Raw genomic sequence first — 576,716 nt, forward strand, 5'->3', positions numbered from 1 at the left:
AGAAATTTGGCTTGAAATCCAAATGTCATGATTTAAATATTGAAAAGTAAGTTATGCTGATCTAACTTTTACCACCAAGATTGTGCCTCAGAAACTCAGGCACACACACTGCTCTTAACTTCACAAAGCCTGTCCGCAGCGCCTCAGAGTATACACTCTCATCAGTCTCCGTTCACACTGGCACCTCCAAAACCTGATCATAGCTCATAGGGGATTGTTAACTTGAAATGTTTTTGAGTCACTTTTTTTTATTTTAACGTTATTATTTCTTACTTTTTTCTCCAGCAACTGCGACACATTCCGTACAATCAAAATTTTATTTTCCCTTGACCCTATTAAGTTTATCTTGAGATGTGTGGTGTGGGCTTGAATTAAGCAGTTGTTAAGAATGAAAAATTGGGTGCAGTAATTGATTGTCTTTGCCAGAGATTGCTTACACAAAAATGTCTCCATTAGTGGAAAGCAGGAGCCATTTAACAACACCCCCCTCCATCCACCACCACCACACACAAAGCAGTGAATGTACTTTCTTATCTTGGCATCATGCTTTTGCTCTTTTTATTCTGAAATAGTTCTCTTCCTTCTCAATTTACTCTCCCTTGAGTAGGAGCTCTTTGCTAGTACATGGGATCTAGACACAGTTGCAGCCTTTTTTGCGTAAGCCTTTATTGCTGATAAATATTCAACCATGGGTGGCATCACTGTAAAGCTCGATCCTGATCTCATCTGCTGCATACACACGGGGTGGCACAGTGGCACAGTGGTTACATGACTGCCTCACAGTGCCAGGGACCCCGGGTTCAATTCCCGGCTTGGGTCACTGTCTGTGCGGAGTCTGCACGTTTTCCCCATGTCTGCATGGGTTTCCTCCAGGTGCTCCAGTTTCCTTCCATAGTCTGAAAGATGTGCTGATTAGGTGCATTGGCTGTGCTAAATTCTCCTTCAGTGTACCTGGAGGTACAGGCGCCGGAGTGTGGTGACTAGGGGATTTTCACAGTAACTTCATTGCAATGTTAATGTAAACCTACTAGACACGCTAATAAAGTAAACGTGTATTTTCAAGCAGAAATTAGAAAACAGCATTCAGCAGTGAGAAACCTAACTGATTTTGCCCATCCCTGCTCCCTGTCCCACCTTCCCCAGCCCAAAGACTGGGTGGGGGCTTGGGCTAATCTTACCCGAGGTTGGCTGACTTGAGGCAGTCAAGAATCCAATCAAGCTTTTGCCTCTTGCCAATTTTCTTCCTTCCTCTCTGAAAGGTTTCTGAGCACAGTTAGCTGCATGAACAATTACTTTTTTCCCATGTCCATTATTCATATTTGAGACTGAGGCAAGGGTGGGAATGGACGGTTACATTCAAGACTGGTTCTGGTCTTAGTTGATCTCGCCATGTTCACTTTTTACAGGGGTTGCTGATTAATCATACAATCCCTACAGTGTCGAAGGAGGTCATTTGGTCCATCGAACCTGCACTGACAACAATCCCACCCGTAACCCCGCATATTTACCCCACAAATATCCCCAACACTAAGTGCCAATTTACCATGACCAATCCATCTAACCTACACATCTTTGGACACTAAAGGGCAATTTACCATGGCCAATCCATCTAATCTATACATCTTTGGACACTAAGGGGCGATTTAGCACGGCCAGTTCCCCTAACCTGAATGTTTGGACTGTGGGAAGAAACCTATGCAAACTCGGGCAGAACGTGCAAACTCCACACAGTCAAGGCTGGAATCGAATCCGGGTCCCTGGCGCTGTAAGGCAGCAGTGCTAACCACTAAGCTACCGTGCCGCCTGAATGATTGTGAGCAGTAGCTCAGTTTAGTTTTCTCCTCCTTAACTGGGACGCACGGAGCAGTTGCAGCCCCGACCACTATGCGGGCTGATTGCAGTAAACTGCAGATACCAGGGTTCTTCCTTTCTGCCTGGCGCAGTAACTTACTGGATTCAGGGACCATAACGAGCCGGGTTCTTAACTGTGTTTTGTTACCAGGACAAACCAGGGTTTGTCACATGAGGAGCTGTTGAGGAGTCTGGGTCTGTAATCGATAGAGTTTAGAAGGATGAGGGGGGATCTAATTGAAACTTACAGAACACTGAGAGGTCTAGATAGAATGGATGTCTCCACTAGTGGGAGAGACTAGAACTTGAGGGCACAACCCCAGAGTGAAGGGACGCTCCTTTAGCTGGGATGAGGAGGAAGTTCTTCAGCCAGAGGGTGATGAATTTGTGGAACTTATTGCCACAGAAGGCTGTGGAGGCCAGGTCATTGAGTGCCTTTGAGACAGAGATAGATAGGCAGTTGATCAATAAGGCAATCCAGGGTTACTGGGAGAAGACAGAAGAATGGGATGAGAATCATATCAACCATGATTGAATGGCGGAGCAGACTCGATGGGCTGAATGGCCTAATTCTACTCCTATGTCTTATGGTCTAATGGTCATAGATCTGTATTTCAAGTTAGAAACTGCTCATGTATCTTGTATGAAGAGAATCTGACAAATGATCGGATTCTCAGTAACTGTTTCAGAGAATGGAAATTGAGGCTTATAGCAATGAAGAGTAAGCTTCTTGTCCAAAAATGTGCAGGTTAGGTTGATTGGCCATGCTAAATTGCTCCTTACTGTTAGGGGGAAATGTCAGGGGGATTAGCAGGGTAAATATGCCAGGTTGCGGGGATAGGGCCTGGGTGGGATTGTTGTTGGTGCAGACTCGATGGGCCAAATGGCCTCCTTCTGGACTGTAGGCATTCTATGATTCTTCTATGATTCAAAGAGGTTGCTGAAAGGCTCTCTGCTCGGTTTTAGTGGCACATCTTCTGGGTACATGCTGTAACCCGATCTGTCAAACCTGTAAAGCTATAACCAAATTACCCCCAGTGAAAGCACAGCTGATCCAGTAAAATATCTATATCATGACTTTAGATCAGGCTGACTCACCAATAAAAGGAGTACAGATTAAAAGCCGAGTAGCTTCAGACCCAGAGGAAACCAGGATTTTCGATCCAATTACTTTGAATGGTAAATGTCCTCGTTACTTTAGCTTGTTTGTCTGATTTGCAGACAGATTATCGGGCTGTTTTGTTTTTGAACAATATCAAATTTGTTCTAAAATCCATTAACAAAGAACACATGGTCAGAATTAACCAAACTATATATGGATAGTCTGAGCATTGACATGAGAATGTAAGTCTGTGACTGAACTTTAATTCATTTCCAACCCCCTCGAAAAAATAGGAAATTGATGACTCATATGTGCAAACAACTTAAGTGGGAACTGATGTTGAAATAATAAATATCAGGCTTTGGATGTATCTCCTCAGCTGGGAAAAGAACATTTATCGCTTAGTACTTCTAGTGTTTTGGGGCAATTGACTTTGAAGAGGGACTGTTTTGGTGAGCCAGTTAAACCTACGATTTGACAAATAGTAACTTGATCAGTCCACGCAAAAGTATTCTGTTTGTAAGTGTAGTTAGTAAGGTGAAGAAGGTGTGGCCTCGATAGGTAACTTGGCATAGTTCAGCCAATTGATTCTGATGGAACAAGTACAATAAATCATGGTGTCCCGAGTCAGCCTGGTGTATAAAGCATTTTTCTGGCCCCAAAATTATGTTTATGCATAAACTCGACCACCCCTCTCCCTCCACTTTTCAATCATAACATCTTCATAGAATCATAGAACCCCACTGTGTAGAAGGAGGCCATTCAGCCCTTCGAGTCCGCACTGACCACAGTCCCACCCAGGCCCCATTCCCACAATCCCACACACCTACCCTGCTAATCCGCTGACACTACGGTCAATTTAGCATGGCCAATCAACCTAACCGGCGCATTTTTTGGAGTGTGAGAGAAAACCAGAGCATTCGGAGGAAACCCACACAGACACGGGGAGAATGTGCAAACTCTACACAGAGTGACCCAAGCCGTCACTTAGTTTGAACCCAGGTCCCTGGTGCTGTGAGGCAGCAGTGCCAACCACTCTGCCACCGTGCTGTCCTCACATTTGCAATTGACCTCAATTTTTCACCCTGCAAATGCATGTTTTACTTACCAGTACCTTCTCACTGGGCACAAGGGATTTAAGCAGAGATACGGACTCTGTAAAAAAATGTCTCCATAGTCCCAGATGACCACAAGGCTGAGGGGGAGAGCTGACTGGTGGTGATTTAACCTGAGGATCGCCAGGCGAGGGGCAAGGTTGAGAAGGTGGAGCCTTCATGAATAACCTCAGCCGGTACAGGAATTGAATTCGTGCTGTTGATGTTGCTCTGCATCACATATCAGCTTGTCCAGCCAACTGAGCTAAACTGGCTCTTTACAATTGGACGCTGACAGCCTTTCGAAATGGCGACCATCATGTATACACTGTTCCTGCATACACTGTGCATACAAGTCAATCCATCCACACACACACACACACACACACACACACAATCAATCAGCCATTTTTGGTGGGAGTTTTCAAATGTCAGTTTGTACGCTGACATCTATGGTGTATTATGTTTGTTAATACTGGTACATCTTTCAAATTTATACATTTTATGATCAACTTATGCCTTTACACAGCAAACCACGGACTAGTGATCACACAATTTCTTTCTGACATGCTGCAGCAGATGGCCTGCGCTGTAGCCATGCAATCTAATTCCACGAACTGGCTGGAATGAATGTTATTTGGAACATGTCTGGAAGTGTGATGGAAAGGAAGTTAGCGTGGGTCGGCTTTAATATTTTGCAACATATCATCGGCAGTGCTTTGAATTTGAAAGTATTTATTGTTTGTTGCTTTTGGCTCACGCACAAGACTGCAAACATGATCACAGCCTCACATGCTATGCACTGAGCTCTTCAAGTCCAGTAATGTTCTAGGGAGAATCACAACTTTTCGGAATAATCGGTCAACTAGATTGAGTTTGAGCTGTCTGTGAATGCAAGTTTTGCTGTCTGTAGGGAACTGTTTTCTCATATTCCATGTAACTGGAAGTTGAATCTGTCCCACAAGTTGCAAGAGTGGGGTCACAACACTCTTACATTGAAAGTCAACAAGCCACACTTCCAGCCCTAACAGTCAGGACAGTTAGAAATGGGAGCGACAGAAGTGACCACTACAACAGAGAATTTTTATTCAGAAGATCATGTTCACATCTCAGTGCCACAACTCTTTTTACCCGATTCTGAAACTGTTCAACAAAAATAACCTTGGATTTCCCTCTTCCAACCCTAAATAAATTTGAGAAAACCAGATCATCTCCAGGTCAATGTGTCTGTGTCAAAAGAGCTATCCAATTAATCCCATTCCTTTGTACATTCTCCATAGTCCTGCAATGCTTCCGTTTTCAAATACTGATCTAGTTCTCTTTTGGAAGTCATTATTGAACCTTTTTGCTCCAGAAACTAAAACTACTGGTTGCAGTAAACCATTGCAATGTGATGCACTGCGCTTTAAATCGGTAACTGGTGTGAATGTGTGTGGCAATGTCAGGTCAGCATCAGGCACTGTTTAGCCACAAACCAGATGCCATGGTTAAATTGCCTTCTGACTCTTCCTGTCATGGTTATTAGCTGAATGAATAGTGGAGGGTGTCTAGGGCTGTAGTTTTGTGTTAAAACAATTCCCAATCATAGAAACCCTACAGTTCAGAAGGATGCCATTTGGCTCATTGACTGCCCTGACTCTCTCTGACAGAATACCATACTCAGGCCACCATGGCTGACGCCACCCCCTTCAATCGTAGTAACCCCACACATTTGCCATGGCCAATGCACCTAACCCACACATCTTTGGACACTAAGGGGCAATTAAGCATGGCCAGTCAACCTAACCCGCACATCTTTACTGTGACTGTGGGAGGAAGTCAGAGCATCAGGAGGAAACCCATGCATATACGGGGAAATTCCACATAGACAGTGACCCAAGGCCAGAATTGAACCTGGGTCCCTGGCGCTGTGAGGCAGCAGTGCTAACTACTGTGCCGCCGTGTTACCCGTACATATAGTCAGCTCATTAATTATGCACCTGTGAGGAGCTCGGTGAATCTGGCAGTGGGACAGGGGGCAAACCAGCCAGCCCGTTCCGCCCCCATAGGATCAAAGGTCCTGACATTATATTTAAACACCATCCAGATAGTTGTACACTCATATAAGAACATAAGAACATAAGAAATAGGAGCAAGAGTAGGCCATCTAGCTGCCCCGCCATTCAATAAGATCATGGCTGATCTGTCGTGGCTCAGTTCCACTTTCCCGCCCTCTCCCCATAACCCTTAATCCCCTCGCTTATCAAAAACCCATCAACCCGCGTCTTAAAAATATTTAGCGAGGCAGCCTCCACCACTTCAACGGGCAGAGAATTCCAGAGATTCACCACCCTTTGAATGAAGAAGTTCCTCCTCAACTCCGTTCTAAACCGCCCCCCCTTTATCTTGAGGCTGTGCCCCCTAGTCCTACTGTCCTTTCTGAGCGGGAAGAGTCTCTCCACCTCTATCCTATCCATCCCATTCATCATCTTATATGTCTCAATGAGATCTCCCCTCATTCTTCTAAACTCTAACAAGTACAAGCCTCATTGCAAGCCAGGAGCTCCGTATTAACCTGGAAGACTGCACAGCCACAGCAATGTGGTTGATTCTCAACTATCATGTCTTGGCCAACTTGGGATGGGCAATCAATGTCGGCCAGCCAGCGAGGCCCATGCCCCACACAAATGGATAAGAATAAAAGTAAAGTTTTAGATATATTTAGGTTAACAGTAAAGTTTTAGATATAGATATATAGTTATAGACACAGGCAGCATCTGTGCAGGAAGTAACAGAGTTAATAGCTGGATTTTTGTCTCAAGTTTGGGAAATGTGAGTTGTCACCCTGAAAACAAAGTTTTAAAAACTCAATAGCTGGTTTATATTCTGTATTTAAAATGCAGCCAATCTTGTTGTATGGGTGATTCCGTATTAGGTCATTTTAATTGCTGGGTACTGATTGCAATGGTATCTTCAAGCTTGTAGCTCATCACAGAAGAATTTTGGTTTATTTTAAAACCATGAGTACACTCTTAATTGCTAATTTTAAAATATCACACATTGTTTTAGAACACTGAATTCCCTCAGATAGTTCATAACAGTGAAAACTTAATAAACTTATAAAATTCTAGATGTGGTAGACTGGATGCAGGGTGGATATTCCCAACGTTGGGGGAGTCCAGAAGCAGGGGTGACAGTCTGAGGATTCAGGGTAGACTACTTAGGACAGAGGTGAGGAGACATTTCTTCACCCAGAGAGTGGTGAGCCTGTGGAATTCATTATCACAGGAAGTAGTTGATGCCAAAACATTGAATGTATTCAAGAGGCAGCTGGATATAGCACTTGGGGTGAACGGAATCAAAGGTTATGGGGAAAAAGCAGGATTAGGCTACTGAGTTGGATGATCAGCCATGATCATAATGAATGATGGAACGGGCTTGAAGGGCCAACTGGCCTCCTCCTGCCCCTATTTTCTGTGTTTCTAAACTCTCATATGTTCAGGTTTAATGCTCAGATGTCGGTGAGAATAGGTCAATGAAATTGGATTGAAAATGTTATAGTTTACCTGAAGTACAATGAGGCCAAGTTACTGCCCCTGGAATTGCTGAGAAGATTAACCTGATTTATTTAATTAGGGCAATTTCTATTAATTGCTATTCGAGCATCATGTGCTCTTATTCTAGTTAGGTTAAAGCTGTATTATTATAGCATTTTTAGTGTTGCTCTTTATCAATGGGAATCATGTGGTATTATCAGTCCTTTCTTAAAACCGCAACAATGCAAATGGCTGTGCATGTGCTTCCTTCCTGATTGGCAACCCTACACTCTCAACTCCATTCCAGATCCAGCCTCTCCATTCTCACTCCTGTACCTCGTGTTTGACTCAGCTACAAAGCGGCAATGGGCTGCTCTGTTACATTTTCACAGCTCATCTAAATCTAACTTTTCTCCTTACCCACATGTTTTGCTGAAATTGCTGACCTCCTGCCTTTAGCAACGGCTTTTCATGGATTAAAGATGCCTCTTAAAACTTTCCAAATGCTTTCTACATTTTTAATCTAGATTGCCATATTCACGGTTCATTTATATTTGACTTTTCTCCCATCACTCATGTCACCCCTCTGACCTTCTGAACCAGCACTGGTTGCTGTGAATAATTAAGATTGGACTAGAAAATTATACAGAATTTTTCACTTGATAAGTCAGGATTTACATCAGTTCAAAACTGTTTTGTACGTACTTAAACCTGAAGATGGAAATTGCTGACAAATGGTTTAAAACAAATCAATTGTAGTCAGAATCTTTGACCCAGCCGAACATGCAAGGACAGTTCTACCTTGTTTTCTAACTGATATCGGGAGAAATCAAGCAACGTTTAAATGTACACATGTTGTGTGATTTTCTCGGCCTGGCTGACAATTATTCAAATCTACAAAGGAACAATGTGGGGGAGACAAAGAATGTTGGCGATGCAAAGAGGCAAAAGATATTTGATGTAAAAATAAATAATGTTAAAGCAACAGGTCAGGCAGCATCTGTGCAGGAATTGCTGGATTTTTGTCTCAAGTTTGGGGAATGTGAGTTGTCATCCTGAACCCGTCACCTCTTCTCATACTTGTTATTTGTTTGTCTCTGAGAGGTGAACAGGCAAGGTTCGAGTCTGCTGCCTCCCTCGACAGGCTTAAAGCTGAAACAGCCAAGGCGAATGACTTAGAGGGCCTGCCTCACTCCTCAGGGTATTTGAGCCAGCTAGCTCTTAAAATTGTTCTTCTGCCCCATGCCCCCAACTCTCATCATAGAATCGCTACAGTGAAGAAGGAGGCCATTCGGCCAATCAGATCTGTACCAACTCTCCAAAGGAGCATCTTACCTAGGTACACCTCCCTCTGCCATATCCCCGTAATCCCCATGGCTAATCCATCTAACCTACACATCTTTGGACACTAAGGGCAATTTAGCATGGCCAATCCAGCTAACCTGCACATCTTTAGCCTGTGGGAGGAAACCCACGCAGAGATGGGGAGAACATACGAACTTCACAGAGGCCCTTTATATTTGACTTTTCTCCCATCACTCATGCCACCCCTCTGTCCTTCTGAACCAGCACTGGTTGCTGTGAATAATTAAGATTGGACTAGAAAATTATACAGAATTTTTCACTCTATCAGTCAGGATTTACATCAGTTCAAAACTGTGGAAGGGCTTCTGTGGAGTTTGCATCTTTCATTCAGGCTCATATCCACATTCTCCTCCAACACCCCCCATCCTTCCTCATTCCAGTACCCCCCACCCCCATCTGCTCATCCCCTCCACCCAATTCTCTTTAGCCAGCATCTACTATGGACAGACTTCAGAAGCCATGAAATTGGAGCCTTTGAAATTTATTGAATAAAACTAACAATCAAATAAGTGATTACATTGCACAAACAGATCAAGTCCCACTGTAAACATCTTCAGAAGCCACATCTAACTGTCAATCATCTTCTCAATCCCTGAATAACTATAAACAAACATGGTACTGAGCTAAACGCTTAACAGATTTTGAAATTCAGCCAAGCATTTGTAATGGGCTTAGCTGTCAAAACAAATCACTACAGTTGCAGACAATAGAACCTAGTGAAACTTAAAGATGAGAGTTTATTTCTAGTTCAAGCACGTGTCAAAAGAAGTGCAGCAGGTGACTGTTCTTATCAGCAGCAGGCCAATGTTTCTCCTGGGTAAAGTCCTCTGGAAATTTAAATCATTGTTCAGATTGACAGGGTGGCTTTCAAGTACCGATTTCTTTTCAGTTTTGAATGCATAATAGCACATTTTCCAATAGGAAAAGTATTCTAATTCTTCTCAGTACTTCTTACACAATGCTGGTCAATATCATGGTCAAATTACCTTTGTATATTCATTGGAGTCTTGACTGGCTTCATAATATACCTTAGAGTTTCTGATCTGGTAAATTAACAAGACTAATAATATGATTATTTCAAACCTACAAGAACCAGAAGATAAAACATGGTGGTAGCAGGTGTCTGTATAAGACTGAAATACTTTAAGTTGATTTAATGTTGAGTTAGATTGAGAAATATCAACCTAATTGGTTTTATTATTTAGAAAATGAATAGTTTGAATTAGTGCCGGAGAGAGAAAAAAAACTGAATGAAGTGTGTGAAAATATAATCTGGGGAATGTGCGAACTCTGCCCTCCACCTTCACCTCATTTCCAACACCCCACACCCCCACCAACACCCATTCTCATTTTCCTCAGGTAGTTTGTTAACAATCTGCACCTCTTCCACAATTCACACATTCTGATCACTTAATGAGCACTAAAAGCACCTTTCTCAGCCTTCATCATCCCCATTTATATTCCTTTTGTCCAATTATACCTCCCCCCATCCCTGACCCTCATGGTATAAATTTTGTTTGATTTTCTTTGCTTCCAGTTCTGACGAAGAGTTGCTCAGACTCGAAATGTTAGCTCTATTCACGCTCCACAGATGCTGTGAGCCCTGCTGAGATTTTCCAGCATTTTTCGTTTTTGTTGTGAGAGATTAAGACGTTCTGATTTCACAAATGCTTGTCCAGGTGCAATATGATTGTTATGATACTTCTACTTGCACTTCAGTGAGGTCTATTGTAGTATGTCAGCTATGTAGCCCTGTGCTTGCCACTCCTAGTCTCCGTGTGCCGGTAAGTGCAACATTTACACACCTTGTTCGTCCAGACCTGTCCTGGACCAGCATGAAAACTCACTGGCGGCATGGATGATTGGACTGGGCATGATTCTATTCATATGCATCCCATTAACAGCATTCAAAATGGTTTCACACTGGCGTTTGGTGGGGGTTGGTGACCCCATGGCATGAGCGCATGTTCCAACCGTCATCTTACACCAGCGGGAAACCAACTTTTCAGCTCCTCCTGCATTGTCCCCCACAAACACCACTGAACATGCCGTGGTGGGGACAGGAAAGATTTGCTGATGTTCTCTGAGCAAGTGGTCCAAGGGTAGCCTGAAGGAGAAAACCTCGCCTGCGGCTGGATTCTCTGGTTCTGCAGTGGTAAACGGAGATTTGGTCATTCTCACTGGCAGTGGCGGCATGGTGTGAACGATCTGATGATCTGGCACGACATCCCACTGCTAGTTGATTCCAGAATAATCATAACGAAGACAACCCTGGGAAGGTCATACAGGAATGGAGAAGTATGAACTAGGAGACTGATCTGCTGTGTATTGGATCGCGATCTGCAAAGTCATTGGAAGAACGGTAACTATACAGAAAGTGTGCATGCAGTAGAGTTGCACAGCAGAAAGAGGTGATAACTACTGAAGTTCCACCCAAACTGCGACATTCAGTAGAAAGTGAGTGATTCACACATAATCAAGACTGGTATCACATAATTGAGGTTAGCACTTCTGCTGGATGGCACAGTGCTTAGCACTACTGCCTCCTAGCGCCAGGGACCTGGGTTCGATTCCTGGCACGGGTGACTGTCTGTGTGGAGTCTGCATGTTCATAGAATCATAGAAACCCTACAGTACAGAAAGAGGCCCTTTGGCCCATCAAGTCTGCACCAAACACCAGGCCCTACCCCCATATCTCTACATATTATACCCACTAATCCCTCTAACCTATGCATCCCAGGACACTAAGGGACAATTTCTTAGCATGGCCAATCAACCTAACCCGCACATCTTTGGACTGTGGGAGGAAACCGGAGCACCCGGAGGAAACCCACGCAGACACGAGGAGAACGTGCAAACTCCACACAGACAGTGACCTGAGCTGGGAATTGAACCCAGGACCCTGGAGCTGTGAAGCAGCAGTGCTAACCACTGTGCTACCGTGCCGCCCTGTGTCTGCATGGGTTTCCTCCAGGTGCTTCGGTTTCCTCCCACAGTCTAAAGAAGTGATTGGCCATGCTAAATTGCCCTTAGTGTCAGGGGGATAACAGAGTAAATATGTGGGGATATGGGGATAGGGCCTGGATGGGATTGTGGTCGGTGCAGGCTCAATGGGCCGAATGGCCTCTTTCTGAACTGTACAGCTTCTATGAGTCTGAAAGGTACATTGGCCATGCTAAACTCTCTGTGTACCCGAATAGGAACAGGGTGTACCAACTAGGGGATTTTCACAATAACTTCATTACAGTGTTTATGTAAGCCTACTTACAACACTAATAAATAAACTTAAACTTAAAACCATTACTTACAATTCTGTTTTATCCCAGACTTGAAAAATGTGAGAGCTACACTTCAATAGTAAGTGCTCTGTTTGCTGAGTAAGGAATTCATGAAAGAGTAAATGTGATAATAGAACCCAGTTCATCTCCAGAGCACATAAGGAATTTGATGAACAGTATGGGTTCAACATCTTTGCCCAAAGGGACAGGGGTTTATAGAAAGACATGTCCAGAGGGTCAGAGGAACTCTCAGAGCACATGGAGAGACAAAGGAAGACCCTACCCTTACCTTGTCAGTCCAATCTAAAACTCTTGAGGTTGACGTGATATCACCTGAGGAGCTGTTGAATGGAACAAAGTATGACAACTCTGTCAAGCAAGATACCTCCTCCAAGTGACCAAGGAGGATTAAGACAACAAATTGCAGGAGGAAGGGGGTCAATACTTCAACAAGCATGCCAAATAGTGCCTGAGCTCTTGAATGGACCAACTATACATTTACAGGATCCAATCACAAAAAGATGGAACCCAGCAAAAAGATGCTGGTGAAGCTGAGAATCCAAGGTCTTTGAGACTGAAACTAATTGGCAAATGAAAGAGAACAGTGTTCATATTTGACCTACATCTGGGCTGGAAATGCAGGAAAGATAAACACCAAAACCAGGAGTATCACTAGCCAGAAAGGCACCGTCAACAGCATCACCAGCAAGTGACACAACATCAGCAACATCAAACATGACTCCTACACCAGGAGGAAAATGCACATGGTACCATACCAACTTACTCCTGAGAGCAATTAATGCCAAATCTACAAGACGGACCTTCAACACCCTAAGCATTACCATGAATAATATTTTGAGAAGAGAAAACAAGCTGTAACAAATTCTGAGGGTGTTCATTGTACATGTACAATTATATTGTATAATTGTAATTAATTGTAAAAATTAATTATGAATCTTTTAGTTAGATCTAACAGAAAAAATGTTAAGGGTGGGATTTTCCACCTTCCTGCAGCATTTTGAGGAGATGGCTTGCCATTGGTCAGTAGCGGAATTTCCTGTCCCTGCCGATGTCGATGTGTTTTCCTGTTGTTCGCACAATCTGCCACTGGGGAACCGGTGGCATGAGGAGGAGGGGGCCTAACTGTCAGCGGGACTGGAAGATGCCGCCAGCGGGAACAGCTGGAAAACTTTGGCCAAAGATTGGAACAGATATTGATATGGAAGCATACTCCTCGAAGAAAGTGGGATTATATTGTTTTATTATCCATAAAGAAATAGGAACCAAGCTGAGTGTACACATGGGATGCCACATTTGCTGGTGTACTGTACTGAGGTCCCGAGCAACCAGGTCTGTGCAGATCGTCAGAGACTGGCCCAAGATGTGTGTCGGGATCTTGTGGAAGTCCTGATGCACTGATTTAGTGGGAAGTACCTGGGACGTTTGATCTTCTAATGGGCGATTCCCTACTCCCCGGGACGCATGAGTTAGAGTAAGAGACTTTGGACAGGTCTCTGGTACTTGGAAATGTTAGACAGAAATACTCAAGTCTAATTCTTACATAACTACACAATTGTTCTTTATTCAATGACACTGGCACACTTGAAAGGAAAGATCATTAGCAACACCAGTAATATCACTGTGCCCTCTTCAACCCCTCCAACTCTCCCAGGACTCGACTCAACTATCCCCCTGATCTGAACTGATTATCCCCTACCTCCCTACCTCTTCACCCAACAAATAACTGCCATACCTATCCACCTGTTACCCTACTACCTTGCACACCAACCACCCACTTACCTGCTACCTGACCTACCTGCCACCACCATACCCACTTGACCTCACCCACCTATCCTGTCCAATAACATTCACACTGAAAAAAGGGGGCCTGGCTTCTACACTAATCCTCTTTGCTGCCTTCTGAGCCAGGTTTTTCTGCATCTCGGATTGGAAGTCTGGACTTTGTAAATGTGTCCAGCTAAGTGGGGCAGTTTACAGTCTGGTCAGTCCTGGACACAGTGGTTTCAGTGCTGTTTGGAAGATTTCGGCCGATGTGTGAGTCCACTAACCACATGGAGAACCGTAAGAAATGCACTGGAGGATATTGAGTCTAGAAGTGCGAATATTTTGGATATATGGGATCCAGGAAACATAACAGCATGGTGACACATGTTTAGCACTGCTACCTCACTGCTCCAGGGACACGGGTTTGATTCCTGGCTTGGGTCACTGTCTGTGTGGAGTTTGCACATTTTTCCTGTGTCTACGTGGGCTTCCTCCGGGTGCTCCAGTTTCCTCCCACAGTCCAAAGATGTGCGGGTTAGGTGGATTGGCCATGCTAAATTGCCCCTTAGTGTCAGGGGGATTAACAGTCTAAATATATGGGGATACGGGGATAGGAGCTAGGTGGGATTGTTATTGGTACAGACTCAATGGGTTGAATGGCCTCCTTCTGCACTGTACAGATTCTATGAGTCCGAAAGACATACCGGTTAGGTGCATTGGCCATGCTAAATTCTCCCTTAGTATACCTGGAACAGGCAGCAGAATGCACCAACTAGGGGATTTTCACAGTAACTTCACTTCAGTGTTAATGTAAGCCTACTTGTAACACTAATAAATAAACTTAAACTTAAAACCACTAGTGTGGGGATACGAGAATAGGGCCTGGATGGGATTGTTGTTGGTGTAGACTCGATGGCCTGAATGGCACTGTAGGGATTCTACGATTCTAACAGTTTCTGTGCTGTAACAGTGAACGATTCTGGGTGAAATGGTTGCCGTCAACCTGACTTTCACCAGCAAAATGATAGAGTATTGAAAAGCTGTCTGGGTGTCTCCCTTTAGAATATTATGTCAAATACATTCTCTTTATAAATGCTACAATCAAAGCACTTGGCTGATAATTTTAATCAGGCTCTGGGCCATGTTCCTGTTTGTAAGGAGTTTAATTTCTCTGTCCTCTGAGAATATTGAACAGGGCAGCTGGGATTTGGATTTGGACAGACTGCAAGTTTTTTTCAAAGGTAAGAATTTGATATTTTGTGCCATCCTACAGCCCCCAATGCATACATTCCCCTACAAGGAAAATTCCCTTCTCCAGGATTCTCCTAATTTGGAGTTGGTTATTTTGACAAATAAGTGCCACATTTCTTTCTCCCATTAACCTTTGGAGGCCGTTACCATACACTTACAGTGACTAGAAACATGTGCATTGGCAGTTTTTTCCCCTGCTATAGAAGATGAGAGATCTCAAGGAATGCTAGACAATGTTTAAAAAAAAACTGCAATGATAGTCTTGTAAAACTTCCAAATCTTCAAATCTTTGTAACAAATTTTACAGAGTGTAACAGTAACTGTGAGATTTATTATAAAATGGAGTTTACTGGTTACATCTGGCCAGCCTTTTGCTAACATTGCTCCGTGTTCAAAAATATGGTGATTTATGCAACGTCTTAGCTCCACAGCTGCAACAAGTCTTGTAGATATGGATAAGTCCTTAATCTAATTTTAGACTTTCATCATGATGAGCAGGTAGAGAGTCATCAGAAGCTTCCACCTAGGTTACTCGATGAAGGAATCTGTCTTATTTTTCTTTCTTAATGTTTTAATTTTTCAATTGTTACATTTGTCTCGGCCATTTTCTTGTCAACCCTTTAAGTAAGTAAGGGGACCCTTGAGGTTCCTCCTATGCTCCCTGCCCCCCCACTCCTGAGGGTATTAATTATTGCGGAGGCACTGCTTTGAAGTTCCCAGGAGTATCCTGTAACTCATTCAACTGATCAGGTGTGAGGTCAGAAAGAACAGCTTCAATTTAAACTCCCCGACAGAGGCAAAAAAAACACCAGGCTGTTTGTCATTGTGGTAAAAACCCACTTGGATACTTTTCTCTTTATTCATTATTGAGACATAGGCGTTGCTGGCTGGGCCTGCATTTATTGCCCATCTCTGATTGCCCTTGAACTGAATGGCTTGCCATTCCAGAGGGCAGTTGAGAGTCAACCACATTGCTGTGGTTCTGGAGTCACATGTAGTCCAGCCTGGGTAAGGACGGCAGATTTCCTTCCCTAAAAGGACATTAGTGAATCAGATGGGTTTTTCCGACAATCAGCAATGGTTTCATGGTCATCAATAGATGCTTAATTCCAAATTTTTTTTAAATTGAATTGAATTTAAATTCCACCAACATGGTATTTGAACCCGGGTCCCAGAACATTAGCCGAATTTCTGGATTAATAGTCTAGCGATCGTTTTATAGGCCATCACCTCCCCTACTTAGTCAACATCCATACATTCTCACCAGCAACGGTCACAAGATCATTGGAAAAACTAGCATTGTAGTAGCATCTCGCAAAGTGCTTTACAGCCAGTGAAGTACATTTTGAAGACAGGTCACTGCTGTAATATAGGAAACATAACCAATTTGTGCATAGTGAGATCCCACAAAGAACAGAGTGAGAACAACAAAATAATTTCTCTTTTTAGTCATGTTAGTTGGGAGATGACTATGAACTGGGAGATTTGGGAGCCCTGTCCTGCCCTTCCATATTGCTAGAAGATCTATTACGCCCATCTAAGATGGCAGACTCAGCCTCTTTTGTAGTCTCGTCCAATTAGACAGCATCGCCGACTGGTCAACACTCCCTCAGTGCTCCACTGGAGGGTCAGCCTAGATTTTGTGCTCAAGTCTGTGGAGTGGGACTGAGATTGGTCTGTACTGTGGCCTGGCCAGCACGATCTGGAATTCACTCCTGAAGCTTTTAATTCTTAACTATGGTCTGGTTTCGTGGGATCAGGCTGCCTGGCTCAAGTGACCTATACTCTTAATGGAAGCTTTGCGAACTGGCTATATGATTTCTAAAACTGAACTTGACTAACACACATGTGCATTTCCAGCATGGGCCGCTGGACAGTGGTCAGGGACAGGAATGCGGACTAACCTTTGCCCAAGGCACTGAGTCGAATTCAAGAGCCCCCGTTGTCATCCTGACTAACATCAGCTTATTCAGTTGAGACTGGGGTCAATTCTACAACCTCACACTGCCCCTTCCTGTGTGACTCAGTACCATACAAAGTTACTCAATACTCAATACACAAGGATGGCATGATGGTACAGTGGTTAGCACTGCTGTCTTACAACGTCAGGAACCCGGGTTCGATTCCTGGCTTGAGTCATTATCTGTGTGGAGTTTGCACATTCTCTGTGTGTCTGCGTGGGTTTACCTCCCACAGTCCAAAGATGTGCAGATTAGGTGGATTGGCCATGCTAAATTGCCCCTTAGCGTCAGGGGATTAGCAGAGTAAATGTGTGGGATTTTGGGGAAAGGGCCTGGCTGGGATTGTGGTCGGTGCAGATTTGTGGGCTGAATGGCCTCCTTCTGTACTGTAGGGATTCTGTTCTATGATTCTTTGGTAAAGGGCAACATCAAAGAGAAGTATCTAAGGACTTTGATAAATATAGTTTAATTGGGTGTTTAGTCACTTGAAACTTCTGTTTAACTTTTTGATGGGTCAAAATGACACAAAATAGGCCCTGTTGATCAATAGGGAATGACCTTTCTCCTTCCGAATTCTAGGAGATATAAAGTGAGTAACAACCACAAAGGTAGGGGAGTCTACAACTAGAGGCATAGGTTTAAGGTGAGAGGGGAGAGATACAAAAGTGTCTAGAGAGTCAGTTTTTTCACAGAAGGTGGTGAGTGTCTGGAAGAGCTGCTAGAGGCAGTAGTAGAGGCAGGTACAATTTTATCTTTTAAAAAGCATTTAGACTGTTACATGGGTAAGATGGATATAGAGGGATGTGGGCCAAATGTGGGCAACTGGAACTAGCTTCAGGGTTTAAAATAAAAGGGCAGCATGGACAAGTTGGGCCGAAGGACCTGTTTCAATGCTGTAAACCTCTATGGCTCTATGATCACATCTTTTATTCTTTTTTCCAAGCTTTAAATGTTTTAAACACAAAGGCAAAGTACTGTGGGTGCTGGAGATCTGGAAATGCATTGTGTATGTGAGAGTCAGGATCAGTTTTCATCTGTGCAAGGTGACTAACCATCAAACCAGATCCCAGTGATGACCCAGTGTTTTCAGCAGAGGAAAGATAAAAGGTTATGCTGCCTGACCTGTACTTCCACCATTTTCTGATCTCATCGTGTGCTTTTAATATTGTCCCTTTCTGTCTTTCTTCAGTTTTAATATTCAATGTTACTCGCCTAATATAGCTAATTTTTTTTCACACACAACTACAAGTATAAAGTTTAATTTTTATTTCAGGTGGCATAGTGGTTAGCACTGCAGCATCACAGCGTCAGGGATCCGGGTTCAATTCTGCCTCAGGGCACTGTCTGTTGAAGTCTGCACGTTCTCACCGTGCCTGCGTGGGTTTCCTCCAGGTGCTCCGGTTTCCTTCCATTCTTCAAAGATGTGCGGGTTAGGTTGATTGGCCATAGTAAATTGCCCCTTAGTGTCGGGGGGGGCTAGCTAGAGTAAATACATGGGGTTATGGGGATAGGGCCTGGATGGAATTGTGGTCAGTACAGATTCAATGGGCCTAATGGCCTCCTTCTGTACTGTAGGGATTCTATGATTTTGATAATTTGACAGTTCTAATGTGATAATTCAACATTTCCCTATTTCTCAGATAGACGAACAGTGGATTATCTATTATATATTTAGGGCTGTGATCTATACGGGATTTAGAAATAAGGACCTAGGCTAGAATATGGGGCATTTATTTGTGGGTTAAAATATGTAAACTCCTACATTACAATGCATTTTTCATCCATTGTAAGTTTCTAAAACAGGAGCAGTGCAATGTAGCCATCCAGTTCTTTTGCTTAGCTTCCAGCATGTCTCAGCGGTCCACTAAATCTTTTATCCCAAGCCTTTTGTTGCTTGAGAGCATACGATGGAGACTCAGGGGTCATATATAATATTCAGATCTTTATTCCCATTAATCTGAGCATATGTCAACTAGCTGATACTAACGGACCTTCATATTCAGAATTAGAACTCATTCACCAGCTCTTTCCCGAACTGCAGCCTCATGAAATCCAGTCAGAACAAACAACAGATAAGAGATATAAGCATTTATAGGCCTGAGTCGTCTTGAGATCCATGGTCTGGATTTCCAAAGCCAGGCCCAAGATCCCAGCACTAAAAAGCTTCTGTTTCAAGAGACTGGAGATCTTTTCCTCAAGCTCACTCAGAGAAACAAGTGGAAGATCTGAAGATCAGGAGGCCAGCCACTGAGATAATAGAATCAAATCGGAAATGCATTTTTGGATGAATATTAGAAGGAAAAAAAACAGTGGCTGGGATATTCTGGCCCTACCGGTGGCGGGAATGGGTACTGGTGGGACAGGAAGATCTGGACAGGAGCCAAAACCTTGTTGACTTTGGATGGAAATTCCCGCTGCTGTGTTTTTTTTTAAGAGAAAGTAACTTCCACCGGCAGAGACATTGCATGACGTTATTCACTTTCCTTTTTATTATTTTGAAGGCTTTCCAATTACCCTCCCTCCACTGGTTAAGAGCACAGTGTTCCCATCCGAACCAGATGTTTCTTATTTTCTGAGAAGCCTATTGTAAATGTAGAGATGAGTAAACGATGCCAGAGAAAGCCAAACGTGAAATGCCATCAGAATTTTGCACCATGTAAAGATTTTAAAAATGCATTTAAAAAATGAGGCAGCCATACTGGGGAATATCCAAGCAAAGGCAGAGAAGGAGGAAGTTGGTGCATCTTAATCGCATAACCCTCCCCTGCCACCCCAGGTTGCAGGGATTGGGACAGACTGGAATACCTAGCTTAGAATGTGGCCTCGAGTTGCACACATTTAACTTGCTGCTGAGCAGGAAACAGGAGTTAAAAACCATACGATCACAAGACATAGGAGCAGAATTAGGTCACTTGGCCCATCGAGTCTGCTTCGCCATTCAATCTTGGCTGATATTTTTCTCATCCCCATTCTCCTGCCTTTTCTGTTAATGATAGCCTCCATATCCCCAGATTTCCTGGGTTCTCTGACTGTTTTGGTCTCAGGTGCTCTGTTTTGGGGTCTTTGTGTTTGGAAATATAATTATAAGCTTGTCTGTAGTAATGATAGTTAACAATAGACTTCAGTTTGGAGTATTTCATACTCAGCTTATGTTCAAATATCATAGATTGACATTTCAAACATAGGTCAGATCACAGTTTCCCAAATTGAATTATTGGGCCATAACTTCCAGCTAGTGTTGGAAAGTGTTGGCCCGCTGGAATTACAACTGTTTAAAGCACACTTACAGGCCAGGGATGGGGCTCGATCTGGGTACTTAAAATAGTTTCGCTGAAATTAGAAGTGGTTTTATTTCTCCTAACTTTTTCAGAGAAACCATTAACATTACACTGGCAGAGCTATCTTCAGTTATTGAATTAAACCCCTTTGCCGGTTGGATCCCAGCCCAGCGCAATTGTCTTGGGGGAGTTAGCATTTCTGGACAATTGCCTTGGGAGGCACAGCGGTTAGCCTGGGTAAGATGCTCTTTTGGAGAGTTGGTGCAGTCTTGATGGGCTGAATGGCCTCTTTCTGCACTATAGGGATTCTATGGAAGCCTTTTGCCTGAGAATTTCCAAGAGAGATTCCCCAGCACACCTTTGGGGGACTCCCATATCTGACATCAGGCTGTGACCGAATACCGGTGTTATTCTCTCCAGAAATACAGCCAGGTCTCAGCACAGGCTCTCATTTAGCACACAGAAAATCTGGGCTGTGGTTCATGCCATCACTCTGGCCGTGTAATGGAGGGAGGAGGTGGGAGAGAGGGAGTGCCAACCTGTGCCAGCAGGCAGTCATGATGTGGGTATGCCGGCGTTGGACTGGTGTAAACACAGTAAAAAGTCTGACAACACCAGGTTTTAGTCCAACCTATTTATTTGATAATATACTCACAAGCTTTCGGGGTTAGTCCCTTCGTTAGGTGAATGGAGAGTTCTGGCCTCAGGCAGAGCATATAAAGCACAGACAGTTTAGAGTAATCTCTAAACTGTCTGTGCTTTATATGCTCTGTCTGAGGCCAGAACTCTCCATTCACCTGACGAAGGGACTAACCCCGAAAGCTTGTGAGTATATTATCAAATAAATAGGTTGGACTAAAACCTGGTGTTGTCAGACTTTTTACCAGCAGGCAGTGCCAAGGCATTGCCCAGGCTTGTTCCTCTATCCTCTGGGTGTATTGTCTAGGGGCTGGGAAAATCGGGAAATGAGATCTCACAGGCGGGAATCCTGTTTCCCTGTCTCTTCAGAATTGTGCATCTGCATTGTGGTGAAAGTAGGTGCAATATCCCACATTATTCCCCTCCACTTTTTTTCTGATTAGCCAGTTCGCTATTCACCTTAAAACATTTTACTCTCTGTGATTTAATAAAAGTCTGTCAGAAAGCTATTTGTTAAGTATCTTCAGAAAACCTGAAAACACAATAGCCACAAAATGACCAGCGCTCACCAGACTTGTTACATTCTCAATGTAACCGTCAGACATGACCTGGCTTATGTACAGCCACTTTGTCTTGGAGTTCAGCCTGAGCTCGTTAATAACCCTCTTCAACTGCTTCCTTTATAACAGACTCCAGGATATTTGCTGTTGCTGACCAGCCAATACTATCCAAGATTAAACTACTGACCTTTTTTTTCAAAAATTGGCAAATAAGCCTTTTTGCAATCATCTAGATCGGCCTAATTTTCTAATGGCCTGTCAAGCACTTCAGCTACAACTTGTTACAGTTCTCCCCTTACTTCCTTACGTATTTTGGAAGCATTCCACCTGGTTCTGTTTCCTGACAAATATTTAATTTTTTTAATTGCCAATTCATTGCTAACCACTGCTTTGTCCAGGACATTGTATGTACCTCTCATTCGCCTAACAATCAGATAATTTTAAGCGACAATCTGCAGTCATATTTGTTCCCTGGTTTGTTATTCAGGGGCACCATATTCACAGAAACAGAAATTAGAAGCAGGAACAGACGATTTGGTCCTTCAAGCCTGCTCTACCATTCATTTTGATCATGGCTCATATCGTCGAATTCAATTTCCTGATCCCCCTCCTTCCCCCCATATCCCTTGAACCCTTCAGCCCCAAGAGCTATATCTACTTTCTTTTTGAAATCAGACAACATTTTGGCCTCAGCTACTTTCTGTGGGACTGAATTCCACACATTCACCACCCTCTGGGTGAAGAAATTTCTCCTCATTTCAGTTGTCAAACGTTTACCTCTTATCCTCAAACTATGACTCCTCGTTATGAATTCCCCCACTAGCGAGAACATTCTTTCTAATCTACCCTGTTAGAATATTCTTTCAACACTTTTTCCTGCAGACAAACGGCACTTCTTCCAACCACAACATATTCATAATTATTTATCTGTCTAGTTTTTAATTTTAATCCTGGATGATTTGTTTGAATGGTTTCATTTGAAAACCTTTTTAATTCTCTTTTTGGCCTTGGAGAACTTTGTATTTTTACCTTTGGGTTCTGTTTAACTTCCTAATTTAACATTCTGTTTCTCCATAGTTGTGTCTGCATTTTTTTGCGATAGGTTGTGTGGTGTTTGGAGACATTGCTGAAATATATCACTGTCTCCTGAAGTCAGTGTAAAACATTATAAATTTGTTGATTTATTTCCTGGAAAGTGAAGGTGATTCATTGAGAACAGGAGGAATGGTTCCACGCCTGACTTGCTGTTCATTCTCACCACATGTTCACCCAAGAATGGGTGGATTTTTAGTGAAAATCTGGGCTTATTGTCAACTATTTAATTTTATTAGGAAAATGTAATTGCGGACACCCTTTTAAATGCAACGTTTTTGCAATTAATCCAATCCTGGAGTTAGAATGTCTTCTGCAGACTCCATTAAAGCATGTCAGTAATTTTTCTAGTCTGTTTAAAGTGAAGGAAAATTGTAAGCAGAGCACTAGCAAGTACCAACTGCGCACTGTCAAAGCATGAGGCGCTACAATGGGGGCGTGCATGTTCAAAAAAAAATTGCACCCCAGTCCTGTGGGTAGTTTTAACTTGCAATAGAAATAAAAGATACTCCACGGCATTGCTGACTTCAAATCAGAGCTTGTATTGCTTCCAAAAGAACAGGTGCTAGCAAGGATACATCACGTGGAATATCATACCAAACTGCGGCACGGTGGTTTAACGCTGCTGCCTCACAACACCAGGCACCCAGGTTCGATTCCCGGCTTGAGTCACCGTCAGACAGAGTTTGCATGTTTCTCCCCTATGTCTGTATGGGTTTCCTCTGGGTGCTCCGGTTTTCTCCCACAATCCAAAGACGTGTGGGACGGTGGATTGGCTAAGTTGCCCCTTAGTATTAGGGGCACTAGCTAGGGTAAATGCATGGGGTTGTGGGCATAGGGCCTGGGTGGGATTGTGTCAGTGCAGCTGTGATGGGCCGAATGGCTTCCTTCTACACTCTGAGCTGTGTGGAATTCCTCGAGGGCAAAACCAAATCTAAGGGTGGGACTCTCCAGCTGCTGGGTTCTTCCTGTTGAAGGTGACGCCCTCCTCCCCATGTACACACACACACACGGCACCCTCGAGATTGGTGGGATCAACAGATCACTCTGGCAACCAATGGCGAGCCAGAAACATGGGTGGCGGCGGGGAGTCCTGCCCATATTGAGTCTCTCAATTTCAAATTATTTCCAAATTTGTTTCTCTTTCATATTTTCTCTCTCTGCCTCTGTCTCTCTGTCTATGCATGTCTATATTCATCTCTGCGTCTGTCTTCCTTTTGCACATGCCTCCTTTCTATTTGTTATGGTCAGGGTCAGAAGTGAAAGGAAACTCGTTTCCCCTTTTCCTTAATGTCCATAATCAGCGTGATTTTGGAGAGGAAGATTTATGCCTTTTGCTAAAAAGGAGACATACAATCAAAGCTTTTCACCTTGTACTCACCAAGTCAATTTGCAAGAAGTTACCAACAGTAGAGGGGAACAACAATTTACACTGCATGGGAAGAGAATGCTTTTTGGCAAGTGAACTCTCATTGGTGGAAGCGTTACCAGGGAAAATGCAGCATGGAACAGTTAACAGTTCAGCTTTGTTGAAATTAAAACCAGGCAGGTGAAATATGATTGGTTCATTGCATTGGGAAATGACCTAGAGAATGATTATTGAAAAAGGTGCAAAGTGTGGACCTGATCCTTCTGACAGCAATACTCAAGTTCAGTGCTGCTAAACAACAATGGGTGGAATTCTCCCATTGGGACTAAATCCCGTGACAGGGGTGGAAAAATGGAGTGTTTTCCACTGCAGAGACTGGCGGGAAACTATGTAATATCTTCTGCGTTGACCTCATTAATCACGCAACTAAGTGCCTTGTGCCATTGGTGGAGCTGGCCTGCTGGTGCTATGTCAACTGACTGACTGGTTTCTGTTTCTTGCATTAATAAAGGAATTGCAATAAGAAGCCAGTTTTATCAAGGTCCAGGGTGTTTGACACGCAAGGGGGAATGATTGGTAACCAAACAACTTATCAGTTATGATTTGCTCACTGAAAAATCTTACTTGATGTTCTACCTTCTCGTTTGGCCATCATCATTTGTTAGATCTCTTCCACTGAGCTGGTAGCTGAGAAGCCGATTTGAATTTGAGAACTTTCTGGAGGCATTTTCAGACGTGAGTTAATCTTTTGTCCATGCCAAATTGCAGAAGGACCTTTGACAGCCATCTATACACACTGGTTCATGCAGCTCCAAAAGACAGCTCCAGAAGTTTATACAGCATGAGGTCTACATTAAGATATGCCTTGATGTGGAGATGCTGGCATTGAATTGGGGTAAACACAGAAAGAAGTCTCACAACATCAGGTTAAAGCCCAACAGGCTTATTTGTAGCCGAAGGGCCTGTTTGTGCTGTAGTTTTTCTATGTTCTATATTCTATCTAGAGCTAGATTCAGGATACAAACTTCTGACGAAGGTTTCTCTCAATCTCTGACATTTGGTCTGGGGCTTAGATGTTTAAAGTTTATTTATTAATATCACAAGTAGGCTTATATTAACATTGCAATGAAGTTACTGTGAAAATCCCCTAATCACTACAATCCGGCATCTGTTTGGGTACACTGAGGGAGAATTTAGCACAGCCAAAGCACGTAACCAGCACGCCTTTCAGACTGTGGGAGGAAACTGGAGCACCCGGAGGAAACCCACGCGGATACGGGGAGAATACGCAGACTCTGCACAGACAGTGACCCAAGCCGGGAATTGAACCTGGGTCCCTGGCGCCATGAGGCAGCAGTGCTAACCACTGTGCCTTGTTGAACTTGATGGGGGAAAGAGTGGGAAATACAAGTCTGAGGTTGGGCTAGACACATTGTGTGGGATTTTCTGCACATCCCACCATGTGTTTCACAGCTGCCTTTGGCTGGCAGCAGGAACTTCTGGTCCCACCATTATCAATGGGGTTTTCTATTGAATACACCCTGACCAGGGGGGTTGGGGGGGGGGGGGGGGGGGGGGGGACACCTTTGGTGGAACCAGAACATCCTGCCGGCAGGAACTGCAGGCAAATTGTTGCTTATGCTTTCTCATGTTTATTATTAATGCAGTTATCATGTGTAACCTTGATGTTTTATATAGTGGGCCTGAATTCACTTAAAATATAATGGCATATTAATGATATGTGCCATTGTTAATGTGCCAATTGGCCAGCTACTTCTGGCAAGAAAGAGATACCCTGAAAACCGCAAATCCCTGTAAGCTGCTAGACATTTTGCACCACTCTGCCCTTAGCTTTGTGAAATTGGCATCTTGCACCTTGCCTTCCCATGAGTTTCATTAAGCTGCTGCTGTATTTTTACACCGATTGCCCATTAATCTTCCCTCAAAAAGTTTCACTCTAGTAGTTAATAGTGTAATATCCTTTTCATGATGCGATAATGGTTAATGACTACCTATCAGTCACTGGCCAGAAAAGTGATCAACTAGAAGCATCATTATTATTATCATATCGTTATTTCAGGTATTGAGCTGTTATTGGAAATTTAAATTTTTTTTCTAACTTTACCTTGGTTTAATGTTTTTTCCTCCAACTATTTCCCTTTTTTGTACCTCATTTGACATTGAATTCACTCACTGCAATTCACCCTCGTCTCTTTATTTCTTAATCTTTAAATATAATTGGTTAAGGAGGTACATTTTTGGTCCGATTGCTCACCAAAGTTCTGGAAGTCTTGGCGGGTTCACTACATTATTTTCAGCTCACGTTTCCAAGGAAGAACATTTTAAGCTGAAAGTTGTTACATCCACCGCTGCCCCCCCCACCTCCCCAATTTTGTTGTTCCAGTGAGACATGTGGTGGCAAGGCAGCACAGTGATTAGCACTGCTGCCTCCTATACCGCCAGGACCAGGGTTCGATTCCCAGCTTGGGCCATTGTCTATGCACGTTCTCCCCATGTCTGCATGGGTTCCCTTCAGGTGCTCCAGCTTCCTCCTGCAGTCCAAAAAGTGTGCTAGTTAAGTGCATTGGCTGTGCTAAATTCTCCCTCAGTGTACCCAAACAGACGCTGGAGTGTGGCAACTAGGGGATTTTCACAGTAACTTCATTGCAATGTTAATATAAGCCTACTTGTGTCACTAATAAATAAACTTTAAACTTCTCGATTTGTCACACTTCAATTGGGATACCACCAAATTATTACAAACCTGGATGAAGAGGGGTGACTGGCTCTCTCCCTGACTTTATTCAACCCCCTTTGCTGGTAACAACATGATTTAATAGGGAAACTTCTGAGTTCCCTCTTCAACTGTGATCATTTTGCTGGTTGGGATGGACTTCCACAGTCAGAGAGAGAGAGATTTGAGGTATAGCTGCAAAAATGGCTATTGTTCAGGGGTACTGCTGGCTGCTTCTGTCATTGTGTCACTCACCTTCAGTGTGTCAATCTTCCAGCTGCTTATTCTCACAGAGTACACACAGACAAACACTGGGGCAGCTCTTTCAGCTGGCTTTTAACCCCTTGTTTGTATATTCCAAGTAGATGGCAATTCCATAATTTTGTCCAGGCATTATACACAGGATCTCCAGAGATATGATGACTATTTTGTCCCTTTGTCTTTACTGGAGGTGGTAGTCAGTTTCTTTTAACGAATCCTTGCTACCATCTGAGCCCAGTCTAGCCCTGGCCCAATGCTTAGAACTCTCCCAATCAGAGATCAGGAGTACAGGCTTTTAGAAGTACCTTGTCTGGAAACAGCGAGGAGTTCCATTGTTCTTAGTGAGACACCCTAGAGCAAATCTTGTCAATGTCGACTTCCATTCCCAGCCATCTTTTAAATCTTAATAAATAAAACTCAGGTCTTATTTAAAGTCCAAGATTTCTGTGCATTGGTCATGCTCACCAAGATTCTGGAAGCCTTGGTGCCTTCAATACATTATTTTCAGCTCGCATTTCCAAGGAAGAACATTTTAAGTTAAAAGGTGTTACCATCCACATCCCCCCCTTCCCCGTCAGGTAAGGTTCCCCAATTTTGTTGTTCCAGTGAGACCTGGGGTGGCATGGCGGCACAGTGGTTAGCACTGCTGCCTCATACCACCAGGTACCGGGGTTCGATTCCCAGCTTTGGTCACTGTGCGGAGTCTGCATGTTCTCCTTCTGTCTGCGTAGGTATTTTTTTTCTCCATCATCACGATGGAGTGCAAGGAAAGGTCAAACAGAATTGCTGTGGGCTGCTCTACTGCGGCAAATCCCTAAGTATCTTTTACAGTTACTGTACATTGATTTTTTAAAATCAGTATAATTTCACTTATATTTATTGTACAAGATGCTAATTAGACCTCAGCTGGAATATTGTGCACACTTACGGATGCCACACTGTAGCAAGGATATATACACATTGGAGAGAGTGCAGAAGAGGTTTACAAGAATGCTTCCAGGGATGAGAAACTTCAGTTATGAAGATAGATTGGAGAGTTTGGGACTGTTCCCCTTGGAGAGAAGAAAGCTGAGAGGAGATTTGATAGAAATGTTTAAAATTATGAGGGGGCTGGACAGAGTAGACAGGGGCAAACTGTTCCCGCTCATAAAAGGGTCAAGAAGGAGAGGGACACAGATTTCAAGTGATTTGCAAAAGAAGCAAATTTGCAAATCACTTTAAATTTGTGACCCCTCATTTTTAATCCTTTTACAAGCGGGTTTGGAAATCACTGCCTGGAAACGTGATGGAGACAGGTTCAGTCGAGGCTATTGAGAGGGAATTCGATGATTATTTGAATGGAAGCAATACACAGGAGTATAGGGAAAAGGCGGAAGAATAGCGCTAAGTCACAATGCTCATTTAGAGTCAGTGCAGGCACAATGGGTTGAATGGCCTCGTCCTGCGCTGTAACAATTCTGTGATAGCTGTGAATATTTTGCATTATTATTCAGCATCTTGGATGGGTCAGCTTGGGTCCAGTGATTGGGCAGCCATTGGAGCAAGAGGGTTGGAAACCAGGAGGCAACAGGCTTGTTAAATTCAAAACAGCCAAGTGATCATAGGAATAAAGGCACAGGAGAGGGATCACTTAGTCTCTCAAGCTGGTTCAACCATACACTGAGTTCACAATTGACCTGTGACCTAATTCCAGATGCACCTTAATGCCCTCAATGCTTTTGCTTAACAGAAATCTAAGATTCTAAATGAATAATTAACTCAGCATCGAAAAGAGTTCCAAACTTCTCCTGTTCCTTGCATGTAGAAATATTTCCTAATTTGAACACCAAAAGGGGCTGGCTCTATTTTTTAGGCTATGTCTCCATGTCCTTGATTTCCCAACAGGTGAAAATAGTCTTTATCTACCATATCAGTCCATCTTAAAATCTTGAAAACTTTAATTGAAACCATCCTTAATCATCTAAACTCCGCAAAATACAATCTCACTTTATCTAATCTCTCCTTACTATTTAACATTTGGAATCCAGGTACGCTGCAACACTTCAAAGTCTTTCCTTGAACTAAACACTGTAGTCCAGATGTGGTCTAGTCTTACTGGGATGCCTGCATGCTGTAGCTTGCTTTTTAGTGATTGTTTAAAAACCTGGTTTAGTTAGAATTTCCATTACAATCAGTAAGTAAGCCCCAAGAATCTCATCAAGTCGCTTCCATGTTAGTGGACTGAATATCACACTACTCCATTTTTACCATGGAAATTTGAAAAATAAAGCTAATTTAGTTGAACACCTGATTTTATTTATCATCTATTGCAGTAATAGGGAGTGAGATTTCACCAGGTAGAAGAATGCTAGTCTCCTAATTAGCGGAGGACCAAGACTGCAAGAAACTACAAATGATTGTGATCGTAGCCCAGTCCATCATGCAATCTGGCCTCCCATCCACTTACTCTGTCTACACTTCCTGCTGCATTGGAAAAGCAGTCAGCATAATCAAGGACCCCACGCACGCAGACATTCTCTCTTCCACCTTCTTCCATTGGGAAAAAGAATCAATAGTCTGAGATTACATATCAACTGACTGAAGAGCAGCTTCTCTGCTGCCATCAGACTTTTGAATGGACCTACCTTAAATTAAGCTGGTCTTTCTTTATACCCTATCTGTAGCTGCAACACTGAATTCTGCACCCTCTCCTTTCCTTCTTCCCTATGTACTCTATGAATGGTATGCTTTGTCTGTATAGCAAGCAAGAAACAATACTTTTTATTGTATCCTAATTTACGTGACAATAATAAATCAAATCAAATTGTATACAGTCCATACTCAAGCACCCAAAATACTTTCCTATAGAAATGCGTATTGCAAGTACAGAGCCTTGTGTCTCCTCCAATTCCAAGACACAGAGATGGAGTCAGATATGAAGTATAAGCAGAATATCTATATTCAGAGGGATTTATAGGCATATCTCAGATAAAACTTCCAATTTCTTTCAGCATTATTTGTGGTATAAATTTAAACTTTTGAAATATGCAATGGATATGGTGAAAGCTAGGTGGCACTGTTGAATTATTTTATAATTTGGGGTAGGGTGGGGTGGTAATGAGGGTAGGGAATGTGTTTAAACTTATCCCTGTTCACCTTTAGTGTTAAATAATGCAAAGCTACATTTGTTTCTTTATCAATAAAGAATTCAACCAGATGCGGTCCAGCTCTTTTACATTGCCGGGAACTGTTAAATGAAAAAGCAGCTTAACTTGGGGGCTGATACAGGAGGATCCAAGCACAAAAGTAACAAGTCCCAAGTGAGGTTAGAATTTAGAATATCTTCTTCCTCGAATCACAGTAAATAGTTGGAAGAGTCTCTCAGCAGAGGCAAATTTGTACCTTTAAAAAGAACCAGATAAAAATTAGATTGAGTATGAGAGTTGGCATGTGGATTGTGCAACACGATGAATTTGGAACGATTTTGGTCAGCGGATGTTTTGTACCAAGGGAAACACCCAGTCAACATAGAACGATGATGTAGCTTTTTTGTGGTTGGGTCGCTATTCTGGAGATAGCCTTTGGGGACAGGGAGGTATTTTACACAGCTGTTCCTCAGAAGATTGTATAAGTTGAGTGGAATTTACAGTAAGTTATTTGGAATTAATGTCTACTCTTAACACCTGAATTTTCAGTTCAATGGACCAACTGGTTTTTGCTTGTGCCACATGGTATGACACCAGATATTAATTACTTCAGTGCCCTTCTTCCCGTTACTCTTCATTGGTTGTCATCACCCTGTTGACACTGGATTCATTCATAGGTTCATAAAATCACTAGAGTGCAGAAGGAGGCCATTCAGCTCATCGTGTCTGCACTGACCACAATCTCACCCAGCCCCCATCCCCATAATCCGACATATTTACCCTGCCAATCTTCCTGACACTAAGTGGCAATTCAGCATGGCCAAACCACCTAACCTGCACATCTTTGGACTGTGGGAGGAAACTGGAGCACCCAGAGGAAACCCACGCAGACACGGGGAGAACATGCAGACTCCACACAGACAGTGAATGGAGGCCAGAATTGAACCCAAGTCCCTGGCGCTGGGAGGCAGCCATGCTAACGACTGTGCCACCCAACTGATGAAAGGTCATCCACCTGTTTTTTCCCTCCACAGACTCTGTGTATTTCCAGCACTTTGTCTTTTTTTTTACAGATTTCCAGCATCTATATACTTTGATCTTTTCTTATTTATGCAGCCGTAGCCAGAGAACCATCCGCAAAATTTTGCTTTAACCACTCCTGCCGTTGTTACCTTTGGAGTCCCTCACGGATCTTTGGCCAACTCCTTCATGGTATGCCAGAAAATGTTCTTCAAATAGCTTAGCACAGTCACAGTACCCAAAAGCCACAGCGTCTGCTTTCTCTGTACAATATTTATTGTACAACTTCTGGCAAGAAATGGTCATGAGTCAAAGATAAAAGTGAGGATGAGGCAGGTAGTCTTGTTAGTGACTACACAAAATAGGATAGTGTGGATATTACACATACAGGCAGACTAGAAAAACCTATTGGAATAAACAGTTGGAATTTGCTCCAATATCAAGTCAAGGATAATAACCAGTGGGTCCTCCAATGCCACCAGGAACAAGTGACATATTTGGAAAGACTACACGTTTCCTGATTAAGGATCACAATCAGTGATGGGAGCTATCAAATGACGCATACACAGCAATAACAGGCTCACTCATGCTTGGTTTGGATTCTGCCAGAGCCACTTGGCTCCTGATCTTGTTACTGTCTTGGTCAAACGTGCACAAACAAGCTGAACTTAAGTGGTGAGTCGAGAGTGACTGCTCTTAACATCAAGGCATCAATGTGGCACCAAGAAGCCTGAAGAAAAGAATCTGAGTCATTGGGAATCTGGGAAGTCTCTCCACTGGTTGGAGTCAGACCTAGTACAAAGAAAATGGTTGTAATTGTTGGAGGCCGATGATTTCACCTTGATATTAATGCAGAAGCTCCTTAGGTTTGTGACCTAGGCCCAGGCATCTTCACCTGCTTCATAATGACCTTCCCTCCATTGTGAGGTCAGAAGTGAGGATATTCGCTGATGATTGCGCAATGTTCAACACCATTAGCAACTCCTCAGATACAATCCATGTCCATGTGCAGCAAGACCTAGATAATATTTAGGCTTGGGCTGATTAATGACAAGTAACATGGCAGCACAGCGGTTAGCACTACTGTCTTACAGCACCGGGGACCTGGGTCAATTCCCAACATGGGTCATTGTCTGTGTAGAGTTTGCACATTCTCCCCATGTCTGTGTGGGTTTCCTCCAGGTTCACTGGTTTCCTCCCACACCCCAAAAATGTGCGGATTAGGTGGATTGGCAATGCTAAATTGACCCTTAGTGGCAGGGGGACTAGCTCGGGTAAATGCATGGAGTTATGGGGATAGGATCTGGGTGGGATTGTGGTGCAGACTCAATGGGCTAAATGATCTCCTTCTGCACAATAGGATTCTATGAACATTCATGCCACACGATTACCAGGCAATGACTGACCCAACAAGGTAGAATCTAACTACGTATCCCTAACATTCAACAACATTACCGTCACTGAATCCCCCACCATCACTATCTTGGGATTACCATCGACTAGAAACTGAACTGGACCGGTCAGGCGACAAGAGCAAGAAAGAGCCTGAGTATTCTGTGGCGAGTAGGTCACCTCCTGATTCCCCAAAGCTTGTCCACCATCTACATGCCACAATGGGATGTGTGATGGAACACTCTCCACTTGCCTGGATGAGTGCAACTCCAGCAAAACTTGACCCCATCCAGATCTAAGCAGCTCACTTCATTGGCCGCTTGACCCTGACTCAGGACTAGAAGGCAGAGAGAAGTTGTTGTTCAAGCTGAAGGAAATTTTGTATGTTGTTGCCTCTCGGGTTAGTATTAGATCCACTGCTGTTTTTGATATACACTGATGACATTGACTTGTACATGAAAAGGGCATAAGTTCAACATGTGCAGATGAAATTAAACTCAGCAATGTAGTAATCAGTGTAAGGATTGTGGTAGGCTTCAGGAAAACATGTTTTTAATCCTATTAACAAACTGAGTATTTCCAGCTTTTTTTTTTATTTTGATTTAATTCCTATTTTATTTAGTGACTGTTTATTTCAGGATATGGGTGGTGCAGGCGAGGCTGGCATTACTTGTCCATCCCTGGGCACATGTGGGAAAATGATAACCTTGAACTGCTGCAGTTCATGTGGTGAAGGTGCTCTCACAATACTCTTACAGGAAGCATTCCAGGCTTTTGATCCAGTGTAATATTTATCCAGATCAGGATGGTATTTGGCTTGGAGGAGGGGAACTTGGAATTGATGTTTCTTTCCGCTGAACTCGATAGAGGATTCTGACCTTCCTCCCTTATGTTTCCTCTTGGCTAGATACATGTTATAGGAATCTAAATGCCACCCTGAGAGTGCGAAGTACTCACAGCAAAATATTAAACACCAACAACCATTTGGAATTCTGAGGGTGAACTTCCTTGTAAAGGGCATTTTTTTAATGAGTTGAACTCAAATTTGAGAATTTTAAGATCAAAAGTGTTACCTGATTGGGAGTCAGTGTAGGCAGCACGTGCGGTGGGGAGGGGGGGCAGTGATGGTGGTGGACAAGACTTGGTGCAAGTTAGAAAACAGGCAGTAGTGTGTGGATGAGCTGAGATTTGTGGACGGTGCTAGGTGGGAGACAAGCAAGAAGAGTGCTGGAATAGTCAAGTCCAGAGCTAGCAAAGGAATGGATGAATGGTTCAGCAGCACAGAGCTGAGACAGGGATAGAGATAAGAAGTATACAGGAAGTGGAAGTAGGTGGTCTTAATGTTGGGGAGGATATGGCGGTCAGTCTCTGGGTCAAATCAGATGCTGAAGAAGTGAATGGTTCAGCTTCATACACTGGTTGGGAAGGGTTTGGAGTCATTGGATAGGGGAGAACAAGTGGGTACTAGCTGTGACATCTCCTATGGTTCAATAGCAGCACTGAACATTGACTCATGAATGAGCTGCCATGGGGGTCAGAACCCAGATAGAAGCAGGAGCAGAAACATTTTTAACACAACTGACCAATATAAACAATGTCTCTGAATTTAATGGCAGGAATATAATATGGATTCAGCAATTATCTGAGTTTACATAAGAACATAAGAACATAAGAAATAGGAGCAGGAGTAGGCCATCTAGCCCTTCGAGCCTGCCCCGCCATTCAATAAGATCATGGCTGATCTGTCGTGGCTCAGTTCCACTTTCCCGCCCTCTCCCCATAACCCTTAATCCCCTCTCTTATCAAGAACCCATCAACCCGCTTCTTAAAAATATTTAGCGAGGCAGCCTCCACCACTTCAACGGGCAGAGAATTCCAGAGATTCACCACCCTTTGAGTGAAGAAGTTCCTCCTCAACTCCGTTCTAAACCGCCTCCCCTTTATCTTGAGGCTGTGCCCCCTAGTCCTACTGTCTTTTTTGAGCGGGAAGAGTCTCTCCACCTCTATCCTATCCATCCCATTCATCATCTTATACGTCTCAATGAGATCTCCCCTCATTCTTCTAAACTCTAATGAGTACAAGCCTAGTTTATAGAACATAGAACATAGAACATAGAACACTACAGCACAAACAGGCCCTTCGGCCCACAAGTTGCGCCGACCACATCACCTACCAACCTACAGACCTATCTATAACCCTCAATCTCATTAAACCCCATATACTCATCCAGAAGTCTTTTAAAAGACCCCAGCGAGTTCGCCTCCACCACCACTGACGGCAGCCGATTCCATTCACTCACCACCCTCTGAGTGAAAAACTTACCCCTAACATCACTTCTGAACCTCCCTCCCCGCACCTTAAATCTGTGTCCTCTCGTAGCGACCATTTCAAACCGGGGAAATAGCCTCTGAGAGTCCACCCTATCTATTCCTCTCAACATTTTGTAAACTTCTATCAGGTCGCCTCTCAACCTTCGTCTCTCCAGGGAAAAGAGTCCCAGCTCCCTCAACCTAACTTCATAAGGCATGCCTCCCAGTCCAGGCAACATCCTTGTAAATCTCCTCTGCACCCTTTCAATAGCTTCTACATCTTTCCTATAGTGAGGCGACCAGAACTGCGCACAATACTCCAAATGAGGCCTGACAAGGGTCTTATAAAGTTCCAGCATTACCTCCCGACTCCTAAACTCAATCCCTCGATTAATGAAGGCCAGTACACCATACGCCTTCTTGACCACCTCCTCCACCTGCGAGGCCGATTTAAGAGTCCTGTGGACCCGGACCCCAAGATCCTTCTGATCCTTAACACTACTCAGACTTCTGCCCTTAATAGTGTACTCGTTCATCCCGTTGGTTCTGCCAAAATGGACGACAACACATTTATCCGCGTTGAAGTCCATCTGCCACTTCTCCGCCCAGTCCTGCATCCTATCTATGTCCTGCTGCAACTTTTGCCATCCTTCCAGATCATCCACAACACCACCGACCTTCGTGTCATCAGCGAACTTACTTACCCATCCCTCCACTTCCTCATCCAGGTCATTTATGAAAATGACAAACAACAAGGGTCCCAGAACAGATCCTTGAGGCACTCCGCTGGTGACTGACCTCCATTCAGAAAAAGCCCCATCCACAACCACTCTCTGCCTTCTGCAGGCAAGCCAGTTCTGGATCCACAAGGCCAAAGGCCCTTGGATCCCATGCCCTCTCACCTTCTCAAGAAGTCTTGCATGGGGGACCTTATCAAACGCCTTGCTGAAGTCCATGTACACTACGTCCACGGCACTTCCTTCGTCAATGTGTTCAGTCACATTATCGAAGAACTCAACTAGGCTTGTAAGGCACGACCTGCCCTTGACAAATCCATGCTGACTATTCCTGATCATGTCAAACCTCTCCAAATGTTCGTAAATCTTGTCCCTCAGAAGCCTCTCCATCAGCTTACCAACCACTGAGGTCAGACTCACCGGTCGGTAATTTCCCGGGCTATCTCTGTTCCCTTTCTTAAAAATAGGAACTACATCCGCAATCCTCCAATCCTCTGGAACCTCTCCCGTCTCCATTGACGACGCAAAGATCATCGCCAGGGGTTCTGCAATCTCTTCCCTCGCCTCCCACAGTATCCTGGGGTACATCCCATCTGGTCCCGGCGACTTATCTACCTTGATAGAATTCAAAAGTTCCAACACATCCTCCTCCTTAATATTCACGTACTCAATCCTTTCCATCTGCTGCAAATCCATAACAAAATCTCCCAGATCGGCTTCCACCGTGAATACTGAGGCGAAGTACTCGTTAAGCACCTCCGCCATTTCTTCTGGTTCCACACAAACCTTTCCCCCCTCACCTTTTATCGGTCCTATCCCTTCTCTTCTTATCCTTTTACCTTTCACATATTTATAGAAGGCCTTGGGATTCTCCTTAATCTTACTCGCCAAGGTCTTCTCATGACCCCTTCTGGCTCTCCTAATTTCCCTTTTAAGTTCCCTCCTACAGTCCTTATACTCCTCAAGATCTTTAACATCTCCTAATTCCCTGAACCTCTTGTACACCTTCCTTTTCTTCCTGACTAGGTTCAACACATCCTTTGTGCACCACGGTTCCCTCGACCCACCAAAACCCCCTCGTCTCATCGGAACGTTGTCATTCAGAGCTCCAGACACACATTCCTTGAATATCTGCCACCTTCCTTCGGTACTTTTCCCTAAGAACGCCTCCTTCCAGTTTATTTGTCCAAGTAACTTCCTGACTTCTTCGTATCTCCCCTTACCCCAGACAAACACCTTCCTAGCCTGCCTGATCCTATCTCGTTCCAACGCAATTGTGAAGGAGATAGAATTATGGTCACCATATCCAAGATGCTCTCCTACCGAAAGATCTGTCACCTGCCCTGGTTCATTCGCCAGTACCAGGTCAAGTACAGCCTCTCCCCTCGTAGGCTTGTCCACATACTGCGTCAGGAAACCCTCCTGAACACACCTAACAAACTCCTCCCCATCTATACCCCTTACCCTAGGGATATTCCAGTCGATGTTTGGGAAATTGAAGTCTCCCATCACGACAACTCTGTTATTAAAACATCTCTCCAGAATCTGTTTCCCTATTTGCACTTCAACTTCCCTGTCACTATTCAGCCTCTCCTCATAGCTCAATCCCCTCAACTCCGGTATCAGCCTAGTAAACCTCCTCTGCACTCCCTCCAGGGCCAAAATATCCTTGCGCAGGTGCGGCGCCCAAAACTGCACACAGTACTCCAGCTGCGGCCTCACCAATGCCCTATACAGCTGCAGCAAGACCTCCCTACTTTTATATTCAATCCCCCTCGCTATGAAGGCCAGCATCCCATTCGCCTTCCTGACCACCTGCTGCACCTGCAAGCTGGGTTTTTGCGACTCATGCACAAGGACCCCGAGGTCCCTCTGCACCGTCGCCTGCTGCAGTTTTTCGCCACGTAAGTAATAGTCCTTCCTACCATTCTTCGTACCAAAGTGGACCACCTCACACTTGCCAACATTAAATTCCATTTGCCATTTCCTGGCCCATTCACCCAGCCTATCTAGATCCTTCTGCAGACTCTCCACACCCTCCGCACAATTTGCCTTTCCCCCAATCTTGGTGTCATCAGCAAATTTCGACACCCTGCACTCGGTTCCCTCCTCCAGATCATCTATATAAATGGTAAACAGCTGAGGCCCCAGCACCGACCCCTGGGGCACCCCACTAGTCACCATCCGCCAATCCGAATAGCACCCATTGACCCCCACTCTCTGCCTCCTATTTGACAAGTTTAGTCTTATCCAAAGCAGGACAGCACGACAGAGGAAGTTTGTTTCCTCTAACTGGGGAAACTAGAACACGAGAGCACAGTTTCAAGATAAGGAGTTGATAGGAGTGAGATCATTCATAGAATTCCTACAATGCAGGAAGAGGCCATTCAGCCCATCAAACCTGTACCAGAAACAATCCCACCCAGGCCCTATCGCCATAACCCCACATATTTACCTGACTAATCCCCCTGACACTAAGGGGCAATTTAGCATGGCCAATCAACCTAACCAGCACATCTTTGGAGTGTAGGAGGAAACCCACGCATACACGAGATGAGGAGACATTTCATCCTTCACGGTGTTTGGAATGCTGTACTCCAGTGGGTTATGGATAATCAAGCCTGACTTTGATAAATTTTTAATCTTTCAGGGAATCCAGGAATAGGGGAGATGGACTGGAAAATGCTGATAGTCAGCATGATCCTGTTGAACAGTGAAATCAACCTGATGGGGCACATGGTCTACTTCTGCTCCTGGTTATTAACGCTGTTCCAGGGAGACCTTTCTGCAGGTCAGGATGAACTTTTGGTGTGCTACCTCGCAGTACAAGCAGTAGTCTCGAGTTGCTGGAACCTAAAGGAACTCTTGCACAGCCTAACTTAGTCGGGATGGAAAATATCCAGTAGACCAGAGTTTGAGGGTAGAGGGGAGCCACAGTAACTCTCAATTGGTGTCCATTTTTTAATGTAACGCTTTGCATTTGTTAGCAACCCACTGGGATCTATATTATCTGCAATGCAATATAATCAGAAAAATATATCTGCTGCTCACGTAGCTACCAGAACAGTATGTTGAAATGGTGCCAATCAGCTATCCGACATCGAAGAGCAGCACAGCACTTATTCCATGCCAATTTTTGAAAATGAAATAGGTTCAATAATTGCAACAATATGTTTTCAGAACAATGAAGAATGGTTTGATGCTTACTTTTTTGGCCGGTGATATTTTAGACTGGTGCTGACATCTGTAAGGGAAAAGGAAAGGACTTGCATTTGTACTGAACCTTTCCTGAATTCAGGATTTCCCAAAACACAACACAGCCAAAGACATTTGCACTGCTGCCTCACAGCACCAGAGACCCAGGTTCAATTCCCAGTTCGGATCACTGTCTGTGCGGAGTTTGCACGTTCTCCCTGTGTCTTGCATGGGTTTCCTCTGGGTGCTCCAGTTTCCTCCCACAGTCCGAAAGATGTACAGATTAGGTGGATTGGTCACGCTTAGTGTCCAAAGATGTGCAGGTTAGGAGAATTCGGGGGATAAATATGCGGGATTACTGGGATAGGGCCTGGGTAAGATGCTCTGTTGGAGCAAACTTAATGGGCCAAATGGCCTCCTTCTGCACTGTAGAGACTCTCTGATTCTAATTACCTTCAAAGTGTGCTTATCATTGCGATGTAGGAACATGCTGCAGGAAACTTGCACACAGCAAGCTCTCAGAAAAGGTAACAAGATAAATGAACGATAGTCAGTTTTCTTGAAGGATATCACTCGAGGTATAGATAGTGGCCAGTCACTAGGAGAATGCTTCTGTTCTCCCTTAAACAGTGTTGTGCTATCTTTTATATTCACTGAGAAGGTAGACTTGGCTGATGTTTTAAGTCTCACAAAGTCAGCCTTTGGGACTTTATTAACACAACTGGAATTAATTACAGGTTAGCACTGCTGCCTCACAATGTGAGTGACCCAGGTTTGATACCTGGCTTGGGTCACTGTCTGTGTAGAGTATGCGCGTTCTTCATATATGCGTGGGTTTCCTCCGGGTGCTACGGTTTCCACCTATAGTCTAAAAGACCTGCTAGTTAGGTGCATTGACCCAAACAGGCGCTGGAGTGTGGGGGCCAGGGAATTTCACGCAACTTCATTGCAGTGTTAATGTAAGCCTTACTTGTGACACGAATAAATAAACTTTAAAATTTTGGTATAACTTACCATGCAAGAGACTGCTAAATGGACACTTTCCTTGCATTTAATATTAATGACTTACACTTTGTGGTGCAGTACAAGATGAGATAACTAATCCATGGATAACTCCTATTTTCTAAAACATTAGGCACAATCATTGTATTTATACAAGTTTAATAATTATTATTAAGAATACAATCACAGAACAATGATTCTAGTCTGCAGGCTTTCAAATTAAGAATGAGCTATTTTTTGTGATTTTATTAGTTAGAAGTCAGTTTTAGAGGTTGTTTATCCTTGTCACATAATGGAAATCCTGCATTTATACTCGGGTTTGATTTTAAACATTAGTTCTCCTGCCAACTATATAATTCAATCCATGAGAAATCTAACGCATATATAACATTAACTGAACAATAAGTCATGCAATAAGGGCATTCAAATCTCTGGAGGGCATTCGTTATCATATTACTTCACGTGAACATCTTCCATTCAGACTTACTATGAACATAAGCACCTTTGGACTCCTCTACATGTATTGAAATCGAGCATAGAATAGAATCCCTACAGTGCAGAAAGAGGCCATTTGGTCCATCTAGTCTGCACCAACTCTCCGACAGAGCGCCCAGATCCACCCTCCGGTTTATCCGTAATTCCACATATTTACCCCGCTAATTGCCTTAATCTACACATTTTGGGACATTGAGGGCAGTTAAGTATGGTCAATCCACCTAATCTGCACATCATTGGACTGTGGGAAGAAACCGGAGCACCCGGAGGAAACCCACACAGACATGGGGAGAACGTGCAGATACCACACAGACAGTGACCCAAGGCTGGAAGCAAACCCGGGTTCCTGGTGCTGTAAGGCAGCAGTGTTAACATTCTGATAACCTTCTGTCTAGATGGTCACTGATTCTGAAAATGGAAAGTTTAAGGGGCAGCATTAGATATTCCCTTAGAATTTGAAAGATTGGAATAGTGAGTAATTTGTTGAACTGGAGCTTTAACTTCAGGGACCCATCATTTGAAGCACTGATGGCGTCTTGGTAACTAGCAGATTGGTTGCAACAGTGCAAATCCCCTGGATTGTCAATCGTCATAGGTGAAGAGTAGCTTTTGTCTTCGAGATGTGTATTAAAGACTAATTACATTAGTGCATTCCAGGAAGAGCTTCCTAAAACCTGCCATGTAGCTTTAAGTGCTCTTTCCCTTTTACGTTTGTTGAAGCAGAAAATAAAAGATTAGACTTACAAGAGAGTCCCATTTGTATTGAAGATGAGCTGCCCACAGTCACTATTATGCAGGAAATAAGCCACAATCTGCTGACTGAAAGGAGCTTCTTTAAACATCCAGGTTTCATTGAAATATACCAGGCTCAATGACTGCCTGAACACAGCCTCAATGACTTGTTAATGATGTGAGAGTCAGATGAGCACAGCTACAAGACGTAGCAGAGCACTGTGTAAATTCTACAAAGAGAATACGATGCCTGACGAACATGGATCACACTCAGGAGGGAAGGTGAAGCAAGGTAGGATGCATTGAAAGAGCACATCTGTTCCTCTTTGCCCACAAAGAAAATCCATTTTTTAGAATTAACCAACTTCCTGGCCTTTTTCTGGGTCCGTGACGATGTGTTTCCTTCACAAAGCATGCACCGGCAGGTGCCTTGCTGTCAATATTTTAACCTAACCTACCATAAAACTGTCCTAATAGCAATCACAAAACAGTGATCCTCTGTCGCTGCTTCACTCATCAGAAGTACAGACATTGTCATTTAAAAAATCTCTCCAATCTCTTACCTTCAGTGATAATAGTAGCAGTATTCCAAATTTGCTCAGTTCTCGTTTCTTGTTTCTGGCATCCACACTATACATCCTCCATGGTTTTAGTGTCCATCCTATAATGCTGTTAGCCCATACTGAATGTAGCTCTTCAGATGAGACCTTAACCATTGCTGGGATAGATTTATTCATTACTACACAGCTTCTATTTCTAAATCCCAAAATTCTGTTTTTTTTTATTGTTTTACCTATTTGTACTTACAGTTTCAAGGCATGATGTGTTTGCAGGTCAAAGTGTATTATTCCTCCATAGCCTTCACTGTCTTCCCCTTCACCTTATATCTCAATTGCTGCCTTTCCTGCTAATATGCATTACCTCAAACTTATGTGGGAAGATGGATTTGAGATATAAGATCAGCCATGGGGATTTTTAATGCTGGAGTTCTTAAAATTTATGTTGTATTCCCCGTGTTAAACTGCAATTGTATAAATTGACACTGGTACTGGATTGTAGCATTAGGAGCTGTACATTTGGCACGGTGGCACAGTGGTTAGCACTGCTGCCTCACAGCGCCAGGGCCCTGGGTTTGATTATAGATATATCCAGCTCTCTTTTGAAACCTCGGGTGAAAGTCTCTGACTGTGCTCATCTGAGATTCCCGCCTGACTTCAATGGACCTTTACATAGTCCACCCCTTGCCCACTAGAATTCCAGTGGCAGAGAGGATGGGAGAATTCTAGCCCTTCTATAGAATCCGCCTCCACCACTCTCCCAGGCAGCGCATTTAAAATCCCATCAACTCTCTGAGTAAAGAGGTTTCTCCTCATCTCACTCCTGGCTCTTGTGCGAACCATCTTGAAATTGTGACCCTCACAGCGCCAGGGACCCAGGCTCAATTCCCGGTTTGGGTCATTGTGCAGAGCCTGCATGTTCTCCCTGTCTGGGTGGGTTTCCTCCGGGTGTTCCGGTTTCCTCCCAAAGCCTGAAAGACGTGCTGGTTAGGTGCATTGACCCGAACAGATGTCAGGAGTGTGGCGACTAGGAGAATTTCACGGTAACTTCATTGCAGTGTTAATGTAAGCCTTACCTGTTTCTAATAAATAAACTTTAAACTTTTAGTTTCAGATAAATCTAAATAAAACTAAGGAAAGACTGACTGGTCTCATCGTTGACCAATTGGTTGTCATGGTAACAGAGAATAGTTGCCTAAAGGCGGCAGTTGGAAGCTAAAATTTGTTTTTTAAAGATGAAATTACAACATTGGTAGCTTTTGTCAGAAATGGCTGAAAGCAAATGTAAATCGTCAGGGTACAATTACCTGCCAACATTCTCAGAGTCTGAATCCAATGACTCGTGAAAGAATCAAGTTGACATGTGAATACAGGTTATGTCCCAAACAAAGTGGAGATGGGGTATTTGGCACTGTTGCTTCTTCACTAGAGTAAAATCAGAAACAAAGGGTTTGTGAGCTCACTGCCCATCAGTGGGCTATAGAGGAAATGGCTTTTTATTGAATTAAATTTTAAAAAATTCATTCTTAGGACATGGTGTTGCTGGTTGCCCAACATTTATTGCCCATTTCTAGTTGCCCTTGTTCAGACGGCAGTTGAACATCAACCACATTGTTGTGGATCTGGAGTCACATGTAGGCCAGACCAGGTAAGGAAGGTAGATTTCCTTCCCTAAAGGACATCAGTGAACCAGATGGGTTTTTCCAACAATTAACAATGGTTTTGTGGTCATCAGTAGATCCTTAATTCCAGATTTTTTTTAAAATTTGAATTCAAATTCCACCATCTGCTGTGATGGGATTCGAACCCAGGTCCCCAGAGTATTAGCTGAGTTTCTGGATTAATAGTCTAGCGATAATACCACTAGGCTATCGCCTTCTCTATGGTGGATGGTGGATGACATTTAGCAAATAGACATTGGATGCCTACCAGACATGGTCAGACTTGGATAGATTTTCAAACACAGACTTTAACTGGTTGTATAAACCATTTCAGAAATTCAGCTTGGAGATTCCTTGTTCAGTGCTGGATTGTGATCGGATGTCAAATACGTACCAGTGCTGGATTTAATGTGGGGCGGGGGGTGTGCGATTGGCTCTCAAAAAGAGACTCCCTTTTTGGAACACATATGTGCTGCTTTTAAAAAAAAATCCCAGGGAAGCAATTATTTACAGCAGCCTTGATGGCACTAATGGGACACAACATGGTATTACGAAGGACGAAGGACTCAATGATTGTGGTATTTTGGGTTGCTTAGATTAGACACGGGCAGAAGCCCTAACAGTCAGAAGGAATGAGGATGAAAGTTCTTTTATCAAGCTGTTTATCACAGCAGATTACAGGATTGGAGCAGCAATAGGAGGCAAATGAACTCCAGGAATGCCCTGCAATAGGAGCCTCACAATAACATATGTTCAAAACAGAACAGCAGGGTTTTCAAAGTGATGTATGATGCGAAGAATTGAGACACTGAAGATTATGATAATGATCAGTCTGGAGATATTATCCTAGTCAGAAGAATCTTTAATCTGGTCATGCGTGTATTAGTCGCAGAATCATTTAACTGTGGTGTTAGATAGTCGTTGCACCTTGACAGTGTGGAACAGATCGGCTAAACATTTATTTAGATCCATGCGGTAGACTGAATTGATTAAGATCTGAGCATGAAAATTCTACTTGTTTGAGGTTCAGGTATGACAATACATTGAGGGAATTAAAATGAGTGGTGATTCCATGCAAAATACCATAGAATCCAACAGTGCAGAAGGAGGCCATTTGGTCCATCAAGTCTGCACTGACCACAATCCCACCCAGGCCCTATCCACATAACCCAATGCATTTACCTTAGCTAGTTCCCCAGACACAAAGGGACAATTTAGCATGGCTAGTCCACCTAATCTGCACATCTTTAGACTGTGGGAGGAAACTGGAGCACCCAGAGGAAACTCACACAGGCATAGACAGTGATCCAAACCAGGAATTGAACCTAGGACACTGGTGCTGTGAGGCAGCAGTGCTAACCACTGTGCCACCGTGCCGCCCAAGTCTGAAAGTGCTGATGTAATCTCTAGCAAGATACTTTGCTGTTCATGAAAAAGCCATAAGTGAAACTGGACATGGATCATGACAATTTAATTGTTTTTGGAAAGTCAGTGAATTGCAGTTTACCCAAAATAAAACCCTGATGCTTTTAATCAGAACGTTAGATAAATATTTAATAGCACAGAATGAGAGAGAAAAACAGCAAATTGTCTACATAGCTTTAAGACAATTTACTCTGGTCAAAGATTAAAAATCCTGCTGATGAAGCAGGCGTGGTTGATGCAAAGTTTATAAGGCTTATTATTAAAGAGAAGTGCAATATGTAAAACATATGGAAGGATGCTGCTACATCGTATTGTCAGCCTTCCATTGGCATGTGACTTTAATGAGGTATTTCTTTTCATACCAGCCAAATAAACAAACTCAAATTAACTAAGGTGTAGTTATGGATCTAAAAGTATGGGACAAAGAAAAAAATGTTTTGATTTTTCACTTAATAGACATGGCAACAAGAGTTAGGTTTTCTACATTAATATACGGCAAGGGCAACATGGCTTGGCATCCACTCAGCAAAAATGTCATCAACCTCTATCACAAAATCCTTCAAAATTTTCTTCCTGAAGGACAACTTCAGCTCCTCTTCTTATGAACTTACCCTGACAGCACCAACCACTCCGCCTCTCCCCCCCCAACCTCCCCAACACACACACAGACACACACACACACAGACACACTCACACAGGCACACACACACAGACACACACACCTCCCACCCCCCCCGCCCCCGGCAGTTGATAGCAGTGCACAATCAACCCAAGGATGAACTGTCTTCACCAAAAATGGCTCCCATCTGTAGAACCTCCTGAATTGTTTCCAGTGGGATGGGAATGTAGATCAATAATATGAAAGCAACATTCAGCGTGAATACTTTTAGACAGAAGTTTTTCTGAAACTGCCTAAAGAGGCAAGTGAAGAAGGGAAATTATGGAACGTAACCAATGCATCTATATTCTGAATGATGCCTCGCGAAGGTGTGGAATTTTTTGATGAGATCTGTTTTGCTCAAAGCTGTGTTCAACTAAAAGCAGATCCCACAATGTTTTACTGAGTAGCAAAAAGGGGAACTTCCAGGCATCCTTACGACACATGTTTCTGATCTCTGTTGGCGTGGTACTATGAAATTTGAGAAATGTGTTATGAATAAGATTAAAGTGGAATTTAAATGGAAGTTGTTTCTGGGGCTTTTAATTGGTTTAGACATATAGCATAATAGGTCTGAATTAGCAATCCTATATAGAGAGCGTTAATGCTATCCCAGTTAATTACACTGGAGACAGAACAGTTGTGAAGTTTGATTCATTGGTTGTATCGGTTATGGATTCAGACAAGTCTGGATGCTAGTTTGTATTGTATGAAGTAGTAAAGTCGAGGGTGTTTTAAATAAAGCACTTAATATTAAAGTTCCCACCCTGGGTGAACCAAAGGACATGTAATAAGTTTTAATTTGTGATACTTCTTGTGCTAATCTTTCCAACTAGTTGCATGACATGTTTAATGGGTAAAACCGGGAAATGTTGTCTCTTAGCCTAGGAGGCTAAAGGGACCAAGGGATACGGTGGGTAAGGGGGGGAAATCAGGATATTGGATGCCATGATCAAAATGAACGCAGAGCAGGCTCGAAGGGCCGAATGGCCTACTCCTGGCTTCTATGGTTCTAACATAAAAAGAAGGAATGTGTTATTTGTGTGAATCAAATGTGAAGTAAAAAGTTTATGTACTAGTCACAAGTAAGGCTTCCATTAACACAGCAATCAAGTTATTGTGAAATTCCCTTAGTCGCCACATTCTGGCGCCTGTTTGGGTTAATGCACCTGACCAGCACGTCTTTTAGATAGTGGTAGGAAACTGGAGCACCTGGAGAAAACCCCGCAGACACAGGGAGACTGTGCAAACTCTTCACAGACAGTGACCCAAGCCAGGAATTGAACCTGGGTCCCTGGCGCTGTGAGGCAGCAGCACTAACTACCGCTGCCCCAAGTCTTTGGGGGTGGTGTGGCGGGGTGCAGTGGGGGGAGAGAACATTCACTGGATAATTACTTGTGCACATAGGATGAGACACTTCTAGATTCCCCTGGCAGGTTACAGAGCCATGTAGATACTGCCATAGGAGTATAAGCATATGCTTCTCAAGCATTTAACAACATACATTAAGGCGCTAAATTCAGCTGTGTATTTTGCAACGTATTAACCATCTTAACACAGATTTAAATCAAGAAACACTGCATTGCCAGACACACATCTGCTAGCTTGTAAAATGAGTCAAATATGAGGATTCACATTCTCCTCTTGATAAATGATGCATTCCTTCTAAACCTCAGAAATGCATTCAACCACACAAAGTATTTCTTTTTTTCATTTTATAGGAATTTTATATATTATAGAAGTTTACCTTTATGGAAAAGCTGCACGATATTGGCAAGGAACACCGCTATAATTTCAAGAGTTCCTTTTTCCTGTGGTGAAGTTAAACTAAAAGTAATAGGAGTATAATGTGGGAAAATGCAGAATGTTTTAAGCCTATAAATTCTGATGACACTGAAATGGAACTTCCATCTGCTGCTTTGGACTAATACACAGAACATTGAATAATTAGGGTTAGGCTACCAGAAGAACTTGACACATGGTGCATGTGTAGTCTCAGAGATGTTGGCATTGCCAAAAAGAACAAAGGCAGAAAGTTTTTTCCAAACTGTTTCTTTCCAGTGACTTATGAAGAATTAACTTCTATTTCCCTATGTACTCATTGGGCCTCATTCGCTCTCAATCAAGATAGATACCTTTTCTCAGGAGTGATAACCCTATTGTTCTGATTAAGAGCTTGGACAATTGGATTCACCGTGGTCAGATGTGCCTGCACCTTCAGATTTTGAGTCTGTGAATGAGACAGAATCCCAGCCTATTGTGTTTCCCAGATTATGTAATTTCTACTTGTCTATGTTTTGTATCTGCACTATCCCATAGTACATTTCAGAATGGACAGATATTTGGGTTTCTGTCTTCAGCATCAGAGAAAGCCAGGAAAGGGCAGAATTTTGACCATTTGGTTCATTCTTTCCTGAACAATCCACTAAAACTGGCAGGAGTTTAGCCCTGAATGCAATTTAAGGCCTAAATTTGCTTTAGACTATTTGGAACCTATTTAGGTTGAAATCCTCTTCTGAGATTACCTTTGCTCGTCTATATGGTGGACACTCGGTTGTTTCCTTTCGAGGCTAAAATATTCAAATAATGTTAATTAAAGTGTGATATGCCCAGATCTTTCCTTGGTGCAGTCTAGCCATCTCATGATGGCAGGTTTTGTATTGCTGATCTTTGGGTGGTTTTTACGTTTCTTGCTCAGTTAATTTCTTATGTCCTAGGACTTTGTCTTATTCCAGTCCTGCATTTTGTCTCTGATTCTTGCTTATCCCTTCCTATCTTTATTCTGAATCTATTTCTCTGTTGCTCTTCTACTTTCACATCAGTTAGTTGTCTCACTTCATAGTTACTCATAAATGGTTAGAAGAATTGAAAACTCTTCTAACTTCTGCATAAATATTGTTAACACCCAGACCGATTATCCCATGGGACTCGCCTCATACCCTTGATAGGACTCTCCGCACACCAACTACCCTGACCACCATCCCCCCCTCACCCTCACTGTTTTCCCCACTACCCTGACCCTCCAATGATTCCCCCCTTCACAGCACCACAAGTTATATTGACGTCTGCCCTCTTCTCCCCAACCTTTGACCTTTCCAACCACCCAAATCCCTTATCTTCTCCCTGGCCTGCAAGTTTCATTGGGCCCTTTAAACCTATTTGCATTCCAGCAGTGAATACAGTAAAAAAAAAGGGCCATCACCTCCTTGAATCTGCTGGAGCTGAACTGCGCTAGGACCTTGAGCACTCTTTCAATGCAGGCCAAAGCAACTCTGGTCATCAGAAGTTTCAATGCAGTTTTTAACAGCAGGTAAGTGTGTATTAAATTCTTCTAATTCCTGTGTGCCGTCATTTTCCACTGCTAGTTGGAGGTTATGGACCTTTATTATGTACTTGCATGTGTGTGAGCCACTAAAATCCCTACAACACATAAACATGACATGGATTAAGTCCGTGGGCTTCTTCTCAGACCTATGGGTTCTCATCTTCTCCCTGCACATCATAGTCCTTGATGACAGGATAATATATCAAGTAGGGATGTCTGTGAAATGCTCCTATTTATATCAGAGAAATCCTGTTCTTCCAGCCTTACAATTACCTTAATACATCAACATAGTTCCAGATGTTTATCCGGGTTGTTGTTGCCCTGACAGATGAAAAGGTGAGGGTCCTGCACATTTATTGGGTTTAATGTCAGAACAGGTCTGCCATTAACCTGTGTGCTTACCCACAAACTCCAGTTTTGTCTTAAGTGGACCATTTCTTGCAGGAGACACAAGAGATCTGCTGCAACATGTAAGAGTTCAACTGTATGAGTTGCTGCAGCTTCTATTTCAGCCTGCTCTATAATAAAAAAATTTTTGCCATGATCCCAGATGACCCATAGGCTGCACTTCCCTTTGAGGGGAGAACTGATTGGTGGTGATTTTAATCTGAGAATCACCACACCTCAGGCAAGGGGCAAGGTTGAGAAGGTGGGGCCTTCATGAATAAGCTCAACCGATATGGGAATTGAACCCATGCTGTTACAATGCTCTGCATCACTAACCAGCTGTCCGGCCAACTGAGCTATGGTCCTCTCTAAAACTAGTTATCTACACTCTTTTTAAACAAAAAAATCTGCTTATTATTTTTCATGGCTCCAGCAGCTGCAGTGAACACCTCGAAGTTGGACAACCACCATGCAGGTGATTCTACACTCTATTCTAAAGAGGAAAATTTGATGCGTATTTTCATAGAAATGATGGGAGAAATTGAACAACTGTGATCCTTTACAAACTCTTAGGGTGCAGTTAATTACCAGTAACGCTGTTACCTTTGCTAAATGAATTCCAAAGTAACTTGCTGTCTTATGAATTTCAATCCACAAAACTTTTGGAAGGGCATGTTCCCCTTGTTTCTGGATGCACCAAGTACTGGGGTTCTGAGCTCTTGCCCTGTGAAGAGAGCACAGCAGAATGCAGTTGAATTTTACTGTTCAGTCACGGCTGCTACATGAACGTACAAGATTGAATTTCCCTGGGGAAATGACCGGGAGAATACTGTGGAAATTTAGGGGCCTGATTTTAATATCTTGACAATATGATACATGCCACAGAAATATTATACATGATGTGTGGCATGAGGATATGGAAGATTTCATGGCCAATAAACTCAACCAAGTATTTGTGTTTCTTTCTTGGACCTGTTCCCACTCAGTGCCACCTCATTTTCTGTTGGTAAAGCAGCTTACTTAAAAACAAACAAGTTATTCAAATTTAACAATGTCATTTATATTGTGCCGAATTAGTGTACATTTATCCTCTTTATTTTATTTCCAGAGTCACCTGCCTTTAGGTGGCAGAGTGGCACAAAGATTAGCACTGCTGCTCACAGCACCAGGGACCTGGATTTGATTCCTGGGTTGGGTCACTGTCTGAGTCTGCACATTCTCACCGTGTCTGCCTGGGTTTCCTCCGGGTGCTGTGGTTTCCTCCCACAGTCCAAAGATGTGCAGGTTGGTGCGTTGGTTATGCTAAATTCTCGCACAGTGTACCCAAACAGGCACTGGAGTCTGGTAACTAAGGGATTTTCACAGTAACTTCACAGCGGTGTTAATGTAAGTCTACTTGTGACTAATAAACAAACTTTACTGGACAGTAGGAGCTTTTCTTACAAACATCAGTTAATAAAACCAGTGGGATTTTCACTATTCATTAATTTTAATGGTATGGTTATGATGGTAATAGAATATTACTATTTTATCTTCTGACCTCTGGCAACCACGCCCCTGTCCCCCCACCCCCTCCTCAGAGAAACCATTTTGACTCCTAGAAGCCATGTAGCCAAACTCAAGTGAATCATACCCATCAGTCAGAGGAGACTCTCAATTCATCATTTTAGACTGGATTCAAACCCAATTCCAAAGAGGGAAGGTAGATGTACTTAACCAGTACACACACATATGCTCTTTGCTGCTCTCTATTAAGTTGTCTGCCTCACTGGTAAGGGATTCCGTTTACGGCAAGCATTCACTGCTTTTTTTTTCTTGATAGAGTGGTGTGAACTTAATGGGACAAAAGGAACTGTACAAGTTCCGTGGGGTCATAATTCATTTTGGGGAATACCATAGAACAGACGATATTGTTGGCCATCTGTTCACATGCACCACTTGATTTTGAATAAAATGGACCTGAATATTGAGAGGGGAGTGTAACAGGCAGCTAATTGATATTGACTATTTTGCATGGGAATAAATATGGGAATATAACAAAGGTGTAATGTTTCAATGTTCATACATGTAATTTGCAATCCCTCTTTTTTACTAACTGCACAATTAAGGTGTTTCTTTTTCATATGCATGTAAGACTGTGGGTGGTTAGTAGGATGTGTAGTTTCTATACAATGTCTGTATTCATGAATGTTTCAAGTGAGCACTATAACTGGGTTCCAGTATTTTATTGTGGATTACAGTATGTGGCCAAAAGGCATCAAATTTATACTTACTATGTTTCCAAAGGAGCAGAGAGATGTCAGTCATCTTAACATGCAGAAAGTCAGGAGGTAAAACCAAAGGGAGAACAATCTATTGGGTTTTACGGCAATATTGGAGGTCATCACCCAACTTTTGGCTAACGATACTGTGTGGTTTGAGGAGATTAGGATTGCGGAGAGTGAAATAATTACTTTGAAATATGCTGAACAAAGCCTCTTTTAAATAACACAGGTGGATTTTGTTTTCTTTCAGCATTTTTAAAAAGTAATCAAAAAGGTATTACAAGAAAGTGCGGATAGGTTTAAACCTAACCACATATGTTTTAATAGGATACATATTAAAAATAAGGGGGCTCCCATATAAGATGGAGAAATATTTTCTCTCAGAGGGCCTTGAGTCTGTTGAACTCTCTGAGAGCAAAGGTGGCAGGATCATTAAATATTTTCAATGTTGAGTTAGATTGCCTCCCTTGTCAATCCAAGGGCAATGGATTAGGAAGGCAAGTGGTATTTAGGACCCAATCAGATCACCATAATTATATGAATGGTGGAGCAGGCTCAAGGGGCTGAGTTCTGCTCTTAATTCTATGTTTGTAAATTAGATGGTATGATTTAGTCTCATACAGTATCTTTATTCATGAATTCCCATTTGTAAGATTTAATAACGAACAAAAGTCTTCAACGAGCACATCACTGGTAATTTTAAAACAAAATAGAAATCAAATAAGGAAAAAAAATCATCCACAGTGAAAATGTTATTTATTTTATTCTTCTGCATCACTCCAACAGAATGGCTAAAGTACATAGGCACAAATATACCGTCTGTGGAGTGGGAATTATACAAAACTGTAGTCACACCTTTCTCACCGAACCTTCTGACTCAAGCGGGTGGGAAAAGTGCAGTGCAGCTGTTCAGGAATCTTCTCTTATGGCACTAGCTGCGCAAAGTGGATAACTTCAAAGGCCAGCGCATCTTTGGGGTACCACCTCCCTTAGGTATGACACCCTTAAGTTGTAAACTTTTGGATCATAATGAAGTACATCATTGTTTGAGAGAAGATAAGATAAAGACCTCAAATCCTTATCATTACTGTTAGTCATAATTTATCACGAAAAGGTTGTCCTCTTCAATGGAAGACTGAGGTCTTACTGCGATGAACAGTTGAATCCTTGTGAATATCTTATCCAACACTTGTTTAACTGCTAAAGTAACTTCTTTTAAGGAAAAAGATGGAAGGATGAGGTTGAATGTTGTGCCTCCCTTATAATGTGAAAGAAAAATAACTTACATTTTTGCAACGTTCATCACATCCTCATAATGTTGCTAAATACTTCAAAGTCAATAAATTATCAAGAACGTGCAATGATTGTTGTTAGCTGGGGCCCACAGACAATAATGAGATAAACTACTAGTTAGTCTGTTTTTATGATGTTGCCCGAGGAATAAGTGCTAGACATAGTATTGCACAAGAGACCCTTTTAAGGTGAATTGTTAAACATAAGAAATAGGAGCAGGAGTAGGCCATCTAGCCCTTCCAGCCTGCCCTGCCATTCAATAAGATCATGGCTGATCTGAAGTGGATCAGTTCCGCTTTCCCGCTCTCTCTCCATAACCCTTAATTCCCTTGTCTGTCAAAAACCTATCTACCCGTGACTTAAATATATTTAGCAAGGTAGCCTCCACCACTTCAACGGGCAGAGAATTCCAGAGATTCACCACCCTTTGAGTGAAGAAGTTCCTCCTCAACTCTGATCTAAACTGCACCCCCCCCATCTTGAGGCTGTGCCCTCTAGTCCTGCTATCCTTTCTAAGCGGGAAGAATCTCTCTACCTCTACCCTATCCATCCCCTTCATTATCTTATACGTTTCTATAAGATCCCCCCTCATCCTTCTAAACTCCAACGAGTACAGAGAATCTGCGACCTATTTGTGCATTCTCCCTGTGGTTGCGTGGGTTTCCTCCGGGCGCTCCGGTTTCCTCCCACACCCCAAAGATGTGCTCTTAGGCTAATCGGTTTCCACCAAATTGACACTATTTCTTCCCTGAATCTGACTGAGTAGGGTCCCATTCGTAGACATGCAGGGTAAAATAGGTGTAGGGTGATGCGGCGGCACGGGCTCGTTGGGCCGAAGGGCCTGTTTCCCGTGCTGGGTTGTTCTTTGTTCTTAACAATGTTTCATCAACATTTTGTGTTATTCTAGTGAGTGCTCAATGTGGAATGAACATCATTAACCAATTGAAATCTATACAATGTTGTATGTTATTGTACTTAAAAGAATACTAAAGAATACTAGACTAACTTAAAACATTACTCAGAAACAGGCATTGAAACCATCTGAAACCCATTCCTGTTTTTAAATCATTAAAGAAATGTTTTGTTAAAACAGGGTGGCTGGGAACCATACAGTATAAATACCAACATCTTGGGAGTGAGTAGGTATGGAATCTGAACTCTGTCAGACAGTGATGCTGACCCCAAACTGCAGAATTACTTGAGGGGAAAAATAAATCAGGCAGAGTTCTGCTTGGGAAGTATTTCATAGCTCTTTGACAAGGGGACTGATGGGGAAAGGTGTGCACAGATAAATTACATGATTCAACGTGACCAGAACAGGCACACAAATTATCAATTTTTATAACAGACTTCAGTATGATATCAGTAATACTAAATCTGCAACCTATTTCCCCAGCACAGAGTGAAGGATCATTGAATAGCCTTCTCAAAATTAGACAATGTTTTTTGCTGATATTCTGGCATTCAGTTTGTGCATATCTAATCAAAGTGTATAATGTTGGTTACTTACCTCAATAAAATATTGTCACAAAAAAGTTTCCTTCACTAACTTACTAATTTGAGCTGCACATACTTAACTTAGCTGTCTGCTTGCTGTTGAATACGGCACTGTTCAGAATGTGCTGAAGTATTAGTCCAGAATTGCATTAGTATTGAACTCCAAACAGCACTATAAAATGGTTCCCGACAAAGTATTGTTTAAACAGCTTCCTCATAAAGGACATGAATAAGATAATCTCGGGGAAAATACCAAACCGAAGACTACTATAGTTAGCAAACATGTAGACATACCTTAGGAGTTGTAATAACTGTGTTCACATAGATTCTGTGTGAATGTATAAAAATCAAAGGCTCTGGAATTCTCTCCCTAAATATCTTTGTCTTACAATTAGTAGCTTCTCCTTTAAGTTGCTCTTTAAAATCTATCTTTTTTTATTACCTGACATGGTAGTAGTTACATAACTCAGTGCCAAATTTTATTTGATAATGTGACTGAGAATCACTTTAGAGATGTTTTACTGCTTCAAAGGCACAACACAGATGCAAGCTGTGCTGTTTATCGTAAAATATATACCCAGGAATATTCAAGAATGGTAATCAAAAGTGATCGAGTACCTAATCTGTACATAATTCTGCATACCAGTGTGAGGCATAAGTGCGCACAGTCTGACAGGTCAGTGGTCAGAGATGACACATCATAATCAAGAGGAATATGATTTAATTTCCAAAATTTACACTTGTGGCAATTCTAAAGATGCCACTGGAAAAGATTTCCTCTGGTTGCATTTTGTTAGCATCCTAAACAGCAGAATATCTACTATGATTAAGAATTATTGACTTAAAACAGATTATTTTATCAGAAATGACAATCATAAATCTTTTTGCTGTTTCCTGTACTATTTCTGTATGGTGCCCATTTTATAATGTGGGAGACATTTGCCAGAATTTTACTGCTCCGCCTGCCTCAGGAATCAGAGTGGGCGGAAGTTGGACCATGGAAGGGTATGTTGACCTCAGGTGGGATTTTATGGTTTTGGGACGAATGAAATCAGTGAGACTGGAAAATCCCACCCATTTTCTTTTTTGCACATGAACACGGTGCAAAAATTGACATCGCAGATTCAAAGCAACAGTGATAGGTGTATCAATGCCACAGTGTCAACTTGTCCTTCTGGACCTGATTCCCAACCCGTAGCAGCCATTTGAGCTTATATGATGAGCATTCGTTTCCCTGAAAGTCACAGAAAAAAAGTTACATTGCAAAGATATTTGAGAGGTGGAAAGAGATGTCAGGTAGAGACAGTAAATTAATCTTCTTCTGTATGGAATCATAACAGTTAACACAGTGAAGTATTAAAACTGAAAATACTGTTTTATTGTGGAATTACTGACATTGAAGATCTAAACATTTGTTGATGGTGAACTGCATAAAAATACTGGTACTGTTATATGTTGTTTTACATGAGACGGTGTTTGACAGTTTGATTGTCTCGCTTTAGAGAATGTTATAAATCCTATGACCTGATTGGTTCCTGTTCATTAAGTCCTCAATGTGTATTTTATTATTCACAGAGGGATATTGCATCTAACTTTTAGAAGTAGTTGTTCTTAAAGCACCATTACAACACCCTCACTCAGGGTTGGAATGAGAACGCACACACACTCACACACATCCACACACACACGTACACACGAAAAATCTGGTATACAAAATTTTCCATGATAAAAAGTAGCATAGTTGCAGTATACACACACTTAATTTACATGAGTGAAAAATGCATAACTGAGATAAGCTACTGAACTAACTTTGGTTCTTTGTAAAGTAATGGAACAAACAATCTGGAAATACTTAAACTGAGTAATTGCATTTTTGGCTACCAAGTTTGTAAAATATTACAGTGCAGTCACAATCTAGGTTGACATGTTACTAGCACCAAGTACATGTATAAATGTTTGCTCTAGTGAAATGTAACTTGAAAAGTAAAACTTAAAAGATCAAAAATATGAAGTGTCTTTCGATGCAGATAATGATGTTATTGCTCTGCCAAAAACAATGGAAATTCTCAGCATCAGTGGTCCAACAAGTGGATTGGAAGGTCCATGTATGTAGTTTTCAAGATTCAACATATCATTATACAACATCTAAAGCTAGGCATACTGAAATAGCAGCGCTGCATTTATACAAAGCCTGAGTAAGTGGTTTAGAGCTATGGTATGCAACCCCGACTTTACTTTTCTAACATTAGATGTAAGCAGTGCTCAGTCATATTACAATTAATAAGAGATTGTATCCATGATATGTAGAATCTGTTTGGCAATAAAATGATCCATCTTTTGGCGGAAGCAGTGTGGCCTTCTCTTTCTGAATTAATGAAGTACAATCTGAATTTTCATTTGCAGGATTCCACCAAGCTCACCAGTGAGGTAGTCTTTATCATACTTATCTTCAAGACGGTCAAGTTCCTTCCTTTTAAAGAGGGGCATACTACTTATTTCTAATGAGTAGGTTCCAGGTACTGGCTTCTTCTTGGTCAGATGCAGATAGCTTATACCATCCTTTTGGTTAATTTTGAAGAGACCCTTTTCATTGCCAAGGTCAACCAAGTAACGTACATGATTTGTCAAGGTAGAAATCGCTGGAATAAACTGTAAGATGTGGTCTTTATTGCTGAGTTCAGAAATGTTAAAATTGAAGACAAGTTGATTTTCTGTGCTTAAACTGGCAAGGCTCATTGGCAAACTGTCTGTATTTTCCTCCTGAAAACAAAAGAATTGGGACACAAGTTGTTCAATGTGATAAATTATGCATCTGCAAACTACTTTAGAATTTACGGTATACTTCCAATGTGAACCATTTGTTCATTAAACAAGAATTGAACACCTGTGCATTGCCAGAATAAATTGACTGAATATCAGGGAAGATGTATTTCAGATGTTATTTGGGCACATGACATTAGCCACACAATTTGCAATCGCTGCAAATAAAAAATGCGTGCAATTCCCACATCACTAAATCATATGCCTGTAAATAAATTACGCCTCTAATGGCTATTAATTGTCATTTGTAGTACAGAACACGAGTATTGCTAAAAAAAGGGTTTGTTGAAGCATTTTGTCTTGTGTTCATTAGGACAATCTGCAATACCAATGCAAGGGAAACAACAAATTTATACAGCGCTGATTGATTGACAAGTCGACTGACTTGTAGAGCTGCAACCACAAAGATACACCAGTCAATGGTGCCTGACAGTTAACTGCCAAACATTGTTTGAAATTTTACTGATGAGTACAAAACAAAAATCTTCAACAAAATGTTTCTTTTTTCAGCATTACTATTCATGGTATTTTGATTCCTGTGTGTATATAAATTATAGAATCATAGAAACCCTACAGTGCAGAAAGAGGCCATTTGGCCCATTGAGTCTGCACCAACCACAATCCCACCCAAGCCCTATCCCATATCTCTACATATTTACCCACTAATCCCTCTAACCTATGCATCTCAGGATACTAAGGGGCAATTTTAGCATGGCCAATCAACCTAACCTGCCCATCTTTAGACTGTGGGAGGAAACTGAGCGCCCGGAGGAAACCCACCTAGACACGAGGAGAATGTGCAAACTCCACACAGTGACCCAAGCCAGGAATCGAACCCAGGTCCCTGGAGCTGTGAAGCAGCAGTGCTAACCACTATGCCGGCCCAAATAGAGAAGGATACTTTGTGCTCTAGGGATTTAGACTTTAAAATATTAATATTCGAATTTTAATTTAAAAATTCAAAGGAAAAATAATTCCTGTAATTATGTGAAGTACAGTACAAAAATATTGTGTACACAACATACAATTCCTAATAAAATATAAATTGAAGCACTAACTTTTATTGATAAAATATTCTAAAATACAACTGATTCTACTTCCAGCACTTCTCTTTTTCTTCGTGCAGCTATCATATTCTTCCAACTGATCTCCTTCAAATGGGAAGTTGGCAAATTGATATGTTCTGGCTGTTCTTTGACATTGGCATTACTGATATACTATGTCAGCTAAAGGAGGTGGTGTGAACATGTCTTTGATTACTTTGTGTTTTGAATGCCCAATGGTACAAATACTAACCTACTAGCCTAAGATTGGCGACATAGAAACCCTACCGTGCAGAAGGAGGCCATTTGGCCCATTGAGTCTGCACTGACCACAATCCCACCCAGGCCCTATTCCCGTAACCACACATATTTACCCTGCTAATCCCCTGACACTAAGGATCAATTCAGCATGGCCAATTCACCCAACCTGTGTTTGGACTGTGGGAGGAAACCCATGCAGACACGGAGAGAATGTGCAAACTCCACACAGTGACCTGAGGCTGCAATTGAACCCGGGTCCATGGCACTGTGAGCCAGCAGTGGTAACCACTATGCCACCATGCCACCGGCAGGTGGATTAAAATGAAAAGTGCTTTCTAAAATTAGTTTAAACCTTAATTTACTCCATTACATAAATAGACTTTGAATGAATGTCAATATTATGCTACCATTATTCTAAAATGTGGGCCCTGTTTTTCAGTCAGCAGCAAGGCACACGACTAATTATGATTTAAACTGGCCTTGCCTTTCTCAGTGGAGCTGCTCCAGTTGTAGGGCGAGTCCTTGTCAGAGAAAGCCACGAGGGCTAATGGTGAAATGCTGAGGCCGTGCCCCTTTTATGTCAGCAGTGGAAAGAATATCCTCTGAGGTCCAGCATTTTAAAAAAGATTTTGTAAATTTTAACTATTTTTAATCTTGCAAAGTATTTTAATTGCTTTTATAAGTTTGCATAACTTTTAATGTACAGTAATGTAAATAAATATGGAAAAGTCTTGAAATGAATTTAAGAAGTATTTAAAATGAAATAAATGGTATAAATGACATTTTACAATATTGAATGTGCAGCCTCGTAAAACAAGTAACAATGTTTAACTTTCTTAAAACACTTTTGATTGCTTTTATGTTTTCATTTTGGACAGCTGCTGATTTTTGGGCTTTTCTGCTGCACGTATTTATTGCCCATCTCTGAGGATAAACCACATTTCTGTAGTCTGGAGTCACATGGAGGTAAGGAAGGGCAGATTTCCTTCTATAAAGGAAGGACATTAGTGAACCAGATGGGTTTTTCCAACAATCAACAATGGTTTCGTGGTCACAGTTAAACTTTTAATTACAAATTTTTATTGAATTCAAATTTCGGCATGGTGGGATTTGAACCTAATCCTCCAGAGCATTACCCTAGATCTCTGGATTGATAATCTAGCAACAATACCAATATGCCACCACCTCCCTCGAATAGTAGGACTTGTGTGTTCAAAACATTTATAAAATGGGGAGGCTTTTGGATTCATTCCAACTTTCATAATAAGGCTGAGTGCTCAAAACACAGTGGATGATAGATGGGAGTGATATTGATTGTTCTGCAAGTTTATTTAATTCCTTATACAATTTGTATAAGAAAAAGGCTTTCCCAATACATCTTCCAATGTCAATCACTTCCCTCTTTGGCCCCTGTGATTAAAAGTTCTAGATACTCTGGAGAAATTTCTGGGCAACATCAGAGGCCTCTAGCCCAATTCTCTGATTGCAGAATCAGTATGGGGGACATCCATGGAGGGGTCCAGGGCAACCTATCTCTGTCATTCAGAAGTTTAATGTTCCAGCGTAAGTATGTGCACTAATCGGGACTTCCCCTGCATCCTGGAGCTCAACAACAACAAATGTCTGAATGTTTGCCACTTGATATTTCTAAGAACCAGTGCTACCAAGTATGATATCCTGAAACATTCCCAATCTACAATTCAAGAGAAGGGAATTGTGTGCAAGATCAATTGAAGAGAAAATGCTCTTTGATACAATTTGATTGAAAGAGATTTTAAACTCTCACCAACTTTTACAGATGGACCATAGAAAGCATTTCTTCTGGTTGTATCACAATTTGGTATGGATCCTGCTCTATCCAAGGGTCATGAACAAAGCCCAATTCATCATGCAAACCAGCCTCATATCCATTGATTCTGTCTACGACCCACTACCTTGGGAAAGCAGTCTGCATAATCAAGGACCCCATGCATCCTGGACTTACTGTCTTCCACCTTCTTCCGTCAGGAAAAATGATACTGAAGTCTGAGGTCATGTACCAACTGACTCAAAGACAGCTTCTTCCCTGCTGCCATCAGACTTTTCAATAAACCTACCTCAAATTAAATTCTTCTTTCTTTACACCTTAGCTATAACTGTAATACCACATTCTGCACTCTTTCCTTCTCTGTGAACAGTATGTTTTGTTTGTACAGCACGCAAGAAACAATACTTTGCGCTGTATGCCAATACATGTGACAATAATAAATTAAAAAATTGCTGCATTCCATTCTTGGAAAATTAAAAGAAAATCAGTGAAAATCATAACCTGGCTCTGCTGCTTTTGTAAATAAAATTAAGTTGACTATAAGGTTACTTTTGTTGAAATGAATTAGGAATGCTTTGCTAATTTAACTAGAGACTGTGGAAACTACATCTTGTAACAAGAATGCATTCCACTAAGTGTAATTTGATTGTAGTTAAGCACTTTCAGTGACTTACATAATTGAAAGTAAATGTTTCTTAACCTGTATCACTCTCCCTGTAGCATTAGCAGCTAACATGAAGGGTAGGGTCGGTAGGATGACCTGCTAGATATCTGCTATGGAAGGTTTGAATTCTGGAAGCATAGACCAACAAACATTTATTGATTCTGCGTTTTCCTTTTTCTCTATGTAAATACTCCCATTACTCCCAAATGAACATGGCAAAGATTTAAATTGAGCATGAGAATTAGGGATTGTGGGCTAAATCCACACTACAATATTCCGAGCTATCAAACGTTAATAAGTTGAGTCAGTGTGGCAATGTTCATGATGCCACAGAAAGATTGAAGTGATCACCTTCAAATGTCCTAAAAACTAACTTCTAAAGAGTGCTCTCTTCTGATATATAATGGCAACCTCTGCTAACCAACATAAAAGTAAGCAGCATTTACCTCTGCATCATTCGAAATCATAGCTTCTTTCTCATCCGTTGTTCTTCGTGTTCTTCCTTTTGGGTGGCCATTAATTTTGCAATCGTAACACACCTCGGGTGATAGACTGTTGTCCTCTGTGTCGCCTCCTATTGGAAACATCTGGCCTCTACTGAATCCGACTCCAGAGACACAGTGCCTAATGCAAAAATGTTAAATACAAAGCAATTTATACACTATAGTAAACTATGGTGGTATGGAATAGATTCTAATCTTCACCACCCAGGTGGTAATTAGAAAGGGTGGGCTGAGTGCCCACCTTGTGTTGAAATCAATGCACTGAAAATCAGGTAGGTTATGTTTTTTTTCTGATTACTTTTCAGATGATGAAGACCAAAATGCACCCCATGGAAACCACAATTATACTCACATTTATAAATTTACATTTAAACAAATCCAGATTCATGACGTACATGCTTTTTTACCAAATGCAATTGGACACTGCACCCAAATTGAGAGTATAATTTGGTATTAGAAATTTGTAATTAACTGCCAAGCAATTACCATCGAAGGTGTAGCTAATATGTCTATCTAAAAAAAAAACTATTGCTTTGAGTTACATTAAGAAAATAATAAGGAAGTTGGTGAAGGAGTTAATTTTAAATTGCAATAATTTTATAATATCTGCTTTTACCCTTGGCCAACTCGATAGTATCCAGGTGGACAGCCACATAAGTAACCTCCATCAGTGTTTGAACAGCCATAGTTACAAGGATTTTTGGAAGATGAACACTCATTTACGTCATGACAAGACCCAGAAAGCTGTTCAAAGGAGAAGCCCGTTGGACAAAGACACTTGTAGCTTCCCAGGGTATTGTGGCATGAAGCTCCTCCACAAACCTGAGAATTCATGCATTCATTTTCATCTGTTGGACAAGAAAGTATTGAAATAATTATTTAAACAACTTGAGGATTCAGCTTTAGACATTTTTAAAATTTGATTTTTCTTGTTTCTAATACCAACTTGTCATCATATACATTAGGAAAATAATAAAACACTCAACACAAAAATAAATATTTATTACTAATAATTTGCCTATGATGCTATTTTCATCAACCACTGACTTATTTTCATCAACTAACAAATGCACAAAAACATTCGAATCATTCAAAAGGATCTTTCCGGAATTGAAGTACTGATAGACCATAAGAACATAAGAAATAGGAGCAGGAGTAGGCCATCTAGCCCTTCCAGCCTGCCCTGCCATTCAATAAGATCATGGCTGATCTGAAGTGGATCAGTTCCACTTTCCCGCTTTCTCCCCATAACCTTTAATATTCCCCTGTCTATCAGAAACCTATCTACTCGTGACTTAAATATATTCAACGAGGTAGCCTCCACACTCCAATGGGCAAAGAATTCCAGAGACTCACCACCCTTTGAGTGAAGAAGTTCCTCCTCAACTCCAATCTAAACAGCACCCCCCTTATCTTGAGGCTGTGCCCTCTAGTCCTGCTATCCTTCTAAGCGGGAAGAATCTCTCTACCTCTACCCTATCTATCCCCTTCGTTATCTTATACGTCTCTATAAGATCCCCCCCTCAGCCTTCCAAACTCCAATGAGTACAGACCCAGTCTATTTAGTCTCTCTTCATAGGCTAACCCTCTCATCTCCGGTATCAGCCTAGTGAACCTTCTCTGCACTCCCTTAAAGGCCAATATATCCTTCTGCAAGTGCGGCAACCAAAACTGCACACAGTACTCCAGCTGCGGCCTCACCAGTGCCCTGTACAGTTGCAGCAAGACCTCCCTACTTTTATATTCTATCCACTTTGCTATAAAGGCCAACATTCCATTTGCCTTCTTGATCACCTGCTGCACCTGCAGACTGGGTTTTTGCGACTCATGCACAAGGACTCCCAGGTCCCTCTGCACTGTAGCATGCTGCAGCTTTTTGCCTTTTAAATAATAATCCCTCCTACTATTATTTCTACCAAATAATAACCTCACACGTACTAATATTATAGTCTATCTGCCAGGTCCTCGCCCACTCGGTCAGCCTATCCAGATCTCTCTGCAGACTTTCCACACCCTCTACGCAATTTGCTTTTCCATTCATCTTCGTGTCATCAACAAATTTCGTCACCGTACACTCAGCCCCCTCCTCCAGATCATCTATATAAATGGTAAAAAGTTGAGGCCCCAGCACCGATCTCTGTGGCACTCCACTGGTCACCAACTGCCAACCGGAATAGCACCCATTGATACCAACTCTGCTTCCTATTAGACAGCCAATCCTCTATCCATGCTAACACCTTACCCCCAACTCTATGCACCCTAACCTTCTGTAGCAACCTTTAGTGACGCACCTTGTCAAATGCCTTTTGGAAATCTAAAAACACCACATCCATCGGTTCCCCTCTGTCTACCGCACTAGTCACATCCTCATAGAAATCCAATAAATTCGTCAAACACGACTTCCCCTTAACGAATCCGTGCTGCGCCTGCTCGATCAAACCATTCTTTTCTAGGTGCCTCGCTATTTCTTCTTTGATGACGGACTCCAGCACTTTTCCAACTACAGACGTTAAACTAACCGGCCTATAATTCCCTGCCTTTTGTCTGCTACCTTTTTTAAACAGCGGTGTAACATTAGCCGTTTTCCAATCTTCCAGCACTTCCCCGGAGTCCAGCGAATTTTGATAAATAATTACTAAGGCATCCACTATCACCTCTGCCATTTCTTTCAGAAATGCACAAATCCATGTGTTTAAATTCTCAGGCTGCACTCTTGATATTAAAAAAACTTTATTTACTTGGCACAACTTTTGGTCATTTTTGTCGATATTTAACATCCAATTTTGCTCTGCAAGTATCACAATGTATTTTCCCTGTGGAAGTAGGATAGGCAGTTCAAAAACATACTTCATGGGGCTACATAACACCCAGAGCTTGCAACTACAAATGAGCTACACATGCAGAAGATAGTCAATAGTGGCCTACAGTTGACTATCATTTTTATCTTTCTGCTGGGCATCAAGGCACATGCTAAATGGATGTTAATAATACTATGCCATGAGGGGTCAACACTGCATGTTGGATTCTAACGTATTGCAATGTTGGCCCCTCTCCAACACCCAAGTTAACTTGAAAACGAAAAGCAATGTAAGGCTGAAATTCCAACTCAAATTAATAAATGGAATTTATCCTTCAAAGCATTTCACTGATAATTTTCTGAGATATTAAATGGGGAACATTGCTAAAGCTTTTGGGGGAGCAATTTGACTTGGAAAGTGACATCTAATGGGAGATGTAAGATTGGCTGTACATTATGTGCAATGTCTGATATACACTTCCATTGATTGCAATGAATTTGAATATCAGGTGCCGCATGTAACAGACTGTCAATCCAATACTGGCTTTTGTGCCACATTCTGAAATGAACTTCACTGAGATGCACTGAAACTAAATTGGTTTGCCTTGCAAAGACTCACATATCTTGGCCTACTATTAACTATTCTTCCTCACTGAATTTCTTCCTTTGAAAACTGGACTATATACAAGTATTGAAGAGTCCAAGTTTCTACAATACCTCAGTATTCTGCATTATGAACATATTAAGAAGGTAATTTATTTGATCTTTGTGAAAAGTAATTGTAAAAACACAGCTATGGATTGTACCAACATTGAACATTTCAGACTAATGTTTGATAATTGGGTAACCATTATGATTCTGAACATCAAATGCAACTTATTGCAGTGCAAACATTGAAATCAGTAGCATTTTCTCCAAGCATTTGTATATGGCAATAATTTGATGTTCCACAGAATGCTTACAGTAAAAAGAAACACTTGAGATGTGGAGAAGTAATTTCAGTGTAAACAGCTCACCCTTACAAAGTAGTTAAGGCAACATTCTTAAATATACTTGTCTGACAAAAAAAAATTCTGCCTTGTCCAAATCCACTAGCATGTTGTATGAAATGTCCTGGGTAGAACAGGCAAACTCTACAACATCGCCCTTTCCCTCCAGCTCCACCCTACCAAGACCTATTAAAGTTTGGCATATTATTTTTTCAAACATGAAAAATGCAAGTACTGACAGTCTCCAGAGGAAGAAAATCATGAGACTTAAAAAGTGAAGCACACAACATAAATACTGAAATTCTCAGATGAACCAACAAGAGCGGCAGCCTGCTCATGCTCCCTGCCCTTTTAAAATTTTAGTGAGCAATCATTTTGCCAAATCAATTTTGTTTTATGGCCAGAATTATATGTGTATTCCTAAAATGCTGGAAGCACACATCAGGTCAATCATGGTTTTGAAGAAGTATCTCAAAATAAAACATAGTACAGTACAGTACAGTACAGGCCTTTCAGCCCTCAATATTATGCCGAGCTATGTCCAAACCCAAGATCAAGCTATCCTACTCCCGATAATTCTGGTGTGCTCCATGAGCCTATCCAATAACTGTTTGAAAGTTCCTAAAGTGTCCGACTCCACTATCACAGCAGGCAGTGTATTCCACACCCCAACTACTGTCTGAGTAAAGAATCTACCTCGGACATCCCTCCTATATCTTCCACCATGAACCTTATAGTTATGCCCCCTAGTAACAGCTACATTCACCTCAGGAAATGTTCACTCAAAACGTTAACTTGTATTATCTATCTGCTGATGTTAACTGATGTTTGTCTCCAGGCTTTTGTGATTTCCTGCATCTGCAGTCAGTATTTTGTATTTTTATGTTTGTGTATAATTCATTTTTCTTTTATTGGTTAATTTGCTTGTTTGCAATCATGTATTTTACTGAAAACACAGACATTTTGTTGAAGCTTTTCATCTTGCCATCAAGAAAAATGTAAGAATGCCAAATTTCAAATGATCACAACAATTTATACAACAGGAGAGGAGAGTGTTGACTAGCTGTCTAGTTGACTAATTGATTGAGGTGTTGCCATGGAGAAATCAACAAGGAACTATAGGCTCCCTAAGCTCCCAGGTAATATAAATAAGCACATGGGTTGAAAATATTCCTGTTGCAGAGTGCGGGTTCCTACTTACGAATATATGTTGTTTAAATATCAAGCATAAATTATCCACTTTATGGGCTTGACTGATTATTTTAAATTGGTTCTTTATGTAGCTACACTCAGGACTGTCCAGCAAATGCTGCCCAATCAAAGAATCACATCTAACAGTCAACATTTAGTTTTGGATTTTGCAAATGCAGGCTATGAGTATAGATTATACTTTGTCGATAGTAAACAACCAAAGGAACATGATCAGCCAATCACTGGAACATACAGCCTACACACCTGGCATCACACCAATACTGAAGTGATGTATTAACAGCATTGCTGAGCCAGTTTTGAAGCATTCAGTACCTGTTTTACTCTGCAACTTACCAATTTCTATAATCCACTGCAATTTTCATAAGGCATTTTGAAAAAGACTAGAAAAAGTTGCAAGATTGTCACTTCAGTGTTGACAATATTGCCAACAATTTAGAAAAGAATACAAGGATGGCCTAAAGGATACTTTACAACATGGGAATGCTCACTTAACCAAATTACACAAGATTTATGAGTAAGTACGAGAATGCAAGTAACCCCAAACACTGACATGGGCCTATTGGGCTGAATAGACTGTTTCTGTTCTTAAGTACTATGTAGTGCTCTTTGATAAAAGCAGATAGCTCTGAGAAAGACTATTGTGTTACCCTATTAACTGCCATAATAAGACTATATCGTTAGTAATTCAGCTGTTGGGTGTACTTTCTGGTGAAAATGTCCTCATGTTAGTGTCATAACCTGCCAGTGAAGAATGCAAGTCCTCTTTTATTCACTGACAAAGAGGTACTTGGGAAATAATTAGTACTGGTCTTAAGAAAGATCACCCGTTTGCTTTTTTTTGGCAGTAGAACAATGATCAGGTTATCAAATTTTAATTTAGTGACGTGTTTTTCCTGTTTTCATCACTCTCTTTGAGAATTATTTTCCCTCTTATTCATTCATCACTCAGGTTCAAACTCCAGCCTAATGGGTGAGTATACGGTGTGTTTGCAAGCTAAAATCAATGATTCTTCCTTACTGGCTAGCCAAGTACAGCATGAACTTTCTTTTGCTCTGATTGTGCAGATCATTGTATGAGTGTTCATACAGGTATCCGATTGTCCCAAGAATGGAGTTGGGAATGTTGACAAATAAATTAAAACTGATAAGAAATAGTTACATATTGTTAACAAAATTGTCATAAAGATTCTTTCCTGGAAACATTTATCTGCCTAACATAATTTGAACAGTGAGTTACTTGCCAACACATTGATTCCATTGATAGTGTTGTAGATAGCCATGTGGACAGCCGCATCGATATCCACCAACTAGGTTCTGACAGCCGTGTTGGCAACGATGGCTTCCTTCACATTCGTCAATATCTAACAAGTGATTAAAAATATACATAATTAACAACTATACTCCAGAGTTAATACACATGCTGAACAGGAATTTTTTAAAAATAGGATTGCAGTTTATTACAATTACTTCGATAGGTTTTATATGCACAACTTTTAAAAATCTTTTCCATCGCTACAAATCTCAAGTGGATACCCGGTTGAGTATTTATGAGCTAAGATTGCAAACAATAAAGTTCAGATTGGTCACCAAGATTCAGCTGTTATGTGGGTTATTTTGGCTGTACTTTTATGAGACCAGTATAATAAGATTTATTCCCATGTGATGTTAGTTGGAATCAGCTGTTGTAACTTCTCCTCGATTCTGGCTAACGCAAAACAGCTTGTTCTGAAGATGGTATTTGACCCAGGCAAAACACAATATGCAGCCTGACAATGGTAGTCTTGGTAACAAACAACTAAATTAAACAAACTACTTACACTGATGAATGAAAACTGCTTAAGTAAAAACCTGCCTGACAGTACTACAATAAATTTAATCCTTGAGGTTTTTAATAGACATTTGCAAGTGCATTGTTGGTTTGACAGATAGGCATCCTGTACAGCATTCATACACTGCACAGTGGTGGGATTTAGTGGGAATTTCAAGTCCTTCAACAGCATTAATAAGGTTTGTAATTGCTGGGAAGAGCTGGCAAAAAGCAGATAATGCAACTGGCAGGAATAATTACAGGATTTAGTCCATGAATCCTATAAACTGCAATACCTGGTTACAATTTGAACTAATGTCGAAAGAAAAAAACTGCAGGCAAGATCAGAAGAAAAAATTAACGTGGAATTTACATTAATAAAAATTTGCATCTATTCCCATATAATCTGAAAGTGATTTAATAGCTTATATTTAAAACTTTAGTGATTTCATATTTGTTGCAACTAGAGCTAACTGTTAGTTGTGTTGGATAGTTATACAACTGCAAAACATTATTTTTTCATAATAAATATGGTTTATTATGTTGGCTTTGGACCTCAACCTTTATTTAATGACATTTTAGTACTTGGGAGTTTTGACAAAAGGCACAAAGTTGATTTCTATCCAGGGTATTTTTCTGGTTCGACTCAAACTTTACCTTCACAGCTATGGCCAGATGCATCCAGTGAAAATCCACGTTGGCATTCACATTGAAAGCTGCCCGGGGTATTCTGGCACACTCCTTTAGCTCCGCACACATTTGCTTCAGCAATACATTCATTGTTATCTGTAATAGAGCAATCAATGCACTTGGTCAGCCAGTGAAGACATGTATGTCGCTGTGACTTAAAGGAAAACTCCAGGTTTCAGGCATCTAATACTTGACACAAACCTGTACCTCATTCTTTAGTGACCAAATTGCTTAAATTACTTTAAGATTATAATTACCTTCAGAAGCATTAGATGTTAAAATGCTATGATTAATTTTGTCTGAACAGGCTCCTACATTTTGGCAAATATTGGTCGAAATCTTCTGGTCCACGGATCGTTGGAGACCAGATGAATAACCCAACACTTCGGGCCTTGCCTGACATGCTGAACTCCATGCAAACTGCCTGGAAAACTTGAATTTCTGATGGGCAATTACCTTTCTCTGTGAGACTCTCTGCAAATGTCTTTGACTCTGAATTAGAGTCAGAGATGTCCACAGTTCCATCACACTTAACTGGATAGTTACCACAGAAATGTAAGATAGAAAAATCATAGTCTAACTCTTGGATAACTATAGAGCTGACCTCCAGTATGAACAAAGCAGGAGTAGGTTATTCAACCCATTCATCCTGCTCTGTTATTCTATATGACCATAGCTGATCATCTATTTCAATGCCTTTTTCCCACACCATCCCCATATTCCTTTATGTCATTGATATCCACTATTTTATCACTCTCACTGATTTCCCCCAACATCCCCCTCCTCGACCACCTGACATTGTGATTCCTCTTCCAAACTGACCAGCTCTCGTATCTGATCTGACTACCCTTCATTACTATCCTATCCAACTGTCACCTCACATACTTGCCACTCTACCCATCTATCCATCCACCACATCATCCACGTGGCACCCTACACAGTTGTTCATTTACCTCACCCATTACCAACCTTATTCATTCACTCATTCGTCCACTCAGCCATTTACCCATTTATTTTCATCCATTTGACCATTCACTAACATTCACACTGGACATTTAAACTTTCCTTATGGCAGCTAGTGCCTTGTCTCCTCCTGATGCTACAGCACTGATACTGAGTTTTTCATGGATTGTATGCACTGCATTTCTAAAGGAGCCAGGCTTGGAAGACCTGGCCAAAAATATGGAGTACTTGCGAGGGATTGAAAATGTTGAGCTCTGTGGAAGATCCAGGCCATAATAATTAAGGTGGAATGTTTCATACCAAAACTTCTTTTCTGTCTCTTGTGAAGAGACAAGGTTGTAAATAGCTGGAATGCCATCACTAATTATTAATTATGTGGTGAAATTACAGTTTGTTACAAATGCAAGTTAAAAATAAAGCTACTTAGTGCTAAGACTGGGTGTTTTGAATTTTGGGGTTAAAATTCACCAACAATTTTCAGATCCGAAGTTTCCTCATCAAACAGCAATTATACTTTGACTGATTTGAAGATATGCTTATTTAGAAACCATTGGGCTTCATGGCTGTAAAGGGGCAGAGCTGTATCTTATCAGCAAAATAAGACATTGTGTTGCATGATAGATAATAGAGTCCTCATGAAGCAATGCATCATCAGAAAATCATAAACATAGAAGAGCTGCTTACTTTATTCATGCAGATTAATAGTTAGGAGAATAGTTTAAATAAAATTATTTCCTGCACCTTCCTCAATTTGACCAGTGAGTGCATGTAGTATCTGTAACTAAAGATGACAGATGACTTAGCGACTTACTCCTAGGCATTTGCCAATGGAGCTCAAGAATTCTGTGGAGAATCAATAGAAACATAACTGATAATTGAATATTAGCATAAGAATAAACTATTAGCTATCATTATAAAGAAAGGATATGTGAGTCTGAAATATAAACTGCAATATGTTGTATGTGAAATAGCACATCATTTTTCCAGAATAGGATCCCTTTATAATCACCAGATCTATCAAATGATAAAGATATTTTCAGATATTTCAAACCAGCCATTACAACCATAGCTCTCTAGAATGTAACCTCAATGTTGTAACTGCCAGATCAGCGTTCCTATAGGATCATGGCAAGCAAATTTAAAATGTTGCATTTAGCACACAAAAATGAAAAAAAAATCAAGAAACAAATTAAGGGCTGGAATTTAATCCTAGAATCCCAATAATATGAATAAGGATTACTCCAATAAACCATGATCTCACGTAAACCCCATACCTTGTAACTTGTGTATATTATCTTGATTTATAATCTATTCTTAACAAATGCAAGTGTTTATAAGTCTGTTCCATTTTTAGTGCAAAATGACACCTCAGTATAAATGGCTCTACATTGGAGATGAACCATTGTGAGTAACTACATTTTTGCTCAAGAGAAATAACAAATTTGGTACACTAACTACTTATTTTTAGAACAAACATACATTCTGCAAAGTTAAGACTAGTCAGGTTAACTTTAAAAAGTATTAAGTGTGCAACCTTTGTGGCTATGCTTCTAGGTTTTAAATTAACTTTCATGTTCAAAGTTAAATCAAAACTAAATTGTAGTAGTGAATTTAATCTGGACAACATTAACAAATTAATTCTGATGTGATTCCATTTTCTAGTCACACCATTCCATATATATCTGTTTACCAACATTTAAATAACATATGTTGAGAAACGAATGCACAGCATTCATGACCATGTCTTAAAGGCAACAAGTCATATAAACTTTTGATATATCACTGAGACACGTTTTCTAAACAGGCATGGGTGTATGTAATATGTGTGTCTAGAGACAGATGGCTAATGATTTCAGAAGAAACCACATATTGAGTATTAATGAGGTATTATGAAGTGCAGCCTATTCTTCATCTTTCTAGTTTCTTGTTTAATCCCTGGGATTATTAGATTGTCAAGGGGAAAGGTGAATTAATATTTTTTATTGCGGAGATTAGTTCCTTTTTCTAGTTCAGTAAACTGGGCCCCAAGTTCTGTGCTCTCCAGCATTAGATTGGGGGGTACCCCAAAGATGCACTAAGAAATCCCTCTCAGAACTTCACAGGCAAGCATTTGCACAAAACTGCCCAGAAGTGTAAACTTCCTCTGGACAATTTGCCCTGCACTGTGAACTATCCAAAGATATGATTTAAATTGCAAACTTTTGATGGTTATGGTAGTAATACATCAATTCAGAAAAAAATTAAAACCTCTTCTAATTTACAGGTAACTCTTGTAAAGTCCCAGCATGATCCCTACTACATGATAGCCCACATCCTTCCACTCCCTCCCTCAATAAATTGCTTGAGCTTCCCCTTGGGTTTGACACTCACTTCTTGACCAGACTTCCCCCCAATCTGACCCAATCCTCTATTCCTGGAAGACCATTCTGACCCCCAACACCCACGAAAGTTCAACCCACATCTGCCACAACCTGATCTGAATACCCCATCATGATTTCCCCCCTATCCTACAACCTTCCCTCCAATCTCTGCCCATACTCCCCATGAGGTACAATCCCTACCCACCCTCCCAAGTCTGACCCGCTCACTGTCCCCACCGAGGTCCAACACCCAGCCACAGTCTGACCCTCTTCCACTCACCACAAGGTCTGATCCTCCTCACACCCTTACTATCCTGAAGGCAGACACCTGTACCCCTCAATGTCTGACCCCACAATCCCCCAAATTCTATACAGATCTTAAACACTTACCTTCCCCCGGCCTATCAATTTCAATTCGATGTTAATCTTATCTGGTTTATGCAGTAAGTGCCACAAAAATAGTTCATGTTGCCCTTTAATCAAACTCTGCTGGATTATGATAATAGGCTTTGAAGGCAGCTATGCTGGCTGGATCTCACCCAGCTTGAGTCATAAAGTTGGGTATGATAGGCATGGAAGAAATTTTGCATTAGGTACTTGGTCATGGAGTGGCAATCCGATGTTGACTGCCACTCCAATGAAGTTATGGCCTAATATATTTCTCAATAACAAATTGGAGTAACCAGCTTGATGCCAATGCTCCAGAATTTTCAGTAACATTAACAGTAAGGCTGCCGGCACTTGCTTTTATTATTGGACAATTCTGATGGCAATCTCTGGATCTACACAGGGGCAGAAACTGCTGTCAGAGATGTATACGCTGATGCAATCTTCACTGATGGAACTAATGCAGAATCACTGGCTGATGTTAACTTGAACTAATGTTCTCCAATGGCATACTGAGCCATAAGTACTGTTCAAAAATCTCTCTGACCCTAAAAAAAATAAATGTAGTGTTTCATTTTCTCCAGAAAATTTAATGCTGCAGATTTTTAAAAGTTTAAGAAATTATTGATGTTTCTCCCTTAATCGCATGTGCATTTTTATTTCTGTACAATAATTTTAACATAATTCCTGTTTGCTACTTTTTAATTTGTGCTTGGAAACCTGTAAGAATTCTTCATTCTGACTGATTGTTCAGTTTCCTTGCTGCCCGGGCCATTCACAAACCAAACAGATTGCCTATAGAAGTTTCCAAATTCAAGCTGACTTTGGAAAAGGTGAAGTTTGTGCTCAAAGCTGTTGAAATTTTGGACTCAGCTGATTTGAAGGTGAACAGCAAGACCTGTTCCCTTACAGCTTGCAACAAAACCTGGGCCATAATTTTTGTGCCTAACAGAAATTCCTGGTTTTGGATGTAAACAAATGACAATTCACGAAAACAAAGTCACTTTTTGCATTGGAAAATTGATTCCAGCAATATAAATAGCACACAAGTGCAAGAAAAATGAAATCCAATAATCTCAAATCCATGGCTTTAGTTTAAGAAAGGTAACATAGATAATTACATTTTTGGGGAATAAATGCAGAATAAAAGGATATGTTATGATAATGCCAATCATATGTTATTTGAGCACACTGCTGTAAAATAAAGCAAAATAAGTTATTTTCATGCAACTTATTCAAACATATCTCTAAGCAGCAGCAACTTCCAGCATGCAAACTTTATTCTCATTTTCCCCAATATCTGGTTTGGCTGTAGATTTTATAGTGATCACATTATAATACAAATTAGATTTAATTATCAGTGAAGGATTGGCTGTAATTAAAGATGACTGGAAATAACAAGCATTACATTAATAGCTACCAATATGACAATTAGGTACTGTATAATATAAACAGTTGAAAACCAATATGCAATACTGTTTTATCAAAGTTATAGTTGTTTGTGTGCACACTGTGCTTAGCATCTACTACTACACTGAGGTGGTTTCACTTCTCTACAATCCTCCCTTCTTGTCTCCTCAGTCAGTGACTTACCAATACAGGCAGTATGATGCTGTGTGAATCCAGGAGGGCATTTGCAAGTAAATCCACCAATTGTATTGACACAAAGAAATTGACAATTGTGCTGCTTTGTAGCACATTCATCCAAGTCTAAAAAAGGAGAAAGGAATAGCTAAATCTATTATGAAATTAAATTGAAAGACAGCTGTTTTTTAACTACAAGTTCTCCTTCCCAAAATACAGTGACAATTTCAAAAATTAGCCACTACTTGCACCCATTTTGTGACTGAAACGCACAATTGTCCAGTGGCTGTGTCATTTACATAAGTCATCTCAGGGCGCGATTTTACCGAAATTCGGGCCTGCAACGCGATCTGCACCCAAAACCGGGCAGATCACGCCTTTACTGACACCCGATTTGGGCGCAGGTCCGATCTGCGCCCAATTGGGCGGCGCAACGATTTAAATGCATTAGCATTTCAATCGACTTAATGAACCACGCGTCCACCTGCAGAATAAAAATCTGAAGTGGATTCCTATTCTGAAGGGGAACCTCTGAAGCCCACCCTCCTCAAACACCCTTCGCAGAACCCCCACTAACCACCCTGCGATCCGAACCTCCTGGGAGGCAGACGCCCCCAGCAGACCTCGCCCCTGTGATCGGCTCCCCCCCCTCCATGGTCAGACCCCCCAGGAGACAGGCCCCCCCACGGGAGACCCAGCCACACTCCACCCTCTCCCCTCGATCAGAACCACCCCCCCCTCCGGGAGGCAGGGCCCCCAACCCTCAGCAGAATGCACCCCCAAACTTACCTTGATTGCTGCTGTCCCTCCACCATCCTTTTGACTGCACTCTTTGATGTGGAGATGCTGGCGTTGGACTGGGGTAAACACAGTAAGGAGTCTCACAACACCAGGTTAAAGTCCTATTGGACTGGTGTTGTGAAACTTCTTACTGCAATCATTGGACAGCCTGCAGCACCTTCCTGTCCTTCCGCTGGTGTCTGCCAGAAGAGGGGGGCGGGTGGGCTCAGATGGATCTCTGATTGAGGGGGGGGGGGGGTGGCTCAGATGGATCTCTGGTTGGGGAGGGAGGGCAGACGCAGGTGGATCTCTGGTTGGGGGGGTGGTGGTGGGCTCAGATGGATCTCTGTTGGTGGGAGGGGTGGGGGGCGGGGTGGTGGAGATTCTCCCTAGTCCATCCTCCACTCCCCAAATCAGAGATCCACCTGAGTGTCCCCCCCCTTCCGACAGACGCCAGCGAAAGGCCAGGAAGGTGCTTCAGGCTGTCCAACAACTGCAGTAAGAAGTCTCACAACACCAGTCCCAACAGGACTTTAACCTGGTGTTTTGAAACTTCTTACTGTGTTTACCCCAGTCCAACATCAGCATCTCCACATCAACGAGTGCAGGTCAGAAGGATGGTGGAGGGACAGCAGCAATCAAGGTAGGTTGGGGGTGTGCTCTGCCGAGGGGGTGGGTGGGGGGGGGGGGTGCTGCCTCCCAGGCGCCTCCCTATCGCGGCTCATCCTCACTCCCATTCCCCTCCCCCAGCTCTCTCTTTCGCGCCCGGGCACGCTGTTTCAGTTTTTTTTCGAACTGCACACGTGCAGTTCATAGCTCCGATTGTTCTGGCAGCGCTAAGCCCGGCCCCATAGTGTGAATCGGACTGGAACCGATAAAAAGCGTATGGGCGCGCTGGAACAGGGATTTCGAGCTTGGATCGGTTTTACTTCAGCATCCGGCACTTAGCCTCCAAATGGTAAAATCTGGCCCTCGGTCTTGGCTAAGAGCAAGCATTGGATCAAACCCAAGATGGAGTGCAATGTCTTATCTTGTCAACTTGGATCTTGTTTATCTCTCTTGTAGGGACCATGAATTGGATTCAATGACTTTAAATTTTGTTTTTGGAGCAAGTAAGATGATGAATTCGGGCTTGCCCTATCCAGTCAGAGCATTGGCTTTATAACTAAGAATGGAGTAAATTTTTTTTTAAAGTGCCAGCAGTAATTACCACTGCTATGTTTAAACTATGCAGCACTGCTGAAATCAACTAAAACATATAGAACAAAGAACAGTACAGCACAGTAACAGGCCCTTAGGCCCACCAAGCCTGCACCAAAATGTTACATTATTTTAGTCGGTAAAATTGTTTTTTCAAATACATCTTACAAGCAGTTCTAGAGCTCTAGTTCTTCATTTATCACAACTGCAAGAGAAGTTTGGGAGAAAGGGTGTGGAGGGGATGAGGAAAATAAAGAAATCCAGTCCATATGCTCTACCTGGACCAAACATCTCTACCTACCTTTTCCATCATTGGGAATCTTGATTTCAGACAAAAATTATTTAATTCCAGCTAATGGTAAATTTAAATTCTTGAACTAATCAGTTGTGGAAAATAGGGGACATAATGGCCTAGTGGTATTATCACTAGACTATTACTGTAGAAACTCAGCTAATGTTCTGGGGACCCAGGTTTGAATCTCACCATGACAGATGGTGGAATTTGAATCTACTGATGACCATGAAACCATTGTTAATTGTCAGAAAAGCCCATCTGGTTCTCTAATGTCATTTAGGGAAAGAAACCTGCTGTCCTTAACTAGTTTGGCCTACAGGTGACTTTAGAGCCACAACAATGTGGTTGACTCTCAATTACCCTCTGAAATGGCCTAGCAAGTTACTCAGTTCAAGGGCAACAAGGGAAGGGCAATAAATGCTGTTCAGCCAACGATGCCCATGTCCCACGAAAGAATTTTAAAAAAGCCTAGATTAATAGCCCATGAGCAAAATTTCCTTCTTTTTCCTTACAGCATCAGGGTGCAATTTAGGGTCATCACCTTGATCTCTACATAGCTCTAGCATTAAACATTCATGGCAGGTTCCCAGTGACAATCTGGTCACTTCAGAAGAGTTAGAATGGTTTTGTGGTAGGATTCCTGCAGCACTTTAACTGATAAGAAGTGTTAAAAAGGCAAATCAATTAATTCCTGCCTGAAGGCCTTGACTACAAGGTCCCCCCTTCTCCCTTTTCCCAGAGTTTTACATTATTTCCCTTGCAAATACCGGAATTCATCTGACAGCCCTATGAAACAGTGCACATAGAAACAAACTGGAGTTTGCTGGGCTTTGAACCAAAGCCTCGCATTTCTGCCAGAAATTGGGTGCATCAGAGAAGGAGTGGCTAAGTAGTCCTCAGCAGGAAGAGTGAATTCAGCGTGTTGTGGTTAGGCAGTGGAAAACCTTGCTGCCCAATTCTGTCAATAACCCATCTAAATTTGGATTGGATGGCGTCCATTCCCACATGTCTGTCAACGAGAATGTAAGTATCACAGGAGGCAAATTTCCAGCCCTGCACACTCGTGTGCAGATGGTGCTGTGGCCATGCAGGATCAGAGAATACAGTAAAAAGTCTGACAACACCAGGTTTTAGTCCAACCTATTTATTTGATAATATTCTCACAAGCTTTCGAGGGGTTACCCTCTTCGTCAGGTGAATGGAGAGTTCTGGCCTCAGACAGAGCATATAAAGCACAGACAGTTTAGAGATTACTGATTAAAATGCGAATCCTTACACCTAACCTGCTGTTCAAGACCTGAAGTGGCTGACAATGTGAGTGGTGGGAGCACTGATCACAGTTTAAAGAGATGTGTATTGTCTCCAGACAGTACAGTAAGTGAGGTTTTGCAAACCCAGGCCTTCTGACCTTCGGGTAAGCATTCTCCAAGGCGGCCTTCACAACACACGACAGCGCAGAGTCGCTGAGCAGAGACTGATAGCCAAGTTCCGCACACATGAGGACGGTCTCAACAGGGATCTTGGGTTCATGTCGCACTATCTGTAACCCCCGTGACTTGCCTGGGTTTGCAAAACCTCACTTACTGTACTGTCTGGAGACAATACACATCTCTTTAAACTGTGATCAGTGCTCCTACCACTCACATTGTCAGCCACTTCAGGTCTTGAACAGCAGGTTAGGTGTAAGGATTCGCATTTTAATCAGTAATTTCTAAACTGTCTGTGCTTTATATGCTCTGTCTGAGGCCAGAACTCTCCATTCACCTGACGAAGAGGGTAACCCCTCGAAAGCTTGTGAGAATATTATCAAATAAATAGGTTGGACTAAAACCTGGTGTTGTCAGACTTTTTACTGTGTTTACGCCAGTCCAACGCCGGCATACCCGGATCAGAGAATCGCAGGGGAGTGGCCTAGCTGGAAGAACCCCCTTTGAGATTCTCCCAGTCCCTGCATCCCAATATAATCTGGTTTCTGCCCAGCAAGTACACTGGAATATTTATTCAAACATTTTTAATTGTGTTACAGAACTTGCTTAATTCCAATTTCTAAGTAACTGAAGAACAGCGGTTTTACATCTCAGAACACGAAAAATAAATACATCTATAATCACCACCTCAAAATCTGTAGTAATTATTTTGATTAACTTCACTTTATTTTCTTATATATTTTCTTTCAGGGCATAGATGTCTTAAATTTTCTCTTGAACTGACTATCTATAACTGAGAAAATGGGTGTCCTAATACATGTCAAACCTTGTCTGATCTCAATTCCAAAAAGCTGTTAGGAGGTGCCATGGAATGTTGCCCTGGTGTTACATTGTTAAGTTAAGCAACTGATAAGGAACTGGCCATCAGAAGTCTGGCAAGTCAATTCTTCCATGCAGCAGCCTTGCCAATATCACTGCATGATAACTTTTGAGCTTAATCGTGCTTCGTTGAATAATTGGCCTATCTTTCAGCTGATTAAACTGTGGTATTTAAATAAAACAAAGCAATAATGGTTAATGTTTTCAGTAGCTAAAAATGATCAATTTATTCATTTAGGTCAGTTGAACAAAAGTATTGAGAAAAATAATTTTTAGGTCACACTAAATTATGATATTGTGTTCACCTTTGCAACTTTTTCCATTTTCCTGCAGCAAGTATCCTCGCGGACACGCGCACTGGTAGCTCCCTTCGGTGTTCTTACAGATGAAATTACAGGGTTTTGGTGCCTGCACACATTCATCAAGATCTAGAATTTAAGTCAATTATGAATGATAAACTTGCTGCTATGTATCAAAAGTTACTAGAATATAGAAGGAAAGTATATTCAAGAATAGAGGAGGAAAGTATATCCAAAAGTAAACTTCCAACTACTAAGAAATTCACACTAAAATATAATTTGTTGAAAAGTCCTGTAGGGAACACACTGTATAAAGACTAATGGTATGCATACAATCGTTATATGTGCTTTGCCCAATTAGATACATGCTATTTAAGTGTAAGATATCTATCGACGTTAGACAAATATTGATTTTTTTTTAAATAACTCAGCTTGTGCTCCTCTTCCATCAACAATTTTAAGGGAGGGCTCAAATTTACCCAGTTTATTGCAGTTGAGGTCTCTAAGGCAGAATTTTGGTCCCTCAAAAGCTTTTGTCCAATCACAAGACCTATAGCTCTTTAGTTCCAGCAGCTTGCCATTACTCCTGATTGAACTGCTGAGACTGCAGCAGGCTACAGAGTAGCAGCTATCGGGGACGCCCCAAGTGTAGGAAAATGGGCTTCATCTTCATTAGCACTAATAAGGCAGACACCAGGATCGGCGGGGAGGGGAGGGGGGGTGGGGGCTGGTGGGGAGGGAATGGGTGGCGGCCAATCATTAGGGCAGGGGGCAGTCTGCCAGCATAGGTTGAACTGTGGGGTAGGGTCCTCCTTGAGCTACAGGGAAAAGGTGGCCACTTCATATGAGCCTGCAGTAAGGCTGGATCCCAACTATTATCTGTAACTTGTCTCTATATCCTTTCCTGCTGAACCTAAAGCTCCTTGGTTGGGCTCAAAACTACCAATCCTATATATGACCGAGACTATCACTCAGTTCTTCACCCTTAATTAATTTTCTCTGCAGCTGTAATCCCATCCCCTAGAGAGTCCACTTCCTGTCACTACCCTGTCCTCTGCCTGCCCAACTCTATTATTCATAAACTCGATCACAACATCCTATTCTCTTTATCTCTCACCCATGTTTTTGCCAACTTTCATAGCTACCACATTGTCCAACTACTGAGCTTAATATCTTGTTCACAAATTTCATATGGCAAAACCTTGGTCACCTCCTTAATTTTATTGGGGTACCAGGGTGGATGAGTGGGTGGAAAGATTAGGATTTTCAACTTAAATCCAGTGCCACAATAAATGCTGTTCCTGCTAACTCTATGAAAATATATATTTACAAAGTGACTCCTCCACTGTTTAGGCATCTTAATATTTAGTACAATCAATAGGGGAGGCAGTTGTGCAGTGGTATTGCTGCTGAACTATATTCTAGACACTCAGGGTAATGGTCTGGGGACCTGAGTTTGAGGTCAAAACTACCTATCCTATACATGGCAGATGGCAAAATTTTAATTCAATAAAAATCTGGAATTAAACGAAAAATAATGACCATGAAATCATCATTGTCATAAAAAGCCATCTGTTCACTTATGTCCTTTAAGGAAGGAAATCTGTCATCTATTTGGCCTACACGTGACTCCAGATCCACTATAACGTGGTTGACTCTTAAATGCCTTCAGGGATGGGTAATGGATGCTGGTCCATCCAGCAATTCCACATCCCATGAACAAATATATATAAAAAAAAATCAGGACTCTCTTGCACAGCACATAAATTGCCAATGAGGTTCCACAATGGCCAAGGACCACAATTCGCATATTTAAATAAATCCTTGGCTGCTTTGTGCTGGAATACTGGGCATTTATTCAAAGGTTTCTCAGAAAACTGAGTTGGACAGACAATTCTCCCATGGCTTCATTTTGTCAGGTGAAAATTGAGTAGATAACAGATAGCCTTTTATTAGTACCATCTTACTGTTTTCTGTACATAACTATCGACCTTCAGCTGCACCATCTTCAGTCTTTCGGCAGTACGCTCTGGAACTCTCTCCCTGAATGTCCCTTCATTGTTGCTTCTCACCTTAAAAACTCTTTACTGTAACAATTTTCTTTGTTATATGCTATTCTCTAATTTTTCTCCTAATGTTGCTGACATGTTTCTTTTCTGTGAAGTATTTTGGGACATTTACTACATGAAAGCTACATAATTTTGTGTGTTTGAAATTAATGGCAATCTTTTACATTATTTACAAATTAGTTTAACCAATAAAAATGTGTGGTTTCTTACTGTTAGCTGACATCGTTTTTGATAAGCGAGGGGATTAAGGGTTATGGGGAGAGGGCGGGAATGTGGAACTGAGCCACGACAGATCAGCCATGATCTTATTGAATGGCGGGGCAGGCTCAAAGGGCTAGATGGCCTACTCCTGCTCCTATTTCTTATGTTCTTAAGTTTAATATGCTCAAAAATGAATGGTTACAATTTACCACAGGCATTAAACTTCTGATTGCTTGAGACCATTATTTTCTTAATGTATCCTTACAACTTGGATGATTTACATTGTAACACCTACAAAATATTTTTAAAATACTTGCCCACACAAGATACGCCAGAGAGGTCTGTGGTGTAACCAGTCTTGCACATACATCGATATGATCCTATATTGTTAATACACCGTCCATTCTGACACAGGTTTGCAAGAACTCGACATTCATCAATATCTGAAACAGAATAGGCCAGATGTAATAAAATTAGGCTAAAAGAACACAGAAGAGTTTTCTGCCCTTTTCTTCTGAAGGTATTGACAGATGATATAGAATTCCTCTCGATCAACTGCTTTCATCCTACCTTTCCCACTTAGTTGTTTCTTCTGACAGTTGGTGATAGTTCCAGATAGTTGGTGTTGACAGACTATGAAGTATGCCAAACTGAAAATAGAATTCTCCTTTGCAGTGACAATGAGGCCAAATATAGTATCCTATAATAGCCAAGCTCAGATAATTCAACACAAACTAAGAACTAGAAAATAAGCAAAATACTGTGGATGTTGGAAATTTGAAATAAAAGCAGATAGTGCTGGAAAAACTCAGCAGGTCTGGCAGCCTCTGGGGAGAGAGGCACATAATTAGCGTTAGAAATCAGATATGACTTTTCTCTGGAACCCCTGTTTCTCTTTCCACAGATGCTGTCTGACGTGTGCAGTTTTTCAGCATTTTTCGTTTTGATTACAAACAATGGACTAACCTGTGACCATCCTAATTGGTATATTTGTGCACAGACACAATGTGTTTTTACATAAATAATGTATAATATATTCATCAGAAAGGTCAATGAGCTGAAATATTAACTTCCATTTCTCTCTTCACAAGAGAGAGCTGCCTAACTGAGGATTTGCAGCATTTTCTGTTTTTATTTCAGGTTTCCAGCATCTGCATTATTTTGCTTCTGCCTTAGAATGGGTTGTCTAATATAATCATTTGGTATAGAAATCGCTTGGAAGTTTACCGTGAAGGAATGAACTCGCAAGTGCTGCTACATGGTGTCTATATTTAAAGATACATGGCAGCTTTTAATCTTAAAGCAAAGCAATCGGAGAAGTAACAACATTGTTACTTTGTAAGATAAAATTTGTGAAGAATTTAACAGTGCAGCAAAGGTAAATGTAGGGCACGTCAAAGCCACAGAGCTTCAAATTAGATCTCCTGAATGAAATACATCAAGAGGACTGTTCTGTTTGTCACTCTACAGTGTGAATGCCAAAGGACACTTGTGTGCAGTGCCTGAGAGCAGGTTGTCACAATGGTACATCTGGATCTGAATGCAAAGGAGGAAGGATATACTAGGTTTGAAGACAGCGGCAAATGCATTATGAACTGACTTAAACAAATGAACAATCTTTCCCATTCTTTCATGGACACACAATAAGGTATAGCTTACTATGTTCAGTCAAAACACTCCAAGGGACTGCTGCACCAAATATGCTTGCAACACAATGTAGCATTATGATGTACACATATCACATATATAGAATGGCTATTTGGTTGAGATTGGTACGTTCTTCACGCTTGAAACGTCTCAATGTTGCTTTGCTGTTTGGAGAGCAAATTGAGTCTCAGTATGATGAGGCAACACTGCATCAGAGAAAGATCAATGCCTACCACCAATTACATGACTTGATGCGTAAACATTGGCCATTTTTATTTGTTCACAGGGTGTCAGCATCTCCAGCAAGGCCAACCTTTGTTGTCATCTCAAACTGCCCTTCAGAATGCGACAAGCTGTATTCTTGAACTGCTATAGTCCACGTGGGGTACATACACCCACAGTGCTGTTAGGGAGGTAGTTCCATAATTTTGACCCAGTGACAGTGAAAGTTCAGCAATGTAATTCCAAGTCAGGATGGTATGTGGCTTAGTGGGGAACTCAAATGCTGGTGTACCAAAGCATCTCCTGTTGTTCTAGGTGGTGGAGATTGCAGGTGTTGAAAGTTCTGTCAAAGAACCCTTGATGAATTGATGCAGCTGGAATATGCTGCTGCCACTGTCTGCCAGTTGTAAAGGGACTGAAGGTTAAAGCTGATAGTGAAAATCAAGTGGGCTGCTTTGTCCTAGATAGCATCAAGCTTGAGTGTTGCTGCACTGCATTCATCCAGGGAAGTGGAGAGTGTTCTGTCACAATCCTGACTTGTGCCTTGTAGGTGCTGCACAGACTTTAGGGAGTCATGAGTTGAGTTAGTTGTCAAAGAATTCTCAGTCTTTGACCCACTCTTTTAGTCACAGTATTTGTTTGGCTTGTCCTGTTAAGTTTCCAAACAGAAAAGTAGCAGTGAAAAGTTGCAATTGTTGTTTTTAATCAATGATAACTCCTAGGATGATGGGTGATTCAGTGATGATAATACCAGTCAATGTCAAGTGGAGATGGTTCGATTCTCTTTTGTGGCCATGGTCTTTGCCTAGCATCTACATGGCACAAATCATCAACTAAGAGTGGATAAACAAAATAGTGCTAGATTCCTTACTCTAACATAGAGCTAGCATGTTTCTTTTGTTAAGTCCTTCACATGCTGCTCGGTAACTTGTTACACAAGGAAGCATCAAGCACAACTGCATGACACGAAGCACATTGCCACTGAAACATGTCTGAAGATAAGTTCAGTCTTGCAAATAGAATTTTGACCTTTCTTGCTGGAAAAACTCAGCAGTTCTGACAGCATCTGTGGAGAGATAATACAGGCAATGTTTCGAGTCAGAATGACCTTTTGAGCTGAAGCCAAAGAAAACGGAATTTATAGTATGAGGGTAGGAGGGTGCTGCAGTTGGACAAAGGCAATGTAAATAATGATGATGAAGGCTGAGAAAAGTGCTAAGAATGTCCATCAAGAGATCAGAATGTGTGTATATTGTCAAAGGCAACCTGAGGAATGTGGCAGCTGGCCTGGGGGTGGGGGGGAAGGGAGAATGTGGCAGTGGTGGCGGGGTGGGGTGGGGTGGTGGGCAGGCGGTTGGAAGACAAGATGATTTCAAAAGTGGAAAAATAAAAATAAGAGTATGAAGTAATAAAAATGGATGAATAAGCTGAAATGAAGAAACAAAATAAATGGGATGAAGGTGGAGGGGAGAGTTCATGGTCTGAAGTTGCTGACCTCAATGTTCAGTCTGGAATACTGTAAAGTGCACAATTGGAAGATGAGGCGTTTTCCTGCAGTTTTCATTGGGCTTCACGTGAACATTGCAAAAGGCCAAGGAAGAATATGTGGAGGAGAGCCAAAAACAACAAAAAAAAATCATCCAGCATCTCTGATCCAGATGATAAATTACCTTTTCCATCTGTGGTGAAACCAGGTCCAAGTGGGCAGAGTTTCTTAAAGGGGCCTGTTCCTGGAAGTGGGCAGATTTCACACTGTGTGCCCCAGCCACGTCCACCATCACAACAGCACTCTGATTTTGTAACAAGATTTCGACTACTGGAGGCCATCTGACACATAGTTTGTAGTACTTCTGCGAAACAATATCCTTTGCGGTTGTCTGCAATAAATCAAGTACATCGATTTGCAATGGAATCATTATAAATTGCATTCCTTTAACAATGCTGTGGAATCTTTTGCCACCATATCTTAGTTAAATCTGCCAGTTACCCTTATCCATCTCATTAGATTTACAGTTGCATAAAGTTGGCAAAATCGTTGTAGCTGGGGCGGGGGGAGGTCAGGGCTGGTCAGCAAATGGGAGGCTGACAGATCGGGGCCACTATACATGCCCAGTGTGAATGGGTCCCACCCCGCAAGTTTTTAATAATATTCATGATTGTGACCTCTGCATTGTAGACTGTGGAGATTCAAGTCTGAACCCCACTGAAAAAACAATCGTGAATTATACCATTTTTCCCACCAATTTGGGAGAATCAAGCCCAATGTATCTAAGTTTTCCAACAATACAAAACTAGGTATGAAGGCAAGCTGACAGATGGAGTATAATGCAAAGTGTGAGATTATTCACTTTGAATGGACTGATAGAAGCGCAGAGCATTTTTTAAAAGGCGTGAAACTTGTAAATGTTGCAGGTACACACTCAAGGAACACTAAAAGTTAGCATGCCAGTACAGCAAGCAATTAGGAATAGCATGTTGACTTTTATTGCATGTGGGTAGGAGTACAAGAATAAAGAAGTCTTGCTACAATTATAAAGGGCATTAGTGGACCCACTCTTGGAATACTGTATGCAATTTTGCTCTCCATATTTGAAGAAGGGCATATTTACATTCAGGGCAGTATAGCAAAGGTATACTAGATTGTTCTCTGGGGGAAAAAAAGTGTTTTTCTATGAGGAAAGGCTGCGTAAATTGAGCCTATCTTCTCTGAGGTTTAGAAGAATGAGAATTGATCTCATTGTATCATTCTAGATTATGAAGGAGCTTGACAGATTAGATGCTGAGGTTTTGTTTCCTCTGGCTGGTAAATCAAGGGGAGAACAATTTTAGGATAAGGGGCCAATCATTTAGGACTGATACAAGAAGAACATATTCACTTAAAAAGCTCTGTATCTTTGGGATTCTCTATCCCAGAGGGTTGTAATGTGCTATCATTGAATATATTTAAGGCTGAGATAGACTGATTTTCAGTCTCTCAAGGAATGAAAGAAAATAGCAAGTGGGTGGGAAAATGGAGTTGAAGCCCAAGATCAGCTATGATTATGTTTTTCATAGGTCCAATTGGCCTCTTCTGTTCATTATTCTGATGTTCTCATGAATACCTCGCAATGACTATTAGTACTTAGTATATTTTATCCCTAATCTCACTGAGCATCTTTGGATATACACTAGATTTTTGAGCACATTAAGCCCTTTTTGTAAATTATACCAAAAGCAATTTTGTTTGCTTGCATTATCTTTTTGTTACTAGTCTCTCTCATGATGTATAATTTACCTCATTAAGAAGACCCTCCCCCGCTTCTACCTACTCCGTTACCAAAGTGTACAAGTGGGGCTTCCACTGCATTTCTAGTGAGGTTCTGGCAATGGAGCGACAAAAATTAATAAATTCAGGTCATGGTATTTCTACTAAATTACATTTGCTTCTAAAACTAATGATGTTTATCTTTTAATTAAAAAAAAACAAACTCACCAACACATTCAGTTTGCGTGGGACTAGCTGCGAATCCTTCATTGCAATCACACTTGTAACTACCAGCGGTATTAACGCACCGACCATTTTGGCAAATGCCAGGTTTGGTGCGGCATTCATTTTCATCTGGATTAAAAAGTTATATCAATTATTTGTTGTGACATATTTAATAAATGATCTCAAGTATAATTTGAAGAGTAAGTTATTTATAAAGACTTATTTTGTTACCAATGCACCCTTCACCATCCAGAGCACGCACTAATCCAGCTGGGCAAATACACATGAACGTTCCAATCAGATTCTTGCAAATCATTCCTCTTGATGCACAATCATCAAGTTGTTCCTCACATTCATCCTGATCTGTAAAATAGGAAGCATTTGATGATTTACATTAATTTACACACACTGACTTAAACAAAATACACAGGAGTGACAAGAGTGAAGGAATCTCCAACTCAGGGTATGAACTTGTATTATTCTTGCTGTGAATTAGCCGGTTATTTACGAGTCAAAAGTCTCAGTTTGAGTCAGCTGTTGAAGTTTATCCGAGTTAGAATGTTTAGCTTTAAAACCAAATTAATAACTTGAGCATGTAATTTAGGTTGACATAGAGAAAACACAACATTTTTTTGGGGTGTGTTCTTCTTTCAATGAGTTGCTAAAGTAAAGGTCCCATCTACCTGTATAGATAAATGCTGTTCATAGCAATATTCATAGAAGAGCAGCTAGGTTTTTCAGAGTCCTGGCCAACATTCTTTCCTTAACCAAAGTAGATTTAAGGTCATTCTTCTCATTATTCATGATGGATACTAGCTTTGCTTAAATTATATCAATGTTTGATCACTTAACAATAGATAAGTTGTTGCATATAAAGTGCCTTAAAGTAAACCTGATAAAGTATGATCTTTCTTTACATTTCCTACATTGTAAACAATTAATATTCACATCTCCCCCATTTAAATCAATGGTGAAATTCTTGTAAAATCTTCAAAAAGAGAACTTAAAAACTAAAATGTTATTTTTGTACAACCCATTATCAACAGAACTATCAAAAGGTTTATATTGATTATAAGAAAGTCAAGTATAGAATTTACATTCAGTTTTAGTATAAAGTGATAATTTGTTAATCCTGAGATTGGGTGTTTCATGAGTTGCATTGTCTTTCACCTGTGTGGTTTTGGTTCAAATAAGGCACAGAATTACTTTACATTTCAAAAAATCAACGGAAATTGAGAGATGTAAAGCGAGCTATTGACTAGCTTTCACCCATTTGATACTATTGCACAGAATTAATATCTACTCCAGGAGTGAGGTCTTGTTCTTCTACATGATTGTAAAGTGGACATATCCTATAGAAAATCAATATAGATGATTGAAGCAGTAATCAGAAAAGAAATGCACTGAAACAGATGAACACAGAATAGTTCATTGAAAGCTGAGACTTTGTCATACATCTGTAGAGAATAGAGAAATTTGTTTCTATATAAAGTAATCCACTCTTGGTCTTAGCACAAAGTCCAAAAAGGGAAATTATTTTGCTTTTCACAATATGTCGAGCGCAAAAGAAAAAGTCATCAAATATTAAAATGGAAATTTGTACTAACCTCGGCACATCTTCCCATCTTGTCTCAGAACATAGCCAGCAGGACATTTACATTCATATCCTCCTACGGTATTAACACAACGGAATGCACAAAGCAAAGGATTTTGTGCACATTCATTGATGTCTAGTAGTGAAAAGAAAAACAAGTTTTTTTTCTTCCCCAAACACTAAAATGAGACATAATTCATGCTATTCAATTTATGTAGCCTTTCAGCTTCTTTATTCCCTATACCACCTCATCTGTTGAGGGTATTGACTAATATTGGGGCATGATCTTAAAAGTACTTGCAGCAAATCACTAAGAAGTCTGACAACACCAGGTTTAAATCCAACTGATTTATTTGATAGTAAATTTGCAAGCTTTCAGGGTTTGCCCCTTCGTCAGGTGAATGGGGAGTTCTGGCCTCAGACAGAGCATATAATAGCACAGACAGTTTACAGATTACTGATTAGAATGCGAGTCTTTACACCCAACCTGCTATTCGTCTTAAAACTCAAAACCCAGTCCAACGCCGGCATCTCTACATCATGGCCATTCATTAAGGCAGGGATTCCCAAACTGTTCTAGCCATGGAACCCTTTGGACCCCCCCCCCAAGAGTACTGAGGGGACCCCTGAGAAACATTCTTATTATATTGAAGGAATATACCACAAAAATTATTATAAATACAACAAACTTCAAAGATGTTTCTACGTCTTATATGTATATATTTATAATACAAAGAACAAAAACAAAGAACAAAAACAAAGAACAAAGAACAAAAACAGCTTGGGAAACAGGCCCTTCAGCCCAACGAGCTCGCGCCGCTATCCAACACCACCAGTTCCCCCCCTCCACCCATGACCCTTGCCTAATGTTTTATGGCCATCCACATTGAGGGAAACTAATTTAGGGACAATTTATTACTGCCAATCAGCCTAACAGCACATCTTTGGGGTGTGGGAGGAAACCGGAGCACCCGGAGAAAACCCACGCAAGCACAGGGAGAATGCGCAAACTCCCACAGACACTGGCCCAAATCCATGTGTCTGCACAGCAATCACTGATAGTCACTGAGCTGTCATCTTGCCCAGTATCTGGTCCAGTTTAGGCACACACTAACGACATGAAGCACTAGGCTAATCTCGAACAACCAAGAGCAGCCCAAGTACGACCCATCGCGTGTATGCCCCTCGTTGGACACAAGACATAATAAAACAGTTCTGTTTGAATTAATACTTCCAAGCTTAGCTTCATTTTCTAATTTGTAATAGGAACACACACACGCCACACTCGTCCCAACCCCTGCCCCCACAGGCTCGGCTCTTGCTGGGGCCTCCCCCTCATCCCAAGCTCCTCTTTGGACTCTTGACTGAACCCAGTTTCGGAACTCCTGCACTAATGCAACCAATGTTTGGTGATGAGTGTCATTCTTTGGAGTTGTGGACCAGTATCCCAAGATGTATTATCTTATAGGGTACTAATAGTGTGGAAAAAAATGAGAGGCTTTAGAAAAACGAAGTCATCTTTTCATATTATTGACTCATTTTTTTTAAAGGGCTGAGGTGTTATGATAGTACTACCATTAATATGGATATAAAAAATATATAGACGCTGGAATTTTACCACCCCACCTGCCACAAGAATCAGAGCAGGTGAGGGATGGACAATCGGAAGATTTGTTGACCTTGGGCAGGATTTTACAGTTTTGGGGCAAGCGAGGCCTTAAACTGCTGCCCAAATTTTTTTGTGTATTTAAGGGGAATGTTTAAAAATTCAGCTTTATGGTGTAGGCACTAGATATGTATGGAGGGAATGCAGCTCAGATTTTGAAACAGAATGATAATTACTAATTACAACCTTGCAAGTGGTTATCTTAAGTAGAGTTAATGAACCTTTGTTTACTTAACTTCATCTGGGATTTTGGATTAGAGAAATTGACAGGGTCATATGATGATGTCATTTATGTGCAGAGCAAAAAGGGTCTTGCAGAAAGGAGTTGGGGTTTGGCTGTTCTGGTTGACGTTAGGAGAATTTTGCAGGCTCTATATCTCTCTGAAAACTCCAAGGTATCTATGTTTACCATAGCAAGTATATTTGTGATTGCTAACTATATTTCAAGAAGCCTTTAAATTTGTAAGAGGAATATTGCTTATTTCGAACTGAAACAGTGATAAGTTAGAAATTAAAGTTGTTTCCATTTTTAAATATTGTTCAACTGTTAATAGTTAAATTGCTTCATTTGTTAGAATTATATTTAAATTGTGTTATTAAAGTAAAGTTTGTTTCAGTATAAAAATCCCTCCTTTGTCAATTGAATCCTTACTGGAATTAAGTACCCTTTCCTCACATTGATGTCAAAATAGAAAAATTATTGGGGTCTAGTCTGGCATCCTGATTTAACCTGGGGTTCTTGTCCAGGACCCCAACACCTTAAGCGCAAAAAAAAATCCGTATCAATTGCACTACTATCACACACTACAGCTGAATTTGACTTGATTCTCACACATTCTCGCAATACCCAAGAGGAAACTAACTGGACAATGATCAGTAGTAGTAACCCTGACTTATATTTCTGTTCCCCACTTCAAAATGCCCCTCCCACTAGTATTGTTCCCTACTCTCTCTCACCATCGCTCACTCTCAACCTTATTTCACCCCTGCTTACCTCCCAGAGCTAGCTCTTAGACTATAACACCATAAGACATAGGATCAGAATTAGGCCACTCTGCCCATCGAGTCTGCTCCACCATTCAATCATGGCTGATATTTTTCTCATCCCCATTCTCCTACCTTTTCCCCATAAGCCCTGATCCCCTTATCTTCTTGGGTTCCCACAGCCCTGACTTTTCTGGTTTGCATCAACTGGGGGAAGTCACATCAACGATTAAGCTCAGGATCTCTCTGCTAAGTGTATTTACCCATTACATAAGTCAAAAATAGTAATTTTATCGTATGTGTGTATGCAAGTAACATGGAAGAAAAAAGCTTACCTTCACAAGTAATCATTGGTCCTGGTTCAAAGCCTTCTTCACACGCACACTCAAACCCTCCAAATACATTAGTACATGTACCATTGCCACAGGGGTTACCAACAGAACATTCATCTGTGTCTGTTGTAAGCAAAAATAAAACAGGAAAAGTGAATTTCAGGAGCCCTATTACATCCGAAAATTGCAGCAGGATCGAATTTACACTCACCAACTCTGTCTGCTCCAACTCTGTCTAGAATCCTAAGAGCGGAGTCAGTTGTTTAACAGAATGGGTACTCATGTTATTTTGTGTGTTTGGTAATAGCGAACAAGGAGTTTTGAAGAAGCAGATTATGGCTCCTTTGATTGTGGATAGACGAAGACCATAGCTCTTCAACTTCCACAATGAAGGTAGCATTCTGAATATCTTTACTGTCAGGTATTAACAACACACCTATCTCATGCAAGTGATGGCAGAACTGATGGGATTTCCGGGAGGTGACTTCATACAGCCAGTTCTGATGTCTTTTTAATCAGTATCAAATGCATGTTGGGGAGAGGGGATTAAGAGAAAGGTAGAGACACAAAATGTCTGGACCCAGGCATTCAGAGCACCGCCACACTAAAATTGCTAAACATCAAATTAAATTGTGTACGTATTTTCAGTCTTCCTCAGCGAGATCCAAATTGTTGTTTGTATAGTGCAAAACAGTTGCTAATGTGAATGATGCTGGATGGAAGTGTCATTGGTCTCTATAACCTTACATGCTACAAAAGATAGGAATTGCCGATTTCCTACGCTAAATTGACAGGCTAAAGAATATTGATTGCGCCATTTGTTTTTTTGTGTTGCAAGAGAACTTACCTACACATTTGATTCCACTGTAATCGATACTGAAGCCGAATGGGCACTCGCAGCGGAAAGAGCCGTCAGTGTTGATGCATTGCCCATTTTTACACATTCCTGGTTCTATAGCACATTCATCCGTATCTTTCATCAAAAAAATGTGGGAAAACATTTATATTTTAAACTATTGGAAATATAATCATGCCTGGTTCTCACTTAAAACAATTCTATAAAGAAAAAGTAAAGTTGTGTATTACACAGGTGATAAAACAGTGAAATCTGCTTATAGCAATCTTGCATAATGTAACTAGATAAAATTCACTTCCTATATAACTGATGGATTAACTTTCTCTTTACAGTGAAATTAACACTCCATTTACAATGACAACTTAAGTGGTCTAGTCTACTATCATTCAGTCATAAGGCATGCTGAAGTATTTTACACTGATTCAAGAGAATTAGTTGTTTCAGCTTACAGAAAAATCCCTCAATCCTTTTTGGTTATAGAAAATTCTCTTTTCAGTCAGGTTTACAACCACAAGAATAAGAAGTTAAAATTGAGAATTAAGCAATTTAATGCCTCAAATAATTGAATTTATTACTTGTCAATTGCTGGCACTCAGGCATTTATTTTGATCTCATAATATATGAAAAGATCAAATCAGGTCTTACCTACATGCGAACCATCCACATCAATGCGAGTTCCAACTAAGCCAGTTGGGCACAGTTTTCCAAATGCATCTAGGACAGATTTGAATAAGGCCAAATAAACACGGTTTTCTGAATTGATTTACAAACAATTTATAGTTTTCCGTGCTATTCAAAAGAAATTAGAAGTGCATTATTTAGCACATTATTTGTTTGTTTTCATTGTTGATAAATTAATTTCTATTTATAGCAGATACTAGATTAATTATATAATGTGTAAAGGAAGCTAAAATGGAAAACCCAAGCAAATATGGTCCAGATATAAAATACTGATTTGGTTGTACAGCATAGAAATATTAATTCGTCAAGACAGCTCAGATACATTCTGGACAATCTTGGAAAATTCAAGACCTTTTTTTTTTGTCACCTAATGCTTAGCACCATCTAGTAAAATATGCAAAGTGCTAGTCATCATTCTCCGCTTCTGCTCCTCCAGATGTGTAAAGGCCTTCCACTTATAGCTAAACTAGGTATTATTTTTAACTTTGGGACTTGCAGGTTCTTTTCATTCATTGCACCTTGGTTGAATAGATAGCAACAGAAAGTAAAATAAATGGGAAAATGGTACGGAGGTCACAGTTGAGCACTGAAATAAAAACAAAGGTGCTGGAAATACAAAACAGGTCAGCATCTGTAAAGAAAAAAAAGACAGATAACACTTCAGATGTGTTCAGATTGTTAAGTTCAAATGATTTAAGGCACACATCAGAAGCATAACTGAACTTTCTTACAGAAGCTGGTTTATTTTGTGGGTATTTCTATAATTTCCTTTTTCTTAAATTTGAGCTCTGTTCCTTTCTTTTGTACATTGGCAATTAAAATAATAGCCTAAGTTTTTCACTTGCCATTATGTTAATAAACATATCCTATTTATTTTTACAAGTCAGAATTTAGTTCCCATGTTAACTTGTTTCATTAGTATCACTCTAACTTTGCAGTTATAATTGGGCGATATATGCACTGAGGATCAGGATTTGTGTTTTGATATTATTTTGGCTTGAGACTGTGGAGTGTCATGTGACCCAACTGGTACATTTCAGAGCCAATTGGTGCTGTTTTGGAGCAAGTGCAAGGAAAGGCCTCTCTTTGCACTTAGAACAACAGTAATCTTTTCTTAAAAGTGCAGTACAGCTGTGTGAAGAATATCTATATCAGCAGTATAATGGAGAGGTGGTGATTCTGTGGTATTATCAATGGATTAGTAATCTAGAGATCCAGCACAATGCTCCGAAGACCCAAATTCAAATCCCACCACAGCAGATAGTGAAAATTTAAATTCAATAAGAAAATTAGAATTGCAAGTTATTGTCGTAAAAATCAATCTGGTTCACTGTAGACCTGTAGGTATGGAAATTCTGTTTTGTTACCTGGTCGGGCCTACATGTGATTCCAGACCAAAACAATGTGTTGAATCTTAAATATTCCCGAAATAGTCCCAAGCCAAAGTAATACTAAAACACAAATCCTGATCCTCAGTGCATATATCGCCCAATTATAACTGCAAAGTTAGAGTGATACTGAATGAAACAAGTTAATGTGGGAACTAACTTCTGACTTGTAAAAATAAATAGGATAAGTTTATTAACATAATGGCAAGTGAAAAACTTAGGCTATTATTTTAATTGCCAATGTACAAAAAAGGAAGAGCTCAAATTTAAAAAAACAGGCAATTATAGAAATACCCACAAAATAAACCAGTTTCCGTAAGAAAGTTCAGTTATTATGCCTCTGATGTAACTGAGTGATGTGCCAGCATCAATCTAAACACTGGAAATAATAATGGCAAACTCAAGTCTTGTCGATCCTGCAAAGGGGGCGAGTGCCAAAATGGGGGGAGCTCTCTCACAGACTAGTCATGCAACAGCTTGACATAGGTTATGGAATCATACCTTACAAAGTCCTACTCAGTACTATCACTATACTGGGATATGTCCTGTCCCACCAGCGGACGTGGTGACAAAGTAGTATGCAATCAGGAGGAAATTGCCCTAAGAGTGCCTAGGTCAGTGTGGTGGCACAGTGGTTAACTGCTGCCTCTCAGCTCCAAGGACCCAGGTTTGATTCTGACCGTGGTTGACTGCCTGTGTGGAGTTTGCACATTCTCCCAGCATCTACACGGGTTTCCTACGGATGCTCCCCTTTCTTTCCAGAGTTTAAGATGTGCAGGTTAGGTGGATTAGCCATGCTAAATGCAGAGGATAGGGCTGAGTGGGGAGGATAGGGCTGAGTGGGCCTGGGCAGGATGCTCTTTTGGAGAATTGGTGCAGACTCAATTGGCCAATGGCCTCCTTCTGAACTGTAGGGATTTTATGGTTCTATGGAGCACTCCCAGCATTGAATCCAGATCTCATGAAGTTTCAAGAAATGGCTTAAGGCAAGGGATACTGCAAGGCTATGAATCCTAACAATATTCCAGCTATTTACTGAACATGCTCCAAACTTGCCGTGCCCATAGCCAAGCTGTTCTAATACAGCTACCACATAGGCAATAACTTGGCAACGTGGAAAATTGCTGAGTACGTCCTGAACAAATCAAACTCAGCCAATTACCACTTATCGGTCAACTCTTGATCATCAGTTAAGTGACGAAAGGGATTACCAACAGTGATATCAAGCAGTACCTCCTTAGCAATAACCTGCTCACCGTTGCTCAGTTTGGGTTCTGTCAGTATCATTCAGCTCCTGACCTCATTATTGGCTTGGTTCAAACATCGAGAAAAAAGCCAAATTATTGAATGACTGTTCTTGAATTCAATGCAGATTTGACTGTGTGTGGTGTCAAGGGGCCCTTGAGTGCGAAGTCACATTTTACATTGGGGTATCCTCGTGACATGATTGTCCCATGCCCCATTGGTGATGGTATGCATTTCCCATCATTCAACTTTGGGAATATCATTATAATAAATTAACTTTTGATTATCAGGCTCATACAATGGAATTCAACCTCTCTTCCCTCCACCCCTCTCCACCACCTGTCAAAAAATTCACCCACAGTGACGTGACAGCAGAATGGCAGGTCTCCCAGGAAAGCTCAGGTGAGTGCAGCACTTGTGGGGAGAAGGTCATGCCTGGTTACTGTCAACATTGGGGGTTCAAGACTGGTTTGATTACTGTGCGTTGGGGCAGCCTGATCTTCATACTTTTAAGTTGCTGGCAGGGCAGCTCCTGTCTGTGATATGTTTTTGGGACCTGACCTTTAAAGGTTTTTTACCCCCAAAGTGCTGAACTGTACAGCACTGAAGCTGCCATTTACCTCAGGGGCTTCAATGTGTTTCTCCCTTCCACCATTGGCCATTGCTGATTTCTGGTAAAAGCTCGTTTCTAGACTCTAAAGACATCAAAGGGTATGGGGAGAGTGCAGGAGTATTTGCACCGCCAAGCAAGATGGTTGAGGCGGACGCGCTGGGATCGTTTAAGACTTATCTAGATAGCCACATGAACAGACTGGGAATAGAGGGATACAAATGAATGCTCGAGTTGGGCTCATGAGCGGCGCAGGTTTGGAGGGCCAAAGGATCAGCCATGATCATATTGAATGACAGAACAGACTCAAAGGGCCGAATGACCTACTCTTGCCCCTACTTTTTTGTTTCTATGTTCAATCTGAGTCTTGCTGCTGGCACCCATTAGAATTTCTAAAAATCAGCAGAGTCAAACGCATGAGCCTTTGTTATTTGCCTCCAGTGTCTTGCTATTATACTAAGTTCTTAATAAAGGATAATGTAAATTTAAATTGCGGTTTATGGTTCTTTCTGCATTTGTCCTATGGGAGAACTGAAGTGAAAAGACTAAGAGGTCCCAAATGTGGTACTAAATACAATTTTTTGTTCAAAGAAGAAAGGTGTTGGTGAATGCAACTTTTAGAATGAGAAAAGTTCAGGCAGTTTCTACACTAATAGATGACAACCATCACATGTTGAGAAAGTCGTATGGAAATAAACCTATTCAAAGTTTAAATATTGGTTTCTATCAAAAAAAAACCTCTGATGCTGGTACCTACTTGAGGCTTAGGTCAAGATTGATTGGTGTGGTGAGCTAATAAGAAACAACCAGAACAGAAGACAGTTTGTAAAAATCGTCTTTGAAGGCTTAAACTTGACCATTCACAACGAATTAATGAAACATTGAAACATGCCAACGACCGTTCGAGCTACTTGATAAATTTACAGGAAAAGATGCAAGGAACTATATTTGCGTTTGATCATTTCTTTTCCCAGCTCATAGACGCAATTCTTTTTCCATAGTCAAGTTCACTGACATTAAAGCGTGTCTTCATGTACCATTTTTACAGCTGGAAGGTGCGCTCGAATTTTGGTGACCAGGAATTATAGTTTGATCTGCTCACAAAATGTGTATTTAGAATTTGGCCTCTTTCTATCTGCATTTTGCTGCTTTGACAGTACAGTTCAACACTTTATTTTCTTTGTTGATCACTGTTCTGCGACGTCCAAAACTACATAGTCTCTTTCAGCCTCATCTTTCATGTCAATGGAGTAATTACACCACCTTTTCCTACTTGCAGCAAATCACTCTCGTCTACTACATCATCACCTACCAATCTTTAAACCATTTCAACTTTGTTAAGCTAGTTCTTGAGCTGTCTCCTTAGATGCAACATTTGCTAGTTTGATAGCGTTTGTATATTTAAGCAGTTTGCATTGAACTTCTGCTTTTAAATCACGAATGCAGATTAGCAACTATAGATGTCACAATATGTATCTTAAGATTCTCCACCCAGCATTCATTTTACCCTGACATGAATTGGAAAATAATCCTGTTCCTTTTTATCCTTCAGGTATTTTCTTCCATTCTGAGAAATTCTAGGCACACTGTGGTGTTGGATTTTCCTTAGTCCACCTTAGGATGCAAGTACCTCAAGAAAGTTAGAGGTTGGTCAGGTAGGCCTTCTGAACTTACAATGCTTGCTGTTATTTGGTTATCATACAGTCTGTTCATAACTGTTTTTCAGATTATTAGTCTACAGATGAAATGAAAATTTATTCTCGATAACTGATTCCATTGTTTATCCAACATTAATACCAAACTAGTAGATTTAAAGTTGCTTCATCTATTTATATAGAAGAAATAAATTATGATATTATTCAGAATATTAACATGTATACGCAAAACTTCATCCTAGGGGTTGTGTGCACTTTTGTTACCTTGCTTTGTGTCAAGCGTGGATATGAATTTATTGCATCATGATTTAGCTCACCCTCTGACTCTTTCGGACAGATCTCACACGGGACGCCCCATCCTTCTCCAGGCATTAAACTGCAACAACAAGTTGCTTTTGTGATGTTCTTATACTTGGGGGCAGAGCACACACCATTTTCAAATTTAGAAAAGCAAAAGCTCTCCCTGATATCTAAAATGACGTAGAAAGTACAAGAATTAGCATAAGTTAGCTCTGTAAAACTTACAAAAGCACATGACTTTCAATATGGTAAAGTACTGAAGACAATTATTTGAACACAATGTTTTAATCTATATTTAATAAAGTGGGTAATAGTTTTTAAAGTAATATTTCTGATATGAGAATATAAAGATATATTTCATTATGGTACAGATTGCAACATTCACAATATACACATCTAGCTTCTACAGGCTTGTATATTGAGAAGTCTTTTTATGTTTCCCTTTCAATAACAACAAATTTCACAAGTTATGCACTAGTATGCAGAACTCCGCTTGTGAAAGCAATAAAGGAAATCTTTTGTTTCCTCCTTCGCTTGGGTTGCTTGCAACTAAAAAGACACCTGCAGCTATGATGTGATCAGTGTAACAAAGTAAGTGCTTGATGCTTTGAGTTTTGTTAGAGATCGGATGCTTTAAATATGGTGACTATATTGAACTGGGTATATTGGGCTTGCATCTACATCTGTTTCCTCTGATGAGTTCTGCAAACATTATGGTGACAATCTGTATTCCGAGTTGTATTCCTTTTAACCTTGTTCAGTTCAGCAATTTTGCTGATTAATTTCTGCTGGTTTTAGAAGAGAACTTTTAGCAAGTTGCTTTCTTAGGATCCTTCTGATCCATGGGGTTTGTGCAGTTTGTAAAGGCTATGAAGATCATTCAATCCACTCTCCTACTTTCATCTTTAACCCTGGTCAATATCAATGTCCTCCTCCTGAATCATTTCTGGTGGATGACCCCAAACTACTTTAGTGGATGACTTCACCCCTTCCTCCTTGAGGCCTCTGCACAGTGACCAACAGGGATTCCCCTTTAAGACCATCAAATGACTCCGCTCTTACTCACCCGTTCCCCATTTATAGCCTGCAGATGCCTTCTGACAGTGACTGGGCCATCTGCTGCCCAGCACCAGGCCACCAACCACTAGGGTCCAAACGTGTGATGGTTAGGAAAATTACAATTTATCTTCCAGCTGGCAGAAAGCTGATCTTTGCCAAAAGTCCTATTTAATGCCCTTGCCTGCCATGATCCTTGCTGCTGGCAGGACCGGAAAATCTCAATCGACACAATTAAAATACTTAAAACTGGAAGCTGAGGACTGACAGATAAACCAAATCTCTGTCCTACTAATGTGATTGTACTGTTTTGTCCTGAACAAAAAAGACATGTTTTTAGTTGTGATGGTGAGATTATTCTGCAGTAATTGAGTAGTTGTGACCACAGACTCACCAATGCACCTTCTTCCACTTAATGACAATACAGATCCTGGTGGACAGATGCAAGTGTAGCTTCCTATAGTGTTACTACATGTACCAGACACGCATAATCCAGGGTCTGATGTGCATTCATCGATATCTGGGAAATGAAATGAGATAATATCACATATTAATCTTTTGTTTTCTGAACTTAGTAGGATGAAAGTTTGCAACACTAGTCCTGGAATTCTAGCTGCAACATGTACAGAGAAGCAAGTATAGCATGGGGAGACCTAAAATGTACAACCTGGGAACAGGAAGATCCTGATGATAATAATAGCAGATCCTTGTTATTGTGTTTTTCTTGTTTCCTGCCTTGTAGCTGGCCAAACTGGCATTCTGGTTCATTGTTAGGTTGAATAGGCAATGGCAGGAGGCAAAAGCTGTGGATCCATGAGGTCAGTCCCTGGAAATTCAGGTCAGGTAAGAGATCATTTGGTGGTGGAGATGGTAGGGTGTAAAAGTCACAATTGGCATGGGGAGCCTGAAGGAGTGTTTGATAAAGCAAATATTTTGAGAGGCTGGCAAGTTTTGCTTCCCTTGCACTGCCAGTTTTCTCATGCCTAAGGAAACCTTCATGGCATCTGCAAAATTTAAATTCACCTCCAATGGCACAGGGATTTTGATTTAAACGTGATGAAGTATTCCTCCTCTTTATGCCCAAACATTCAAACAATATGTTATTTGTCATCATAGATGCACAATGGACACATGCACATTAGTTTGGAGTCGCATTGCTCAACTTTTTCATTTTTAAACCCCCTTTCACCTGTTTTGTTAGACGTGAATATCAAGGCTCATCCATCTGTTGTTATGCAGTCTCGCTGAGAAAAACTGCAGATTGAAGAATTTAGCATTAGGTTTATCCATCTGATTCATTCCTGGACACTGAGACTTCAAGATTTCAAGAAATCTGCATGTTTATCTATAGGAACATATGACTTAGGAGCTGGACTAAGTCATTTGGCCCTTCGAGCCAGCTCCACTATTCAATGTGATCGCAATTGATCTGGTTGTGGTCTCAGCTCTATCTGTCTGCGTCCATAATCCTCAACTCCTGTGTCGATCAAAAATCTATTTAACTCAGCCTTGAATAAATTTAAATGACCCAGCTTCCACTTTCTGGGAAATGGAATTCCACAGATAAATGACTCTCCAAGAGAAAACATTTCTCCTCATCATCTGCGTCTTCAAAGGGAAACCTCTTATTTTTAAATCATGTAGACTGGGGCTATAGTCATTGGAATTCAGAAAAATGAGGAGAGATCTTATAGAAACGTATAAGATTATGAAGGGAATAGTTAAGATAGAAGCAGGCAAGTTGTTTCCAGGCAGGTGAAACTAGAACTAAGGGGCAAGGCCTCAAAATAAGGGGAAGCAGATTTAGGACTGAGTTGAGGAGGAACTTCTTCACACAAAGAGCTGTGAATCTGTGGAATTCCCTGCCCTGTGAAGCAGTTGAGACTACCTCATTGAATGTTTTTAAGGCAAAGATAGATAAATTTTTGAACAGTAAAGGAAATAAGGGTTATGGCAAACAGGCAGGTAGGTGGAGCTGAGTCCATGAAAAGATAGCCATGATCTATTCAATGTTGGAAGGCCCAAGGGGCCAGATGGCCCACTCCTGCTCCTAGCTCTTATGTAAGGGATTGGAAGGAGAAGAATGGGAGAAAAGGGAAAACAAGCATGCAGGGAGGGAGGAGTAGGTGGGTTGAATGATCAGGGTGGAAGTGGAGATTGGAGTTGGAAAGGTGCGAAAGGGGGTAGGTCTCTTATAGATTGCAACAATCCAGAGAGATAGACCTCAGATCCTCTTTGGATCAAAATTCAGAAAAGTATTTAAAGAAGTTATACACCTTTCTTTGGTGATAGTCTTAAGTAGTCCATTGTTGAATGTTATCCCCAAACCAGGTCTATCCAGGATAGCCTAATTTTGTGAATAGGACATCAAACTGGCAGTATGATTCCTATTTGCAAATGCAAAGGTACCAATGTTGTTTGAAGAATGGGGCACAATCGCTTAATTTTCTACCAATAGAACACTTTTGTATGCAATCACATGCCTGCTCCCCTCCCTCTCCAATGTAGTAGACATTTAGTCAACTGATTTAGTCAACTGACATGGTATCACTGAATCTCTTGGCCACTATCTCTCACCTTGAACAAAACTAAATTAAACTGCTTACCAACACATCTGTCCTCAGTCAGTGCGTATCCAGGAGGGCAGATACATCTGTAAGAGCCATCCAAGTTTTGACAGGTGCCTGGTGTACATGGGCGAGGTACTGTTAAACACTCGTTGATATCTGTTGAAACATAAGTGAAACAGTAAAGGAAATGTTAATTAAATCACAGGAATCCTGTTAGCCAGTTAAATTAGAAATAATTTATTCTTCGTACCAAGACAAATTGTATTCATTCCTTTATGCAATTTGAAATACCAGTTCTGAACACAAATTTAAAAAGTCCTACTCTATCTGAATGCAAGCTAGCTATTACATATTCCTCATCTTTAATGGAAAATTGGAATAAATCATTTTAGAAAACAGAACAGTACAGCACAGTACAGGCTCTTCGGCCCTCGATATTGTGCCAAGCTATGTCCAAGTCCAAGAACAAGCTATCCCACTCCCTATCGTTCTGGTGTGCTCCATGTGCCTATCCAATAACTGCTTGTAAGATTCCTAAAGTATCCCACTCCACTATCACAGCAGGCAGCGCATTCCACACCCCAACCACTTTCTGAGCAAAGAATCTACCTTGGACATCCCTCCTATATCTACCACCATGAACCTTACAGTTATGCCCCTAGTAACAGCTACATCACCCGAGGAAATAGTCTCAGCACGTCCATTCTATCCATCCCCCTCATCATCTTATAAACCTCTATCAAGCCGCCTCTCATCCTCCTCTGGTCTAAAGAGGAGAGCCCCAGCTCCCTCAACCTTTCCTCATAAGACCTATCCTCCACCCAGGCAACATCCTTCTTATAGGGAAGTCACCAGAACTGCGTACAATATTCCAAATGTGGTCTCACATTGCAGCATAACCCCACGGTTCTTAAACTCAAACCCTCTGTTAATAAACTCAACACACTATAAGCTTTCTTCATGGCTCTATCCACTTGAGTGGCAACCATCAGAAATCTGTGGATATGAACCCCAAGATCTCTCTGCTCGTCCACATTCCTCTGCCGTTGACCCTGTAATCTGCATTTAAGTTTGTCCTACCAAAATGACTCACCTCACACTTATCAGGGTTAAACTCCATCTGCTACTTTTCTGCCCAGCTCTGCATCCTAATCAATAACCTTACATTATTTTAAAAATTATAAGTGATCAATTTATGTAAAATATGATAGCTAAATAGATGTAAATCTCATTTCAGAAGTGGAAAGATGCCCAAAAGCCCAAAATGAGTAATTCGGAAATATTGATATTTATATATTAAAAAAAGAGCAGCTGGGTGGCAGAAAACCAAATATATATAAATGTATCTTTTTCTGATTGGCAGGATGCAGGAGTTTGCAGACAGATAGAGATAGGTTGGGTGAGTCGGCAGAATTCTGGCAGATGAGAATGTAACATAGGAAAATGAGAAATTGCTCACTTTGGCAGGAAGAATATAAAAGCAGAACATTAGTTAAATGGAGAATGACTGCAGAATTCCAAGGTGCGTGGGGAATTTAGGTGTCCTAATCAATGAGTCATTAAAAGTTAGTAAGCAGGTACAATATGTAATCAAGAAAGCTAATGGAATGCTATCTTTGAGAGGAATTGAACATAAAAATAAAGATGTTATACTTCAGTTATACAGGGCATTAGTGAGATCACATTGCTGTTTTGGTCTGCTTGCTTAAGGAAGGTTGTAAATGCATTGGACACGATTCACAGAAGGTTTACTACATTGATATTAGTAATGAGCAGGTTGTCTTATGAGAATAAGTTGGACAATCTAGGCTTGTTTCCACTGGAGTTTAGCGGAGTGAGGGGTGACTTGATTGTAGTTATATAAAACCCAGAATAGTCTTGACAGATAGAGATGAAAAGGATGTTTCCTCTTATGGGTGAGTCCAGAACTAGGGAGGACTGATTTAAAATTAAGAGTCACCTTCATAGGACAGCCATGATATGGAGATGCCAGCATTGGACTGGATTGACAAGATGAGAGGTGACACAACACCAGGTTCCAGTCCAACAGGTTCATTTAAAATCATAAGCTTTCGGGGAGCTACTCCATCAGGTGAAGTGGAGCAAGGTGCGCAGGCATAGAATTATATATAGGCGGACTGACAATAGTCCAACACTAACAGGTAATCAAGAGTGTCAAAGGATAAGTACAGACAATGTAGGTCAGCTGAATAACAAGTTTTCACCAGTAATCACGAGTGCTAATAGACAAATGCAAGCAGTTAAGTATAATCAGTATGTGTAAAGTGTTGATATGCTATCCGCACTCATGAGGATGGCCTTAACTTGGGTTCATGTAACCCCATCATTCTTTTCAGTGGGGGGGAAATCTCCCTGACTGTCCTGTTTTGACACCATGCACACCTTGATTACGTGTGATGATCTCTTTACCTGAATTAGTTTGCATAGTGTTTAGCACCATCTCATTCTTTGATTGTTTGTAATTATCTCATTGCCTTAAATTATCGGTTCTTAGGTCATCCCTTCATTTGTTATACAGACTGTTGACACTTTACACATACTGATTGTTGGCCTATAACCTGGTGCAGTGTGACCCTCTCATCTTATAGGACACAGATGAGGAGAATTTTTTTTTTCTCCGGTACTCCCTGCCTCAGAAGATGGTGGAGGCAAGGAGGTTATTGAATATTTTTCAGGTGAAGGTACAGATTCTGGTTAGATAAGGTTATCAAAGGTTATTGAGGATAGATGGGAATGTGGAACTTGAAACACAAAGTGATCAACCATGATTCTATTGAATGGTGAAGCAGGCTCCAGGGGCTGAATGGCCTATTCCTGCTCCTATTTTGAATGTCGATTCTTGCCTCTCTTGAACCTTCACTCACAGCAAGTGGGAGGGTTAGTGAGATATGTAGAAAATTAGTATATTTTATATTTATTTTAAAAGTTAATGGTTTGCAAAAGAGTGTAAGAGGTGGTGAGCAGGTGAAACAGCAGAGGGAACGAGGTAGAAAGTTATGTTATTAAATTTATTTTTAAAAATAATTCATTTCTGTATATAGGAACTTAATTTACAGAACTTAAACAAGAAGAGTACAATGTTTTACTATTTTTAATGACAGGAAAGTCCCATGGAGTCCAAGTAAAGCTTTTATACTGATTCTAATAGAAAAATCTGATTTGCTTAACATTGTTTCATTTGAAGTTGCACTTTTCAGAATGTGACTAGAATGTTAACTGAGCAATTACACACAATAAGCTAGGGTTCCCATGAATCCATTCCTGATAAACTGTTAAGTTCAGAATTTCAGCATTAACTGGTTCCCCTGAACTTGCACCTCTCAACCACAGCAAGAATCCCAGCATTCGCCACTGTTACATCAGAAGATCTGAGTATTTGAGTTCATAAAGACTACACAAATTACATACAGAAATAAAGGGTAACTAAGAAACTAATAAAAGTTAGGAACTTGAGGTAATTATCAAGAAGGATTAGAGGGTTTAGGGGATTAAAAGCCTGGGATTGGAGGCCCACAAGTTAGGGTTCTAAAAGATATAGCTGTAGAGATGGTGGATGTGCTCATGACTTTTCAAAAATTCAAGATTTTAGAATAGTCTCAGTAGATTGGAAGTTGGCTTTGCAAGAACAGAGGGAGAGAGAAAACAGGGAACTACACGCTAGTCACCTGAGATCAATTGTTAGGAAAATGCCTGAATCTATTAGTAAGGAAATTTTAACAATGCACTTAGAAAATCATTAAATTGACAGAGTCAATGTGGATTTATAAAAGGGAAATCATATTTGACAAATTTGTTAGGGCTTTACAAGGATGGAACTAGTAAGATAGATAAAGGGGATCCAGTAGATATAGCATAATTGGATTTCCAAAACATGTTCAATAAGGTGCCACTTTAATATACATGATGGGGGTTCATGGTGTCAGATACAATATAGTTGCATTGATGGAGGATATGATATAGCATTGTCCAATGCTGTGAAACCTTAAAAATAAGAACATATGGACATGTACCAAAAAGTAGTGCTTTTACAGCAAAGTATTCACAACTTTGACATTGAAATTACACATTGAAAACATTAGGTTAAAATGTCTTTAAACTTTTATTCTTCAATCCATTAGCTTTGCTTACCAACACAACTTCTTCTATCAGCTGTAAGGTCATAGCCTTCACGGCAGAGGCACTGGAAGGTTCCAATTGTATTGATGCACTGTCCATTTCTACACAGCGCACCATTTAAGGTAGTACATTCATCAACATCTAAAGAAAAACACAACATTCTCGTCACATTTATAGTTTTGAAATTTTGATTTCTTTCATGCTGTCACAGGGTTGTCTTATTTGATTCACTTTAATGTAATACTGTATTTTTAATTTTGAGCATGTGCTCATCCGCAAAATTGAACCTAGTTTTCTACAAGTTAATAAAATCGAGGTAATTAATTGGGAATTATAAACCTATGCATGTTTGTATATTTTGTGTCAACATTATTTTTTAATGTTCTTCATTCATGTGATGTAGGTGTTTCTGGGAAGGCAGCATTTATTATACATCTCAAATTGCCCTTGATAAGGTGGTGGTGAGCAACTTTCTTGAACTGCTGCAATCTGTGTGATGAAGGTACTCCCACAGTTTGTTAGGTACGGAGTTCTCAGCAACAATGAAGGAACAGTGATACATTTTCAAGTCAGAATCGTGCGTGATTTATTGAGGTATCTAGGCAGTAGAAGTTGTAGATTTTGGAGCTGGGGTCGAAGAAGGCTTGGGAAGGCTGGTTGATGGTGCAGACTACAGCAAATGTCTGCTGGTGGTGAGGAACTCCAATAAAGAGGGCCATATTGTTCTGAATAATTTCAAGATTCTAGAGCGCAGTTGCAGCAATTCTTAACCAGGCAAATAGAGAGTCTTCCATCACACTCCTGACTTGTATCTAGCAAATGATGGAAAAGATTTGTGGGATCAGGTGGTGAGGCACTGGATACAGAATTCCCAATTTCTGACCTGCAGTCTCAGTATTTATATGGCTGGTTAGTTTCTGGTCAATAGTGACTCCAAGGAAGTTAATAGTGACAATTCAGTGATGGTAATGCTGTTGAACTTCAAAGTTGGGGTTGATGACGGCCACTGCCTCATACTTGAACGGTACGCATGTTTTTTGTGACACTGTGCTTTTAAGTAATGCATTTGTGTCATGTTTCTTGTGAAAGATATGTTTAGAATTCAACTGTCATTTGCGGTGCCGATCTGACTGCTTCAGGCAACCCACATGCTGAGAATGTAGAAGAATAATTTATTCTCGATATTGGGGTGTTTATTGTAATCTAAGCTAATGCAGTTTTTTTTTGGGTTGTCCCCTGGGGTTTCAGAATAGGGTTTAATTGAGTTGATTGAGGCCAAGTCATCTGCTAATTGGAGCAGCTACGCTTACAGAGACAAGCAGGCCAGGATGCTTGGGGATGAAAGAGGAAGGAAGTCTTTTCTCTCTCTGGAGATTGCAGTCTGGGACCTGCTAGAAAATAGATATCTCACTAAAGGTGTTCTGGAGTCCTGAGGACTATAGCCAGTGAACCAGCATGAAAGCCTTTTCTTGCTCTCTGATCTTGAAGGGGAGTTTACATCTATGAGCAATATTGCTTAAATTGGAACTAATAGAGATAGGCTATTGGTTAAGAATTGTATCTGGTCATGTTTAAGTATTTAAATTGGTAAATGTAATGCTAATTCTGTCTGTTATATTGCTAAATAAAGTTTGTTTTAATAAAAGCTTCCTGGTGGTCAATAGAATCATACCTGGGGCGAATAGTTGGGGTCTCTTCTAACTTCATAATATATCTTGGAGTTTCTTACCTGGTCCCTAACATCTCTGATACTGTACTCGTGACTTTTTTTGTGCACTGGTCTAGCAACTTGTAGATTGTGAATTCATATTTCTTCATGACAAGTGAATTCAAGAAATCTTGTTAATGCATGACTAGAGTCATAAAAAAGTCATATTTGTATAGTTAACAATGTTTTGATTATGTAAATGAATTTATTTAAGTCACAGTGTTTCAAATAAAGAAAAAATAAACTGCAACTTAAAGAACAGAAACTAAAGAAATATTAGCAGAAAATATGATCAACAGTTAAAAGAAATAAGTATGCAAAACACATTTCTACATCTACAATAAAAGCAAAATACCAAGGGTGCTGGAAAAACTGTTGGATAAACTAAGCAGTACCAGCAGAATCTATGGAGAAAGAAACAGAGTTAACATTTTGAGTTTGTATGATTCTTCTCAGTGCTGGAGAGGAGTAGAAGTGCGATGAATATATGGTTGGTGAGGAGTGGGGAAGGTGCAGCAGAATAGAAGGTCAGAGGGAGAATTCTTACAGTGCAGAAGGAGGCCATTTGGCCATTAAGACTGCACCAACTCTTCAACAGAGCATCTTACTCAAGTCCAATCCCCATAATCCCAAGTATTTACCCCACTCATCTTCCTAAGGGGCACTAAGGGGCAATTTAGAATGGCCAATCCACCTAACCTGCACTCCAATAGACTAGGAGGAAACGAGAGCACCGGGAGGAAATCATGCAGACATGGGAAGAATATATAAAATCCACACAGTCACCCAAGAACGGAATTGAACCCAAGGTAGCAGTGCTATCCACTGTGCCAGAGATAGGTGGGAGCTAAGAAGAGATTGACAAAAATATAATGGGCACAAGACAAGGGGAATGTTATGGTAGCATTAAAGACTAAAGAAGTTGCTGATAGTGGCGTGAAAGTCTGATAACAGAATGTCTTATTAGGAAAACAAAGGTCAGTATTCAGCAAAAGCAAATCTAAAAAAAAAAACAAGTGACAGATGGCCCCATGGGGAAGTGGGTGGTTTTGTGTTGGGGCAAACAATAAAGAGGGTTAAGATGGAGGAGAAACTTGTCTAAAATTGTTGGACTCATTGTTGAGTATGTAAGGCTGCAAAGTGCAATGACGGGAAGATTTGTTTTGTGATGGCGTCATGCTGAATTTGTTGGAAATGGCGGGGAATGATCCTTTGAAAGTGGAGGCCAGTGGGGTGAGAAGTGAGGATAAAGGGGACCCTATCGCGGTCTGGCGAGAGGGAAAGGGTGAGGGCAGAGGTGTGGGAGATGGCTTCAATACAGCTGAGAACCCTGTCAATCACAATGGAGGGAAAAAACCCCAGCTGAGGAAAATGGAGACACGTAAGAAGCACTGTTTTCCATGCAGTCACAGAAAGTGCAAAAGTATCTCTTTACCACCACATTGTTTGTTGAAAACAGTGCTTGTGCTTGTGGCATGTCTTCTGTTCACCAGAATGATAGGGAATGGGATAGCTTGATCTTGGGTTTGGACATAGCTCGGCACAACATTGAGGGCCAAAGGGCCTGTAGGTGCTGTACTGTTCTATGAGTATGACTTTTATTCACCTATTAATACATTCTGCTATCTTACTCTTATGTCACTATCAGACTTTCTTCAGTCTTTAACGCTACCATTAACAGTTGTTTGGTCTTCTGTCCATTACACCTTTAACTTTATTTATTAGTGTCACAAGTAGGCTTACATTAACAGTGCAAACTTTGCCAATTTCTCCTCAGGTTCCACCTATCCCAGACCTTCTATTCTGCTGCACCTTCCCCACCCCCTCTTCAACTATATAATTCATCACATTTCTACTCCTCTTTGGCTCCAAAGAGTCATACGGACTCAAAGCTTTAATTCTATTCCTTCCTCCACAGATGCTGTCAGATTGAGTTTATCTAGCAGTTTCTGTTTTTATTCCCTTCTACAGGTTTCTTTAAAGTTCTATTTTATCATTAATATTATGTTTACAGACTTAATCCCTAACTTGCTTTGGGTCATCAGCTACTTTGTTTAGTTTCAACCCAAAAGGAGCAATTCAGAGTGCAGAAGAGATACAGGACAATAACGCTGATGTTTCAATTTCTAAACAATGTTCCAGGTGAGAACAGTTCCCTTTCAGGCACATGACATCTTTTCTTATGCTTCTTCTCAAAACAAAAAAGGGGAATGATCTGGTCAGAAAGGATACCTCTGAAACTTCCTTTCATTTTTCAAAACAAGGTAGAAATCACTTAATTATGAGGTACATGGAACATTTCAAATATGAAGCTTTGTTTCTTGCAGACTTCAACATATATTTAGCTCAGAATAATATTATGATTAACTTACCAATGCAATCATTGTTGTGAGAAAGCATAAATCCAGGAAAGCACAAACAGCTATAGGAACCAACTGTGTTTTTACAGGTCCCATTGCCACATGGCTGCCGTTCGCATTCATCGATATCTGGGCAAATGAAAATGAAGTATCAGTGTCTTTTCACTGGGAGAAAAGTTTTATAAATAAACTGAATTTCAATGTGTCAAAAATGAGCATTCATGTAATCTGATTAACAAGCATACATTAATTTGATGTGTTGTGTTTTACTGGCAGGAATTCTTTTGCTATATAAAGCAATAAATATATATGCCTATATGAGTGTCAGCCCATGCTAATAAGAGCTCAACTCTCTGACTTTCTCTCCACCTCTGGAATGTCCACTTGGGACCGCTCCATGCGGCCATCATAAGAGTGATGGAGTAAATCCAGCTCCTGATCTTCAATGTAATGACATATGTATCAACCCATGACTCACCAATCCGTGGCGAAGTACAGTCATACGTCAACAGATTGGAGCATCATACTATGTTTTCTGTTGATTTATTAAGCTCTCTGATTGCTTCAGCTCTTTATACCTGTGTAGAATGCCTCTGATCTTTCTACATTATATAAATGCTGCAATGCATCTATCGGGACACAATCAGATGCATAATGTGCTTTTTACAAGTCAACTTTTCAATTGTTCTACTACTTTGCAACCATAGTCATGATTTTCCCTGGTGTCAGTAACAGAGACTGGCAATAGTATCATTAACTTTTCTGTCCATTACACGATAATGGTAAAGATAAACTGCGTTTAAGTTTCCAATTTTCAGCATCTCTACTACAAGAAAGCTTACCATACTGTTAATGTGCCACCATATGGTGGTGTGATCATTACATAAGAACATAAGAAATAGGAGCAGGAGTAGGCCATCTAGCCCTTCGAGCCTGCCCCGCCATTCAATAAGATCATGGCTGATCTGTCGTGGCTCAGTTCCACATTCCCGCCCTCTCCCCATAGCCCTTAATCCCCTCTCTTATCAAAAACCTATCAACCCGCGTCTTAAAAATATTTAGCGAGGTAGCCTCCACCACTTCAACGGGCAGAGAATTCCAGAGATTCACCACCCTTTGAGTGAACAAGTTCCTCCTCAACTCCGTTCTAAACCACCCCCCCTTTACCTTGAGGCTGTGCCCCCTAGTCCTACTATCCTTTCTGAGCGGGAAGAGTCTCTCCACCTCTATCCTATCCATCCCATTCATCATCTTATACGTCTCAATGAGATCTCCCCTCATTCTTCTAAACTCTAACGAGTACAAGCCTAGTTTATTCAGCCTCTCCTCATAGCTCAACCCAAAGGAGTGAAGCTGGTCTCATGCCTAGCATGTTACTTTCTATTCAACAGCAACAACTTGTATTTACATTGCCTTTAACGTTGCAAAATACCCCAAACCATTTCACAGCAACATTTTCAAACAAGGTTTGACAGCATATTATGTAAGGGAATATTAGGACAAGTGATAAAAAGCTTGGTTCAAGAGCTAGGTTTTAAGGAACATTTTGAAGCATGAGAAAAGTAGAGAGATTGAGAGGGAATTCCAGAGCTTACAGCTTAAGCAGCTAAAATCAAGGATGTATAAGAAAGAGGCTTTTCATCATTGCAGGAGGACAGAGATCTGAAGGCTGTGCTGTTAGAAGAAGTCATAGAGATAGAGGAAGGGCAAGACCCTGGATGAATTTGAAATCAAGGATGAGATTTTTTAAATTAATGCGTTTCAGGCTTAAACTATTGTAAGTCAGTGAATGCAGAGATGATAGGTAACAGGGCCTGCTAGGAAATGGACAGTAGAGTTTTGGATGAGGTCAAGTTTTCGGAACTGCAAAAGTTGTTCAGGAGACAACAGCAATTGTTGAATCTGAAGGCAAAAAAAATACATGGATAAAGCAGCAGGTGAGGATTGGGTGCAGATAGGAAATGTTACAAAAGTAGACTATGTGATCCTGAGTAGTGGTGTGGCTTTGGCATCAGAGTTTAGCGTCAAATGTTACATCATGGTTGCAAAACACTTGATTCAACCACAGACAGTGGCTAAGAAGGAGAAGGGAATTCATGTAGCTACAAAATGAATATAATTTACAACGAGATGGAAGTTGACAGCTCAGTATTCCCAATGTTTTGTTTCTGCTCATCCAATATTGGATGGAGGACAAGCAGTACGAAAGATGGAGAAGGAGGTAGTCAGGTAGAGTTAGATGTTAACATTGGTGTGGAACTTAAATGTTATGGAAGAGCTTCATTCAAGTGAGAAAAGAGATGTAGGATACAGTTTGATGCCATAAAGTCTCTGAGTTCATTCAGTTAGAGCTTTTTACAACAAAATGTTTATGATTACAAACGTACAATTGTTAGGTCTAATTGAGTGTTAGCTGAGTATTAGGTATGTGTGATTAGTGATGATAGTGTATTATTTTGCAGGGCAACCTTTGTAACATGGGAGAATTTCTTGGCCATGTTGGGAATTCTATTCTCAAATTATTAGAGGGAGCAAGAAATTAGATGTAAGCCATGTAAGGGTTGCTTAAAAATGATAATAACATGGAAAGAAATTGTGCCACATATAGGGACAAAAACACCTATAACCTTTATAAAGGTTCGTGCTAATTTCCACGTATTTTGATTTGTGTAAAAGCTGTTTTAGTAACAAAAACATCAGCACAGTCTTTCAGCTAATATAATAAACGTAAAAGGAGGAAATAAAGCATCCAAGTGATGGAGTGATGCAACACTCTAATCCTATTTGACAGCAAAGTGAAGATACTGCAGAATGAGGTGATCTGACTTTTCACCCGCCAGAGAAAAACATGACAGGATGCTTGCAGGGATGGAAAGGAAGTAGATTTGATGACACAGTTGACCATTACTAATACTTAACGATGTTAATCTTACAAAAATATAGCGGGAAGGCGATGGCCTAGTGGTATCAGTCCAGAAACTCAGCTAATGTTCTGGGAACCCTGGTTCGAATCCCACCATGGCAGACTGTGGAATTTGAATTCAATAAAAATATCTGGAATTAAGAATCTACTGATGACCATGAAACCATTGCCAGTTGTTGGAAAAACCCATCTGGTTCACTAATCGTTCACTTAGGGAAGGAAATCTGCTGTCCTTACCCAGTCTAGTCTGCATGCAACTCCAGACCTATAGTAATGTGGTTCACGCTCAATTGTTTCTGAACGAGGACAACTAGGAGTGGGCAATAAATGCTGGTTGCTAGTGATACTCATGTCTCATGAATTAATAAAAAAAGTATTTATAAATTGCCTTTAACATAATAAAAATGTTCCAGAACACTTCACAAGAGCATGATGAAGGAAAACTGGATTGTGAGCCACATAATGTTCTCTTTGGCCAAATAATTCAGAAGCTGAATTATGATGATTAGCAAAAGATGATGATACGAGGAAAAACTTTTTTATGCAGTGTGTGGATCTACAGCACAATGCCTGAGGATGTGATGGGGGCAGATTCAAACAAAGCCTTCAAGGGGGAATTTATTAATTATTTGTGTTGTAACTACTCTATGATTCTTTTCTATGATAAAGCAATAGCGCAGCAGATCATGGAAAACTTGATCAAAGTGGCAGGTTTTAAGGTGCGTCTTAAAGGAAAAAAAAAGTAGAGAGGCGAAGAAGTAGAAGAAGAAAAGAATTCCAGAGTTTAGGGCTTAGGCAGCTGACGGCAAAGCTATCGATGGTGCAACAATTAAAACTGGGAAAGTTAGGGAGGCCAAAATTAGAGGAACATGGATACCTTGGGAGCATCAGGGTCGAGGAGGGAGATGAGAAAAAGGAATGAAAATTTTAAAATCGAGGTGTTAGCTTCTCCAGTCAAGTGATGTAGGTTAGCGAACTGGCAGAAGCATCAACATAAAAAATTTTGAATGATGTCATATCAACTTAGAGTGTATAGAACAGTGCATATTAACTTGGAGCAGGTGGCAGTCCTAAATCTGGTTGCCTAATAACCTAAAAACTTCATAGTTTCTTCCAAAAGACAATCATCAAAGCTGATGTACCTCCGGTTGCAAATGTGTGTTAGAGGATACTCACAGGTGGTCACAGAGCCTAACCAATCTGGCATCCCCCTATTTCTGCTTTAGAAAAGATAAGTAGAAGTGTAAACTCAGCAACCTGACACCATTAAATAAATGGCAATCCAACATCTGAAAATGATGCAAAATGAGAATTCAGTTTTGGAGAAGACTCAATGCAGTATCTAGGAGCCCTAGAGTTCCATTTTATATGTTGGTGTAGGCTGCCCATAGATGCAAATACTGAGCATGAACAACCAAATAAAAGGATTAATTTAATATAAATAATTGCTAACTTTTGGCATCAGCACAAAATCTAATAGGAAATCTGGATGGATACAAATTCAGAAGAAATTGGGTGCAAGGGATCTCCACCTATTTTTCTAATTGGTTATGGTCAGAAATGAATGTACCAATGTGTGCAATTTCTTGCCATGTAATTAGTGTTTCAGAAGCACATGAATGGCTGTTTACTTACCCATGCACATTGTCTTATCAGGTGTTGCTTTGAAACCATTGCGACAGGTGCAGTAGTAGCTTCCTACAGTGTCAGTGCACTGGCCATGACTACAAACATTAGGGATATCATGACATTCATTACGATCTGTAGGCAAAAGAAACAATGTCAAAAATTGTACTAATAATGAGCAGCAATCTTTTACTTGTAAAAATGAGGATTGGTTTTAATAACTAAAAGTTAAACATCCAAATACCAAAATCTGGAACAAAACTAAAATATTAGAACATACAAGTTTGTCAGTATCTGAAAAATGAGAAGATGTAAAGCTTTTAGGTGAACACCAATCTTGCTGTAGGTTGTTGCCTCACATGTTAACCTGTCTTTTCTCTTTTCAAATTTGATGGATGTGCATTTCCAATGCTTTCTGTTTTGCTATACACTGAATACATAGAGTATTACTGCTAAACATCAGAAACTGAACTAACGTGCCAAATGTTAATTGAATAGTAATTGTACGCAGGTGGTTGGCATTCACTGTGGAGTCACCTAAAGCCTATAAATAGACACAGATAAAAACAGTGGTTATTAGGGTTCAGGTGTGTCTGTGTATAAATATGTATCTTATTGGGAAAGTTCCAGGGTCTGAAGCAATATAAGGGTTCAATTTTTTTTTAAAAAGCCAGTTAATTCTAGCTCAATGCTGACATATGCTACTGGTGTGGGATGTCCTACAGTGTGTTAGGCTAAATAATAGATGTAATCTTAGCTTGCAGGGATGTCTTGATATGTATCACACTGCCAATGAGGCAGCCATGTGATGTGATCAAGTGTTCTCAATATTAATGTATGCATAAAGAAGAATATAATATTACTCAGTAAAGTGAAGATGATTTCCCACTTAGGGCTAAATATTTCCTTTTTTGCCGCTTGAATGTATATTACAAAACAGCAAGTTTCCAGATCATGATTTTCCCTTTATTAACTTTAATGGATTGAAAATTGCAGGTTGGACATTTGTAAATCATCGATGTGCACTTCCAGTGAAAGTCAATACCAATATCAATCATGGTGCAATTTTCTGTTTCTTAGGTTAGTTCAATTTATGGAAGATGCGAAAAAAGATATTTGCTAGTTTACTATTTGTAACAAGGCAGTGGCTGTTTTATCATTTAAAGCATATATTTGACATAGCCAATGGATGTGATTCTCCTAAAAAAATTTCTAAGTGTATAATTCACGTAAACACGAGTAAATCCTGCTTGTTTTTTCAGGGAGAGTTTCAAAATCCCACACTCTGAGCACAAGTGTGATTCATGTGAAAAATCAGTGAGCGGGGCTGAGTTCTGCTGGAGAGGCTGACAGTATTGTGCCGAGCAGGCCAGCATCTATCAGAGCGGAGATCGGTACATGCGCAGTAGCCCCACATTGCCGACCTCCTAATCGCTGGCCACCACAGCAAGTGATGTGGAGATGCTGGCGTTGGACTGGGGTGGACATAGTAAGAAGTCTCACAACACCAGGTTAAAGTCCAACAAGTTTGTTTGATAGTAAACCCACTAGCTTTCAGGGTTTGCCCCTTCATCAGGTGAGTGGAGTGTTCTGGTCACACATAGAGCATATAAAGGCACTCACAGTTTACTGAATACTGATTAGAATGCGAGTCTTTACAGCTAATCAATTCTTAAAGGTGCAGACAATGCAAGTGGAGATAGCAATAAACATAGGTTAAAGAGATGTGTATTATCTTCAACATCTCAGTAAGTGAGATGTTGCAAGCCCAGGCAAGTCATGGGGGTTACAAATAATGTAACATGAACCCCAGATCCCGGTTCAGTCCATCCTCACGTGTGCAGAACTTGGCTATCAGTTTCTGCTCAGCGGCTCTGCGCTATCAAATGTTGTGAAGTCTGCCTTGGAGAACATTTACTGGAAGATCAGAGGCCGAATGCCCATGACCACTGAAGTGCCCGCCAACAGGAAGAGAACAGTCTTGCCTGGTGATTGTCGAGTGGTGCTCATTCATCCGTTGTCATAGTGTCTGCATGGTCTCCCCAGTGTACCATGCCTCGGGACATCCTTTCTTGCAGCGTATCAGGTAGACAATGTTGGCCGAGTTGCAAGAGTATGTGCCGTGCACCTGTTCTCACGTGAGATGATGGCATCCATGTCAATGATCCGGCACGTCTTGCAGAGGTTGCTGTGACAAGAGTTGTGTGGTGCTGTGGTCACTGTTCTCCTGAAGGCTGGGTATTTGCTGCGGACAATGGTGTGTTTGAGGTTGTGCGGTTGTTTGAAGGCAAGAAGTGGGGCTGTGGGGATGGCCTTGGCAAGACATTCGTCTTCATCAATGACATGTTGAAGACTTCGAAGAAGATATTGTAGCTTCTCCGCTCTGGGGAAGTACTGGACGACGAAGGGTACTTTGTCCACTGTGTCCCGTGTTTATCTTCTGAGGAGGTCGGTGCGGTTTTTTACTGTGGTGCGTTGGAACTGTCGATTGATGAGTCGAGCGTCATATCCTGTTCTTATGAGGGCATCTTTCAATGTATGGAGGTGTCTGTTGCAATCCTCCTCATCTGAGCAGATCCTGCGTACACTTCTCCGTAGGGGATGGCTTCTTTAACGTGTTTAGGTTGGAAGCTGGAGAAGTGGAGCATCGTGAGGTTATTCGTGGGCTTGCGGTACAGTGAGGTGCTGAGGTGACCATCCTTGATGGAGATGAGTGTCCAAGAATGCAACCGATTCCGGAGAATAGTCCATAGTGAGTCTGATGGTGGGATGAAACTTGTTGATGCCATCATATAGTTGTTTCAGTGATTGTTCACCATGAGTCCAAAGGAAGAAAATGTATCAATGTATCTAGCGTATAGCATCAGTTGAAGGTCCTGTGCGGTGAAGAAGTCTTATTCGAGCCTGTGCATGAAGATGTTGGCATATCAAGGTGTGAATTTGGTCCCCATGGCTGTTCCGTATGTCTGGATGAACAACTGGTTGGTGAAGGTGAAGACATTGTAGTCCAGGATGAAGCGGATGAGTTGTAAAATTGCATCTGGAAACTGGCAGTTGTCAGCGTTGAGTACTGAGGCAGTTGCAGCAATGCCACCGTTGTGGGGGATGCTGATGTAGAGAGCCGAGACATCCATTGTGACGAGGAGTGCCCCTGGTTCAACTGCTCCATGTGTGCCGAGTTTCTGTAGGAAGTCCGTAGTGTCGCGATAAAAGCTGGGGATTCTTTGTACAATGGGTTTCAGGATACCCTCGATGTAGCCAGAGAAGTTCTCGCACAGGGTCCTATTGTCTGATATGATGGGACGGCCAGGTGTGTTTGCCTTGTGTATCTTTGGGAGGCAGTAGAGATCTCCAACACGGGGAGTACATGGGATGAGAGTATGGAGGGTGCTCTGAAGGTCCGGATCAAAGGTCTCGATCAGAGTGTTGAGTTGACAGGTGTGTTCTTTGGCCAGATCTGCGGGTAACTGTCTGTCGGTATGCTTCTTTGCGGTAATCTGTTCTGTTCAGCTGTCGGTATGCTTCTTTGCGGTAATCTGTTCTGTTCAGTCTGGTGATGGCCCCTCCTTTGTCTGCTGGTTTGATGACAATGTTGTGGTTGGTCTTGAGAGCATGGATGGCGTTGCGTGGTGCTTGGATGATGTTTGGGGCTGTCTTGAGTGCGCGTTTGATGAATCTAGTGTTGACGCATCTCCTGATGGCTTGGGCATACATATCCAGTCAAGGGTAGCGGCCTTCTGGAGGAGTCCAATTGGACTTTTTCCTCTTCGGTTGCTGCACTGCAGATCTCTCTGTCGGCTGTTCCGGTTCATTGGCTGTCTCATTGTGTTTGCTGTTGGCCTCTTGGGGTTTGTGGAAGAACTCCCGCAGCCTCATTCGCTCTGTGTTCCTCTGTGTCTGCTGTGAGACTGATGAGGTCCATTTTGGTAGTGGAGCAGAAATTGAACCCTCGACTGAGAACTTTGACCTCATCTGGTTGAAGTGTGTAGTCCGACAAGTTGACAATAGACTTCTTTGGAGAGTCTGATGGTTTCTCAAGTGAGTTTCTTGAGAAACTTGGCATCACCACCAGCAACAACCAAGCCTTCCCCAGCACCATAGTAGATAACAGTACCATCGCAGGGAAGTCTATTGTCAACTTCTTCATCAACCGCACTCACAAGACAGCCCCGAACATCACCCAAGCACAACGCAATGCCATCCATGCTCTCAAGACCAACCGCAACATTGTCATCAAACCAGCAGACAAAGGAGGGGCCATCATCATACTGAACAGAACGGATTACTGCAAAGAAGCATACCGTCAACTGAACAATGAGGAACACTACAGACAGTTACCCGCAGATCTGACCAAAGAACACACCCGTTAACTCAACACTCTGATCAAGACCTTTGATCCGGACTTTCAGAGCACCCTCCGTGCTCTCATCCCATTACTCCCCGTGTTGGAGATCTCTACTGCCTCCCAAAGATACACAAGGCAAACACACCCAGCCGTCCCATCATATCGGACAATAGGACCCTGTGCGAGAACTTCTCTGGCTACATCAAGGGTATCCTGAAACCCATTGTACAAAGAACCCCCAGCTTTTGTCACGACACTACGGACTTCCTACAGAAACTCAGCACACGTAGGACAGCTGAACCAGGGGCATTCCTCGTCACAATGGATGTCTCGGCACTCTACATCAGCATCCCCCACAACAATGGCATCGTTACAACTGCCTCAGTATTCAACGCCGACAACTGCCAGTTTCCAGATGCAATTTTACAATTCATCCGCTTCATCCTGGATCACAATGTCTTCACCTTCATCGACCAGTTCTTCATCCAGACATACGGAACAGCCATGGGGACCAAATTCACACCTCAATATGCCAACATCTTCATGCACAGGCTCGAACAAGTCTTCTTCACAGCACAGCACAGGACCTTCAACTGATGCTATACGCTAGATACATTGATACATTTTCTTCCTTTGGACTCATGGTGAACAATCACTGAAACTACTATATTATGACATCAACAAGTTCCATCCCACCATCAGACTCACCATGAACTATTCTCTGGAATTGGTTGCATTCTTGGACACACGCATCTCCATCAAGGACGGTCACTTCAGCACCTCACCGTACCACAAGCCCGCAGATAGCCTCACGATGCTCCAGTTCTCCAGCTTCCACCCTAAACACATTAAAGAAGCCATCCCCTACGGACAAGCCCTCGTATACAGAGGATCCACTCAGATGAGGAGGATCACAACAGACACCTCCAGACGCTGAAAGATGCCTTCCTAAGAACAGGTTATGGCGCTCGACTCATTGATCGACAGTTCCAATGCGCCACAGCGAAAAACCTCCTCAGAAGACAAACATGGATCACAGGGGACAGAGTACCCTTCGTCGTCCAGTATTTCCCCAGAGCGGAGAAGCTATGACATTTTCTTCGGAGTCTTCAACATGTCATTGATGAAGACGAACATCTCGCCAAGGCCATCCCACACCCCCACTTCTTGCCTTCAAACAACCGCACAACCTCAAACACACCACTGTCTGCAGCAAACTACCCAGCCTTCAGGAGAACAGTGACCACAACATCACACAACCCTGCCACAGCAACCTCTACAAGACATGCCAGATCATTGACACGGATGCCATCATCTCATGTGAGAACACCATCCATCAGGTACACGGCGCATACTCTTGCAACTCGGCCAACATTGTCTACCTGATACACGCTACAACAATGGATGAATGAACACTGCTCGACAATCATCAGGCAAGACTGTTCCCTTCCTGTTGGCCAGCACTTCAGTGGTCATGAGCATTCGGCCTCTGATCTTCCAGTAAGCGTTCTCCGAAGCAGCCTTCACGACGTTCGACAGCACAGAGTCGCTGAGCAGAAACTGATAGCCAAGTTCCGCACACATGAGGATGGACTCAACTGAGATCTTGGGTTCATGTCACATTATTTGTAACCCCCGTGACTTGCCTGGGCTTGCAACATCTCACTTACTGACCTGTCTGAAGACAATACACATTTCTTTAACCTATGCTTAATGCTATCTCCACTCACATTGTCTGCACCATTAAGAATTGATTAGCTGTAAAGACTCGCATTCTAATCAATATTCTGTAAACTGTGTGGTCCTTTATATACTCTGTGTGTGACCAGAACTCTCCACTCACTTGACAAAAGGGCAAACCCTGATAGTAAACCCTGGGTTTGTTATCAAATAAACTTGTTGGACTTTAACCTGGTGTTGTGAGACTTCTTACTGTGTTCACCACAGCAAACCCATTGCTGGTCATATGACCACCCCATGGATCGATCACTGGCCCCCTGGATGTGTCTGGGACAGCCTCACCACGCCCTGCCCTGATGGCTAACCTCCCTCCCTCTGTCATTGATCCCTTTGCAGAATGGCAGTGGGATCGCCCACCGCCACTGATCTCCTCCCCATTAGGCCCCTACCCCTGCCCAATGCGCAGTGCCAAGATGCCCCATCCGGTATTGCCACTTTGCCCATTGGGCAGGGCCAAGGCTGGCAATGCCAGGGGGTAGCTCCCCTTACCCCTGACTCTCTGGGGGGGCCTCAATGCCCTCCCCCCTTTATCCCAGCGGGGTCAGGTTGCCAGTTCACCACCAGTGGGGAGCTAATATAAACCCCACTAGAGCGAAACATTCCTGGCAGGGGTGAGAGTTGTGAGTGGGGAGGCGGGTGGGGAAGAGACACTGGATTAGCAGACCTGGAGACTTCAAGCCCCAGCCTGCTAATCAGATTGAAATGAATATTTAAATTTTTTACGTAGCTCCGTGCCGATTTCTGATGCGGAGCTGATGTGTCGGAAATCTGGTGTTCGGAGACTTGCAGAGGCTGTGGCGCCCAGTAGGGAGCCTGCAAAATGACCTGTGCTTGAATCTCCCAGCAGCAGTGGGCTGGGAGAATCACCCCCCGTATGTAGAAGGTTTAATGTGTTAATCAGTTTTCCTTGAATACTGTTTAAATAGTGTCATTTAGAGCATTCTGATCTCCCCACTGTTTCTCAGAACTACTAACACATATCTCTACCCAACATGCAGAAATGAAAATAATTGCAGGAAATTAATATTTCCTTTCAATTAAAAATGGGTATTGTGGTTCACATTTTTGTTTAATGCTTTTGTTTATTCTGCCACACAAACATACACAAGTTTTCTAAAGATAAGGTAAACGTAACAACCATAACTCCGAGTTCCAAATATTTATGAAAACAAGGACTTTTTTTTTAGAAAATAAGGAAGTCAATCTGATTTACAGGGGAAGCTTTTTCATAGCTGGAAACATACAGCTACATTGAAATTTTAACAGAGATAACTTACCGATACAATGTCCTGTTGCTGTGAGCCGGTAACCTGGTAAACATTCGCAGCGATAGCTCCCAGGGGTGTTAATGCAATTAGCATTCTGTTGACATAGGGGCCCATTCTGACATTCATCCATATCTGGGTGAACAAACAGGCATTAACAAGTTAAAATGACTTTGTACCTATGTTCCACCTCAAGGTTTTCACAATCAGTAAATTTAATAGCAAAGAAGTCTCATCATCAAAACTCTAACCAAAAAAACACACAAAAAAAACAAGACTTTGTGTGTGTTTTTTTTACTATTAATCTTTGGTTATTTTTGCTCACCAATTGTGTATGCTGGAACGATAGCCTGAATCTTTAACGATACTGAAGCCAACATGTTAGAATGTTAGCGATGGTTCAACCAAGAAAGTTTGTTCAAAACAAAAGAACTACTGCTCTTGAGGGATCACTACCATTGAGTAGGGCTTATACAGATGTGAGTGTTATTGGGATGAGAAGCAAGGTTCATTTATTGACCAGCGTCTGACCATGCTCGCTGTGACATGGTGGTTAGTACTGCTACCTCATAGGGCCCGGGACTTAGGTTCGATTCCTGGCTTGGGTCACAATCTGTGTGGAGTTTGCAATTTCTCCCCATGTCTGCGTGGGTTTCCTCCTGGTGCTCCGGTTTCCTCCCACAGTCTGAAAGATTGGTGCATCGACGCCAGAGTGTGGCGACTAGGGGAATTTCACAGTAACTGCATTGCAGTGTTAACATAAGCCTTACTTGTGACTAATAAATGAACTTTATTCACTAACTAATAGGAACATAGGAATTAGGAGTTGGCAATTCAGTCCTTTGAGCCTGATCCGCCACTTAACATGATCTTGGCTGATCTTGTCCTGTTTCTAACTCCACTTTCCAGCCTGCTTCTCATAGTCCTTTATCCCACTTTTCATCAGAAGCACTTCGGACAATGAGTTCTACAGATATAAAACACTCAGAAGTAGTTTCAGCTCATCTCACTTTTGAACCTACCTCCTCTCATTTTATGTTTAAGACCTGTTCTGGGAAGATAACTGGAGGTGTATGAAGTCAGAGCAACCTTCATTCAAAGTTATCTCTAAACTCGCTTCAAAACTATTTGGTCCTGAACATAAACCTCTTGATTGTAGCCTTGGACTGGATTCTCCCCTTAAAAGTTGGGAGCCATGAGTTGAGCCATTTCCTGACATGTGTTCCTGACTTCTCAAAGTTGGGGAACTCTCATGAGATATTGGCTTCCACAAGTCAGTGTTGGACTTGAGTGCGGAACACCACCCTAGGAAAAGGCTGAAAGCAGCAATGGAGATGTGAGGTGGGTTGGTTAGAACCATCTTGGTTTGCCAGAACATTGTCTTAGTCCTGAACGTGGTTGTTTGCCCTCCAGCTGTCACCAATCTCCTACGTCCCCTCATATCTCCATGCCTCCCCACCTCTATCCTTTCCATTCTATCCTCCATATCCATTCTGCCAGTAGCCATGATGGAAAGAATCACAGAATCCCTATAGTGCAGGGGAGGCCATTTGGTCCATTCAGCCTGCATCAATAACAATCTCACCTAAATCCAGAACCTCACATATTACCCTGCTAATCCCCCTGACACTAAGGGGCAATTTAGCATGACCAATTAACATAACCTGCGCATCTTTGGAGTTTGGGAGGAAACTGGAGCACCTGGAGAAATCCCAAGCAGACAAAGGAGAACGTGAAAACTGCACAGTCACCCGAGGCCAGAATTGAACCTGGGTCACTGGTGCTGAGAGGCAGAAGCAATAACCACTGTGCCACCGTAGCATTGGACAGATCCAGTGGTTCATCGGAAGTCTCGAAGTCTTTTTGAAATGCTCCTTAAACTGACACAATAAACAAAATCTCCTTTGTAAAGCACTGTTCATCTTACATCCTCAAGAAAGTGCCACTCAATGATAGCCATTTATAGTAAAGCTTTAATCCTCTTTACACCTCTTAATCTCAGCTAGGTAAACAAATAGGCACTTAAAAACTGTAAAATAAAACAACATATTTCCTTGTCAAAGTATCAAATAAAGCAAGCCCTTCCCATTGCAACTGTCAAACAGATCCCTGTTAAGATTAATCCATTAGCCCCATTCTTAGAGCTCAATCAAGCAATCATAATGAGGCAATTTGGAAACTGCATCTATTGATATAGTTACCAGATGGCCACACCATCGATGCTTGGGTAAGCTCTTAAACTGACTATGCCCTGCATGCAATATTGACACAAGTTGAAGGCAAGTGCAGTCTTTCTTTCTTAAATAAAATCGAAGGAAATGATCCTAACAGCTCATTTTACAAATTATGAAATATTTCCATGATACCTTCACAGCTGATCAATTGATCATTGTATTGAAATCCCATGGGACATTCACATCGGAAGCTTCCAAGCTGATTAATACATACACCATTAGCACAAATACCCGGAATCCAACGGCATTCGTCAATGTCTGAAAGGAAATATATGTACAGATTTAATTTGTAAACAAGTTTATATATCACATGTCTAGGTATATTTTCTCTACTCACTAACATTAGCAAAATGTCGGTGCAACTTTGTACAAGACATTTGGATGAGTCCAGGATGAGTCAATACGCTTGGAATATTCCAGTACTGGCTCCAATGACGATGAAGACAAATTTGAAAGAAGTTGTAAATTCTTCTACTCTCAGTGGCAGAATAATGAAACTGCCACAAAGTCAGACAAGAAACCTGAACAAATAAGAGTATAAACTCTGATATTACTAATAGGGAAATAGTGCTACAAGTAGTATTGCAGCCTAGACTTCGATGAGGAGCAGGAAACCCAGTCTTATGAAATGTTTAAGATTTTGAAAGTGAACTTTTAACTCTCTAAAGCTACTTATGAACATTATGTGTTCAAAATTAGAGAGAATGTTGATCAGTGTATGACTGTACTAAGACAGAATCATCATAGAATCCTACAGTGCAGCAGGCGGTCATTTAGCCCATCTAGTCTGCATCGACCACAATCCCACCCAGGCCTCATTCCTGTAACCCCACACATTTACCCGGCACGGTAGCAGTGGTTAGCTTCACAGCTCCAGAGTCCTAGGTTCAATTCCCGGCTCAGGTCACTGTCTGTCTGTGTGGAGTTTGCACATTCTCCTCATGTCTGCGTGGGTTTCCTCTGGGTACTCCGGTTTCCTCCCACAGTCCAAAGATGTGCGGGTTACGTTGATTGGCCATGCTAAGAAATTGCCCCTTAGTGTGCAGGGATACTAGGTTAGAGGGATTAGTGGGTATAATATGTAGGGATATGGGGTTAGGGCCTGGGTGGGATTGTGTTTGATGCAGACTCAATGGGATGAAGGGCCTCTTTCTGCTCTGTAGGGTTCTATGATGATAAATCCCCTGACACTACGGTCAATTTAGTTGATACTGGCCAATCAACCTAACTCGTACATCTTTGGACTGTGGGAGGAAACCAGAGCACCCGGAGGAAACCCACACAGACACAGGGACAATGTGCAAGATCCACACAGAAGGTGACCCGATACTGAAATTGAACTTGAATCCTTGGTGTTGTGAGGTAGCGGTGCTAACCAGTGTGCCACCATGCCGCCCATCTAGCTGAATCTTGCGAGTTTAAGCAACTGAAGTATGATCTGGACAGAGATAGATGTCTTCAGAACAAGGGAACAAGGAGAGTTTTACCAGTTTGCCCCATCCATTGAATGAGGCAGTAAAGTTGTGCGAGAGCCAAGAAATCAGAATCATGCCCAATTTCTTAGCTCTTGCAATTTTTGAGAGCCAGGTATCTGACGAGATATGCCTCTTGCCAGAAATGAGCGAGCGGCTGGATAATTTATTTAAATTTATTTAAATGTTAATTTGAATGTATTTAGTGAGCCCAGTGCTCATTTGTCTGGGCTCGCTCGCCTTTATGGCCTCACTGGGAAAGGTTCTCTCCAGCAAGGAAAGCACCTGCTCCCCATGAATGGGAAACAGTCCAGTTGGCCTCACCAGTAGAGCCACAGGCCATTCAGGCCACCTGGAGAGGCCAAGGGCAATTGGGGGTGGGCGAATCCTTGAGCAGTGTCAGCCTGGACAATGCCCAGCCAGGCCTATGGGAGTGCGGGGCATGGCGGGGTGGTGCTCGCTGTGCACTCAGCAATGGCATCAGATCATGGTGGGAGGTGCTTGTTGCCACTCTGCAGTTGCGATCAGATCAGGGGAGGGGGAGCCCTGATTAGTCTGGGCGGTGAGGGTTAGATGTCCATATGTTGCGGGGCTCGCGATCGGCCATGGCCCCTGCAAAGGGATGGGGAGGGAAGCTGTTTGAGGCTGCCTGCACAAACAGGGCCTTGCAGTTGCTATTGAGCATGTGCAGAATTAGAGGATCAGCTGGCGAGTTAAGACCAACCCACTACCTGCAGCAGCTAAAAACAATCTGGACCATTTTTTCAACGATTGAGTGCATAATATTGGGCATGAAAACCTGTCCAAAAAATGGAGCAGGAACTCGCCTATTTTCACACTAGTTGGACATTTAGAATCAATCTTGTGAAATTCCACCCAACATGCTGATACAGCGCGCCTCCTGAGAAGAGAAACTGAGTCTTAAAAAAGCTAGAGATGTGTAGAAGCTCTGAGGAGATGAATTATCAGTTGAAGAATACTGATGGAAGAACAAATAAGGCTTTGCACGATGCTAAAAGGCTAAGCGCTAAAAATGGAGAAAAGGAAGAATTATCTACAGAATGATCAACAGAAAGGTAAAGGCTAGAATATTGCATGTAAATATTGCAGAGGACATCACACAGAAGAAAAGAAAGCATGTCCAGTGTGGAGAAAGCAGTGCTCTAACTGCAAGAAGCCGAATCACCTTGCATATAAGTGCTGAACAGAAGGAAAAGCAAGACTATAAAGGTTGCTAGACAGAAGTTGGTTAATGATTCTGACAGATCATTCAACATCTTAGAACAGGTTGAAACCATTAAATTTTAAGGTAAATAATGGTTGGTGGCTATTGGATTTATGATTGCAGAAGAAGAGCATCAAGTTAATGTGAAGTGCCAGATGGATTGTGGTGCTATGTGCAACATCATTAGCTCTGCAGACCTGTGTAAAATTGCTCAAGATGGTAACCTGAAAATGAAGTTGTCAAAGGAAAAGCTGATGCTCAAGGATGGTAGGTTGCACACCCCAAGAGTACAAACTAAAGTTAGTCCAATGCAATAGGCAGAAAGATGATCTACAGTTCCAGATAGTAGAAAATAAACAACATTGCCTCATCTCAGCTGAAACAAGATCTTGGACTGGTAACCCTCTTTATACCAGAAGAAATTTGCAGTTTTCTGGAATGGCATCAAGGCACTGACTGCTGAACAGATAAAAGTAAATTACTGCAGATTCTGGAATCTGAAACCAAAAGAGAAAATGCTGGGAAATCTCAACAGGGCTGGCAGCATCTGTAAGGAGAGAAAAGCTTTGACAAAGGGCCATCTGGACTTGAAATGCCAGCTCTTTTCAAGTCCAGATGGCCCTTTGTCAAAGGTTTTCTCTCCTTACAGATGCTGCCAGATCTGCTGAGATTTTCCAGCATTTTCTCTTTTGGTGACTGCTGAACAGATCTTGACAAAGTATAATGTTTTCAAAAGTTTTGAACTTTCTGGTGAACGTCATTTTGAATTAGGTGGGAGTATGAAAACAACTCATCATTTCCTGAGGAGAGTTCCAGCTGTTCTAAAGTCCAGCCTGAAAGACAGATAAAGGAGCTTGAAAAGATGGAAGTAATCAAGAAAGTGACAATACTTACATACTGGATTAGCTGCACAGCAGCAGTGAATAAAACCTGGAAAGCTGTGCATGTGCATAGATCTAAAATACTTTAATAAAGCTTTGAAGAGGTCTTACCAACCCATGTCAATCATTGAAAAAATCCTTGGTGAAATTTGTCAACTTTATCACCCTAGAGGTGAAGAATGGACAGTGGCAAGAAAAGTTGGATGAAAGCAGCAGTTTCCTGACTATGCTCTAGGTGGCATTTGGGAGATATAGATGATCGTGCAATCTCAGGCAACAGCTGCATTTGCATCCAGAGTGTTAATGAACACTTGAACGATGCTACACACAGATCGTGAAAGAGTGCTGAGTTTTTGTTTTTGCTTGTGGGCATTTCTACCGCTCTGGAGGTGTATCCTCAAAGATACTTTAGTCAATGTTATCCTTCAGGAATGGAAGCAATCACAGATGTTCTGGTAGTACATGAATGTGAAAATAGGATTGAAGAAGCCATCATTGACCACGATCAGAATTTACTGCGACTGATAGAGAGCTCGACAGATGAATCTGAAGATCACTAAAATCAAGTTCATTGTTCTTTCTAAATTTGCTATCAGAGTGTGGGCCTCTATGCAAGCTCTTTGCAAAGGATGTCCAGTGGTATTGGGGCATAGAACAAGCAGCTTTCACTCACTTAAAATAACTAGTGATGACAATGCCAGTGCTGAGGTACTGCAATGCTGGAGAAACAGTATTTGGAGCAACTCATATGCAGCCAAGACAACAGCTGCATTTGCACCCGGAGTGTTAATAAACACTGAATGATGCTACACACAGATCGTGAAAGAATGCTGAGTTTTTGTTTTTGCTTGTGGGCATTTTAATCAGTACTTTTTGGGAGAAGAAAGCGATGGTAGAGTATGAACACAAACCACTTGTAAGCAGATTTCTCAAACCATATTTTGTTTCAAAACACTTGCAAAGGATGTTACTTCATTTGCAGAGGTATAATTTGGAAGTAAAATACAAGCAAGCAAAGCAGATGCTCAGCGCTGATGCTGTTGAGAGCTGTACTCCCTTTGAAGCAAATTAACAATGCTAGTTGTCACAAAGACTTGCCATACGCCAAATAATGGTTTTGAATCAAAACAGAAAATGCTGGAACACAACTCAGCAGATCTGGCAGCATTGTGCACAAAGAAACTGGGGTAATGTTTCAACTCTATGACTTTTCTTTAGAACTGAAGGAAGGCAGAAATGTGATAGATTTTACACTATTGAAGAGGGGTGGAGCAAGCATAGCAAAATAGAAGGCCAGGGACAGGTGGGAACTCAGGAGAGATTTGGCAAAAGTCTTCTGCAAAGTGGGCATCTAGTCTGAGTTTTGTCTCTACAACATAGAGGAGACTGTAACGTGAATGGTGATTATAGTAGACCAAACTGAAGGAGATGCAAGCTGCTTCACCTGAAAGAGCTTTTGGGGTCTAGGGTAAAGACGAGGAAGGCGGTAAAGGGGCAGGTGCTTCGCCTTCTGTGATCACTTCGAAAGGTGCAGTGGGAAGGGGATGAGGAGTTGGGGGTGACAGAGGAGAGGACCAAGATGTCACAGAGGGAACAGTCCCAACAGAATGCTGAGTTGGGTTGGGCACAGTTCAGGGCCCTGTCGTTAGGTGGAGTGGGGTGGGGTGGGGAGGGGAGGGGAAGAGGAGGAGCCTTGGCTCAGGAAAAGGACATCATGTCAGGAAGGTGGCATCATTGATTCAAATGTGATGAAGGGGAAGGAACTGAGAGAATGGAATGTTGTACCATTCAATAGGGAGAAGCAGGGGGAGAGTTAATAGGAATGTAATGATAGTCAGACAGTATAATGGCAGGGGTGTGGGGGATAAAATGGTTTTATGCAACCAGGAGTAGGAATTCAATGGTTGTGCAGATGATACAAATAATATCTGTGGAGGGTGGAAAAGATTCACTATTATCTGGGAAAAGGTACTGAGGTAATTATTAGAACTAAAAGCTGACAAGTCCACAGGTCCTGATGGACATCATCCAATGGCCTTAAAAGTGGCTTCTGGAATAGCAGATGCATTGGTTTTAATTTTCCAAAATTCCTTAGATTTGGAAAAGGTCCTATCAGACTGGAAAACAGTGAAGGTGACTCCTCTATTCAAGAAAGGAAAAGGAAGAGACATAAAACAGGAAATTACAGGCCAGTTAGATAATTGACAAAGGTACCACATTAAAGGTTACTAGGCAAAATAAGAGCTCATGATATTGGTATGTTTATATGGAGAGAAATTTGGTTAGCTACTGGAAGCTAAATGGGCCTTTTATGGGTTGGCAAGACATGATGAATGGAATACCATATATCAGTGCTGAGACCTCAACTATTTACAATTTATATCAATAACTGGTTGAAGTAACCAAATATATGGTTGTTAAATATCCTGATGACACAAACATAGTAGTAAAGTAAGTTGTGAAGACGACATAAGGATTCTGCAAGGGGACATAGATAAGTTAAGTGAGGGGCAGATGGAGTATAATGTGAACTTGTCCACCTTGGCAGGAAGAATAGAAAGGCAGCATTTTTTAAAATGGCATGAGATTGCAGAACTCTGAGGTACAGAGGAATCTGAGTGTCCTGGTTCACAAATCAGGAAAAGTTAGTATCCAGGTATAATAAGTGATTAGAAAGGCAAGTGAAATGTTCTTGCAAAGGGAATGGATTACAAAAGGGTACAAATACTTTAGAGGTAGTTCCCTTGACTGACTCCCAGGCTGGCGAGGTTATCTTATGAGGAAAGGTTGAACAAGCTAGGCCTGTTTTCAGTAGAGTTTAGAAACTTAAGAAGTGATCGTACTGAAAGATATTATATCCTGAGGGGACTTGACAAAGTGGGTGCTGTGGGAAAAGCTACAACTATGGGACGCAATTTAAAAATAAAAGGTCTCCCATTTAAGATGGAATTTGAGAAGAATTGTTTTCTCTGAATGGATCTTTGGAATTCTCTTCCCCAGAGAGCAGTGGAGGAATATTTTTAAGGCAGAGGAAGACAGATTCTTGACTAAGAGGGGAGACAAAGTTTACTGGGGATGGCATAATGTGGGTCGGAGGCCACAATCAGCTACCATATTTCTGAATGGTAGTGCAGGTTTAAGAGGGGCTGAATGGCCTACTCCTGCTCATAATTCATTTGATTGCATAAAAGTTGCATTTTTTTTTACTTAGATCGGTTTAAATATAATATAGTTAACTCTTTATTAAACTCAAGAAAATTTGTCTTCTTGGTTTCTTTATGATCAGAATGCATAGAGTTAAGTACTCACTGAATTGGCAAGTATATCTTTTTCAAATAAAAGAAACCTGTTGTGGTCAAAGAAGCAAAGGGCAAAGAAAGGTGCCATTCAACCCCTCCCCACCTGGTCACAGCATAGTACAGTGTGTGAGCTCTAGATTCAATGAGAAGCAACAGTGGTCTGGAAGTCATCAAATTGTGTAGAGACATACTGAATCCAAAATGTTTTTCTCAGAGCAAGCAAAATATGCAATGAGATGCAACTCTCCAAATGCTGCAGGAAATTGTGATGAAAGAATGGTTTGAAATCATCAAAATATACTTGTTGCTATAAGACAGTATCAGACATACAGCGATGAAGTTACTGCCCATGTTGGCATCTTGTACCAAGTAAATGGTTATCTAAGGAAATAAAGAAGAGTATTAAATTTAAAGCTGATGCGTTCAGAGTGGCTAAAAGTAGTGGGCAATTAGACGATTGGGAAAAATTTAAAAATCAACAAAGAATGACTAAGGTGGTGATAAAGAAAGGAAAGATAGACTGTGAAGCTAAACTAGCACTAAATGTAAAAAAGGACAGTAAAAGTTTTTACAAATATATAAAGAGGAGGATGCTGGCTAGAGTGAATGTTGGACTCTTAGAGGATGAGAGGGGGGATTTAGCAGTGGGACATAAGGAAACGGCTGAGGCTTTAAATAAGTTTTTTTGCCTTGGTCTTCATGGAGGAGGACACGAACAGTTTGCTGGAGCTTAAAGATAGAAGGATGGTAGGATTTGAGGGCCTGAATGCGATTACTGTCACTAGAGAGGTAGTGCTTGATAGACTAACGGGACTGAAGGTGGGCAAGTCCCCAGGACCGGATGGAATGCATCCCAGGGTTCTGAAAGAAATGGCAGAGGTGCTAGTGGATGCCTTAGTAATTATTTACCAAAATTCGCTGGATTCCGGGCAAGTGCTGGGCCTCAGCTATTTACCATTTATATAGACGATCTGGAGGAGGGGGTTGAGTGTAGGGTAACAAAATTTGCTGATGACACGAAGATGAGTGGAAAAGCAAATTGCATGGAGGGTGTGGAAAGTATACAGAGGGATCTGGATAGGCTGAGCGGGTGGGCGAGGACCTGGCAGATGGAGTATAATGTTGGCAAGTGTGAGGTTATCCACTTTGGCAGAAATAATAGTAGGAGGGATTATTATTTAAAAGGCGAAAAGCTGCAGCATGTTACGGTGCAGAGGAACCTGGGGGTCCTTGTGCATGAGTTGCAAAAACCCAGTCTGCAGGTGCAGTAGGTGATCAAGAAGGCAAATAGAATGTTGGCCTTTATAGCGAGGGGATTAGAATATAAAAGTAGGGAAGTTTTGCTGCAACTGTACAGGGTAAATAAAAGAAACCTGTTGTGGTCAAAGAAGCAAAGGGCTGCAGCTGGAGTACTGTGTGCAGTTTTGGTCGCCGCACTTGCGGAAGGATATATTGGCCTTGGAGGGAGTGCAGAGGAGGTTCACTAGGCTGATACTGGAGATGAGGGGCTTGGACTATGAAGAGAGACTAAATAGACTGGGTCTGTACTCGGAGTTTAGACAGATGGGGGGGATCTTATAGAGATGTATAAGATAACGAAGGGGATGGATAGGGTAGAGGTGGAGAGATTCTTCCCGCTTAGAAAGGATATCAGGACTAGAGGGTACAGCCTCATGATAAGGTGGGGGGGGGGGGCAGTTAAGATCGGAGTTGAGGATGAACTTCTTCACTCAAAGGGTGGTGAATCTCTGGAATTCTCTGCCTGTTGAAGTGGTGGAGGCTACCTCGCTAAATATATTTAAGTCACGGGCAGATAGGTTTTTGATAGACAAGGGAATTAAGGGTTATGGGGAACGAGCAGGAAAGTGGAACTGATCCACTTCAGATCAGCCATGATCTTATTGAATGGTGGGGCAGGCTCGAAGGGCTAGATGGCCTACTCCTGCTCCTATTTCTTATGTTCTTATAACTAGAGACATTATCCCTAAACAGACTTTGTTTTTCATTCGTTCATGGATATCACTGTCTAGGTCAGCATTTATTGTTCATCCTTAATTGCACATGAGAAAGTGGTGACGTGCTACATCCTTGAACTGTTGCAGTCATCCGTTGTAGGAACACCACAATATTAGGAAGGGAGTTCTGGGATTTCCACCATTTTGATGAGAAAAGAGATGTTGGCGATTATCCATGTAAGCTATCAAGGAATTGAGTCTAGTTTAATGAAAGCAACAGAAGAGATCTAATGGCCAAGCATGGGCAATGAGATTAAGGACTGCATCAGCCAGTACAGAGCTTGTAAGAAAATTAAAAAGGCACTCATGACTCATGAAATCCCAAAAGCTAGAAAAAATAAACAGTTTTTGTGTGATGACTTTATAGACCACAGATGTGGTAACTTGTAACTACAAATGGCAGTGCATGAATTTTGTTTTTTCCTATTTATGTAAAGGGGGATGTTTGGACATATGCTTTTGTGTTCTGTGGCTTGCCACTCATATGAGGTCACCTTTGGTAAAATAAAGGCTTTGGCCAGAACCCATTTTTACACACCACATGGAATATGTAATATTCCATAAATGGTTGCAAGTCAACAACCCCAGGATGAAGAAACCAACCAACTGTCTTTGCTTAACTCAAGAATACTGAGATTAAGTGCATATGAAATACATAGAAACATATATAGAAAACAAATGCAGGGTTAGGCCATTCAGCCCTTTGAGCCTGCTCCGCCATTCATTTTGATTGTGGCTGATCATCAAATTCAGTACCTTAATCCCTCTTCCCCCAATATCCCTTGATCTCTTAAGCCCCAACAGCTACATTTAATTCCTTCTTGAAATGTTTTGGGCCTCATATATCTTCTGCGGTAGTGAATTCCACAGATTCACCACACTCTGGGTGAAGAAATTTCTCCTCACCTCAGTCCTAAAAGGTTTATCCCGTATCACCAAACTATGACCCCTAGTTCTGAACTCCCCCAACATTTTAAAAGCCCCTTCTGAATCTACCCTGACTAATTCTGTTAGAATTTTATAAGGTTCTTTGGGATCCTCCTTTATTCTTCTAAACGCCAATGAATATAAAATGGACTTACTCTCTCCTGCCTTTTCAGGAACCTAAACCTTTGCTGCACTCCCTCATAGCAAAAACATCTTTAGACAAAGACACAAACCTGCACAATACTCCAGGTGCAGCCTCACCAATGCCCTATGGAGTAAAACATCCCTATCCTATGCTCAAATCCTCTTGCTATGAAAGCCAACATGCTAATTGCCTTCTTTACTGCCTGCTGTACCTGCACACTTACTTTCAGTGACTGATGCACAGGGACATCAAGGTCTTGCTGAGTATCCATCTTCTCTCAATTTACACCCATTTAAATGATAATCTGTCTCCCTATTTTTGCTACCAAAGTGAACAACCATTATACTGCATCTGTCATGCAGATGTCCATCACTTAACCTGCCTAAATCACACCGAAACATCTCTGCAAGGTCCTCCCATCCAACTCTGTATCATCTGCAAATTTGGAGATACTACATTTAATTCAACTCATCCATATTACTAATATATAGTGTGAACAGTAAGGGTCCTAGCACAGATCCCTGTGGTACCCCACCACTCATTTCCTGCCAATAAGAAAATGATCCATTTATTCCAACTCTTTGCTTCCTGTCTGCTAACCAGCTTTCTATCCACCTCAAGACACGACCTTCAATCCCATGCGCTTTAACTTTACATAATAATCTGCTATTTGAAACCTTGTCAAAGACTTCTGAAATTCCAATATAAACCATATTCATAGTTTCCCTGGTCAACTCTATTAGTTACATCTTCAAAGAATTCCAGTAGATTTATTAAGTATGATCATAAATCCATGCTGACTTTGGCTGATTATAGCATTGCTTTCCAAATGCTCTGCCATGAAATTTTTGATGATGGATTCTAGCAATTTCTCTATTACCAATGTTAAGCTCACTCACTGGTCTATAGTTCCCTGTTTTGTCTCTGCCTCCCTTTTTGAATTGCAGGGTTACATTAAGAACATAAGAAATAGGAGCAGGAGTAGGCCATCCAGCCCTTCGAGCCTGCCCCGCCATTCAATAAGATCATGGCTGATCTGTTGCTGCTCAGTTCCACTTTCCCACCCTCTCCCCATAACCCTTAATCCCCTCTCCTATCAAAAACCCATCAACCCGCGTCTTAAAAATATTTAGCGAGGCAGCCTCCACCACTTCAACGGGCAGAGAATTCCAGAGATTCACCACCCTTTGAGTGAAGAAGTTCCTCCTCAACTCCGTTCTAAACCGCCCCCCTTTTATCTTGAGGCTGTGCCCCCTAGTCCTATTGTCTTTTTTGAGCGGGAAGAGTCTTTCCGCCTCTATCCTATCCATCCCATTCATCATCTTATACGTCTCAATGAGATCTCCTCTCATTCTTCTAAACTCTAACGAGTACAAGCCCAGTTTATTCAGCCTCTCCTCATAGCTCAACCCCCTCAACTCCGGTATCAGCCTAGTAAACCTCCTCTGCACTCCCTCCAAGGCCAAAATATCTTTGCGCAGGTGCGGTGCCCAAAAATGCACACAGTACTCCAGTTGCAGCCTCACCAATGCCCTACACAGCTGCAGCAAGACCTCCCTACTTTTATATTCAATCCCCCTCGCTATGAAGGCCAGCATCCCATTCGCCTTCCTGACCACCTGCTGCACCTGCAAGCTGGGTTTTTGCGACTCATGCACAAGGACCCCGAGGTCCCTCTGCACCGTCGCCTGCTGCAATTTTTCGCCTCGTAAGTAATAGTCCTTCCTACCATTTTTCCTACCAAAGTGGACCACCTCACACTTGCCAACATTAAATTCCATTTGCCATTTCCTGGCCCATTCGCCCAGCCTATCTAGATCCTTCTGCAGACTCTCCACACCCTCCGCACAATTTGCTGTTCCCCCAACCTTGGTGTCATCAGCAAATTTCGACACTCTACACTCGGTTCCCTCCTCCAGATCATCTATATAAATGGTAAAAAGCTGAGGTCCCAGCACCGACCCCTGGGGCACTCCACTAGTCACCATCTGCCAATCCGAATAGCACCCGTTGACCCCCACTCTCTGCCTCCTATTTGACAACCAATCCTCTATCCACGCTAACACCCTACCCCCAACTCCATGTCCCTCGACCTTCTGCAATAACCTCTTGTGAGGCACTTTGTCAAACGCCTTCTGAAAATCTAGAAAGACCACATCCACCGGCTCTCCTCTATCCACCGCCCTAGACACATCCTCATAGAACTCCAGTAAATTTGTCAGACACGACTTCCCTTTAATGAAACCGTGCTGCGTCTGCTCTATCAAGCAATTCCCTTCAAGATGCTTTGCAATTTCCTAATTATTAGTTACTGACATTAGTTACTCTCCAATCTGTAGGAATTGTTCCAGAGTCCAAAGAATTTTGGAAAATGACCACCAATAGATCTATTATTTCTAGGACCATTACCTCAAGTGTCTGGGGTGCAGATTATCAAACCCTGGAGATTTAACTGCCTTCAATCCCATTAATTTCCTCAAAACTATTTCTCTGCTGATTTCCTTCAGCTCCTCGTTAGAACTTGTGTTTCTTAGAACTTCTGGTACATTATTCATGTCCTCCTTTGTGAAAATGTGGATATGCCGGCGTTGGATTGGGGTAAACACAGTAAAAAGTCTGACAACACCAGGTTTAAGTCCAACCGATTTATTTGATAGTAAATTCACTAGCTTTTGAGGGGTTTCCCTCTTCTTCAGGTGAATGGAGAGTTCTGGCCTCAGACAGAGCGTATAAAGCACAGACAGAATCTGCACACGAGAACGGTCTCAACAGGGATCTTGGGTTCATGTCGCACTATCTGTAACCCCCGTGACTTGCCTGGGTTTGCAAAACCTCACTTACTGTACTGTCTGGAGACAATACACATCTCTTTAACCTGTGATCAGTGCTCCTTCCACTCACACTGTTGGCCACTTTAGGACTTGAACAGCAGGTTAGGTGTAAAGATTCGCATTCTAATCAGTAATCTGTAAACTGTCTGTGCTTTATATGCTCTGTCTGAGGCCAGAACTCTCCATTCACCTGAAGAAGAGGGAAACCCCTCGAAAGCTAGTGAGTTTACTATCAAATAAATCGGTTGGACTTAAACCTGGTGTTGTCAGACTTTTTACTCCTTTGTGAAGACAGAATTTAGTTCCTCAGTCATTTCTGTGTTCTCAGTGAATTTCCCCATTTCTGACTGTAAGGGGCCTACATCCGTTTTTGTCAATCCTTTTCTCATTATATACCGAGAAAAATATTTAGTCAGTTTTTATGTTCCCTGCTAGCTTACTTTCATATTCTATTTTCCCCTTCTTAATCAATCCCTTGATCTGCCTTTGCTGAATGTTCCCAATCTTCAGGCCCATTGCTTTCTCTTGCCAATTTGTATGCTTCTTCTTTAATGTTATTCTACCTCTAATTTCTCTTGTAAACCATGGTTTGGTTTCCTTTCTATTCTTGCATCAAATAGGAATAAACAATTTTGGAGTTCATCTAATCGGTCCTTGAATGCCTGCCATTCCATGTCCACTATCCTTCCTTTCAGTGTTGCTTTCCAGTTCATCAGTGCCAACTCATGCCTCATACCATCATAGTTACCTTTACTGAGAGTCAGTACCCTGGTCTCAGAATCAACTACCTTACTATCCACCTTGATAAAGAATTTTATCATGTTATGTTCACTCAACCCCAAGGGTTCTCTCACTGGATTACCAATGAATCCTTTCTCATTGCATAATACCCAATCTAAGATGGCCTGTTTCTGTGTTGGTTCCTCAATGTCTTGGCCCAGAAATGTCTATCTATTCCCCTCACAATTGAATCTTCAATGGCTATTATATTTCAACATCTTTTGCTCCTTGTGCAACAGAGCCAACCATGGTGCTACAAATTTGGCTGCTGTTGTTATTCCCCGAGAGACCATTTCCCTCAACAATATCCAAAAAGGTAATTTGTTTTGCAGAGGAATATCCACAGGGGATTCTAGCACTGCTTGCCCAGTCCTCTTTCTCTGCCTGGTGATCACCCATTTGCTTCCTGCCCTTGGAGTCTGAACATAAGAAATTTTACCATGTTTATTTTGTCACTGATACATTAACCAATTAAGTCTTTCAGTGTAACTTATTATGAACTTCCTCTGAATTTTAAACTAACTGTTAACATGATTAAGTCTTACAACATTAAAAACATGTCGATAATACAGATCTGAATCTGATTAAAATTAACAGGCAATAATAAAAATGTGCATGACAATGCCAGGGAATGCTTGATCAATGATTTCATTAAATGCAGTTACAACGCTGAAGTAATCATATTTTAATAAATGTAACACACTTTAAATTTAAAGTTATTACTTAAGAGCATATATCAAAAAACTTATTCTACAAATAACTAAAAAAATCTCTTACCAACTGGCTGTCCGCTTATGTCAATAATGTAGCCAGGGGTCCTACTCCCGCATAGAAACAGAAATTCATCTGAAACATGATTCAGCATAGATATTGTCAAAATACTATACTCATCATGCATTCTAGCTTGTTAATCATCTAGCTGTAAATGTCTTATACTTGATACATACAAACATACCTGTGACAGGAAGAGGACACTGTTCACATGGCCTGTTCCAAGCTTTCCCAATCATGTATGAACAGCAGCACAACTTCTTTGTCATATTAAAGGCCAACTCGCCATCACATGTGCCATTTTCAGTGTCAAAATATTTGAAGCAGAAGCTCTTCCTATTGTCTGTAGATTAAAAGGGTAAAAATCTGTCACTAAGTTGAAAGATTACAACTAAACTCAGTTGATCGAAAAAATGTTTACAGCTTAATACCCTCCCAACAGGTCAATGAATACTTACCCATACAGTTGTTTCCACCATTAACCTGCATGTAATCTGGTGGACAGATGCAGGTATAATTGCCTACCGTGTTGAAACAAGTACCAGGACCGCAAATGCCAGGTGAAGTACTGCACTCATTAAGATCTAGAACAAAGCAGATAAACAAGTTTTGGAGGATAACTATAAGTCTTTTTTTAATTTGAAAAATAAAGCAAATTGAAATCAATAGAAACATTTTTCTCATTTTTAGAATTTTGTGATATTTAACATTACGACAACTAATTTCTATAAATGCCAGTGGAATGCAAATACCTAGATTAATGCAAATGAATTGTTACACATTGGGATGGATTGTTCACACTTCTGAGTCTAACCTGTTCAAAGAATGAACTATGTTGAAGACAAGCTAAGACACAATTTGTCATTTCTATACAAGGATCCTCACCAGTTATTAGTTCATATTGAAAATTTGGGCATGATAACAATGAATCTTTATCAATAATGCATATCCAAATTTCTGACATGTTACTGGTGGGACTCCCTGCTGGTAGCAAGATGTCAGGCAATTATAAGATTTTCTACTGAAACAAGATCAGCAAATTAAAATTTGCAATTATCAAATTGAGGAACAACATTGTTGGAAATAAAGCACTTCCTCAATCCTGGATACGCAAGGAAGGGGCATACAATGCAAGGTAGTAGTTTACCCATCTTGACTTCAATGGGTAGGTTAAATTTCGGCAGCATGCACTGTACAACTCATGTTGAAAGATTTTGCTCCAGTTTCAACATCAGTTTTCAAATTAGATATGGCATGACCAAATACAGAATAAACCTTGTACTGCTCTGACTTTAACTTCGGTGGGGCCAGTTTAAATTCTTCCGATTCCAAAGGAAGGTTGATAGTTTAGTGTCAATTACAGGAAGCTCTGTGTGAGCAGCTTACACTCAGTGGATTTAGAGTATCCAATTTTATTTCCTGAAAGATTCTTGCATGTTGCTGAAAGTGAGTTATGTTATTGTGTAAAGAAGGTTTCCCTAAAGGGGCAGGTCAAGCATTTAGCTGAATATAATCTGGATAAACGCCTAGCACAGCAATATTCTTGGCTACAATAGTGTCCAAAATTAACAATACCATAATCAGTATACTCCTGTTCTGGCTCTGATTCAGAGCCGGGTAACTATAGGCCGGTGAGCTTAACGTCAGTGATAGGTAAGTTGATGGAGAGGATTCTTAGGGATAGGATGTATGCGCACTTGGAGCGTTGCGATCTGATTCTGATGTGCATCTATCATGAGCATATCTTTGCAACAATGTCATTAGCCACGGCTGAAGAGTGTTGCCTTTGGAAGGGTTAAAAATCAGATACATGCTGTAAAACTTTCTGTAAAGCAGCAGTGAAAGTAGAATAATGGACAAAGACAGTAATTTTGGTAATCAAAAGGGAATTTCAAGCCACTGATTCAGATAACAGTTACAGCAAGTCAAGGAATTTGAGTGCCTGCTTCATTAACAATTGGATAGTACATTATGTAGACATGCCTTATTAGCACTTGGATATTGTAATTAAGCAAGTGTACTGATACAATAACTGGAAATCACGTATGTTCGGTGTCATAAGCAGGAATATGATCGTAATAGGTTATAAATAATAATAAATTTAAATGTTAGTTCTTGATTAGTACATGTAAAACATTTGTAACGGAACCTAAGGTATAACTGCAGTTGTATTCCTTTGTTCTGGAAGCTGACAAGCCACATGCTAGATGACTAATTTTCTTGCTATAGCTTGAAAGACCATTTTTAAAACTCAAAAAAATCTCAGTCTGCTCACATGGTGGGGACGAGGGTTAAGAATAGCTTTGTTGCTATTGTTTGCCCCCAACAACCCTAACAACTTGATCCTTGAGAAGCCATCCTTCCAGTTGCCAGATATTTGTCTCTTCTTTGGACACAGGTGAGGTCCCAGAGGACTGGAGGATAGTGAACGTGGTACCGTTGTTTAAAAAGGGTAGGAGGGATAGCCCGGGTAGCTATAGGCTGGTGAGCTTAACGTCAGTGATAGGTAAGTTGATGGAGAGGATTCTTAGGGATAGGATGTATGCGCACTTGGAGCGTTGCGATCTGATTAAGGATACGCAGCATGGCTTTGTCAAGGGGAAGTCTTGCCTTATGAATCTGGTAGAATTCTTTGAGGAGGTGACAAAAATGGTTGATGAAGGACAAGCCGTTGATGTCGTCTATATGGATTTCAGTAAGGCGTTTGACAAAGTCCCTCATGGTAGGTTGGTACAGAAGATTAAAGCTCATGGGCTATGTGGTCAGGTACCTAGATGGGTAGAGAACTGGCTTGCAAAGAGGAGTCAGAGAGTAGTTGTGGAGGGTCTAGCTGGAGGTCTGTCACTAGTGGTGTGCCGCAGGGCTCGGTACTGGGACCTCTTCTCTTTGTAGTGTATATAAATGATTTGGAAGAGGGAGTACGTGGTGTGATCAGCAAATTTGCTGATGACACCAAGATGGCTGGATTGGCAGGCAGTGAGGAGCAGTGTCTGGCAATACACCAGGATATTGATAGGCTGGTTGATTGGGCAGATACGTGGCAAATGGAGTTTAATCCAGATAAATGTGAGGTGATGCATTTTGGCCGGAATAATGTAGGGGGAAGTTATATGATAAAGGGTAAGCCCGTAAGGAGTATAGAGTCGCAGCGAGACCTGGGGGTGCAAGAGCACAAGTCTTTGAAGGTGGCAGTGCAAGTGGAGAGTGTGGTGAAGAAAGCCTATGGTATGTTAGCCTTTATAGGAAGGGGTATAGAGTATAAGAGCTGGAGTCTAATGTTGCAGTTATACAGAACGTTGGTTCAGCCGCATTTGGAGTACTGCGTACAGTTCTGGTCGCCTTACTACTGGAAGGATGTGGAGACTCTGGAGAGAGTGCAGAGGAGGTTTACCAGGATGTTGCCTGGTATGGAAGGACTGGGGTATGAGGAAAGATTGAAGAAATTGGGGCTCTTTTCCCTTGAAAGACGTCGACTGAGGGGGGATCTAATAGAGGTATATAAGATTATGAAGGGTATAGATAGAGTAAACAGAGGTAAGCTATTTCCTATAATAGAGACACGTAGGACAAGGGGCCATGGACTTAAGGTGAGGAGGGAGCGGTACAACACAGATATTAGAGGGAGGTTTTTCACACAGAGGGTAGTGGGGGTATGGAATGCTCTGCCAAGTAAGGTGGCGGAGGCAAACATGCTAGAGTCCTTTAAGAGTAACTTAGACAGGCACATGACTGAGTTGGAGATGGGTGGATATAGGAGAACCTTTTAAATAAGGGTCATTAGCATTGGGGCGTCTCTGGTAATGTAAATGGGTATAGTATGATAATAATGTTTTTTTTTCATTCACAGGTTTTAAGTCGGTCCACCTCGTGTCCAACAAGGGGCATAAGGGCGATGGGTCGTACTCGGGATGCTCTTGGTTGTTTGAGATTGGCCTAGTGCTTCATGTCGTTAGTGTGTGCCTAAACTGGACAAGATACTGGGCAAGACGACAGCTCAGTGACTATCGCTGATTGCTGTGCAGACACATGGATTTGGGCCGGTGTCTGTGGGAGTTTGCGCATTCTCCCCGTGCTTGCGTGGGTTTTCTCCGGGTGCTCCGGTTTCCTCCCATAACCCAAAGATGTGCTGTTAGGCTGACTGGCAGGAATAAATTGTCCCTAAATCAGTTTCCCTCAATCTGGATGGCCGTAAAACATTGGATGGGGTCATGGGTGGAGAGGTGGACTGGTGGTGTTGAGATGGCGGCGCGGGCTCGTTGGGCCGAAAGGCCTGTTTCCCGGGCTGATTTTGTTCTTTGTTCTTCTTTGTATATCCCCAAATATGCATTGCATGGGCTGATATGTGTTTCTTCCTGAAAGCAGCCATATGACTGCACGATATGTACATATATTTTTGGTAGAACCTTGAACTATTTACATGACCCATTGCATTATGGCTAATGCACACATGTCCATCAACCAATTCAAATGCTTTAGGAAATCCAACTGTCTGCAGTATGCCAGATGCTTGTCATGTTGCTGGTCAGTGGAAAAGGTGTTGATAAAGTAGCAGTAACTTTTTGGAGCAACTATAGCTATTAAGTTGGATGAACAAGGAGGCAATGCACAGGCATGACAGCATTGTATTTGTTGTAAACTATGTTTGTTGTCAGAATAAGTTTTGTTTATGATCCCTTTAAAGTACAGATTTGTTGTGTTATTTTTAATTCTTTCATGGAATGTCGGTGTTGCTGGCAAGTCTAGCATTTGTTGCTGACTCCTAACTGCCCTTGAACTGAGTAGGTTGCAAGGCCATTTCTGAGGATAGTTAAAAATCAGTTACGATTCTATAGATCTGGATCACATGTCGGCCAGACTAAATAAGGATGGCTAATTTCCTTTTCTAAAGAGCATTAATAAACCAGCTGAGTTTTTACGACAATCAATAATAGTTTCATAATCGCCATCATTGAAACTAGCTTTCAATTCCAGATTTATTAATTAAATTTAAATTCAACCAGCTGGTAGGATTTGAACCTACTTTTCTGTTAGCGTGCGCCTCTGGATTACTAGCCCACTATGGCACTGTTTCCTCATCTATTTCATATGGGGACTAGGAATACACTGCCTGTGTGATGTCTGGAAATTGGAAATTTGTGAGCTTTCCTCAATATGATGGTCCACAAGTTTCTGGCCAATCACTGATAATTACTATTACGCCAATAGCAATTTCCACACTGAATAAGATATCTCCTTAATAACTAAATAAAGCACATTCATGCTATAATATAATTTTCCCAGATCTTATATTTTAACACACTACATTTTTCTTTTGATAATCAAATTCTCAACTTTCACTTCAATTTGTGCACCTGTTTTCCAGGAATCTGCTCATTGTTAAAAAGAATTTGGCCACATTTGCCTGAAAGCAACATTTCTCTAGCTTATTGAACTCTGCTGAAATGCACAATTTTTAGTCAATGAATCCTCTGCTTCCAGTGCTGGGTCTTGCTACATAGAAGTACATCCAGAGGCAAGGCTATATTTTCCAATCTGTGCTCCTATCTGGAAAAACACTAGGTCGGGAGTGTTGGAATGCAGAAAACACCTTATTGTCTCAACCCAGAAGGTTCTTGCAGCAGCACAGCAAAGACCAGGAACTCAGTGCAGCTGGACATAGCGAACCAGCCACTGCTGCTGTTCCAGTGCAACACATCATCACATTATCAGTGCTTTGCATCAAAGAAATCCTACATTAACCTCTCAACCTTAAAAGAGAGCCAATGGAATACATTAACTCAAACATTATTTATTCCAGATCTATTCCTACAACTTCTTAAGGTTCAGATTTTGTATTTTATTGGAGAAGCAGCATATAGAAAATGGATTCATATGATCCACAAATACACTACCAATGTTTATTTATAAACAAAGTTCAATGAACCTTTAGGATAGATTTAAAGCTATAAATATGAATGTCATATTTCAATAAATATACCTTCACATACTCTGGTGTCTTCATTCAAATAGAAACCACGTGGACATTCACACTGGAAGCTCCCGAAAGTGTTGACACATGTTCCTCCCTGACAGAGTCCAGGTAATTCTTTACATTCATCAATATCTGTAGGAAGCAAGTATCAGATAATGGCTGTGCTGTTAACTAAACCAAGAAACTGTACACTGTGTGACATTTAAAATGTTATCTATAAAAAGGCATGAGTAGTTACCCTCTAATATAACTGTGATTGGGTTGGGACGAAAGCCTTCACCTCCAGGACAAAGAGTTCTGTACTCAGCTGTTAAAAAAATGTTCAATGCATTATAAGAACCCAAACATAAATAAAAACTATCATTTATAAAGCTAAAGTTAGCAACATGCATTAAATTGTGAGTAAATAAAACAATCTATACAAGTGAACTAATAATCTAAATCTTATTCACCTATGTTATTAACTATTACTGTCAGGTTCAGGAAATTTTCTGTCACTTGAAAAGATACTAATTTTATAACAATGACGTTATACAACCATTGATCACTTTGTTGCTGTTCATGTACTGTTCTTTCATTTATTATTCTTCATTTGCTCCTACTCTCTTAACTCCTTTGCAAGTTAATATACTCTGGTTTGAGATTAATATTTTGTTTTGTTTTATTTCTGTTTTCATGCTCCCATTGTTCAATTTGGGGAAGCAATATTTTGATTTAAAAATGCTTTTTGAAAACGGAAAAGCCGGTGGAAATAGAATATTCAGCCAACTGGAAACCTACATTTTTAGGCCTGACCTTTTTGTATCCAGATCATTCACATGCAAGAACAAACTAAAAGAATTTTTATTGTGGGTCATTATGGTTATCTTTGGATGCATAAACACATCTGTAAATCTCCAACCTTGTAGTTTGATCTTTTAAAAATCTAAATATGTTCTAATTACTGGGTTCATCAAGCTTGTCACTATTTGGAATTCCAACAAGAAAATTAGACCAACTGGATACTCCCAATCATACAAGTCCTTGCAATTGTAACGAGATTAGGCAATACTTTGAAAAATATTTATACATCAAAATAATGATACAGATTTTAAAATTTCAATAAAATTTATACAATATTAATATTAAATAAAGTTGCAACAATGGCATTTCTCAAAATAGTAGGTAGATAATAATTTTAAAACATTTTCTGAACTCTTACATGAATTGATGGAGGGACACAGTTCACATGGAAAGCCCCAGGCTCTGCCCAAAGAACAGCAACAAGATGCTCTTGAAACTCCTACTCCAATCTCATTGCTGCAAGAAAGGGTGTTATCTCCACGCAATGAATATTCCAGGAAACACTTGCCCAAGCGAGGATCTATGTAACAAAATGAAAACATTCATCTATTTTGCTGCTGCAAACAGTAAGCAGTTTGTAGAAGGAAACACATTCTGCATTTTTTTCAGTAGGCATTTCTAAGGTCTTTGAACATTATATTACAAATGTATTAATTAACTGAATTCCTTGTTAATTGGTTCTTCCAGAATTATGTATATAAATTAATAGGGGGCAACAGTAATTATACTGTTATCATAGGCAATATTGAAGAACTACTTAAAATTGAAATATTCAAAAATTAATCAAAGCTCTAAATTACAGCTATATACATAGACCTAGACAAAGCACCCTTAAAAGTTACCAACCAGTCCAACCATTATAATAAATAAGTACGCAGCTTTAACTTGTCTTTTTTGATTTTATCTATTCCTACATGATCTCTACCATGAAAATGGGCTTAATGCTGCACCTCAGGATCTCAATCTATCACAAGCTACCACCACATGCTGTTCCCATATAAGAGAGCTGAAAATTTTATATTTAACATATTCTGTTGTCTAGGTTCTCAATGCAATGTATTACTCCTGGTTGAAAGATTAGGTTAATTGCCTGCTCCCAGTCTAATAGTAGTGTTGCTATGAAATCTATCAGGATGAATGTAAGTGTCCAACTCTCCCTCCCTATGGGGATGAATCCACCTTTGTTCGACATGTCCTGAAAACATGCAAGAGATCAGTAATTATCTACCTTCAACACTCTGAAGTATTAAAGCTCACTAATAATATTCCTTTAGAGCGCAGCTTTCCCATTTTATTTTAGGTAACCTTGGGGTTATTACTAAACTATCATCACAATTCTAACGTTTACACAATTTGTTAAACGTAAATTGTAACATACCAACACACCCCACACCAGTTGGGTTCAGCTCAAATTCAGATGGGCAGTTGCAAACATAGCTTCCAGGAGTGTTAACACAAATTCCATTGATACAATTAACTGGATCTGCACACTCATTGACATCTGTAAAAGTTTCCAAAATATATTAGATAATGTTTTCTCGTTGTGTCTAAATCACTTTGAAACTTTAAATACTTGCTCTAAATATATGAAAAATAACATTATTGATGTTATTTCCCAAAGGAAAGCAGCATTTTACCTGTGCAGTTACCACCGCTCCTGTCTAACTCATAACCCAAATCACATTCGCATCTGAAGAGTCCAGGAAGATTTTGGCATCTTCCAAACACACAAATGTCAGCAAATGAACATTCATCAATATCTGGAAAACATTATAAAAAAACTCACTGAAAATTACCTTTGTGCTCATTACATTTTTGCTATCATAAAAATAAAGTTTGAAGGGTACTGAAGAGGATACTCTGGAAAACATTTCAGTTAAATTGTATTAATGGAGCAGGACAAAACTGGTTTTAACACCATAGCTATAAAACTTTATTTGTTATGAGTAATACATTAGAGAAAGGAGAATCATAATTATAGATAGGTAGGTGATCCTTACCTTGACATGCCCTGCCATCCACAGTTGGCGTGAAGCCCATATCACATTCACAACGGTAACCTCCAGGTGCGTTTAAGCAATGGCCATTCTCACAAAAGTTTACATTTTCAGCACATTCGTCAATGTCTGTTACATGGGGGAAAGATTAAAACGTACTGAAAACACAAATTGTATTGTATATAAAAATTTGATGAATACATTTTATTCCGATAGGGACGGAGGTACAAGAAAAACACAGGTTGTTCCCTTTTTAGACATAAGCTAGGGCTATTTGCAGTTAGTGCTTATTGTTCAGCTTCATCTATTCCAGGCACAGATTGCTGATAGTCTTCAGGACTGGGAACATGGTCAATTTTCTCTTTATATCTTTGCAGTGAGGGCAATTTTAGTTTGCTTAATGCTCCCCAGTTTGACCAGATTATTTAGCACAGGTCATGGACCAAGCTGCAACTAATTGTCTGTGTGGCTCAGCAATTCATTGAGGGAATATAGAGTCAATGGTGATGTTTTTCAAAAAAGATCACAGAATCCCTACAATGTAGAAGGAGGCCATTCAACCCAGCGCATCTGCACTGACCACAAACCCACCCAGGTCCTATCTCATAATCCCCTCTTTTACCCTTGCCAGTCCCCCAACACAAAGGGGTAATTTTATCACGTCCAATCAACCTAACCCGCTTATCTTTGGTTTGTGGGAGGAAGCTGGAGCATCTGGAGGAAACCCACGTAGACATGAGGAGAACGTGAAAACTCCAGTCACCCGAAGCTGGAATTCAATCCGGGTCCCTAGTGCGAGGCCACAGTGCTGACCACTGCGCCAATGATTGCTCCCAAGATGTCATTATTCAATAAATATCAACCATGTTTTCAGATACCCCAAAGCTTTCATAACAACTTTTCAGGATCAATAACTTCTCTGAATACCAGAACATTAAGGATGATAATGGCAGGGAGTTTATGAAAAAGATTCCACAAATAGTTCTACATAGATTGAGCATTTTTATGGCAGTACGGAGAAGAAATCAATAATTTAATGATCCAAAGCAGTAAATTGAGTCTGAATAAAAATAACATCATTGGTCAACATTAATGTTATTTTTCACGACAAAGGAAAATTACAAATATTGCAACATCACTTGTTTCTTCCCTACAATAACTCCATTGCAGTTGAAAAGCCTCATCAATTAAATTGTTACTTCCAGACGCAACCATTTGAACCTTGCTGCTCTTGTGAGATCAATCTTACACAATCTGTATCACATCAGAACTTCACCAACACTGTATTTTGCCATCCTATCATCCTTGCCTTTGTAAATATCTGGGTCCCATAATGCATTAAACTGATACTCCTTTTACTTATCTAGTCATATATCTACTTACTTCTCCATCCTTCTACTGCCCTCTGCATTTCTATGACTTCGGCGTTTCCTGCTTTTATTTCATCTCTGAGTTTTTAAACCTCATGAACCACATTCTGAATGTCTTCTAAATCCTCCATTTTGCTAACTCTTTGTTTTTGTTTAAACGTATTTTCAAACTTATATCTTTAATCATATTTTTGATAACTTTTTAAAAAAATTTCTTCCCACCACTGTTTGATTTCAGAACTGTAATGTGCTTTTCATCACTTCTCACTTAAAGGTGCAATTTAAATGAAAATTGTGATTACATTGATCACACTATTGAACAAGAGTAGTCCATTTGTCTATTTTAACATCAAGTCTTAAGAAATAAGAAAAATGCCTTCTTGTATATCAAAGGATAAATACAAATGACTGAGCAAATAAATATTGAAATCATGCATGATAATGAGTAAAAATACAAATGTATTTAATCTTTGGACTTACCAGTACAAAACATGCCATCACCTTTATAACCCTCTTTACACGTACATCGGTATGACCCATCTGTGTTCATGCATTCAGCATTGGGGCTGCATTTATGGGTTCCATTTGAACACTCATCCACATCTTTGAAAGTAAAATAATACATGGTCAGGGCAAGGAATATTCACAACAATGAAATAGCTTAAGGATTCCTCAATCTATGTACAACATTCATTCATAATTTGGTTCTGATGATATTCAGCCCCATTTTGTCATCAAATGCAAAATTAACTTTTGGAGTGATCTGATCTCACTTGCAATTGAGTTTGAGCATTGAAGTAAAGTCTGGAGTTTTATAATAGTTTAAAGGTAAGAATCAAGACCAATACTAATCCTACACCCTTGCATGACATATGAAAAGATATTCATGCTCCATGTGGATAATATTAAGGTACAACTGATCCATGATTGTAATGGTGCATTAACATAATACAAAGAAGATACTATTTGAAGAAAGATGCATGACTGTTCTACGAAGGGAGGCTTTGAATACCAAACGTTTGATTTCTAGGTTAGAATCTAAGCTTAAAATCACCTCTGGTAAGAATATCTAAAATCTTAACCTCATATGATCTGAGGCACCACGTGTATAATTATTTATTCATTTCCGGTAGAGTTGGAGTAATGGTCTTCATATTAATGGAGGCAGTAACTCTTTGAAACATTCAAATGTATTCTTTTAAAGCAAGGCCAGCTATTAAGAAACTGGAAACCAGCAAACAGATCACCATGGGGTTCAGGTCCAGCCCCCATCCCTCCCCAACCACCCACCATTTGTTCACAATTAAAACTTACTTGTCTTTCAATCAAAACATTCTTACCAAAACATTTGATGCCATTTCCTGACCAGCCTTCTGCGCAGGCACATTTGAAGCTTCCTGGAGTATTTGTACATATAGCATATTTGTCACAATTATGTGCACTGATCTCACATTCATTAATATCTGTAACAGAAAGAAGTAGTCAGTTTAAAACAAAACAATAAGGCAATAGGTTGTGCCCTCTTGCTTACCAAAATGCGAGCTTACACATGGGGGGAATTTTCCTGTCCCACCTGCCACAGGAATCATAACCAGTGGCGGTGGTGGCGCAAACCAGGCACAAGTCCGTTGACCTCAGGCAGGATTTTCTGGTTTTGGGGCGAGCACAGCCAGAAAATGGGTGGCAAGGTGGCACAGTGGTTAGCAGTGCTGCTTCACAGTACCAGGGACCTAGGTTTGATTCCTGGCTTGGGTCACTGTCTGTGTGGAGTTTGCACGTTCTCCCCGTGTCTGCATGGGTTTCCTCCAAGTGTTCCGGTTTTCACCCACAGTCTGAAAAACGTGCTAGTCAGGTGCATTGACCCGAAAAAGCACTGGAATATGGCGACTAGGGGAATTTCACAGTAACTTCATTGGTGTTAATGTAAACCTTACTTGTGACTAATAAATAAACTTTAAAATTCCGCCATAGTTCTAGATCAGATTTTATTAAAGAGTTGTTAACTAAAGTTTAGTTTATTATACCTACATTGATTTACAATAAACACAACTCAATTTAAAAACTACAAGACCTCTTTGAGTATTCCTGATTAACAGCTTCACAATTGATAGCTGTATCTTCAGCTGCCTAGATGCTACCCTAAGTTCTGAGTTTCCCTTCTGAAACCTCTTCACCTCTATATCATTTCCCTACGCTAAGACTCTCTTTAAAACTGAGCCTTTCGACTCGGTTCTGGGTTGCCTGATCGAGTACCTTCTTATATGTCTCATTTTTATATTCTGCTTTCTAATGCCTCTGTGAAGCACCTTGGGGTGTTTTACTGAAATGCACTAAAAACGCACTGGATCAATGCGTTTCAAGCAACACTGAAGGAGCTCGGCACTATTTGGAATGAAGTATTCCACTTAGTTGTCAGTTTACCCATCACTTTTAACCTTCAATTCTTCCACTACTAGTGCAATCTGGATATAGTGTGTACCATCTACATTGTGCACGGTAGTAACTCAGCAAGGCTTCTTGGACATCACCACTAAATTTGTAACTTACATCACCTTGCTGGACATGGGCAGTAGAACATTATTACCCTCAAATTCTCCTCCGAATGACACATTACATTGACTTGGATATATATATATTGCCATTCCTTCACTGGCATTTGGACAAAATCCTGGGACTCTCCCCCTATATTATTATGGAAATGCCTTTGCTTTTTGAACAGGGTAACAGCCGTGTCGTGGTAATGTCAATAGACTAGTAATCCAGAGACCCAGACTAATGTTGTGAGGCAATGGGTGCTGGAATTTAAACTGAATGTGCAGATCCACAAGAGATGGGTGAGATCCTAAATGAATATTTCTCACCAGTACTTAATGTTGATAAAAGCATGAATGTTATGGAAATAAATAGTGACGTCTTGAGGACTCAACATACTACAGAGAAGGTTGTGCTGGAAGTCTTAAAGCACATCAAGGTATATACAATCCCCGGGACCTGATGGAATATATCCTAGGACATTGTAGGAGGCTACAGAGGAAATTGCTGGTCCCCTGGCCAAAATATTTGAATCATCGATGGTCATGGGTGAGGTGCCTGAAGATTGGATAGTGGCAAATGTTGTGCCTTTGTTTAAGAAGGGCTGCAGGGAAAAGCCTGGGAACTACAGGCCAATGAGCCTCGCATCTGTGGTGGGTAAATTGTTGTAAGGTATTTTGAGAGACAGGATCTACAGGCATTTAGAGATGCAAGGACTGAATAGGGACAGTCAGCATGGCTTTCTGAGTGGAAAATCATATCTCACAAATTTGATTGAGTTTTTCGAAGGGGTAACCAAGAAGGTAGATGAGGGCAGTGAGGTTGATGTTGTCTACATCGACTTTAGCAAGGCCTTTGACAAGGTACCACATGGTAGGTTGTTGCATAAGGTTTTTAAATTTAACCTTATCCAGGATGAGGTATCTAAATGGATACAAAATTGGCTTCTTGACAGAAGCCAGAGGGTGGTTGTAGAGGGTTGTTTTTCAAACTGGAAGCCTGTGACCAGCAGTGTGCCTCAGGGATCAGTGCTGGGTCCAGTGTTATTTGTCATTTATATTAATGATTTGGATGAGAATATAGCAGGCATGGTTAGTAAGTTTGCAGATCATAGAAACCCCAGAGTGCAGAAAGAGGCCATTTGGCCAATAAAGTCCGCACCAACTACAATCCCACCCAAGCCCCATCCCCATATCCCTAAATATTTACCCGTTAATCCCTCTAACCTATGGATCTCAGGACACTAAGGGGCAATTTTTTTAGCATGGCCAATCAACCTAACATGCACATCTTTGGACTGTGGGAGGAAACCGGAGCACCTGGAGGAAACCCACACAGACACAAGGAGAGTGTGCAAACTCCGCACTAACGGTGACCCAGGCCAGGAGTCGGGCCCGGGTCCCTGGAGCTGTGAAGCAGCAATGTTGGCCACTATGCTACCGTGCAACCCTAAGATGACACTACGATTGGTGGCATAATGGACAGTGAAGAAAGTTTTCTCCAATTGCAAAGGAACCTTGATCAATTGGCCCTGTGGGCTGGAGAATGGCAGACGGACTTTAATTCAGACAAATGTGAGGTGATGCATTTTGGTAGATTGATCCAGGGCAGGACTTACTCAGTTAAGGGTAGGGCATTGGGAAGAGTTACAGAACAAAGGGATCTAGGGGTACATATTCATAGCTCCTTGAAAGTGGAGTCACAGATGGACCGAGTGGTGAAAAAGGCATTCGGCATGCTAAGTTGCATCACTCAGAACACTGAATACAGGAGTTGAAGTTGTACAAGACATTAGTAAGGCCACACTTGGAATACCGTGTGCAATTCTGGTCACCCTATTATAGAAAGGATATTATTAAACTAGAGTGTAGAAAAGATCTACTAGGATGCTACCGGGACTTGATGGATTGAGTTAAAGGAGAGGCTGAATAGACAGGGACTTTTATCTTTGGAGTGTAGGAGGCTGAGGGGTGGCCTTATAGAGGTCTATAAAATAATGAGGGGCATAGACAAGGTAGATAGTCAATATATTTTCCCAAAGATAGGGGAGTCTAAAACTAGAGGGCATAGGTTTAAGGTGAGAGGGGAGAGATACATAAGTGTCCAGAGTGGCAATTTTTTCACACAGGTGTTGGTGAGTGTCTGGAACAAGCTGCCATAGGTAGTAGTAAAGGCGGGTACAATTTTAACTTTTAAAAAGCATTTAGATAGTTACATGGGTACGATGGGTATAAAGGGATATGGGCCAAACGTGGGCAATTGGGATTTTAGCCTAGGGGTTTTAAAAAGGGTGGCATGGACAAAGGGCCTGTTTCCATGCTGTAAACCTCCACGACTCTAAAGTTTAGTATATTAATGTGTTGCATTTGTGAATACATTTTTACATTCTGAGAAGGAAAAGAATGAGGTAGTAACTTGTTTCAAAATGTTTGTCATTGTGCTACAAAATAAATGCCAAGAAGCTTGCCAAGCACTTTTCATTACACTAATATTTTTAAAAATATTATTTTTTAAAAAAAATTTCTAATGTATTGTAACAAACCAATAATGACAGTAATACATAGTTACAAATTTCTTTATGTAATTTTTTAAGCATCATTTTATCACCATTACTGACTGACTTTCTTATTCAGTTGTTATGTATTCAGTAGTTTTACTACATTTTGGTATGCGTATTATACTTTTTCCTTTTCTTCCCTAAATGTCAACTTGCCTCCATGTGAGGAAAGATATAGAACTCAGATAATACTTGCATTTTCAAATACATGACACACAAAACAAGCAAAAGGCAATTTTTTTAATGTTCCAGATCTATTACTGTTGGTCAATAGATGAGGCATTTTTATCCTTCGCACATATTCACCATTTGTGCTATTCAGCCTTATATCTATCACTCTCATGAATCACTGACTCATGAGCCCGTGGCCAACAATCAGAATCATTTTCCTTCACAAGTTTAAACTCATTTAACTCTCGTGATACAGCGAGCCAGACTGCTGTCTCTTGATATCATTACTTTGGTGAAACAAAGCCATCAACATAGCTGATCCTATAGCACAGTCAATCATTTGGCAAGTGTACACATTACCAAATTGGTCTCAGTTACAAAATGACAATTTTGATTTTTTTAGTTCAGATATCGGGATCATGGTATGAGTAAACTAGCTCCTGGATTTATACTTCATCTGATACTCGTTTGGGTCTACAAATTTGTGGAACAATAGAAACACAGATAGTTGACTCAAGGAATCTGAATTAGAAGGCCACTAAACGAAAAGCCTTAAAGTTACAGTTCAAAATGGGTCAAGCATAGAAAGTTCCAGATGATGAAACATCTTTAATTCTAATATTTTCTTGCTGTCAATAGTTCCTGATAGGTACATTTCAGCACTTAATTTCAAACAACCCTGCAGCTCTGCCTGAAACAGGTCCGAAATTCTTTGGGGCTAAAGGGCTTGTTAATTGGTATATAAAGAATCCAAAATTCCAGAATCTTTGGCAGCAAAGCAAAAAATACTCTGTATCTTACTTGATTGAGACTATACCTTCAGAAGAAATATAATTTCACTTTGTATCATTTAGTGAAATGAAAGTCCATTTTGAGAAAGTTTTATATTTTACAACTCTAATCTTGTCCTGTTACTGCATCATTGCATAAAATTCAAATATTAAAAAATGTTTGTCAAAGAAGCTATTTTAAATAGAGACTTTAGGCATGATTTTCTTAACCCGCTGGTCAAGTAGCTTAGCTGGATGGGAGATTTGAATGGGAAACAAAAAGTCCAACCTGCGCCCGATGTCTGGCAGGTCATCTTCCCGGGTCACTTTTTGTGATGTGGTCAGTTTCACGGGCGGGAAGGGCGCGAGGCTAATTTTAATATTCACGAGCCTATTTCAATCTGTTCACCCAGCTCCAAACGCTATTGTCTAGGCTCAGTTGCTTTTATGACCAAACCAACAGAGGTTCTCACCAGCAAGGATCACACTTGGTCCCTACCAACGGGGACCAAACGTGATGGCCTTGCCAGTGGGACCAGAGGCCATTGAGGTTCCCTGGGTGGTTGGGGACATGGCCAGATGGGGAGGAGACAGCCGGTAGGAGGGAAGGGAAGGGAAGAAATTGCATTGGGGATGGGAGTTAGTGGCAGAGCTGGCCATCAGGAAGTGGTGGGGGGAGGAGTGGGGGGGGGCGCATGAAGAGGAGGAGGAGGAAGCATGAAACTCCCTACAAGCAGAGCAGGAAAATTGTATGTAGTACTTTGTGAAAAAGACAGAACGAAACCCTCCAGTTTTCACGCTATTGTGATGCTTAGAAATGCCCCCTTTCCCTCTGTTATTCTAAGTGAACCAAAGGATTTTACCATTCTGATATTTAATGTTGGATAGGCAAGTCAATATTTACAATTCCATTACTGAAGCATAGTAATACTTCTGATTCATTTGCACCAATGATTTTGGGTGTGCTTGGATATTAATAACAAGTCTGTACATTGCAAAATTCATTGCTCTGCATACATGCATTAACACGTTTTAAATCTACAATCTTCCATTAATGCCACAATTCTCACGTGATTGAGTTGAGAGGTATTATGAGGGGGGACTGGGCACTAAATCGTGTAGAAATTTAAGCATCTAGGTTTGACCAAATCCAAAAAATAGGCAGAACTTGGTGAGGCTTTACCAAAAACAGGGTTTAGTAAGATGGTGTTTCCTGATTCGTTCCAGATTTTCAGCCCATGTTACTCTGACAGAGAACGTGGTCTGGAAATTGCCCCCATTAAATCTAATTTTCTCTCCACAGATGCTGCCAAACTGCTGAGAAATAATTTGCACTTGATTGGTATCCTATCCACCATATTCAACATCCACTCCCTCCACTACTGACGCACACTAGAACAGTATATTCCATCTACTAAATACATTGTAGCAACTCATTGTTCTCCGGAGCATTGAACCTGGTGGCTGTGGCGAGTGACTAATTTGAATTGAAAACCGCTTTTTTCCTGTACTTCCGGTTCTCGGGGCTTGTTAGAGTGTAGTTTACTTCCGTACCGGAAGTTAGGCGAGGGGATTGTCGTTAAGGGGGAGCGGGGGGTATAAAAAAGGGGTAGCAGCATACAGCAGGCAGCGTCGGGAGCGGGCAACGGAGTGAGTGGGAACTGAGTGAGAAGGGCTTTGGCTCGCTGGGCTTAGGCGAGAGTAGGCTTAGAGAAGGGGCGTTGCACATTTTTACCTTTGGGTGCTTACAGGAGGTTGGGACATGGCAGGGAATATAGGGAGGAATATAAGTTGCGTCAGGTGCCACACGTGGGCGTTCTTGGTGGTGTCACGTGTCCCCAAGGTCCACATCTGCAGTAAATGTTTAGAACTGCAGCGCTTGAGGGCCCGGGTCAGGCAACTCGAGGGGCGTCTGGAGGATGCGTTTCTAGTCAGGGAAAACAAGGAGTTGATGGCTAGGAACCACGAGCAGGAAGAGGTCCCAAGGGCTGAAGAGCAGGAAGGGTGGACGACGGTTAGGAGGAGAAAGAGGAAGAAGAGGAGTAGTCAGGGTCCCCCGGCCTCCCCGGAGGCCCCCCAAGGTTCGTCGACAGGGGCACAGAAAGATAGGCAGGAAGGGGAGACTGACTTAGAGGGACAGAAGGGGGCTGGCAAGGTGATAGTGGTAGGGGATGGGAGGGTCCGAGGTACTGATAGGAGGTTCTGTGGACAGAGGCGCGACTCCAGGATGGTGGTCTGCCTCCCTGGAGCAGGGGTAAAGGATGTAACGGAAAGGGTAGAGGGAATTTTGAAAGGGGAGGGGACCCAGGCAGAGGTCATAGTACATGTAGGGGAGGGGGACATAGGAAGGAGGAGTAGGGTAGAGGTCCGTAGGCAATTTAGGGAGTTGGGGTCCAAACTAAAGAGCAGGACCTCCAGGGTGGCACTCTCTGGATTGCTGCCCAGTACTAGCAGGGCAAAGAATGACGAGATCATGCAGTTGAATGCATGGTTGAGGGATTGGTGTAGGGTAGAGGGCTTTTGTGGATCACTGGGAGGTGTTTAGGAGAGAAGGGCAACTGTACAGGAGGGGTGGGGAGAATTTGAACGGGAGGGGAACTAGTGTCTTAGCGGGGAGGTTAGCTGGGGTGTTCAGGAATGGTTTAAACTAATAGGGAGGGGGGGTGGGGAGGTGGCTGGGAGAGAGTCGGGTGAAAGGAAAATTATCAGGGAGGAGGAGGTTCCGAGGGACACTCGTGGGTTGAACTGTGTCTGTTTCAATTCTAGGAGTGTGGCAGGGAAAATGGATGAGCTTAGGGCCTTGATGTTTGTGAGGCAGTTAGATGTGATGGCTGTAACGGAGACGTGGTTACGGGAAGGGCAGGACTGGCAGCTGAATGTTCCTGGGTACAAGTGTTTTAGGTGTGACAGAGGAGGGTTGAAGAGAGGTGGAGGGGTGGCACTGTTAGTAAAGGAAAACATCACAGTAGTGCAGAGGGAGGACGATATGGAAGAGACAGGGATTGAGTCACTGTGGGTGGAGTTGAGGAATAAAAAGGGAGAGATCACATTGCTAGGGGTGTACTCTAGGCCACCCAACAGCCCAAGGTCGGCGGAGGAAGGCATTTGCAGGGGCATTTTGGACAGGTGCAGGAAGAATAGAGTGGTTGTAGTGGGTGACTTTAATCTTCCAGGAGTGAATTGGAGGGGGCCTAGAGCTGGGGGTACGGAGGGAGAGGAGTTTGTGAAATGTGTTTTGGAAGGGTCGCTAGAGCAGTATGTAACTAGCCCGACTAGGGGAGGGGCTATACTGGATTTAGTGTTGGGTAATGAGCCGGGGCAGGTGGGTGAGGTAGATGTAGGCGAACATGTGGCTAACAGTGACCACAAGTCCATCTACTTTAGGATAAAAATGGAAAGGGACGAGTGCCGGCCGAACGGAAGTGTGCTGAACTGGGGAAAGGCAAGCTATAGCAGGATTAGGAGGGAGCTGCAGGACACTGATTGGGAGGGACTGTTAGCTGGGAAGTCCACGGTTGGCAAGTGGGAGGCTTTTAAGGGCAAAATGAAATGGTTGCAGGGGAGGTATGTTCCGGTTAAGCGGAAGGATGGGAAAGGTAGGATTAGAGAGCCGTGGATTACAGGGGGTATCGAAGACTTGGTCAGGAAGAAGAGGGAGGTGTATGTTAGGTCAAAACGACTGGGTACGGAGAGTGCGCTGGAGGAATATAGAGAGAGTAGGAGGGAGCTAAAAAGGGGAATTAGAAGGGCGAAGAGAGGGCATGAAATGGCTTTGGCTGGTAGGATTAAGGAAAATCCAAAGGCATTTTATTCCTATATTAGAGGCAAGAGAGTAGTTAGAGGGAAAATTGGTCCGCTTAGGGACAAGAGTGGAGAGTTATGTATTGAGTCGGAGGGAATGGGGGAAGCTCCTGAATGAATACTTTGCGTCGGTATTCACGAAGGAGAGGGGTTCGGAATCGTGCGGTCTCTTGAAGGGAGCTGAGGATCAGTTGCAGGAGATATCTATTACGAGGGAGGAAGTGCTAGGGCTTTAGGTAGCGTAAGGACGGATAAAGCTCCGGGGCCTGATGGTATTTATCCCAGGCTGCTTAGGGAGGTGAAAGATGAAATTGCTGGGCCTCTGGCGCAAATCTTTGTCTCTTCTTTGGACACAGGTGGGGTCCCAGAGGACTGGAGGGTAGCAAATGTGGTACCGCTGTTCAAAAAAGGTAGTAGGGATAACCCTGGAAATTATAGACCGGTGGGTTTGACATTGGTGGTAGGGAAATTAATGGAAAAAATACTTAGGGGTAGGATGTATGAGCATTTGGAGCGTTGCGATCTGATTAGGGATACGCAACATGGCTTTGTTAGAGGGAGGTCTTGCCTTACGAATCTGGTGGAATTCTTTGAGGAGGTGACAAAAACGGTTGATGATGGGAGAGCCGTTGATGTCATCTATATGGATATCAATAGGGCGTTTGACAAAGTCCCTCAAGGTAGGCTGGTAGAAAAGGCTAAGGCGCATGGCATACGAGGCCAGGTAGCTAGGTGGATTGAGAACTGGCTGGGTAATAGGAGACAGAGGGTAGTTGTGGAGGGGACCTTGTCGGGCTGGAGGCCAGTGACCAGTGGTGTGCCACAGGGCTCAGTATTGGGACCTCTCCTCTTTGTAGTATACATAAATGACTTGGAAGAGAGCGTAGGTGGTGTGATCAGCAAGTTTGCTGATGACACCAAGATGGCAGGGTTGGCGGGTACTGAACTGGATTGTCAGGTGATACAACAGGATATAGATAGGTTGGTGCATTGGGCAGATAGGTGGCAGATGGAATTTAATCCTGACAAATGCGAGGTGATGCATTTTGGAAGGAATAATGCAGAGAGGAGCTATGTGATAAAAGGTAGAGAGATTAGGAGTATAGACATACAGAGGGACCTGGGAGTGCAGGTTCACAAATCCATGAAGGTTGCGTCACAAGTGGAGAAGGTTGTTAGGAAGGCTTATGGAATGTTAGCCTTTATAGGAAGGGGTGTAGAGTATAAAAGCTGCCGTCTAATGCTTCAGTTGTACAGAACGTTGGTTAGACCGCATTTGGAGTACTGCGTCCAGTTCTGGTCACCTTACTACCGGAAGGACGTGGAGTCTCTGGAAAGGGTGCAGAGGAGGTTTACCAGGATGTTGCCTGGCATGGAGGGGCTGGGTTACGAGGAAAGGTTGGAGAAACTGGGACTATTCTCCTTGGAAAGACGGAGATTGAGGGGGGACATGATAGAGGTATATAAGATACTGAAGGGAATAGATAGAGTTAATAGTGAGAGACTGCTCCCTAGACTGGGTACAAACACGAGAGGTCATGATTTAAAGGTGAGGGGGGAGAGGTATAATTTGGAAGTGAGAGGAAGGTTCTTTACGCAGAGAGTTGTGGGGGTATGGAACGCGCTACCGAATAGGGTGGTGGAGGCAGGAACGTTGGACTCGTTTAAGGTTCAGTTAGATAGACACATGAGTGAAACGAGGATGGAGGGTTATGGTAGGGGCTATTAAATAAGGTTAGAACCTCGGGAGACACCGGAAAAGCAGGCTTGTAAGATTAACGTTTTTGTCTTTTTATTCCGCAGGTGGAGGTCCACCTCGTGTCAAACGAGGGGCATGCACACGGTGGGTCGTGCGTGGGCTGCTCTTGGAAGTTCCGGGAGTGGCCTAGTACTTCGTGTCGGTGTATGTGCTTGATCCTGGACCGGTAGACGGGCGCCGCAACAGCTCGGTGACTAGCACTGCTAGCTGTGCAGATACATGGATTTGGGCCTGTGTCTGTGGGAGTTTGCGCATTCTCCCTGTGGTTGCGTGGGTTTCCTCCGGGCGCTCCGGTTTCCTCCCACACCCCAAAGATGTGCTCTTAGGCTGATTGGTTTTACCAAATTGACACTATTCTCCCCTGAATCTGGCTAAGTTAGGGGTTCCATTCGTAGACATACAGGGTAGAATAGGTGTAGGGTGATGCGGCGGCGTGGGCTCGTTGGGCCGAAGGGCCTGTTTCCCGTGCTGGGTTGTTCTTTGTAACTCACCAAGGCTCAGGTGGTACAATGGCACAGAGGTTAGCACTGCTACCTCACAGCGCCAGGGATCCAGGTTCAATTCCTTAGCAAGTACCCCTGTAGTTAGTTAGGGATGGTAGAAAGATTATGGCCACAATTTCCACTATCACTTCTCTCAGACATCATATGCAATACATATGAATCCCATCATACCATGGAGCGGTCATATGACACCAGGTTATCGTCCACCAGGTTTATTTGAAATCAAGATTTTTCAGTGCTGCTCCTTTGTCAGGTGCCTGTGCATCTCTATTCACTTCACCTGAGAAAGGAGCAACACTCTGAAAGCTTGTACTCTGCTCTAAACTGCTGACAAAGGGTAATCCAGACTCAAAACGTTGGCTCTATTCTGTCCCCACAGATGCTGTCAGATTTGTTGAGATTTTACAGCATTTTCTGTTTCAGATATTGTGTGGCCTCTCATCTTGTCCACCTCAGTCCAACACCAGCATCTCTGCATCATTATACCTTGATGACTTACCAATTTTAAATATAGCCAACCTATCTAACATGTACTCTATCAATTGTTAGTCCATCCAGTAATATATAATTCATCATTTGAATTATTTTATAAAATCATTCTTTTCTGTGCTGTTAAAAATGGAAAATTGCTGAGGTAATAAATGGTTTAGCTAGTCACCTGATGTCTTGCATCGGATTCAAGGTAACAATGGCCATGAGATGTCTGGTCCAGCTAACTTCAAACAAAGGGAAGTCTTCAGAGGTCATAATCTCCTATAATGGTGTTAATGGCCAAAGCATTAAGCCGTTTTAACACAAGAGTTTCAACAAGAGACAGATTTGAAACCAGTGTCTTCTAGAACAAAGGAATTGTAACTCTAATTAAACAGCTCAAGATTTCAATATATGGGAATATATTGGTCATGTCCAATATCAAGGAGGTACATCAGATGATGTCTCCCAAGCAGCATTGTGATATCCTGTATGGTAACCAATTTCCGGTAATTACTGTTTGACCTCTCAATGTGAGCAGAACTTTAAGCAACAGCCTATGCCGCCTATCATCAAGCTGCTGGCAAAAGAAAGAACTGAACTCTCATTAAACCTGCCAACTACTGGAACTTTGGAATCTGTGCCTCCCAATTGACTCATTTGTGGCTTCTCCTATTGTGCAAGCCTTGCTCTGGGAAAGAGGGCGGCATTCTATGATCAGCCAACCTCCCCTCAGTAGAAACATTCCTTAGATTGATACTTAAAACTGTGAAACTGATACTGCGATGAAGGGTCATTCTGACTTGAAATGTGCAGATGCTGTCAGACCTGCTGAGCTTTTTCAGCATTTTCTGTTTTTGTTTCAGATTCCAGCATCCACAGTATTTTGCCTTTATCTACTTATATTTTTATTGTGGTCATGCCCTTCTTCCTTTTTCCTTATCCTTCATTTTGAGCAAGAGTAAAAAGAGATGGACTTTGCAAAACCGCTCTTGCATGTGTGCCTGTAAAAAATAAACCAACTCTGTTATTTTCATGTTACCTTGAGTTTGTGGTGTGAGTCATTAATAGAGGATTGAAACATTTCTAAACTTAAGGAATTTGGGGAAAATATGCTCCAAAATATAAAGAGGAAGATCAGAAAAAAAAATCTCTCTGCACCCCCCCCCCCCACCTCCCATCCCTGCTTCATGACACTTGACAATAATAAATGCAAAGCACTCGTACAGAACCCAGTCATGCTCTCTGCCTCATGCATATTGGTCTCCTTTCCTTTTCACTATTAATTTGCATATAGAAGACTTTTGGATTTCCTTTTACATTAGATGCCTGTCTCTTCTCATGCTCCTCTTTGTCTCCCTATTTTACATATGTCTACTAAATCCAGAAACTTCTACCATCCTCTTATTGGAGAGTAAAGGTCGAAAACAGAGAGCTATTTCAATAGCCTCCAATTGTCTTTTTAGTAAATATCATTCAGTCACTGACTCAATTCTGTGATTTTAATCATCTGAAAGGAACATTGTTTCCTAGGCACACCACACATAAACACAATTTTTGGCTCATAATACTCAGTCTCCTGACCATCCTATGACATCATCTGCTAATGCCCCTCTGTTGGTTTGATAATGCTTTCAATATGTAGTTGGAATTGATCCATATTACAAATAACTTCAACATTGTACAAAGTCTCAGTCAGTTAATCATTCCAGAACCTTCACTATAATTAGCATGAATTATATTATTGACTACTCTGTGGTATGTGTTCAAGAAATCAGTGCAGAGCTAGTGGAGAGTATTCCACTCTTCTTCTGAAATAAGAACATAAGAAATAGGAGCAGGAGTAGGCCATCTAGCTCCTCGAGCCAGCCCCACCATTCAATAAGATCATGGCTGATCTGATAGTGGTTCAGTTCCACTTACCTGCCTGCTCCCCATAACCCTTAATTCCCTCAATGGTCAGAAATCTATCTACCTGTGACTTAAACACATTTAACGAGGTAGCCTCCACTGCTTCAATGGGCAGAGAATTCCAAAGATTCACTACCCTCTGCAAGAAGTTGTTCCTCCTCAACTCTGTTCTAAATTGACTCCCCCGTATTTTGAGGCTGTGCCCTCTAGTTCTTGTTTCCTTTCGAAATGGAAATAATCTGTCTGTTTCTACCTTGTCTAGCCCCTTCGTTGTCTCTATAAGATCTCCCCTCAGCCTTCTAAACTCCAACGAGTACAGGCCCAATCTACTCAATCTCTCCTCAGAATCTAACCCCCTCATCTCCAGAATCAACGGTGAACCTTTTCTGTACCCCCTTCAAGGCCAATATATCCTTTCGCAAATAAGGGGACCAAAATTGCACACACTACTCCAGGTGCGGCCTCACCAGTACCCTGTACAATTGCAGCAAGACCTCCCTGCTTTTATACTCCATCTCGCTGGTGATAAAGGCCAACATGCCATTTGCCTTCTTGATCACCTGCTCAACTGCAAACTGAGTTTTTGCGATTCATGCACAAGGACCCCCAGGTCCCTCTGTACAGTAGCATGTTGCAATTTTCCACCATTTAAATAATAATCCATTTTACTATTATTCCTTCCAAAGTGGATAACCTCACACTCGACAACATTATACTCCATCTGCCAGATCCTCGTCCACTCACTTAGCCTATCCAAATCTCTCTGCAGACTTTCCGTGTCCTCCATGCAATTTGCTTTCCCACTCATCTTTGTGTCATCCGCAAACTTTGTTACTCTACACTCGGTCCCCTCCGCCAGATCGTTTATGTATACGGTAAACAGTTGAGGCCCCAGCACCGATCCCTGTGGCACGCCACTAGTCACCAACTGCTAACCGGAAAAGCACCCATTTATTCCAACTCCCTGCTTCCTGTTAGATAGCCGATCCTCAAACCATGCTAACACTTTACCCTCAACTCCACGTACCTTAATGCAGCAACCTTTTGTGAGGCACCTTACTGAACGCCATCTGGAAATCTAAAAACATCACATCCACTGGTTCCCCTCTGTCAACCGCACTCATTACATCTTCATAAAAATCCAGTAAATTCATCAAACATGAATTTCCCTTCATGAATCCATGCTGTGTCTGCTTGACTGAAGCATTCTTTTCCAGGTGTCCTGCTATTTCTTCTTTCATGATGGATTCCAGCATTTTCCCGACTATGGACGTTAAGCTAACCGGCCTGTAATTATCCGCCTTTGTCTACCTCCTTTTTTTAAACAGTGGCGTTACATTAGCTGTTTTCCAATTAGCTGGCACCTTGCCAGAATCCAGCGAATTTTGATAAATTACAACTAACGCATCTGCTATGACTTCTGCCGTTTCTTTTAGTACCCTGGGATGCATTCCATCTGGACCCGGGTAACTTGTCTACCTTTAGTCCCATTAGCTTACCAAGCACTACCTCTGTAGTAATAGAAATCGTTTTAAGGTCCTAACCTCCTACAGTCCTATGACCATCAATTATCAGTAAGCTATTTGTGTCCGCTACTGTGAAGACCGACACAAAAAACTTGTTTAAGGCCTCAGCCACTTCCTCATTTTCCATTATTAAATACCCCCTTCTCATCTTCTAAGGGTCCAACATTTACTTTAGCCACTCTTTTCCCTTTTATATATTTGTAAGAACTTTTACTATCAGTTTTTATATTTTGTGCTAGTTTAGTTTCATAATCTATCTTTCTTTATCGCTTTCTTAGTAGTTCTTTGTTGTTTTTTAAAGCTTTCCCAATCTTCTAGTTCCCCACTAATTTTAGCCACTCTGTATGCATTGGTTTTTAATTTGATACTCTCCTTTATTTCCTTAGTTATCCTCGGCTGGTCATCCCTTTTTTTACATTCCTTCTTTTTCACTGGAATATATTTTTGCTGAGTACTGAGAAAAATCTCCTTAAAAATCCTCCATGGTTCCTCAGCTGTCCTACCAACTAGTCTGCGCTCCTAGTCTACATTAGCCAATTCCGCCTCCAACCTATCGTACTCCCCTATGTTCAAGCAGAGGACACTGGTTTGGGACCCTACTTTCTCACCCTCCATCTGTATTAGCAATTCAACCATATTGTGATCACTCATTCCAAGAGGATCCCTCACAGGACGATTACTAATTTTACCTGTCTCATTACATAGGACCAGATCCAAGATAGCTCACTCCCTCGTAGGTTCTGTAACAAACTGTTCGAGGAAACTATCCTGACAGCATTCTAAGAACTCTTCTTCAAGTCCACCATGTTCAACTTGAGTCAACCAATCAATACGCAGGTTAAAATCCCCCATGATTATTGCTGTTCCGTTTTTGCAAGCATCTGTTATTTGCTTGTTTATAGCCCACCTCACCTCGAACTTATTATTTGGGGGCCTATAGACTGTGCCCAACAGTGACTTTCTCCCCTTACTATTCCTTATCTCCACCCACATCGATTCCACATTTTGCTCCTTCGAGCCTATATCGTCTCTCACTACAGCCCTCATGTTATCCTTAATTAACAGAGTTACCCCGCCTCCTTTTCCTTCCTGTCTATCCTTCCAAAATGTCTGATACCCCTGGATATTCAGTTCCCAGTCCCAGTCACCCTGCAACCACGTTCCTGTAATGGCCACTAGATCATACCCATTTGTACTGATTTGTGCCATCAACTCATTCTCTTTGTTGCAAATGCTACGTACATTCAGGTGAAGTGTCTTTATGCTAGCCTTTATCTGGACCCGATTTGTTAGTGCGTTCTTTTGTTTACATGCTCTGTCCCTTCCCGTCCCTGACTGGTCATCCTTCCCCAGACCATGTCCCTGCACTGCATTGACCACCTCCCTTCTCATGCTTGTCACCTTTTTTTTGTACTCTGCCTGAGGTCAGATTCCTGCCACCTTCTATACTCTGTCCTATTACATGGTCTGGAAACGTTACCAACCTCTCTTGAGCCCTCGACTCCTTTAACTAGTTGAATGACCTCATCATTAACCTGCACTCGTACCCTCTCCTTTACCTTTGATTTTGTAATTCCCCATACCACTGAACTCCATGCCAGGACCCTGGTTCCAGTACGATTCAGACGAAGACCATCCCATCTGAACAGTTCCCATCTTCCCCAATACTGGCGCCAATGTCCCATGAATTCAAACCCATTCCTCCCACACCAATCTTTGAGCCACGCATTTACCTCCTTAATCTTATTGATCCTGCGCCAATTTGCTCGTGGCTCAGGTAGTAATCCAGAGATTACCATCTTGTTGGTTCTGCCTTCTAATTTAGCTCCTAGCTTTTCATATTCCCTTAGCGGAACCTTTGATCCTGTTCTACCTATGTCGTTGGCACCTACGTGGACCAAGACAACTGGATTCTTATCCTCCCACTCCAAGTTCCTCTGCAGCCCTGATGAGATATGCTGGCCCTGAGCACCAGGCAGCCAACACTACTTTTGGGATTCTCAATCCTGGTCACCAAGAACAGTGTCAATGCCCCTAACTACGCTATCCCCAATTACTATGACATTTCTTTTTTCTCCCTCCACTTGAACAAATAAAAGTTATCGTTGTAAGGCCCAGGGAAGGATATGCACAAAGTGCTAATTACTGAGGCTTGTGCCTGTGTGGAGGGGGCCTGAGCTCAGGCAGCATGCACCTTCCCTCAGATGCTGTCCCACCCAGCAATATGCTCTCATAAGTCTGCAATGGGTACTCTGTTTTGGATTAAAATTCCAGTGGTCAAGGGTTCGGTTGTCCGGAGTGAATGCCCAAATTCATGTAGCCATTTGTTCTGACAGTCAGGGTGCACTTTGGGTGATATAGTCTGTGTTTGCCCTTTGCTATACTATCGCTCTCCCTCACAAGCACTGTCACCACTAAAGGCCTCCATACGCTATTTTCAAAGCATGCTCTCCCCCCAGGGGTGATGGAAATATCTTCACCCAAGTTTAGTGAAGTAAAGACCTTCTGTGGGATTAATTCCCTCTTGCACAATTGGCTCTGATTTATTACAATAGTGTTATGACCACATCAGAGGTATTTGCTGAGTATGTCAAATTCCAGAGAGAAAGATGACTTACTGTTCTAAACCCACTTTTTGTATTCCAAAGTGAGAATAAACCTACTGATCCAATAGCATAGAATTTCAATAAGGCTTTTGGAATTTTCAAGTAGATTTAAAAGATTTATTAACAAGAAAAGAAAATTTAAAAGCACAAGATTAAAGTTACACCATGAGGACAGTCTTACGAAATATCCCCCCCAAAAAAAAATCACTTGGTCAGAATATCAAGTAAGTACCTTCTTACTTTCATAGATTTAACTACAAAAATTCTAGAATATTGCCCAACACAGAATTGCTACCAGTTTAATAAGGATATACCTTCTCACAACTTCTCACTCACTTCCACTCTGTTGTGGAAATCCAAGAATACCAAGGAACATAATTGCTTTCTGTACAAAGTCATTTTTGGCTTGACTGGATGGTTGATTCAAACTTTGCACCTTCTCCCAAAACAGAACCGTTCCCAACTCAAGATCAACATTTTTCAAGTATCCTTTCTCCCAACCATAGGTGGGGGGGGGGGGGGGGGGGGGGGAACCTCGTTAAGGAAGAAAAACAGGCATGTCAGAAGCACCATTTCCGAATGTGATGTCTTCAGAACAGATGTGACAGAAGAGAAGAAACTGGGAGAATGGGATGGAGTCCTTGCAGGGATCAGGGTATGTCCATTATACCCTGGTCCACTCCTCCATCATACCCAACTGCACATCCCCTTCTCAAGGAACCTTCCCTTAAAATTGCATAATTTGTAACACCTGGCCCTGGACCTCCTCACCATTCAAAAGCCCAAACATTCCTTTCAAGTTAGCATTTTATTTTTATTTGCTTCAATTTGGCCCTGTATTTGCTGTTTGAAATGTGATTTCCTCTGCATTGGGGAAGACTAAATGCAGACTGGGAAACAATTATATTCTTTCTTTTTTTCAGCATTCCATTAGGTTTCATTGGTCTAGAAAGGGTACAGTGGCTCAATGGCATGCAAATGCTATATTTGGCATAGGGGGAATGAGTGGTCAAATGGAATAGATAGAAGGGCAGACTTTGACATAGGTGGTGTGATGACACTGTGCTTTTAAGAAATATCTTTGTTCTTTGTATATTTTAATCATGCTTCTTTGCAGGTTTTTCAAGCAGTTCCTTCGCAAGCTTTTATTGGCACTGTTTTGTCTGTGTCTGGTGTCCTCTAATTGCTACTGAAGAAATATAACGGGCATTTTCTTTATTTTTAATCTAGACTAATGTAGTGTCCTGGGATTTTATGAGCCTTTTGAAATTGCTCAGTGGAGCATGATCAACAGGTCAGCTGTTGCCTGGGGACAGGTTTTTTCCACAGAAAAATTCAAGGTGTTAGTTTCATTTTGCTCAGATGCTGTTAGGATAATGCCAATTGACAAAAATCAATGGCTCGTGTTTTCCTCTCTCTGCAGCTGAAAATCCTGCTGTCAGTTAGTTGCAGTTAGAAGCTAGTGGAAGCAGGCTATGTATCTCTCTCTCTCTCTCTCTCTCTCTCTCTCTAGAGGCATGCTGTAAATTCCAGGATTGTGAGGCCTTGGAGTTTTAATCCAACATCCAAAGGACCAATTCACAGCAAGTGTTAAAAACCTGCAAAATCCAGCATCATGCGAGCTTGCTTGCTTTTTGTGCCAAGTCTGTAAAGGATGTATGTTTCTGGGTGTTGTTTAACTTGGAACATCATAGTTAGCTGTTAAGGTTTATACTATATCATGGTTGTTTTTTTCTGATTGGTAAAATTTATGTTGATTTTTCTGATTATATGTTAACTGTGTTCTTAAATAAAGTTTGTTTGATAAAAGCTTCCTAGTGGGTCACTTGAATCATGTGTGCCCATAACAAATTCAAAGGTAAAAACTTCGGGTCTAGGCTATCTCTATAAAACACTTTGGAGTTTCTGGCCTGGGTCATAACAGATGCATGAGGGGCCTTAGGTGATGGGTGGAAAGGTATAGCTTGGCATAGGGAACACGAGGGGGGCATGTGTGATGGGGAGGATAGCGTATTGCATAGGGGGCATGAAGACCATGGGCTAATATGAATGGGGCATGGGGAATGCTTGGAAGTGGAGGCTTTTAACAGGGACATAGTCCCACTGCATCGAGGCAGGCCTTTTAAACATCTCGTCTTTATTCATGGAAGCCACTGTGTCTGTCTCAACACTTCTTCCCAGGTGGGCTGGTCTGGCTCCAACCCACCCGAACCCTCCAGCAACGAAGATCCCATCTTTCTGGGCAGCTTCCCCTCAGGCAGGTGAGCCGAGCCAAGAATGAAAATCCAGGCCACGATGTTAGTGTTTCAATGTACTTTCTCATTGTGTTGCTGGTAGGTTAATTTTTAAACCAGTATATCCTGACCAAAATTTGGTGCATGGAATTTTGATCAAATGAGAAAAGCTGTTTGACTAGATATTATCAATATGTAACAAATACTAAGAAAAGGTAACTTACCCATACAAAACAAAATTGTCATTGTAGAAAGATGTTATTGCTAATCAAGTTAAATTAACTGCCATGTCCTGAGTCAACCTTTGCTTAAATTTTAATGGGTTAACACAGGGAAAATGATAAATTATCATTTACATGGTTTATAACTTACACTAAAATTTCTACAATATACCTGCTACTTTGATGATGGGGTGATAGTTATTGGTGGGAGGTGGGATGCAGATTTGAAGTTATCAGATCAGTCACGATCTTATTAAATGCTGGAGCAGGCTCAAGGGACTGAATGGCCTACACCTGTTCCTTGTTTGTATATATGTTTGTATGCATGTATCTTAATGAGCATTTCAAGTATCTGGGAACACAGATACCAGAAGCTAAGCTTCACAGAGAACACCAACTGTACTTTTAAAAAGGCTAGCCAATGTCTGTTTTTAATTAGAAAAATGGAACGCGTTTGGAGTGACTCAAGATGTTTTAGAAAGGGTAAACAAAAGTCTGGTCGAGAGTATCCTAATATTCAACGCCACAGTCTAGTATGGTAAACTGAGTGTGAAATATAAAAGTAAGCTTGCCAGGATTGTCAGCACTGCAGGTAAAATCATTGGTAAACAGCAAACACACCTCGATAATCTATTGGGCAACACACTTAAGAGGAAAGTTCAGACGATCAGTGATCCCTCTCATTCTTTATATTCCCAATTTGAAAGGCTCCCTTCAGATACTTTGGAATGCTTATTGCCAGGAAAAATCTGTTCAAGGAGGTCCTTTGTTCCCATTGCCATGAGCTTACTAAATAACATGATGTAAACTCCACCCGCTGTTTTTATTTGTTTTACTTATTCGACTGCAGTAAGTGCTGTAATAGCAGAGTGCAATGTGTTATATTTGTATGGTGTGAATGTATATGTGCACAAATATGTGAATGTAGGTATACATGGAATATTCACTGCTTTTAAACTAATAACTGTATGATTATAAGGTACACTGGTTGCGAAGCCAAAGGCAGATTTACACTTTTGCGTGGACAATAAAGTTCTATTCTATGTTTATATGGTGCAGGTTTATGTAGTTCATCAAAGATTGCTAAGGTTATTCATTTTTATTTTATGCAAAACAATTACAGCAATTAAAAAATAATGAACACGGTAGTGAAGATTGTAGTAATGATACTACCACTCCTCAAAGGAAAAAATATCTGCCTAGATCATCTGCAAGATCAAAAGGGCCAACTTGGCCTAAAGCTCAGAATGTGGTTAAAGAAATTGAGTGAGGTCGTGTTTACTCCATTTAGAATGGAAAACAAAGAGGGAAATACAAATCAGGCAATTTCTGAAATAATCAAGAAAGAATTTAAGATGTCAGAAATGTAAACCATGATCTGTGTTAATTGAATAATATGAGAAACATTTATATTCCCATACTTCCTTTAATGTTTTTATGAAAACAAAACAGCACAAAATCAGTGGCTTGATGCCAATAATTAAATGCCAAAACTTCCTAAACCAGAAATAAAGTGCAGACATGAAGTCCCTGTATTCAATACTTATTCAATGAGTCACTCAAGTTTATTACTGTGCCATTCTTACGACTAAATAAACACAGCATGCAACAAAAATGCAGCACAAATAGGCTCTGAAAGAAAGTGTGTCTGCATTTAATTTTCTCCAATGAAGCACCTGGGATTTGAATAGTCTAGAAGCACCCAGAAATTATTTGAATTGATATTCAGATGTACTTGGACTGATATAACTTGCATATTGAAATGTGAATAAGTTAGTGTTGCTCAAGTCATTAGAAACAACATGCTCTTTAGTGAGGTGTTGTACTTGATGAATGCAGATCGGAGAACCTATAATACTTGCCTAATCTCCAATTAACATTCCCTCTGAGTATCATTTTTCCTTGTTGGGAGCTCAGGATTCGTGGATTTACTCCATAAAAACTATGCATATTGCACAAATATTGAATAGCAGGCCTCAATAACCATTAAATCTTAATGTTTCTGATTCTCTAATAGGTACTCATGAGCTGCAGTTCCAGACGTACTGTTCTCCAATTCTGTTTTTCTTACTTGAGTTTTGCCATTTTTCAATTGGAAGTAAAGCTTTCTTTTAAAAATTATTAACAAAGAGGGTAAGTAACAAGGATAAGTAACACAATTTAATTCAACTCTCCAGAATTATTCATCTTTTTTGTTCATAGCAGAGAATTGCTTCTGGCAGCTTTGTACAGATCCCAACTCTGATCAGCTCTTTAGTCAGAAGATACATATTTGCAAGCATTTAAATGCTACAAAGGCTGGTTGCACAACAAGAAGTTCCAGAACACAGAAACTGCAAAGTTGTTATCTTTATTAGAGTGCATAAAAGTCTTCAGAAACTTTTTCTCCATCTCTTTGGAAAATACTCTATTTGTATTCATTATTAATTGTATTAATTGAGGTTTAATACATATAGGTGGAGGGCACTGATTGGATAGTTACTTGAGAACACACAGAGGTACTGACATCTACACTGAGACTGAGTGAAGTAAGGAGATCTGTAGCTGTAATGTTTCACTATGAGCATAAATCTATTCCACACAAAGACAGGCTTTGGTTCCTTCAGTCTCCAACTGATTATCTAGAGTATAACATTCATTTCCATTTTATTATTACTATCATTTTATATCCCTATCTTCGCATCATTCTGGATTGCAAAGAAAACTCCTGACTTCTTTTCTCTATTGCAAAACCAATGATCTTCAATTTTTCTACCCAACTACTGTCCTCTTGCTTCCTACAAGCTCATGGAATTCTTTATGACTAAGGATTAAACTATTTGTTCAGCTGCCTCTGCCACTTCCTTCCTTTGTCCTAAGTGACAAGGTCAAACTCACCTTTAATCCTAAACGTACCTTTTATCTTTGCTAGTATCTTTCCTATCTCCCCATGCTTGCTCTCTATAAGTCCCATCTTCTGCTCCCTTGAACCTACTCCTACTAAAATACTGACTGCCCAACTTTCATTTAAAGTTCCTGTGTTAGGGGAAATTGTCAACAGTTCTCTCTCTTCAAGTACCATTCCTGCCTTCTTCAAATTTGTTGTCATATCTTTCATCAGAAAACATTCAAATCCAGTCTTTGCAAAATGCCATCCCATCTCCAACTTTCCTTTCCTCTCCAAAGCCCTTGAATAGGTTACCACTTCCCAAATCTGCGTTGATCTTTTCTGGAACTTCATGTTTAAATCCCTCCTATTAGATTTTGCCACAGTACTGAAAATGGCATTTATCTAAAATCACTAGAGTAGATCCTACATTACTGTGACAAAGGTTTGTGTGTTCCCTCCTTGTCCTCAAATAGTCTGGAGCCTTAGACATTGTTGACCACACCACCCCTCCAAAGGACTGCCACTATTACCCAGCTGAGTAGGATTGCACTTAATTGTTTCCATTCTTATCTATACTCAAATTCTCAGTGACATTGTCCAGAAACACAGCATTACATTTACAAGTTCACAGAATCATAGAATACCCACAGAAGAGGCCATTCAGCTTGGCCAATCCACCTAACCCGCATATCTTTTGGGAGGAAATCGGAGTACCCAGAGGAAACACACGCAGACACAGGGAGAATGTGCATACTCCACACAGTGACCCAAGCCAGGAATTGAACCTGGTCCATGGTGCAGTGAGGTAGCAGTGCTAACCACTGTGCCACCATGCCAACCTTTGTCATTGAGACTTTGAGTATAGATAAGAAATAGACAGGAGTCAAAGATAGTCAAAACCCAGTCTGCAGGTGCAGATGATCAAGAAGGCGAATGGAATGTTGACCTTTATAGTGAGGGGGTTAGAATATAAAAGTAGGGAAGTCTTGCTGCAACTGTACAGGGTACTGGTGAGACCGCAGCTGGAGTACTGTGTGCAGTTTTGGTCGCCGCACTTGCGGAAGGATATATTGGCCTTGGAGGGAGTGCAGAGGAGGTTCACTGGGCTGATACCAGAGATGAGGGGGTTGGACTATGAAGAGAGACTAAATAGACTGGATCTGTACTCGTTCGAGTTTAGAAGGATGAGGGGGGATCTTATAGAGACGTACAAGAAAATGAAGGGGATGGATAGGGTAGAGGTAGAGAGATTCTTCCTGCTTAGAAAGGATAGCAGGACTCGAGGGCACAGCCTCAAGATAAGGGGGGGGGGGAGGCATTTTAGATCGGAGTCGAGGAGGAACTTCTTCACGCAAAGGGTGGTGAATCTCTGGAATTCTCTGCCCATTGAAGTGGTGGAGGCTATCTCGCTAAATATATTTAAGTCACGGGTAGATAGGTTTTTGATAGACAAGGGAATTAAGGGTTATGGGGAGAGAGCAGGAAAGTGGAACTGAGCCACTTCAGATCAGCCATGATCTTATTGAATGGCGGGGGAGGCTCGAAGGGCTAGATGGCCTACTCCTGCTCCTATCTCTTATGTTCTTATAGATTTTTGGCAGGCAAGAGAGGGAGGAGAAACCATTGCAGGTACAATTGGATAGATAAGAATGGAAACAAGCAAATGCACTTTTACTTATATTTGGCTCCCACTGCAAACTCTTCTTTATACATCAACTCCATTCCTCTCCCTGGGAGCTGACTAACGCTTTGTTACCTTGATGCAGATTTGGGTTTCCAATCACATATCTGCACTATAGTCAAGACCACTTATTTCCAGTCTGTAACATCACCAAACTTCACCACTGCCTCAAATCATTTGCTACCATAACCCTTATCCATGACCTTATTACGTTTTAGACTTGACTGCTCCCACGCTCACCTGGCTGGCCTCCCACATTCGACCATCTGTAAACTTGAGGTCGTTCTAAGTTCTGCTGCTATTTCTTCTCTCTCTCTCTCTCTTAGGCAGTCCCTCAGTTGAGAATGATTTGTTAATACACTAAAATGAGTTCTCAGGTTAGCTATAGTCTCTGTCACAGGTGGGGCAGATTATAGTTGGAGGTGGTGTTTGGGGAGCACAGGCTGCCATGCACTCCTTTTGCTGTCGGCTCTTGGCTTCAGCTTGGTCTTGGTGATGAAACTCGAGGAGTTCAGCTCCTTCCCAAATGCTTTTCCTCTACTTAGGTAGTCATTGGCTAGGGACTCTCAGGTGTTGGTAGGGATGTTGCACTCTTTCAAGGAGGCTTTGAGGGTGTTCTTGAGGTGCTTCCTCAGCCCTCCTGAGTGTTGTTTGCTGTGTCAAAGTTCTGAGAGTCTCATGCCAGGCATGCGAACAACATGGCCCACCCAGCGGAGCTGATCGCACGTGATCATTGCTTTGACGATGGGATCGTTAAGTGACAACACTATCATTGGTGCACCTAGCCTGCTAATAGTTTCAGGATCTTGCAGAGGCAAGCTGGTGGTACTTCTCCAGGGTTTTGAGGTGTCTGTAATACATAGTCCATGTCTCTGAGCAATAAAGGAGGATGTAGATCAGAGCAGTAGTTTGGTGCCAGATCTAAAGACCTGGTCTTCAAACACTATTTTTTGAATAGTGGAAGGGGGTGGGGTCAGTGCTGTGTGGAAGCAGCAGGTTGGTAGAGGATCTTCGTCTTACAGAAGTTTAGTGTAATGCTGTTGTACATGTTGATGGTGTTAATCATGGCTTGGAACTCAGCCTCCGAATGTGCACAGATTCAAGCATCATCTGCACACTGCAATTCAATGACAGAGGATGAGATGACCTTGGATCTGGCTTGCAAGCAGCAGAGATTGAACAGATTCCCGTTTATTCTGTAGTTTGGCTTCATTCCATCTGAGAGCTTGTTGAGGGTGCGATAAGAGCATTGCAGCATGGAAGATCAAGAAGGACATTGATGCAATTACACAATGTTGCTGGACTCCAGTCCGAATGTGAATTAAGTTCACAACACAGCCTCATCTGACCCCAGTGTGATTATGAATTGGATCTGCGGCGGAGCCGTTAGTCAGGATCATGGCTTGCATGTCATTGTAGAGCAGGTGAAGGGAGGATGGTGACCAACTTTTAGAGGCAGCTGAAATGAAGGAGGATGTTCCACCATCTCTCATGGTCGACAGTGTCAAAGGCCTTTGCGATGTCATGTATGAAGATTGGTGTCGTTCTCTGCATTTCTCTTGTAGTTGCCACATGTTGAAGAACATGTCCATTATGCCTTTTCATGGATGGAATCTGTATTGCAATCTTCAGCCACAGGGTGATTAAGGAGCACGCTTGCCATGATCTTCCTTGTGGCTGACAGCCAGAAAATCTCTTCATAGTTACTGCAGTCGGACTTGTCAACTTTCTTGAAGATGGTCACGTTTACAGCATCTTGGAAAACCCTGGGGCAGGTCCTCTTCCTTCCAGGTAAGGGAAATGAAGTCACTTATTTAAGAACAAAGAACAACCCAGCATGGGAAACAGGCCCTTTGGCCCAACGAGCCCGCGCCGCCGCATCACCCTACACCTATTCTACCCTGCGTGTCTACGAATGGAACCCCTAACTTAGCCAGATTCAGGGAAGAATAGTGTCAATTTGGTAAAACCAATCAGCCTAAGAGCACATCTTTGGGGTGTGGGAGGAAACCGGAGCGCCCGGAGGAAACCCACGCAACCACAGGGAGAATGCGCAAACTCCCACAGACACAGGCCCAAATCCATGTATCTGCACAGCTAGCAGTGCTAGTCACCGAGCTGTTGCGGCGCCCGTCTACCGGTCCAGGATCAAGCACGCACACCGACACGAAGTACTAGGCCACTCCCGGAACCTCCAAGAGCAGCCCACGCACGACCCACCGTGTGCATGCCCCTCGTTTGACACGAATGAGGACAAACCCGAAAGCTAGTGAGTTTACTATCAAATAAATCGGTTGGACTTAAACCTGGTGTTGTCAGACTTTTTACTGTGTTTACTTCAACAGAACATGCTGGAAAACCTCAGCAGGTTTGACAGCATCTATAGAGAGAGAATAGAGCCAATCTTTTGAATCTGGATGATCCTTCATGGATGCTGTGCATCTCTAGGTCATCCGGAGTCATCAGGTTGACAGTGAGGTGCTGGCTTAATAGGGCACCATTACTACTGTGCTTGTTGACCTACACTGAACTTCTGGCCAAAAAACGTCTCCGTTTTAAAATTCTCATCCTTGTTTTCAATCCCTCCATAGGTTTGACCCTCCCAATTGCTGCCATCCTGAGATTACCTAACAGACCAAGGACCAAACCCCCCACTTATTTATCTTAATTACTGACTCACTAAGCCATGAGAGTGACTGATTTTAATTCCATCTATAGAATTTTGTAAGATATTTGGCTACTTTCAACTTTGAAGTGATTTTCGCCCCACTTCTGCTGAATGCATCAAGTCACACTAGACTGAAATTCCATCAAGACAGACCATACTAGCAGATATTCTTAATTGGTAAACCAAACAATTGCTTTTTGAGTGCACTTGGCATCCTCCAGCCCTTCAATCTGGCATCCTGTGCTTCACTGATTTCTTTTGAACCACCTTGGTGGCCGTGTCTTCAGCTTTCTAAGCCTTAAGCTCTGGAATTCCCCACCTAAACTTTTTCATCTCTCTCCTTTAATAGACCCCTCAAAATTCGCCAAGATTTGGTTTTCTCTCCTAGCATGTATGCGTGTCCTGTTGTCAAATTTTGTCAGATAATGCTTGCATAGAGTCTAAAGGTGCTATATAAATGAAATACGTTGTTGAATGTGATTATGCAATATAACAGCTACATCTGAAAGTGGTTTCATCCAATAACTACACAGATATACTTCAGTCAGGAGTTGATGGATAATAAAAAGACAGCAAAAACTTGGGGAACTGAATTCATCTATGCAGGCTATTCCTGCTCTGAACGAGATCACTTGTTTTATCCTGTCAAGAGCCAAAGGCTCAACCATGTGACCATATTAGCTTTCATGGTTCAACAGAATTGCATCGTGCATATATCCATTAAACACTCATAAAAGTCCACTGCTACATTTATACTCATTGCTGCTTAATCCAAGTACATACTAATTCAAATTTTCATTGGGTATACTGAGTCAATTAACAAATGGACTTGCGCAACAAATGAGCCTATGTTTTATGACACAGAAGCAGTCACACTGGAAATTTCTTGCATTCACAGAATCCAAGAATCGCAACAATGCAAAAAGAGGCCAATTGGCCCATCGAGTCTGCATCGACTCTCTGACACACTATCTTAGCCAGGCCCTCTTCCCCACTCTACCCCCGTAACCCCACACATTATATCTATTCTTTGACAAACTATTGTCATTACACCAAATTCTACCTTTACACAATTAAGGAAGAACATTGTAGTCTCACTCATGTGGTACTTCCACAGTCATGTGCTTAGTAGGAGGTATTGCAGCATAAGTCAGAAAGCTATAGCAAATCTCTAAAGTGGAGGAGGAGGACATTGAGACTGCACCAACTCTCCAACAGAACATATTATCCAGGCCCTATCCCCAAAACCTCAAGTATTTACCCTGCTAAACCCACTAACCTACACATCTTGAGACAGTAAGGGGCAATTTTGCATGGCTAATCCACCTAACTTGCACATCTTTGGACTTTGTTCTCACTGAGTACAGTGCTTAAATGTGAGAAAATAATATCCATTGAGAATATAAGAGGCCAGATACTAACAGTGCTGATTATATGCAGTTAAATTTCATTTAGTTGGCCAAGATTACCCATAGTGAAAATAGGATATTTCTTTGGAAAAAAACTCAACTCTTTGATCAGAAAAATGTTGTATCAAAATGTTCAGGGGCATGACAAATGGAAGTGGTTACCAGAATGACAGAAACTTCAGGTTGAAGCTGGCAAATCCTTTCATGAAATAAGTCATGCAAATTAATACATTGTCATAAGAGAAATTGGCAGCAGCCAATTATATATTTTTGGTCAATAATTGCCTGTATTTACATAGTTACAAAATGAAGGCAGTTACATTTTTCATTTATGGTAAGTAAATGTGGATAGCTGTTTAGCAGCACATTTTATAGGTACACTGGCTAGTGTGGACTTTTTGTTCTATTGTAGATCTTACTGAAATTGCATTTCAAATATATCTGTGGAATTTACCCAAGGTAAATTTTTTTTAAGTCATATCCAAGAAGATCACATTTATAAAATACTGCCAAATCAAGGTGGCCTCAGCCTGTCTGCACAAAGCAAAATTGAGAATAAAGTTCTACTAAGTCTTCTGATAACCTCTGCAGAACCACAGTTATTGGGTAGAATTTTTCCAAAATGTGACTAATTGTAATTTTGGACGAGAAAACTGGCATGTCTAGCATGATCAGATTGCAATTTTCCCAATTTTGGCTGGAATGCTACAGCTGGAAGCCAAATTTTCTGACTTCACTGCAGCAAGAGCGTGGTGTGAATGGCCGATTAGATTGCATCCTTAATCTCTTCAATGAGAGGAGAGTAGTGCACTGGTTCTGAGAGGGTGGGGCCTAAACATGCCAGTAAATCTGGCTTCAAAATGACCTCAGATCGAAATTGAGGGCCTCCCTCCCTCCCTTCCCACACAGACATCAGGCACCCCTCTCCCCTCACTGAAGAGATGTTTACCACTTCCCTCCCCAACACAGATTGCCAGCCTCAGAGCATTGGGGCCCTCCTAAGGGGTCTCCCTTCATGACAGTCTCTCCCCTCAGTCCCTCCCAAAGGATCCATATCCCTTATGGTTTAGCCCACTCAGGCTCTAACTTCCTAAGGTTCCACGACCCTCATTCACCAGTCCTCATGGTATTATGCGCAGTACCCTGGCAGTGTCTACCTGGCAATGCCAGTATGCCATCTGGCAGTGCCAGACTGGCGCTCCCAAATGAGCAATACCCAACCACCGGGGACTTCAATGCCACCACCCCCCACCCCTCTCCCTGACACGGTCATTATGCCTGGTATCCATTTGTGGGGACTGGTAGCGATTCTTGCCGGGCTACTGCTGTGCCTGAGTGTTGGAAAATCCTGAGATCAGGAAAAATCCGGGATTTCAAACGGACTCATCACATTTAAATGGACATTTAAATATGATGGGGACCAGATCACCATATTTAAATTTCCATTTAAATATGGTGATCTGGTCCCCACCTTTTTAAAGCAGGTACAATTTTGTCTCTTTAAGTGCGTATAATCTTGTCTTTTAAAAAGCACTTAGATGGTTACATGGATGAGTACAGAGGAATATGGATCAAACGTGGGAAATTGGGACTAGCTTAGTGGTTTAAAAAAAGGGGCAGCATGACATATAGGGCCAAAGGGCCTGTTTCCCTGCTGTAAACCTTTATGACTCTATTAACCAGATTACATTCACAATAGAGATTGGCTTACTGGCAAAAGGCAGACAGTGGGGATAAAGGGGTCTTTTTCAGGATGGCAGCCAGTGACTAGTGGTGTGCCTCAGAGGCCGGTGCGGGGACCACAACTTATCACAATATACATTAACAATTCGCAGCAAGGAACTGAAGGCACTGTTGCTAAGTTTGCAGATGATACAAAAGGTACCTAGAGGGAAAGGTGGTATTGAGGAAGCAGGAGGGCTGCAGAAGGACTTGGACAGACTAGGAGAGTGGGCAAAGAAGTGGTAGATGGAATACAATGTGGAGAAGTGTGAGGTCATGCACTTTGGAAGGAGGAATGAAGGCATAGCCTATTTTCTAAATGTGGAAGTGCTTAGGAAATCAGAAGCACAAAGGGACTTGGGAGTCATTGTTCAAGATTCTCTTAAGGTTAATGTGCAGATGCAGTTAGGAAGGCAAATGCAATGAAAGCGTTCATGTCAAGAGGGCTAGAATACGAGAGCAGGGATAGACTTCTAAGAGTGTATAAGGCTCTGGTCAGACCCCATTTGGAGTACTGTGAGCAGTTTTGGGCCCCATATCTAAGGAAAGATGTCTTATAGGAGTGGTGAGTGGGAAGATATTGATGCCGGAAAATCGCAGGCGAGTTCAGCACATTTTGCACTGGTGCCAAACTGCATCAATATCCACCACCTGCTCACCTGCAATTTTCCGGCCCCGCTTCAACACATCCTGCGCCAGGGAGGTCACAGCCAGAAAATCATGGCCATTAAATCCTTCACAATAAGCCTGAGCACAATAGGCTAGTGGCCTCAATCTGCCATTCACTCTACATTGCGCAGAGAATATACAGTATAGCTTTAGCATTCTATCTTAACAATGATGCTTCGAGTCCACATGAGTCAAACACCCGACTGATCAAGAGATAACATTCAGACCAAATGACACCAAGATTTTATTCATCATGAAGCCAAATCAAGGTAAATCCACAGAAAACACTCCTGAAAGCAGTGACATTTAATACAAGTCCTAATTGCCTCATGAGTGGAAAGATACATTTAACATTTCTGGCTGACAAAACATGAGTGAATTTCTGACAGATTTTTAAAATATTCACTCTTTGAAGTTTTATAGATTACAACTGATCCTGGTAAAATTACTTAACCCCATCAGATAAATGAGACAAGTGAATGCTAATAGTATTTTATGAAAATTAATTTAACCCCATTGTGAATGAAAAATAGAAACTTTAATTATTATGCAACTTCACTGGGAAGGAGCTTTATGAAAGAAATCACCAAAAACATTTACATTTTGACACCATGCTCTGACCTTTTATTAAATCGAGAACAGGCTCTGATGAATTACATCAGAGGTCACGCAAACTGTAACATAACTTTAAAGTTGCTCTATCTTTTTCATAGGCAACAGCAATGACACATTGTGTTGATATATTTTTTATATACAATTTTTGTTGTACTGTATCATAATTGTTCTTTGATAAAGTATGATATAGAATGTATGATACACCTGAAATGGGGGAGTCAGTGGTCACTGCTGGGACTACAAATGGTTCCTGAAGATAAGACTAATAGATTCTAGACTTCAGATGATATGACGAATTTGAACCCAAGTGACGTGGTGGCAGAAGCAGGAGAAGGAGCCATGGGCACACAGGACTCTCCCACTTGACATTGATTCCAGAGAATAGAAGACACTTTTTAATAATTATTTTTGAAACTGTACAAATGAATGTTGGCATTGGAGTATTTTCTGCTACAGTTACACATTTAAATGCCAAATTTAAATGGAGAATGTGCTGTGCGACTAAATGGTAGCTTTGTTACCTGTACAACCAGTTGTTCCTTTTTTCACAGAATAGCCCAGTTCACAATGACAAATGAATGATCCTTTAGTGTTCTCACAGGTGCCACTGAGACATATGTTTGGATTAAGTTCACATTCATTAACGTCTGTGGAGCAAAGTTAAAAATAAATTACAGTATCCATAGCATCAGCATAATGTGCAATTGTTAACTGTTTAAATAGTTTCTATATAGCTCTTGAACGATGTATTTCTAAATATTGAATAGTTTTTGACATTGCTTTTAATACATTCTCATGTACTCAGCTTACTTGAGCAATAAGAGTTGAATATTAGCAAGGAAACTATAACCAAGCCTAACCTAGACAGGTCCTCATATCGTCAGAAGCCATAAATCCATCATAGCATAGACATCGATATTCTCCAGGTACATTTGCACATTGCCCTCCATCACAAATGTCAGGATTGTCCTCACATTCATCAATATCTGGAAGAAAAAAATTGGTTTATGTGGTCATTAAAACTTAATCTACATTACAATATATACAAAAGTATTATTTTGTGAAGTATGTTAACAGTTATTTGTTAGTACACAATATGGTGGCATATTGTTAATGTCAATGTCGTTACCCAGAGGCCCAGGCCCTGGGGCACAGATTCATTTCCCTTCATGGTTGTTGGCATAATTTAAATACAATTAACAGAATCTGGAATTGAAAGCTAGTCTCAATATGGATGACATTAAACTATCAATTGTTGTAAAAAAACACCTCTGGTTCACTAATATTCTTTCGTGCAGGAAATCTGCCATCCTTACCCAGTCTGACAAACATGTGCTCCAGAAATATGGCAATGTGGTTGACTCTTAACTGCTCTCTGAAATAGCCTAGCAAGCCACTCAGCTCAACAGTAACTTTTGTCCGCGACCTGCAGTCGATGGGGGTTGATGTCAGGGAGGATCTCCAGGAGATGAACAGCCAGCAAGCCTCGCTCTTTGCCTCAGAGGCCGCCAAGGTCATCTTCCGGTCCAGGGTCCACTCCATGGAGGACGAAAAGTGCTTATGTTTCTTCTTCCAGAAGGTACACAGAGAAATCTCTGTGATCAGCAGCCTGAAGGAAGAAGACGGCTCAGTAAGGTCATCGCAGTCTGACATTGAGGATCTGCAAATCCTTCTATGCCGGACTGTATGACCTGAAGCCAACAGACAGCACGGCCGCCCAGTCTTTTCTGTTGTCTATCATGCAGGTCTTAGACGACGGCGAGCGGGACAGCCTGGACAGACCAGTATCTCTGGACGAGCTGACGAAGGCCGTCGAGTCCTTTCAGAAGGGTAAAACTCCCGGAAGTGACGGCCTACCGTCTGAGTTTTACTTGGTGTGTGGGACTTGACGGGCCTGGACCTCCTGCAAGTATACAAGAGTGTGCTTCTGGAAGGCAGGATTTCAGAATCCATAAGGAAAGGCATCATTACCCTCATCTACAAGCAGAAGGGGGAAAGGGAAGAAATTCGAAATTGGCGACCCATCCCACTATTGAACGTGGATTATAAAATTCTGGCCAAAGTTGTTGCCAACCGGGTCCAGTCTGCTCTGGGGTCAGTGATCCATCCTGATCAAACTTGTGCTGTAACCGGCAGGAAGATCTCTAACAGCCTCGTGCTACTCAGGGATACGATCGCCTACGTGCAGGACAGGCAGGTGGATACGTGCCTCATCAGCCTAGACCAGGAGAAAGCGTTTGACAGAATACCGCACAGCTACATGATGGATGTGCTCTCCAAAATGGGCTTTGGGGAGGGAATCCGCAATTGGACGCGGCTGCGCTACACAGACATCAGTAGCACAGTTCCAGTCAATGGGTGGGAAACAGATAGCTTTCAAATCAGGTCTGGAGTCAGACAGGGCTGCCCTCTCTCCGTCCTTTTTGTATGTTGCATTGAACCCTTTCCCGAGGCCCTCAGAAGCGACCCAGGCATCAAAGGGGTGGCAATCCCAGGCAGCGGAGGCACGCAGGTCAAAACCTCCCTGTACATGGATGACGTGGCTGTCTTCTGCTCGGACCCCTCGTATGTTCGCAGGCTCCTCCAGGTCTGCGAGCAGTTCGAGCTGGCCTCAGGAGCCAAAGTCAACCAGGGTAAGAGCAAGGCCATGTTCTTTGGGAACTGGGCCGACAAATCCTTTGTCCCCTTCACCGTCAGGGCAGATTACCTGAAGGTGCTGGGGATATGGTTTGGAGCGGAAGGGGCATGTGCCAAAAACTGGGATGAGCGCATCGCGAAAGCCAGGCAGAAACTGAGCTGGTGGGAGCAACGCTCCCTCTCCATGACAGGAAAAAACCTGGTGATCCGGTGCGAGGTGCTGTCCGTGTTGTTGTACGTGGCGCAGGTGTGACCTATTCCCAAATCCTGCGCTGCAGCAGTGACGCAGGCCATCTTCAAGTTATCTGGAGATCAAAGATGGATCACGTCTGGAGGGAGGCGATGCACAAATCTCCAGAGAACGGAGGGAAAAACGTTCCCAACGCCGCCCTCATCCTGATGGCTACCTTTGTGTGCAGCTGCATTAAGCTGTGCGTAGATCCTTGGTACACTAACAGCAAGTGCCACTACTTTTTGAGGTCCTACCTGTCCCGAGTGTTGCGAAGGATGAGTCTGGCCACACTGCCGCGGAACGCTCCGAGTAGTTGGACCATACCGCAGCACCTGTCCTTTGTGGAGAAACTCTTCCGCAAACACACCTTTGACCACATGGCGATTAAGCAATGGTCAGCGCGTAATGTCCTTGGGGCCCTGAGAGAGAAGGAGATGGCGGATCCTGTCGGATGGTTCCCTGAGCAGACTGTCAGTGTCATCTGGCAGAACGCCTCATCACCAGAACTGACAACCAAGCACCAAGATCTGGCTTGGCTGGTGGTGAGAAGGGCACTCCCTGTCAGATCCTTTATGCACGCTCGAGGTCTCAACAGCACCGCATGCTGCCCTCGACGCGGCTGCATGGCTGATGAGATGGTCGCACACCTCCTTGTGGAATGTGCCTTTGCAAAGAAGGTCTGCAGTGAGATGCAGTGATACTTGTCGAGGTTCATCCTGAGCAGCTCGGTGACACAGGACTCTGTGCTCTACGAATTGTTTCCGGGGGCGCACACCAAGACAAATATCAACTGCTGCTGGAAGGTCATCAACTCGGTGAAGGACGCACTTTGGTCCGCCTGAAACTTGCTGATCTTCCAGGTGAAAGAACTGTCCACTGAGTGTTGCAGACTGGCACATTCCAAGGTCCAGGGCTACATGCTGAGGGACGCGCTGAAGCTTGGGGCAGCCGCTGCAAAGGCACAATGGGGACAGGCCACACTATAAGGCCTTTTAACGGAGGCAGACTGAGGGCCCGGGAACTGCAGAATACCCTCGACCTGCATAACTGTGTGCCAATCTGAGCAATAACGGCACACAGTAATTTATTGAGATATGTATATAGCTTTAAGTATTGAAATGTAATGACTGTAATTTGTGTAAAAGTGAAAAAATGTTTTGATTCTGCACTGTTTGCAATTCAAAGCCATGTAGATTTGCAATAGTTTTTGAGATTTTTATGAATAAAGTATATTTTTGGAAAAAAAAACTAGGGATTCTTGGCTATTGCTTTCTTGGCCTTTTGGCTAAGATCAAGTGTAGTATCGACATGCTGCACTTGGTTGAAGTCATTAGGTTACATTTCAGCTTCATTTGAAGCAAGTTTTTAAAGCGGCATCTCAGCCTTTTGGCTAAGATGCAAATTAGATCAAGCCTTGGAGGTGGAGCTACACCTACTCCAATCAGCTTGAATCATGTAGGTCAAACCCAAGACAGGATGTGAGAGCCCTGTCTTGTCAGCTAGGATGTGGATATGCCGACGTTGGACTGGGGTAAACACAGTAAAAAGTCTGACAACCCCAGGTTTAAGTTCAACCGATTTATTTGATAGTAAACTCACTAGCTTTCGAGGTTACTCTCTTCGCCAGGTGAATGGAGAGTTCAGGCCAGAACTCTCCATTCACCTGACGAAGAGGGTAACCTCGAAAGCTAGTGAGTTTACTATCAAATAAATCGGTTGGACTTAAACCTGGTGTTGTCAGACTTTTTACGTTGTCAGCTAGGATCAGGAATGTCCCAACTTTTTGGGACTCTGAATTGGCTTTAATTTGATTTGATTGGATTGGAATAAAGTAACAAAAAAAAAACTAGGGATTCTCAGCCTTTTGGCTAAGATGCAAATGAGATCAAGTCTTGGAGGAGAAGATATACCTACTCCAATCAGCTTAGATCATATAGATCAAGCCCAAGACAGGAGGTGAGAGCCCTGCCTTGTCAGCTTATCGGGCATGTCTCAACTTGTTGGGACTCTGAATTGGATTTGATTTGATTGGATTGAATTGGAATAAAGAATTTAAAAAAGTAGGGATGGGGAACAAATACTGGCCTTATCAGTGACACCTACATCCCAGAGAAGAATAAAAAACAGCCCAACAAAGCTGTCATCAATCAAACCATCAAGTCTTGTTAAAGGGGAAAAGTGGGTGGGTGAACCCTCCTCCTCCCATCCCCTCCCTGGCTTTTTAAATTCATATAGTCTGAAGGCTTGACAGTCACATTTTGAGGAGTGGTAGAGTGGTTACTTTGGACAAGCTTTATCTACTTGGAGTTGAATTCCATCACTGACTATATATATCTGGAGTAAAGGTTGCTGGCATTGCATGTCACAATCATGTGCCTTCCCCTTTTCCTGCTTTTCAGTCAAAGTACAATAACTGCTTTTCTTGGCATTACAATACTATTAATGTTGAACAGAAGTATCAGGTCAGTAGGTGATATTTATTCATTTATAGCTACATTTGTTCTTAGCATAATATATTCTGCTAAATCGAATCATAGTAGCTAACCGTTCCAAAAAGAGATATCAGGCTTTTTAAAAAAATAATTGGATTGTGTAAGCTGACCCCGTAGGTCTGTTCTCATTTCATAATGGGGGTATTCCTTTTAGTGTCATCATCCACGAATTAGGAAACTGAAAATTGGCCATTATTTTATCTCCCAATGTCTCCTGTTGGAATTGCATGCGCAGATATCAAAAAGAGTAGTATTATGCTTGCCTCTGATGTCCCCATGACAATCACACACAAGACTCAGTAAGGTATTAAAAATGTTCAATGGCATATTTTTGGCAAGTAGTCAGGATGGAAGGAGAAAAGTTGCCATAAAACAAAAATGGGAGCAATCTGTACATTAATTTATAGCTTAGTGAACTTTAACACTTTACACTTATATTACATTTATGTCTGAATATATCTTTATATGGAACATCCTGATACAACATTAACAAACTGAGAATCTAAGAATGGGAATGACACAATTACAAGAGGCGTTGACATAAAAAAATTCCAAGCACTAACCATACTACCAGTTTTAAAGAAAGAATTATAATGGTCAAAAAATGACTGAGACACAAATTCACCTCAATAATTGGGAGATAACTGTTCTGGTTCAGCAAGATATATCTTTCTTTTAAACTCAATCCAATCAGTCATATTAAACTTCTTACTGTGATTGACTTCAGTGGGACACAAAGTCATTTTTCATACAGTTAAAAGGCATACCAAACGATTAATAAAAGCTTTCAATAACATTCAATGTAAAATAGCAAATATTCTCAACAGGTCAATGTATTTTGGAAAGTAGGTTACTCCTAAGCTACTTAACAGTTTGTATTTACACCCAACTGATATCTGAACAATTAAGTTTTACCTGTACAAGATCGCTGATCTGGGAGCAATGCATAGCCACTACGACAGCTGCATTCATAACTGCCTTCAGAATTTGTGCAGTAAGTCTCACATCCTCCATTCACGATTGTGCATTCATCAATGTCTGTAATAAAAACCAATGATGTATGAGTTTTACAGTCTAGGACAGGTAAAGGGTACACTTTCAAATCTGAATTAGTGGCACAACCATTATGACAACAGGTGAGATGAGTAAATAAAACGTTAAAACTTGCAGCACAAGACAGCAGCACTGACAAGGAGCTTGAAAACAAATGACTTTACAATCCATATTTAATGTCAAGAATTGCCAAACTCTATTTGCGCCAGCTTTAATTATTAAAAGACAATGTCCGGGTATACCCATTCGTTCACAAAGCAACAAAATTGCTTTGGGTGGCACGTAGCATAGTGGTTAGCACTGCTGCCTCACAGCTCCAGGGACCTGGATTCGATTCCCGGCTCGGGTCACTGTCTGTGTGGAGTTTGCACATTCTCGTGTCTGCATGGGTTTCCTCCAGGTGCTCCAGTTTCCTCTCACAGTCCAAAGATGTGTAGGTTAGGTTGACCGGCCATGCTAAAATTTCCCCTTAGTGTCCTGAGATGCATAGGTTAGAGGGATTAGCAGGTAACATATGGAGGGATATGAGGATAGGGCCTGGGTGGGATTGTAGTCAGTGCAGACTTGATGGGCCGAAGGGCCTCTTTTTGCACCATATAATTCTATGATAAATTGTTCTTTCTTTTTATAGTCAATTAGATATGAAGAATGAAGTTGGTATATATTTTCCACCTGGTCCTCAGTGGGAAAAAAAACAATTAATTTAGTGGTTGTAATGTTTACAATTAATTTGATGGTTGTAATGTTTGCCTTCTACATGGTGTTTTTAGGTATACATGCATCAGATTTTCCCGAACTTGCTCTGACATGCACAGAGCAGGGCTTCCATCAACCACACTAATCTTGCGACTATACATCCCCAGCTTAGGGGTAAAAGAATTCTTAAGATTAAAGACCTTCAGAGAGAAGAGGATTCCGGGGGCAGAAGTCCTGCCTGGTAAGAGCTGCCAGCAAGCAGAGTTGGCAGCCCTTGTGAACAGCAGAGTCATTAGAGTGATGGAGGTTACTGCCAGTATAGCACCCATGATAGGCCAAGGATCGTTGCTGAACCCAGGTTGCAAGGGATTGATGACAGGAGCAAGGCCATAGTTTGACCGGGGTGGGGGGGGCGGGGGGGGGGTGTTTCTCAACAGGACTCTTCCATTCCGATTCCAAGTCCTCTGATCAGACACTGAGTACCTTTGAAAGAGAGACCCCTTGGGAGCCTGCAAGCTATACTGCATGGGTTTGTTACTCAGACTCCACACATGATGAGCCCCCTCACACCTTGGCTTCTGGATCAATACCAGCAGTAGTGGGATGAGACCCTTGTTATGGATATTACTGCCATGGACAAAATTGGGGTGGAGGCAAAGGGTGGCAGGGTCCTAATCCACCATCTTCATCTCTGATTAAATGCCCGTGCTCTCAATCTTTTCATGGGGACGGTACAAGATTCCACCTTTTGTATCCTCCTCATGATTTGTTTTCCCACCTAACTTAGTATTGTTAGCAACAAACAACCTGTCCCTTCATCCAAAGCATTAATATAGATTGCCAAAAGTTGAGAGCCCACTGTTGATTCCTGTGGCACCCCACCATTTAGAGTTTGCCAACCTGAAAATGACCTATTTATCCCAACTTGTTTCCTGTTGTTAGCCAATCCTCTATCCATGCTAAAGTATTACATCCTACACTACAAGTTCTTATCTTGTGTACTAACATTTCTGTGGCACCTTATCAAATGGCCTTTATTACTCCACATACACTACAGCTACGATTTCCCTTCATCTACTCTGCTTGTTACATCCTCAAAGAACTCTAATAAATTTATCAAACATAATTTCCCCTTTATAAAACCATGCTGACTTTGCTTGTTTGTTATGTGATATTCTAAATATTCGGTTACTATTTTCTTAATGATGGATTCCAGCATTTTCCCAACGGCAGATGTTAACAAAGAACAAACAAAGAACAAAGAACAACCCAGCACGGGCTTTGATAGTAAATTTTGATTTGATAGTAAACAAGATTTGATAGTAAACTCACAAGCTTGTGAGTTTACTATCAAATAAATCGGTTGGACTTAAACCTGGTGTTGTCAGACTTTTTACTGTGTTTACCCCAGTCCAACACTGGCATATCCACAGATGTTAAGCTAACATCCTATAGTTTCCTGCTTTGCCTCATCTATTATTTTCCAACGTTTGGAACACGTCCAGAATCTAGCGAATTTTACGAAGATTACAACCAATGCACCCACTATCTCTGCAGCTACCTTTTAAAAAGGCCTAGGATGCAGGTCATAGGTCCCAGGGACTTGCCAGTATTTAGTCCATTAGGTTGATTGTTTTAAGTTTCTCCTTCTCTTTTGCCACTTAATTTTCTACTATTATTGGACTGGTCTATGCGTCTTCTACTGTAAAAGATAGATACAAAAGCCTCCATCGTTTCCTGTTCCATATTATTAAATCTTCAGTCTCACTCTGAGGGTCCAATGTTTCCCTTCCCATTTGTTTTTTTCCACCTATTTTACATCTTGAATCCTCCGAAACACAACTATATTGTTCTAACCATTTATCAATAGTGTTACTGCACTTCCTTTTCCTTTCTTTCTCTCTTTTTAAAATGTCAAATAACGTTGAATTATCAGTTTCTAACCTTGCAACCATGTCTCTGCAATGACTATATCATACCTATCTATTTTTATTTGTGCCATCAATTTCTCTATCTTGCTACAAATGCTGCATGCATTTGGAGAGAGCTATTTTAAGTGACTTTTTACCATTTTACTCTAGCTGACCCTATTATCTGTTGTACTTTTACATTTGCACGTTTTGTCACATTCTGGTATCATTATCCTTGCACAATTGCCTTGTGCTTTTTCATTTTAACTTTCTAAAATTCCCCTCACCTGAACTCTCCTCACCTTAGCCACACTATTCAGAGTAAAAATCTCTCTAAATCCCTAGTCAACAGATTCTTATCAGAGAATCCTTACAGTTTGGAAGGAGGTCATTCTGCCCACTAGGTCTGCACTGAATCTCCCCCAGAGCATCTTACCCAGGCCTACTCCCCCACCCTATCCCTGCTATCCCACACATTTATTCTGCTAATCCACCTAATCTACACATTTTTAGACACCAAGGGACAAGTTAGCATGGCCAATCCACTTAACCTGGATATCTTTGGACAGGATGAGGAAATCGGAGCACCCATCCGGAAACCCACACACAGTGAGAACATACAAACCCTATGAAGACAATCGGCTAAGGTTGGAATAGAACTGGGTCCCTGGCACTGAGACAGTCATGCCACCATGCTACTTGGGCACTGGTTCAACTGAAGACCATTGCAAATGAATAGCACCCTCCTTCCTAGTACTGGAGCCAGTGTACCATGAATTTAAACCTATTTCTCACAAACCATTCTCTGAACTATGCATTGAAGTCTATTTATCCCATGCCAACTTGCCCAAGGCTCACATAGTACTGAAGAGATTATTATTTCTGTGGTTCTGCTTTTTAATTTAGACACTATCTGCTCATGCTCCCTTAGACAGGACGAAGAAAGAGGCCCTGCTTTGGCAATGGTACATCTATTAATCATAACAACCAGATATTTCTCCCCCCATACCAAGTCCTCTTTATCCTAAAGGAGATGTTTTTAGCCCTGGCACTGAGCAACCAACACAGAGTTTGAGACGCATGCTCTCAGCTTTAAAGGAAATATCTATCCCGCTATCTATACATAGAACATTACAGCACAGTACAGGCCCTTCAGCCTTCGATGTAGTGCCGACCTGCGAAACCAATTTAAAACCCATATAACCTACACTATTCCAATATCATCCATATGTTTATCCAATGACCATTTAAATGCCCTTAATGTTGGCGAATCCACTACTGTTGCAGGCAGGGCATTCCAAGCTCTTGCTACTCTGAGTAAAGAACCTACCTTTGACATCTGTCCTATATCTATCACCCCTCAATTTAAAGCTATGTCCCCTCATGCTAGCCATCTCCATTTGAGGAAAAAGGTTCACACTGTACACCCTATCTAATCCTCTGATCATCTTACATGCCTCTATTAAGTCACCTCTTAACCTTCTTCTCTCTAATGAACACAGCCTCAAGTCCCTCAGCCTTTCCTCATAAGACCTGCCCACCATACCAGACAACATCCTGGTAAATCTCCTCTGCACGCTTTCCAAATGCTTCCAGATCCTTCCTATAATGCGGCAATCAGAACTGTGCACAATACTCCAAGTGCAGCCACACCAGAGTTTTGTACAGCTGCAACTTGACCTCATGGCTCCGAAACGCAATCCCTCTACCAATAAAAGCTACCACACCATACGCCTTCTTAACAACCTTATCAACCTGGGTGCCAACTTTCAGGGATCTATGCACATGGACACTGAGATCTCTCTGCTCAACCACACTACCCATTAGCCCAGAATTCTGTGCTCCTGTTACTCCTTCCAAGGAGAATCACTTCACACTTTTCCGCATTAAACTCCATTTGCCATCTCTCGGCCCAGCTCTGCAGCTTATCTATGTCCCTCTGTAGCCTCAACATCCTTCTGCACTGTCCACAACTCCACCAACTTTAATATCATCCGCAAATTTACTAACCCATCCTTCTATCCCTCATCAGGTCATTTAGAAAAATGACAAACAGCAGCAGCCCCAAAACAGATCCTTGCGGTATACCACTAGTAACTGAACTCCAGGATAAACATTTCCCATCAACCACCACCCTCTGTCTTCTTGCAGCTAGCCAATTTCTGATCCAAACAACTAAATCGCCCTCTATCCCATGCCTCCGTATCTTCTGCAATAGCTTACCGTGGGGAACTTTATCAAACGCTTTACTGAAAACCATCTGCACCACATCAACTGCTTTACCCTCATCCACTCTTTGGTCGCCTTCTCAAAGAACTCAATAAGGTTTGTGAGGCATGACCTACCCTTCACAAAACCATGCTGACTATCCCTAATCAAATTATTCCCTTCTAGATGATTATAAATCCTATCTCTTATAATCCTTTCCAAAACTTTGTCCACAACAGAAGTAAGGCTCACTGGTCTATAATTAATAAGGTTATCTCTACTCCCCTTCTTGAACAAGGGGACAACATTTGTTCTCTTCCAGTCATGTGGCACTATTCCTATAGACAATAAAGATCCAAAAATCAAAGCCAAAGGCTCTGCAATCTCCTCCCTCACCTCCCAGAGAATCCTAGGATAAATCCCATCCGACCCTGTGGACTTATCTATTTTCACACTTCCCAGAATTGCTAACAAGTCCTTCTTATGAACCTCAATCCCCTCTAGTCTAATAGCCTGTATCTCAGTATTCTTCTCGACAACGTTGTCTTTTTCCTGTGTGAATACTGACAAAAAATATCTCTTCAGGCTCCATGCATAACTTCCCTCTATTGTCCTTGACTGGCCCTAATCTTACCCTAGACATTCTTTTATCCCTGACATACCCATAGAAAGCTTTAGGGTTTTCCTTGATCCTACCTGCCAAAGACTTCTCATGTCCCCTTCTGGTTCTTCTTAGCTCTCCCTTTAGGTCCTTCCTGGCTAACTTGTAACTCTCAACCGCCCTAACTGAGCCTGCACGTCACATCTTGACAAAAGTCTCCTAACTGAGGCTCCTAATTGAGTCTCCTATCTATGCTCTAACTAAGCCTTCACATCTCATCTTGACACAAGTCTCCTATACAACATTCCATTTCCTTCTTCACTTGAATGGCCAGTTTGCTCATCCTCCTTACAGACACATCTCTTGTCCACAGTGGCTTCAAGAACCTTGGTACATATGGACAAGCAAAAAGCTTCCTCCAGTGCTACCTTTTGGAACCCCATTCCTGTGTCACTCATTGCCACACCCACGTGTTCTTGGTTCCGTATCAAATCCAAAAGTACTTCAGCTAATGATGTGATTGCCTCATGCAACATGCAAGTTGCTTTCCGCCTTTTCACAGTGTCCAAAGTACGGACTTTGGCTCATCAACTCTAGGCCAAAGTTTCTCAGGCTTCAGAAACTTACTACAGATGTGGTTAATGCAGATCACACTGGTGTCCACTAGTGCCCATATGCACAGCACCTGCCTTGCCATCTTCATTATAATTAAGTATAAGTTTTGAAATATCACTCAAGGATTAACTGCAGTTAAGTGGTTTTATTCGTTAAGTTATAAATTTAGTACAATACTTATTTCTTCCAAATGCTACTTAACTTTAAAAAAAATTGCATATCTGCCCTCCTAAATATTACCTTGAGACCTCGGGTGTTGTTGACTTTTGCTTCCCTCTCTGATTGCTGCTTGTCTTGTTAAGACCAAACAGCACCTCTTCCCACTCACCAAATCCTAAATCAAGTATGCTGTAGAATTATACTCCATGCTGAATCACCTTCAATCCCATGCCTCCATATCTTCTGCAATAGCTTACCATGGGGAACTTTATCAAACGCTTTACTGAAATCCATGTACAGCACATCAACTACTTAATCCTCATCCACTTTTTTGGTCACCTTCTCAAAGAATTCAATAAGGTTTGTGAGGCACAACCTACCCTTCACAAAACCACGCTATCCCTAATCCATTCATTGCCTCCATTCATTAAAGGACTAATGAGACTGGATGAGTTCCTTTAATGGTAGTCTTAATTGAGATTGACATCTTCAGAGGACAAGCGACTATTCAGAGAGCTGGCATTTACTGGATCCTATCCTTTCACTTAACCCATATGGGTTATCTCATCCCTACCCCAAAGCTTATGGACTTAATTCATCTGGTAGTTCCAGAGGGTGATGGAAATAGATCAGATAAGAGGGAAATAGTCTGGGTATCTGGGCTCTAGTCTCCTTCCTTTCCCTACTGCATGCTGTAACTAGGCAAGGTGTGGCCAGCAGCAATCTCAGCAAAAATAATATTTAAGTAGCAGTGTTCATCAGAAAAGCATTCTCTGCTGAAATTCACTCTGCTTTCAAACATCCCGAGTCTGACATCATTTTAAAGATGGAAAGCCTTGAAACTGTGGTTGCCACGCAACTGAATCCATTGAAAATTAACTGAAAATCTGTATCAAATTCCGCTTTATGTATAATCCATCAACAGACTGTGGAACGGCACTCCCAGATATCCACATTCAGCTAACAATTACTAAAGTAATTATATAACTATTATTAAATGCACATTATTTAAATTATTTCTCAATGAAATGGATGATCTCAATCATCAATTCTGTTTCCTCTCAGCCAGGGCTTACTAAAATAATCGAGGATGCTATATGGGATCTCAGAAATCAATAATGCGTTCCCATGCAATGGAATTGGTACTTTTCATGTGCAATGTGCAATTGCAAACTGACTAATTTCTCCCAAATGATAATGTAAGGTCAGCTCATTCAAATATTTTTGTTCTGGCACGCACAGCATGTGATTCAAATTTTAGTTCCAGTGACTACTGAATGACTATTGGCTGCCTGTGAGTATTTATGTTATTTTCCTGGCAAAGTCGGGCACAAACTGGGGCCTGGCGCGGAAAACACGTCACAGTTTAACAAGGTCTATTCGGCACTCATTCCAACAGGCACTGGGCCTGGAGTATTGCTCAGGGGCTTCAGTGTTTTATGGGGAACCATAGCTGCAACCTTATTGATGCTTCATTACCTAAAATAGAAACCCTTTAAAATAAAATTTCACATTATAAACTTTTGATTACTGCTCTACTGTCTTTTTTCCAAGTTACAGAACTGAAGCAACCCATCAAAGTTAAAAATCTATAATGATGACCATAGTAAGCCATCCCTACTTATTCTTCTTGACCTGAGTCTTCAACAAAACTGACCATGCCATGCTCCTCCTCCTACAATGCCTTGACTCTGTTGTCAAGCTGGGTGGAGCTGCCTTTGCCTCGTTCAATTCTTATCCATTGAATTATAACTAGAAAATCATCTGCAATGGCTTCCCTTCCCATTTTCACACTGTTACCCCTGCATTCCCTGTTCCTTTCTCCTTTTCATCTCCATGTTGCCCTCCAGTGATATCAGTGAAAACATCAAATTCCACATGTACACTGATAACCCTCAGCTCTCTTAACCTCCCCTGATACATCCACCATCTTTTCTCAAAATACATTTTTATTGAGGATTTTCCCCATTTTTTTTAAAAAAAACCCTCAAGAATTGGAGCAGTAAAGTATAAACATCACATCAACAGCATTATCCTCATTGGACCTTTCTGTTACCTCTTCAAAAACCTCCAGCAAGTTAGTTAAACACAATTTTCCTCTAGAAATCCATGCTGACTCTTCCTAATCAATCCATATTGTTCCACCTGACTATTAATTCTATCCAGAATAATTGTTTCCAGAAGCATTCTCACCACGGAAGTTTGTAATTGCTGGGCTTATCCAAACATTTGTTTTAAACAAGATATGGAGATGCCAGCATTGGATTGGAAGTCTCACAACATCAGATTAAAATCTAACAGGCTTATTTGGAATCACAACCTTAATCACAAATTAAAGGGGTGACTAACCTGATGAAGGAGCAGCATTCTGAAAGCTTGTGATTCCAAATAAACCTGTTGGATTTTTTTTAAACAAGTATATATTGTGTGTACCTCCTTTCTGTAGCTCAGTGTCAGTTTTTTGACTAAGATTCTTAAGCATCTTTGGAGCCTTGAAATGTAAAGGTATTACATTCATGCAAGTTATTATTTTCTTCCTTTGATGAACCTTCCCATCCCAAACATCATGAAATTGAAAACATAATACTGACAATATTGATACTGTCTAGCTGCCACATGCTTGTGAAGATGTTTCATCCAGTGTTACTTTTTTCCTGATATACAAAAGGGATGCCTAACTTGTGCTAAGCATTCCACATGCACGTGCTCTTTAATTTTGTGGGAAGCAAGGGTTCAAATCACTGCCCCACCAATGAGCAGCACAGCACAATGATGCTTCAATATATTCAACTCCGTGAAAAGTGAATTCCTGTAATTTAGTTAGCTTAGTTACGTAATAATTTTAAAGGGTACTTACCAACACAACCTTGTTTGTCAGGGGTTGCTTGGTATCCAGTATTACAGGCACACTGGTACCGTCCAATCATGTTGACACAGCGTCCATTTTTACAAAGACTGTCACTCAACTCGCATTCATTAATATCTATAAAAACAAATGAAATATTTAAACTAAACAATAAGTTCAAATAATTTTCACAGTTCAGAAGTAATTTTAAAATGATAATGTAGAATTATTATGCTATAAACTTAGTCATTTTTGGAAATCAAAGGGGTGACTAAGTTTTATTACTTGCTCCAATAAAAAGAAAACCAACTGCCAAGAGCAAATGGTATCCATATTGGTGCTCTCAATTTATACTTCCATTAATTGAAACTAACGTCAGACTCCTGAGCTAACTGTAACTACAAGCACTAACCCCTGAAACTCTCATATAGAGTTCACAGATTAGGACATAGGCATGTGCATTCATGCATGCACAGGCACAGCACCTAAGCTGATGGAAAGAATTCTCCTCCTGCATTGTAAACACACACACAAGATTTGCCAAACACTGTCACAAAATCACTGTTCCTCCTTTCACCAAATCCCCATTAAACCAAAAAGCATTACCCTTTGCTTTTCCTTGTTCGAATTTGCGTGATAACTTTGTCTGTCTTTCCATCTCCAAATATGCAAAAATGGACTGCTTTAATGAGTTGAAATTATCCTTCAAAGATAGACCTTTGGATAGAGCTCTCTTCCTTAGTCACTCATTGTTGCTTACCTATACACGATGTTCCATCTGCAGACACTTCATGGCCTTGAGGACAAACACACCGAAAACTTCCATCGGTATTCTCACAGACACCGCCACGGCACAGAAGAGGATTTCGTTCACATTCATTAATATCTGAAATTATAGAAGATTTTTTGAGCTTGACAACATACAAGGTTTGAATACAAGACACTACATTAAACACTAAATCACAAACTGAATTGATGGCACAGGTAACTTCTCAAATATCCCTATATGTACATACATTTGAAACATTTGGTTTAAGATCTGTCCAGCTTTAATCTCCAGTGTGTTTCTTGGAAAGAACTGCCTCATATTATTATCATATTAAATATATTTTTCTTAAATACCGCTCCACAAATGATCTGAAAAATTCCTCCATGACACGAGCTTTACTTTTAAAGCAATTACTGTGATTAGTGTCCTGATTTTAATACATTTCCAAGGTTACTATCGACTTCAATTTACACACTACAATGTTTTCAAGGAAACAATAGGATTATTTGACAATGGAGGCAATGGAAGGCATCAAGTGCCACACAACTGTCCAACAATCTGCAACAAGAGAGATCTAACTTTCTCCCCATGACATTCAAAGACATTACCATCAATGAACACAGATGGAGCGTGAGAAGGTGGAATTCTTTGAGAACATTACACATACAGTAGACAATGGGGGACCTGTAGATGTGGTGTATCTGGACTTCCAGAAGGCACCAAAGACTGTTACGTAAGATAAAAGGTGCACAATGTATTAGCATGGATAGAGGATTGGTTAATTAACAGAAAGCAAAGAGCGGTGATAAATAGGTGTTTTTCTGGTTGGAGATCAGTAACCAGTGGTGTGCCTCAGGGATCAGTGTTGGGACCGCAATTGTTTATGATTTACATCGATGATTTGGAATTGGGACCATGTAGTGTGTCAAAATTTGCAGATGACACTAAGATGGATGGCAGAGCAAAGTGTGCAGAGGATGCTGAAAGTCTGCAAAGGGATACAGATAGTCTAAATGAGTGGGTGAGGGTCTGGCAGATGGAGTACAATGTTGGTAAATGCGAGGTCATCCACTTTGGTAGGAGTAACAGCAAAATGGACTATTATTTAAATAATAAAAACTTGCAGCATGCTGCTGTGCAAAGGGACCTGGGTGTCCATGTGCAGGAATCTCAAGGAGTTGGTTGGCAGGTGCAGCAGATAATTAAGGCAGCAAATGGAATTTTTCCCTTCATTGCTAGAGGGATGAAGTTTAAAAACAGCGAGGTTATGATGCAGTTGTATAAAGTGCGGGTGAGGCCACACCTGGAGTACTGTATACAGTTTAGTCTCCTTACTTAAGAAAGGATATACTGGCACTAGAGGGGGTGCAGAGGAGATTCACTAGGTTGATTCTGGAGTTGAGAGTGTTGGCTTATGAGGAGAGACTGAGTAGACTGGGGCTATACTCACTGAAATTCAGAATGAGGGGAGATCTTGTAGAAATATATAAGATTATGAAGAGGATAGATAAGATGGAATCAAGGAAGTTGTTTCCAATGGTGGGTGAAACTAGAACTAGGGGACACAGCCTCAAAATAAGGGGAAGCAGATTTAGGACTGACTTGAGGAGGAACTTCTTCACACAAATCTGTGGAATTCCCTACCCAGTGAAGCAGGGAATGAGCATTCCTCATTGAATGTTTTTAAGACAAGGATAGATAAAGTTTTGAACAGTAAAGGAATTAAGGGTTGTGGTGAGCGGGTGGGTAAGTGGAGCTGCCTTGTCTATCTTTATCTCCAAATATGCAAAAATGGACTGCTTTAATGAATTGAAATTATCCTTCAAAGATAGACCTTGGATTAGAGCTCTCTTCCTCCACAAAAAGATCAGCCATGATCTTATTGAATGGCAGAGCATGCTCAAGGAGCCAGATGGCCTACTCCTGCTCCTAGTTCTTGTGTTCTTAATAAGAACATTATAGGAACAGGAATTGGCCAATTAGACCTTCAAGACAACTCCACTAGTCACGGAGATCATTGATCTTCTACTTCACACCGTTTTCCTGCATTATCCCTACATCTCAATGTTTTTAATATATAGAAACCTATCGCTCTCAGTCTTGAACATACTTAGTGACTAAGCCTCCATAACCCTCTGTGGCACAGAATTCCAAAGACACACCACCCTCTGGAGTGGAGAAATTCCTTTTGCTCTTCCTTTTATTCTGAGATCGAGTCCCTTGATTCTAGACACCCCAGTGGGGGAACGTCCTTTCTGGACAACTCTGTCGAGCTTTGAAAGAATGATTTGATTTATTATTGTCACGTGTTTACAGCGAAAAGTATTGTTTCTTGCGCACTATACAAAGCATACCGTTCATACAGAAGGAAAGGAGAGAGTGCAGAATATAGTGTTACAGTCATAGCTAGGGTGTAGAGAAAGATCAATTTAATGCAAGGTAAGTCCATTCAAAAGTCTGACAGCAGCAGGGAAAAAGCTGTTCTTGAGTTGGTTGGTACGTGACTTCAGATTTTTGTATCTTTTTCCCAAAGGAAGGAGGTGGAAGAGAGAATGTCCGGGGTGTGTGGGGTCCTTAATTATGCTGGCTGCTTTGCTGAGGCAGTGGGAAGTTAGACAGATGGATGGTAGACGTGATGGATTAGGGTACATTCATGACCGTTTGTCATTCCTTGCGGTCTTGAGCACAGCAGGAACCATACCAAATTGTGATAAAAAACCAGAAAGAATGCTTTCTATGGTGCATCGGTAAACATTGGTGAGAGTTGTAGCTGACATGCCAAATTTCCTTAGTCTTCTGAGAAAGTAGAGGCACTGGTGGGTTTTCTTAACTATAGCGTCAGCATGGGGGTTTTTGGTGATTTGGACACTTAAAAACTTGAAGCTCTCGAGCCTTTCTCTTCGTCCCCATTGATGTTGACGGGGCACGTTCTCCTTCTTGAAAATCTAAATTTACCAGAGGCTCATCTATTCAGCTAATTACAATCTCAGAAAACTCCAATAGGTTTGTTAAACATGATTTTCCTTTCATAAATTAATTGTAATTCTTTCCAATCCCACCATTATTTTCTAAGTGTTCTGTTATCATATCCTTCATTATAGATTCTAGCATTTTCCCTACTAATGATGTCAGGTTAACAGGTCTGAAGTTCCCAGTTTTCTCTCTTCCTCATTTCTTCAATAATAGGGTCACATTGGTTCCAGCCGATTGGCCATTCAAACTGATAGAACTTTGAAAGATAGCCACCAGTATATCTTACCCTACAGTCACCTCTTTCATCTCTGTAATGTAGATACTTAGATTGAGGGAATTTATCTACTTTAGGTCTCACTAATTTCTCTAGTACTATTGTTTTACTAATGTTGATATCTTGTAGTTTCTCATTTTCACTGGTTCCTTGATTCTCCATTATTTCTGAGAGGTTTTCAGTATTTTTCTCTGTCAAGACAGACACAATGGCTGGGATTTGGAGGCAGGAGCTAAAACATCACGAGAAGGCAAAGGTTGCATTTCACGGCAATGTGAAAGCAGAAAGAGACTGCCTGCTCCCCTCATGAGAGGCAGCTGTATTTCCCAATTTAGTATTGGGAATCTCATTCTAATAAATTAACATGAAATTATGAGGCCCATGGAATCATATGCCACATCAAAAATCTGTCCATGCGCCATTTTATCAGAACTGCACGAAAACAACTGGTCTCAGAAGGCATGCACTTGGTGAGCAGTACTTCCAGGGGAACTCGGGGGTGAGTTCAGCATCTGGAGTGGGGGTGGGAGTGTGCCAGGGTAAGGCCAGCTTGATACTTGGGATACGCCTGGGTGAAGATCATTTCCTGGTTCGCTAGCTGTGCACTGGGGCGACCTTTAAAAATGGCACAAGGATTGAGTTGCTGGTTTGATGGTGGGCGAATCAGAGGCTGCCTGCCAGTGATACATCATGGAATCTGTGACTGCAGTTTTGTTTTCTTAGTCCTGGACTATATGACGGAAAAGGCTGTCATTGCCACCAGTGGACTCAATGCTGCTTTTCCTGCCCAACATTAGTTTTAGCCGGTACTCGAATAAATTTCACTCTATTTATTTGCTTAACTTCTATACCATTTCCTTCTTCACCATTATAAGTTTTCCTGACTGCTTGTAATGGACCCTCATTTGATTTTGCTAACCTCTTCCTCTTTACATACTTTGAGAAACTTTTACAGTTTGTTCTCACATTTCTCACTAGTTTAGTCTAATTCAATTTCCCCTTTTTAAAGTATTTTCTTGTCCTCCTTTGCAGAATTCTAAAATGCCCCTAATTCTCAGGCATAATTTTTTTGGCAACTGTATTCTCCTCTTTGAACTAATTCAATCCCTGATTTCTTTCATTAGCCAAGGTTGGAATGCTTTCTTTATTGGGCTTTTATGCATTAAAGGCATACATTTTTTTTTGTAAACTATGTATTAGTTTTAAATGTTTGCTAGTGCCTGTTTTCTATCATACCATTTAAGAGTTTCCCAAGCAATCATAGCCAAGTGTCCCTTTATTTAGATTTAAAAATCTTGCCTCTGATTGAACTACAAAACTTTCAGCATTTAATAGTTCCCTTATTATGATCCTGGCTGGGACTATCTGACAGACATGCATGTAAAGAAATACGAAGGAAAATGTGCACAAATGGAAAATGACACAAAGATGAGGGAGAAACTGTTGGATAAATAGATCAGCGCATACACCAGAACTCAGGCAAAAACAAACAGACAAATAATAAAGGCATAAAGCATGTTTAGTAGCATTTCTAGAGCTATTAAAATGCTGGCCAGTGAAATAAATCATACTTTCCTTCTCCTTTGAGAAATGTTTTATTTTATTCTTTGATATTATGCACCAGCTGTAGAAGAACAACAATGTAAACTTGATAATGGTCAACTTGACAAGACCAGTGGTGTTAATCTGCTTGCTTTTTTCCAAGAGATAATTAGGCTATCGCATGGAATACACAATGGACCACCTATTTAAAAAAAATTCTCCCTTTTCTCCCCAAACCATGAGATATTTGTATTTGAGTTATGCAGATAAAGGCTTAATTCCAGTCAGCCTATCAATGGTGCTCTGAAAACAGGCTCTTAGAATGGCAGAAGACTGATATAAGATGACTTACACACTCAATTTGTGGGTAAACAATTCATGTCTATTAAAATCCACTCAATTTTGGGGATTAGATGAGGATGTAACCAAAGGCAATGTAGCTTCAGATCTTTTTGCACACTGAATGCACTGTGCCACTGGTATAATGGCTAACTAGAACAGCAACACTTCAGGCAACGAAAGGAACACGATATATGTATATATATCACACTATTAGAAGCAAAAATTAAAAAAAAATACTTTTTTAGGTTGAAAACAAATACAAATGATTGAGGCATTATTCAGCTATACATTACAACTTCCTGTAGCATTCAGATATATGATTAATGATATTACTGATTCTCTGTAACATACCCATACAGTTCTTCATCATCATAAATCCACTTTCATAGCCTTCAAAGCATTCACAATCAAAGCTTCCAGGTGTGTTAATACAAGTCCCAGGACCACATAAATCAGGGGAGATACGACACTCATTAATATCTATAGGCAAAAAAAATAAAGGATAAAATGCAATTTTTTAAAAACCATTCATTAGGTACACTATCTTTCAAAGCATGGATAGATGGAGGAAATATTGTTTTCTGAGAATCCTTGATCAATACATTTGACTTCAACTTTTAAGAACTAAATTTCCTCTTTGTAGTTATATTTAATACAACATAGGTCTTAAAATATTAGCGAGTGGGACAAAGTAATTTTCCAAGTCTGCGCTACAGTGATCAACATTACTTGTCAGAAAAGAGTGGTAGTGAACATTTCACCTCTAGTTTTACAAAATGTGCTGGTTGCAGGGGTGTAGCTGCTTGCTGCAAGCACTGGTATAAAAAAAACTTTTAACTGATTTATATTGAATTTCTTTCTTTATTTTTAACAGCTTAATTTTAAATAATGGAGGAGGGAATTTCAAAATACTCTTAAGGTCTACAAACTAATGTGCCTCAGCTGCAGGTTCTTTGAATCAGGCCGGATAAGCCCAAGAACCATTAGGTATATCGCTTGGGGTTGGGAGGAAAGGCAATTGGGAGTGTCAATTGTAATAACAGGGGTGTGACTGGGACGTAGGGTTGTGATTTTGTTTTTCTGTATTTGTACCAGTATGGATGGTAGCATGCCTTTTGGGCTGATAATAAGCATGTGCTTCCTATCATATTGGAAGCTTAGGTGCCCATTTTGCCCCTGAAAAACAGGAGCCGCATCAGTGTCTTTCTAAACCTATACGGCGAATTTTAAATTAACAAAAAGGCAAATTTGAATTGTATGTTGAGGGGTTTTGTTGATTTCCAAGAAATCTTTTTTCCTACTCTAAACCCACTCTACAAACTTGCCTATTCCCTGCTTTATCTGAAACCAGAGGAAAGCAAGCATCAAATTTACTCCAAGGAAGCTGATTGGAACTTAAAATATTGTCATTCTTCTTTTCTTTTTAAAGATTGTCACATGTTGGGAAACCTTGCTTAATTAATGTGAGTATTTGTCTGATTTAGGAAGCCAGTGCCTTTATGTCTCCCCCCAACATTCAGGGGCCTGCCTGAAGAGCACTATGATTAGACATGTCCTTACAAACTGCTAACCTTGTTCAGCAGGCTTGTCTCTTGGTGGGGAACTGATCAGTAATGTGATGGATATGCTGTAGAGTTAAAATTCCAAATTGTGAGGAAATTGTGAATTCAGCATTCCTGAGAACTTTTTGAATGTTATAATTTTAACCAGCAAACAGTCTAATAAAATAAAGTAATCCAAAGGCAATATTCAAAAAAATACAGAGGATTTTACCCATGGCTTGAGTTTGCATTAGTTTTTACTTGGTGCAAAAACAATCTTTTGTGAGGTAATCTCCCTTTCAACCTGGTTATTATTTCTGGAAGTGATTTGGTAAATAAGTGACATACCTGTACAGTTTCTTTCTTCTGAATCAAGGGCGAAGCCACTGTTACATTTGCATCTAAAGCTCCCAATAGTGTTTCTGCACTTCCCATTAGTACAGATACCTGGTATTGTTCTGCATTCATTGATATCTGGAAAAAAATGAAATGTAATTTTTATTTTTAGCTACATTAATTTAAATTGAACAGCAGGCAAAGGTTATACATATAAGGTGGAGTTGGGATTGAAAACAGGTATCAGGAATGAGGGTGGGTGGGGGAGGTCAGCGATTTGGAGGCTGGTGATTGGGGGTGGGGAGGAGCTTGTCACAGTATACTAGGAGATCGGTGTATGCACACTGACCCCCCTCAGCACATTGATGCCGGCCTCTCAGGCAGGATTAAACTCTCCCCCACCACCAGCGTAAATCCCCTGACAGACTGTGTGATGCACAGGAGAGCTGGAAATTCATTAAACTAAGCTTCTTAGTTTAAACTGGCCTTCATTAATCGAGGGATTGAGTTTAGGAGTCGGGAGGTAATGCTGCAACTTTATAAGACCCTTGTCAGATCCTACTTGGGGTACTGTGCGCAGTTCTGGTCGCCTCACTACAGGAAGGATGTGGAAGCTATTGAGAGGGTGCAGAGGAGATTTACAAGGATGTTGCCTGGATTGGGAGGCATGCCTTATGAAGATAGGTTGAGGGAGCTAGGTCTCTTCTCCCTGGAGAGACAAAGGTTGAGAGGCGACCTGATAGGGGTTTATAAAATGTTGAGAGGAATAGATAGGGTGGATTCTCGGAGGCTATTTCCCAGGGCTGAAATGGTCGCTACAAGAGGACACAGGTTTAAGGTGCTGGGAAGCAAGTACAGAGGAGATGTTAGGGGTAAGTTCTTCACTCAGAGGGTAATAAGTGAGTGGAATCGGCTGCCGTCGGTGGTGGTAGAGGCAAACTCGTTGGGGTCTTTTAAAAGACTTCCAGATGAGTATACGGGATCTAATGGGATTGGGAGTTACAGGTAGTTCTAGGGCTTGGTAGGTATAGATGTGATCGGCGCAACTTGTGGCCAAAGGGCCTGTTTGTGCTGTAGTGTTCTATGTTCTAAGCTTGCCCAAAAAGCAGATGGGAACAACTCCCCTATTTCCACTTGTTGGGCACTTAGTTTTTTGTTGAAAAATCATGCTCGCTATCTGCAACTTTAAAAAATTCAACACAGATGTTGGAATTATGCCATTTTTTAAGTGGTATAATGCAATAATATACACACTCAGCAGAGTTACAGCTCTATTGTTTTTAGCACTCTTTATTCTGAGAAGAGTCACATACCAAGAAAACACAGACTCAGATGTTAGTTTCTTTTTTTGTACAATATGTTCAGTATCTCTGTTTAATACGGCATTTATCCAGTTATATGCATAATTATTTGATAGATGTTATTTTTAATGATAATCTTAAACTAATTTTTCAAGGGAGACAAGAGGGGATTGGATCAGCTACACATTTTACTTTCAACTGAAGCTATTGAACAGTAATGCCTGGCATGGTGCAAAATGGGTGACTGATCTGATTGATTAGTTTCCAACGTATTAGGTGAAAACTACCACTCCACTGTCACCCGAGAAAGAATATTTCAGTATCAACTGTACATATCTTATGGGTACTGTCAATGCATTAGATTTCAACTGACAGTTAAAGAACTTCTCCTTCTGCTGAATCTCTGTACCATGCAGGAATGATGTTCCCTGATCTATGTAATGTTGCTCTAAAACTAGCAGCCCGGAGATGAGTTTCTCTCCCCTTCGCTTTTCCTTTTCTCATTCCTCTCTCTGAGGAAGTTCTTCAATGATGCACAGACTCTTTCAATACCATAGCTGCAACAATTGTGATGGAATGTGGCCTGCATGACATGCAGTTGTTTGAATTTTGGGCAGAACATTCCTTTTGTGCAATTAGTGATAATATCTACTGATGTAAACAGGACAATATACAGTGAAAATAATTAACAATAAGTAAATACAACAATATTTGTGCCATTTGTAAATATTTTAACATGAAAAATTCCTAATTTGCTTGAAAAATCAAGTGCATTCACTTCACACCCCCAGCCTTCCCCCCATTCCTTCCTGCCCCAGGAAAAACATACTGATAAAGCAAAGCACTCATGGTTTTAGTCATTTGCTAATAACTCCACTCCCTGGTTTCACTTTTACATTGTTTGTTTGTTTAGCTCAGATTCTGGGAGAACACCTTTAGGCTCATGTGCATCATAAACAACAGTACAAGCCTGTTGGGCTAAATGGTCCATGTCTTACTGTAAATGCAATATTAGCTCCCTGTTGACAGAATCATAAAATCCCTACAGTACAGAAGGAAGCCTTTCAGCCCATCGAACCTGCACTGACAGTGCACAGCGTCTGGGAGATTCTTCTCTAAACTTCCACTGATACCGGATACTAGGCTGATACCGGAGTTGAGGGGATTGAGCTATGAGGAGAGGCTGAATAAACTAGGCTTGTACTCGTTAGAGTTTAGAAGAATGAGGGGAGATCTCATTGAGACGTATAAGATGATGAATGGGATGGATAGGATAGAGGTGGAGAGACTCTTCCCGCTCAAAAAAGACAGTAGGACTAGGGGGCACAGCCTCAAGATAAAGGGGAGGCGGTTTAGAACGGAGTTGAGGAGGAACTTCTTCACTCAAAGGGTGGTGAATCTCTGGAATTCTCTGCCCGTTGAAGTGGTGGAGGCTGCCTCGCTAAATATTTTTAAGAAGCGGGTTGATGGGTTTTTGATAAGAGAAGGGATTAAGGGTTATGGGGAGAGGGCGGGAAAGTGGAACTGAGCCACGACACAGATCAGCCATGATCTTATTGAATGGCGGGGCAGGCTCGAAGGGCTAGATGGCCTACTCCTGCTCCTATTTCTTATGTTATGTTCTTATGAACAAAAAGCGCGATTTACTCCAGTTTTCAAAAGAATTCAACACTTAATCTTTTGGGAGAATCGCGTCCCCCCCTCCCCCCATGTTCTCTTCGCAACTTATTTTCCTATCTATCATCAGAAAATTTAGCACTCTCAGTTTTCTGTAGTCTAAACAATTCTCTATTTATGTTAATATGCTCTCCCACATGTCATTAGCTCTTACCTTGAGTAATAACCTTTGATGTAGCACCTTACAAATGCCTTTTGGAAATCAAAGTATAGCATATCCACAGGTTCTCTTTTATCCATATTGTTTACACTTCCTCAAACACCAATTAATTAGACAAATATAGTTTCCATTTTATAAAGCCATTTGACTTTGTCTGATTACGTTGAGGTTTTCTAAGTGCCCTGCTGTAACCTCCTTAATAATAGATTCCAGCATTTTCCTCTGATAGATGTCAAGCTAACTGGCCTTTAACCATTCACTACTTTCTAATCTGATGGGCGCTTTCTAGAACCTAGGGGATTTTGGAAAATGAAAACCAATGTATCTACAGTTTTAGCAGCCAAAAACATTTTAGGTTTGGTCACAAATACTGGGTTCACAGAATTCAATCTAAATTATATCAAAATTTTAATTACTTGCTCTAGTCCTATTTTATAAGATACTTCAGCTAAGCACAGCATTGTAATACAGTATAGTTTTTCTTTAAGGCTAATTCTGCATTTATTAGGATTCAAAGTTAACTGCAATAGGATTGTGGATGTACAATTATAAATTCCAAGACAATCATCAGTATCTACAGCATCAATGCTTGTTTCTCTTCTCTCTGTTAGGATTGAGATGGCCACTTTCAATGTTAAGTTTAGATAACCAAATAATTATTGAACTATTGAGAACTTTGATATGACCTACTTCCAGGGTTAAGGTAGTCCTTTTTAAGGCAGATGGTTGCCTACCAAACAACAATTACCTGCATATCCCATTTACTTGAGGAAAGTTTTATTGAAAAAAGTTCATGTGACTTATATTATACTACAATATACTATGTTTAGTTCTTGAACCACAGAGATTTGAATTTGAAGTTGCTTTATCTGTATTTTTTTGTAACAATTTACCTTTTAATAAAGGTTTCCCATTGGGCTCTCCTCTACTAGAAAATCCTGATCCTCGTGGGCAAAGAGCTTTGTAATCACTTGTGCCTTGTTCAGGACATCTTTCACAATCTGGTCCCCAAGCAGCTCCAACAGAACAGCAGCAAGCATCAATGCGTAAACGGACTGTTAGAGGTTGTGTACATTCATCTTCATCATATTTTATGTAACAGCGCTCCAAACGAATATCTGACAAAGCAAATGTCAATGAAGATTAATATTAAAGTGCAAATTTGAAATATAAAGAAAATTCTAGATGAATAAAGCTAATGCTTCAGGTGAATGACCATTCAAATAGTGCCTTTAAGTCAGAAAATTGTGGGTTGAAAGTCCCATACCAGAAGTTAAAAAGTGAAATCAAGGCTAACTCTTTTACCCAGTTCTGAGAGGACTGTTGGGAGGCACCATCTTTCCAGTATTGATATGCTAAGTGGCCTCCTTCTGTGTGTTTTAATGACTCTATAAAGTGATTGAAGCGCTTATATGGATCCGGTCTCACAATAAAACACACTGTGCCTAGACACAGGGCCCTGATTGATGGGGGGGCTCCGTGCAGGCCTGTATACAGCAACAATCAGTATACAGAACAATACAGTGTTCTGAATTTGCTGGCAGACTCAAAGACACCCTGGCACCACCCACTGGGTACCCTGGCACCAGGCAGTGCCAAGAGGGCAGGGCCTGAGGGGCTGTGGTCAGAGCCAAACTGGGGGTGGGGGGAAATAGGAGGGGAGGGAAGGGGGAGAAACTGGTGGTGGAGCTCGGCAGCCAGGTCCAGTCATTTTTTTTGGGGGGGGGGGTGGCGGAAGAAGGTGAATGGGCAGAGGTCGACGATGTCAGAAATGGGATGGGGATCTGGGCTGGCAATGTCGGGGGATGGGGGTTGTGGGGGTAGTACATGTACACTGGCCCCCTCGGCAGTCTGATGCTGAGGGGGCCTTCTGTTTTTCTGTCCATCGGGTATTTAGTTTTTTTCTGGGAAAATTGCAGCTCATATCTTGGAATACGTTCTTTAAATTTCTTGCAATCAGCAGCTACATAAATTAAACAAAGTTTAACAAACAAAATATCTGTCTGGTAAAATAGTTCCTGCATTATTTCTTTTCAGCAGTTACAACATTTAGTTAAACAGAGTAAAAGGTCTCTCAGTTTAGACATGTTGCAATGCCGACAGACTGCCAAATGCAATTTAATAATCTACCCACTGTGCATAATTAGGCAGATTTTCCATTCTGCACATTACTCTGTAATTGACTGTTTCACCAATAGTAGCAAATGGGTGGTTAAAGAACTTCCTGAAAACATATGGACATTGAAAACTTTCAGGTATTATAAGGAATTAATTGGAAAATATTTACGCTCAAATGCATTAATTAGTGAAACAAAATCTGCATTTTTATTAAACATAACATACTTCAATTATGGCATAATTCTAAAAAACCCTGCACAATTGGAGTCGAGATATGCCACGCACTAAAGTTTATTATAGTATCATAAGTAAGCTTACATTAACACTACAATGAAGTTTCTATGAAGATCCCCTAGCTGCCACACTCCAGCGCCTGTTCGGGTACACTGGGGGAAAATTTAACACGGCCAGTGCACCTAACTAGCACATCTTTCGGACTGTGGGAAGAAACCTGAGCACCGGAGGAAACCCATGCAGACATGGGGAGAATGTGCAGACTCTGCACAGACAGTGACCCAGCCAGGAATTGAACCTGGGTCCCTGGTGCTGTGAGGCAGCCATGTTAACCATTGTGCCACCATGCCACCCTATATATGAATAGAGTTGTGATACCAACATATTTGGCTGAAAAATATGGTCTATACTTACCAATACATGTGCGTCCACTGCTGTCCAGGGTCATACCATTAGAACAGACACACTTAAATGATCCAGGTGTATTCAGGCAGTCAGCATTGGTGCACACCCCAGGGAATACTTGACACTCATTTACATCTTTAAAGAAATAAAAAATAATTTCAAACAAAAATGTCAAGCTTTTCAAAAACAAAAGCCGACATTATATTACACAATTTGATAAATGTTTTGCATTATGTAAATATAAACATTTAAATCCCAAGTAGATTAAAAAATATAATCCGGCTAAATAGCTAACAACCTGAAATTATTACTAGAGTATATTCTGATTTAACTGTATTCGACAAATTATAATATATATGTCGGTGACCACAAAGCTTCCAAACTCATGAGCAATGTCTGTTTATGGTGCCAATCACAATGAAATATGTTTCTATTTAAGTAAGTTAGATAATTGCTTAAATGCTCTGTGCTCTTTAAGTAATGTAGAAGGCATTGCAAATAGACATTGGCTAGGATTATTCACAAATGTACTTGAATCTGTATAAATGTTGTGTCCTATGAAGAGAACTCCGTTCCCTCAGATCCAGCACTAAAATACTCATCAAACCAACTAACAAGGGTGATGTTGTTGTTGTCTGGCATATCGTCCATCTACACAAGGACAGAAAGCCAACTTTCGAAATTTGCTCCTGCCTGCATTGGACCATAAACCCAGTACGAAACATCAAGTCATTGTATCCATAACTGTCACTAATCCCATCTTCTCTGTAGAACTTTCCTCTACATTCTCCAACCTTAAAAACCCTTAACCCCAAACAGCATGTTTCCACCTCCTTCCCAAAATTCGTAACAAGACTGTCCTGGTAGACACTAGGTTCAACCTGCTCTTGTCCACTGAGCTTTAACTTTATGTTAAACTCTATCTTTTTCCTTCTTATTCAGTCTGTTTCTATCTGCATTTGTGATTCTACCAATGATTTACGTCACAACAGTTTCTTTGACCTGTCTCCATAATTCTCCCTTCATTTAGGCCCCACACTCCAGCTTCATATCCTCTCTAGTTCTTTTCATTGAGAACAACAAGCACGATATTGGCCATCTAAATTTCTCTGTTCTCGTCACTCACTACCCGATCACTCTCCGGATTGGCAATAGTTCATTTTCTCAGGTCCAACCCCAACAATGTTATCAAATCTTCTGGAAAGGGTGGTGCTGTTGTTGACATGAAATATTAACTCTTTCTCTCTCCCTATAGATACTCTGCCCAACCTGTTGAGTATTTCTTGGCCTTTTGGCTAAGATCAAGTGTAGTGTCGACATGCTGCGCTTGGTTGAAGTCATTAGGTTACATTTCAGCTTCATTTGAAGCAATTTTTAAAAGCGGCATCTCAGCCTTTTGGCTAAGATGCAAATGAGATCAAGCCTTGAAGGAGGAGCTATGCCTACTCCAATCAGCTTGGACCATGTAGATCAAGCCCAAGACAGGACGTCTTGTCAGCTTGGATCGGGAATGTCTCAACTTGTTGAGACTCTGAATTGGACTTGATTGGATTACCTGATCAGTCATTTACATCTTATATGTTTTATTTAAAATTTCCACAGGTCTGAACTGTACCCATATGTTTTAGTCACTTTTTGTTATTGATGAATTTATATTGAATTCTAGCATTTGGATTTGAGAAATTGCGATTGATGTTAGAAGGTACATAGAAATTTAACATAGAAGTAACCATACCCTCACAGATTGTTCCATTCACTCTTGTATATCCTCTAGGGCAGACACTGTCTAAAAAGAAAACAATTACTTCAATAATTATTTTTTAAACCAAAAGTGTAACAAAGATGTGTAACTGGCTTAAATTACAGGAAAGTATTGTCCTTTTGGTTCAGCAGAAGAATTGTGTAATGTGCATCATTATATTTTTTTCAAAATGTAAGTTATATTTTGGTTTGTAATTTACAAACTCATGAGGAAAGCCAGCAGCTTACAAATGGAAATAATTCCATCTTTTAAGAAATGTAATTTTTGCATTTGAAAATGATCATTTGAAAATGAAAATGAAATTGATCATGATTTTCTGATCAAAGCTATTTTTTACTTAATACAATAGTCTAAAGTTAATTTATACTGTTGTGTACTGCAACTAAAAAAAGATGGAAATAACTTATATTTAGTTATACCACCATGCTGGCAATAAAAATCTGAATGAAGATTGAGCTAATTGTTTTACTATTTTATTTTTTCAAATCAAATACATTTATTCAACAGTTTATTTATTAGTCACAAGTAGGCTTACATTAACACTGCAATGAAGTTACTGTGAAAAATTCCCTAGTCCCCACACTCCGGCACCTGTTCGGGTACACTGAGGGAGAATTTAACATAGACAATGCATCTAATCAATATGTCTTTTGGACTGTGGGACAAAACTGGAGCACCTGGAGGAAATGCACGCAAACATGGGGAGAACATGCAGACTTTGCATAGACTCCCCATGACCCATGTCGGGAATTGAATTTGTGTCCTTGGCACTGTGAGGTGGTAGTCCTAACCACTGTGCCATCCTAAGATAGATGATAAATGAGTTGAGAAATATACAAAATGATGTTATGTTAACACACTTAGGGCAATAGATGGAAGACTGGCTATTCAGGTGCTCATGTTAACATATATGCCACAAACCTCCAACCGTATCGCAGCTGGGATGCTCCAGCAGTGTTGTGTGAATGGAGCTTTGATTGAGTGCCAAGTTCTTTATTCTCACTGGCAGGTCAGGAATAGATGAGATTGGAGAATCCCACCTGTGCAAAAAGGGCTCGGGTGAGATTTTCTGGTTTCGGGATGAGCACGGTTGGAAAGTCCTGCCCGAGGTCTGTGGATTGCTCTCCACATTCTTCAACAACCTCAGTGGAGGCAGTTTACGCGGTCACTGTGGTGGGGCCTGGCAGAACCAGAGAGACTAGCAACACAGAAATCGATGTGGCATCTTTAAAGGGCAGCAGAGCGAGAATTCCACCCCCCGCCCCCCCCAAGCAGCAGGGCCTCCCCTTCACTCCCAACAAACGGAAAAGTTTGTTGGGAGTGGTTCAACCCTAACAATGTTATTAAATCTTCTGGAAAGGGTGGTGCTGTTGTTGACATGAAATATTAACTTTCTTGCTCCCTATAGATATTCTGCCCAACCTGTTGAGTACTTCTGGCATTTTTTGTTTTTATTGTATTAATACAAGTCTTTAAATATGTTAATATTTGACATAGTACATATTTGACATGGCACTATTAACACAAGTTGAATATAAACAATTTCAATGCAAAGTAAATTATTTCAACAGATTGGCATTTATTAGAAACATGATTACCTATTTTACAAGGAATACATGGACTTCCCCATGCTGCACCCAATGTTGAACAGCACTGCGACTTCAGTGTGGCACCATTGATATTTATTTCGCATTGTCCACCAATGTGTTGCAACCAGCAGGTACCTTTAACTGTTTCTGTAGGGGAAAACAATATTATAAATGAAAATATTGGCTTGGCATAATTTCTTTCAGGTAACTGGGTCAGTGCCAGAGATCTGAACGTTTCCTGAACTTTTAAAAATGTATATTAACAGGAAAAATCAGCATTCATATAAAACTGCCTTACAACTGCAGTCATGAATTAATGCTTTATTAAAGTTTTTCCAATCTTATTCAATGCAATATGACACTTGTGATTCAAATTCCAAATTGTAATTCTGAATTTCTTTCATAATTGATTTGGGCAACAATTGTTTACAATGGACAATTTCTATTTTCTACAAAAAGATACAAAGTATTTCAGATCAGGTGACATTTTTCCATATTATTCTTACTCTATTATTAAACTTTTCATGTAATATTATAACATCGAACTAAAATCATTTCCCCTCAAAATCTTGCCCTTTATAGCAAATTACCTGCAAATTCCCTCCTTCTGAGCTCAAAACCAACATAGGGAACGACCTTCATGGCAGATAGTTCATCTGAACCAGCAACATAAACGAGCAGTTTGCAGATTGGATACTGCTCTGTGAATGGCTCACTTCCAACTCCCTAAAACATTTTCACCACCTACAAGGCATGTCACTAGCGCTACCGAATGATTCTTCCTAGATACACGCAGCTGTAACAACAGTCAAGCAACTCGACACTATCCGGAAAAAGCAGTTTGCTTTTTTGGGTCCTCATCCATCAGTCTAAATATTCATCTCCTTCACCATTGCTGTACTGTGGCTACAATGCGTACTATGTGGCTACATGTATTCGTCTGATTAGCAAGTTTGCAGATGATACTAAGGTTGGCAGAGTTGGGGAATAGTAATATGTCCTGCTGAGAATACAGCAGGACATAGAAAAGAGAAATGGCAGATGGAATTTAATCCGGACAAATGTAAGGTGATGCCTTTTGGTAGATCCAATTCAAGTGGGAGCTATAAAATAAATGGCAACATCATCAAGAGCATAGACACACAGAGAGATTTGGGAGTTTAGATCCACAGAACCTTAAAAATGGTAGCACAGGTGGAAAAGGTGGTGAAGAAAGCATATGGCATGCTTGCCTTCATTGGACAGGGCACTGAGTATAAAAACTGGCAAATTATGTTACAGTAATATAAATATTGGTTAGGCCACATTTGGAATGTTGTGTCCAATTCTGGTCACCGCACTACCAGAAAGACATGGAGGCTTTGGAGAGAGTGCAGAAAAGGTTTACCAGTATGTTGCCTGGTATGGAGGGTGTTAGCACTGAGGAGAGATTGAATAAACTGGGATTGTTCTCTCTGGAAAGACGGAGGCTGAGGGGCAACCTGCTAGAAGTTTATAAAATTTTGAGAGGTATGGATAGCATGAACAGTTGGAAGTTTTCCCCAGGGCAGAAATGACAATTATAAGAGACACAAGTTCAAGACAAGGATGGGGAAGATTCAATAGAGATGTGCAGGGGAAGTTTTTTTTTACAGAGGGTGGTGGGGGCCTGGAATGCATTGCCAAGTGAGGTGGTTGAGGCAGTTACGTTAGCCACATTTAAGACTTATCGTAATAGGTATATGAACAAATGGGGAATAGAGGGATATAAGCACTTGGTCTAGCTAAGACAACGTGATCAGGCAGGTTTGGCAGGCCAAAGGGCCTGTTCCTGTGCTTACTGTTTTTTGTATCTATCTGATACACAGAAGCAGAGCATTAAGACTTCTTCAGCAGCACCTCTCAAGCCCCCAACTTCTGTCACTTAGGACAAGGAGTTCCCTTCAAGCTCCCTTCCAGATCATTCATCATGCTGACTTTGAAATATGTCACCATTCCTTCAGAATCCTGAAAAGTCCCTAACAGCATTGTAGGAGCATCTTTATTACACAAACTATAGAGGTTTAGGATCTGTTTTACCCTTGTTTCAGTGCATTTCCTGGTTTTGCGTGACAATCTCAGTATGAGTGTTTCAATTTTAACTCTGCCTTTTTTTCATCCCAAAGGAGTTAACAATTAATAGTGACATTATTTCAAATTAATTTGTGCAGTACAAAATTGAAATATCTAATCTTGATAAACACATTTACATGCCAGTTATATTTCTCATCACAGCAGTTTAATAGTATATTCAGTTTGGAAAGAATGTGTAGAATCTTTTATTCTTAGCAGTACAAACTCACAGCTAAAAGCTGCTGCCAAGGTCATAACTTAGCAAGTGTAACTAAGCGATAATCTGGAGCAGAGGTTTTGTGGAGAATTAGTTTTTTTTTTAAACAAATAGCTCCATATTGCTTTCATTTTTATGAAAAAAAGTTTGTTAGGAGCTTCTCCATATTCAAACATTTTCATATTTAAGTGGCATATTCAAGTGAAAAAAGCTTTACTGCATGCTAAAAAAGGAGAGAGATTTAAATGGATGTACCAATGCAACGAGTCCTTGATGCATCAAGAGTACTTCCTGGGAAACACTGGCATGAATAGCTGCCGGGTACATTCTTACAATCTCCATTTATGCAGGGATTTGTCTCACATTCATTGATATCTGGGAGGAAAACACATACATGTTATTCAGCTGCGAAGTCACATTTAGTGCACAATTCTCCCTAAATATTTTTAATCAAATAAATTTGACAAAAATTACACTTTCAAGCGTAGTTGCCTGCTATTTTAAGGGTGGTTCCAATTCAGTATGAATAATATGTCTGCATTCTAGTGCTGCAGTGTGATTTCATTTCACTAATCTATTTTCTCTAATAATCCTTTACATCAGATGCCCACGCCAGCACGGCATATGGAATCATACTCTCAAAACTCATAACTCCTCAGTGAATTTGTAAACTGTAATTAGTCAAAAGTTGTTTGTCAGGAGTTTGCGAGAGTTAATATAGCTGCAACATTATGGAACTGATCCTCATATGAAGACGGGTTGCATAGACCAGGTTTGCATACCCTTGAATGTAGAAGATTAAGTGATGGTCTAACTGATGCATTTAAGATGAGTAAAAAGTTTTGACAGGGTTTCTTGAGCAAAACCATTTTTTTCAAAGGGACAGTCCAGGCAAATAAAATTTGAGCTGAGCCATTAGGAAAGAATTCACACAGAATATGTATAAATAGGAGTAAATTAAATCTGGAACTCTCCCCCGAAAGATGCTGAGGGGTCAATTGGAAATTTCAGAACTGGGATTAACAAGTTTTCGTTAGGTAGTGTGTTGGTTAAGGTCTAAAGGTGGGTGGATCAACTTACTTCTGAACCTGTATGTTTGCAAGTTTTTGAATTTTCCCTTTGCTCTTGAACACCCAAAAAATTCCCACAGCTTCTTCTGGCAGCACAAATCTATATGGTTACATATTCTTCTAATACATACAGGAATACAAGTCACCAGTTAAATGCAATTGAAGCTTTGACTATTTTAATAATGAGCAACAAAATAACCCATCTATTCTGTCTTGAATTAAATTGGAGAGGGCTGCTTATTGATCAGTGTTACTATCCTTTTCTAATTTTTCTGATTGTTCAGTTTCCGTTCATGGGGCATTGGTGTAGGACAGCTGACAGAGGTACAGACAAGTTTAATCCTTTTAATGCCAACGGCTTTCTGCCGCAAATTATACAGGAAATACATGTGATAACTGAGGCTGAATATTTGTTCTTTTTATTATTTGAAAACACTAGAGATATTCAGAGCCATAAACAAAGAATTATAATACAGTTCTGGCAAAGATATGAAATATTTGACAAAATTTGCAGAATATTGTGCTCACCTGTTTGTTAATAAGGTCAACATATATTCAAGACTGCCTCAGGAATGATCACAGTCTACGCGAATAGTCATTCTTAAGCAGGCAGCAGAGGAAGGAATAGGATAAAGCTTACAACTGACTTTGCCTCTCGGGGAAAATTTAGCCGAAGTTTTGCTCCTCATCACCATTGCCATCTGAAGGAGCATTTGTGTTTCTAATGCCATCAGCACTAGAATAGCCAAATGACATTCAATTGCTGGCTTTACACATTAAAATGGTCATTTGGGTAAGATATCAAAATATGCCTTATGCCTAAGGGTATTCTAGCCACCGCATTAGGGTAGGATTCTTTAGATGCTAGGGAACAGAATGTTGCTTGACTTCTTTTTCCATTTGTAATTATTTATTTTCTTATTCTGATTTTCCAGAAGAAAGTTCAAATTCTCAATTTTTATTTTGGAAGTTCCTTACATTGAGCACAGAATATAAGTGGTAAGATGGTTGCTTAGTTACCTTAAATAAAAGTTATTGCATTTTCATCAGTGAAGAGAGAAAACAGCTGCTTGAAAGTGATAGCGGGGGTGATTCTCCCATCCCGTTGCACTAAAAGATTAGTGCAGCGGGCTGGGAGAATTCTGTGGTGGGCAATTCAAGGAGTTCATGTGGAGATCGCGCCCTGCTATCATCTCCGGCCGCTGGATTTCCGGAAGCATCTGCTGCAAGCTGGAAATTGGCGGGGAGGCATAAACATCATTTAAGTGGTCATTTGAATATAGTTTAAATAAGATTAGTGGGCCTGAGACTACAGTCTCTAGGTCCGCTAGACCCCACCCGCCAGAGGGCTTCACTCCAATAGGGGTTACACACTAGTTCCCCACTAATGGGGAATCAACAACCCAACACCACTGGAGTGAAAAGAGCGGGGGAAGGGGGATGGGGGTAACTGGGGATGCACAGAGAGTTGGCCAACAGGGGGAGGTGCCCCCTGGACATTGACATCTGGGTAGTGCCAGTCTGTGCTCCCTAGCACTGCCTATGAGGCAAAATGCAAATGCCCAAGGACCACCATGGCACCTCCCATCGGGCATGGGGCAGTGAAGGGCAGGGCCTAGTGGCAATTGGTGAGGTTTTGTCACCACTCTGCAGTTGGGATTGGAGGAGGAATCTGGGAGCCAGCTATCAAGATGGGCCAGCCAGGAGGATTAACACTGCACAGGGGAGTGAGCTGGCGTGGTGGGGCTAGCCAGCGATTGCGCTGGCCAGCGAACGGGAGCCTGGCAGTGCAGGGCCACTGTACATGCTCCAATCTTGGCACTGACAGATTGGCACATGCCCAGTGGCCTGCTCACTGCGTTGATTTCAGTGTCTCCAGCGGGAATAGGGCCCGTCCCCTGAAATTTAATGATACTCACACTGGTGACCTCTGCAGTGCACAGAGTGTGACAGATTCTTCTCTAAACTCCCAGTGAAAAAAAACAGCATGAATTCCTCCATTACTCCAGTTGTATGCCCACAAATTAATTATAGCAAAATAGAATAAAGCATTTGAATTATTTTGCAATATTGTGCTAGCAGAAGAAAACAATTTGTCATAAGAACATAAGAAATAGGAGTAGGAGCAGGCCATCTAGCCCTTCGAGCCTGCCCAGCCATTCAATAAGATCATGGCTGATCGGAAGTGGATCAGTTCCACTTTCCCACTTTCTCCCCATAACCCTTAATTCCCCTGTCTATCAAAAACCTATCTACCCATGACTTAAATATATTTAGCGAGGTAGCCTCTACCACTTCAACTGGCAGAGAATTCCAGAGATTCACCACCCTTTGAGTGAAGAAGTACATTCCACACAGCACAACGAATATGCTACAAAGCATTTTTTTCATAATCTAGTAAAACATCTTTAAAATTCTCTAGAGATATTAGTTTCAGAAATTTGTTGTGATCAAAATTGCAGGTTTCCTAAAAGCTTTCCAGAATTCTGCTTATTCTTGTAGGATAGTAATCCTACACATTTGCTGAGATTTTGCAACCCTGTTTTCAGCGGGCATGAATGGTGAGGGGGTGCAAAATATCACGAGGGTCCTAAAGTGCAATTTACTGGGTGAGATTTGTCATTCTGATTGCCCAATGACAAAGATGATCCCGACATTGAGGTTTAATCATCTCGTCAGCAGTCAGTACAATTGTTTTGCTGCAAATGCTATCTCTTTGCTACTGATTGCAAAATTCATGTTATGGAGTTCAAGTTAAGGACATGTTAAATCATTTACTTTGGATTGAACAAAGAAAAATGTGAATACATTTTTTTAAATGTTGAGGGATCAGGATCAAAGGACTAGATTTGGGTGGCCTTTTGCAGAAACAGGTATAAAAAGAACAGCTATAAAAGTCAAAAGTCAAATTCACACTTCTGTTGACCTTTTGTCTTAAATTGGTCAGAATATAAAACTGAGGAAAATATCCTTCAGTTCTACAGAGCCCTGGTCAGACTCCTCAATTTGGAGCACTATGTTCAATTCTTTTCCTTTATTCTTCCATGGGATGTGGGCATTGCTGGTAAGGCCAGCATTTGTTGCCCATCCAGTTAGGTCAATTCAGAGGGCAATTAAGAATCAAACACATTGCTATGGGTTTGATGTTACATGTAAGCCAGACTGGATAAGCACTGCATTTTCTTCCCTAAAGGACATCAGTGTTAACATATCTCAGACCCTTTAAAATGATATCAAAGCTTAAAGTGATCAATTATAAAATAGGTTCCAACATTTAGTTTGTATTCCCTTAAGATTAGAAGATTGAGGTATAATCAAATTAAAATCTTAAAAATTTTAAAGTGATTTTAATAAGGTAGATATAGAGAAACTACTTCTGCTCCTGGGGACAAAATCATACAATTAAGCTCGGCATTTAGGAGTGAAATCATGAACCACTTTGTCCACATGGTGTAGCAGATATCTAGAGCTCTTACCTCAAAAAGATTGTGAATGCTGGTTCAATTTTTTCAAACCCAAAATGGATACATTTAAAACAATAGATTTTACCTTCACAGGTTTCAGATTCAGGTCTAAATACATATCCCTTTGGGCAGGAACATGTATAACTCCCAGGTGTGTTTCTGCAGAGACCATTGTCACACAACAGACTATTAATGGAACATTCATCGATATCTGAAAAAAATTTAGTGTTAAAAGAGTAATTAATTTTCATTTCACTATTGATAACTTAACATGAGATTATTTTTCACATACAGTGAAATTAAACTGATTTTAAAACAGCAGAACCACCCATTGGGATGATGCCTCCTATATAACATCAAATAATGTACTGTACGAAGAGGTAAAAAATCTGTCTCACTACTCCAGATAGATAGAGGTTTGGATAGAGGTTAAACATCTTCTAATTACATTACTTTAGGTAGGGTAGATGTAAGATCTGGTTGTTGTTCGTCCATCATCATCAATGAGGACCTCGACACCATTAGTCATTTTGAGGCTGGTTGCGGTGCGTCTGAAGATGATTGATCAGGCCAATTCGGGCACGGAACATCCTGGCACATTCTGGACAGACTTGCGTAGACACTGTAGTTGTTGTGCTGGTGGCTCTGGACTTGCGCAGTTCGTGCTTAAGTTGTACTTCAGCAATACACCTTGCTTCGTAAGCTTGACAGCCTTTTAGATGAGATAGTGCCAGGGAGGGTGGTTTTGTGCCAGCGTTTCCCAGGTGGTCGTGTCTATGTCAAGCAACTTTAGGGAGGCCTTGGGTGTGCCTTTGAAACGTTTCTTTTGCCCTCCATGTGAACGTCTTCCGGCAGAGAGTTCCCCAAAAAGGAGCTGCTTGGGTATGCGCTCATCTGACATACAGATGACATGACCTGCCCACTGGGTCTGCGCTCTCATCAGCAGTGTGTGGACTGATGGTAGACTTGCTCTGGAGAGAACTTCAGTGTCTGGTACTTTGCCTTGCCATCTGGTGCGTAATATTCTGCAAAGACAAGTCATGTGGAAATGATTCAGCAGTCTTGCATGCCTTCGATACACAGTACACGTTTCACAGGCATATAGGAGGGTAGTGAGTACCACAGTGCTGTAGACCTTCAGTTTTGTTGCTGGGCTGATTCCGCAACGTTCCCATACAGTGGAACGCAGTCTACCAAAAGCAGAACATGCCTTTGCCATTCTGCAGTTGACTTCTGTATCAATAGTCACTGCTTGGGAGAGGGTGCTGCCAAGATAAGTGAACTGGTCCACTGCCTGTAGTTTCTGCCCTTTGCTTGTGATTATGGGTTCTGTGCACAGTGCAGGAGGAGCAGGCTGGTGCAAGACTTCAGTTTTTTTAATGTTGATGGTGAGTCCAAAGTTGTCACATCCTGTGGAAAATTTGTCCGTACTGACTTGCATCTCTGGCTCTGAGCCAGCAAAGTCGATGCCGAGTCATCGGCAAAGAGGAAATCTCTCAGAACAGTCTCTTTCACTTTGGTAGTAGCTTGAAGTCTCCTTAGGTTGAAGAGCTTCCCGTCCATTCTGTACTTCAGGCTGATTCCAGCAACACTGTCCTGGAAGGCATCATTCAGCATGGCAGTAAACATTATGCTGAACAGTGTGGCTGCAAGCACACAGACCTGTTTGATGCCATTGGTGACTGGGAATGCCTCAGAGGAATCTTCGCCATCCAGTACTCTGGCCATCATGGAAATGGCGTACCATCTGAATTTGTGGGGGCAGCCGAACCTTGACATGATCCTCCACAGGTCTTGTCGGTTGACAGTGTCAAAGGCTTTCGCAAGGTCAACAAAGGTTGTGTAGTGCTCGTGATTCTGTTCCTGACACTCCTCCTGAAGTTGGCGCGCAGCAAAAATCATGTCAATAGTCCTGCGACCTTTGCAGAAGCCACAGTGTGACTCTGGAAGCAGGCCCAGCTCCAGGTGAGTGACCAGATGATTTAGCAGGACTCTTATGAGGGTTTTTCCTGTGGAGAGCAGCGAGATTCCTCTGTGGTTGTTGTATACTTGCCGATTGCCCTTCCTCTTGTAGAGGTGTACGATGGAAGCATCTTTAAGTTCCTGAGGAATGGATCCTTGCTTCCAAAAGGACTGGAACAACTCCGTAAGCTTCTTGATAAGTACAAGACCAGCTTTGTAGATCTCTGAGGGTATGGCATCTACCCCTGGGGCTTTGCCACTGGATAGCTGGCTGACAGCTTTTGTGACTTCGGCTACTACTGGTGGGTTAACCATGGTGCTGTTGATATCAACCTGGGAATCCTGTCTATTGCTTCATCGTTAGTAGATGATGGTTGGTTGGGGACAGCTTCAAAGTGTTCAGCCCATCTCTGCAGGAGCTGAGCAATGTTTAGGGCACCTTTTCTAGCCCCTTCCTCCTTCTATGGAGGTGAGCAGCGCATTCCTGAAGAGGACTACTCAGTCGCCCAGGTAGACGCCAAGTTTCATTGCTGCTTTGGTCAGCGGAAAACAACCATTAGACCTGAGCCGCCTGTGTGCAGATCCATGACTACAGCTCCCAGTATATCCACACCTGCTGCTTCGTCGCTCACACATCGCCACAGGACTTCAAGGGTTGAACAGGACATTGATGATGATGATGGTGTCAAAACTAGCGCTTGATTTGGATTAAAGTGAGGGAGAGTTGCTCAGCGTCAGCCTCACTCTCTTTTCCCAATTCCCACCTAGACCCAGTGGCAAGACAAGAGTCAAAACGGCTGGAGATGGGACTAGGCGCAGTGGATGACCAGGGCATCTTCTGTATCTTGTCCTGCTCTTCACGTTCCACGATGCTTGTACAGACTGCCTTCTTGACCATTGGACGTTCCATTGGTCTTGTCCGCTCAATCTGCCGGAGTCTGTCTTCACATGCTGGGATAGACATCTCATTATCTCACTGAGGGTTGAAACCTGTCGGCTACCCTCACCTGGTTTAGTCGGATTGTTGAAGTCATTGCCCAGGGTGTGATCACTAGGTAGTGTAGTCGTAGTATCTGGTATATGCACAGTGAATGTGGGACTAAGTACAGTGCCACCCTCACAGTGATATACGAAGGCATATGACCCAAAGCCAGACTCAGTCTAGAGGTGAACACAGATGTATAATTACCTACAATGGAGTCAGCTCCACACTTTCATCCTCTACTGTATTAATGTATATAGTTAGGCTTGAGGGGCCAGTTGGCCTACCCCTGCACCAAATTCATATATTAGCATATTCCATATAAACTACATCCACCGCTCTTCCTTCATCAATGTGTTTAGTCACATTTTCAAAAAAACTCAAGACTTGTAAGACATGATTTGCCTTTAACAAAGCCGTGCTGACTACTTTTGATCATACTATGCTTCTCTAAATGTTCATAAATCCTGTCTCTCAGGATCTTTTCCATCAAGATTATGAGACACAGGATTTATGAACATTTAGAGACGTATAGCATGATCAAAAGTAGTCAGCACGGCTTTGTTAAAGGCAGATCGTGTCTTACGAGCCTGCTTGAGTTTTTTGAAAATGTAACTAAACACACTGACGAAGGAAGAGCGGTGGATGTGGTTTATGTGGACTTCAGCAAGGCATTCGATAAGGGCCCCCATGCAAGGCTTATTGAGAAAGTGAGGGGGCATGGGATCCAAGGGGACGTTGGTTTGTGGATCCAGAACTGGCGTGCCAGCAGAAGGCAGAGAGTGGTTGTAGATGGGTGTTTTTCTGCAAGGAGGTTGGTCACCACTGGAGTGCCCCAGGGATCTGTTCTGGGACCCTTGCTGTTTGTGATTTTTATAAATGTCGCGGATGAGAGTGGAGGGATGGGTTGGTAAGTTTGCCAATGACACGAAGATTGGAGGTATTGTGGATAGTTTGGAGGGATGTCAGAAGTTGCAGCGTGACTTAGATACGATGCAAGACTGGGTGGAGAAGTGGCAGATGGACTTCAACCCGGATTAATGTGTAGTAGTCCATTTTGGCAGGTCAAATGGAATGAAGGAATATAATATTAAGGGTAAGACTCTTAGCAGTGTGGAAGATCAGAAGGATCTTGGGGTCTGGGTTCAGAGGACTCTCAAATCAGCTTCGCAGGTAGAGGATGTAGTTAAGAAGGTGTATGGTGTACTGGCCTTCATCAATCGAGGAATTGAGTTTAGGAGTTGGGAGATAATGCTGCAGCTGTATAAGACCCTGGTCAGACCCCATTTGGAGTACTGTGCTCAGTTCTGGTCGCCTCATTACAGGAAACATATGGAAGCCATTGAAAGGGTGCAGAGGAGATTTACAAGGATGTTACCTGGATTGGGTGGCATGCCTTATGAGGAAAGGTCTTTTCTCCTTAGCGAGAGACGAAGGATGAAAGGGGACCTGATAGAGGTGTATATGACGATGATGAGAGGTATTGATCAGGTGGTCTCTCAGAGGCCTTTCCCCAGGCCTAAAATGGCTACCACAAGAGGACACAGGTTTAAGGTGCTGGGGAGTATGTACAGAGGAGATGTCAGAGCTAAGTTTTTCATTGAGAGGGTGGTGGGTGAGTGGAATCGGCTGCTGTCGGTGGCGGAGGCAAATTCATTAGGGTCTTTTAAGAGGCTTCTGGATGAGTACATGGGACTTAATAGGATTAAGGGTTATAGGTAAGCCTGGTAGAGATATGATCGGTGCAACTTGTGGGCCGAAGGGCCTGTTTGTGCTGTAGTTTTTCTATGACTCTATGATTAGCATATTATTACTGCTGTTAATAAAGAATTGACGGTTAACACACCCAAGACTATGAAATTATGACTATAAATGATATTTTATAATTTGGATGTGAAGTTGAGCATGTTTGTTGCAGGCATTGGAATCTTGAATTGCACCGATACCGGCTAATGAACATTTAAAACTTTTTGTAAGTGTGAATTAAACACTCAACAGCTGTTAATATGACATTAAGTGTATATTTCAGTCAATAACTTTATTGGTTTTGCCTTTGGAGTTGAGAACGGGAGCATAGTGGTTATGTCAAAGATCTGTTGTTTCTTATCACTTCAATTGCTTGTAATAATACAATGCACTATCAATTTCCTTTTTTAAAGCCATCACAGAATTGACTTAGATAGCTTTCCTCTCAATTCCTTGAATGTTACTGAATCCAATTCAATTAACTTCTCTGTGTCTCAGCAGTAAGTAATTCTGTACATTTAACTTTCTGCATTTGATCTAACATTGAATTAATCATTCTAACCAACTCTTCCTGATTGAGATCCTGTGTAGCTCGTTAATGATTTTCCATCTCATTGGTGAAGACGATAAACATTTTTTTGTTCAGTTTAGTCAGGCTAGATGCTCTCTAGAGGGTGCTGCTTTTTTTCAGATTACTAGTAATCTAGGCCCATGGATTCATGATCCAAAGAAAAAATTCTCCCTAGCCTACATCCTGTTCATGCTTTTCCTCTGAACTTTCCTCTTGCCAGATGAACATATTTTTCTTTCTGATTCACTCTCGTCAAGTTTTACCTTTGTAGAGAAGCTCTGTCAATATTTAGCCTATCAAGTCCCATGTTGATCACAGTTGTCTTGCACACATTATCAGCCAGCTGCAAATCATCTGTCAGTCCCATGCACATGGTCATGACATTTCTGCTTACCATTCAAAAAGTTGTCATCTTCTTTCATTTGTTAGCCTGGTGCAATGAATTTGGACTGTATGTCGCGTACAGATGCTGAAGTCTAGTGGGACATGTTGATCCCCCATATTGCTGGAAATGGCCTGTAGCATTTGTTTTCTAAAGAACTCATGTTACTTGTAACTGCTATCACCATGTTGTCTCAACGGTCTGCAGCAAAACTGGAGTATCCTCTCAAAGGTACTCCAGTCCGGATTGCTTAAACATCAGAATCCCTCTCTCTACCTCCTCGATTGGTCCAAAGATGGTTTTAATATCAAGCAATGGAAGAAATGGATGAAACCATACTCAAATGCCAGTCCAACCTCCAAGGCAACAACAACAGCCAGAACCAGTAGAGTCTACCAGTCTTATCACAGATCGGCAAGCCAAATGTGGAAGGGTTATAAAGGCCTCCAGACTGCATGAACCTCTAACCTCACGGGTTTGACCAGGGGAGGATGGAGGAACAAGAGTGTTGCTAACATTAATACTGTAATAGCAGTAATATTAGAGGACCATTAAGGTTGTAACAATAAGGCAAATGTATAAGACTTATAACAATGTAGAGCATTGTGTTTGGCACTGGCTTGGTTGCAGCACTTGCTGAAAGATTTAAACAACTGCATGTCTTGGAACTCCACTCCAGAATTTTATCAGGATTTACTCCTTTAGCCTCCAACTCTTACAAGTTATCTCCAAGGCAGTGGAGCTATTCTATGGAAGGGAATTTGTATTAAAGCCAGAGCGTATCCTCATTCTGGTGGGCCTTCACACTGCTGTCTGGGAGCCAAACTTCCTCCAAGCTCTTCTGAAGCTTTAACCTATGACTATAAGGGACACAGTGTATGTGTGCTGTTACAAGGCAGCAAAACAGAATAGAGGACTTGCTAATGGAAGGCTATATTTTGGCTGGGACATATTTCAATTTGGTTCTTCTTTTTGCATGGATGCTAGCCAACAATATGCTCTAAAAATAAGCAGCAAACCAATACAAAAGGAAGTGGGAAGCATGCTAACTCTTCTCACCCACACACTAAACCCATCATATCGATCTGAAACCAGGGACCATGAAATTAAAAGTTCAGAAATAAGTTAGAGAAAAATGTTTCATGCTTAAATGTCAAATTGCAAACTATATATTTCTATCACTGAGTTATAGTCGAACAAGTATAAGAATCAAGATCAATAACTACATACCCTTTTTGACCGAGTCATTTTGATTGAATTTCTAGTGTCCATTTTTTTTACATACATACCCACACATTTTTTCCCAGATATGTCAACTTCGTAACCAGAATTGCAAACACATCGGTAGCTGCCACGAGTGTTCTCACACACGCCATTAGGACAAATATCAGGATCCAATGCACATTCATTGATGTCTGTGAAAACAAGGATTTGTCACAAGAGAACTTCCTTTATTTTTACAAGAATGAATTAAGAGAATAAAGTAAATGCGGTATAATACAAAAATTAATGTTCTTCAGATGCCAAAAAGAATCAGAATTTATATTAAAAAAGTGTACATGAATGTGAGATATTGCTTTTGAAATTCTACTGTAAAACTGTTTAATTCAAAAATGTTGAGATTTTAAATTTAACATTTTTCATTGAGCCTGTGTTAATGTACAGCTATCAAGCTGGAGTACAGTATGTATAGCAATGTTGTACATTGTATAATGTTGATAATTAAAATCACATCATAACCACAAGTGTGAAGGTCAAAAAACTTAACAACATTATCTTAAACCCAAGATATGATATAACATGAAAGAGCATGCAATAGAATACATTATGAAATAATAGCTTATATGAATAAACATGTTTTCTTTAGTAGGAGTTAGTTCATTGAACAGTTACCTCTCCCATCACTTGTTATACCAGGTCCACTGCTACAAAGTGCATGATATTCAGCTGTGGGAAAATAAGAAAAATTTTACAATACTTTCAGGATAGTCATAAGCATTGTGTCATCATATTAGCTTCCAAGATGAAGTGACATGTCCAAATATTGAATTAAGCTCCAATTACTTTGTCTAACATATCTCAATTTCAAATTCCAAACATACTCTCATCTCCTGTACTACTGTGATATTCCCATTTCTTACACAAGCCTATAGATTAACTGGGTGGCATTTCTTATTTTTACTGATCTCTTGGGATTTTTGTGTTGTGACCTATCAGTTTCTAAAAATAAGTCAAAGTTCTCACTCGTTTTGCGTTTGGTCATTCCAACTGAGACAGACAAGTTAACTGAGTTGGATTCAGTAATATTCAAGGAACTGAGAGGAAAGCTATCTAAGTCAACTTCTGTATTGCTTTAAAAAAGAAAACAGATCATGTATTGCATTATTACAAGCATTACAAACAACTGAAGTGATAAGATACAACAAATCTTTGACAATGCCCTCATGGAAAAACATAAGTGAGGGTAAATAGCAAGTAAAGCAGATTTGAAAGATCAAAAACAAAGGTCATTTGCCCTTTCAAAATAATATGAAGAACTGGATTTTGCCCATTGACATTTGATGGGACTTTTCCACTGGAAGTGCCTGTCATCCAACAACCTAAAAAGAGCAGCGCCCTCTAGAGAGCATCTAGCCTGTCTAAACTGAACAAAAAACCATTTATTGTCTTCACCAATCACATTGAAAAATCATTAACAAGCTACACAGGATCTCAATCAGGAAGAGTTGGTTAGAATGGTTAATTCAATGTTAGATCAAATGCAGAAAGTGAAATGTGCAGAATTACTTGGAATTGATTGCATGCATGTATTTATGCTCCATGGGAACCTACAACCATCCCATGTGATGTAATCGTATCAGTACAGTTTACTATTCTTTTCTTTATTTTGTTTACTTTAGACTAGCCAAAATGCTTCTATCTGTTGTTAGCCTTCAACAATAACAATTTACATTTTATGGTATTTTTAACATAATAAAGTATCCCAAGGCATTTTGTAGGAGCATGATAATGCAATACTGTCATTAAGGCAGATAATCCACAGTGTGGTTAAAGAGTTAGATTTCATTCAAACACACAAGTTAGAAGCAGAAGTGAGCCATTTTGCCCCTTTAACCTGCTCTGCCCTTTTATAAGGTCATGGCTGATCTGATTGTGGCATCTACGTTCCTGTATCCCTCGATTCCCTTAAATACATGAAAGGAGGAAAGCAAGGTTTAGGGGAACTTCTCAAATCCTTGGGTTTTGGGTGACTAAAGGCACAACACTAATGGCAGAGTAAAGAAAATCAGAGATGAAGAGACCAGAATTATATGAGTACATCAGAGAGTTATGACAGTGGTTAAAGAGATTGTTGAGGCAAAGTAGGAATTGAAAACAAGCAGAAGAATTTTGAAGTCGAGGCATTGATTGACTGTCAATTATGTTGTTCATCCGTCGTCATCGATGAGGACATCGAAATCATTAGTCATTTTGAGGCTGGTTGCGGTGTGTCCGAAGATGACTGATCAGACCAATTCGGGTACGGAACGTCCTGACACATATTGGACAGGCTTGTGTAGACACTGTAGTTGTTGTGCTGGTGGCTCTGGACTTGCGCAGTTTGTGCTTCAGCAATACAGTGTACAGTGCATGAGGAGCAGGCTGGTGCATGACTTTAGTCTTTTTAATGTTGATGGTGAGTCCAAAGTTGTCACATGCCGTGGAAAATTTGTCCATACTGACTTGCATCTCTGGCTCTGAGCCAGTACACAAGGTGCAGTCATCGGCAAAGAGGAAATCTCTTAGAACAGTCTCCTTCACTTTGGTAATAGTTTGAAGTCTCCTCAGGTTGAAGAGCTTCCTATCCACTCTGAACTTGAGGCTGATTCCAGCAAAACTGTCCAGAAAGGCATCATTCAGCATGGCAGTTAACATCATTCTGAATATTGTGGGTGCGAGTACACAGCCCTGTCAATTAATGCAGGTCAACAAGCTCAGGTGTGGTTGTTGGATGGGAATTTGTGTAAATCAAGGGACGGGGATGCATCATTTTGTACAAACTTAAATTTACAGAATATAGAATGTGGGAGGTTGGCCAGAAGGACGTTAGAATAGTTGTCTGGTGGCATAGAACTCGAATATTGCTGAAAAAAGATATTCAGTATTAAAACAATTTATCTAATATTCTTCAGGATAGCTACCCAGGATAAACCGACAGTAAAGGTTACAACAATTTATAGAGAATGAGAACAGAGTGTTGATTGGTTGGCAATTGCCATTAAGCTACAGGCACTTGACACCTCTTAACTATGCAAATAAGCATCAAGACTTAGACACACAAAAATAACTTCATAGATATGTCAGTCAATCTAAGTCAATACATCTGTGTAAAGAGTAGTAATCTTTTTATAAGTCTGGGTTTTGAGAGGTGACAAGTTAATTTTCAAGGAGTTATACTGTACTCAAAACATTATGTATGTTCCTCTCTCAATGCAGCCAGACCTGTTAAGTAGTCCTAGCATTACTGTTTTTTTCAGACATCCAGCATCTGCAGCATTTTGCTTTCATGAAACACTAATTTACTTGTACTTTGTTCAATGGGATTCACTGCTCAAGGCATAGTTTTCTCTACATTGGGAAGACAAAGCATAAATCAGTGGGGCATCATTGTTCAGTCCTCAATGTGACCCCCAAGCCTTTGACTGCCTGTCACTAATTCTTTGTTCCACTCCCACTCTGATCTTTCTGCCCTCAGCTTTCTCCATTATTCTAATAAAGTTCAACATAAACAGAATCTCATCTTTCAATTTGATCCTTTACACTTCTGCAGACTCAAAAATAAGTTCAACAATTTCAAATTATAAACTCTGCCTCATTTTGTTTGCTTTGTGTTTTTTTTGTTTTTATTAAGTTTTTGGATAGAAGCTGTTGATAATGATTCAATTTTCCCTTGGACACATCTTCTGTTTCTTTTTTTGTCTCCTTCCCATCTCTTTCTGCCTTTCTGCATAGTTATTTTTGTCATTTAATCTCTTCTGCCTTCCAGACTCCTTTCTGTTCTTTCTTCTCCTACTTCCTTAATTGCCTTACTTAAAAACTATATTAACAGTTTAAAATAAATACAGAAAATGCTGGAAATATGCAGAGGGTCCAATAACATCCGTGGACAGAGAAAAAGCTAATGTTTCAGGACATGATCTTTCATCAGAACTGCTTCATCCGCCACAGATCTTGCCTAACCTGCCAGTTTTACCAGGATTTTCTATTTTTATTTCAGATTTTCAGCATCACTAGTACTTTGCTTCTCTGCTGAAAAAAAAATGTGTTGGTGAACATAAACACCAGAGTCGATCACCATTTTTCCAAACAAGAAACATCTTGGATTAATAAATTATTACATACTAGATAAATAAGTCATCTGAAATAATTTTTTTTTGTTTATATATCCAATTCGATCAAAACAAAGTCCAATTCAGAGTCTCAGCAAGTGAGACATTCCCGATCCAAGCTGACAAGACTCTCAGCTCCTATCTTGGGCATGATCTACATGATCCAAGCTGATTGAAGTAGGCATTGCACTTTCTCCAAGGCTTGATCTCATTTGCATCTTAGCCAAAACGCCGAGATGCCGCTTTTAAAAATTGCTTCAAATGGAGCCACAATGTAACCTAATGACTTCAACCAAGTACAGCATGTCGATACTACACTTGATCTTAGCCAAAAGGCCGAGAAGCGTCTAAAATAATTTAGTTTAATAGATTTTTACCTAAACATTATTAGCTGCTAAACCTGAACATATAAAACATGAAAGTTGTTAAGAAAACACTTTCTGGATATGATTTCTATTATACATGTTGTGTGGGTTTATTTCTTAAAATGTATAGATTCTTTGATTTTTCACAAAAATACCTGTGTTGTTATAACTGGCTAAATGTTACTTATAAAAGCATGCAGAGAAAACATTTCCACAGCAATGAATGTTAATATGAAATATAAACAAAAAATGCTGGAAAAACTTAGGTCTGCAGCATCTATGGACAGAGAAATAGTTAAAATTTTAAGTTTGTATGACTTCTTCAGAGCCTTAGAAAGCAAGCAGGCCTAGGGAAATTCAGTCTCCCTGGGAAGTTTTTTTTGCGCATTCAGCTTTTGCACTGATGCTCAAGTACCTAACTTTGGAAACTGAGTACACATTGGTGGGCACCTAATACCATTGGAATGCAAATGTAGTGATATCCGCAGATAGCAGTTATAGACTCACTGCATTGTCCTGCACATCCCAAATGTGTCATCTGTTACTGCTCATCACTTCATAATAATGGGCCAGATTTTGAATCATAATAAATGACAGGTTGGGAAATCAGCTTTAAAATGTGCATTGCCATCAACCACAGCTACTCATTCCGATCAATTCACACAACAGAACCGATGGACATCAATAACTGCCAATGAGGGGCTTCCTTTATTAGTCTGCATGACATAACATATGAACTCATTTATATGGAGCCTATTATGGACTTGGCTCCAAAGAGGTTGTGAATCTACAACCACATTAACATTTTCTGTGAACGTGCACACCAGAAGACAGGAAGTGTCTATTATAAATATAGTTAATCTACCTGTAATTTATAAATTACTTCTATAAACTGAACTAAAATTAAAACAATATGTTACAAAAACTTTCAGGTCATTCCAGATTTACTTTTTTGAGTTTAGCCATCTGTTATCTTAATAGTTTGCCATTATTTATGATCTTATTTTATAGCTGATTTTGGAGGGATTAACATAATAGAAACTAAACGTTCCAGTCTTTTGACAAGGTTCCACAATTGTTCCTGACAAAACAATGAAGGTAGAATCACAGCAATTAGTTTAACAAAGGAGTTAGGTTTGCACTGAATTGAGTTTTCTCCACAAATACTTCAAACGTAGTGCTTTTGTTCTTTTATTTGGCTTAATAAAGGAATGTGAAATCATAGAATAGGTACAGCTCAGAAGCTATTCCCACCATCATGCCCATGCCAGATTTCTGCAGAAACTCACCTCGTCCTATTAATGAGCCTTTTCCCAATAGTTCAACTCTGCAATTCTTTTCAGATTTAATTCTCATTGAAAGCCATGCTTGGTCTAGTCTCCATCAAACTCCCAGGCAGTACTTTCCAGATCCTATCCAGTTGTTGTTTTTTTTTTCCCCATGTCATCTCCAGTTCTTTCAGCAATAATTTTAAATTGGAATCCTTTGTTCTCAATCTTTCGATGGTGTTCCCATGTGTCTTCTGCCCTTGTCCTTCTAGATGGTAGTGTGGGTTTGAGAGGTGCAGCCTAGGGAGCCTTTCAGAGTTTCTGCAGTGCATCTTGTAGACAGTACACACACTACTGCCAAAATGCGTTGGTGGTAGAGGGAGTAAATGTTTGTGGATGGGGTGTCAATCAAGTGAGCTACTTTGTCCAGAATGCTGTCAAGTCCTTGAGTGTTGTTCGAGCTGCAATCAAACAGGTAGGTGGAGTATTCTAATACAGTTTTGACTTGTGCCTTGTAGATATTGGACAAACTTTGGAGACAGGAGGTGAGTACTCCTCTCTGATTTGCTCTTGTGGTCACAATATTTTCACATGGCTAGTCTAGTTCAGTTTCTAGTCAATGGCAATCCCCATACAAACATATGAAATAGGAGAACAAGTAGGCCATTAGGCACCTTGAGCTTGCTGTGCTATTTGATCAGATCATGGCTGAACCATTTGTGCTTCAAGTTCCTTTGATTCAAGCAATCTTTGATTCCCTTTCCCAACAATGACCCTACCTTCATCACCTTCTTATGCAGCGTTCCAAAGTGGCACAACCCTCAGAGGAAACAATTCTTCTCGGGTGAAATTTTAGGAGAATGATTCTAAGTATCCAGCTAATGTGAAAATGAGAGAGTTGCAGATCCATTTTCTGAGAGTTTTTATGCACTATCTGGTGTATATAGTGCATGAAAAAATTGGCTAGATCATTTCTAGCTGCAACAGGCAGTGGGTGGGGCTTAATTCACCAGCAGCCTGCAGAGGGAGCTATTGTGCAAACACAGAAGTTTGATTCTGCACATGCACAATAGCAACAGCCGAGGTCTGTCAGAGAGAGAGAGTGCGTGTGAGAGAGAGAGAGAGAGAGAGAAAGAGAGATATCCGTCAAGCCTCTGCTGTTGCCTCCCCAGCCCTGCAATTGCGGGGACCCACAGCCGATTGCAAGCCCCACAATGCCGAAATTGTAGCCCCTACCACCCAGATTGATCATGTCCCCACCAACTAATTGCCTGCAATGGCCATGGTTTCCCCCATTCTCAGCTCCCCCTTTCCTCATACCGATGTGCCTGCAGAATAGCATCGGGTTCCCCCTATACAAATCGCTTCAAGTATCTGCTGTCCTTGTCCTTCTAGATGGTAGTGTTTCAGGGTTTAGAAGGGCTATCTAAGGAGCTTTGGTGAGTTGCTGCAGTGCACCTTATAGATGGTACATTCACTGATGAGCAAGAGTAAAACTATTAGTGTTGTGTTGAGTTTGTCCCGCATATTTGTGGAAAGCCAGGACGATGCCAAGGTTTTATCAGTATTGGAACTGTTTGGCTAGTGGTGTGGAAATTCTGGAATATTATTAGGACCTGAAGCCTTTGCAGTATCCAGTACCTTCAGCCATTTCCTGGCATGACCTAGAGTGAAGCAAATTGGCTGAAAACTTGCATCTGTGATGCTGGTGATGTCCAGAAGAGGTTAAGATGCATCATCTATCAGGCACTTTTGGCTGACGATTGGTGCAAATCCTTCAGCAGTATCTTCTGCAGTGATGGGATGTGCTCCTCATCATTGAGGATAAGGATACTTATGGAGCCTCCTCCTTCGGCAAGTAATTTAATTTCCACAACCATTTGTTACTGGATGTGGCAGGACTGCAGAGCTCAGATCTGGTCAATTTATTGTGGAATCGCTTTGTTCTATCTATCATCTGTCTCTCATGTTGTTTGGCATACAAGTAATCCTGTGCTGCAAGTTCACCAGGTCTACACCTTATTTTTAAGTATGGCTCCTGTTGCTCCTGGCATGCCTCTTGTACTCTTCATTAAATCAGGGTTGATTACCCGCACGGTGGTAATAGTAGAGTGGAGGGAGAGTATGCTGGACCAAGAGGTTACAGATCGTGGTTGAGTACAATTCTGCTGCTGACAATGACTCAGTACCTCATGATTGCCGAGGTTAGAGTTGCTGGATCTGTTTGAAATTTAGCACAGTGCACATTTAGCATTTTACCACAGAATATGATAGAGGGTGTTCTCAACAAGTGTCTACAAGGATCGCGTAGTAGTCACTCCTAGCAATGCTATCGATAGACATCTGAAGCATGGACTAAATATGTTTTTCCCTTCCCCATCCTGGAGACCCAGTCTAGTAGCTATGTCCATTAGGATTTGGCCTGCTTGGTCATATTGATGCTAATGAGGCACACTTGATGATGGCCATTAAAGTCTCCCACCCAGAATACATTCTGCGCCCTTGCCACCCTCCATGCTTCCTCCAAGCGCTGCTCAACATGGTGTACTTCTGATTCATCAGCTGAACAGGGAGGCATCATGCGGTAATCAGCAGGAGGACTCCTTACCCATATTTGACTTGCTGGCACGAGACTTCGTGGGGTCCTGATGCAATATTGCAAACTTCCAAAGTAACTCCCCCTCAAATTTATGCCACTTTGTCAGTACCTCTGCTGGGTCTGCTTGACAGGAGATATGATGTGGGTATGCCGGCGTTGGACTGGCGTAAACACAGTGAAAAGTCTGACAACACCAGGTTTTAGTCCAACCTATTTATTTGATAATATATCAAATAATACTATCAAATAAATAGGTTGGACTAAAACCTGGTGTTGTCAGACTTTTCACTGTGACAGGAGATACCCAGGAATGGTGACAGGAGTGTCTGGGACATTATTTGTAAGGTATGATTCCATACATAAGAACATAAGAAATAGGAGCAGGAGTAGGCCATCTAGCCCTTCCAGCCTGCCCCGCCATTCAATAAGATCATGGCTGATCTGAAGTGGATCAGTTCCACTTTCCCGCCTGCTCCCCATAACTCTTAATTCCCTGTCTATCAGAAATCTATCTACCCATGTTTTAAACATATTCAAGGAGGTAGCCTCCACCACTTCAATGGGCAGAGAATTCCAGGGATTCACCACCTTCTGAGTGAAGAGGTTCCCCCTCAACTCTATTCTAAACTGCACCCCCCCACCCCCTTATTTTGAGGCTGTGCCCTCTAGTTCTGGTTTCCTTTCTAAGCAGAAAGAATCTCTCTACCTCTACCCTATCTAGCCCCTTCATTATCTTGTAAGTCGCTAAGATCCCCCCTCAGCCTTCTAAACTCTAATGAGTACAGGCCCAGTCTTTTTAATCTCTCCTCATAAGTTAACCCCCTCATCTCTGGTATCAGCCTGGTGAACCTTCTCTGTACTCCCTCCAAGGCCAATAGATCCTTTCGCAAATAAGGGGACCAAAGCTGCACACAGTACTCCAGTTGGGGCCTCACCAGTGCCTTGTACAGTTGCAGCACGACCTCCCTGCTTTTACATTCTATTCCCTTTGTGATAAAGGCCAACATTCCATTTGCCTTCTTGATCACCTGCTGCACCTGCAGACTGAGTTTTTGCGATTCGTGTAAAGGACCCCAGGTCCCTCTGCACAGTAGCATGCTGCAACTTTTCACCATTTAAGTAATATTCTATCCTAATATTATTTCTTCCAAAGTGGATAACCTCACACTTGCTAATGTTAGACTGCATCTGCCAGGTCCTCGCCCACTCACTCAGCCTATCCAGGTCTCTCTACAGACTTGCCACGTCCTCCACGTAATTTGCTTTTCCACTCAACTTTGTGTCATCAGCAAATTTTGCTACATTAAGCCCCCTCCTCCAGATTGTCAATGTATATGGTAAACAGTTGAGGCCCCAGCACCGATCCCTGCGGCACGCTTCTAGTCACTAACTGCCATCCAGAAAAGTACCCATTCATTCCAACTCTCTGCTTCCTGTTAGATAGCCAATCCTCAATCCACGCCAACACTTTACCCCCAACTCCATTTACCCTAATCTTCTGCAGCAACCTTTTGTGAGGCACCTTATCGAACACCTTCTGGAAATCTAAAAATACCACATCCACTGGTTCCCCTCTGTCTACCACACTAGTCACATCTTCATAAAAATCCAGTAAATTCATCAAACACGACCTCCCCTTCACGAATCTGTGCTGTGCCTGCTTGATCGAACCGTTCTTTTCTAGGCGTCCTGCTATTTCTTCTTTAATGATGGATTTTAGTATTTTCCCAACTACGGATGTTAAGCTAACCGGCCTGTAGTTACCTGCCTTTTGTCTGCCACCTTTTTTAAACAGTAGCTGTTTTCCAATCCACTGGCACTTCCCCAGAGTCCAGCGAATTTTGATAAATAACTACTAACGCACCTGCTGCTACTTCTGCCATTTCTTTCAGAACCCTGGGTAGCATTCCATCCGGTCCCGGGGACTTGTCTACCTTCAGTCGTTAGTCTACCAAGCACTCTCTCTCTAGTAACAGTTATTGTATTATGGGCTTCATCTCCTACCAACCCTCTATCTTTAATATTCGGTAAGCTATTTGTGTCCTCCTCCGTGAAGACCGACACAAAAAACTTATTTAAAGTCTCAGCCATTTCCTCGTTTCCCACCATTAAATCCCCCCTCTTGTCCTCCAAGGGTCCAACATTCACTCTAGCCATTCTCTTCTCTATATATTTGTAAAAACTTTTACTATCATTTTTTATATTTAGAGCTAAACACCTTCCAAGTATTGTAATGATTCTTTAACGTCCCTTTTGTAAGCCAATACACACAGCTTTATGAGTGCCCAAAGAAACATCAGAAGATTTGGGAAATCCTACTACATCACAAGGCAATTTTGCATTGTGAATTTACACGCACCACTGGGAACTAAAATGAAAATAGAACTGATTTGGATTTAAGCCCCTTTGGAAGTAGATTTTCCTCCCACCCATTTGGTCAAAATTCAAATTTCCAAATTAAAAAAAAATGCTGTAACTGACTAAAACACCGAGTCTGTCTGAATCTGTTATGCTATTTACTAAGAATAGAATTCAAGCTGTGCACTTAACCTTCCAGCAGAGGGCACCAAGTCATTTTTTTTTAGGATTCCCTGACAAAGAATTTTGGCTGGAATTCTCCCCACGAAATTCTAAGTGTCGAATTTGCCTGAAAACTGGAGTAATCCATGCTGGCTTTTTCAGTGGGAGTTCAGAAAAGAATCTCCTACACACTGTGCACAGCAGATGTCACTAGTGCATATATCAGAGTAAGTCGGGGCTGGGACCTATTCCCGCCTGGGAGGCTGGCAGCATAGTGCTGAGCAGGCCATTGCACACGCACCAATCTGTCAGGGTCGATATCAGCAAATGCACAATAGCCCCACCCTGCTGGCCTCCTGATTAGTGGCCAGCCCTGCTATGCTGGCCCTCTAATTCCCCCCCTGCACCCCCCTCCCCCCCCACAGCCTGATCTCTGCTCCCCCCCATGACCATTCCCAGACCCAAACCCGATCTCCACTCCCTCCTCTCCAGCCCACCCCACTCACTGGCCTCCCTCCTTCCCCTACCGATTCTGCCTGCAGAGTGGCAGCAGGACCCACACTAATTGCCTTGACCCATCAGGCCCCTTTCCTATAAGCCACGTCCCCTTGGCCTCATGCCCGATGGATAATGCCAGTGTCCCCCTGGGCATTGGCACTTTGCCCCTTGAGCAGGGCCAGGAGGCACAGGCTCACACTGCCAGGGCACTAATGCCCAAAGGACACCCCTCAACCCTCCCACAGCCCAACTCTCTGGGGGCCCCTATGCCTTCCCTCCGCTCTAGCAGGGTCAGGCCATTCCCCGTTAGTGGGGAACTTGTGTAATCTTCGCTGCAGTGAACCACTGCGGCACGGGAGCAGGGGGAGGAGACGCTAGCGGGCTGGAGACTTCACTCCTAGGTCCACTGATTGTAAGAACATAAGAAATAGGAGCAGGACTAGGCCATCTAGCCCCTCAGGCCTGCTCCGCCATTCAATAAAATCATGACTGATCTGATAGTGGTTCAGTTCCACTTACCTGCCTGCTCCCCATACCCTTAATTCCCTTATTGGACAAAAATCTATCTGTGACTTAAACATATTTAGCGAGGTAGCCTCCACTGCTTCAATGGGCAGAGAATTCCAAAGATTCACTACCCTCTGGGAGAAGTTGTTCCTCCTCAACTATGTTCTAAATTGAGTCCTCCATATTTTGAGGCCGTGCCCCCTAGTTCTTGTTTCCATTCTAAGTGGAAATAATCTTGCTGCTTCTACCCTGTCTAGCCCCTTTATTATCTTATATCTCTCACTGGATCCTCCCTCAACCTTCAAAACTCCAATGAGTACAGGCTCAGTCTACTCAATCTTTCCTCATAAGCTAACCCCCTCATCTCCAGAATCAACCTAGTGAACCTTCTCTGCGCCCCCTCCAAAGCCAATATATCCTTTCTTTAATAAGGGGACCAAAATTGTACATAGGACTCCAGATGCAGCCTCACCAGTACACTGTACAATTGCAGCAAGACCTCCCTGCTTTTATACTCCAACCCTCTCGCAATAAAGGCCAACATTCCATTTGCCTTCTTGATCACCTGCTGCAACTGCAAATTGAGTTTTTGCGATTCATGCACAAGGACCCCCAGGTCCCTCTGCACAGTAGCATGTTGTAATTTTTCACCATTTAAATAACAGTCCATTTTACTATTATTCCTTCCAAAGTGGATAAACTCATACTTACCAACGTTATACTCCATCTGCCAGATCTTTGCCCACTCGCTTAACCTATCCAAATCTCTCTGCAGACTTTGTGTCCTCCATGCAATTTGCTTTCCCACTCATCTTTGTGTCATCCAGAAACTTTGTTATCCTACACTCAGTTCCCTCCTCCAGATCGTCTATATACATGGTAAACAGTTGAGGCCCTAGCACCGAACCTTGCGGCACGCCACTAGTCACCGACTGCCAACCAGATAAGCATCCATTTATCCCGATTCTCTGCTTTCTGTTAGATAGCCAAACCTCAATCCATGCCAACACTTTACCCCCAACTCTGTGTACCTTTATCTTATGCAGCAACCTTTTGTGAGGCACCTTATCGAACGCCTTCTGGAAATCTAAATATACCACATCCACCGGTTTCCCTCTGTCAACCGCACTCGTTATATCTTCATAAAATTCCAGTAAGTTCATCAAACATGACTTTCCCTTCAAGAGTCCATGCTGCATCTGCTTGATTGAACCATTCTTTTCCAAGTGTCCTGCTATTTATTCCTTAATGATAGATTCCAGCATTTTCCCAACTACGGATATTAAGCTAACCGGCCTATAGTTACCCGCCTTTTGTCTACCTCCCTTTTTAATGGCGTTACATTAGCTGTTTTTCAATCAGCTGGCACCCCCCAGAGTCCAGCAAATTTTGATAAATTACAACTAATGCACGTGCTATTAGTTCTGCCGTTTCTTTTAGTATCCTGGGATGCATTCCAGCCGGACCTGGGGACTTGTCTACCTTTAGTCCCATTAGCCTACCCAGCACTACCTCTTTAGTAATAGTGATTGTTTTAAGGTCCTCACCCCCTACAGTCCCACGACCGTCAATTATTGGTATGCTATCTGTATCCTCCACTGTGAAGAGCGACACAAAAAATTTGTTTAAGGCCTCGGCCATTTGGTCATTTCCCATTATTAAATCCCCCTTCTCAGCTTCTAAGAGTCCAGCATTTACTTTAGCCACTCTTTTCCTTTCTATATATTTGTAAAAGTTTTTACTATCGGTTTTTATATTTTGTGCTAGTTTACTTTCATAATCTATCTTTCCTTTCTTTATTACTTTCTTAGTAGTTCTTTGTTGTTTTTTTTAAAGCTTTCCCAATCTTCTAGTTCCCCACTAATTTTGGCCACTCTTGGTTTTTAATTTGATAGTCTCCTTTATTTCCTTAGTTATCCATGGCTGATTATCCCTTTTCTTACATTCCTTCTTTATCATTGGAATATATTTTTGCTGAGTACTGAGAAAAATCTCCTTAAAAATCCTCCACTGTTCCTCAGCTGTCCCACCAACTAGTCTGTATTCCCAGTCTACATTAGCCAGCTCCACCCTCATCCTATCGTACTCCTCCTTGTTCAAGCAGAGGACACTGGTTTAGGACCCTACTTTCTCACTCTCCATCTGTATTAGAAATTCAACCATATTGTGATCATTCATTCCAAGAGGATCCCTCACAAGGAGATCATTAATTTTACCTGTCTCATTAGACAGGACCAGATCCAAGATAGCTCGTTCCCTCAGTTTCCTCGAATAGAATGTGAGAGAACCCATCTCGACAGCATTCTAAGAACTCTTCCTCAAGTCCACTGCATCCAACTTGAGTTGACCAATCAATATGGAGGTTAAAATCCCTCATGATTATTGCTGTTCCATTTTTACACGCATCTGTTATTTGTTTGTTTACAGCCCGCCCCACCTCGAAGTTATTATTTGGGGGCCTATAAACTATGCCCAACAGTGACATTTTCCCCTTACTATTACTTATCTCCACCCACACTGATTCCACATTTTGCTCCTTAGAGCCTATATCGTTTCTCACTACCGCCCTAATGTTATCCTTAATTAACAGAGCTACCCCACCTCCTTTTCCTTCCTGTCTATCCTTCCAAAATATCTGATACCCCTGGATATTCAGTTCCTAGTCCTGGTCACCCTGCAACCACGTTTCTGTAATGGCCACTAGATCATACCCATTTGTACTGATTTGTGCTGTCAACCGATTCACTTTGTTTCGAACGCTACGTGCATTCAGGTAAAGTGCCTTTATGTTAGTCTTTCTTACTTGGACCCAATTTGTTAGTGAATCCCTTTGTTTGCATGCTCTATCCATTCCTGGTCCCTGACTGGTTATTCTTCCCCAGGCCATCTCCCTGCACTGTGCTGACCACCCCTCTTCTCATGCTTTGTCACCTTTTTTACTCTGAGGCTAGTTAATTTTTAAAATAATATTTTAAAAATGTGAAAAGTAGTATTTAAATCTTTTCCGTGCCTCCCCGCCGACTTCCATCATGGAGCTGAAGCTTCCGGAAATCTGGTATTGGGAGACGCTATTGCGGCAGATCCTGTGAATCCAGCGCATTGCCTGCCGCATGATTCTCCTGGCCTGCTGCGCTAAAAAATTGGCAGAACCACCCCCTTTGTGTTTTGCGTTTAACCACTTTTCCTCCCGAGTCCCATAGCCTGTCCAAAATTGACCACATAACCTTTCAAAAGATCTCTACTTGGGAAAACTACTTTTACTAGCTTTAAGATGAATTGGATTAAATTGACATGTTGCAAACAGTGACTAGTAACTCTACTAGTTCATTCCCACCCCGGGAGAGGGGCTGAGTTATTCTTGAACAGAATCAGTATGGACCAAAGTGGCCATCTTCCTTGCTGTAACCATTCCATGAAATGGTATTAAAATTGGAAGATAAAAGGCAAGGAGAAACTAAAAATGATAAATAGAAAAATGGACTTTAGAAGAAAATCAGCTGGCTGCCAATAACCTGGAATACTTGCAATTTTACTAAAGGCTGGAACTTACATAGAAGGCAATCACCACTGAGTCATCACTCTGCTCTTATTTGTTTCACTCTGTGCCAGAATTCCACTCTTCGGGTCTGGTCTTGCAGGCCTCTTCAGAAGTGCAGAGCACGCCTGTTCTCTGATCATTAATCTCTACAGTGCAGAATCCTTCTTTGTACTGAGTCCTTCTTCGTACAGTAGAATCATTGGGAAAAGCCAAACTATGCCTTCTTTTTGCAGTACTAACTATTGTATTTTGGTAAGTCTTCATTCACTAACAGTGGACTTTGGGACATATAATTCACTTATGAATTAAGAGGAGTGAGCCACTTAGTCCATCAAGTCTCCTCCGCCGTTCAATAACAGCATGACTGATCAGATTATAATCAACTCTACATTCCCACCGGCTCCAATAGTTTTCCATCTCTTTGCTTATCAAGAATCTATCTAGCTCTGCCTTAAAAATATTCAAAGACTCTGCATCCGCTGTCTTTTGAGAAATAATTCCAAATACTTATAATCCTCAGAGAGAAAACATTCCTCTTTATCTCTGTCCTAAATGGGTGACCCCTTATTTTTATTCAGTGGCCCTTAATATTAGATTCTCCCATAAGAGGAAACATCCTACCCATATCCACTGGTAAGTTCTCTCGGGATCCTATACATTTCAATCAAATCACCTTTTACTCTTCTGAACTCCAATGATTACAAGCCTAGCCTATCTGACCTTTTGTCACAAATACCCCGCCCAATCCAGGTATTATTTTACTAAACCTTATTCCATAATCAGCTTCCAATGCATTTACATCCTTCCTGTAACAAGGAGGCCAATACTGTACTCCAGATCTAGTCTCACCAATGCCCTGTATAACTGAAGCATTGTATTTAATTTCCTTCACAATTAATGATAACATTCTATTAGCTTTCCTAATTACTTGCTGTACCTGCATAGTAGCTTAAGATTCATGTATCAGGATCCCTAGGTCTCTCTGCGTCCTAGAACTTCGCAATCTCTCATTATTTAGGTAATACTTTTTCATTTTTTTCCTGTCAAAATGAATAATTTCACATTATACTATAGGTTGTGCATGGACAACAATATCTATATCCCTTTGTAGCCTCCTTATGCCCTCTTTCCATCTTACTATTCTACCTATCTTTGTGTTGTTAGCAGATTTAGCAACTATATCTTCAGTCCCTTCATCCAAGTCATTTATATAAACTGTAAAATGTTGACGCTCCAGCAGTGATGAATGTGGTACACCATTCATTGCATTCTACCGAACAGAAAAAGACCCATTAATGCCTACCCAGTTTCCTGTTAGCTAACTGTAAAACCACTAGAAATAGGAAGAGGATTGGGCTGTTCAGGTCCTCAAGCTTGCTCTACCATTCAATAAGATAATGGCTGATCCGATATTCTTCATGTCCACCCTCCTGCTTTTTTCCCATAACCCTTGATTCCCTTTACTGGTCAAAAATCTATCTATCTCAGGTTTAAGTATAAATAAGGATTCTGCCCCAGCAGCTCACTCTGGCAAAGAGTTCCAAAGACTCTCAACTGAGAGAAGAAATTCCTCCTCATTTCAGTATTAAATCGCGCCTCTTTATTCTGAGACTTTGCCGTCTGATCCTAGATTCCCCCATGAGGAGAAACATCCTCTCAGCATTTACCCTGTCAAAACTCTTAAGAATTCTACTTTTCAAAGCAATCACCTCTTATTCTTCTAAATTCCAACATGTAGAGTCCCAACCTGTTTAACCTTTCCTCATAAAACAATCTCTCCATATTGGGGATCATCCTAGTAAACCTTTTCTAAACTGCCTTTAATGAAATAATATCTTCCTTTAAATAAAAGGACCAAGACTGCTCTCAGTGCTCCAGGTTCAGTCTCCCCCTCCCCCCGCCCCATTATTATTCGCTGTTTTCCAATTTAATTGAGCCCTCTCCAAATGTATTGAATTTTGTTAAGTTAAAATCGAAACATCAACTATTCCATTAGCACTTTTTTTCAAAGACACTAAGAAGTCCATCAGGAGCTAGGGATTTGCTAGCCTGCAGCTCCAACAATTTCTCAGTATCACGTTCCTGGCCACTGTAATTTTTCTGAGTTCCTCCCTCTCTCCCATTTTTTGATTTACCGCTATTTCTGAGATGTTGCTCATATCCGCTATAGTGAAGACCGATGCAAATTAACAGTTCAATTCATCTACCATTTTCTTATTTTCCATTATTAATATCCCAGACTCACTTTCAATGGGACTAAAGCTGACTTTAGCTTTTTTCTTTTTCAAAAACGCAAAGAAAATCTTGCAATCTGTCTTGATATCTCTAGATACCTTTCTCTCTTACTATATTCTATTCTTTTTTCTTTGATATTTTGGTCCTTTTTTTCACATTCTCCCTAGTCTTCTGATCAGTTACCAGCTTTTTATAATTAAATGTATTTACTTGAATTTGATTCTAACTTTAATTTTTTTGATTATTATGGATGGTGAATCCTCTCCTTTCTTGTTGGAATGTATCTCTACAGTGTATTCTTAAATACCTCCTTAAATGTCCACCACTGTATCTCTATTAGTCTATCTCTTTACCGAATTTGTCAATCCACTTTAGCTAGCTGAGCTTTCATGTCCTCATAATTGCCCTTATTTAAGATTAAAATACTGTTCTTGGACCCACTCTTCTCTCCCTCAAGCTGGATATAAAATTCAATCATGTGTAGGGTTGCTCAATTCTAGGTCGAGTATAGCTTGTTCTCTGATTTGTGCCAGACGTGCCGTCCTAAGAAACTTTCCTGAAACATTCCAGGAATTCCTCATCTGGGTAACATTCACCCATCTGATTTTCCCAGTCTATATGAAAATTAAAAACCTACATGTTTATCATCATACATTTCTGACAAGCTTCCATTATGGCTTCCTTTTTATCCCATCTTCCCACAAGATTTCTTGCCTTTATCATTTTTCATCTCTTCCCAAATCATTCCTACATTAGATAATCCCTCTCCATCACTAATTAACAAAGCCGCCTATCTTTTTCTAGCTTCCTGTCCTCCCTAAGTGCCACGTTCCTTTCGATATTCAGGTCCCAATCTGTCTCGTCCTGTAGCCATATCTCTATAATGGCTATCAGATTGAACTGTTTTATTTATATTTGTGCTCTCAGTTCATCGATTTTGTTCCAAATGCTAAGTACATTCAGATTCAGAGCCTTTAGTTTTGCCACCACAGCAATCTTTGAACCATATATTCATCACTCTAATTTTATGCACCCTATGCCAATTCGAGTGTGACTCAGGTCATAATGTCGACATTAATACCTTTGAGATTCTGCTTTTTAGTTTAAAGCGTAGCTGTTCATACTCTCTGCAGAGCTTCTTTCCTAATTGTACCTGTGTTATTGGTACCTACATGGACCATAACAACAGGATTGTCCCTCCCATTGCATCAGCCCTGAGCAGAAGTGCCAAACTCTGACAACAGGCAAGCAACATAGCTGTCTGGACTCTCACATGTTGCTGCAGAGAACAGTGTCATTCCCCTCACTATACTGTCTTATGCTACCACAATATTCTTTATTGTCAACTTCAATAATTCGCAGCTTTTCAATGTGGGGCATCACAGACAAACAAGTACCCGTGAAAATATTCTCATTCGTAATTAACAATTTTTCTGCTCCGAAAAAAAAAACATGTAACAGAAGGACTTGACTGCAGGAGGTCAACCGCGTCTGCAGATATCACTCCTCTTGAGGAGGCAATGTCGATGGTGATCAGGGATGGGGGGGGGGGGCGCGCGTGGAGAGAGCAGGTGCTATGGCCAGATATACATTAGGGGGCACCTTGCCTAGAGGTAGACACTCAGGATTCCGTAAAGATCTCGAATAGTTGCATATCTGTAATCACCCAACATTATTCTCACTTCTAAGCTCCATATAGTCTCAGCACACAAATCCTCAAGTAGCTCCATGAGCTGAACCCTAACCATTCTAGCTATATCACTGCAGACTCCTAGCTGTAAAGCTTCCTTTGCGTGACACAGCAAATTCAGGATAATTAACCCACCTTGCCCTTTTGAGGAGAGTGAGCAAGAATGCACTTGTCAATAGCTACCACTATCATAGATACCAACTCAAATGAATATTATGTGTAAAAAAGCTAGCTTAGAAGAGGGAAGCTTACAGTAGGGTGAACTGGGCAGTAGTCACAGAGTGGAAGGGACACCAGAGGTTTTACCTTTCCAGCAGTGGGAGTTGGAGTGGGGTGGGAGAACCAAAAGTCACATAGGACTTTAAAGGGCCAAACTTCAGAAGGCAGCTGATTGATGTGACAAACTAAACATTTATTACAATTGTGAGCCTGCCACAGCAGTGATGGAAAGGTGGTTAAAGGATATATCCTCTGCAGCTGTCATGAGGGTTGCATTATATCGAAGCACCAGTATATGCACAAACATTTATAGAAAGCCACCAAGGGTGGCACAGTGATTAGCACTGCGCCAGGTATCCAGGTTCAGTTCCAGCCTTGGGCTACTGCTTGGAGTTTGCACGTCCTCATGTCTGCATGGGTTTCCTTCGGGTGCTCTAGTTTCCTCCCACAGTCAAAAGATGCGGGGGTTAGGTGGATTGGCCGTGCTAAGTTGTCCCATAGTGTCAGGGGGATTAGCAAGACAAATGTGTGGGGTTACAGGAATAGGGCCTGGATGGGACTGTGGTTGGTACAGACTTGATGGGCCAAACGGCCTCCTTTCTGTACTGTAGGAATTCTAAGAATAGGCACAGTTTAATATTTGTATGTGCTGTGTCATGTTTTCATTGCTTGTTTTGGATATACACAAACAGCGATTATGGTACTAGCACAGTGGTGGAATCAACGGTCTTTTATGAGATTTTCTGGGACAGGGAATAGAAGGACTGTGTGCAGATTCAGCTACAAGATAATGAAGGGGTTATATAGGGTAGAGGTAGAGAGATTCTTCGCACTTAGAAAGGATAGCAGAATGAGAGGGCACAGCTTCAAAATAAGGGGGGGGGGGGGTGCAGTTTAGAACAGAGTTGAGGAGGAACTTCTTCACTCAAAGGGTGGTGGTGAATCTCTGGAATTCTCTGCCCATTGAAGTGGTGGAGGCTACCTTGTTGAATATATTTAAGTCACGGGTAGATAGGTTTTTGACAGACAAGGGATTTAAGGGTTATGGGGAGAAAGCGGGAAAGTGGAACTGATGCACTTCAGATCAGCCATGATCTTATTGAATGGCGGGGCAGGCTTGAAGGGCTAGATAGCCTAGTCCTGCTCCTATTTCTTATGTTCGTTAGATGAATGTCCTAATTTTTTTCATTCTTAAATGTGTTGTAGGCATTGCTGGCTAGGCAAGAATTTTTGTTGCCCATCTCCAATTGCCCTTGTGAAGCTGGTGGTCGGCTACCTTCTTGAATGCAGTCAACATGATGTAGGTGCACCAACAGTACCGTTAGGGAGGGAGTTCCAGGATTGACCCATCGCAGGTGAAGAAATGCTGATATAGTTTCAGGTCAGGATGGTGTGTGGCTTCCAGGAGATTTCCAGGTGGTGGTATTCCCATGCATCCGCTGCCTTTGTTCTTCTAGGACATCAAGTTCACGGGTTTGGAAGGTACTGTCAAAAGAACCTTGGTGAGTTGCTATAATGCATCTTGCAGATGGTGCACACTGCTGCTACTGTGTTGTAGCTGGTGGAGAGAGTGAATGTTGAAGATGATGGGTGATTTGCTTCTTGGTCCTTGATGGTGTCAAGCTTCATGAATGTTGGAGCTGCACTCATTCAGGCGAGGGGTGAGTTGCACCTTATAGATGTGGACAGGCTTTGGGGAGTCAGGTGGTGAGTTACAGAATTTTCAGTATTTATATGGCTTGTCCAGTTCAGTTTCTACTGTTGGTAGTGTGGGATTCATTAATGGCAATGCCTTTGAATGTCAAGGGGCAATAGAGATTCTCTCTTGTTGGAAATCGTTGTTGCCTGACACTTGTGTGGTGTGAATGTTACTTGCCACTTATCAGTCCCAGCCTGAATATTTTACAGGTCTTGCTGCAGGAACTGGTTCAGTAACTAAAGAATTGGGAATGGTGCTGAATATTGTGCAATCATCAACGGACATCACCACTTATGATCTTATAATGGGAGGAAGGTCATTAATGACATGGCTGAAAATATTTAGGTCTAGGACACTATCTTGAGGAACTCCTGCAGTGATATCCTGGGACCAAGGTGACTGACTAACAACCGTAATCTTTATGCTAGGTATGACTTCAGCCACCGGAGAGCTATCCCCTCATTTTCATTGACTCTAGTATGGTTAGCGTTGCTTGATGCCACACTCAGTCAAATGCAGCCTTGATGTCAAGTGCAGTCACTTCCACCTCACCTCCAGTTCATTTTGTCCATTTTTAAACCAAGACTGTAATGAGGCCAGGAATTCAGTGGCTGTAGTGGAACTCAAACTAAGCTTCTCTGAGCAGATTGTTATTGAGTACTTACTGCTTGACAGCGCTATCGCTGACGATCGAGAGTAGACAGCGTGGGCATGAATTGACCAGGTTGGATTTGTTCTGCTTTTGGTGGACAGGACATATCTGGGGACAGTTTCACACTTTGTTGCGTAGATGCTAGTGATGTAAATGTACTGGAACAGCTTAGCTAGGGGTGCAGCTAGTTTTGGGGCACAAACTTCCAGTACAATTGCTGGAATGCTCTCAGAGCCCATAGCCTTTGCAGTATCCAGAGGTTTGAACTGTTTCTTGAGTGTTGCTGGGGATCTCAGGCTCAGATAGATCATCCAATTTTTAGACTGCTTCTGGCATGCCCTCCTGAACTCTTCACTATCCAGGGTTGATCACCCAACTTATTGGTAATGTTAGAGTGGAGAATATGCTGGGCCATGACACTACAGATTATTATTGAGTACAATGCTGTTGCCCCACAGTGCCTCACTGATGCCCTGTTGAGTTACCATTTTGCATGGTAAACAACAGTAGTGCTATACAACATGATGCAGGGTATCCTTCTGTGAAGTTGGAACTTTGTCTTCACAAGGACTGTGCAGTGGTCACTCCTACCAATAGTGTCATGGACAAACACATCTGCAGCAGATAAGTTGGTAAGGGCAGGATCAAGTAGGTTTTCCCTTTTTTGATTCCCTCCCCACCTGTTGCAGTTCTAATCTAGCAGCTATGTCTTTTTGGATTTGGCAAATTGGTGTTATCAAGCCACTCTTGGTGATGGACTCTAAAGTCCCCGTCTACCCTCAGTGCTTCCTCCAAATGGTGCGCAACAGGAGAGGTACTGTTTCATCAGTTCAATGTGAAGAGGTTGGGAGGATGAGGGGGGCATTGTGAGGTATAGAACATAGAACATTACAGCACATTACTGGCCCTTCAGCCCTCAATGTTGTTCTGAGCTACGACCAATCCCAAGATCAAGCTATCCCCTCCCCATAATTCTGGAGTGCTCCATGTGTCTATCCATTAACTGCTTGCAAGTTCCTAAAGTGTCCAACTCCACTATCACAGCAGGCAGTCTACACCCCAACCACTCTCAGGTATGATTCTATTAGTATTACTATATCAGGCTGCTGCTTCGTGGGTGTATGGGACAGCTCTCCTGATTTTGGTACAAGCCCCCATATGTTTCTCAGGAGGAATTTTCAGAGTTGACATGGCTGGTTTACTGCTGTCATTCCATATGCCTACGTCAATGCCTGATGATCTATCCAATTTTATTCATTTTTTGTACACTCTGAGGTGGTTTGATGCAACTGGGTAGCTTGTTAGGCCATTTCAGAGAGTCATCCACATTGCTGTGGGTTTGGAGTCAACAAGTAGGCAAGAATAACAGATTTATAAATATATATAAAGAACATTAGTGAGCTCTTTGAAATGTTACAACAATCAACAATGATTTCATGATCACTACTGTAGGCATGAGACAAGGATCCACTATTTTTTTCACACCTGGCAAACACTGGTTCTAATCAATTATCAGTAGTGAGCTGTTTCTCTAGGCCTTGTTTTTCACTGGCCATGCTGCTGGTGTTCAGATTACATCTTTGTTTTCCATTTTTTTAAAGCTAGACTACGAAAATAAGTCATGTTTTGTTTATCAGAAGACTCCTTTTAATGCATTCAGTGACCTCCCTTGAACACAGTCCAGGATGCTGAGTAATCTTCTATAGTATGGTCATCTGAAGCATTAGAAGATGAAGTTTAATTGACAGATATAATTGAAGCTAGATGAAAAGATACCACCAAGAGCTAAACAAGTTGGATATTGCGAAATCTACAAGGCTCGATAAGGTTGAGACTTGTTTGGGAACAACTGTACATGGTCTCAAAAGGCTGAAATGCAGTCAGGAATTTAGCTTTAAAAGGATATTGCTTCGGAGATTCAGTGTTGCAGCTGTAGTGGAATAGCTGCCACTGAAGACATGAGGAAGGACCAGGAACAGAGTGACAGATAGGGTATGTATTAAAAGGGCTGTTTTAATAAAAGCAAAATACCATGGATGCTGGAAATCTGAAATAAAAACAGAAAATGCTGGAAAACCCAGCAGGTTTGGCAACATATGTAGAAAGAGAAAAACAGAGTTAAAGCTGGGAGTCCGTATGACTCTTCTTCAGAACTTCTTTGGGCTGCTTTGTCTCAGATCGTACTTGCTTGAGAATTGTTGGAGCTGCACTCAATCAAGTGAGAGGGGTGAGTATTCCATCAGACTCCTAACTGGTAACTTGTAGATCATGGACAGGTTTGGGGGAGTCAAGAAGTGAGTTATTCACTGCAGAGTTCCCAGCCTCTGACTTGTTCTTGTACTCATGATGTGGGTATGCCGGCGTTGGACTGGCGTAAACACAGTAAAAAGTCTGACAACACCAGGTTCCAGTCCAACCCATCCACCTGATAATATACTCGCAAGCCCTCGGGCTAGCCCCTTCATCACCTGACGAAGGGGCTAGCCCGAGGGCTTGCGAGTATATTATCAGGTGGATGGGTTGGACTGGAACCTGGTGTTGTCAGACTTTTTACTTTGTTCTTGTACCCACATTATTTATATGGCTGATTGTATTTAGTTTCTGGCCAATGATCATTGCCTGGAACCTCGGGGCTCTGAGCTTCCAGTTGCTTGCCATTTTAATTCATCACCTTATTCTCACATTCATGTCCTCAGCTTGCTGATTTTCCAGTGAAGCTTAACACAAGCTTTAGGAACAACACTTCACTTTTAATTAGACATTTTACAGCGTTTTGGACTCAACATTGAGTTAAACAATTTTGCAGTATGTCTCTATCCCCCAGTTTAATTCTGTTTTTTTTGCCATATGCTGGGTGAATCTTATTTTTGGACAGAGGTATTCATTATTCTGCCACTAGCATTCATTCTGAACAATCGTTTTGTATTTTTGCTACAAACATAATCATTCCTTTAGTCTTTCTTTCTGTGACATTTGTGTAATTTAATCTTAACCACCCAATACCCTATCCCTCATTTCAGCATACTGCTAACAAATCTGCATCAAGATGTCTGTGTTGTTTATCAAAATGTCTGTGTTGTTTAGATAAACTTATTTGAATTATAATTTATTTAAAACAACACAAATGAATCTGGCATGCACCATAAAATAAATTTAGCTGCAGGTGAAAAAAGTAGCCACCATCAACACAACACTATAAACATCCAAAAAGCTTTTTTTAAAGGATAGCCAACGATTTCTGATATAATTAAACATAAACAATGCTTTCACAAGGAAGCAATATAATCATTTTTTCACATTCAATACAACCCTTTAATTGATCTTCAATTTGTACAATATATTAATAATATTGCAAAGCCCCTGTTATGGAAAAAAGCACCACCAGACTATAACTATTAATTTTGTGGAGTTCGCCAGGTTTGACTGCTCTCCTTTTACTTAACCTTGGAAGAATGTTTCCAGTGGGAATAAAAGCCATGAGATGAGCAAAAGGATGTCAGTACATCCTTTTCTCCTGAAGTCAAAATACAAAAAGTGGAAGTTTCATTACAAGATGTGCCTTTTCATTTCTTGAGTATGTACTCTTTAACCTGGATGATGAGTGTGTATTATCTATTGTTATAGAACTAAAGGATTTATGCAAGAAGCAGCACCACCACTATGAATAACTGAATGGAGACATAAGTACCATGGATTTGACACCTTCCTTCTCACTGGAAAATGGATTTGACAGCCAACAAAATGATCCAAGGTAGTGCCAGTAGATAATAAGGATTACCACTGAACATGGTTTTACAACATTAAATTTTTATACTATGGTTGATCAGCTTCAGCAACTCACTGAATCTATGCATTATTTTTGCTCCCTGAAGCCCATTTTGTCAAGGACTTATCATAAAATGTTTTTTTTTATAAACTGGATTGTACATTTGTACTAAGATTCAAGCTGATCCCCACATATTGCTATCAATTGTCTAAATTAAGTTTTTCTATTTGCTTTAGATTAAGCTTAAAAACACCCAACTAGCAAAGCTGAAAGAACATTTGCCATTTTTGTTTTAAAATGTAAATGTATATTGATTTGAGAAATAAATAATTGGCAACAACAATTTTCTTTGTAAATCAGTTACTCTCCAGTTGCTTTTTCCTTCTTCTTTGAAAATGTAAAATTATATTCAGATGTTTACACTGTCTTACTAATTATTGATCGATTTAATAAATTAACAGTTTTTTCAACAGTTTTACCCAGCAAGGTACTCACCAGAATTTATTGCTGGACAAGGTTGACAAGGCTCTCCAAATGCATGATCAGTATTGGCACAGCAACAGTGAGATTTGGTGAAAGCTCCTGGTAATGGTCGATCACACTGGCCTCTCTTGTATCCACCATAGCAGGTGCTTCTCATATGAGTATCTGGAGATCAAAATAATCGTTAAAAAAGTTATATATTACTATCAGTGAGGAAAGACCATAAAACAAATTAAGATTTGAAAGTGAAATGAAGCAAGCAAGGCAAAAAAACCTGCTCGGGGAAGAATGGTTAAATTGAAACAGGAAAGGTTATGGTTTTAAAAGCCCAGAGATAAATTTAGGATGCTAAGACATAAATGGAACTTAATGGAGGCAATGCAAAGAGCCTTAGGAATTGAGATTTCACTGGGTTGCTACCAGAAGTATGACAGGGCAGGACTTCTGCTTTCAATAATGTCCTGGTGCTATCAATGCTGTAAATTGCAGAATTAGATAGTTTAGATTTACAGAATTTACACGTCATATGGGATACAATCTGCAATGCCTTGGAACCATTGGGATGATTGTAGTGGTGGTGGGGAGAGGAAATGGGGAAACATAGAAACTTGGTAGGAATGGCAGTTAGGCCCCGAAGAATGAATTTATATCATGTAGGTGCAAGTTGGAAATAGATCAAGAATTTGCAGATGCTAGAAATCAGGCAAATAAAATTTGTGGAAATCATTCAGTAGGTCAGTCTGCATCAGTAAATTAATATTTCAGACGTGGAGCCTTCGTAAGAAAAAAAATACTAGCTACTTAGAAAAGGCAATGGCAGCAGTGGAGAAAGCAAGTAATCGCAAGACAAGAAGAACAGCAGCTAGATTAAAGAAGCAAGTGCCAATTTATGAGAATCTAACCTAGATCTTTTCATAATAGGCATGTGGTACAGTAAGAACAATTGAGGAGGTTTACTAGGCTGATACCGGAGTTGAGGGGGTTGAGCTATGAGGAGAGGCTGAATAAACTAGGCTTGTACTCGTTAGAGTTTAGAAGAATGAGGGGAGATCTCACTGAGACGTATAAGATGATGAATGGGATGGATAGGATAGAGGTGGAGAGACTCTTCCCGCTCAAAAAAGACAGTAGGACTAGGGGGCACAGCCTCAAGATAAAGGGTGGGCGGTTTAGAACGGAGTTGAGGAGGAACTTCTTCACTCAAAGGGTGGTGAATCTCTGGAATTCTCTGCCCGTTGAAGTGGTGGAGGCTGCCTTGCTAAATATTTTTAAGACGCGGGTTGATGGGTTTTTGATAAGAGAGGGGATTAAGGGTTATGGGGAGAGGGCGGGAAGGTGGAACTGAGCCACGACAGATCAGCCATGATCTTATTGAATGGCGGGGCAGACTTGAAGGGCTAGATGGCCTACTCCTGCTCCTATTTCTTATGTTCTTATGTTAAGAATCTCATTGGTGCAGCCAAGGTAAGAAGTTTGTTTCCACTTGTATGCCATAATTAGGCAGGAGTGGGAGAAAATTATCTGGCCTGCTGAACCTATCCTACCATTCAAAATAATCAAGACTGATTCTGGGCTTCAATTCCATCATCCCAACTGCTCCCTAAGTTCCCTGATTCCCTTAAAGATCTAAATTATTCTTGTCTAAATCTTAATTATATTCAATCATGACACACTCACAATCCTTGTTCAGGGTAGAGAATTTCAAGTATTCAGAACCTTAAAAATGAAGATATTTCTCCTTATCTTGGTCCTAACGATTGGCCCCTTATCCTGAAACTGCTCCTCATTATAGATCTCTCGGTGTCTACTCCATTAATCCTCTTCAAAACTTGAATGTTTCAATGGACTCACCCCGCAGTCTTCTAAACTCCAGAGAATATAGACGCAATGAACTCAGCCTCTCACAATAGGACTTCTCCCATGTCCCAGGATCCAACCTAATGAGCTTTCACTACACTTCCTCCAATTCAAGTGCATTCTTTCAAATTGGATACCAAATTGTACAGTGGTCAGAATTCTCCAGCTGTTCACATAGGCAGGATTTTCTAGTCCCATCGATGAGACATCCTTGCCAAGTTTCCCAGTGGTGCAGGGTGCAGTCAATGGGAAATTCCATTCATACCAGTGTGACCAGAAGATCCCACCGCCAGTGCACCAATTCCAGCCACGTGAAAGAGGCCACTGGGAGGGCAGCCCATCTCACCAAAGCTCCATACTACTGTTTCAAGACTTCTTTATTCTTGTATTCCAATCGCTTGGCAAGTCATGCTATTTGTTTTCCTAATTACTTGCAGTATAAGCATGCCAAAATTGCATCCTTGTATGAGTGCATCAAGTCACTCTGAACATCAACATTTGCAGTTTTAAACAATGCTTTACTTTTCTTACAACCAAAGTGAACAAACTCTCACTTCCCCATACTACTCTCAATTTGCCACTGGGTTGTCCATTCAACCAGTCTATAACGCTTTGTGTTCTCCTGGCAGCGTGCATTCTTACTTGGTTTTTTTTGTCATCAGCAAATTTAGAAATATTACTCACTGTATCTTCATCTAAATCATTGATTGTAAATAGCTGAGGGCGTTGCACTGATCATTGTGGCACTCCATTAGTCACAGCTTGCCAATTTGAAAATGCTCCATCTATCCCTGTTCTCTGCTTTGATTCCATTATCTGTCTATGCAAATATATCACTCTCAATGCTTAGAGGCCTATATGACATGGTCTCCAGGACGAGCTTTATTTTATCCAACACATTTAAAACTACAGTCTCCAACACCAGAAAAACCCTCATAAAACTCTTGGAGAGAGTTGTACATCATGTGCCACTATCAGTAACTCTGCTGCTCTTCTATCTGAAGTATGACAATCAAATTGATTGTCTCACCCACCAGACGAAAATGGGACGCAGACACAGACAGAAATTGCCCACACCCTGATTTGCTCCACCAGTAAACACAGGAGAACCTATTAGTTTGAAGGAAAATACCAAATTTCAGTATCCTCTCTATTAATGCAAAGCAGATTCGAAGAAAGCAAGATATTTTTAATGAATGTTTAGGTAGTTTATGCTCCTTTGAAAAGGTTCGCTCATTGCATATATTTCAACCAATTCTCTTACCAACGCAGACTCGTCCATCAAGTCCAATAGCCAGGCCAGGAGGACATTCACATCTGTAGGAGCCATCTGTGTTGACACACCGCCCATTCATGCAAATTCCTGGTGTATGGCACTCATCAATGTCTGTTGAAAAACAGAAGGTACACTCATTGTGGCAAAATGTTAATCATGAATCATGAAAACATGCATTCCTGTAAATAAGCTTGGGTGAATCTGTGTTATGGGCAAATCTTCTAAGTTATTTAATGGTATCTTGAATACTAAAAGTTTCCTGTAATTGAGAACTCATTCTTAATACAAGCTATAAGCTCTCTAAGTGTTCTATTTTTTTATAGTGCAACTTTATTCTTTGAAATAGGAAGTACTTCTGACCGATATTTTTCAAGATATAAATACTAAATAATCAAAATTAGCAATTATCTAATCACTGAATTCTGAAAATGAATTTGGTAGGAGATAGAGGAAACCATGCAATCATATGTAATAATGCTGAATTCAGAATCATTATCTATATTGTCGTAAATCAGCATAAATAAGCTTGAAAGTTTCATTTACCTAACTGCCCTCCATAGAAGTGTTAACAGATGGTATCACAGAGAAAGACTTGCTCTATGCACCAGCATGCAGTGAAGTTGCAAGTGAGACCCTTAAAAAAAATTCACAATTTTCCTACTTAAAATTAAAATCATATTCACACTAATATACGAATCAATTTCCACAATTGACATAAGCCCCTCATCTGCCTAAGGGCAATGTCATGTATGGGGTTGCCTTGTGCTCAGATATTTTAGATATGAAATAAATTTGATGATATTTTTTCATTGCTTCAATTCACAAAAATTAAGAAAGGAGTCTAACTAGCATTGTCTCATGTGATTTTAAACCAGATTTTGATTTGCAGATATGACTGCAAATTTATTTATTATATATTTAATACATACATTCGCAAACAGATCTTTGATGTCCTTGAAGGCACTAGTTTTGCAGTGTACACGTGTCCTGTAGGGACCTGACCGTTCTCCTAAAATGTTGAGATTGCTTGATAACAGAGATTTTTCCAGGATTGTTTTTTCTCCCCATGTGAGTAATCCATCTTATCGGCTCCTGCACTTTTTTACCGAACTATCAGGAGGCCCACACTAGAGTGGGCCTCCTGAACCACACAAGGCAATCTTTAATATAAAGTCGATCACTACAGTGCAAACTGTCATCTCAAGATGGAAGAAGGGACTCCAATTTGCAGGCTCTGGGTTTGGCTTTCTGAATATCTTTGCCCTTAAATTTGGAAGATCCTATGGTGTTGGGTCCCACACGTAGCTAGATCTAGAATACCAACTTTATATGTGCTTCATGTAAGCCACATGACCAAAACAGAAAAATTGAGCTCTCATGAGCATGCTCTTGGTACTAGATATATAGTATCTAGCAATAACCTGGGTGTTAGAGATGTTGTCCTGCCACTTGATGTTGCAGAAAGCACTTAAGCAGCAACAGTGGAATGCATCTAGTTGCTTTGTATGATGGCAGTAGGTTTCTCATGCCTCATAATCATAAAGAAGTGATGTGAGGACCATTCAAATAAAAGCTAAATACTGCAGATGCTGGAAATCTGAAATAAAAACAGAAAATGCTGGATAAACTCAGAAAGATCTGGCAGCATCTGTGGAGAGAAACAAAATTAATGTTTTGGATCTCTGACCTACTGAGTTCATCCAGCATTTTGTGTTTTTAATGTGAGGACCAAGGATCAAAGAAAAATACAGCACAGGAACATGCCCTTCGGCCCTCCAAGCCTGTGCCAATCATGATGCCCTAACTAAACTAAAATAAATCTTCTGCCCTTACTCACTCCATATTCCTATACTCCCTCCCTATTCCTGTACCCATCCAGGTAACTCTTAACTGTTACTAATGTGCCTGCTTTCACCACCATCTCTGATGGCGTGTTCCAGGCACCCACCACACCGCGTGAAAAACTTCCCCTGCACATCTCCCTTAAACTTTGTCCCTCACCTTGAACCTGTGCCCTGGTGAACCTTCTTCGCACTCTCTCCGAAACTTCAAGTCCTTCCGGTAGCGTGGTGACCAGAACTGCATGCAATAGTCCAAATGCGGCCTAACAAAGGTTTTATATAGCTGCAACATGATTTCCTAACACTTGTGCTCAATGCCCCAGCTGATGAAGGCAAGCATGTTCTCTTAATCACCTTGGCCACTTGTGTTGCAACTTTTAGGGACCTACACCCACAGATCTCTCTGTATGTTAATGTTCCTAAGGGCCAGTTACAGTATAATTCACAGCTAAATTTGTTCCTCCAAAATGCATCACCTCACACTTGTCTGGATTAAACTCCATTTGCCATTCTGTGCCCAAGTCTCCAATCTATTTACATCCTGTTGTATCCTCTGACAATATCCCCAATGCCTGGTAGAATTTTATCTTTATTTTGAAATTAACTCCATGCTGTCTTAAAAGCCCGTGGGTGAGCCGGTGAAATGCTGAGCTTGCTTTATCAGGCAATTATCATCAACCAATGCCTTATTTTTGGACAGGATATTGCCAAGATATCATCATTTCTGTCTGATGGGCAGGATGAGTCGATAAGATCATTAGAGAGAGCCGAGAAATCAGGTTTGGCCTGATTTCTTGCCTCTCATGATCTTACTGGCACTGAATATCAGGCGCGATCAGCCAGGCCGGGAGGGTTGATTGTTCGGGGGTGGGGGGGCACCATCGGCTGCAGAGCCCCATGGTAGCCAGTGGGGAGGGTGGATGAGGCCGCAGGGCTGGCTCTAGCAGCAGAGGCAGTGACAGGTTTCTGCGCCCTCTGCTGCTATCAGCCAGCTTTCAGACGATTTAGGCACTGCCCACTCCCCTTGCTGGCAAATTTCAAGTTGGTCAAGATTTGTTTGCCAGAGTCAGGTAAGATTCAATTTTTAAGTCACCCAAAACAAAGGCACAAATTTTTCCCATTTTCACGCTCGTTTAGGACTTACAATATTTTTGATAAGATCACACCCTGGGTCTTTATCATGTCCCAAACAACCACAAGTGCAGGGTTTGTCATCAGCTAGATAAGTTCAAGCTTTAGTAAAGCTTGAGCAGTTGCTGGTATCACTATGGTGCAACCACAAGGCTGAAAGCTTTGTGGATAATAATGTGGTCACCCTGTAGCTTTAAGGAGTTCAGGCAGAGAGAGAATAAGTGACTGTCAGAAAGTTAAGGAGGCCCCAGCAGGTAGCGTCAAGACTCCCTTAAAATGTATCTCACTTTCCAACTTTTTTTAATTCTAAATACTGGTGACAATGGTTTATCTTGGGGCCATATATGGCTCAGCTGTAAAAGGGGGCAGAATGAATATTAGAATAGCAATAGTGGACGGCAATTTTATAGTTAAAAGGACAAACAGTGTTTCTGCAGCCACAGACATGAATCCAGAGTAGTATGTTGTCTCCCAGTGCCAGGATCAAGGATGCTACCTACCAGCTGTACAGCACTCTAAGGAGACAGGGTGAATACCTAGACATGTGGTCGATAATAGGTAACAGTAAAAATCGCCATCGTCCCAGATGACCATAGGCTGCTTGCCCCTTTGAGTACTTTATAACTGGTAAGGAAGAAGATAGAATTCAGATAATTGGTATTAAAAAAACTTACCAATGCAAACACGTCCATTAGATGCTAACTCAAAACCAGGCTTACAGATGCACTTGAAGCTGCCATCTTCATTGATGCACATTCCATTCAGACACATGTTTCTCTGGGAGCATTCATCCTGGTCTGAAATTGCAGATTACATTAATAAATTGCACACATTATTAATATTAACATTTATTGAGCATTTGCATTTCATCTAAACATTGATCAAAGTTGTAGTATACTCATAATTTAAGACAAACGTGTTAATACATAATTAAACAAAAATGTCAATTTACAAGATAGCTTAAAAGGCAAGCTTTAAAATCTCAATAAATATTAATAAAGATAAATATTAAAACTTAATGGCAAATCTCCTCTTTTTTTGTTTGTATTAGTTTATTGCATCTATATGAGCTGCATACCCATGCAATTTTTCCCATCAGGTGTCAGCTGAAACCCAGCATTACAAATACATTGGAAACTGCCTTCTGTGTTCACACAACGACCATGTTTGCAGATCTGACCATTCTGAACACATTCATCAATATCTGAAAAACAACAAAAACAACCCATGTTAAAATAATGAGTAATTATTGAGTTTGAAATAATTAATTTTGAGCAACTATCCAATTTGATGTGTTGTTTCAACCATCATGTGGGAGTATTATGTAATGAAATATTTTAAAATATTTTAACTATCACTGCTAAATGAATATTATGAATACAATATAATCTAATACCATTACTAAGTATTTGTTAACTTAGAACTACAATGCTTTTTGAGCAGAAAAATAATCATTCCATTCAAGCTGCCTATGAATTTACTCTTTGTTCCACTGAGTTGCCTATGCCATTCATAAAGTTCAATAACCAGGATTTGCTTCAGATGTCAGAATCTTTATTACTGAAACCCCAAAACACTCATTTATCTCTTCTGTTTCCAGTTAGCCAAACAATCCTTTGTCAATGCCAGTGTGTTACCCTCCAAACCATGTTATCTTACTTTGTGCAGTAATCTCTAACCTGGTACCTTATCAAATACCTTCTGAAAATTCAGGTACACCTCTTTTCAAGACTCACTTAAGAATCCTGCTGCATGGAAGGTGGCTCAACGTCACTTGCTACCTGTGGAGCAAAACAGCTCTAGCAGTCTGCGGGTGAATCCTGAGAGCCAATTTTGAGATCTTTAGGCAGAGATTGTTTCCTCATACACATTAAATATAGCCTAAAGGAATTTCTAGAACAATAACTAATCACAGTTCAGGTCTAAATTTGAGCTTATTTTTAGTCTGCCATTGACACTCACTCAGGAACAATGCTTTGCTTCTCTACTGGAAGAATCATAATATCCTTACCTTTTATTCCCTGACATCTTTGTTTATTCTCTCCTACCCTCTAACCTATGCCAGATTTTACCTTTCACCTTCTTTCCCCTTTCAATTGTGTAAAGCCCATCACATTTCTACCTTCCATCAGTTGCAAAGAAGTCATTCAATGCAAAATATTAATTCTATTTTTCTCTCCACAGATGCTGCCATTGCTGCAAGTACTGCCATTACTTTCTGTTTTAATTTTAGATTTCCAATCTGCAGTATTTCCTTTCATTTATTCTAACTCTGGCATTAATGTCAGAGCCCTCTGTTCAACATTCACCAGTAATAAAGCATCCATTTTAAAGTCGGAGGGGGAAAACTAAACTGGCCACAATAGCCTTATATGTTACATTACTGTTACTTATTTGCTTTGCCACTAGTAAGCAAAGTCAAGTCATCGTAATCCAACATGAAAATAGGCTTCTCTCCCTTCAAAGGGAGGGTGGTGATTTAACCTGAGGATCAGATGAGGGGCAGGGTTGAAAAGGCAGGCCTTTTGAATAACCTCAGTTGGTACAGGAATAGAACCTGTACTGTTGGCATCATTCTGAAACACTAACCAGCTGTCCAACCAACTGTGCCAAATCAACCCATGAGTAAGCATCAAGGGGATGGCTGTAGCAATCTGCCAGTGTTATTTCAAGATGAAGTTCCTCTTCTTTATCTGCCAATATCTTCCCATCAATTATATTTTCCACTTTTGTCAAAATGAATTGTTCTACCTCTACCTGCATTTGCTGGATAAACTACTTTGCTTTTCTCAAATCCAGCATTTTCAAATGTGTTGGAATGTGCATATACTGGCCCTCACTATTCTGCACTGGTGTTGCTGCTATTTTGATATTATCTGAAAATATTGATAGATCTTAACTGATTCAATAATTTATAAAAACAAATAAACAGCAGTGAATTAAGTGTAGCAAGTAATATTTTATAAAGTCTGCAGATGATACAACTACTCATATTTATACAGTGCCTTTAATATAATGTTTCAAGTTGCTTCACAAGAGCTTTATAAAGCAAATTGGACACCAAATCACAATGAGTTTTGGGACAGTAGCAAAAAGGTAAGTTTTTTAAGAAGTGATATAAAGGAAATGGCGGAGGTGATAGTGGATGCCTTGGTGGTTATTTTCCAGACGTCGCTGGATTCCGGGGAAGTGCCGGGATTGGAAAACGGCTAATGTTACGCCATTGTTTAAGAAGGGTGCCAGGCAAAAGGCGGGGAATTATAGGCCGGTTAGTTTAACGTCTGTTGTAGGTAAAATGTTAGAATCCGTCATCAAGGAGGAAATAGCGAGGCATCTTGAGGGGAATTGCTTGATAGAGCAGACGCAGCACGGTTTCGTTAAGGGGAAGTCGTGTCTGACAAATTTACTGGAGTTCTACGAGGATGTGTCTAGGGCGGTGGATAGAGGAGAGCCGGTGGATGTGGTCTTTCTTGATTTTCAGAAGGCGTTTGACAAGGTACCTCACAAGAGGTTATTGCAGAAGGTCAGGGGACATGGAGTTGGGGGTAGGGTGTTAGCGTGGATAGAGGACAGGTTGTCAAATAGGAGGCAGAGAGTGGGGGTCAATGGGTGCTATTCGGATTGGCGGTTGGTGACTAGTGGAGTGCCCCAGGGGTCGGTGCTGGGGCCTCAGCTATTTACCATTTATATAGATGATCTGGAGGAGGGAACCGAGTGTATGGTGTCGAAATTTGCTGATGACACCAAGATTGGTGGAACGGCAAATTGCGCGGAGGCTGTGGAGAGTCTGCAGAAGGATCTAGATAGGCTAGGCGAATGGGCCAGGAACTGGCAAATGGAATTTAATGTTGGCAAGTGCGAGGTGGTCCACTTTGGTAGGAATAATGGTAGGAAGCATTATTACTTACGTGGAGAAAAACTGCAGCAGGCGACGGTGCAGAGGGACCTCGGGGTCCTTGTGCATGAGTCGCAAAAACCCAGCTTGCAGGTACAGCAGGTGGTCAGGAAGGCAAATGGGATGCTGGCCTTCATAGCGAGGGGGATTGAATATAAAAGTAGGGAGGTCTTGCTGCGGCTGTATAGGGCATTGGTGAGACCGCAGCTGGAGTACTGTGTGCAGTTTTGGGCGCCGTACTTACGCAAGGATATTTTGGCTTTGGGGGGAGTGCAGAGGAGGTTTACTAGGCTGATGCCGGAGTTGAGGGGGTTGAGCTATGAGGAGAGGCTGAATAAACTAGGCTTGTACTCGTTAGAGTTTAGAAGAATGAGGGGAGATCTCATTGAGACGTATAAGATGATGAATGGAGAGGCTCTTCCCGCTCAGAAAGGACAGTAGGACTAGGGGGCACAGCCTCTAGATAAAGGGGGCGCGGTTTAGAACGGAGTTGAGGAGGAACTTCTTCAAAGGGTGGTGAATCTCTGGAATTCTCTGCCCGTTGAGGAGGTGGAGGCTGCCTCGCTAAATATTTTTAAGACGCGGGTTGATGGGTTTTTGATAAGAGAGGGGATTAAGGGTTATGGGGAGAGGGCGGGAATGTGAAACTGAGCCACGACAGATCAGCCATGATCTTATTGAATGGCGGGGCAGGCTCAAAGGGCCAGATGGCCTACTCCTGCTCCTATTTCTTATGTTCTTATGAAGAGAGAGAGAGATAAAGAAGTAAAGGAGCAAATTACCAAGAGGTCAGATTTATAGGAGCACAGATGGATTGAAGGAGAAAGAAGAGAGCATGAAGAGATTTGATAATAATATTATCATTGCCATTTAATCAGGAACCAACATGAGACTGGATGTGACTGATACAGGCAGCAGAGTTCTTGGAGAACTCGTTTGCTAAGTGATGAATGAATATGGGTGGTCAGCCAGGAGTGCATTGGAATAGTCAGCTTTTGAGATAACAAATACATGGATGAGGGTTTTAGTAGTAGATAAACTGTGGCAGGGGCAGAGTCAGGTGTACCAAAGTCAGAGTTAGGAAATAGAAAGTCTTAGTTATGGTAATGATATGTATTTGAAAGCTCATCTTAGGATCAAATATCACACTGAGGTTAAGAACAGCATGGAACAGTCTGGAGAGCTCAGTAGTTCGGAAAAACAGTTTGTGTGAAGGACAGAAGATTCTCCCTATATTTAGCTGGAGGAAATTTCTGTTCATCCAGTACTATGTCAAATAAACAGTCTAACTAAAGGGAAGGTAGAAAAAAGCACCAATGAAGTAGACCTGGAAGTTGCGAGCATACAGGGGGAAATGGGGGACATAGTGGAGGTGATTTTCCCATCCTGTTGCGCTGCCTTTTGGGTACAGCAGTCTGGGAGACTCTAGTGGCAGTTGATTCACATGATCCGTGCTGGGCATCTGGGCCTGAGCATGTCTCCCAGCGTCAGATTTCCAGTGCCGACAGATTCACATTGAAAATCAGGGAGCTGGTGGCCCGACCCCACTGGAGGTAAGGGATGGTAATCAAGGCACTCCCAGAGAGTCAGGTGCCGAGGGTGCCCTTTTGGCAGTGCCAGTCTGGGGTCCTTGCACTGTCCAAGAGGGAAAGTGCCAAGGCCCAGGTGCCTTCCTTCACCCTTCAATGTTTGGAGCAGTTTTCTCTGAATTAGATATTTTGTAATAGTAGATACTTTGTAATAGAAAATAGCAAAACTGTTAAATTATGATGTAAATCTCAGACAGAGTTTTATAAATGAGGGGTGAAGTTTGATTGAAGATACTAATGAACAGAATGAAACCAAACTGAACAGTTATAACTATCTGGAAAGAATGAACAGGCTGGGCACGTCTTTCCTCTAGAAAAGAGAAGGCAAAAGACAAGGCTAAGGGGATGAACTAATTTTAGGATAGATGTAGCAATATTTCTATTTGTGGAAGAGTCCTAAACTAGAAATCAAAAACATAAGATAGCCCAGAATAAATCCAAAAGGGAACTTAGGGCATTTTTAAAAAAAAATTAGATTAGAATTTAGAACATGCAGTAGGTGAGCAAATAGTATAAATGTATTTAAGGTGAAGCTAGATAAGTATGAAGGAGAAAGGAATAGAAGTGTATGCTGATGGGGTCAGATGAAGTAAGATGGAAAGCAGCTCGATTGGGGCATAAGCATCAAGAAACACCAGCTACACCTATTTGTGTGTTGTAAATTCTATGTAATAATGGGCACCTAAACAAAGTATTGGAAAGCAATAACTTTTTTTTTCAAAATTAAAACATTGTTCCAACTTTTAAGTATGAAAGCAAAATGGAGTACTGATAACATACCCACACAAGTAATTTTGGTAGCAGTGCTCTGAAAACCAGGAAGACAACGGCAAAAGTAAGAACCTTGCGTGTTCTCACATTTTCCATGCATGCAGGGGTTGCTTACACATTCATCCACATCTGTTTAAAGGAAAATATCACAATTAGACAGGCATACGTGATTAGATATTAAAATGACTGTTCAGAGAGAAGGACATTTAAAAATGTAATACACAGCAGTTATATATAGTCACTTTAACTTGTAACTAATTTTGATATTTTTGTCTCTATCAAAAAAGAAACATTTAAAATGCCAATTATGGCAGAACCATTGACATTGTACTGCTTGTAATGCAAACATACTCAATCATCATATTCATAGAATCCCTACAGTGCAGAAGGAGGCCATTTGGCCAATGCATCAGCACAGATTCTCTGAGAAAGCCTACTGCACAGGTCCAGGCCCTATCCCCATAACCCCACACATTGATCCTGTTAATCTGCCTAACCTGCACATCTTTGGACATGAAGGCACAATTTAGCATGGCCAATCTAACCTGCACATTTTTGGTTTTGCTTTGCTGTTATTTTTGACAGCAATCATTACCACCTGCTTATTCAAATACTCAAGACCACCATTCAGCAAGCAAGATGATGATTTGATTTACATTGCCAGAACCATTTGGAGGAAGTTAAAACACACAATGGACATGAAATCATACATCTAGTAACCAACACATAAGGGAGGGATTCAACACCGCCAAAGTGGTGCAGAAAGATAGCTTGAAACCAATCCCAAACGCTGATCAAGCTTTGGTTTTGCATCTTTAAATGTTGCAACAAAGAATCACAGGTATAAATTAAGTAAACAACAATATAGGTGGAAATCACAGGTGTAAATTAAGTAAACAACAATGCCCTTTAGAACACTACATTTAGACTTAAACTATGGCAGCGGGATAAAGGATCAGGGTCCAAACAAGAAAATAATTTTTCAAAAATATGACAATATGAAGTTAAAAGTAGGTGGTCAGTGAGAGATACTACAACATAAAGACTGTTGTAAAAAGCCATTCAGCTCCTTGTTTCTAATCCACATTGATGATGCATTCTTTCTCCCGTTTTGTTATTCATCTACGAGATGTAGGAGTTGCTGGCAGGCCAGCGTTTAATGCCCATCCAAAATTGCCCATTCTTCTTCCCAAATGCTTCTTAGATGATTTGAAAGCTCAACATTGAGAATAATAAACTCGCCCTGACATCATACTGGGATACAACATAACATACTCCAACAGAGTGATTTGAATCATACCAACACATTCGCCTCTTCCATCAAGTTTATAACCCATATAACACTCGCAGCGATAACTAGGTCCAGGAAGTGGTATGCAACGACCGTTAAAACAGAGGTTTCCGTAAATCTGGCAGGGATCAGTTACATTTAAAGGTCCTAGAAAAGAAACAGTGAAAAATTCATAATAAGTAATAGAGTTAGTTAACAAATATTTAAACAAGTACTGATAATAAGGGTAACGTCATCTTACGAAGTCCATTAGGCCAAACATCAGGCCTGAGTCCTGGTCCAAGCTCGGGTCTGGGTCCTGGTCCAACGTCAGGCCTGGGTCCTGGTCTAACATCAGGCCTGGGTCCTGGTCCAACATCAGGCCTGGGTCCTGGTCCAACATCAGGCCTGGGTCTGGGTCTACCATCAGGCCTGGGTCTGGGTCCACCATCAGTCCAAGAAACATCAATGCATAATTTAAGATAATCATCTGGAAGTGAACAGATATAATGATGGTCATTATATTTAGATAAAACACAAATAAAGCAAAAAACTCTCGATTGATTGGACTTTATAGTGACTTAATGATCTCTTTATTTTCAGCTAAAATATAAACATATTACCAATAGAGCACCTTTCATAATTTTATATAAAACCTGCTATGGTCTCTTCTGGTTTGCTGCCACCATACATATAGATTTTGATGCAGATCGCAAAGGACCTGCTTCTGTGCTATCTATGCCAGGCAAGATATTGTGAAAGCCGGGGGGTTCTAGTTGAACACAATTACAAGTTTATTAGTAACAAGAATTGTATGGACTGCAGTGGTTCAACAAGGTAGCTCATCACCAGCATCGAGGGCAATCGGAGATTGGCAATAAATGCTGGCATAGCCAGTGAAGCCCATATCCCTTGAATTAAATAAAACAGTTCTGCACAGGCCTTGATCTAACCTGGGTCCTAATAGTTCCACGGGCTGATTACTTGATCAAATGCCCGATTCATAAGGTATACATGAAGTTCTGATGATAGCAGTCACAGACAGCAGTGATCAGCTGCAGTAGGGATCACAAGCAATACTGAACATCTAACATAGAAGCTGTACCTTTTAATTATAAATTAGAAGGATATTATTCTTGAATACTCTGTTGGTACATGAACATTTAATATGCTTATATATCCTATCATATATGCTTTATTATATTTGTACAACATTTCTGTGTACATCAACGTTAAAATGGCAAGGCATTTTAATGCTGAATACCAAAATGCCACACAAGCGTAATTAAATATTTATCTATTAATATGAATAGCAATTTTAGATTACAATGACCAGAGCATAATATACTCTGATTTTACTTCAGCATGAAAGTTAAATTATTGTTGCAACCTCTGCCCTGTAAAAAGTATTAATCTGTGTTCAATGTGGTGAGGAAAATGGCTTCTATCTGGATTCTCTACAATATCAGAGGTCATATGACTAGGAAGTTACATGATAGGCAAACCCAAAGTACACAACATCCACAGCTTCTAGCCTTAAACACAGCGATGTCATTGTGATGCCATTATGCAGTTTCTTAAAGGTACATTTTGCATATCACAATAGAACCTTTAACTTGACAAACATTCTCAGATAATTCACAGATGTTTGGTGAAATGTCTTTGTCTTTTGTGCACTATATATGTGCAACACTATTTGGATCTCATGAATGCTCATAAAACAAATCCCATCAGGTATTTCAATCTTGCATCTCGCCAGCAGGAAATTACGTTGGCATCAAACCCAATTGCTAATGAGTGAGGCGCAGAAGGCAGTCTTCAGTCATCAGAGACTTTTGGGTTGAGTGCAACAACTTTCTGCCAAAATGCTGTGGTGTAATCATTTTGTCAGGAGATATTGGTTCCTCCCTCTATCTCTATGCTGAGTCAGGCTTCATGCTGCTGTGCCCTTGCAGCTTCCTGTATTATCAAGTCTAATTAGTAGTGCATCTGACATTGGGGACTACAGAGGTTTTCTTGTCCGTGGTGCCACACAGCACAACTGTGCTGCGGGACTCATCCTGTCACCTCAACAAAAGTCTGAAGTTTAACCATGGGTGGAATGCAAGGTATGGCCAAGGAAAGTGGGGGAAGGGGGCAGTGATGTGGTGTCTGAACAAAGGCAAGGTGGGCAATGTGGAAGGAGGGGGTTGGGGGCGGAGTGCCACATGGACTCTCAATGGCATGCAGAGGGTCAAGGAGGTGGGTGAGAGGATGAACAATGGAAGGCAATGGGAAAACCTAGGGGAAGGAATCTGGCCCCAAAAAGGCTGTATAAAAAGCTCACAAGCAGATCAAAATGATACCAAATAATTTATTGGAAAGGGAATACACAAAAACATCAGATGTACTGCATACAGTGGGGTATGGGAACCTTACAGGTGATGGGCTCAGGGGAGGGTGGTTGAATTAATGATTCTGCCCCACAGTCTATAGTAACTGGATGAATGAACCAGATTTTGCCAGAGCAGGACATCTTGTAACATAAACCATTGGATAAGGCACTAAAGGAGGTAATTTTAGCCCATTGTGCTTGTACTCAAGAGAGATATCCAATTAATCGCACCACCCTCCTCGTCCCCTTCAAATATTTTTTTCAATTTTTCTCAAGTTGTCTCTGGTTCTTTTGTCAATTAATTATGTCTCAGACTTCCAATTTACCATTTAAGTTTTAAAGTTTCTTTTCCCACAAAGTTGCTGTAAGTGCTGATAACATAAGCAAAGGAAACAGGGCATCTAGGACTTGGGTAGACAATAGGACAGGCAGTGCCTATAAAATTAAAAATTAAATAAAATTAAAAATTAAATAAAATTAAAAATTAAATAAAATTAAAAATTAAATAAAATTAAAAATAGCCAATGTTGTTCCTTTGCTTAAGGAGGGTAAGCAAGAATAATCAAGGTAATTACAGGCCAGTGAGCCTTACATCAGTGGTAGGGAAATTGTTGGAGAGAATTCTTCGAGACAGGATTTATTCTCACTTGGAAATAAATGGGCATATTAGTGAGAGGCAACATGGTTTTGTGAAAGGGAGGTCATGTCTCTCACACTTGAGCAAGTTTTTTGAGGAAGTGATGAAGATGATTGATGAGGGCAGGGTAGTGGATGTTGTCTACATGGATTTCAGGTCCCTCATGGTAGGTTAGTGCAGAAGGTGAAGTCACGTGGGATCAGAGGTGAGCTGGCAAGGTGGATACAGAACAGGCTCGGTCATAGAAGGCAGAGGGTAGCAGTGGAAGGATGTGTTTCTGAATGGAGGGCTGTGACAAGTGCGTTCCTCAGGGATCAGTGCTGGGACCTTTACTGCTCGTAATACGTATAAGTGATTTGGAAGAAAATGTAACTGGTTTAATTAGTAAGTTTGTGGATAGCGATGAGGATCACCAAAGGATACAGCAGGATATAGATCGGTTGGAGGCTTGCGCAGAGAAACGGCAGATGGAGTTTAATCCGGCCAAACGTGAGATAATGCATTTTGGAAGGTCTAATGAAGATAGGAAATATTCAGTAGATGGCAGAACCCTTAAGAGTATTGATAAGCAGAGGGATCTGGGTGTACAAGTACAAAGGTCACTGAAAGTGACAATGCAGGTGGAGAAGGTAGTTAAGAAAACATATGGCACACTTGCCTTCATTGGCCGGGGCACAGTTTAAAAATTGGCAAGTCACGTTACAGCTTTATAGTCGGGCCACACTTGGAATACAGTCCTCAATTCTGATCGCCACAATACCAGAAGGATGTGGGGGCTTTGGAGAAGGTACAAAAAAGGATTTACCAGGTTGTTGCCTGGATGGAGGGCATTAACTATGGGGAGAGGTTGGAGAAACCTGGTTTGTTCTCACTGGAACAACGGAGGTTAAGGGATGACCTGATAGAAGTCTACAAGATTATGAGGGGCATGCACAGAGTGGATAGTCAGAAGCTTTTTCCCAAGGTGGCAGAGTCAATTATTAGGGGGCAGAGGTTTAAGGTGCAAGGTTTAAAGGAGATGTACGAGGCAAGTTTTTTTTTATACAAAGGGTGGTGAGTGCCTGGAACTCGCTGCTGGGGGAGATAGTGAAGCAGATACAATACTGAGTTTTACTGAGCATCTGGACAAATACATGAATAGGATGGGAGTACAGAGATATGGTCTCTGGAAGGGTGGGGAGTTTTAGCTCAGTCGGGCAGCATGGTTGGTGCAGGCTTGGAGGGCCGAAGGGCCTGTTCCTGCGCTGTAATTTTCTTTAATCTAAATGATTGAGAAGTAAACAGAGAGCATTAAGGAAGGCGATTAAAGTGAGGTAATTCAATGCCAAACAAATATAGAAAGAGCAACTGATCAAGAAAGAAACACTAAATTGAAAGGAAGATAAACCAAATAAATGCAAAATTAAAATCAGATATTTTTTAAAACTCGCAAATAGGATTGTTTGTTTCAGGCAATGCAACTGGCTGTCATCAATCGCCATCAAGTTGCTAAAAGGGTAACTATGCCAACAAGTACCACATTTAACATTCCAATCTGCAAATGCAAGAATTCCATAACAATCAGGGAGATTAAATGCAAGATGCTATTCTTGAAAAGCTACGAGTGGAGCAGTGCAACTTTTTAAAATTTGAACCTGAAAAGTTCCTTTGGTTTTAAAAGAAGTAACAATAGAGTCATAGGTTTGAAAGTACAGAAAGAGGCCATTTGGCTCATTGTGTCTGTGCAAGCCACCTATCAATTCTCATCCCATTTTCCAGTGTTTGTTTCGTAGCCTTGTATGCCATGACGTTTCAAGTGCGCATCTAAATGCTTCTTAAAATGTTGAGGGTTCCTATCTCTACAACTCTTTCAAGCACTGAATTCCAGATTTCTACTACCCTTAGGTGAAAAAGTTTTTCCTCAAATCCCTTCCAAATTTCTTGCTTCTTCCTTAAATCTGTGCACCCCTGGTTATTTAACCAAGTGGAAAAATCTATGCATCCTGATTCTTTAACTAAGGGGAAAAGCTTATTTCTTTCTATCCTACCAATATCCCTCATAATTTTATACACCTATGTAAATGTGATCTCAAAACTTGATCAGTATTACAAATAACCAAATTGCAAATAATTCAGTAGATCTAGCAGTCGTTAGGCCTCCAAAGAGAACTGAAGTTCAAAATTCAGCCTTCATTAATTTTTGAATTTCATTGGTCCTTCACCAATAACCAAATTCTGCTATGTAGTTAAACACCCCATTTGAAGACGGAGACAATACAAACACCAACCAATGAAACAAACTTCCTGTTGATGAATCCCACAGCAGATCCCCCGATTATAGCAGGTTACACTGTTTTACCTGATAAAGTAAGAACACCTAGTGGGCAGTGAAATATGCACACATCTTCAAAACATTAGAGCATGATTTTTAAAAAAAACACAAACAAGACATACCAGTTCCACGCATCGGACACATCTCTGGAATACCAGCTGACCAACACTGACCACTGTCACAACAACACTGCGATTTGGTGTAAGATTCTGGAAGTCCATTAGTGCAATGACCATTAATCAGATTAGAGTAGCAAATTCCAGTACGACCATCTATTGAGAAGGAAATTCAGTTACTGGTTTATGCAAATTCATTGAGAATTTTGCTACATTTCAATACATTTTTGTAATATTACACAATTAGCAATAAATAGGCTGCTGTATTTTTTCCAATTTGTATACTTTTAGTGCACAGAAAGCAAATGTAATGATTTGTATTTTGGGAATCTGTTATTAACCAATCATTGCAACAAACCATACCTGATGTCTATTTTTATTTAAAGCATAATGTAACAACTATATGAAAGTCCAGTGATCTAGGTGTTTAATTTATTAGCATGTAGAGTACTTGTGCTTTCATTCCCCCTCCTGTTTCAGAAGCACAAGCTGAATAATTTTACGAGTTGCTGCCCCGCCACATTGGGAGTTCAAACACCGAACATGGGTGAATACCAACCACTATTTTCTGTTCCTTCAATTCAATATATGAAACTTGTGGATGGTTTGAGGTGCCTGAATGTGGTATGCCTGAATTCCTGAAGGAGGGTAATATAAAACTTATAATATAAAAGCCCTTTGTTTTAAATTTACTATAAGTAGATTAGGTCAAGGTAAAGATTACAAAGTGCCTTATACATAGAATAAGGATTCATTATGTGCCTAATATGCAAAGGTATTGTCTGTATAACCACAATTTAACCAAGTATTATGAAATTAAAATATATTCTTAATGTGTTTGTAAACCTTGGCCAATGGGTTACCTAGCTGTTTAGCATGATGGAAAACGGATAGTAGTAGATGGACCAAACTCTTCTGCAACAATGGAGGACAGACAGAGCAGCTCTCCTTATCAGCTGAGTGAGGTAGCTGCAAGTTGATCAGAGTTTTGGAATATATGGGAGTTTTCTAATGCTGATAATGGGACTGGATATAGACAAGGGAATTGACTCCTCCACCAATTAAAATTTGCAGGTGATAGCAATAGCCTTAAATCTGCTGGATTTACATAGGTTTCCTAGTAACAAGGGAAGAACTTTCAGGTGCAACGGACTAATAAGCTCCTAATCCTGCTGACAGGTAGAGTGTTACTGACTAAGATAATAATATGTAATATTGTAATTGGACCCTCCAGTTTGGGTGACAAGTTAGGCAGCAACTCAAAGTATTAGAAGAGTATATCAATCTCAAACTTATACTGTTACATCAGAAAGGTTAGCCAATGCTTGCTATCTTTTCTCCTGATGCACGCATTAGTAATAATTAATTTTGCTCTTTAACTTGGTCTCTGTATTGGTTGAGTTCAGCTGAGTACAAAAACTACTCCCCCCCCCCACTTAAGAGGGACACGCCAGAAAATTCCTGTTACAATTCCCAAAGATAGGAAGAGTGCAACTGAGGAAAATGAATATAGACTTAGAGTTTGGTGAAAGCGAAAGATGGTTGTTATCTTTTGCTTTTCTATCTTTCTCACTCTGCAGGAACTGGTACTTTCTCTACTACAGGGAAAAGAGCAATCCATTTGGTGAGTTTTTGGAAAGTGGATAAGTTCAATTTTATCCCAAAGGTTTAAAATAATACACAAATTGGTGGTAAATACAATATATTAAAAACAACATATTTAAATGAATAATATAAGTTAGTTCTTATTTAAAACACTAAGTATGGCAGGACAGGTGATGTTTCAAGGCTTCAACATACGGACATTACAGGACAACACTAATCCAGGGCTAACACATCGGTATTAAGTAGCTGTGGCTTTAGGAAATTCGGCTTAGGGTCACTGAGCTGCAGACTCTGCAGCACATCAGGGATGGGAAAAAGTTACCTGGATGCTCTGTACCAAGACGCAGTCCAGATGGCTGTTTTGCCTGCTTGGTGCCAAGGTTTGGGGTATCTGCTCACGGGGAGGTGGAAGGAACTCAAATGCAAACAGATCAACTATGATCTTATAGGATGGCACAACAAGCTCAAGGGACTGAATGACCCACTTCTACTCCTAGTTTGTATGGATGAAGGCTCCATCCTGGGAACATGAACTTGTGAAAGTACCCATTCCATCACACTCCACTGAATCACATTGTCCCCTTCTTTTCTAGGTACTTTAACTGTGCCAACGTTACTACAAGTGGGTGTTAGTCTACTAAGTTTACTGACTCTAAATGCTCCATTTTCTTTTTGGTCTACTGCTGATACAATTGCAAACTTTACCTGAATTGACTTTAAGATTTACTTATCAGCAGGTAAAAATACACCTTCTAATTGTGAACCAGTTGCTCTTGAAGTTATGTTTGAGTGAAAATCAAGTAGCACAAAGATTTCTCAAATCTTGGCATCAGCATTTTTCATGATCTAAAACTGTAGATCATGTTTCTTTCTTTTTCTCAATGTGCTAATATTTTCCTTTCCAATGACAACACAATTAATTCACTAAATCTCAATAAATTATAACCTAACCAGGATTACTGCTGTTCTCTAAATTCCTTCTGATGCTTACACATCTTTTCAGAAATAAGGTGAGCCAACCTAGATTGCACTGGAGAGGGTGCAAAGGAGACTTATCAGGATGCTACATGGGCTGGAGGGTCTGAACTATGAGGAGAGATTGGACAGGCTAGGGCTTTTTTCTTTGAAGTAGAAGCTAAAGTTTATTTATTAGTCACAAGTAAGGCTTACATTAACATTGCAATGAAGTTACTGTAAATTGAAGCAGCAAAGGTTGGGAAGGGACCTGATAGAGGTGTAAAATATTATGAGTATAGGTAGGGTGGATGAGAGGCATTTTTTTCCCAACACTAGACATCAATAACTAGACTTAACTTTCCTTGTAGCCTTCTACTTTATCTTAAGGTGGAAACTTTTTCACCCAGAAGGTGGTTGGAGTCTGGAACTGACCGCCTGAAAGGATGGTCGAGTCAGAAATTCTTGCAACATTTAAGAAGTGTTTGGATTTCCATTTGTGCTGCCATAACCTCCAGGGCCCGGGGCCAAGTGGTCAAAAAGTTGTCTTTATAGGTCAGTATGGACATCTGTGCTGTAAACATCTATGAATCTAGGCAAACAATTTCAACCAATGCTTTCTCATTAGAAGGACATTTGTGAACCAGATGGAGTTTTCCAACAAGCAACAATGGTATCATGGTCATCAGTAGATTTTAATTCCAGATTTTTTTAAAATTCAAATTCCACCATCTGCGTAGCTGGATTTGAACCCGGGTCCTCAGATCTTGAATTGAGTTTCTGGATTAATAGTGTACCAATAATACCTCTAGGCCATCGCCTCCCCCTACTTAGCCATCAACCAAAACAGCATCACAAAACAAGAAAATATATGTTACAGATCTGCAAGATACAGAGCTTCTTTCAGTATCACAGGACACAAATTATTATAATTCCCATTGAAATTTGTGATTAGCCCCCAGTGATCCATGGAGAATCACTGATCTTCCAGTGGAGCTCATTGAGCATCAGTTTCTCTGGTAACAGGCAGTGGCTTGCCCAGATAGAATGCATCACCTGAGCCTTTTATAAGGCAAGTCCAGAACTGGACCTGCCAAACTGTAGAACCTGGCAGGGACTAGTGTTGTGTACACCATGGTACTTTGCATTCCGCAAATAAACTATGTTCCCATACTGTTGGGCTTCCTGAATCATTACCAATTAATAAAACTCAAGTTTTTAAATACATAAGAAATCTTAATATACTGTTTATCTCCCAAGCAGACCTCTAGGTGTTCCTCAGTTTGATTTACTACTGTTAACTGGTTAGCTATTAGCAAATCCATTTATGACAAAGTTCAATTTCAGAAACTGCAGATTTCCACAGAATGTTCATCAAAATACAGTTTTTAAACTTTCAAATTTCCTCCCTAAATAAAGGTAGTTTCAAAGTGGTGTGGGAAGAGTGGTGTAGGCATAGATGAGAGATCAACATGGGAAAGACAGAAGTGTATGGGGATACATGGAAGAGATAGAACAGAACATAGGATGGCAGAGGAAGAAGGGGGTAAGTTGGGAGATGGAAAGGGGATGATATTAGATGGATAAAAGGAATGGTATGAAAGGAAAAGGAATGGTATGAAAGGAAAAGAATGGGAAAGATGGCATGGCATGGGGTTTAAAGAGTCTTGTTATGATAAAGGTACTAATTTTGCCACAAATATATATCTATCTATAGATCTACATCTAGATATAGATACCTATATCTATCAACAGATAGATATCCACTTTATCCAAGCCTTCATAACCTTTAAAACCTCCATCAGGTCCCCCTGCCCCATCCTCCAGTGCTCCAATGAAAACAATCCAAGTTTGTTCAACCTTTCTTCATAGTCCATATCCTCCAAACCAGGCAACATCCTAGTAAATTTCTTCAGCACCTTTTCCAATGCATCAACACCCTTCTGGTAGCGTGGTGACCAGAATTGTACACAATACTCCAAGTACGGTCTAACCAAAGTCTTATACAGCTGCACCATGATTTTCCAATTCCTATATTCAACTCACAGAGAACGGGGTGACAATTTTAATTGCTACTCCCTGCAGACAAGGGGGACATCTCCAACCCATCAATACAGATGGGCAACACCCCCCTTCCCCCACCTCACTAAATGTTCAGGTATCCACCCACCCACACAACACAGATAGGAGTGACACAGGGGAAACACCTATATGGGAGAAGCAAAGACCCCACCCACCTAACAGTGCCATCCTGGCACTACCCCATGTTATGCTGGCCAAAGCTCCTACCTACTGGGAAACCTGGACCTGTCAATCAACGCTGGTAAAAGATGTTGGAGTAAGAAATTTAATAAAAATACTCCAGTTCAAGGCTTTTAGGCTTCTCAACATAGCCCAACATAATTGAATGTGAAATAAGCACTTCAAAAATTTCCAACACATCAAAGGGAAGGCTTTCACCTTCATCTGGCGATCTTTGAACTTGACATGCTAGGGGAGACACATCAAAGGTTTAAGTCCTCGCTTAGCAACAGATGCACCTTTAGCCCAAAAAATAGCAGTTGGAGATAAATAGTAAGAGAAAAGTCAGCACTCGCAGCTCTGCTAGAAGCAGTTGGTTTTAGAAGGCTAAAGGGGGAACATCCCTCAGCCTTGCTAGAAGAAAAGCTATGCTATACAATTATGGTTGAGAAAACAGATGCCAGTAACTTAAAGAAGTTTCCAATAAGCCTAATGTTAAAGGTATTAGAACAGAAATCTATTCAATAAGTAAAAGCAGAGAAGGCTGAGACGCCAGAAAGATATCTGAAGTGATTTTCAGGTTTGAGAGATTTCACTACGGCCTGTGGAACGTGATTTGAACAACTGTGGAAATTGTTGGTTGAATCTCAGAGTCTGTGTAAAAGCATTTCAGACAATGGAAACCTAAAGGGAGTGAGGCTGGATTTCTTGTTAAAAAGTGAAATGGAAGCTTTTTTTTAAAAAGGCTAGGTGGAAAACCTGGAATGGATTCTTAATACAAACAGCTGGTGGAAAGTGATGTTTGAAAGAAGATTTTAAAGCCTGTCTTCTTGGAATGGACTTTGGAAACTCTCACGTGACAACCATCTGGGGCTATTGAGGGAGAAATCAATGGAAAATCGGTTGACCGGCCATTTGGTTTCAGAGTAGAGTGTGTCTGACCAGAGCCGGCCTGTGTGTTTAAAGGGACTACGTGTTACTGAAACCATTATAGCTTATGCTACACCCTGTAACCAACATTAACCTTAAAATCTGAGAAGATAAGTGGAAGTGAAGGAGTACTGTATTACAGACAAACTTTTTGTGATTATTATTTTTTTTCTGTTGTTAAGTACTAATTAGTGTCCTGTGACTCCATTCCACCACGTTTTCTAAAAAAAAAATGAAGATTAGTCTTTTGAACTAGGGTTCTATCTGGAATCTTCCCATCCAGTAGTAACACCACTGGGATTCTAACATTAGGAAACCAAACTTTTGCACTAAGTTAACTAAATACTTGTTTTCCAGTATAGAAAAGGGTGTCTGCCTAAACAAAACTCACTTCCACATTTTCAATTAATTATAATTTCATATTTTTTTAAAAAAACAAAGATGAATGAAGATTAGATATACTGAAGTAATCAATACATCACACTTGTCTTAGATTAGAAATGTTAATTATGAAGAAAGTTGCATAGTTTAATAGATGAAAGGATGCCAACATTCCTTTTTCCACTTTAGGCAAACAATCAAATCGCTACAGCTGACACCACATTAATAAGGTTTCTATTTGTGATTAACACTCCTTTCGCATTTTATATTTGCAAGACATTGGTTGAATTCATGAGTATCTTACGCAACCATTGGATACAACTTATGCACGCTATACTATGATATTGTGATATACTTGGATTTCCAAAAGACATTTGATTAGGTGTAACATCAAAGGTTACAACACAAAGTAAGAACTCATGGTGTAGGGGGTTGTTTGTTATATTAATGGATAGAGGATTGGTTAGCTATTAGGAGCAGAGAACTGGGATAAATGGCTCATTTATGAGTTGGCAAGCTGTAACTACTGAAATGCTGCAAGGATCAGTGCTGAGACCTCAATTATTTACAATCTCCATCAATGACGTGGCTGAAGGGACTGAATGTATGATTATTAAATTTGCTGAAGACACAAAGATAAATAGAAGAGTTGTGAAGAGGACACAAGGAGTATGTAAACAGGTCTAGACAGGTTAAGTGAGTGAGCAAGCAAAAATCTGACAGATCAAGTATAATGTAGGAAAATGTGAACTTGTCCACCTTGGCAAGAATAAAAGAAAACCATAAAATTATTTAAATGGAGAAAGGTTGCAGCACCGAGGGATGTGAGTACATGAATCACAAAGAAGAGGAATGGATTATAAAAGTGGGGAAGGTTTGCTGTAGTTGCACAGGGGGTTTGAGAGATGACATCTGGAGTACTGTGTATAGCTTTGGTCTCTTTATTTAAGAAATGATATAATTGGATTAGGAGCCATTCGGAGAAGGCTCATTTGACTGATTCCTGGGATAAAAGGGTTATCTAATGAGGAAAGGTTGGGCCTTTATCCATTAGAGTTTAGAAGAATAAGAAGTCATCTTATTCGAACGTACAAGATCCTGAGGAGAATTAACAAAGCGCATACTGCGAGGATGCTTCTTCTTGTGAGAAAGAATATAATTAGGGGTAACAGCTTAAAATAAGGGGTCTCCCAATGGATTTCTTAAAGATCTTTAATCTGTGGAATTCTCTTTCCAGGACAAAGTGGCCTACTCAATAGGTACCTCTTCGGCAAACATTCACTCTCTCCATCACCAACACACAGTGGCAGCAGTGTGTAGCATCTACAAGATATGCTGCAGGAACTCACCAATGCACCTATAGCAGTGCCTTCCAAACCCACAACCACTACCATCCAAAAGGACAAGGGCAGTAGACACACAAGAATATCACCACCTGGAAATTCCACTCTAAGTCTCTCACCATTCTGACTTGGAAATATATTGCTGTTTATTCACTGTTGTTGGATCAAAATCCTCCCTGGATACACTGAGTGTACCTCCACAAAAGGGACTATAGCGATTCAAGAAGGCATCTCACCACCATCTTCACAAGGGCTATTAATGATGGGCAATAAATGCTGGTTTGTAGAAAAAAATTGGAATGCTTCATTCAGGATGTGTTCCTTTAACATCTTTCACCAGGCATTATTTATAAACTTGCTGAATTCCTAAGGATTATGAATTATAATTATTATATTTAATAATTTTTCTCTCCAATTCTCTCCCCAAAGCAGTGACTTAAGATGGGAAAAGTTCCATAAGTTTAAAAGCTCTACCACATTTAGACATCCCACGTACATCCACAAGAGAAACTAATGCAGGAACAATGAACATAGAACACTACAGCACAAATGGGCCCTTCGGCCCACAAGTTGCGCCGATCATATAACATAAGAACATAAGAAATAGGAGCAGGAGTAGGCCATCTAGCCCTTCGAGTCTGCCCCGCCATTCAATAAGATCATGGCTGATCTGTCGTGCCTCAGTTGCACATTCCCACCCTCTCCCCATAACCCTTAATCCCCTCTCTTATCAAAAACACATCAACCTGCGTCTTAAAAATATTTAGCGAGGTAGCCTCCACCACTTCAACAGGCAGAGAATTCCAGAGATTCACCACCCTTTGAGTGAAGAAATTCTTCCTCAACTCCGTTCTAAACCGCGCCCCCCTTTATCTTGAGGCTGTGCCCCCTAGTCCTACTGTCCTTTGAGCGGGAAGAGTCTCTCCACCTCTATCCTATCCATCCCATTCATCATCTTATACGTCTCAATGAGATCTCCCCATATTCTTCTAAACTCTAACGAGTACAAGCCTAGTTTATTCAGCCTCTTCTCATAGCTCAACCCCCTCAACTCCGGCATCAGCCTAGTAAACCTCCTCTGCACTCCCTCCAAGGCCAAAATATCCTTGCGTAAGTACGGCGCCCAAAACTGCACACAGTACTCCAGCTGCGGCCTCACCAATGCCCTATATAGCCGCAGCAAGACATCCCTACTTTTATATCCCTACCTACCAGGCCTATCTATAACCCTCAATCCCATTAAATCCCATGTAATCATACAGAAGTCTCCTAAAAGACCCCAACAAGTTTGCCTCCATCACCACTGACGGCAGCCGATTCTACTCACTCACCACCCTCTGAGTGAAAAACCTACCCCTGATATCTCCTCTGTACCTACTCCCCAGCACCTTAAACTTGTGTCCTCTCATAGTGACCACTTCAGCCCTGGGAAATAGCCTCCGAGAATCCACCCTATCTGTACCTCTCAACATCTTATAAACCTCTATCAGGTCGCCTCTCATCCTTTGCGTCTCCAGGGAGGAAAGACCTAGCTCCCTCAACTTATCCTCATAAGGCATGCCACCCAATCCAGGCAACATCCTTGTAAATCTCCTCTGCACCCTTTCAATAGCTTCCACATCCTTCTTGTAGTGAGGCAACCACAACTGCGCACAGTACTCCAAGTGGGGTCTGACAAGACATTATCTCCTGACTCCTTAACCCAATCCCTCGATTAACGAAGGCTAGTACACCATACACCTTCTTGACCACATCCTCCACCTGCAAGGCCGATTTAAGAGTCCTATGGTCCCGGACTCCAAGATCCTTTTGATCTTCTACACTGCTAAGAGTCCTACACTTGATATTATACTCCTTCATCCCATTGGACCTGCCAAAATGGACCACTACACATTTTTTCGTGTTGAAGTCATCTGAAACTTCTCCGTTTAGTCTTGCATCCTATCTATGTCTCGCTGCAACTTCTGACATCCCTCCAGACCATCCACAACACCACCAACCTTCGTGTCGTCGGCAAACTTATCAACCCATCCCTCCACTTCCTCACCCAGGTCATTTATGAAAATGACAAACAGCAAGGGTCCTAGAACAGATCCCTGGGGCACTCCACTGGTGACCGGCCTCCATGCAGAAAAAGACCCATCCACAACCGCTGTCTGCCTTCTGCAGGCAAGCCAGTTCTGAGTCCACAAGGCAACAGCCCCTTGGATCCCATGCCCTCTCACTTTTTCAAGGAGTCCTGCATGGGGGACCTTATCAAACGCCTTTCTGAAGTCCATATAAACCACATCCACCACTTTTCCATCGTCAATGCGTTTAGTCACATTTTCAAAGAACTCAACTAGGCTCGTAAGGCACGACCTGCCCTTGACAAAGCCGTGTTGACTACTTTTGATCATACTAAACTTCTCTAAATGTTCATAAATCCTGTCCCTCAGTATCGTCTCCATCAACTTACCAACCACTGAGGTCAGACTCATCAGTCGGTAATTTCCCGGGCTATCCCTGTTCCCTTTCTTGAAAATAGGAACCACATCCGCAATCCTCCAATCCTCCGGAACCTCTCCCGTCTCCATCGACGATGCAAAGATCATCGCCAGAGGCTCTGCAATCTCTTCCCTCACCTTCCACAGTAACCTGGGGTACAACCCATCCGGTCCCGGCAACTTACCTATCTTGATGTAATTAAAAGTTCCAACACACCCTTTTTTTTCCAAAACGTCCACATACTCAATCTTTTCAGTTGTCACAAACCTGCAGTACAACCTCCCAGATCATTTTCCACCGTGAATACCGAGGCAAAGTATTCTTCTGGTTCCACACAGACTTTTCCCCCTTCACCTTTTATAGGTCCTATTCCTTCACATCTCATATTTTAACTCTGCACATATTTGTAGAACGCCTTGGGGTTCTCCTTAATCTTACCCGTCAAGGCCTTCTCATTAACCCTTCTGGTTCTCGTAATTTCCTTTTTAAGCTCGTTCCTACCCCCGTATACTCCTCTAGATCCTTAACATCTCCTAGCTCTCTGAACCTTCTGTACACCTTTCTTTTCTTTCTGACTCGGTTCATCACAACCTTTGTGCACCACAAAGTATGTAATGCTCTTCTCACCTTATTTCCCAAGTAACCAACTTCAACCACTCAGTAAAGCCTGGAAGTACTGTGGCAATGTTACATGAATGGAGATCTTTACCCCCTCCATAGTACATCCATGGAATTGGACATTCCACAGATGATTTAATGCAGAATGTTAGCCTGAGTTTGTGTTGATTAAGCGCCAACTAGAAATCTGTAGAAGTGTGTTAAAAGATTATGAAAGGATGTATGTCACATGGCACATACAACAGCTTACTAACATCAGAACAATGTCTTAAGCAAGCCAAACAATAATTAGAAACAGACACTTCATTCTCTTTTTGCAAACATCAAGGTCACTACAGATTTCCATAGCAAATGTTAGATATAATTTTTCAAACTTTTATACTGATGTTCCATCTGCAAATGTTGTGAAAACCCTCATATCTTATCTCTACATTTTATTATTTAAATGGAGGTTGACCTGGATTAGGCGGTAACACCTACTTCTTTGCAACAGTAATTTCCAATCTCCTTATAAGATAGAATAATTAGATGCTATTGCTTAGCACTGCTATCTTTTTTCACAACATACCTTGTCTAATTTCATGCTACCGTTCAGTCACCATTTTTGTTGACATCCTTTTTTCACAGAACTATCAATTTTACTAAAATCACTTACTGACTGTTCTTCGATAAAAATTAATAGCAGATAATTCCACACACCATCTACAGTAGAAATACATTTTTACTGACCTGCCCTTTATTTTTATAATTACTTTGGTATAAGGTTCAAATAAATTACTGCTGTTATGCGAAAGACTTTTAGTCGTCTTGAACACACCAATTCCTTCCTAAGCTTTTACTCTTTCACAGTATGTTGTAAATCAGTGAAGAGTGTAATAGCTAAAACAGAAATGCTGCTTTGCTGTCACCTTTATTTGATTTTTTTTTATTATTATCACATGTATTAGCATGCAGTGAAAGAATTGCTTTTTGCATGCTATACAAAGCATACTATGCATAGAGAAGGAAAGGAGAGAGTGCAGAATGTTGTGTAGGGTGCTGTGAAATAACAACTTAATATGAGGTAGGTGGAAGTCAGAGGCTGAGAATTCACCTCCTGACTCCTCCAAATCTGTCCATCATTTGCAAGACACAATCAGGAGTGTGATAGAATACTTTCAACTTGCCTGGATGAGTATGGCTTCAAAGGGACTGAAGAAGTTCAACATCACCTAGGACAAAGTAGTCCACTTGATTTTGATTTGATTTACTATTGTCACATGTATTAGAATACAGGGAAAAGTATTGTTTCTTGCATGGTATATAGACAAAACATTCATAGAGAAGGACAGGAGAGTGTGCAGAATGTAGTGTTACAGTCACAGCTAGGATGTAGAGAAAGATCAACTTAGTGCAAGATAGGTCCATTCAAAGGTCTGATGGCAGCAGGGTTGAGTCAGAGGTACATGCCCTCAGACTTTTGTATCTTTTTCCTGACAGAACGTGGTAGAACAGAGTATGTTTGGGGTGCATGGGGTCCCTGATTATGCCAGCTGCTTTATCGAGGCAACGGGAAGTGTAGACAGAGTCAATAGATGGGAGGCTGTTTACATAATGGATTTGGCTTTGTTCACGACCTTTGTAGTTTATTGTGGTTTTGGAAAGAGCAGGGGTCATACTAAGCTTTCTATGGTGCATCTGTAAAAGTTGATGAGAGTTGTAGCAGACATGCCAAATTTCCTTAGCCTCCTGAGAAAGCAGAGACATTGGTGGGCTTTCTTAACCATAGCGTCAGCATGGAGGAACTAGGGCTGGTTGTTGGTGATCTGGTCACCTAGAAACTTGAATCATAGATTTTTAAAATCTGATTTCTCTCTCTGATATCTGATATTCATAGCTCTGGTCAAACTACTTATTTATAATAATGCCTTCTATTTTGACCTAGTTTGTGATGGATAACCTATGATCTTGACCTGAAAAGTTAGCAATCATGTGACCCGAGTGGACATGCCATTAACAAATTTAATTTCTCAAGGCTTCTTTGATAACACCTCCTAAACCCACAACCTCTGCCACACAGGACGATAAGATCTGTTACATGTGGGAATTAGAGTAAGAAGTCTGACAACACCAGCCTCAAGTCCAACCGATTTATTTGATAGTAAACTCACAAGCTTTCGGGGTTTCTCCCTTCGTCAGGTGAATGGAGAGTTCTGGCCTCAGACAGAGCATATAACAGCACAGACAGTTTACAGATTACTGATTAGAATGCTAGTCTTTACAACTAACCTGCTATTCAAGTCTTAAAGATGCTAACAATGTGAGCGGAAAGAGCATTGGGCACAGGTTAAAGAGATGTGTATTGTCTTCAGACAGTACAGTAAGTGAGGTTTTGCAAACCCAGGCAAGTCATGGGGGTTACAGATAGTGCGACATGAACCCAAGATCCCTGTTGAGACCATCCTCATGAGTGAAGAACTTGGCTATCAGTCTCTGCTCAGCAACTCTGCGCTGTCGTGAGTCATGAAGGCCGCCTTGGAGAACGCTTGCCGAAGGTCAGAGGCCGAATGCCCGAGACCGCTGAAGTGTTCGACAACAGGAAGGGAACAGTCTTGCCTGGTGACTGTCGAGCGACGTTCATTCATCCGTTGTCGTAGCGTCTGCATGGTCTCCCCAATGTACCATGCTTCGGGACATCCTTTCCTGCAGCATATTAGGTAGACAATGTTGGCCGAGTTGCAAGAGTATGTACCGTGTACCTGGTGGATGGTATTCTCACATGTGATGATGTCATCCATGTTGATGATCCGGCATGTCTTGCAGAGGTTGCTGTGGTAGGGTTGTGTGGTGTTGTGGTCACTGTTCTCCTGAAGGCTGGGTAGTTTGCCGTGAACAATGTTCTGTTTGAGGTTGTGCGGTAGTCTGAAGGCAAGAAATGGGGGTGTGGGGATGGCCCTGGTGAGATGTTCGTCTTCATCAATGATATGTTGAAGACTCCGGAGAAGATGTCGTAACTTCTCCGCTCCGGGGAAGTACTGGACGATGAAGGGTACTTTTTCCACCGTGTCCTGCATTTGTCTTCTGAGGAGGTTGGTGCAGTTTTTCGCTGTGGCGCATCAGGACTGTCGATCGATGAGTCGAGCGCCATATCCTGTTCTTATGAGGGCATGTTTCAGCGTCTGGAGGTGTCTGTTATGATCCTCCTCATCTGAGCAGATCTCGTGTATACGGAGGGCTTGTCCGTAGGGGATGTCTTCTTCATCGTGTTTAGGGTGAAGCATTGAGAGATTATCTGTGGGCTTGCGGTACAGTGAGGCGCTGAGGTGACCGTCCTTGATGGAGATGCGCGTGTCTGAGAATGCAACCGATTCTGGAGAATAGTCTATGGTGAGTCTGATGGTGGGGTGGAACTTGTTGATGTCATTATATAGTTGTTTCAGTGATTGTTCACCATGAGTCCAAAGGAAGAAAATGTCATCAATATATCTAGTGTATAGCATCAGTTGAAGGTCCTGTGCGGTGAAGAAATCTTGTTCGAACCTGTGCACGAAGATGTTGGCATATTGAGGTGCAAATCGGTCCCCATGGCTGTTTGTGTGTCTGGATGAAGAACTGGTTATTGAAGGTGAAGACATTGTAGTCCAGGATGAAGCGGATGAGTTGTAAAATTGCATCTGGAAACTGGCAGTTGTCGGCGTTGAGTACTGAGACTTCTTACCGTGTTTACCCCAGTCCAACGCCAGCATCTCCACAACATGTGGGAATACCAGCAATTTCCACTTTTGGTGATATTCTGACTTGGAATTATATCAACGTTTCTTCATCATTATTTGATCAAAATCCTGGAACTCCATCCCAAACAGCATAGTGGAATACCTTCATCACTTGGACTACAGCGTTTCAAGATAGTTCACCACCACCTTCTCAAGGGTAATTAGGGATCTGCAATAAATGGTGCTCAATGATGCCCAAATTCAATAAATGAATAGAAAGTTCAGCCAGGAGCAGGAAGTAAGTTTTACGATGAGCTTGGAAAGATCTGAGGGAGTGGGTAGAGTCACTGCAAAATGATAGAAGTCACAGGGTAGAGGGGATAAAAGATTTTATGCCATGACCAGCAGCTGCAATGGAAGTGAACTTCTTTGAAAGGTTCTCATTTTTGTAACATCCAATAGTAGACCCAAGTGGCTGTCTAGTGCCATAAACTTTGGAGTATGTGGCACATTTCAGTTACACTCTTTGTTCTAAACCTGAGCTTCAGCTCATTCATTGATTTTTCTGTTCAAATATTTGATGCTGTTGCAGTATGCCAAACATAGTTTCAGCTGTGACCCGCTAGTATCTTCTGGACTTCCAAGCCATTGACTCCTGAAGCTCCTATTGAACTGAAGTAATCAACAACGGCTTCTGTGCCAATGCTAGAGTGATACTTCTACATAGCTTACTCTTGGAATTCCATTTTAATTTCTGCTCCTCTTTGCACTAGAATTTTACCACAATTTGATCCAGTAGAGTTGCAGTACAGTCATATACAATCAGAAGGAAGTTTTCCCTGGAAGTTCTTCACATTGACTCTGGACCCCATGTAGTCTCATGGCATCAGGTCAATTATGGGCAAGGAAACCTCCTACTGAATATTGCCATTTTATGAACACCACTTGGAAGAAGCATTGTGAATAGTAAAGGCGCAGAATGTGCTCTAGGTGGAGTGGAAGTTCAATATCTACCACCAAGAGTGGCTCAGTCCTGAAGGACTTATCTGCCAGACTGGACCTGTGGCAGGTAGTGAGGGAACCAACAAGAGGGAAAAAAATACCTACTTGAGATCATATTCACAAATCTACCTATCACAGATGCTGTCTATGACAGTATTGATAGGAGTAACAATTGCACAGTCTTTGTTGATTTGAAGTTAAGTCTTTACATTGACGATACCATCCATTATGTTGTGTGGCACCACAACCATTGTAAATTCGAACAGATCTAGCAACTTAAAACTGGGCATCAACGAGGTGTTGTGGGCGAACAGCAGAAGGAAAATTGTATTCAACCACAATCTGTAACTCATAGCCTACATATCCCTCAATTCATTGGATCAAGTATTGTGCAATGCAGAGAGTATGCCAGGAACAGCCTCAGGTTGTAGACTGAACTTACCGGCCAGGTAAGCATGCTATACAACAGAACAGCATGCAACATGGACAGAGCCAAGTGATCCTGCAAACAATGAATCAGATCAAAGCTCTGCAGTCTGGTCACATGAAATCAAGAATGTTTTTTGTTCTTTATTGTTTCATGGGATGTAGGTGTTGGTAGCAAGACCAGCATTTGTTGCCCATCCCTAATTACCTTGAACCAATTGGCATACTAGGCCATTGCAGAGGGCCATTGTTGTGGGTCTGAATTCACACATTGGCCAGGCAGGATAAGAACATCAGCTTTCCTTCCCTTAAAATTCACTAACTGCCATGATGGAAATTGAACCCATGTCCCAGAGCATTAGTCTGACTCTCAAGATTATTCGTCTAGTGACAGTATCAATATGCAACCAACTTATCTTCCTGACTCCCCAAAGTCTGTCCACTATCTACAAAGTAGATAACTAAACTACTAAGAGAAGGTGGCACCACAAATATTCTGATAAAACCCCGGCCGTAGTACTGAAGACTTGAGCTCAAGAACTAGCAATGCCTTCAAACAAGATGTTCTAGTGCTACAATACTGACATCTACTCAACACTCGATTACCCACGTATATCCTGCCCACAAAAAGTGACAAATCCATAGCCATTATTTCCCCATCAATCTACCTTTGATTATGAATAAAGCAATGGAAGGTGCTGTTGACAGTGTCATCAAGCAGCACTCAAACAGCAATAATCTGCTCACTGATGCCCAAGTGAGGTCTGTCAGGACCACACAGCTCCTGACTTCATTACGGCCTTGGCCCAAACATGGACTGAAGAGCTGAATTCAAGAGGGAATGTGAGAATGGCTATCCTTCTTCAAGGCTGCCTTTGATCAAGTGAGCATCAAAAATCCTGGTAAAAAGTAAAGCCAATAAGAATCAGGGGAGGGCTCTCCACTTGGAGGAATCATATTCAGCACAGAGAAAGGATTTTAGATCTCAATTAGCTTAGTCTCAGGACATCACTTATGGAGTTTCTAAGGGTAGTATCCTAGACCCAAACATTTTCAGTTGCTTCAACAGTGATCTTCCCCCCACCATAGGATCAGAAGCGGGGATGCTCAGTGATTATTCCAGTGTTCCACATCATGTAGGATTCCTTAGACACTGAAGAAATCAACATGCAGGAAGGCCTGCACAACATTCAATTTACATTTATAATATACAGATGTTAGACAATGCCCAACACCAACAAGAGAGAATGTAACCTGTCTCCCCTTGACACTCAATTGATTACCATCATTGAATCTCTCAGCACCAACATCCTACGGATTACTGTTGACCAGAAATTTAACTGGACAGGCTCAGGGGCTAAAGTTAAAAACTTACCCCCCTGGCTCCCCAAAGTCTGTCCACCATCTACAATATTGCTCCAACAACACTCAAGAAACTTGACACAGTCCAGAACAAAGCAACTGACTTGACTGGCAACTCATCCACTACATTAAACATTTCCTCCTTTCTGCAGCAATGCAGTTATTGCAAAGTATATACTATACAAGATGCACTGCAGGAATGTACCATGCAAAGTGCCTTCAGCTACAGCTTCCATACCTGCAACCTCTATTACCTGGAAGGGTTGAGACCACCACCATCTCATGGTGACACGATGGCACAGTGATTAGCATTGATGCCTCACAGCGCCAGGGACCTGGGTTTGATTCCCAGCTTGGGTCACTGTCTGTATGGAGTCTGCACGCTCTCCCTTATGTTTGCGCATTTCCCCAGGGTACTGCTTCCACAGTCCGAAAGATGTGCAGGTTAGGTGCATTGGACATGCTAAATTTTCCCTCAGTGTACCTGAAGAGGCACTAGAGTTGGACAGTAACTTAGTTGCAGTGTTAATATAAGCCTATTTATGACAAATAAACAAACTTTAACCTGCAAATTTCCATAGCCAAGCCACACATCATCCTAACTTGGAATTCTAGGTCGTCAAAAACCCAGTAACTAAAACATATTCTGATAAACATAGTTGTGGTTAGATTGATATGTGGCTCCTATCCAAATGAAAGGTAGTTGATTATCCTTTGTTCAATTAGGGACTTATAACAAATAGTGAGTGACATCCATATTCATACCCATTTCTGCAACTTTAACACAACTCATTATTGTGTGCGCCCTGGCAGCATTGTGGCACAGTGGTTAACATTGCTGCCTCACGGCACCAGGGACCCGGGTTCAATTCCAGCCTAGGGTCACTGTCTCTGTGGAGTGTGCACATTCTCCTGTGTCTGTGTCTGCTGTTCCTTTGCTTTTGCAGGTCAAAAACCTGGAACTTGCCTCTTAACAGCTCTGTTCAAGGCTCACTACCACCTTCTCAAGGACAATTAGGGATGGGCAACAAATGCTGGCCTTGCCAAGAATTCTCTCATTCCATTAAATAAAAACAAATTTGTTTCTAATGAGCCTTAATTTTTCTTGAAAAGAGGGCTAATTCATACAAATGCATATTCAAACAGGAGCAAGTTTTAAAATAGTAGTCAAATTTGGAGAAAGGCCATTGCAACTTCCTACCAATATGATGGTATAACTATTTATAAACATGTCTCTTCTGATAAATTTATAGGAAAATATTCCCCTCAACTTCCCTTCATAGTAATAATCTATAATTTAGAACTATTTTTCTTTGCCATTCTCTGAATTATCTTCACAACCTCCAGAGTTCATTTTTCAATGCATTAATATATTTTCTACACATTTTGTGATAAGCACAACATTGGATTTTGTCCAGTTTTTAGCTGGTTGAACTAAGCTATTATATGTGAATCAGTTGAGCAAGTTTTCCTGGTGGATAGAAATCTGCCAATTTTTCAGAGGAATGGACTTTTATCTTGTTAGAATCAGCCACTCAGGCTAGTCGCCTGTCAATGATGGAGTAAAGATCTAACTAGGAGGTTATTTCAATCTCACAATTGATTTCACCATTCTGCTCTGTGGCAATGAAATGTACAGCTACCTTAAATATTGTTGGGGAATCTTTTCAAATGCCTGAAAGAGAGTGAAGTGGTACTACACAGAGAACAGTGTCCAAGTATTGTGGCAAACAGATCACCATATTCACCCAATAAAACAAATGCACCATCTTTTGAAAATGGGTTTGAGGTTTTGAAATGTCAGCAATTAAGACCAATGCATACAGTGCCAGAGCCAGGAGAGCAGCTCCATAGGGGTTTTGCAATCTAACTATTGTGCACACCAAGCCTGCTTTACAATCTGTCAAAGGGTGTAGACAATCCGTTACTTGAAGTGTTGTTTTCCTGACAGTGTGCTCAGTTTATTTAAAAAAACAAATTTTAAGAATATACCTGTTTCTATTTTATCAGAATTGATGTATTAAGGCACTTGGGGAGAGAAAATAATTGACAAATCTCCATGTATTAGCTCCTGGATTATGATTCTTGCCTTTCTTACACTCTGTTGCCTGCCATTTCTGAACACAATGCCCAAACGTTTAGTAGACCTTTGACTCATGAATTTGCTCCTTTTATGCCAAACGCATCCTATTCCTTTCAATCACTTGCTTCAACAAATGTATTAAGGTAAAAGCTGAATATATTTGGATGCTGCTGCATCACGCCAGCTTGGCAAAATTTCAATCCTCATTGGCAACTGTGCAGCACTGTCCATCACTCATGCATCACAATGGTTTTGCAAAACCCATCAACTGCCAGCTAATCAAAACCAAGTTCTTCAGTTAGCATCCCTGGATCACTAGATTCCCCAGAAAAGTTTAACAGCAATTGGATCGATGTCCACCTGAAGACTAGTGCTACTTTCATAGTGCTTCTCAGAGTGGTCACACAGATCTAAAGATATCATCGTTTAGAGACACCCAGAGAAAACAGGAAAAATGGAGACAACAGACACGAGGCTATTTTCTCATTTGTTTGAGCAAATGGCCATTCAGCTTCTAGGCTGTCAAAAACCCAGTAACTAAAACATATTCTGATAAACATAGTTGTGGTCAGACTGATATGTGGCTCCTATCCAAATGAAAGGTAGTTGATTATCCTTTGTTCAATTAGGGGCTTATAACAAATAGTGAGTGACATCCATATTCATACCCATTTCTGCAACTTTAACACAACTCATTATTGTGTGCGCCCTGGCAGCATTGTGGCACAGCGGTTAACATTGCTGCCTCACGACACCAGGGACCCGGGTTCAATTCCAGCCTAGGGTCACTGTCTCTGTGGAGTGTGCACATTCTCCTGTGTCTGTGTGTTTCTTCCGGGTGCTCTGGCTTCCTCCCACAGTCCAAAGATATGCAGGTTAGGTTAATTGGTCATGCTAAGTTGACTCTAGCATCAGGGAGATTAGCGTGGAACAGAAACTGTCAGGTATGGGCACAAACAAAAAGTGGAACTTTTTCAAGGAACAAATACTGCGTGTCCTTGATAGGTATGTCCCTGACAGGCAGGGAGGAAATGGCCGAATGAGGGAACTATGGTTCACAAAGGAGGTTGAATGTCTTATCAAGAAGAAAAAGGAAGCGTATGTAAGGAAGAAGAAACAAGGTTCAGTTGGGTCACTTGAGGCTTTCAAGGTAGCTAGGAATGAGTTAAAGAAAGGTCTTAGGAGAACTAGGGGGGGGCACGAGAAGTCCTTGGCAGCTCAGATAAAGGAAAACCCCAATGCTTTTTACTCTTATGTGAGAAATAAAAGAATGACCAAGGTGAGCTTAGAGCCAGTCAAGGATAGAAGTGGGAACTTGTGCATTGAATGAATACTTTTCTTTAATGTCCACTAAGGAGAGGGGCCATATCTTTGAGGATGAGCGTGTGATATAGGCTGATAGGATGGAGGAGATGGATATTCTGAGGGAAGATGTATTAGCAATTTTGAAAAACCTGAGGGTGGATAAGTCCCCTGGGCCAGATGGGATACATCCTAGGATACTTTGGGAGGCAAGGGATGAGATTGCGGAGCCTTTAGCTTTGCTCTTTGGTCCTCACTGTCCACGGGGATTGTCATGATGTGGATATGCCGGCGTTGGACTGGGGTAAACACAGTAAAAAGTCTGACAACACCAGGTTTTAGTCCAACTGATTCTTCAGGTCCTGAAGAAGAGGGAATCCCCTCGAAAGCTAGTGAGTTTACTATCAAATAAATCGGTTGGACTAAAACCTGGTGTTGTCAGACGTTTTACACGGGGATTGTGTCAGAGACTGGAGAGTGGCAAATGTTGTTCCTCTCTTCAAGAGAGGAAACAGGAATGACCCTGGTAATTATAGGGCAGTTAGTCTTACTTCGGTGGTCAGTAAGTTAATGGAAAGGGTCCTGACAGATAGGATTTATGACCATTTGGAAAGATGCAGTTTAATCCAGGATAGTCAGCATGGTTTCGTGAGGGGTAAGTCCTTCCTCACAAATTTGATTGAATTCTTTGAGGAGGTAACTAAGTGTGTAGACGAAGATAGAGCAGTTGACGTGATATACGTGGATTTTACTAAGTTTTTTTTTAAGGTTCCCCGTTTTAGGCTCACGAAGGTGGTAAGGAGGTGTAGGATAGAAGGAAATTTAGCCGATTGGATAAATAATGGGCTGACTCATAGAAGACAGAGGGTGGTGATGGAGGGAAAATTTTCAGACTGGAGGCCAGTTACCAGCGGTGTACCACAGGGATCAGTGCTGGGTCCTCTGCTATTTGTGATTTTTATCAATGACTTGGAAGAGAGGGCTGAAGGGTGGGTTAATAAACTTGCTGATGACACCGAGATTGGTGGAGTCGCGAATGAGGTAGCGGTCTCTTGCAGGCTACAAAGAGACACTGATCGGATGCAGAGCTGGGCTGAAAAGTGGCAGATGGAGTTTAACCCTGATAAGTGCGAGGTGTTTAATTTTGGTAGGGCAAACTTCATTGTGGGTTACAGGGTCAACGACAGGGTTCTGAGGAATGTGGAGGAATAGAGAGATCTTGGGGTTCATATCCACAGATCTCTGAAGGTTGCCACTCAAGTGGATAGAGCTGTTAAGACCTATAGTGTGTCAGCGTTTATTAACGGAGGTTTGAGTTTAAGAGCTGTGGGGTTATGCTGCAACTATATCGGACCTTGGTGTGCCCACATTTGGAATATTGTGTGCAGTTCTGGTCACCTCACTATAAGGAGGATGTGGAGAGAGTGCAGAGGAGATTTACCAGGATGCTGCCTGGTTTGGAGGGTAGGTCTTATGAGGAAAGGTTGAGGGAGCTGGGCCTTTTCTCTTTAGAGCGCAGGAGGATGAGAAGTGACTTAATAGACGTTCATAAGATGATGAAGGGGATAGATAGAGTGGACGTGCAAGACAACTTCTTGGAATGGATGTAGCTGTTACTGGGGGGCATAACTATAAGGTTCATGGTGGGAGATATAGGAGGGATGTCCGAGGTAGATTCTTCGCTCAGAGAGTGAAGTGTGGGTGTGGAATAGACTGCCTGCTGTGATAGTGGAGTCAGACACTTTAGGAACTTTCAAGCGGCTATTGGATGGGCACATGGAACACACTGGAATAATAGTGAGTGAGATAGTTTGATCTTGGGTTTGGACATAGCTTGGCACAACATTGAGGGCCAAAGGGCCTGTGCTGAGTTGTACTGTTCTATGTTTCTAATATGTGGGGTTGTGAGAATACTGCCGAGGTGGGATTGTGGTCAGTGCAGCCTCGATGAGCCAAATGGCCTCTTTCTGTACTGTGGGGATTGTGTTGCTGTAGAACAAATAGTATTAAATTTTCCAGTGTGGCAAGAGGTGTGCATTTACACCTTCAATAGGTTTTATACAAACAGCAGCAGCAATTCATATAAAATATCCCAAGAACTTCACAGGAGCATTATAAAAACATGACTCCAAAGCTGAGATATTAGGTCAGATCACCAAAAACTTCACAAAGGAAATTAGGGCCTAGACAATGAAATCATGGCCAACAATAGGAGGGCACTTCAAATTAGGGATGCTCAAGAGATCAGGTTAAGAGGGGTGCAGACATCTTGGCTGGTTGGAGGTTGACGAAGACTACAGAAATAAGGAGTGAGGCCATTGGGGGACTTCAAAACAAGAATGATAATTTTAAAATCAAGGCATTGCTTGACTGGGAGCCAATTTACGTAGCGAGAACATGGGTGAAAGTTGAACTGGACATGTTTCAAGTTAAGCCAGTCTTTTGGATGACCTCAGGTTTAGATAGGGAGATCAGCCAGAATTGCTTTGAAGAGTCAAGTTTTGGGGCAACAAAAGAATTAATTTTTGTAAGCTTTTCTGGAAGTTATACAATGAGAAAGAAGTAGTACATTTACAATTTGGTAACTGACAAACTAATTTCCAAAGGGCATTTAATAAGGTGTCACACAAAAGGTTGATACAGAAGTATAGAGTTGGAGAAAATATATTAGCACAGACTGAGGATTACTTAATAGATAGAAAACAAAACAGTAGGTGTAAGAGGAGCGTTTTCAAATTGGCAGGCTTCAGCTATTTAAAAATCCATATTAATGATTTAGATAAAGAGTTAGTAAGTAATGTATCTAAGTTGTTGAAGATACACAGATAAGTGGAAATGTAAGCTGTGAGGTGGACACAGCTGAGAGGCTGAAATGGGATAGACAAGTGATGTGAATAAATAAGATGGCAGATAGAATATAATGTGGGGAAGTTAGAGGTTATTCACTCTGGGTCAAAAGAATAGAAGCTCAGAATTTTTCTTAAACAAGATGGTTAATTTGTAAGAATTGATGTTCATAGAGACTTGAGTATGCTCATACAGGGATCATGGAAGGTTAGTATGGTGGTACAGCAAACAATTAAGGAGGCAAATGGCTTGTTGGTTTTTATTGCAAGGGGATTGTTGTATAAGCATAAAGAAATATTGCAACACAAATATCCTCTACAATTTTGGTCTCCTTATTTAAGGTAGGATACACTTGCATTGGAGACAATACAGTGAAGATTTGCTAGAATACCCTGGGTGGGATGAGAGAGTTGGTGTATGATGAGAGGCTGAGTGAGTTACTTGGAAAGAAGTGGGAAAGATATGCGCCTAGTGCTTCATGCAAGCTTGTGGCTAAAACAAAATTTTATTAACAAAATTAGTAAAAAATAAAAATGCCATTAAAGTGTTTTGAAGATTAGGCATGATGTATTTTTTTCTTATTTTAGAATTAAGATTATTTCCCCCCTCCATTTAAAAAATATAAAAAAACAGTAAAAACACAAGGAATTCTAAAATAATCAAAACATCTAGAAAAAGTTGCATGGTACAAGATATTTAGGCATTCAGGCATTCTCTAGATCATCTGAATTTGAATTTTGACATTGTTTGTGTTAAAAGAATTAATATTAATAATTAGCATAAATCAAAGGTGACTCACAAATTTCCAATCAGTTACATAGATAATTATGCCAGAGTATTTCACATCAGTAGAATAGGATAACTGAAAGACGTAGGTGTCTATCAAAACAGCCAAATAATTCTGACACAAGTCTTCGTTCTATACTAACAATGTGGTCATCGATTATTTTGGTAATTTCTGTTTTGATCTTTACACTCGTTCCTCAAGATCCAATTACTATCTCCAACAATACTTCAGGCTTTTAGGAATTAAAACCATGATCATCCCCATCATTTCTTACTACAAATCATTCCCTCCTACTTTTAAAATCCAAAGTTGGCACTATTCAATGGCTATTTTTATGTTTACTTTGAAATCACATCATGAAATAACGGTGAATTAATCTGAAATTTTTCTCCCTGCTAACTAACCCAAGCTATCCAATTATACAAGTCTTCTGTTAAATTCTCTTCAATCTCTGTTGTGCACTGCATTTCAAGTTCTGGGTTTCTTATTTTTAAAAAATGGTTAAATGAACTAAAATTGAAAAGACTTATTTCTAAGATTTCATCACCAAACTTTAACTTGTTTTACTGGATAATCCAACAAACATATCTGCGAAGCCAGATTGAAAAAGAGCATTTACTGCTCTAACCTGACTTGGCGGGACTCCTTATTCCATTCATTTTCACTTACCTACACATCTTGAGCCATCAGCAGTGGGCAGGTACCCAAGATGACACTTGCAAAAGTAACTGCCAATAGTATTGGAACATGCACCTCCATGACATAACCCAGGAATAGTAGTGCATTCATCAACATCTAAACAATAAAAGAATCCAAAGTTAATAAAATGAATAAAATTTGAATGTGCATCATTTAAATAATTGCTTTTCTTACCCCCATTCATGCCAATTGGAGTAATTGTTATGTCTTCAACATTTCTTACTCATTTCTCAGCACAAACTGCCAGCCCACAAGTGTGTCCACATTCTTATGAATCAAATTTAACTTTATATATATTGTGAATAGAATATAAAATAGGGAGCTCCCTTTATTAATGGATTTAATTGTACACATTAGAGTGCATTACTAATAAAGCTCCCTTTATTAATGGATTATATTGCAAAGGATATACACTGTATATTCCTGAAGCCAATCAAGCCAGTTATGAAATCAGTCCTTTTACTGGATCTGCCTAAAGTAGACTTCAAACATCGCAAATGACATTCAGCCCTGGGACACAAATACCTGGTCACTTCCAGTGGAGTTTACATTTGACTTCTTTTATTTAATATCTGTCACATGAGGAGAGGCTAAGTCGGTTAGGATTATATTCACTGGAATTTAAAAGGGTGAGAGGGGATCTCATAGAAACTTCTAAAATTCAACAGAGCTAAACAGGGTAAATTCAGAAAGAATGTTTCTGATAGTGGGGGAGTCCAGAACTAAGGGTCATTGTCTGAGGATAAAGGATAAATATTTTAGGACTGAGGCGAGAAGAAATTTCTTCACCCAGAGGATGGTGAATATGTGGAATTCACTACCACAGAAAGTAGTTGAGGCCAAGACATTGTCTAATTTCAAGAAGAAATTGGATATAGTCTTGGGGCTAAAGGAATCAGGGATATGGGGGAAAAAGTGGCGATCAGGACACTGAATTAGATGATCAGCCATGATCAAAATGAATGGCGGGACAGGCTCGAAAGACCAAATGGCCTACTCCTGCTTCAAGTTTCTAATTTATGTTTAAATATTTGACATGACCTGATACATTAATGTTTTATACATTTGATGCTTCCTTATGCATTACCGCCATAGGATCAACTTGGCAGCCGGCTCAATATTAATAAGTATTTCTACTTTGGAAGCAGGCCAGTAATGATACTGTGCTTTTAAGAAATGTATTTGTCGTATTCTTTGTGCAGGATCTGTTTTAGCAGGTTTTTTAAATTACCGATGCCATTGTGCTACATCCAGCAGCCCTGTACTGTTACTGCAGCAGCATTATTGCTTCTAATCGCTAGGATGTTTGTTTTCATTTGGACTAATGCTGTTGTTGTTTTAGAGTTTCCCCTGGAGCTTTGCAGAGTAGAACTTCATTAGACTGATTGACAAGCAAGGTCATACGACTTGGTAAGCTCAGCTTACACAGAGGTTAGTTGCTGTTTGGAAACTGCGGAGAGAAGTATCCCCTTCTGTCTCTGAAGTCTGGAGATTGGGAGCTGACAGAGACTAGGTTTATTTCTCTGAAATTCTGCTATTTGAAGATATATCCGTCTCTGCAAATTGCTATCTGGGTCTTTGTCCAGAAGTGTTAAAAGGCTGGAAATTCAGCACCAAATGAGCATACTCGTTTTTTGTGCTAACTAATTCTGAAGAAGGGTGCATGTCTATAGGGATATTGCTTTAAACTGGAACTACAGAAATCGTCAGCTATTAAATATTATACTTTGTCATATTTAAGCATTTTAATTGGTAAAGCTTATGTTAATTCTTATTGTTTTATTCTAACTGTGTACTGATACAAGCTTCTTATTGAGTCACTTGAATCATACCTGGAGTGAAATACCTTATTCCCACCCTAATGCCAAAATCAAAATGTAAAAATTGAAGTCCAGTCTAACTGCAAAATATACCCTGGAGTTTCTGATCTGGTCCTTAACAGGCCCTGCACTACACCTTCATACCTCCAAAACCCTTCACCTTCCCCACCAACACTAAATTTGGATGTTTCAATATTGATATTACCAATTCAAATAAAGTTCAATTAAAGTAAAATAAACAAAATTATTATAATCATTGTTTCCATATCATATTGAGTGATTCAATGAGAATTATTGCAATACATTGGTAAATCTGATCTTGAGCAATAATTCAAAGAACTGTTTCTCAGGTATTAAATGAAGCTATTCAGGCAGGCTACAGATTTAGTTTCAACTCTTATAGCGCAAATAATTTATAGCATAACTCTAAAGATGAAAACGGGCATTGCTAATACTTAGTTTGTGTGAAATATTTGACATTCTCAAGGCAAACCTGCACAACTGTGGAACACTACCATTTGCAGGATCCAGCTGGCAACACACTTTCCCCCCACAAAGCACTAAACTGAAAGTTCATGCCATTTCTTTTTAATTTGCGTTGTTTAATAACAACTTGCAGCAAAATATGTTGATATGCAAGCCCGAATTCTGCGTTCAGGCACTGCAGTTTATGAATATTCAATTTAACATAGAATTTACAGCACAGAAGCAGGTCATTAGCCCAATTTTAATGCAACTCCAATTAACAGTAGCCTAGCCATTGCAGCTCTAGAAGGAGCAACACAAACACTGTTCATTTAATGGGTCATTAAGTTCTTAACTCAATTCCTCATAACCATGAGTTTTCTGAAATTCAAATACAGTCAAAGCATATCTCTGAAGGAAGCGAGGGAGGGGATGAAAGAAAATCTAGGGCTGAACAAACCTACAAGTTGGGCTAATCTTTGGTTCATAATGAAAGCATAAATCTAAAAGCAGACTACCTATATAGTATCAAAAGAGAAATACTGCATGTCATTGAGAGTTGTTTAAATAAATAATGCAATAAAGCAAAAATAAACTAGATTGCTTTTTAATCTTTTCTGGAGCATGAACATTGTGACAAGGTCAGCATTTGTTGCCTATCCCTAATTGCCCTCAGGAAAGTGGTAGTGAGTTACCTCCTTAAACTGCTGCAATTCATCTCATGTAGGCACACTCACAGCACTGCAAGGAAGAGAATGTTGGGTTCTGACTCAATGACAATGAAGGGCATAGTTCCAAGTCAGGATGGTGGGTGGCTTGGAGAGGAACTTCCATGCATTTGTTGCCCTTATCCTTCTAGATGGTAGTGGTCATGGATTTGGAAGATGTTAAGTATTTAAAGTGCTTGCAACCCTCCTGGTATAATGTTACGTGACCTGTAGTGACATGTGCAGAGAGGTTTGCAGGTTTTTGTGGCTCTCCCATCTTGAACCTGGAACAAGTTGCATCTCCTTAATAAAAGTGGTAACTTCTGGTCAATACAGAATAAAGAAGAAATCACCAATGAGAGTTAGGGAAAAAATAATTTTTTTGATCAGATTCTAAGAAACCCAGTACTTCAGATTGTAAAGTTGATTGAAGGCAAGAGAAAGCAACCTGTAAAACACTACAAAAAGGTTTAAAGAAAACCACGAGTAAGCAAGAAACAGAAGTTAAATTAATTTTCGTTCAATAAAGTGGATGGTCTTCTAAGCACATGACAAAGCAGAACAGGCTTTCAGAAACAAAAGGTCTGCAGGATCTTAAAGAGAAGCTACTATTCGGTGAAAAAAAAAGGTTCAATACGAAAAAAATCATGGCATTGTTAGCTAGGATGATCTCTTGCAATGTATCAGAAAGAGGGAGAAAACTGAAGAAAGTTTAAAAGCCAGGAGCTGATAACCAAGAATGGCAGGAAAAGATAGTACCACCAGCATCTGATGAGGACTGAAAGATTTGAAACTCGAAGAAAAATTCCAATATTAACTTGTTCAGTGGGATGCAAAACTTCTACAGTACTATAAAATCTAGTCCATCCAACAAAGCCTGGACTTAAGACTTATGAAGAAATTACAAAGGTCTTAGAAGTGAATTTCTTGCCAAAACTGCTCATTACTGCAAAGATTTAGGTTCTATCGCTGAAGCCTAGAGGAAAGTGAAAGCATTTCATAATTCATGGCAATCTTAGGAAGGCTAGCTAAACATTACGAATTTGGCGTGATGCTTGATGACACTCTTCACGATAGGTTGGTATGCGGATTCTGTAACACAGATACTTAGAGAAAGCTGTTCACTGAAAGAACACTGACTCGTATCAGCAGTGGACATTGCAGTGTCAATGGATCTGGCTGCTACAGAGACTTCACAGATAGGACTTGGGGCAAAGATCTACCAAATGGAACCACTAAAAATAAGTCTTCAAAAACAACATGCATCTCATTGAACACTCAGCAGGATAATGCAGGAGTAGGGAAAACAAGCATAGGAATTATTGCAAAAAAAGCCTTCTTGCCAAAGCATGCTGGAGATGGCAAACTTCTTCTACACCAAAACTGTGTAAGAAAAAAGAAACATCCAAGTCTGCAAGAAAAATCTACCATATGTCAGGCAAAGATTAAGAAACCTTAGTAGATAATGTGCCAAACTTCAAGAACGGTGCCAATACCAAAATCTTAGTCGGGCGGATAGCACAACCCCACCACAGGTTTCCCGGCGGCAAGTGGTGCATTTAACAAGAGACCCTATTGACAACGGCAAGACTATAAGATCCCAATGCAACTGAGCAGCACATCGACTGCTGCAGCCATGAAACACACTATGGAGGGGAAGGAAATCCAGGTGTTTTGCTAGTACATGGTGATTCATGATTTTGGGTAGTCCCAAAACATGATGGTAAACTAGTCAAAATGTAAGTGGTTACAGTATCATTGATGTCAGACATAACCTATAAAAAGTTAAAGCATCTGTCATTGAAATCACCAAACGTTATCCTACAGATGTACATAGAAGTTTACCATTAAAAGAATGTATCAAGACAAAAGTGGAAATGAACGAACAACCAATGGCACACCTACAACACTAAATATCTTGAGAGCAACGTGCAAATGCTATTGCTTTACAAAGATTGCCATTACAAATCAAGCAAGAACCTGAAGAAAATTTATTTAACATATAATATTTCTCACAAGTGGACAATGTACCTGTGACTTTGGCCATATTTTTACCACCCCACCCACCATTGGAATCGGAGCGGACAAATGGCAGACATCTCAAGTTCAGAGACATGCAAGCCCCAATCCAGTGATAGGGAAGGTTATGGATATGGTCCTAAAAGCAACAATGACAGAAAAACATCATTAAAAATGCAGACCTCAAACCTTACATCACAAGCTGACTTGAGTTGACAGTGCAGAATGAAATTTTACTATAGGGAGTCTAAGATTATTCCTTCACGCTTGCATGGAAGAATCCTTGAACATCTACACGAGGGAAATCCAAGTGTGGTAAGATTGAAGGAAATGGCATGTAGTTTTTTTTCTGATGGTCAGGTTTAAATGCACAAATAAAAGAGTAAGTGGAGTAAGAGTAAGTGGCGTTTCAGCCCTGTTGAAAACTAAGAAGACTCCACTACTGCAACCCTTACCCATGGGAATGGCTGAAACAGTCATGGCAGACTGATCCAATCGAGGAACACTTGTTCCTAGTATTGGTAGACGCACATTCTAAATGGCTGGAAGTAGTGATTATGAAACCTACGACAGCAAAACAGACCATTGAGAAGTTGGATAAGGTATTTGTTAGATTTCGTAGACTTGAGTAACTGGTAAGTGATAATGGGATACAGTTTACTTTAAAGGAGTTCAAAGACTACTTGAAAGGAAATAGTATCCAACACATCAAGTTGGCTCTGTATCATCCATCAACCAGTGGATTGGCCAAACAATTCATACTGTCACTAAAACACTCAAAAAAGGCATCAAAAGAGCAATAGACATTGTCAAGATGAGTAAATAACTTCTTGATATTATACAGGAACACTGCACACACTCATCACAGAAATCATCAGCGATGCTGCTTTAAAAAGGAAGCTTAGAATAAACTTTGATTTTTTGATATTATCTGATATTTCTGGGATTGTCGAACGATAACAAAAAGCACAGATTGCTAGGAGAGAACAAAGAGAGAATATTTACTCAAGGAGGAAGAGTATTAGCCAGAAGCTACACCACCAATGAAAAATGGGTATCTGTTGTTATTATTACAAAAACAGGTCCAATATCTTAGATGGATGACAAGATAGTTTGCAACATCATACTAGCCAGATACTAGGCTGAAGAAGTGAAATCACTGAAGCTTCACCAGAAGTACTTACATTAGAAAAGTTAATTAGTAATACATCTGTAGAGAGACAAATTCAGATTCTGTTTCTTCACACTGATAGAAACTGACATTGAAGTAGTTTCACATGAAGAGTTACCAACAGAAGTAAAAGAGGACATTTCAAAGGTCTTGAGTAGCCAAATTCCAGAGCATCGAGTACAGCCCAAAAGAAATGGATGTTTACTGAGCGACTGTATAGAAAATAGTACTGCAAAGTAATGTACGTACAGTTTAATTGGGTCAGTTATTTTAACATTAGGACATGTCTTAGCTACACTTCGAAATAGTGCTACGGGATCTTTAACGTCCACCAGAGAGGGCAGACAGGGCTTCTGCTTAAAAAGAGGAGAAAAATGGCTTATTTCTGCTCCCATTTCTTATGTTTGAAGTACTCCATTTTATATTGGAAATCTTTAAAATATGATTTTTAAAAATTACACTTTAAAGAAGTAACAAATGTTTAGTTCCCTGTTCAGGCTGCTCCAGTGATATCAAAGGAGAACATTTTAGCATCGTTTCAACACTAAAGACTGCATATTGAATTTAGTTTATTTATTAATGCAGAAAAAATGCTCTGGTTTATGTGAATTCCATCTGTTCCACATAATTGCTTTAACTTGTGCTTTTATCAACATCCATATTTTGTTAATGCAATTTCCTGGAATGCAGATTACCACTAGTATAACAGACAATAACATTGTTATATAAAGGCTTATCTAGATAGTTTATTTTAATAAGGCAGCTTCATCATTACCGTCCCTTTAATATAAGTTATAGAGAAATGTAATTGATTTTAAAACTTATTACACTTCCCATGTGAAATACATCAATCTTTCCTAAAATTATGTTTCAATAATAAGTGATGATACAGGATAATGATTTAATACCAATCTGCAAATTGTAAGAAACTCAAGTTACTATAAGTTAAACAAGCCTATTGTGTTGGCTGATTTGATCATTATTTATGCAATTCATCCATTATACATCCAATACAGAAGGGCATTACATTTGAGGTTTATAGCATATAGGTTCCTGCGTTGGCTAATTGTAATATATAACAAGTAATAGGTATTGCTATCCCTTCTGACTTACTTAAAAAAATACTAAATTTGCGTTTATAAAACAGCCTTTCAGTCAAAATGCCTCAAGGACTTCAATTAATTTCTTTAGAATGCAGTATAGAGAAAATGTACAAGATAGATAGTAGCTTCCAGCTCTACTTTGACAAGTTAATTTTAATATTTATTTTATTAATAAAATAATTTGTATTTTTGAAATATCTTGAATGAAATGTCTCAAAGCGTTTGACAAGTACATTATCAAATAACATTTGACACCAAGCATATACTGAAATATTAGGGCAGCTGGTCAAAGCTTGGACAAAGAGGTAGGTTTTAAGGAGCATCTTAAAGGAGGAGAGAGATGTAAAGCAATGATGCAAAAACAGGATATGTGCGAGAAACAGGATACAGGCTGAAGTTTATACAAGTTGGAGGATGGGAAGCCAGCCCAGAAGGTGTTGGCATCTCAGGTTTACAACAATAAAGTTATGGATGAAGATTGATCAGCAGCATCTGACCGAGGCAGAGACAGAGATGAGTGATGTTGTGGAGGTGACTGGCATCTGTCACACAGCTGGATAGGATCCCAGCTGTGTTAAACTGCAGAAACTTTGTGGAATCTTTCATATAGTTTTGTGCATCTGTCCACTATCAAAGAGAAATAAAACAACAAAATTTCAAATGAGAGACAAGACAACATAGGACTGAATAACAAGTCAAGAGTAATTAGGTCAGACTAAACTAGAAACCACAACATCCAACAATCAAGAAAAGACTATGTTAATGATGTACATATGAAACGTGCTCTCAGGCAGCAACTAAGCACTGAGACCAAAGAGTTTTGTTTTCAAAGTTTGTGTCAATCCCTTTACTAATCTTGGGCCAGTTATTCATTTAGTAGCTAAACACTAAAATACCATCATTGGTAAATGTGAAAATGCAATAAAACCCTTACTGTCAAGGCCAAAAAACCATTCAAGCTACGTCACAAGCATTAAGCACTATCAGTGGCTCACTGTTCCCAGTGGCAGGACAGTACGTGTTGCCACTTCTCTCATGCTTCCTCCTCTTTCGCGTGCAATTATAACTAAAATTTAAAGTGCCAGCAGCATGCAAGAGAGGCGCATACACTTCCATGGTGGGAGTGGTTTTTAGTGGTGAAATTCACCATCATCTGACTGGACAGCTAATGTGGTTCCACTTTTCAAGAACGGTGGCAGAGAAAAAGCAGGAAATTACTGACCGGTGAATCTCACGTTAGTGGTAGGGAAGCTATTGGCAAAAATTCTGAAGGAGAGAATTATTCTCCACTTGGAAAGGCTTTGGTTGATTAGGGATAGTCAGCATGGCAGAGGAGGTCATGCCTAACAAATTTGATAGAACTTTTCAAAAATGTGATCATGTGTGGATGAGGGAAGTGCAGTTGATGTAGATTATATGGATTTTAGCAAAGCCTTTGACAAGGTCTCACATGGGAGACTGACTAAGAATGTTGAAGTACATGGAATTCAGGGTCGGATCAGAAACCAACTTAGTGATAGGAACAAAAGGTGGTGGTAGAAGACTGTTTGACTGACTGGAGGCTGGTATCAAATGGCAAATTATAAAGTTCAGTGCTGGATCCCTTGTTTGTTATATACATAAATTATATAGATGATAGTGTGTGTGTGTGTGTTGATTCATTGACTCAAAATTGACTCAGTGTGATGGAAATCTAGAATGCAATGTTTGGGAATGTTGTGGAGGCTGGAAACCTTTACAACGTTTTAGTAGTATTTGGATGAGCACTTGAAATGTCATAACATTCAAGGATATGGATAAGTGCTGGAAAATAGGATTAGCACATGTTAGTGGCAGTTATTGTGGGTGCAGACTCGATGGACCAAAGGCCTTTTCTGCGCTTTACAACTCTTTAGGCAAGCTATAAAGGAACCCTTCTGGTCAAACAAGAACATCTTGCATCTTAATCACAATATTTCTGCTCAACTCCACTTTATTAACATAACACTTATTTGCACACAAAGGTGGCAAATTTATTTTTTTCAAAATTTTAATTTAATTTGTAAATATTTCACTTTACATTAGTTTCATTTTATTCATGTGTACAGCTTAGTTAGAAAGCTGAATGCACTGGCATACCTCATGGCTGTCACATATTGACAGTTACAGAGAAATGAGGGTCATTTACTGATGTAGAAAAAAAAACAATGCTATGTTTTCTATCATTCTCTCTTTACTGAATATTCATTTTAGTGCCTGATGTTGTATTCATCATTCTGTGGGACATGACTGAAGTTGCAGGCTGAGCTGACCCTCCCTTATATACATTGTAATGGACATTGTTCAAGATTTCTCCCAGCAGGAAATGTTGAAATAATGTAGATATACTGAAAGCTCAATAAAGATCTGCCAGCCAACACTGAGATGGACCCTCATTTTCTTACCTTGACTAACTGTCCCCACCATATCCAGGATGTTAGATCCTTCCTACTGCACTTCTCGATACAGCTAAGGCCAATCTCTGTCCTCTCATGAATCCCAACCTTTCAATCTTCACTCTGACTCACCTTTTTTTTTTAAGTCCTAAACTTTCACGCAAGCTGCTATTCTCCTGCTTCTCTCCCTTGCAACTTAGAGTTGAACAAGGAAAACCACTGACCTTAAACACAATTGTACAAACAACTCGTGCACACTATCTTCAAACAAATGTGAACTGGGTACTTGAGATTCTTATGCACCACTAACTTAGAATCATAGAATGCAAAAGAGGCTGTTCAGCTCATCGAGTCTGCATTTGCATGTGAGAAACACTTGAACTGCCACCTAATCCCATCCGCCAGCATTTGGCCCATAGCCTTGAATGTTATAATGCCTGTGAGACAACCTATCCTTACCACACTCCCAGGTAGTGTATTCCAAACCATCACCATCTCCTGGGTAAAAAGGTTTTTCCTCACCATCCCCCAAACCTCCTGTCCCTAACTTTGAACCTATGCTCTTCCTGACTGACCCATCAATTAAGGGGAACAGCTGCTCCCTAAACACCCTGCCAATGCCCATTATAATCATGTATATCTCAATCAGATTACTCCTCAGTCTTCTCTGCTCCAACAGAAACAAGCCAAGCCTATCAAACTTCTCTTCATGACTTAAATATTCCAACCCTGACAGCATCCTGGTGAATCTCCTCTGCACCCCCTCCAGTGCAATCACATCCTTCCTATGATGTGGCGAGCAGAACTATACACAATACTCCTGCTGTGGCCTCACCAAAGGTCTATACAAATCCAACATGATTTCCCAGCTTCTGAAATCTATGCCTCGATTGATAAAGGCCAGTGTCCCATATATCTTTTTCACCATCCCACTAACATGCCCTTCTGTCTTCAGAGATATATGGACAAACACGCCAAAGTCCCTTTGTTTCACAGAACTTTAGTGTCATACCATTCATTGAATACTTGCTTGTCAAATTATTCCTTCCAAAGTGTATCGCCTCACATTTTTCAAGGTTAAGTTCCATCTGCCACTATCTTCCCTTTGACCATTCCGTCTTTATCTTTTTGTAGCCAAAGACACTCAGCTGCAATGTTGACCACCTGGCCAATCTTTGTGTCATCCACAAACTTACTAATCCTACCCCACATAGTTACTGACATTGTTTATATAAATGACAAATAATAGGGGATCCTTATCTTGAAATAGGACAATGTTTTAAAAAGTTTTATAAGAATATTTATTCACTACATTCAAACATATTACAACTACAAACCTGCAAAACAATGAGGGGCTCAGCATTCTGCAAACACGCTACGCACTTAATCTCCGTATACAAAACCATAGTCGGGATACATAAATTTCTCATCATTCCTAATCCTGTCATCCATATGCCATGTTTACTACTCAAAGAACAAAAAAAATTACAGCACAGGAACAGGCCCTTCTGCCCTCCAAGCCTGCACTGACCATGCTGCCCGGCTTTACTAAAATCTCCTACCCTTTCGGGACCATATCCCTCTATTCCCATCCTATTCAGATGTTTGTCAAGACACCCCTTTCACATATCCGCTTCCACTACCTACCCGGCAGCAAGTTCCAGGCACCCACCACCCTCTGTGTAAAAAATCTGCCTCGTACATCTCCTTTAAACCTTGCCCCTTAAACCTGTGCCCCCTAGTAATTGTCTCTTCCACCCTGGGAAAAAGCTTCAAACTATCCACTCTGTCCATGCCTCTCATAATCTTGTAGACTTCTATTGTGTCGCTCCTCAACCTCCATCGTTCCAGTGAGAACAAACCAAGTTTCTCCAACCTTTCCTCATTGCTAATGCCTCCATATAGGAGCATCCTGGTAAATCTTTTCTGTACCCTCTCCAAAGCTCCGCATCCTTCTGGTAGTGTGGAGACCAGAATTTGTGTCATCTGCAAACTTACTAATCAAACCAGTTACGTTTTCCTCCATATCATTTATATATATTACAAACAGCAAAGGTCCCAGCACTGATCCCTGAGGAACACCACTTGCCACAGCCCTCCATTCAGAAATGCACTCTTCCACTGATACCCTTTGTTTTCTTTGACTGAGCCAGTTTTGTATCCACCTTGCCAGTTCACCTCTGATCCCATGCAACTTCACCTTCTGCACCAGTCTGCCATGAGGGACCTTGTCAAAGCCTTACTGAAGTCAATGTAGACAACATCCACTGCCCTATCCTCATCAATCATCTTCCTCGAAAAAATCAAGTTTGCGAGACATGACCTCCCCTTCACAAAACCATGTTGCCTTTCACTAATATGTCCACTTATTTCCAAGTGGGAATAAAACTTGTCTTGAAGAATCCTCTCCAATAATTTCCTTACCACTGATGTAAGGCCCCCTGGCCTTTAATTACCTGGATTTTTCTTGCTACTCTTCTTAAACAAAGAAACAACATTGGCTATTCTTCAATCCTCTCGAACCTCCCCTGTAGCCAGTGAGGATACAAAGATTTATTTCTAGGCCCCAGCAATTTCCTCCCTTGCCTCTCTCAGTATTCTGGATTATGTCGCATCAGGCCCTGGGGACTTGTTTACCTTAACATTTCTCAAGAACCCAAGACCACCACCTTTTTGATCTCAACATGACTCAAACTATCCACACACCACTTCCCAGACTCATCCTCCACCAAGTCCTTCTATTTGGTGAATGATGACGCAAAGTACTCATTTAATACCTCGCTCCTTTCCTCTGGCTCCCTTGTCTTTGAGTGGGCCAGCCTCTTTGTATATGTGTAAAAAACCTTGGGATTTTCTTTAATCCTGCTGACCAGCGTTTTCTTGTAATCCCCTTTTAGCCCTCCTTGCTCTTTGCGCAAGTTTCTTTCTACCTTCCGTGTATTCCACATTTGTTTCGTATGTTCCCAGCCTCCTATCTTTGACAAACGCTTCCTTTTTCTCTTTGACTAGGCTCACAATATCTCTTATTATCCAAGGTTCCCAAAATTTACCATACTTATCCTTCATCCTAACAGGAATGCGCCAGTCCTAAACCCCTATCAACTTACACTTGAAAGCCTCCCACATGCCAGATATTGATTTGGCCTCAAACATCTGTCCCCAATCTACATTCTTCAGTTCCTGCCTAATATTGTTGTAATTAGCCGCCCCCCAGTTTAGCATCTTAACTTGGGGACTACACTTATCTTTATCCATCAGTATCTGAAAGATTACTGAATTGTGGTCACTGTCTCTCTCTCTCTCTCTCTCCCCTCCTCCTTCCGCACCCCCCCTCCCCCTTCCCGAAACATCGACCTCCTGGCCAGGCTCATTCCCCAATACTGGGTCCGGTATGGCCCCTCCCCTGGTTGGACTATATACATACTGTTTCAAGAAGTCCTCCTGGATGCTCCTTCCAAACTCTGCCCCATCCTGCCTCTAGCACTAAGTGAGTCCCAGTCCATATTAGTTAAAATCTCCCATCACAATAACCCTGTTACTTTTACACCTTGCCAAAATCTGCCTACATAATTGTTCCTCCATCTCCTGCTGACAGTTGGGTGGCCTATAGCAAACACCCAACATTGTGACTAAATCCTTCCTGAGCTCTACCCATATTGCCTCGCTGTATGAGCCCTCTGAGGTGTCCTCCCACAGTATAGCTGTGGTATTCTCCTTAATCAGTGGTGCAACTCCCCCACCCCTTTTACATCCCCCACAATCCCATCTGAAACAATTGTGTCCTGGAATGTTAAGCTGCCAATCCTGTCCTTCCCTTAACCAAGTCTCTGTAATAGCAACAACATCATAGTTCCTAGTACTAATCCAAGCTCTAAGTTCATCTGGCCTTATCTGTTATACTTCACACATTGAAACAAATGCATTTCAGCCCACCTGACCCTCTTTGATTAGCAACTACACCCCACCCTACTCTCTGGTTCTCCTTCAGCTAATTCACCTTTGTTTTGGTTCCCACCCCCCTGCCAAACTAGTTTAAATCCTCCCGTGTGACACTAGCAAACATACCTGCCAGAATATTTATGCCCTTCCAATTTAGGTGCAACCCGTTCTCCTTGTACAGGTCCTGCCTGCCCCAGAGAACCTAATAGTTCAGATATCCAAAACCTTCCCTCCAACACTAACTGCTTAGCCATATGTTGAGCTGCACTATCTTCCTATTCCTCACTAGCATGTGGCACAGGGAATAATCCTGAGATTACAACCCTAGATTACAATGCCTGCAGGTTTCATAAAATTCTCCTCCATCCTCTTTAGATTCAACTTATAGTGGGAAAATCGTCATTAAAACAAGGATAGAAATTCTAGTGACACCAAAATGCACTGGGATAAAACATTTGGCTATCACTTTATCCTTCCCATAACCCCATTCCTAAACCCACAATGTCAAAGTTACTTTGATCAGTAGTTTCCACTGAAATACGATCAGAATATTTATATTGTAACTCATTATAGTCAATGCTCAAGTAGAGGGCTAGAAATATTCATTTCCTACAGATGCTGTCACAGCTGCTGAGATTTTCCAGCATTTTCTGTTTTTAACTCAAAGTGAGTTATGTACCCAAGAGTTACCCAAAATGACTAAAACAGAACTTCAATTCTAATTAAATTTGCTGCAAGTCATTATAACAAAAATTATCCTTACAATAAAATCATTGCAATAAGGGAAAATGATCCAGTTTGCAATGAAAGTCCCTCAGTATACACATGGTCTCTGAGTGCAAGTTATTCTGGAGTGCATCCTGATGGTGGCAGCAAAGAACTAAAAAGGTCGCTAGTTCCATGATGTCCATATAGTACAAAAAGCTTACAGACACAGGGATTTTGTAAATTTTGTTAAATTAATTTAACCTGGTCCCCAAATATGCAGTTTCCATCAAAGGAAAGTGGCAATAGATTATGAAACTTGCTCATGGTGATGCTGAGTGCAAACAAGCAAACCTGTGAAGCAAAATTCATATCTCCATACTTTAGTCCCTGAATCAATTAAACCTGTCATGGGAGTTTAATGGCAAAATATAACATTTGCTCTAAAATGTGACATATTTAATCTTGTTGATAGTACCAACCAATGAAATACAAACTATCTAACCGACTACATCACTGAATCTGGTTGCAGTTTGGAAGAAAATATGCTGACCAGGCATTTATTTTATCATTCATGAGACAGAGAGCGCATGCTGAAAAATTAGTTTCCCAAACTGCAGCAACAAATTAGGGACTGCAGGGAAAGTAGCATAGAGTCATAGAGGTTTACAGTATGGAAACAGGCTCTTCAGCCCAACTTGTCCATGCCGCCCTTTCTTTTTTAAAACCTTTAAGCTAATCCCAATCGTCTGCATTTGACCCATATCCCTCTACACCCATCTTACCTATGTAACTATCGAAATGCTTTTTAAAAGACGAAATTGTTCCTGCCTCTACTACTACCTCTGGCAGCTTGTTCCAGACATTCACCACCTTGTGTGTGAAAAAATTGCCCCTCTGGACACTTCTGTATCTCCCCTCTCTCACCTTAAACCTATGCCCTCTAGTTTTAGACTCCCCTACTTTTGGGAAAAGATATTGACTATCTGGCTGATTTGTGCCCCTCATTATTTTATAGACCTCTATAAGATCACCTCTCAGCCTCCTATGCTCCACAGAAAAAAGTCCCAATCTATCCAGCCTCTCCATATAGCTCACTCCATCAAATCCCTGTCACGTCCTAGTAAATCTTTTCTGCACTCTTTCTAGTTTAATAATATCCTTTCTATAATAGGGTGACCAGAATTGCACACAGTATTCCAAGTGTGGCCTTACCAATGTTTTGTACAACTTCAACAATACATTCCAACTCCTGTATTCAATGTTCTGACTGATGAAACCAAGCATGCCGAATGCCTTCTTCACCACTCTGTTCACCTGTGACTTCACTTTCAAGGAGCTATGGACATGTACCCCTACATCTCTTTGTTCTGTAACTCTCCCCAGTGCCCTACCATTAACTGGGTAAGTCCTGCCCTGGTTCAATCTACTAAAATGCATCACCTCACATTTGACTAAATTAAACTCCATCTGCCATTTGTCAGTCCACTGGCCCAATTGATCAAGATCCCGTTGCAATTGGAGATAACTTTCTTCACTGTCCACTATGCCACCAATCTTAGAGTCATCTGCAAACTTACTAACCATGCCTCCCATATTCTCATCCAAATCATAAATATAAATGACAAATAACAGTGGACCCAGCACTGATCCCTGGGGCACACTGCTAGTTACAGGCCTCCAATTTGAAAAACAACTCTCTACAACCACCTTCTGGCTTCTGTCAAGAAGCCAATTTTGTATCCATTCAGATACTCACCCTGGATCCCCTGAGATTTAACCTTATGCAACAACCTACCATGCGGTACCTTGTCAAAGGCCTTGCTAAAGTCCATGTAGACAACATCAACTGCACTGCCCTCATCCACCTTCTTGGTTACCCCAAAAAACTCAATCAAATTTGTGAGAAATGATTTTCCACTCACAAAGCCATGCTGACTATCCCTAATCAGTCCTTGCGTCTCTAAATGCCTGTAGATCCTGTCTCTCAAAATACCTTCCAACAAGTTACCCATAGGTGTGAGACTCACTGACCTGTAGTTCCCAGGCTATTCCCTGCAGCCCTTTTTAAACAAAGGTATAACATTTGCCACTCCCCAATCTTCAGGCACCTCACACTTGACTATCTATGATTCAAATATTTCAGCTAGGGGAACCACGATTTCCTTCCCATCTTCCCAAAACGTCCTGGGATACACTTCATCAGATCCCAGGGATTTATCTATCTTGATGCAATTTAAGACCTCCAGCACCTCCTCCTCTGTAATATGTACACTCCTCAAAACATCATTGCAGTAAAGTAATATTAGAATCCATAGGCCTGGTCTAATGCTTCAGCAACACAAGTTCAAATCCCACCATGGCAGCTGGGGGAATTTAAATTCAGTTCTCTAATAAATCTGGAACAAAAGCTAATCCCCATAATGATGATGGAACAAGTGAACTGTTATAAATACCCAGCTAGTTTCCTAACCTTCTTCAGGGAAGGAAATTTGCCATTCTGACCAGATCTGGGTCCACGGCAAAATGGTTGACTTGTAACTGCCTCTGAAATAGCCTCTAAGCCACTAAGTTGTGTCAAACCACAACAGAAAAGTTGTGGTTCAAGGTGATGGCTCACCATTACCTTCAAGAACAATTAGGCTTAGGCAACAAATGCTGGCTTTGCCAGCAATACTCACATCTCATTAGACAATTTTAAAAAATATTTTGAAATCTGCAACCAAATTACAATAAAACAGTACTGAGTTTTATCTTTTAGTCCTTGGACACCTGGGGAATAAAGCCTCTTTGCGTATATATTATCCCAAACTGTGGCTACGTTATATCAGGGAGATTAGAATGATGAGCTTTAGAAAAATGTTTTAAGACCAAGGTGTTAATTGATTATACATTTTGGGTTAATTGTATTCAAAAGATGACATCATTTGGAGCCTCATTTGCGCTCATATATAAGAAGCAGACTGAAAGTGTAATGTTTGGTTACGGGCACATGAATATGCACTTCTTTAAATAAAAACTTTCAGTTGTGTAAATTCTAGGTTCCAGTGTTCTAGCCTTCACCAAATGTAAAAGGAGATTGGCAACAACTGGATATGAAATTATAACCCTAGCAGCTTTTGTAGAAAATGGCAAAATGCAAATTTAAATCATCGGGATAGAATGTTCTTAGATATTGATCCTCATGGCCAGTGAAGGAGCAAGGTGGATGCATGAGCTTGGATTACTAGTCTGCCAAGAAACTTGACATTGTTATTTCCTTCACAAAATAAAAAAAGTAACTAGATCAGCACTAGAATAGCGTCTCAACTGCATCACTGGATTCCCCCAGGTGCAGGGCATAATCAATGACACAATAGTCAGACACTGATCTTGCTTCCCCCATTCAATTAGATCATTGCTGATTTACCCAAAACGGAATCCACGGATTTCTCACCAACCCACATCAGTAATGCTGTGGTCAAGTAACCTCACTGAAACTCTGACTCTCTCACAAGGGATCCCAGTTTTTATCTTGGAAGATCTAACCTGGGAGTTCTCTCCAAGAGTCACTCCAAATTGCCGTCAATGAAGGCCTACCTCTCTCAGTATCAATCTCATCTCCGTCCCCTTGGGTTCTTAAGTGTGTACCCAAGCACCAACTCATAAGAACAACTTCAGATCTTTGGTCACAACAAGCAGCACAGAATTGCTCCTAAAGCTCATCTTTGCCTCAACGGCCCCCAGCAGGAAGTCTCCACTTAAAGTCTGCTTGTCACAGCCCTTTTCTTATTTAGAGCCTGTACTGCTGATCCTCTTCTTAACTGAACTGTTATGTTTTCCTGTACTTGTCTTCTCTCTAGGATCGCTGAATCCTTCAGGGATTTCTCTAACTCCTTTCTGCTTTGGAACCACTTCCAATGCCACAGCACTCCAGTCAACTGGCCCAGATTTTCCTAATCACTTGCTATATCTCAATCATGTGTTGGTGGGTGGTGGTGGTGGGGGGGGGGGGGGGGGGGGGGGGGGTGGTGGTGGTGGTGGTGGTGGTGGTGGTGGTGGTGTGTGTGTGTGTGTGTGTGTGTGTGTGTGTGGGGTTACCTGGACACTTTATTCAGGAAGGCAATCAACCTCCTTAGGCTAAGATCTTCTGATTTGGTCTGTAGTCAGGACGGTGTGGTGGTGGTATAGGCAGGTATGGGGATTGAGAAGGTAGAAATGAAGGAGTTTCAGTCCTTGCCATTGTCCAACAGGTTTGAGGATCTTTGCAGCTTGTATGATTAAGAGCTGTAGAGTGGGCGAACTGACTAAGCATCATAGTGCACGAAATCATTCAAGTTGGAGGAGTAAATAGGGAAGTTTTGGTGATAGGGAACAGTATTCACAGGAGGATAGATATAGCTCTCTGCAACTGTGAATCTGGAAAGCTGCGTTGCCTGGCCAATATCAGAATTCAGACCATTCCATTGGGGGTTCTTTTGGGTCAAACCAAGTAAACAAACTCAAATTACATTAGGACAAAGAAAAAGGGGGCAGCTCCTCAAAAGGAGGGGGAATGGCCCAAACAGAAACATCATTCCATTGGGGTTGTTAAAGAACTTGCAGTGGGAAGAGGGGACCCAGTTGTCATGGTCTGTCTGATCACCAATGACATAGACAGATCAAGGAAAGAAGTTCTACTATGAGATCTTGAGCATCTAGGATTTAATTGAAAAGAGAACCACAAAAATAATCTGGATTAGTATCTATTTATATCCGAGATATTTATAAATCGTTGCATGAATAAAGACGCAATACAGGATTGGCATGGAATTCCCCTGAACTGGCTGTTCACATTTTCACTGTTGGAGCAAACTGACAAATATAGAGAGTTGAATGTGTGGCTCTGAATGTTCAAACCTCAGTCTCCAGTTAACCCTAAGCCTAAATTCCACAAATTGCAAATATTCACTGCAGATATAGTCGTCATCCATTACACTAATGAGCATCAGGTCATGCATAATGATACTTGGACTGAAGAGCTTGTCGCACGAGGCATGATTGCGGGCTCTGGGTCTGTACTTGTGCAGGTTTAGAAGGATGAGGGGGAATCTTATTGAAACATACAGGTTACTGCGAGGCCTGGATGGAGTGGATGTGGCGAGGATGCTTCTACTAGTAGGAAAAACTAAAACCAGAGGACAAAACCTCAGGCTAAAAGGATGATCCTTTAAAACAGAGATGAGGAAGAATTTCTTCAGCCAGAAAGTGGAGAATCTATGGAACTCTTTGCCATAGAAGGTTGTGGAGGCCGGTTCGTTAAGTGTCTTTAAGACAGAGATAGATAGATTCTTGATTAATAAGGGGATCGGGGGTTATGGGGAAAAGGGGAGAATGGGGATGAGAAAAAAAACAGCCATGATTGAATGGCGGAGCAGACTCAATGGGCCGAATGGCCCAATTCTGCTCCTATGTCTTATGATCTTACACTCCTGGTGGTGCAACTCATCATTTGACCTGCCATCTAAAAATCTTTTTTAATTAAATTTAAATGAATGCCACTAGTCCTGTTTATGCTTATAACCTTTTTATTCTTATTGTTGCAAAGGATATGAAGAAAGTGCAGGAAGATGGCATTGAGGTAGAAGATCAGCCACAATCAAATTAAATGCCAAAGCAGACTCTATCTGAACTTGGGAATTTTAACTAGAGCTTTAATTCAGCTCCTCAAATAAAGTTTCCTGGTTTACATAAATCAAAATACTCACCGTTCAATTATTTAACTTATTTTCTGTTACATCATACTTTGGTTCTCTTCAGAATGCTCCAAACCTACAGTCTTATCCCTCTGCACTGCCACCATTCCTATTCAACTTTTGCCATTCTATTTCTGGTACACAACTTCTGCATTTTTACAGCAACTGGAGACTGAGAAAAGGAGCACCTCTCTCCCTTCTGTACTGAATTGCTAAACCAAATTCCCAACCTTACATTTAGTCTATGGCTCACTTGGATGTATTCTTACCTTCGTCACCCACTTACTGTCTCCTTCGTGCTCAGCTCAACAGCATGGATATCACCCTTCAAAACTATCACATGGATGATTATCGCATCTCCAAGTATATGTTCAAGGGGAACTGAATCAGGTTAAACTGCATTAAGGTGGTCAATACAAACTATATAAGAACACCTTAAAAAGGCCCTAACAAACTTCTACACTTCAGATTATCTCTCTTGGGAAAACACTGCAGCCAACATAAAAGCCATCATTTAAATCTGGTTTAGCATGTTTCAAGGACCATCTACACAAAATTCACAACATTCAACATGCTCAGAGGAAGGTCAAAAGTGGCACAGCTGTAGAGGTTTCTCAAGCACCAACAATGAAAATGTGAGCTGCCAGTTTAAGGGACAGCCATGTCAACCGATTGAAAAGAATTGACAGGCTGGGTCCCTTCTCTCTTGAATAAAAGGCTGACTGATAACCTCATAGATTCAAAGATTTTGAGAGAGTGGGTGCAGAGAGAATGTTTCCTCTTGTGGGAAGAGCATAATTGGAGGCCATAGGGGCAGAATGAGGTTAGAACAGCATAACTAGAAACCCAATAGGAAATTCAGAAATTACTTACTTATTGAAAAAGTGCTAAGATTATGGAACTCTCTAAGACAGAGTAGTTGAAGCAAATAATACCTATGTATTTAAAGGTACTAGACACATATGAGAGAAGGAAACTGATGGTTACAATGAGAAAAGGTGGGAGAAGACTCAACTGGAGCACAAACACTGGCACTGGTTGGGCAACTTAGCCTGCTTCTGCGCCAATTTATTTCCATGCAATCAAGCTTAACATCAGTAATTAGGGAAAAAAAGGAATTCCTGCTGGAGGACAAAATAGAAAATCATGTAGGAACCTAAAATATAACATAAGAACATAAGAAATAGGAGCAGTAGGCCATCTAGCCCCTCGAGCCTGCCCTGCCATTCAATAAGATCATGGCTGATCTGAAGCGGCTCAGTTCCACTTTCCCGCTTTCTCCCCATAACCCTTGATTCCCTTGCCTACCAAAAACCTATCTACCCGTGTCTTAAATATATTTAGCGACGTAGCCTCCACCACTTCAGCGGGCAGAGAATTCCAGAGATTCACCACCCTTTGAGTGAAGAAGTTCCTCCTCAACTCTGTTCTAAATTGCCCCCCCCCTCCCTTATCTTGAGGCTGTGCCCTCTAGTCCTATAACAAATAGCATGGATTTTAAAAGGGAAATTCTAATTTCATCAAATCTTTTGAAGGGGCAACAGAGTGTAACATAGAAATATAATTTAGCTAGATTTCGAAAAATCCTTTGAACCACGTAACTAATTAATGAATACGGTCAATAGATGCAGATTAGGAGGACAAATAAAAGAACGGGTAGCTGGCTGGTTTCAAAATATAAAGCTGTTGAGAATAGCAGAAGCTGGTAATGATTTTCCACAATATTTGCAGTGGGACTATAGATGTTCACAGTTTATCTTAACAATTTAGCAGCACAAACACAATTTCCAAATTTGCGGTGACTTCAAATTGTGGCCAAAGTCAATACTGAAGAGGACAGAAACATATTGCAAGGATACACACACAAACTTGAAGAACAATCATATAAATGAAGTTTGAAACAGCCATGGAGTAATTAAAATAAGGTCACATATTACTTGGGAATGAGAATCTAAATGAAAAAGAGGAGCAAGAGATCTCAATGTACAAATGAACAAATCAGTAAAAGAATTAAGGCAGATTTAAAAGGCCTTGGAAAAATGCTACCTAATGCTCAGAATTAGTTCTAGAAGACTTGAGAATTAGATAGGTTGTGGTAAACTGGCATCCAGCCACGGTTAGACTAAACTTTGAATATCAGGTACAATTCTCTAGAGACCTTCAGGTGATACAACCAGTGTTTGGGTGAAGAGAGTTAAGTCTGCTTCTCATTTTTCAATTTACACCACTTGCTAAAAGCAATGTGAAAAAAAGAGCCAAATGCCTAAGTCTCTCTATCAATACAAAGCCTCTCCATCAGCAGGTGCTCTGCTCCACCTCCTTCTGGTAACACATGGTAATAGAGACCCCCCCAGCCCAGAATAAAGCTTCAGAGGAACACGGGTGGTTTGACTCCTCCAGATATGCTATGTTGCATATGTCCTAATCTGGATAAACTAAAGTCTCAGCTGTAGGGAAATAGATACTTCATTGTAGACAAGGGCTAAGAGAGTAAACCCTAACAGAAATTCTGAAGTGGAGCCTAAAGAGGGACTGGTAATTCCTAAGGGATTGATAAGTCCTACAAGCAAGCCGGTATTAAACGCAATGCTTTGCATTGTTTAGACCCAACTAGGAAGGTCAAGAATGTTTCAAGTTTAGAAGTTTATTAGTGTCACAAGTAGGCTTACATTAACACTACAATTAAGGGGATCCTAACATTTGCACATCTCAAGGTCTCAATAAATTTTGTCCAGGCTTGTGCCCTGGAGTTGACCACCAAGACTCAAGCTATTGTCTCACAAGTCAAATAGTTCCAAGAGCGAAAAACTATTCTGAGCAACACATTAAAAGAACATAGAGGCACTTGAGAATGTGCATAAAAAATAAGAAGGCAGTACCAGAAATACAAGGTTTACCTGGTAGGGAAGGTTAGATCTTTTTTTCTCGAAAGAGAAGACCAGGGAAGGTGAACTAATAGAGGTCTTTAAAATTATGAAAGGCTTTGACAGAGTAGACACAGGATGAAAGTTTCACGCAAAGCCAGAGGGTCTCCATGTCTTAGCCAATGTGGCACCACCATCCTAAATCCAAAAGTTCCACCCCTGAACATGGCACCCACCATTTTCTGGGGCTCTGAGGGGAGGGGTGGGGGGACAGAGGTGAGTTGTACTTTGCACATCGATGGTTCACGAAGGAAGCTTGCACATATAAAAGTGCACTTCAGTATTTGAGAAAAACATCTAAGCTGCCAAAGGTGTTTGGAGAGACAGCGTACCCTTTGGAGAGTTCCAGGCATCTCTTTGGAAATGGTGGGATTTCCTTTAGAATGGTTAAGAGTTGCAAGTGCATAAAAAGTTGATATGCTCAACGGAATTGTCCTGTCAAGTAATTTAAATTTTCAAGCCCTTTAATTTTTTGAAATGGATCAATCTGCTGTGGCTACTTGCAATTTCATTAACTGTTCACATAAGCCTGAGCACTATGATTATAGGATTAATGCTGCATGACTGGTTCCACAATCAATCATTATCATAGCAGGGACTCGTACGTTCATCACTTGATTGATAACTTTGAATACTTAAAGTCTTTGATGTGGAGCTAAAAACACAAATATTTGTTTTCATAACGAATTAAATACTTGAGGGAAATGTTTCTTTATGAAAGAATTAAATACTTGCAGGAATTTAAATGTATTCATTTTATTAATAACTGAGTATTTTAAATTGTGAAGTCCACAATACGAACTTAAAACATTATTTTATTTAATCTCACAATGACTCCTGAGGCCTACCCATGGTGGATATTGACTAAGTTGGAAAGAAGGATGCAAGGGAAATTGGGAGCTTTAGCATGAACTAGCAAGAATGAGGCAAGGGGTCTATGTGGGGTAGATGAGCGGTAAAGGCTAGAGGGCGTTTTTCCAGTACAATGAGAAAGAGAAAAGTCTGAGTGCTCAAACGGGACTTTTAACCAGCTTACCTCAGAACCCAGCAGGTGCGACTTGCATTAATACGCACGCACACCCAACCTTCCCCCATTCCCCCCAACACCATCGCCATCCCATTCAAAGATCTGAGGCATTTTCTCTCGAAATGACTCTATGGAGTTGGGAATTTTCCAGTGTGTTCCTGACTCAGAAGTAAAAATTTGATGCAGAGCATATGTCCCCACTTGCAGGGGGGAACAAAATTTGAGGGTATCAATATGAAATAGTCATCAAGAAATCAGTACGGAATTGAAGAGAAAATTCTGTACCTGGACAGCTGTAAAAATATAGGTGCGGCGGAAGCAAACAGTGTAAGACGCTTTTGCTAATAAACTAAAAAGTATTCCAGAAAAGAGGAGGAATATGCTATTAAGCGGTAGGTAAGAGGAGATGAGAAGAGACTCGAGTGGAGTCTAAATGCCAGAATGGATTGGTTGGGCCAAATGGCCTGATTCTGTGCTATATGTAAAAGAACTAATGGCAAGTAGTGCAGTTATTGCTATCACTTGCTACAACTTTTCTTGTCTTTCTGAAATTAATTTCATTATATTGTGAAAAGAGCAAGCAAGTTGTATTTTTTTTTTATTAAGAAGGAACATTTTCACAATTCCTTGCACTCCACTGAGAACTGGTTGACATTAATAGATGTAAATTTAAATTAAAGATGAAAACAATTTCTACACAATATTTTTAAGGAATGTTCTAAAAAATTACATGTTGACAACAGTACAAATGACATCATGATTTTTTTTTACAAGTCCAATATTTATTCCCCAGGAGTCAATTAGATGAAGCATAAGCTTCTACATTGTGGAGTGAATGTGTAATGGAGACGAATTCACACCAGTTTATAATTTAAAAATATTGGCAAACCTCTTGGCATTTGAAATGCTATCTTAAAGTTTTCCCTTGATTAAAACCAGAGTGCTATTTGAAATGTCAAGTCATCTTTATTGCCAGACTCAGCAAGCGTAACCTTAGTTAAATAATATTCCATTACTTTTTTCAACCTAAAAGTTCTATGACTGTAAACTGTCTCCTCCAGTGACTTCTCATTCAATTTTTTAATACTAAGTGGCTAATATTCAAATTGTCACAACTTTGAGCTTTCAACTTGAAGCAAACACTTAAAATGTTCCACTTCTAAGTGGCAGTTTCGGCAGCTTGCCGCGGCACAGTTCAGGCAGTCATAGGCAAGACATCGACAGCAGCATGAGAAGAGGCACTAGAGGTGAGGAGGCAGCAAGGTGAGGACTACAGGAGCAGTGTCGCTGAGTATTATTTCAGAGGGACTTGGCCATGATGTTAATGTGAGGGGCTTATGCAGCTGGAGAATGTCTTTGTGACTGTATGCATCTAACATTAAATGGTTGAATGCGCAAAAGAGGCAGCATCAATCCTCACACAGATGACAGAAATGTCAGCCTTCAGATCTTAATCGTAATGTTTTATTCATAATATATACATAGATATAACTAGAAAATACTGGTTTGCATTTGATTTCTGTGTTCGCACCAATTTTGTGGCAAAAAGGGACATCAACATTATAGGAATGTTTGGGACTCCCAATGCTCTTGGGAGGTCACTAGGGATTCCACGGTTCAAAAAGTTTGGGAAACCCTGTACTCAATTGTGTTAATGGTATGCCTTTCTGGAACTGCTTTTGACCACTCATACTATCTTACCAGCATCACAGTTAATCCACCCTTTTAAGGACCTCTGAATTGGTCAGGTTTGGAACAGTAAATACTCTTAACAGCTTCTGCCATGTAATAGCATTGAAGCCGCTAATGGATGAGAGAGAATAACCTCAATCTGTACATTGTGACGAGACGAATTATACAATCTGCACAGAAGATAAGAATAGTGAAGGAGAGAGTTTACACAATTAATAACTTTTTTTTAACTGGAAAGAAGTGTTTGAGATGTATAATGTTTTATTATAGTACTAAGCCATTTATGCAGCTGCTGCATGTAACTAAGTCTGATTGACTAACTGTTCCATCACAATCACAGCTGGTACTTCTTTTAAGCATTAGTCTTCTGCAATGGTAGCAAACATGAAATTTGCACATGTAGATATAGATGATTGAATGAACCAATCATCCATAATACTGTTAAATATTCCACAAATATTAATAGGATATTAATTTTCATACAAGTTTAAATACATTGTATGGTAGATGGGATACTTCTATGTCTAATTATAATTATTAACGTCATTTTGCTAGAGGCAAATAATAATTTTGGCATATGAAGATATGTGCAAAAACACAGAATAGATTGGGTGGACGACATGATTGATGCAAGAGGATTCTGTTTTTGAGACAATTGTTACAATTACATCAAAAATTATGTATCCATCCATGATGCCACATGCATTATTAAAAAAGACCACACAATAATCTAATCAGATCGTGCAGGGCTGGAGAGGTCACATAAACAGCAGAAGGTTACATAACCACAAGGAAACTTGGAAGGGAAAGGTAAATAAATCTAGAATTCTGGAACAACTTTCAAGATAATGAGGGCTAATGCAGATAAATATTCAGTATGGGGGCCAGAATCAGGATACTCAAGGAGTTCATATGGTTTAGAATCAATTAGAAATTGCTTATTGGATATTAGAAAGATAACTGCTAATTAGTAAACTGCTGTTATTGAACAAAAATACTGAATTACACAAGGTTAAGCAAAGGAGAGCTAAAGTACGAAAGGCAAAACTCTGTTTTCAGCAGATGCATGTTCAATGTGGTAAGAGGCAGACAATTGGGTGCAAAAACACGCCAATGTGGCCAGTGGGGAAAAACCATTGGAGGCAAGCTTACTGGCTTGTGGTACCGGTCAATCAGCACGGCAAGCCAATAAAATCATGAAAAACTGGGTTCACGCCTGGTTTCTCACTTTTTGCGATTTTGCCAGCCCTGAATTGTCAGAGGAATCATATCATATCATTCATGATCTTAGAGCCCTGGACACAACAGTTCGGGCTCACTTGACTTAATGGCCACGCCAGTAGAGATCCTCTCCAACGAGGATCTCACATGGTCCCCAGAAAGGTGCGTTACGGGGAGAGCAATCAGGCGGTGGTAGTGTCAGATTCCCAGTGCACTGTGTACACTTCGCACAGTGCACTGGGAGATCATGCACATGTGCAATAGCACCCTCTAGCAGTCAGCAGCCAGCTTTTGATCGCTTCTCCTATTGACATGAGTCACACTTTGCCACATGTTTATCTTGAAGCGGCATAAGTTAGCATCCAAGAGCTCACCAAAAAAAAAGGCTGCGACGCTCTCCCGTTTTCACACTCATTTGGCACTAGAGTTTTTTTGGGTAAAATCACCCCCTTTGGTTTTCAGCCAGCCACTGCACATAATCCACTGAGGGGAACATTCCACCCATGATTCTTTTGTTCTTTAAAGGCAACCAAGAACAATGAAAATGAAAAATATATCTTTCAAAATCAAATAGAAAGAACAAAGAACAGTAGAGCACAGGAACAGACTCTTTGGTCCTCCAAACCTCCACCGATCACATTGTCCTATCTAGACCAACTGCTTATACCCTGATGTTCATGTGTCTTAAATGGGGCTAACGTGTCTGCCTCAATCACCTCACTTGGCAGAGAATTCCAGGCCCCCACCACCCTCTATGTAAAAAACATTCCCTGCATATCTCCACTGAACCTTCCCCCCCCCTCATCTTGAACATGTGCCCACTTGTAACTGTCAGTTCTGCCCTAGGAAAAAGTTTTCAACTGTTCACCTTATCTTTATCTCTCATAATTTTATAAATTTCTATCAGGTCACCCCTCTGCCTCCGTCTTTCCAGGGAGAACAATCCCAGTTTATTCAATCTCCCTTCATAGCTAATATCCTCCCATACCAGGCAACATCCTAGTAAACCTTTTCTGCACTCTCCTCAAACATCCACGTTCTTCTAGTAGTGTGGTGACCAGAATTGGACACAGGACTCCAAATGTGGGCTAACCAACATTTTAGATTACTGTAACATAATTTGCCAACTTTTATATTCGATGCCCCGTCTGATGAAGGCAAGCATGCCATAAGGTTTCTTCACTACCTTTTCCACCTGTGTTGCCACTTTTAAGGATCTGTGGGCATGTCCTCCCAGGTATTTCTGTGTCTCTATGCTCCTGATAGTTCTTCCATTTATTTTATGGCTTCCACCTGAACTGGATCTACCAAAATGCATCACCTCGCATTTGTCCGGATTAAATTCCATCTGCCATTTCTCTGCCCAATTTTCCAGCCTATTTATATTCTGCTGTATTCTCTGACATCCTTATCACCATCCGCAACTCCACAAATCTTAATATCATCTGCAAACTTGCTAATCAGACCATCTACATTTTCTTCCAAGTAATTTATATGTATTACAACAGCAGAGTTCCCAGCACTGATTACGGGTCTCCATTCAGAAAAACACCATTCCACCGTTGTCTTCTATGGCCAAGCCAGTTCTGAATCTTTCTTGCTAGTTCATCCCTGATCCCATGAGATGTAATCTTTTGCACCAGCCTGCCACGTGGGACCTTGTCAAATGCTTTAAAGTCCATGTAGACAACATTCTCAGCCCTTGTCAATCATTTTTGTCACCGCCTCAAAAAACTCAATTAAATTAGTGAGACATGACCTTCCTTGTACAAAACCATGCTATCTGTTGCTAACAAGATGATTCAGTTCCAACACATATAGATATCATCTCTAAGAATCTTCTCCAACAATTTCACCATCACTGAGTCAAGCTCACTGACCTATAATTAGCTGGGTTATCCTTGCTATTCTTCTTAAATTGAAGACAACATTGGCTATCCTCTGGTCCTCTGGCCAATGAAGAAACAAAGATTTCTGTTAGAGGCCCAGCAATTTAATCTCTTGTCTCCTTCAGTAGTCTGGGATGGATGCCATCTGGCCCTGTGGATTTGTCTATCTTAATGCTTTTTAATTCACCTAATACTTTCTTCCTCGTAATGGTGACTTGTTCTGAAGGGTTTACACACCCTCCAAGGCACCATCAATTGATGTGTCACAGCAAACATTCATTCAGAAGACAGTTAAGCCTACAAACAAGTGTTGGAAAATAGAATTAGAACAGATAGGTGTTTGATAGCCGCGCAAACACAAAGAGGCAAAGGTCTCTTTCTGTGCTGTAAAATTCCATGGGCGGTATTTTCCGGCCGCTCTTGCCCGAAATCCGGAAAATCCCACCCCGAGATCAAAGACCTTTGCATCGTCCATGAACCGCCTATAGGAAACAGGGACAAGAAAACTCCACCCTACAACTCCAAGAATAATGATTCCAAATATACTAATTAACACAGGGTATAACAGTTGACAACAGTTTAGCACCAGGTAAACAAGGCCTAAAGGAGCTCTAGGTATCAACCACCTTCAGCATCTTCAGATTATCTCCCTTAGCCCTCCAATTAGATATTCTATGATCTTTAACCCTGCCCCATCTTCCCACCAACCTCTAACCCTGCTCAATCTTTGCCTCCTTTCCCTCCGGACATCTAACTTCCCTCTCCTCTTGACTTCTCACCTTAATCTTTTCTCGTGCTTCTAATCCAGCTGCACTCCTCATCCCATCCTATGGTATCCTATTCTGCCCTCTGGCACTGTAATGAGCTTTTGTACAATGACTTCCTGGGGTGAAATTGTGGTGACAGAGAACACAGATTTGGACATAATCCAAGTGCACTGCATTTCAGCCCCATTTAAACTACACATCAAACTGCATCTCCAGGATGCAAAAAAATTATCCTGCTTGCACTTACAGCAGAAACGTTCAATAGCCCCAGATCTATATCTGCTGAAAGCCAATTTTGTTTCAGATATAGCGATGGTCATTATAAGGAACAATTCACTTGAAATCCATGCGCTGAGTTATCTTTCTTTCTGCCAAGCATCTCACCCTAATCTATTATTTTTGATGTGTCTTTGGTTCCCCTTATGGTATGGCTGAGCATTTCCAACATGGTCTGTTTTTATTTCAGATTTTCAGCATCTGCATATTTCGCTTTTATGCCCCTAAAATCTCATCAGAACAATTTCGGAGTACAGTCTCATGGAAGTTGACTGCCCTCACGACTTCCTCGAAAGTGGTAATTTCTCACATATGAGGTTTGAGAGAGAATAGCAGAAGACTTTTGACAGAATAGGAGCCTTAAAGCTAAGCATTATCCCATTCTTAACCAGTGTCCACATATGGTCTTTGAATAAACCATCAATAGAAAGCAGTTAGGAGGGAGGTGGGGAAAGCAAGGGAAGCATGTAAAAATCAGTGAATAAACAATTAAATATTAGATTGGACATGAGAAATATACTACAAAAAAGGCAAGAATCAGAATAATTAGTTAAACAATAGGAAGTAGGACCAAAGTGTTGGGGTTTCATGCAATATATCATGCATCCTGAGGGAAGAAACTGAGAAAATAAAGCAGGTCTTCGAAATTATGACTAGTGTCACTGAGTCAGGCTGGGTTTGGAGCCCTTTAGAAGTGTCAGTTAGGCTAAGATTCCAGATTTGTATTTCAACTCCCATTCCTGGCATTTTTCCACTAGAACAAAATAAATGTGGGTAGTGAGCCTATGTGCTGCAATGCTGCCCTTACTGAATCCGTTGCAGAGTTGGGCATTTTAAACTACCCGCCACACCCATCTGCAACTTTGGCAGAGTTGGGCCTCTTCTGTAAACAGACATGGTTCACGGCCCCACTGAGAAATCGTGAACCAACAAATCAACAGCCCAAAAAAAGGAATGAAACATTGCCTTTGAGATACACAGAGGACCAATCAATCACAGCCATTCATTGCATCAAAGTCAGAAGCTCTTATCCACTCCATGGCTCCTAATTTATATGAACAACCAGACAAACCACAAAGAAAAACAACTCATTAGAGATGTCAATTAAACAAAACTCTCAAACTCTGCAAGCTGTATAAATAATGACAGTTGAATTATTCTCAGTGAAAAGTTCATAACGAAGCCATGTAGCAACTGTATGAACAGAAGCAGACATGTTGGCCTACCTGCCATTTCAAAAGGATAGTCAGAAGCTTTTTCCAGGGTGAAGGGTCAATTACTAGGGGGCATAGATTTAAGGTTCAAGGAGCAAGGTTTAAAGGAGATGTACGAGGCAGATTTTTACACAGAGGGTGGTGGGTGCCTGGAACTTGCTGCTGGGAGAAGCAGTGGAAGCGCATATGGTACCGGCTTTTAAGGGGCGTCTTGACAAATACACGAATAGGATGGGAATAGAGGGATGTGGTCCCCGGAAGAGTAGGAAGTTTTAGTTAAGTCGGGCAGCATGGTCGGTGCAGATTTGGAGGGCCGAAGGGCCTGTTCCCATGCTGTAATTTTCTTTGTTCTTTGTTGTATTTGTTTTTCCCAATGGCCCAATTATGAATACTTGACTGAGCTCTGATAAAGACTAACGCACATAGTTCAGCAGGCAATGTTTATGCAACTTGTAGGGAAATGAAAGCTCCATTCAATTGACATCTCTGATCATTTCTGAAATCTTATTAGAAAGTAATACCATACTTAAAAATCTGATGTAATGCTTAGAGGTGAGAGATGTGCTGGATGGATAAAATGCAATCTGTGCTGTTGGGGGAAATGCAGGTGGTGTAGATGCATGGACTACCAGAAAGCCTTTGACAAGGTACCACACACAGAAGATTTTCAAAAAAACTTGCATTTTATAGAGTGCTGTTCATGAACACTGGATGTCTCAAAGCATCTTACAGCCATTGAAGTGCTGTTGGAATGCAAGAAACAACTGGAGACAATTAAGACTATGAAATTAAGTACAGCAAATTAAATTTAAAACTGGTTACAAGGGAGAAAACAAGATTGGAGTTAAGGAAAGCTTTTTGGAGCTGTTGCAAGTGGGCAATGGGATTGCACCTGTTTACTGTAAACATTAATGACTTGGATAGAACATTACAGGATATCCAAATTTGAAAACATGCCAAAATAAGAGGAACAGTAATTAATTCCGAGCATCAAAAGAAGCTGCAAGGTGATACTGATGAGATGACGGAATGAGCTAAAAACTGGCAAATGAAATTCACCATCGTTAAATGTGAGGTGCTATATTTTAATTAAATAATTATACAGTAAATGGGAGAAAGTTGGACAATGGAAAATAACGGATGCATTTTTAGGGGCAAGACACTAAAAACAGTACTTGAAGTAGATGTAGCCATATTAAAGTTAATGGAACACTGCATTTAATGGCAGGTGAAATAAAATATGAATTTGGAGACATACTGATGAATCTATATTAATAAAATCTTAGTAACACCGCAGCTGGAAATACTGCTAACAGTTCTAGGCTTCACATTACAGGAAGGATGTTGAGGCGACTGAGATGGTATACAAATTCATCCCAGGGTACTAAAAGAGATGGCAGGGGAAATAGCAAATGCACTAGTAGTAATTTACCAAAATTTACTGGACTCTGGAGTGGTTCCCGCAGATTGGAAAAAACAAATGTGACACCACTGTTTAAAAAAGGAGGTAGACAAAAGGCAGGTAACTATAAGCCAGTTAGCTTAACTTCTGTAGTATGGAAAATGCTTGAATCTATCGAGGAAGAAATAGCGAGGCATCTGGATATAAAATGTCCCATTGGAAAGACAAAGCATAGATTCATGAAGGGCAGGTCATGTTTGTCTAATTTGGTGGAATTCTTTGTGAACATTACATGTACGGTGGACAATGGAGAACCTGTGGATGTGGTGTATCTGGATGTTCAGGAGGCATTTGATATGGTGCCGCACCAAAGACAGCTGCGTAAGATAAAGGTGCACAGTGTTATGGGTAATGTATTAGCATGGATAGAGAATTGGTTAACTAACAGAAAGCAAAGAGTAGGGGTATATGGGTGTTTTTCTACTTGGTGATCAGTGACTAGTGGTCTGCCTCAGGGATTAATATTGGGACCGCAATTGTTTATGATTTACATCGATGTTTGGGGTTGGGGACCAAGTGTAGTATGTCAAAATTCGCAGATGACACTAAGAGTCATAGAAAATTATAGAAACCCGACAGTGCAGAAAGAGGCCATTTGGCCCATCGAGTTTGCAACAGCCACAATCCCACCCAGGCCCAGAGTACAATGTTAGTAAATGTGAGGTCATCCGTTTTGTAGGAATAACAGCAAAATGGACTATTATTTAAATGGTAAGAAATTGCAACATGGTGCTGTGCAAAGAGACCTGGGTGTCCTTGAGCAAGAATCACAGTTGGTTTGCAAGTGCAGCAGATAATTGAAAAGGCAAATGGAACTGGTCCTTTATTGCTAGAGGGACGGAGTTTAAAAACAGTGAGGTTATGTTGCAGCCGTATAGGTTGCTGGCATGGCCACACCTGGAGTACTGTATACAGTCTTGGTCTCCTTACTTGAGAAAGGATATACTGGCACTGGAGGGGGTGCAGAGGAGATTCATTAGGTTGATTCCAGCGTTGAGAGGGTTAGCTTATGAGGAGAGACTGAGTAGACTGGGGCTATACTCATTGGAGTTCAGAGAATAAGGGAGATCTTATAGAAACACTTAAGATTATGAAGAGAATCGATAAGTTAGAAGCAGGGTGAAATTAGAACTAGGGGCCATGGCCTTAAAATAAGGGGGAGCAGATTTAGGACTGAGTTGAAGAGGACCTTTTTCACCCAAAGGGTTGCAAATCTGTGGAATTCCCTGATCAACGAAGTAGTTGAGGCTATCTCATTGAATGTTTTTAAGACAAGGGTAGGTAAATTTTTGAACAGTAAAGGAGTGAAGGGTTATGGTGAACAGGCAGGTAAATGGAACCGAGTCCACTAAAAGATCAGCCATTATTTTCTTGAATGGCAGAGCAGGCTCGAGGGCCAGATGGCCTACTCCTGCTCCTAGTTCTTATGTTCACTTGACAGAGGTATGTAAAGTTTTGGCGGGATTGGATAAGCAAAGAGAAAGAGACCATTTCCAATATTTGAAAGTTCTGATACAAAAGATATAAATAGAAGACTAAGTGCATGAAAATTTGGACAGAAAAGAAAAACACTTCTGTTTTGCACAGGTGGGCATGAAGCTGTCAAATGCACTTCTGGAATTTGTGGCTAAATGAGAGACCATGCAATATTGAATAAGTTAGGTAAGTGGGAAAAGTAGAAGGATATGTAAAGAGGGTGACATGTGGATAACCATCAGCACAGACTGGTTAAGCCAAATGTCCTGCTGCCATATAGTAATTTCTGTGGAACTTTAGGGAAGAGGAAACATTTTAACAACAAACACAAACCTAGTGAGCACCTAACAATAATTCACAACTGTACTGGAGATGACTAATATTTGTGATAAAGATGAAATTCTAATGAGAAAATTAGTAACTTCAAAAGACTGGCACACAGCAATTAAAATAATGAAGAGTGAAGAGAATCTGGTTTGGAAACTGGGAATAATGTGAATTAAAACTAGCGACCATAAATACTTCCTGGGATAGAATTCATTCATTCATGTTTCATTGTGATTTTTTTTGGAATTTGTGTGAAAATTAATGAAGGCAGGTGATTTATCTAGTAATTTATTTTTGTTGTTATCCATGTGTAAAATTACAGGATGCAAGTACCAGTAGTTCATAACATTAAAATTGGTGGTTCTTAAAATGACGTGCACTGATCTATAACATGCCTTTGTCTTACCTTCACATTTTTGAGTTACTTCACTAAACCTGTGTCCAGCTGGGCATTTGCATTCAAAGGAGCCTACAGTGTTTATGCAATTTCCCCCGCTGCAGCTTCCTGGAATAGCTTGGCATTCATCCACGTCTGTCAAAGGAAATGAAGATAGTTCATTAGATTATACTTCTATTTTCAACAATTGCACCATCTTGGTATTATTAGCAGCAATCATCCATAATTATCATTTGTTAATTCATTATTCTCATCCATACTGGAAATTTTATAAGCAAATTTAAAGGGGTCAAATTTTCAAACTCCTCTAGCAGTGCATTAATCTAAAAAGCCGTATTTAGAAACCTCCCCCATTCCACCAACTTCCTTGAATTTGGGGCATTTAGGTTTTTCAGATTGTCATCAGCGTCTTTTATCTAGCTACCTTGTGAACTGAGAAGAGTAAGACACCAGCTTGGTTAAACCACTTTCTCTGATCTAATGTCAAAAGTGCAAAGGATTTTTTAAAGAATATTTTCTAATTAGTCCACTTCCAAACACTTCCTTCAGTGAAAGGCCAGTGGAATCTATAAATCTAAACAGCTCTTAGAAACACAGAATGTCATTAAATGTGATTTGAATTAATTAATTTCAGATATCAGGCACTTATTTATGTAATGTTTTCATCTATAATTCAAACAAATCAATCTTCAACAATCCAGTTGATGAGGCCGATTTGAACTCATCATTTATATAGAATATTTTCAGATTTGAACATTTTACTTTATTTGCTAGCCCTCAAACTAAGAAAAGGGAATACAATAATTACTTTCCACAAGCCAAGTTACAAGTTCATAAAGAAAACACAAAACACAGAATTAACCTACAACTTGAAATTAGACAGACAACTCTTAGAATTCAATATACCTAGTGCCTTTGATAAACTTGAATCACTCTTTGGAGTTCTTCTCCGTACTAGCCATAATGATGTTATCTATTCAAAGAACTAATGTGGAATGCAATTTAAGCCTGTGGAGCAAGTTAGACTGTTTTAACAGCCAGTCTGGTTTTATTCCAAGCAGCTTGATTTGGCAACTGGAAACCTGGAATACTTTTGTGAGACCCAATATGAAAGGGATATATCAAATGTGATGCTCAAAGAGGACTAAACTGTGAAAACAGACCCAAGAAAAGATTTTTTTATTGTTGCTACATCACTAACAATAAGAATCATAATACTTAAGTCAATAAATGTGATAGTACTGAAACACATTCAGTTGAAAGGGTTACATGAGGCATCTGACCCTTACTGCTCCAGGTCTCTATGATATGTTCTGGCTAAGATTCTGCTGCTCATTCTTAAAATGATTAGGATTTGTTTGTAATTTTCAGATCGATTGTTTGACAAGATGGTTATATATGTCCATATTTGGTATCTAGCATCAATGAAAATAATGTTTAAAGTTAAAGTTTATTTATTAGTCACAAGTGAGACTTACATTAACACTGCAATGAAGTTACTGTGAAATTCCCCTAGTCGTCACACTCCAGCACCTGTTTGAGTCAACGCACCTAACCAGCACGTCTTTCAGACTGTGGGAGGAAACTGGAGCACCCGGAGGAAGCCCGTGCAGACAGACGGAGAACGTGCAAACCACACACAGACAGTAACGTGAGCTGGGAATCAAACCCAGATCCCTGGCACTGTGAGGCATTAATACTAACAACTGCACCACCATGCTATGCTCAATATTAATTCTTTAGGTACACCTTCCAAAAAGTCTGATAAAACAGCAAAACCATGATTTTCCCTTTCCCTTCATCCTACCTGGGCATTATACAAAAAAAAAAATCCTCTGCAATCTGATCTCAATCGATTTCATTTGCAGATTTAGGCCATATAAATTGTCCTGACATAACCTAGGCACATTTCTGTAGGAATTAGGTTCCTGTTTGGAGGGTTAAAAATAAAGCATATACTCTCTAGGTCAAAGTAGAAAAGGTGTTAGTCAGTATGACATGAAAAGAAATCAAAACTGTGTATATCAAGTTGTAGGTTTATCCTCACATTCTGCTTCTCTTCCTTGTTATGCTAACTACCTGTTAGCAAACTTGATTATGAAAACTTCATGTAACTATTTAGTCAAGTTACACAAATTCTGCTGCTCTGAAACACATTTTTAATTATCTTCAGCTGTTTTACATGTCACACAGCAGGAAGCACTGATTGGCCATCATTTGAACATAAGAAATAGGAGCAGGAGTAGGCCATCCCTTTGAGCCTGCCCCACCATTCAACAAGATCATGGCTGATCTGAAGTGGATCAGTTCCACTTTCCCACTTTCTCCCCATAACCCTTAATTCCCTTGTCTATCAGAAACCTATCTACCCATGACTTAAATATATTCAGTGAGGTAGCCTCCACCACCTCAATGGGCAGAGAATTCCAGAGACTCACCATCCTTTGAGTGAAGAAGTTCCTCCTCAATTCCAATCTAAACTGCCCCCCCACCCCAACTTATTTTGAGGCTATGCCCTCTAGTTCTGCTATCCTTTCTAAGCAGGAAGAATCTCTCTACCTCTACCCTATCTAGCCCCTTCATTATCTTATATGTCTAAGATCCCCCCTTCAGCCTTCTAATCTCCAACGAGTGCAGACCCAGTCTATTCAATCTCTCCTCACAGGCTAGCCCCCTCATCTCTGGTATCAGCCTAGTGAACCTTCTCTGCACTCCCTCCAAGGCCAATATATCCTTTCGCAAACGTGGCGACCAAAACTGCACACAGTACTCCAGTTGCGGCCTCACAGTGCCCTGTACAATTGCAGCAAGACCTCCTTGCTTTTATATTCTGTCCCCCTCGCTATGAAGGCCAACATTCCATTCGCCTTCTTGATCACCTGCTGCACCTGTAGACTGGGTTTTTGCAATTCGTGCACAAGGACCCCCAGGTCGTTCTGCACCATAGCACGCTGCAGCTTTTCGCCCTTTAAATAATAATCCCTCCTACTATTATTTCTACCAAATTTGAACTTTCCCTGCAGTACCAGTTAAAAGATAGCCACCCAAAGTAACGTATGCAGGAACAGGGAATGGAAGTTGAAATCACACAACCTCTTGACTCATGGAATAGAAGACTTACTGAAGACTTTCAGGACAAAACTGATGACATATATCCACTTAAATGTAGAGTGGTTACAGACAATTACATATAGGTGCATGCAACAGAGATGGTCTTCTAGAATAGTAACTGGAGCAGTCCACTGGCAGCATCAGTCACATTATGATAGAAGGTGTTGCTCACTCCAGGTCATTCTAAAATATGGAGTTCCATGCAGATCTGCAGTGAACAACTCATTATAAGCAGTCTGTGCTCATACTGATGAACACTGCTAGTCAATAAATTTGAAGTACCCTGTCCTTCAGCTGCTGATTCTTCACAGAGAAGGAGATGATCTATTTTTAACTAACCAAACAATTAATCTGTAACTTGTTTGATGGAACCTTGCATAGCCATTTGATAAATGTCACTGATATTGCACAAACACATCTGGAATGACTCTTGCATAAAAATTTAAGTTGGTGACAACTCTGACAATCACTGGCAGTGCACTATGTACAGTGCTGGTGGATTAGAGGTCAGCTACAGATTGGAGGGTAGCTAACGTAAGCCTGCTATTCAAAAAAGGAGGTAGCGAGACATCAAGGAACTATAGACCCAACGTTGGTACTGGGAAAGTTGCTACAGTCTGTCATCAAGGATGGGTAGCATTAAAACTGATAAATCTCCAGGGCCTGATGGCATTTATCCCAGGCTGCTTAGGGAGGCGAGAGATGAAATTGCTGGGCCTCTGACGCAAATCTTTGTCTCTTCTTTGGACACAGGTGAGGTCGCAGAGGACTGGAGGATAGCAAACGTGGTACCGTTGTTTAAAAAAGGTAGTAAGGATAATCTGGGTAATTATAGGCAAGTGAGTTTGACGTCAGTGGTAGGGAAGTTGTTGGAGAGGATTCATAAAGATAGGATGTACACACATTTAGAGCGTTGCGATCTGATTAGGGATACGCAGCATGGCTTTGTTAAGGGGAGGTCGTGCCTTACGAATCTGGTAGAATTTTTTGAGGAGAGTTGGTAATAGGAGACAGAGTAGTAGTGGAAGGGTCTTTTTCTAGCTGGAGGTCTGTCACTAGTGGTGTGCTGCAGGGCTCAGTACTGGGACCTCGTCTATTTGTAATATACGTAAATGACTTGGAAGAGGGAGTACGTGGTGTGATCAGCAAGTTTGCAGATGACACTAAGGTGGCTGGACTGGCAGACAGTGAGGAGCAGTGCCAGGCAATACAAAAGGATATAGATAGGCTGGTATATTTGGCAGATAAATGGCAGATGGAATTTAATCCTGATAAATGTGAGGTGATGCATTTTGGAAGAAATAATGTAGAGGGGAGTTATATGATAAAGGGTAGACCTATTAAGGGTATAAAAACGCAGAGGGACCTGGGGGGAGCAAGTGCACAAGTCTTTGAAGGTGGCAGTACAGGTGGAGAAGGTTGCTAAGGGAGCTTATGGCATGCTAGCCTTTATAGGAAGGGGTATAGAGTACAAGAGCTGGCGTCTAATGTTGCAGTTGTATAGTATGTTGGTTAGACCGCATTTGGAGTACTGCGTCCAGTTCTGGTCACCTTACTACCAGAAGGACGTGGAGACCCTGGAGAGAGTGTAGAGGAGGTTTACCAGGATGCTGCCTGGTACGGAAGGACTGGGTTATGAGGAAAGATTGAGCAAATTGGGGCTGTTTTCCTTAGAAAGACGGAGCATGAGGGGAAATCTAATAGAGGTGTATAAGATTATAAACGGTATAGATAGAGTAAACAGTGATAAGTTTTTTCCTAGATTGGAAACAAATATTATGAGGGGCCACAGGCTTAGGGTGGGGCGGGGGGGGGTATAATTCGGATGTTAGAGGGAGGTTTTTCACACAGAGGGTTCTGGGGGTATGGAATGCACTGCCAAGTAAGGTGGTGGAGGCAGGCATGCTGGAGCTGTTTAAGGGATACTTAGATAGGCACGAGTGGAATAGAGATGGAGAGATATAGGAGACGGTTTTAAATAAGGATCAAGAGCCTTGGGACGTCCCTGGGAATCAACTAATTCCTATGGACCTTCCAACATATTTTCTGGCTCACTTGTTTTACTTTTGAGCTTCTGGGGATTCCCTCGAATGTTTGCAAAAGATGTGCATGTTATTGATGTTTTTCTCTTTTAATCTACAGGTGCTACGGTCCGCCTTGTTGTCCAACAAGGGGCATACATGCGGTGGGTTGTGCGAGGGCTGCTCCTGAATGTTTCGGGAGTAGCCTAGTGCTTCACATCGTTAGTGTACGCTTAAACTGGACCAACTGATGGGCAACACGACAGCTCAGTGACTATCACTGTTTGCTGTGCAGATACATGGATTTGGGCCAGTGTCTGAGGGAGTTTGCGCATTCTCCTCGTGCTTGCGTGGGTTTTCTCCGGGTGCTCCGGTTTCCTCCCACACCCCAAAGATGTGCTGTTCGGCTGATTGGTGTCACAAATTGTCCCTAAGTTAGTTTCCCCTCAATTTGGTTTCCAATATGGAGTGCCATAAGCGCAGACAAGGGTCATGGGTGGAAGAAGGGACTCAATGCAGAAATGGCGGTGCGGACTCGTTGGGTCGAAGGGCCTGTTTCCCATGCTGTGTTGTTCTTTGACTTCATAACTCGACATTTGGAAGGCAGTGGTATAATCAGACAAAATCAGCATGGATTTACAAAAGGGAAATCATGCTGGACGAATCTACTGGAAGTTTTTGAGGATGTGACTAGTAGAGTTGACTAATGAGAACCAGTGGATGTGTTTTATTTAGACTTTCAGAAGGCTTTTGACAAGGTCTCACATAGTAGATTACTATGCAAAGTTAAAGCATATGAGATTGCAGGTAATGATAGAAAGCTGGTTAGCAGACAGGAAGCAAAGTTGGCATAAATGGGTCTTTTTCTGATTGGCAATCAGTGACTAGTGGGGTTCCACAGGGATCTGTGTTACGACCCCAACTATTCACATTACATATTAATGATTTGGAAGAAGGAACTGAAATTTATCATCTCCAAATTTGCAGATGATACAAAATTGGGTGGGAGGATGAGCTGCGAGGAGGATGCAGTGATGCTTCAGCGTGATTTGGACAGACTGAGTATATGGGCATCTGCTTGGCGGTGAAGTATAATGTAAATACATGTGAAGTTATCCACTTTGGTAGCAATAATAGGAAGAGATTACTACTTGAATGGCTGTAAGTTGAGAGATGGATACTCAACGAGACCTTGAAGTTCTTGTGCATCAGTTGCTGAAAGTAAACACGCAGATACAGCAGGCAATAAAGAAGGCAAATGGTATGTTGGCCTTGATACTGAGAGGATTTGCATATAGGGATAGGGATGTTTTGCTGCAATTGTATAAGGTGTCGCTGAGGCTACATCTGGAGTATTGTGTGCAGTTTTGGTGGCCTTATCTGAGGAAGGATGTCCTTGCTATAGAGGGAGTACAGCAAAGGTTTACCAGGCTGATTCCTGGGATGACACATCTGTCATATGAGGACAGACTGTCAGTTAGGATTATATTCACTGGAGTATGGAAGAGTGAGAGGGATCTCATAGAGACTTAGAAAATTCTAACAAGATTAAACAAGGTAAATTCAGAAAGAATATTCCCAATGATGGGTGAGTCTAGAATTAGGGGTCATAGTTTGAGGGTAAAGGGTAAACCTTTTAGAATTGAGGTGAGGAGAAATTTCTTCACTCAGAGCCCGGTAAATGTGTGGAATTCACTCCCATGGAACGAAGTTGAGGCCAAAAGGTTACCTGATTTTGAGAAGAAATTAGATATAGCTCTTGGGGCTAAAGGGGTCAAGGGATATTGGTGATCAAGATATTTAATTCAATGATTAGCCAAGACCAAAATGAATGGCAAAGCAGGCTTGAAGAGCCAAATGGCCTACGCCTGCTTCTAGTTTCTATATTTTGAGGTATAGCCATATGCATTCAATTATATTTTGTGACTCTCTGTTCTCCTATGCTTCCTTCAAAAAAAAAGCAAATAACAAGTTATTCCCCATGAAAATTACGTTGCAATTCTACCAATGGCGGGTTGCTCTTCCTGCTGGCAGGTGGCCCAAATGCCATTTGCATTCATTTGCATCTTATGAATGCTTATTGAAATTGCTGCCTGCCAGCATCCCATCAGGCCTTCCAATCTTGCATCAAGCCAGGAGGAAATTACATCAGAATCAAACCTGATTGCTAATGAGTGATCCCAGTTAGCCAGAGACTTTAGGGTGAGTGCAACAACTTTCTGCCATAGAGCTATGCTGCTCCTAACACACTGCACGTTGCTCTGCCAGGGCCTCTATCTACACGTCGAGCTGGTTTCATGGACAGTGCCATGCTGCAATCAGTACTGCGCCTGAAGTTGGGTAGTAAAGGAGTCTCCTTCCCCCATGGTACCACACCCAATGTCTATCTGGACAGGACTGTGTTACGGAATTCATACAGCCATCACAGCAAATGTCTGAAGTTCAACCACGGGTGGAGTGCGAGGTAAGGCTGGGGGAGGGTGGGAAGGATGTGGTTCAATGACGACTAGGGTGGACAATGTGGAAGGACAGCTGTGTTGTGTGGGGGGGGAGCGGTGTTGAAGGCACAATGGCATGCACAGGGGCAAGGTGGTGGATGAGAATGACGGACAATAGAAGATAGAGCAATGTCCGAGGGAAGGGTATCTGGACCCCAAGAAGGCTGCATGAAAAGTTCACGAACAAGAGAATCAAAGAGATACCACATTGTTTACTGGAAGAGGATGCACAAAAACGTGTGGGGAAGGCACAGTGACACAGTGATTGGCCCTGCTGCCTCAGCACCAAGAGCACAGGTTCAATTTCCAGCTTGGTACATTATGTGGAGTTTGCACATTCTCCCCATGTCTGCATGGATTTCCTCCCACAGACCAAAAGATGTGCTGTTAGGTGCATTGGCCATGCTAATTTCTCCCTCAGTGTACTCAAAGCGGCTCCGGTATGTGGTGACTAGGGGATTTTGACAGTAAACCTCATTGCAGTGTTAATGTAAGCCTGCTTCTGACCTAATTAATAAACTTAAAGTAGAAGTCTAAGTGGGGCATGGGTGCATCGCATGTGATGGGCTTGGGGCATGAGGGTGGTTGAATCAAGGACCAAGGATTCTTATTGAGGTTGCTCGTCTTTTCCCTCTGGGTTCCACATCCTTCATGGTCCGGTGAAGACAGGTAGACTGGACAGATTGATATGTGCATGCTGGACTGGAATTTAAATATAGTGTTGAGACTTTCAAACCAGCCAGCTGAAGATGGGTGAACAAATCAGTTGCTGGCCTGTCAGATGATTCAGAGGGGAACGTGCTTGTGCATAATTAATGAGGTTCCAAATGCTGAATCTGGTGCCGGATCCCACTAATTTGGTCGGTAGGACAGAAGCTGCAGGAGCTGCCCAGCACTGCATTTAGTCTCAAATGGGAGAATTCCACCCTTCAAATCTGCTTTATTATACTGAACATGTTATATTAAAACAAATTGTTTGACTATAAACATAGCTCTATAAGCAACTATTTTTCAAATTCAAACACATTATACCGTAAATATACCAGACTAGGAAAGTGCCCCTTCAATCTCGTCTGATTTCCTACCAGACACACAGACAACGCAGGAATTTATACAGCTGGAAGAATTAGAATGAAAGCCAAATATAGCACAGAATCTTTCCAAAGGCTGTAGTGAGGTAAGCTGGGATAAGACTAATCAGCAACATAGTTTAAACTGAGTGGGCCTCAGTTCAGACAGAGGTTGAGGACTTTTGTTGCAGATAATATAGATTTAATGCTGAGTGTTCGACATTGAGTGATAAGGATTCCTCCACACCCACACCGCCTCCCTGCAGATTTGGTAAGTCAATGTTCACCCAAAGCCTAACTTCACTTGGTATCATTATTTCAGATTTCAAAGCTCTCATGCTATCTCATATTTTGATTTAAATTTTTCATAACCATGGCATGAATTGAGCTTTTAATAAACAAATTTACTGCAAGAAAATGTTTTTTCTCGATTTTTGTCAAAAATCAATTCAATTTAAAAGTTGTATTCTCATTAATGAGGAAAAAGAAATGAAACATTTCCTTCAATACAAAATTTACAGAGAGAGCGATATTGGGGAGAAATTTAGAGTCCGTACTCGCCGCCTGCAGAAATGGAGACGCATGCTCAAAATCCTGAGAGTGCGATTCATGCCTGTGAGTTTCCGAATTCTCTATTAAACACCACTCTTGTTGATGAAGTGCTGTGAAACACAGTATTCAGCAGTGGCCTGGCAATGCCCTGGCACTTAAGCACAATGCCAACATGGCTGTGCCATCCTGTGCCAAGGGCAAGCCCTAGTGGAGGTTCATGGGAGGGGGGAGGAGGAGAGAAGTGAGAGATTCATTTCGATGTGGTGGGCAGAATGGACAGAGAAGTAGGGAATGCAGGGCTATGGTCTTTTGGGACAGAGGAGAATGAGAGGAAAGATTAATGATCTGGTGGGGGAGAGAAGGGACCGATGATCTTGGGGAGAGTGGGGTTGATATGGCAAGAAAATCAGCATGTTTCAGTCCAGACAGATTGGTCAGTTTTCTCTCCAGATCTTACCGCACTTAGCCAAAAAACTCTGGGGAGTTGTGGGGGTAGAGAAATCCTCCCACCACCTCCACGCTCCCGGGTGCCCTTTAAAGCTAACACTCATCTCTGAGCAACAGGGTTTTTCAAGTGGGGTGAGGCCCCGCCACCCCGTATGATTGCGTGAAACACACCCATGGTTTTTTTGGCTGTGTGTGGTAAGATTTGGAGAGAAAACTGACCAATTTGTCTGGACTGAAACATGCTGGTTTTCTTGCCGGAAACAACACGCTGCCATTTTTTGATAATATTGAATCCATTGATTTGAGCCTTAACCGCCTGGGATTTGCATCATCTATGTGGAGCAGAGAGAAGGAAATCTGCTATATAGGGCCAACACCTCAACAGTGCTCATCTGATTTCCTGAAATAAAAACAGAAAATGCTGGATAACCTCAGCAGGTCTAGCAGTATCTGTGGAGAGAGAAACAGAGTTAATGTTGCTCCCATCCTGCTGCACCAGGGAATTCTCATAGAACATAGAAAACTACAGCACAAACACACCCTTCGGCCCACAAGTTGCGTCGATCACGATTTGCAGGGTTCACACATGCGTTCGCGCCCCAATAGCATCTTTCAGTGTTGGATTTCCAAGTGCAACAGCTCCATGCCAGAAATTGGCAGAGAGGCTTCAAGACTATTTAAATGGTCATTAAAATACAAAGTCTCCAGACCCAGCGCCACAGAGTGGTTCACTCCAATTGGGATTTCAGCTCCGCACTATGGGAGAACTAGCAGCCTGACCCCACTGGAGTGAGGGAGGGAGGGAGGGGGAATTGAGCCCCCAGAGGGTTGGGGGGTGTTCCCTGGGCACTGGCATCTTGGCACTACCAACCTGGGCCCCCTGGCTAAAGGGGCAAAGTGCCAATGTCCAGGGAGCACTTTGGCATTGCCCGTTAAGCATGGGGTAATGCCAGTGGGGCTGAGCCTGATTGGGGATGGGGAGGCAATTGGTAAGGGGTCCTGTTGCCACTCTGCAGATAGGATCAGTGAGGGAAGGGGAGCGCTGACATTGGGGTGGGCCTGTGGTGGTGGTGGTGTGGGATGGGGTGGGGGTTGTTCTGGAGATCGGGGTAAGGTCCCGTTCACTCGAACACCACCCCTCGCCTCCCCCTCTGACCAATCCCGGGCCAGCCCTGAACCCATCACGTGCATGTCTACCTTCACCCTTTCCCCTTCCTTCCAGAACCATGACAGGGTCTCTCTTGATCTCATTTTTCGCTACCCCCACCCCAGTTTCTCTCTCCACTGAAGCTGCCAAACCTGCTGAGTTTATCCAGCATTTTCCATTTTTATCCAGGTTTCCAGCACCCACAGTATTTTGCTTTCATCTGATTTCCTTCTGTTTAAATAACTGGCATGAAAATCATCCAGGTTCTATAAGGTTTGTAATTAATCAGCATTAAATTTTTCTTTCTGCCCTCTGCCCAAGCAATGCTTAACATTCAAGTCATGAAAACAAAATATCCTCAGCGTTTTACTGGAAATTCTGAGGAATCTAAATTACAAGCTATTTTTATTTTAAATTTATATTCAAATCAGTATTTCATGCCTTCATGGATTATGACTTAAATAGGATTTTCTCAATTAGTCTTAGAGTGCAGTACTTGTGAGAGATTGAATATTATACTGGATTTTCAATAATTTGAACCAAAAAGATGGTTTTTTTTAACTGCTTATATAAATCAGAATTAAACTTGTATCTTTAATTGCTTTCAGAGTAATATTTCAAAGTTCGCGCTGCAGTTTCCTGTCAAGGGCAAAATGTTTGCATATATATGGTGAAGACTGAAATTAGGAATTGCTGGATCGCTTCCTGGGCAGGAAGTGAGGGTAAAGAGAACTGTAGGCCCAGGAGAAAGTTGCACTCTGACTTTTCCATTTTCTGAGTAATTAACTGACAGTGGAAATGAAAAGTTCAGTCTTAGATAGGATGGTAATTAGGTAGTAGGTTGGTAATTACTTTTTATAACAATCATGTTAATTTGTTCCAGAGTTAAGAGATTCTTTGACACTGTTAGATAGTCTAGTTGATAAAACAAATGGGATGTAAAATAGTTTACTTCCAGTCTTAACGGTACAAGGATTTCAAATATGAAAAGGGTGCAAAAATTAACTTTTTTTTAAAAATGAGAAAAAAGTAAGAAAATTTGCCTGCAGTTCAAATATTTAAAGCAGAGTTTACTTTGGTAAAATTTGGTAAACTTGAAAGTTTACCAAATTTGGCAAGTATTATGCTACCACTGGCAATTCATGTAATAAAACATGTAGGGCAGAATTTTACTGCCTTGCTCATCACGAAGCTGCAAAATCCCATCTGAGGTCAACTGACCTTTACATGGTCTGCCCCTTGCCACTCCAATTCCCATGGTGGGCAGGATGGTAAGATTCCAGCCATCATCTACTTCATTCTAAGGTACAGTTTTGCAGTGCATCAAATCTACAACTGTTTCCTTCATACACTTAGGTCAACTTGGAAGTTAAGATTGGTAGATAATTCACTAAATTAATCACTAATAGGTGATCCGATAAAAATGAATTTGGGCACTCCCTGGCAAGTAGGAAATGGCACATTATACAAATATTATCCAGTACATTCACATTTCAAGACCACAGGATTTCTTGCAATGACACATTTTAGAAGTTAAGGAAGAGGTAGCAGAGGTATTATACAAGAAAGGGACTGGATTCATGTTCACATACGACCTCAAACTATAGAGAGCACTGTGAGCAGTTCTGGTTTCCATAATATAAAAAGACTATTATAAAAAGTATTTGGAGAGAATGGAGAAGACGCAAAAATAATTTATATGGGTGATAACAAAACTGAAAATTGAAAAGGCTGTTCCTCTTTTCTTGAGTAAAGAGAAGGCTGGGAATACGACTTAATAGAAGCCTTTATGTTTCTGAATTGGTTTGACAGGATAGACATAGAGAAGATATTTTTAAATGTGGAGAACAACAAAATTAAGGGCCATATAAAGTCATCACTAATAATTCCAATAGGGAAAAAACTTAGAATGAGAATCTCATGAACTTACCACATAGTTGACGTAAATATCAAATATAATTTGTAATAAATGCAACAAAGAAATAAGCAGAACGGCTTGCTAATAGGAGTGGATGAAATAGAGAAAGAGGTGGTTTATATGGAGCATTAGTATTGGCTTGGACCAGTTAGGTTGAATCAACTGTTTCTGTATTGTGTATTCTATGCACATTTAATGCAAATTAAAATCTATGACACACAGACAACACACACGTGTGCACAGATAAATACACACATGCATAAACACGATTAGAATTTTCTTGTTCTGAACTCTGCCGAATACAGTCCTAACCAACTCAATCCTCCACATGTGCCAGTCCCAGCATCCCAGCAATTAGTCTGGTAAACCTTCGCTGTACTCCCTCTAGAGCAAGAACACCCTTCCTCAGATAAGGAGAACAGAACTGCATATAATATTCCAGGTGTCGCCTCACCAAGGCCCTACATAATTGCAGCAAGACATCCCTGTTCCTGTACTCAGATCCTTTCACTATGAAGCCCAACATACAATTTGCATTTTTTACTGCCTGCTGCATGTTACCTTCAGTGATTGGTGTCGGAGGATACCCAGGTCTAGTTGCACATTCCACTCTTCTAATTAATGGCCATTCAGATAGTAACCTGAAATGGATAACCTCACATTTATCCAAATTATACTGCAACTGCCATTCATTTGCCCAATCATTCAATTTGTCCAAATGACACTGAAGGATCTCTACATTCTACTCACAGCTCAACTTTCCATCCAGCTTTGTGTCATCTGCAAATTTGGTTCCCTCATCTAAATCATTTATATATTTTATATATATAAAATATACGTATATAGCTATGGTCCCAGCACTGATTCCTGGAATACCTCACTAGTCACCTCCTGCCATTTGGAAAAGGACCCGGTTATTCCTACTGTTTCCTGTCTGCCAACCAGATTTCTATCCATTTCAATACACCATCCCCAATCTCATGCGCTTTAATTTTACGCTAATCTCTTTCATGAGACTTTGTCAAAAGCCTTCTGAATGTCCAAATAAACCACATCCACTGGCTCCCCCTCATCAATTCTACTAGTTATATCCACAAAGAATTTTTGGGAACTTTGTGGCTGGTTGAGACCAATGGCAATGTCATTCACTGCCACTAACTTGGTGAAAGAGGCAGCAACATGGAAGAAAACTATGTACATCTTCTGTAACTTAAACTCCATATGTGTACACACACACACACACACACACACACACACACACACACACACGTAGACTTGTCGAGCATGATTTCTCTTTCGTAAAGCTATGCTGGCTCTGTCCGATCCTGCCACTGTTTTCCAAGTGTTTTGTTATAAAATCTTTGATAATGGATTCTAGAATTTTTTCCACGACCAACTTTAGGCTTACTGGCCTATAATACCTCCCTTTATAAATAATGGGGTCCAATTTCTAGGAACTGTTCCAGGCCCTATAGGACCTTGGAAGATGACCACCAATGCATCCATTATTTCTTGGGCCATTTCCTTAAGTACTCTGACGCACTGAAGGCTGATAAAGCCCCAAGGCCTGGTAATCTACATTCCAGTTTCCCCAACATCATTTTTCTACTAATACTGATCTCCTTCAATTCTTCCTCTCACTAAACCCTGCGTACCCCTTTATTGCTGGTATCTTACTTGTGTCACAGAATAGAATCATAGAAACCCTACAAGTGCAGGAGGAGGCAGTTCAGTCCACTGAGTCTGCACCGACAACAATCCCACCCAGGCCCTATCCCCATCACCCCACATATTGTTTTACCCTGCTTAATCCCTCTAACCTACACATGCCAGGTAACTAAGGGGCAATTTCGCATGGCCAATCAACCTAATCCACACATCTTTGGACTGTGGGAGGAAACTGGAGTACCCAAAAGGAAACCCATGCAGACATGGGGAGAACATGCAAAGTCCACACAGACTGTGAGCCAAGCCGGGAATCGAACTCAGGTCCCTGGAGCTGTGAGACAGCAGTGCTAGCCACTGTGCTGCCCATCAAATTATTGCAGATGCTGTCTTTATCCTTTGAGAAGACAGAATCAAAGTATGCATTCAGTTGGTAAGCCATTTCTTCGTTCCTCATTACAACTTCCTCTGTTTCTGTCTGTAAGGGACCTTACTTGTCTTCACCAATTTTCATCTCCTCACATACCTATACAAACGTTTACAGTCAGTTTTATGTTTCGCACAAGCTCACTCATACTCTATTTTTCCCTTCTTAATCAGTCCCTTGGTCCTCCTTAATTCTAAACCTCTCCTAATCCTCAGGTCTCTTGTTTTTCTTGGCCAATTTGTATGCCTCCCCCTTGGATTTAATACTATCCCTAATTTCCCTTCTAAGCCATGGTTTGATCACCTTTCTAGTTTTACTTTTGCCCAGACAGAAATAAACAATTACTGCAGTTCACCCAAGCATTCTTGTATGTTTGCAATTGCCTATCCATCACCATTCGTTGAAGCAATGTTTCCCAATCTATCATATCCAATTTGTGCCTCATATCATTGTAGTTTCCTTTAGTAAGATTCAGGATCCTAGTCTCAGAATCAACTACATCACTCTCCGTCTTGATGAAAAATTCCATCATGTTATGGTTGCTAACATCTAGATTGCCAATTAATCCTTGTACATTACACAATATCCAGCCTAGAATGTCTGCCGTCTAGTTGATTCTTCAACGTATTGGTCAAGAAAACTATCCCGTATACATTCCAGGAACAACAACTCTACAGTATTGTGACTAATTTGATTTGCCTAATCTGTATACAGATTGAAATCACCCATAATTAATTACACATGCATCACTAGCTCCTGTTATGTCATTCCCAACATCACCATTACAGTTTGCCTCTACTTATAAAGTCCAGGAGGCCATATGTCTTTGTAACTGCTTTCGCAGCTTGCCATCTTTAACAGTTGTGCACAAATAGACCTCTCGATTCCTACATTTTCTTTCAAAATGTACCCATTGGTTCTTGCTACTAAATGCCACTTCACACTTCCCTGCATTAAATTTCATCAGCTACACCTCCACCTATTCCATGACCTAGTTTAAGTCCATCACTATCCCGCTCACAGTTTAATAGGTTTTCAAGTCTTGCATCATCTGCAAATTTTGAAATTATACTTGTACATCGATGTTCAAGCCATTAACATAAATCAAGAAAAACAGTCGTTCTCGAATTGCTTGCTGGGAAACCCCCATGTATACCTTCTTACAGTCTGAAAAAACAACTGTTCAGTCACTATTTTCTGTTTTCTGTCATTTAGCCAATTTTGTAAGAATGCTGCCATTGTTCCTTTCATTCCATAGCTTCAACTTTGTTGGCAAGCCAATTATGTAGCACTTTTGGAAGTCCATGTGTACCACAACTGCATTATCCTCATTAATTCTTTGTTATTTCATCCAAAATCCCAATCAAGTTAGTTAAACATAATCTCCTTTTATCAAACCAAAACCTGTCCAAGATTGGTATTTTTGTCCCAGATTATTGTTTCTAAAAGCTTCCTCACCACCAAGTTTCTGGATGTATCCTTATCCAGTATTTTGAACAAGGGTGTGACATTTGAAATTCTTCAGTCTTCTGGCATCATCTGCCTATCTAAGGTTTAGAACATTAACAGCAGTATGCAATTTTCACCCTTATTTGTCAAATGTACTCCATCCAGTTCTTGCAATCAGTTTTTTTCGTATCACCTTCTAGGCAGTTTTTAACCTATCCAGTACCACTACTTCGGCAGCATCTTCTTTTTTGGTAAAAACAGATGCAAAGTAATAATTTAATACTTTCATGCCTTCTACCTCCATGCATTGGTCTCCTAATTTTGATGCTTAATCAGCCACTCCCCTCCTCTCACTACCTTTTATTACTTATATGACTATAGATGGTTTTTGGATTCCCTTTTATATTAGCTGTCTCTGCTCTTAACCTCTTCTTGCGCTTATTTTCTTTTCAGCTTTCCTCTCAATTTTCTATATTCAGCCAGGTTCTCACTTATAGTATCAACCTAACATATGTCATACACACTTTTCGGATTCATCTTACGCTCCCTGCTATTTCATCATCCAGCAATCTCTGGCTTTGGTTGCTCTAACTTTCGACCCATGGATTGTACCTTGGTTTTACCCAAATATTTTGCTTTTGAAAGACAGAACATTGTTAATTACAGTTTCTCCTGCCAATCTGATTACAACTTGGAACAGTTCTGTACTTGATCTACTGAAATTTCCCTACTCCAATTAAATATTTTCACTCTAGGTTGTTCCTTCTCTCTTTCCCTGTTTGCTAAATGCTGTATTCCCCTGCTGACGCTTGACCCAACTCATTCTCCAAAACCAAATGAAGCAATGCTATGGAACTTGATTGGCACTTTACAGGACCAACAAGAACATGTTTCTGAAATTCTTCTCTTTCTTTGCCCTTTACAATAGAAGCATTGAATCCCTATAGTGCAAATGGAGGGCATTCGGCCCATTGAGTATGCACTAACTCTCCAACAGAATTGTACCCAGGCCCTATCCCCATAACCCCCGTCAATCCCCCTAACTTACACATCTTGGGACACGAATGGGCAATTTAGCATGGCCAATAAACATAACCTGCGTATCTTTGGACTACGGGAGGAAACCAAAGCACTGGAGGAAACCCACAGGCACAGGGAGAATATACAAACTCCATACAGACAAGACACGGGTGGCACGGTAGCACAGTGGTTAGCACTGCTGCTTCACAGCTCAGGACCTGGGTTCAATTCCCGGCTTGCGTCACTGTCTGTGTGGAGTTTGCACATTCTCCTCGTGTCTGCGTGGGTTTCCTCCGAGTGCTCCACTTTCCTCCTACAGTCCAAAGATGTGCAGGTTAGGTGGTCTGGCCATGCCAAAATTGCCCCTTAGTGTCCTAAGATGCTTAGAGGGATTAGTGGGTAAAATATGTAGGGACATGGGAGTAGGGACTGGGTGGGATTGTGGTCGGTGCAGACTCGATGGGCCTCTTTCTGTACTGTAGGGTTCTATGATTCTATGAAGACTGGAATTGAACCCACCTCTCTGGTGCTGTGAGGCAGCTGTGCTAATCACTGTGCCACCAAGCCACCTGTTAAGATTATTACTCTGAAAATATATATGCATAAAATTGAAGTCCCTCATTATCACTACTCAGTAATACTTGCACCTCATTGTAATTCCACGACACATTTGACCCTCTATATCCTTAAAAATGGTTGGTGAGCTATAGAGTGCCCAAGTAGTGTAACGATACCTCAATTGTTTCATGATGCTAACCGAACACTTTCACAACTCTTTCTCCATTAAATTGATATTATATTGGTGCCACTTTATGTTCTCCTCTCGAGCTGGGAAAATTACTGATTTGGCTTCCAATTTCCACCCCTCTATCATCTTCACGTGATTTATCTCTGACGCTTCGCTTCCCCATTCTGACCTCTCTACCTCCATTTTTAAGCAATGGACCGACCATTAATATTCATTACAAAACTACCGACTCCCATGGCTACCTTGACTACAGTTCCTCACACCTCACTCCCTGTAAGGACTCCATCCCATTCTCCCAGTTTCTCGGCTTCCACTGCATCTGTTCTGATGATAAAAACGATGCTTCAGGTAGTTACCTTTCTTCTCATTCGAGGTACCTCCCACATTGTGGGGTTGACAGGGTCCTCAAGTGAGTCCAACACATCTCCCACACCTCTGTCCTTACCCATACACATCCCTTCCACAACCCTCTTGTCTTCACTTTTCACTCCACTAGCCTCCACACTCAAAGGATCATCCTCTGCCATTCCCACCAACACCAGTACAATGCCACCATGAAACACATCTTCCGCTCATCCCTGTTGGCATTTCACAGAAATCATTCGCTCCATAACAACCTGGTCCATTGCTCCAACACCCCAACTTTTCATCCCCTTCCCATGCAATCACAGAAGGTGCAGCACCTCCTCCCTCCTGACTGTCCAAGGGCCCAAACACTCCTTTCAGGTAAGCAGCATTTCCCTTGCACCTCTTTCAGTTTGGTCTACTGCATTCGCTGCTCTAATGCAGTCTCTGCTACATGGTGGAGACTGAGCATGGACTAAGTGACCACATAATGGAAACCTCTGCCATGTCTTCTAGCATAATACCAACCTTCCAGTCTCTTGCCAGTTCAACTCAGCATCTTGCTCACATACCCACATATCTGTCCTTGGCCTGCTGTAATACTCCAGTGACGCCCAACACAAACTGGAACAACAATACCTCATCTTCCGGTCAGGCATGTTATAGCCTTCTGGACTCAACAATGAGTTTAACAACTTCAGAATGTGAACTTTCCCCTCCATCTTGACTCCCCTTTTTTCCCCCCTTGGTTTACCCAGTAAATACTGCCCCCCCCACCTTGTTTTTTTAAAATTTTGCTTCCACTAAGCACTGACCTTTGTTCTCCCATTAACACATTGTTATCTTACCCTTGTGCCACTATTAGCACTTCTTCAGTCCCTAATGACACCATAAACACCCAATTTACCTTATGTCCCTAACATATTTGTTCATTTCTCCTTAGTTCTGACATACATCTGGCCTTTTATTCTATTCCACCTCCTTCTCTGACAATATTACATCTCTATCCCCCTTCAGTTCTAAAGAAAAGTCATATGGATGCAGACCAATAACTGTTTCTCTCACCACAGATGCTGCCAGACCTGCTGAGTTTATTCAGCATTTTCTGTTTCATACCAGTAGATTCTGTCCTGAACTCCTCAAACACATACTTACTCTCCAGCACTTTATAGTTCTCCGTAATCAATAATATCACACTTCTATTTTTTTCCCCTCCCCTGGCTTCCCTGAACAATGTGTCCACAAATAATTGTATCCAGTCTTGTGCATTTTCAGCCAGGTGCCCAGTATCATCACAACATAATACCTAAGACTATTTGCACCTGCATCTCATTAGCCTTATTTGCCATATTTTGTGTGTTTACATACATGTACTTTAAATTTCGTTTAAACGTCTTTGGTCTGAGCCCATTTAATATTGTTTTCTCTAGCTTGATTGGTCTCTTCTGATCATTTATTCACTTCAATTATCCTACACTGGGTCCTACTCTGGACGCTTTATAGAACCTTACTGAGGCTGCACTTGGAACATAGTGTTCAATCCAGCTCGCCAGACTACCAGAAGAATGTGGAGGTTTTGGAGAGAACACAGAAAAGATTTACCAGGATGTTGCCTGGTATGGAGCGCATTAACTGTGAGGAGAGGTTGGGGAAACTTGGTTTGTTCTCACTGGAGTGACAGTGGTTGAGGAAAGGCCTGATAGAAGTCTACAAGATTATGAGAGGCATGGACAGAGTGAATAGTCAGAAGCTTTTTCCCAGGGTGGAAGAGTCAATTACAAGGGGGCATAGGTTTGCCAGGGGCAAGTTTTAAAAGAGATGTACGAGACAGATTTTTTTTTTTTACACAGAGTGGTGGGTGCCTGGGACTTGTTGCCGGGGGAGGCAGCGGAAGTGGATACAGTAGCGACTTTTAAGGGGCGCCTTGACAAGTACATGAATGAGATGGGAATAGAGTGATATGATCCCTGTAATGGTAGGGGGTTTTAGTTAAGTGGGGCAGCATAGTTGGTGCAGGCTTGAAGGGCCTGTTCCTGTGCTGTAATTTTCTTTGTTCTTTGCACATCCTGATCCCAACCTCCCTGCCAAATTAGTTTTAAACCCTATACAACAACACTAACATACAGCCCCACAAGGCTATTGGTCCAGGTTCTGCCTCTTCAGGTGCCACCTCCCCCAGAATCAGTCCCAACGGCCCAACAATTTAAAGTCTTCCCATTCGCACTATCTGCTCTGGCCTCCTATTTCTAAACACTGGCACAATCTATTCCTGGGTGGGAAATATGCTGTTTGAGCACCATTTTAAAGAATCATTCATTCTCCAGGCAATGGTTATACTATACTTAAATGTTCCCCTGGGTGAAATTTTATTTTTGGTCTTCTTGTGGTCACTATGGTTAATCAGCTGGTGCCCTGACAAAATTATTCCTAATGTTATGATTTTCTAATATAAAAATGCAAAAGATTTAGAAACATAAAAACCAGAAGCAGGATTAGGTCATTCGGCCATTTGAGCCTATTCCATCATTCATTATGACCACGGCTGATCATCAAATTCAATATCCTGAATCTCCCTCCCCCTGCTATCCTTTGATCCCTTTAAATCCCTTTGTTGCATCCAAAATGATTATTTGATTTGAATAACAATTTAAAACTATTTACTTGACTAAGCGTCTGCAAATAAAATCAAATCACCTGCAACAAAGGAGACTTTGATCAATTTGTTAACAAACAAGCACCAGAATGATTGTAAGTAATATTGGCAATGGCTAACTTATTAAGATATTAGCTACACTCAGGTATTCCAATGAATTAATTATTACTGGTTACTCCAGCCAGTAACAGTGACTTCCTTTGCAAGTTTAATGAACCGTGCAATTAGGATCAATGATCGCTCAAAGATTGTTTTGGGAGCATAAACTGAAAACAAATTAATTTATTTAAACTTAATGCTTGGTTACATTTCAAAAATTTGGCACATGATCGATGCATTTCTTACCTTGACATGCTCCTGTTCGGATATTGGGAATAAAGCCACGACGACATGGTTGTGGTTGGGCAGGACACATCTCACAGGGATGTCCCCAGGCTCGTCCAACTGTTGCACAGCAAAGGATTTTGGTGCAGACAATGCCAGTCAGTTGCCCTTGGCACATCTGGTTTTCCACTGATGTAAAACATGGCCCAGTTCTGTAATCTAAAATTAAAAAAAAACTATCATGGCAAAAAGGCATTTTTAAGAAGCAAGTTCCCAAAATGTTATTGCTTGATATCAGCAGTACTTACATGAACGTTAAATTATAGGAAACTGTTTTTGTTTTCATCAACACAGTTTTTTGTGATTGCTAAATGAAACAATCATCAAAAAATCATTAAAAAAAGTCTACCTGGCTATATAATCCTTATAATGACATCTGTACAACAACAGATTATTGCTACTGATACACTGTCTACACTTCCCTCTGTCCCGGCAAAGCAACCAGCATAGATAAGGACCCCACCACCCCGAACATTCTCTCTTCCACCTTCTTCTGTTGGGAAAAAGGCCGCGTACCAACCGACTCAAGAACAGCTTCTTCCCTGATGCCGTCACTTTTGAATGGACCTACCTCACATTAAGTTGATCTTTCTCTATACCCTAGCTATGACTAAAACATTCTGCATTCTCTTGTTTCTTTCTCAATGAATGGTATGTTTTGACTGTATAGCACGCAAGAAACAATACTTCTCACTATATGCTAATACATGTGGCAATAATACATCGAATTAAATCAAATCACTTTTATAGATCTAGGCAAAAAAAATTAAATAATCCCAGCGAGGTATTGCATGGACTAATACTCATCGAAACAAAGCTTAAAGATAATATCCCAGACTCTATCACCATCCCGGGCATATCCTTGTCCCTATCTATAGCACAGGCTGATCAGAAGTGCAGGAAGAATAGTATGTAGAAAAGAAGGGTGGCCCTTCATTTGATCTTGACCCCACAAAGTCTCATGGCATCAGATCAATCACAAGCAAGGAAGCCTCCTGATAGTTAACACTTACAGTCCTACATTAACTTCAACGAATCAGTACTCCTTGTTGAACACCAGTTAGAAGAAGCACTGTGCGTAGCAAAAACACAATGTACTCTGGTGTCAACCCAGTGAAGTTACAATACAGAACTACTTGCATTCCAAAAAGCAAAAGCAGCATGTAATACACAGATCTATGCAATTTGACACATCCAGTTGTGACTAGCCAATTAAACGACCAACAGGAGGAGTAAACTCCAAAAATAACCCATCCTCAATGAACGGGTGCCCAGTATATCAGCAATATATAAGGCGAAAGCATTTGTATCCATCTTCAGTGGAAGTGCCAAATAGATAATCCATCTCAGCCTCATCCTGGGGTTCCCCAGTATCTCGCATGTCAATCATCAGCCAGTTCAGTTCACTCCACTCCAAACAATATCAAGAAATAGCTGATGACAGTGAACACTGAAAAGACTGTGCTGTCAGAAAACATCCTGATAAATGTACTGGTGACTTATGCTCCAGTACTAGTAATGTCCTCAGCCAAACTTATAGATTACAGCTATGACACTGGCATCTACAGACAATGTGGAATATTCCCTAGGTTATGTCCAGTAAACAACAGGAACAAATTCAAGACGGAAGTAGTAATTGACAGAGCTATCAAACAGCACTCACCCAGCAACAACCTGCCCACTGATCCTCAGTGTGGGTTCCACCAGGACCACTTGGTTCCTGATCTCATTGGTCCCACATGAACAAAACAGCTGAATTCAAGAGAGGAGATGAGAGTGACTACCCTTGATGTATGGAAGTATATGGCCAAGTCTAGTAGCGAGGAGCCTAGCAAAATTTAAGTTAATGGAAATTAAGGAGAAAATAGTTTCTTTCTAGCACAAAGGAAGGTGGGTCTGTTTGTTGGAAGCCAATCATTTCAACTCTAAGAAATGGCTGCAGGAGTTCCTCAGGGTCATGTCCCATAAGCCCAATCATTTTTGGTTGCTTCATCAATAATCTCCTTTCATCATTAGGTTGAAAGTGAAGATTCACTGAAAATCTCACAATGTTCAGTGCCATTCAGAACTCTTCAAATACTGAAGTGATCTATGCCAATATGCAGCAAGACCTGGACAACATTCAGGCTTGGGTTGATAAGTGGCAACTAAAATTTATGTCACATAGGTGCCAGATATTCACCATCTCCAACAACAGAGAAGTCAAACATCTCCCTTTAACAGTCAAAATGGCATTGACATTGCTGTATTCCCTACTAACAACTTCCTGAGGGCGGCCACTGATCAGAAACTGAACTGAACCAGCCATTACAGCAACTGCGGCTATAAGTGGTCAGAAGCTAGGAATTTGGTGGTGAATATCTTGCTTCCTGACTCCCAAAGCCTGCCTACCATCAACAATGTACAAGTCAGGATTGTGTTAGAATTTTCTCCAAATGACTTCATGAGTGCAGCTCAAACAACACTCAAAAAGCACAACGTCGTCCAAGACAAAGCAGCCAAATGGATTGGCATCTCATCTGCCACCTTAAACACTCCCTCCACTACTGATATACAGTGGTAGTAGTTTGCACCATCTACAAGATTGCACTGCAATAATTCACCAAGACTCTTTCACCAGTGCCTTCCAAATTCACAACCTCTATCAACTTGAAGCAAACAGGTTGCAGACACAAGGAAACACCACAGTTCTCCTCAAAGCAGCACACTATTCTGACTCAGAACTTGACTGTTGCAGCATCAAATCCTGGAATTCCCTTCCCAGAAGCACTGTTGATGCACTTGCATCCAAATGTACTGCAGTAGTTCAAGAAGGTGGTTCATTATTATCTTCTCGAAGGCAATTAAGGATAACAAATAAACACTGACCTAGCTATTAAGACATCCCTGGGTTGAGGGGTTGAATGCACAACTATTGGCTGAGCTGCCAAGTCCTGAAAAACATCTCTACCAGACAAGAGGCAAAGGCCTATCTGACCTCATCCATCTACCCATTGATGACATATCTATCTATTACAGTGCTGACAGGAGTTACTTTACTATCCTTGGAGAGACAAAGGCCAGTCTTCACACTGAGAATAGCTTCCAATGTATTGCATGACACAACCATTCTGCTAAATGGATAAATTCAGAACAGGTTTAGTGGTGCAAACTGGGCATCTATAAGGAGCTATGGCTACTACGAGCAGCAGACTTGTATTTAACCCCAATCTGTTACCCTATGGCACAGGATATCTCTCCTTCAAGTGAGAAGTTATTTACCTTGCTTGAAAGAGCTGAATTTTTTTTAAAAAAAGGTTAAAACCTGAAGTGCTGATGTTCAAAGAGACTTTGGTGTGTTCCTACAAGGAATGCAAAAAGCTATCATGCAGTGTAGAAAGCAATTAGGAATATAAGACAAAGGGCCTGTTAGCCTTTATTGCAAGCGGAATGAAGTACAGGAACAAAGAAACCTTGCTAGAGTTGTACAGGACTTTGGTAAGACCACATCTGTGTGCAATGTTGGTTTCCACATTTAAGAAAATATAATACTTGCATTGGAGGAGGTTGAGCTAAGGTTCATTGAATTGTTCCACAGAAGGAAAAAGTTGTTCTATGATTAGAGAAATTGTGTCATTTGTCTAGAGTTTAGAAGAATGAGAGGTGGTCTCTTTGAAACATATACAAGATTTTTAAAAGACTTGATAGGGTAGATGCTAAATAGTCTCAGGATAAGGGGACATTATTTAGGACTGAGGAGAAATTGCTTCATTGAAGGGTTGCGAATCTTCAGAATTCCCTACCTCACAAGGTTGTGATGCTCCTTTAATACATTTAAGTATGGGATAGGCATTTTTTGGTTGCTTAGGATATGGAGAACAGGCAGACATCAAGGACTAACATCAAGTTAAATTCTCCCTTGCTGGAGATGGTCATTGCCTGACATTTGTGGCACAAATGTTACTCTTACCACTTATCAGCCCATTCACAGACATTGCCCCGGTCATACTGTATTTGGACATGGACTGCTTCAGATGCAGTGCAAACTGCATTACAATAACTCACCAAAGTTAGATCAGCAGCATCTTTTAAACCCAGAACTTTACCATCTAGAAAAATGAGGTAACAAATGAATATGAAAATCGCCACCTCCAAGTTTTCCTCCAAATCATACTATATCAGTGCTCCTTCATTGTCACTGGGTGAAAATTATGGAATCCTTCCTTAGCAGTACCGGCGGTGTATCTACACCATACAGATAGTTCAAGAACGCTACAAACCATCATGTTCTTAAGGGCCTTGGAGGATGAGCAATAAATTATGGTTTGCCAGTGATGCCCACATCCCACAAATGAATAAAATTGTGTAGGCATTTTTAATCCCACAAAAAAGAACATACACAGCCATTTTAATGTGCGTTTGGGTATAAACTTGCTTCAAGGCAAAGATTTTCTCAGATAGCCACATAATGGATTGATTACCCAGAGGCGGATACAGAAATGATTTAAATGCAGAACGATCGGTTGTTTTGCATAGCTTTTTGTACATTTCTCAAGCAATGGTCTATTAATTTAGAATACTGATCATTGGAGGACAACATCTAGCAGTTCATAACTGCTAAAAAGGAAATGAAAATGAGCACACAGGAAATGAAAAGCAATGTTCAAAAAATTAGGGGTGTGAATACAAGGGTATAGTTGATGTCTAAAGCACAAAATTGCAGAATAGTTCTCAAGAAGAAAATGGTGAATAATATATAAAAATTATATCATATGGTTCAGTTGTTTGCTGAAGAATAAATGTTGGCCAGGACACTTAAGCACTCCCTGATTTTCAAGTAGCTTTGCTGGATTTTTTTTTACATTGATCTGAGAGGGCAGGTGAGCCCATGCTCTGAAGCAGAAAGATGTTATTCCAACAATGCAGCACTCCTTTAGCACTGCATTTAAGCAATGGGCTTAGCTTAATTAAGTCTCAAGTCTCTGAATTGAGATCCCATAATCTGCTGCCTCAGATGTGACAGTGCTCCTGTGGGCTAAAGCTGACATCTAGCAAATAAAACAAGTTTGAAATTTAAATTGTAATTTGTTGAAACATTACTTATTTCAGAGAAGGCAAGTCACTCTTGATCAGTCTCCCAGAGGTCAGTTTTAAGTGTACATAAAGATAGCATGCAAAACATATCAATAGGTGCATTTTTTGTACTTCAAAATTGTCTAATGGGGAATCAGGTTTAAATAATGGAAAAGCTACTGATAGTGCAATCAGAATTGGTGGATGAGAATAGATTTTGATTTGATTCAATTTATTGTTGTCACATGTATTAGTATGCAGTATTATGAAACGAAGGTGGGGTCCCTCCTCTGAGAACTAAAACCTAACTTCTCAAAGAGGAATATCTTGCCTCATAATTTGTAAAAGTGAATGTTAAGTGGTATGATCTGTTCTTTAACAACTTTTAGTGGTTAAGTCAAAATAACTCCCTGATACTCATTTTAATATCAACAAGTAACAATTTATTTCTCTAATTAACAGTGAACAAATTAACTAAAGTATTAACAACCAAATAAAACACAATTTTAATGAATGCTGTTTGGATAAATACAATTCCCACTTATTAACAAAAAAGTAGATTTTAGTCCCTCTTTAAATTACAATCAGATTTTGTCTCTTCCGGAATAGTCTGGGTCTTCTCTGTTGATTCTTCTTTGCCAACGAGATGAGGTTTTGAGATAAAAGCTATGAGCTATGGCAGGTGGCAGTTGTTCTCTTCCACTGTCACACTGTCCCCTTCCTTTCATACCTGTGACGACAGATCAACGTCCCCCACAATAGGATTGGTCCTAGATTGCCAAAACCATACGATTTAATTTTAATAGGTCCTTGGTATCTAAGTGTCTAATTCAAATCGATAGGCTGAATTCAAATACTGGAAAGCCTGTTGCCTTGGTAACCCTGCTACTTGGCCTTCTGTTACAAATGTTTCATTTTGAGCACTCTATCTGTACTTGCTTTTTTTTAAAACTTTCTAAACATAGCAAAAGCACCATGTTTTTAAAGGGACTGTGCAATGCTTTTTCCCTAGCATTTTAGAACTTTACAATTACCAATTTACAATTATTCTACTCAACCCACAGTGAAAAGTATTATTTCTTGCGTGCTATACAAAGCGTACCATACATACAGAAGGAAAAGAGAAGGTGCAGAATGTAACATTATAGAGTTGCAGTCATAGCTAGGGTGTTGAGGAAGATCGACTTAATACGAGGTAGGTACATTCAAAAGTCTGATGGCAGCAGGGAAGTAGCTGTTCTGGAGTCGACTGGTACATGACCTCAGACTTTTGTATCTTTTTCCTGACAGGAGAAGGTGGAAGAGAGAACATCTGGGGTGCGTGAGGTCTTTAATTATGCTGGTTGCTTTTCCGAGGAGTGCAAAACGTAGACAGAGTCAATGGATGGGAGGCTGGTTTGCATGATGAACTGGGCTTGATTCATAATCTTTTGTAGTTTTTTTTATGGTCTTGGACAGAGCAAGAGCCATACCAAGTTGTGATACAACCAGAAAGAATGCTTTCCATGGTGCATTTGTAAACGTCAGTAGAGTCATAGCAGACATGCCAAATTTTCTTAGTTTCCTGAAAGTAGAGGCATTGGTGGGCTTTCTTAACTATAGCACCAGCATGAGGGACCAGGAAGGTTGTTGGTGATCTGGACACCTAAAAACCTGAAGCGCTTGACTATTTTCACTTCAACTCCACAGCATGCCCTCCACTACATTTCCTGAAGTCAATGACTAACTCCTTTGTTGACACTGAGGGAGAAATTATTGTCATTACACCAGTTCACCTGATTCTCTATCTCTTTGAATGGTAACTGGCCATTCAAATAATTGCATTGGGAACAGCAGTAGGAAAAACAAAACTCTACCAGCACAACCTTGGAAACTCATAGGCATTGTTGTTGACACACAGTAGTTGGCAGACTTAATAAAATGATAATTTAGGCAAGTTTTCAAACGGTTTATGAAACTTACAGAACCAGTACTCAGGTCTCAGTAGAACAAGGGAGGTAAACTGTGAGGGAGATATTTGGATTGGGGGATTATTTTAGAATTAGCATGCCTGATATAATACCTAGGCAATACTGTTCAATTGGGGTAATTTTGCATTAGCAAGGGTCAGTAAGATAGTAATATTTGAAGAAAGCATTTACAACAATATAACCATGATTCTGTTTCAGTCCCCAGCAAAGCAAAATGCTCCATTGGAAGTGATTGTAGAATCACCTTTACTTTTTTTTATTAGCAGCACTGTACCTTTTGCAGTAATAGACAGAATATTTTGAGCAGAAAATACAATTATAAATTGTTTATTACACAATCAACTGATCACAGCTGACATCTTGGGCTCTTCCTATACATAAGTAAACACTAGTGCTATGACCATAGCTGATATTTGTTGAGCAAATCAAATTCCAAAACTTGGGCTTGCTATAAAAATCCAGCAATAGTATCAAAGGCAAATGTGCTGTCACTTTAGTAAGGATATACCTCATAACCTCTCAAACTCACTGACACTCTTCTGTGGAAATCAAAGAAACCTCAGTACAAGCCTGCTTTTTGCAGTCCAAAACTTTTCAGGCTTGAATGGATGGATGATTTGAATTTCATCTTCTCAGCCCCAGCTGTTTCCAGGAGGTCTTCTCCCCCTCCCCCCTACCCTATACCCCCACCACAGCCAAGACCACTTCAGTTCAACCTCTCTCCTAAAATATCCTTTTCCCTTTCACTTTTGATTCCATTGTTCTTACCACTTTTTTAAAATTAACTTTTCCAAAATATAACAATCTTGTATGTCTTTCCTATTATCCTCACTTAATAGCCTTTGCTTACTAATGAAACTTTTGCAAGCTATAAAAGCTCCCCTTTGAAATTTAACAGCTGAGAGAAAGAACTAAGTTACTCTTGGACCTCAACTATTTATAATCTAAATAAATGATCTGCAAGCAGGGCCAAGGTGTAACATAGCAAAATTCACAGATAATACTAAACTAGATGGGAAACCAGGCTATGATGAGGAGAAGATTTACAGATGGATATTGCTAAGCTATGAGAATGGGTCAGAATCTGGCAGATGGGAGTTTAATGTGGATAAGTGTGAAGTTATCCATCTTGGATGGAAAAATAAAAAGAGGAATTATTATTTAAATGGGAAGCAGATTCAAAGTGTGTCAATGCAGACGGATTTGGGTGGCCTTATGCATGAATTGCAGAAAGTGCTATGCAGGTGTAGCATATAATAAGAAATGCAAATGGAATCTTGGCATATATTGCAAAAGGGCTGTACTTTAAAAGCAAAGAAGTGTTGTTACAATCATAAGGCATTGGTGACACCACACTTGGGAGTACTGTGTCCAGCTTTGGTCTCCTTACTTGAGGAAGGATGTGGTGGTATGGAGGCAGTTCAGAGGAGGTCACCAGATTGATTCCAGGGATGAAAGAGCTGTCGTACGACAAACAATTGAGTAGCTTGGGTTTGAACTCAAGAGTTCAGAAGAATGAGGGAATCAGATTGAGGTTTATAAAATGCTAAAGGGAATTGATAAGAAAGATGTTGAACAGATGTTCCCCCTTGTGAGAAGTCTAGAACAAGCAGTCATAGACATAGCGTGAAAGGGGGTTGGTTTAAAACAGAGATGAGGAAAATCTCTTAGAGGGATGTGAATCTGTGGAACACTCTGACCCAGACTGCAATAGAGGCAGAATCAATCAACAGATTCAAGAGAGAGAGATAAATATGTTTCTGATGAAAAGTGGGATAAAGAGCTATCACCCATTATCATGGAAAACACCAAACGGTCTCAAAAGGCTGAACTGCCTACTTCCACTTCTAATTTTTATGTTCCTTTCCATCTCCCAATACAAATTTCAAAATTTTATTTACTACAAAACTACTTGATCACAGCTTCATTACAATTGTATGCATTTGGCCCCTTTACGCCATTCAACCTTCAACTCTTCCAGACAGATAGCGTCCATTAATTTTTACCCAGATTAACTAATACATACGCACAGCCTTCTTTACAGAATACAATAATCGCCCAAAATTTTTTTTTAAAAAATCCATCTTCACACCAGTCTCAGTCAGGAAGGGCTCATTTTCAGCATTAATAAAAGTCATACTATAGTCCAAGGTTATACAATTCAGGCAAATATGGAAGCTAATATAAATAACTTTTATTAATGCTGAAAATGAGCCCTTCCTAACTGAGACTGGCGTGAAGATGGATTTTTAAAAAAAATTTTGGGGATTATTGTATTCTGTAAAGAAGGCTGTGCGTATGTATTAGTTAATCTGGGTAAAAATTAATGGACACTATCTGTCTGTCCATAGGTGTAAACTCTGCGATATAAGGTGCTATTAAAAAATATTATCTCATGATACATTACAAAATATTGCAAAACACAGAACACCATTTCATCGATCCAGCTACATTATGAAAACTGAACAGCTATTACTTCTGGAGAGATAGCATTGCAAAACAAAAATGTATATTAAACTTGTATGGAATTTTGGTTAGACAATGCTTGGTTTCCATGTAATAAAATGTATATAGAGATACCAAATAAAGTGAAAATGAATTTGCTGGAATAATACCAGAACTTAGAACTAGAGATCCATGTAACCCTACACATTTATCATGGCTAATCCACCTAACCTAAACACTTTTGGGGCAGCTTAGCATGGCCAATCCACCTAACCTTTACACTGTAGGAGAAAATTGGAGCACCTGGAGGAAATGCATGCAGACAAGGACATGCAAACTCCACAAGACAGTCATCTAAGGCTCAGGATCAAACCTGCATCCCAGGCGCTGTGAGGAAGCAGCGCTAACCACTGTGCCATCATGCCCCTCTGTCAGAACTGTAGATTCTTATCCATGGAACTATTCTTATAAGCCTCTTTTGCACTCTCTTCACTGCGTTCACACTCTTCCCATAGAAGAGTGGCCCCAAACTGTACACAATAATGCGGCTGAGTTTTAACTAGTGTCTTGTATATGTTCAGCATAATCTCCTTGCTCTTGTACGCTATGCCCCTATTAATAAAGCCCAAGGTACTATATATGTTTCATTAACTGCTCTCTCCACCTGTCCTGCTACCTTCAATGCTCTATATATACTCAGGTGCTTCTGTTCCTGCACCCCCATAAGAACTGTAACCTTTATTTTATATCCATGTCCTTCCCACCAAAATGCATCACCTCACACAAAGGCAAAAATTTGTCAAAGCTTTGTTGTATTAATTGCATATGACAAAAATCCAACAATACTAAGTGCTAACTATTCTTAATTTTCCTGCATGATACAAGTGGCTGCAAATACTGAATTTAACACAACCATCCCTTATGGACTTCTAACCATTACTACAAATTTTAAAACCTTTCATACTGTTCATCAGATAGCTGATTGCTGTTTTCAGCAAGTATTTTAGGGGTTGTTCCATTATTCTGCATGGCTTGCAAAATACCGCACAGGCATTGTGTCACATTTACTTTGAAGCAAATCTGATTATTAAGCAGCTTGTGCTCATTTTAAAACAGACTGAATGTTCCACCTTACAGACATGTTGGCTCCAGCTGAATACAGGATCACCATTTCAAAACTCTGACAAAGTGCCACGTTGAAGCAAACTTGAATCATGCACTACAGAAAAAACAAAAGCTTCTGATATTAGGGATGACAGTCAGACCTGTGTTTAGGTTTTGTCAGAATAAAGCCTTACCTGGAGTTCTGGTGAAAGTGTTTCCTCTGATCATGCTCTTATGCAAACTAAACAGGATCACAATACAGTACAGGCTCGGCACACCAAATATGTATGTAAGTTTATAAATACAGGAAATCAAAGAAATCATTGATGTACCTAATTTCTAAAGGAGCATACATTATGGTTGTGCAATATTTATCATAGTGGCAACATTTGCGAGGGCAGCACTAAAATCCATCAATATTTATTTCATAACAGTATAGAATAACAAAGTAATGTCAAGTGTAAGGGGTCAAGCTAACATAAATTGCCATCAACAAAAACCAGCATGGTATGATGAAATACCTAAGTTATTCATACTAGACAATTTCCTGTAAAGAGAATTAATAATTAAGAAAGCTTCAATACCATCAGAATAACATTTAATAGCGCAGTCAAAACATTTTTGCTACAGTTCGAAGAAAAACTTTGTTTTTATACATATGCACAATGCTTTCCTTGTTTCAAAATTATACCAACAAATACTCTTTGTACAGCTGCCATCACTGTCAGCAAGTTACAAACTTTGGTCATAATTCTCCCAGAAACACTACACTCTAACCCCTCATCCATGATTTCCTGCAATTTGAGGAACAGCTGTGATCACTCCAGTTGCCTTTCCTACATATTCCATCTGGACAACTCTCAGGTCATGTTGATTGCTTCTGGAACATCTGGAAGCAATCATACCTTGTGATGTCTTAAAGGAAGCTAATAATGCCTACAAACAATAGCAGTCTCTCACCACTTTCTTAATATGAATATTGATGTTTTAAGTGCGAATTTGCAATTAAAACTGCAACCCTCCGTGTTTTAATGGATCACTTGTTAACCATTAAGTTCAACTCTGTCATTTCTTGTGGGCAGGTGCCTGCTGCCAGGGCTCTGCCAATTTCTTCATAATTCCTTCCTTGTGTCTTTAAAAATTTTACTTCCTGGTAAAGTTTAATGTGTATTTCAAGCTGGGGGTCACCGATCTTACAAATTTAAAACTTTTTTATGCTTTTATTTGTCAGTTTTGATGATAGGTCACTAACCTGAAATGTTAATTGTGCTTCTCTCTTCACAGATGCAACCAGACCTACTGGGTATTTCCAGAATTTTCTGTATTTATTTCAGATGTGCAGCATTTTGCTTTTGTATTAATATTAATTAATGCTAAAATGAAGACTTTTTTGTGTTGCAGGTCTATTTCTGAATTTGAACTGAACTGTCCAACCTGTAAGTACATATATACATATATATATATATATATATATATAAATATACACTTCATATTTTATACACAAAGTGTATGTGTGCATCATATCTACATAAACACAAGAACAAGAACAAGATTCGTTAAAGGGAAGTCGTGTCTGACAAATTTACTGGAGTTCTATGAGGATGTGTCTAGGGTGGTGGATAGAGGAGAGCCGGTGGATGTGGTCTTTCTAGATTTTCAGAAGGCGTTTGACAAGGTACCTCACAAGAGGTTATTGCAGAAGGTCAGGGGACATGGAGTTGGGGGTAGGGTGTTAGCGTGGATAGAGGATTGGTTGTCAAATAGGAGGCAGAGAGTGGGGGTCAATGGGTGCTATTCGGATTGGCGGATGGTGACTAGTGGAGTGCCCCAGGGGTCGGTGCTGGGGCCTCAGCTATTTACCATTTATATAGATGATCTGGAGGAGGGAACCGAGTGTAGGGTGTCGAAATTTGCTGATGACACCAAGATTGGTGGAACGGCAAATTGTGCGGAGGGTGTGGAGAGTCTACAGAAGGATCTAGATAGGCTGGGTGGATGGGCCAGGAACTGGCAAATGGAATTTAATGTTGGCAAGTGCGAGGTGGTCCACTTTGGTAGGGATAATGGTAGGTATTACTTACGGGGCGAAAAACTGCAGCAGGCGACGGTGCAGAGGGACCTCGGGGTCCTTGTGCATGAGTCGCAAAAACCCAGCTTGCAGGTGCAGCAGGTGGTCAGGAAGGCTAATGGGATGCTGGCCTTCATAGCGAGGGGGATTGAATATAAAAGTAGGGAGGTCTTGCTGCGGCTGTATAGAGCATTGGTGAGGCCGCAGCTGGAGTACTGTGTGCAGTTTTGGGCGCCGTACTTACGCAAGGATATTTTGGCCTTGGAGGGAGTGCAGAGGAGGTTTACTAGGTTGATGCCGGAGTTGAGGGGGCTGAGCTATGAGGAGAGGCTGAATAAATTAGGCTTGTACTCGTTAGAGTTTAGAAGAATGAGGGGAGATCTCATTGAGACGTATAAGATGATGAATGGGATGGATAGGATAGAGGTGGAGAGACTCTTCCCGCTCAGAAAGGATAGTAGGACTAGGGGGCACAGCCTCAAGATAAAGGGGGGGTGGTTTAGAACGGAGTTGAGGAGGAACTTCTTCACTCAAAGGGTGGTGAATCTCTGGAATTCTCTGCCCGTTGAAGTGGTGGAGGCTACCTGGCTAAATATTTTTAAGACGCGGGTTGATGGGTTTTTGATAAGAGAGGGGATTAAGGGTTATGGGGAGAGGGCGGGAATGTGGAACTGAGCCACGACAGATCAGCCATGATCTTATTGAATGGCGGGACAGGCTCGAAGGGATAGATGGCCTACTCCTGCTCCTATTTCTTATGTTCTTATGAAGAAAGACTAACTGGCCTATAATTACCAGGGTCATTCCTATTTCCTTTCTTGAAGAGAGGAACAACATTCGCCACTCTCCAGTCCTCTGGCACAATCCTCGTGGACAGTGAGGACCCAAAGATCAAAGCTAAAGGCTCCGCAATCTCATCCCTTGCCTCCTAAAGTATCCTAGGATGTATCCCATCTGGCCCAGGGGACTTAGCGACCCTCAGGTTTTTTAAAATTGCTAATATATCTTCCCTCAGAACATCTACCTCCTCCATCCTATCAGCATGTATCACACACTCATCTTCAAAAACATGGCCCCTCTCCTTAGTGAACATTGAAGAGAAGTATTCATTCAATGCCTCTCCTATCTCTTCTGATTCCATGCACAAGTTCCCACTACTATGTTGACTGGCCCTAACCTCACCCTGGTCATTCTTTTATTTCTCACATCAGAGTAAAAAGCCTTGGGGTTTTCCTTTATCCAACCTGCCAAGGACTTCTCATGCCCCTCCTAGCTCTCCTAAGCCGTTTTTTAAACTCAGTCCTAGCTACCTTGTAACCCTCAATCGACCCAACTGAACCTTGTTTTTTCATCCTTACACACGCTTCCTTTTTCCTCTTGACAAGACATTCAATCTCCTTTGTGAACCATGGTTCCCATACTTGACCATTTCCTCCCTGCCTGACAGGGACATACCTATCAAGGACATGCAGTATTTGTTCCTTGAACAAGCTCCACTTTTTGTTTGTGCCCATACCTGAAAGTTTCTGTTCCCATGTTATGCTACCTAATTCATGCTTAATTGCATCATAATTACCCCTGCCCCAATTATAAACCTTGCCCTGCCGTGTGACCCTATCCCTCCATTGCTATAATGAAGGATACCGAATTGTGGTCACTATCTCCAAAGTGCTCTCCCACAAACAAATCTAACACTTGGCCTGGTTCATTACCCAGTACCAAGTCCAATGTGGCCCCAGCTCTTGTCAGCTTATCCACATATCGTGTTAGGAAACCCTCCTGCACACACTGTACAAAAAGCGTCCCATCCGAACTATTCGACCTATAAAGGTTCCAATCAATACTTGGAAAAAGTTAAAGTCACCCATAATAACTACACTGTGACCTCCACACCTACCCATAATCTGTTTTGCCATTTCCTCTTCCACATCTCTATTACTATTTGGGGGCATTTAGAAAAACTCCTAACAATGTGATTGATCCTTTCCTATTTCTAACTTCAGCCCATATTACCTCAGTAGGCAGATCCCCCTCGAAATGCCTTTCAGCAGCCGTTAAACTATCCGTGATTAACAGTGCTATTCCTCCACCTCTTTTATCACCTTTCCTACTCTTACTGAAACATCTATACCCTGGAACTGCCAACAATTCCTGTCCCTGTTCTAACCATGTGTCCGTAATGGCCACAACATCATAGATTTGATAATGACAATCATAGCAACTGTCATTGATTGATGTTAAAAACTATCTGATTCACTAATTATTTCCTTTAGGAAAGAAAACCTGCCATCCATATAAGAGCTAGCCTACAGGTGACTCCACACCCTCAGTAATGTGGTTGATTCTTAACTGCCACTCATTTTAAGGGCAGTTAGGGCAGGGCAACATATACATCCCATAAAACAATAAAGAAGAAAAGTATGTTTTCACATCTGACTTTGTATCATCAGACCTGAGCTTTAGTTGCACAAATTATTATTGTGCTGCCTAATTCATGCTTAATTGCATCATAATTACCCCTGCCCTGCCATGTGACCCTATCCCTCCATTGCCATAATGAAGGATACTGAATTGTCATAATCTTGCTCATAATAAGAACATAAGAAATAGGAGCAGGAGTAGGCCATCTAGCCCTTCGAGCCTGCCCCGCCATTCAATAAGATCATGGCTGATCTGTCGTGGCTCAGTTCCACATTCCCGCCCTCTCCCCATAACCCTTAATCCCCTCTCTTATCAAAAACCCATCAACCCGCGTCTTAAAAATATTTAGCCAGGTAGCCTCCACCACTTCAACGGGCAGAGAATTCCAGAGATTCACCACCCTTTGAGTGAAGAAGTTCCTCCTCAACTCCGTTCTAAACCACCCCCCCTTTATCTTGAGGCTGTGCCCCCTAGTCCTACTATCCTTTCTGAGCGGGAAGAGTCTCTCCACCTCTATCCTATCCATCCCATTCATCATCTTATATGTCTCAATGAGATCTCCCCTCATTCTTCTAAACTCTAACGAGTACAAGCCTAATTTATTCAGCCTCTCCTCATAGCTCAGCCCCCTCAACTCCGGCATCAGCCTAGTAAACCTCCTCTGCACTCCCTCCAAGGCCAAAATATCCTTGCGTAAGTACGGCGCCCAAAACTGCACACAGTACTCCAGCTGCGGCCTCACCAATGCCCTATACAGCCGCAGCAAGACCTCCCTACTTTTATGTTCAATCCCCCTCGCTATGAAAGCCAGCATCCCATTAGCCTTCCTGACCACCTGCTGCACCTGCAAGCTGGGTTTTTGCGACTCATGCACAAGGACCCTGAGGTCCCTCTGCACCGTTGCCTGCTGCAGTTTTTCGCCCCGTAAGTAATAATCCTTCCTACCATTATTCCTACCAAAGTGGACCACCTCGCACTTGCCAACATTAAATTCCATTTGCCAGTTCCTGGCCCATCCACCCAGCCTATCTAGATCCTTCTGTAGACTCTCCACACCCTCCGCACAATTTGCCGTTCCACCAATCTTGGTGTCATCAGCAAATTTCGACACCCTCCACTCGGTTCCCTCCTCCAGATCATCTATATAAATGGTAAATAGCTGAGGCCCCAGCACCGACCCCTGGGGCACTCCACTAGTCACCATCCGCCAATCCGAATAGCACCCATTGACCCCCACTCTCTGCCTCCTATTTGACAACCTGTTCTCTATCCACGCTAACACCCTACCCCCAACTCCATGTCCCCTGACCTTCTGCAATAACCTCTTGTGAGGTACCTTGTCAAACGCCTTCTGAAAATCCAGAAAGACCACATCCACTGGCTCTCCTCTATCCACCGCCTTAGACACATCCTCGTAGAACTCCAGTAAATTTGTCAGACACGACTTCCCTTTAACGAAACCGTGCTGCGTCTGCTCTATCAAGCAATTCCTCTCAAGATGCCTCGCTATTTCCTCCTTGATGACGGATTCTAACATTTTACCTACAACAGACGTTAAACTAACCGGCCTATAATTCCCTGCCTTTTGTCTGGCACCCTTCTTAAACAACGGCGTAACATTAGCCGCTTTCCAATCTTCCAGCACTTCCCCAGAATCCAGCGACGTCTGGAAAATAACCACCAAGGCATCCACTATCACCTCCGCCATTTCTTTCAGAACTCTCGGATGCATTCCATCCGGTCCTGGCGACTTGTCCACAATCAGCCCCTCCAGTCTGTCGAGCACCGCCTCTCTCGTAACAGTAATGTCATTAAGACCCTCCAGTCCTACCACCTTTCCATCTCTAACACCCGGCAAATTATTCACGTCCTCCTCCGTGAAGACAGAAACAAAAAAGTTATTCAGGACCTCAGCCATATCCCCATCCCCTACCACTAAGTCCCCCTTCTCATCCTCTAAGGGACTAACGTTCACCCTAGCCAGCCTCTTCCTTTTTATATATTTATTAAAAACTCTTGCTATCCTTTTTTATATTAAGCGCTAGCCCAGCTTCATAGTTTCTCCTACCCTTCTTTATCAACTTCTTTGTCAATCTCTTCGGTGGTCAGTAAGTTAATGGAAAGGGTCCTGAGAGATAAGTTTTATGACCATTTGGAAAGATGCAGCTTAATCCAGGATAGTCAGCATGGTTTCATGAGGGGCAAGTCCTGCCTCACAAATTTGGCTGAATTCTTTGAGGAGGTAACTAAATGTGTAGACGAAAGTAGAGCAGTTGATGTTGTATACATGGATTTTAGTAAGGCATTTGATAAGGTTCCCCATGGTAGGCTCATGAAGAAGGTAAGGAGGTGTGGGATAGAAGGAAATTTGGCCGATTGGATAAGTAACTGGCTGATTCATAGAAGAAGAGGGTGGTGGTGGAAAGAAAATTTTCAGACTGGATGCCAGTTACCAGTGGTGTACCACAGGGATCAGTGCTGGGTCTTCTGCTATTTGTGATTTTTATCAATGACTTGGAAGAGGGGGCTGAAGAGTGGGTTAGGAAGTTTGCTGATGACACCAAGATTGGTGGAGTAGTGGATGAGGTGGACCTGTAGTATTGTTAATCAAGGATAGTTTAACGGCTGCTGAAAGGCATTTCAAGGGGGATCTGCCTACTGAGGTAATATGGGCTGAAGTTAGAAAATAGGAAAGGATCACATTGTTAGGAGTTTTCAAAAGAGCAAAGAGACATTGATAGGATGCAGAGCTGGGCAGAAAAGTGGCAGATGGAGTTTAACCCTGATAAGTGCTAGGTGATTAATTTTGACATAAGTACATAAGAAATAGGAGCACGAGTAGGCCATCTAGCCCCTTGAGCCTGCCCCACCATTCAATAAGACCATGGCTGATCTGAAAGTGGTTCAGTTCCACTTACCTGCCTGCTCCTCATAACCCTTAATTCCCTTATCGATCAGAAATCTATCTACCTGTGACTTAAACATATTCAACGAGGTAGCCTCCACCGCTTCAACGGGCAGAGAATTTCAGAGATTCACTACCCTCTGAGAAGAGAAGTTCCTCCTCAACTCACCTCCCCCCCACCCCCTTATTTTGAGGCTGTGTCCTCTAGTTCTTGTTTCCTTCCTAAGTGGAAAGAATCTCTCTGCCTCTACCCTATCTAGTACCTTCATTATCTTATATGTCTCTATAAGATCACCCCTCAGCCTTCTAAACTCCAACGAGTACAGGCCCAATCTACTCAATCTCTCCTCATAATCTAACCTCATCATCTCCAGTGTCAACCTGGTGAACCTCCAAGGCCAATATATCCTTTTGCAAATAAGGGGACCAAAATTGCACACAGTACTCTAGTTGCTGCTTCACCAGTACCTTGTACAATTGCAGCAAGACCTCCCTGCTTTTATATTCCATTCCTCTCACGATAAAGGCCAACATTCTATTTGCCTTCTTGATCACCTGCTGTACCTGTAAACTGAGTTTTGCGATTCATGCACAAGGATCCCCAACTCCGTGTATCCCAATATTCAGCAGCAACCTTTTGTGAGGCACCTTATCAAACGCCTTCTGGAAATCTAAAAGCACCACATCTACCAGCTCCCTCTGTCAACCACACTCGTTACATCCTCATAGAAATCTAGTAAATTCGCCCAACACAACTTTCCCTTCATGAATCCATGCTGCGTCTGCTTGATCGAACCGTTCTTCTCCAGGTGTCCTGCTATTTCTTCTTTAATGATCGATTCAAGCATTTTCCCAACTACGGACATTAAGCTAAATGGCCTGTAGTTACCCATCTTTTGTCTACTTCCTTTTTTAAACAGCAGCATAACAGTAGCTCTTTTCCAATCAGCCAGCACTTCCCTAGAGTCCAGTGAATTTTGATAAATCACTACTAATGCATCTGCTATTACTTCTGCCATTTCTTTCAGTACCCTGGGATGTATTCCATCCAGGCCCGGGGGCTTGTCTACCTTTAGTCCCATTAGTCTACCAAGCACCACCTCTTTAGTAATAGTAATCGTTTTAAGGACCTCACCCCCTACAGTCCCACGACCGTTAATGTTCGGTAAGCTATTTGTGTCCTCTACCGTGAAGACCGATACAAAAACTTATTTAAGGCCTCAGCCATTTCCTCGTTTCCCATTGTTAAATCCCCGTTCTCGTCTTCTAAGGGTTTACTTTTACATTTACTTTAGCCGCTCTTTTCCTTTTTATATATTTGTAAAAACTTTTACTAACACTTTTTATATTTTGCACTACTAGTTTCATAATCTATCTTTCCTTTCTTTATTGCTTTCTTAGTTGTTCTTTGTTGTTTTTTTAAAGCTTTCCCAATCTTCTAATTCCCCACTAGTTTTGGCCACTATGTACGCATCGGTTTTTAATTTAATACTCTCCTTTATTTCCTTCGTTATCCACAGCTGGTTATCCCTTTTCTTACATTCTTTCTTTGTCACCTGAATATATTTTTGCTGAGTACTGAGAAAAATCTCCTTAAAAGTCCTCCACTGTTCCTCAGCTGTCCTACCAACTAGTCTGCGCTCCCAGTCCACGTTAGCCAATTCTGCCCTCATCCTATCGTACTCCCCTCTGTTCAAGCAGAAGGCACTGGTTACATGACCACGTTACATGAGGAGAGACTAAGCCAGTTAGGATTATATTCACTGGAGCTTAGAAGAGTGAGAGGAGATCTCATAGAAACTTATCAAATTCTATCAGGATTAGACAGGGTTGATTCAGAAAGAATGTTTCCAATTATGGGGAGTCCAGAGTACAGGTCATAGTTTGAGGATAAGGGGCAAATTTTAGGACTGAGGTTAGGAAAAATTTCTTTACCCTGAGAGTGGTGAATGTGTGGAATTCACTACCACAGAAAGTAGTTGAGGCCAAAACATTGTGTGGTTTTAAGGAGGAATTAGATATAGCACTTGGGGCTAAAGAAATCAAAGAACGTGGGGATCAGGTATTAATGTGATGATCAGTCATGATCATAATGAATGGCAGATAAGGCTCGAAGGGCTGAATGGCCTACTCCTGTTTCTATTTTCTAAGTATGTATGTAACAGGTTCAAGATTCTTGCTCCTTTTATGGATGAAAGCAGGGTACTGTAGGGAGCATTAACAAACTGACCATAGCACCACAGTACAGGGAACCATTCCAGAGGTGGGAGCAATAAGAAAGGTGGTAGTGGTCAGGCATTCTATAAACCATGGGTACAGATAACATTCTTTGCAAGCAGGATCAAGAATCCCGCATGGTGTGTGTCCCCCTGATGCCAAGGTGAGGGATATTTCAAACCGGCTTGAAACGATATTGGAAAGGAAGGGGGAAGAATCCAGTTTTTGTAGTCCATGTTGGAACCAATAACATAGGCAAGAGGTCCTGTTTGGGGAATACTGGGAATTAAGAGCATACTTAAAGAACAGGACTTCTAAGGTTATAATCCCTTTTCAAATTAGCATACAGATTAGAAAATTAGGGAAGTAAACATGTAGCTAAAGGACTGGTGCAGGAAAGGGGAGTTCCATTTTATGGGGCACTGGCATCAGTATCAGCACAGGAAGGAATTGTATCATTGGAACGGGCTCCACCTGAACAGATCTAGGACCAGCATCCTACAGGAAAGGCTAAATAGGGTGGTCACAAGAACTGTAAACTGGTAAATGGGGAGGATTTATTTCATTCTATTTCAGGTACGGCAGCTAATAACGCTACAAGTATATTGATAAAAGGAGAGTGGAATAATAAACCAGGTGAATAAAGCAACAGTGCTGAGGGGCAAGTTAAGAGTATGTAGCACAAGTAAGAATTCCATATATTGTTACGAAGTGGAGCTTGATCCCCTCTCTCAGAACCACTCAAAGAGGAATCCTCATCTTATAATCTGTTAAAAGTGTGTAAGTATACTACCTGCTCTTCAGCAACTTTTAATGGTTAAAATCAAAACAACTATCTGAGATTCTCTGTTTAAAATCAACAAGTAATACTTTATTTATCTAACAGTGAACAGGTTAATTAAACTATTAACAAACCAAATAAAACACTATTCTAGTTGAATGTTGTTTAGGCAAATACAATTTCCACTTATTACCAAAAAAATAGAACTTTTAGTCACTCTCTAAATTATAACCAGGTTTGGTGTCTTCCAGAATTGTCTGTCTTCTTTGCTATCTTCACTATCAAAATGAGGCTTTCTCTTAAGACATAAATGAGACCATGAGTTCTCTCTCAGAGCTGTGATTGGTGACAGATACTCTCCCAGTTTATGCCACTGCCCTCATCTTTTATACCCTTGATGACACATCAGTATTTCCTACAATATAATTGGTTTTAGGTTACCAAAACACCAATTTCAAATCGAAAAGGTTGCTGGTAGCTAAGTGCCTAATTTTAACTTATTGGGTAAAATTCAAAAATCAGACAGTTGTCATGGCAACACTTTGATATAATGTTTCAGTCTGTGTTCTGGCACCATATGCACCTGTATGTTTTAAAAAACTTTCTAAGCTCAGAAAAAACACCACCTTTTAAAGGGACCATGCAATACTTTCACCTCTTAGCATTTTATAATTTTTTAAATAATTTTACAAACACCAAATTCTAACATTCTACTCAACTTCACAACAATACAATTATACGGGGCATAAGGAATAAATTGAATGAGCTGCAGGCATAAATTTAAATTGGAGGCTGTGATATAGTAACTATTACTGAGACTTGGCTGCAGGATTGTAGAGACTAGGAACCAAATATACCAGATTAAAAGGCTAATACAACGGATGGAGAAAATGGTAGAAGGGGTGAAGTAGTTTTACTGATTAGAAAAAAAGGAGCAATTCTCCCAGCCTGCTGTGCTGCTCTAGCAGTGCAACAGGCAAAGAGACAATAGTGGAGGCCATTTGGCAGGCTCCATGCTGGGCACCACAGCATTCATGCATCTCCAACTCCTGGTTTCCTGAAGTCATTAAAATTTTGATTTAAATCTCATTAGCGAGCCTGGGGCTTCAAGTGTCTCCCCTGGCCTGCCAGGAGTGGACTGATTCACCACTGTCTGACTTAAGAAATTTCTCCTAACCTCAGTCCTAAAAACCCACTTTAGCAGGGTTTACAACAGCTTCCCATTAATGAGAAACTGGTGGACCTACCCTGCTGGAGTGAGCAGAGGCTATGAAGGCTCCCCCCTAGGTAGTCAGGGGTAAGGGGTGTCCCCTGGGGATTGCCAGCCTGGCGATGCCAGCCTGGCACCCTGGCATTGTGGCAATGGCCAAGGGGCACCTTGGCACTGCCCACTGGAAACTGGGCAATGCCAAGTGGGAGGAGCCTATGCAGGGGAGATTGATGGAAATGGGGTCCCACTGCTACTCTGCAGTTGAGATTAGTGGCAGAGGGAGGAGAGCAGGTGATCAGAACAGCCAGGGAGGGGGAGCTGTCTTTGCAGGTTCGGCCAGCATTTGGGAGGGTGGCAGTGTGGGGTCAGTGCACAAGCGCTGATCTCAGTGCTAAGAGATCGGCCCATGCGCAGTGGCTTACTCAGCACTATGTTGCTGGCCTCTCCAACTGGAATAGGCCATGCCCACACATTTCCAACCTAAATCACGCTAAGGCACTCTGCAGTGCCAGAAGTGTGGGAGATCCATTTGGAAAATCATGCTAAAAAAAGAGTCAAAGCTAATCCAGTTTTTATGTGAATTCGGCACTTCGAATCTTTTTGCGAGAATTTCCCCCAAGATCACTGCAATGATGAGGGAAGATTTGAGAGGGAAGCATTCAGTGAAGGCCTTATGGGTGGGAGCTGAGGAACTGAAACTGTAATAGGGGTTGTAAATAAACCCTGGGTAGGAGCTCTGAAGTGCTAGATTGTACAAATGCAGAAATTAAGCAAGTGTGTAGTAAAGGCAAAGTAGTATTAGTGGGGGATTTTAACTTTAACATAGATTGGGGAGGAAGACAAGCTGCCGTCAGAAAGATAGTTAATTTCTGCAATGTATCCTGGATAATTTCCAACAGCAATATGTCCTAGATGCAACAAGTGGACATGCAATATTGGCTATAGTAATAAGCTGAATTTAATTAGTAACTTAATTGTGCGTTAACATTTCTTAAATAGTGACCATAACATGATTGTGTTCACTGTAGCGTCTGAAAGCAAAAAGCATAGATCATCTGCTAGTATTTTAGATTTAGGAAAGGCTGACTTCAATAATGTGACAGAGACTGTCTAATGTAAATTGGGAAAACCTGCTAATGAGTAAAACAACTAAAGAACAGAGGATACTTAAAGAAACATTTAACACAATACAGAACCAGTTTATATCCCAAGAAGGAAAATCTCCACTTCACATAAAACTAGTCCTGGACAACTAAAGAGATAAAGGACAGCATTAAACTAAAAGAAATGGCTTGCAAAAATGCAAAAAAACCAGCACAGATCCTACCTAAAGGGAAAGGTGCAAAGGCCAGCGAAGGGCCACAAAGCCTTATAAGAGCTACTAGAAGGGATTATGGAAAGAGACTTACAAGGGACAAAAAGATCAATAAGAAATTTTATAGTCACATACAAGGAAAGAGGGCGATCAGGAGCAACGTTGGTCTACCAAAGACTGAAAGTGAAGATATTGTTAAATGACTATACAAAAATGGTATTCAAATATTTACTTTGCCTCAGTATTGACAGCAAAAAAGGAGAATAGCTTGCTGGAAGTCCTGGAGAAATTAGAAGTGGATCGGAGTCAGAGATTAAATACTTAAGGAACATTGAGGAAATTAATGGAGCTAAAGAGTGACAAACTCCCAGGACCTGATTGTTTCCAGCCGAGGGTGTTAAAAGAAGTAGGGGAGAATACTGTTGATGTTCTAACTATAATCTTTTAGAAGTTCTTTTGATTCAGGAGTCATCCCTCCCCGGATTGGAAAATTGCTCATGTAATTCTGCAATTTTAAGAGCAAAAGAGGCTATCCAAGGAATTACAGACCAGTTAACCTAAACATCTATGTTTGGACAATTGCTGGGGGCTATAATCATTGATAGGATAACTGAACACCTTGAAAATTTTCAGATGAGAGTGAGCCAGCATGGATTCATGACAGACAGGTTATGCCCAACAAATCTCACTGAATTTTCTGGAGATTAAGGTAGTGGAAAGGGGAATGTCTCTGGATGTTGTTAACGTGGACTTCTAGAAGGCCTTAGATAGAGTCCCACCACATAAGAGACCGTTAACTAAGGTAGAAACCCACAGAATAGAGGGCAAATTACTGACATGGCTGAGAAATTGGCCAGGTGGCAGGCGACAGAAAGTAGGGAAAATGGGTAGTTACTCAAACTGGTGGGATGTGACGAGTGGTGTCTCTACACCAGGATCTGCGTTGGGGCCTCAACTGTTCATATTATTTATTGGCGACTTGGATAATAGCATAAAGTCATATATCTAAATTTGCTGATAACACAAAGTTAGGCAGCATTGTGGACAATATAGATGATAGCATAAAATCGCAAAGGGATATTGAGAGACTAGGTAAATGGGCAAATCCGTGGCCGATGGATTTCAATCTAAGCAAGTGAGAGGTTATTCATTTTGGACCAATAAGGGATAGATCAGAGTACTTGCTAGATGGTATGAAGTTAAATACTATAAATGTCCAAAGTGACTTGGGGATTCAGGTTCATAGATCTTTAAAATGCTAGCTACAGGTGCAAAAAAAAACCAAGACGGGTAACTGAACGATGGTCTTTATATCTAGAGGACTGCAATATAAGGACTGTATCAGATTTGGGCACCATACCTTAGGAAGGATATCTTGGTCTTAGAGGGAGGGCAGCATAGGCTTACAAGATAGATACCTGGATTTTAGTTAAGAGTAGAGATTAGAGTCCAATAGTGACAGGGAAGTTGAAGTGCAAATAGGGAAACAGATTCTGGAGAGATGTTTTAATAACAGAGTTGTCGTGATGGGAGACTTCAATTTCCCAAACATCGACTGGAATATCCCTAGGGTAAGGGGTATAGATGGGGAGGAGTTTGTTAGGTGTGTTCAGGAGGGTTTCCTGACGCAGTATGTGGACAAGCCTACGAGGGGAGAGGCTGTACTTGACCTGGTACTGGCGAATGAACCAGGGCAGGTGATGGATCTTTCGGTAGGAGAGCATCTTGGATATGGTGACCATAATTCTATCTCCTTCACAATTGCGTTGGAACGAGATAGGATCAGGCAGGCTAGGAAGGTGTTTGTCTGGGGTAAGGGGAGATACGAAGAAGTCAGGAAGTTACTTGGACAAATAAACTGGAAGGAGGCGTTCTTAGGGAAAAGTACCGAAGGAAGGTGGCAGATATTCAAGGAATGTGTGTCTGGAGCTCTGAATGACAACGTTCCGATGAGACGAGGGGGTTTTGGTGGGTCGAGGGAACCGTGGTGCACAAAGGATGTGTTGAACCTAGTCAGGAAGAAAAGGAAGGTGTACAAGAGGTTCAGGGAATTAGGAGATGTTAAAGATCTTGAGGAGTATAAGGACTGTAGGAGGGAACTTAAAAGGGAAAATAGGAGAGCCAGAAGGGGTCATGAGAAGACCTTGGCGAGTAAGATTAAGGAGAATCCCAAGGCCTTCTATAAATATGTGAAAGGTAAAAGGATAAGAAGAGAAGGGATAGGACCGATAAAAGGTGAGGGGGGAAAGGTTTGTGTGGAACCAGAAGAAATGGCGGAGGTGCTTAACGAGTACTTCGCCTCAGTATTCACGGTGGAAGCCGATCTGGGAGATTTTGTTATGGATTTGCAGCAGATGGAAAGGATTGAGTACGTGAATATTAAGGAGGAGGATGTGTTGGAACTTTTGAATTCTATCAAGGTAGATAAGTCGCCGGGACCAGATGGGATGTACCCCAGGATACTGTGGGAGGCGAGGGAAGAGATTGCAGAGCCCCTGGCGATGATCTTTGCGTCGTCAATGGAGACGGGAGAGGTTCCAGAGGATTGGAGGATTGCGGATGTAGTTCCTATTTTTAAGAAAGGGAACAGAGATAGCCCGGGAAATTACCGACCGGTGAGTCTGACCTCAGTGGTTGGTAAGCTGATGGAGAGGCTTCTGAGGGACAAGATTTACGAACATTTGGAGAGGTTTGACATGATCAGGAATAGTCAGCATGGATTTGTCAAGGGCAGGTCGTGCCTTACAAGCCTAGTTGAGTTCTTCGATAATGTGACTGAACACATTGACGAAGGAAGTGCCGTGGACGTAGTGTACATGGACTTCAGCAAGGCGTTTGATAAGGTCCCCCATGCAAGACTTCTTGAGAAGGTGAGAGGGCATGGGATCCAAGGGCCTTTGGCCTTGTGGATCCAGAACTGGCTTGCCTGCAGAAGGCAGAGAGTGGTTGTGGATGGGGCTTTTTCTGAATGGAGGTCAGTCACCAGCGGAGTGCCTCAAGGATCTGTTCTGGGACCCTTGTTGTTTGTCATTTTCATAAATGACCTGGATGAGGAAGTGGAGGGATGGGTAAGTAAGTTCGCTGATGACACGAAGGTCGGTGGTGTTGTGGATGATCTGGAAGGATGGCAAAAGTTGCAGCAGGACATAGATAGGATGCAGGACTGGGCGGAGAAGTGGCAGATGGACTTCAACGCGGATAAATGTGTTGTCGTCCATTTTGGCAGAACCAACGGGATGAACGAGTACACTATTAAGGGCAGAAGTCTGAGTAGTGTTGAGGAGCAGAAGGATCTTGGGGTCCGGGTCCACAGGACTCTTAAATCGGCCTCGCAGGTGGAGGAGGTGGTCAAGAAGGCGTATGGTGTACTGGCCTTCATTAATCGAGGGATTGAGTTTAGGAGTCGGGAGGTAATGCTGGAACTTTATAAGACCCTTGTCAGGCCTCATTTGGAGTATTGTGCGCAGTTCTGGTCGCCTCACTATAGGAAAGATGTAGAAGCTATTGAAAGGGTGCAGAGGAGATTTACAAGGATGTTGCCTGGACTGGGAGGCATGCCTTATGAAGTTAGGTTGAGGGAGCTGGGACTCTTTTCCCTGGAGAGACGAAGGTTGAGAGGCGACCTGATAGAAGTTTACAAAATGTTGAGAGGAATAGATAGGGTGGACTCTCAGAGGCTATTTCCCCGGTTTGAAATGGTCGCTACGAGAGGACACAGATTTAAGGTGCGGGGAGGGAGGTTCAGAAGTGATGTTAGGGGTAAGTTTTTCACTCAGAGGGTGGTGAGTGAATGGAATCGGCTGCCGTCAGTGGTGGTGGAGGCGAACTCGCTGGGGTCTTTTAAAAGACTTCTGGATGAGTATATGGGGTTTAATGAGATTGAGGGTTATAGATAGGTCTGTAGGTTGGTAGGTGATGTGGTCGGCGCAACTTGTGGGCCGAAGGGCCTGTTTGTGCTGTAGTGTTCTATGTTCTATGTTCTATACAAATTAGAAGATTAAGGAATGAATCAAAGTCTTCAAGATACTAATAAAAAAAGACAGGAGTAGATGAAGATAAACTATTTCCACTGGTTGGAGATCCTAGAATTAAGAGGTATAGTCTAAAAATTAGGGCCAGACCGTTGAAGAAAGATGTTAGGAAGCACAAGGGTGGAAGAGGTTTAGAACTTTCTTATGCAAATGGCTGTTGATGCTAAATCTTTTGCTATCTTTAAATCTGAGATAGCCAATTTTTTGTTAAGCAAAGGGGTCAAGGGATATAGGCAAATGGCAGGTATGTGGATTTAGGCCATAGATCAGCCATGGCTTGATGGGCTGAATGTTCCTATGTTCCTGGGTAGAACGCAAGACATAATCTAGAGTGGTGGAGCAAGCTTAAAAGAGTCAAATTACCTATTCCTGCTCCCATTTCCTACATACCTACCAGTTGGAGAACCAGTGGGAAACCCATGTCGCTTCCATGTGGAAGAATCAACCAAATTAAGTGCCTGACAATTCTTTCCACTGTCCAGACCTGACATGATTTTGAATATCGCTATCAAATAGAGAGCGACACCTCTACCAAATAGGGGGTGGCACAGTGATTAGTACTGCTGCTCACAGCACCAAGGACCCAGGTTTGCTTCCCAGCTTGGGTCACTATCTGTGTGGAGTTTACACATTCTCCCTGTGTCTACATGGGTTTCTTCCAGGTGCACCAGTTTCCTCCCACAGTCTGCAAGACGTGCTGGTTAGGTGCGCTGACCTGAACAGGTGCCAGTGTGTGGCAACTAGGGGAATTTCACAGTAACTTTATTGCAGTGTTAGTCAGCCATACTTGTGACTAATAAATAAACTTTTTTACTTTAAAATTACCTCTCAATCATCTTTTCTCCCTCCCAAGGAAAACAGTCCCCAACGTTTCCAATCTACCCACATAATTGAAGTTCCTCATCCCTGGAACCATTCTAGTGAATTTTTTTCAGCACCCTCTTTAAAGCATTCATATTGTTTCTCTAAATGTGGTGCCCAGAATTAGATGTAATACTCCAGTTGAGGCCAGGAGTCAAAGTTATCAGGGAAAGGCAGAATGTAAAGTTGAGAGCAGAATCAGATCAGCCATGATTCGACTGAATAGCAGAGCTGATTCAAGGGAATGAATAGCCTGCTCCTGTTCCTAATTCTCTCCTGTTCAATCAGAAGGGTGCAAAGGTTTAGTTTAATTATTAGTGTCACAAGTAGGTCTACATTAACACTGCAATGGAGTTACTGTGAAAATTCTCTAGTCACCACACTCCAGCGCCTGGCCGGGTACACTGAGGGAGAATTTAGCATGGCCAACTAACCAACGTGTCTTTCAGACTGTGGAAGGAAACCAGGGCATCCAGAGGAAACCCATGCAGTCACAGGGAGAACATGCATACTCTGCACAGACAGTGACCCAAGCCAGGAATCGAACCCAGTCCCTGGCACTGTGAGGCAGCAGTGCTAACCCTAAACCATGGCCCCTCCCACCACAGGCTTAATTGGGATAGACAGCACATGTGGACCTGCCCAATTAAATGCCCTCCCCACCTCCAAATTCACCTTGCAGACAGCATAAAATATTGTCCTCTTTCTTTGCTTCTCTTGTATGCTTTCTCAACTTTCCACTTGAACCTTCTATATTCAGCCCAGTTCCTGGGTGTACAGCCCACCAGATATTGTCAAAGGTGCACTTTTCTTTCTTGCGTTATTTCTTTTGTCATCAAGGGGGTTCTCAATTTGTTTGTCCTTTCTTTCCGTAATGGAAGTACAAATTGTCTGAGCCTGCATTGTCTCTTCTCAGATACCGATTGCCTACCAATCTCTGATTTCAATTGATCTGGACAGATTCATTCTCGTGTCACTACAGTTTACCTTCCCTCAGTTAATTATTCTTACTTTGAACTGGTCTTTGTTCTTTTCCTAAAGCTTATGATACAATGATCACTGTTCCCTAAAATGTTCACCAACTGACATTTTATCCTCAGGTCAATGAATCAGGGATAAACATTGTCCCCTTTCCCATTGGATTAGAAACATCAGTTGGGCAGCATGGTGGCAGAGTGCAAATTGGGTGATTAGCCGTGATAAATTGCCCCTTAGTGTCCAAAGATGTGTATGATCTAGGATAGATGAATTAGCAATGGTAAGTGTGTAGGGTTATGGGAATAGGGTGGGGAAGAGGACATAAGTAAGATACTCTGTCAGAGTTGGTGTGGTCTTAATGGGCCAAATGGTTTCCTTCTTCACTGTAACAATTCTATAAATATATTACTGTAGAAAAATATCTTGAACAAACCTGAGGAACCCTTGCTCCTCTCTGCTTTATACACCATTACCATCCAGTCAATATTTGGATAAAGTCTCCTATTATACCTACTCCCAACAGTTGCACTCTATTTTTCTTGCAAATCTGTTCCTCTAAATCCTTCCCACTGACTGGTAGGCTACACTCTACACTAAGCATGCAACTGCATTATTGCGTCACATGAAGGAAAGTATATATACTTGTCAGGCAATTTTTGTGCTTTGCAAAATGTACAATTGCTGACCCAAGATTACTCCAGCTAGTGACGTGTTTCCTTCCAGCAGTTTCAAAGTTAAAAAAAAGCTAACACTTCAAGAATCGGGAGTTGTTAAATCAACTCATTAAACTATTTAGATCTAATATTGTGCAATGAGACTAACGTATTTAGCAATCTAATAATAAAAGACGTTTTGCAGAAAAAATAATCAGAATGCATTTGAGTGCTACATTAAACTTGAAAGTGACAAACTCCAATCCCAAATAAGAAACTTAAATTTAAACAAAGCCAATTACATAGATATGGGGTGGGTGCTATGGTTGAAATAGATTAAAATGTATATCAGTGAATAAACAGTGGGACATATTTGAATAAACAATTCAAAACATCGAACAGAACATTCCATTTAGAAACAAAAACACAACAAGATGAAAATTTAAGGACAATATTGGGTTAATGGTAAAATCAGGTGTATAATATTGCAAAGCCCAAGGATTTGGAATGTTTTAGAAACCAGCGTAAGGTGACCAAACAGTTGACAAAAAAAAGTAAATAGCCAGGGATATCAAAACGAACCATAAGAAATTTTACAAAATTTTTAGCAAGGACAATTGCTTAAAGTAAACGTTCATCCCTTAGAAAGCTGAGACAAAGTTATCATGTGGGATAAGAAATGACAGAAGGGTACGGTATGCTTTGTCTGTATAACACATAAGAAACATACTTTTCACTGTAGGCTAATACATGTGACAATAAGAAAATCAAATAACTTTGTGCCTGTCTTTTTTAGAAGATTACAAAAATTACATATCAGAAATAGAGGGTAACCAAGAAAAGCGAAGATAATTAATATCAGCAAAGAAAGGACTGGAGAAACTTAAGACTCTAAAAGCCAGCTAATTTCCATGATTACTGATTTATATTCCATTTCTTCTTTTTATCTCAGTCATCCATTCTATCACCCTTCATTCTCACGTCCATTTTCCACTTCTCTATTCTCGCTCTCCAACTTGCCCCTAACATCCCTTCTCCTACCTCCCTTTTTTAGGGCAATTGCCACATTCCTCAGGCAGCCCCTTGACAATCCGTACCTCTGCTTGGCCATTCACACATTCTGTGAACACTTGTAGCACCGTTCTCAGCTGCTTCATCATCATTTACATTTCCTTTATCCAATTAAACTCCCCTCCCTTGCCCTCATAGTATAAATCTCTTCTCATTTTCTTTGCTCTCAGCTCTGACTAAGAGTCATCCAGACTTGAAATGTTGATTCTATTCATTCTGACAGCTGCTGTCAGAGCTGCTGAGATTTTCCAGCAGTTTCTGTTTTTTGTACCTTGATTACAGAGGTTGCTATGCCTGGTTGGGAAATCAGGAATACTGCGACACAGCCTCAGCATAAGGGATTAATTATTTAAGACTGAGAAGAAATTTCTTCATTCAGAGGATTGTGAATCTTAGGAATTATTTACCCTAGACTTACGAATGCTCTATCATTGAGGCTGATGGGGTTTAGGAATTGGCAATGAAGGCAAGTTGAAGTAGAAGCATCAACCACGATCGTATGACTATTAAGTAAGCAACACAACTTATCGGAGGCAGTGTGGAGGAGGTGACGAGAAACATAGCAAAGTGAAGCTGTATATGATCAGTGTATACAAGCAGAATTTGAAGTTGTGTTTTCAGATGAAGATGTCAAGGGACACCATGTGGATGAGAAATAGAAGGGGGTCAGAAGAGATCCTAGGGGTATTACTGAGGCAACAATGCACCAGTAGGAAAAGAAGTCAAAGTAGTTGATTATCTGACTATGACTTTACAGCTAAGATAGTTAACCATGTAAAATGCTACAGACAGGTCAAAAGGAGGAAGGTGGATAGTTTACCATGTTCACCATCATGCAAGATGCCATCTGGACTTTGATAAATGTCATATCAGTATTATAATAAGGTGAAAACTTGATGTAAAGGATTCAAATATAGAGACAGGTTCAGATTTGGGAAGTGAGAACACATTCAAATGCTTTGGAGAGAAAAGGAAGATCAGAGATGCGTAAATTAGTTTGCAAGACAAGGGGAGATAATCAGGAAAGAAAGCATCATTACAGCACTGCAGAACAAACCTTAGATATATAACTGATCATGGGGATAAAATATTGAAGATCGAGTCTCATCATCTATGTTCCCTCTTAAAAACTGTGGGGAAAAAAACAATTTCATTCTTCTGCTTTCTCAGGCTAAATTAGCTGATATCCAAATCTCAATGGGCTCAACTGATTTGGAGATTTCAACTGACAATTTTCAGTGCCATCATACTCCATGGGCTCTACTATAAATTTACTGATCATAATACTATAGTAACTCAAACATTTCAGTGAGTTCAGTATGGCAATCATTAAAGTTGGGAAAATGCCTCATAATAATCATTGGCCTGAGTGATCATTTAAAAATATTGCCCAAAATCTACTGAACTTATTAATTTGTAAATGTTTGTTCTTCCCGGATTCTAATGACCAGACTGTAAGTTCAGTCTTCAATGATAAATATATTATGCATTTAAGGATAACTTCAAATTACTTCCAGTGCAGTTGAGATTTTAACAATAATCAAAACAGATTTCCTCTTATTCTACCTATCCAAGTAGTTTGTGAATACTAAAGAAAATTACAACCGGCATGGCAAATCTTATTAAAGGCAGAGAATAATATTTATTAAATAATTTGAGATACATATCAAAGAAGATTTGTACAGAAAGGTGGAAGCTGAAAAGGAACAGAGAATTCCCATCCGTGAAACATACACTACCTTTTCAAAAGAAACTAGAAATCAGTGCAGATACTTTTTTTTGGCTGTCATTTATTCTCAATTCAATGGTCTGCCTGGCACAACATAACGCAAGCTTAAACTGCTTCCACGATATGGCTGCCTTGAAATAAAATCCTGATTCAACAATACTTGGGAATAATTTTAAACATAAATAGGTAAATTGAGAAACAAGTAGAACGTTAAAATTCTCACAGTCCAACCACATGCCACTTACTACCTGCTAACAGATGCGGCTCCCAGGTGGGGGGATCATTTAAATATTGTAATGATGGTGTATGCCTCATATTTAATGCGCCTTTCAGGTTTAACTCAGTTCTCAACTTTATCCTCCATCCCATCCCTTTCTGAATGATTGATTACCATCTTTCCCAAGATCTGGAAGTCTCTCCACCACACTCCTAACACAGCTCTAAGTTCCCTATCTGCTCCTGGGTGATACCCTACCCTAGAGCATTCTCTGCCTAACAAGGAGCCATGCCTGTCAGTGAGGCTGGAGTCTGCATGAAAAACCTGACTTGAATAGTTCAATGTTCAAGGACACAGATACTACAGGCATGACAGAGGTACAAGTAAGCAAGGAAGAGGGCTGCCTTTTTGATAAGAGAGGGCATACTAAAAGTCCTTAGACAGGGTATTCTTGGGATTCATCAAATGAAGGCATATGGATAGAACTTAGAAACAAAATAGGGATATCACTGGTGGGACTATATTATAGACCACCCCCCGAACCTAATAAGCAGCGGGAACTAGAGGAGTAGATGTGTAAATATTGCAGATATTTGTAAGAACAACAGTGGGAGATTAATATTAGTATAGGATTAGTGGGAGATTTTAATTTCCTCCTATTGACTTGGCCACCAGACTGCAAAGGGCCTGGATGTGGTGGAATTTGTTAAATGTGTCCAAGAAAGTTTCATAAATCAATATATAGAGGGCCCAACTCGCGAGGCTGCAACATTGGACCTCCTCTTAGGAAGCAAGGTAGGTCAAGTGACTGAAGTGTCTGTCAGGGAGCACTTTGGGTCCAGTGACCTTAACACTATTAGTTTTAAAATAGTTAAGGAAAAAGATAGGATGGGTCCGCAGGTTAAAGGTCCTAAACCAGAGCAGAGCCAATTTTGGGGGAAGTTGTTCGTCCATCACCGTCAATGGGGACCTCGACAGTATTAGTCATATTGAGGCTGGATGCGATGTATACGAAGATGACTGATCAGGCCAATTCGGGCACGGAATGTCCTGGCACATTTTCGTATAGACTTGTGTAGGCACTGTAATTGTTGTGCTGCTCTGGACTTGCGCAGCTCACACTTAAATTGTGCTTCAGCAATACACCTTGCTTTGTAGGCTTGACAGCCCTTGAAGATGAGACAGCGCCAGGTAGGGCGGTTTTGTGCCAGTGTTTCCCAGTGTTCGTGTCTATGTCAAGCAATTTCAGGGAGGCCTTGAGTGTGTCTTTGTAACATTTCTTTTGCCCTCCATGCGAGCATCTTCCAGCAGAGAGTTCTCCAAAAAGGAGCTGCTTGGGTATGCGCTTGTCTGGCATACAGATGACACGGCCTACAGTCGCATCAGCAGCATGTGGACTGATGGTAGACTTGCTCTAGAGAGAACTTCAGTGTTTGGTAGTTTGTCTTGCCGTCGGAAGCATAATAATCTGCGAAGACAAGTCACGTGGAAATAATTAAGCTGTCCTGCATGCCTTCGACACACAGTCCACAGTTTCACGGGCACACAGGAGGGTAGTGAGTACCGCGGCGCTGTAGACCTTCAGTTTTGTTGCTGGGCTGATTCCTCAACATTCCCATATTGTGGGGCGCAATCTACCGAAAGCAGAACTTGCCTTTGCTATTCTGCAGTTAACTTCTGCATCAGTAGTCACTGCTTGGGAGAGGGTGTTGCTAAAGGTAAGTGAACTGGTCCACTGCCTGTAGTTTCTGCTCTTTGACTGTGATTATGGATTCTGTGTACGCTGCATGAGGAGCAGGCTGGTGCATGACTTTGTTCTTTTTAATGTTGATGGTGAGTCCAAAGTTGTCACAAGCCGTGGAAAATTTGTCCATACTGACTTGTATCTCTGGCTCGGAGCCGGTATACAGGGCACAGTCATCAGCAAACGGAAGTCTCTCAGGACAGTCTCCTTCACTTTGGTAATAGCTTGAAGTCTCCTTAGGTTGAAGAGCTTCCCATCCACTCTGTACTTGAGGCTGATTCCAGCAACACTGTCCTGGAAGGCATCATTCAGCATGGCAGTAAACATTATGTTGAACAGTGTGGGTGCGAGTCATGTCTGATGTCATTGTTGACTGGGAATGCCTCAGAGGATTCTCCACCATCCAGTACTCTGGTCATCATGCCATCATGGACCTGGCGTACCATCTGAACGAATTGGGGGGGGCGGCAGGGGCGGCAGCGAAACTTTGACATGATCCTCCACAGGCCTTGGTGGATGACAGTGTCAAAGGCTTTCGTGAGGTCAACAAGGGTTGTTTAGCGCTCACGATTCTGCTCCTGACACTTCTTCTGAAGTTGGCACGCAGCAAAAATCATGTCAATATCCTGCGACCTTTGAGGAAGCCACACTGTGACTCTGGAAGTAGGCCCAACTCCAGATAAGTGACCAGACGATTTAGCAGGACTCTTGAGGGTTTTTCCTGCGATGGAGAGCAGTGAGATTCCTCAGTAGTTGTCGCATACTTGCTAATTGCCCCTCCTCTTGTAGAGGTGTACGATGGAAGCATCTTTAAGCTCCTGAGGAATGGATCCTTGCTTCCAAAAGGTCTGGAACAACTTGGTGAGCTTCTCAGTAAGTACAGGATCAGCAGCTTTGTAGATCTCTGCAGGTATGGCATGTGCCCCTGGGGCTTTGCCACTGGATAGCTGGTTGACAGCTTTCGTGACTTCGGCTACTACCAGTGGGTCATCCATGGTGCTGTCAATAACGACCTGGGGAATCTTGTCCTTGCCTCATCGTTAATAGATAATAGTCAGTTGAGGACGGCTTCAAAGTGTTCAGCCCATCTCTGCAGGATCTGAGCCCTCTCTGTAATGACAGTTGTACCACCTGTACTCAGGAGGGGAGAATGCCCGAGAAACTGAGGTCCATGAGAATGTTGAGGGCTTCACAGAACCGTTTCAAGTCATTTCTGTCAGCATATCTCTGTATTTCATCTGCCTTGGCGCTCAGCCAGGCATCCTACATTTTATGCAGTTTATTCTGGACTGTCCTGCAAGCACTCTAAAAGCATTTCTCTTGGCAGCTGATAATGGGTCATTCTGACAAGCCCGATGAAGACGGTGCTTTTCAACAAGTTGGGGGTAGTAGACAGGATCTAGCACAGGTCGATTGGGTCATAGAATTATAGGGTCATAGAGATGAATCTGTTTGAAGGGAGAGGAAACAATGGCAAATGGGAGCTTTTAAAAGTGTGATACTAAGAGTCCGGGGCAGGATGTTCATGTTAGGGTGAAGGGAAAAGCTAGCAAGTTTAGAGGTCCCTGGCTGAAGAGGAATATTAAGGCTCTGGTCAGGAAAAAGAAGAAAGCACGCATTGGGTTTAGGCAATTGGAGACAGTGAATCCAAAAAGTTGGTACAAAAACTTAAGTGTAAAAGAGTACACTTAAGAGGGAAATCAGGAGTGCAAAAAGAGGATGAGGGGGTGATCTGGCAAGTAAGGTTAAAGAAAATCACAAGAGTTCTACAGTATATTAAGAGTAAAAAGGTAGGGGCAGAAGAGATCCCTTTAAAGGCCAGCACAGCTGTCTGTGGATGGATTTACGGGAGATGTGTGAGATTTTTAATGAATATTTCTCCTCGACGTTTGCTGAGAAGAAAATCATGGGTGCTAAAGAAATAAAGGTAACAAGTGGTGATGTTTTGGGCTACATGCATATTAATGAGGAGAAGATATGTGCAGCCTTAAAGCACATTAGGTGGGTATCAGCCATGATCGAACGGCAGAGCAGGGTCGATGGGCCAAGTGGCCTAATTCGCTCCTATGTCTTATGATACACCCCCTCCACCTGATCAAGTGCATCCTCGGCTTTTGTGGAAGGCTAGGGAAGAAATTGCAAAGGCACTTGTAGAGATATCTGCTTCATTTCTTTCCACTTCCAAAAGACTAGAGGGTAGCTAATATTGTTCTGCTGTTTAAGAAGGTAGCAAAGACAAGCCAGGATATTACAGGCTGGTGAGCCTGATATCAGTGGTGAGTAAGTTACTGGGGGGGATTTTTGAGGAACAGGATATACCAACATTTGAATAGGGATGATTAGGATAGCCAACACAGCTTTGTGTGGGGAAAGTTATGTCTGACAAATCTTTCAGATTCTTCACTTTTCTTGGTTACCCTCTATTTCTGATTTTTTTTGTAATCTTCTATAACAGACAGGCACAAAATTATTTGATTTTATTTTTTGTCACACGAGATGTAGATGGTCTTTTGCAAGACCTTTGACAAGGTCCTACATGGCAGCCGAGTCTGGAAGGTTAGGTCACATGGGATCCAGGGAGAGTTAGCTAATTGGATTCAAAATTGACTTGATGGTAGGAAGCAGAGGATGACGGTTGAAGGTTGTTTCTCGGACTGGAAGCCTCTAACTAGTGGTGTGCCTCAGAGGTCAGTGTTGGGATCCTTGTTATTTATATAAATGATTTGGATGTGAATATACAAGGTACGATCAATAAGTTTGCAGATGATACTAAATTAGGAGGTGTCATTGATAGCAAAGAAGTTTATCAAAAATTACAGGGGGGATCTTGATCAATTAAGGAAGTAAGTCGAGGTTTGGCAAACAGATTTCAATACAGATAACTGTGAAGTGTTGCATTTTGGAAAGTCAAACCAGGGTAGAACTTATACAGTGAATGGTAGGGCCCTGGGGAATGTTGAGGAACAGAGGAACCCAGGATTAAAGTGCATAGTTTGTTGAAAGTGACATCACAGGTAGACAAAGTGGTGAAGGCAGCGTTTAGCTCACTGGCCATCAGCAGTCAGGGCATGAAGTATAAGAGGTGGGACATCATGTTACAGCCTATAAGTCGTTGGGAAGCCGCACTCGGAATATGGTGCACAATTTTGGTCACCCTGTTACAGGAAAGACATCGATAAATTGGAAAGAATGCAAAGAAGATTTACCAGGATATCGTCAGGACTAGTGGGCCTGAGTTATAGAAAGAGGCTGGCTAGGCTAGGACTTTATTCCTTGGAATGTAGAAGAATGAAGGGTGACCTTATTGAGGCACATAAAATCATGAGGGGCATTGATGGGATGAATGCACATAGTATTTTTCCCAGGGAAGAGCATTTGAAAGCCAGGGGGCATAGGTTGAAGTTGAGAGGGGAAAGATTTAAAAGGGACCTGAGAGACAACTTTTTTTTTTTACACAGAAAGTGGTGCGTGTATGGAATGAGCTGGCAAAGAAAGTGGTTGATGCAGATACAATAGCAACACTTAAAAAGCATTTGGATAAGTGCACTGGCTGGGAAAGGATATGGATATGGGCTGGATATGGGCCAAACATGGGCAATTGGGACTAGCTGGGAAAGCACCATGATCAACGTGGACCAGTTGGGCTGAAGGGCCTGTTTCTGTGCTGTATTGCTCTATGACTCTAATTAAAATAAGACAGACTGAATAATTTTAATCACCGAATAATCGAGTCAAAACTCCACTGCCCCTCTCGCTCCACTCAAGATACACCCAAGTAAATACTATGCCCTCAAATTTACACCTCAAATTAACCTAGCACGCTAACATTTCATTGGCCAGATAGCCATATCACAGGAACAAGAGTGAAACTGTTTTAGCATAAATAGAAATCAAAAAACATTTTTGCTCATTTCAAGATGAGTCACATTATTTCGAAGCACTAAGATGTATGATTTTATCAACATTTAAATCAAAAAAGTGCAATATTATCAATATTTATTGTGAACAAATCACCACTGTTAAAGGAACATAAAATGATAAGAGAATTTACAAATGGCCTATAAACAATATCAGGCTATACTTAGTTCAGCTAAGTCAAATGTATGGATAAAAAAATTTGAAGCTGCCAAAAAGAAAACGAAGTGCCAGAACACCTGGTGCAATGAGATTTGAATGTCATTTCCTTTTACTCAACTGTCCACCACTGCAGAAGGAAGCCATGAGGACAGAATGGGATGAAGATAATGTGCTAAATTTCTTATACATACAAGATTCAGTCTAGCCTTACTAAAATTATAGTACATGCATTATCAATCCAGAACGGTATCTCTAAGTCCCTGAACTGACAGTGTCCTACTCTACCCTAGACTATCCTAAATTCAGTTTTCTCATGATTTCAAGGCATAACAATCTATCAAAATGTGATGACAAGGAAAATAAAAGTTGTTCTATATGGTATATTTAACATGTTAAAGTATCCTGTTATATTTTTTGAGAAATCAGGAATTATGCTGTTGTCTATGTATACTAAAGTATACAGAATGACACATCATTCACCAATGCACTACAGTCTATGCACCAAACTAACAATGCAACATTGAAACCCCGAAAGGAGAGCTACAGGATATACATTCAATGAAAGCTCCAATGTTAGTATATGGAAATATGATACACTCAAACAAAACATAATATGGTAGCAGCAGGCTGTTGACACTGACCGAGCATGTGAAGCCATACGTTAACAGAGAACATGAAACCACAAGCAGACAGATAAAGATCTTCACTATCCAAAAGACTAACCTTCAGTTAAGTCAAGCAAAAAAGCTGCAGAGTTGATGTGGTTAACAGCAACAAAAAAAATGCACACCTGACAGAAAGATATGCAACTTTTGTGAGCCACAATGGGAACTCACAGGCCACAGGAAATTTCTCACAAAGGGATTAAGCTGTAGAGCTTTTGAAGGTACACATGCCACACACACAAAAAATGTATCCAGACTGTTTTGATGAAATGGTTGGATGCTATGAAGATTTTTGTGTATTGCATCACTATTCATCCACGAGGCAAACCAGTGATTCATCATCCACTTAGCCAAAAAAAACTTGGAAGACAGCTCCAAAATGTGGAAGAGAAGAAAGTGATTGTCAAAGTCACAGAATCTACAATTGGGTAAATTCCATTGTTGTGGGCAGCTAAGAGTTTGCCTGAACCCAACAACCTTAATGAAGCGACAAAGGGAAATCACTACCTTATTGCAACACTGAAGCAGATTACACCAACACTGGCTGAGGCAAAGCTTTTGCAAGCTTGATACCAGGAATGGTCATTGGAATGTGAAGACTGATGAGAAATCTCTGCTGTTCAGACCATTCAATGCACACTTTGGTCAGTACAATTACTGCACCTACCTTTTGCCCTTAAAGTGAGCCAGGATAGGCGAGGCTTTCGGTGGATCCAAAGGAATAGTTGGTATAGATGATCATACCCAGATCTATGGTGTACATGGAAAAGATCATGACTACTATATACATGGAACCAGAGAGAGAACCAGGAAACCTGGACTCAAGCTAAATGCAGACAAATGTATTGCAAAGGTGACAGAATGTCAGTCTGTTTGCTAAAGGCAGAATCACCCAAGACAATCTTCAAAATATACATGAAGGTCACGTGTGCAAGATCAGGATCACATCAGCCGTATACTGGACAGACATTTAGAAAGACATTGATAAAGGTAACTACATGCGATACATGACAAATGTATAGAAATGCCCCACAGAAAGAGCAAAGTATAGCTACTCAAGTACCAGCCACACTATGGTAATGCAGTGGGAGTGGATTCATTCACACACAATCAAGAATACTATCTATAGTAGAAAAATAGTTGGCATGTTCTCCCCGTGTCTGCATGGGTTTCCTTCAGGTGCACTAGTTTCCACCCACAGTCCAAATGCGCAGGTTAGGTGCATTGGCCATGCAAAGTTGTCCCTTAATGACCCAGGATGCGTAGGTTGGCGGGATTAGTGAGATAAATATGTGGGGTTACAGGGATTAGGGACTAGGTGGGATTGTTATCAGTGTAGACTCAAGGGGCCAAATGGCCTTCTTCTACAGTCAGGTTTCTATGATTTCAAATAATACTCAAAGTTCCCATTCATCAGAAGGCAGGAGATTTGAGAGCTACAGCAATTATTTCAGCAGGGTGAGTTGTTTACTGAGCAAGGGGTTCATGAAAGTGTAATCTGTGATAATAGAACACAATTCACCCCCAGAGAATTTAAAGAATTTGCTGAATAGTATGGATTCAGCATCATTATCACATGGCCCAAGAGGACATGGTTAAAGAGCAGCATTGTGCATCTTTATTTTCAACTTGATTTCACCCTTAACTGCCTTAATTAGCCACAAACAATGCATCCTTCTTCCTCAATATACAGGTTGTGTTGCAATACCCATTTTCAGGATGTAATTTCTCATCCATTATAATTGCAAGGGATAAGAAGAAAGCGGAAAAAAATACAGATATATTAATGTACCCTAGCATGTATTATCCTTTCTCAGAGGTCAGAACAAAGAGACAAAACATACACAATTTTTCCTCACGAGGGCAAGGTACAGGTCACTGAATAACAAGACCACATTCTGCTGAAATGAAACAGGATATGCGCGCAGTTATTTGCACTCAGAAAATTCCTTTCTATTATTCTGGGGCCACCCAGTGATTACATTATGCTAGTATCAACTGATCAAGTCTGATACAACCTTTTAAGTCTCTACAAAGTCCTGCATTGTTCCTTTTCTATCATTGTTTGATCACCAGAGGGCTTTCAGAGGGGCAGAAACCTTATTCAGTTCCAAGTAAAGATCTTATTGCTACATTGTTGCCTTTTCAAAAGTAGGACTCATGCCTTGGACTTGAAATTAGAGGAGGGATGCTAATGTGTCACTAATGTACTAGAATGCATCTATTCAGAACATTGAGTTTGATATTTATTATTGTAATGCACTACTCAACTAAAATTTGCATTTATTTTGTTCCATTATAAAGTAGAAAATTATTTAATAATTTTGTGCAAACCATATAGTATGCAACTATCTAAATCCTTTCCCAGAGGAAATGTTTCTGGGATATTGGCTGGGAAGATAACATGAATTGTTCTTTTTTTATATGCCAGCAGCACTGATTCAAATTAAAAAATGGTAAGCACAAACTGAGACATGTCCTGAGTTGCCCTAAATATTGTTTAACTTTGACACTTGTTCAGTTGCCCTAACACACAGGTCAGGATTGGTTTTGGAAAGGGTACTAGTATCCCAAAAAGATTGGGAAACTGACCTCATGTGGCTCACCCTACTGCCCCCATTTTAGTTTCTGCCAAATTGGGCCCAACCCTCAACAAATCATAAGTACCCAGTCCAGGGACAGGACTGGGTACTTCAGGTGCCAGGATTCAGATGCTTCAGGGAGGACAGGGTTGGGGGCAAAAGAGGTGGTGGAGTGCCACTGTTGAATAGGGACAGTGTCATGGCTGCAGAGAAGGAGGATGCCATGGAGGGACTGTCTACAGAGTCTCTGTGGGTGGAAGTTAGGAACAGCAAAGGGTCGATAACTTTGCTGGGTGTTTTCTATAGGCCGCCCAATAGTGACAGGGAAGTTGAGGCGCAGATAGGGAAACAGATCCTAGAGAGATGTAATAATAACAGAGTTGTCGTGATGGGAGACTTTAATTTCCCAAACATCAACTGGAATATCCCAAGGGTAAGGGGTTTGGATGGGGAGGAGTTTGTTAGGCATGTTCAGGAGGGTTTCCTGACGCAGTATGGATAAGCCTAAGAGAGGAGAGGCTGTACTTGACTTGGTGCTGGCTAATGAACCAGGACAGGTGTCGGATCTCTCGGTAGGACAGCATCTTGGTGATGGAGATCATAATTCTATTTCCTTCACAATAGCATTTGAAAGAGACAGGATCAGGCAGGCTAGGAAGGTGTTTATCTGGAGTAAGGGGAAATATGAAGACATCAGGCAGATAATTGGACAAATAAACTGGAAGGAGGCATTCTTGGGGAAAAGTACAGAAGGAAGGTGGCAGATATTCAAGGAATGTTTGAGTGGAGCTCTGCACGATAACGTTCCGATGAGACAAGGAGGTTTTGGTAGGGTGCGGGAACCGTGGTGCACGAAGGTTGTGGCGAACCTAGTCGGGAAGAAAGGAAAGGTGTATAAAAGGTTCAGAGAGCTAGGAGATGTTAAGAATCTAGAGGAGTATAAGGCTTGTAGAAAGGAGCTTAAAAAGGAAATTAGGAGAGCCAGAAGGGGTCATGAGAAGGCCTTGGCGGGTAAGATTAAGGAGAATCCCAAGGCCTTCTACAAATATGTGAAAAGTAAAAGGATGAGAAGAGAAAGGATAGGACCTATAAAAGGTGAAGGGGGAAAAGTCTGTGTGGAACCGGAAGAAATGGCAGAGGTGCTTAATGAGTACTTTGCCTCGGTATTCACGGTGGAAAGTGATCTGGAAGGTTGTACTACAGGTTTGCGGCAGTCTGAAAAGATTGAGTATGTGGATGTTAAGGAAGAGGATGTGTTAGAACTTTTAAACTCTATCAAGATAGACAAGTCGCCGGGACCGTATGGGATGTACCCCAGGTTACTGTGGGAGGTGAGGGAAATGATTGCAGAGCCCCTGGCAATGATCTTTGCGTCGTCGATGGAGACGGGAGAGGTTCCAGAGGATTTGAGGATTGCGGATGTGGTTCCTATTTTCAAGAAAGGGAACAGGGATAGCCCAGGAAATTACCGACCGTTGAGTCTGGTAAGTTGATGGAGAGGCTTCTGAGGGACAAGATTTATGAGCATTTGGAGAAGTTTAGAATGATCAGAAATAGTCAACATGGTTTTGTCAAGGGCAGATCGTGCCTTACGAGCCTAGTTGAGTTCTTTGAGAATGTGACTGAACACATTGACGAAGGAAGAGTGGTAGACGTGGTTTACATGGACTTCAGCAAGGTGTTTGATAAGGTCCCCCATGCAAGACTTCTTGAGAAGGTGAGAGGGCATGGGATCCAGGGGGCTTTGGCCTTGTGGATCCAGAACTGGCTTGCCTGCAGAAGGCAGAGAGTGGTTGTGGATGGGTCTTTTTCTGCATGCAGGTCAGTCACCAGTGGAGTGCCCCAGGGATCTGTTCTAGGACCCTTGCTGTTTGTCATTTTCATAAATGACCTGGATGAGGAAGTGGAGGGATGGGTTAGTAAGTTTGCCGACGATACGAAGGTTGGTGGTGTTATGGGTGGTCTGGAGGGATGTCAGAAGTTGCAGCAGGACATAGATAGAATGCAAGGCTGGGCGGGGAAGTGGCAGGTGGACTTCAACGCAGATAAATGTGTATTGGTCCATTTTGGCAGGACCAATGGGATGAAGGAATACAATATCAAGGGTAGGAGTCTTAGCTGTGTTGAAGAGCAGAAGGATCTTGGGGGCCGGGTCCATAGGACGCTTAAATCGGCCTCGCAGGTGGAGGATATGGTCAAGAAGGCATATGGTGTACTGGCCTTCATTAATCGAGGGATTGAGTTTAAGAGTCGGGAGGCAATGCTGCAACTTTATAAGACCCTTGTCAGACCCCACTTGGAATACTATGCAGAGTTCTGGTCGCCTCACTATAGGAAGGACGTGGAAGCTATTGAAAGGGTGCAGAGGAGATTTACAAGGATGTTGCCTGTATTGGGAGGCATGCCTTATGAAGACAGGTTGAGGGAGCTGGGACTTTTCTCCCTGGAGAGACGAAGGTTGAGAGGCGACCTGATAGAGGTTTATAACATGTTGAGAGGAATAGATAGGGTGGATTCTCAGAGGCTATTTCCCCAGGCTGAAATGGTCGCTACGAGAGGACACAGATTTAAGGTGCAGGGAAGCAAGTACAGAGGAGATGTTAGGGGTAAGTTTTTCACTCAGAGGGTGGTGAGTGAATGGAATCGGCTGCCGTTGGTGGTGGTGGAGGCGGAGGCGGACTCGCTGGGGTCTTTTAAAAGACTTCTGGATGAGGATATGGGATCTAATAGGATTGGGGGTTATACATAGGTCTATGGCTTAGTAGGTATAGAAGTGATCGGTGCAACTTATGGGCCGAAGGGCCTGTTTGTGCTGTAGTGTTCTATGTTCCATGTTCTAATAGGCTCTATTGTCAGAGTACCGGGGCCAGCCTTCTATCATCTATACCTTAATGTTTTGCAGTGCCTCCTCAAAAAACCCTGACCCTCCCCTCCTTGCAAATTACTATCCTACTAATAACGTCCGTTTCCTCATTTATATTGATCCATTTACAATAAATTGGATTGCAAGAGAACCATGTGAAAGTCAACTGCAATTATTGTGGAGTTGCCAGTAGGTCCAAATGGTGTACATTATAGAAATGTATTTAAATATCTAAATTCAGAAACAAACAAAAAAGGCACACAAATGGTTATAAAAGAAAAGCATACGGAACAGTGTTAATACACTGATGAAAGCAAATTTTATCCAAATTATCAACACAAATTGATTAAATGATTGTATAATGAGCCATTTAAAATGTTATATTTGTTAAATTATATACCTTTCATTTAAAATAACATGCTTGAAATTAAAAAACAGTCATCATATATCAAAGAAAGAACCAAACCTAAAGGCACTTAAAGAAAACTACTTTGTAACAACTGCCTTCTTAACAGTGTTCCTCAATTGCCGGATCATCATATTTCATGTCAGTTAGCTTGCAAATTGATACTTTACATGGAACTATTAAAGCAAATATGTTAATTTGTTTTCTCCAGTTCAGGGAGAAGATGGTAACCTATTTGATCTGGAAAGGGAATTAAAAAGGGAGTTATTAGTTGTGATAGTATTCACATCTCTACCAGCATAATTGCCGAATAGCTTTGACGAGGCTCAAAGACCCTTAAGGAATTAAGGGAGCCAAGCACAGGAATTCTGACAAAAATCTTCGAGAACCATTGGTTCACTCAATGCTATTCTTATAAAACTACTCACCAGCCCAATTTCCTTTCGTGTCATTCACAGAAAATTAGGAGAGCTAGAAGGGGTCATGAGAAGGCCTTGGCAGCAGGATTAAGGAAAACCCCGGCATTCTACAAGTATGCGAAGAGCAAGAGGATAAGACATGAAAGAATAGGACCTATCAAGAGTGATGGTGGGAAAGTTTGTATGGAACCGGAAGAAATAGCTGAGGTAATTAATGAATACTTCAGTATTCACTATGGAAAAGGATGTTGGTGGCTGTAGTGCAGACTTGAAGCGGACTGAAAAGCTTGAGCATGTAGATTTTAAGAAAGAGGATGTGTTGGAGCTTTTGGAAAAGCATTGAGTTAGGTGAGTCACCAGGACCCGATGGGGTGTACTCCAGGCTACTGTGGGAGGTGAGGAGGAGATTGCTGAGTCTCTGGCGATGATCTTTGCATCATCAATGGAGATGGGAGAGGTTCCGAAGGATTGGAGGATTGCGGATGTTGTTCCTTTATTCAAGAAAGGGAGTAGGAATAGCCCTGGAAATTATAGACCAGGGAGTCTAACCTCAGTGGTTGGTAAGTTGATGGAAAAGATCCCAAGAGGTAGGATTTATGAACATTTGGACAGGTATAATATGATTAAGAATAGTCAGCATGGCTTTGTCAAAGGCAGATCATGCCTTACAAACCTGATTGAATTTTTTGAATATGTGACTAAACAAATGATGAAGGAAGAGCAGCAGATGTACTGTATAGGGACTTCAGCAAGGCATTTGATAAGGTGCCACAAGCAAGGCTTATTGAGAAAGGTGAGGGGGCATTGCTTTGTGGATCCAGAACTGGCTTGCCCACAGAAGGCAGAGAGTGATTATAGATGGGTCACATTCTGCATGGAGATCGGTTACCAGTGGAACGCCCCAGGGATCTGTTCTGAGACTCTTACTCTTTGTGATTTTTATATATGACCTGGATGATGAAGTGGAGGGATGGGTTGCTAAGTTTGCTGATGACACAAAGGTTGGAGGTGTTGTGGATAGTGTGGAGGGATGTCCGAAGTTGCAGTGAGACATTGATAGGATGTAAGACTAGGCGGAGAAGTGGCATATGGAGTTCAACCCAGATAAGTGTGAAGTGATTCATTTTGGCAGGTCAAATAGGATGGCAGAATATTAAATGGTAGGACTCTTGGCAGTGTGGAAGATCAGAAGGATCTTGGGGTCTGTGTTCATAGGACGCTCAAAAACAGCTGTGTAGGTTGAAGCTGTGGTTAAGAAGGCGTATGGTGTACTGGCCTTCATCAATTGAGGAATTGAGTTTAGGAGTCGAGAGATAATGTTGCAGCTATATAGGACCCTGGTAGACCCCACTTGGAGTACTGTGCTCAGTTCTGGTTGCCTCATTACAGGAAGAATGTGGAAGCCATAGAAAGGGTGCAGAGGAGATTTACAAGGATGTTGCCTGGATTGGGGAACATACCTTGTGAGGATAGGTTGAGGGAGCTCAGCCCTTTCTCCTTGGAGAGATGAAGGACAAGGGGTAACCTGATAGAGGTGTATAAGATTTTGAGAGGTATTGATTGAGTGGATAGTCAGAGGCTTTTTCCAAGGGCTGAAATGGTTGCCACAAGAGGACACAGGTTTAAGGTGCTGGGGAGTAGGTACAGAGGAGATATCCATGGTAAGTTTTTCACTCAGAGTGGTGGGTGCGTGGAATGGGCTGCCAGCAACAATGGTGGAGGTGGATTGGATAGGGTCTTTTAAGAAACTTTCAGATAAGTAATGGAACTTAGTAAGATAGAGGGCTATAGGTAAGCCTAGTAATCTCTAAAGTAGGGACATGCTCGGCACAACTTTATGGGCCTAAGGGCCTGTATTGTGCTGTGGTTTTTCTACGTTTCTATGAACTGTCTTTACTCATAGCTTTCTCCTCAAGTTTTGTCCCTCTGCCCTTCAACAACCCCTCCTCAAATTAAAGCTGGACTCTCTCTCATCCTTGGAAACTATTTATAACTGCCATTTCCTCACAAAGTCCTTGAACACACTAGTGCCTCCAAAGTTCACCCCCTATATTTGCATCTCTCAAAAACGATTTCAACCCCTGCTGCAGAACTAAAACTCCTCTTTTCAAAATTACAAATTAAATCCTATGTTACAGTGGCAAAGGCACTTCTCACTCTGTTTGCACCATCATCTCTCTTGACCCCTTCACTGTCTCTAAACTATTTAATTGCTTCTCCAGCTTTCAGTATAAGAACAGGTATTTCTTCCAATTAAATATTGGGAAGACTAAAGTCCAAACACACACACACATATGTGCTGCTGAAATCCTCATCCATTTTTTTTACCTCCAGGCTTGGCTGTTTTGGCCTCCCATTTTATTCTCTCATGAGCACTTTGATGCGATTTATTATTGTCCCATGTATTAGTATAGAGTGAAAAATATTGTTTCTTGCATGCCATACAAAGCATACTGTTCATAAAGAAGGAAAGGACAGAGTGCAGAATGCAATGTTACAGTCATAGCTACTGTGAGTTAAGTCCATTCAAAAGTCTGATGGCACAGGGAAGAAGCTGTTCTTGAGTCAGTTGATATGTAGCCTCAGACTTTTGTGTCTTTTTCCTGTCAGAAGAAAGTCCCGGATGTGAGGGGTTCTTGATTATGCTGACTGCTTTCCCAAGGCAGTGGGAAGTGTAGACAGAGTCAATGAATGGGAAGCTGGTTTAAGTGATGCCCTGGGCTTCACTCATGACCCTTTGTAATTTCTTGCAGTCTTAGGCAGAGCAGGAGCCACACCAAGCTGAGATTCAACCAGAAAGAATGCTTTCTATGATGCATCTGTAAAAGTTGGAGAGAGTCATTGCGGACATGCCAAATTTCCTTAATCTTCTGAGAAACTAGAGACGTTGGTGGACTTTCTCATTCCTGTACTCATTCTCGTCATTGTTTGAGATCCAACCCATGGCGGTTGTGTCATCAGCAAACTTGAAAATCAAGTTGGAGGGGAATTTGGCCACACATCATGGGTGCATAAGGAGTACAGTAAGGGACTGAGGATGATCATTGAGGGGGTGTTGTTGCCTATTCTTACTGCAGTCTGTGGGTTCGGAACTTCAGGATCTAGTCACAGATGGAGGAACCAAGCTCTAGGCACGTGGTTTGGAGATGAGTTTCGTAGGAATAATGATACTGGAGGTTAAACTGTAGTAAATAAATAGAAGTGTGACATAGATGTCTTTGTTATCTAGGCATTCTGGGGAGGGGCGGGGAAGGGAGGGGAGGGGCGGGGAAGGGAGGGGAAGGGCGGGGAAGGGAGGGGAAGGGAGGGGAAGGGAGGGGAGGGGGGGTTGGTGTCTGCTGTGGACTTTTTGCGGCGGTAGGTGAACTGTAGTGGATCCAAGCAATCCAGGAGGCTGGAATTAATTCATGCCATGACTAACATTTTGAAGCACTTCATAATAATGGATGTAAGAGCCACAGATGATAGTCATTAAGGCACGCTGCTTGGCTTTTCTTTACCTGAATGATGGTCGTTTCCTTGAAGCAGATAGGGACCTCAGATTGTGTAAGAAGAGGTTGAAAAAGTCTGCTAATACCCCGCCTCAGCTTGTCTGCGCAGGATCTGAGTGGTCATCTGATTACCCCATCTGGGCCGGTCACTTTCCATGGGTTGACCTTCAAGAAAGCTGTTTTGACATCTGCAATAGTGACCTCAGATACAGGTTCATCAGAGGCTTCGGGGGGGTGGAGGGTGTGCTCGCCAGACCTCTTGCTCAAAACAAGCATTGAATGCATTCTCGTCAGGGAAGGGTGCACTGGTGATGGCGATTTTACATGCCTTCATCCTGTAGCCTGCACGAGGTCATCCAAAACTTGCTGCCTATGTCCTAATTTGTAGAAAATCCTATGCATTCCCTGACGTACACAGGATTCTGGTTAAAGCCATGCCTTGATTTTAGAATTCCCATTTTTGTTTTCAAATACTTCCAAGGCCTGGACCCTTTCTATTTCTGTAACGTCCTCCAGCCTTTTGTCCTGTGAAACATCTTCACTCCTCCAGCCGCTTGAGCATCCCAGATTTTAATTACTCAACCATTGATTGCTCACCTTTCAGCTGCCTAAGCCCCAAACTCTGGAATTTCTTTCCTAAATGTCTCTGCCTCTCTATACATTCTTCTCCTTAAAGATTCAAAGCTACCTTTTCAACCAAGCTTTTGATCATCTGTCCAAATATTTCCCTATGTGGCTTGCTGTCAGAGTTTGTTTCGTAACGTCTTTGTGAAGAGCCTTGGGATATTTCATTACGTTAAGGTGTTACATAAATAAAAGTTATTGCTGTAAGACTCTAAATACTGCAAAGCTGTCTGGACACTCAACAAAAGCAATGTTCTTCCAGTTTCAAGAAGAAATGATGTCAGCACTGACTCAGGAAACTACATTTTAATGATTTTAATGCCCATTGTGGGTAAAGTTAGAGAGTCCTACATCAGAGATAAGATTGGGGAAAATCCGAACAGAAATGAAGCCGTAAAAGACACTTAATATGGGTTCATAAAGGGAGATCAGTGATTCTAACTGACAATAAAAAGCTTTAGGAAGAATTGCTTTAATCACTGACGCCAAGCAATCAAATAATGGGAAGTATAAGTTGGATATTAAACTGATACAATGAGGTAATCCTGTCAACTTAAAATCAACGTTACTGCACTTAGGATGCTACATTGAACATTTCTAGTCGTCACAGTCAAAAACAGATATTGCAGCTATTAAAAGGAAACACGGGAGAGCGAGCCAAATGACTGAGGCAATGTTGGGACTATTATCTGAGGTTAGTATACGAAATGGCTATGGCCTCACTGAAAAAAAGGTTGAATGGTAATATGATTACTATTCTTGGGATTCTAAATGGACTAGACAAAATAGATCATGACAAGCTGTTTCAACTGTTCTTGTGTAGAACGATAGAAGCGGCAACACATTTTGCACTTGATCTGTTGGAATTCTTTGAAGATGAAACTAGTAGAGTTGACAAGGGGGAAACCATTCTATGTGGTATATTTGGACTTTCAGAAAGCATTTGGCAAAGTCCTGCAGAAGAGATTATCGTGCAAGATTAAAGTGCATGGGACTGGAGGAAGTGTATTGAGATGGATAGAAAACTGGTTGGCAGAGAGAAAACAAAGTAGGAAGTAGTGGATGCTTTTCAAATTGGCAGGTAGTAACTTGTGGGGTGCCACTGGGATCCCAGCTATTCACAATATACATTAATGATTTGAACGAGGGAACAAAATGTAACATCTCAAAGTTTGCAGATGATGCCAAGTTGGGTGAGAAGGTGAACTATGATGAGGATGCAGAGATGCTTCAGAATGATCTGGACAGGTTAAGTGAGTGGGCTAATCAATAGCAGATGCAGTATAATTTGGATAAGTGTGACGTTATTCATTTTGGAAGAAAAAACAAGGCAGCAGATTATCCCCCGAATGGCTGTAAATTGGGAGGGGGGAGTATGCAGTGGGACGTGGGTGTCCCTGTGCATGCAGGTGCAGTAGGCAGTAAAGAAGGCAAATGGCATGTTGGCCTTCGTTGCGAAAGGTTGAATACAGGAGCAGGGATGTGTTGTTGCAACTATGCAGGGCCTTAGTGAGGCCACACCTAGAGTATAGTTTTAGTCTGGAGCTCAGACGAATGAGGGGTGATCTCTCAGAGTTATAAAATTGTAACAGGTTTAGACAGGCAGGATGTTCCTGATTGTGGGCAAGTCCAGAACCAGGGGTCAGAGTCTGAGGATTCAGGGTAGAACTTTTAGGAAGGAGGTGAGGAGACATTTCTTCACCCAAAAAGAGTGGTGAGCCTGTGGAATTTATTACCATAGGAAGTAGTTGATGCCAAAACATTGAATCTATTCAGGCTGATGCCAGAGATGAGGGGGTTAGCTTATGAGGAGAGATTAAATAGACTAGGCCTGTACTCGTTATAACGTTGAGGCGGAATCTTATAGAGACTTACAAGATAATGAAGGGGCTAGATAGGGTAGAGGTAGAGAGATTCTTTCCACTTAGAAAGGAAAACAGAACTAGAGGGCATAGCCTCAAAATAAGAGGGGGAGCAGTTTAGAACGGAGTTGCGGAGGAACTTCTTCACTCAAAGGGTGGTGAATCTCTGGAATTCTCTGCCCACTGAAGTGGAGGCTACCTCGTTGAATATATTTAAGTCATGGGTAGATAGGTTTCCGATAGACAAGGGAATTAAGGGTTATGGAGAGAAAGCGGGAAAGTGGAACTGACCCACTTCAGATCAGCCATGATCTTATTGAATGTCAGGGCAGGCTCAGGTCTACATGGCCTACTCCTGCTCCTATTTCTTATGTTCTTAGGTGACTGGATATAGCATATTGGACAAATGGGATCAAAGGTCATGGGGAAAAAACAGGATTGGGCTTTTGAGTTGAACGATCAGCCATGATTGTACTGAATGGCACAGCAGACTTGAAGGGCCAAATGGTCTCCTCCTGTTCCTTCTTCTATGTTGCTATGTTGATGGGGAGTAAATGCTAAATGTATTTCCAGAAACATTATTCCAGTGAATAAGTGGTTGATCTTGAGGAAAAAGCTCCCTAAAGAGGTAGTGGAAGCATAAGTGTTGATGCCATAGTTTTCTAGTTATGAGAAAGAATCAAAGGAGTGAAAATGCAATGAGACTTGGTTTCTATAGCAAGGTCTTGGATACAAAGATAAATATGCAAAGTCCTTGACTTTATAATGGAGAAAGGAAATTTCAGAAAACAAGAAATGAAAGTTCGAATACTAATTGCAAAAGCAATAAAATGGAGGGTGAAAAGGTTACAATGGAGGAAGTAGAAGGCTGGAGACAAAAGGAGGATCAAGTTATTGCAGCAAGTGTTTCTCGAGTCCTTGAGTTTGGAAGAAGTTGTAGGAGTGTCTGTCTAGGTACAAGAACAGTCTTAGACTTTATAGAAAGCTAAACCTGTTTTAGGAAAAAAAGGGAATAGGAAGAACTTTAACCACTGTCTCCAGCCTAAAGTTTGAAAAAGTTTGAATCAAAAAAATTGTGGTAACTTGGCCACAAAATATAGAACTCAAGATATTCAATCTTCTTTACTAATAACTTTGAAATACAGTACAGTCTGGGCTTGGAACTGGAGGCAGTCAGTCTTTCAGTCTCATGGTAAGACTACAGCTGTGAAAGCCTATGCTACCACTGATCTCGTGCATGCTCACACCCACTACAGCCGGGTATTAACATTCAAATAAGAAACTGCTTGTCATAACACTTCTCCTCAATTTCAAACCCTGACCCCCCTTTAGGAAAAGGAACATATGTCTCAACTATATATCCGTCTTTCAGGAGCTTTGCAACTGTGCAGTACCACAGGTGACTCAGCAGACACTTGTGTGGCTTGTTTCAGTGGAGATGTACTTGTGGGCAGAAGAATAGGTTGAGCATCTGTGCATGAATGCCCCTCATTCTCTCGAAGTAGAGAAATACTGGATGCCTCTGTACGTCAAGAACCATTTCCTGTCGAATGTCCAAAACAGCATTTCCTCCTGTGTTATCTGGAACTTTTGCTGTCTCTGAGTCATGGTGTAGATGAATGAGACATTCTGGGGTCTTCAAGCAACTCTTCCATTGGTCACCGAAGATACTGGACCACTTCAGCTGAAAATTACTGCAGGCGGCAAACAACAGTTACTGCCAAAATTCTTTACATAGGCACAATCATTCAGGTTGAAATGCATCTCCTTAGCATGGTAGTCATGACTCTCCTGCATTACCTGATTTCTTTCAAATGTCAAAGAAAGAGCAGGATGTAGCAAATCCAGATGATGCTCTGGATTTCTATCCATCAGTAATTCAGCTGGAGAGAGCTCTGCTGTTGTTTGTGATATAATACTGGAACAAGAACCTCAAGAGCACAGTTCCAAAAGTATCACCTGCCTATTTCCTCAATCCTTCTTTCACTGTCTGAACAGCTCACTCGGCCAATCATTTGTAGTTGGATGAAAAGGCTCAGTACGCACATGGCAAATTCCACTACTTTGCATAAACTCTTGGAACAAATTACTCGTAAACGTTATACTGTTATCAGAAACAAGAGAATCCAATAAACTCCGAGTTGCAAGAACTTGGCTTAGCTTTTCTATCATAATGGGAGCTGTAATGTTGCTCATGATGTGTTCATCCAACCACTTAGAATGTGTGTCCATGATGACTAGAAACATATGACCCATAAAAGGATCTGCAAAGTCCCCATGAAGTCTAGACTATGGGCAATCAAGTCACTCTGTAGATCAAACCAGGTCAAGCTTCCTATGCTTTGAAAGCACTTCCTTGATGCAGTCAGGAGCACCCTGAAGGGGCCAAGTGGAAAAAGGTCAAATGAATAACTAATAATACTACATGGCCCAATGAAGAAACGTATCTACACAAATGTATGTATTTTCTCAGAAAGGATTGTTCTACGGGCATACAAAGAAGGAAAAAAATGTCTTGAAGAGGGGCAAGTTTTATTAACTTTCACCTAGAAGCAACAAATATAAAAAGGGTAAAAGCAAATTGCTGCTGATGCTGGAATCTGAAACAGAAAAATTTTTGAATAGACTAGTGCAACAGTAATTTAATCCAATATAATCCAAAGCTTCTACGAATTCTGAGGATCATATTTTGGCTTTGCCACTGGCAATTAACTCCATTTTGTCCTTAGTTTTTTCAAGTGCCAGCATTAACAAATATCTTTCCTAAGATTCTTGGAATTACAGGTAGCTAAATTGAGTGAAAGGATAATTTAGGACAGAAGTCAGCAAGTATTTATTCATGCAAAATTCAACCAACACTTTGATTGTACTTCCACATCAGAGACAGGAGATAAAAATTATATACTGTTACGATGCTGGAAGTAGATTTTTTTCCTCAATAGATGTGCTAAGGTAGAGCCAGTGATTTCACTCGCTTAACTTAGTATGTGCTTGAAAGATATTCAGCTTTTCTCCATGAGCAAAAAAACTGCAAATGCTGGAAATCTGAAATAAAAACAGTGATACTCAGCAAGGCTAGGCAGGAATCTGGAGGGAGATAGATTGAGTTGTTTCACATCTGACAAAAAGTTATCAACCAGAAGTGTTAACTCTGCCCTCATTTTTTAAAAATTTTTTAACTCTTTTCTTAACAATGAAAGAAACTCCTGAAACAATTTCAATTAAAAATTCTAAAAATTGCTCATGTATCTTGGAACAATACATTGTAAAATGATCAGCGGCAGCTATGGTAAGCAACTGCCTATCTTTCTATCAAAGATTTTAGATCTGGCTCCTTATGAAAAATAAACTTATCAGGCAATCTCTGCTTAGTCATTCAAACAGCTCTTATGGTAGTAAGATGAAATTGAAGGATGCATTTTTATTATTTATATAAAAAAGTATGCATGTTGCACAACAGCACAGCCTTAACAACTTTCAGGTATGTACTTTGTAATACATCAATTTACTAACGCCATCACTGACATTTGAGAGAACTGGAACCTATTAATGACTCTTACATTAATTCTGAATAATTCCTGCCAAACTACAATGTTTGCAGCTGCTCATAATCAGAGTTAAAAAGTTCTATGGATTAGAAGTGGGAAACAACTGCATTGGATTAAAAAGAGACCAGCAAAACAATAAAAGCTACTATGATCTGGAACAAAACAAAATTGGACAAGCTATATCTTAACAGTCACACAACATTAAATTAACTATATTTGAAAAATTTATCTTCGCATAATGAAATTTCAAATGATGTTTTGTTTTAGTCAGCGAGACCTCTACAATTCTATTCTTTGCAGATAATGTTGACTTTTGCTGTGGAAATAGTAAACAGCAAATATAACATAGGTGGAAAAAATCTAGCTGATAAATTTGCAAATAGAAAAGAACGTGCACTGGTTTGGCAGGCAAATATTCATAGCCACATTCCGTTTTATCATAAAGAGTATTAAATCAAAACCAACTACTAAAGCTATGTATCAGGTCAAATAGTACAAGAAAGCGTTCAATACATTATAACTGGGTTACTGATATTAGACTGCTGAACAGATGGAACACTATCACTGTACCTTCATTTAGGAAGGCCAAGATGTGAGATGAGTACAAAATTATATATAAGCACATGAGCAAAAATTGATAAAGAAGTATACATTATTAGCAGCATGGTGACACAGTGGTTAGCACTGCTGCCTCACAGCGCCAGGAACCCGGGTTCAATACCAGCCTTGGATCACTGTATTTACACATTCTCCCCACGTTTGCGTGGGCTTCCTCTGGATGCTCCAGTTTCCTCCCACACTCCAAAGGTGTGCAGGTTAGGTTGATTAGCCATGATAAGTTGACCCTAATGTGGGGTTACGGGGATAGGGCCTAAGTGGGATTGTGGTCGGTACAGACTTGATGGGCCGAATGGCTTCCTTCTGTACTGTAGGGAGGCTATGATGTTCTATGGTCAGCTGCTGAAAACAAGACTGTTATTTTCCTTACAACCTCACTTACTAATACAAAGACATTATTTCCATATGGGAAATTGTTGATAGGACCTCACACAAATGGAGAGCACAAGAGGAGATTGGACCAGGAGTAAACCATATGATCCATTGAGCCTACACCATGATTCAAATAATCATATTTGAATCTGCAGCCTCAACTCTACTTTTCCACAGGTTCCCAATATGCTTAGATTTCCTCGGAGACCAAAGATCTGTCCATCTGGTTGACTCTTAAGTACCCTCTGAAATGGCCTAGGAAGCCACTCAGTTGTATAAACCACCAAAAAGTCTCAAAGGAATGAAACCAGACGGACAACCTGGCAAACCTAGCCTTGTCAACATTGGTCAAATCCTTCTAACTATCATCTGCGGGCTCGTGCCAAAATTGGAAGAATTGTCTCACAAAACAGTCAAGTAACAGTCTGGCATAGAGTCAGAGTCGTGCAGTGCAGAAAAGGCCCTTCGGCCCTTCAAGTCTGCATTGACAATAACTACCAAAGTTGCACTAATCCATTTTCCAGCACTTGTCCCATATCCCTCAATATCATAGTGCTTCAAGTACTCATGCAAATACTTTTTAAAGATTTTAAGGTCTCCATCCTCCACTACCTCCCCAGGCAGTCCATTCTAGGTTCTCACCACCCTTTTGAATGAAAACATTTTTACTCAAATCCCCTCTGTACCTCCTGTCCCTCACCCTAAAACTATGCCTTTTATGATTGATCCCTCAACCAAGAGGAACAGCTGCTTCCAATTCACCCTGTCTATACCCTCAATCTTACACACTCCAATCATGTCACCCCTTGGCCTTCTCTGCTCTAAAGGAAACAATCCAAGGTTATCCAGTCTCTCCTTGTGGCTCAAATGTTCCATCATAGGCATCATCATGGTGAATCCCCTCTGCACCTCCCTAATGTAATCATATCCTTGTTATTGTGAGGTGATCAGAACTGCACACAGTACTCCAGCTGTGGCCTAACTAGAGTTCTGTAAGCTCCAACATAACCTACTTGCTCTCATACTCGATGCCACGACTGATAAAAGCAAGTGTCCCATATATCTTCTTAATTACTCATTCATCTGTTCTGCTGCCTTCAGGGTTCTGTGAATAAGTACCCCAAGATCCATCTGTTCCGCCTGTACACACAGTCATACCCACGGTATCTGTCATACGTGACAGATAATACCCCTGATGCTACCATCACAATCCTGGGATATGCCCATTCCCACTGGCAGGAGAGATACATCTGTTCATGACAATATCAGTAGGGACAACCACTGCACAGTTCTTGTGAATAGGAGATCTAATTTTAACATAAAGGATACCCTCCATGTATTGTGTGGCACTACCACCATGCCAAATGGAATTGATTTTGAATAGATCTAGCAAGTCAAGACTGAGAAAAAAGCGCCGTCAGCCATCAGCAGCAGCAGCAGAATTGTACTTGACAACCATATACGACGTCATGGCCAGCATATACCCTAGTCTACAATCAGCACCGAGCCAGGTCAATCCCGGTTCAATGAGGAGTGCAGGAGGGCATGCCAGGAGCAGTATCAGATATACCTGAAAATGAGACATCAAACTACAACATATAAGCAGCATAACAGGTGAGGAATAGACAGAGCTGAATGATTTAATAACCAACAGATGGTGTCTAAGCTCTGCAGTCCTGCCACAAGCAGCAGTGAATGGTGTTGGACAAATAAAACAACTAATTGAAGAAGGTGGCTGTACAAATATCCTCATCTTCAATATGGGGGGAAACCAAAGCACAGTGCAAAAGATAAGGATGAAACATATGCAGCAATCTTAGCCTCCTCTGGAGTTCCCAGCATCTCATATGCCAGCCTTTAGCTAATTCAATTACTCCATGCAATGTTAAGAAACAGCTGAAGGCACTGGATACTGAAAAGGCAATGGGCCCTGACAATAATCCAGCAACAGGACTTGTGTTCCAAAACTGGCCACGTCCCCATCCAAGCTACATTATTGACATCTATCCAGCATTGTGGAATAGTGTCCAAGTAGCACGGTAACACAGAGGTTAGCACTATTGCCTCACTGTACCAGGGACCGGGGTTTGACCCCAGCCTTGGATGACTATGTGGAGTTTGCACATTCTCCCCATGTCTGTGTGGGTTTCCTCCAGGTGCTGTAGTTTTTCACAGTCCAAAGATTAGGTAGTCTGGCTATGCTAAATTGCCCTTTAGTGTCCAAATTTGTGTAGGTTAAGTGGATTTGCCATGGTGGATGCAAGGAGTTGGAGGATAGGGTAGAGAATGGGCATTGGTAAGATGCTCTCGGACAGTTGGTGCAGTTTCGCTGGGCCAAACGGCCTCATGCTAAGCAGTAGGAACTCTGAGATTCTACGAGGTATGTGCTGTACACAAAAGGTAGGACAAATCTAACCTGATAAATGAGTCTACCCTCAGTAAAGGGAGGGAGGAGGTCAACAATACAGCTATCAAGTGGTACTTGTTTAGCAATAACCTGTTCACTGATGTTCAGTTTGGGTACAACCAGAGTCACTCATCTCTTGATGTCATTACAGATTTAGTTCCAACATGGATGAAAAAGTGGAACTAAAGAGGTGAGATGAGAGTGAGTGCCCTTGACATCAACGCCACATTTGACTGTTTTTGACATCAAAGAGCCTTGGAAAACTGGAATCAATGAGAATCAGGAGGAAATCTCTCCGCTGGTTGGAGTCATACCTATCACAAAGGAAGATGGTTGTTGTTGTTGGTCAGTCATCTCACCTCCAGAACATCACTGCAGGAGTTCCTCAAAGTAGTCCCCAAAACCCAACTATCTTTGGCTGCTTCAATTACCTTCCTTTTATCTCAATGTCAGAAGTGGGAGTGATTGCAGAATGTTCAACACCATTCATGACTCCTCAAATATGTATCCAAATGCAGCAAGACCTGGACAATATTCAGGTTGGGGCTGACAAGTGGCAAATAATGTCATACTACACGCCAGGCAATGACCATCTCCAGCAAGAGAGAATATAACTATTGTTCCATGACACTCAATGGCATTACAATCAAGGAATCTCCCACTATCAGCATCCTGGGGTTACATTTGATCAGAAGCTGAACTGGACACTCCATATAAATACTGTGGCTACAAGAGCATATAACAGGAATCCTGCAGCAAGTAACTCACCTCCTCACTCCCCTTGCTTGGGTGACTCCAGCTCCAATAAAACTCAAGAAGCTAGACATTACCCTGGATAAAGCAGTCTGCTTGACTGGCACCCCATCCACAAACATTCATTCCTAATACCACTGACACACAGTAGCAGCAATGTTTACCATCTACAAGATGCACTGCATTAACTCACCAAGGCTCCTGAGATAGCACCTTCCAAACCCTCAGCCACTACCATCTCAAAGGACAAATGCAGCAGATACATGGGAACACCACTACCTGGAAGTTCATGTCCAAACCACTCACCACCCTGACTTAAAAATATATTGCTCTTCCTTCATCGTCAAAATCCTGGAACTCTCTCCCTAACTGCATTGTGTATATCTACACCACATGGAGTGCAGCAATTAAAGCAGCTTACCACCATCTTCTCAAGGGCAATTAGGGGTGGGAAATAAGCGTTGGCTAGCCAGAGAACCCCACATCTCTTTATTTTATTCATTCAAGTCCTAAAAATGCCCGTATTTTTAATTCCCCAGAAAGGGGGAACAACTTCTCAGTATCTACCCAGTCAAACTCCTGAAAAATCCTGTGTTTCAATTAGATCAATTCTCATTCTTCTCAGAATCCCTGCAGGAGGCCATAGGGCTCGTCAAGTCTGCACCGACTCTGAAGAGTATTTTACACAGGCCCTCTCCCCCATACTATCCCATAACTCCACACATTTACCATGGCTAATTCCCCTAATCTACACATCTTGGGACATCAAGGGGCAATTCATCATGTCCAATCTACCTAACCTGCACATCTTTGGACTGTGGGAGGAAACAGTCTATAAGCATATTAACCTCTCTGCCACATGCTGTCCAAAACATTCTAAACCCCAGAGGATAGAGGCTCAGTTACCAGACTCTCATTATGGGACAGCCCTTCTATTCCTTTTTTTAAAATTTGATTTATTGTCACATATATTGGAACACAGTAAAAAGTATTGTTTCTTGCATGCTATACAGACAAAGCATATCGTTCATATTAACACCCTCATTTTCAAATCTCTTCAGGGTCTAACACGTCCCTATCTCTGTAGCCATTTCTAGCTCAACAATCCTCCAAAATCCACTCCTTCAATGTATGCCCTCTCCTAATTCATTCACAGCCATACCTCCAACCCCCTCGGCCCAAGCTCTACAATTTCCTCCATTAACCTCTCCAACTCTCACTCTGCCTTTAAAATACTCTTAGAAACCTATCGCCTTGACCTAACTTAGCCAATTGTGTGTTTCAGTTTCAAATTTTGCTTGATAATACTCATGAAGGAAGTGGGCCAACTTATGATATGAAACATGTGACATAAAGGCTATCTATTGTTCCTGTAACAGAACTACTTCCTCTGTTTATTATTTCTAGCTAAATCGGAGACATTAGAAAATATGCTTATGACTTCATTGAGGAAAAAAATCTTTATTCTTTTCACCGTTAACTAGAAAAATAGTTTTCTCAGAAAAATGCCCATAAAGAAATTAAAGGCAACTTTAATTTTTGAAATCAAAGATATTTCTAACCTAGGATTTTTAATAGCTTGAAGTCAGCATTCTATTCTCAATAGCACCATCAGTAAATGAATGAGTGCTGCAAAGTTGAATTGAATACAGTATAAACCTTGTATGAACAACCATAGCAAATCAAGTATATTTGTATACTGTTGGCATATTAAATACATAAATAAAGCATGCAACCGACAGGAGGTAGATAGATCTTATGTTTGCGTTCCTCACAAACCTAGGAGACAGAAATATAGTAAACCTTTATGTATAACATGCTGTAGTTACATATACAAATAAATAAAATGATTTACACATTGCGGTTAGATGAATAAATACAATATGTTGCCTAATACTCATGGAAAGAGGACACCTGGTGGCAGCCTGGAAACGCTACCAAACGTTATAAGGGCAGAGAGCTCAGGGGCAGCGGAGGCATCAGGAGGCTGTGGGCAGGGCGGTGGGGGCACCAAGCAGCAGGGGTGATGGGGGCCAGCGGGAAGAACAAGTGGGCTGCAGGACGGATGACGGCATGGGGGGAGCACGTTGCGACAGTCATCAACAACCAATGCATGGGTTAAGGTGGAGACTGGCAACAGTCAAGACACAGGGCAGATGGGAGCAGATCAATGACAGTGAAAGACGCGTTGGTGGGGCATGGAGGAGACAGCACACCGGCAGTCAGGGGCCACAGGTATGATGAGCAGTGAACTTAAATGTACTCTTTAGGAACCTGAAAATGGTCCTATTGTCCTAATCCCACAGTTTTATTTGAACATAATATTTAGAAATGGCTTTTCCATGCCTTCAAGTATACAATAGAATACAAGCACAAGAGACCAATCAGCACAATTTGCCCAAGCAAACTCTCTGCAAACCCCACACTCCCATCTCTTCCCTGTAACACTGCAAATGTTTTTGGCTCAGATAATCGCCAATTCCCTTCTAAAAACCACATTTCAATCTGCCTCCAACACAATTTCATGCAGTGCTTTCCAGATCCTAACCAACTGTTACACAAAAATACTTTTTCCTAATGTTGCTTCTGATTCTCAAATTTGTGTCCCCTTGTCCTCAACCCTTCCACTAATGGGAACACTTCCCCCTTATCTACACTGCCCAGGCCCCTCATAATTTGAACTGCTTTATCAAGTTTCCTATTGAATCTGTCAGTTCTTGAAGAAGTAGAGTACAGCTTCCACAATGTACCAAACATGGGACTGAGGTGAGTGACAGAATTCAAAGTGAGGGAAGAGGTACTGTTCTGCTCTTTTGCAAGATAAGGGCACTCAGAGGAGCGAGAGAAATCAAAACCCAAGATCTATGAGCACTTATTAGTGAATGGTTAGTGAGTTTCACATGTTTCCTCTAAACCAGTGCAGTAGTTTTCACTGGAATTGGGGAGATAGAAGTAGTGTATTAAGTTTGCATACCTTAACCAGCTGAACTACTTAATACAACCACAATTAAACACAGTGATATTTCAAAATTTAGTCAGTTTAATAATACTATGTTTCAACTGCAGTGTGAGGAAGCTACTGGACACCCCTGCAATCCATAGCAATCACATCTGTAGAAAGTATCTGTAGCTCATGAAACTTTGGCTCAGAGTTGATAAATTTAGCTCCAAGCTTCAGGTGCTGTGATGTATCAAGGGAGGAAGAAAGTTACCTGTGAGCAGTCACACCTCTCAAGTGGTCACGGACAGAAGGGTGTGACAAGTGAAGTAGATATGGGGGGATCCAGAAAATAGCACTAGAAGAACTTCAGCCCTAACACTTGTCCAATAGGTAGTAGCCTGTGTGGGTGAAAGCAGAGACTGAGGAGAAGATGAGTAAGTTGACCACAGGACAATAATACAGAGGAAGAACTCAAGTTGGAAGGGTAAAAAAAAAAGTAGGATTATGGGTCAATATAGTTAGGGAGATAGATACTGTTCTTCATAGCAGAGAACATGATTCCCAAAGGCTGTGTTGCCAGAGTTAGGACAACTCCCATGAGCGGAGTGGAGCTTGGGAGTGGGAGAGGAACGATACATTTATTCAGGTCCAGGTAGATACCAGCAATGAGGTTCTGATCAAGGAATCAGAACAGTGAGGAGAAATTAAAAATCAAAATAACAAAAATAATAAGCCTGAATTACTAACTGAGCCAAGAGCAAATTGGCATAGGGTTTCTGAGATCAGAGAGATGAATGAATGCATCAAGATTGGTGTGGACAAAATGGGTTTCAATGCATGGGCCAATGGAACTGCTACACTGGGTAAAGCAGAATGGTTGCATTGATATGAACTTCTCTTAAACCACATTGGGACCAGTGCCCTGGTAAAATAAATGCCTAGAGCTATAGAGATGACTTTAAACTATATATCTGACCCACTGTCACTGGGTCAAAATCCCGGAACACTCTCTCTAATAATAGCAATGTGGTTACACCTACATCACACGGACTGCAACGTTTCAAGAAGGCAGTTCACCTCTACCTTCTCAAGGTCAGTTAGGGATGGGCAATAAATGCTAGACTAGCCACTGACACCACATCCCATAAATTAATTAAAAAAAAAGAGGGTTCAGGTAAGACGAAAGTTAAACAGAAAGCTCAATAATGCAGTCATCATTTTATGACAATTATAACACTAATAAACTTTAAAAATAATATGGTTCCCATGTTCACATCACTAGCATCAGTCACCATCTTAAATGTTGAAATTTAGAGCAGCCAACATTTATTAAGACAACCTTTAATCTCTTGAAGGAGGTCTCACAAGATTCTGTAGTCATATTTGACTTTGTTCTTTATGAAGTTTGTTAATACAGTAGCTAATGAGCTGAAATTCATGACAAAATTCTGTAAAATTCACACATTCGGTGGAACCACAATATCTTTTGTTTGGTTTTAGGAACAAGAAAATCCATAATAGCTTAAACTTCAGCTGCTCGCGGCAATATGCGACTTTGCACCACATCATGTCTCAAACAAATGCCTTGTCCAACATCCTTTTCAGACTATTTCCCGCTCAGTTAGTTTTTGGTAATTCTTTCAAATAGCTGCAAGTATTTGACATGGTCTTCACAAGTGTCACTTTTGACCAATACACTGTCCATACAGACAGCATAGTTTAATAGTCCATTAATAACTTGTTTAGTTAGCCTTTGAAAAGTAACTGGTGCATTCTTCATTCCAAATGGCATCACTTGATACTGATATAAGAACATAAGAAATAGGAGCAGGAGTAGGCCATCTAGCCCTTCGAACCTGCCCCGCCATTCTATAAGGTCATGGCTGATCTGAAGTGGATCAGTTCCACATTCCCGCTTTCTCCCCATAACCCTTAATTCCCTCGTCTGTCAAAAACCTATCTACTTAACTATATTTAGCGAGGTAGCCTCCACCACTTCAACGGGCAGAGAATTCCAGAGATTCACCACCCTTTGAGTGAAGAAGTTCCCCCTCAACTCTGATCTAAACTGCACCCCTCTTACCTTGAGGCTGTGCCCTCTAGTCCTGCTATCCTTTCTAAGCGGGAAGAATCTCTCTACCTCTACCCTATCCATCCCTTTCATTATCTTATATGTCTCTATAAGATCCCCCCTCATCCTTCTAAACTCCAATGAGTACAGACCCAGTCTATTTAGTCTCTCTTCATAGTCCAACCCCCTCATCTCCGCTATCAGCCTACTGAACCTCCTCTGCACTCCCTCCAAGGCCAATATATCCTTCCTCAAGTGCGGCGACTAAAACTGCACACAGTACTCCAGCTGCGGCCTCACCAGTACCCTGTACAGTTGCAGCAAGACCTCCCTACTTTTATATTCTAACCCCCTCGCTATAAAGGCCAGCATTCCATTTGCCTTCTTAATCACCTGCTGCACCTGCAGACTGGGTTTTTGCGACTCATACACAAGGACCCCCAGGTCCCTCTGCACAGTAGCATGCTGCAGCTTTTCGCCCTTTAAATAGTAATCCCTCCTACTATTATTTCTGCCAAAGTGGATAACCTCACACTTGCTAACATTATACTCCATCTGCCAGGTCCTCGCTCACTCGATCAGCCTATCCAGATCCCTCTGCAGACTTTCCACACCCTCCACGCAATTTGCTTTTCCACTCATCTTCGTGTCATCAGCAAATTTCGTCACCCTACACTCATTCCCCTCCTCCAGATCATCTATATAAATGGTAAATAGCTGAGGCCCAACCACCAATTAGAATAGCACCCATTGATACCAACTCTCTGCTTCCTATTAGACAACCAATCCTCTATCCACGCTAACACCTTACCCCCAACTCCATGCACCCTAACCTTCTGTAGCAACCTTTTATGAGACACCTTATCAAACGCCTTTTGAAAATCTAAAAACACCACATCCACCAGTTCCCCTCTGTCTACCGCACTAGTCACATCCTCATATAGAAATCCAATAAATTCGTCAAACACGAGTTCCCCTTAACGAATCCGCGCTGCGTATGCTCGATCAAACCATTCGTTTCTAAGTGCCTCGCTATTTCTTCTTTGATGACGGATTCAAGCATTTTTCCAACTACAGACGTTAAACTAACTGGCCTATAATTCCCTGCCTTTTGTCTGCTACCTTTTTTAAACCGTGGCGTAACATTAGCCGTTTTCCAATCTTCCAGCACTTCCCCGGAATCCAGCGAATTTTGGTAAATAATTACTAAGGCATCCACTAGCACCTCTGCCATTTCTTTCAGAACCCTGGGATGCATTCCATCCGGTCCCCAGGACTTGTCCACCTTCAGTCCCATTAGTCTATCAAGCACTACCTCTCTAGTGACAGTAATCACATTCAGGCCCTCAACTCCTACCATCCTTCTATCTTTAAGATCCGGCAAACTATTTGTGTCCTCCTCTGTGAAGACCGAGGCAAAAAACTTACTTAAAGCCTCACCCATTTCCTCATCTCCCACCACTAAGTCCCCCCCTCTCATCCTTTAAGGGTCCAACATTCACTCTATCCAGCCTTCTCTTCTTTATATATTTGTAAAAACTTTTACTGTCCTTTTTTATATTTAGTGCTAGTTTAGCTTCACAGTCTATCTTTCCTTTCTTTATCACCACCTTAGTCATTCTTTGTTGATTTTTAAATTTTTCCCAATCTTCTAATCACCCACTACTTTTAGCCACTCTGAACGCATCAGCTTTTAAACTTAATACTCTCCTTTATTTCCCATGATAACCACGGCTGGTTATCCCTTCTCCTACATTCCTTCTTTACCATCGGAATATATTTCTGCTGAGTACCGAAAAAGATCTCCTTAAAAATCCTCCACTGTTCCTCAGCCGTCCAACCAACCAATCTGCGCCCCCAATTTACATTTGCCAATTCCTCTCTCATCCTATCGTACTCCTCTCTGTTCAAACAGAGGACACAGGTTTGGGTCCCTACTTTCTCATCCTCCATCTGCAACAAAAACTCAACCATACAATGATCGCTTGTCCCAAGAGGATCCCTCACAATAAGATCCCTAATTCTACCTGCCTCGTTACACAACACCAGATCTAAGATAGCTCGCTCCCTCGTAGGTTCCGTCACATACTGTTCAAGGAAACTATCCCGACAGCATTCCAAGAACTCTTCCTCAAGCCCACCGCATCCGACTTGGGTCAACCAATATGCAGACTGAAATCCCCCATAGCTATCGCCGTTCCATTTCTGCACGCATCATTTATTTTCTTGTTTATAGCCCACCCCACCTCTAAGTTATTATTTGGGGGCCTATAGACCACACCCACCAGCGTCTTCCTCCCCTTACTATTCCTTATCTCCACCCACAACGATTCCACGTTTTGCTCTTTGGAGCCTACATTTTCCCTTACTACCACCCTGATATTATCCTTAATTAACAGAGTTACCTACCCCCCCCCCCCCCCCCCCCCCCCCCCCACCTTTTTCCTCCCTTCTATTCTTCCTAAACACTTGATACCCCTGGACATTCAGCTCCCAGTCCCTGTCACCCTGCAACCACGTTTCTGTAATGGCCACTAGATCATATCCATTTGTGCTGATCTGTGCCATCAGCTTATTCACTTTGTTCCGAATGCTTCATGCATTCAGATAAAGTGTCTTTATACCAGCCTTTATCTGGACCTTATTTGAAGGAACGCTACTAACCTTTCTCATGCCCCCTCCTCCTTTTATTGGGACATCCTCAACATTTTCCCGCACCCGTACCCTCTCTTTTACTTTAGATTTTGTAATTTCTCCCACCCCTGCACTCTCCCCCCTGCCCCCCCAATTAGTTTAAAGCTAATTTTAGATATATACCATCAGGGATTATAAAAACAGAGATTTCCTTAGATTGTTCACTTGCCAACTGTTAATCTGGTGAATATCCATCTGGCAAAGGAAGAAGTTGGAGAATGTCTGTCTTTAACATAGGTTGATTCACAAAACTCCAAATAATGCAAGTGCAGACTACTTTTGCCTTCCACATAATTCCTCCAAGTACCAACTGGTGCCCTAATCTTTCCCCAGTCGGTATTAGCCACTCTGAACTGCAACTAAAGCATGTACTCAATTGGCACAACATTCCCAAATCTAATGCCAGTATTCCTTTATTAAGCAAAGAGTTTGCATCTTCATTGAGGCCATCTTCAACTTGTGGTAAAGGATAAAAATCAGTTTTTGTTACAGCATTCATTTAATGAAAATCAATACAATAACTTTGAGTTGTTAGATTTTGGTACCACTACAACTGGTGAACTCCAACTGCTTTGACTCAGTGCAATTTATGTCAAAATATTAAAACATCAAAATATACAGGGATAGTGCAATAAAATGGCGTCCAGCCATGATCTCACCGAATGGTGGAGCAGGCTTGCAGGGATGAATAGTTTATTCCTTCTCCTATTTCTTATGTTATGTTCTTATATCATTATCTAACATGGTGATTTATTTCCATGGCTTGAGCCAACTTCACTGGGGCTCATTCTTCTTAAAATCATGAAGGATCTGAACAGATCAGATGGGAGAGTCTCCCACTGGTGGAAAAATTCAGAACAAGAAACACAGATATAAAGCAGCTGTCAAAATAAGTAATGGGGACCTGAAGAAAAACATTTTCGTGCACTGCTCAAGTGTGGTGAAGGTAGATTCAATCAAGGCATTCAAGAGGGAATTTGCGGGTGGCACAGTGGCACCGCTGCCTCACAACGCCAAGGACCTGGGTTTGATTCTCAGTTAAGGTCACTGTCTGTGCGGAGTCTGCACGTTCTCTCCATGTTTCTCCGGGTGCTCTGGTTTCCTTCCACAGTCTAAAAGGCGTGCTGGTTAGGTGCACTGGCCATGCTAAATTCTCCCTCAAGTGCAGCTGAACAGGCACTGGAGTGTGGCAACTAAGGGGTTTTCACAGTAACTTGAGACAAGTAAGCCTACTTGTGTTAAAAATAAATACATCTCTAAAGGGAATGTTGGGGAACACACGGTTTAGTGAGAGAGAGGAACTGAAAGAAATCAGTATTAGTAGGAAAATGGTATTAGGGAATTTGATGGGATTGGTGGCTGATAAATCCCCAGGGTCTAATAATCTACTTAAGTGGCCCTCGGAATAGTGGATATGTTAGTGGTAACCTTCCAAGATTCTATAGACTCTAGAACAATTTCCATGGATTGGAAGGTGGCTAATCTAACTCCAATATTTAAAAAGGGAGGTAGAGGGAAAACAGGGAATGATAGACCAGTCAGCCATACGTCAGTAGTGAGAAAATGCTAGAATCCATTATTAAAAATTTAATAGCAGACCACTTGGAAAATAGTGGCAGAGTCAGACAGAGTCCATTCATATGGATTTATGACAGGGAGATCGTGCTTGACAGATCTACAGGAATTCTTCAAGGATGTAACTAGTAGACTTGATGAGGGGGAGTCAGTGGATTTGGTTTATTTGGAGTTTCAGAGGCTTTCGACAAGATATTTACTCAGCTATTTACCATTTATATAGATGATCTGGAGGAGGGAACCGAGTGTAGGGTGTCGAAATTTGCTGATGACACCAAGATTGGGGGAAAGGCAAATTGTGCGGAGGGTGTGGAGAGTCTGCAGAAGGATCTAGATAGGCTGGGCGAATGGGCCAGGAAATGGCAAATGGAATTTAATGTTGGCAAGTGTGAGGTGGTCCACTTTGGTAGGAAGAATGGTAGGAAGGACTATTACTTACGTGGCGAAAAACTGCAGCAGGCGACGGTGCAGAGGGACCTCGGGGTCCTTGTGCATGAGTCGCAAAAACCCAGCCTGCAGGTGCAGCAGGTGGTCAGGAAGGCGAATGGGATGCTGGCCTTCATAGCGAGGGGAATTGAATATAAAAGTAGGGAGGTCTTGCTGCAGCTGTATAGGGCATTGGTGAGGCCGCAGCTGGAGTACTGTGTGCAGTTTTGGGCGCCGCACCTGCGCAAGGATATTTTGGCCTTGGAGGGAGTGCAGAGGAGGTTTACTAGGCTGATACCGGAGTTGAGGGGGTTGAGCTATGAGGAGAGGCTGAATAAACTAGGCTTGTACTCATTAGAGTTTAGAAGAATGAGGGGAGATCTCATTGAGACGTATAAGATGATGAATGGGATGGATAGGATAGAGGTGGAAAGACTCTTCCCGCTCAAAAAAGACAGTAGGACTAGGGGGCACAGCCTCAAGATAAAGGGGGGGCGGTTCAGAACGGAGTTGAGGAGGAACTTCTTCACTCAAAGGGTGGTGAATCTCTGGAATTCTCTGCCCGTTGAAGTGGTGGAGGCTGCCTCGCTAAATATTTTTAAGAAGCGGGTTGATGGGTTTTTGATAAGAGAGGGGATTAAGGGTTATGGGGAGAGGGCGGGAAAGTGGAACTGAGCCACGACAGATCAGCCATGATCTTATTGAATGGCGGGGCAGGCTCGAAGGGCCAGATGGCCTACTCCTGCTCCTATTTCTTATGTTCTTATGTTCTTATGTTCTTAAGATCCCACAAGAGAATAGTATGTAAAATTAAAGCACATGGGACTGGGGGCAGAGTATCGAGATGGACAGAAAGCTGGTTGGTAGACAGGAAACAAAGAGTAGCAATAAACAGGTCTTTTTTTCAAAGTGGCAAGCAGTGACTAGTACGATATAGCAGTGGTCAGTGCTAAAAACCCCAATTATTCATAATGCTTATTAATGACTTAGATAAGAGAAGTAAATGTAATATCATGAAATTTGCAGATGACACAAAGATGGGCGGGGGAGTAAACTGTGAGGAAGATGCAGAGATCCTTCAGTGTGATTTGGACAAGTTGAGCAAGTGGACAAATGCATGACAGATGCATTATAATTTGGATAGATGTGAAGTTATCACTTTGGTAGCAAAAATAGGAAAACAGGTTATCTGAATAGCTACAGATTGAGGGGGAAATGTTCAATAAGACCTGGGCACCCCCTACACTAGCTGCCGAAAGTAAGCATGCAGATGCAGTAGGCAATTAAGGAAGCAAATGGAATGTTGGCCTTCATAGCGAGAAGATTCGAATATAGGAGCAGAATGTCTTGCTGCAGTTCTACAGAGCCTTGGTGAAACAACATCTGGAATATTGTGTGTTTTGGCTTCTTTATCTGAGGAAGGATGAAGTAAAATAGTAAAGTTTATTTATTAGTCAGAAGTAAGGCTTACATCAACACTGCATTGAAGTTACTGTGAAATTCCCCTGGTCGCATATTCCAGCGGCTGTTTGGGTCAATGCACCTCTTTCAGAAAGGAAACCAGAGGACCCTGAGGAAACCCATGCAGACACAAAGAGAACGTGCAAACTCCATACAGACAGTGACCCAAGCCAGGAATCGAACCCGAGTCCCTGGTCCCTGGCACTGTGAAGCACAGTGCTAACCACTGTGCCAGCACGTCCCCCCCTCCAAGTTCTAAGGATGTTCTTTCTATGGAGGGAGTGCAGCAAAGAATTTACCAGGCTGACTACTGGGATGGCCGGACTTACATACGAGGAGATTGAGCCAGTTTGATTATATCAATGGAGTTTAGAAGAATGAGGGGGGAAATTGCATAGAAACTTATAAAATTCAAACAGGACTAGACAGGGTAGATGTAGAAAAGATGCTTCAATGGCAAGGAACCAGAGCTCACAGTCTGAAAGTACAGGGTAAATCATTTAAGACTGGGGTGAAGAGAAAGCTGTTGAAGCCCAAACATTGTATGTTTTCAAAAAGGAGTTAGATATAGCTTTTGGGGTTTAGGGGATCAAACAATATAGGGGAGAAAGCAGGGGAAACAGAACTAGGGGAACTGCTTACTCGAAGAGCTGGCACAGACACAACAGGCTAAATTGATAACTTCTCTCTCCGGTGTTTAAGTTCAAGCTTTTGTTTTAAGTTCCATTTACTGTTCTCTTTCCTATTCTTCTAGATCATCTGCAATTGTCTTTTTAACATTCACAAATCTGTTTTATATGGCTTAACCTAATCATTGTGAACTTCCAAACATTGGAATTCTAATTCCAAATTCCAAACATGATTAGGGACAATCAGCATGACTTTGTGAGTGGAAAATCATGTCTCACAAATTTATTTGAGTTTTTTTGAAGGGGTAACCAAGAAGGTAGACGAGGGCAGTACAGTTGACGTTGTCTACATGGACTTTAGCAAGGCCTTTGACAAGGTACGACATGGCAGGGTGGTGCATAAAGTTAAATCTCATGGGATCCGGGGCAAGGTATCTAAATGGATACAAAATTGGCTTTTTGACATAAGCCAGAGAGTGGTTGTAGTGGGTTGTTTTTCAAACTGGAGACCAGCGGTCTCCACTGATTCCCTTCTACACCCATATGACTACACCAAAAAACTCAAGTCAGATGCTTATCAGAAATTAGAAGGTTAATCACTAAGGTCTGTGTACTGGTTTAAAGATTTGTATACAATTGAGATTTCTTGGGCCTTTCACTTACTTCCAGTGAGGTTGCCCCTTCAAATCTCTTCTAACCATCCCACAGTTGAAGTGTCCCAGTTCATACAAGCATTACTAGTGTCTTAAGCGCGGACACCTAAAGTCAGAACTGACCAAGGATCAGCCAGTCTCAAAGTGTTAGCTCTACTCTCTCTCCAGTGTTCTCAGACCTGCTGAGATTTTTCAGCATTTTCTGTTTTTGTTGTTGAAGTCAGGACTCTCCTGGTTTTAACATTCTTTAACTCTACAGCCCTGCACCTAAACTCTCTCTCCACTCTCTTCTCAGCTTCGCTATCCCAGAAGTCCAATTCACTGTTAGGAGTACTTCTGTTAACAAGAGTTTGTAAAAAAAAACTCTTAGCTAATATGCAGAATTTCAACTAATTCCTGATTGAAGGAAATGTCACCTGCAGTTAGCTGGTTTTAAATTAAAACTTGAGATCAGAATCACCCACACAATTCATTCCCCCTTGTTAATCTTTCTCTCTTATTTATCTCCCAGATAACTTGGCTACAAGATCAGTAACAGAGGAAAGGTGCTCTACTTGAAATCACATCCCAGACAAACCTAGTTCTTATCACCCCAACATAAAATATAAATTTTCCCCCTGGGACTGACAGTAATTGGATAGGATTAACAACCTCATAATAAAGGATCCTCTGGGATGAGTGATCACGTATCATAGATTTTCACATTTAGTTTGAGAGAAACCTGGGTCTGAAAATAACATCTTGTGGCAATTCCAAAGGTATGAAGACATTGTTGGCTAAAAATAGACTGGGACATAGGTTAAAAAGGGAAGACAGTAGACAAGAGGCAACAAAAATTTTAGGAGATATTTCACAACTCTTAAAAGATATATTTCACTTAGAAAGGCTCTACAATAAATGTACATCAGTGACTAACTCAGGAAGTTAATGATGATATCAATTTCAGAGAAAAGGGACTCACTTTGCAAAGGTTAGTAATAGGCCAGAGATTGGAAAACATTTAGAAACCAGCAACAGATAAAAAACAAACAGGAAAATGTAGAATGAGAGTAAAACTGACGAAGTATAAAAAACAGACAGCATGAGCTTCTAAAGGTAAATAAAAAGGAAAACAACAGCCCAAGTAAATGTTGTTGGAAGATGAGCCTGGGGAGTTAATAGCGGGTAACAAAAATTAGGTAGAGACTTTGAACATGTATTTTGTATCCATCTTCAAGTTAGAAGACACAAAAACCATCCCAAGAGTAAGTAGTAGAAAAATCAAGGTCAAAAATGAAGGAAGGCAAGGTTAAAAACCACTCACTATCCTAAAAGAAAACATACTTGGAAAGCTAATGGAACTCATAGTTGCCAAGTCCCTTGGACCGTTTAATATATCCCAGAGACTTTTTAAAAAGTGGTTAAAGATGGTGGAATGCATTGGTTGTAATCTTCTAAAATTCCCTAGAAAGGTTCTAGCAGATTGGAAAACTGTCACCGTAACGTCCCTATTCAAGCAATCAGGGAAACAAAGCAGTCTTCTTTAATTGTTCCTTTGCATCTTAAATGTCAGCCAAAACAGAGAGAAGAAGCACTTACTTAGCCCCTTGTTCAAACTGCAACATCTTGACAATGCAGCACATCCTTAGTATTGCACTGGAGTTTATTTATTCTTGTAAGTGGCAATTTTTCCATATATGGTGAAAATATTTTTCTGGCATTTAAGCCATTGTTGGTAACACCCATACAATTAGCAGCTCCTACCCATCAATCTAAATAAATTTACTGAACAGATTTTTAGAAAGTAAAAGTGCTCCAGTAATGCATTGCAGTAGTCCAAGTAAAACTCTTGTAAAAGCTGCCCTAAAAATACTAAATCTCAAGACACTTTGCTAAAATTTAGCCCATAGCCAAAAATATTTTTCAACATTATCTGTCACAAGGTTATGCTCTTTTAATTTTGAATGTATGATTTTCAAACCAACAAAACAAGATCTCATAATAATCGCAACATCTTCTACATCTAACCACATCCAAGAAGCTAGCTGATCCAAATCAGCCACAAAGCTAAAAACCTATGCCTCCAGGATAATCAAAGGACATTTAACCCTATATTCTCTTAGGTTTTTTAAAAATTGGAATCTAGCTGTTCTTATTTTTGAAAGCCATAATGTAGTGTCACATTTTTATTATTTTTTTCCTTCAGATATAGTGATTAATAACTTTTCTCTAACTCGAGAAAACCTTTCCTGATTGGATCCTTATTGCTCATTGCATAGTTAAATAAATTCTAATTCGGTAAAGGCATATCCTCATGAAAACAAACTTAAACCTTTGTTGTGGTTAACCAAGGAGGCTGACGAGAGGAAGCAAGTTCAATCCTTCTCAGCTGCTCACACCAATACAGCTGAAATTAGTAAACATTGCAAAACCTATTACATCGTATAAAAATGATAATCACCTACAAAACTCAAAGTCAAACAGCAAGATAAACAGAATCTCTCAAATTTCAGTGCACATGCTAAAACATGCACTTTTACACCTGAGCATCAGGAAGGCCCATCTGTTTAATACATTTAATGCATTTAATTGTGATGAAGCAACTAGAATACCACAAGATAGACTGGACAAGCTATCATTCAAGCTATCGTGATGAAGAATGCAACCATCAAGGCAAAATCTACTTCACAGATGGATGGAACCTTTGTTTGAAGGAATGAGGGAGAAGCAAGAGACACGTGACTGAAGAGGTCAACATTCACAACCCTGTACTTTAAATCACTTGGCACAGCTTACACAGGAACAAGTTGCAGAAAGGTGTAATGCTGATGAAGGGCAATACTGGAAACAATCTTTACTCAAGTCTTACGTTTTGTGGAATTAAACATTATAAACTTATATCTCTTAATTCAACCACACCAGTTTCAATAAGTGTCTCTTCATATGTGCTCAAGTAAAACCTCAGTTTATGTTGACCACTAGCATACAATTAATATGCAATTAGCACTATGCCCGACACCTCCAAGGCATGGATTGTGCCATGCGGTTAAACGTGAAAAAAAAATTACAAAGCTGACCCTACAGCAATACAGCCTCATCTCAATCAATACATTCATTTAATAAGAATTTGCACCAGGTGCACAACATTGTAAAAATATTCATCAAATCTGTCACAATGTTCTGGATGCTTTCAATCGACAAGCTTTTGTAGTCAACAGTAAACAAACAGCACCAGCTATTTATTACTTGCCCATAGACTATTGTACTGGCAGTTTCTACCAGGCAACAACCCAAAATGCACAGCGCTTCATACATAAGTTCTGCACTTTTGTGAACAAAGCATGCAACTGTATACCTCCCTAATCAATCCAGTTGAAGAATCATTAATAAGTACTTAGAGATTAAACCAAGATGTGTCAGTTAACATCTAAATTTAATATCAAATTGGATAGAGAAAGTAAAATAGAAAGGGGGTAGGGAGGGGGGGAGAGAGAGAGAGAGAAAGATAAATACTGGATAAAGAGAGAAATATAAATCAGGCAGGAGAAACATTCACAAAAAGTGTTTAAAATCACTAACAATAAGTACACTCTGAAAGGGTGCACTTCAGGCTTGTAAAAGTTAATTTTCAGTGCCAGAGAATTTGCTTTGCAATAATTAGGACATTGTGCCTCCAAAATGTTGCATAGACCAGAATGGACAAGCCCTAACTTAAGATTTAGTTCACATACATCACATCATTTAATATATTTGGATGGCAATATCTTTATTGTACAGTTTTTGGAGGAATCTTAGACCCAGTTAAATATAAAATTGGGAAGTTGCAGCCTATGTAGTCACTGGAAGTTGCAGTCCAATTTTCACATAACTGGAACGTTGTGCGACGTCAGCCTCACCACTACTGCTGCAACAAAATCCAGGCCATTATTTTGGAAAAAAGGTAGACTTAGCAGCAACAACACATGCTGGAATATTTCAAACCCCTTACCCCTTTCATCCTAGTAACCATAAGCTTTGGGTGAATTAGTGCATAGGACAAAAAGGTCCCCATGAAACTCATGACTAGCACATTAAATTCAGTTCACGTAATGCTGTCTTACAGAAACAGTAACACAGACAGATATATAACTTTACTAAGATCACAAAGTGTCATTCAAAGGAAACTCTATCTAACTGTGATCTCAAGCACTACAGTGCTATTTTATTACCTTTCGTTTTGGGGGTAATCAATCATTCCTTTCAGTTACTGCTTCAAGAAATTCAATACCATGAATTAAATTTAGGGATTAACTATGGTTCAGTTATTAATCTCACCTGAGTCACCTGATTTCGAGCCCAGTCCAGGGTTTGAATCAAGGCTGACATCCCAGTGCAGTACTGAGGGAGGTGCAGTCTTTCAGATGAATTGTTAAACCAAGGCTCTCTCAGATGTACTTAAAAGATTCCATATCACTATTGCAAAGAGAAGTAGGGGAACCATCTCTAATTTTTTGGACAATATTTATCCTTCAATCAACAAAAATAGATTATTTACTTATTATCGTATTGCTGTTTATTAGAGTTTTCTACATACAAATTGGCTGTTGCATTGCCTATATTACAACAACAAATATACATTAAAAAAAATTTCATTGACTTTCATTTTGAGCCATCTGGTGGTCACGAAAGATGCTGCAGTGTATGAATGCAAGTATTTTTTCCACCCAATCACCTTTTAAAGGTAGAAATAACATTCACAGATGCTTCCAATCTCACAATGCTTTCCTACTACTCTACTACTACCTTTGTCAAACACCAGGGCAGTTACGCAAGCTACAAAGGGTCTGCATACCAAGTCTGAGGAGGTAGCATAAAATGAGTCAGTATGCAAGAAGAAAAAGGGAGCAGTTACCCAAGGCCAAGTGCCAACTGGTCAGAAGTCCAGCAATTCTCTGGTCACTGTTGCACTGCCTAAGAATTCTAACCTCATATAACCTGCACATAAATGTTGCTGCTGGCCAAGCCAAGTAACCTATGAGTCACTTACGTCCATGTAAAATACACTGCAATCTGGAAAATATTAAGGAACAGGCCAGATGTATGCTGTCATGAATGAACAGCTGTCTGTTTTGTAGTCTGCCAAGAGGCATGTGGCAATTCCTGTGGCACTAGTGACAAAGTCTATAAATGCCATGGGAGTATTTCCAATGCATGATCACACTGCTGCAATGGAGCCCTTCAATTACAGTTTTAAAGAGACTTCCTTAACTGATTTAACATACAGCGGGATCCAAAAGTCAACTTTGAGGCAGAGTCCCAAATTGAATAGGTACATGAAATTATTTTTTAAAGCAGGAGCATAGCTGCATCAAGGTGGCCAACTTTCAACACTACAACTGACTCAACAAATATTCTGAAAGAACTAATAGTAGATGTGCCAGAATAAGACACAAACAAGATGCACAGATTCAGGAGCAGTATTATTGTAATGCATAGTATTAGAAAAAGATAAAGCTTTCAGAATTTCTCTAGAGGTCGTCGATGAACATAAGAACATACAAATTAGGCCACTCAGCCCCTCAAGCCTGCTACTTCGTTCAATAACATCATGGCTGATCTGACTGCAACGTCAACCCCACATTCACTGTATTAATGAAAAGTATAGACAGGAAAGATTTCATTGTTTGAGAGAAAAGGAACCCTGTCTTCCAAGATGATGCGCAGCGAGCTTGGCAAGAGATAGCCTGAAACAACACAGTCTCTCCCACGTTTCTAGATCACGAGAGAAAATTACAAGCAAGCGTTTGGAGTGAGCATGTCAGCTCAAATTAAATGAATAGTTTATGCCAAAGAATTAATCTTATATCTCCTAATAATTGTGTTTAAAGCTATAAATGCAAGTTGATGGCTCCAAAAAGGGAAGGCTCCTTTTACCTCATACAATTATTTTATCAAAAAGTGTTTTAGGCCATGTCACCACTGGACATATGGTTATTTGAGGATGCAAGTATCAGTAATTGCATTAAATAAAAATGAAAAATAGATACCAGTGCTGGGCATAATATCTCAGCACAATTGCAAGGTATATCGCAAACGTACTTGCTGGAAAACAAAACGTGCAAGTGCTTTTCGATTGTTGCATGCACATCCTTGCTTGTTGCTCATCGGTTATCTGCTCAAATGATTTACAGCAGGAGTGAAAGTACCACATAAATAGCAATAATGTACAGAGATGGCAATTATAACTGTGGTCAGTTCAATTAAGCAGAATTAACCCTTCAGACCAGAAGAAGAAAGCAAATATTTTAAATATAAGCAAACCTGATAGTTTCAAGTAATCTATGGTTAGCCAATCTATGGTTTTAGCCACCACCAGGCAGTTATCTGACAAACCATCAGGCGGAGGTTAAAGAGAAAGAAGATGAAGAACTTGCATTTATATAACACTTTTGAGAATCTCAGGATGTCCCAATTTACTTTTCAGCCAATTAAATACTCTTGAAGTGGAGTCACTTACAACGTAAGGAAATCTGGCAGCCAATTCATGCACAACAATGTCCCAAAAATATCAATGAAATAATGTTTTTAATCATTTTGGTTGAAGTATGAACATTGAGGAAAACACCCATACACTTCAAATAGTGCCACTGGATCTTCTATTTTATCTGAGAGGGGCAATAGTTTTAATTGCTTACCTCAAATCTGGATTCTTTGACAATCCAGCACTCCCTCAGAAGTATACTGATTGTGTGATCAAAGCCTGGAATGAATTTTAAATCTGAAATCTTCTGACCCAGACTATCTAGTGCTATCACTGAGCCATAAAAGAAACCTTAGGGCAAAAGAATAGACAAAGAAAAAAAGGAAAGGAATCACTGGACTAATTGAACTAAATGTGTGTGTAATATGGTGTTATAATGAGGCTATATCACTCTCGTACATTGCCTATATATCTTGAAAATATATCTTAAAACCTGGAGCACAACAAAGTTGGTACTTATGCCCAAGTCAATACTGTAATATGCGCCCAGGCAAAATGCATGCATGTGTCAACAATCAAGGGGCCATTAATTTACTATAGTGTATACATTTCAACTGAGCCTCTCCTGAAAGTGAGCTGTGCACACACTTGCTACACATTAGCACTGGAATATGGAGCACTCTCTGCTCAAATACCTAATACGCCGGCAAATTTCACACGCCAGTAAAAATAAGCTTAATTATTGGACATATGTCCACAGAACTGTTTTTGTACAGGACAAACTCTCTCTATATAGCAACTTGGAAGCATGCAAATATAGGCAGAAAGTATGGGCTAACAGTGCTCAAAATTAGTGCTCAGTAACTCTATGTGCAGAAACTTGACTTCACTCCAACAGAAATTTTTAGATTCTTAGAATTGAAGTAGTTCTAATTTAAAAGTGGGCAGAGTTGGGCATTGCTAGTGCTGCGTGCAAATCTTTGGACGTAGCTCGTGTTTGGAAACGTCCAGAAAATGATTCCTATATGAAACAATCTTGGCTAAAATAATGTTAACTCTCATTCTTTATGACACCACGTTGTTCAGAACTTTATAACCAATTGCTAACGACGGATATAGGACAGAGTGTGAGGTTTGTTAGCACTAACAATGCTCACCTTGATATAAGTTGACATCTGATGGTCAACTTTTCTTCTTCACTTTTCCTTCTTTTGTAAAAATTTAGAACAGCTTTATCATTTTTATACAAAAGTTGGAAATACAACCTCATAGCAGTACATGTTGATCATATAAGTAGCTGTTGTGAAAAGTATTCATACTGATGAAGTAACGTGTACTTTTCTAACATTAGGAATAAGCTCTATTTTAAGGTAGGTTGTTAATCAGACCTGGGAGTTGTTGATGCTGTTGTCAGGAAGATGTTCCCCACCATTGCCACAACTCAGCTTGTTGAGGCCAGTAATTTACCACACTGCATACATTTAACAAACACATTTACTTCAAATTAACAATTAGGCATTTTTTGAAAATCTAAATGTTCACTTCCACCTGGCAATGCTCACCAGAATCGTGTATAACTCTCACATACAAAGACACTGCACTCATTGGGTTGATGGAAGCAGAGATCAACTGCTGTCCCATTCTGAGAGAATCAATTAGTCATCCATCACTCCAGATCCCTTCATACATGCCTGATTTCTGGTATGCATGACATGCATAGGTATTAGTTGGCATTCATAGAGACTAAGGAGTAAGTCACCTGTCTGCTCATTGGGTAGGATGAAAATAGTGAGAAGTTATATCTTATTTAAGTATTACCCCAAAATAGCAATTCTATATTAGCTCGATATGATAATGTTATTTTAACAGCTAATTTAACAAAGACATTAATCTCTCCAAAATAAAGAGTGCAACACATGTATTTAAATAGAAATGCAATTCAGCATAAGGACAGACAGACCTTTCACATGTTAATATAGCATGCCATAATTCCTGGGCTAGTCAATGAAATATAAACTCAAAGTCAAATGTGCTATTACAAATACAACCGATCCCAGTGTGTTGGCACCTTTTTGATTAATTCTAAGATTTAGGCTGAACTTTGATCAGTCATGCTTCGTTTTGTCATCACGTAACCCCAAAAAGGAAGTCAAGTCATTTTCATGATTGTGGTTAAGTACTGCTTATTTTAAGTTAATGAGGTGCTATTTTCCCAATTATAGTCAAGAATGATCAAAATTTGAAACATGCTAAAAATAATAATTTTTAAAAATAATATGTTCACACATACATTACCATATCTGAAAATGATATGATTAATAACAATTTGAGAATTTCTTTCAATAGATTAAATGGACAAGAATAGAACTTGGCAAGTGCAGCCCCACTTAGCTGGCTAATAGGAGAGAGGCATTGGATCAACAGGCTGCAGACAAGTCAAGGAAGACGAGGAGGAATAATTTGTCTATCAGTCATATAGGGTATCATTTGTGACTTGGTAAGAGTTGTTTCAGTATGGCATACCAGATTTGAGATTATTTAAAGGCAATCAGACATACATAAGAAAATATCAACTTGTAGGAGTGGGACAAATTTGGATAGTTCTTTCACAAGGATGATAAGTCAAACATCCTCCTTTTGTGCTAAGATTCAAAAAAAGTCAAGGTTTATATAATTCCCCTACTACCATCCTGACAGTCGCATGATAAAACTAAACTAGACTTGTTAACTAATCATAACAATCAAACACTATCCAATCTATTACAACAGATGTAGATGTAAAATGGAGAAAAACTCCAGTAGTTAAGTACTTTGGAAATCAAAATCACCTATTGTCTCCAAGAATGGTGTATCTCAAATTACTCACATTCTGTTTTCCAATGTAATTAATTTATATTTGATTCAATGATTCTTCCATCGACTCCCCAAGAAGGTTGTTCCATCGATTTACTACTTTATCACTAATATATTGGTTCCACAGATTAGTGATTGAATTTACTTCCTTCAAGCACAGGTTGTCCTGGACCAGGTGAAGTAGCTTGACCTGTTCTATACTATTATTTCCCTTGAGGATCCTAAAAATAGCTATATCACCCTCCAGCATTCTTTCAATGTACATAATCACTCTTCATAATCAAATTCTATCCCTCAATCATTTTGGTGAATCTATATCTTTCAGCAGTTGCAATTTTTTTTTAGTACAATGATAACTAGAATTGTGAAACTCAATATAGATCAACATTGCTGGTAAACACAAGGCAACAACAAATAAAATAGATCTCAAACTAAGATAATGTTCTGACCATTAGAGAGAACCAGAACACAATAATTAGGAGAAGCAGGCCATTTGGCCTCTTGAGCCTGCTCTGCTATTCGATAAGATCACAGCTAATCTGATTATGGCTTGAATTTCACGTTCTTGCCTGTTCCCCCATAACTCTTGACTCCCTTGTCAATCAAAACTCTAACTCAGCCTTGAATATATTCAACGAACTAGCTTCACTGCTCTCTGGGGGAAGATAATTAATGGCCCTTAAGAGAAAATAAATCTCATCTCAGTATTATATTGGAGACCCTAGTTTTTAAACTTTGTCCCCTAGTTGTAGGCTCTCCCACAAGAGGAAACATCCGCTCAATATACAACCTGTCAAATCCTTTCAGAATTTTACATTTTTAATAGGATCACCCTTTCTTTCTAAATTTCAAAAGGTATGGACCCCAACCAGTTAACTTTTTCCTCATAAACCAGTTCCTTCATCTCAGGAATCAGTCAAGTAAACCATGATTGTTCAGATTCTGTTATAGCACCAATTGCCTTACCTCTTTCACATTGTGCTCCTGTAAATCCATATGTACAGGCACATCGATTGGGAGCAACACATCTTCCACTGTTCAAACACCCATTCTCACAGATAGCTGAAAAACAACATCTTTTAAAATTTAGAAAATAGCTAAGCATTTTTGTCCATTAGTCCTGACTATGTTTTCAGAAATGCTAAAATTACGTTACATTAAAAGTTTTAAATTTCATGCCAAGGCAGTTTTAATCAAGGAAATAAATGGACAACTGGCCCTCCATCTTCTGGTGACGGATAATGTATGGCATGCAACAACCTTACAAAACTGAATTACTTTCACTGATTTAAGCATTAAAAGGTGTTCAGTACTAACTGGATCAATGCATTATAATATAGTTCTTAGCAGCACAATTCATTTGACGTATTAGCTGAAGATTATGAGCCATATAATACAACAATGATAATTCATTTAAACCAGTAATACTTAGAAAATGCATGAAATCACCACTCAACATGCTTAATATGAACAATTATTAACTATAATGAAATTACTTCGTTAAAGGGATGCATGTGGGGCTAGGCAGACAGGATGGTCCAAGGTTAGCCCATTTAAATCCTGTAGTTAGCAAGTTTAATTACTTATTATGCAAATCGGAGGCAAATATACTTTTAGAAAGACCAGAAAACTAATTTTTGCACGACAAGGCAAAAAGAAGGCCAAAGAAACCTTAAGTCCCAGAATCATATTTCATTAATAAGAAATAAAGTTAGACACCAAGGATTGATAATAGATATTAAGACTATGTTAAGAATGTCCCATGAAATTGATCTAGGGCATAAGCCATCTTCTTTTGAACAAAGCTGTTTTGACATCAAGGAGCAGGATTCCTGAAGTCTGTCAACTTCTATTTTCTTTCCTGGACAGACCTTGCGAGCAGTCCAAATTATTATTTTGTGCCAGGATATTTGGATAAGTTGTCTAAAGGAAATTTACCCGTGTACCATAGAAGGGCATAAATTCTTGACCGCTTTTTACTCAACCTCAGGCCAGAAACTACAAGCCTGCACAACAGCTGGAATATTTCAATCCAGTGCAGTCATTCACTTTCCATCCACTGGCTTGCCAGTTGACAGACCTGGCTTATTAAATAGCTGCAGCTACGACACAGAAATTCCTTTTAACTACAGACTGTAGTAGCTCACCATGAATTAAAAATAAAATCAGAAGATGGAAATTCCCTTCCAAGAAATACATCAGAGCTGTGAACAAATATGGGAATGGAACTTAATTTCCTAGTCAGAACTGGGGAGTAGGCTCCAGCGACTAACTGGGGAGTAGGCTCCAGCGACTAACTGGGGAGTAGGCTCCAGCGACTAACTGGGGAGTAGGCTCCAGCGACTAACTGGGGAGTAGGCTCCAGCGACTAACTGGGGAGTAGGCTCCAGCGACTAACTGGGGAGTAGGCTCCAGCGACTAACTGGGGAGTAGGCTCCAGCGACTAACTGGGGAGTAGGCTCCAGCGACTAACTGGGGAGTAGGCTCCAGCGACTAACTGGGGAGTAGGCTCCAGCGACTAACTGGGGAGTAGGCTCCAGCGACTAACTGGGGAGTAGGCTCCAGCGACTAACTGGGGAGTAGGCTCCAGCGACTAACTGGGGAGTAGGCTCCAGCGACTAACTGGGGAGTAGGCTCCAGCGACTAACTGGGGAGTAGGCTCCAGCGACTAACTGGGGAGTAGGCTCCAGCGACTAACTGGGGAGTAGGCTCCAGCGACTAACTGGGGAGTAGGCTCCAGCGACTAACTGGGGAGTAGGCTCCAGCGACTAACTGGGGAGTAGGCTCCAGCGACTAACTGGGGAGTAGGCTCCAGCGACTAACTGGGGAGTAGGCTCCAGCGACTAACTGGGGAGTAGGCTCCAGCGACTAACTGGGGAGTAGGCTCCAGCGACTAACTGGGGAGTAGGCTCCAGCGACTAACTGGGGAGTAGGCTCCAGCGACTAACTGGGGAGTAGGCTCCAGCGACTAACTGGGGAGTAGGCTCCAGCGACTAACTGGGGAGTAGGCTCCAGCGACTAACTGGGGAGTAGGCTCCAGCGACTAACTGGGGAGTAGGCTCCAGCGACTAACTGGGGAGTAGGCTCCAGCGACTAACTGGGGAGTAGGCTCCAGCGACTAACTGGGGAGTAGGCTCCAGCGACTAACTGGGGAGTAGGCTCCAGCGACTAACTGGGGAGTAGGCTCCAGCGACTAACTGGGGAGTAGGCTCCAGCGACTAACTGGGGAGTAGGCTCCAGCGACTAACTGGGGAGTAGGCTCCAGCGACTAACTGGGGAGTAGGCTCCAGCGACTAACTGGGGAGTAGGCTCCAGCGACTAACTGGGGAGTAGGCTCCAGCGACTAACTGGGGAGTAGGCTCCAGCGACTAACTGGGGAGTAGGCTCCAGCGACTAACTGGGGAGTAGGCTCCAGCGACTAACTGGGGAGTAGGCTCCAGCGACTAACTGGGGAGTAGGCTCCAGCGACTAACTGGGGAGTAGGCTCCAGCGACTAACTGGGGAGTAGGCTCCAGCGACGTTTGAGGAATAGGGTCTAAGGAATAATTGAGGAATAGAATCCAAGAGGGTTTGAGGAATGGGGTTGAAGAACATTGAAGGAATAGTATCTAAGGAGATTGAATATGCCAAGGAATAACTGAATTGTCAGGTGCTTTAAGATTTGAAGACAACTGACAAACTGCTTTGGCTGTGGCTGTGACACTCACCAGCGCCAAGAGTTCCTTTAAACAATGACTCATTCCAATTAACCAGAATACTATATGTAACTACATACAAGATGTGACTGATAACATTTTGCAGAATAGTTACAATCCCATTAATTTCCAAAGACTGGAGAAACACGACAGACTATTAATTGTATTGCTGCTATCTTTTTTCTAAAATCGAAGTCTTTGTGTGTCATTCATCATGCACGTATGGATGATACAGAAGGCCAAAGTCAAACCAATGGCATATACCAACCAAAGGTCATACGTGAGAAGATAATTTTAAGCTAAATCACCAGGCAAAAACAATGCAAGGCAATGTCAACCATTTCATTTCAATCTGTATCAAAATCAGCTTACTGATTTTTCTCAAGAGGACATACCTGGGCAAATTACCATATTGTCCGATATACGTCAGTGTCATAACTGGACTGGAACACTCACTAAAGGGCCTAACTAGTTTGAGGGCATAAGTTCTGCAGCACTGCAGCCAAGATAAGAACATAAGAAATAGGAGCAGGAGTAGGCCATCTAGCCTTCAGTAATGATCCTGACAAGATGTTGTCAGGATCATTACTTTTACTGTACCAATGGACTCAAACATTCTTGATATCACATGGAGTCAATCAAATACTATCTGATTGTAGAGACCTTCAAAGACGACAAAAATGGATCATTTGACCATTCTGGCTGAAAATTGTTGTAAATGCCTTAGACCTTGCCTATGCTGAATTTCAACACCACTGAGGATGGGGATTTTCATGAAGCCACCTCCTTCCATGAGTTGTTTGATTGTAAAGCACCATACACAACTGAATGGGGCAGGAGCTTTGGCCAGATCTCTGGAACCACAACTGTGTCTATAGCATGTTGCTTCCATTGTTTTGCAAGTATGTCATTCATATTTACATTCCATCCTTAGATGCTTAATTGGTGATGCTCCTATCATGTTCTGCTACAGTGAAGCAGTAAATAGTGTAAGGATAAGCCCAATAAGAACAGTCCAATTTGTTTAACCTCAACGATGGGAAAGCTTTCAGAAAAGATAATTTGGGACAAAATTAACAGACACTTGGACAAATGTGGATTAACTGACAAAGCCTAACAGGGAAAATTGTTGCTAGCTCACATTTTTAATTTTTCAAGATGTAACAAATAGGACAGATGAGGGTCATACTGTTTATGTGGTTGCATGGACTTCAAGAAGTCCTTTGATCTAGCGCCATATAATAGGCTTGTCAGCAAAGTTATAACTCATGAAATAAAAGAAACAATAGCAGCATGGAAACTAAATTGGCCAAGTGGCAGAATCAGCATAAGTATTTGGTTGCTTTTCGGCCTGGAGGAAGCTATACTGTGAGGTTCCCCAGGGGTCAGTGTTTGGCACCTGTTTTTCCTTTATGTATGTTAACAAACTAGGCTTGGGTGTGGAGTGCATAATTTCAAAATTTGCGAATGACACAAGTTTGGAATTATGAACTGTGAATAAGATAGACTTCATAGACTGGCTGATGGCATGGGCAGACAAGTGGCAAATGACATTTAATATAGTCAGTGTGGTGACTCATATTGGTCAGAAGAACAAGGAAAATAAAGGCTGAAATTCTGAACAGGTACAGAAATAGAGGGACCTGGGACTGTATGGAGACAAATTATTGAAAATGACGGAGCAAGTGATAAAGCATACAGTATCTTAGGCTTCAAAAGTAGTAATATGAAGCAAGAAGCAAGAAAATGACAAACCTGGACAAAACACTAATTCAATCTTAAGTGAAATAATAATACATCCACTTCTGGGCACCACACTTCAGGGGAAGACGTAAAGGCATTAGAGAGGGTACTGAAAGGTTTTGCAAGAATGGTTCCAGAGATGAGGAACTTACATACAGTGAAGAAGGTTGGGTTCTTCCCCTTGTAGAAGTAATTAAGAGATTCAATAGAAGTGTTCAAAATCATAAGGGGTATAGACAGCATAGGTATGGAGCATAGGCATAGGTATGTGCCCACTGGCAGAAGGATCAAGAATCAAACAGCACCAAATTAAGGCAACTGGCAAAAGAAGCAATGGTGATTTTAGGAAAGGCTTTCTATTTTAACTCAGCAAGTGGTTAGGATTTGGAATGTACTGCCTGAAATTGTGGTGATAATAGATTCAATTGTGGTTTTCAAAGGATAATTGGACAATTACCTGAACAGAAACAAAATCGTAGGGCTGAGATAAGATAGAGGAGTGAGACTAGGTGAGTTGCTTTTTCAGAGAGTCTGCAGAACACAATAGCAGAATGTCCTCTTCCTGTGTTTTACCATTTTAGGTTGGTGAAAATGATACACAAATAGGTTTTTCCCTCATGTTTTCTCACCACTTGCCAAAGGTCCAGTCTAGCAACCAAGAGCTTCAGGATTCAGCCAGCTCAATCAGAAGTGGTGCCATCAAGCCACTCTTGGTGATGGATATTGAAGTTTCCCCATATCTGCAGTCCTGGGCATTATCAGCACTTTTTCCAAATAACATTCAGCTCAGAGAAATACCAATTCATCAGCTGAGAGAGGTCAGTAGGTTGTAATAAGATGGTTTTCTTTCTCATGCTTGATCTGGCCTGCTCCTGCACCTATTTTTCTATTAAACATCTTGCAAACTAGAGTCAATGTTGGCGACTAGCAGAGTCATGCTCTCCCAACCATTTACCACAGGGCCATGATGGGGTCTGTTATGAGGCCCCATCATGGAATTGTGACCAGAGAGTCTGGGATATTGGCTTAAGGTATGATTGTACAAGGATAACTACATCAGACTGTTGCTTGTTGAGTCTGGAGGACAATTCTCCCAATTTTGGCACAGAATTTCCAAATAGTGAGGAGGGCTATGCAGAGTCAACAGGGCTGATCGTGCCTTTGCCATGTCTGGTGTCTAAGTCATTGCCAAGTGATCTATACAATTTATTCTTGTTAGGTTATTTTTAATGATTTCCTACATCAGACTTCAGAGAGCAGTTAAATGTCAAGTATATTTTTTAATTGCAGATAACATGCAATGCACAACAAAGTATGCTGCGTCCAAAAGCACAAAACATGAGAGTAACACATGACTGGCTGACTCTCTGTAGTTGGACCAGTTGAAAGTAATAACAGTTGTGACATTTGAGACACAATCTGATACTGTTGAACAGTTAGTGGGTGTAAAACTGCTAGAAGTATAACAGAGGACAAGTTTCATCACCAAGATAAAGTATTCTTTCTTTTTGTTGAACTAGCAACCATTCCAATGAGGCAAACATTTCCCTTGTTCTGTTAATATTGCTTTGAATCAATTTATTATTTCTTTCAACAAGTGATCCATGAGTATACCATGAAACTTATAGAATTCATTGAAATTTGTTCTCCCTACCTCCTTGCCCCACCTCCCCCTTCCACTGTATAAATTTTAGTCCACTAATCTTTATTAATGGTGGATCTAAGAAATTAGTTCATGGGAAACTTCAACAATCCTGCTTGATATAGATAAAAAACTTGTTGATAAGAACATAAGAACATAAGAAATAGGAGGAGTAGTAGGCCATCTAGCCCTTCGAGCCTGCCCCGCCATTCAATAAGATCATGGCTGATCTGTCGTGGCTCAGTTCCACTTTCCCGCCCTCTCCCCATAACCCTTAATCCCCTCTCTTATCAAGAACCCATCAACCCGCGTCTTAAAAATATTTAGCGAGGCAGCCTCCACCACTTCAACGGGCAGAGAATTCCAGAGATTCGCCACCCTTTGAGTGAAGAAGTTCCTCCTCAACTCTGTTCTAAACCGCCTCCCCTTTATCTTGAGGCTGTGCCCCCTAGTCCTACTGTCTTTTTTGAGCGGGAAGAGTCTCTCCACCTCTATCCTATCCATCCCATTCATCATCTTATATGTCTCAATGAGATCTCCCCTCATTCTTCTAAACTCTAACGAGTACAAGCCTAGTTTATTCAGCCTCTCCTCATAGCTCAACCCCCTCAACTCCGGCATCAGCCTAGTAAACCTCCTCTGCACTCCCTCCAAGGCCAAAATATCCTTGCGCAGGTGCGGCGCCCAAAACTGCACACAGTACTCCAGCTGCGGCCTCACCAATGCCCTATACAGCTGCAGCAAGACCTCCCTACTTTTATATTCAAATATAAATACAAATATACTTTTATATTGATCTTTCACAAATAATTCCACTAATCAATGTTCCACTGACTTTAGATCACCCCATATCTATGTTTAATTGTCAGTGGTTTCTTTCATAAAAAATATATCACATAGTAGGAAACGCTGGATATTTATTTTTAACATTCTTTCTTAATCATCAGCCTACCTCTTGAAAAGTATTTATTTCCTTCTTGAAAACTCAGTTGACAATTGCAACCTTATGTTATTTCTAATACGTGGGTTGTGTTGAAAGAAAATGCTGTGTCATCTGAGACCCTGCAGTTAATTTTAGGAAGTGACAATTCCTACTGGCTATATAAAACAGAATGGTGAAGGTAACTAATATGACAACCAAGGAAGATAATTTTACACAGAAAACAATTTATTCAGCAGGAAGCTAAGCCAAACATAGGGGTCAGACATCGCGCCCCCTTCTCCAAATTGCCAACCCTACCAGTAGCCCTCACCACCCCCATTCAGAGTTTTCCCCCACTCCCTGCCTCCAACCCTGCTCTGGCTCTGGCCCTATCCCTCAGGCTCCACCCCTTTGTACTGCCTTTTGGAACAACATACGTAGACAGCAGACAAGGATAAAACGTCTTGCTCCCCAAACCATCATTTCCCTCCCCAGTCCTTGTAAAATAGCTTACCAATCACCATGAAGTCTCAGGCATTAAAAAGGGTCATTAGAATGCAATGTATGCCTTTGAAATTGTATTCAAGCAAAGAGAAGGGCAAGAGGAGAACATTTTGACCCTTCAGTATTTAAATTAGCTTTTCTCTCCCCATACTTAGCAGCTTACAAATTTTAAAACAGGTCATACTGAAACTTTACTTTTTTATAAGGTTAAAAGTAGATTACCAATATAAATTAAATGCACATGAAACTTTTCTAGAAATTAACTTTCGGCAAATAACAACATTTGGCATATTAAATCCATCATTCTAGTTCATTCAGAAGACTGTAGGCATATGGGTTATTTTCATGTTAGAAAGCCCTAATTAGTTAGAGCAGTGATGCTTGGGCCTCAGCTATTTACAATATTTATCAATAACTTAAGTAAAGAGACTAAGTTGTAATTCCTTCAAGCTTGATGATACAGTTTGGTGGAAAAGCAAGCCAAAAGGATGCAAAGAGTCTGTAAAGGGACATAGGTTAAGTGATTGGTCAAGAACATTGCAAATAGAGTGGAATGTGTAGTAGTGTGAAGTTAGTTCAATTTTGAAGTAAAACTTAAAAAAGAATAATTTTTAAATAGAGAGAGTCTGCAAAGAAACAGAGGGGTTGTCCCACATAATCAAATAAGGTTCATGTGTACAGCAAGCAAATAGGAAATAAAATGGTATGTTGGCCTTTCTCACAAATGGATTGAAGCATAAACAAGTCTTATGATATTTATATTGGGCCTTGGTAACATACACAAGGAGTATTGCATCCAGTTTGTCACCTTAGCCAAGGATCTACTTACCTTAGAGGAAGTAAAGCAAACATTGACTAAAGCGATTCTAGACGAAGGGATTGTCCTTTAAGAAGGGATTGAATAGACTATTCCTACATTCCCTTGAATTCAAAAGAATGAGCAGTGGTCTAATTAAAACATACAAACTTTTACAAGGGCTTGACAGGAAAATGCTGAAAGGATGCTTCACCTAACTGAGGAGTCAACAACCAGGAGCCACAGTCTGAGAATAAGGGATTGGTCATTTATGACTGAGATCAGGAAAGCATTCTTTATTCAAAAGAATGTGAATCTTTGTAATTCTGTATCCCAGTAAGCTGTGGATGTTCAATCTTTGAGTGTATTCAACATCAAGGTTGATAGATTGTTGAGTGTTAAGGGAATCAAGAGATATGGGGGTAGCACATAAAATGAAATTGAGGTAGATAATCAATCATCCACAATCTTACTTAACCAGAGACAGGATCAAAGAACCAAATGGCCTCCTACTGCTCCCATTTCAAAATAGCAAAGTGCTTAAAGGTTGGATGTATAATCAGTGTGGACAAGCTTAATGTTTTTGCCAAAGTTTAGCCCTAAGACAGCAAATTCCCAAATCAGATCATTGTGGGAAATACTCAGTACAGGTTAAGACCATCGTAGGAAGTAGTCAGTACATGTCAAGGGCAGGAAAACTCAGCATCCAGATCACCTGTCCATTCTTCTGCATCCCTTAGCTGTATATTTTCAGCAACAGGCAATGGCAGTCACCTTGGAGCATGCCACGTTTTATTAGATAGGGACAAAGCAAAGTGTTTACAATGTATTTTTCTAAGATTATCTCAAAAGTTAAATCAACATAGGCCTTAATAATTAAATTAAATGAGGTAATAAATGTAAAAGCAAAACACTGCATTTGCTAGAAATCTGAAATAGAAATAAAAACATAGCATCTTATTTTTTGAAACGGCATTGTGCAGCCTTCTGGCTCAACACAGGAGATCAACTTTCTACATAAACGTATGAATTAGGAGTAGGTTTTAGATTCTAACAGAATCACAAAATAATAACGGTGCAGGAGGCCATTCAGCCCATTAGCCTAGACTGGCTCTCTGAAACAGCATTCTATCTAATCCCACTCCCCTGCCTTATCCCCATGTCCTTGTACATAATCTCTGTCTTCATTTTGTTTTGTCTTTTTTTCCCTTTAAAAATCTTTTTCAATTTTGCTGGGTTGGTCTTGTTTTGTTTGTCTTTCCCTTCATGTTATGTTCAGATGGTTATTATGCAGCGTTCACACCTCATTTGGACATTACTTTTGCTTCTGTACTATATGCACTGTCACTCTCTTTGGCTGTATCATCTTGAAACCTTTCTTATCTAATCTCTCCTGCCTTCTGCTGTCACAGAGCTTCCTTTCGGTTTGGTTGTTCCTGACCCCTTCCCTTTTCTACCGACTTAAAAACGCTTACATTTATTTCTATCTTCTAGTTCAGATGATAAATCATCTTGACCTGAAACAGTAACTTAAGTAAAAGCACTGGCTCGGACGAAGAGTCATCCAGAATCAAAACATTGGCTCTGTTCCTCTCCATAGATGTTGTCAGACCTGCTGAGATTTTTCAGCACTTTCTGCTTTTATTGTGAAATATTAACTGTTTCTCTCACAGATGCTGTCTGGCCTGCTGACTATTTTAAGTAAATAAATGTATTGGGAACTCAAATAGTTGATTACATGTACATTGAAGGGTACTGAATTAAAAGTTCAGTCAATTTTTTTTTAAATGCTTTTCTGGAAATGAACAGAAGCAGAAGGATCAGAATGGGTCCCTCACATTCGCATAAACAAAGCAATGCTTTTGCATTAATTTTGAAATGTACTATAAAATGAGATTACAGCTCAGTGAATAAGGAAATAATAGCAAACAATTTGTTAAAACTGGGTTTTAAGGAATAATAAAAATAATCTGTAACAATACTTACGCTGCCCACAATGAGTTCCAACATATCCTTTCTGACAAATACAATGATCCTCAGCACAGGAGCCACCATTCATGCATCTAATGTTGCACTGTTGGACTGCAAAATAAACCATTGTGGATACAATTTAGTATAGTAATAATTAGACTATTGTCTACAAATCAAACCTTTGCGTAGTGAAGAAAATTTCAATTCAACAATAATTACAGATTTAAAAGTTGAAAAACTTTAAGTGTGCTTTGGAATAACTGAGCAATACTGATAAGTAACTACTCTACACAGATTCACTGTGACCAAAGATAAAGCTGAACCAATTAGCTTAAAATAAGCCTGATAAACTCTATTGATAAAGTTTCTAAACACGTATACTGAAAAGGTCAGATTCCCAGACAAGCTCCAAAAGTAAACATAGAATTCTTGTACTAACTTACTTAGAAGGGTATGGCACAGTTATAGCTTTAGGGTTCAGTAAGTCAGTCAACATTAATTAAAAGTTTGAGAAGTTACATCTGCCTTTATTCTTAAATTGAAGTAATCAATTGCAATAATATACAAAATAGAACATGTAATAAAAATTATCTTTAGGTGAATAGTATGAACTTTGTGTTGTGAAAAAATAGTATTTTCACTCATGATGAGTATTTACATTCATGAAGCATTCAGTGAGAAAGTGCTGTTGTGGTACTGAATGCAGTTATATTTACACAATATAGTCAACACTATAATAAATGCCAGTTTTAGTTGGCATTAGCTTTCACACTTCTTCAGAACGCAAGTAGATGGCACCACTGAATAGCAATCAAACACTTAATTGAAAGGAAAAAATCTGTCTTGGATTATACCTTCAGCATTCCGCACCAGTCGGTGACACAGTGGCTTTGCCAAAGGTTGTGAAGATGCCCTTGCCTACCTGCTGGTCTAAGCTACAAATTATGCAGCTTAGGGAGAAGGGCTAAATGTGGAAAAAATCTCAAGTATAAACCAAAATTAATGCTGTTAAGATGTGAAAACAGATTCATTCGTAATTTGAGTATATTAATAAACTTGCAATAAGTTTCATTCCTTCCACTTTGTTTATTAATATCGTCAAAAACAAATGTGCATCATAAAATCATTTAAATCCATACCCATTTAATTCAAAATAATCAATAACTCACGCAACCTGAAGTATCACAATGCTACTTGCAAACTCACTTTGTGTATCTACTTGCAACAGAATTTCTGGTTCAACTAAAAGCCAATAGCTGGAACTTGACTAAGGAGACACCTATAGCACTAAGGAAACTGTTGCCATTAGTCTTTAATTAATACCTCAGCAGTTCAAGCAAAATAAACCTCATCATCAGTCATGAACATCTGCAATACTGATACTGATCTTGCAAAGATTTAACCTCAAGAATTTCTTACATTAAATATGTATTTTGTGACAACCTAATTCCACATCACAAAATTAAGACGAAATAAATAAGCCCAATAATATGATTTAACAGACAAAATTTCTAGTTAGTTATAGTTTTAGTATATTAAAGCATATTCATCCCAGGACTACGAAATACAAACAAACAGCAGACAGTCAGGACTCACTTGGCACGAATTGCTTTGCTAAATTCCAACTGATAGTCTCCTGCCAAAAACACACATTTTCCTACATCAGTGCATTTTTTCTCTGTTACGCTGCAGCAAAAAAGTCACATGATGGGTTCAAAAGAAGTACTGTTTATGTAAACATGAATGTTCCTAACATAACCATAGGAAATACAGAAAAATGAAACGTGCATATCGCACCATTTCCTGTTTAGCAAAGCGTCTAAAATTTTCTAATTCATCGTAGAATTAGTTTTTCTAACTGCACTAAAACTACACTTATAAAATTATTCATTGTTCACATTGTTTTAAAAAGTTAACCATTGAAATTTGTGTGTGGTACAGCATATTTTAAAATATATTTCTGCAAAATACAGAAATATGAATATAAAACAGGCTTTGCAGGGAAGAAGCCAAAGATGTGTATTTATTACATTTATAGTGCTGAGATCATAATTATCCTTCAGATCCAAAGCCTTCAAATGATTAAATCTATCCCCACCATTGGTCTTACCAACACGGCTAATAACACAGCTAATCTCAATGTAATTTGCTACTCCTGGAGGCTGTTATTGAATCTTAATGACCTCTTTTTTATTTTAAAATAGTATTTGCATTTATAAGGAAACTTTAGCATAGGAAAACGTCCCAAAGTACTTCACAGTAAGCAATCTGACAAAATCATCACAGAACCCTGTCCAATATCTTGGAATTCTTGTAGTACAGGTTTAGTAAAGCATTAAGTAGCTTCGTTGTTCCTAACCTTATGACCTGTCTCTTTTGTTAAAATCTGGCCATCAAACCAATATTTTTCTTGCAATTTATTCTATTAAAGATCTTTGTAATTTAATCAACCGTTTGCAGGACCAGTGACAGAGCATGTATGAGCTGTTGTCTGAATAGACCATTTGTCAAATATTCTATATGATGCATTAACCTCGATTCATATTTTTTGAGTCTGACCCTAAGTGAAAGGAAAGCTGAACCTTCAAGTTTTTAGAAAAACTAAAAAAAACAGAAAGTGAATCAAAAGTCATCTGGGCTCATAACCAGCAGTGCGCAGCAGGCAAACTGTATTAATGCAAAGGCTGGATTTATGAATACTGATAAAGAAAAATAAGGTTATTGCACTGCTTCATTTATTTGAAAGGGATTAACAGTGCACAATATGGCTGGTAGTGGTCAGAGTTATTACTGAAGGTTCAGATAAACTGTTGTGAACAAAGCTGAGAAAGTTCTACAGAAGTGCACCTTTTTGGTGAAGACTGTCCAAGGAACTCAGGTTGGTTCAGAATTGTTGTATCCAACGATAGCCAATCATCAAAGAAAAGCAGCTGTAATTCTAACTGAAGTTCAGATTTGAAGGGCTTTTAGGCTGAAATCAGTGTCATATATATATATATATATATATGCTTAGCAGACTGCCCAGTAAATCTATAAGATCTTTCCTTATTGCACTTGCTTTTTAACATTTAATTTATAGATAACATTGACCACAATTAGCCTGATAATTCATGTTTAATTTATGTTGATTTTAATTAAAGGAAAAGTACAAAATGTGAAATCTTGTCCATTGGTTTTCTCATTGGGGTCATTCAGTAAATTTTGTTATTTCAGTTTGGTGAATTTCATAGGGATCATACAATTTAAATAAATAATAAACACCTGACAAATATGAGACACAATTGTGATTTATCATTAGTCACTTCTAATGAAATTAGGCTTCAAAATAGCTAATATATCTGCCATTAAATATATGGGAGTAATTTATATAAATTGTGTATCATGCTGTTGGATAGGCATACAAACACTTCATACATGTGCATGAAATTATTCTTGTTATTTTAGCAGAAGCATTAGCCAATTTGTAATCTTTAGATTTAATTTCTCCATCATCTTACTTGGCAATCTCCCACATACCACTCCAAGCTTCAGCTAAGCTCTAGGGGTTGATTCTCCGAACTCACCACACCGTTAGCAAATCGTGCTGATCCGAAGAATAGCATGCAAGCCTAAAGATTTGTTTCGTACCCGGTGCCAAAATGTCTGCAATTCTCCCAGCCCCTTTCTAATGGTGAAATTCAGTTTGCACAAGTCCAATTAGTATATTTAAAGTACCATTTAATTTTGCATAGCCCGTTGAAATCCCAGTGCGAGGAAGTCTCTGGCCTTCGAGCGCAGCTCAAGAATGGTGAGAATCGTTGCTGGTATCCACTAGTGGAGACATGCCACAATCATTACGCCAGAGGCACAGCTGCCACGAAACCCCAGGTGGTATGTCCATCTGGCACACTGGTAGTGCCCAACTGGCACATGGGCAGTGCCTCGCAATGGCCACCAGACAGCCCAGCAGTGCCAATAGGCCACCACTAGTGTGCCAGTTGGCCACTGCCAGAGTGCTAGGGCTGTGCCCAGTACCAGCACGAAACTCCCATTCTACAAACTCTGCACGCCTGAAGCCATTAGAAATTTTTTTGGGAGTGTGCCACCCTAGAACTTTGCATTCTAAACCATATCAAATCATACCAATGCATTACCTCCACTATAACTGATCTACCCTCATTCTCTATTCAATTGTACAGTGAACTGAAATTTCTTGCCCAAATCATCAATTCCCTTTACTGCTACACCCTATTTCCCATAGACTTGCTCCTTTTCACATCGACAATTCTCAAACTATGGCCTTTGTGCATGTCCTTCCTTTAACCACAAATGGCAGGACTTCAGCTACTTCGATCCACTGGAATTCTCTCTAAACAATGCACTAAGTTCTCTACTTCTCTAAACTTTCTTGATAACCCCTATTTCTTGCTCTTGAACCTTAAAACTCTAATGTAGAGTTTTTATTCTTTTTCTTTTAACATATTTCCCCTCAAGTCTAATGCACAATGCCCTCCTAACAAAAGTTTACACCTTTTGAAACGGCATCATTCAACTCAACTTATGTTTGATAGAAGTGCTTTTTGTAAACTCAGCTGGAATATCAGTAAACACAGTATCAAAACAAAATTTCTCCCATCTCTCTATCACAACAAGTTTAAGAGGAAATGGGGTTCCTGACGAATGGTGCAAATTATACCCAAAGGAGTATTTGATGAAGCTCCAGCAAAGGGATGCTGTAGACATAAGCACTGATCAGAGATAGGTCATAAAACCATGGTCCCAATTCTATTTAGAGGAAAGCTTCACAAAATACCCTGAATAAATTGTTTGATTGAATGTTTTCAATTGTCAGAAAGCCAAAAGGAATTGGAAATACTGGAGGTAATCACATTTCTTTTGGTTCGAATTGCTGAGGAGGCATGCTCTCAAACTTGCTCACACGTATTTTCCAAATTAACATAAGAGAAAAATATTACCACTAACCGCAAGTGCAGACATCTCTGTACTTTCTTAAGCCAGTTGTTTGTCCAATGTAATTCTGTTACTAGAGCAGTGAAATTTGTGCTGCAGTAAAAATTAAACTAACTGCAATGGAGAACATTTTATGATATGAATTTATTTCAGTTGCATGGAAAAACTGGCCAGCTAGAATAACAATAATTCTCATTATTATTGATACCCCAGTTGACCACCAGTGCTGGGAAATAAAGCATTTGAAATACTGGGCACTAAATACCAACAACAAGCACTCTCGGGTTAGCTACTTCACTTAGACAGAAAAAAAGCTTCATTCAATCTGCTCTGTATTTATATAGTGTATAAGGAAATAACAGGCTACTTGCAAAGATTTTGCTACAAGCATTGCAAGGAAGACACCTTCCTGCAATATGCTTCAGTTCCCAACCTCAAGAAAATAATTATCGAACGCACTTGTATGATTTTTAAAAATTCATTGCGACCTCAAGTGAAGTTGTCAATTACTGCTAAACTAGCCAAGATCCATAAAACATTTGCAGTCAAACGTGTATCTTGGTTGCATCAGCACTTCTTTAAATACAGGATTTCTCATTATTCTTTCATCAAAGATTCCAACAGAATATTTTGAAAAAAACATAAAGCTTAGTGTGTAAGAACAGACCTAGTAATACAAATGTAAATTTTGTCAAGAATCTGGCTCTATGATTTGTTTGTCATCAAAATGAAAGTCTAATTGGGAATGGTGCTCCTGAATTTAAAATGCACATGATGGGTTCAATATTATTTGAGGAACATTCTATTTTTTTGAAGTCTGATAGCTGTAATTTCAACATTGATCTTCGAAGCAAACAGCTTTCTAGCTACCAATCTTATTCCCTGACAAAGTCTTTGTTTAGGATTAAAGTTTCTTTGCAACATTATAATTGCTTCTTCCTTGAATCTAAGTGTGCAGAGGCTCTGAAGGCCACAGACCTATTTTTGAAAAAAATATTCTTTCATGAGGATGTAGGCACGGATTGCTAAGTGAGTACTTTGCTCATGTCTAACAGCCCTCAAGAAAGTGATAGTGAGCCACCTTCATGAATAGCTTCCATAAGTCTAGTGTTTGTACACCTAGAGTGCTGCTGGGAAGGGAGTTCCAAGATTTTGATCTCATAACAGCAAAAGTATCAGAAGATACCATCTTCATCATTGATGGAATCAATGCTGATATATACTTTAATTCATGACAGCTTTTCCAAAATTATTTTATTTAGAACAAGCAAATCTTCATTTTATCACAATAAAAGGCTTTTGAGTAATAAGTTGCATCAAAAAAAATAGTCCCCCACACCTTGCCATCATCTCAACAATCCCTTCCATGTTATTCATACCCAGCACAAAATGCCACCCTCTCATGGCACCCCACTGCATTCATATCATTCCAATCCCATCCTTCCCAAGTCATTTCCAGCCAATGTATTTCCATATTGATGAAGGCCACCTAATTGCAGGCCCACCTCATACTCAAAATCAATGGTTCCTTGACTGATGTTTTTAAAATCCAATTAAAATTCAACAGGATCAGATGTACACAAGCTAAGCACAAGGCAACGCTGACTCATCAAATGGAACAAGACTCAAAAGCCCTCCTTCACCTGGGTTGATTCCTGTGGGCCTAGTCCCACTGTATTCCTGATTGCTGACCATAGTCAACGCTGGGCTACTGATCAATTCAGTAATCATTGCTGAGGTGATTCTAGGTAACATTGCATTCTCAACATTAATATCACCGGAGGTAAACAAGAGGAAAGGACAAATCCCACCAATTGTTGGTCATTCTTGGCCAAACTTTCAACCGACCTCATAACTGTCAATGAGAATTCATACCTTCTCACACACAAAGACACAGAATCCATTTTTGCATGGTGACAACAGACCAACAGTCTGCATCTGCAGAGTGCATTGCATCTCCAAACTTCCATGCATCCTAAATGGCTCTGTCTGCACCAAGATCCATTCATCAAAATGACCTACCAGACTTGCCCCTTAAACTGACCAATCAAAACAATCCAGAGTGACAAAAACAATTATTATAGTCAAGAGGCAGCATTTTGTTTCATGCCCAATGTTTTGCAATCTCTGTGCAGCATTTTAATTGCAACCAACTGACACATTTGGAAAGCTGTGCAGTCTAAGACATCGAGACTTGGGGAGGATCAAATCAGTCCATAGGACTGAGATACCATCCTAGATTCTCCTTTCAAAATGCTGAATTTTACAGTCACCTCACCAATTTCACATTGGACAGAGAAGTCAGTGTTACAGTCCTCTTGGATAAAAAATGTGGCTGATGAAGCAATACCAATGCCACCTGCAATATAGCTGTACAGAATAGGCAGCATTAAGCTCTCAGTTAAAGATACATTGCAAGCCACACTTGGATTCAAAGACAAACTAATACGGGAGACATTTATTATATTCCACAATCAATAATTTTCTCTTAGGCATAGTCGACCTCAACTTGCTCCAGGAAATTGACAGGGTTGACCAGAAAGTGCCTGATCCTAACATTAAGAACATGAATCCAAAACTTTTTACTGGATTGGAGAGACTGAATATCACATACAATGTTACGTTGAGAAACAATGCCAAGCCCATGTGCTTGTTTATATCATGGAAAATACTGCACCCACTTATGAAGCAAGTGCAGCAACAAGTGATGAAATGATCAAAACGTGGCTCATCTTCCCATCATTCTCTAACATAATGGTGGCCGGGACAGTCCCAGTTTAGAAACTTCCATTTGCATCTGTGTCAACTGACAGTTCAACAAGACACTTGCAAGAGAAACAGCCTGGTCAAGCTCTCCAAAAGTGTGACATTTTCACAACTTAATACTAACAGCAGCTTTTAGCAACTTCCACTAAACTTCGAGATTATTGACTATGTTCATCACCCCATTTGGCAGATTCTCTATCAATCTCTTACACTTTGCTGTCACTTTGATAGTGGAGTCTTTCCGATGCATAATAATAGCCATTTCATAAGGCCTGGAAGGTGTCATCTGCCACGTGGATGATGTTTCTGTCCACAGTGCAACATTGAGGCACAAGAGGTTCAAAGCCATTCACAGGAAACTGCTGACACTGAATGAGAAGTGTAATTTTTCCAATACCTTTATTCATTTTGTGAGCAGCAAAGGCATCATGTCTGATTCACGAAAGACAGGCAATCAGCTTGTTCCCAACCCTATCACCCATTCTAAATCTCCAAAGATTCCTTGGCATGGTGAGCCTGTGGATGAAATGTCTGCCTAATCTTGCACACAGCCTCCATGGCACCTTTTCAAAAAGGTTCAGATATGGAGCTGGAATGCACACCAAGAGCAACCACTTGATCAAAGATAAGCTGCTCTCACCCAATATCCGTGCTCATTACAACCCATTCCTGCCCACTACCATGGCAGCAGATGCTTTCTCCGCAGGCCGAGGGATAGCTTTATTCCAGGAGCAACTGGATGGATGTCTTCAACCAGTGTATTAAATGAGTTTAGCTCAGTTGGCTGGACAGCCAGTTAGTGATCCAGGACGATGCCAACAGCACAGGTTCAATTCCTGTACTGGCTAAAGTTATTCATGAAGGCTCACCTTCTCAATTTTGCCCTTCACCTGAGGTGTAGTGATCCTCAGGTTAAATCACCACCTGTCAGCTCTCCCCCTCAAAGGTGAGAGCGGCCTATAATCATCCAGGACTATGGTAACGTTACCTTTTATTCATCTGGAGAACTGTCAAACACAGAGCTATGGCATGCTTTTATTGAAAAGGAAGTTCTCTCTGTCACAAGGATTCTCACAGTTCCCTGATTACATATTTGGCCTGGAAATCACCATCCAAACCAATCACAAATCACTGGTCCAACTGTCAGATGAGAAGAAACTTGCAAAAATGTCCCCCAGAATTTAGAGGTTCTGTTTGCATTTCATGTGAATGCATATGATACAACATTATGTTCAACATTCAAATGACTGCCTGCACACTATCCAAGGCCACAGTTGACCTTCCTGCAGCACATGCTCAATGAGCTGAAATCATATTCCCAATTAACAATTGCCAACTACTTCAAACTAGGAGCAGTTGGGAAATGAGGAGTGAGTCCAGCTACACCTGCCATTACTGTAAACAATGGTGGCCACAGCAGAGGCCTAGTGGGAAAATCAAATATTTGTTTTGAACAGCAGAAACACAACTGTGATAGAGGGTCTGCAGTATATAACAGTTGGTCATTGCAGTCTGCCTTTGGCCAGAGATTCTCAAACAAATTTACTAAAACCACCTGGGTATTACAAGGTGCAGAGCACAGGCCCAATCTGCAGCATGATAGCTGGGCATATCAAGGGAAATTGAAGAACTGATCTCGACTACCAGATGTGAATATTGCATGAACTTGTCCAGACAGAGCCCCTTATCCCACATAGTTCCCTAAAAGGCCCTGGGAATGGTTGGAAATGAGTTAATTAGTGATTAATCAAGAGGCCCTTCCAAATCATGGTTGACTACTTCTCCCATTTGATCAAGTGAAGCAGTTACACACAACAGCCATAGAGACAGCTGTTAGGTCCTTGAAGGAAGTATATCTCAGGCCAGGTGCTGTCCAGTAACTGCGCCTGAATATTTCACTGAACTTTCTATCACTTATGGCTTTCAGCACCACACCAATTCCCCCAAGTGTTCAAAATTTAATAGTCTGCCCATCAAATCCTTTTTAAGAAAAAAGAACAAAGACTTTCAAATGGTAGTTTTAACATATAGATCAATCATGCTACAATGTTTACTGGCCATATCAGAACTTCTGATGGGCAGAAAACTTCACACAACTCCCAAATTGACAAGAAATTCATCGCAGGTTTGGCAGCCAAGAATTACCAAAAAATTAGAATTGAGAACAGTCCTACAGAAAATTACAGGCTCCGCTTACAATAGGAGTTAACACACTATAAACCTATCCCAGTTATGCAATGGATGAAGTTTGGATCAGGGCTCCTGAAAGAGGGGGCATCATTGTCTGGGGAGACGATGATCGATGATGGTCAAACATAACCCGGAAGGCACAATGAGGCAGGACAGAGGAGCTGCTCCTTATCTCTTAAGGTAAGCCTTCTATTATACAATTAAGTGAATCAACCAATTGTCAGAAATTCAGAATACTTTGATTTCAATTCCAAGCCAACATAGTTTGCCTGAAACAACTGAGATTATCAATTCTCCAAATGTGACCAAAACAAGGTCTGGGAAAATTGTCAAGCATCCAAATTGCCTGAATATATAAAGTCAGAAACAGTGGAGAGAAGGGTAGCATGTAAGGAAAGATTATACAGTATGTTCAGTAAAGTCTTGGAGAGGATGTTGTAGAAGAGTGCTTGACACAGCAAGAGTCAAATTGGGCTTTGATAACAGTACCACCCACAGTATAAGAACACAAGAACATAAGAAATAGGAGCAGGAGTAGGCCATCTAGCCCTTCGAGCCTGCCCCGCCATTCAATAAGATCATGGCTGATCTGTCTTGGCTCAGTTCCACATTCCCGCCCTCTCCCCATAACCCTTAATCCCCTCTCTTATCAAAAACCCATCAACCCGCGTCTTAAAAATATTTAGCGAGGTAGCCTCCACCACTTCAACGGGCAGAGAATTCCAGAGATTCACCACCCTTTGAGTGAAGAAGTTCCTCCTCAACTCCGTTCTAAATCGCCCCCCCTTTATCTTGAGGCTGTGCCCCCTAGTCCTACTATCCTTTCTGAGCGGGAAGAGTCTCTCCACCTCTATCCTATCCATCCCATTCATCATCTTATACGTCTCAATGAGATCTCCCCTCATTCTTCTAAACTCTAACGAGTACAAGCCTAATTTATTCAGCCTCTCCTCATAGCTCAACCCCCTCAACTCCGGCATCAGCCTAGTAAACCTCCTCTGCACTCCCTCCAAGGCCAACATGGAAAGGGATCTCGGCAGTCAAAGATGATGCAGGGAACTGTGCAGAGGTAGGCATGGAGTTAGCTCTTAGTCAAGGCAATACCTTGGATAGAACGATGTGATATCAGTAAACATCCTGCTTTTTTTAAAAAATTCATTTTGGGATTTGTGCATCACTGGCTAGGTCAGCATTTATTGCCCATCCCTAATTGCCCTTGAGAATATGGTGGTGCGCTACCTTCTCAAATTGCTGCAGTGTCCAAGGTCTCCCACAGTACAGTTAGGAAGGGTATTCCAGGATTTGACTGAATGACACGAAGGAATGGTGATATACTTCCAAGTCAAGATGGTGAGTGGCTTGGTGAAGAACTTCCAGGGTGGTCCAGGTGTTCCTAGTTATCTGCTACGGTTCAATCTTACAAGCCTCTGAACCTTTTACTGGAGCCTCCTGAACAAACACTTAGAACTGAAATCGCTCTTCATATCAGTACCAAATGATTGACCTATTATTTTGAAACTGTGCCTCCATGTTCTAGATTTTCCCAGGTTGGGAAAGCAACCTCTGTCCACCTACGTTCCTAAATACCTTGTCAAGTCCTCCAGAATCATCAAGGTCTCAATGAGATCTCAAGGTCTCAGTCTTCAAAACTCAAGAAAGTATAGATCCAGTTTACTCATCTTTCATTATAAGAAAACACTCTCATTCAAGGAACAAACCGAGTTAACTGTCGCTGTTCTGCCTCCGAAGAAAATACATCTTCCTTGGTACAAAGGCCAAAACTGCATACAGACCAATCTGGTGGTGCCAACATGTGCCAAGGGGAGGGCCCCAGTGGAAGCCTCATGAGGCACTGTGGATTAATTTAGATGTGGTGGTGGGTAGGAGTGGACAGAGGAGCTGGGAATGCCAGTGATGGCCATCAAGGGGAGGGGGTGAAAACAATATTCTGTCAGCCTCTTGATGTCCTTGATTGAAACATACAAGACCCTGAGGGGTCTTGACAGAGTCGACCTGGAGAGAATGTTTCCTCCTGTGGGAGAAACAAGTGTCAGAAACTCTGTTTAAAAAATAAGGGATCACCCATTTAAGACACAGATGAGGATTTTTTTGCTGTCAGAGGGTTTATAGTCTTTGGAATTCTCATCTTCAAAAAGCAGTGGAAGCAAAGTCTTTGGATATTTCTATGGAGTGGTGGGAAAATTCGTGACAAGCAAGTGGGTGAAAGGTTATTATGGACAGGCATGAAAGTAGAGTTGAGATTATACTGATGGCTTAAAGGACCAAGTGGCTTAATCCTGCTCCTAATTCATATGTTCGTTTGTCCTCAACTTACATTTCCATGTAACAGCACATTTTAAAATGTTACTCACTCTCTGTCTCAGCCATTAACATAGATTACAAATATATGAGGACCCAGTGCTGATTCCTCAGGCCAATTTAGCCCTTTAACTTGCTTATATCAATCTCTGCTTCTTGTCTGTTGACCAATCTTCTATCCATGCTAATACATTACCACCAATACCAAAGCCCTTAGCCTTTTTGTATGGCACCTGATCAAATATCTATTGGAAATTCAAGTATACTATATCTACTCACCCCTCTTTATCAACCCGACTAGTTATATCCACAGAAAAACGAAGAACCTAATTTCTTCCTGAACAGATGCATTGCACTCACCTGATTTTGAACCACAAGTTGGTGCTATCTGACCATTCGGGCATGTGCATATGTTTGGTCGTGAGCAAAATCCATCACCACATGAGTTCCTGCAAATTGCTGAAATGAGGAGAAGATGTATTTTAATTTAAGTGTGTTTTCTTAAATTACAAAGTACAAGTGAAAAACTCAACAATCTTTTCTTTTCAAGTTGCTTGATTTCTGGCATTATTTTACAACTAACTGCTACCCGCATCTCATTTTGCTCACTTACGGACAATGCATTGGTTTCCACCAGGTAACGTTTTCCATCCTGGACAGCAGTACGAATGGAAACGTGATCCACAAACATTTGGCCTAAAAAAAGAATCAGTTAAATACTTTTAATCTGAGATGAAAATACTTCTATGCCTAAATAAAATGAATGTTTTATGTTGATTTTTGCATCAAAACTTCTAGGCATGACCTAAACACAAATTCTATCATAATAATTTTTTGGGCTAACTCAGGTAATGCCACATTTAAATTTAATCCAGGTTTTGAAAAGCATACATAGAAGGCCAGTGCCTTGAAAAATATCTGACAAAGGAATTTTATTACATTCATACACCATCAGAAGAGCCCACTTGCCATCTGTTCTAGGTCCTTACCAAGTCACAAAAGGAGGTTATAGTTCTAATGGCATGAAGAAAAGGGTCTTGTGGACATTGATATATTTAATTGCTATGCACTTGTATTGAAAACACAAAAATAAAGCACCCTTATAGAGTATGCCTATTTCAGGAAAACAACATATCAAGACTTCAAAACATGAAAGAAAATACAAGATCCAACTCAACTGCAATATATCTGTTTCGACCAGACTCCTAAATAATATAGTCGGCAACGTTGTTGGGATTTTAAAAATCTGTATAATCTAAAGGCACAGTTTCCCAAAAAAGCTGAATGCAGACTGACAAACTACTACTGAAATGAATTTCAGAGCAAGATGATAAAACGCCTTAAAATTTGCCTTTCCATTAAGATTAATTGATAGTGGTGCAAAAAAAAGTTAGATTTTTGTAGTAAATTATTGGGAGGTTCAATATATATTCAAGATAAAACTAGATACTTCCATACTTTATGTTTGTAAAATTTTACGCAAAGCTTTGTAACATAAATAAAGCAATGGTCATAAGCACATGTCATAGTTTTACTAAATAAATAAACTAAATGTGAAAGATTCCCAGACTCAAAATAGCTCAACTTACTTTGGACTTGATATGAATCGATTTTCCTGGACTCCTTTTATTAGATGCTATATAAAGATTACAACATGGATGATCTATGAATGTATGGCTTTTTGCTAGTAATAGTATTAATATTGCATTGTGAAATGCCAAATATGTTTTAAAGAGTTAACCATTCTATAAAAATAAAGCAATTTCTTCAAACAAACTGAAGGGTTAAGGGTTTATTTTCAAAACTTGCACAATTTGTGCATCAGATATGGCTCAGCTAATAGCACTCTCAAGTTCCCACTCCAAGGGCTGAGCACAAAAGTGATGCTACAGTGCAGTATTGAGGGAGCACCACATTGACAGAGGTGCTGTCATTCAAATAAGATCTTAAACAGAGGTCCGCTTAGGTGGATACAAAAGATCCCATGGTATTTCGAGGAAAAGTAGGGGAGTTATTCCCAGTGCGCTGGCGAATATCTATCCCTCAATCAACATCACAAAAACAGATTGTCTGGTCAATATCACAGTGCTGTTTGTGGCAGATTGTTGTGCACAACCGGCAGCCTCATTTCTTACAATAGTGACCTCACTTCAAAAGCACTCTCTTGGCTGTAGAGCACTTTGAGACATCCAGCGGTCTTGACAAAACAATGTAAATGCAAGTTTTTTTTTTCCATTTCATTAGTGGCTAGCTGTGCCATAGATTATGTATATGGGGAACCCACATTCACAACTCCCAATCAGAAAATTCTTCACTTATTGACAGTTAGGTAGCATTGTTACTTTTTAAAGAGGTATTCAAGAGGTACTCCAGCTGCAAGGAAGCTGGAGACTACTGCTTGTTCAGATATTGCCCCATCTGCTGAATCATGTGCATGTATTTGAACAGAGGATAATTTTGGTGTCCTCACCAACATTACTCATCATTCTTTCCATTTGATGATTGTTGAAAGTTAGTGAAAACTGACTGCTATATCTGAATATGTAAAATACTTCTGAATTAGTTGTGGAATGTACTTGATTATCCTGAATACCTAACGAAACTCAGCCAAAATGCATTTTCCTTTATAAAGGGAGCATATAAAACTATAGAATTATGGAACGCACGAGACGACCATTCGGCCATAGTGCTCTCCCAGTTCTTTGAAAGTGCTATCTCATTAATACTACATTTTCCCCAAAGGCTTAAATCTCTTAAAACAAAATAACACTGAATGGAGAACTCTGGATAAAGTTCTCTCCAACTTTCTTCAGACGCAATCTGAATTCCAAACTTACATAAAAAGGTTTAGCAGCTGATACATTACAACGCGTCAGTCCCGCACCAGAAGGTTGGAGTGTCTTCTTCTGAAGCTTTACAAAAAAAAACTTGTAGTCAAACAGCAACTTGAATGATATGATGCTGGAAAAAATGGTAAGAACGACTCCCCCCACCCAAATTGCAAAGTTATTAAAGAAATCTCATCATTCTTATGCGAGTTACATAAAAACAACTTTTCACCCGAGACCTCCAGAGAATCCGAGATCAAAACCATTACAAGGCAACTATTACAAACGGCTGTTGAAGATGTGATCCAACAAAAAGCGGGGGGGGGGGGGGGGGGGGGGGCGGGGGAAGGTGGAAGCGGTTGGGTAGTCTTGATTCCCTGATTTTAAACTGATATAATTTTGGCAACCATAGCTCAAAAGGAATCCGCAACCCAGCTGCTCTGTCACCCTGTTGAGCTGTATTCCGCCGCCCCCCCCCCCCCCCCCCCCCCCCAACCGCGCTTGTTTCAACTTCATTGCCTAGCCCCAGGTGTTGAATGAAGGCAAACTAGTTGGGTAAAAGCGCCAGTCTGCACTTTTTACATTCACTAACAGCATGCGCAACACCTGAGTGCAAATAAAAACATTTCGGACATATTTCGCTTGGCACATTACAATTCTTACAGTTGTAGCGGCAATGATATCATAACAATGACCTAGGACAAAACAAACCCTTCTGATCGGGACACGAGCCTCTTCAGCCTATTTGTTAACAACTGTTGGAAGCAACAAAGTTCAGCGCAAGCGGTACAATGTCTTTTCCTCCTTCGCAAGTGAGTAAAATTGCACCAAGGCTGACCCAGACCCATCCCAACCTTTCGGAAAGGGGTGGAATAAGCTTTTTTAAAAAAAATGGGAAAAAGTTTCACGTATTGCTTTAGGATATCGAGCTTCAGCAAGTACTTGGGGCACCGAATCCAGAATTCAAAAATGCAAATAAGTTCCAGATGGAAAGCAAATGCAATGTTAGCAGAACATTTCAGCGTCTGCTAAAGGGTTAACATTTTGCGAGAATGAGAGGTACAGATGGGGGGCTCTTTCTGTACCTACACGTCCCTACTTCACATCCAGGAGTCTCTGCACTGGTTTTAGGGGAGCAAAATACAGAGGTAGATAGATACATAAAATATATTTTGTATATCACGAGGTGAAAATGAAGTCTTCGACTAAAATTCAGTTTTTTTAAAAAAGTGTCTTTACTTTGGCGAAATAAAACCCCTTGGCAACAAACACTTCCAGCAAAGCATTGCACTGGTTTCTAAGTTAAAAAATATTAATGCAACATACTGGCCAAGCCCTTTCTGTTTTTTTTTAAAGAAAAACATCGTGCTTTTAATTAAAAAGTCTGCCTTGACGTCCGTCCTACATTTAACTGCAGAAAAACGCAGGCTAGGTTGAGAAACAAAATACGCATCTGAAGTTTAATCTTTTTTTGCAAGGGATGGACAGACCAAGAGTAGGGAAAATAGGAATATATCTTTGCAGTTTAAGTATATATATATGTACACAAGCCCCCAATCAGTAACAGTAACATTTACCCTTTCAGTACATCCTGGCTTGATCCGCCTCGTCTTCTTAACCTATTTGCGGTCTTCTGGTTGCTGTTGTTGTTGTTATTGTTATATTTATCAGCGCTGGGATTCTGCTCCGCCGCACCTACGCTTGTCTGTACCGCAACAGATAAGAAAGTTGTAAATACCACGGAAAGTTTCAGCAGCCACCGTGTCCACATAGTGCAAACAGCCGGGGCTGGACTGACTCCCTCCCGTCTCGGTGCTCCAAAACTGGCAGACAGTGAGCGAGTGCTGAGGGAGGGGAGGGGAGGGAAGGGGAGGAGGGGGGTGCAAGAACAAAAACCGCGATTGGATTTTTTTGCACCCCCCAAAACAAAACACTTTCGAGAGACTTAAGAAGAAAAACAAAATAAGGGGACGGGGGAAGGAAAAACTGAGGAGGGGGGAAATGAAGTTCAAAAAAATCCCAACTTTTAGACTTTCCGTTCAGATCCAGTTGAGAGGGAAAAAAATACCATGAGTGGACTTTTTTATACCAAAAAGTTATGTATATTTGATATATTATGTTATTTATAGGGTTTTTTTGTAGCCTCAGCCGCTGCTCTGCAATGTAGTTCGCGCTGCGCCAGACTGGGCTCTGCAGCAGCTCGCGCCGCACTCGCTCGCTCCCTCCAACTGTCAAGCCCCTTCCCGCCCCCCGCGCGCCGGTCTCGCGAGAGCGCCAACGGCCGGCACGCGGGGCGGCAGGAACGCCAACGGCCGGCACGCGGGGCGGCAGGAACGCCAACGGCCGGCCCCGCGAGGCGGCGACTCGAGGGCCGAGGGGCGGCTCCAGCCTCAGGGGAAGAGGCGAGAGGGCGGCCGTCGATGTGGCTTTCTTGACAGGTCAGGCAGGCATTCGACAAACAATCAAACCTCACACACATTTGAATTGATTTAAATGGCGGGGCGCGGGGAGTCCAGAAATCAGTCAAGAAGGGGCAGCACGGTGACATAGCGTGGTTAGCACTCCCGACTTGGATCACTGTCTGATCCGGGGGGGGGGAAGGACATCAGTAATTGACCTTCCCCATTGCCCCTTTGAGGTGAGTAGAGAGGTTTGAAATTGCTGATTCCCACATTGTAACTCTTGATTAGTGTATGTGAACAATATTGATTCCGGGGTGAAAACGTTGAGGAGAGATTGAACAGTTTGGGCTGGGTAGCACCTGCTGCCTCACAGCGCCAGGGACCCGGGTTCGATTCCCGGCTTGTGTCACTGTATGTGTGGAGTCTCTCCGTGTCTGCGTGGGTTTCCTCTGGGTGCTCTGGTTTCCTCCCACAGTCTGAAAGACGTGCTGGTTACGCGAATTGGCCATGCTAAATTCTTCATTAGTGTACCTGAACCGGCGCCAGATTGTGGCGACTAGGGGATTTTCAGTGTAGTATTAATGTAAACCAACTTGTAACACTAATAAATAAACTCTAAAAACTGGTACATTGGCTTTCATAGTCATGATGTGGAGATGCTGGTGTTGGACTGGGGTAAAACACAAAGAAATCCCACAACACCAGTTTATAGTCCAAACAGGTTTATTTGTAACAAAAGCCTCAAGCTTTCGGGACAGCCTGTCCTGAACTCCCAACCACCTTACGAAGGGACAGACTGTCCCGAAAGCTTGAGGCTTTTGCTACAAATAAACCTGTGGTTTTCATAGTGACAGGATTTTAGTATAATAGGGATGTTTTGCTGCAATTGTACAGGTTGTTGGTGAGACCACACCTGGAGTGTTGTGCGCAGTTTTGGTGTCCTTATCTGAGGAAGGATGTCCTTGCTATAGAGGAAATGCAGCAAAGATTACCAGGCTGATTCCTTGAATGGCAGGTCTGCGATATGAGGAGAGACTAAGTTGGTCAGGATTGTATTCATTAGAGTTTTGAAGAGTGAAAGGGGATCTCATAGAAACTTATAAAAATTCTTAACAGGGATAGGCAGGGTAGATTCAGAATGAATGTTCCCAGTGGTGGGGGAGTCCAGAACTAGGGGTCAGTTTGAGGATAAGGCGTAAACCTTTTAGACCTGAGGTGAGGAAAGATTTCTTCACCGAGAGGGTGGTGAATGTGTAGAATTCTTGAGTGCTACTCTTTGTTTCATGTCTGGCAACCAGTAGATTTGTCAAGCCCAGTTTCCCTTTCATAAATCCATATAGAATCATAGAATCCCTACAGTGCAGAAGGAGGGCATTTAGCCCATCAAGCCTGCACTGACAACAATCTCACCCAGGCCCCATCCCCTTAACCCCACATATTTACTCTGCTAATCCCCCTGACACTAAGGGTAAATTTAGCATGACCAATCACGCTAACCTGCACATCTTTGGATGTGGATGGACTCTGTCCGATTCTGCCACTATTTTCCAAGTGCTCTGCTATTAAATCTTTTATAATTTTCCCCACCACCGACACCAGGCTAAATGGTCTACAATACCGTGTCTTCTCTCTACCTCACTTTATAAATAGTGGGGTTACATTAGCTACCCTCCAATTGCATGAACTTTCCAGGTTCTATGGAATCTTGGAAGATGACCACCAATGCACCCACTTGTATTTGGAGGGGCTAATGGAGGAGGTAGGGCAGAATAAATGATAGGTCAGAGCAAAGTAATGCACATAAAAGAAAGGGAGGTGTTAATGATTCCATTAAAAACTGAAGAGTGCTATTAACAGCAACAAGAAAGATGACAGAATGTGTTAATAGGAGAACAGAAGTCAGTGCTCAGTGGGAGCAAAACAGAACAAAAGACAGGTGGTCCTGTCGCGGAGAGATAGGTTGTGTTGGGGCAAACCAAGAGAACCGAAAAATAAAAAGCAGAGAGGTCAAGATGGAGAGGAAATTTTACAGTCTAAAGTTGTTGAACTCAATGTTGAGTCCACAAGGCTGTAACATGCCTAATTGGCTCACTGGAGCAATACAGGACGGATCTGAGGGCATGAGAGCAAAATGCTGAGTTGAAATGGCAAACAACCGGAAGATTGGGGTCATGCTTGCAGGCAGAGCGAAAGTGTTTCCCAGTCTCCCAGTCTGCGTTTAACTTCCCCAGTACAGAGTACACCACACTGGGGGCAGAAAATATAGTAGATCAAGATGAAGGATGTGGAGCTGAAATGTAGAAAGGAGGACAGTGAAAAGGGAGGAAGTAAAGGTGCAAGTGTTGCACCTTCTGCAATTGCTTGGGAAGGGGATGAAGATTTGGGATGATGGAGGAATGGACCACAGTGTCATGGAGGGAGCAACCCCTGCAAAGTGCTGATGGGAGCACGGATGGGAAGATGTGTTTTGTGGCAGCATCATGCTGCAGTTGGCAGAAAGACTTAAAGGACCGATTGAAGGGTAGGAAAGAGGCATAGAGTAAGTACATTTACAGCAGAGGGCAGGACATTGGCACAGTGGTTAGCAAACAGCACCAGGGACCCAGGTTTGATTCCAGCCTTTGGTGACTGTGTGGAGTTTGCATAGTCTCGCCATTCTGCATCGGTTTCCTCCGGGTGCTCTAGTTTCTTCCCACAGTGCAAAGATGTGCAGGCTAGATTGCCCCTTAATGTCCCAAGATGTGTAGGTTAGGGCATTAGTGGGTATGCATACGATTATGGGATAGGGTGGGTAGGCCTGGTTAGGATGTTCTGTCAGAGAGTTGGTGCAGACTCAGTGGGCTGAATGGCCTTCTTCTGCACTGTCTGGATTCTATAGTAACATTTGAGTATGAGAAGCCCTAAGGTATATTGTGAAGTTAGACTAGGCCCCAATTATTTGCTTTTTTGGCATTATGTGAGGATGAGGTGTTTCACTCCGTATGATTCTATTGACATGCTAGGAATCTTTTATCAAAACAAACTTTATTTATCAATACAACTTAATTGTAACAAATTAATTAGTTTAATATTTAATCAATTGAACAATACTTTAACATGACAAAATACAGTCCTTAACTGCTAACCTCCCCCTATAAGTTCCAATCGAAGCAATATTCCTCTTACAGACTTGTATTCTATTATATTGCATTAAATTATATTCCTCTTCAAAATCAGTTAGCAAACCCCAGGCTTATGTACTTGTACTCATTAACAGTCCTCTGACAGTCCTAAACAGAAACCTTCAGAGAGAGAGAGAGACAAAAAGACATCTCTTGCATCTTTCAAGACCAGGCAAAACACTATTTCAAAATAAAAGAAAAACTGTATCTTCCCTGCAAGCTTAACTCCTCCTATTAGCACATGACTCTGTTGTCAATCAATCTAATCAAAACCCTACTCTTAAACCCCAAGAGAAATCTAAACACAAATGCATTAACTCTGTTTAGATAAACACACCGATAGCTAAAATGAGTGTTCATCAAATTCTCAACATTTGAGCTGTCTATTGCCCAGACAAATCGGTACCATGTATTTTAAACATACCTCTTAGAAGAAACATGCTAAAAATACATTTCTTAAGTATAGCTTCCACTGCTTGCTAGTATAAATAATTCAAATGCTAACAACTTCCTGAGGGAAGAAATTCCTCCACATCTCAATTTAAATGGGAGATCCCTTATTTTGAAAATGCCTCCTAGTTCTAGATTCCTCAACAAGGAGAAACATCCTTTTAGCATCTATCATAACAAGCCCCCTCTCATTCTTCAAAAGTCCAACGAGCATGGGCCCATCTACTAGACCTTTTGTCATAAGACAGTCCCTTCCTCCCAGAAACCAGAATGGAGAATCTCATCTGAACTGCCTCCAGTGCAAGTAAAGTGATCAAAATGGCGTACAGGTGTCGTCTCACCAATGTCCCATATGGTTGTAGCAAGACTTCCCTACTTTTATTCTCCACCTACCTTGTAATAAAGGTCAACATGCCATTTGCCTTCTTAATTACTTACTGTACCTGCATGTTTTTTGTGATTCATGTACAATGTCACCCAGGTAACTCTGTTCCACAGCATTCTACAGTCTTTCACCAATTAAATAATATTTGCTTCTCTTCCTGCCAAAGTGGACAACCTCACATTTTCTCACATTATATTCCATCTGCCAAATATTTGCCCACTGTCTTATTGTAAATCTATATTTAGGCCTCATCATTTATTCCCGGTCTTCATAAATTACAGTTTGTCAACTAAAAATTACCTGTTTACCTCAACTGTCTGTTTCCTGTTGATTGGCAGTTCGCTCTCCATGCTAATATACCCTCTCCAACATCAGATGCTATTAAATAAAAATGGAAAATGCTGGAAAATCTCAGCAGGCCCCAGTGGCAGCTGTGGAGAAGAAAAACAGAATTAACATTTCAAGACTATATAACTTCTTCAGAGCTCTGAAGAAGTCATATGACTCAAAATATTAACCCTGTAACTCTAATGAGTTATGAAATATCTTCTTAAATGTCTGCTACTGCATCTCCACTGTATTACCTTTTAAGCTATTTTTCACAGCCCATTTTAGCCAACTCTGTCTTGGTACCCTTGTAATTCTTTCTTCAGACGTCCGAAGAAGTGACATACTTGAAACTTTAGCACTGTTTCTCTCTTCACAGATGCTGCCAGATCTGCTGAGTTATCCAGATTTTTCTGTTTTTCTTTCAGATTCCCTGCATCTGCAGTATTTTGCTTTTGGTGATGTGTTCCATCTTGTCTAACTCCCAAAATTATTTGATGAATTCCTAATGGACAAAGTAGGGGAATTCAGGATCACTGCAAAGTGCAACAAAGCCTGCATTGACACCTTATGTTGACGGTGCACCATCAGTTGTGATTGAAACTAATTTCTTGATCAGACTGTTTTTCTCAGTCACATACTTTTTAAATTCGTTGTAGACATCCTCGCCTCTTGTCCTGTCTTTCTTTGGCAAAAGAACTGCGAAGCCTTCCTCTTTTGTTGCACCATTCAATGACAAACAAATGAAAACAATCAGATGCACCATGTCCGTCATGTCTTCTGACTTTTCAAACTGTAGTGAGAAAAATTCACAGCCTGATGTATTTGCTGAGACACATCCTGGGACAACAATTTCACCTTTCTGGCCACTGTTAAAGCATTAGGGGGCATGCTGTTGATAGCTGGCATAATTTCATCTTTGTTTTTAAAGTCTTTGAATAAAGTATTGACAGTAACCATCACAGCCTCCTTGATAACTTTGCCATCAGTAAAGGGTTTCTATATTTTGCCATCAGGTGGCTAATGTGAAAAGACGTCTCTTTGTTAGCCTTTCCTTTAGCCATAGTTTTTAAAAAAGAGTGACCGTTCATCTTGCAACATTCCCTTTAACTCCCCAACTATCTTTGTCTGAATGATGCTGTTTAAAGGAAAGTTTTCTTTAAATTTTGCATGTATTGTTTTGCAATGTCATTCCAAATTACTTCTTTTACTCAAGGCTACATTCTGTTAACAAATAGATTTGCCTTTGATATTCGTAAAAATAAAATCACTTTCCCATTCCTTATGGAAATGATAGGTTTTTGCCCTCTTGGATGTCACTGACTCCTCGCACGTCATTTTGAGATTAGTCCATGATTTGGTGTTGTGATTCGGCAGTCAAATTCACTTGTCATGCCTAGAAGGACAAGCACAAGCACTGAATTTTTGGCAGCTGTTTGGCAGCCAATGAATTGAATCATGTGTCATTGTGAGAAGTCCAAGTTCATGCTTTTGGTACATTTCGCAGCCAATGAGCTAATTTGCTCATCATCACAAGATGCCAGTATTCTGCACATTTTCTGGTGTGGTTCGGCAGTCAATGAACTGATTTGTTCATTATCACACAAAGCCCAAGTCCCGTGCACTTTTGGCAGCCAATTAGCTGATTCTCCCATCATCGAGAGAACTAGAATCCAGTGCATTGGTTCGGCAGCCAATGAGTTGATTCACTCGACATCACGAGATGCCCGCTTCCCGTGCATTTTTAGCACAGCTTGGTAATCAATGAGCTGATTCGCTCATCATCATGAAAAGCCCAAGTTCCATGCATGTTTGACAAAGTTCAACAACCAATGAACTGATCCACTTGTCACCAAGTGGACTAGAGTCCCATGAGTTTTTGGCTCGGTTCGGCAGTCAATGAGTTGATTTGCTCATCATCTCAAGAAGCCAGAGTTTTCTGCATTTTTGGCAGCTAATAAGCTGATTCACCTATAATTATGAGAAGCCTGAGTCCCACATATTTTTGGCAGCCAATGAGCTGTTTTGCTCGCCATCACAAGATTCCCAAGGCCTGTGCATTTTCAGCAGCCAATGACAATTGACTTTTCAAGACTTCAGTCAAGATGACTTGTTAATCATATTGAACTATTTGGAGACCACAGTGAGGAAGTAACAAGGTAGATTGATGAGGGTTGTGCAGTGGATGTCGCCTACATAGATTTCATTAAGGCATTTGACAAGGTCCCACATGGTAGATTCGTCAGAAAAGTGAAATCCCATGGAACACAAGGGAAGGTCGCCAGTTGGATCAAAAAATTGGCTCAGTGGCAATTAACGAAGTGCCATGGTAAATGGATAATTTTGTGAATGGAAAGTGGTTTCCAATGGCATTCCACAGGGCTCAGTGTTGGGCCACTTATTGGTTGTTTTATATATATGTATATGGGGGTGGGGGCGGCATGATCAGAAAATTTGCAGATGAGTACAAAAATTGGCTGTGTAGTTGATAGTGAAGGGAATAGCTGTTGTCCCCAGAATGACGTTAATGGTTTGGTTGAGTGGCTGAAAAGTTGCAAGTCGAATTCAATCCAGAAAAATATGGAGTAAGCATTTGGGTAGGGCAAACAGAACAAGGGAATACTCAATAAATGGGAGGATGTGGGTTCAGGTAGTGAGAGACCTTGAAGGGCAATTCACAGGTTCCTGAAGGTAGCAAGACAGGTGGATAATGTGGCAAAAAAAGTGGAATGCTTTCCTTTATTGGGTGAGGTATAGAATACAAAAGCAGGGATGTAATGCTGGAACTTTATAAACACTGGTTAAGCCACAACTTGAATTTTGTGTACATTTCTGGTCACCAAAATACAGGAAGGACATAATTGCTGTGGAGAAAGTACAGAAGAGATGTACAAGAATATTGCCAGGGCTTGTACACAGCAGCTCTGAGGAAAGATTGGAAAGGCTAAGGTTGTTTTCCTTAGAACAGCGAAGACTGAGGAATGACCTAATTGAAGTATACAAAATAATGAGGGGCCTAGATAGGGTTGACAGGAAAGACTTATTTCCCCTAGCTGAGGGGTCATTTACAAGAGGCATATATTTAAAGGATTGGAAGAAGGATAAGAAGAGACGTAAGGAAAAGCTTTTCATCCAGTGTTCGGGTATCTGGAATTCGCTGCTTGAATTGGTGGTAGAGGCTGAATGGTATCTGGATCAGCACCTGAAGTGCTGTAACCTGCAAGCTATGGGCCAGGTGCTGGAAAGTGGGATTAAAATTAGTGGCTGGTTTATTTTTCTCTCCTTTTTTGGCCCTCAGCCAAAACTCCATTCACTGCAGCGGCACTAGAGAATACAGCCGTGGATGAGGTCGGAGGTTTCCAGCGTTTATATCCTTTGGAATGTTGGGATTAAACCTGTGACTTTGAAAGACACTAAACAAATCAAAGCAAGGAAATCTGCTTCCTTCTTCAGACAGCAAACTGAAGGTATTACAGTTTTCTTCTCAAATAAACGAAAGGATAGCATTGCAGAGGCACCATGCAACATAATACAAAAAAGCTCTCCCACCTCATCCATAAAACAATAAAGTGAATCCATTTATTATAATATGCTGAGGTTAATATCCTTCACATTCAGTGATTTTCCAGCATAGCACAACATAGCACTTTCCTTTAAATCTCATTATTGTTGTTGTTAGTTATGACTAAAAGGTGGCCACAATGCAGTAATGCAAGGATCCAAGATTGTATTAGCATTGAACATTATGGAACATAAGATTCACTTCCACAATACCATTAATATAAGTAATATTGCAGATTCTTTTATCCCTGTCAGTTTTCATATTTTAAACAGTCTAACGTAACGCTCCACCTGGCTCATAGTTAAATTCGTGATACTGAGATTATAATCGATTATTCTTGTTCTCAAATAAATGTTCAGTTCGGAAGGCATAAGTTCCCAATCAAAAGTAAATGACAGCTGTACCTTTCAATATCATTGCTTAGATGACATTGTTTAGATTACCCACCAGAGAGAGACATTTAAATCAGCTGGAAATGAATTTTCTGTCACTTTTAATGCAACTTAACATAGCAGTAAGCTGAACTTCTTCCAGGTTTTTAATATGCCTGTATTGAAAGCAAAGTCAAACATTTCCCACTTTTATTTTGTAATTACTCCATGTATTTATTTTGTGTTTATACAGTAGATCAGTATTTTTAAAAATTGAGTTCATTTTTTAAAATACTATTATTTTATTCTTGTTGATTAGTCCAAGACTGGTATTCAGACTGTTTGCACTGCTTGACTGAACTTAAATTCTGCTTTCATGTGTAGCAGTTAAAATTGATTGTTTAGAGAGTCTTCAACGTTCTGTAAATATTTGGATTAACAGGAGGTGGGTTTAAAAATATCTGGAGTGAAATGGATTTACTGGAGTTATACATTAGTGTGAAACAGACCATGGGATTTACTGATTTACACTTCAGTATGAAAAGGACCAAGGGATTTATTGAAGTTACATTCTAAGCCTGTCATCTCCAAATACTCAGTCACAATCATCAGGTTGATCCTGGAATCTTGAAAAGCTGGTTGTCATTGGCTGCCAAACTGCACTGAAAATGCATGGGACTCAGGCTTCTCATAATGATGAATGAATCAGCTTATTGGCAGCCAAACCAGTGCCAAAATTGAACGTGGACCTGGGCTTCCTGTGATGACAAGCAAATCAGCTTATCAATGGCAAACCACACCACAAATGCGCAGACTCTAGCTTTGCATGATGACGAGAAAATTGAATGCTGAACCATGCTAAAATTATGTGGGACGCTGGCTTCTTGCGGTGATAAAGGACTAAGGGATTTATTGAAGCTACATTCTAAGCCAGTGGTCACCAAATAGTCGATCATAATCAACAGGTTGATCCTGGAGTCTCAAAGTCGATTGTCATTGGCTGCCGAACATGCTCTTGAAAATGTGTGTGACTTTGGATTCTCAAGATGACGAGCAAATCAACTCACTGACTGCAGAACCAAAAATGCTCAGAACTCTGGCTTCTTATGATGTCAAGAGATTCAGCTCATTGGCTGTCATAAATGCCCAGGACTCGGGCTTCCCATGATGACTAGCAAATCAGCTCATTGGCTGCTGAACCGCTGCTGAAAATGTTGTGACTTAAGCTTCTTGTGATGATGAACGAATCGACTCATTGACGAACCATGTGCAGAACTCAAGCATCTTGTGATAATGAGCAAATCAGCTCATTGGCTGCTGAAAATGCATGGGATTCTGGCTTCACGTGATGACGCGTGAACCATCACGTTGGCTGCCAAACCATACCAAAAATGCACTGGACTTTGGCTTCTGGTGGTGACAAGCAATTCAGGTCATTGACTGCCAAGCCACACCAAAAATGTGCAGGACTCTGCCTTCGCATAATGACGAGTGAATCAGCTCATTTACTGCTGAACCATGCCAAAAATGTGCAGGACTGTGGCTTTTCACGATGATGAGCGAATCAGCTCATTGGCTGCGAACTGTTGCTGAAAATTCGCAAGACCCTGATTCTCATGATGATGGGTGAGTCAGTTCATTGGCTGCCAAACAGCTGCAAAAAAATGCATAGGACTCAGGCTTCTAGTGATGACAAGCAAATCAACTAATTGACCGCCAAATCGCAAAACTAAATCGCGGATTAATCTGGGTGAAGACAAATCAATGACTGAGAAGGCAGGGATATCAAGAGGGCCAAAACCTACCATTTCCATCAGGAATGGGAAAGTAAATTTCTTTTTACAAATGTCAGGCAAAACCATTTGTCAATAGTTTGCCTTGAGTAAAAGAGGCATTTTGGAATGACATCACAAAACAATGCATGCAAAATTTCTAGAAAATTTCCCTTTAAACAGCATCATTTGGACGAAGAAAGTTGGGGAGTTAAAGGTATTGTTGCAAGCTCAACAGTCACCTCTTTCAAAACTTGTGGCTAAAGGAAAGGCTAGCAAAGAGGCGTCTTTTCACATTAGCCATCTGATGGCAAAACATAAGAAGCCATTCGCCAATAGCGAAATTATCAAGGACGCTATGATAGTTGCTACCAACACCTTATTTAAAGACTTTAAAAACAAAGATGATATTATCCAGTCATCAAGAGTATGCTGCTTAGTGCTTTAACAGTGGCCAGAAAGGCAAAATTGTTGTCCCAGGACGTGCCTCAGCAAATACACTTTACTACAAATAATAAGTTTCTCTCTGCAGTTTGATAAGTCAGAAGACATGATGGATATGGCACAACTGAACAAAGGTGCAACAACAAAGTAGGATTTCCTCACTTTCTTGCCAAGCAAAGAGAAGACAATAAGTGGGGATGTCTGCACAAATTTGAAAGGTATGTAACTGAGAAAAACATTTGAATCAAGAAACTGGTTTCAATTGCAACTTATGGTGCAACACAGGGTGTCAATGCAGTCTTTGCACTTTGTAGAGTGATCCTGAATTCCCCTCTTTGTCAATTACCACTGTTATCCACCAATAAGCGCCAGCGAGCAAAGTTAGTGACTTTTCTCATGTAATGACAGTTTTTGTCAAGATCGTCTGTTCAATTCGTGCCAGAGCTCTGCAACATTGCTTGTTCAAATCACTACTTGATGAGTTTGATGTCACCTATGGTGAACTAATCATTCATGCAGATGTGAGGTGTTTAAGTTGAGAAGTCCTCCAGTGTTAGTTAGATCTGCTCCCCATTTAGTTGTCTTAAATCAAACAATGAGATGTACAATGGTGGAAGATCGTACCCTGATACTTTACACTTGGCTTCAGCCATTTTTCTCCAAAATAACTCCAATTACAATCTTCTGTCTGAAATCTTAAGTTTCCAATCTTTACCTTTAAGGCAACCATCCTCTGCTATGAATCTGCCAGTTGTTGAAGTCAAGACTAAGACACGGTGCCTTTCCTTTCTGAGAGAATTTTTTGACTTTGTGGAGTGTCACTCACATTTATCTAACTACTTCCTATTTAGGTGTTCAAATACCCATTAATGTAATTGACATTAACAAACCTTAAGAATGGAATTGATAAGACAATGGTAACTTGTGCTCAGAACAAGCTGTTCCAGTATAGCTACAACACTAGCATCTCTCCAGCAATCCAGAAAATTACCCAGGTATGTCCAGTCCGCAAAAAGCAAGACAAATATTATCTGGCAAATAATTGCCCCATCAGTCTACTCAAGGTTATCAATAAAGTGTTGAAGGTGACAGTGCCATCAAACAGCACTTATTCAGCAATAACCTAGTCACTGATGCCCAGTTTAGGATTCAGGAGGGTCACTAGGTGCCAGACCTCATCACAGGCTTTGTCCAAACATAGACAAAAGCTGAATTCAAGAGGTGAGGTGAGTGACTGCCCGCCACCAGTTCAGTATTTTTATCCAGATTTTTTTCATCTTATCACACTTTGTTTACTCTGTTCCCAAAATGTTGCCCTGCTGACACTGGATCCACTCTAATCCCCTCACTCCCCAGAATCAGCAATGCCTCCTTCCTCAGTGTGCCAGAAACATTTTGATCAAGAACATTCTCCTGAACGCACTTCAAAAACTCTTCTCCCTCTCTGCCCTTTATTATTACAATTAGAGTCTATATTGGAATAAACAAAGTCCCCCAGCATCACTACTCTATAATTTTGCATCCTCTGTTAACAACCCTGCAAATTTGCTGCTCTATTTCTTTTCCATTAGCTGGAGGCCTATAGAATGCATCAATTCATGTAATGATACCGTTAATGTTTCTTTGAATCTGTTGAGTGCTTTTCTCTTAAGAATATGGAGCTGTTCTTCTCCTTTGCCATGTTATTTGTGATAACCACATTACTTGACATTCTACGGGATCAACCTTTTCCTTTTTTTCCATTTTTCTACAGTCTGTAGTCACACCGGTTGGATGATACTTAGTTCTGGAGGATATCTGCTTTGTTTGCTGAATGATCTCTGGTCGTCTGAAATTACTGTTAAATATTGTCACTTACCACTGGATATTCTGGGGTGAAAGTTGCTAACAAAATTGGACTGGGCTTTAAAACATGCCATATGTAAGAAGGAAAGGCATCTGTTATTGGGTCAATAATACTGAAACAAAACGCATTCTTTCATTTTTTTTCACTGAAGAAGTATTCAGCTATTTTATTAAGATGCATAGTAATTGACAATCTAGATGGCTAAGAATTGATAAAGAGGAGATATTAAAAATATACTGACTGTATTTCAAGTTGTTAAATTACCAGAGTTGGATGGAATGCACCTGAGGATGCTGGGAGAAGTGAAATTGGAAATTACAAAGGTACTGGCCATCTTCCAATCCTCCTACATGGGGATAGTGTCAGAGGGCTGGAGAATTGCAAAGGATAAACCCAGCAACTGCAGGGCAATCAGTTTAATCCTCATGGTGGAAAGACTTCTGGGAATGATAATTGGACAAGTGTGGATTACTTAAGGACAACCACCATAGCTTTGTAACAGCAAATTGAACTTAACTAACTTTATTGAAAGGGTTGGTGAGTGCAGTTGATGTGCTTCCAAATAGTTAAGGTCCATTGAATAAAAGGGCAAATGGCAGCATGCATATGAAGTTGACTATATAATAGTAAGCAGTATAAATAGTTGAATAGTGCCAGAATAGTACCAGGTCTAGGTCATCTATATTAATGACTGAGACCTAAGTATTAGAGGTACAATCCAATTTCAGAAACATGGAAGTATTGTAAATATGAAGAAGTTACTGATCAGCTTCAAAAGGATGTAGGCAGTTCATTAGCATGAATGGACACATCGACAAAATTTTATAGAGGCAAATGTGAAGTGATACATTTTAATTGGACGAGGCAGGTGAGGTTGGTGAGCAAACTGCACACGGTACAGTGATGCAGCAGGACATAGGCAAAGAGAAGGGGAAAAGGAACGTAGTAGTGATTGGGGATAGTGGGGTGAAGGGTATTGACACTGTCCTTTGTCACAATGACAAAGTGCACAGAAGGGTGTGTTGTCTGCCTGGTGCTCGGGTACAGGATGTCGCAGCTGGGCTGCAGAGGAATCTGGAGTGGGAGGGTGAGAACCCAGTTGTGGTGGTACATGTGGGTGCCGGCGACGTAGGCAAAGTGCGGACTGAGGATCTGGGGAGGGAGTATGAGAAGCTGGGAATGGAATTAAAAAGTAGAACCGACAAGGTGGTCTTCTCTGGGCTACTGCCTGAACTGAGTGCAGACGGGCGTAGGGTTGACAGGATAAAGGAAGTGAATGGGTGGCTCAGAGATTGGTGTGGGAGGAATGGGATCGAATTTATGGGGCATTGGCACCAGTATTGGGGTAGGTGGGACTTGTTCGGGCGGGATGGGGTTGGTCTGAATCGTGCTGGGACCAGAGTGCTGGCGAATCGAGTAAAGAGAACTGTAGACAGGGCTTTAAACTAATTAGGGGGGGGGAGGGTGCGAGGGTAGGTGATGTTAGGAGGTCTACAGTTAAGGATAGGGTACAGGTAAGGGAAGAGGCTGAGGATGTCCCAAGTGGTGGCGTTACGGCAAATAGGGTCCAGAAGAAGGCTGGGATGAAAGCGCTTTATCTGAATGCACGAAGCATTCGGAATAAAGTGGATGAGCTGGTGGTGCAGATCGACACAAATGGATACGATCTGGTGGCCATTACAGAGACGTGGCTGCAAGGTGACAGGGACTGGGAGATGAATGTACAGGGCTATCAAGTGTTTAGGAAGGATAGGCAGGAGGAAAGAGGGGGTGGCGTAGCTCTGCTGATTAAGGACAGCATCAAGGTGGTAGCAAGGGATGATATCGGAGCCAAAGAGCAGAAAGTGGAATCGTTGTGGGTGGAGATTAGGAACAGCAAAGGGAGGAAGACGCTGGTGGGTGTCGTCTATAGGCCCCCGAATAATGATCTGGAGGTGGGGCGGGCTGTTAACGCGCAAATAAGTGCGGCGTGCAGGAATGGGACGGCAGTAGTTATGGGGGATTTCAATCTGCATATTGATTGGTCGACCCATGTTGGACGAGGTGGGCTCGAGGAGGAGTTCTTGGAATGCTGCCGGGATAGTTTCCTGGAACAGTGTGTGTTGGAGCCGACGAGGGAGCGAGCTATCTTGGATCTGGTGCTATGTAATGAGGCGGGTAGAATTAGGGACCTTGAGGTGAAGGATCCTCTTGGAGAGAGTGATCATTGTATGGTGGAGTTTCTGTTGCAGATGGAGGAGGAGAAAGTGGGTTCCCGGACACGTGTCCTTTGTTTGAATAGAGGGGAGTATGGTAGGATGAGAGAAGAATTGGCGAATGTGGACTGGGGGAGCGCGTTGGAAGGTAGGTCTGCTGAGGAGCAGTGGAGGATCTTTAAGGAGATCTTTCTTGGTGCTCAGCAGAAATTTATTCCGATGGTTAAAAAGGACAGTAGGAAGAGAGGTAATAAGCCGTGGATAACGAAGGAGGTGAAGGAAAGTGTTAAATTAAAAGCGGAGGAATTTAGAGTAGCTAAGAGCAGTGGGCGAGAAGAGGATTGGGAAAGGTTTAAATGTCAACAAAGATTGACAAAAAAGTTGATAAAGGAGGGTAGAAGAAGCTATGAAGCTGGGCTAGCGCTTAATATAAAAAAGGATAGCAAGAGTTTTTATAAATATATAAAAAGGAAGAGGCTGGCTAGGGTGAACGTTGGTCCCTTAGCGGATGAGAAAGGGGACCTAGTGGTAGGGGATGGGGATATGGCTAAGGTCTTGAATAACTTTTTTGTTTCTGTCTTCACGGAGGAGGACGTGAATAATTTGCCGGGTGTTAGCGATGGAAAGGTGGTAGGACTGGAGGGTCTTAATGACATTACTGTTACTAGAGAGGTGGTGCGCGACAGACTGGAGGGGCTGATTGTGGACAAGTCCCCAGGACCGGATGGAATGCATCCGAGGGTTCTGAAAGAAATGGCGGAGGTGATAGTGGATGCCTTGGTGGTTATTTTCCAGACGTCGCTGGATTCCGGGGAAGTGCCGGAGGATTGGAAAACGGCTAATGTTACGCCGTTGTTTAAGAAGGGTGCCAGGCAAAAGGCGGGGAATTATAGGCCGGTTAGTTTAACGTCTGTGGTAGGTAAAATGTTAGAATCCGTCATTAAGGAGGAAATTGCGAGGCATCTTGAAGGGAATTGCTTGATAGGGCAGATGCAACACGGTTTCATTAAAGGGAAGTCGTGTCTGACAAATTTACTGGAGTTCTATGAGGATGTGTCTAGGGCGGTGGATAGAGGAGAGCCGGTGGATGTGGTCTTTCTGGATTTTCAGAAGGCGTTTGATAAGGTACCTCACAAGAGGTTACTGCAGAAGGTCAGAGGACATGGAGTTGGGGGTAGGGTGTTAGCGTGGATAGAGGATTGGTTGTCAAATAGGAGGCAGAGAGTGGGGGTCAATGGGTGCTATTCGGATTGGCGGTTGGTGACTAGTGGGGTGCCCCAGGGGTCGGTGCTGGGGCCTCAGCTATTTACCATTTATATAGATGATCTGGAGGAGGGAACTGAGTGTAGGGTGTCGAAATTTGCTGATGACACCAAGATTGGGGGAAAGGCAAATTGTGCGGAGGGTGTGGAGAGTCTGCAGAAGGATCTAGATAGGCTGGGTGAATGGGCCAGGAAATGGCAAATGGAATTTAATGTTGGCAAGTGTGAGGTGGTCCACTTTGGTAGGAAGAATGGTAGGAAGGACTATTACTTACGTGGCGAAAAACTGCAGCAGGCGACGGTGCAGAGGGACCTCGGGGTCCTTGTGCATGAGTCGCAAAAACCCAGCCTGCAGGTGCAGCAGGTGGTCAGGAAGGCGAATGGGATGCTGGCCTTCATAGCGAGGGGGATTGAATATAAAAGTAGGGAGGTCTTGCTGCAGCTGTATAGGGCATTGGTGAGGCCGCAGCTGGAGTACTGTGTGCAGTTTTGGGCGCCGCACCTGCGCAAGGATATTTTGGCCTTGGAGGGAGTGCAGAGGAGGTTTACTAGGCTGATACCGGAGTTGAGGGGGTTGAGCTATGAGGAGAGGCTGAATAAACTAGGCTTGTACTCGTTGGAGTTTAGAAGAATGAGGGGAGATCTCATTGAGACGTATAAGATGATGAATGGGATGGATAGGATAGAGGTGGAAAGACTCTTCCCGCTCAAAAAAGACAGTAGGACTAGGGGGCACAGCCTCAAGATAAAGGGGGGGCAGTTCAGAACGGAGTTGAGGAGGAACTTCTTCACTCAAAGGGTGGTGAATCTCTGGAATTCTCTGCCCGTTGAAGTGGTGGAGGCTGCCTCGCTAAATATTTTTAAGAAGCGGGTTGATGGGTTTTTGATAAGAGAGGGGATTAAGGGTTATGGGGAGAGGGCGGGAAAGTGGAACTGAGCCACGACAGATCAGCCATGATCTTATTGAATGGCGGGGCAGGCTCGAAGGGCCAGATGGCCTACTCCTGCTCCTATTTCTTATGTTCTTATGTTCTTATGTTCTTAATAGGAAGAATAAGGAGAGGCAATATAAATAAGGCTAAAATTCTAACAACTGCAAAAGCAGAGACACCTAGGGATATTTGTGCACAAATCATTGAAGATGGCAGAACAGATTGATAAAATGATGAAAGAGGCATTTAGGATCCTGGGCTTTATCAATACAGGTGTAGGTTTAGGTTTTTGCTACAGTGCAGAACTTCTCCATTGTAATGAAAATCCTGGAAATGGCAGAAATTCTAAATCCCACTCACATGACATGTTCCAGTTTTGGGACTGGAGTTGAGCCAGAATTCTCACATGCATGGGTTACTGAAGCAGTTGTCTCCACTGAAATGAGTCTGAAACCTAGAACATGCAGATTCAAGAGGTAAGAGAAGGTCTGATTTGGTGGATTCATTTGGAAAGCCAAGCCACCCTTTTGTTATGGTCCCGGGACTCCTTTGTGAGATAAGGCACCTTAGGAAAAACGAGGCGCTCTTTGGGATTAATTAAAAGTCAACATGGTTATGCATACAAAGTCTCAGACTCATTGGAACTGACCTGTTGTCAAATAATTTCCCTACTGTCGAGGAACGGTCCAGCTGGCAAAAACTGTCAAGTCAAGGAATTGCCATGGGACGGTCAAAACTGACAAGGAACTGTGACAGGATACCAGGTGAGTTACTGGACACTGCCAGGTTGGCATGAGTTGGCATTAAGTTTGACATATGGTCTAAAAGGGCCTTTGGGATGTGGAAGACATAGTGGGTATAGGGGCCAAGAGGGTTGGGTAGAAAGGCATGGGTTGGCACTGGGAGTATGGGGAGTGTGTGGGAGAGTGGGGTAATCAGTGCCGGAGCACAGAGGTAAGCCTAATGCCCAATCCTCCTCCAGACCCAGAAGCCATTCATTCCAAGGTGGTTATCCTGGCTTCCAATCCAACCCCTCCTGGAAAATCTGGTCTACAGGTAGCTATTTTTAAAGATCATGTTCACAGAGCCAGAATTCTTCCATCCCTGTGCACCCAATCCAGAAGTGAAAATCTGGGCCATAGAGGTTTGGCCTCAACTGGAGTATTCTGGTTTTCTCTCTAGGAAAGATGTGAAAACTTCAAAGAGGATACAGAAAATTAATGGGAATAGTTCCAGTGTTGAGGGAATTCAGTTGTGTGGGTAGATTGGAGAAGCTAATGTTGTTCTCCCTATGATAAGAGAATGTTGAGAGAAATCATGAGGGACCTAGACAGAGTAGGTAGAGAGAAACTACTACCCACTGGTGGAAGGGTAAAGAATTAGAAGACACCAATTAAGTTGATTGACAAAAGAACAATGACATGAGGCAAAACTTCTTTATGCAATGAATGATTATGATCTGGAATGCATTCTCTGAATGTCTTGAAGCAGATTCAACTGTGGCTTTCAAAAGGAAATTGGATAAGCAACTGAAAAGAACAAAATGCAAGGCTGAGGTGGGAGCTGGAATGAAGCTAGTTGCATTGCTCTTCAGAATAACTAGGCTGAATAACCTCCTTCTGTGCAGTAATCATTCTGTAACTCCATAGATTCTAATTTCATCCAGTGATGGAGCATTAACCATATTTAGTTCATTACCAATGAATGTCAAATATTCTCAATCATTGCTTTCTATAATTATTTCTTAATTTTAAACTTACAACAGGAAATATAGAAAAATAAGGTGATTGGTATGAACAGCCATTAACTTATGAAGTGACTTTGACTCCAGTTTAGTGATCTGTTTTATGCACCAAGACGAGTTCATCCATCATCCTTGTGCTCATTGACCTACATTAAATTCACATATCAATACTTAATTTAGTTCTGAAATTCTCATCCTCATCAAATCCCTCCACCTACTTACCAATTTCCATCTCTGTAACTATACTTTGAACTATACAACCCTCCAAGAATTCTGCATTCCTCCAACATTGGCCTCTCACGAATTTCCATTTCATTCACACCTCCATTAATGGCTGTCATCTAGGCCCTAAGCTAGTGCATCCTGAACTATTTTCCAGTGTGGCCCCATTTCAACACTTGAAAAATAACATTACCTCCAGGCTCCAGCAAAAAGAAAACAGCAATAAAGCAACATATTAACATTCAGTATATAATTATTAGAGTTTGCATAATATAGACACATATATTAATACATTATATGAACAAGTGAAAAGATCACTCAGTAGAGCACATACCTCTGCCATATTGTATTAACTCAATGTTTGTGCAGATTTCTTTGGCTTGACATATCACTTTGTCCAATCCCTCTGAAGCAGCTTTGGATATTTTGCCAAGTTAAAAGGTGCTATGTAAAAACAAGTTGTTGTTGCAGAATCATTTCCTTTAAGTGATTTTGGACTTCAGCCTTGCTCATATCACACCCATTACTCACTTCTTCCATATATTGTGGCTTCTTTTTCATATAATCATAAAGAGATTAATGAGTCAGGGTATATTAGAATTGCTGTTATATTTCAATGCATTTGGTCGCCCTGCTTCCAAAAACTTGAGTCTGTAAGGATGCAACACGGTGGTTGGTGGATACAGATTGGGGGCCCACACTTTCTGATCAGTGGACTAGAAAGGAGGACAGAGATGCGGGAAGAATTCAGTCCTGGTCCCGATAATCACATGCAAATCACATTAAAAATAGATTTAAAGTACTTATCTGGTCTTCCCACCAGTTTCCTGCATGGTTCCGACCGCACCTGCTTTCCAGATGTGGGAATCGCATGAATCAGTGCATGAGTGCATCTCCCGACCAAACCTGCCAAAAAATTAATGGGGTGGAATGGGAGAATCACCCCCATTATGTCTGTGCTGCTTATCCAACTGCTGTAAAAAAAAAATTGTGAAAGCATTACATTAGTATTAACAATATATTTGCAACATGAACTTAAGTTTTTTTTAAGTTTATTAGTATCACAAGTAGGCTTACATTAACACTGCAATGAATGTACTGTGAAAATCCCCTACTTGCCACATTCTGGCCCCCTGTTCAGGTACACTGAAGGAGAATTTAGCATGGCCAGCGCACCTAATCAGCATATCTTTCGGACTGTGGGAGGAATCCGGAGCATCCAGAGGAAATGCACACAGACACAGGGGATATGTGCAGATTCCTCACAGACAAGCTGGCCAAAGCTGGGAATTGAACGTGTTAACCACTGTGTCACCATGCTGCCAAATAGAAGGTAGTGTGGAATATTATGGAGTTAACTTATTGTTCAAACATTCAATTAGACTACCTCAGGACATTAACTTTGGAAGTTCACTTACTCTGAACTCATTGCAGAGTAGGTTTATAATTTCCTTTCTAACGCACAGTGCTAACTACAAATCAATGTAAGGACTAAGTCAAAAAGAGAATGGTTCCTGTCTAAACTGCATACAAGATAACTCTAGTTCTCAATGACAGTTAATGGAAATGTGCCTTAAGAGTTCTTACCTGATTCATGTGGACAACATCTGCTTTACTTCTGTTTCAGTTGAAACAAAGGATTATTCAACAAATGTAGTTGGCAGTTAAAATGAGGATATGGGACAAAAGGAGGGAAAGTATTTCCCTTCTGTAGTAATTTTTGGCTTTAATAAACATAAATGAACCCAAATTGAATACCAAGAACATTACTTTTGTTTCCTGCATTGTTTCATCTATGGTGTCCTGCTCAGGGCCAAATCAGTTAATTAGTGCCCGACTAAAGAGCTAGTTCAACACTTTTTTTTAACTATTCGTTTAATTCTTTTGATGTTCTCTGTTAATTAGTTGCCTCAGTAATGATTAGATGATGTGTCCTGATGCACTGAGAAAATCAGCATAATTAACAAGTGCACAAAATCATTGCATTGTTAACATATAATGAGTGCACAGAATTAGGAGGAGACTGTGTCCTATTCATACATAAATGTCACTAGTTCACTCAGAGAGAATTCTCTACCTACTGTACAGAATTGTGTGTAGCTGTACCATGCAACAAGTTAGTCAATAGCGTTCAAATACATTACCATCTCGGGGAAAGTAGTTAAAACTTCATGTCTATCATTTGTATGATGATGCTATCTATGTACTGGAACAATGCAGAAGTGCAGTGAAATAGCAGTTCACCATCATGGTGTTGATTAGTACAAAACCTGCTGGAAAATTCCTCATAGCTGCAGCTATTTCACCAGTGTAACTTCGCTGAAAATGCAGCAGAAATTCTATTTACAGTAATCTTGGTGATTCAGCCACACATCTAACAAAATAACACTGGTCAGGTGGGAGCAACTGCAAGCAATTTTCTTTAATCTAAAGTTTAAATAGAACTCATATCCTTGGTTCAATATCTAGTGGTAGAAAAACTCTAACTATACCGCTTAATTATGTTAATGCAGTGGCATACTCCCCCTATCTCGCGAGCATTGCCAGTGAGCAATACAACTGCTGCCGGATACTTGCTGTGTTCTCAGAAGTGTTCCAAAGACTGTATGAAATGCTAGTGTTGCATTGCTGTGTGTCCATTTGCAAGCAAACTTTGTTGCAGATGGGTTTTCCAACTTAATTCCAAGCAGTGTGAATAACAGCAATATTAAATTTTGACTCACAAGGTGAACATGAAATATAAGAAGAATCCTCATTTTGAAACTAAACTATCCTTGTGAATTGACACCCATTGTAAGGAAAAGCACTGAAGAATGTATGAAACGATAGCCAATTTATTCAAGAGATCATTCTGAATGTAAGTATCAATGGTGGATGATGGCTGTATATTGGATATTAAAGCATCAATACCTTGATGCAGATGTCCATGGGTGCAGTTGACGCCTTCCGTGCCCGCTGGGCACTGCAGGGGCTGGCGTGTGTTATAGACCCTTATAATCACGTTTTGATCTAATGTTTTAAGTTTCCTTTGGACTTTGGTTTCTGTTCGGGCCGTCCCCCTTCCTTTTTGGGGGGCTGCCCCTCTTAATTTGTCCCTAAGTTAATTTGAGTTCGTTTTACTTGTTGGGCGCATGAAAAGAACTACCTACAAGATTGAAAATAATTTTCTTTAAAGTGGAAATACCTGTTTATGTGAAGAATATTTATATCCACTCCTGTTTGCACAGGAGGCCTGCAGGAATTTGCTCACAGCTGAGAAGAATTTCATCACAGCTGTAGCCATTTAAAAAGCTGCATTATTGGTTCAAGAGGAAGCACAGTGAAGGCAACACACAGCAGTTAACAATGTAGCACTCCAAAGGACACATTCCATGGTTCATAGATACTGCAGCTGTGGTGCAGCCACTTGATGCTCTTGGCCTTTTGGTTAAGATCAAATGTAGTGTTGACATGCTGTGCTTGGTTGAAGTCATTGGGTTACATTTTAGCTTCATTTGAAGCAATTTTTAAAAGCAACATCTCAGCCTTTTGGCTAAGATGCAAATGAGATTAAGCCTTGGAGGAGGAGCTATGTCTACTCCAATCAGCTTGGATCATGTAGATCAAGCCCAGGACAGGAGGTGAGAGCCCTGTTTTGTCAGCTTGGATCGGGAGTGCCTCAATTTGATGAGATTGTGAATTGGACTTGATTTGATTGAATTGGAATAAAAGTTTTAAAAAAAAGAATGGCTTCTTGCTTTTCAGTTCTGAGGTTTGAGATCCTTGTTGACATGAGAGCGTAGTGGTGGAAGAAGCACATGCACAGGCTGAAGCATAAAAGGTAAATGAGGCAGAGGTCCAGGTGAACAACTGCTGAAGATGCATACTGACCAGGCTTTGTTAAATCTTATATGGCAAATGGACTCTGACGCTTCTGTTTAAATATCTTTTTCTAAGACTATCGGTTTACAGGCACCTGGGATGCTGGTCATGAGAAGATCTTGTACATTGATCTGTTGTGGTACTATGCTTTTATGTCCAGTAGTTGTGAAACAAAATATACTGGATGGAGAGGGCAAACGCCCAGGGAACATAGAAAGTCTGAGGAAAGCTGCCAAGATGAAGATATCCAACGTTTTCAAATATAAAAAGTTGGGCAAAGCCACAAAGTGCTCTCTCACGCTGTTACTTTTTATTAACTGTAACCCAAACAGAATATTCAGACAACCATTATAACTCTTTTATTGCTTACCACAAATACAGCCAGACACACATTCAAAGTGCAACTTCCAACATGGAAATACCACTTATTTCTTCAAAAGATTTGCACTAGAATCCTCTAACAAAATTTACTTAAATAGTGTATGTTAGCTAGTGTGCAGAAGAAGGCTGTACATGTTCTGAAAACTTATAAATTTTATAGATTGGAGGGTGACAAAAAAGGAGGGGGGGGGAAACGGAATGATAGAGTGGTCAGCCTAACATCAGAAGTAGGAAAAATGCTAGACTCCATTATAAAAAATGTAATAACAGGACACTTAGAAAATATCAACGAGATTAGACAAAGTAAACACGGATTTATGCAAGGGAAATCATGTTTGACAATCTACTGAAGATTTTGAGGATGTAACTAATAGAATAATAACAGTAAACCAATGGTGCAGCTGGATTTTCAGAACATTTCTAATAAAGTCCCACATAAGAACTTCGTATGCAATTTTAAAACACATAGGATTGGGGGTAATATATTGTGATGGAATGATAACTGTTTAGCAGATAGGAAATAGTAGGAATAAATGGACCTTTTTCAAAGTGGCAAGGCAGCGGCTAGTGGGGTCCCATATGGACAGTGCTTAGGTCCCAGCTAGTCACAATATACATCAATGATTTGGATGAGGGAAACAAAAGTAATATTTCCAAGTTCGCTGATGACTCAAAACTTGGGCATGTGAGTGATGAGGAAGATGTCAAGAAGCCTTAAGATGATTTAGACAAGTTGAGAGAGTGGGCAAATAAATGGCAAATGCATTTTAATATGGATAAATATGAGGTTATCCACTTGGGATGGAGAAACAGAATGGCTGAATATTATTTAAATGCTGATAGACTGGGAAATTTTGAAGTACAAAGGGACCTGAGTATCCTTGTACACCAGTCACCGAAAGTAAGCATGCAGGTACAGCAAGCAATTAGGGAGGCCTTCATTGTAAGAGGACTTGAGTACAGGAGCAAGGATATCTTACAGCTGTACAGGGCTTCGGTAAGACCATACCTGGAGTATTATGTTCTGTTTTAATCTCCTTATCTAAGAAAGGAGACACTTGCAATAAAGAAAGTGCAGCAAAGGTTTACCAGACTGATCCCTGGGATGATAGGATTGTTGTATGAAGAGAGGTTGTGTCAATTGGGTCTGTTTGCACTGGAATTTAGAAGAATGAAAGGGGATCTCATTGGAATGTATAAAATTCTGACAGGACTAAACAGACTGGATAAAAGGATGTTGTTTCCTCTGGCTGAGGAGTCTAAAACAAGGGATCACAGTCTCAGGACACAGTATAGACCATTTAGGTCTGCGATGAGAAGAAATTTCTTCACTCAGAGGGTGGTGAAACTGTGGAATTCTCTACCATAGAGAATATACTTAAAAAGGAAATAGACTTCAAGGGGCGAAATTTCCCATCCCACCCACCATGGGAATTGTAGTGGGCGAGGGGCAGACCATAGAAAGTTCTGTTGACCTTGGGTGGGATTTTCTGGTTTCAAGGTGAACACAGCCAGAAAATCCTGCTGTTAGGGCCAAATTTTATCGCGTGCCCATTTTCGCATGCAAAAACTTGGTCAAGTTGGATGTGAGGCAAGTAGTATGATCCGCGACAGCCTCCATACTGTTCCCCCTTTACCAAGCACCTAAAATGGCCATGATTGGGACCATGCCCAGAACGGGCGTGATATCAATTTAAATGCATTTGCATGCCCGTCCAGATTCGGCATGAAACAGACACAGTCAGCAAAGGTCTGATTCAGGCACTCCAACTTCTGAGGAGGTAAATGTAGGTGAGGGAGGGAGGTGGATCAGGTTGCTCTCTGGTGGGGGGGGAGGGAGGTGGGTCAGATGGCTCACTAGTTTGTGGGGGGGGGTTTCACTGCTACTTTGCGTGGGATTGATGGGAGGAAAGGGGGCCGGGGCTGTAATTGGTCTGGGTAGTGAGGCGTTGGGGGACAAGGGAGACTGTAATGTTGTGGGGGTGGGGCAATGTCTGTAGGGGCCAGGGGGAGGCATTATGAGGTCCGGGAGCGATGTGGGAGGGGAGTGTTTTTCTATTTTACTGCACACGCACATTTGAAGGCTCCGATCAGAGCAGCAGTGTTTCAAGCGCAATAAACCTCACCCACAAGCTTCTGCAGCGTGATTCAGAATTGCTCCTTTTTTTTCAGGCAGAATTCATATGGGGGTGCCCGAATGATCTAAAAGTCAGATTTGAAACACTCCCAGATTCAGCACTTAGAATCACAATGGTAAAATTGGGCTCCTAGGCTAAAGGTGCTGAGAAGTTTGGGGAGAGCATCCGAGTATGGTTTTGAAATAAAAGATCAGCAATTATCATATTAAATGGTGAAGCAGGCTTGAAGGGCTAAATAGCCTATTCCTGCTCCTATTTTCTGTGTTTCTGTAACCGTCTATAAATTCTGGTAATATCATTATGCTACTGGAAGTGCATGGAATGGAACCTCTGCCCATCCCTTGTCCCTTTTATGATTCTGGATGAGATATTTTAAATAAAATGAGATGAATGCCTTAATCAGGTGCAGCACTATAGAACACCCACCCAAATTTTTGCGAATTTCAGAGTAACATTATGTCATTAAAAATGTGGCAGAATGGAGGCACAAGTTGGCAATCAGTTCTTCTGTTTGGTGGTAATATAGTCCAATAAAGCCTATTCTTAGAGGTTGTAAATGGGGCGTATCTTGTAGGACACTCCTGCTCCCAAATTTATGGAGGAGAAATTGACAGAAGACCCCTACTCCATTCCCTCAGTGGCATTTTGCCAATGAAACTGACAAGGTGGAAACCCTGCAGAGATCGGATCAGCCCAAATTGGTGTTTGCAACTCCGTACCTCATGTAAATTAACTGTCCACTCAGTAATTCAGGCAAGATCAGCATAGCAAGGCAATGGTAGACGTATGTCTGGCATATGATTAAAATCATGACCAGAATTATTTTGATGAGAGAATTGAACTATCTTCTAACACATTTTAAATGGACAGAATCTACATGGGAAGAAATGGGAAACTGAAAATTCAAGAGGTTTTTATTTAAGTGCTATATATACCAGAGGACAGCCACTACAGATGTTTGCACTTTGTACAAAATAAGTGAAAAGTTACACTTGTGACTTTCCAGCCTCACCTGTCCTATGATCATGAATGAAATAGTTTGAGCTGGCAGGAATTGTTGGTACATTTTAAAGGAGTACAGTCAATGTTTGTCTTTTTACTCTGCAGTACAGAAATCAGAGCTAGATATGATGGTAGAAAGTATTGAAGGGCTAAATGGATGGGAAGCTATGTCTCTGCCAAGACACAGTACAAAATGATGAACAGACCATCTCATCAATTCACCAGACAGACAAGATCTGCTTCAAACTGAGATAATTCTCAGACTGGCTCCAAAAAATGACAGATGAGTCAAATCTGTGGCATAAATATAATAAATGATAGGAAACAGCAGTTTACTTTTTACTGGGATAAGCAACCAGGCATTATATCTGGGGTACTCATGAGTCATTAGACCCTAGGCCATTAGTAGTTTATTTCCTTGTAAACCATCACTTCCTATTGTATACTCCAACTGTAAATAGAAGAAGATAAAATGCAGAATTTTAATATTTTTCAGGCTTGGTGTTGCTGATTCTAAAGTTCAGGTTTTTAAACAATTGCTTCTATTATCCAGTGCACAAGCATCCCCAGGCTGCTAGCGAATGTAAACCTTTACATCTCTCAACAGAGACTTGTGATTCCCTTTGTAATGTTATTGATGAAGTTCAGAACACCCCTACCTTAATAATTAGCTTCCCACTGAAACATCAAGAAGAATAGACCAACATTATCATCAGAAAGATGATGCATGCTTAGCATTCCAGTTTTTAAAAAATGGGCATGCACTGGAGTTTTCAGCTGGCAAACAATAAAGAAAAGGAGACTTTTTGTTGGGATAGGTTCAGCTGGAAAAAAAAAGCTGTATTTGTTTCACCCTCCATGATAGTGATGAAATCAGTAAAATCTGCGAGCCTTCAGAAAGGCTTATTACTGTCTACGTTGGGTAGAATTTGGCCAATCACACATGAAACCACAAGGACCCATTATGGGCACTTTGTGCTTGGAGCTTGACAAAAGGTAATCAAGCTGAAACCTTAACTGTGTTTCACTATCCACAGATGCTGCCTGACCTACAGAATATAGGCAGCATTTTCAGTTTTTACTTCAAACTACCAACAGCCGCAGCATTTTACTTTTGTCTTCAGGATTTGCTTAAAACTGGATAATTCTCAGCTGTTCATAAATTCCTTCTCAGACTTGGTCAATCTTCTACTGCAACCTTCTCCACTTCCAAGTCTACATCCTTCAATCCCCATCTCTGGCCTCCAGTATATTTCTTCTTTCCCATCACTCTTCATACGGGGCACAGCTTTCAGCCAGCCAAGTTTTACCCTACAGATTCCCAACCTCTTCACCTGCTATGTACATGCTATGAAAATCTTCCTGGCAGTGCATTCCATCATGACTTTTTTTCTAGAAATGTGGCTCAGTGAGGTTAAGTGCTGTACTTGTGAGTTGTAGGAGATCTGTGATGTGTCGGATGACTACGTCTGCAGGAAGTGCATCCAATTACAGTTCTTCACACACTGCATGGATAGGTTGGAGCAACAGTTGGATGCACTTAGGAGTATGAAGGCAGCCGAAAGCATCATAGGCAGGAGTTTTAGCGATGTGATGACACTCAAAAGTACAGGCATATAGATGGGTGACCACTAGAAGGGGTAGGCAGTCAGTGCAGGAATCCCCTGTGGTATAACAGGTATACCGTTTTGGATACTGTTGGGGGGAATGACCTATCAGGATAACAGTAGCAGCAGCCAAGTAGTAGCACCATGGCTAGCTTTTTGTTAAGCAGGGAGGGACAAAGAGCACTAGAGCAATAGATATAGGGGATTCTATAATTAGGGTTACAGATAGGCATTCTGTGGATGTGGAAGAGACTCCAGGATGGTATGTTGCCTCCGTGGTGCCAGGGTCCAGGATGTTCTGAACAGACAGAAAGCATTCTGAAGGGAGAGGGTGAACAACCAGAGGTTGTGGTACATATTGGTACCAACAACATAGGTGGGAAGAGTGACAAGGTCCTCCAGCAGCATTTTAGGGAATTAGGTAGAAAGTTAAAAAGCAGGACCTCTAGGGTTGTAATCTCAGGATTACTCTCTATGCCACATGCCAGTGAGGCTACAAATGGGAAGGTAGTACAGCTCAACACATGGCTAATCAGCTGGTGTAGAAGGGAGGGTTGCAGATATATGGACCATTGGGATCTCTTCAGGGGCAGGTGGGACCTGTACAAGAAGGACAGGTTGCAACTAAACTGGAGGGGCATAAATATTCTGGCCAAGAGATTTGCTAGTGTCACATGGGAAGATTTAAACTAGTTTGGCAGGGGTGGGAACCAAAGCAAAGGTAAATTAATTGAAGGGGAACTAGAAACTAGGGGCAGTAAACTCAGGAAGAACAGGCAGGGTGTGGTTGCTGATCAAAGAGGGTCTGGTGAACTGAAGTGCATTTGTTTCAATGTGAGAAGTGTAACAGGTAAAGCAGATGAACTTAGAGTTTGGATTAGTACTTGGAACTATGATATTGTTGCCATTGCAGAGACTTGGTTAAGGGAGGTTAACCAAGAGCTGAATGTTCAAGGGTACAGATGTTTCAGGCAGAATAGAGGGGGGTGTAAAAGGTGTGGGGGAGTTGCATGACTGGTTAAAGAGAATATTACAGCTGTACTGCAAGAGGACACCTTGGAGGGTTCATACAGGCAATGCGGGTAAAGCTCAGGAATAGGATGGGTGTAGTCACAATGTTGGGGGTTTACTATAGCCTCTCAACAGCCAGTGGGAGATAGAGGAACACATATGTAGGCATATTTTGGCAAGGTGTAAAAGTAACAGGGTTGTTGGGGTGGGTGATTTTTAACTTCCCCTATATTGACTGGGACCCACTTAGTGCTAGGAGTTTGGATGGGACAGAATTTGTAAATAGCATCCAGGAGTGCTTCTTGAAACAGTATGTAGAAAGTCCAACTAGGGAAAGGGCCCTACTGGACCTGGTTTTGGGGAATGAGCCTGACCAGTTGGTCGACGTTTCAGTAGTGGAGCAATGAACAAGAACAGTGACCACAATTCAGTATGCTTTAAAGTACTGATGGATAAAATAAGTGTAGCCCTCAGGTGAAGGTGCTAAACTGGCTAATTACAACAATATTAGGCAGGAACTGAAGAATGTAGATTGGGGGCAGATGTTTGAGGGCAAATCAATATCTGTGGGAGTCATTCAAGTTTAAGTTGTTAGGAATTCAGGACCGACACATTCCTGTAAGGATGAAGGATAAATATGGCAAGTTTCAGGAATCTTGGATAACAAGAGATATGTGAGCCTAGTCAAAAAGAAAAAGGAAGCATTTGTCAAGGCTAGGAGGCTGGGAGCACATTAAGCAAGTGTGGAATACAAGGAAAGTAGAAAGAAACTTAAGCAAGCATCAGGGGGCCTAAAAGGAGGTCATGAAAAGTCACTGGCCAGCAGGAATAAGGAAAATCCCAAGGCTTTTTAGACATTTATTTTTAAAAATTAGCCAGGGAGAGGGTCGGTCCACTCAAGGACAGGGGAGGGAATCTATGTATGAAGCTGGAGGAAATGGGCAAGGTATCAAATGAGTACTTTCCATCAGTATTCACCAAAGAGAAGGACTTGGTGGATGATGAGACTAGGCAAGGGTGTGAAGATTGTTTGGGATAGTTCTGATGTTGAGATCACAAAGGAGGGGATATTGGGGAGTTGGGGGGGGCGGTCTTTAAAAACATTAAGGTAGACAAGTCCTTAGGGCCTGATAGGATATACCCCAGAATACTGGAAGAGGAAATCGTGGAAATTGCTGGGGCCTTGAGAGAAATCTTTGGATCCTCACTGGCTACATGGGTGGTCCCAAAAGATTAGAGGGGGTAGCAAGGACAATACAGGCCAGTGAGCCTTACATCAGTGGTAGAGAAATTATTGGAGGGGATTCTTCGAGACAGGATTTACTCCCATTTGAAAATAAGTGGACATGTTAGCAAGAGGCAACATGGTTTTGTGAAGGGGAGGTCGTGTCTCACTAACTTGATTGAGTTTTTTGAGGAAGTGACAAAGATGATTGATGAGAGTAAGGTGATGGATGTTGTCTACATGGACTTCAATAAGGCCTCTGACAAGGACTCTCACCAACTTTTACAGATGCACCATAGAAAGCATTCTTTCTGGTTGTATCACAGCTTGGCATGGCTCCTGCTCTATCCAAGACTGCAAGGAACTACAAAAGATCATGAATGTAGCCCAATCACGCAAACCAGTTTCCCATTCATTGACTCTGTCTATATGTCCCACTGCCTCAGCAAAGCAGCCAGCATAATTAAGGACTCCAAGTAGCCTGGACATTCTCTCTTCCACCTTCTTCCTTCAGGAAAAAAGATATGAAAGTCTGAGGTCACATATCAACCAACTCGAACAGCTTCTTCCCTGTTGTTGTCAGACTTTTGAATGGACTTGCATTAAGTTGATCTTTCTCCACACCCTAGCTATGACTGTAACAGTACATTCTGCACTCTCTTGTTTCCTTCTCTATGATCGGTATGTTTTGTCTGTGCAGTGTGCATGAAACAATACTTTTCATTGTATGTTTAATACATGTGACAATAATAAATCAAATTAAATCAAATCACTACCAGAAGGATGTGAAGACTTTGGAGAGGATACAGACAAAAATGACCACAATGTTGCCTGGTATGGAGGGCATTAGGTGTGAGAAGAGATTGGAAAAACTTGGTTTGTTCTCATTGGAACAACAGAGGCTGAGGGGCGACCTGATAGAAGTCTACAAAATTATGAGGGCATGGACAGAGTGGATAGTCAGAAACTTTTTCCCAGGGTGGAAGAGTCAGTTATGAGGGGGCATGGGTTTATGGTGCGAATGGCAAGGTTTAAAGGAGATGTATGAAGTAAGTTTTTTACACAGAGGGTGGTGGGGACCTGGAACTTGCTGCCAAGGAAAGTAGTGGAAGCAGATAGCGACTTTTAAGGAGCATCTGGACAAATACATGAATTGGATGGGAATAGAGGGAAATGGTCCCCAGAAGGGTAGCAGGTTTTCATTCAGATGGGCAGCATGGTGGGTGCAGGCTTGGAAGGCTGAAGGGCTTGTTTCTGTGCTGTAATTTTCTTTGTTCTTTGTTCACTCTACGCTCTGTTTTCTCCTTTGTGCAGCGCCTTGGCACATTATTAAGTTGTTGATACTGTTATTGCCATTGATTTGTAACTATTTTGGTAAATGACTATTAGCTTTCATTCATGAATGAACTGTGATAAAGATTTGATTGTTGTATGAACAATGCTGAGTATCATTCCGTTAAGAAGACTGTACAGTTATATAGAAGATGCAGAACTTAGGATAGTGTAAGGAGTTTGGGGTGCTGTAAGGAGGCCTTCCAGAGTTCAAGATTTAGATGAATGAAAGCATGATTGCCAGTGGTCAATAAAAGGAGTGGTATGCAGGAGTGACCAAAATCTGAAGAATGGAATCCCTATAGTGCAGAAGGAGGCCATTCAGGCCATCGAGTCTGCATGAACTCTGATAGAGTATCCCACCCCGGCCCTTTTCCTGTAACCCCACATATTTACCCCACTAGTCTCCCTAACCTGTAGATCTTGGAACAGTAAGGGTCAATTTAGCATGGCCAATCCAAATTGAAATGGTGACATTTAAAAGTAATAAATCAATGGAGAAAGAATTAAAAAGTAATCGCCCACTGACATCTACACAGCAATCTGGAAAATTGCCCATGTATGACCTGTACACACAAAGAAGGACAAATTAAGTCAGACCAATTACCACCCCATTAGTCTATTCTTGATCAAGAGTAAAGAAGGGATCATCAACAGGGCTGTTAAGCAGCACCTGCTTACTGATGCTCAGTTTGGATTCTGCCAGTGTCACTCAACTCCTGACCTCATTACAGTCTTGGTTCAAAACATAGACAAAAGAGCTGAACTCAGGAGGACAGATGAGAGTGACTGCCCACATGTGTCGTCAAGGAGCCGTAGCAAAACTGGGATCAATGGGAATTTAGGAGAAAGCTCTCCGCTGGTTGGAATCATACGTAACACAAAGGAAGATGATTGTTGTTGTTTGCGATCAATCATCTCAGTCCCAAAACATCACTGCAGCAGTTCTTCAGGGTAGTGTCCCAAGCCCAACCATCTTCAGCTGCTTCATCAATGACCTTCCTTCCATTATAAGGTCAGGAGTGGGGATGTTCATTAATGATTGCACAATATTCACCACCATTCTTGATTCCTCAGATACTGAAGCAGTCCATGTCCAAATACAGCAAGACCTGGACAAGGCTTGGGCTGACAAGTAACATTCATACAACACAAGTGCCATGTAATAACCATCTCCAACAAAGAGAATCTAACCATTCCTCTTGACAATCAATGACCTTACCATCACTGAATGCCCCACTGTCAACATTTGGGCGGCATGGTGGTACATTGGTTAGCACTGCTGCCTCACAGTTCCATGGACCTGTGTTCAATTCCCAGCTTGAGTCACTGTCTGTGTGGAGTTTGCATGTTCTCCCTATGTTGTGTGGGTTTCCTCCCCTGTCCAAAGATGTGCGGGTCATGCTAAATTGTCCCTAGGTTGCATAGGTTAGAGGGATTAGCAGGATAAATATGTGGAGTAACAGGGATAGGGCCTAGGTGGGATTGTTGTTGGTGCAGACTCGATGGGCCAAATGGCCTCCTTCTGCACTGTAGGGTTTCAATGATTCTATGATCCTGGGGGTTACCATTGACCAGAAACTTACCTAGACTAGATGTATAAATATTTGTGGTTACAAGAGCAGGTCAAAGGCTTGAAATCCTGCAGCCTCCTGACTTACCAAAGCCTTTCCACAATCTACAAGGCAGGAGTGATGAAATACTGTCTTCTTGCCTGGAAGAGTGCACATCCAACAACACCCAAGAAGCTTGACACCATCCAGGTCAAAAGCAACCCACTTGATTTGCACCCCATCCACAAACATTCAAACCCTGCACCACCAACACACAGTAGCAACATGTACCATCTAGAAGGTGCAGTACAGGAGTTTACCAAGGCTTCTTAGACAGCACTTTCCAAACCCACTATCACTATCATCCAGAAGGACAAGGATACCAGATATGTGAAAATATATCACTGTTCTTTTACTGTCCCTGAGTCAAAATCCTGAAACTCCTTCCCTAACAGCAGTTCAAGAAGGCAGCTCACTACCGTCTTCTCAAGGGTAATTAGGGATGAGCAGGAAATTCTGGCCTAGCCAGCAAAGCACACATCTCTTGAATGAATAAAAAAAAATCAGGACAATTCACAAGAATACCAATGTAAATGGATCAAAAATTTATGTGAGAAGGGAGTGATGATTGGTTGGCAAGTGGAGTCTGATTGCTAAAGGCATTGCCATATTTGGTTATAATTGACAGTGTTATCTTTCAATGTCAGTGTTTTCATTTGTTTCATAAGTAATTGAAAACATTTGCAAGAGAAGATTGATAAGTATGTCTCAATTTATATCATACACACAATATGTGGAATTCTAACCATGAAGTGCTATTCCCAGTGGCGGAACAGAAAGTGGTGCCATTTCAGCTCTCTTGGTTTTTGCTGGCTCCAATACAATTATAATTAAAAACTTGAAGTGTCAACAACAAGCACAGGAGAAATGTCTAATCATGCAGCAAGGCGAGATTTTTATTGGTGAGACCTGCCATCAGTTGACAATGCCTCAAGTAGAGGTGGGCTACAGGAAAGCCTCAAGGCCACAACTTTGCTACCCAACTATATTGCCATTAACATGAGACTTGTGAAGTGCGATCTTACCGGCTCACCGCAAGTGCAAATCAGATTGCTACCTACTTGACCCCGGTTTACCAGCAAAGAGTGCAGTAGCAGGAACCAGGCAGCATGGCAATGTCAAGGGGGATCAGAGGCCATTGAAGCCCCTGGTTAATCAGGGGCATATCCAAGCAGTGCCCATTGAGTAGTGCCAGCCTGGCAGCATCCATGTGGCTGGTATTGCCCAGTTGAAACTCTGGCAGTACCCAGTTGGCACCATACTTCCAGTAGCCAAGGGCACGGGGGTAGGGCTTCAGTGCCAAGTTTGCCAAGAAGACTGGAGTGGAGGGCTCCTGCATTCATGCTGTTATGATACTTAGAAAATTTGGGGGAAAATTCCACTCATGGAGTCCATAAAGGTGCACAGATGTTTTCCAAAATTAAATCTCACTTTTAAATATTTCACATTACATTGGCTTCATTTTATTCATCTGAGTATTGTCAGTACTTGTTGAGACAAGCTTAGTCAGAAAGCTAAGTGCGCTGACAGATTTCAATGCTTATTGCATGCATTAATGTTTTAAGGAAATTAGGATTATTTCTTTATTGTGGAAGAAACAGTTTGTTTTTTTGCATTCACGCTTTATTGAATGCTCATTTTTGTTTCCAGTGTTTTACTTACAATGCTGTGGAATATGGCTGGACTTGCAGATTCAGCTGACCTCTTTGCATTGTAAAGGACATTTTCCGAAATTACTCCCAATGTGGATAATTGAAATGTTGTATGTACAGTCAAAACCCTGTAAAGGGTCTGTCAGCCAACACCATGAGATGGAACCGCATGTGGACATACTGAAAGCACCCTTTCGGTTCCTCAGTTTCTTACCTCGACTGTTTTCACTATCTCCACCACGCCCAAGATCCTGCCTACTTTATTCCTCCACACCTCTTTCCTCCTTTGGATCCCTACTGTACTTCATGCCCCTATCCGATTCCAGCACCCCTATGACCATTGACTCAACCTTTCCAGTAAACCAGCCTCTATTCAAGCTGCCATACTCCTGCTCTCCTCCCTTGTGCCACAGAGCTTAACAAGGAAAACAGCTGACTTCAGACACAGCTGCAGAAATTAATTATTTGCATGCCATCTTTAAACCAGGTGCCACAAGATTCTCCTGCACTGCCTATTTTATTATAAAGATGAATGTAATTGCAAAGTGTTTCAAGCATAGAAATGTATTAAAAATAAGAACCCACCATAACACAGCATAAGGCTAAACTCGTCGCTGACTTAGTCTCTGCATCTCAACCTGCCACCAGGAAATTAAAATTTCTGCTCACATCTAATGCAGTCACCCCACATGCCATGTTTCTTGCTCTTGCAGGTTCCATAAAATCTCCCCTAATATTCTATATATTAAACTTGTAACAATTCTGTAGTAATTTACAAAAGCTTAATTCCTGTCAAGAACAGGATTATTCACATAAATGTGCTCTTATCAAAATTGCATTTGAGGAGTTCATACTCCCACAATTACTAATTGATGCAAATATGGTATTTTGAAATCATTTATTTTTAAGTACAGCATGGTTAATTTAATAAAGAGTGAAACAAAGCAAACTTTATTTAGTGTTGGCAGTTAGGCAACTCTTTGGAAACATCTTAGACATAACAATATGTGCTACTGTACTGAACTGACACATCAGTTTATTCTCACCCTTTATGAATTGTTTATGAGCACATTCTGAAGCTTTCATCGCTTGCTGTTAATGAGCCATTAATGTGCCAAGTTACAGGACAAAAGGATGAAAGGTCGTGCTAGAAATTTGCAATGCACTGGAGCAGAAGAAAAATAAGTTTGTGATTGGAATAACTACCATTTTACAAAATTGCCATAAAATTGAATGAGATGAAGTAAAGAAAGTGGATCAATTCCACTTGTAAGTGAAACTAACTTATACGTGGCAGCACCACAGGGACAGTAATGTAATGGTTAATTCACAGTGCAGCATCATGGACTAAAATTGTATCATTCTATGATTCTATATAAATACTTGAAAAAGAAAAAAGTTGCTCAGCTTTGTGGAGAGAGCAGGGGATGGGATTAATTGGATAGCTCTTTCACAGATCTGACATTGGAACGTTGTGGACCAAATGGTCTTTGCTTTATCGTTCTATAATTCTGTATAAATATTACTTGTTATTAAAGGAAATTTTTGAAAAGTTAAAGTACCCAGAGTACCAAACTAAATGTTATCACAACTTTGTTAATGATCACATCATGAACAAAACGAACATGTCAATGAAATTACTTGATGACTTTTTTAAAAACATGAGGCCATCACCACTTAAAAGTTCCCCTTCAAGTCACACACCATCCTGGCTTGGAAATATATTATTGCTTCCTTACTGTCACTGGATCAAAGTCCTGGAATTCAATCCTCAACAGCACTGTTGTTCTACGTGCACCACATGGACTGCAGCAGTTCAATAATGTGGAGATGAGCAATAAATGTTGGCCTTGCTAGTGTTGCTCACATCCCATGAACAAATTTTTAAATATTATTTCTGCAGAAAGATTTCATGAAATTCCCAACAACTGCATGGTTAATGATGCCACCTTGAGACCAATGCTTACTTATCCTGTTCCTTTTAACATTCCAACCCTAAGCCAAGAAAAAGAAGATTTAAATGAGCCATTTGAAGATTGCTGAATAGATGAGTATTAAGAAATTTTTTAAGTGTGAGAAGCAAGTTGGAAGTGATGAGGTTTAGAAAAGTGGCACACAGACTCGCAACTGAAAACAATGATGGGATGAAGGGACGTGAAACACACAGGCAAAAGCAAAATTCTGCAAATGATGGAAATCTGAAGTAAAAACAAAAATTGCTGGAAAATCCAGCAGCTGTGGAGAGAAAGGGACTTAACATTGCATGTTGCGTGACCTGTCATCAGCAATATACAGAGATTGGAGTTGGAAAAACAGAGGCTTTGGAAAGAATTATAGGGCTGGAGAAAATTGCACTGATAATTGCACAATAAAGACATTGAAGGATTTAAAAATGTCAGTAATTTATATTTAATGGGTGATGAGGACTGAAATGTTTGATGCACAAGACTTGGTGCTGGAGGTGATGCATAAAATGTTTTAGCCAAATTAGAATTTATGTAGGATGGAAGACCAGCAAGGAATGGTTGAGATAGTAGCAGATACAAGTACTTTAGTAGCCAAGTGAGAGGACCAAGTTAAGAACAGTGCTAGATTCCCGTGCCTGATTTTCCTAGTCTCTGAATCTCCCCCAACCTAACCTCACCACTAACAATCATATTACCTAGCTGCCACTCTACACAACCACCACCTATTCAGCTGCCATTCTACCCCTTACTCAGTCTCCTTCTACATACTAATCTCTTATCTTACCCACTTAGACAGCTACACATTCACCCATATACTTATTCACTAGCACACTGAAAAGTGTTGGGACATTTAAACACTTATATACCAGAATAAGGCAGCAGGATCATAAAATAGTGTAATAAAAAAGGTATAGCTTCTACATAGAGGGTGTGATTCACCAAATCAACTCTAAGTGCCCACGTCAGTGGAAACAACTGAATTTCTTAGTTGCATTAGTAGCGCCTGTCAGGTGGGATTCAATGCAAATTTATGCATGGCAAACACAACGGCCAACCCAGCTTTTCTGAGATTGGGGCACCATTTTTAAAGGGCGCTCCAATCTCAGTGTTCAGACACAGGCCCCTTCCCCTCCACGATGGAAAAGGTGACACCCCATGCTGACCAAAGAAGCACTCCCAACTCAACACAGAGGAGGACCCTCCTCTGCACCACCAAGAGAACGGGTTACAATTCCCCACACCATGCAGGCATGATGGTGACCCCCCCCCCTTCCCCCACCAGACAAACGTTCTAATACAGGGTTAGCTCTGATTTTATCCCTTCAGGACCCCTCCAAGTAATGCCTTTTGATAATGCCAACCTTGCATTGACACCCTGGCAGTGACACACTGATCTGATGTATTGGCTGCCAAGTTGGGGGGGAGGTCATTTATATCTCCGAGTGCCCCTGTGCCACTGCCTGGCTACAGAGGGAAGGTCCCACAAGGAACCTGGGGTTGGGAAGGGACTTTGGTTCGGTGCAGGGGGTAGGCCTCAGGACTTTCCCTTAGGATGGGGGTCTCATGGCTTGATGAGGGCAGGCTATATGATCAAAATCTTCATTATTTTCTATGTACTGTGAAAGCTTTGAAGTGACCTGGTCAGTTTAATATCCATTGCCCTGGACATCTGTAGGGCTTTCAAATAACAGCAGCACTCCATTCTGCAGAAGGCACGCCCCTTTCACTCTCCATTAAGTTGCAGGTATCAGAAGACTCTTGAAGATTTCAGACTGACAGGAAAAGTCATTTTCACTATTGGGGGAATTCCCATCTACAAAACTGCCCACTCAGCCCCATTCTTTTAACACTGCATCTTTTCAAGTCTTTGAGCCTTTCTAAAAAGCTCAAAACTTTTTCAAATCTTTGAAGTCCTTTGAAATCCATTGCATATCTTTGAAAATCTTTGTTTTCATTCAATTTCATGATACAGTACCTTTAACTAGTCTTCGATTACAACTTGTGGCACTATGGCATAGTGGTTAGCACTGCTGCCTTACAGCGCCAGGGGGCCAGGTTCCTGGCTTGAGTTACTCTCCGTGTAGAGTTTGCATGTTCTCTCTGTATCTGTGTGGGTTTCCTTCCATAATGTAAAAATGTGCAACTTCGGTGAATTGGCCACGCTAAATTCCCCTTCAGTGGACCTGAATAGGGACCAATAAACTAACTTTAATAGTTTGTACACAGCATGCACCGGGTTTGCTTTTTTTATCTTTCCTTCAAGGTTGAATGTACCTGAACTACCCCCACAGTTCCTCTTCCTCTTCTTAGAGAAAAGAGGTAAAAGCCTCTAGCTGCTTCCAGATTGCCTACAATTGTCAAGCAGACCAAGAGTGTTTATAAACATCACGGAAAAATGAAAACGCTGAGATTGCTTGACTCCCGATCCAAGCAGAGCCCGGGGGGGTGCGGTGGACATGTGGCAGTCCTGCACTGAGAGACAGCTGGCAGTGAACTTCTAAAGTTTTGTAAGAGGTGAATTCCTTAACCTGTTTAAAAAATCAAGTTTAAAAGTTTTGAAAACAACAGCCCCTTTAACCTCCAAAAAACCGGGTCTCCAATGAAATCGATGAGAAAAAAAGCTGAGGCATCAAAAGAAGAGGGGAAGCGACTCTCCAAATGGCTTGAGGGAAGAAAGGATTGCAGGGATCGCTGGGGGAGCATGCCATCAGTGGAGAAGTGAAGTTTTAAAAATTTAATAAAGATTCAAAAAGGGGCAGCTCGCGCCAAATCTTCAAAAACGCGGAGTGACGCTACTAATAATTCAGTGGGAAAAAAAAGTGGAAATGCATTTAAAAAGATAATGCATTTAAAGCAACTACAAGAAGGAACAAACGTCTGGACAGGAAAACTGGAGAAGACCCCAGATAGAGGGCAACTCCTAAAAAAGGTCCACAAACAAACTCTTCAAGGAAAAGACAACGGAAGACCTCAGATGAGGCAATGAAGACTTCTAGGAAGAAGCAACAGAAAACCCCAGAGGGAGGATAATGAAAGATCCCAGAAGGAGGGCAAAGAAAATCCCCACAAAAATGGCAAAGAGAAAATTACAGAATGGAAACAAGTCAACATTTAATCAGAGTCAGACCTGGCCAACAGTGAAGCCAAAAAGGGTTTAGCTGAAGTTAAGACACATAGAAATGAAGATTTCATTTGTGAAATGCATATGTCCGGTAAGAATATGATGGATTTCCCTTGGAAAAAAACACAGAAATTAAAGACTTCAAAAGAAACCAGGAACTATTGAATGTATAGAGGAATCAGCAAAAAAAATTAAAGCTCTACAAGAGACATTAAAACTACAAGATAAAATGACTGACAGCAAACTTTTAAAAAGTTGCAAAAATTTACAAAATTAAATTAAGTAGGAGAACGTAATGAGACAATGGAATAAGCTGAACTCCATGAAAAAAACAAATGGAAGGTAAGACCAGTGACAAATACTCCTTTAAAAGACACTTGCAACTTTAAATTATGCATGAACTTTTTTGAGAGTTGCCCTCTATCTGTAATTTAACAAAGTAAAGAATTACAATGTAAGAGAAAAACAACTTTCAGACATTGGGAATTATGCACTGAATTATCAGACTCCATTTCTTGTGCAAGGCCTCATTCAACAGAAGAATGGATTGGAGAATCAAACATGGAGTTTGTTAAATCCATTTTTTTAATCATTAAAATCTTCAAAGATATCTTTCTGCATTCACCCTAAACAACAAGAGTAGGACATTAAAGTGTGCCATCAATGTGCCATTTATATCCCAGTGACATGTTCACTACTACATTAGTAGACACCAAAAAGTTGGTCCACTCTCCTGGAAATTGCTTGCCTGAGACCAAGGAGAAGGTCTCCTTCTCAGAGAGCTTAGAGCAAGTGTCCTAATGGATAATAAACAAGCTGGGCTGGCAAAAGAAAGGAAACAAATTTAGAAATTTCCACTTTGGAAAAAATTTAATTTTGTATATATTTCAATATTTTCAATAGATATTTATATTGTGGACAATTAGCTAAATTAAAGTTATGATCCGCTGCTGAATGAGTGGAGATGTGGGAGTGAGGTTTAGCATAGTTGGCAGTGTTTAAATAGCAGAGGTTTTTTTAAAACATATTTTCACAGACTTTTGTGCAGCATTGATAAAGCCTCATATATCTGCTTATTCGACCACACCCACCATTTAAAGGCCTTACAGATTTTAGCATTCGGTCTGAGCGCCATGGCAGCCATTGTTGCCTGAGCTCTCTCAACCCCAAAATCTTGTTTTCTGACCTCACTGGGAGTTGGAATGCACAATTTGGGAAGACTACTTTAATTCGTTCATTTTCTGTCAATTCGCAGTGATCCCAAGTGGCCGCAGTTCTGACAGCATCTGATTTATACACCCAGCCCAACCATTAATACAGTCTCACCTTGCTAGTCACAGGGTATCTGTATTAATTTCTACCTTAATCACTCAGTAGAATTGGTAACTAGTTAATTAATTCTCTAAAGATTCAGACCCTAAGGTGGCCCCTGTCTTATTCAGTGAAGCTGCTGACAAAATGAATGAAGTGTCAAAGTTCCCTCAGTGCATGGATGATACATGAATACATGTCAAACTTCGCTTAGAGTTGTATAGCTAAAGTAAACAGGAGCAATTGCATGCAGACATGGGGTTGCAGTAACAGGGTTAACCTCAATTGAGGTATCAGATTGTTAAATGAGATAATGGTGATTACGTTTTCCTCACCAGATCAATTATTGGCACATCCAGGAACTTTGTTATGCCAGGGTGTAATTGAGATTTTATTATTTTAAATATTAAATATAAATGTTCAATCATCAATGATTGTCGTGTATCACTTGGAATGTGATCTCTCAACCTAAGTGACATTTACACAGTGTTCAACATTTTCCATATCCACTTAAGCATACTTACTGCTGAAAGAACATGGCAGACACCCTGCAAAGTCAATTTACTCTGTAATTTAAGAAAGTATAGAATTCTACAGTAAACTGGGGAACTGTAAGAGGTAAATAGAGGATTTGATCTTCAATAAAAAGAAAACCTTGAAAGATCTCACAGCTGTTCAGTTTTAGTATCTACAATAATTGCTTAGACATCAACATAATTACATATTGTTGACCTTTGCTTGATAGCAACAACATGATTGTAGTCAAGTTAACATAACTTGCCACTGCTATTCCCATTCTAACATTTGTTCATAATACGAAAGCTGTTATGTTTCACTAGTTTAAAAAACAATCAGCATTACTGCTTTTCGTAGAAATTTTACTGTCATAATCCTTGTGTGCTTTATTCTTCACATTGTTTTTGCCTGATTGTTTGCCTTTTTGATTTTGAATTGTGCCACCCATTCCACAGTTGTGTGAGCAGCACACACCTATTTTGTGACGTGACAACTTATAGCATCAAGTATTCCATAATTATCACTAGGGAGCAAGCACCATAAAAGGCACGGTGTCAACCTCTGTTTGAATGAAAACCAGACTTTATACGGATGCACAGTAATTATTTTAAACACTGAAAATTACAGTAAAGGGAGTGTGAATCAAAGTTATACACCAATTAAATGTATTATTAATAAAAAACACATAAAGCATCACTTAAGTATATTCCCATTCAGTATACAATGTATTTAGGCCATATATAAAATCATTAAAGTTCACATATCTCAAATATTTTAAAACCTGCCTTTGTTAACCTTACAGAAAATGCATTTAAATTAGCAACTGATTTTTTTTTGTATGTTAAGAAGTTGTGCAAATCATTTTTTGCTGTTTGATGAAGGACATGTTGTAGTATTTAATGTTGTGTGATGAGGGAGGGGTCTCGCCATCGCCTACTTTTGGTAATGCTGGGGTAATGCTGCGCTTTCCTCAGGATCAAGGATCTTGTGGTTGGAAATCCACTCCCCTCCCCCTGAAAGCTGTTGATCAGAGGTCAGCAGCTGTGCATTGCTCATCAGCACCCCAGTGAGGTGGTGGCTGCTGTCGGTAATGCACCCACCATGACCCAGGATTGTTGATTGACCCAGACATCGGCAAGTGTCGCCAGGGGGACAGTCACAGGGTGAGGGTCAGCAGTAACAGCAGTAGGGTGGCCTTCGATAAGTCCCCCTTTCTCAGTGCCAGATCCCTCAATCAGGCACTGAATGCTTTTGAATGAGAAACTGTCTGCTGTTCAATAGGAGTAAGGATACTTCAGTTGCAAGCAATAAAAGAACTAACTTCATAAAGTAAGTCAAAGAAAAGGGTTTAAAGACATTTCATAACCAACAGTCAGGCTACATCCTGACCCACACAACTCCCATCTTTCTATTTATAGCTGGTCAGCTGACCACGACATCATTTTGACATTGGTTAAATTGTCTACCAGTATGTTACCATTGGTTACATTACAATGTAACCAGTGTTATTATTGGTTACATTATAACACCCATAAGAGCCCACAGACACCTCCAAAAGTGTTTGTATTTCAGGCTCCCTGTTTGCCTAGTTCCCTCCACACTACTGGGTGAATACTGATTGTTGGCATAGGCTCCTTACTTAATTGCCCATTTAAGGGCTTTAATTGATGGTAAAGAGGGAAGGCTGACCACAACTTCTCCTGCCCCAGACTTAATCAGGTCTTGTGCAGAAAAATTGCAGAGTCCCTATCTATCTCCTGCTTGATTAAATGCCTCCAAACTGTCCATAAGGGCATTTAAAAAAAAAACCTGCTGTTCTATTTCTACCATAGAATCCTACAGTGCCATTTGGCCCATGGAGTGTGGGCCACAATCCCCCGCAGGCCCTATGCCTATAACCCCATGCATATACCCTAGCTAGTCCCCCTGACACTAAGGGGCAATTTAGCATGGCCAATCCTCCTAACCTGCACATCTTTGGACTGTGGAAGGAAACTGGAGCACCCAGAGGAAACCCACGCAGACACAGAGAGAATTTGCAAACTCCACATAGACAGTGACCTAAGCCATGAATCGAACCCAGGTCCCTGGTGCTGTGAGGCAGCAGTACTAACCACTGCACCACCATGCTTCCCTCACACTTACACCTCACACTTGCCCACATTATACTCCATCTGCCATTTTGTTGCCCATTCATTTAACATACCTTCTGTGGAATATTCATAATTGAGAGAGAGGTCATGTGGTCAGAATGACAATTTTGAAATGTCTTTTATTACAACACCCAGCTTGCTTTTGGAAGACTAGAAGGAGAAATCTGCAAATGGGCTAATAACACTAACTCTCTCTCCATGCTGTTCTCAACTGTTGGGCCCTATCTCTGTTATAGTTTGGAATACATCACGAGGATAGGAACACCACCTACTTATATCATACTGAGGTCAACAGACAGAGAAGTTTGAATTACATTTCAAAATTCCAAAGCAATATTTCCAGGAAAAATGGAACACTGTTAAAAATTTTGTCTCAGCTACAAACTGAATTCTCAGAGGCTTTTTCCCAGGGCTGAAATGGCTGCCACAAGAGGACACAGGTTTAGGGTGCTGGGGAGTAGGTACAGAGGAGATATCAGGGGTAAGTTTTTCACTCAGAGGCTGGTGGGTGAGTGGAATCGGCTGCTGTCGGTGGTGGTGGAGGCAAATTTGATAGGGTCTTTTTAAGAGACTTCTGGATGAGTGCATGAGACTTAATAGGATTGAGGGTTATAGGTAAGCCAAGTAGGTAGAGATATGATCGGCGCAACGTGTGGGCCGAAGGGCCTGTTTGTGCTGTAGTTTTTCTATGTTGTATGTTGTTCTACAAACAACAGTGAAGGAATTACAAACCATAAACCCTCTTTCTTTGCCTTTTATCATTGAACCTTAATTTGGTCAAAGGTTGACTTTTTTGACTGTATAACTTGTAATTTTGCATGCTTGTGTGTGTTTTAGAAATTTAACTTTATTAAATGTCTTTATATCTTTAGCTGGGTAGGTTCTATAAAACAAATCCTTTTTGTATTTAAACTCAAGAAAGCATGTCAGAATGAGGTCTTTGCAATCAGCACGTAAACAGTAAAGCCAGATAAAGAACCAATACATTTTTCCTTCTTTGTTTCAGAAGACTCTTATTACAATCAATCGAGGAGAGGAAAAGAAAGGCCGAGTCCTGATACTTGTCCTTATCGGTTATAATATGCAGCCTCTTTGTGTTCTTCTCACAGCTTACATTCCTACCTAACTTTCTACTGTCAGCAAACTTAGATAACATTACTCTTGTCTCATTCATATAGATTGTAAATAACAGAAGTGCTCACACTGATCATTATAACACTTCACTAGTTACAGCCTTTCAAGTTGAAGATAGCACATGTATTCATGTTCTCCACTTCGGAGGAACCAACATAATTCACTGGAAGATTAACATGCAGGTAGAATAAACAACTAGGAAAGCAAATGGTATGCTAGCCTTTATTACAAAGGGATTAGAGTACAAGAATAATTATGTAGAGGATTGGTAGCATATCTGAGAGTATCTGGTTTGCCCCTTTACTGAAGAAGAAAATACCTGCCTTCTGGAAATGCAATGAAGGTTAAGTAGAATGATTCCAAGGTTGAAAAGATATTCCTAGAAGAGGAGATTGTTCAGACTTAGGCCTATTTTTAATTGTACATTAAATGGATGAGATGATGGTCCCTACTTGGACAGTCAGCTGTTGCTCAATATATATAGAAAGGTTGACACTGTTGATTGGAGGTCCACAACATGTAAAATGTGTTTGTATAAACAGAAATTTGCGATATATATTCCATGTTCCCTATACATTTAGAGAAATAAGTGATTTCATTGAGATTTTGCCACACCTGTAACCACGGAAGGACGAGCATACAAATCTGGAATCATACAGGCATTCTCAAGAGGAGCTCCGCTCAGTAGAAGAGAGCTGCTGCTTGTTTCATGCAGTGACACTAGCTCAATGTCGGAGCTACACAAATAAAGCACCATGAAAGAGAGAGGCTCGTGGGTTCTCTGGAGTCCATAGTGGTGAAGATGGATAGGAAGAGAGGTACCATGTTTTTGTGGGGAGGCTGGAAACCTTCAAGGACCATCCTCGGAAAGGAATTCAAGTAGGTGGCCAATGAGGTAATTTCCTGATTCTTGCCCTAAAGGCCTGGCAGCAATTCCATAAAACATCTAATGGCTACACACATATGATCAAAGTCAGTTAATGCATCTTCATGCATCTTTTAACCACCACTTCACCAACCTCTCACATTGCTCAATGCATCACACCCCCATTACTCATCCAGTGGTACTTCTTGGCATTCAGGAATGACGTCAAATACTCTACTTCACCACAAGTTGTATTGATGCCAACCTCATACCCAGTTCCTGTTGCCATAAACTTCCAGCTGTTCAGCTGTGCCAGGCATAACACCCACAGCACATCCTGGTGGAGGGGAGAGAGGCGCAACTCAGCACTGATGAAGAAGTCCCTTCGTGATGTGACACTTACAGCCACCAGCTTATAAAAAGGCGCTCCATTTACCTTGGAGGCTTGAAAAGGGTTAGAGTTAGATCCAACATAGTCAGGAGGAAAGGATAATTTCCATGTCAGCATATCAGAACTTGCAGATGAGTTGTGCTATGCAGGACTCAGATGAGGACATATAGGAGAATACCAATAGGTGATGGAAAGAGTCATCAATAGTGCTATGAACAGCACTTCCTTAGCAATAACCTGCTTATAGACACTCAGTTTAGGTTCCGCCAAGTTCACTTAGCTGACCTCATTAAAGTCTTGGATCAAACATAGACAAAAGATATGGGGGAGGGGCACAATTCTCCAAGCTGACTGGCTTCCCAGAGTTTTCCAGTGTTCTGGGAAACATAAGCAGAGGCCATTTAGCGGGCTCCCCGCTGGGCACCATAGCCTCCCTGCATCTCTGGCCACCAGAATTACTGTGTCATTAGCTGTGCAGCGTGGAGCTGATTAAAATATTTAAATTCAAATTTTAATATCATTAGCAGACCCAGGACTGAAGTCTCCAGGCCTGCTAGCCTCTCTGCTTCCGCCAGGGGTAGTTCACTCCAGTGGGGTGTACAACAGCTCCCCACTAATGGGGAGCTGGCGGCCCAACCCCGCTGGAATGAAAGGGGGGGCCATGGAGTCCCTCCAGGAGGTCAGGAGTAATAGGGTGACCCTGGGCATTGCCAACTTGGCAGTGCCAGTCTGCCCAAATGGCACTTTGGTACTGCCCACAAGGCACTGGCAGTGCCAGATGGGCAGGACGGGAGCTGGGGGAGGGGCTATGTGGAAGGAGATCAGTGGGGGTAGCGCCTGCCACTTCACACTTGGGATTGGTAACAGGGAGGGAAGGGCTGATTGAGGCAGGCCGGTGGAGTGGTCAGGACTGGCCTGAAAACATCTGAAAGGACAGCGACCAGGGATTGGGGTGGCGGGGGGCAGAATTGGAGGGCAGCAATGGACAGTTGGAGGTCGGCAGTGTGGGACTATTCAATGCTATAGTGCCAGCCTCCTCGCCACTGATTTTCATCGTGACTCTTGCTAGGGAACTCTGTGATGCACACAGTGTCGAAGAATCATTTTGAAAATCCCACTGAAAAGAACAGAGGGATTTACGCCAATTTTTACACGAATTGGCACTTAGAATTTATTTGGGAGGATCCCGGCCATGAACTATGGAGTTAAATTGAGAGTGACTGCATTTGACCAAGCCTTAGCAAAACTGGAGTTAAAAGGAACTAGGGGGAAGACTGTGCTGGTTGGTGCCTTACAGGATACGTACATGGAACAGAGATTGCATTTCAGAGAAAAAAAGGGAAAATCTCTGTGATACATTTTTAGATTAAAATGTTGAGGTGGAAATGTAACAAATCTATTGTTGGAGCAGATTTGTCAAATGTAACTACAGGAATTTTTGGTGAACTTTGATTTTAAGCAGACTAACTTCTAAAAAACAATTCTCAAGATTCATTCTGACTGGCAACACAGATATTTATGGCCCATCTGCAGTTCCCATGACTGAGTGCTCAATCATTTCAAAAGATGGTTAAGAGAGATAGAGCAGTACTTCATGGTTCCCTTGCCTGCCCTGAGATCTGCCTCACATTTTACAGGGGTTGGCTACCAGGTAGCCTAACCCATATTGATGTATTTAATAGCCAATGAAATAGCCAGTTAAGCACCAATACCAAAGGCGAAAATTCTGGAAAATCTCAGCAGGTCTGGCTGCATCTGTAACGAGAGAAAACAGCTGACATTTCAAGTCCAGATGACCCTTTGTCAAAGCTCTATTAGGCACCAATACCTACAGTCTACATTTACCTACAGTCAGGTCTCCATTAACTCCTCTTCTTCGGGGACTGGCTGTAATTCCCAGCAGTGGCCACTGCTTGAACTTGGTGCTGCTGGAGGTATAAGCTGCTGGCCATCCAATTGATCAGCAGTTCCCCGAGGCTCCCCACAAGGGCCAGTAATCTCAACCTCAACCAGTTAACACCCCACTGGCTCTTTGAGCGACAGAGCAGGAAACGCTGCCAACTGGAAAATCCTGCCCATGGAATTATACCTTCAAGTAGTGAAGTAGCCATTTGGCCGACTCTTCGCAAAAAGCTATAGAATTAGTCCTATTCTCCTGTGTTATGATGACCACAAAGGCCATGGGGGATCAGGGCTTCATGGAATACAAGCTGCATTATTGAGCAAGTGGAGGCAAGGCCAGTGGGAAAGCAGCCAGCAGGAGTTTTTAAGGCTGTATCTTTACCTGAACTAGAGTTGTAGGTCCTGAAATAGACTGACTTTAGGCCATAGGAACAGCCTTTTCCTTTGGTGCACAATAAAGGGTGTTGGTGATGGAAACTAGCATGTGGCTGAATAGCTACACCCTGCTCTTTCCTCAAAGCCCTGCAATTCTTCCCCTTTTAATCATATATCCAATTCCCTTTGGAAGGTTAATGTTGAATCTACTTCAACCATACTTTCAGGCTGTACATTTCAACTTTTTGTGTAAAAAAAGATTTCCTCATCTCCCCCTTGGCTCTTTTGTCAAATATCTTAAAGCTGTCAACGACACTGGATGTTGGACTAGAACCACAAATAATCCAGGTGATAATAGCCAGTTTCTTCCCCTAAAGGATGCTATGAGAACTGATTGAGTGTTTAGCAACAATCTAATATCTCCATGGTCATTTTTGCTGATACCTGAGAAAGGTTTGGAGGTAGGGAGGCATTTTATCAGATGGGAGAGTGATAGGTGGTGACCAGTGCTTTTTCGGCTCTGCCCCAATTAAGTCTGGGGCGGGAAGTCTAGTGGATGACTGAACTGACGTGCATTTAATTGAAGTCCTTAAGTGGGAAATTAATGTAAAAACCCACCAAGTTCACTAATATCTTTTAGAGAAGGAAATTTTCTATCCTCATTTGACCTGGTCAGTATGTGATTCTGACCCACAGCAATGTGGTTAATCTTTACTGTCCTCTAAAATGACCCAGCAAGCCAATCAGTTCAAATGCAATTAGGGATGGGCCACAAACCAGTAATGCCCACTTCTCAAAACATTTATAAAGTGCTCAATTGGCACTTAATTATCAGCAAAGAAGGTCATGTGGGGCTTTTGCCAGTTCTCCAGCCACCAGGCGAGACCCTGGTTGCCAACATTAAATTTTATTTCCAGGATTTTTTGAAATGGAATTTTGAAGATTCAAACTGGAATGGTGGGTCTTGAAGTAGTGTTTTCTGGATTAGTAGTCCAAGTCTCCAGATTACTAGACATTACCATTATATTACTTAATTATACTACATTATACTGATCATAATAATTGCATTTGCATTATTTGGCTCGATGTATTCCTCCATTACAGTGAAATGTTTCTGAAGGTTTAGAAGCACTTTTGTCAAAAATTTCAGTCCTACAAATTGAAAAATAATTTTGTATTTAAAACACATCATTTTTGAAATGAAGCAGGAAACCAATCAATTGCATTCCTCATTGTACAAACACATAAAACTGAAGTTTCTTTGTAACATTTGCGGCTCAAACAAAATTCAAGGTCTTGCATGAAATAAAAATGCATAATATTCTACACATGACTGTTTAGTCATTAAGTTAATAGGTGAAGGAAGAAAATTCAATTCAGAATGATAGTCCATGCTTACCAGGCAATGAGGAAATTAAGTCACATTGTGGTGCTACTGTAGAGCTACATCAATTCCCTTAGGCAGGCAGTGACCACCCCCACCACACATCATCCATCTTTGATATGAGCACATGCAGATACATCTTCTGCATGCACCTGAATATGTGGAAAAAACTCTATGCTGATGTCTCACAGCCTTACCAAATTATACGATGCCATAATATTAAATTTCAGAACACAGATCCTGGCATTGGCCAGAAATGAAAAAAAAAGCATGAAACATCAAGGTGGGCCCTGCAGTACCATTATTACCTGATCGCAGGTAAGTTACATTTTTGGAACTTTTTCTATTGGAATGTATCTTAGAGTCCTCTGATTCTTTTTCATAGTGTTTTGGTTCATTTGCCAGGGAATGTTGCTGCATGTGATTACATAGGAGTAGGAAACCAGTCTGCAGGACCACAGGGAGATGAAAGAGAGGCTGTGAAGAGGGCAAGCTCTGAGCCATGTTCTCTGTAATCTTGGACTGAAAATCCTCCACACTCCCTCAACACTGATGGAAGTTATCTTGCAGGCTAGCCAGTATACTCAGCATCAGGCCGCCTCAACAAAGAACAAAGAACAACACAGCACAGGAAACAGGCCCTTTGGCCCTACAAGCCCACGCCGCCCATTTTAACACTCAGCCAGTGCCTCACTCCAATCCTTCTTCTACCTACGACTTTTGTCTACATCTCGTGGACTTCACAATAAAGGGGTGCAAATTTAGAGAATTATATGTGCGCCAGATTAAGGGAGGTCCAATTTAGGGACAATTTATTAACGCCAGTCAGCCTAAAAGCACATTTTTGGGGTGTGGGAGGAAACCGTAGCACCCAGAGAAAACCCATGCAAGCACGGGGAGAACGTGCAAACTCCCACAGACGCCGACCCAAGCCGGAGATCTGACCCGGGTCCCTGTAACTGCACAGCAAACAGTGATAAGTCACTGAGCTGTCGTGTTGCTCGTCAATTGGTCCAGTTTAAGCATACACTAACGACGTGAAGTACTAGGCAACTCTCGAAGCAACATCCAAGAGCAGCCCTCGCACGACCCACCACGTCTATGCCCCTTCATGGCCAACAAGGCAGACCAAATCGCCTGTGGATGTAAAAAAGAGACATCAATAAACATATACATCCTATACAGACATTAACGGAAGATCCCCAGTAGCTCCAACGTAAGAAACAAGTGAGCCATAAAATATGTTGGACGGCCCATAGGAATCTGTTAATTCCCAGGAATGTCCTGAGGATCTTGATCCTCAACTAGAACATTCTTTTGTATCCCTCCATCTCTAGTCTGCTCATGTGCCTATCTGGGTAAGCCTTAAACAACTCTAGCGTGTCTGCCTCCACCACCCTACTTGGCAGTGTATTCCAGGCCCCCACAACGCTCTGTGTGAAAAACCTCCCTCGAACATCTGAATTATACCTCGTCCCTCTTACCTTAACCCCGTGACCCCTCATGATTTTTGCATCCAACCTGGGAAAAAGCTTCCCACTGTTCACTCTATCTATACCCTTCATAATCTTATACACCTCTATTAGGTCTCCCCTCATTCTCTGTCTTTCCAGGGAGAACAACCCCAATTTGCCCAATCTCTCCTCATAGCTAAGACCCTCCATACCAGGCAGCATCCTGGTAATCCTCCTCTGCACTCTCTCCAAGGCCTCCACGTCCTTCCGGTAGTGCAGCGACCAGAACTGGACGCAGTACTCCAAATGTGGTCTAACCAACGTTCTATACAACTGCAACATTACACGCCAGCTTTTATACTCTATACCCCTTCCTATAAAGGCAAGCATACCATATGCCTTCTTTACCACCTTCTCCACCTGTGCTGCCACCTTCAAGGACTTTTGAACTTGCACATCTAGGTCCCTCTGTGTTTCTATACTCTTAATTGTCCTCCCATTTATTGTATAACTCCCCTCTATGTTATTTCTTCCAAAATGCATCACCTCGCATTTATCTGGATTAAATTCCATCTGCCATTTCACCACCCAATTCAACCTCAACTTTAACTTTGAATCTTGAGGATATACATAGCATGAGGGTGATTAAGAAGCCGTAGGCACTTAGTGGGCATGGGTGAATACATGACATTAGAAAGGTCACCATTGTATTGAATGTTTTACATTAAATGTCACTTTGTTCACCCACAGAGTATCCACCTTGTCTTTCATGCCACCAAGCTTAGGGAACCACCATGCTCACCCAGCGCTTCATCCTTGTGGAGTGTGAGAATGGCAATGCTATGTCCCTCGCACACCAGTGACGCAGTAAAAAGCAGTGACACTGCTGCTGGCATTCTCCCATCTCCATGGAGCCTATCCCTCAAACCCCATCCAAACAAGGGTGAACCACTTTGCTCTCCCCCTCCTCCATCAAAGAACACACCTCTCATGTTTAATTATGTTGTCTAATGAGCTGTTGAGGTGCTGCCAGGCTGCCCACTTCAGCTATAAGATGAATATAAACACCAGGACCCCTGTCAAGGATGGGACCTGTAGCAGCTGACGTCACATATCCTGAGTTTCTGAGCCCGATGATAAGCCATTCAATGACAGTACGTGTTATACTCTCTGTCAGGTAGGAATCAGACATATTGCTGAGGATGAGAGGAGCATCTCTCTGTCCTCAATACAAGGCATCATCATTTTCCCCAGAAGCCAGCCAATAACTTCAGCACCCTGGGCATGACATCTGGTAACTGCAGGGGAGCGTACTGCTGGCACCACAGAATTGGTGGGAGAGCTATTTGCTTCTTAGTCTGCTCATCCCCGAAGTGAGAAGCAGTTATGTCATCCCTAACATGTCGGCCTGGTCAAGCCCTCTCCATTGCCTTGGGTTCTTCCACCTCCTCCTCTGGCACTGAATCTCAGACATTTGAAGTTACGATGACCGACCATCAGCATAACCTCAGTTGGTACCTACGGATCTGTGTTGTTTCTCCTGGAACAGCGACAGGTCCAGCCTCTCTTCTGCAGTGTGCTGGTCTTGGCCTTGTGCTGTGGCATTTTGGTGCCTCTGCTGCTGCTCTATAGAAATAGGATAGCCTCGTGAGCATGAACTGAAGACCACAGTGTGCTGCATGGGTTTGTGAGGGAGTCCGTACCCTCATCTCTCAATTCCTTTGGGTCTACCATCCAATCACAGTATACTCAGCAGGTGCCTCAACACCATTATTCACACCCTCCTTTCTGATGCATCTTTGCATTGATCCCTGCCAAATCCAGCAGGATGCAGCTCATGGACCTTCCAGGGTCTTAGTGGCACCAAATGCCCCCATTCCCCTAGCCCCCCCAAGCCCTCCCCAAAGAAACCTGGCATCATGCTAGTAGGCATTTGAGCTGCATATGACTAGCGTTTGCATCCTCACGGGGTGCCTTGACGACTACTCATGCCATTTGAGGTAACGATAGACATCACCATCATGCCTTGCATAAGGGGACATATCAGTGTTATCTGTGTGACATTGCAGCCTTTCTGGGAATGTCAGCTCAGTCCCTGGGAATCTAGCTTGCCATGAGTTAAAAAAGTTGGCCTCACATGTCAATCAATTCAAGGGCAATTAGGGATAGGCAACATATGCAGACCTAGCCAGTGAAGCCCTTATCCCATGGAAAAACAAAGGAAAAAATAATTGAGTGCACAGGCACAGCAGAGTGGGCTGTACTGACATACATATGTAGCCTGCTCAGGCTTTTAGTGACTAGAGACAGATTGAAGCTGTTTCAGTCATTTCTTTTGAGACTCCTTCCTAGAATAAAGATTTCGTAAAGCTGTTTTCATGGAGAAGCATCCTGTTGCTAGTTTTGTAATTGAATGTATTTTATTAAAATTTCTTGACTAAAACAGCTTTATGTTTTGCAGGGTAATAAATTCACCAAATGTACATAAGCCAAAATGTATGTTAACTACTGGTTTCCCAATTCTCAAAAATCTGGGCAATCGAACCAAAAAAAACACCCAAGTAAACATACCCTAGCACAAAGTTAAGCATAATCAGAACAGCAGGAGCTGCAATATATTTTGGCAAAAAAAAATGAGCCACAAATCTAGTATTAGACATAAACTTTTCTGCCCTGTATATTTCAGAAAAGTAACACAAACTCAAGAGCTTTGAACTTTGTCACCTAGGTTAACCTTTTCTTTTCTTCTCAGACTTTTCCCATGCCTTTTGTTTTCCTTGGCTACAAAGGTCTTTTTTGGTTCCCATTTAATATTTTTTCTTGTCTATAAGAACTATTGCCAATGGAATGGACAAGCGCCAAAACAGTTTAAGAAATGTTTTTAGGCCTCAAGTGCTGTTGTAATTGAAACAATGAAAACCTGCACAAAAACAGCTGAACCAACAGAAAACAATGGCAGGTTTCTCACAACTACAGTACACTGCGGTGGACACTATAGGCAATAGGCAATAGTCCACTGTAAATTAAAACATTAGTATTATTTGGGCTGCCATACAATTCAATGTTTTTAATCAAATCATTAAAAGGATCTTTTTATTAATTTTGAAAAATGTACCTGCAAAGTGTTATTCAATGAGGTTTTTTATTCTCTTCTAATGTATGTCATTATAACAACAAAACTGTAATTTTATCCAGAATATGAATACTGTAGTACACTAGCAGATGTGTATATGCTACAGGGAGTAGTTTGTCTAAAGATCTGACAGTATGGCATTTATATTCTGCAGGGGTATGTATAACCATGTCCAAAGAACTCAGCCAATACAAATATGGCCAGATCAGAGCAACATGCTAGAAAGAGGCTTTCTGTAACTGTGTAAGGGAATGGTAGAAAACACAAGATATTGAAGCCTTGCTGCAGAAGGGATGTATAAGGATTGACTTCTGAAATGACTTATGATTATTTCTGTATGTTACTCTACTTTTGCTCTCTCTGTAGTTGTGATGGCACTTTTTTCCATCAGGTTGCATCACCTGCCATTGCCTGACCTAGCATTTTTGTTTGGCTGTATAACAGCAGAGAATGTAATTCTACAATGACATTGAACCATGGAAGGAATGGATCAGCTGTACTCAAAAGGCTGCCAGAGGGAGGCTCACACCAGTAAGATGCAAGTTGGAAAGTTAGCTGATGGTACAAGGGCTAGGGACCACGATTTAAGGCTTTCGGCATGAGATCCAGAGGGAATGTGAGGAAGAATTTTTTTTTTACACAGTGAGTAGTAATGAACTCACTGCCTACAATAGTGGAAACAGAGACAATCAGTGATTTCAATAGGAAATTGCATGGCCAAATGAAGGAAATATGAGGATAGAATGGAGAAATGGGACTGACTGGATTGCTCCACAGACAGCTGGCACAAACTGTTTTGTATCATAAATGAGTCCGTGACATGTTCAGAGTGCTCGCTTCTACACATGCCATTTCTGAATAGGTAGATTGGGCAAAATTTTGTTGTAAAAATCAGAAATTAGACAACTGGATTTCAATATCCTGGTTTGCCTTCATTTAATGAAGGCAAGCTCAGGAAACTGAGTTTGAACATGGTGTATTGCTTCAAGAAAGGGAGATCGCGTGAAACAGTTAATTGCCTCATTTGCACTCAAAGATCCATGGCAACAGTACTATACCCACGTACCAAAATTTCTAGAATTGCTGCATTTACCATTACGCCACAACCAGCTTCAGTAGCTTTGTGGTTATGAATTAGAAATCCAGATGTCTGTGAATTCAGATAATAAGTGAAATTAGTAATTTTTGGACTGAAAATTGCTGGATTATTGTCAAAAGCCTAACTGGTTTAGTCATGTCCTTTAGAAACGAAAACCTGCCACCCTTACCTGTTATCGTCCTGCCTAAATGTGATTGCAGTTGCCTATGCCTTGATTGTTAATGACCTCAGAACAACTAAAGGTGGACAACAAATACTGCCCTGGCAGCATGTCCCACATTCCTAGAAAAAAGCAAAGGAGCTTGTAAAAAGAGAGACCATTTAGACATTTGCACTCACTGAGTATCATACCTTAATTATGGCTCTGAATTTAGTTGAAGTCTGCATCTAGTATAATCTTTGTAAAATTTTCAAGACTGACTGGTTTTGAGTCTGAGTTTACAAGCATCCTGTGGCAAGTATAATTGTTGGGCAAACTGTGCATGATTTCATTGAGTCAGTATAATCCTAAATTACAAAAACTGTGTGTGACATAACTAGGATGAACCAGAACTGCTATAGATTTTGCCTGTCAGAATCCGAAGTGCATTGACTTTTTGTTCAATTGTTTTTTACCCTTATATTTAAATTGGGAATTGAGCAGATTGTTTCTCTTGTGAATTTCTCAGAAATTATTTCTGCCAATTCCTCTGAAAGGCAGTAATGTTTCATTCACAGATGGTATATTACAAAAGACAAACAAAAGTTAAAAAGCTTACAAAAGTTTTTTTAAGGGGTGGAAGAGAATGAGTCATTTTACAAACATATGGGGAGGGGAAAAGAAAGAACCAGAGTGCATTGCAATTACAGAAGCGAGGAGAAGGGAGAGGAGAGCACTGCACTACATTCTGCAAGGCAGGGAAACATTATGCATTGCAGGCAGGAGGGAAAGGATTGAGGCACATTGCAAACAGAGGGAGGAGAGTGGAAGGGATACTTTTAAGAAAAGAATCAATTTCATATCACAAGCTGAGGAAAATGTTAAGGCAGTAGAGGTGCAAAATATCCTGATGATAATTAGTCCACAAACAAACATTTACAATGAAATGTCACTCAAGTAAAATTTACTGAAAAAAAGTAAATGCGTTGTTTGGGTTTAAAATTAAACATTTGTTTCAACTAAAAAGTCCTTATGAAGGTGCAGGCTTCTTTCCAGTACTTTGGTAACTGGAAGGGTTGTTCATCCAGGGCTTCCAGGGTGGAGGGCATGCTCTTGCTGACTTCTTACTCAAAATGGGTGTAGAATGCATTGAGCTCATCAGGGAGTAGTGCATTGGAACCAGCTGTTTTACATGCCTTCATCTTGTAGCCTATGTCTTACAGATCTTGCCACAGCTAGCGGGGTCAATGTGGCTAGCCTGTGACTCTATCTTGATCCAATACTCTCTTTTGGCATCTTTGATGGATCTCCTTAGGTCATATCTGGCTTTCTTGTATAGGTCAGTGTCGCCTGACTTGAACCCCTTAGACGTGGACTTCAGCAAGCAGCAGATATCCCTGTTCAGCCATGGTTTCCAGTTGGGGAACAGATGGATTTACTTTTTTGGCACACAATCTTCTACACATTTACTAATGAACTTAGTTACTGTAGTGTCATACCCATTCAGGCTGGTCGCAGAGATTCCTCAGAATGACTTTCTTTGATGGATTCTCCCACTTCAGTTTTTGCTTGTAAGCCAGGAAAGGAGCACAGCTTTGTGGTTGATTCGCCAAAGTGTGGGCAGGCGATACAGCGTTAGGCATTTTGATATTTAAGAACATAAGAAAATAAGAACATAAGAAATAGGAGCAGGAGTAGGCCATCTAGCCCTTCGAGCCTGCCGCGCCATTCAATGAGATCATGGCTGATCTGAAGTGGCTCAGTTCCACTTTCCTGCTTTCTCCCCATAACCCTTAATTCCCTTGCCTACCAAAAACCTATCTACCCGTGTCTTAAATATATTTAGCGAGGTAGCCTCCACCACTTCAACGGGCAGAGAATTCGAGATTCACCACCCTTTGAGTGAAGAAGTTCCTCCTCAACTCCGTTCTAAACTGCCCCCCCTTTATCTTGAGGCTGTGCCCTCTCATCCTGCTGTCCTTTCTGAGCGGGAAGAATCTCTCTACCTCTACCCTATCCATCCTCTTCATTATCTTATACATCTCTATAAGATCCCCCTCATCCTTCTAAACTCCAACGAGTACAGACCCAGTCTATTCAACCTCTCTTCATAGTCCAACCCCCTCATCTCCGCTATCAGCCTAGTGAAACTCCTCTGCACTCCCTCCAAGGACAAAATACAAGTGCGGCGACCAAAACTGCACATAGTACTCCAGCAAGTGTGGTGACCAAAACTGCACACAGTACTCCAGCTGCGGGCTCACCAGTGCCCTGTACAGTCACAGCAAGACCTCCCTGCTTTTATATTCTATCCCCCTTGCTATAAAGGCCAGCATCCCATTCACCTTCTTGATCACCTGCTGCACCTGCAGACTGGGTTTTTGCGACTCGTGCACAAGGACCCCCAGGTCCCTCTGCACCAAAGCATGCTGCAGCTTTTCGCCCTTTAAATAGTAATCCCTCCTACTATTATTCCTGCCAAAGTGGATAACCTCACACTTGCTAACATTGTACTCCATCTGCCAGGTCCTCGCCCACTCGCTCAGCCTATCTAGATCCCTCTGCAGACTTTCCACATCCTCTGCACAATTTGCTTTTCCACTTATCTTCATGTCATCAGCAAATTTCGACACCCTATACTCAGCCCCCTCCTCCAGATCATCTATATAAATGGTAAATAGTTGAGGCCGCAGCACCGATCCCTGCGGCACTCCACTAGTCACCAACCGCCAATCAGAATAGCACCCATTGATACCAACTCTCTGCCTCCTATTAGACAACCAATCCTCTATCCACGCTAACACCTTACCCCCCAACTCCATGCCCCCTAACCTTCTGAAGCAACCTTTTGTGCAGCACCTTATTTGTGTAACAGTGGCGTAGGATGTTTGGCCTCTGGTGGAATGGGAGATGTTTTGGTGGTAACTTGGTAGTATGCTTGAACTTGACCTGATTGAACTTAGCCTGATCAAGACTATTTGTAGTGGTGTATATTTCGTCCAGCGCAATTTTCATGTCCGCCTGGGGTGGGATGTAACTGCCATTAGGATAACGGAGGTGAACTCTAGCAGAAGGTAGTAGAGGTGGCATTTTAGCACAAGGTGTTCTGGGGAGCAGAAAGTTGCCAATGTGAGCTATCCAGTTCTTTTCATATGCTACAAAATAAAGAATTCTCATTTGCCTGGATATAGCTACTGTGCATATCATAGAACAGGAAGCTGTGGGCTTGGTAATAATGTATTCAACCACAATGAACTATGACATAAATTATTTCTGTGTTAAGAATGGCAATGAAATTGAGCCAAACCAGAAATGTCAAAACCATTGCCCAAAATTAATTGTGAAAACAAAAAAAAGAGCAACCCTGAGGAAGTTGATTCAAATGGAAATTAGTTCATTCAAATTCCATTTATTCAAATGGAAATTTTATGTTGCATCTCTACTGAGATACAACAGATGATTATTTAGGGCTATATTTGCCACTATTTTTCTCTAGTTTCTCTCCTATCGCCCCTCATCATGTCCATGAGCCCACTTACTGTTCCCTTGACCTGATCCTCATTAACCTCCCTTCCTGGTCTCCACGTTAGCTAATATTGTTAACTATTCTACTCTTCAGGTTCTGTCCTTGTCAACACTTTCAGTTCTGCCATCATCATCCCTCTCCTCAAAAAAAACCATTGATTGACCCCTCCGTCCTTGCAAACTATCCAACTCCAATTTCCTTTCCTCACCAAAGTCAGTGTGTTGTGGCCATGCACCTCCTTCCCCACCTCAAAATTCATTCCCATCTTTCCTGAACAATGTGTTTGAATCCTTGCAATCAGGTTTCTGTCTGGGCTGATTCTGTACAGGAGGAGATCATTGTCAGATGAGTCTTTGTGCAAAATAGATACTCATGCGGACCTCCCATTATCACTGTTGCCACCAGACAGTCCCTGGTGACATACTTCTACCTAAAGAACCTTGATCATTGACTTTATATTTACACAAGAGAGAGAATAAGCTTCAGTGAATTGGAATTAGTCATATTCATATGGCTGAAATCCTCATCATTATAAATCAAAAAACAGTATGGCAAACAAATGTCATCATAAGTCATTCACAAGCTTTTCCTCTCACATGAACACAAATGACTTAAATTACAAGCCCATGTTGCCAAACTGTCTGTAATCAAACCATGCCCCACAGTGCTGGAGTAACACAACGTTAGAATTCAATCCCTTTACATGCTGATTGGATTTTATGTTGTAGTATACGTGCAGATAAAGTATCTTGCACTTAAGGAGCCCATAATTGCAACAACTTGAAAAAACTTGCTCACCATTCATTTCAGCCAATGGTCCATTTTCTGATATGGGCACCAGGTGAAATAATCCTGGCTTCTACAGACCTCTGCTTACCACAGAAAGCACATTCTGTGACACCTGGAATGCAAACACAACCAAAATACGGAGCACAACAGAGGAACAATATTCCCTCTCAAGCTAAGATAACTACACCTAGACCAATGTGTAACACTGTACTCACATTGTATTGTACCCAGCAATCATGCTTGAGATGAACCTGCTGCCCAGCATCTGTTCATGAAGTCTAATCATTGAGCCTCGCTTAAATTCAAATTTGAATTGACAACAAAAGGTGCCCGCTGCTGGGTCTGAGCATGTGCAAAATCTGTGTGCTCAACTTTCAATGTTAAGGTGGGTTTGATTTTAATATATGTTAAAAGTAGCATGTGGTGCTCCATGACCACTGACAGCCCTATTGGTTTCCTCCCTCTTAATCACACTGTTATGTCCTGACAGTGTGCAACTGAGAACTGGTCATGGAGCAACGGTGTGGACACATGGTCCAAACATCCTAGACCACTGTTACCAAGTATCAAATATGTCTACCGCTCTATTGTCCACCCACATTTTGGCAAATCAGAGCACTGGGCTGTGCTCCTGCTCCTGGTTTACAAGCAAAAACTGAAGTGGGAGAATCCATCAAAGAAAGCCATGCAAAGGTGGTCTGATAGTCTGAGGAATCGGATGATCGCCTAACGATCTGCTTAGAATCAGTGGACTGGTCAGTATTTAAAAACTGTGCGACTAGCTTGAACGAGTACACTACTACAGTAACTGACTTCATTAGATGACTGTGTGCTAAAGAAGCATATCCTTGTGTTTCCAAACCAGAAACCATGGATGAACAGGGATATCCACCGCTTGCTGAAGTCTAGGTCTGAAGCGATCAAGTCATGCGACTCTGACCTATACAAGAAAGCCAGATAAGACATAAGAAGATCCATCAAAGATGCCAAAAGACAGTACAGGACCAAGCTACAGTCCCAGGCTAGTCACATGGATCCCCACTGACAATGACAAGGACTGCAAGACATAACGGGCCACAAGATGAAGGCACGTAAAATCGCCGGCTCCAATGAACCCCTCCCTGATGAGCTCAATGCATTCTATGCCCATTTTGAGCAAGAAGTGAGTGAGAGCATGTCCTCCATCCTGGAAGCCTTGGATGAAGCTGCATCTGAGATCACCATTGCAGATGTCAGAGCAGCTTTCTCGAAGGTCAACCCACAGAAAGCAACTGGCCCGGATGGGGTACCTGGACAAGCACGCAGATCCTGCGCAGCGTTGCTAGTGAGGGTATTCACAGAAATCTTCAAACTCTCATTATGACAATCTGAGGTCCTTATCTGCTTCAAGAAGATGACCATTATCCCAGTACCAAAGAAAAGCCAAGAAGCATGCCTCAGTGACTATCGTCCGGTGGCTCTGACATGCATCATTATGAAGTGCTTTGAAAGGTTAGTCATGGTACGAATCAATTCCAGTCTCCCGGATTGCTTGGATCCACAATAGTTCGCCTGCTGCTGCAATAGGTCCACAGCAGACACCATCTCCCTTGCCCAGTACTCAATCCTGGAACACGTAGATAACAAAGACATCTATGTAAGTCTCCTATTTATTTACTGCAGCTCAGCCTTCAACACCATTACTCCTTCAAAACTCATCTCCAAATTCTGTGGCCTGGGCCTTGGCTCCCCCTCTGCGACTGGATGCTGAACTTCCTAACCCACAGATCACAATCAGTAAGGATAGGTAACAACACCTCCTCCATGATCATCCTCAACACCAGTGCCCCACAAGGCCGTGTTCTCAGCCCTTTACTGTAGACCTATGACTATGTGACCAAATTCCCCTCCAACTTGATTTTCAAATTTGCTGACGACACCACCATAGTGGGTCAGATCTCAAACAATGATGAGACAGAGTACCAGAATGAGATAGATAATCTGGTGAACTAGATTGATGACAATAATCTCTCCCTCAATGCCAAAAAAATGAAGGAGATAGTTATTGACTTCAGGAAGCGTAAAGAAGAACATGCCCCTCTGTACATCAACGGGGACAAAGTAGAAATGGTCGAAAGCTTAAAGTTTTTAGGTGTCCAGATCACCAACAATCTGTCCTGATCCCCCTCCCATGCCGACACTGTAGTTAAGAAAGCCCACCAACACCTCTACTTTCTCAGAAGATTAAGGAAATTTGGCACATCAGTTACGACTCTCGCCAACATTTATAGATGCACCATAGAAAGCATTTTTTCTGGTTGTATCACAGCTTGGTATGGCTTCTGCTTTGCCCTAAACTGCAAGAAACTACAAAAGGGTCATGAATGTAGCCCGATCCATCCCGCAAACCAGCCTCCCATCCATTGATTCTGTCTACACTTCCAACTGCCTCGGCAAAGCAGCCAGTATAATTAAGGACCCCATGCACCCCAGCATATTCTTTTCCACCTTCTTCCATCAGGAAGAAGATACAAAAGCCTGTGGTCGTGTACCAACCGACTCAAGAACAGCTTCTTCCCTGCTGCCATCAGATCTTAGAATGGCCCAACTCGCATTAAGTTGATCTTTCTCTACACCCTAGCTATAACTGTAACATTACATCCTGCACTCTCTTGTTTCCTTCTTTATGAATGGTATGCTTTGTCTGTAAAGTGCACAAGAAAAATACTTTTCACTATATACTAATGCATGTGACACTAAATAAAAACATATAAATGGCTGGTAGGAGGGCAAGTGGATCCAATGATGAGCATGGAAATGTTCATCACTCAGTCACCCACCAAGTCTTGACAGCTAACCAAATGACTGCATAATACACCCTCCCTGACTCTTATTCTACTGCATTCCCCAAAATAAAAATCAAGTTCAGGCAGACTTTATTGAGATTGGGTTCACAGAACTTGGAAATTCTCTTGAGTTTGCACATCAGACCTGAGAATGAAAACCTGGTCCTTTGGTATCAATCTGAACCTGAGATGAGCTTCCAACCCCATGTTTATGGCATCTCTAAGACCATCTTTTTCCACTTCCATGGTCACCCTTGCCTCAGCTCTGCTCGTCTGTTCATGAAACCCTCATCCGTGTCTTTGCTACCTCTAGTCTTGACTATTCCAACACTCGTGGCTGGTTTCTCAGATTCTGGCCTTCGTAAACTTGAGGTTATCAAAATTGCTGCGTGCACAATGTCCTGTTCCCTATTATCCCTGTCTCTCGCACAAGCAACATTTTGATTTTAGAAATCATGGAACCATACAGTGCAAAAAGAGGCCCTTCGGCCCATCGAGTCTGCACCAACCACAATCCCACCCAGGCCCTACCCCTATATTGCTACATATTTTACCCACTAATCCCTCTAACCTACGCATCTCAGGATACTAAGGAACAATTTTAGCATGGCCAATCAACCTAACCCGCACATCTTTGGACTGTGGGAGGAAACCGGAGCACCCGGAGGAAACCACACATAGACATGAGGAGAATATGCAAACTCCACACAGACAGTGACCCGAGCCAGGAATCGAACCCAGTCCCTGGAGCTGTGAAGCAGCAGTGCTAAACACAGTGCTACCGTTTTTTTAATATTCTCATCCTTGTTCCTGGCTTTGCACTCCCTATCTCTGTAATCTCCTCCAACCCTACAACCCTCTGAGATACTTCCACATCTCTAATCCTGTGCTCTGATGCATTTCCAATCATAATTGCTCCACCATTGGTGACCATGCCTTCAGCTGCCTAGGCCCCAACTCTGGAATTCTCTCCCTTCAACTTCTTAGCCTCTCTACCTTCTTTTCCTCCTTTAAAACATTTCTTAAAACCTACCTGTCTGACCAAGTTTTTGATCATTTGAACATAATATCTTTCTATGTGGCTCAGTGTCACACTTTTATAATGTTCCTATGAAGATCCCTGGGACGTTTCACTACAATAAAACGTAGTATAAATTTAATTTTGTGTTGTTGATGTTGTAAGTGGTTAAGAGGGTATGCAGAAGGTAATGTAAGAAAAATACTGCTGAGTTTTTGCTCAGACAGGAATGCTGCATATTCTGCATTTGCAAAACTAACATTAATTGATCCAACCAATCAAATTCTGTGGGTCATCAGCAGCAGCAGAATTATATTCGATCATAATCAGAATTGTATTCAATCAAAGAACTATCTGCATCCTAAACAGTGAAAGCATCATGCAGTAGACAGAGCCAAGCAATCTCACAACCAAAAGATCAGATCTAAGGTCTGCAGCTCTGCAACATCCAGTTACGAATGGTGGTGGACAACTAACAGGAGGAGGCAGCTCCACAAGTATCTCCATTGTCAATGATGGGACAGCTCAGCACATCAAAAGACAAGGCATTTTCAATGGCCAGAAGTGTCAGGTGAATGAGCTATCTTGGCTTCCTCCAAAGGTCCCAGCATCACAGATGCCAGTCTTCAGCCAATTTGATTTACTCCGTGTGATAAAAGAAATGACTGAAGGCACTGGATGCTGCAAAGGTATTGGCCTTGACAACATTTCAGTGATAGTACTGAAGACTTGTGCTCCAGAAGTTACAAAGAGAGACTGAATAGGTTAGGGCTTTATTCCCTGGACCGTAGAAGAATGAGGGGAGATTTGATAGAGGTGTATAAGATTTTGATGGGTATTGATAGAGTGAATGCAAGCAGACTTTTTCCACTGAGGCTAGGGGAGAAAAAACCAGAGGGCATGGGTTACGGGTGAAAGGAGAAAAGTTTAAAGGGAATATTGGGGGGGGGGCTTCTTCACGCAGAGCGATGGGAGTTTGGAATGAGCTGCTGGATAAAGTGGTAAAAGCGGGGTCACTTTTAACATTTAAGAAAAACTTGGACGGGTTCATGGGTGTAGAGGGATATGGTCTGAGTGCAGGTCAGTGGGATTAGGCGAAAAAAATGGTTTGGTGCAGACAAGAAGGGCCAAAAGGTCTGTTTCTGAGCTGTAGTTTTCTATGGTTCTAAGTAGCTAAGCCGATCCTGTACAGCTACAATACTAACATTTACTAGCGTGGAAAATTTCTGATATGGCACGGTGGCATAGTGGTTAGCACTGCTGCCTCACAGTGCCAGCGACCCAGGTTGAGTCACTGTCTGTGTGGAGTTTGCACATTCTCCCATGTCTGCGTGGATTTCCCCTGGATGGTCCAGTTTCCTCCCACAGTCCAAAGATGTGTGGGTTACATTGATTGGCCATGATAAATTGACACTTAGTGTCAGGGGGATTAGCAGGGTAAATATGTGGGGTTATGGGAATGGGGTGGAAATGTGGTTGGTGCAGATTTGATGGGCTGAATGTTGTCCTTCTGTGCCGTAGGGATTCTATGATGTCCTGTCCACAAAAAAAACAGATCCAACCCAGCCCACTATTGTTCCATCAGCCTATCTCAATCATCAGCAGAGTGATGAAAGTTGTCACTTACAGTGCTATCAAGCAGCACTTACTCAATAATAACTGACATTCAGCTTGGGATCCGCCAGGGCTGGTCAGCTCTTGACCTCATTACAACTTTAGTCCAAACATTGATAGAAGAGCTGAACTCAGAGGTGAATGAGGTGAGACGGACTGCTCTTGACATCAAGGTAGCATTTAACTAAGTGTAACCCAGACATGGTTCAGAAGCTTCTGGTTCTCTCAGCCTGACTGTTCACATCAGTTCTAAATTTAATGCATTGGTTGACTTCTCCTGAAGAAGGCATCGGTCACAACTTTGATGCAGTGAATTGGAGATGTCATACATGTCTCCATTGGGCCCCTTGAATGTGTCATAGACATTTAGGACCACAGAGATCTTGACAGCCACTGGCATAGGATGCCCATCAATGCAATCTGAACTCACCCCTACTGCCATCAAGACATGAAGTAGAGATGCCGGCGTTGGACTGGGGTAAACACAGTAAGAAGTCTCACAACATCAGGTTAAAGTCCAACCAGTTTATTTGATAGTAATCTTACAAGCTTTCAGAAACGGTGTTCCTTTCAGTGTTCCTTCGTCAGGTTCCACACACCTGACGAAGGAACACTGTTTCCAAAAGCTTGTAAGATTACTATCAAATAAACTGGTTGGACTCTAACCTGGTGTTGTGAGATTTCTTACACCATCAAGACAGATAGATCAACCTTAGGACAGGCGCAGTCTTCAGCACAACTGCAGATCCGACATGTGGGAATTTATCCATTCTCTGTGGGTCCTAGCAACTGCTATCCTCGCCACCTTGCCATTCTGTGTTTCATAAGCCCTGTGGCCTTCTACTGATTCCCGATCACCAGGCTGTCTCTGCAAGTGGCCAGAAGGTAGCTGATATCCAGTTCCATTTTCCCACTTTTCCCTTTCTTTCAGAAGGTTGTCTTCACTGGAGGAACTCATGCCTCTTGGGCATTGCCCCTATCATGAGATCAAACTTTCATGGTTGCTAAAAAGCATTCCCATCCCTCCCCCACCACCTAAATGTATTTTTTTAAAGTCAGAATTAAATTATATAATTTAAACATTTGCTCTGACGTTAAGAACTAGGCTGCATTGTTGAATCTTTGCTATCACTAATGAAACTTCAGTGTCAAACCCCATAAGACTATTTGTTTTTAATGCTATTTCTGTTGCTGAGATGGTGGTGTATTAGTAATTTCACTTGTATTCCAGAGGCCCAGACTAGTACTCTGGGGACTTTGATTCAAATCCCATCACAGCAGCTTGTGGAATTTAAAGTCATCTAGCCAACCAGTTCCTCCTATTCCTCTGAAGTAATTCCTTGTTTCTCCTTATCTGTGCAATTTGATATACCTGCTGCTAGCTGCTTAGGCTCACCAGTTACATCGTCCAGGATGTGTACAGCAAAAATATATATGTGAGATGCAGAATCCAATGTGGTACTGTCTCCTATATAACCCTCTTTATCCACATTCATAGTCATCCATTGTTATCTACACTTTCATGACTTGACTACAAACAAAATCATCTCTCACACCTTCTTACCCTCAACCAATGCCACACCCTTCTGCTTTGATCCCTAAAATAAACTCAGCTACAGTATTTTAAACATCCAACTGCCTTGTTTTTGACTGTCCATTTGTCACAGATAGCCCTGCCACAATTGTTTTGCTCCACTTTGCTCCATTTTTTTGGTCCACTTTAGCTCCAGTGCAGCAAAGTTGATAATATCTAGTGCATTTTAGCTGGGCCAAAGATCATGGGTGTGATTTTCCAAAAAATTCTAAGTTCCCAGCAGATGGAAAACGGCATTTTTGGCCTAATCCTGCCCGAAAGGCTGGCATCAGACTGCTGAGGGGGCCAATATGCATGCACCGATTTCACAGTATTCCCCCTGCTGACATCATTGGCCTCCTGATCACCAGCCCAGAACCCCGTACCCCAAAACATCACTGCCCTGAACCCCACACCCAATGGTTGCCAGCCCCCTGATGGCTGGACCCAACCTCTGCCAGTCCCCAACACTAGCCTTCACCCCAATGCAGAGCTATCCCCATTCCCTCCTCCGCCCACCCCTCATCTGGCCCTGACCCTTCTTGCCATAACCGCTTGGCACTGCCCAGTGTCCCTTGGACACTGCCATTGTGTGCAGCGGGCAGTACTAGGCTGGCTCAGCCAGAGTGCCAGGCTGGCACTGCTCAAGGGGCACCCCTGTGCTTCCAACCTGCCAAGGGGCCTCAATGGTCTCTGCTCCCACCAGCGTGGCCATCATGCCTGGTCCTTGTTGCTGGAGACTATACTTGATCGCGGCTGATGTGGTCTTCTGTTCGCAGGGTCAAAAACATTAGCGAGCTAGGACGTCCTGGGTTCGCTAAAAAGATGCAAATATGCATTTCCACATTGTGATCAGTCTCATGCTGTTCCCTAGAGCAAGGCTAATTACATGGAGAAAAATGACCCTGGAAGATCACAACTGGCCAGACACCAGTCGCAATTCCTGTTTTTGGCCACCCACTGACATTTCCTGGCCCGCTGCGCTATTTGAACAGCAGCTGGGGAAAATTGCTCCCTATATATTCATATGTAATTGGTTTAGATTTAGCTGGATCAAATCAAGCGGTGGGCCTCATACCCTCCTGTTAAAATTGCCATCTACTCTAGTGTCATCCTGGTGAACAAAGGAACGCCCTCCTTTCCTTCATTGCCAACTGCCTCGTTAAACCCTTCTCATCTGCCATCTTCATTTTTAGCTCTAATAATGTGAGGAGATTATGAATTGCTTTGTCACTAAAATTAAAATAAAATATTTGATTGCCTCTGTTGCTTCCTCCCTTTTCTTGCTCATTAACCCAATTCTCCCAACCCATGGACTTCTTGCCTGTGCCCTGAACTTCCAGTATCTCCTTTACTTCTCTCCCTCCTTCTCCGGGCTTAGCCTGTCCATGTGGCCCACCTCTTGTTCTCTTGACAGCATTCTTATCATACTGCTAACCATCTTCCCTTCCTAGTGTACATGCTAGCAGATTTATAAATTGTTCCCTCTCCTCAAGTCCTATACCTCAACTTTTTAAAACCAATTCTGCAGTATTTGGTTCTAAGCTTACCATAATGAGGAACTAAAAATTATACCTCCCAAAATATAAATTCCGCTAGTTTTCAGACATTTTAGAAATACTGAAAATCTTTAAAAATAAAAAGTATTATTAAATAGTGCTGTAAGCATTGCAACAAAAGCATTTATTTTCTTTTACAAACTTCATTAAATATTTTTTCCTACCCATTCAAAGTGGACTTCATAAGGGAAAAGTGAATTCCTGGTGCAAATATCATGACAATGGTGCAGACATTTAAATATTTCCATACGTATTCTGTGCAGAGGCCACACCAAATCCGTGTAAGCTATCCAGCAAACAAAGTACTGACAGGATCCACAAGCAGAAGGATTCAGTCACGGAGTGTGCCAGTTGTTCACCCAATTGTACAATTCACCCTTCCTCCATTCTCAGCATTTGCAGTTCAGAAAAACTACACTGGTATTACACACACAAATGCATATGTTAGTGCTAAGTACATCGTCATGAGGCTATGCCCTTTTATTTTAAAAAAATGATCTTTCAATTGACTTGCAATCATTGTAACAATCATTGTGACTCAGTCAGGCACAGCAAAATGTCAACTACAATCTGCAGTGGTACATGAGTTTAGATGCCAGAGTGTCCCTTCAGCAGTTCTTGAGTCAGCATTGGAAATTTTGATGGAAAAATATAGTCCAAATACGAGACAGGCTTAGCAGAAAGGGGAGATCTTGCAAATTACCACCTGAGACAATCTGTTAGAGAGATTGATGCCCAATGCCAGTCTTACACCTGGCAGCAAGTTGAAATCTCAGCTAGTGGTGCCAGAAGTATTGACTTAATCAGCTCCTTAAACAATCCCTGTTAAACACTGCTTAGATCTTTATCATCAAGCACAGATCTGTTAACACTGAAACGTGTTACATCTGTTTATTCCCGCTTCAGAGCGGGCCAGGAACTTGTTGCCATGTGTTAATTTGAAATGTGCACAAGGTAATTTCACAAGACCCTGCTGCCATGTGGCATCCTACTAGTTGTGAATCTATAATGGAGAATTGAGCCAAGAGTATTGTATCGTATCATCAATCCTTGATGGCAACCATTTGTTTAAACTGCCTCAGAAAAATCAGCCAGTCTCATCAAGGACCCCACGCACCCCAGACATTCTCTCTTCCACCTCTTTTGTCGGGAGAAAGATACAAAAGTTTGAGATTATGTACCAACCATTTAAAGAACAGCTTCTTCCCTGCTGCCATCACACTTTTGAATGGACTTGCCATATATTAAGCTGATCTTTCTCTAGCTATGACTGTAACACTATATTCTGCACTCTCTCCTTTCCTTCCCATATGTACTCTATAAATGGTATGTTTTGTTTGTATAGTGTGCAAGAAACAACACTTTTCATTGTATCCCAATACATGTGATAATAATAAATCAAATCAACTAGTGAACATCCATACTGGTGGCAAGCCACATGACCATTTGCAAAGAAAAATTGGCACTGAGCCAAAGGAGAAATTAGGATAGGTGACCAAAAGCTTGGTCAATGAGGTATATAGATTTTAAATAGCCTTAGAGACACAGCTATAATGTACAGATGAAGAACCCCAAGTGACCTCCTCCAGCTGTCTAATATGCAGGAGGTGATGCATGCTGTCTGCACTTCATGGTAGTTTGAAAGTGCCTCAAATCAAAACAGCTAATGATTCATTAATGTCGCAGTACAATATCTGCATTTAAGTTCCAAAAACACAGCACTCGACATAACCTTGTTTTACAATCCTGATTAACGCAACAGCTTGAGCAGTGCCAAGAAAGGGAACCAAATGTGATGCCATGGGAAACCTATTTAGGCTGTGAAAAAAAAAATCTGGCCCAGAGACGTCTGAATCCCTTGTGAAAGTAGCTAGAGACTTTAAATGCCGAGACTATCCATTGACTGGCCTCCTGCGATCATAGCAAAGATCATGTTTTTGATTAAAATTAGCTTCTGCGATGTTTATAGAACAGAGATGCTAAAAGTTTTTTGATTGAAGGATACCTTTTCAAATGGATTAGCAGTCATAGAATCTAAATTATAATATATAATACTCATGTAAGTGCTGAGTGTAAAGAGTTTTTTAATAATGCTCTTAAGAAAACATTTAATTACAGAAATGAACTTACAATGTATAGTGATCTTCATGCCACTTTTAGTGATCCTCCTTACTCTCTTTCCTCCTCAGTGAGACAGCTACACATGCAGCTGTCACTTTCACAGGAACATAGAAGCAGGATTAGGCCATTCAGCCTTTTAGGCCTGCTCCACCATTCAATAAGATCATGGCTGACCATCTACTCCAACACAAGTTTCCCATGCAATGCCCTTATCCCTTAATGTCATTAGTATCCAGAAATTATTGATTTCTGTCTTGAACATGCTCTGTGTTAGAAAATTCCAAAGATTAATCACCCTCTGAAAAAAGAAATTTCCCATCATCTCAATCTTAAATAGCCTGCCCCCTGTTCTGAGATCGTATTCTCTGGTTCTGGATTCACCAGCCAGGGTAGGCATCCTATTTACATCTAGCCTGGCATGCCCTGTAAGAATTTTTTATGCTTCTATTAGTTCATAAAATCCCTGCAATGCAGAAGGAAACCATTCAACCCAGCAAGCCTGCACCGACAACAATCCCACCCAGGCTCGACCTCCGTAACCCCATGCATTTCCCTGCTAATCCCCTGACACTGAGGGGCAATTTGGCATGGCCAAACAACCTAACCCACACATCTTTGGAGTTTGGGAGTAAATCGGAGCAGTGGGAGGAAACCCATGCAGACATGGGGAGAATGTGCAAAATCCATACAGAAAGTGACCCGAGGCTGGAATCGAACTTGGGTCACATAGTGCTAACCACTGTACCACCATGCCGTTCGTTCTTCGAAACTAGAGAATACAAACCCAATTTTGCTCCTCATAAAACAATCCCACATTTTCTTTATTCATTTGTGGGACATGGGCACTAGGCCAGCAGTTATTGGCCATCCCTAGTTGCCCTAGAGAAGATGGTGGTGAGCTGTCTTCTTGAACCGTTGCAGTCCAAATGCTTTGGGTTGACATACAATGCTGTCAGGGAGGGAAGTCCAGAAATTTGATCCAGCAGTTGCAAAGGAACGGCAATGGCTTGGGGGTATGGCTTGGAGGGGAACTTTCAGGTGGTGGTTTTCCCATGTATCTGCTGCCCTTGTTCTTCTAGATGGAAGTTGTCGTGGGCTAGGAAGGTGCTGTTGAAGGAGTCTGGGTGAATTCTTGCGATGCATTGTGTAGATAGTACACACTTCTGCTACTGAATGTTGGTGATGGAGGGTGTGGATGTTTGTGGATAAGCGGGCTGCTTTTTTGTGAATGGTATAAAGCTTCTTGAGTGTTGTTGGAGCTGCACCCATCCAGGCAAGAGGGGAGTTTTCCATCAAATCCTGACTTCTGCCTTCTAAGTAGTGGACAAGCTTTGGGGAGTCAGGGGGTGAGTTACTCACCACAGTGTTTCTAGCCTCTGAGCTGCTCTTGTAGCCACTGTGGTGGTGAGTCCAGTTGAGTTTCTGGTCAGTGGTAACCTCAAAGATGTTCTCAGTCAGGGATTCAGTGATAATAACACCATTGAATGTCATGGGGCAGTGATTACAGTTTCTCTAACATCTGACATTTGTGTGGCACAAATGTTACTTGCCACTTGTCAGCCCAAGCCTGGATATTGTCCATATCTTGTTGCATTTGAACATGGACTGCTTCAGTTTCTGAGGATTCACGAATGGTGCTGAATATTATGCAATCATTGGTGAACATCTCTACTTCTAACCTTACGACAGAGCGAAGGTATTGAAGCAGCTAAAGCACTGCTATTTGGGGGTGCATTCACTGTAAGGTAATGAATTAATCCTATCTCATTGCACAATACCAGGTCTAGTATAGCCGACTCGCAGGTTGGCTCCATAACGTGCTGATGTGAGAAATTATGCGGAAAACGTCCTATAACTTTGTCATCTACTCCACGTTTGCCAATCCGATTATTTGAAATGATTAAAATCCCCCCATGATAACCGTTGTACCTCTTTGATATCTCTTCCTATCTTGTGATTATTGTTAGGGGGCATGTGCACCACTCCCACAAGTGACTTCTTGCCTTTATCATTCCTCATTTCTGCTAAACCATTCCTGATTTCCTGAATTTAGGTAATCTCTCTCTCTATGCTGCCATTTTTATTAACAGAATCACCCCTCCACCTTTTCCAAAATTCCTATCCTTCCTAAAGTTCACATTCCCTTCGATATTTAGGTCCCAATCTACACCACCCTACACTTATATTTCTGGAATGGTTATTAGATTTTACTAAACTCCATTTCCACTATCAGTTCATCTGTTTTGTTCCAAACACTACATGCATTCAGATTCAAAGCCTTAAGTTTTGTCCTTTGGCCATTCTCCTGTATAACAGATCACTTTGGATACTGTTAAGGGGAATGGCCTCTCAGGGGAAAGCAGCAACAGACAAATTTGTTGCACCACGGTTGACTATGTTGCACAGGAGAGGAGTTAAAAAGTGTAGGAATGCAATAGTTACAGGGGATTCAACTGATTTTGATTTGATTTGATTTGATTTATTATTATCATACGTATGCAGTGAAAAGTAATGTTTCTTGCATGCTATACAGACAAAGCATATCGTTCATAAAGAAGAAAAGAAGAGGATGCAGAGTATAGCTTACAGTCGTAGCTAAGGTGTAGAGAAGGATCAACTTAGTGCGAAGTAGGTCCATTCAAAAGTCTGATGGTTTGTGAGATGGACCTCGCTTCGTACCTTCGCCCTTTGTAGTTTCTTGTGGTCTTGGTTAGAGTAGGATACCAACCTGTGATACAACCAGAAAGATGCTTTCTGTGCTGTAAAAGTTGGTGAGAGTTGCAGCAGACATGCCACATTTCCTTCGCTTCCTGAGAAAGTGAGGCATTGGTGAGCTTTCTTAACTATAGCGTTGGTGTGGAGGGATCAGGACAGGTTGTTAATGATCTGGCCAACTAGAAACCTGAAGCTCCCGACTATTTCCAATTCGTCCCCATTGCTTCCTGAAGTTGATGACTATCTCCTTCGTTTTGTTGACATTGAGTGAGAGATTATTGCCAATGCACCAGTTCACCAGATTCTCTTTCCTGTACTCCGTCTCATCATTATTTGAGATCCGACCCACCACCATGGTGTCATCAGCATACCTGAAAATCGAGTTGTAAGGGAATTTGGCCACACAGTCATGGGTGTATAAGGGCTATAGTAAGGGACTGAGGACACAGCTTTGTGTGGCACCGGTGTTAAAGTGATCATGGAGGAGGTTTTGTTGCCTATCCTTACTGATTGTGGTCTGTGAATTAGGAAGTCTAGGATCCAGTCGCAGAGGGAGGAACCAAGCCCCAGGCCACAGAGTTTGGAGATGAATTTTGTAGGAATGAGGCTGAGCTGTGGTCAATAAATAGGAGTCTGACATAGATGTCTTCATTATGTAGGTGTTCCATGAGAATAGAAGGGCATTTCTATGGCCACTAACGAGATTCCAGGATGGTATATTGCTTCCTGGCGCTAGGGTCAGGGATGCCTTAGAGCATCTACAAAACATTCTCGAGAGGGATGGTGAACAACCAATGGTTGTGATACACATTGGTACAAATGACATAGGTTAAAAAAAGGGATGAGGTCCTAAAAGCAGAATATACAGAGTTGGGAAGTAAGTTGAAAAATAGAATTTCAAAAGTAGTGATGTCAGGATTACTACCAGTGCCATGTGCTAGTCAGAGCAGAATTTGCAGGATGTAGCATTCCTGGGACACTGGGACCGTTTCTGGAGCAGGTGGAACCAGTACAAACTGGACGGGTTACACAGGATCTTGATGATGTCCTGCGGAGAGTATTTTCTAGAGTGGTTGGGGAGGGATTAAATCAAAATATCAGTGGGATGGGAATGTATGCAAGAGGCCAGACGAGGGGGAATACAGACAAGAATTACAGAAAGGGAACTTTGTGCCTTATTCCTGGGGAATCTGTAATAAAGTGAATGAATTAATTGTGCAAATAGAAGTAAATAGGTGTGATACAATCAGGATTACAGAGACATGACTGTAGGTAGACCAGGGATGGGTACTGAACATTCAGGAGTATTCAGTATTTAGGAAGAACATAAAAAGGAAAAGATGATGGGGTTGCATTGTTGACTAAAGTAGAAATTAACACAATAGTGAGGAAGGATATTGGCTCCAACAATGTGGAATCTGTATGAGTAAAGCTCTGAAATACCAAAGGGCAAAAAACATTGGTGAGGGTTGTACATAGGTCCCCAAAGTGTAGTGGTGATGTTGGGAATGACATTAAACAGTATATTAGAGGCACATGTGATAAATGAACATCTATAATTCTGGGTGACTTTAATTAGCATATAGATTGGGGCAATCAAATAAGTAACAATGCCATAAAGGAATTCCTGGAATATATATGGATTGGTCTTCTGGACTTACACACTGAGTAACCAACTAAGGAATAGATTATCCTAGATTGGGTAATGTGTAATGAGAAAGGAATAATTGGTAATCTAGTTGTGTGAGGCCCCTTGAGGATGAGCCACCACAATATGATGGAATTTTGCATCAAGATGCGAAGTAACATAGTTGATTGAGACTAGTGTCTTGAATCTAAATAAAGGAAACTATGATGGTATGTGGAGAGCATTGGCTGTGATGATTGGGGAACATTATTTAAAGGGATGATGATGGATAAGCAATGGCAAACATTCATTCTTGTCTGGCACAAAAATGAAACAAGAAAGGTGGCTAAACCATGGATTACAAAAGGAATTAAGAGATCTGTTCCGTTATTCGTCCATCATCGTCAATCAGGACCTTGACACCATTAGTCATTTTGAGGCTGGATGCGATTTGTCTGAAGATGACTGATCAGGCCAATTCAGGCATGGAATATCCTGGCACATATTGGACAGACTTGTGTAGACATTGTCGTTGTTGCGCTGGTGGCTCTGGACTTGCGCAGCTCGCGCTTAAGTTGTGGTTCAGCAATGTACCTTGCTTCATAAGCTTGACAGCCCTTGTGAATGAAGCAGCACCAGGTAAGGCGTTTCCCAAGTGGTCTTGTCTATGTCAAGCAACTTCAGGGAGACCTTGAGTGTGGCTTTGTAACGTTTCTTCTGCCCTCCATGTGAGCGTTTTCCAGCAGAGAGTTTCCCATATGACATGACCTGCTCACTGGGTCTGTGCTGTCATCAGCAGTGTGTGGACTGATGGTAGACTTGCTCTAGAGAGAACTTCAGTGTCTGGTAGTTTGTCTTGCCATCTGAAGTATAATATTCTGCGAAGACAAGTCATGTGGAAATGATTGAGCTGTCTTGCATGCCTTTGATACACAGTCCACATTTCAAGGCATACAGGAGGGTAGTGAGTACCATGGCACTGTAGACCTTCAGTTTTGTTGCTGGGCTGATTCCTCGACGTTCCCATCCAGTGAAGCACAGTCTACCGAAAGCAGAACTTGCCTTTGTATTCTACGGTTAACTTCTGTATCAATAGTCACTGCTTGGGAGAGGGTGCTGCCAAGATAAGTGAACTGGTCCACTGCCTGTAGTTTCTGCCTGTTGATTGTGATTATTGGTTCTGTGCACAGTGCATGAGGAGCAGGCTGGTGCATGACTTCGGTCTTTTTAATGTTGATGGTGAGTCCAAAACTGTACAAGCCATGGAAAATTTGTCCATACTGACTTGCATCTCTGGCTCAGAGCCAGTAAGAAGTCTCACAACACCAGGTTAAAGTCCAACCAGTTTATTTGATAGTAAACTCAAAAGCTTTCAGAAATGCTGTTCCTTCGTCAGGTGTGTGGAAAGTTCTGCAGATCATCATGCCATCATGGAACTGGCGTACCACCTAAATGAGTTTGTGGGGGGGGAGGCAGCGAACTTTGATGATCCTCCACAGGCCTTGTCAGATGACAATGTTGAAGGGTTTTGTGAGGTCAACAAAGAGTAGAGTTTGCAATTCTGCTCTTGACACTTCTCCTGAAGTTGGTGCGCAGCAAAAATCATGTCAATAGTCCCACGACCTTTGCAGAAGCCACACTGTGACTCTGGAAGTAGGCCCAGCTCCAGATGAGTGACCAAATGATTTAGCAGGACTCTTGCAAAGGTTTTTCCTGTGATGGAGAGCAGCAAGATTCCTCGGTGGTTGTCGATTGCCCTTCCACATGTAGAGGTGTACGATGGAAGCATCTTTAAGTTCCTGAGGAATGGATCCTTGCTTCCAAAAGGACTGGAACAACTCCGTGAGCTTCTCGATAAGTTTAGGACCAGCAGCTTTGTAGATCTCTGCGGGTGTGGCATTTGCCCCTGGGGCTATGCCACTGCATAGCTGGCTGACAGCTTTCGTGACTTCAGCTACTACTGGTGAGTCGTCAATGGCGCTGTTGATATCAACCTGGGGAATCCTGTCTATTACCTCATCGTTAGTACATGACGGATGGTTGAGGACAGCTTCAAAGTGTTCAGCCCATCTATGCAGAATCTGAGCCCTCTCTGTAATGAGAGTTGTACCATCTATATATATAAAAAAAGTAAAGTCTGAGATACCTGAAGTTATAATCCAATGGAAAATATAAAATATCTGACAACTTTGCAAAAACCATGCAATAAAAATAAAGCATAGTCTGTTAACAGAAGCTTTTCTGTTAGCTTTCCTGCCTCAGGAGGCAGGAACTCCCAAGAGATTAAAGTTCGTCGAGAGTGTTGAGGGCTTCATAGAACCATTTCAAGTAGTTTCTGTCAGTGTATCCCTGTATTTCATCTGCCTTGGCGCTCAGCCAGGCATCCTGCATTTTACGCAGTTTATTCTGGACTGTCCTGCGAGCAGTGGTAAAAGCATTTTTCTTGACAGCTGATGATGGGTCGTTCTGACAGGCCAGATGAAGACGGTGCTTTTCAACAAGTAGAGCCTGTATCTCTTCATCATTCTCATTGAACCAGTCATGCTGCTTGCAGGTAGAGGGCCGAGCATCTTCAGTGCAGATGAATGGACAGCATCCCTGAAACATTCCCAGTCGTCCTCAGAGCTGCCTGCAAGGTGTAGGTCAGCAAGCTTGATTTGTAAGTCTTCAGCCAGTGCTGAAGCTCTGCTGGGGTTCTTTAGCTTGGCCGCATTGATCCTTTTCATAACCTTGCTTCCTTGTGGTCGCCTCTTGGGTCTGATGAGGAGCCTCATTTTGGAGACAATGAGCCTGTGATCTGTCCAGCAGTCAGCACCCACTTGGCCTTGGTTACTCTGACATCCTGTCTGTCTTTTCTCCTGACAATGACATAATCAATAAGATACGAATGCTTAGAGCGTCAGTGCACCCAGGAGGTCTGTTACGAGTAGGCAGACGGAAAGTTGTGTTGGTGATGAGGAGGTCGTGTGCTGCACAGGTCTTCATTAAGAGTAGGTCATTACTGTTACGCTTACCCACTCCATGCCTCCCAATGCCTCCCTGCCAGATTGCAGACTCACATCCTACTCTTGCATTGAAATCGCCAAGCAAGATCAGCTTATCAGTACTGCTCACTGCTGATAGTAGGGCGTCTAGTTCATCATAGAACTTCTCTTTCATCTCGTCCAGGTTGTTCATTGTGGGGCATAGGTACTAATCAGGGTGGCTTGATATCTGTTCTGTAGCAGAAGCTGTAATGTCATAAGCTGGTCGTTCACACCCTTGGGTAGACTAGCAAGTTTCTGAACAAGATGACTCCTGACGGTGAATCCAACTCCAGCATCACGACGCTCATCGCTGCCGCGACCGCTCCAGAAAAAAAGTGTATCCACCTCCAGTTTCAGTCAACTGACCTACATTGGCAAGACAAGTTTCACTCAGCTGCAAGCTCTCTGGCTGTTCTTCTCTCTGGTCTGTCTGCTGTAGGGTTGTCCAAAAGCGTGTGCACATTCCAAGTGCCAATAGTGAGTGGTGTCAGCTTGTGTTTTATTTTATTTGTTTGACTGCAAGATGACATCCCCGCCAGCTGCAATAAACTGGCCAGGGTGTAGTGAAGCAGGCAATGTTTAGGGCACCTTTTCTAGCCCCTTCCTCATTCTACAGAGGTGAGCAGTGCATTCCTGAAGAGGACTACTCAGTCGCCCAGGTAGACGCTGAGTTTCACTGCTGCTTCAGTTAGTGGAAAAATGACCATTAGACCTGAGCCGCCTGTGTGCAGGTCCATGACTACAGCTCCCGGTGTATCGCACCTGCTGTTTCGTCATGCACCCATTGCCACAGGACTTCAAAGGTTGAACATGATGATGATGATGGTATCAAGACTAGCGCTTGATTTGGATTAGAGTGAGGGAGAGTTGGCAAGACAAGATGGCTGGAGATGGGACTAGGTGCAGTGGATGACCAGGACGTCTTCTGTATCTTGTCCTGCTCTTCGTGTTCCACGATGCTTGCAGAGACCACCTTCTTGACCATGGGACCTTCCATTGGTCTCGTCCACTCAATCCGCCGGAGTCTGTCTTCACATACTGGAATAGACATCTCCCTATCTCATTGAGGGTTGAGACCCGTCAGCAACCCTCACTTGGTTTAGCCGGCTTGTCGAAGCCATCGCCTGGGGTGTGGCCACTGTCACATGCAAACAGCTACAGGGAGCCACAGGTGAAAGGTGAGTGCCAGCTGGGGACAAAGGGTGGACAAACCGCCCTGAAAAGGATGCAACATGTTCCTCCACCAGAGGTATTACCCCTCCCTGACGCCCCATACACCCAATTAAGAGATAATATTGGATTCAAGGAAGAAGCATATAAATTGGTTAGAAAAAAAAAAGACCTGAGGATTGGAGCAGTTTAGAATTCAGCAAAGGAGGACAAAGGGGTTGATTAAAAGGGGGAAAATAGACTATGATAGTGGCTGTACAAGCTTCTATGGTATTTGAAGAGAAATAGATTGGTGAAGATGAATATAGGTCCCTTTCTGTCAGAAATGGGAATTTATAATGGGGAACAAAGGAATGGCTGACCAACTAAATAAATATTTTGGTTCTGTCTTGCACAGGTGGATAGAAGTAACATACCAGAAATGTTGGGCAACACGGGATTTAGTGAGAGAGAGGGGGCCTGAGGAAAATTAATATTAGGGAAATGGTGTAGGGGAAATTGATGGGATTGAAGGCTGATAATCCCCAGGGCCTGATAATCTACATCCCAGAGTACTTAAGGAAGTGGTCCTAGAAATATGAATGCATTGGTGGTCATCTCTCCAGATTGGAGGGTGGTTTACGTAACCCTCTATTTAAAAAAGGAGGTAGAGAGAAAACACAGAATTATGGACCAATCAGCCTGATGTCGGTCATGGGGAAAAAATTAGCGTCAATTCTAAAAAATTTAATAGCAGAACACTTGGAAAACAGTGGCAGGATTTACAAAAGGGAAATCATGCTTCACAAATCTCCTGAATTTTTTGAGGATGTAATGTGGTTTATTTGTATTTTCAGAAGGCATGTGATAAAGTCCCACATAAGAAATTAGCGTGTTAAATTAAAGCTTATGGAATTGGGGGTAATATATTGAGATGGATAGAGAATTGGTTGGCAGACGGGAAACAAAGGGTAGCTATAAATGAGTCTTTTTCCAAAGGGACCACTGCTAGGATCCCACTATTCGCATAATATGTGAAGTCGAGTGAGTGGGCAAATGCATGCCAGATGCAGTATAATGTGGATAAATGTGAGGTTACCCACTTTGGTAGCAAAAATAGGAAAGCAGATTATCTGAACATCTATATATTAAGAGAAGGAAACATTCAATGAGACTTGGGTGTACTTGTACACCAGTTGTTGAAAGTAACTGCCGGAGACAAAAAAAGGCAAATGGTGTGTTGGCCTTTACAGTGAGAGGATTTGAGCACATGAACAGGGATGTCTTGCTGCAATTATACAGGGCCTTAGTGAAACCACACCTGGAATATTGTGTGTGGTTTTGGTCTCCTTATCTGAGGAAGGATGTTCTTGCTATGGAGAGACTGCAGCAAAGGTTCACTAGACTGATTCCTGGGATAGTGAGACGGACACATGAGGAGAGATTGAGTTGGTAAGGATTATATTCCCTGGAGTTTAGAAGAATGAGGGAAAATCTTGTAGAAACATATAAAATTCTAACAGGACTAAAAAGGGTATAGGCAGGAAGGATGTTCCTGATGGTGAGGGAGTCCAGAACCAAGGGTGAGTCTAAGGATACAGGGTATACTAATTAGGACTCAGAGGAGGAGAAATGTATGATCCCAGAGAGTGGTGAGCCTGTGGAATTTACTACCACAGAAAGCAGTTGAGATCAAAACGTTATATGTTTTCAAGAAGGAGTTAGACATTACTGTTGAGACTAAAGGAATCAAAGGATATGGGGGAAAGCGGGAACATGTACTGAGTTGAATGATCAGTCACGATTGTAATGAATGGGAAAGAAGGTTCAAAGGACCAAATGGTCTACTCCTGCTTCTACTTTTTATGCTTCTAAATTGCTCTGTCCTTTAACATTAATCTCTGGATTTAACCGTTGAGTTATTACTAAATTTGTGCTCTCTGCACCTTCCTGTCATGGTCATTTCCCATATTAATATGTTCCTCTCTTACCTCGCCTCTATTCTTTGATATATTACATCAGCCCACATTTGATTCCTTTCCCCATCTATTTAATTTAAAATCCTCTCTACTTCCCTAGTTATGAGGTTCACAAGAGCACCGATCCCTGCATGATTCAGGTATAGACTGTCCCAAATGTACAGCCCCCACTTTCGCCAGTACTGATGCCAGTGCCCCATAAACTGGAACCCACTTCTCACATGCCTGTCTTTGAGCCATGTGTTCAGCTCTCTAATTTTATTCACTCTATGCCAATTTGCACATGGCTCAGTAATAATCCAGAGATTATAATCTTTGAGGTTCTGTTTTTCAATTTAGTGCCTAGTTCCTTATACTTTCTATGCAGAACCTTTTTACTAGATCTATCTATGTCACTGGTATCTACATGGATCCTCCCCCTCCTCTCAAAGCTTCTCTAACCCTGAGCAGACGTCCCAAACTCTGACAATGGGCAGGCAACACAGCTGTCTAGGTTCTTGCTCTTTGCTGCAGAGAATAGTGTCAATCCCCTTCACTATGTGAGCCCCTACGACCACTACATTCCTTTTTGCTCACCCCACTTGATTTGCTTCCTATACCATAATGAACATAAGAACTAGGAGCAGAAGTAGGCCATCTGGCCCCTCAAGCCTGCTCTGCCTTCAATAAGATCATGGCTGATCTTTTCATGGACTCAGCTGCACACTCCTGCCCGCTCATCCAAACAAGCTGAGAGAACATCAAACCTATTGAACAATTGCAGAGATTGACACTCCTGTCTCACTTGCAGGTGCACTCTCCTATCCCTGGTCACTGGCCAAATCAAAAGACCATAGACCCGCTACAGTGCAGAATAAGGCCATTGAGCCCGCTGAGTCTTGAACTTAAATTCTAGAGAGGGAAGTTAGCAATTTGGCCTGTTGTATCTTTGCCAGCAGTCCGCATCAATCTACCTGTTGCAGATGCATCTGTCCATCACAGTAAAAGTAAAAGTGACCACTCTAGTCCCACCTTTACACTGAGTATATCCTCCATCATGCTGTGTGGCACAATCACCGTGCTAAATGGGATAGATTGGGAATGGAGCTAGCAGCTCAAAACTGGACATCCATGAGGTGCTGTGGGCCATAATCCTCATAGCTCAGCATATCCCTCACTCCACTATTACCATCAACCCTGGTTCACAGAATAATTCAGGAGGACATACCAGGCGTACCCAAAGATGAGGTGTCAACTTGTTAAAGCTACAATGCAGGACTTTTTGCATGTCAAACAGTGGAAGCATTTGATAGGCAGAGCTAAGCAATCCAAAAACCAATTGATCAGATTAAAGCTGTGCAGTCCTTCCCCATCCATTATGATTTTTGGTGGACAAATAAACTCACCAGAGGGCTCTGATGAAACGTCACCCTGACTTGAAACATTGGCTCTGTTCTCTCTCCACAGGTGCTATCAGACTTGCTGAGATTTCTCAGCATTTTCTGTTTTTGTTTCAGATTCCAACATCTGCAATATTTTGCTTTTAACCTATTTTAAATGGTGGGGTGGCTTATCTCATGAGTGCAAAAGCGAAGGCTGGAATATTTTCAATCATCTTCAGCCAAAAGTGATGAGTGGACGATCCATTTCAGCCATCTCGTGAAATCCTTGGAATCACGAATGCCAATCTTCAGCCATTTCGATTCAGCCCACGTGTTATCAAGAAATGGCTGAAGGCACTGGATACTGCAAAGGCTATGTGCCCTGACAATATTCCAACAATCATGCTGATGACTTGTGCTGCAGCACTAGCTGTGCCATTAGCTAAGCTAAGGTATCATCGATAGTGCTATCAATGGTACTTACACAGCACTTGCTCACATACTTATTTTTGGTTCTGTCAGGAATACTCAGCTCCTGACCTCCTTAGTCCAAACATGGACAAAAGAGCTAAAGTCAAGAAGAGAGCTGAAAGTGACTGCCCTTGATATTAAGGCAACATTTAAATGAATGTAGCAACAAGGAGACCTGGGAAAACTGAAGTAACTGGAAATTGGGGGAAGCTCACCACTGGTTGGAATCAACACAAGGGAAGATGGTTGTAGTTGTTGAAGGTTAGTCATCTCAATCCCAGGACATTATTGTATAGTTCCTCATGATAGTGTCCTAATTCCAAACAACTTCAACTGCTTCATCAATTACCTTCCTTCCAACATAGGGTCAGAAGTGGGGATGTTCACTGATTATTGCACCATGTTCACCATTCACAATTCCTCAGATATTGAAATGTTGTATAGGCCAGAGCAGGTAAGAATGGTTGATTTTCTTTCCTAAAGGGTATCAGGGAACTAGATGGGTTTTTGCAACAATCTGGTTGTTTCATGGTCACCATTACTTAAATTAGTTTTAGATTCCAGATTTATTCATTTATTTGGCTCATAAACGGGCTTCTCAAACACAGTTACAGATGAACAACAAATGCCAGCCTTGTCAGTGCCACTCACCCATGAAAGAATAAAATCAAATTCATACATTTTTGCCAGATAAACCACTTTCTTGGTGTATAATTGTGGCTCATTTCACTAGATTCCAGTCCTTATGCTGGCAGGTGCTCTCCATCCATCTCTGATTGTTCTGCTTTCCCTTTCTTTCATTTTTTGTCTATCTTTGTTTATTTTTGATGTCTCCCTCTAACAGGGAGAGTATAGCACCTTATTTTGTTGTTTGATCCTGCCTTCAACTGCTTGGGCCTACTCTTCCTACATGTTACCCCTCCACTTCTCTTCCTCATTTTCTTCCTTTAAGGAACTCAAAATCTGCCTCTTTGACCAAGCCCTAATTTCTCTTTATATGGCTCAGTGTCACATTTTGATTTATAATGCCCATATGATGTTGGGTGTTCTGCTAAATATGTTGAATAAATACACGTTGACAAATGACTAAAATTAAACTTAAGGAAGATCAGATTGGGTTTGTTTCTTTCTTAGCTATAAACCAGCTCAACAATATATGTGGGGCCTCGCCTTACTAAAATAAGAATCAATCATCTTTAAGATGATTGCAGAAGTGTATTCAAAGGCTTGTACATTCCTGGGTCATGCTGTGGCGTTAGTAGACATTGACAGAACAGGCGAGTTAAGGTGTACAAGGTCCATTTACTAAGTCCAAGTCACTGAACTTTATATCAAGGGCTGATCTGGAATTTAGAATAGAACCTTTTTGGAGCTTTGTCTCGCTGCATTGTCGCTCCTTAATCGTTTACGGGAGCGGCCAAGTCATTGCCATAGACTTGGCCTATTGCTATTGCTTCACATGTCCTCTACTCAAATTCGAGGTTTCCCAAATACTATAACAAGATTTCGGGAGTTTTCATTATTTCTAATAAAGCTGTTGCACTGCAGAGGGAAAAGCATCAGGAGACGACCCTAATGAAAAAGAAACAAATGATTTCTGCAAATTTAGAATTACAAAAACGGATGGTCACATCACACCATCACAACTTGAGTCTCTGACAATGAATTTCAAATCAAATGTAGGAGATAATGGAGCTTTATCAAGTGGTCATTACAAAGTTTCGGCAGTGTGATTTGCACAGAGGCTCGTTCTAAATCAGAATTGAAAAAAAATCAATCCAGTAAGCAATCCTATCTTTCCTTTCTCCCTCTGCTCTCCTTCTTGATCTAATTATGATTTTATTGTGAATAATTTGGGACGATCTACCCACTGTCCAATTATTTCATGAAACTGCAACACCACCCAGATGCAGCTGTTGTAAATTATGTTATTCGAGGCAGATCAGATACTGAGAGGTACACTGTAAAGATGCCAGACTAACAAGAGTCACTGAGTACCCGGCTGAGCTCTGCTTCATGTTGGGAGTCTGCTGTTTTGCTTCGAAGCAGGGTTGAAGCCAAGAAGCATATCTGGGAGAGGGCGGAGGAGCACAGCTCCAATGAATGAAGCATTGCCCATTTTTTTGGGTGTAACAAATTCATTAAACTCTCCAACTATTTTACAGTTAATTACATCATTCAACCTAAGTAGGGCCACGTTAAATGAAAAATGGAAAGCTGAATTGTGCAGAAATTAAATTTTTCTTCTTTCATTCACCTGAATGCAGTTATCAAGTTTATTTCTGTTCAACAATTGCCCAAGCCACAGCCTTCTCATTGAAGAGGGAATTCCGTGTGCAAGATAGCAAAATGAACAGACTTCAATACTTAAAAGGTTGAAATAACGTTTAATCAAGATGGTCTGGATCTCAGATACGAATGGCAGCCCCCATTCTGGGCTAACAGCCTCCACACAAAGCTACTGAGGAAGCCATACTGGCCTTCCCATAGATACACCCAGCTAATCCAAGCGTAGAGGGCTTCCACGTAGGTTGTTTGAAGAAAAGTGTTTCTAACTATGTCTTTGATGGTCTATAAAGAAAGACTTGCATTTCTGCATAGCACCTTTCATAATCTCAGGGCACCCCAAAACATTTCACAACCACTTTCGAAATTTAACTGCTATAATGCAGGATGTGCTGTAATTAATTTGCGCACCCACAAGGCACACCTGAAGTAAGAGGTAGTGGAATATCTTCTGTTCGCAGCTTTTGCGGCCTTGATTCTGGTGGCCATTTGTACTCAAAATCTAATCTGAAGAGAAACTCTTTGTACAGTACTGCAGGACCACAAGTCTCACCACAGAATACCAACATCAGCAAATATTTACTTCTGGCCTGATTTTATTTGTTTTCCCACCCCAATGTTAGACACAGTAAAACGTTTAAGCTATGTTCTGGGAGTTGTAATGAAGACTTACCACCACTCTCAAATTCCTGTTATGTTCTTCTACTTTGCAAGACTTTGAATCGAGAGTGCCAGTCATTCCAGAAATGTTGATCTCATGCATTGGAGAGAATGCAAAGCAAAGAGGACAGAGATACAATGAGTTTTATTCTTTCCCAGCATCTATAGCCTGTACGTTTTCTACCTCTGTACGGCGAGAGAGATGAAAGTAGTTTGAGGGACAGAAATAACATCCAAACGTAATTCATAACCCATTTTAATGTCTTTAATTTTACAGACTTTGACAAAACAACTTGGGGAGTAGAAAAGTAAAGACAGTTTTAGGTTAGTAGTTCTCCACAGCTCAGGCTAAGGAACTAAAAGATATAAATTGCATACTATAACATCATCACTGGCAGATTGGAGTAGTCACAATGAGACAAATTTCCATTATAGAAACATAGAAACTAGAAGCAGGAGTAGGCCTTCGAGCCTGCTCCGCCAGATCATGGCTGATCATCAAATTCAATATCTTGATTCTCCTCCTCCCTGCTCCCCCACCCCTTGATCCATTTAGTCCCAACAGTTGTATATAATTCTTGAAATCAGACAATGTTTTAGCCTCAACTACTTTCTGTGGTAGTGAATTTCACAGATTCACCACCCTCTGCGTGAAGAAATTTCTCCTCACCTCAGTCTGAAGAGGTTTTCCCCTAATCCTCAAACTATGAACATTCTTTCTGAATCTACTCTTGTCTAACCGTTAGTATTTTATAAGTCGCTATGAGAGCCTCTCTCTTCCAAAGACGCGCTCTCACTATTCTAAGTGTGGATGTAGGAAATAACAATAAAAAAAAGAAAAAGAAATGGATTATAGATTATTTTTGATGTAACAGCAAGCTGCAACTGGAGACATCTGTCTGAATTTAAATCCTGGTGTTTAGAAGATTCAGATTGATTTTGGTTGGATACCAATGTGCAGGTTTAACATTAAGCATTGCCGATCTTGATTTAGCAATTGACGATTAGTTTTTCATTTTGGCTCCCGTAGATAATAAATACGAGACAGTTCCATGGCACTACAAAATGATATGAGAGAACCTGGTTTTCTATGTGGCCACTTAAATTCACCACAGAAACCTGGCTGATCTCGCGTTTCGGAATTTGGTAAGTGATGTTTAGTGCGATCACGTTCCAAACGAGAGATGCATCTCATAATACAAAATTAAGAGAATACACAGTGGCGGAGCGGTGCGGGGCTAAGGAGGAGTGTAAGATTGGACCGGGGGGAGGGTTTTTGTTAATCCAATATGTTGGAGAAGAGGCAAATCGCTACTTCTTTTACTCCCGAGTTCCAATTTCAGGTGAAAAACGTTTAACCAATCAGCAAATTAGGTCAAAAGCAAAATGCTGAAAAACTGTACCTTTAAACTCCAGATTTTTTAAAATGTTTGACAACAAGACAGCCTGCTAACAGAGCATACAAAAATTCTCTTGGAAATCTCCACCCCAGTGTTAGACACAGTAAAAAGTTTAAGCTACATTCTGGGAGTTGTCCTGAAGACTTACCTCCACTCTCAAATTCCTGATGTGTTCTTCTACTTTGCAAGACTTTTGAATCAGGACTGCCAATTGTAAGACTGATTTCTTCGTTCTAGAAATGTTAAGCTCATGTATTGGAGAGAATGCAAAGCAAAAAAGACAGAGCTATAGTGAGCTACCCTGGGAATAACCTCGCTTGGAAAATAAAAGTTGTGACGAGTCGAAAGTATTTAAGATTTTAATAAAGAGAATCAGAACTATAAAGAAATACAAGGATGGAAAAAAAAAGCCCCTGATCTTACAGATTTCCAACCAATTCGTTCTAATTTATCAAATTTCAAGATGGGGAAATCAAACAAAAACTTGAAATGTTCAGAGAATAACCGCCCTGATCAAGACCATTTAGATAGTAAAAGGAAAACATACATAGAATTTATTATCCTTTTATAATAATGATCTTTAATTTAGTTGCTCAGGCCAACGGGAATGGAAGGGTAAGTTTCTCAGTGGGTCTGGGCAGTGCTATAAAAAGCAGTTTGGGCAATAGGAGCTCCTGAGATCGATGCGAAGATTTGGCTGCAGCTCCTCTCTTTTATATATGGGAAAACAAGTCAGCTTGGGTTGAGCCTTCTTTCCACTGCTGGCAGGGAAAGCATTAGTCAGTGCGTCAAACACTACAATTTAAAAAAAAGTTTGCATGCTTCTAAAATACTCTGTGCCTTTAGCTGCCACTTCAAAATGCTGTGGTCAATGGGGCTGGGAGACATGACGGGCTGACACAATAATATTTCAGAATAAGTGCTCTCTCTAAAAAGTTCCTTGTCAAGTGTCTGCAGTCTGAGGTTTGGTGACCCAGCTTTAGCTATTAGCTTGGGATCTGTTCACCGTCCAGCTGCTGAGAGCTTACTGAACCTGGGCCAGGAGGCCCCACCTGTCTAGCTTCCATTCCTCATAACTGAGTTATCTAACGGGCTTTCAGTCAGGGAATGGATGTGTAGCGCCATAAAACAAATTCTTTGTCTAACTTTTTGGACAAAGACAGCGTGATCTGTCGCTAAAGTATTCGAGCACAGAGCCATCTGACTCAACCAGAGGCTGACAGCATTTTCAAGGAAAGTTCTTTTAATGTCCAGCTGAACATGCTCCCTTAAGGCTTCGGGAAGAACTTGGCACGCTGACAATGCTGCATTTGACAGGCTATGTGGAATAAGCTATGTAACTTGGCGTCAATGAGCCTCCAAAGACTATTCAAAAACAACTGGGGGTTCTTTAATCTGTGTGAAACACTGAAACACTTCAGTGAATGAAGTAAGATGCCTTGCTTTAACCTGCAAACATACTTGCACAACACCTTATTCCGCGATTTTGAAGTAATTGAAGTAATTATGTGGATTTATTTTTTCGTAGAAAGCGTGCACATTAGTTTTCTGATATAAACTTGTCTTGAACCCTAGAAACATTCCTCAGAAGTTGTCTTACCGCTTGGGTTTGTTCCACTCCAAATGGATGCAATGTGTAACGAAACCACACGGAAGGCAATCGTGAGTAAATCGTTCATTAGAAAATGACAATATGCTGAGAAAGTCACGACATTCAGCTACAGAATTAGTGTGATTTTATAAAAATGGAACAAAATACATTTTTCTGTTCCAGCTCTAGGCAGGTCGGTGAGGCAGCATCGCGGTAACATTTAACCCATTACATTGACAATCACTGCATAACATCTCTCAAAATCATTTACTTTGTCTAATGCACGGTGGTGTCTGATGCTTTTCTCATCCCGAATCCGAAAATCAAGGAATACGGTGTGCATCCAAATTCAGGCTAAAATCCAGATTGCAGACGTGCTAACCTAGGGTTGACCATCTTGTAAGTGCCGTACTGTTTGAGGTGCCGTCTTTCAGAGACTCACCTCTTTAAATGAATGCCAGGTATCCCGTGGCACTATCCGAAGAACAGCAGGACAATGCCCCGGTCTTTAATACTGAAAACAGTCACAGTTCCTATTGCTGGTTGTGGGATCATGGGATGTGGGTGTCCTTGGGCGAGGCCCTGTATTTATTACGCATCTCTAACTGCCCTTGAACACAGTGACTTGCTAGGCCATTTCAGAGGGTGTTTAAGAGAAAACCACATTGTTATGGGTCTGGAGTCAAATGTAGGCCAGACCTAGTAAGGACAAAGGACATTAGTGAACCAAATGGGTATTCTTTTAACAATGCATAATGGTTTCATGGTCATCAGGAAACCAGATTTTTTTTTATTGAATTCAAATGTCATCATTTGCTGTGGTGGGACCTGAACCGCGGGCCCCGAGCAGCACCCTTGGCCTCTGGAGTACTAATCCAGTAACAGCGCCACTGCCCCCTCCCCCACCTCTCCCCGTGCTGTCACACCTATCAACAATTATCAAAGATAACTAATTGGTAGTAAAAATTTTGGAATGTTTTGAGGATTGCTGTGTAAATGCAAGTGCTTTCTTTTATACAATTATACAACATGCAACTCCCCCTTTACCCTGCCAAACATTTTCCTGTAATGAATAACTCTTCATCCGTAAGCATATTCTGCATTATTTCACAGACAGCATAAGTTAAAATTTCCATTATTGTATTCTTTAGGAAACCATCAGTATAGCTTCTGACCATTATGAATGGTGCACTGTTGTATACCTAGTAATCCAGAATTCAGATTTCATCATGGAAATTTCAGAATTTGAATTTCATCTGAAACCTGATGCCAGTAAAAGTGATCCCGAAAACTGTTGGATAGTTCACTAATAGTTTCAAGGGAAGAAAACCTATCATCATTATCAGTGCTTCAAACCTGCACCAGTATTGACTACTTCTTGAATGGCCTGTCAATTCATTCAGTTGTATCACCACTTACAGAGGAAAACTGAAGTTAAGGAATAAATAATAGTCTCAGCTGTGATGCCCATTACTTTTTAAAAATGAATTTTATCTTTAAATCACTGTTGAATTAAGTTTTCTTTATTAACTTGACAATTGAGTCCAATTTTAAAGGATTAATGCACTTGGCAGTGTAAGCCTGCATTGCAAGAGAGATGTAGTAATTTTAGTTTATTAGCTTTGTGTCACACATCATTACTTAATTAAGAAATAAAGACTTCTGGGCCTTGTTTAATGTTGATGATAATCCATTGAAATGAATGGGTCACTGACAGTGTTATGGTCAGCAACCAAGGCACCAGTCTAATTTCTGTTTGAAATACTGATGGAATGAGCGGTAAGTTGCTCGCACCTGTAACCTTTAACTTAAAAAGTGGAAAAAAACTGAATTAGAGTCAAAGAAAATCCTCTTCCCTCAGAGGCAATGACAGAAGAAAGTTTAGCCAGCAATCCCTGGTTTCTGTTTGGTCAACTCTCAGCAAGATATGTGCATGTGGATATTAGGAAAGGGAAAGGTCAACCTCAGCTGTGAAAAGAAGCTGGAATATTCATATTAGCCTGTTCCAGTCTCCAACCTTCTCTGACCTGCTCCCGTCACCTCCTGAGCACTCCAGCTCTGTTTCATACTCCCTGATCTCTCCAACTATGTTCTGCACCCCCCTCATTTCCTCAGCACTCCAGCTCTGTTCCACTATCCCCTCAGTCTGAGCACTCCAGCTCCGTTCCATACTCCCTTCACTCTCTGAGCTCTCCAACTCTGTTCTGAACCCCCCTCACTCCCTGAGTTCTCCAGCTGTTTTACATTCCCCTCACTCCCTGAGCTTGCCAGCTTTGTTGCACGTTCCCCCCATTCCCTGAGCTCTCCAGCTCTCTGTTCCATGCCCCCTCACTCTGAGCACTCTAGCTCTGCTCTACTTCTTCTCCTTCATTCAGAGTGGTCCAGTTCTGGTCCATTTCCTCTCCCTCATTCCCTGAACACTCCAACTCTGCCCCATTTCTTTTCACCCATTCCCTGAATGCTACAACTTTGTGCCACTTCCTCCCTCACTCCCTGAGGTCTCTGGATCTGCAACACTTCCTTCCTCAGTTCCAGAGCATTCCAGCTCTGCTCTCCTTCCTCTTCCTTGTGCTCTGAGTACTCCAGCTCTGCTCCACTTCAGCTTCCTCATTCCCTGAGGGCTTCAGATCTGCTGCACTTCCTCCCTCACTTCCAGAGCACTCCAGCTTTGCTCCATTTTCTCTTCCTTGCTCCCTGACTGCTCCAGCTCTATTCCACTTCCTTCCTCAATCTGGGTGCTTTCACTCCGTTGCACTCCTGCTGAGACCTAGCCCAGAAACTTCAGTTTTACCTTGCATTCTCCCATTCACTATTCAAACACTCCAGTTGTAGTGATCTTCAATGAGCAGACAGTCCATTAATGCACAAGCCACATATTTTCAATCATTCTTCACCATTTGCGCTTACTCTGTGCACATTTTTGTGCCAGACTTACTTTCTACTGAATATAAAGAGTTATGTCAGAAGCACATGGCCAAATATGGATGGGAATATGCCAATTAGGCTGTAGTTACAGACATACTAAAACTTAAAATAATTAAATTTAAGCTACGTGTAGAACTCCAGAGGTTTTATGGAATGCACCCATGTGGCCAACGACCACTAAATGAATGGACATATCTGGTGTACTGCGCTCAGCCACAATTATCCTGGTCACTTAACTCACTTAAGAACTTATTAGATGAATTTTGTGATGCCTATCACTCAAATCTCTGTTTATCACATCGATTTGGAAGAAGAAAATGTTCTCCATTGTGAGACAAGTCTCTTGTGCATCACATGACATGATTAATTAAAGGTATGGAGCTAATTGCCAGATTGTGCAGGTGATTTTTGTCAGAGGCTTTCTAGTATGAGACCTTAATCAAAGACCAGCTGTAGGGGGGAGTGCCTGTTTCCCTTTCATAGGCCCAGGCCCAGGGCCAGGAATGAGCAATTCCTGCAGACACCAGTCACTAGTGTGGAATTTCTTTTTTCATTTTCCACCCCTGTATATACCCATTTAGCAGCTGGGTAAATAGGAGGAAAAGTGTGCTGAGTCCCTTGCTCAGAATTCTGGTGATGGAACCCTGGGGTGAGAAACCCTACTCAAGCTCCAGATCTTGCCAACCTGTAATAGTGTTAAGTGAAAAGTGTTTAATGTTGGACGAAGAGCTTTTTTCATTAGTGGAATCAAACAGATGCAATGAAGTATTTGATGACTTACCTCATAAAAGAACTAGAATAAATGTTCTCAAGGAGCTAAGGTTGGAAAATGATGCCTGAGCTTAAAGAGCTTAAAACAAATAAATGTCATCAGATTCCAATGCCCAAGATATGGGATTAATTTTTAATTAGGTGCAAGGAGGAACATTCCTGTCCTTTAAACATATTTAACACACTGGGTAGATCTAAGGCAGGACAATAAAGCAACACAGCAGTATTACTTGGGTATGCTGCAGTCAAAGAACAAGAACATGGGGCATAGAATAGTGTTTCCAATATGGTCATGCTTTGTAATTATTTGGGCTTTGCCAAGGAAAATAATTCCCAGGCACCACAGTTGCCCAGCCTACATATAGAGTAAGCTTTAACGATGGGTCATCCAGACTCAAAATGTTGGCTCTATTCTCTCTTCACAGATGATGTCAGACCTGCTGAGATTTTCCAACATTTTCTGCTTTTGTCACAGATGGAGTAAACTATCTCCAAGTTACATGTTTAATTATAAACAAAAATCCTTTAAGAAAATCTCAGATGCTGCCTGCTTGTTTCCGGTTACAGAAACAAACCCCACCTGGATTTTGCATTTTGCCAACAACTGAATCTTAGGCCAATGGAAGCCAAAGAAGAAGTGACCAAAATGAAATCTGTACATTGGCTAAAATCTTGACCCTGAATTTCCATAGGAATTCTCCCAATCTCCTGCCTAGTCTTGGCAAGTGCTTCATGCAACTCCTGTGAAATACCATAGTGTTGCTTTTAGTTGTTTATGCCTTCTTCAGAGATTCCACTGATATCCAATCAGAGGATTTTGGTGCACATTCTAAGTGCTTGTCTAATGTAGTAATTGTCATGCAATATGATTGAAAAGTAACGTGCGTTTGCAATACACTGTAATTGTAAAATAGTGTGAATTGCAAATCATCCAGTGAAGTTATTGATTGGTTACATAGTTAACATGAACCAAATGGATCATTGATTGTATCTCCTATTTGTCAGAGTGGGGAATAATAAAAAATTACTCAGATTGTGGATGTCACAAATAGCGGACTCAGGTATTTGGATCTCAGATTTTTACCATACTTTTCAATGACTTAGATGAAATTATAGACAGTTGTAATCTTAGTATGCAGATGACACTAAGTTAGAAGGAACAGAAAATTACAAAGCAACATAAAGAACTATGGCACACTGAGTTCAATGTGAGGAAGCATTTTGCATCCAAGAAAGACTAGTTTAGAATAGTTCCATAACATCAAGAAACTGCAGAGGAGCGAAGCAATTTGAGTGTCCAAGTATGCAAAAATAACCAAAAAGCAAATCGAATATCATTATCTGGAGGACGGAAGTTATGTTTAAATTGTACAGAGCATTGGAGTCAGTATGTTCAGTTTTGTGCATGCACCTGTGGAAGGATATATTGACTTTGTAGAATTTGCAGTGCAAATTCACTAGAATGAAATCAGGAGTTAAAGAGCTAAATTATAAAACCAGGTTGCATAAACTGCAATCATTCCTGCCCTGGATCTTATTTGGCTGCATATAAAGACAGCTGCATTCCTAGATTTTCTTCACATCTACATGTATTGCAATGGAATCTGAATAAGTCAGTGCTCCACGTGCTAGGACTCGATTCACTGAAAAATACACAGTATCTACAGAAAAATGCACACCACAGGATGCTGCCTGGTTTGGAGGGTAGGTCTTATGAGGAAAGGTTGAGGGAGCTGGGGCTTTTCTCTTTGGAGCGGAGGAGGATGAGAGGCGACTTAATAGAGGTTTATAAGATGAAGAGGGCATAGATAGAGTGGACGTGTGGAGACTATTTCCTCAGGCGGATGTATCTGTTAGTAGGGGGCATAACTATAAGGTTCATGGTGGGAGATATAGGAGGGATGTCCAAGGTAGATTCTTCACTCAGAGACTGGTTGGGGTGTGGAATAGACTGCCTACTACAATAGTAGAGTCGGACACTTTAGGAACTTTCAAGCAGTTAGTGGATAGGCACATGGTGCACACCAAAATTATAGGGAGTGGGATAGCTTGATTTTGGGTTTGGACATAGCTCGGCACGACATTGAGGGCCAAAGGGCCTGTACTGTGTTGTAATGTTCTATGTACCTCCATGATAATCTTCAACACCGGTGCCCTACAAGGCTATGTTCTCAACCCCTACTATACTCCTTGTACACACATGACTGTGGAGCCAAATTCCCCTCCAATTCAATTTTTAAGTTTGCTGACTATGCCACTGTAATGGGTCAGATCGCAAACAACAACGAGTCAGAGTACTGGAATGAGATGGAGAATCTGGTTGACTGATTTGGCAACAATAATCTCTCCCTCAATATCAACAAAATGAAGGAGATTGTTATAGACTTAAGGAAGTGTAGTGGAGAACATGCCTGAGTCTACATCAATGGAGATGAAGTAGAAAGGGTCAAGAGCTTCAAATTTTTAGGTGTCCAGATCACCAACAACTTATCCTGGTCCCCCCCCATGCCGACATTATAGTTAAGAAAGCCCACCAACACTTCTACTTTCTCAGAAGACTCAGGAAATTTGGCATGACAGCTGTGACTCTCACCAACTTTTACAGATGCACCATAGAAAGTATCACAGCTTGGTATGGCTCCTGCTCTGCCCAAGATGGCAAGAAACTGCAAACGGTTGTGAATGTAGCCCAGTCCACCACACAAACCAGCTTCCCATCCATTGACTCAGTCTGCACTTCCTGTTGCCTTGGCAAAGCAGCTAGCATAATTAAGTACCCCACACACCCTGGACGTTCTCTCTTCCACTTTTTCCTTCGGGAAAAAGATACAAAAGTCTGAGGTCACGTACGAACCGACTCAAGAACAGCTTCTTCCCTGTTGCTGTCAGACTTTTGAAAGAACTTACCCTTGCGTTAAGTTGATCTTTCTCTACACCCTAGCTATGACTGCACTTTCTCATTTCCTTCTCATGAATGCTATGTTTTGTCTGTATAGCGTGCAAGAAACAATACTTTTCATTGTATGTTAATACATGTGACAATAAAAAAATCAAATCAATCAAAGTAGAATATCCTGGGCAGTATACAAGAAACTGCTCTCTGGACTCATTGTGTCCTCGCATTACACACTTTGGCATCCTGCTTCCTCAAAGTACTGGACCCTTGTGGCCTGCAGCCTGAATGATTCCCAGCTTGGATCCCAATCTCTGTGTGACTTATTGTACGTGCTACTAGGGGACTTCCTTATTCTGTACCTGATCTTTCCCCATTAGGTCAAAGTCCCCACTTCTGACTACATTGTTTTGCTCTCAATTTTAAAACAAGTAAGTTTAAAACATAAATTCAGTAAAGAAATGTGTGTGAGCTGCATCCTGACATAGTGTTGGGAGAGAGACCAAACACAGGACAGGATGTAGAGAGAATGAGCAAATAGTTAGGAAATAGGTACGGAGATAATGAGAGCCTAAGTATGTGAATCATAAAGAAAAGGAAACAGTTGCAGAAACAAAGACAGTTTTATGAAGAGAGCCACAGGAGAATTTTTTTTAAACTAATGAGATGTGAGTATCATTGGACAAGTCAGCTTTTAATCCCATCCCAAATTGAGAAGTTGGCCTCGAGATGTCTCCTTGAACCACTGCAGTCCACTTGATGTCTGTAAACCACAGTACTGTTAGGAAGGAAGTTCCAGAATTGTGACACAGTGACAGTGAAGAAACGGTGATATGTTTCTAAGCTGAGAGCCTTTGAGAGGAACTTCCAGTTGCTGCTGTTCCCATGTGTCTGCTGCCCTTGTTTTGCTAGATTGTAGGTTTGGGAGATGTTGCCTAAGGAGACTTGGCGAATTCCTGCAGTGCATCTTGCAGATAGTAGACACTACTGCTAATGTGCATCAGTGGTGGAGGCAATGAAAATTTGTGAATGAGGTGCCAATGCCTTGTTATAGATGGTATTAAGCTTCTTGAGTATTGTTGAAGCTGAATTTATCCAGCAAGTGCACAATACATCATCACACTCATGCCCTGTGCCATATAGATGGTGGACAGGCTTTGGGGAGCCAGGAAGTGAGTTATTCACTGCAGGATTCCTTGGGCGGAATTCTCCCAAAAAATTCTAAGTGTCGAATTCATGTGAAAACTGGAGGAATTCATGCTGTTTCTTTTCAGTGAGAGTTCAGAGAAGAATCTCCCACACTCTATACATTGCAGGGTCCACCAACGTGAATATCATTAAAAACTAGGGGGTGGGGCCTATCCCCACTAGAGAGGCTGAAATCGGCACGCTAAATGGGCTACTGTGCACACACCAATCTGTAAGTGCCAAGATCGATGCATGCGCAGTGGCCCCGCACTGAAGGCCTCTTGATTGTTGGTCAGCTCAATCGCTGGCAAGCCCCGCACCTGCAATGCTGACTCTCTGCCCCCTCACGACCCAATTGCTGGCCCCCTATCCATTCTTAAGCCAGCCTGAACATTCTCTCCTGGCTGCCCCAATCTCCAGCAACCACCACCCCCGCCCCCACTCTCCGATTGTCCACCTGCACAGTCCTGACCCTCCCCCCTCGTAGTACCGATCCCCCCGCAGAGCCGATCATGCCCCCCTGCCCCCCACAGCACTGACCCCCCCTGCCCCCTACCTGCCCCGATCGCTGCCTTTCTTCCTTCCCCTACCGATCCCTATGCAGAGTGGTAGCTGGACCTCCTCACACCTACGAATCGCCCTTAGGCCCATCCCATATGCCCCACCCCCTTGGCATTGCCCTATGCCCAATGGGCAATGCCAAGGTCCCCCAGGATGGATATTGTCCAGATCTTTCACATCAATTACTTCAGATCTGAGGAGTCACAAATGGTGCTGAACATGGTGAAATTATCAAAGAATGCGCCCATTTTTGATGGAAGGAAGGCCATTGGTGAAGCAGCTGAAGAAGGTTAGGTCAATTAACTACTTTATTAAAACAACAAAGAAATTGTACTCTTTCAATTCTTCCACATCTCAGTTTTCTTTGCTCCACCATTGGCTCCGTGCATTCAGCTCATAATATCCCCTTTTTGTAGCTTTGCATCTAATTTTGTCAAAAGTACCTTGGGATATTTTATTGCATTAAAGTCACTATATAAGTGCAAGTATTTATCATTGATACATTCAAGGAATTAAACAGTTTTATGCCACACAAAAGGCAAAAATTCAGAAGCAAAATTTCCAATAATTTATAACAAATAGAATGTATCCAACAGTGATTTGTCACGCATATACTTCAATATTTTATAAAAAATCTTTTTGAGCATCTGATGTGAATTACTTGTCTGATCCTTAGCAACAAAGATGAAGGAGAGGGGAGTTCAGAGTTCCTGTTATGTCCTGGAGGAGGGCTCCTCCTATTGGTAGAGCAGGGAAGAGCTCTGGCCCTAGGCCATCTCAACTAGAGAATGAGATATCACAGCGAGGAACAAGAGAATCTGGGGGCAATGTAAACTTAAAAAGTATGATGTATTAGGTTAATTATAACCGTATAACCATTATGTCCTTGGAAAAGAAAAATGAATATCGTTAGTATCTCCTTTCTGTCCCTCATGTTCAAAAATTGAATGGAATTTTGATTTATTTAGTCTTTGTAATTTTAATGTAATTAATCATAAATGAAAGCATTTTACTCCTGCTTGAGGTGAGCCCCACAAAAACTGTTATACCAATGAAAATTATGAATTGTTAATGGTTCAGCGTTTTCTCACTATTTGGTTGACAGCAGGACCAGGTTTTAAAAGCTCAACACATAACATACCAAGACCTGTTTCCGTGAGATACATTATTTCTGTCTGCAAGCTGAATTATAGAACGGAAGAATAGAGATGAAAGAGCCTCTGCTAGGCAGAAACTGACAGCACAGTTGTGAGTGAAATGGTTGATGACAGGGCCATTGCAGTCCTGTTGAATAATGTTTGCACTTGTAGCACATTAGTGTTATCTGCCTAAACAGATAACTTCACAAAACAAATGGACAGCAATGCACAAGAGCAAAAATAGCAATACACAAGAGCAAAAAAAATCTAAACCAACACTCTCAGTTCAGTGTTGAATGAGTGCATTTGTTGGAGATGTCTTTTGGCTGAGATATCTACCCTCTCATGTGGATGCAAAAATCCAACCCACTATCTGAAGAAGGGCAGGGGATTTTTCCCAGAGTCCTGGCCAATGATTTTTTTTCTGTAACTGACATCACTAAAATGATCTGGCCATTATCTCATTGCTGTTTCTTGGAGCTTGTGGTGTTGTGTGCACATTGGCTGCCATGTTTCCCCATACTATCACAGTAACGACACTTCAAAAGTACTTCAAAGACAATAAAGTGCTTTGGAATGTCCTGAGGTTATGAAAAACAGTATATAAATGCAAGCCTTTTTGTTTTTGCTCAGTAGGAATCCCTCCTACACCACAGTTCTCCTGCCCTGTTAGAATTATTACTTGTGAAGGCCTCATGCCATAGAGTGGAGCGATCAAAGCAACTGTAGCATCAGGGGATTTATGCAGAATACTCTTTTAACATCATCAGGCTGTTTTTTTTTCACTATGTCCTATTTGGGCTTGAAAAAGCTGCCAATACAATCAGCCATTATTACCAACAATCTGTAATTGAGTTTATAAATTCAGTCCAATCAGTTAAATGAAGGAAACTGCTGATTCAGTGATGGCTATCAGTGATCATTTCCTCTGCCCTAGACAGAACAGATGCCAATAGTCTAATTTCAACGTGGAAACAGTATTATTTTGTGTTGCAAGTACAGAATGTTCTGAAGTACAATTTCACATCACAAATGAGCCCAGGGTTCAACAAGTGTAATTAGGCACAGCTAATAAAGGTAAATGCTTCTGAGCGTTAATAATGTCAAAACATGCAAATAAATTCCACAAATTATCTGTGCAATTTGAAAATTACAGATTTTGCTTTCTTCCTCCTTCACAAGAAAAATATTCTGCTGAGGAAATATAAATTGTTTGGGCATAAATTAAAAAGCAGAACCATAAAGGTAATAATTTCTAGATTGCAACTGATTCATGAACAAATTGGCAAAGAGTCTGTAAGATCAGAAAGTAACATTTGTGGCTCTAAGATTGGTGTGGGAGAAATGTTAGGGCTTTTACTCTTAACATTCATAAATGACCTTCCCAATAAGTTAAAAAATAGGGTGTAACTATTTGGAGATGACTGTGTGGCGTATGGATCAGGGAAAACTCAAGGTCATATCAATTCACTGCAAGATGATTTGGAATTGCAAAAATAGCAGAATTGATGGCATATGGAATTCAGTGTCTCAAAGTGCTATGCCAAGTGCATTACCAACAGACAATTTTAAGTTCTGTAGTCAAATTCTCCAGCAGGTATTCTCCAGCCATACCTGAGAGTTCATCCTAAAAGCAATCTTCAATGCAGATTCTACATTCAGTAGGTAACATCCAAAGCAACAGAGTTCTTGGATTTATGAGGAGGTTTCTTGGGATTGCAACAAAAATATCAGTTATATCTTACCAAATATGTGCTCATTCAATCCTGAAGTATGCAAGTTCTGTGTGAGATCCTTACATGACAAGAGATATAAATAAGATTGAAGTGATCCAAAGATGTGCTGCATCAATGTAGCACATGAGAAACACATCCTTGATCAAAGATTTGAAATGGGAATCACTACAGTAAAAGGGGAAGAAAATAGACTGACCACCTTATATAAAAGATAGAATGAGCTATTAGGAGTTAACAAAAAAAATTGGTGCCATCTGGCAATGACAAGACATGAGATAGCCATCCACACGAACTACAAAGACCATTTGTTACAAAACAGCATATCAACAACCTTTCTTCCCAAGGACAATCCACGATGGAACAAGCTGCCAAAGGAAATAGTCATTATCCCTTGAATTGAAATCTTCAAGACCCATCTTTAGATTATTTCCATTTAAGAGTTTTCATTATAAGGACTATCATTTCAGCAATCATATCTGGTTTAGCTAGTACTCCCCATTTATATTTTGGTGGAATACCAATAAATATTGGCTAGTATGTGTTGCTGGCAAAACAGAAGTTGGCAGAACTATGGTAGTACCACGTGAGGCTGAGGGTCGTTGCTGGATCTCAGGCCACAGATGAAGATCATGGGAGAAGTCGGGTCATGAGAGGAGGTGGGGGAGGATGTTTGCCAGTAAGGATTGTAGCTTGCAGCAGGCCTCGCCCTTCCAGATACTGGCTCTCTTAATTAATCACTGAATGCCTTAGAAGCAGGGCCTGCCCCCCTGGGAGCCAGCATGCACCCATTACATGGGTTTGCTTATTTCCCAATGAAGAGGTTCCCCATCCCCACCCTCTGCAGTGTTAATACCAGTATCAGCAGGGTGCGGCCCTCAAGTAGACAATAATTGCCACTTTAGGGTTTCAGTTGGCAGCTAGGTGGAAAAGTCATCTACGGTCCCCACTTGCCATCTTTCTATCTAATAAAATGCTCCCCAAATTAACTCACCAAGATGAAGGGCGCTAAATTGTGTCCAATATCCCAGCAATTACCATCACCATTCCTAAATATGTTTGTCCCACAGACAAAGCCACCAGATGTGGCAGCATCATGTTATCATGTTCAGGGGGTAGTGACCATGAGAATCCTCAATATTGACTCTGGTTCTTATGAGATTCGCAGCATCATGTCCAACATGGGCAAGGAAACTTGCTGATTACCAAGCCCTGCCCTCCATCAGCTGATGAATACTACCCTTCCATGCTGGTCAGTAAGAGGAAGAAGCATGAATATAGCAAGGACAAAGCGTATATTCTGGGTGGGGACTTCATCACAAGAATGGTTTGGTAGCTACTAACCAAGATGGCTGAGCCCTGTTGAACATATCTGTCAGACTGAGCCTGCACAGCTTGTGAGGCCAATAACAGGAGAGAAAAACCATAAAGGATGTTGTTGAGCTTTGTTCACTGTGGATGCAAATTCCATTATGGCCACTAACTCTCACGAGGATTTGCATCAGAATGAGATCATCCGTGCTCCATCCCACCCCATTGGCAACATAATCAAGTTCATGCCCAGTGAGGGTGCGAACTTGATTACTGTCAATTTAAATAGATTTAAATATATCTAAATGGCTTACCGTCCATTTTTGCCATATGTTCCCCCACCGCCACCTCCCACTGGCACCAACGTGACATGAAGCCAGCGGGAATCACTGCTGGTTTCCAAAAACAGAAGGTAAGTATAGCCCCTGGGTGGTAAGGGACATGGCTGGGCATGCCCTGGCATTATTCCCTTATGCCCTGACAATGCCAGTGTCACTGCCAGGTTGGCACTGTCAGGGGCAGGCCAGGTGTGGGGCCTCCAGGGAACGCCATTATGGGCTTCCCATTCTGTGGGGCGGGGGAGATGCTTGTGTTGGTGGGGGAGGTTGGGGATGAACTTGGGGTTGCTTGGGGAGGGGGCTCCATTGCCCCGATGCCAGCAATGATGAGGGAAGGGGTTCTTTTACTTCAATTGAGATCAGGATTCCTTTTAAAAATGGCACCCCGATCTCTTTAGAGACAGGTTTGATGGTGTCTTTGAGCCTCACTCCTCAGGAAAGATGGTGCAAACAAAATATCGGAAGATCTGAGAGAAAACCTGCCTGTTTCTCTGGGGAGAAACACACTTGTTTTCAGTAAAATCCTGATACTTTGCCATTTTTGGGGGGAAAAATTCCACCCTTTTCTTGCTTTTGTGGAACAAAGTTCTCTTAACACTGAGAATATCACCCATCATATTGTGTGGCACTATCACCTTGCTAAATGGGATGAATTTAGAACAAATTTAGCAGCTGAAAATTGGGCATTAAAAACAGCGTTTGATCGAGCTAAGCAATTCCACAACGAATGGATCATACCAAAGCACTGCATCCCTGTCACATTCAATCATGAATCGTGATGTATAATTTAACAACTAACAGAGGAGGAGGCTCCACAAATATCTCGGTCCACCAAAGTGGGGTAGCCAAACGCATCAGCCTAGATTCTGTGTTGGATGGCTGAATGGAGATGGAGGGTCAGTGGTGCACTGAACCTATAACATTCTGACTCAGATACAAGATTGCTACTGACTGAGACACAGCTGACCCTCCCCCAGCCTATGGCATCTAGACAGATGAGCATATTGCCAAACAGTGCAGCAATCCAAAAGCAAAATATTTAATTATCAGATTCTTTAAAGAGTGGTGTTAAATCATGAAATTCAGGAACACAGTGAACTGAAGGATGTAGACAAAATATTAATAGCAACCTTTAGTCAACCAAGAATCTTAAAGGGCTAGGAACAATGTTAAGTACAATTGGTTCTGACTTATTACTAGATTGAATCGTCCCTTTACCCAAGGATAACAAATGACATGCTCAAGTGTCATATAGAAGGTAATTGCCTATTCACTTCTTAGGCTCTTATGAACTCTATACACCTGGATAACATATCATACTAATAACAGTGACAACAGTACTCAAACTACTATTCATGTGAAATCTGCACTGCACCATCAAACGCCTCCGCAGGCTTATGTCTCTGTTTAGGGCCAGGAGGAGTTTAAAACGCAAACCTAATGTCTTTGGGAATTTCCTATTTCAATTCTGCAAACACATTCTTGTGATGTCTGGGAAAGTTATATGAATTCTGCATTTTCTCATTTTTAAAATTTGATGCTAGGATGTTTCCAGCCAGGATTCTGCTGCCAGCTGTCCAACTATCCACTCATAATTCAATCCCACAGACTATTCACAGACCCATCAACCACTATTAAGCAACAGTCCATAATATTCAGCAATAAGAATGTCCGTGATTGATCTGGCAACTCACAACGAGACGGTGTGAGTCTGAGTTCCTTGGCCATCTGTCACTTCAGCTGACACACTTGCACTGAGTGTCTTGCATCAGTTCTGAATGAGGCTGCCAAATAGAAGATCATTCAAGGGATTGGGAGGTGTAGTGCGGTGAATGTGGAAAAACTTACTTACCCACCACCCCGCCCCCCGGCTTCTCACCATCAATCCCATCCTCTTTTGGTTTATCAGTAGGAACTGATGCTACACGTAGAAGTCTACAAAGGAGAGGTGTCCCATTGCCTTGTATCCTCCTCTTCTGAGTAATATATAGAATTTAATAGAATCCATGGCACAGAATCAGGCCATTCAGCCAGACTGATCCATACCAGTGTTAATGTTCCATGCAACTCTTCCCACCTTGCTTCATCTAACCCTTTCAGCATAACTTTCTATTTCTTTCTACTTTGTGTATTTGTTGAGCTTCCCATTAAAGATATGTGGGCAAATTACACCAACTACTCCATGTGCTAGCAAGTTCTCTTTCGGTGAAGAAACTTCTCTTGAATTAAACAATTCTTGGATGTATTGATAACTATATGATTTTCACGGCCTCTAGTTTTGATAGCACCCAAAAGGGAGATAACTGGAAGAACAAACTCACCCAGCAGGTCTGCAAGAGGACCAGCGAATTGGCCAGATCCCATATTTTAGGGATAGATGCACTGAGGTCAAACAATGCCCAAACAGAACTTTCCAGCCCGAATGGTGAGCTCAGCTCTAACTTGACATTTATTCTGTCTATTTAACCGCTATCATCTTTCTCAGTGGGTTTTATTTCTCAGGTTAGAACACTCTGTACTCTTATTTCTATTTCAATAACAATTATAAATAAATGTCGACAAGGATTCATGGTTGCATTATTAAGCCAACACTGAAAAAATTATTAGTTTACTTATTAAACAGTTTTAGCCTTTGCCCCTTCTTGTAGCCATTCACCACAGCCGACCCCATTCAGCGTCTTAAAGGAGAAATCAAATCTCTAAAAATGTGATTCTGCTCCCGTGTGACTTTCTACTTTTATGATTTTACTTTTCAACCATCCGTGCACATGTAAGATAGGATTGTGTAGTATTGGATAAATGACTCTAATTCAATATTGTTTGGCAAAGAACGTATGCAAGTGTATGTCAATGATGATGAGGCCTGTATAGTAATTCCAACTATCATTGTGTGTTCATACATGTGTATAATGCATTGATCCAGTAATAATGTCAGCTGGCCTACCAAGAAAATCAGTAGGGGAATATCAAAAACAGACCAGCGTGTAAGATATTTGTCCACCCCTTTAGGTACGAGTGATAATCCTCTCACCTCCAAGTTAAGAGACATAAAAAGCGGGGGCAGGAGTCAGTTGTGCTGCTTCTTTGGCTTATTCCACCATTCAATAAGATAATCTTCTATCTCAGTTCCACTTTTCGACGTATGTCATGGAAAAATCTAATCATCTCTTGAATATACACAACAGAACATCCATGGACCTCTGTGGTAAAGAATGTCAAAGAATCACCACCACTGGGCAAATAAATTCCTTATCATCCCAGTCCTAAAAAGCCAACCCCTTACCTGAGACTAACACTACATTCTGCTAGGCGAAGTAGTCTCTAGCATCTGCTCTGTCGTACCCCTCTAAAAATTAGATCATCTCTGATTCTCCTAAACTTTAGAGAATATAGAAGCAATTTCTCCTCATAGAACAGCCTATGTTTCTACAATCAACCTAGTGAATCTCCGCTGCACCTCTTCTATGACAAGTATATACTTCCTTGGGTAAGGGAACAAAACTATACATTGTTCCAGGTGTGGTACCTACATAACTGCAGCAAGAGCTATTTATAGAGAAGGCTTTAAACTAAAATAATAAGGGGTGCAGTGGGGGAGAAGGTTGACATGAGGAGAAATTTAGAAGGTTAAAGAAAGGACAAGGCAATAATGTCGGGAAGTAATCCAGGTAACGATAACCAGAGTGTGACAGGAAGGGACAGAGCATACAAACTTAAGAGCAAATCAGCAAATAATGCCAGAATAGGGAAAAATAGTAAAAAGATAGAATTAAAAGCTTATGAATTGCATGTATGCAGCATTCATTATTATATGGATAAATTGATAGCATAAATATAAAGAAATTAGTATGATATGATAACCATTACGAGACAAAAACAAAATGCTGGAGAAACTCAGCAGGTCTGACAGCATCAGTGGAGGGAACAGAGCCAATGTTTGAGTCAGGGTGACCCTTTGTCAGCTAAAGGCAAAGAAAATCAGATAAGATTTATACTGTGTGGGGCTGTATTTGTACGAAGGGAGTATAAATGATGATAATAAAGGCTGAGAAAGGTGCTAAAAGCATCCATCAGAACATGTGAATAGCAGAACAAAGATACAGATTGTCAGGGGACTACCTGAGGGATGTTGGGCATGGGGGGTGTTTTGGTGGCAAGATGAAGAGCAAGATTTCAGAAGTGGAAAAATAAATAATGTTCAGTCCAGAAGGCTGCCTTCCGGACTGAACATTGAATTCAACAACTTCAGAGCATGAACTCTTCCCTCCACCTTCATCCCATTTTCATTTATTTTATTTCATTTCTTCTTTTCATCTCATTCAACCATTTTTATCACTTCTTATTCTTGATTTTCCACTTTGAAATTTTGCTCTCCATCCTGGCTGTATTCTGTCTCCACAGATTCTGAGTTTCTCTAGCATTTTCTGTTTTTGTTTCAGATTCCAGCATCCACACAATTTTGCCTTTACCATTACAGAGACATCATTGCAAAGTCACAAAGGCTTGGGTCTGAATATTCATGGGTGTTTGTCATTCTGAGAGTACAGGAAGAAAGGAAAAGAAGTTGAGGTAGCTCTGTTAATAAAGGATAAGATCAGTATAATTATGAGAAATGATCCTCATTTGGAGGATCTGAATGTAGAATCAGTTTAGGTGGAAGTAAGAAATAGCAAAGGAAATAATTCACCACTGGGAGTGGCTAGAAGCCTTCGATAGCAGCTACATTATAGGGCAGAATATAAATCAAGGTTAGGAGATTGGCCATTGGAAATGTGTGGGGTTATGGAGATGATGCAGAGGGAAGGGCCCGGGTGGTATGCTTTTTTTCAGCATTGGTGCTGAATAGACAAATCAAAGTGACAAAGCTGGCTTGGAGGATGAGTTCATAAAGTGTTTTCAGGATAGTTTCTTAGAATTGCTTTGAACCAACCAGGGAAATGTGTAATGAGACTAAATTAATTAATTACTTCATTATAGAAGATCTTCTAGGTAAGAGTGATCATAATGTAAACAATTTCACATTCAGATTGAGAATGAGAAATTTGATTCTGAAACCAGTGTTTTAAACTTAAATAAAGACAATTACAAGAGGATGAAAACAAAATTGTCTACAGTGAAATGGGAAAATTGATTACACAGTAAGATGATAGAGACATGTTCATGGAATTATTACAGATTGTAAAGATTCGCATTCCAACCATTATTTTGTAAATTGAGTTTGTGTCTTTATATGCCCTGTTTGTGAACAGAACTCCCATTACCTAACAAGGGAACAGCACTCTGAAAGCTAGTGGACTTTGGTACCAAATAAACCTATTGGACTTTAATGTGGTGTTATGAGATTTCTTACTGTGTTTACCCCAGTCCAACGACGGCATCTCTAAATAATGAAACACCATCCATGGATAACTAAGGAAGTTAAGTATGATAGCACATTAAAAAGAAAAATGCACAAGCTCATAAAGATTATATAGGCAAAGTTATTGGCAAAATATTGGGAACATTTTAGAAACTTGCAAAGGATGACAAAAAAACATAATGAGAGAGAAATTCAAATTTTAGAGAAAATGAGCAAGAAAAATAAAAACAAACATTAAAATCTTCAACATGTATGTAAAAAAAAGAGTAATGAGAGTGAGGATTGGTCCCTTTGAGGATGAGGCTGGTGAATTAATGATGGGCAGTGTTCTTAAATGAGTGTAGGAGCATAAGAACCTGGATGCATAAGTATATAGATCATTGAAGGCAGCATTTAATAAAACATGTAGTGTCTTGGACTTTATTTATTGGAGAATAGAGTACAGGAGCAAGGAGTCATGCTGAACTTATGCAAGACACTAGTTAGCCCTTAGCTGGAGTATGGAACACAGTTCTGGGTGCCACAATATAGGAAGTATGTGAACGCATTGGAGAGCGTGTGGAAGAAGTTTACAAGATTGTTCCAGGGATGAGAAACTTCAGTTATGAGGATAGATTAGAGAGCTTGGGACTGTTCTCCTTGGAGAGAAGAAGACTAAGAGGAGATTTAATAGAGATATTCAGAATCATGAAGGGGCTGGATAGAATAGTTAGGGAGAAACTATCCCCCCTCATAAAGAGATAAGAACAAGAGGGTACAGATTTACAAAAGAAGCAAATGTGATGAGAGAAAAATCTTTTCAATCAAAGCATTCAAGAGGCCATTAGATGTATACTTGGATAGAAACAATGTGCAAGAGTATGGGAAAAGGGCAGGAGAATGGCACCAAGTCATGATGCTTGTTTAGAGAGCTTGTGCACACACATTGGGCCAAATGGCCTCCTGTGCCATAACAATTATATAATTTTGTGAATCAAGGAAATGGCAAAGACTTTGAACAAATATTTTGTATCTGTTCTCAATGCAGAAGGCACAAAAGCATCCCAAGATTAACAGAAAAACTGGGGGAGGGGGCAGAGTTTAAAACTATCAGAAAACATACTGGAAAACTAATGAGACTGAAGACTGATGAGTTCCCTGAAGCTGATGGCCTGCATCCTAGGGTCTTCATGGAAGTGGGTGCAGAAATATAGTTGCATTGATTGTGTAGTATAAGTAGATTCTGGCACATAAAGTGTTTGAATACCACTTACACAAGAGAACACATGACCAGCACCTAGTAGTCAGTCTAGTGTTGGACAGGTTCAGCTGCACATGAAAGAATGAAGACAGCTTTTAGGTTGAGCCCTTTGCTGTATATATGTACATAATTCTTTTAGTTAATAAATACACACAATTAACTTACTTAAGACTTTGAGACTTCATTAAGAACTATTGAACAGGATCCACCACTCTATAGCAGCAAGTGGAAAAACCCAAAGCCTTACAAAAAAAATGCAGTGAAAAACTAAAACCTTGCAAAACTGAAGAAAAATTTGTATAATTATTCTGACCTGAAGAAAAGCTCAAGAAGCAGATATGCAGGGGTGAATCACCAGGGAAAAACTCTAAAGAAAGGCTTGGAAGCTGATGGCAGAAATTTTAAATTCCTCGCCCTAGCAGAAGACCTCAGATGATCTCTAGAAAGCCTAGCTTCAATTCCCAAAGTGTAGTGTCAGCGGACCTAGTTAGTAGGGTTGAGGAAAGCTTTTAAATGCCAGGATAAAGCAACTCCTGAGAAAGTTTTAAATAGTTCAATGGTCACTGGTAAATTGTCACAAACCTCCAGCCCTGAACACCAAAGAGTGTAGTGCTGCAATACCCATGCTACCCTCCTGTACTGAGGGTTCCAACCTGACCGGTCCAGGCACTGGAACCACATCTTGAGCGGGCAGTCGCCTGCTCGATCAGCACATATGTTCATGTGTTGATGTATGAGCCTTATTGTAGCAAGTCTCAGCAGGTGTTTGGAGCCTCTGCACTGGCATCATCAGCCATCTCCTGAATGGGTACCCTTTGTCCCCGAAGAACCATGTTCCAGACATTGTTGTCCCTCAAAAATGGCTGGATTCTGCAAGCATCCCAGGATGTAGCTGTCATGGTTGCTCCCCAGGAAACAAGTACACATCTGCATGATGTGCATGGTGTCGTCACACAAGATCTGAAGTCAAGGGAGTGGAATTCCTTGCAGTTCACAAATGGCACAGTATGTGTCCATGGGGAACACAGAACCACACTGATGCAGTTGATGGCATCCTGCACCTAGGGCAGGCCACCTGTGTGGGCAAAGCCCACGGCCCTGGTGCCCTGGTTTGTCTGGTCCCTGAAGAAGATGTACAGGTGAGCCCTTGCAAATAGCACATCTATCACCGCCCCCCCCCCTTACACACTTGTGTAGACAGACTAGGAAATGCCATACACGTCACCTGTGCAGCCCTGAAACCAGCTACTGGCATGTAAGTTCAAAGTGGCAATGACTTTTAGGGCTACAGGCAATGGGTGACTTCCCAGTCCATATGGTGCCAACATCACTTGGTACAGGGGATCCACCATCCCCCAGGACACACACAGCTTTCTCCAGCACCGAACCTCTGACATTTGAGTTAGGAAGTTCTCCAGCAGTAAACCAGAGTCTGGTAGTGTCTCCACTGAAGCACTTCCTTGTGTGGTCCTGCACCTGGCAGATCAGCAGGCCCAGCCGCCTCCTCTGTAGAGTGATGGCAGTACACAGCTGCACACTGACGTTGCTGCTGCCATTGTTCCACAGCTATCAACAGAACTGCCAGTTCACTAGCTCCACAATTCTCTCGAATCAGTAGCTGAAAGGAAGAGAACATAAAAGTGAGCAATGAGGAGAGCTGACAATACCCTGACCCACAGCCCTCTCAAGATCTGGAACATGTACCCATGCATATCCCCTATGTGAGCACCTTTCCAATGAGCCTCACTCCCTCCCCACTCGCTCAGTGCAAATCGCCCACAGTTGTTCCTCTGAATTCTGTGTGACAGAAGTGCCTCGACCCTTGAAAGCCTATGTGGGCTACATGCACCCTCACCCCCATCCCATCATGTCCTAAAAGGGATGACTGATGAATGCTGTTACTTTCCCGCCTTGGATTAGGGCTGCCATTTGTGACACCTTTCTGTCATGATGATGTGAGTGTAAACCTTGGTTCAATGACTCGAAGCTCAACTCTTGAAGGGTTAACCATTGGATGCCAGTCTGTGGCACGCTCAAACATTGCAGGACTGACTAAATTGACACAATTGACTCATCAAGGAAGGGTCAGGGAGCTGATTAGGAAACCGTCCTCCTCTGTGGCAGACAAGACGCAACTAATTCATGTTAAGACAGCAATTTGCAGTCAACTTCATTGTTAGATGGCACTCCTATTTCCCCCAGCTCTCATGGGTTGCAGATTGAATGGGCGTCGTGCCTTGAACAGCCAGCTACTCAGACTTAGCATCACCCAGTGACTTTTCCCTTACAGACAGCTCATGTCTTGAGGATGTTCTTTGCAGCCTGAGGGTTGTGGTTCATTTGGCCAGCATTCATCTTCCCCCCCAACCCCGAGTGAGGGTCTTCTGCCCTCGTGTAGCTGCTCAATAGCTCCTGTCAGAGATCCCCATACTGCCCATGCAGTCTGGCATTTCACGAGACCCCACCCAGCGACCTCATGGTCACTGTCTGTGCTGACCTTGCGATTTCATCTGCTCCCACCTATCTCCAGCTGCCGCTCCAGAAGGGCAATCCCTCAATAGAGAAATGACCACATGCACAGCAAGGGGACCTGAAAAGTGCTACCATGCATGCTGCCAGACCCCTTGAAACCTAGAAGATCACAGTGGTGAAGGACCACTAACGGCTGTGAGCAACCCCCCCAACTCAGGTTCAAAGTTTCAGTTATCTAGTTCCCCCACATCCTCTCTGGTGACTCTCTCCAATTAAAATCTTGGAGGGTAATGGGACCCTCTGATCACCTCTATTGCTCATCTCTGGTATTTCCTTTGGAGGTGAGATCACCGGGTTCTTATTTTTATAAAGCTGTTGTAAATTGCTGCACAATGAACATTCAGTGAGGGGAGAAGTCTTGAGTAATAACATGGATTTAAATGAAACTTGTTACATCACCGGCGAGGGATGTGGAAAATCGGAAAACGGAATCTCACCAGCAAGAATTGTATTTCCCGATTCTCGTGGGATATTGTGTCTGCATTGCTGTCTCACTGATGACTTCCTTAGGCACAAAATTTTGCCATTGTCTTCAAACAAATGATGGCACCATTTTGAATTCCAGAAACTTCTTAAAAATTTTAAACCATGGATCAGAAAGCAACTCTCCCAGATCCAAGACCCAGTTCAATCACTTTTTTAAAATTCATTTGTGGGACATGAGTGTCGCTGGCTGGCTGCCATCCCTAGTTGCCCTTGGAGGGCAGTTGAGAGTCAACTGCTGTGGCTCTGAAGTCACATGCAGGTCAGACCAGGTAAGGGTGGCAGATTTCCTTCCCTAAAGGACATTAGTAAACCAGATGAGTTTTTCCTGAATGGATAATGAATTCATGGTCATCAGTAGATTCATAATTCCAGATATTTTTTATTGAATTCAAATTCCACTGTCTGTCGTGGTAAGATTCAAACCCAGGTCCCCAGAACATTAGCTGAGTTTCTGGATTAATAGTCTAGAGATAGTACCACTAGGCCATCGCCTCCCCCTAATTGGAGATTTGGAGAAAAAGATTCCTTTGGTATATGATTGCTACAGGTCTGAATAAAGAGAATGAAGATCAACAAATTAACACACTGCTTTATTTAGTAAACCCGATAGCATATGACATTATTGCTAGACAAGGAATCAACAAACTATCTGCTAAATTTGAAGAAGTACTGAAATCATCCAATGTTTACTTTAACCTAAGACGTAACAAAATCTTTGAAAGGGCTAAATTTAATAACTGTCCAGCAGTCAGGAGAACCTGTCAATTCATTCACTAATGATCTGTACAGGATGGCTGAAAGCTGTGAGTACAGAAATCTAAGATCTGAAGTTATCAGAGTTAGGATTATCAAAGGAATAGCAGGTGACACACTCTCAGATATGCTGCAAGCAAAGGAAGGTCCAACCCTCAAGAAAGCCATTTAGATTGTTAGGCAGTCTGAAATCTGAGTGCAGTACAAGTATTAAAACATGGTACAAAGGAAACACCACAGTCCAATTTGTTAAACAGCAAGAGACACCAAACTAAGGGAATAACCTCACCAACCAATAGAGTGACCATGCCAACATAATGGAGCAAAGCATCCTCACAGGTGAAATCAGTGTCCTGCAATTTCAGCCCAATGCTTTCAATATATCAGGATTGGGTACTGGCAAATTGTACAAGGCCAAGATATCTAAATGCACAGAAAGCTCAAAGATGATTCATGAGGTTGAGACTGCACACCAAGAAAACACAGGGCCATAATTCTTGAGTGAGGTCAAAGATCCTGGATTTTTTTGTTTTGTAAGGTAAACGTTTTGGTTTACGGCCATATCACCAATTTGAATTGGACAAAAGGGCCAATGTTGGCTATGGCTGGTGTCTCAATAACTGACCACCCATTATAAAACTAATGTAGCAGCAACTAGATGAAATGACAAAGATGGGAATCATCTCCTCAGCCATACAACCAACTGCATCCTTTTCCCGATGATCCCAGTCCCAATACCGAACAGTCTATCTGTATTTGCAATGTCCTGACACAGCTCGATAAAGCCATTGCCAGAGAAGTACATTCCATGTTCTCAGTGAACGGAAACCTGACTAAACTCTCGAAGAGCATGGTCTTTTCAGCTGGATGGAAGTTGCCAATCAGTTTACTTCCAGAAAGCTGTTGAACACAGAGACAAGATATGCCATAGAAAAGGAAGCTCTCAGAGTCACATGAGTATGCAAAAAAATTTTCAGACTTTATCATCAACCTCAAGGTCACAATGTAAACAGACTATAAGCTATTAATCTCATTACTCGATGAGAAAGAGCTTGCAAAGGTGCTTCCCAGAATCCAGGGGTTCCACCTACATGGGGAGGCAATGGCCTAGTGGTATTATTGCTAGACTATTAATCCAGAAACTCAACTAATGTTCTGGGTACCCGTGTTAGAACCCTGCCACAGCAGATGGTGGAATTTTACTGATGACCATGAAAACATCGTTAATTGTCGGAAAAACTAATCTCGTTCACTAACACTCTTTAGAGAAGGAAATCTGCTGTCCCTTATCCAGTCTGGCCTACATGTGACTCCAGAGTCACAGTAATGTGTTTGACTCTCAACTGTCCTTAGGCAACTAGGGATGGCCAAT

At 41.3% G+C, this 576,716-nt stretch overlaps 1 protein-coding gene, 1 long non-coding RNA gene and 2 other non-coding genes across 5 annotated transcripts; 2 read left to right on the top strand and 2 right to left on the bottom strand.

The window, feature by feature from the left end:
* Positions 1-55,564: 55,564 nt before the first annotated feature.
* LOC145360729 (fibrillin-1-like) lies at positions 55,565-463,156 on the bottom strand. Of its 2 annotated transcripts, none has more exons than XM_080216108.1 (65): positions 462,562-463,156; positions 458,770-458,852; positions 458,517-458,615; positions 445,947-446,042; positions 435,625-435,720; positions 353,419-353,616; positions 332,012-332,137; positions 297,244-297,369; positions 272,521-272,670; positions 267,339-267,566; positions 267,107-267,244; positions 265,816-265,935; positions 260,630-260,755; positions 260,226-260,348; positions 256,568-256,690; positions 253,459-253,611; positions 227,932-227,985; positions 227,328-227,453; positions 220,481-220,606; positions 216,117-216,236; positions 213,563-213,700; positions 211,938-211,988; positions 210,212-210,337; positions 208,339-208,563; positions 204,320-204,445; positions 202,782-202,910; positions 197,291-197,416; positions 196,543-196,668; positions 187,359-187,481; positions 181,943-182,068; positions 181,604-181,729; positions 149,728-149,850; positions 148,868-148,990; positions 147,021-147,146; positions 146,658-146,780; positions 146,399-146,521; positions 145,379-145,540; positions 144,416-144,484; positions 144,184-144,309; positions 138,665-138,790; positions 138,391-138,549; positions 138,213-138,281; positions 123,993-124,118; positions 121,639-121,761; positions 114,286-114,411; positions 109,740-109,856; positions 105,672-105,800; positions 101,559-101,678; positions 99,347-99,472; positions 97,914-98,066; positions 92,663-92,731; positions 92,009-92,134; positions 91,165-91,284; positions 88,193-88,315; positions 86,817-86,948; positions 86,589-86,714; positions 84,787-84,993; positions 81,565-81,690; positions 78,984-79,106; positions 74,107-74,223; positions 68,771-68,899; positions 67,548-67,667; positions 61,925-62,156; positions 61,252-61,429; positions 55,565-56,970 (listed from the first exon to the last, which is right to left on the bottom strand). In XM_080216108.1, the coding sequence occupies exons 1-65, from the start codon at positions 462,753-462,755 to the stop codon at positions 56,581-56,583; spliced, it is 8,694 nt and encodes a 2,897-aa protein (XP_080072234.1). In that variant the 5' UTR covers positions 462,756-463,156; the 3' UTR covers positions 55,565-56,580. The 2 variants fall into 2 exon arrangements, with proteins under 2 accessions (XP_080072234.1, XP_080072235.1); XM_080216109.1 differs by lacking the exon at positions 462,562-463,156 and adding an exon at positions 460,994-461,063.
* On the top strand, positions 185,216-185,408 carry LOC145360845 (U2 spliceosomal RNA). Its single transcript, XR_013889787.1, has one exon. It is a non-coding gene; the product is annotated as a U2 spliceosomal RNA (small nuclear RNA).
* LOC145360836 (U2 spliceosomal RNA) lies at positions 231,557-231,755 on the bottom strand. Its single transcript, XR_013889781.1, has one exon. It is a non-coding gene; the product is annotated as a U2 spliceosomal RNA (small nuclear RNA).
* Positions 340,934-414,798, top strand: LOC145360731 (uncharacterized). The gene is made up of 4 exons (XR_013889766.1): positions 340,934-340,973; positions 365,430-365,464; positions 399,281-399,448; positions 412,315-414,798. It is a non-coding gene; the product is annotated as an uncharacterized LOC145360731 (long non-coding RNA).
* Positions 463,157-576,716: the final 113,560 nt, after the last annotated feature.

The sequence above is a fragment of the Carcharhinus amblyrhynchos genome, chromosome 32 (genome assembly GCF_965287045.1).
Source record: "Carcharhinus amblyrhynchos chromosome 32, sCarAmb.v2.hapA, whole genome shotgun sequence".
Taxonomy (NCBI): domain Eukaryota; kingdom Metazoa; phylum Chordata; class Chondrichthyes; order Carcharhiniformes; family Carcharhinidae; genus Carcharhinus; species Carcharhinus amblyrhynchos.

What these genes read in the sequence shown, in the direction of transcription:
- LOC145360729 (XM_080216108.1), bottom strand. Translation starts at nt 462,755, where the DNA reads ATGTGGACACGGTGGCTGCTGAAACTTTCCGTGGTATTTACAACTTTC. An exon ending in AGCCAGGATGTACTGAAAGG is followed by an intron (nt 458,853 to 462,561) that starts GTAAATGTTACT and finishes TTCTTTTTTTAG; the next exon opens with GCCAAATGTTTGTGGATCAC. An exon ending in AGCAACAGGACATTGTATCG is followed by an intron (nt 114,412 to 121,638) that starts GTAAGTTATCTC and finishes TTTTGCCTACAG; the next exon opens with ATCGTAATGAATGTCATGAT.